We start from the raw sequence: 576,716 nt of genomic DNA on the forward strand, positions 1-576,716 counted from the left end.
TTAACGAACTATGTATGACGAACATAACCTAAAATTGCCTGAGCAAGCAAAATTTTACGCACCACTTCTTTTACTTTCCCTGATGTTGGGATCTGGCATTTGCTTTTCTTAAAAGTATAGTAAAACTTCGAAAAGTTATTTTTAAAACCCATGATCGCGATTAAGCACTGCACGTAAAGTGCCGTTAGACATTAAGAACTTAACTTAGTTTTGCAGTCATACATGTTTTGAAAGATAAAAAAGTTTTTTTTTGCGGTTATCGCAGAGATTTAAGGAGATGCAGCTTATTATGTGCATTTGAAAATACATTTTGTTGTATAGCCTACTTTTTTGGATCAGAATATAAACTTTGTTAAGAGACAATATTTTTATTTTTGATTTGCACGAAAATTGTTTGTTTAATGATCAACGTCTAATTTTCATTGAAGCATAACTACGCATTATTAACTACTTGCATGAAAGTTCAGTGAAGAAATTATGACCCCATTGAATGAACAAAGACAAGGTTGTGATATTTAATTTATTTTATTAAAAAGATGTGTAGAGAAAATGAGAAATCGCAACAAAATGTGAACTTACTGGAAAAACTAGTAGGCTATACTCCTTGAGTTGGTAAACCACACTATAACAAACAGACCAATTGTGTACTCATTTACAGATAGCATACACTCTATGTATTTTGCAACTGTGCTTAAAAAGAAAACTGCCGATGTTAGTTAGCATAAAGGCGTCCTCGGGTACCGATCAGTTCCAACGTAGAGACGACTCAAACATGTTTTAATGAAACATAACAGCAAAATTGTAGCACTTCTGTAACTTTGTTGAATACTAATCCCTAGACAAATTCAAACTTTCAAAATTATCCAAAAATATCAGAAATCCTTAAAAATTGTGTAATTTTTTCGGTTACTACTGTGTACTTTTGTAAGGTTATACCGTTGGAGATAGAACTATGTTTACTTATCTCCTTTAAGGACTTACAACATATTTTATCAGTATGGAGCAACATATAAAAGCAGGGTATAGGATGGAACATAGGCTACTTTATATTTGCCAAAACTTGGTTTGTTACCAAAACTTAACTTTTATAGGTTTTTGTTCCTTCTCGTAAAACATACCTAACTATTTTTAGCAAGTTCCTTGGAAAACAACTTTCTGTGAAGCATTTTCCGATTTCGTATTTAACATAAGACAAATAGTGATCATCTTTGAATAAAATATTTTCGCAAATATGTAATAGACAGGTTGTTGCTTTATACATAAGCTTAAACTGTATAACGTTCCTTCTATAAACGCGTTCTGTCAAAAAGTTTAAACTATAGCTTATGTAGGTGCGTTAGTTGAATATTTTATGTGCGGGAACGTCTAACTTAAGGGATTTAATTGACTGTGAATACCCACGCTTTTTTCGAGACAGAATATCAATCATCTATTTTACTTCTTTTGATTAAGTTATTGTTTATATTGTACGTTGTAACATACAACTTTTCGTAATTCGTTTGATATTCTTTAATTTAATAATTGACTTATTGATTAATAGATCAACTAATTAATGAAACAGACGTTAATCTAAGACGTTAATAAAGTGTTTGCTAAAATGAAATGTTGTTTAAAAAACAATTCTGTACGTGGACTGGCAAGGCTGATCCAATTACAACTACCTGTTATCTTGAACTCCATCTTTTTCATAACAGCGACACAAGGAACACATTTTCGTGGTGGCACGGTTTGGTGGAAACCATCCCAGTTGTTTTCGGAAGACGTGAAGCAGGTAACTTTCCTGTTTCTGGCTACTCTACAAATGTAAAATTATGTAAATACAGTTACGTTTTTACGTAAGAAGTAAAACTAAACACAAAGTAAAACCTTATAGCTTTCATCTCCTGGTTAACGTTCAAATTAAATTAAGGTTTTTAATTGCACTTTTCTTTCAGTTATTGTATTACATACAGTACTAAATATTTCGAAATTTTAGCCTAAGCCTAATTTCTACGAATATGATGGAATTATTCATAATTCAGAGTAATTTGCAGTAACTTATTTTATTAATTTAGTATGTTGCAATAGCACATCAATGTAACATGTAACGTTTATCATATGAAATTCTTGGTATGATCCAATGTTTTTAAGCCATGATGATTAGTGTTTTGGTGCAGTTACCAGAGCATAACTAGCGCCCGGCATTGGTCGAAATTCCTTTCTGATACTGTAAACACCACGGATTAATTTCATCGATTTCAAAAAAGAATCGCTGTAGGCAAGAAATTTCAAACCTCGGTTTTACGTTCTGTCATTTAATGCCTTTTTTCATTAAAGGTCTTTCGTGGACTCATTATATATCGTTTAAGACTCATTACATAATATATCCTTCGTCAATCACGGCTGTTAAGACCCTGTCTGGAGTAAAAAGATTTGAAGGATACACGCAACAGTAAAAAGAAGTGTAACGTAAACAATTACAAGCTACTGCCTACTTAGTCAGGTAAAAGCAGTTAGGCTAGTAAGTAGTGGGCTTGCTTATGGATGAGGCTGTAGATACTATAGGTCTGAACAACTACCGTACATTGCCGGTGTTGCGTTTTGGTTAATACCAATACAGTACTGTATTACACTGCAATTTTTAGTCAAAAATCTTTTTACCCAAACTTTTCTACAAGAAATATACGCATTGATTACCAAAAATGCATGCACAAACGATATCCCTTTTATCATGTTTTCATGGTTATTTCATATTTCTTGCCAACTTTACCAACCTCAGGTAACTCGAAGTAACCTAAGTTAATAGGTCGATTCAACTTCAACTTATAACGAATGTCCACTTCATATCTGTTGGGAGTGGATTAGTCCACCGGTGGTTTGGGAAGTTTCCTGGTGGCGCGCTCGACTGTGCCCTTGTCTCCATGCGCTCGGACAACGTGTTACATACACGAAAGACAAAGTGCTGAAGTGAAAAACGGGGAACGCAGCATATAAAACTAGGCTAAATATACCCTACCTTATATTGGTTTATGACGTTACTTTACATGACGTAGCTTATATCTAACTGCACGTATTATATTGAAAACTACGTGTTCATGTCGGCCGTAGCACTTAGCAGAAATGACAAACAAATATGCCTACATAAAACTTTATTAACCAGCATGAGTGAATGGACTGAACCTAGTCGTCCAGATAGTCACAATGTAATAAAATTTCTAAAAGTTTAAAACACAGTGTTTATAAAGGAAGGCATTAGACGAATATAAATTAATAAAAAAACGACATGTTGAAGCAAAATGACCAATGACGTGGACTGGTACCACAGAACTTAAAAATGTTATACAAGCATTGCGGAGCCCCTGGCAACATGCCGAGATGCATCGTGTGGGCAACACATTAGCTTAATTAACTTTTGTTGAATATTGACTCCAACTCGCTTTGCTAACGCGCTTTTCTCCCGTTTCGAAAATTAGGAAAAACCAACACGAGTTTACCGGTCTATCTGACCGTGACAACTCGAATCATACAATGATGCGGTTGACGTGCTCAAAAGAGGGTTGAGACCTTTTGCTTCAATATCAGAATAAATGACGACTTAATTGACTTGTAGAGAGATAGGATATATATTTAAACTAATTCATACATAAGCTTTGACATAACTTACATTACTGTAGTATCTTCAAAAATACGTACAGAAGCTTTCACAGCCTTTTTATCGCATTGCAGGTGCGGTGCATTCATTTGTGCGTATCTTGTTTTCTGAAAGTCTTGTTTGTGCGTATCTTGTATCCTGAAAGTTCTGACTGTCCTTCCCAGAAAGCAGACAGAATTTACCCAAACTAAAACTGACTTCAATGATCGGCAAATCAAAAACGATAAAACAACCTTCTCTGTAACACGTGCACAGAAGTCCCGTATACATGTACGGAGTTAATGCGTCGGCGTACGTAGTCGTGGGCTTAAAGTTAACAGGCTGTTCGTGGCGTCGCCTGAGAAGAGTTGCTCATGTCAGCAAGAAGACAAAGGTGCGACTTGAGGAACACTTTCCCTAATGTCCCTAATGTTGCTTAGTCTTGGTAAGCACTATACTAAGTCGCTTGAAGATCGCGCTGACACGATTCTTGCGAGTGCAAGTGATAAAAATCTTTCTCTAGTCGAGAAAGTGCAGATGACTTCTCCATCTGGGCTTTATCAGGGTCTCCAGTGTGGCGCATAACGTGAACTGAATATATAATAACTGCAAGTTTTGGCTCCTCGAGCAGGCTGACTGTCCTCCCCAGAAAGTACACAGAAATCACACCAATTAAAAGAGTAACTACAATGTTCGGCAAATCAGAAACTAAAAGTATAAAACGACCTTCCCAGAAAGTACACAGAATTCACACCAACTAAAAGAGTGACTTCAGTGTTCGGCAAAACAGAAACTATTAAATGAACTTTCTCTAACTCGAGCACATAGAACTGACTGATGAAAACGAACGCAATTAAGATCACAGAAGATCACATAGAAGAAAAATTAAAAGTACAAGTCCAATTTTATCTTTTAAAAACAAATAAATTTAGATGTGGGATATTATTGTGGCACTAACCGCCACACATGCATCACATGGCAGAAAATTAAATCGACAATGAACTTAATTATCATTTAAACTTGCAAATGGCGTTGAAAAAAATACATTTCTTTCTTGAAAACATTGAAAATTAGTTGTTTTTTCTCGTTAATAGTCTTTCTGTATAGGCCAAAGTTCTTCGTAGAATAATGCTTGTAGCCTAACTACCGATGCATATGAACTAAGTTTGGTGTTACATATGGGACTGATTTTTGTCACTAAATTTGGGCTTGATAAAAACAAATTATCTGACAACATTGAGCTGTGTCTCCTATCTTTTCAGGGCCAAAGTTAGTAGAAAAACACGTTTTCTATTAACGTTGTTCATGGTGACGTAAAGCAATGTGACATGACTCAACATAAATTTTCCGCTTAAAAACCTTGAAATTTTCCATCACACTTTGGAAATTCTTCATGTTAAAACCAATGAAGGTGACCAGTATGTTTCAACAGAAGTAGCTTACCGGTAGGTAACGCAGCTCGCTGTTAAAGATTCAAAGTCAGATTAGGAGAATAGAACGTAAATTAGCGAAAAAAATAGCGATTATTATAAACAAACCAGTGAACAACTTTTTCGGAGGATCATCATACGCATTACATTAGATTACATTACATTACATAAGATTGTTATTTATTGTCGGCAAACAACAAACATACTATAAACAGTGTAATAAAAAAAAACTAAATTAAAAATGCAAATCGGTGGCAGGCAAGCTATCCACTAAGTTATTTTAGTTTTACCTTTTTTTATTTTTTACAGTTGATGGCGAAAAACAAACGATACATTTTCTATAATGATCACCAATTTAAATCTTTTGGGTTGTTTTCCAATCTTCCAATGTTTCAATAAATGTTCAATTAGGTTAACGATAACAACAGCGCAATACATTTTGAATATCGCCATTAATAGCAAGAAATTTACAAGACTGAAAAGCAAAGTTTCATGCGGATGCCTAAACCAACACGGGTTGACATTACACAAGATGGCAGTCGCGCGTATTACGTTGACGCATGTCGCCCGTAGTTTCAGATTATTCAGAAGGTTATAGAAACCTATTTGTTGCTTGGAAAGCATTGCTGGTTGTTGGGACAGGATCATAGATAATACTGTAGCCTAAATTGCATTGCAATATAAAAGTAATGATAGAATGTCGAACGTGGATTTTGTCTGTGATGACTGATGAGTAATGACATTATAAAATCAAGTTTCTTTTCTAAATTTCAGTTGACTGCTAGTTTTGACCGTTAATCTGCAAACATTGGTATGCAGAGACTTGCTGAACGAAAAAGTTCTCATTTCGGCTGCATTTTATTAAAGAAAGAATTCAAGCAAAATTTTGTTTTAGTGGAATGGCTTGTATGACAATGTTTATCATCGGACCAAGAAAAGTCCTAAACCCATAAAGAAACAATAAAAAGATTGTGAATCTCTGCTCTAAACTATCCGAAAGTTAACACTCAGATAGCCACTTACAAGATCCATTTGTATTATACACAGAACTCAGTTACATTAGATCACATATCACAGATTAACTAAGTCAACAAGTGGAAACTTACTTGTCAAATTAGTCTGCACAATAACCCTATGAGTATGAAGCTGAGCTGAATTTGCAACGGTCCAAATTAATGGAAGTCGGTTGCATTACGTAATCAGGACGTGCCATGATGATAATTCTGTGACAAATTGATAGTAACGAACAGTTTCTATCAAAATCATATACAGTATTGTGCTAATTGTTATAATTTTCCCTCCTTATTCCAACGCAATTGTAGTGTAGATCTTGTGATATTTAAGTGTTATTAGTGTTCTATTTCAAGTGTGTACCAACAAACGCTGTGCTATATTTTTGACTTGTTTGGTATACGCGCATCATATCTATTACTTCTGAATTACGTCAACTGTTACCACAACACATAATGCGCTCTCTCAACGTTTAGTTTAGTTTTTTTCAGTGATATCAAAAGCACTTCTTCCAGTGAGTTCTATCAATCAGTATACGCGCAGTCGAGATGGCTTGTGATCTTAAGTTAAGCAATGTGTTAGGTCTTCATGTCAAACCAACCGGAGATTCTTTCAGCTCAGAGACTTTTGCACTCGTATGTAAGCTGCACTAGTATCAATCACTACTCAAGTATCAACACTGTTTGATTCAGTGACAACAATTGCTGCTGATCAGAGTAGTTCAGAGTCTAAAGGAGATGATGACAATTGACGACCCAAGATTTGTAATTGAAATGACTAATGGATCACTGAAATTGGTTTCAAAGTAATTAGAACCAGCTGAAACCGTATTTTAAGCTTAGCATAGTTTTACAAACCAACCTGAAGTATCATGTGGAAATGGAAAGCAGGAAGTGTCACATTTGCTACCAACGCCTCAACTTGAATTCCAGCAAGCTTTGTACTACTATTAAGATGAATTTCGCCACATTCTTAAAACACTCATTTTCCTATCCATTGAAAAATGTATTTGCCCCTAAGTTGAGCCATTAGGCAAGGGCTCTATTGTCCAGTTTTTAGATGACGCAGGACAGTTCTACCACCTTGTAGGACTTCTTTCATCCTGCATCGCACCTTGCACGTGGACGAATTGCTCAAGCATTTTGTGACGATATATGTATAAACTTGTGATGATATATGCATAAATTTTTGATGATATATGTATCGCTTTGTTACGTTTTACTTCTAATTTTAATAAATATACTTTCACACTTTTGAGAAAATTTTTATCCCCTTATTTACCAAAGCACACCATTTTATGTGATGTCTATAGTACTGTCACATGGGGTTCTACCATGAGTATGTTTTTTTTTTGATAAGCTTGAGGGGCGAGATAGTGTGCTAATTGTCATAAATAGCCCTCCTTATTCCTATGGAATTGATGATGATGCAGATTTGATGATATTTTAATGTTATTAGTGTTCAATTTTGAGTGTTTACCAACAAACGTTGTGATGTATTTTGGCCTTGTTTAGTATTTGCTTCCCTTTTCTATTACTTCCGAATTACGTCAGCTGTTATCACTGTTAATATCGCTAGTCTCGTGAAATTATGGATTGAAAATAATATACTATACTACTAATACGATACGTAATAATAATACGAAATAATATACTACTCGCAATATATGTGAGGCACACTAGAAGTTTAAAACTACATGCTTAATGAATGGCAAGAAATAAAGCACTGAAGGCAAGGTAACATAAACACAGTACTTAACAAGGTGACACAAACACAGTATTTACAGTACATAATCATTATATCTTAACGGTATTTTATATGTATGATTAGGTCATGTGTTAGCAACAGGGTAGTTGTTAGCTGTTAGTTGACTGTTTTGGTTAGGTGTTGAAAATGTAAAGTTAAAATCAGTATCTTCATACACAATGTTAGTTAGACTTGCTATTGTCAACACGAATATTTACCCGATTACGGCAATAACGAAAACCATCCAATGATTCTACAAAGTATGATTGAGGCCCAAGTATGCGTACAATTTACCCTTCTGCCACCTAACCTTTTCCGCACTTTGGAAAAAAAACTTGTTGGTTGATATACAATTTTGACATTGGTCGACTTTTGCTATCGTAGGTTTGTTTGACTGAGTTGCGGCGTTGATGACGACGATCAATGTGAATCGGTATCACTGATCAAGTTGGTCTGCCAAACAATATTTTTGTAGGACTGCAGTTGACGTCTTGTTGTGGCGTATTGCGCAATTCCAGAAGTGCTAGCCACTGATCTTTCCCATCTTGTGCCGTACGTGTCAGCATGTTCTTTAGTATTTTCACAGCAGCTTCCGCTTTTCCATTGCATTGTTGATGTCCTGATTATGATTTGTAGTGCTGTATGGCCCATTTTTGACAGAATCTTTGAAATTCTGTAGAGATTAACTGGGGTCCAGAGTCAGATACAATGCATTTAGGAGTTCCGTATCGGGCAAAATGACGCTTTAAAGAAATGATGACGTGCTTTGCGGTTGTTGAGGTCATGACATCAATTTCAGAAAAATTTGTAAAATAGTCAACCGTGACTAAATAAGACTTTTGGTTCCACTCAAATAAATCAACACCAACTTTTTCAAATGGTGATAAACCTTCGTGATGTAGCAGTAATGGTTCTCGTTGGTTGTGTGGTTTTGCTTGTTGGCATATTGCACAATCATGAGCCAGCTGTTTTAATTCGTTTGGCATTCCGCGCCAGAAAACGGTGTCGCGAGCTCTTCGTAACATGCTATCAGCACCAAGGTGAGCTGAATGGAGTTGAGATTTGATTTCTGATCGAAGAGGTTGAGGGATGAAGCCTTTCCTTTCACAATAATGCCATTTTCTTGACTCAGTGTGTCATGAATGGAGAAGTAGGGTTTGATGATGGGAGGCAAATGTTCTTTGTTGTCTGACCACCCATTCTCGTTGACTTCGAGCAAGAGTTGAGATTCCTCATTCTTTTTTATGGCATCCTTAATTTCTTTCGATCGTTCATCAGGAATTTCAGCTAGAATTGGTTCTGTAACCACTTGTGCGATTCGGTTTGGTTGATCGAGCAGTTCCGGGTAGGCACGACTTAATGTGTCAACAATTATATATATATTATTAATGCAGTGACTGGGACATATTCAAAAAAAATATCGTTACGATTTAACCGCATAATGAGAGCTTGGAGACGCTTTGGCGCTTGACTCAAAGGTTTTTTAAAATAGACTGTAAGGGTCGATGATCATTGTGAACTATAATTAATCTTTCGTCCGTATGTATACTGATCAAAACGTTCCAGACCAAACACAACAGAATGAAGCTTTTTTTCAATCTGAGCCCAATTTTACTCTGTCTTTGTCAGGGCTCTAGAAGCATATTCAATGGGTCGATCATTCTGAAGCAATACTGCTCCCAAACCACTTTTGCTACTGTCTACTTAAAGAATTAGATCTTTTGTTTGATCAAAATATGTAAAAATAGGAGTTTGCAAATCTATTCTTTTACTTTATTCATTGCTTTCTCACAATCTTCGCTCCACTTCCATTTCTCATTCTTCCTCGTCAGTTTCCATAAGGGTTCCATGTCATTGGCTAAGTTTGGCAGGAAACGAGCCAAATACTATGCCACAAAATCGTATCACACCGGAAACATCTTCAGGAGAAGGCATACGTTGAATTGCTTCAATTTTCGCAGGAACAGGTGCTATTCCATTGTTTGAGATCAAGTAACCCATAAATGTGATCTGCGAAGGTTTGGTTACAGTTTTTTCTTCATTTAGTAAAATGTTACATTCAAGACATCTCTCACGTAGTTTTGTTAGATTTTGGTCATGGTGTGTGTCAGCCTCAATTGTGTTCTTTCCACAACCAATAACAATCACATCATCTGCCACTGCAAATACACCTTCCAGTCCAGACAGGGCTGAGTGTAGTCTTTTTTGAAAGATTTCACTGCTCACTTTCTGACCAAACGGAAGTCTGTTCAATCGGAATCGACTGTGAGGGGTAATCATAGTAGTCAGTCGGCTAGAGGCATCATCCAACTTAACGTGCCAGAAGGCATGCTTATCATCAAGTTTACTGAATACTTTTGCACCCTTTAGAGCAGGCAATATATCACCGAAGGTAGGTAGTTTGTAATGTTCACGCTGTAAGGCGACATTGAGAAGCTGCGGATCAATGCAGATTCTTATCTTTCCATTAGGCTTTGATTCGATGGCCATTTAGCTGACCCATTCAGTCGGATCATCGATGACTGAAATGACATTACTAGCGACCAAATTGTCAAGCTTTTGCTTAACTTTTTCTTGCAAGGCTACAGGTATGCGGCGACAAGGTAAAATTTTCGGTTTCACACTACTATCAACAGTTATATATAGATACAGTAGCTAAATCACCCAAAATAACATCATCATGTACAACATTAGCAACAAACGAATCAGCATTAACGGTTATCACATTCATTTTTGTTACTGTGCTATAACTTAGAAAGCAATTCAAATTATTATCAACAACATTAAATAGTACCGGTGATACCTCGTTTGTTTTTGTGTTGGTGACATTTAACATTGCAAGACCAGCTATCTTAATTTTGGTTTTGTTCCACATTGTCGGCTGTTTGGTGCAAGGTTGGAGTTGAGTAAATCGCACATACTTCTTACAAATGGTATTGACGTCAGCACCGGTATCCAATTGAAAACGTACCGTGCAACCATTTACTTGAAGTAAAGCAGTCAGTCTTTCTTTTCCATCATGCACGGCATGCAAGAATTCTTCTTCGGGTTCATTTTCCACCTCTTGTAATATAGTTTTCTTATCTTCAATGCAATGAATTCGTGATCAACATTTTGATTTGAAATGATTCAAACCACGACATTTTGCACATTTCTTCCCATACACAGGACAAAATGATTTTCCACGCTTATGGCTTTTACCAAAAAAATTGCAATCTGACAGGAGTGATGTGTGACGACTGGTTCTTTGGGTGGAATATGCATATTTGTTGCTACTGACTTTTTGTACGGTACCATCTTCAACTTGCATTTGTTGCGATTGTGCACCAGACGAATCAAAAGAACGACAGATTTGAATGGTTCTGTCAAGTGTGAGGTCATTTTCTTTGTGTAGAATTTAGCGCAGCTTATCAGGAACAGTAAAGATGATTTTGTCATGCAGCATGCGGTCACCAAAATCGCAGGTTTCTGCACGACTTCGGAGCTCTATTAAAAAGTGATCAAAGTTGCCGGTTGACCATGTGGCTTTCCAGAATTTATATGCTTCAAGGGACTCATGCTGCCTTGGGTTGCAATATGCGGCCATTTTATTGAACAGTTCTGCCGGGTCGTCCTTGTCTTGACCTGTTGTGTAAATGAAGTGCTTGGCTACACTTATCATACCAGATCCAGCACAATTAAGAATGGTTGATCGCTGAACTTTGTTAGGTTTTGCATCAGCTCCACTGGCTATAAGATAGACTTCTACCTGTTCTTTCCAACGTCGGTAGTCTTCCGCTAAAGACGCTGAATGTATGTCTAGAGGTTCTGGTAAGCGTAAACCTTCCATTGCAGATGGATACTATCAGGAAATAGGCTAGTATGGCATAGTATGGTATGTAAAATAAGCCTATGTTAGTACCTCGTAGGATCGACTTTTTACAAAACAGGATTCGCTGCCACCATGTTAATATCGCTACTCTTGTGATGTTATGGATTGATCTAAAATTCTAAATCGATAAGACATTTGGCAGAATCTCTTGTATTTTAGACAGCCATGAACATGAACGTAATACTCCACAATCGCATCACAATGCACAACCCAGAAAGCACAAGGTGGTAGCATGGCCAACATAGAAATCTTAATACGTACTTTATACCTATCAACAATCACAGCACACAGTTCGCTCTCTCTTTGTTCAATCTTGTTTTACCATGATTTCAAATGCATCTCTGATATGTGCTCTGAAAGCAGTAATCGTTTCATTGTGAATCAATAGCATAGTCATATTCAAATACACTGACAGTTTGGTTATCGTACTGTGATGCTCAACTAGTCTGTCAGTTGTTAACGAACACACATGCCAACGGAGTGAGATAAACAAACAATTAAATAATTTATTACAACCAAGAATCCTAGTTTGCAAAATATCATGTAATAACTAATGATACTCTGACAGTATGCAAAACTTTGTAAATTCACGAATAAAAAATAACACATTTTCATACCATAAAATCGAGTTAACGATGTCCGTCTTTTGGCGAATCTGTAAGTAATGGCATTTCTTGCAACAATGATATCCCTGTGTTGATTAAGCAGGGCTAAATGACTTAGCCTCTATTCGTCCTTGTACAATGTACTTCAACCTTGCTTTGTTGCACACCAAATAGAAGAATATGAAATTATGTGGAGATATTCTTAGTCTGTCGAATAAATTGCATTTTGTTGGCATTAATATCCTATCAGAAATCAATATTCCTCATGAATATATCTGAATGACTGGCATCAGTAACGAAATAAGACTTGGCGGGAACCATGGCTAAAGTTCAGTCAGGCTCTGCCCCTTTTATAAAATCAGTCTGTTATATATATCAGTAGCACTAACATAAGTGATTTAATATTGCGTATTTGTGTTATGCTGTTAGTTAAATTTTTACCTCCGTTAACTCAACATGTAATTGATGATATACTAAAAGTTTCTGAATGCTTTTCGTAGCAAAATAGTTTAAAAAATCTTCCCAAAACATTGTTCCCATAATAGATATTATTCCAATGTTGTAATGACTTGAATAATTGACTTGATTCGAATCGACTCACATTTTTGATTACCCAATTTGACTCGACATACTTACTATATTTATTACAATACCTGTGTTTGTATTTCCACAAATCCAAATTTTTTTGAAATTAACACGTGTTTATAACACAAGCTTTTAGGTCATTGATACTAAAACGTGACGATTATTTACCATTTCTAGAAGAGCAAAACAAGATTCTTCATATGTGCTAATTGTCATAATTAGCCCTTTTTCCTACGAAATTCTTGTGAAAACCTGATGATATTATAATGTTACCATTGTTCTATTTTGTGTATTTAAAAACAAGCGCTGTACTATATTTTAGCCGTGTTTAATATATGAAACCAGTGGTAAAAATAAGCCGGAACGCCGTTTCGGTGAATGAATTACTGTATTACCATTCCGGTGTTCATGTAATAGTCTTAACGCCAAGGTGTCGCAAACATCAAAAAAATGCTTAGCACAATTTGTCTGCAGCTACCAGCTGCATGAAATAAGTTATAGTAACACAAAAACCTAGAATGGTAAAGCCTGTGACTGGTTTGACATGTTTTGGAGCTTGGGTTTTCAACCTAAGGGTTATTAGCATTTTTTCTGGGGACTGCGAAACTTTTGTGAAGTTGTGGAATTTTCTCAGAAAGTTTTTTAATTTTGTTTCATTTTAACTAAGGTGATTTTAATTCATAACTGCCTTCATTTGATTGTAAAAAACGCAACATTTAGATAATAGTTATTTTCTAAAAGAAAAATGTATTTGTTTTGCCCTAAACTGCTTCAGTGATAATTGAGAAATGGTTTTACAGTTTGGTGCACATGGTTTGGCTACAGTAACTGGTGTGCATCAACGAAAGTTTTTGACCCTGAAAGTGTTTTAACTTCATGAGTTTCGCGAATATTTTACGTGTCTAGTAGTCACTGATGGCGGGGGCTATATTAATATTTTTGGAAGACATAAAGACAAAGGCTTTAATTGTTCCTTTTGAACTCCTTTTGTCTATTAAACTTTTGACTCCGTTTCTAATTCTATCTCTAATTGTTTCTTTCAGCCAGCACAACATTCATAAAGCCCAAATTCTTATATTCCAAAATGTAATCGTTTTTAACTACATCAGAAAAAATTACCCATGTACCATTTCGAAAACATACTTTTTCAGAGAGACCTTTCATAAGCCGAGATTTTCAGAAGACATTTTTAAAGAGAATTAAGCCAAAACTATTTCCCTTTTTTCATAGCCTTATGCTATAGCAAATCAGAGTAGGCCACCTGATAAACGTCACATGTCGGTGTGTCACAAAACATCTCCTTTGTAACCACTAACAATCTGACAGCACTTTTACGTCACAGAGATATTGTCAACAAGAACATGTCTAAATTCATAACACTCGAAGTCTACTACAAGCACTTAAAAAGCACTTCCTAAAGCCATCCATTATTTGAAATTTGCCAAACTATTTACAGTTTACGATTTAAATGTTTGAATGACATAACTAACCAAAGACAGTGCAAATTTTTTAATAATATGCACAATTTTTAATTTAGTATATCACTACAAATGCCACAGATGGTTAGAACAAGATAGATATACTAGAATTTAATTAAAGTAAACAATGCTTCATGACGTTATGGCAAAAATTGAAGCTATTATAACAAACATTAAGACATAATTCTTTGTCCTAATCTTGTTTGTTACATTTGGAGTAACATTACGTTATGTAAATTGAAATTTTTGTAAGTGGTCATATGTCAAATTTGGTTGTTCAAAAAGGGTCGCAGTTCAGAAATGGTGAAAAACCGTTGTTTTAGTGGACCTCCAAGCAAAAAATCGGATCCAAAGTCATACGTTAAAATATGGATTCGAAAAAGGAAAAACAGTTCACTCAACATGGCTGGTATGGCTTGCCAAATGTTCAAAGAGCATAATTACTGTGAAGGTTTTTGCTGGAAATTTTTCCAATAATAGTTCTCATGTTTTCAAAATGTGCAATACAGAGTGGGACATAGTACACTTACTCTTAATTGCTTTGTTAATTTTTAGCATAACACTATGTAACAAAAAAAAAAAATTCTTTGTCCTTGGGAAATAATTGCTATATTCTGTTTGCTTATGCCGAAAAAACATGAAAAATCTTAGTTATACCACCATAACTTCGGTTGTTGAATCTTTACAGATTTTTTAATTCTATCCCCATTATTAAAAGTGTGGTATGGCTCGCCGTGGTTGCAAGTACTCAGCAGATTCCTTCTGCTATGTGTGTGGTGAGTTCTTTGCAAAAAAAGCACTGTCTGGAGAGTTGCAGGCGTGCGAAAGAAGCCTATCATGCATACTTTCGCATGCCAGTCGGTGACCAAGATAAACATTGGGCACCACACGTCATATGCGAATACTGCCGTCATACTCTAGAAGGTTGGTTTAGGGGAGAGAAGAGGGCAATGCGTTTTGCTATCCCCCGTGTCTGGCGTGATCCCACAAACCATCTCACAGATTGTTACTTCTGTATGGTGGATCCAAGCAAACGACGGAAGGGAAAGAATGCACCTTCCATCAATTACCCTGACATTCCATCATCTATTGCACCTGTACCCCATAACACGACTGACATGCCTGTGCCACAACCACCCTTGAGAGATGAACATTTCGTAGCAGATGCACTCTCTACAGATTCAGAAACGGATGCATCAGTTGCTTATCTTCAACACCGAGTTGGCGGAGAAAGGTGTCCCTACTACCCCAACCAAGAAGACATGAACGATCTTGTCAGGGAACTGTCATTGACAAAGTCGAATGCTGAGCTACTCATTTCCAGACTAAAGCAATGGGACTTACTGGATGAAGAAGATGAAGTGAAGCGACTGATAAATTCCATCAATTTTCCAGAGATGCTGTCTGAGGTTGAACGGAGAGCTTGGACTTCTTTCGTTTCTGTAGTTAACGGGTTCCTGGGCAATCACAAGGCAGAGAATTACAGGGAACTTGTCGTTGAACTTGTGGATGCGTATTGGAAGATGGGATGCAGGATGTCGCTGAAACTACACGTACTACATGCTCATCTTGATGAATTTAAGGATAACATGGGGGACTACTCAGAAGAACAAGGTGAAAGATTTCATCAAGATATCAGGTATTTTGAGGAACGCTATCAAGGACAGTACAACGAAAATATGATGGGGGACTATATATGGAACCTTTTATGTGAAAGTGAACTCACATATCGTCGCCAATCTCGAAAAAATGTTTCTTTGTGATTAAGTTATAAGTTTTGAGTGCTTTAAGTGACAGCGTAGGTTTGCTCTATAACAGTTTTGAATAAATACCTATAGCACCAGGCCTTAAGGCTTTTGTCTCGTGTTTGTGTAGCAAAATCGCCTTGCATACATATGTTTTTCTTCTTTATGTAATTTTTTAGAAATAGATTCTGGAAACAACATTTTCCGTTATTATTTCATTATGACAAAGCCAACAACAACAACTAAAATTAGATTTAACTCCATTCTATTGATTCAAAAAAATATAGTGGGAGCAAAGACATTAAAAAAGCAAAACTAGTCAAAAAATTCCAATAAATTAATCTCATAAAGTCAGAACCAAAGTTTGAACTTTTTGAATGCTCATTTTTATTGATTTAGACCATACTAAATCAGAAAATAATAGTTTTAACCCATGGACAAATTTTGTGTTACATGGTGATAATTCTACACGTTACCTGGGACAATGAAGAACGCTAGGGTAATTGAAACTGCTAGGGTAATTCTTAACCTAAAAAACAACACTATCTGTGCTGCCTTCTGATTGGTCTAAACATGTTTTTTAAAGCCCTACGTAGGAGTACAACAAATACATAGAGATCTTCGTTTTAAGTCTTTGACGGCTCCAATTCCGTGATTCTTAATATAAGAAAATGATTCTACTTTCATCATTGTATGCAACACATTCTTTATTACTTCCAAATTACGTCATTCGTTACCACAGCGCTCAACACGCTAGTTCTCAACTGTTCAGTCTAGCATTGGCAGTTATACTGAATGCATCTCTATTTTGTACTCTGAAAGCAATATCCGTTTCGTTGTGAGTCAATAATATAGTAATGATACTCAAGAACATTGACTGTTTGATTATTGTATCGTGACGCTCAACTAGTCTATGAAAGTTTAACGAACACGCATATCAATGGAGTCAGACTAACGATCAAGTGAAAATCGATCAAGTACTAACTAATTACAACAAAAAAAATCTAGTAAGAACACTGTAAGTGGGCACACATCATGTTGTTGGGAATTATGACCATTATCAACATATTTTTTGGAAATAAATTATATGTCATCCAAATAACATTTTAAGCTATTAACAGCTGTAGCTCCAAAGCTAACCGAAGTTAAACCACAAAACCTGAGACTAAAGTTGTCTGTAAAGAATCTTATGAAACATTTTCTTTTTTTGAGGCAAAATTACATGTTTTAGTTTGTGTTATCATTGAGTATGGCTTAAAAATCCCAAGTATTGAGTTTGTTTAGCACCAAATAAAGGTGATTATGAAGTTATGTCTTGAGTTTTGGTGTGAATGCACGCACCACCTAACTGATTGATAGAAATGGGAACTGTTACGTAATAATATCAACAGAACTGACAAATAATAGAAAATACCAGGCACTAACATTGTTAATCAACAGTTTGAAACAAACAGTACATAATAAAAACCAGAATTAAATTTCTGATATTGTTATGAGTACTTGCATTTCAATGCATTATGTGTGCATTGGCTGCAGCCCAGTCATTTCCCTTAATTTTCCACTGGCTAGTGTTAGATACATAACTTGAACACTTAGTAACTGCCCTATTTTCAAATGAACTTTTCTGGTGAGTTAGTTTAATTTTATCTTTTGGAATTACAAGTGTATTATATCAGTAGATTGGCGTTGTGGAAATTTCATAAAGCTTGTATTATCATCATCATTAGCTTGTATGTGTTTCTGCACTTGACTTACAGGACAACGTATTTCTAGACAAAGAGAGTAACTCATTGTTAAGTAACACTGATATAAAACCAAGGGCAGATACAGCTGGGTTGTTGAGATATTGCAATACCACCTTTGGCAATTAAACTATTTTTATGCGCATTGCTGAAAAGTTTATTTTGCTGGTTTCAACAACTATTACTTTGCTTGAACACTAGCATGCAACACAGCTTATTTTCTAAAACGCGTTTATGACAAGGCCAGGATTGGCCTCTCGCCTTTCTCTCTGCCAATTGCAGAAGGTTTTGCTTTAACGTTTCTTTGAAATTCTTGCTTCTGGTTTAAGCGCAGTTCAGCGGAAATTGAAACTGCACTGATAGTATCAACAATGTTTGGCTGGAATGTTGTTGAAATTTTCCCGCACAAAGCATATCAGCGACCCATGTTACCTTCTGCACATTGCATCCTGGTTTCGCTTTAGGAAATACTTTTCAAGAAAAACTATAAACACAATGCATAGCAGTACTGAAAGGCTTTGTAACATAGACATTTAGCTTCTACCAGACATGGGCAACAACACTGTGCTAAGTTATTAAGTCATTTCAAGCAAAGAAAAATAGACAAAATAGAACTGGATATGTCAGGTCGCATTTTGCCATATGGTTATCTGGTTAGTAGTTATCATAGTGACCTATTATACCTATTATAGATCTATTATAGAGACCTATCATAGTCATTATAGTGACCTACTTCGGTCAAATAGTCACTCGTAAAATTTATTGTTAAGCTTTTAATTGTTTGCTGGCATGTAGGTGAGCTGACTGGGTTTGAAAAGGAGCATTATAGTAATCAATATAATGCTATGCATAGTGTGATCTCAGGAAAGTTTTTTAGTTAAAAATATTGACTTGACTCGAGTTGCAACTTAAGCTGACTCAACTTAACTTGAATCAGAAAAAACAACTTCATTGCAACCTTGCCGAAGACTACCTCATACTAGACTATATCATAGTTCACATACCTCTAGCTCCCGTTAAACAGGTCTAAATTCAAAAGTAGATTTTATGACTTAAAAATACACATTTTACTTATTTTCATGCCAATTTTTTTCTAAATTTTGCATGCTACCTGGAACTTAGAAATGCACATACTGCTAAGGTAATTCCCAGGCTAAAAAACACATCAATTAAACTACCCTATGATTGGTCGAAATAGGTAAAGACATAAGAATCTAACATAATCAGAGAAATCTTAACTTTCCCCACATGATCTCCTAGATTTGGTATTATTTGGCAACTGTTGTTCATCAATGATTAATATTATATTAAATATTAATTTCATAATAGTGTTGCAAGGTGGAAAAATTTGAATCAACAAAACTAAAAAATAAATTCATTTTATAATAGATAATATGGCTCTGCCTTTCTGAAAAAAAGGACTCCGTTTTGTTGTACTTTTTTTATTTTTTTATTCAGAAGCATTTATATATCTGGTATAAAGTCTAAAAATTTCATCTCTTCTTACTACTTAACTTTTCTAGCTCTCAGTACATAGGAAAATTATTATTATTTTTGTACAACCTTCGTACTTGGCTTGACGTAAACGTCGAAGGCCTACATATAATAAATATATAATAATTAGTTTCAATGCACCTAGAACCTTAGACAGTGCCTCGCTTCACTCTTATGGTTGTCACACAAGCAGATTTAGTGGCGGTTTATAAAATACATTTACACAAGTTCTTACGCTATTGCATTACAACATCTTGCATGTCATAATCTAGTCATAATTACAATCATACTACCGTACAGTTGCATGCTACCATTAACACATCAAATAATTCAATATTCTGTACATTGAGTATTGACACAGGTTGCTAAACGCTGTAAACAGCTATGATGAACCAAGTCAATTTAACCACAACATAGGCTTTATTAAACTTACAATTCCAGTACCTACACATACAAATAACGAATCAACCAAGCAGTAAATATAATTAAAGTATAAATAAGTAAAAGTCCTTGCAACAACAAGCATGGCAACCAAATGCACTACATACTGCAGTGCTACAGGTTCCACTGCACTAAGGAACGCCCTACACTGAGCAGAGAAGCACCATCTGCCTCGGGAAATAGGCAATTAGTGATTGGTCAAGGAAGACCACAAATTATCACAACAGCATGTTGTCAATACTAACAATCTTCAGTGACCAAAATTTATCACAAGCAACATAACTTAAACCTACTGTCCACATTTCTTCACAACATCAAGCCTACTAAAGTCATGTTCTCATATACAAAGAAAGGCCTAGGTAAACAAAACAATAAAAAGTACGCAAAACCGGTTATAGCCAGTTTATCAACATTAGATGCAATAGACTTGTTTACGTCTCAGCTTTAACTGAGATCTAACATATATCATGAAAGTTAGTGTATGTAAAAAAGTCCGCTTAATTTTATTTACCTTTGCCTGGATGCAAAGGTTAACATTTTTCCCATCAGTCACAAAAGTAATACTTACAGTTCGATAAAAAATACATTGCTGATATTATTTTGTTTCTGTTTATATAACTATCAGACACTAATTAGAACATTCGTTTACTGAAAATCTTTTGCCATAAATTTTTTTAATTCCCAAATTGTAGGTAAACAAAAATTGCCTCTTTTACTGATGAGACCATTTATCCTCTGAACAAACATGGCTTAATTTTTCAAAATGGCAACTAAAAGAAATAAAAATAATCCCCAATACAAGAGATCTTTGTCTTCTTGGAATCAGTTATGCCATATAGAAATAAGGTTTTTAACACAGTTCTTTATGAAAAATGGGTTACTGAATTGCCTTTCTTGTTGACACAAAAGTGCAGTCAATAGCAAGAAAAGAAAATGAATTTGCTATCGGATTTTGGAGGATTTCAGCAATAACCAGAACATTTTTTCAGGCTAGTAGTGGATAAATGGTTGGAAATTACAACATTTAATGCCAAAGAAATCTGAAACCAAAACTTATATTGGTTTGTAGGAGCATGGGTTGGAACTCCACTACCTGACTATAGCAGTCAGTTTTGACTACCTAAAATTTAGCATCTTATTTATGAGGTATAAAATTTAGATTCAGCTTTCACAATTTATTGGAAATTGTTATAGTTACTGATCAAATGAAGCTTGAACCTCAGGATATATCTGTTCGCTGACTAAAGTGTGACTTAGATATCCTCCTTCGTACACCCATTATTACCCTACAATTATTCAACTATTGTTCAAGTCAAAATCGGTAAAAATAAGTGGTAGGGTAGTTAATTTGATTAGCATTATAAATAGGCTTACATTCTCAATATGACATAAAAATTAACGCTATGTGAGTGGCAGGTTTCTGGCTGTTTATTTTCCAGATGTTTGCCGTTATAGCTGTAGTTAAACATAACTTAAGCTGGACAAAAACATCAAAAAGTTGCTTGCTAACGCTCCAAGTTAACCAGGTTAATATAAAAAAGAACACTGAAACTATCATTCAGCCCACATTTACTTTATTACAGGATACAATAATGCGATCCATTAAATTTTGCTTGAAGGCCCATGGTTGGCCGACCATTAACTGTTTTTAGTGGATGCCCTTGAGCATCCTGGCTCTGTAAAAATGAATGCTCTTTGAAAAATTTGATGCAAAGCTCTGGAAAACTACAATTAATCTGCCAGCAGACACAATCAAACAATGTAGTGTTTTTTAGGTCTAAAGTTTCATAAAAAATCTCACCCTGAAATTGTGACATGCAATAATATATTCAACATAATTCATGATTATCTGAATAATAACACGGGCCAACAAAAAAATTTTGGCATGGAAGGTAAGAACGATTTTAGAGTATATCAGGGGCGCTGAACTCGAAAATGCCATTAGTTTTTGCAAATTGGCTCTAGTTTTTAAGATATTAGCGAATTTCGATATTTTTGGTTCCTTTTAAATTTGAAGGTAGGTTGCATTTTATATTAAGGAACTGCCTATATTAAATGTTGTTGTAAGTCTATGTGCACTAAAACCACAAGAATGAGCTAAAGCTAAAGACACAATGAAATTAGCTAAATGAAGAAGTGCTGCATAAATCTTTTTGTTTCCATATATTCAACACAAAAAACGCCCCATTTATTCGTATTTTCATCAGATTCTCCTAACATATTGCAATTTGTGAGACTAAGCTTCCAATACCACATTAAAATTTGCTTGAAGTGAACAATAAATAGCAGTAATTTGGTAATAACAAACCAAGTATGCCTAAGCCAACACAAGAAAGACAACAATTTGTAAAATAGACGAAATGAACAAGCAATCAATTTTTTTCATTTTCCACGGAGTATTCAAAGCAAAACACTATACGAAGAAATATACCCATTTCAGGATGTGCATTAGTGAAGTTCTTAGATGCACTCTAGTTAATTACTCAAATTAGCTTAAAGTCATCTGCAGGAAAGTCCTCTTGTACGACTTTCGCCTGTAGTCTTGTTGTGGACAGCTTCGCATTAGGCACCAGCAGTAATCTGCCATCATGTGAGTCATCTACCTTGATATCTCTCTTCCATTAATTTGATATCTTGGTGAAACCTTTCACCTTGTTCCTCACTCATATTTTCGAGGTTTTCAGGGAAGCGATCCAAGTGACTGAATAGATAGTGAACTTTTATGCTCATCCTTGATCCAAGAGCTTGAAAGTTCGTAAGCTTCACTTCTACGAGATCCACATAGTTGCTTGCTTTTACAACTGCAATGAAAGAGTACCAGGCTGCCTTCTCAACTTCAGTCATATCTGATGGAAAAACTTGATCTTAAAGTAATTTTCGTATTTGTGGCCCATCAAAAATTCCTGCTTTCAGCTTTTCAATACTAAGACTAGGGAATACTTTGCACAGGTAATCAAAACAAGCACCATCTTTTTCTAAGGCCTTGACAAATTGTTTCATGAAACCCAATTTGATGTGCAATGTGGGTAAAATAATGCGATCACGACTGACCAAAGGTTCATTTACAATGTTTTTATCTCTGTGCACAAGCTGTTCATGTATGGGCCACTCCTTTTTAATCCAGTGTTGATCAGTGGCCCAACTATCCCAGTAACAAATAAAGCAGGGGTACTTGCTGTAGCCGCCTTGTTGTCCTAAGAGAAAGTTGAACATTTTCAAATCAACGCATATCTCCCAGTTATGCTCAGCATAAGAAAGTTTCTTCAAGACCATTTTAACACGTTGGTAGTGTTCCTTTAAAACGACTGAGTGGCCAATTGGAACACAAGCAAACTTGTTTCCGTTGTGAAGTAGCACACATTTCAAACTTTTTTGGAGCTGTCGTTGAATAACCTCCATTCTTCTGGTTTATATTCAAGTAGACCCATAGATGAAAGAAGTCCTTCGATGTTTTTACAGTACACGAAATTATCTTCTTGAGAGAAAAATTGCATTAACATTTCTTCTCTGTCCCGTTAAAACGTTATTTTTGTTGCCAAATCAAGAATGTTATGCTGTGTGTAGATGTTAAGGCTTATGTTGTGCTTGATGGGAGATGATATAAACTAATGTAAGGTCTTATTTACCTCCCAAGCGAGTAATTTGTGCCAGACCACTAAACATTTGGGCAAAACTAAATAGCTGCTTCACATGGCTTCAGTTTTTGTTAACCTTTATAGCATACATTTCTAACTTTTCATGGTATATGTAGGAAGAAGCAATATCTCAAAAACTAGAGCCAATTCAGCAAAAGTAATAACATTTTCGGACTCAGCGCCCCTGATATACCCCTAAATCGATCTAACATATCATGCCTTTTGAAAAAAAATTTTTTTTGTTGGCCTGTGTAATCAATATAATTCATAATTTATTTCCTATTGCATCATAATTTTGAAACACCCTCTTTATACAGTATACTAACCCAGAAAAACCTAAACTAACAGCCTAACAGGTGAGGCCAACAAAAAAGGCGATTATTAATTATTAATGGAAAAGATGCATTAATTACGTGGGAATTATAACTTGGCAGCAAATTTTTTGTTTACACAATTGGAATTTAACTTGGTTGTATAGCTCCAGATAAATATAACAACACTACTCATGATACCATTACCATTCTAAATTATTGCTTACTGTCGTTGTGTATCCACTTGCATAGCTTTTTAAAAAGAGCTTGGACAGAAACAGAATTGTTGATAAAACATAATCAACAACTAAAACAAAGGTTTATTAGATTTTGCAAGAAAATAAATTTAATTTTAGTTATGTTAAGAATGGGAAACCAAGCGTGGCAAGTTGTTTTGGTCTTGAGAGAAGACCTGCACATTTTTTGACCAGAAACTCAAAATTAGCTGTTTATCCATCCGCTGGCTATTACTTCATACAACGCAGAAGATTTGGAAAACTTTTACATGTAACCAAACACTAAGTAGATGATATAATAATTAATAACTTATTGGCCTAAAATCTGAAGTAGCCTGACATAGCTTCTCCTGATATGAAGGTGAAACTTTTTGCTTAGAGCTTGTCTTTATTGTGTGGTTATGGAAACAACATATAAAAATGAAAGGACATGAGAAGTAAATGATTTTTTGGCTTGTGCTTTTATAATGATGTATGCCAACTTTTAACACACAAACCTGTGTGCAAACGAAATACCCCTTTTGACTATACTTGAGCGTAATAGTTCAAAAGTTGCAATATGTTTATTTGAAAGGAATTTTGAAGATTAAAACGGTTTGATATTATATTTTATGTAGTTTTTCATAGGTCCACAATGTTATTTTCATACAATAGACATATTTACTTTTATTGTTATTGCGTTTTTGTTTCTAGTTTTATTTTTAGTAGCGTTTTGCAGTATTCTACTGCATTTCAAACAAAAATCTGTCATTCAGATTAATGTATATGTTAGTAAATTAGTTATTCTTTACTTTTAGCTGTTAAATTGAAATAGTTGATTGTAATGAATACAATATATACCAGCCAATAAGCCAAAAATGTCAAAACATGTGAGGGGGCTTATCGCCTGACCTAATACAGGTCCGGCAAAAAATTATGTCTAATTGGCGGAAGTTCTGTTTGAAGGAATAAACAGTAAACTGTCATGAAATCATCATCTTATAACAATAAAATTAAGGAAATGTATATGCAAATTAATCGTTTCAGTCTGTTTCATGTGTTGTTGAAAATCACTGGTCGTCGTCATATCGGTAATCGAGATGCTTTTTGGCTGACAATAAAATTCGTTATTAATATCATTTCATGCTTTATCTAGTTTTACATTTGGTCTTTGCATTTGCATTTATCTAGTTTTACACTTGGTTGATTTGTCGATCTTGTTTAAAACCGGTCGCTTTAATACAACTTCAAACAATGTCTCGACGGGCATGAGGTTAGACTTTGACTTGTCTAAATGTCTTAGCTGCTCATGTTGGCAATAAAGCGCTGCATTGTCATTTCGCTAAGACTTTTTAGAAGAAAGAACAGAAACAATGCATAATGGTAATGGAAGGCCATTGTGACCTGAAGACCTATGATATGTTAGGTTACAAGTCAATCAGATTGTAGCCAGGTCACAACAGGAATATCTGAGGATAATGGGCATCTCTAGCTGTTGTTACTCCCAGCCCCCAGGTCATTTGTGGGCAGGGTGTTGTACCAGTTAGCCACCCCCTACTGGGGTAACAGGTAATGTAACAACAAGGCATCAGTATTTCGAAACAAATAGTTTACTGTATGGTCAATGGCGACAGAGTTTTCATAGGCAGGAATCTTTTAAAACAATGGCTTGCGAACATGACCTGATATATTAAACTGATGAGTGTGACTATTCTTGGGTCATCGCATACCTATCCAGTTCTCATATTTCACCATGAATTTCCGAAGTTCATATTTCGCAGATCTTGCAAAAGAACCACCGCAACCACTGATAGGCATGGTGGTTCGTATTAATCGAGTCAACCGAGGTTGGCAGGGTTGCACCATTACTCTGCGACTGTCTTCAGACATTACTCTGCCATGTAATGTTAGAGGGATGAACGAATCTGGAAAACTTACTTTCGTGATACAGGAGGCAGGCGGTTGACGTTAAGAGTCTGGTACTCAAGTTCTTTGAACTACTCGTGGGGGACCAGCTAATATTAAGTAGACAAACATAAGACTTTGATTTTGTAGGTGTTTATTGTGTAGATGTAATTCAGAAATTAATGACATCTTGTTAAAATATTCTTATGATTTTGTTATAGATTCAAGTGGAATATCAAATAGGATGGAGGGTTTCATTTAACTCTAACATAATGTGTAACGATGATCTCATACATCATAAGAATGTAACTGGTGGATTAGGGGAATGGCAAACTGAACAAGGGCAAGTAGCAGAAATCAGCGTAATGTGTGCTGAGTATGATCCTGATTTTGATTGGATGATGGGTTACAATCGTTTTTTTTACAATGTGACATCACAGAACGTAACTATGTGGTAAGTTGTTTTGTTATTATTTTAGAATTTACATCCATTTACAAGTTTGTACCATAGAATAGTCGTTCTCAATTTTTTGTCGGTGCTATGGATTTGGAAAAATTTTCTAAACTTGAGATGCTGCAGTGATAACAAACTAATAAATATATGGTCAAACGTCCTAATTAGGCGCACTTTTTTAGAAACTTTCCAATTACAAGTTTACTTGTGCATGAACCTGCACTAAGTCACACTTGGGTGAAAGATGGTACCTACCTACACGTATTAATAATAATAGTTGTAAATGACAACAACTACTTTTCCTAAAATTAGCAATGTATACCGCAATTTTATTGCGGGCCAAAAACATCTAATTAGCCGCACATGTCCGCAAACAGACTCAGTGAGTATAGATGTTAACAAAAACGATTCACTCGATTTTCTCGAGGTTTGCTTCACCATTAGTCACTCTGGTAAATCTGAAACTTTCTTTGATTTTACTTTGTAGGCCTTATGCTATTAAGTTGCAATGCCACTTATGGTGCGAATTAAGAATCACTACTTTTTGTTAATATCTATCATGTTTGGTGAAGGTGAAATGTGAATATTGCAAATAGTATTGTCTTCCAACAATAGAATGGCATGCTGTTAATGTCAAAGTTATATGTTTCTTTGAATTTCTTGGTGTGTGACCTTTTTCAACTTATTCTGTATCGAATGACCTTATTCATGAACTATAATTGAATTGCTTAACCTAATAAATGGATGAGTACAAAAAGCCTAAAACGATGTTTTTCACCTATTTCAGGAAATGTGTTGATGTATTAAAACATAATGAAAACATGTGAGGTGTAACACCTGATAAAAAAGCATCAATAATTCACTGTGCTGCGTATGAAAATTATTTCGCAAAGGTCAAAGATGTTTTAAGTGTTTCTGAATCAATTTTTTGCGCTGAACTCAAAAATGCAACCAGTTTTTTTCAATCAGGTCAAGTTTTTTTTTCATCACATATTTAATTATGCTAGCTTTGGTCATTATTGTGCACAAAGAAACTAATTTCTGTGGTAGCTTAATTGGTCATGCATGTTGTCAATTTTCGCAAGATGGTATTTTTATTTGAATGCAAGGTTTTTGCAATGACAGCCATTTTAAATACTACAAAAATATAATGACACAGTTGAAATAAAGGCACTTACAACTAACCAAGAAAGCTTCCTAACACATAATTTTGTTCAACGGCGCTCAACCTAACAGTAGAAGTTAATATGTTACACTATAGACACGTAAACACTTAACATCACTAATGTGTTTTAAATGCGAAATACTCGCCAACATCAATGTGTGAAATAAAAACGAAGTGTTCAAAATAGCTTAACACAGAAAGCGTTGTGCGGCACATGATGATATTCCGACGATAAATACAATAACAATATAAATACAAATGATTTATGCTGACAAAAAGTGTCGATTCAAAGATATTCTTCTATGTGTGGAATTGGGAAGATCTCTTTTTAAGCACCAACAGTTATCTGCAAGCATGTTTACGTCCCAGTATCCTTGGTACCTTTCTTCCATCTGACGAAGGTCTTGGTGGAATCCCTCTCTCTGTTCTTCGCTGTAGTCACCACAGTTGTCAGGAAAGTAATCCAAATACGAACTCAGAAAGTACATTTTCACAGACATCCGGGCTCCAAGGGATTGAAAGCTTTCAAGCAGCTCTTTAACCTCTGCTTCGTAATCAGGGCTTCTATACTTTCCAAGGAAGTTTGGAATTACTACTCGAAAAACTGTCCATGCTCTTTTTTCTACTGCACACATGAGTGCAGTAAAACCTTCGTCTTTGATCAGCTCACGGATCTGTGGCCCATCAAAGACTCCTGCTCGTAGCTTCGCTTCAGAGATACGGGGAAATTTCATTTGTAAGAACTTGAAGGTTGGGCCATCTTTATCAAGTGCCTTGGTATAGTTTTTCATGAGACCAAGTTTAATGTGGAGAGGTGGCAAAAGAATATTTTGTGGATCAACTAAGTAAGCAGATTTGACATTTTTAAATCCAGGTGTAAAACTTGTTCTGGGTGGCCAGTTAATTTGTGTGTAGTGGCGATCATCAGCCCTCGAGTCCCACAGACACAAAAAACTTGGATGTTTAGTGTAACCGGCCTGTAACCCAAGAAGTATCGAAATCATTTTTAAGTCACCACATATTTTCCATTTGTGTTGGCTATACTGAAGAGATTTCAAAAGGAATTTCATTTCTTCATAGCATTCAGTGAGCTTCACTGAATGTCCAACAGCAACAGAACCAATCTCATTGCCATTGTGTAGTAATACTGCCTTCAAACTCTTTACAGATGAGTCCAAAAACAATCGCCATTCTGCCGAAATGTAGACTATGCCCAAAGCTGATATTAATCCTGAAACATCTTGACAGTATACTAGGGAATGGTCTTTGTCATAATTGAAACATTTTCTAAACTCTTTATCTCTAGACCGATACCAGAAATATGTGGTGCGTGGAGCTAGCAAGTTGTTCTCACGTAGTCGTGATCCTAGGAGCTGAGCGGATTCTTTGGTGAGATTTAAATCCCGTGTTAGGTCATTCAGCTCAAGCTGTGTAAGAGGCTTCGGTTGGCTTGTACTTTGCTCTGCATCCCATGTGTCTTGTACACTTGCTTTGCTCTCTGCAGATGAAGAACACTCCATTTCACTTATTTCTCCAGTTGGTTCTGGAACAGAAATACCAGGGCCATGTGATACTGCACACTAAACTGAACACACTAAACTGCACACTAACCTAGCCTGTAAAAACCAGTTCAGATGTTTAACTTTTCAAGCATCAGGTGCATTCGATATGTTCTTCTCATTGTGATGTCACTGAAGTTTCATCAAAACTTAATTCAATTGCTAAATCTTTTTTATGACATCACAAATCTCAATCGCAAGACGCTGAACTTGTCGAAAATTTCAAATGCAATTTGCCAAAAAACTAGACCTGATGGAAGAAAACGGATAACAGTTTTGGATTCAGCATCAAAAAGTACACTAAGAACCGTCAATACTTTAGTAACCTCAAAATTAACGCAGCACAGTGTAATATATAGCTTTAAGATTGCTGCAAAACGTTGCAAACAAACAACAACACACGAGCAATTCACATCAAAAGCTTCATGCCAACTCTCGTCTATTTGTATACTTGACATCATTGTACAGTACACGGTTCAATGCAGCGAATTTCGGAATGCGCCACTTGTTACCGTTCAGAGGTTCTACCCTCAGGGACCACTAATAACCAATTCTGAAATTGCTAAGCTAGACTAAGTGTCTCCCTTAATCTCGATTAAGCTGTAACGATACTCCAATAACTTATTTATTTTAACAGTCCTTTTTATGATATCATCTTTTGCATTCCAATCGGGAGAGCTTTTATTAGTCACCACGCTGAAAGCGAAAATGATAAAGCTGAGTGATTTTGAAGTTACAAGGCAGTAAACGCATTAATGCTGACAGTAGAATTATAGTGCCCTTTAGCGACAAGTACAATGTAACTTTCCACAATTTTCCACAATTTGAAAGTAGTGATCCAGTTTTCATGTCTTAAATGGTTAACGGCTTAGCTATTCTATTTCCTTGTTTAGTGAGTCCATTTTATTAGGTTTTTGTACCGGACATGGGTGGAAATAAACTGCTTTATGAAACATATTTAACATATAAAGCAAAGGTTTACATCTTAAAAGACACCAAAGAAAAAAGAAAAAACTTTAGTCATGCGAAGAGTCATCTCAAGACCACTCAGGTGAATGCGTTTTTGTTTATGTGCAAACCGCACCAAATTCCAGCGTGCATTATTGTTTCTGACTCCGAGGAAGATTTAAAAATCGTTTACCTGTGATCTAAGACTAGATTCTCCATTAGTAAACGACATAAAAACTTTTTCGAATTACGAACGTAGAACGTGCAACCACAAAGTTCAGACAGCCAATGCAAAACATGTCATTGGCCTAAAACCAATAGCCTGACAAATTACGTTCAGACAAGAAGGTCAGACCACATGCAGTGAGCTTATTTTTAGCGTGTGGTTAGATGAAAGAAAAAAAAAGAAAAGGACATAAAAAGCGATAATTTTTTTTGTTAATGACCTGTGCACATCTTTTTTGGGACAAATCTGTGTACACTCGATTTAGGACGTTTGACTATACATATTGACTATGTTGTATCTATTGTATCCTCAACAAAAAGACAAATATATATACCATTTTAAGGTGATGTGTGGACCTGCTTATTTTTACAAAATTCGTTGCATCTTGGGAGAATTTGTGGAACTACTTTTTGAATTTTACTTTTGACGTTTATTTATGTTCGATGTTTTGTTCACTGCAGATAATTCTGTTTTGCATAAATAAGTCAAGTAGCGAAAGGGATAACAAATGTAGTGCCTGTTTTGCCAAAGCTGAATCTTCATCATTCAATGCAAACGAAAAATCTGTTGGATTTAAGGGATTAAACATTCTTTTCAGTGAATTATTATCGCACGTGATTCATTCAAAGCTTGTTAAGTTTATGAAAAAGTACTGGAAAAATGTTTCACTCTTTTTTGGATAAATATTGTAAATATATGCTTCATAATGTTGAAGGCAGTGTCATACTTTTCTTTTTAAGAAAATTGGATAGGAAAGTAAAGTACTGAGAACTTTCGGGCACTGTTACTATATCTTTCTTCCACAAAGACAGCTTTATAATGAATACTGCAATTTTATCTGAAACGTCAAGCAATTTATTTCCCTGCCTTTACATAGAAATATTCAGTTTAGAAAAGATATCACACAGGAAAGCTAGTTTTAGTAGAAATTCATTCTGAGTCATGCAATCAGGAAGTTGATTATATTCTTGTTGCAAAAAAAGCTTGCAACTCATCTGTCAGTTCGTAGACTCATACAAAGGAATTTCCAAACAAAAGCCATCTAGATGCACAATAAAACAGCAAACTTTAAAGCTCTGCGTATATCTCTGCACAAAGTTAATCAAAATCTGGGACAGACATAGGTCTAGCACAATCTGTGCATAGGCTGGTACATCTTTCTCAAATTAAACTGTTTGTCAAAATGAAATCAACAATTATATTAAAAAGACTAATTTCCTGGCTTCCAAGTTGAATAGTTTTGTAAACTAGCAGCTTTTTTACTAATTTCTTTTCAGAGAATTTCACAAATCAAGTGTGCATCTCCATTGCTTTCAATTGCTTCATTCAATTGTAGACCAAGTTATTGTTGCTTTATTTGATCAGTCAGTTAGTTATGAATGTCTCCTGCCAAGTCAGATTACTGTACTTTGAAGGTCGATTTGCAGCATGCAGTATTAATTACTCACCAATGGTATCAGGCTTTTTGCACTTAGCAATTTTGTGCACAACTTGGTAAAGATGCTAATAAAGCCCTTGATGCGAGTTGCGTGGATTTTTAAATTTGTGGACACTAGACTGTTTACATCGTTTCATTTTCGAACAAAAAGTCCTTGAGTTTATTTTCCAATTGCGTTTGTAAAGATGTTAAATGATGTTTAAGCTTGTTAGGAAGTATGCTCTCACTAGCTACTACAACTAACACACTAAGGTTTTTCCTCGGCATTATGCAGGGTAAGTTTGAACCCAAGATCTAAATAACTGTCATCATACTTGCGAAACTTTGATTTATTCCTATCACCTTCAATTTTAGATTTATGCTTGGTCTCACATGGTTTGAGAACCACTGCTTTAGATCATTGTGGTTGAGGATCGTATGTGAACATGTATAGTCACGCTGCATAGTCACGCTGCATAAGGAAACTTTAGCCTGATTTGACATGTTTTATACATCTTATGATAACTTTTGTTCATTCTAGCATATGCTTGATGTCTGCTTCTGGGCTTCGCTGCGCATAGGCACTAGGAGCCATTTCATCAACAATGCTTTCATTTGGCTGTGATACGAGTGTGACAAGCTATGAATGAATGACTTGACCAGTCTAGGAATTACTTACTACAGTTAATTGTGATATAAGTTTGACTGTTGTCAGTTGAGTTGTGAATTCCTGTAGAGCTGTTGTTAACTATAGATTATGTTAGTCATGTGTAATGCATTGGTAACATGATGCGTGATAATACTAAAAAAAAGTTTCAGATTTAAGCGATAATTTTACATTTGTGACTATTATGTGACCCTTTAAAATAATCTGTGTAGTAATTCACTACTATATAATAATTCACTACTAAATTTAAATAATAGTTACATTTAAGGTTTGTTGGAAGATGTTGGGTCGGAGAACTTTTTTATACGGGTTGTGAGTGGAGCCTCTCATTTATGGCCAACATAGGAATACGTTCTGATACTGGAAAGCCAAATTCCTCTCCTAAATCTGGTTCTATGCCCATTATAAGGTTAATAACTTACACTTTTCTTGTTTTATCTGTATTCATTGCTATTCTCATGTATATTGTATAGTTATAAATTAATGGTAACTTCTTTAGATTATCTGGTTTGCTTGTCATTCAGCTTTAGTTATTGTCTTTAAACTTTTTTTGCTATGTTATTGAAAATTCCTATGCTTACTTATGAAATGAATAATGCTGATCAAATATATACATACCTTGCTAATAAGCTATTGATGAAGTGAATCCATAGAATAGCTTGTTTCAGTATGTGAGTAAGTGTATGAGAAAATTGGTCATTGAGTTGTTTTAGCAACATAAGTGTTAAGGGTGTTGAATTAGGATCTAGTTTGCATGTTTAGCACCAATTTCAAATTCTTCACGTTGCTAAAAGACTATGTGCATCATACATTGAAATTCATATGATCACTTGATGTCATCAGCACTTGACAAATGCACACTTGTATACATGTGCCCATCTCCCAAACTTAGTAATTAAAAAATTCTTGACTATCTTTATCACAAACACTGGGTTGTTTAAGGATATGACTTTAAACTACATCTGTTGTGTGCTAGAGACGTAGTATCTTATCATAGACCAGACATGTATCAAACTGGTAGAAGGGTTGCTCATGGCCCTTAGCCTCGCCAACATGTGAGATAGGAGAAGGCAAACTCTGATTTCAAACTGGCGACCGTATTGTCAGGCTGGAGGAGGAAATCTTAAAAAGTAAAGTATACTGTTATAGTACTCGGTAAAGTTTTCAGAAAAGGTATAGGATGCTTTGCTCTATGGGCGTTAGGCCACACCTGCTAACACAAAGATTTGTAGTGGCCTGGGAGCCACTTTCAATACCAATATATCATTCGTGGGAAAGTATTCGCCAGTTGTTTATTGAAATGTTGTTTGTTGATGAAACTGCAATTGTCGCTTAATATTTGGAAACCTTCTCTAAATAACTTCATGCGAAAGCGCCGTTTAGTACGTTACCAGGTGATTTCATAACATCCGAGTTTTAACTGTAAATAATCCCCATTGCCCAACGCTTATTTTATTGTTTGCGATTTCTGACATATTTGTGTATATTGTGTTGAATACTTCCGTTCACATCGCTCCACTTTATAAACTCGAACTGATACACGAGTAGGAGCGCAGACAGAGATACAGAATCGTACGAACGTATTACGTTAGTCGTGTTAATTGTAATTCGTTAGACTTGTTTTAAATGGTGAATGCTAAGTTTGTGATTGTGTCATATTCGGAACCTGTACAGTTCCTACAATAAAGGACCGTTTCTGAGAAACTGTATCTGTAATATCGTAAGAGCTTTCGGCTAGTAAAACGTTAGGTTAGAGAATTCTAACCGCACGCAACCACGGAGTCAGATCATTAATTCGGCAGGTAAATTAAGTCCGAATATCATAAGTCAAGACTGATAAACAGTGCAACAACCTCTGCAGATTCAAATAGAAGTCAATGGAAAGTGGGATTTTGACTGATCAGAACATCGCCGATAACGTCAGCTTCAGTGGCATACCAAATATAGTAGCTGAGTTGACGATACACATCATCAAGCGCTTGCAGCTAACATGTTTTCCAACTTGTAATTATTCTGATGAATATGACATTACAAGAGATATCTGAGGACATTGATAATACTATTACTAGAAGTAAGTCACATAGCAAAATCGTGATAGGAGATCTCAATGCTAAAGTTGTTATGGCTGAAGCTTGCAAATTTTTTATCGAATTCTTCGGATTAATATTGTTATTAATAATATGTTATAATTTTGTTTGTGCCTTGTGTAATTTGTAGCTTTCACTTTTCCCATTTTGTATGGCCATTAACTTTGACGTTAATGGAAACACAAAGGTTAACATTTGTTTTTCTCATATCATCTGCTTTTTGCCCCCATAGTTCGGTGACAGTTGGCAAAACTGGACAGCGCTTGTTTTAAAATATTGGTCCTCACGGTCTTTGATGAAAAATCAAGTGCTGCTCATGCTCTTGAAAAAAAAGAAATGAGTTTACTCACAATCTCGAGAAAAGGGAAATGAGCTTTTTTCTCTCATGGTAGTTAAATTAAATCTCTTGTTGTTTTTTCTACTACGCAGTTTCGCAAATCAATTGCATTTGTATGTTATAACAAAAACTTGTTTCCAGTTGTAAGTTATCATTCTTACTTTCAGGTTTGGTATTTCCAAAGATAATGCAAGCAGATTATTAGCTGATGTGGTAGTGAGTCATCTTACTTCCAGGAAGTTTTATTCAAATTATTTTTCTGGCATTAGTGCACTTGATGCATTATAGTTAATCATCGCATTTATACTTTTGCAGGTTATATTTTTGTAAGGTAGAACACTTTTTGAAGCACTTTTAGTTGTAAGGAAATATGTCACTTGATCAGTTAACATCTATCCTATTTACAGCGTAATAGGCCAGCTCACTGTTTTTTTGCCCCAGCATCAGATAAAAATTGGTCTCAAAGCAGTCAAGACTTATATGATTTGTGTATTATAAAGTGTCATCACAATGTTTCTAGTGACAAGCAAACAAGCATGCTGCCTTTTTGAGAAAATATCATTGTTTCCTCAATCATTTGCAAAAAATGAGCACATTTGCTAGCATGCACTCAATTGAGCAATCTCGTGTCCAGCTCTGACTGTCGGAATTAATAACAAAACTTTGTCATGGTAGTTGCTGCTTGGGCATGTGCAATGCATATTGAAGCAGTGTGATGTTCTTGATTACTTTTTTATTTTTTGTTAGGTGAGCTTTGTAGTAACTGGTCCGGACTCCTGATGTCACATCAGCTTTTTTGGCACGAAGGGAAAGTTTCTGCTTTCTTTCACAGCTACACGTTGTGATTGATAGGTACCCGTAAAACATTTTAATTTAACATTTTTTGACTTGACTTGATGTTGCAGAACTTCCAAATGAAATAATCCCAACACTTATGACAACCCATCACTCCCCCAATTTCGGGACAAAAGGATAAAAAAATATAGGTTTAAGTGTATGCCTGATTACAGGTGGAAGGGTAAATATTACGACAACAATGACAATAACAACTGTAGGTTATGGATAATAGGATTTAAGTTTAATATTTTGTTCATTTGTTACATTTTTAACTATTTGCCATCAGTTCAAGTGACATAATCATTTAATATATATATTTTGAAGTACTGCGAGATCAGAAGTACATGCAGTTCTCCCAGGAGCAGTAGGGGCTCCAAATTCTAGAGGTGGGTTCTCCCCCATCCCCAAAAATAACACAGCCCAACAAAAAAAAAAATTTTTTTGAGGTGCCAGCGATGTTTCAACGGATTTAGGGTAATTTGAGGTCGCTGATTCCGAATTTGGCATTGGTTTTGCTGAATTGGTTCTAGTTTTCGAGATATGGTTATTTTCTTTATTTCAGCATTTTTCACTATTTCTGGCATTAGTGACAGTGTTTTAGCCACACGTCATCGTTTGTGTTTAGGTTGAAACCTCAGAATAGACTCAATTGTGATTCTCATTAAATAGACCTGCCTTATTTGTCGATGTACTGATAAAAATGCGTTAATTTCTCATGATTTCTTGAAATATTTAATGCACTGAAGGAAAGAATCGCTGACCTTGATCAAGTTTGCTTCTTTCAAGTTGCAGGTGTATAAAACGTTACTCTTCTTAAAAGTAGTTAGTAAGGCGACCGGTTGAGCACTGCAAAAGCATTCCCTTACCTGAGTTTACATCAGTACCAGATTTGCAAGAAACAGATATTGAGGAAAAGCATGAAATGAAACATTTACGAAGAAAGCTCTTTCACTCCCGAACAGTTCACACAAAAGGAGCTTAATGATCTTATCAGAGACTTTAACTTATCAAAAGAAGCATCTGAGGTTTTAGCTTCCAGACTGAAGGAGAAGAACTGTCTAAAGGCGGATGCAAAGATAACAGCTTACCGGACTGGAGAAGAGGAACTCTTTCCCTTCTTCAGTCAAGATGCAGACCTTGAATATTGAAATGATATAACTGGACTTCTCCTCAAAATGAAAGTCCTAGACTACAAACAAGAACACTGGCGATTGTTTATAGACAGCTCTACCAGAAGTTTAAAATGCATTCTGTTGCATAATGGCAACTGCTATTCATCTCTGCCAATTGCTCATTCAACAAAACTGAAAGAAGAGTATGAAAATGTGAAATTAGTTTTACGGAAGATCTGCTATGCCAAGCACCAGTGGTCAATTTGTGTTGACTTAAAGATGGTGAACTTTTTGCTTGGACAGCAAAGTGGATACACTAAGTATCTCTGCTTTATGTGCTTGTGGGACAGCAGGGCGAAGACCCAGCACAGGGTAAAAAAGGCATGGCTCACAAGAGAAAATCTAGAAGTAGGCAAAGCAAATGTGATTTAAGAACCTTTGTTTCAAAGAAAGAAGATTATTTTACCACCTCTCTATGTCAGGCTGGGGCTCATGAAACAATTTGTAAAGGCTTTATATAAAGATGGTGATTGTTTTAACTATTTTTGTAGATGTTTTCCAAAACTGACAACCGAAAATTTGAAAGCAGGCATTTTTGATGGGCCTCAAATTCGCAAATTAATCAATGACTCAAATTTGGAACAAGCATGAACAATGTGGAATTCCAAGCTTGGTCTTGTTTTGTGTCTGTGGTGAAGAACTTTTTTGGAAACCACAAGGCAGAAAACTATGCAGAGCTGGTAGAAAATATGCTCGAGACCTACCCACAGGTAGGGGCAAATATGAGCATTTAAGTGCACTATCTCCACAGCCATTTGGAAAAATTTCCTGACAAATTGGGTGATTTTTCTGAAGAACAAGGAGAGAGATTTCATCAGGACATAAAGGTGATGGAAGAATGATACCAGGGCAGATGGGAGAAAAACTTGATGGCAGACTAATGTTGGTGTTTTCAGCACGATTGTACTGACGTCCGCCATAAAAGAAAGTCATACAAAAAGCGATTCACCATCAATTATATATAAAAACAGACTTATTTTATTACGCACTGATTGATTTAGTATTGTGATATTTATGCATTTGACTATATTACTGACTGTTGTCCAAGTGTATTACAGTTGGCTGATACCTGAAACCTAGTATTGCGTTATGTGTGACATAAGTGGAATTTCCGAAAGTGAAAAATCTAAATATCTCAAAAACTAGAGCCAATTGAGAAAAATGATTGTCATTTTCGAAATCAGCGACCCCAAATTAGCCTAAAATCGTTGTCAAATCCTTGGCACAAAAAATCGTGTTGACCAGTGATAATCTATAGCCCATACATTCCGATTGTTTTACCCACCAATTAGTGTCTACAATAATTGGCTAAACCATCTATGTTTTTAACATTCCCCTTGTAAGCTCCCCCATTGATGTGTTTAAACCTACATTATTTTATAATTATTTATTTAAGACAATTATGAAAAAATTGGACATTTATATGTTTAAAGGTAGAACCTCATAGCCTGTTGGATGATGACCATAATCAAAAGATATTTACTTTCACATGAACTAGTCTATTGTCATGTACTTCCTTAAACTTTGTTTTACACAATGTCGCACGTACTAAAAACTTATCTCTTCAAGCACAGAAGCAAGCAATGCACTGGGCCGGGGCCCATTTCCAGTTCGTGAGAAATTTTTACTGAACCCCGCAGAAACAATACATTAGTAGCAAAAAAAGAATGTTTTATAAGCGTGGAACACGTCGCCAACAAAAATCAAGTGAACATAATTGGTTCTGTAATCATAACAATGGACATTGTTTTTCGGTAATGTGTAGTGTAGTATTTTAATAGCAGCTATTTGATGAAGTGAGGGTCATGTCATGGTCAATCAATCGATCAGTATCATGGTGGCTGATGAGTTAAGATAAACTTGTATGCCCCAAACATTTGTTATTTTATTGACATCCGGTCCGCAAAATAATGCCTGATATAAGACGGTCCATAGTGCAAAAAAGGTTATTGACCCAACGATAGTGCAACTAGAAATTGAACCCATATGGCATTTTTTAAGCCTAAACATTCTGTACTCTAAACATTCCACCACTGGGCCGACGAATTATACTAAATTTGGCAGCACAAAAGATTGCAAGCAAGAGCAGAGTTATATAACTTACATTGGAACCATAAGAAAATAAAATATTGTGGATGTGCTAATTAATACTAAGGCTGAAAGGAGAAAATTTCTTTTGATCAGACGAGCTTATAAATATTATATTTGTTAAATTACCACCGTAGTTAAAGCAAAAACGGTTTAGCAGTTCGAAAAACATCATGCCACGTATTTCAAACATCGCACTTACATTGTACTACTACGGCAACTAGTTGCACTAGTTGGTGATGTCTTAGCAATTCCCATGATCATGTTGCCAACACCTTGTTCTTTGTTTTTATTGAGTTCTTACAGGCTTGGGCCTAGTACAGTATGAGCTTTACTTTCTAAATTTTTCAGAAACGTTGTGTACAATATGTTTACTGGAACCGTTTATAACAACATAATTTGATGTTATGATTATCATTCCTGCTACAATGCAAAAGCTTAAGTTGGACGTTTCTCTGTCAAATGAGATTTTCTCCCTACGTTTGTGGTGCAAACAGGCTTCCAAAGCAATTCTGGGGAGTTTTTGCTCAGAAATCAGTCTAGTGGTTTATGATGAAATATCTAAGAAATTTTAAGCTTTTATGAGGCAATGACTGCAATAGTCAATTTCATTTTAAACAAAATTGAAAAATTCTGTTTATATAAAGGTGATCCTATTTTATGCCTCTGGCTGTACTATTTTTTCAGTGCCTGTTACATCTGCTGGCTGCTGCGCAAAATCTATTGGTTGATCTTATGCATTCTCGCATGAACTTAATCTAGTCATTTTGTTTTTAAACACCTTATCCATATTTCCAAGATTACTCTAGTTTAGTCATATGAGGACTTTGTTGGTGTAACTGTGGTCCACAGCCTCACATGCTTTGAAGGTTGCAAGTTTTTAACCGCTGGCCTAAAAAATGATTTTTTGTATGTTCTTTAAATTATGGGACACTTCTTGCAAATACAGTACTATGCTGGCTATGTGACATTGGCATTTGTTAGTGAGGAAAATCCTTTCTGCTTACATTTTACAAAAAATAACTTTGAACATTTTAGACGTGTTTTACCCCCTAAATTGAAGCTGAAATCTGGTAATCTTAAAATTGTTTAGCGATTATTGATGTAATTCCGTAGCTGGGCATGAGCGCGATTCGTTTTTTAGGAAAGATCTCGAGATTGACTTTCTTTTTTCAAAGCTGGAACGGAACCAGGAATGTGTTCCTTATCCTTTATAAGGTTTATTCACTAAAATTTCCTAACATTTACAACAGATAATGATAAGCAATTACATTTGCAGTTAGACATACGTTTAACAATGTAAATTTACATCATACAAATGCAATTGGAATTCGAAAATGCGCCCAGATGAAAATACTTTTTAATTGCCCAAAAGAGTAGGAGCATGATCGGCAAAACAAGCGCGCTCTTTTCTTTAAAGATGAGCAAAAGCGTTAAATGTTCCTAAATTGTAAAATATCATTTCTCTAAAATGCATAAACGACCCTTGCCGAACCCTTCAATAGAGAATATTTTATGGAACACTAGGTTTCTGAGAACCCTGTTGAAGAGCATCACTGGCCTAAAGTGATATTTTAGCGGTGTCTCTTTGAGTAAACTGGTTTAATTTTTGAAATTATAGGAAATCTGTGCAGGCTCCACAATCTCTTTCAGCATGCTGGCTGTGGCCTGTGCCTTAGTTTGCCCATCTCTGTTTTACAAACATGTCACTCTTTTTTATTTAAGTTTTTTAACAACAGCACTAACATCCAGATGTGACCAGTGTCTTTATGTGAACGTGCTCCTTGTGCTTTGCCAATCAAAGCAAAACCTTTTGACACATAAAAGCAAACATGTTTGTTTAAATACGATTACGTTCACTTGTAGCAATCAAAAGGTCGCATTTAATATACCGACAAAATCGAACATTGTTACATCATATGCCACCAAAATTGTCCCATTAAAGTTTTTTGTGTGGATCTTTTCAGTACAGTTTCAGTGTCTACAACCAAAGTATGTCTGGTTAAAATTTTACTGCCCCTTAAAAGGTTTCAATTGATATCACCCACTTTGAGAAACACTGCTCTAAGAGCTTTAGCCACATCTCTGCTGTTTGCATGCATGGTTCCGAATTGTTAAAAACAATTGCTTTGTAAAACAAAACCGTACTATAAGCAATCTTAAAAATGGCATTGTAATCGTTTTCCACATAATAGGTTTGATTGTCAATGCGGCAATTGCCAATATTTTCATGTTAGAGCTTTTTTTGTTTTTGCTTCTAGACAAAACAAAAGTTTGATGAAAAAATGTTACAAGCACCTCACAATAGGTTTAGTTTGTCTTTATGTTTGTCTGATCGTTCGAGCACTTACTGATAGTTAAAAGTTTTTACAGCACTTGATTTGACGTTTTTGATATGTTTATAATTGCTTGATTGTTTTTTTTAGATTATATTTACACCCACTTTTGTTGTTATGAACTGTTTTTTTTCTATGTTCAAGTGTAAATTTTGTTTTTATTTGAATGTAGCAATTTTTTTCTAAATGTGTAGGCAAAATCTTTGGCATTTCCGTTGGTGGGTTCTGGTGATAAAAAGTCAGTTATTCTTAGCACTTACATTATTATTTTGCTCTTATGTTCAAAGTATTGGAGACAATCATTTGCATGCCCAAGTATAGTGTTTATGTGGACCTCAGTGTTGTTGTTATTATGTTGTAGTGCTAATGCCATAGAGTGTATTATGTCTTTAATGTATTAAACTTGTTTGTATTTGTCTTGAGTTGTTACAAAGTTAACACTTATTTTGTTAGTTTGTGTAGTTTTTAAGCGTATCTCCAACACTCATGTGTGGTTCTGGCATGGCAGTTTTCTGTTGGTAGACCTTAAAAAAATTGCATTTCAGTTGAAAAAAGTTGATACTTCAGCCGCTAACTGTAAGTCTCTTGTCTTGCAGAATGGAGAAAAGTGAAAGTGAGCTTATACGCCTGGTATCTGGTATGATATCATAATATTTATATTTAAACTGAGGAAAATCTTTGCACACACTAAAGTTGATAATGATTTCTCATCGCTCAAACACCGCCAGCCGTGTTCACAAGAGCAAATAGTTTTGAAAGTGTCTTATGCTTTCGCAACAATACTGTATTTTGACTTAAAAAAGTTAAAAAGTTAATGAGTTTTTGGAGTATAATTTTCGGGGGTCTGCAGTCTCCAACAAAAAATTTCTAAATGGAGTCCATAACCAGAAAAAGGTTGAGAACCACTTCAACAGATACATACACAGTTATTTGTTTTTTCGACTAGGTATCCAACACGTCAACAAAGGCTACGTTGTTGCAATCCCAGCGCTCAATAACTCGGCTACCGTGTTGATTTAAACTGACATTTAAAAAAAAATAATTGGCAGTGATCTTATATACCAGCATATTTGGTACTTTGTTTACATTGCGTTAAATAATGTTGTTTACCAGGCAGATAATTAGTTATGGGTTTAGTTTCCATGCAACTTGTTATCATCAAGTTATTACCATTATTACATTCCTTCTTGTTTTAAATTTTTGGGTTTAATCACTTTTTTCCATGCATAAGCAATGTTAATAGCAACTTGCATTGTTTTTGTCCCAACCACTCAAGTAGTGAAAAAGAAAATGGTTGCATATTGATTGAATTTTTTCCAGGAAACTAAATTTTTCTTTTATATTTAAGCTTTACTAATTTCATTTCAGAGTGCAAGTGGGATGTCCGATCACAATAAAGATACCAACTACTGATCCAGATGGAGACTCTGTTACATGTCGTTTTGGGAAGAATTATCAAGAGTGTGGTGAAGTTTGTATTTCATTTCCATACTTTTCTATTAATCAGGTGCTTATGAATTTTTCTTCAATTGCTTGCTGCTTGTGTTTGCAATTTTAATGTTAAATTCATACTTTTGATGAATTTTAAGTAAATATTAAACCAAGGTACATAATGCACTCATGTTTTTTTGTGAGCATTTTGTGGAATCATGTTGTTTTTTAAATATAAATGAGCCTTCCAAGTCAAGTCAAAGTACCTATACTAAGAATGGTGAAATTACGTACAGCTCACTGGCTGCTTATATGTGCTGTTGAAAAAGAGACATTTTTATGATAGTTCTTGGGAGAGTTTATTATTATAAGTTATTTAAAGAAAAGATTGACCTCCCTACATATCAAAAGATCGATCATTTTCATTTGGCAATTTGGTCCCATATTATATCAAAAATGTGTACTTGTTTTTTGCTCATTGCATATCTGATTACTAAACATAGGTAAAGAGTAATGTTAAGGTAGTTCTGAGAATTGATTTGCAAAAAGTAAGAGAATAATTAGAGGTTAACACTTTGCTACCAACCGATTTTTGTGTGTTTTAGCATTGAGTCTCAAGATTTTTTGTTTTGTCCCTATTTTTGACTGCCAAAAAAAATAATTTTTGATCAAAGTATACAGCTGATATTTGTCAAGTTTTTTGTTCAGACATCATTTTTTTACGCTATGTTAAAAATATATTTACATAGATTTCATTTGAGCAATCAAACAAAGTTATTTATTTTATTGATAAGATATCAGTAATTTAATTATTGAGCTTAAGAAGTGTATTTTCATAAAGTTAATCACAACTGTGATGAAATAAGTGTTAACAATAATAACGTGAAAAGTGACCAGCTGAGCAAACTGATTCCTTTCCTCGAGGATATAAAAATGTCTTAAACATACAGTAGTAACGCTTAATATTTTGAGTCTTGCTTACACTTTCATGGAAAAGAAAGTTAAAGAAATTATAGTGAAAGAAAGTTTGAAATTTAAAGATAATAGCAGGTTAAGAATCAGCACAATATTTAACAAAAACGTTGATAGTGTTAAAATGGCATCGTTCATTATATATAATCATTTTTGACTTGTTCTTAAGTTTTACATTTTCTTATACTTGTTGTAAAACGTTGAAGTGTTAGTTTAATACAGGGATTCCTAGCCAGGGGTGCAAGAACCTTTTAAAGAATACGTAACCTAGGGAAAGGCAATTATTTAGTTCGCAAAGTGTATATAGTAACTTTTGTTAGTTGAAGTCTGCATTTTATGGAAGCAGTGGGTGCAACACAACAACAGCAGATCAAAAGTTTTCTAGGAATGTAAAAAATAAAAAAGTTTGGGAATTTTTGAAAAGTTTAATATGTGTCACTTACAAGTTTATTTCTAGCGCTCAATTCATTTGTTTAAAGGATTTGTGTGAACTCACCTACAATGGTGGTGGATCTGAAGCCATGGTGTCAGTTGCCATAATTATTGAAGATCACCCAGATAAAACAATCTATTTGAATGATGGTTCTACTTCAGGGGTTGAGTTTTCTTCTGCTGATTCACTGAGTTATGTACCACTGCAATTTTTGGTAGCATGTGAGTTTTTTTTAAATGATCATTCCTGTTTGCGAATAAGAATCTATTAAAGAAATTATATACTCTATGTGCTAATTAAAAATTTTATAAATAAAATATAAAATTCAAAAAGATAGAGTAGGTAGTGTTGAAATTCTTTTCAAGTATAACGAGGTTTTTGCACTATTTTAAAATTATTCATGTGGGAATCATGTGCAGCAAAATTGACTTCCTAATGCAAAACAAATTAAAAATGTAAAATTCAACAAGCTCTGTAATAAAACAGATAAACCTACCATTAATTAAGCAGGCGGTCGAAAATGGCACCTCTGTTCTTTTACAAACCTATTAGAACATGCATTAAACATGGACCCACTTATCCATTACCTAGAGAATCGTTTATCTTGTGCTTCATCTTGTATCGTCTGTATTATATCGTTGTATACACCTCCTATGGCTTATTTCGCACCTATGTCTGGTTACTCGATACGTAACCTCTAACTACTATTATTATCTGTGTACACCGTGGACTTCTCATTTGCGACTACTTCCGAATGAATCCTGTATATCGTTAGAATTTCTTTTCATCTATTAATTAAACAATTGCTCTGATGAATGAAATATGCATGTTTGAAACTAGTAAGCTTTAATAAAATTATCTATCTTAGTGCAGTTTATTTGCTTTAAGCAACCTTGTAGTATTTAAAAAGCATTTCTACACTACCCACTCGATACTACTCTAGTGAATACTCAATACTCTTGTATTTTTTATGACCTATTGAAACGATGTTTGATTTCAGTATTGTGAAGTTTACAATTAGCTGGTCCTACAGGTGAATATTGGTCAAAAGCAGCGACCAATTCAATAATGTATGAACACAAATAAATGGTTAAAAGGCTGCAAATTACTCACCCCTGGTCTAGACCTACCTGGTCAAATTAGCAACTGATGAATTGGTCAGTAAGGTTATCATAGAACAAATTATACTAGCCCACATCTAGAAAGTATGCACAAGCTCCATTTTCAGTTATTGGCTGTCTTAAACCATTAAGCCAATTGTTTGGGAGCTATTTTCAATTAACCAGTCTATTGGTAAATTATATATTTACAAAACTGTTTAAACCATAACATTTGCACTGCAACGATTACCACATCACATTTCTTGCACGGCTGTGATTGGATAAATTGTCCGTATTCCTACAAAAGATTTATTTGTACCTTTAATGGACATTCAAATGCAGACGTAAGTATTGTAACGGCCAAAATGTGTTGTATCCACTGAATTCACTTTAAAACTGTAGTTAACTTGCCTGCAACTCAAACTACATGTAGGTGCTCGCTACTTCATGGTAAAGTCCTAATTTTGAAGATATATTTTGGGAGTCAATCAAAGAGTTAACCCAGAGCAAAAAGAAAGTTCAAATATAAGCAAATTACTTTCTTAAAAGTAAACTTAACGGTACAGACTACTTCAAAAACAATCTTGCATTTGCAAAAATACTGTAGGGTGAAAATCTCATCGCAGGGTCCATTTACGAAGAAGCTGTTTACCCCAGCTTTTCACATGAAATAAGTATAAACCTACTGCATACCAAAATACAACTAAAATGACAAATCTAGAAGTTCTACTATAGAGGCTCACTTTCAAATGCACAGTTTTTGGTCTAAAATTATAATTTTCTTCTTTTTATGCCATTTTTAGCTACAAACTGCATGCAGTATGATACTTTCTAACATGCCGAATGCCATGGTCGTTCTCAGGCTAATAATAATCAACATCAACAATGCCGAACTGTGATTGGTCTAAATAGGTTATGAAAACTTCTAAAACTTCTAAATAGGTTATGTAAAGTTTCAACAAAATCATAAATTTTTTTATTTCTGATTCAAATGCCTCCATTATGAAACATTTGGTTTAAATACAAAGAAGCATCATTATAAAAGAAGACCACCACAAACGTATGCGCAAACTATTTTTTTGTAAACAGCACACAATTGACAAAATCACCCATCTGACATCAACAAGAAAGACAATTTGCTGCCCAACTTCCAAATTTTTCATGGCCAGACCTGTTTCATGTTTGTGTATATCTTGTAGAGTGTTTTACTAGACAGCAAAAAAATAGAGATAATCTTTAAAAATGTCTACCTCAGGAGATATGGTTTTCGAAAAAGTGTCAGCATTCATACTTTTAATATTAAATAGGCTCGATTTTTTAAAACTTTCAGTGGTCTTTTTAGCTTTCTTGCATCTACTACTACTGTTTAGGGCATGTACTTGACTTCAACATTTGGCTTAAACTGTGGTATGTATGGTAAATAAAAGTCAGGTTAGCATTTAACTGCTAAAACTTACTTTAAACATACAATCTAACACAATTGGGTCACAATATGCTCTGCAACTAGTAACTTGAAAGCACAGAGTATTCTTTGTGTTATAATTAGTTGTTCTATTTGTGTTTATTGGATATACAGTAACCTTTCAGTTAAAGAAAGCTCAATTAAGCTGATTTGTGGTTAAATGCACAACAACAGATTCTCAAACTCATTTATACTGTGTAATTACAATGTTTTAATACTGTATTTGTTAATTGCAGTGGTTTCATCTGACAATCCTTGCAATGCACGGCCTTCATTTACGGATGATACTCCTCCAGATGGACAAGTAGTTACCGCTATAACTGGTGTAGTTTATGAGATGGCAGTATTTGCAAAACCGTCCGCAACAAATGAAAGGTGTGAATGCTTAAAAATATATCAATGAAATGTTAACCGTTAAAATATTTTGGTGGCTTAACAGATTGCACAATCTTTGTCGCTGTTGTATGAGCGAGTTTTTTGCTGATTGAGCTAGACGTCAGGGCAGCAATCAAGTAGCCACTAGATTGTGCTGTCATCCAAAACACACAGGACATGTTTTCAGTGGTGAAAGGGTAGAACCGGTAATTAGATGTAATCTGTACAGCAGTTTGCTCCACTGCACCACACTCCCAAGTCGCAGGGTTAGCCACTTCCGATTTGTTGAGAGCTGAGTGGAATCTACCAACACTAGTTTGGAGGTGGTTAAACCAGACCTAGGTGGTCTAGGTAAACGATAATTTTAATGGGGTGAGAGTCAGCGTTGGTGATAAAGTTGCAAAGGCAGCCAGGACTTTCCTGCTATTCTGCATTCTATATGTGGTCCACCCACAGGCCACATTGATGCATTAATCCTAATCTTGTAACAATTGCAGTCAAAGTTGGGAAGTTGGTACTTAAAAAATACAGAACAAAAGCCTACATTTTTTTCAATCCAATCATTTGTATCCATTTTGTGCATTCGCAGCATTGCTTGAGCATACGAAAAAACGAGTGAATAAACCTTAAAAAGTACTGTGCCCGTGGTTCCATTCCTACATTGAAAAAAGAGTGTCGCTCAAAAAGGAGCCCGCTCGATTTTGAGCATACTTGTGCTCACCTCTACTAATGGTTGACTTTTAAGATATGTGGCTCAGACTAGTTTAATTTGACATTATGACACATAAGTGAATATGCTTGTACAAGAATTAATTCATTTATACCAATAATTAAATTATGGTCTTTTAGTCATGGTCTTCAAAAACTTTATTCGGTGAGATCTGATGGACCTAAAACGCCAATGAAAGCAGTTATTTAAATCATAAGCTTTCCGTGAAGTTGCCTTAAACGTTAAGAAATAATGTTATTTATAACTCAAAAAAGCTTGAAAATATTTTTTTATGCTCATGGGAATAATGATGTTAGTTGTCAGAGCCCTACTAAATCAGTTAATTGTAAGGTTTGTATCCGTAGTATGATTGACATTAGCTATCACTATATCTTCTGATCCATAAATATTCAGTAGTAGAACGTATTAAAATAATGGTTAAGTTTGATATGTATTTATGATGTTCTTGTAATTGCTTATATATCTTTATTTATTATTGTAGACATTATTGCTTTTTTGTGAATAAAGTAATAATAAAAATTCAAATTTCAAGTGAAAACAGTATGCTGTGAATAATTTAATTATATTACATCATAATGACTTCATTATTGCAAAAGATAATCACAAAGTTTCCAACAAAATACCATTGCCATGTAACTATCACTACCAACCAACATCAAACACACCTGAAAATGTTTAAAAATCTGAAAGGATAATCGGAATAATCATTTGTATTCGTTTTCAGTGTAATACTTGTTGAAGTATTTATCAGGATGTAGCCCAGGTTCCCTGACACATGTTTCGCAGTGAAACACAGTTTGTATTCGTTTTGCTTTACTGTCACTACACACTGTACACAATCTTGAATCAAATCTGCCACTTTTCAACTCCTGGTCTATAGTATTTTAACTGCTATACGATACTGCAACTTCGACAAACAGGTCGCTAAGCTCACATATACTTGATATATACCATGATTATTGGTCTGTTTGCATTGCAAACGAAACATCAGTACTGGTATTGCAGCCAGTAACAAACAAAATATTTGTTGCCAAACATGCTCTTACTTTTTGATACTTGCCAGCGACATTGTCCTATACCGCCGGGCGAAGCTCCGTTTTAATGCAAGATGAGCTATATTTGTCTCATGACCAAAACGACAAAATTTATGTAGGCAAACTATACTTGTGTTATGACCGTAAAGGGTTAAGCAGCCACTCATTTGTGCGGTTGTTAAAAAGTTGAAGGCCATGTTTTGCATGAGGGAAACAAAAGATGAGACATTTAGGAAGGACTTGGTCCATGTTTTCTGGTGCTATAACAGCTTGCTATGTTACATTTCTGGAGAGTTGAGCGAAATAAGCCAATTCAAAAGCAATTAAGACATACCCAAGATATTTTCAACAGCTATTACATTTAGTATTACAGCACAGGCATTTTCCTTAGTCTCGAATCTTTTCTCAAAGTCTGGGATCATCAGAAGAAATGGTTTACTTTCCGAGTTGAAATCCAGGCTGCCTGTGAAAGATGGAGTAGTTGATTTTCGATTTGATGCGGCATACATCAAGTGTTGGAAGATTTTAAAGGGTACACACAAAAGAAATACGAGTGTAAAGTTCATTGGGGTCACTAATGTCGTAGATATTGTTTGGGCTCAAAGCCTTACCTGGCTTTGTTTTCTGGAGAACTGCAGCAAGCTATTCTGAGGAGAAATCACCAAAATTGTTTTCAGTGACAGTTGTTTTTACTTTCCACAGGTCAGATACTTTAATTACCACAAGTCTTGATGACATGCATCTTATTTTTTACTAATTGTGTGTTGATAGCATTGAAATAAAGGCCGCTCCATGCCTTGCAGCTCAAATGTGAGAAATTGATTGTCGAGTGAAATGTTTTTCATGCTACAAGTGCTGCAGAAGTCTTGGCTAACTTGGCTTTGGTTTTTAGAGTCAGGTGACAATATGCTTGATGTGAGGTCATTGGTGAGAATACTAAATCACTTCCAATCGGTCATTCTGAAGTTCCATTGCTTCAGTGAGAACCTTGGGATATGATACTATAAGGGGAATCGTGAAAAACCTTCTTCCCCTCCCCAGTCTGGTGGTCAATGGTCATATCCTGTATTCGACACCAAACTGAGGGCTTTATTGCACACTGCAGTACATTTCAATTTTTATTTACTTTGATACACAAGTTATTGTCACTTTGGTTGTGGAATGTTTAGAGCGCTAGGCTTGCTATATTGCAGAATCCTTTTGACACACATTACTACCATTTAATATATTTAGGCAAGGCATTACCTGCGCTTACTGCTCTTTAGTGGTCCTGTTTAACAGGTCTATATTCAGGCAATATGGCATATAATTTCGGAACCTGTACAGAGACTAGTTCGGTAGCTGGGGCTCGAACGATGAATAATCACCACTGAGTTTAAGTCAGTCAAATACTTTCCTCAGACTGAACATAAAGATTATGATACATCAGCATACCACTGTTAAGGACATAAATCTTTCATAACCTAAGTTGGTGGGCGCCTGCATTCCTATTCGTAATTGTTGAAGTTTGTAATGTTTTATATTTCCAGTATAACTGACATCAGCTTTATTTTCCCATTTGGATCTTCAAAATCAGCACTAAAACAGTTGGATGACAACGCTTTCAGAATGAATGTTACATGGGAGCCATCAATTGAACAAGTTGGAAACAATTTACTTTGTTTTATAGCAAAAGATTCTGTTGGGTGAGTTATGAATTAGGCATATTTTTTTAGGCATATCATATTTTCTATTTGATTGAGTGTTGTTTATATATCATCTATTATTCTTTCACTCATCTTTATCTGTTTTGCTCTTTGTGGTTCCCATTATTAAACTACTGATCCTGAGATCTTATATGGAACTGCAAGCAGAGTAACTGTAGTTAGCCAAAATAGTAGTAATAGGAAAATACTATACAGAAATTGGTAGTGCGTCAGCTGCTTGGACTATACAACAATACACTTTCACTGCCAACTGATGAAACAAAACCGATTACTGCATTTACTTGACTGTAAACCGGAGATTACAAGGTTAAAAAAATTAGGTTGTGTAATCTTGTTTTAGGAGGCGTATGTGTTTCAATTTCTTTCTTTATGTAGTAAAATTGCCATAAACGCAATTACTCGAAAATCATACCATGGGGAACCCTGAAATTTTGCATGTGAATTAGGCTGGCCTGAACCTATCTCATACTGGAATATGGCAAAAATAACATGTCTCTACTTCCCGTTATATCCAACTTTTCCACATGACCTCAAACTTTGGAACTCGCCAACTGCTAGGGGAATTCCCAGGTTAAACAACATCATCAACCATGCTGCCCTCTGATTGGTCTACACACTTTCTTTAACGCTCTACGTAGGGGTTTAACAAAATTAGAGATATCTTATTTTTTGACCCATACGACTCCTTCAAGAGCCTAGGTCTTACATCTTCAACAAGGTCAATGGCAATCATCTCTGTACTTTTGTTATGAATTTTTTCAGTGTTTAAATCATCCATGGGCCAAGGGTTTTTTAGACATATGCCTCCTTTATAAGCTGTCGTCAATTGCAATGGTAGAGTAAACCGCACTTGGAGAAGACTCGTTTTTCTTCTGTATGGACTTAATTGTACTATAGAAAATTTTCAAGGGAAATTTCAACGAGATGCTAAGAAATAGTTTATAATTATTTTAATAATTTATAATTACAATTATTGCAGTGATACATGCCTTTAAAAATTTTTTGAAAGTCCGTATTACTGAGATCCATCAAAGAATTTTCACTTGAAATCTATCGCCATTGGTGTTGCTTACGAAGCAGCTATGCCACAAAAAAGAAATAAAAGGTTCAGGCTACCAAGCATGTGTGGCATCAGTCTACAGAAAGAAAAAGTTACAAAACCTCAACAATTTTGAAAAGATGATCACAAGAAATTACCGCTGACGTGTAGTTGATGTGGAAGACCTCAACATAAGAAAAAATACTATGTTTGTGGAAAAGTTTGCAATAAATTTGACGAATCATGTCACTTTGTGTCTTATAGCAAAAGTATTGTCCGAGATGGTTACCAGTGATATCTGTACGCTTTTTCAATAGTGGCTTTGATACAGTATTTTTTCTCCACTCCCTCCTTCCCTTTCTCTTTTTTGTTTCTTTAATCTTTATATCTCCTTACGCGCCGTGTATTTTTTTGTTGTCACTGAAGGCAGACATTTTGTTCCAATGCTATGCGGCACTTTTGGATTTAAATACTGTAAAATAATGGGCTTATATCAAGATTATGTTATTTATTCCAAGCAATTATACACAAGATTAAAATGCCAAAACTGAGACCATATCTTTTTGGCATATGGTTTTTTCTTTCTGTGTTTAGCTTTTTTAACCCTTTGTGGACCAGTGATGCTATTCAGAATCATTAAACTTTTGTGACGTTAACAAGTGCTGTGTAAACGTCCTAAACTTTTCTTTTTGTTGTAGGTTTATTCTGTGCTATTTGTCATAATTAGTCGTTATTCTTACGGAATTCTCATGCAGATCTGATGATATTATAATGTTATTTGTGTTCTGTTTCTTGTGTTTAACAACAAGCGCTGCACTATACTATGGCCGTGTTTAGTATACATGACCCGGTTTTAATTAATTCTAAATTACATAATTCGAAACTACAACGCTCTACGCGTTGAGTCTGAAATTGGAGTCTAATTTACAGTCTACCGAATGCAGCTTTATTCTGTGCTTTGGAAACAGTAACCGTTTCGTTGAGAATTAAAATATATCAATATTCAAGACATTGACAGTTTGGTTTTGGTACTGTGATGCTTAACTAGGCTATCAGGGGTTAATGAATGTGCTATCAATGGAGTCAGATCAGTGAACAATAGATCAAACAATAATTAATAACAGTTTGCAAACCAAACAACACGCTCAGTTAGCACAATACTATCATACAATTGTACAAATAATTGCAAAACTTGTTGTTTATGCTAACTAGCATTTTCTACAAAACTGATTGAATACACCAATGCATGCTTATTTTCAAACCTCGCTGTGATTCAAATTTGAATAACCTTGTATGATGTCACCAAAAATTTAATTGATTCCTATCGCTATATATCATCTTTCTGTAGTAATTATTTCATTTACCATTGTTTATGGACATTGTGCACTTGTTATATTTTTGTGATTCCATTTGGCATCATTGTTCTGAATGGATGCAAAAAATAAAAAATTTAACTATTTATTATTGACGTAATAAAGCAAATTATGATTTGTTATACCATACGCCAGGGATGGCGAACCTTTTTTAGTGCATGGGTCACAAAAGAGACCTTAATCCTTGAAAAAGCAAAAGTGGGTCATACAAAGTAGGCCTACAAAGAGACCAACTCAACAGAATATAAAAACTTAGGCCTACTTGCAGGCATTAAATGTTTGCAGCTTACCAGACCACACTAATCCTGAACAGCCAAGAGGCATGCAGTCACTAAAGGGTACAAAAATGTAACATGATTTAATAACAATCAAGAGCACAATAGCTTTATTACGTTATAAGCACCCAGTAACTTGCCGTGATACTGATAACGCACTACTACGGCTTCAGTTGTGTCAGACTGCTATATGGCAATTCGGTATGGTACTAGATTAAAATAGGTTGGGGCCTTATTACAAATATTTAGTGAAACATTTATTCTTTGCTTAAATATTTGTTTAAATTTCATTATTTTAAAAAAGACAAGTGGGTCACTGAAAATCTGTGATGGGTCACTTCGTGACCCGCGGGTCAGTGGTTCGCCATCCCTGCCATACGCGATGTTGGTACAAATTTGTTAACATGTTTGAACCCAATAATCTGGGTATTTCAAACAGTGTCTTCAATTTAGTTTATTTGATCGGTTACTCATAGGACCAATGATGCCAGTTTGACTCACTCAACTTTTATGACAAAGGCATTAAATTACTGAACTTTTTTGGTGAAAAATCCTTCAATCATACCTAAACTATATACATTTTCTTAAAAAAATATTTTATTTATCGAAATAATAATTTGGTCCTCGAAGCGTTGAATGTCCCCAATATTCTAGAAGTCTGGTCGAGATAAAATAACTTCAGCATATGTCCATTGTTTAACAGTACAGTATTTAATTTGTGTATAAAGGTACCATTTGGCATTAGAGTGAAACGTCTGCTGACAGAGAAAACAAAGAAATACATGGCGGCGCATGAGGAGAAAGAAAGGAACAGAAAGCGAGAGCTAGGGAAAGAGGGAGGGGAGAAAAAGAGAAAATTTATTGTACCGAAACCTCTATTGAAAAAGCATATCAATGTCACTGCTAACCTCTGAGATTCCGTCATTATGGACTATGACATAATTCACATATATCTCTAGCTCCCATTATATAAGAAAGAGTGGATTTTTTTACCTAAAACTACAGTAACTCCTCAACTTACAAACGAGTTACGTTCTGAACAGCCGTTCGTATCTTGAATTGTTCGTAAATTGGTACTGTACTATTAATTGGTATACAGTGCTATATCTGTCTACCAGTGGTATACAGTGATATATATGTTACTTAACACTAGAACGGCCGAGGTGTCGAAATCGACACTTTTTGAATTTTAATGTATATTTTTTTTTTAGTAAAAGCAGTTGCAACGATATAAAATTTTCAGTAGCTTCCTAACTTTCTTGAAAGAGTATGGATAAGTAACATTTACCGAAATTTGATTTTCGATTTATTTTCTACAACCTGTTATACTTTCAACGGCCGAGGTGTCGAAATCGACACCAAGATGATTTTAGAGGTTCAGTAGACTACAACATATTTTACTTCGCACGATTGCACTTGCAACTATCATATACTTCAGATTAGCCCAGTTTTTATCTTTTAACGTGATTGTTTATCTCCTTTAGATACAGCTTTTACGGAGAGTTTATGACATCCTAAACGTACTTTGTCCATGTACATTTGCACAATAAAAACTCGCTTTGCTTTGCAGCGAAGGCGAACTGTAAAATGCACACGACAGTTTTTGTTCAACGTATGGATTGTATGCAATACGCTATTAGCAGAGCCAGGCTATAAACTGTACAGTAGGCCAAAAGAAAACAAGGTAGGCGTGGACGTTTTCGACCAAACGGCGAGAAAATACACAACTCATGCAGCAAGTAGACGATGACCTTTGACTGTTTGGACAAAACTACTGGACATAGTAGAGCTAAATTCCTGGATTCTGAACAGAAAATGTTTCGATAGCAAAATCGGCCGACGAAGCTTCATACTCCAGCTTATGGAGGGATTGAGGGATGCTTACGCGGTGAAGCGGAAGCAGGTGGTCCAAAGAGAAGTGAACCCAGCGCAGAGAAGACCATCTGGAAAGCGAAGGAAATGTGCGGAAGAAAGTCGTAAAATTATATAGTTACAGTTTGAAGTCACTGCAGCAGGCCAACTTGCAGAGTGTGTGGTAACGGCGACTGAAAACTTACAGAATGCAAAAACTGCACGACGTAAATAGATCAACATGGGTCCTGCTCTAAACTCTAAAGACTTATCAGTTATCATATTGTGTGTAGGAAACATATGAGCTTTTTCTGAAATAGTTAGCGTTTTGTTAAGATACCTACCATCAGAATAATGATTGTTTATGTTTCAACTCATAAATATTGTTTTTTTTTCGTTTCTTACAAATGTGTGCAACGTCATCAAAGGTCGAATTGCTGTAGGTATGCTAGTTTTTGTTTCTACTGAACAAGCAAAATTTACCTAAATTCATTACGGAAGTATTTAGTTTTGAGTTTTTCGCTAAATTAATTCAAAAAGTTCATTTTTAAGGATGGTGTCGTTTTCGACACCACCGGCCGTTAGAGGTAAACTTGTTTTCCGGCTGTTCTAGTGTTAAGCTGTTTTCTTATTTTAAAAACACAAAAATAAAATAAAAACCTGAAACGCAATTGTTTCTAATCGTTGCATTGTCTTTACATGAATATCTAAGTACAGTATGTTATGGAGTTACAACGGCCCATCGACGTTTGAGTCGGGGTCAGAGTGGGAGGGACTGTTTGAAGAAGGCATGAAACAGCATGCCTGACTTGAATTACCCATAAATTATTACATATCTGTTCCCTTTAATCTTGTGTTGTACAGGCATCCTTCTGATTGCCTTACCGACTAAGGTCATTCGATTAAACCAGGCCTGCACAACATACGGCCCGCACAACCTTTTAATGCGGCCAACAAATAGTTTAATGCGGCCTGCATAATATTTTTCGGCTTATTACTTCAATTTTAAATAAGTGCGGACTTGCTTGTGTATTGCATGATCTCACATTATTGCTGTAATAATCAGCGAAAACAATCCAAGCTTTGTTGTATTGTCTCTGCACAATGCACTTAGTTTAGTCATTTCATTTTTCCTATCTCGATGATATCTCTTATTCAACTATGTCGCATTGTATACATGTTACAATGGTTACATCAACGTTAGTATGCGGCCCGCGAAAAATAGTTTTTCTTGTTGCAGCGCTTGTACCACTTTAAATTGTGTAATTGTAATCAGCAGTTGTGTTCGCACGCTCTGTGTGAGCTCTTACCAAATCATACAATCGAAGTTACATCAGAATATTACAGTGCAGACATCACCGTAAATGTACTTGGAAAGTCATTAAACTCAAGTAGCATTTCATGCATCATATATTCCGCTCTCGCATTATTGTTCTCATTGCCTAACCCGTATGGTCATGCCAGGACGAGACTGTCTTTCATGCACCAATAAACATTATGAATGAGCTTCATTTCGATGATTGAACATTTTATACTGTATGCAGTGCCCGCCATTAATATCGTAATGGGTAGACCTAAATACGAAGCTGAACGTTCGTATCTACGAATGTTTGTAAGTTGAGGAGTCACTGTACACATTTCCTTATTTTTCATAACAATCAGTATTCTGCACGCGACTGCTAGGGTAATTTCTAGGATAAAAAAGACCAACCATGCTGCCTTCTGATTGATCTAAACAGGTTGTTGAAACCCTATGTGAGAGTCTAACAAAATCAGAGAAACCTTTATTTCCGAGCCGTACATCTCCTAAATGTTGTTGATACAGCACCCAACATAACAGTGCTCTTGTAATGGTTAAAGGGTGAAAAACTTAAAGCTATCTTACTTGATGAGGGTGCTAACTTGACCGCTGCAGTCCAGAAAGCATTAAGGTGACCCATCAAAGACATTGTTAAATCATCCAACCACATTTACAGGTATGTGTATCAAAGTTAATGGGCAAATGACAGTGTCCAATAAGTGTATCGTATCGTTTATTTTGACAAAAAATAAATTGCTAACCATTATAACGTAGAAAAATCATAATTCAAACAACAGACAATGACGGGAAAAAACAGAAAAGCCCAAAGGCTTAAACGTGCAGGTATGATAATTGAAATCCGCTTCAGTAACATGGCAGAAACAGCCAACAATAAATTGATTGAAATCATTTAAATTGAAACAGCTGGATGGTGAAAAGAAACCTCATCCCAAGGATTGGAATCTCATTTCTGTGACCAAGGAGAGGGCAAGATACTAGAACCTTTGGTGCTCTAAACTTATTGAATTACACATGTCAGAAATAAGATATTGAATACTCACACACCTCAGATGTCCTATACAAGATAATAAAGCGAAATGTTTCACTAACATTAGAACTACAAAAATACACACACATTGAGTCGCTGAAAGAATATGCCCGAGAGCAAATCGGTTTGAAAATGATGATGAACATTGAGCTAAAATGATGAAACCAGATCAGTAATCTCAGAATGACCTTGTTGAGAATCCATACAGACTTTTACTGATGGATGATTGATTAGATTCTCTTACCATGATTGGTGTGGATGACGATGTGGATAGCCTGTGGATAGCTAACGTAATAAGAACATTATCAGTAATTTCTTTTAGCAGCTTAGATGGAATCTCATCCATCCCTGAACTGGTTTTAGGTTTTATTTTCATTATAATTTTTTAATTCCCATGGGCATGTTAGATTGTTGGATATAAATAAATTTTTTTGAAGGCCTAGAAGTTTAGAAAACTTAAAAAGTATTACTAGGTGAGGGGAGTTTTTTTGACCAGTGAATCTGCAATGGAGGAAAAGTAGTTATTGAAATGATTCCCTATGAGCAACTTGTTTGAAACAAGGTTGCTGTTAATTGAAATCTGTAACTTTTTAACTCTTTCTAGGTTTATTTCATGAATTTTTTATAGTTAGTAAAGTTTTTTGTTCTATCCAGACTGCTATTACTGTAGGGGAAAGTGGGACATATGAGAGTGAAGCGTATTTCACCGCTTGGTGACTCTACGTCACTTGCTTGCGATTTGAAAACGACATATGTTATAAGCATTCTGCTACATTACGATGGAGTGTGTTAACCGCTTAGCCTAAAAAGTTGTCACAATTTCTTGAAAATTTAGGCAAAAACTAAATTCGTTAGAAAGCACAAGAAATTTAATTTTGATCCCTGATTATGTTTTTAAAGTAATACAATTTTGCTTGTAATAAGCATAGCAACTAATGAATAGAATAGGACAAGTTATATTAAGCTTCTTATTAGATGACCAGCATCGAAGGTTTTTGAAGAAAAATTATGGTTAGTGGTACTTTTGAACTATGGTAGTTCATGGTTTCCCTATGTTGTACTTTAAGCTTAATATTTATTTCTAGACATCTTGCTCTTTATCTCTCCTTTAAATGAAGACATAACATGAGTCACAAAATATGAAATCTGTAAGATTTTTTCTACACCTACCTCTGTTACAGCTAGGCAAAAGTTTTCTCAAGTCATAAGGTTTACCTTGGACTTCCATACATAGAATAACAAATAAATAGCCCAAAGGTTGACTATTTTATATTTGTTTGTTTGTTTGCCCGTATTGTTTTTCGTTGATGAACAATTTTTTGTCATAAAACAGGTGTTGTTAGTGTTTAACTAGTTAAGACATGAAATGGATCATAGGCACCTCTGGCTCATTAGTCCCACTCTTCCCCCAATATCAGAGTTTAATTTTTTTGTTGGTAGACATCTTAAGCCAAAATAATTCCTACAGATTTTTGATAGTTATTTAAGTAAAAGTTCAGAAACTTTGTCCACATCAGTTTCGTGTAGTATTCCATCAGTTTCTATGTGTATGAGCATGTTGTTAAAACTACTGTAACAGAGTTTTTTTGATGTTGATGATAGTGATACAGATGTACTTGCAATTCATTTAGGAAACTTTAAACATTGCTCCCAGCCATTGGATATATGATAAGAGATGGACCATGTTAAGTCAAATAATACTCTTTGTTGCATTAATGTTTCTAAATTGCATGCAACGTTGTTTATGCATTCCCCGCCCAGGATTTTATGTTTTTACAGGTAGTGACTTTACTGCCTCTTTCTGCAGAAAAGAAAAAGTACAACTTTTTAAATTACCCCACAAAAATGTAAGTTTTACAGGATGCATTTATTTTACTTGGAAAAGACGAGACTGGGGGAAATTGCATGCAAGACTATACAAAAATTTGTCTGTGATATAGCAAGGAAACCTTTAGTCTGTTGACCAATCCTGTTTACGTATATTATTGTATGTGTAACTGTTTGATCATGTGAGGATAAACATTATGGAGTTGGAACGTGATTACTAGAAAACAACCTAGAATTAATCACTAGAATTTTGGTCAGCGGGTTCCCTAGAAGGTTACGTTATTTTACCAGAGCTTGTAACAATTTACAAACCCTAGTTAAGACCACAGACAATCCGTCCATTTAAAAAAGCTAACTGGAAAATTTATTAAAATTTTTGCAGTCAAATTTCGCCATGCGGCGTATCACTTAGGTGTGGAGCCATCGTATTTTTGGGGCTGACTAGGAATGAGCCCTTAATATTTAAGTCAGTTTTGGCTGCTTTGTTTAACAGAGAGCCAAACCGTTTTTAAGAAAATTTTTTATCCTATTACTCAATAGCATTGCGCAGGCATTTTTCCTGCCTGCACCTGCACCGCCCTGCAAAGATAACTTTAAGATATCAACATGAGCTTTCACAAATTTGAGCTTGCTTCTTTGTGTGCAAAAATAAGATTACAAAAATTGTTACCTTAACAGTTAGCCAGTCATTAGTTTGCTAGGAAACAACAAACACAATTGGTGCCGCTATATCTGCATTAATTCAGGTAACTATAAATTACTCTGTGACATAGCAGGGTGTGGTATGAACTTGCAATAGATGAACTGCAGAATAATAAAACTACTTTATGAGAGGAGAAAATTGAAAACAGTAATAAACAAAATTTCTTGATAGCTTACATTACTTTATCAAATTTGTTGAACTGTTAAACAATTACTTAAAACTTTTTGATTGTTTTACTCCTTGACCTTGAGCTATTATACTTTCTTTGTTTTTGCAGGTTGTCATCCGTACAAAGGTGCATAACTGTGGTTGTTGGAGGTAAGTTTTCTCCTTTTTTGAATGAATTTTTGTCTTCTGTGGTGTACTATCAAGCATGGCATACAAGTATTTCATATACATTTTATTTTAGCAATATTTTAATTCAGATTTAATTTTATTAGTGCTATTGCAACCACAGAAACTGTGACGTCAACTGTCATTTTGTTAATGCTCTTCCCTTGATGTCAGTCACAGCAAAATGTATTGTTCTACCTCTGTCTTTTTGCTATTTGAAACCATGTAGAAACTTTGTTGAGATTGTCTCAGGAGTAACATTGTTCAATTTTGCTTTGTAATGACATTATGTTTTAAATGCTAATTGTTCTGTGAGCTTCCAATCTTCGACAGTTCTTTTTTCAACAAATAACATTGATGAATGCCTCAAATTGGGTTGACGACTTTGTAAAATTGCTTTATCTCTTTGAATATGGCACATAAACTACTCCAGTTTGTAACTTAACTTTGAACACCCAACCAGGATTGCCAACATCATAATTTTAAGTTACGTATGATTACAAGATTTACATATATTTAAAAAATGTGCCCTGTACAAAAAATGACCAATGACAACAAATATGTAGGTATACATTTATAAAGAACTTCAATTGCTTTCTTCAAATGTTTGATTAAATAACGTGAAATCTGGTAATTTACAAGGTAATTGTAGAACTTATTCCATTTCCCTTCTACTCCCCTGTATTCTTTTCACTGCCTCTGTTGGGTGAAATGCTAAACGTCGCCGATTGAGGTTGGTTAGAAAATGGGTAATATGATAAGGCAGAACTTTAATTACAATTCATTGTAAGTTATTATCATTATCTCGTGAGTTTCATCACTTGGGAAAACATGTTTTAGCACATGGAATGTGGTACTAGAAATTTTATTTTCAATTTTGAATGAAGATAAACTATCCACTTTTTAACCCAAAAAGTAACAACTTAGTTCAAAGAAATGTGTGATTATCTTTTGCCGTGCTTAGCATTTCAAGCCCGCTGGCTTTGCCATTTCGCAACAGGGTTTGCTAGGCCAATATGACTATTATTGCTTGGCCAGCAGCCATTTTTTGTGACGTCACTTTTCTTGTGTAATTTCGCTTGGTAGCTTTATTATACAAGACTGCAAAAATAAAAAACAGAACAAGAGAAAAACCATCGCGGTACAGTAACAGAATACTAGTTATCTGTGATTTTGATTATTTGATTTTGATGTTTGCTGAGTGTAGGTCTTGGTCAGGGATGGCCAACTTACGGCCTGCCGACAAATTTCATCCGAAACCGAAACCGAACTTCATCCGAAACCTTATTGTTAAAATTTTTTTGGTAATATGGAGCAAAACAAATGTCTGTCTTAAGTAAGGCTATTGTCGGTTACACAACAGTGAGATTAGAATGCATGATTTAGTAATAATTCCAGACAGTGCTTGCACTATAGGCAACAACGCCTACGCAGCTTTGACGCGTTTTGGAATGGGTATCTTTTTGGGAACAAATTTTTCCTGAGTATAGCTCAAAAGTTCATCAAGGCATGCAAAGTATTCTTCTATTACATGCTGTAGTGCATGGAGAAAGATTAAAGGTTTTATTTATAAGATTTTAAATTGTTTCATCTGAAATAAAAACACATAACACTTATTATTAGGTGCTTCATCACCATGTTCTATTAATAATGGCGGTTGTAGTGATGAGTGCATTACTATCTCCAGTGCGTCTTATTATTGTGATTGCCCCAGGAAGTGTTGGTATTTAGCAACTGATGGAAGAACATGCAAACGTATGTAAAAATTTTCAGCTTACATTTAGTTTGAAGAAAGCTTTGCTTTTTTTTAAACAAATGACTTATTTGCAAATATTTTGAATTGAAAAGTTTTTGATAAATAAGTTAATTAATAGTTGTTAAAATATTTTCCAATGACGTTGTTATATATTAACTTGATACAGTGCTTTCTTGGTTATCTGGTCTATGTGAGACAATGTTTTTAGAAATTGTAACGGATAAGTAATAAAATGATTTTAAATTCTTTAAAAAACTTTGTCAGCTTGATTACATGGTAAACTTAATCTGCTGTGAGTACATTACAGCTGTATTTCTCAGCTGTGTGCGATCCTTGTTAACGCAACACAACCTTATCGTATGTCACATTGTACACTTATGAAGGATCCGCAAACCACTTCAATTTTAGACTGTTTTATCAGTTTTGATTTTCCTTCAGTTTGCAATGCAACAGTCACATGAAGTGGCCTAGCTAGAAAGTACAGAATGACGATGATAAGAAACTATCTACAATGTGTGGTGCATAACGTCAACTGAAAATATGCTAATACGAAAATATGTCAAGCTGAATTATTCTGACTCCTCAAGAAGGCTGACTGTTCTTCCCAGTAAGCACTCAAAATTAGAACACCAGAAAAGCTTTTATTTGAAATGTGGGGTGTAAACTGAACAAAAGCAAATACAAAGAGCATCTTCACTTCAACACATGCTAATCGAAGTGTACTTCACAAGGTCACCAGGATAAACGTAAAGTTTATACATTTAATTTACCAACAGTAATCAGTTTGCATGACATCATCCCACCTCCCTTGATAATTGCACTCTATTTCACTGATATCCTGATGAATTTGCTCCCCTTGCTCATCACTCAGATCACCGAGATTTTCAGGGAAGAAATCTAGGTGGCTGTCACCAATCTTGTTGTGAGTGCTTGAACAAATAGGTTCATAATATCCAGCTTGATATGAAGAGGAGGTAAAATATTTTAGATCTTTCCATCAGAGAATGAGCTTGAACATTTTTCACGCCAGGTGCCAAATCTTCTTTCACAGGCCAATCTTGTTTTATTCAGTGGTAGTTCCTAGCTCTGCTATCCCGCAAGCACAAAAATTATGGGAATTTCATATAACTACACTGCACCCCGAGTAGAAACCCAACTATTTTTAAATCAACACGTAACACCATTTTACAAAATTTTGTTTTCTTTGTCCTTGAGGAATAATTAGTACTAAGTTTAGTTTGGTGACATTAACACTAAACATACTAATTTATAAATGGAATATCATTATTTCATAGCTTGATCGTTTTTTCTCGAAAATTGTTCTAGTTGATGATTACAAGACTTAATATAAAACTTTTTATTAGCTACCAATCACATTGTAATGATCATAGCATATCGCACTGCAAATCTAGCAATAAGGACACTGCACTAAATTCCTGAAATGCATTGCACAATATATCATAGTTAACCAATTGGTAATGATAAAAAATGATTGTCATTGCATTCTACACTCGATGATCCAGCACCGCCAAACCCCCAGCTCATCTTCAAATCTGATGGTAGTCAGCTGGTTTTAATAAAGGTTCTACACTTGCCGCAGTAGTATAAGTTCATTGTGTTTTTATCTCTTCCGCCAGCGAACATTTTTTTTCCAGCCACCTACAAAGCTGGGGTAAACAGCCTCTTCTCAAAGGGCCCCTGCCATGAGATTTTTATCCCGTAATGTTTTTGCAAATAATGAAATGCAAGATTGTTTTGAAGTATTTTGTCCCGTTAAGTTTACTTATGAGAATTTTCTTGTATTTGAACTTTCTTTTTGCTCTGGGGTACCACTTACTTGGTTGACTCTCATAATCTGGACTTTAACATGAAGTAGCGAGCACCAACTTGTAGTTTGAGTTGCAGGCAAGTTAACTACAGTTTTGTAGTGAATTCAGTGGATACAACACATTTTGGCCGTTGCAATACTTACGTCTGCAGTTGAATTTTCATTACAGGTACAAATAAATCTTTTGCTGTAGTTAAACGGATAATAAGTTATCCAATCTCGGCTGTGCAAGAAATTCTTCATGGTAATCATTGCAGACAAATGTTATGGTTTAAAGCAGTTTTGTAAACATATAATTTACCAATAGACTGGTTAATTGAAAATAGCTCCCAAACAATTGGCTTAATGGTTTAAGACAGCCAAAAACTAAAAATGAAGCTTGTGCATACTTTCTAGATGTGAGCTAGTATAATTTGTTCTGTGATAACCTTATTGACCAATTCATCAATTGCTAATTTGACCAGGTAGGTCTACGACAGGGGTGAGTAATTTGCGGCCTTTTAACCATTTATTTGTGTTCTTGTTAAAAGCAAATAAACTGCAGGTAAATATATAATTTTACTACTAAGGCTTACTAGTTTCAGACATGCTTATGTACTTCTTCAGAGCGAATGCTTAATAAATGGATGACAACAAATCCTAACGATGTATAAAGGCTTCATTCGGAAGTAGTTGTAAATGAGAAGTCCACGGTGTTGTGGGGATGGCGATGTGGATTGTTTTTAGGTTGGCCTAAAGCCAAAGGCTATTAGTCTTTCTTTTAGAACTCCTAGACAATTGTGTCTTTGACTCCGTTGCGCCTGCTTTCTCTATAATGTTTCTTTAAATCAACACCAGCTTCATAAAGTCTAATTGTTATATTGTTTGAAATATTGTTTTATCATATCAGAAACATTTTCATCATCCTTTTTACATTCAAATAAAGCTATAACTTAAATTCAGTAATGAACGGTCCAGAAGGTAAAACTGATACAATGAGAAAAGACAAGAAGGGGAGATTTTAACCAAACCTAAGTTTTTATACCATACACATCATCCAATCAGCGAACGCCATGTTATTTTGCATTGCTACGTATAACCTATGTAATATCTAACATTCTATTGTCACCGAAGCTCTTGACCAAAGTACCATCAAAACGTTACACCGTAAAATACAATGCTACTTGAAACTGTGTCAGAGCGTCGGTTTTGGAACTCTTTGTTTGCTTATCGATTTAACTACGAAAAATACACTTCAAATATTGAATTGAATTGAATCTAGCTAGAGACACACCCAATGCATTCTTTACAATGCCAATGAATGAATTATTACAATTTACTATCACGACCGCCACAGTGTATACAGATAATAATAGTAGTTAGAGGTTACGTATCGAGTAGGGTATATCACAACAAAAAATGTGCCAGACACAGGTGCGAAATAAACCATACAAGACGTACATAACGAGATAATACAGATGATGCAAAACGACGTGCTGGATAAACGATTCTCTAGATAATAGAGTCTATGTTTAAGGCATGTTCTGAAAGAAACAGGGCACAATTTTCAATTTTATGCTTATTTAATTGGAGGTTTATCTGTTTGATTAACAGAGCTTGTTGAATTTTACATTCGTAAACTGTTTTGCATTTTTGTAATATTTTAAAGTTATTTATGTGGGGGTAAATTTTTACTGTGCGTGATGCATTGTTTTAGATGTTCAGTTACTGCTGGCTTTGCATACAAACGGTCCATCCTTGAGTGTTCAGTTTCTTATTAACAGTCCTCGTCATGTGGTCATCTGAATTGACACACCACTTTGGATAGAAGTGTCGTGAGCACTTGAGATTTGTTATTAAAGTAATTTCCGACTTTAAAAGAATTAAAGATGCACACGGTGATTAAATTTCTTGTTAAGAATTTCTTGTTTTCAATGGATTCCTTTGTCATGCTGAGCGTTTTGGTTGCTTTTTTTCTGAAATAAATGAATCTAATGTTCTTTCGAACATAACTATTACTAAAGAATATTTTGTGGAGTTTATTTCCGTGAGTTTCGAATGATGATGAAATGAGTTGTTTGAGCAAACACACCAAACGTAGTTGAATAAGCAAAAGATAGACCTATTTTACATTTTGTGGGTGCTACTGTGTGAAAGTTGCAACACATTTTATAAACACTGTATACAACATACCTACTCAAGGCATGTTGTGGAGATGTTCTGGCAACGTTACCTGGATTCAGGTCAAACTTGTTTTAACATATGAGCAATTTTTATGGTTTTGTCTTCCAGTGCATGCAATTGCTTAACATGATAAAACAAAGCAGTGCAAGATTTTCCGCAAGTATCTTCATATTCAGAAGTGGAGATACTCAAGCGTTCCTTGTTAGTGAAATTGTTAAATATATAAGTCATGCAACTCCAGCATTACTCGATTAAACCACAGTCGTTGGAAAGCAGTCTTTAGCTTGTTGACAGGAACTAATCAAACTGCATCTTTATATTTGCTACATGTGGACTGAACCATGAACGTAAGGACTGTTTTTACTGGAAGGCCCTCTTCAGTTAAACCAACAGATATACCATTACTGTATTCAACTCTTTCTGCAGTGTCAACGTCGTCCATCATAAATATTACAACCTTTTGCATTTCATTCAAACTTACTGAATGTTTTTTTTTTAATATTCCATATTTATATTTCCACTTTCAACTTGTTTGGAACTGGAAAACATCATTTATTTTTTTGTACAAAGATGTACTTTTTAATTGCCAAAAAAATGCAGTAGTTATTATGGCGTCTGCCATGGTAAATTTTATTTTAGGGTAAAGCTCGTTTAGTTGATTTTGGAAGGAAATGGCGTTGTTTGGACTTTCAAAGATGGCGAATGTGTCATCTATGTGTCGAATATATGTTTTAGGTTTAAGTTAGCTTCTTATTCTCATACTTGTACTTGCTAAAAACCTTCCACCATAAAAAAAGCAATCAAGCTACTGTTTTATCTGTTTGAATTATATCAATTGTGCGATATCATTAAGTGCAAATGAAAATTAAACAGGATTTCAATGGCCAATTGGATTAATAGAGTTTCCAAGCCAATCTCATGCAACTACCCAGTAAACTGGTAAATAGGTATTTAGGCTAACCATTTTTTCTTCAGCAATTAGTCTACTCAATAGTTTCAGAAAAAAAATTGCCTGTTTCATTTTACAATAATATAGAAATGAAAGAAAGACTTTTCACCATGGCAATGTTGGGGCTCATGACATCATTGCATCAGACGCTAGCAGACATTCTCATCATGTGTCAAATTAGGTTGCTGTGGCTTTTCCAAAGTTTGCATGTTAATATCTCGAAAATTCTCAACCGATTATTGTAATTTTTGTATTTCTATTGTCACTGCAATAAGTACTTTCAAAATAATAACTTTCTCTAAGGCATAAGATCGTTGTAGATAAGCCACTTAGCTTATTTAGTCAGTTTAGCAGGGTGTTTAAAGCATGTCAAAATTAACCGCTACAAATGTATCAGAAATTAAAAATTACAACAAACACACTGAGAACTTTGCAATCAGGCATTTTTATTTGAGGTAGTTTCAAGTAACTATAACTACTAGGATTTATTGGCAAATACACTTATAGAGGAATGATTTCATTTGGCAAAAAATATTGCCACAAAATTGAAACATTTGAGTTTGAAATCTCCCCCTGAAATATTTAATAAAATCATGTGATTCGTAATAGCCAATGTGTTTGGAACTATCTTGACACAGGATTAAGGCTCCATTAATTACCCCTTGTCTAATGTCAACTTTCAAAATTCAAGTTGCTGCACACGCAAGTTTACTATCAGCATGTTGACTTGGTGTGGTGATTTTTTTGTCACACAATTAGAGTATTCGCCCGAAGTCTGCAATTTTGCACATTAATAGAACTAAAACCTGTAGTTACATAATCCACTAAAACCAAAAGTTTGCTGAATCCAGGTTCTTGCTGTGCAAACCTTGATGACTGTTTTTACTTTCCCAGATTTTACCTGAGCTGGTTGCTTTGATGATCTCATTGTTACATACTTATTTACAATTGATATTTACAAGATAATGATAATTTAATATTTATGCTTGTTTGCTTGGAATTTAGCTAATTTTGAAATTGACTGTGGAAATCAGAGAATGGATATTGTAGTTCCAACTTGTGCTGTCGATAGTTCCATTTTATCGGTGGGATATCATGCATCATTAGTTAATCCCACACCAGAAGAATGTAAAGTGCAGATTGATGAAGATTTTTACAATTTTTCGATCAGTTATAGTCAATGTCAAATGCATGTTTGGGTAAGTGAACTGCCAAACTATACCATTGTTTATAACTAAAAATGTCTTGTTGTTTCAAAAGTTTTAAGTTTAGGTAATGTGGCATCACTTCTGCCATAACTAATTTCAGAAGATATGTATTTTTTTCATTGTGCACTATACACAGTATTTTTTCCATACCTGTTCTCTGTAGATAATTGACTGAAATTTAATTTTGACAGGAAACATTTTGGGAGATAACTTATTCAAATACCGTACGATTGTGGGCTGAAAGTCTTTCAGAAAATAGCAATAGCACCAATAATGTGATCACACGTGGTGCTTGGTAAGATATCTGATTTGAATTCATGTTATATTTTTATTGGCAAATATTAAATTATGGTACTGTAGTGACATAATAACAGTAGCTTATGTTAAAGCATTTAGCATAATTTGGGCATATATGGAAGTTTTATGGTGAAGTGAAGATAAAGCACATACGATACATTTGGCTCATTCAATAGTAAAATTAGTTTAACTAACGACTTGTCTTGAAGGTAAGAAAAAACTTTTAATTATGATATTACCTTTCTATGGATGAATACCGAAACATTACATTTTTCATCATTTTTCTAGCTGTTTTCAAAATTTTCTAACACAGCTTGGATTACACAATGTTAACACATCTTGGGATACTTTGTTTTTCTTAAATATCTTTTAAGTCCTTCCTTTTTCTTTGCTCTTACTTTCACAGCAAAACAAAGTTTTCAAAAATACTATGACATAGGATGTAAAACACTCTTAAAATCAAGGAATCACCATTGAAATTTACTGATCTTCTGAGAATGTGCAAGAAAGTTTATATTCATTGCATAAATGTTTAGTACACTTTTTGTTTGTTTTATCATGCTATGCTTGACTGAGTGTGCTGGAACAAAATCTCCTCGTTTTCATTCAGCAATAGTCTGGGTTAAATGTGACTAAGTCTGAAAAAATTTGTGGTGGGTGTTTTCTATGTTTAATATTGAACCGCACAAAGGGGTTATTTGAACTTCAACAGACGCTTTTTCTTATATGAGGGTATCTTTGCCTAATTTACCTGTTCTATCTGACTGTATTATTGCGTGCAGTTAGAATACTCTAACCTTTTGTCAGCCGAAAAGTTTTAATATTACAACAGAAATAGTTTATAAGGAAAGGTTTTTTATTATGGATTCTGTACACATACTCAATAATACTAATAATTAAGAATATAAGGAATATTATTGCTTATAAGATGTCTATTGAGTTGCAATCAGCACGACTAGCTTAAACAACTTATCTGTTGGTTTCGGTGAATCACTTGGCTAACTCTGGTCGCTGGTAGAAATGTGTGCTTATATAGCATGAAGCTGATAGGAGGTAAAAAGTCTAACATTAAAACGCTGCAAGTTAAAACAGAAGCAACCGGATGGAAATGGACGTAAAGGTTATTGAAACAGACCAAAACGGTGTATAAACTTACTGAAATAGACACCGCATGCGCTATACAGTCTGTACATGAACTTTAAACACAAATGTGTTTAAGACGGTGAAAAATTGTTATGCACAAGATGAAAATTTTCAACTACATTTTGTTCTTGAATTGGACGTAAAGGCATTACCACAAGGTACCTAAAACAAAATAAACGAAACACAAGTTATTCTAAAACATACTTGTGTTGTGCTAATTGTCATAATTAGCCCTTATTCCTACGGAATTCTCGTGCAGATCGGATGATATTAAAATGTTATTTATGTTCTATTTCATGTGTTTAATAACAAGTGTGTTTAACAACAACTCTATGCGCTATCAGAATATTGGCCAATACAGATAATTTAACTCCACTCGCTATTTTTGACCAAATGACATTAAATATGAAGGCATAAGATAGTTGTATTGAGCATAAATATTTAATATAATCGACCATTTTCAGATTAATCGCGTGAGTCCTTCAGCCGGAAATTGCCGAACTATGTTGAAAATCGGGACGTTTTAGTGTTTTATAACTCTTTTAATCTTTACGTCTGTAAATTTCAGTGGTATGTGTCAAAAGTCACTTTCAGTATTCAACTAAAACGACTACTTAATCATGCGTCAATTAACTAATCATAAACTGAAGTTTAAAGTTTTCGACATTTTCACCAAAACGCAATTTCATTCAACATTTTCCCCAAATCACATAAGTTTGAGAAGAGTTTTTATTTTTAAAGAAAGAGGGTTGCTTCATTGAACGGGCTGGTGAGAAATTACACATCATATCTTTTAGCTGCGTAAAATTACAAAAGAACGACAAATGCGCTTTTTCCACTATCAAACGAAAAAATTACAGCGTTGATTTCGAAATGTTAGATGTCACATGGGACACAAGTTAAATAAAAACGTAGATATCTTATTTTGGGGTGCTGTTTTACAAAGTAATAATTATTTGCTTACAGAATGCCATAATTGCAAAATAAAATAGCCTAATGACAATATTTGGTAAATCTAATAAAACTTTTTTAGAGTACGGTATCTGAAACAGCAACAAAAGCAGGCCTACTGTGTATGGCGCAAACTCAAAAATATACAAGACCAAACTCGTATGTATGTCTGAAGTCCAATTTCGATTCAAAATTGCCCAAAAGCGAATGCATTCAAGTTGTCGATTGTAGGTACCGAATACAGCTAAACAATTGATAGATTTTATTGAAGATTTGACAAATTGTTGGATGAGCTGAAATAAAAATAAATCCTTACGTTTACTATTCTAAATAATGTTAGGACGTGTTACGGAATTTTGCACAATTGCACTTCCCAGTTTTGCACTGTAACTTAAAGTATGATATTTTTTATTATATTGTCTATATGCCACATGTGCACAAAACATTTTTACCTGTTAACAATATGATCTGGCCATCCACTCTCATGTGAAGTGTCCTGAGTTACCTGTCTTTGTCGATTGCAAAGACGATTTGGATAACTATTTGCTTAGGTTCAATCGGTACGCTGTCATGGCGCAATGGCAGAAACAAAACCTAGGTGACCCACCTGAACACACTCTTTCTGGAACAGCGCTGGGCGTCTGCTCAAGGCTTCCGGAGGATGATGCTCTGGAGTACGATTGTCTGAAGGTGGCGCTGCTGAGATGATACAATTTCACAAAGCACAAGTATCAGCAGAGGTTTCGAGAAGCCAAGCCTAAAACCAGCGAAAGTCCAGGTCAGTTCACTGTGCACTTGCGAAATTTTCTTGATAAGTGGGTTAGTCTATCAAACACAGAACTCTTCTACAACAACCTGGCAGAGATTTTGGCGAAGGAAGTTTACTAATTTGTGCTGCAGAAATTTATTTGTTTACATGGTGGAAAGAAACTCAAAGGCCTTGAAGGAGCTAGGGTACGAAGCGTAACAGTACCTTGTAGCTCACAACTACAACCTGATGAGGGGCAACAAACTACTATGGTACAGAGGCACCAGATGATTTCCAAGATCTGTTCATGATGACAACAATGCTGGTGAGTTTCGATGGTTTAACTGCTGCGGCCTGAACCACCGAGCAGCAGAGTGATCATCTCGGCCAAGGAAGAGAAAACGATGAAGGAAGGAAATCTAGCCGTTCCCATAACATCAGACGTGATACGGTTTAACGCCAACCAGAAAATCACCAATACCAGGCCATCGGTCATGAGACGACTGTCTGGGCAGAAACAGGTTATTCCTAACCATATTGTGTGGTGTATGTGCTGCTAGGGGAAGGTCTCTTGGAAAGTCACAGTCATAGAATGGTTGGAGGAGGCGCACGCATTACCGCATTACCACACCAAATTTAAGAAAAGTGTCAATATCTTTGTTTATTTCCATATGTAGTAAAATTATTAAAAATGCAATTACTAGAAACTCACTCCATGGGATCCCTGAGATTTTGCATGTGAACTAAGCTTGCTTGATACCATCTCATTCTTGAATATGTTAAAAATCATGTATCTCTATATCCCGTTATACAGGCCCAAAGTCAAAAGTAGATTTTTGGGCCTAAAACCACACATTTCCCACTTTTCCATGCCAATTTCAATCCAAGTTTTATACGCAACTTGGAACTTTGAAACGCGTCAAATGCTTGGCTAGAAAACCACACCAACCATGCTGTCAATGGAACATTGAAGAGACCTCCTTTGGCAAGGTTATTTATGGACATGCCAAATTCTGTGGAACAGTGGAAGTAATTTATTTGTCGTACCCCTTGTTTGAGCTGGTAAGAGTGGCAAGGGCACCTGACAACCCCTACCCTGAGCGGAGTTTATCGTACGCTGTCATGGCGGGAGAGAAGCATGCCATATTGCAAACAAGCTGTGAGCTGAAGCTTCTGGGTTCCAAGTAATAATACTCAACTCTGGACTAAGAGTGCTTACCCCTGCTGTGCCGAAAGGTTGGCTGTGCAAAAGATATTTGGATGATCCATAGTGTGAGTGCTTGGTAGGTATATTATGCGGTGGTTAAGATCTAAGCTTTATATCATCGCATTTGGTATGTCTTTTAGGTTTTGTATAGAGTGACTGTTCCTTGTGCTAGGTTAGCATCGTTAACAACACTTCATTAAAAGGGCTTGTACATGTCAGCAATAACCTGTCTGATCTGTAAGCCCTTGTTTAGTTGCTGTAAGGAACTACATTTACCCGGTATTTATGTTATCTTCTTGTGTGGGGTCAAGTGGATACTGATTGTTTTGAAAGTTTTATTTTGACAATATTTCTTCAGAATGGGTGTATGTCACAATCAATATGTTGGTGTTTCAATATGAGCGTTTTGCAAGTATTTCTTGCTTAGGTCATGTAAATTTTTCACAGCTGAGCTCATTCTGTTTTGCCTGAAGTTTTGCAAGAAAGCAAAGCAGAGATGTGGGCCCGCTGTCGGTAGCTTCTAGTAGTACTTTTTCACCTCTCTTTCATTGGTCACGACCATTTTGATCTTTAACCATCTTTACATGATATACTCGAGGTTTTTACTTTGTTATTCTGTTCGTCTTCTATCTTTACTTCCTAGAGACCTAGATCGGGGTTTCCCAAACTAGGGTCCGCGACGATATGACAAAAAATAGAAAAATGTCAGATACAAATAATTGCCGTAGTGATTCGTAATTGAAACGAATTCGTAACCTTTTTCTAATCGTATAAGCAAACCCACCCGCCCCATTGATGCTGTTAGTTTTGTTAAGAAAAATAATTCAGTTTTATTTTTTTTTATCCTTCCACGTTGGTTGCGCAGAAAAATGTGACTCGACATAAGACTGCGATCCGAGAAATAAAAAATTCACAACTAGGGTTCCGTGGCCCAAAACGTTTGGGTAACCCTGACCCTGACCTTAGGTACACATATGCCACTTCCTTTGCTTTTGCCCCCTCTCACTTTCTGTCTTTGTTTGCTTTCTTGTATGGCTCCATAGTTTCTTTACATATATTCTGGTGTCTGCCTTTTTTCATAACTGCATACTGCACCTGGCTCGTAAAAATGTGATTTGGTTTGATTTTCATTTGCGCTGCTGTTGTTCCTGTACAATGGTCTGTTCCAAATTCTGTTCAAAATTCGGGCAATACTAATAAAAATGTGTGTCAATTGGAATTTGCGCAAAAACAAGCTTGGTAACCAAGACTTGAGCGATGAATCACGAGCATCAGACAGGAATCACGACCGAGTTCAAGTCATGCAAAGACTTTCAGCAGTTTGAGGATAAACGTTATAATACCATACCGTCTATTTGCTTCACCATCTTGTCTCTTCTTTTTTCCTCATTTCATTGACTTTTCGTTCCCTTTTAAAATACAATGAACTAATTTAGTGCACCTTCTCAGTCACCTCCCTGTTTCGGCTTGGGGACGGCCAACCAGATCATGCCTTGACACTTCCACACTCGACCGTTTTTGAAGCGTTTCTTTGATTTGAGTTTGGCTTATGGCTTCATCTCCACAAGCTTGTTGCATCTTTTGAATTGTTTCAATTTGATTATTTCCTAGCTTGTGGTGGAACTTTATACAACATTTTTGTTCATGGAGTCCTGTCATTTTGCTTGCGACCAAAAATCAAGGAGCACGCACTATATGGTGTGTACTAAATGTTTTCGAAAAAGAGAATGACATCTACTTGAAATTTTTTGCATTCACGTTAATGGTTGCTTCACTATGCACCAAAACAAATTTGCTGTCGAAGCATTGATTTTGGAGGAAAAGACAAACTCGGATACTTTTTGAACAGATCTCATGTATTTAGCACTATGTACAAGTGATTGCCTGGAGCACATAAAAAAGTACAATTCTTTTAAAATTATATTTAAGCACCTTATAACTAAACCACTCAAGAGTTTATTGTTTTCAAATTATAATAGCTAGGAGTAATAATGTGATGAACAATGACGTTGGTTCTGAACCAACCTCAATAGCTAATGAAGGAGAGAAGGCATTGTTTTTGCTTAAGATGTTTGTTTAAATAACGCCACATATACTAATTTTTTTTTTCTATGTAATGACAGTAAGTACAAAGACATGTTTAAGGTCCTAACAATATAATGGAAAATGCTGTGTGAAAACCCTGGGGACCAAAATCTATATGTCAAAGATAACCTGCAGCATCTGTGCATTCAATATCAACCTGAGCGTTTTTAGTATCTCCTAACCTAAAACTTTTTGTCTGTTGATTTTCTGACAAAAGTTGTTTTTACTGATTGTTTGATCTTTTTTTCTAGTTTACACACTCTACAATATACGAAGATGAAATATTTGCTGGCAACTAATTTTGGATAATGAACTTTTGAATTTTAAAATATTAAAAGAATTAATTCCACATGTATTTATATTAAAAAAGCAGCAATTGTATTTTTGTAGGTATCTCGTTCCTGTGTCATGCACATTTTTCAAGTTTGGAAATGTTACCACCTTTTTTAAACCAGAAGATCAACAAGTAGCATTGCTCTCAGTTCCAGGCATGGGTGCTTTCTCCTTCTCCTTAGATTTTTATAACAGCTCCACTTTCAATGTAAGTTAGTTTTTATAAAAAATTTGCTGAAAGAGGTTACTATGTGTTTTTATCATGTTTAATGGCAGTTTTTGAGTTTTTACTGAGTTAGTTATATTTCTTCAGCTAACATGTGCAAATCATTCATTGCCCACGTTTCACTTCCATACAACATTGCACTTCTTATGCAAGCTGTGTGCATTTTACCTATTTGTTTCAAGACACTTTGTTCAGAGTAAGAAGTTCAGACAACTCTCTAAACTTAGCCCAAGCACACCGCCTGCACACTCATAATACTGTGGAAGCTGATTCCACACTACCACCACTATTCAACATGCCATGTTCTGCAGCACCATAGAGTTTGTTGGTCATGCTAAGCTTTCATCGTTATAGCGCAATTAACACCTCGAGCGTTTTAAATCCTCAAGACTTGGCCGTTTTTTTCAAGTTTGTTGAATTTATACCAGTGGTTCTCAACCTGTGGTACGCGAAGTCATTTCAGGTGGTACGCAGTAAATAAATTTATTTTTAAGTCAAATTACAGTTTTAACAAAACGTTAAGCTAATTTTTTCTAATGTAATAAATGTTTTCATCGTAATGCATAGTTAAATATTTTATATGTCATCAATGCCCTTAAATTTTGCTCTCTGCCCCTCCCTCCCCTCCCAAGGTCCTTGGTTCCCAAGTCTAGATTAACTGGTGGCCCTATAAATTGGATTCAGCTGTATTAGTAGTAGCCCCACACTTAAGGATGAATTGATGAATTGGTAAGAGTGACACAATCAATACGATAATAGTTTGCTTCAGAATAAAATGCAAACTTCCTAATATTAACAGCATTTTTATGTGTCCTACTAGTTGACATGTTGCTGATACATTTTCTATTAATCTGTTAAAGGAAGCAGTTGGTCCTTATGATTATCCTCTTACGTTCACTGTGAACAGTGACATCTATTTTGGAGTTCGTGCTGTTGGTGGAGGAGCTAACATGCAAATTTTTACAATTAATTGTGTAGCACTGCCTAATACCAATGATGATTCCCTGCTTTACACAATGATTAGTGATGGGTAAACTAGTGTTCATTGTTTTCTTCATTAGTAACTGCATAAGTTAGTATGTGATTATTAACTAGATACTAATAGCTTAGCCCAAAATGTAGTTTGTTTACTAACTGTTGGGAGTTACGACTCATACAGAAAACAAATACCAGAGCCAAGACAGTAGAGTAAAAAAAGACTGTAAGAATCAGCAGAACCGTAAATAAGTTTAGTGTTAAAAGGAAGCGACTGGATCTCCAAGTTGTGCAATGGCAACGTTGAAGGTTATGAATTTGTACGTTTTTTTAATTTGCGTTCTCAGTCTTGACCAGCCATAGCTGAAAGGTTTCGTTTAGCAAACTCTATTGTGTGATCTAGAGAGCTCCATCCAACATCCTAAATACACTATAACCATTGTTTAACCGGACATGATCTCCAACTGTCGCTCAACGATTTACTGTCAGTTATCTGCTACTTTGGCTCTGGTATTTGGGAACATTAAGTTTAAATTCATTTTTACCAAGTTTTTTAATTTATATTTTAGTTGTCTTCTCGATGCAACAATGGTACAATATCCTTCTTCTTCATCTATGGAAAATCACTTCAGCATTAAAGCGTTTAAGTTTAGAGAATCTTTACCAAGCCCCGATGGGCCAACAATTGTGCATATATCGGTACATATGTTAACATTTACTTCCATAGGTCTAAAAATTGGTATGCTGTATTATGATTTGTTCATCAAAAGTATATCTATCAGATCACTGCTGTGCGGGGCAGAAATTACAATGCTTAACGACATAGTTATGGCATATTAAAGAATATGCTCATGAACAATTAATGAACAAGTAAAAATGGCAAAGCCCCAAGGGAATAAGAAATGCAAGATGGCAATAATACAATTGTATTATAAGATGATAGATTGGTATTTCTACCAAACCAACAAAATAGTTAGATTCCTAAGCTTAACAAAGTATTTACTAGAATAACCAAAACAACGAAAGAAAAAATGTAGAAGGTATGCTATTACTCACCAACATTCAAGAAATATCTTTAGGTGTATAACATACGAATGGCTAAATTAAACCGCACAAAAGGATTGTCTTGAGAAATCTTGCTTCTACATTCTCTTCTACTTGCTCAAACTATAATACATGGTATGGTACCATACCATACAGAAAAAGTAAACCAGTTTCACTTCATTTGGTGTAAGGGAGACCATGACATTTCAAGTGTTCGCGCCATGCGTATTGTTCCAATTCTTCCAAATTAGTTATTGTGGACTTTGTGTAGTTTTTCTTTGATTGCTTCTAGTTCAGTTTTGAGTTGGAGATTGCCTTTTTGTTAATTTTAACTCTGGGGACAATTTATTCCGCAGTTTCAGTTCATGGGATCCTGATGAGGCTTCAATAATTTTGGGAATCTGGGAAAAGAGGTTTTATTTTCCATCAAGTTCATTAAGTGTTTTAATAACATCCAAGGAAGCTATGGATGGCTATAGGCCAACATGTTTGATTTATGGTTATTTATTTGGAAGTAGCTTTCTTTTAGAGCAAGCTAACGTAACAGCAAATAGATATAAAAGTACTATTATATAAAAAACTATTCACATCGTTGCTGGTTCCTAGCCAAAAGAAACTCGATAAGATTTTGGATGTTGTTAACAAAAAAAATTAAAGCATTAATGTGTTGCTGACACACCTTCTTCTGCTGTTGTGCCAATCCAGGCTTTGATGAACTGTTACAACAAGTTCATGTTGCGAAGCTTTTCCTGATATTGTTGGTGGTGATAGGCTAAAATATTAAAAAACAAACCGCAATAAAGACTTAATGTTAGTTCTTGGAGACTATTACACCTTCCGGACAATAACCAGCAAATATTGCTATACACATCTACTAAAACGCCAAGGTAGGTATTGTATGACACATATTCCAGATAGAAGTTTCACGAAGGATAAAAAATCTGCGTCAAATATAAATATATTCTGAGGGCAATATTGTTGTTTGATAATTGCAAATTAACAAAACTTGTTACATATTTATCATGTTTTTTGTGAACAAGCCTATACCTGATTACCTGAAGTTTATTGTTGCTTTTGGAAAAGTGCCTACAAATTGTACGCCTTATATTGAGAAGTGGGAACATTCTTCTGCCAACACTCCAGTTGTTAACTGTGTCCTTGGAAACTATGGCGAAGATTTCAAAGCAACAGTACTAAATTTACACAAGTCAGTTACATTATGTAAGTGAGGCATGATCAACTTAAAGGAAATGATTCATGGGTAACTGAAGAGACATTCGTCATGAAAAAAAACACAAACTCGTATCTGAACATTTCAATTCACCGAGTTATAATATCAAAGACTTAGCATCGCTGTATTCCAACAACTGCATTGACCCCAAATTCGAGAAATAGTGTATACTATTCATCTCTTCAATCGCATTTCAGCTTGTGTCAAGTAAAAACTGTTGACCCCTAGAATGTCATCATATATTCTCCTTTTCTATTTTGTTGATATCGTGAGCATACAAACAAAACAAAGGTCGGAAAATGTTTGCTGATATTTTGCACGGTTAAAAAAGTATCTGTGAAAATAATATCAATCTAAAGCATTCCCTGTACTTGAAAGTTTATCCAAACTGGCTCGTAACTAGGTCTGAATAAAAATCTGACAAAAAAAGTGGGCAACTTGACAGCTTTTAAGGTCTGGGTTTGTTACCCTGCGTTTCTACTATTTCGGATAAACTACAACATAAGGCAAGGTGCAATCTATAACATTCCATGCCAACGCTATAGCGCAGCCTATACAGTAGAATTTGCCTTATTCGACACTTATAGGGGATAATGAAAAAGTTTCAATTTAATTTATCCCAGGACACTAAAAAAACAACGTTAGTTGGTTGAATTGTCCTGGATTGAATCGTCTGTGGGTAAAATCGCTCCAGCACCTTGAAAAAATACATATAGAAAAGTTAACTGGCAAATCAGTAGTTTTGTTGAAGAAAGAAGGAAAGTATAGCTAACTTAGAGTTAATGATTTTTTCAGCCAAAATGTGTTGCTTTGTATTGGTTGCATTGTGTGACAGCTCAAAAGTAGCATATATGCTTGTTGAGAAGAAAAGGGTTGGAGGAGGTGTTTCTTCTGGAGAGCTGTCTTCTACATCATAATCCTCTTCACGAGCTTGAAGCTTGGTTGTTATGCCATTTTCAGTTACATACTTCCTCACAATTAGCTCCGCATAACCTTTTATGTACTCGTTAAAGTTTGACATCTCTGGAATTAAACCGGTGATTTTTAATCTTTTGCAATCGTGTTTTCAGCAGCACTGACAATTTCTGAGTTTATTCTTATGTGAAAGGAAGAAAGCAAAATTTTTTGTAGCAGTTTCTAATTAAAACTTCAATCACCAAGTTTCAAGCGTGACAGAGAAGGTGATTACAAACGTACAAGTTTTTTTCTGTGATATGCTTTTAAACAACAAATTACCTAGGATCTATAGGTTAGGTTTTGGTTCTTGTATTGGGAGGCAAGAGCACCAGCTTAACATTGGTGAAACTGCTGACATTAGGATCGGCTGTAATTGTTGACAATAAGCATAATTTTTCTAATTGCTGTTTCGCATTTTAAACTTTTATTATCCAAGTTAGGAAAATGGAGATCATCCATGCATTGGGGCTGGATTCGTGGATTTATAGCACCTTGGAATAGGTGATTTTCCAATAAGAAGAAGAGTTTAAACAATTTTTCACTCACCATACTGGCTGTCAAAAGTACAATCAATCCTATTTTGATAACTTACCCGAGTGCAAGTTTTTTCTCAAAAACGTGTGCTCGATCAGGCTAACTTTTGTAAAAAAGACTTGTTTCATCAGCCTATGTTTAACCTACTCTTGTGAAAAAGTTTAGAAAGACTATTTTCATGGCAATCATCCACACCCACTTCATTAGCCACCACTACTTTGCCGTGCAATTCCTTGCATGCACATTCTTCTCGCGACTCTCATTGGTTTATAGTTCATATCTAACATTTCAACTATAGTGTGTCCCGAGATGCAAGTAAACTCTTGCGCCTTAAAAGCCGGCATTTCTCCACCAACAGTTATTTTTGTTTTCCATTGAACAGCCAAGCACTTAAGTAGCGGCTCATCTACTTGACGAAATCCATCTGTTGAGTCACCAGCCGAGTGGTAATAGCACAGAGCTTGCAATAATGCGGTGGTGCTCTGTATTTGATACCCAGTGGCGCTATCATTGTAATTCCCTTTGAGAATGACTTTAAAGACACTTGCTCCTGTTCAGTGGACCTGGTAAACAGTTCTAAATTCAGGGAACACCATAAAAAAATACTTGCGTTGAGAGTCATTGCCGGGTTTGCTGGAGATGCTAACACTAGTAAGATGACTACTACTATAAATGCTAAAATTCTTATATTTTGCACCATCTTAAGTGGATATCTTAACTTTTTAAGCTTAAAGTGAGGGGCAATTCCAAAAATATGTTGGCCTCAAATTAAAGAGTAGTTGTCAGTAAAAATAACTGTAAATGGACTTTTAATAATATGTAGTGGTTAAGCAGTTATTGTCAAAATTTTATCGAAATTTGGCCTTCTTCTATGACAAAGAGGGCAATCATTTTGACATCACAATGTAAAACAATATGCTGATGACTGGGGTTTGTGTTTGGTATGGTACGATAGTAGCATAAGTATAGTAGGATAAGTTATTGGTAGCAGGTAATATTTATTACTAAACTGCACTTTAGGGTAGCATCTACGATATATTAACGAGTACAAATACACCAACTGTAAGCTAGTTTAGGTTTATTTAACGCAAAATCTTCCTGTAACACATTTAAGTGCGCTATAATTATATCTATTACTCTTTCCCTGTCGGCCGCAGGAAACTAATAAGAACCACCCTCCTTGTTGTAGTCAATGACTGCTTAACCACTACACATTAGTACAAATCCTTTAACCAGTATATTTGCTGACAACTACTCCATGATTTAAGGCCAACTTGTTTCTGGACTTGCCCCTTACTTTAACCAAATATTTTACAAGATTCCTATTTGTACTAGACTGCGATCCTTGCGCTTTATTTTTTACAGTGTTCTGTGATGGTTTGCACTGATAATCTTCAAATTACACGATGCTCTCAGGGATGTGTAAATACGGACATCTCAGTACGGAAAAAAAGAAGTTCCAATAACAAATTTTATCGGTAAGACTCAGTGTCAATGATCAGACCAGTTGGCAAATTTGAACAAGGTCACTTCAAATTGTTTTACAATTTTTTTGAAAACTTTTTAGTAGGTTAGTGTTACACTGATGTGGATAATATAAGATTTGTTATTGGTTGAATTTTCAATTTCCTTGAGGCTTTTCAATGACAATTAACAATGCAAATTGGCAAGTAATGCGGCATTGCTTATTTAACATTGGGATAATCTTGCTTAAACTAACATTGCATTGACTATATATAGATTCATATGCACTGGAAATTTTATAGGTATTGCCCAAGTGGTTGAAATCAAGACATTGTAATATACTATCACTAGGTTTCACAGTGGTTGCACCTACACCGGATTGCTCACGTTCAGGGTTTGGGACTGCACCGAACAAGAATTACAATACATAAGGATATACGTAGCCTATGTACATACAGAAATTTTTTATAGTAGAACCGTCAGGTGTCAGGATAAGACCGTAATGCTATTTGCACTAACATAATAAAAGGGCATTATTTGGCCACGCACCTTCACAAACACCATTTTTGGGGTCATTGGCATTTTCACATCTTTATTCCTATTTGTGCATCGAATTTTGTTGTGTAATGAATGGTTGATGTGTACTGTGCTACTTGACGTACAACAGTAACATCAGTCAATGTTATATGCTTGCGGCTGTCATTCCTTTATAGAGTGATATAGATAGTGAAGTTGACGCTGTTGAAGCTATTCCTCGATACTGACAAATCTTATCTCAAGGCGTGAATAGTTGCTGGTTAGTAGTTGTCCTAGGAATGACTTGCATAGATTTAGATAAACACATATTTGTAGCGGCCTGGGTGGCATTTTTAATACCATTACATCATTCTTGGAAAAGAGTTTTCCAGTTAGTGATTGGAGTTTTTTATTACCATTACATCATTCTTGGAAAAGAGTTTTCCAGTTAGTGATTGGAGTTTTGTTTTTTGATAACATTGCAATTATCGTTGGATATTTGAAAACTTGCTCTGAATAACTTCGTGTGAAAACTCCTTTTAGTACGTTATCAGGTCGTTTCAAAACGCGCCAGTTTTAACTGAATGTAACCTCCATTGCCAACGCATTGTTTTTCTCGTTCACACGTTTTGAAATGTTAGTGCTTTTTTGTCGGATATTTCCGCTCACATCGCTCCACGTTTTATAAGCTCGAACTTCTATGCGAGAAATCGTCAGACGGAGAGATACAGAGAATTGTACGATCGTACTACGTTAGTCATGGTGATTGCAATTTAATAGACATCTTATTAGCAGTGGTATTACTATGTTTTTGGTTATGCGTAAAATTGAGAAAGTGTACAGCACCTACAATAAAAACCTTTTCTGGTAAACTGTATCGGTTGTAATATAAAAACTTTCGGCTGACAAGAGGTTAGAGAATTCTAACCGCACGCAACAATAGAGTCAGACAATTAATTCAGCAGGTAAATTAAATCAAAATAACATAAGTTAAGACCGATAAGCTCGGCATCTGCTGCGTTAACCACTGCATATTAATTTTCCAGTTGTTTTATTAGTTCAACTGTCTGGGCTAAAAAAACGTCACATACGTTGTCAATACAAATTACTACATCTTTGACTGTTGAAACTCTAGGAGTGTCAAGACAGAGATACAATTCTTTTAAAAATACAATTTTCCTGAGGATAAATAGCTATCAAGTATAAGATTTGCAACCAAATACGGGCATCATAATGCAAAGAAATCACCCTGACGTCAAAGCTGTATGCGATTACTTATAAGTTAAGTCTTCATGATCTATAGGAAAATATATTTAGCCTAATAGGTAGGTTATGTGCTTTGTACATTTTGGATGGGGTGGTCAAACGCGGAAATAAAAAAAATTCAAATAGAGTTTGCTCCTTCGGTGTTCGTGTTTCTCATCTGTTTTGACAAGGGGGGAAATACCACTTCTGTCCCCAGGCACTGAAATCCCTAAGTACGCTACTTATTCTGTGTGGGTGCAATCCTTTGTTGAAAGTAGAATAATTTTTTTACCTGAATGATCCCGTAATTTGTTAATCTTAACTGTAACAAAGCTATCTGGAGTAAGTCTACTTTTTCCCACTCTGTATTGTACATTTTGAAAACATGAAAAATATTACTCGAAAGATTTCCAGTACAAACGTTAATAGTAAATATCCTCCCCATGTCCCTTGTTGAGTCAGCTGCACTTCTTCCTTTTTCGTACTGCGACCATTTAAAAAAAATCAAATTTGACCTATAACCCCTTACAGAAATTTTGATTTATGTAACGTAATGTTACGGCAAATGTAGCAAACAAGGTTGTAATAACTTCGCTTTTTCGCCATAACGTCGTGAAGCATTGTTTAATTTGATGCTAATATAAATATCGAACTTGTTCTAGCCATCAACGACTATTAGACACCCAAAAATACTCGCCAAACTCTTCGCTGATGATCATATACCATACCACGTGCAGCAATATGTAAAGCCGTTTCGTCAATTATCATTAAAGCAGTTTAGAGCAGAACAACTACATTTTTCTTTCGCAAATAACTATCATCTAAACATCGCATTTTTACTATGAATTGAAGGCAGTTAAGAAAATTATCTAAGTTAAAATGAAACAAAATTAAAAAACTTCACAAAAGTCTCGCGACCTCCAGGTTGAAAACCCATGCTCCAAAACATGTCAAACAAGCCATAGGCTTGTACCAGTCTAGGTTTTTGTGTTGTTGTAACTTATTTCATGCAACTGATAATTGCAGACTAATTTTGCTAAGCATTTTTTTCAATGCTTGCGACACCTTGGCATTACACTATTACCGGTACAGCATAACGGAATGACATTGCAAATAGTTCCGGCTTACTTCCACCACTGGTGCAGTCTCGTATAGGCAAAATGCCGTAGCCACCCTATCACTGCCTGATCTAAGGGATGGTTCCAAGAAAGTAGTTTGTGAGATTTAAACTACCTTAATCACTAACACACTTGCAGTTGTTTGTGTGGTACAAAACGTGAGATACAATACCACTAACTAAGAAATAGAATGCGCAGTCAGCGACAGGCAATAAATCAAAAACTATTGCTGTGCCGTATATATGAGCATATAAGCCCACGTTTGAAGCAATACTTCCAACCCTAAAACAAATCAGTGAGCTTATACGCCTAACCTATTTTTACAGTGCTAAAATTGTTCATACTACTTAGGTCATAATCTCGCCGGTAAGAAAACTGACAGTTTTGCACTGAAAATAGAAGCAAACCAAATCTATATGGGAAAAGTTGCAAGTTTAGAATTTTGTCCAGAAAATTATTGGCAGTCAGCGTAACTGAAATGCGTTATTGTGGATATCAACTTTGTTAATCGCAATAAAGACTGTGAATGTCTTCATCCACAACATACGTCTTCTACAGTATATTTCCTATTTCAAGAATTATAAGGCGCAAAACAACTGTTTACTTGATGGCATACCTTGAAAAAAATTTTGTTGCATGGAAGACCTTAAATTTTTAAACCATCTTTCTTTGTTTTGAAGCAATTCATATAATCTTTTTCTGGCATAATGGGTCTGCTTGTCTACGCCTATTTTTATATTGAGAATTGCCTGGTGTTTGCGTCTGGACCTAACGTGGCATAGTTAGCTGTAACGAATTAAATAGAAACGTGAAGCTGCTTTGTCAAGAATTTTTCGGTTCTTGTCTATCTATGTCTATCCATTCGCAACAGTGATAAACACAATATTGAGGAATAAACAAGAAATGGGTAAATCATTTGTCAAAATTCTCATGACCTTGAAATTGTATATAAAATATACTGATATTTTTGTGAAAAGCAAATTAGTCCACTGTTATAAATATGCCAGATGAGCAATTGCTTTCGAGATGTTTCAATGAAGTTAATGATTCAACCAATAATTGTACAACTTTTCCCTTGCTCACCGCAGGAAAAAGAAAAATGTAAGAGGGCTGATTTGCCATAAACGTTAAAATTGCTGTTTTAGAGAAATTCGCTGTAGGTTTATATATCGGCGTATACGGTAGTTGGAGTAAATGTGACCGCTGTGTTAAATATGTTAACACATCAAGTTACTACTGTAATTCTCAACTGCGAATTCATGGGCTAAAATAAGTCCGCTAGGGGGGAGGAAGAGAACTGAGTGAGTCTGAAACTACATTTCTGCCAATTTTTTTATTTTCCATTCAATTTTTTACTCAGCGCTTGTTACGCACAACCCTATTTGCTGCGATAACTGCCACAAGATATTACCACCCTATTAATTCACCAATAACACCGTAATTAACCACACAGTAACTCTGCAGTCATCGCTTGGACATACACTTTGACTGTGTTTGCGCTGATTTTACGGTGGACTACTTCAACGCATAGCTGAATCGTCTGCAAAGCATCCTCAACAAGCAAGCAGCAAAATTAAGGTGCTTCAAGACGAAGTAAAGGATGTAACATAACACAATGCAAAATGCTGTAGACGACAACCAAAAACTGTTATCTGTGTTGTCATAAACCCTCACGACCAAAACGAGGACATCATTGTGAAAGCACTACTTCTCGAAGATTTCAACAGAGTTGGTGGCATACGTCGAAATATTTCATTTTGTCATTATCTCCGTTTCTCTGATGGAAGGCAACTAACTCTACATAACCAATTCTCCCGGAGCGTTTCCCACGCTCCAGTCATCTCAGCTCAGGGATTAGAGATCCAGGGGTGGATTAAGACTGGGAGGGGCCCACGGCTAAAATTGAATCATCGACTCCTTTCCTAAGGTCGGTCAGTATCAGTATAGGTACTACAGTACTAACTGAGTCGTCTGATATTGTGCAATGCACAAAGTTTAACGATCACTCATTGCAACGCTCGTTATTGTACCCTGGTCGATAGTAGTAGGCGCTACACAAGAAATAGATTTGTTTATGTTCCTAAGATCGAAAAGTTGTGCAGACACAACCTTGCCAGTTGACTCTCCAGAATCACTTAGCAGCTTGTGTCAGCGGCATAGTATTGTGGTGATACATCCTTTTCTATAAATTAAATAAATATCGCATTCGCTTACAAAACGGTTTTCAGACCAGGTATAGAATTATGACAATTGTCAATGTTCTTCGAAGTAAATATAGACACAAATTTCAAAATGAATACTTGTACAATAAATATTGACCATTTAAGAAGCTATAACAAATGCTTGAAAAAGGTAATATATAATTATAATCATCACAAATATCATATACAAAACTCAGTGAAATGCAATCCGATAACAGCATATAAATCCAATAAAAGCGTAATATAATCCTTACTTCAATGTTATCACATAATAAACTTTCTACATTGCTTCTATAAGATGAAACGAACATATAAATGATAAAATGCCATAACTACCCTATCGTTGTAGGTGAATTGATAAACTTAAATTTAAAGAAATATCTGCTTGTTCTGACTTCTAGCTTTAAAAGCGCTCAACAGTGAATTTTCAAAATACGGCAGCACAATTCGAAGACTTGTACAACACTTGATTGCGCATATTAACCATGAGCGAGACCACGCGATAAATCACAAGCTAAATCTGGAGAAATATTATGACAATTTACGATGGAAACAGGGCTTCGGAGCCAGTTTTTTGAAAGATAGCTCAAATTTTAACAGCAACCCTTCACGAACGTTTTGCCTCTTTGGCACCATGTGGTTAGGCAGATGCAGAGCAAGCTGGTGTTTACTGTTTATACAATAGCTGCATCTGTCGATTAATGGCAACCCTTCACAAACTTGACAAGGTGTTGCCTCTTTTGCGGTACCATTTCTAACTTACCATGTGGTTAGGCATATCGAGAGCAGAGCAGTATGTGGTTCTGACAGCAAGACAGTCTGAAAGTACGAAATACTAAGAAAATTATTTTCATTTTTAACTTTTTTAATAATTGTACCTTGCTTTTTGTTGATCATTAGTAGGCTACCCGTACCTTGTGATTAGATCTTCTACTCAATGCTAAACTAAATTTTAGTGCACTAATTGGTTTTAAAAACTTTACGAAGTATGAGTAAGAAAACTAATAAATCTGCCATTGCCGGTCATTTTAAGAAAGTGAATAGAAAAGGTTATATTTGTCAAATTGAAAAAATGGAAACATTTGTAGAGCCAAATTGATACAAAAACATTCAATTTGAAACGCCACATGGAAAAAAATGACCTTGACATTTTGAAAATTGTTGCTGAAAACGTAAAAGAGAAGCAAGAAACTGCTCAAAATAACCTTACGAGTAAACAAAAGAAGAATTCGAACAGTATCTTATTCAACTGGTTGTGGACAATGGAATACCTCTTACGCTCTTCTCTTCACCGGCATTTGTAGGTTTTCATGGATAAATGGCTGGAAAACTTGGTGTTTCGCTATCAGGCTTTAGAAATATTCTTTAAAAACTGCGTTTCAAAATTGTACAGCATAAATTGCCGCTCTTGTAGTAAAGAAACGTATTGCAAATATGAAGACCTTTTGAAACAATTTTTGTGCTCTGCGCTTTTTCGGCGAGCTTTATAACATGAGAATTGTAGATATAGCGTTTAAAAGCGTTTTTCTTTCACTCTCTACGAAACTTTAAGTACGCCATTAAGCAAGTGTTTGGTGACATAACGTGTCCTCCTTTTAAGTGATATATCTAATCCTAAACCAATCTAATGTATCGATCATACAGACAGTGGAATGGCTGAGACAATTTTTGGCAATTTACTATGAGTAAAAAAGTGATGAGTTGTGTGTTTGGTTCGTTTGCTGGTCATCAGTTATTTTGCCAAGTTGAAAGTCAGCAGTTACAGATTTGCGCAAATATCTAAACCTTTTCCAAATTGCCACATCTCTACAGGCTAACACAAGGTGCTATTGATGATAGATTATGGAGATTAATAACCAATTCTAGAACAGCATAAATGATTCACCAATTATTTATCATGTTGTTGGATATTTGAGTTAAAAGTTGAATGATACGAGCTATTTGTTTGAAAACAGGAACGAATGGATGTAGTCCAAATAACATACGCTGTAGCTCCAGAACTAACCCAAGTTAAACCGCAAAACGGAAGATTTGAGTTGTTCGTAAAGATCCTTTAAGTTTTTAGCCAAAACGAGTTTTTTTTGATGCGGAAAAGTTTTAAAATAACTTCAATCGCATTGATGCTTTAAACTTGGGTATTCATGTGACATTGCTTCATGTTTGAGGCAAAATTACACGTTTTAGTTTGGCTGGTTAGTGTTAACAAAGAATTATTCAAGAAAAATTTCATCCATTGTGAGTTTTCGAAGAAGCAAACAAAGATCATTATAAAGTTAGCAGTTTCGGTCCATGACAGCATATTCAGGCGAGTTGACATTTGAATTTGTGCAACATCTAATTTAGTAAGAGAAATGGAAGTTTACATTCTGACGTAATAATTTTAAAAAGTGGAAACGTAAAAGAAAGTGCCAGACGTGAATTTTTTTTACAATTTTTCAATGCAATATGGGGCATGCATTGTGTGTTTCTTTGTTGTGCAATAATGTTGCAGTGTGATCTCCTAAGTTAAGTAACTCCACTTGACTGCTTACCTTGCGGTTGATGGAAATAAAGAAACACTACGTGTTCAATACCCAGTGGCATTAACGATACTTGCTCCTGTTCAGTGGTCCTGGTGTATCGCCTAATACCCGCCTTATGTGTCCTTCAAGTTTCTTTGTCTCCAATAGCATTCAGCGTAATTTTTAATAGGGTTACATGCGATTTTTTGGTCATTGTACCAATCTAAAAATTTTTACGCAGTAGCCCTGGAGACTGGATCCAACTGAGTTTCATAAACTGGAAAAACTTATTGTATTACTTATCTTTCTCTTTTATACTCATTTCTAAAAGCTACATTTCAGTTTTAAGCGTCAAGTTGTCGATGATGATGATGATGATGATGATCAAAGTGTTGACCTTAATGTAACAGAATCTCCTATCCAGCAAGTGGCTAGCAGGGATATAAACATTGTACTGGATATAAATGTAAATACAGGTAAAATAAGATTTTGCATTTATTGTTGATTGTTTAAATGAATGGTACTTTTTAAAGTTATTGTTGAAACAGTAAAATCAAAAATGGTTATTGCAAAATTAGCGTAACACAATAACTTAAAAATGTATTAACAAAACTTTATCGACTTTCGAGAATTCTCAGCAATGACAAAATCATCAATTAACCGATTAGAGATTACTATAGTGATCCATTTACCAAGGCAGGTTCAACATTGTTTTGTTGAGGGGTCATTATTCAAACTTTTTAATATCTACGTGGATTGCATTAATTTTTTTACCAGAAAGGGAAAGGGAAAAAAGGGAACACCACAGGATGTAAGTTATAAAAGCAACAGAGCAGTTCATGAATGTTTGTTGTTGCACGTAAGCCTCTTCTAATGCGTTCAGTTTAATTTTGTCTTGAGTTGTTCTGTAGCAGTATTTTTCAAGTTTTACAAGAATGAATTTTTTACCTTTTTCCTTTTCATCCACTTGATGCCGTTGTAATTTTTATGCTCCGACTTTCGTTTTAAGTAACACCTTAGTTACCCCAAACGACGTACAAATAAAACCAAATTCTTTGATTCTTTATTATTGCAATTTTTAAGTTTTTCAAATTGCCAATTACATGCTTGTAAGCGATAATGCATTCAATGTTTTGAACTGGATAGGCTAAAGTGAGCTTATTTGTTCCACAGCGAGTGTGTTTAACTCAGCAAGTTCCATTTAAAAAAGCACAAAATAGATGGCGTCAAAATATAACCTGTGTCAGAAGTTGACTCAAAAAATATACGTTTTCACTATATTTCACCGGAGAATCTTATGTTTGAAGCTATATTTTGCAGCTTCTTGTTAGGCTAACTTTGCGTGCTCATTCTCTTAACTGGCACCTTTTTCAACGGTTTATGAGACCTATAGAAGCGGTGAAATAATCACTTTCGCAATAATGCAGCACGTGTTTTATACCCAATGATGCTATTGTTGCAATGTCCTTGGGCAAGGTATTAATGATGTTTTTTTTGTATTTAAAGTTATTTCCCTTTATAACTCCAGCATGATAGTGATAGAGTACTACGTCTCATCAGGATTTTTCATTCATCCAGTAAATTTTGCTTTAGGGCAGTTTCGGCCGTATATTTTCGAATTTGTGCCTTACACTTGGACCCGCTTCCAGTTTTGTTTGAAACACAACACTCTCCAAGTTTCATTTACTAATTATCACTTAAGACATCATAATACATCACCCAGAAAGAAAACTTTTTATAACGTTTGGCACTGTGAGCCCTTAAGCATTTGTCTACTGCAACCTAGTAAAACTAAACAACTCGCATTGTTAGTTTAAGGATTACGTTTTATCATTAAATTGAAAGTGTCATTTCTTTGGTCGGCCTTATTGGTTTCCTTGCTTAATTAAGCTTGTTTCAAGAAGGATTTTGATAAATTGTGAAAAGCTGTCTAAAAACAATGCACTCACCTCTAAAATACTATCTGGCTCCACTGGTTAGCAAACGCTGAGTTAAAATTGCAAAGTGAAAAAGTTTGCTTGTGATATATTGTTGAAGATTTTGAAGTAATTTTGAATTTCTAATATTTCCATTGCCAAGATAAATGTTAGTGTTACCATAGGTGCCAAATTTTTAAAATCGTTAATGATGTGATTAATGATTAATGACAAAACTTGTGATGTCACTACGACAGAGTTTTTTTGCAATAAAAGTTTTGTTTAAATACTTAGAGCAGTATAAAATAGTTTACTGATATGGGGCAAAAAGAGACTGAAAATGCCCGAGAGTGAACTTCTTGGTCTAGATTAGTCAAGTTGTTTGACAACATGCTGCTGCTGTTGCATTGACTGTCGGCCATAAACTTTTACTGTTTAATACAACTAAATACAGTGAAACCACAATTGATTAGCCCTTGTCCATCTGATCAGCTAAAAATTTGTTTTATCAAAAAGACAATTACTTCGGAATTCTGACCTCATTTCTCTTAATGCACAGTTTAGATACGTAAGCAAGAATGTAGGTCAAAAAGATGGCGCAGATAAAGATTGTTGCTCACTTACGCATCTTAAATATAACACATTAATATGATAACAATATTAGACAAAGAAATATATTACCTTGTAGGCTATTTTTCAGAACATTATACAGTATATACTGTACAATAACTCGAGACTTTCACTGAATTAAAACTTCAAAATAAACCATGAGAGAAATAGCCTAAGAAAGAGCGATTAGCTCTGAAGTCAATGATTATATCTAATAATTAATTTCGCAGTTGGTTGTATGGTATCATGTCCAGTAGTGGCTTTAGGGTGAGGCGAGCGAGGCGGTCACCTTGGGCCCTCCCTGTTTGTGTATACGCACTCTAAAAGAACGAGCATTGCATACGAATAGGCGTGTTAATTATTGTTAACTATCCGAGGTAATACAGGAAAGAAGTTATTCCTTGGTTAATGCTAATTATATCTGTATGAACTATATCTAAAATATGGGAAGACTTTATGTAAATTGGTACACTACTGCTTTGAGATTACTTTCATATAGCGTGATGCTAAACGGTTACACTATTTAAAACATCATGCCAAGGCAAACAAAAAAGTTGTGTTCTTTGATGGTAAGCCTCTGAGGTATTAGACGCTCCGCAGCAACAAAGAAATGCACAAAAAAATCTCGGGAAGTATGTTATTTGAGAGAAAAGCAAAATTTTATGCATTTTAGAACATGTTAATTCAAAAATTTCGGGAGCATGCCCAGGACACCATAGGATAGATTGCTACGTCTCCCTTAATCCTATGGTCCCAAACTTAAGTCACTCCATGCCTCGCCTTGGGCTCCCCAAGTCTTAGTACGATGTTGGTGATATCTTATCGCTCGAGCCCTAGTTACCGAGCTAGCCTTTGCACAAGTTTATACTGTCATAAAGTTGTTATTCGGTTTATGTAAATAGTATTGTCCGAAATTTTATAACTATTCAGCAGAACAACTGAACAGGAGCAAGCGTCGCTACGAGCATTACAACAGTAGCGCTAGTTGGAATTGAACACAGAACACGTGCTGCATTATTGCAAGTCCAGCACTCTAACCAATCGGCTATCGATCCGAATAGTGTTTTTCTCTAAATTCGTTCTGAAATATTTCATAATGATTTCAAGCTAACGATACGTTAAAGGTTAAACCTCATGATTAATTTTTACATTACATGTTCAGGGTATATTGCACTGCAAACAGAATTGTAATCAAGTCTTTGCATTTAAAATTTACTTCATATGTCAATATGTGTCATGTCATGACCGTCTCCAAATTATTCTGGTTGATAATTTTTTAGAAAAAAATTCCTTTTTTTTCCTAAAGCTTTACTTTAGTAAAATATGACATTTTACTTCAATCAAGGTAAGTCATGAAGAAATGTGACTTGAGCCTAGGGTTACCATATTTGAAAAGGCCAAATTCCTGAAGGTCTCAATGACCACCCTTCGCGACACCAAACACGTGCTATACGAAATTTTACAGTAGCCTATGTTCTTATATTCTACCAATTCAAACGCTCATGTTACAAGAGGGAAAAAAGCATAGAAATGTCACATTTGTTTAGTTCAACAACTTTCTGTTTTATTATTATTAGGCCTTTTTATCTACTTAACTAAAATAAGACCAATTTTGCTACATTCACTACCTAAAAGTTACGAAATACAAAGGTAGGTCTAGTCACTATAAATCAAACAGCAAAATTGATTTCACAAAATAAACTAGCCTAGACGAATGATTCGAAAAATACTATGGTGCAAAGCAAAGTTAACCAAAAAATCACACTAGCGTGAGGCCTTTCAGCCAATAGGCCTAAAAGTCTGTAAAAAGTTGAAATTTTCATTTTCACGACACAATGTTACATTATTTGAAGTTAAACATAAAAAATTTTCAACACCGAAATTCCAGACGTTTGGCAGCCCTATTCAAGTCATATTTGCGTCGTTGCAACGCTTGCTGCAAATCTAGTAATAATAGCGTGTCACTGAATTTTGGAATTTTAGATTGCAACAATATTGCCTTGCCCAGTATACTGTCAGTGGTGATATTAACATGCGCTATACAAAATTATACTGTCAAGCAGATTAACATAAATTTTTTGTTGTAGTTTTCATATGCATTGACTCTAAATGTTTAGTTGTCTGATATTAAATCACATAAGGTAGTCTAAACAGTGTGAAAAAATTTATTTGTTTATTTCATGCTTTGTCCACAACTTATAGGTTAACCTTTAGGCTATCATACCATCAGGCAATAAATACTAAATTTGTTTTCACATAGTTGCACCTGAAGAGAAAACTACCAATGGAAACCCCACACCAACTATTATTCTTGTTGCAGCTGGAGTGGTTGGTGTAGCTTGTTTCTTTCTGGTTGTTATGTGTTTTATTATATGTTATCATAATAAGTACATACGTCCTCGTAATGAAGTATTGCCATTAGAGCAACATAATGAAGCTACCTATGTTCACGATGTGTTCTTACCTAGCATTGACCTAGCTTTTAACCAAGTTAATTCCATGCATAGTCACATTCCTGTAGAAAGCACAGTAAATGAATTTATGTGGTCAAGGCGTATCATTAATGGGCACAACGCTGCTATTTTTGCCCAGTTTCCTACTTACAAAAGTCAATTGTAAATTATGCGGTGTTCATTTACAATTTTTTGAAAATGATGGTTTTCACATTTGGTAGTTTCAATCTTACTCAGATGTTTTTTTGTAATTGCTTTCTTAGTACTACTTTTTATTAGCAAACATAAAGCTTAAAGATATTTCATGTGTGTTATACAACGTTTAAACATTTGATATGGCCCAGGGCCATAAAAACTATGACCATGGTCAGATGCAGTTATCTTGAAACAATGAGATAAAGGCAACGGTGGATGTTAATAAATTTACGGTACTTGTATTTAAGCAAAATCATTTTTTCATATTTTCTTCGTGAATAAATATATATATGTGTAAGTGTGTGGTTTACAGTATATGGAAAAAGGTTTTCTGAAATGAAGCCTAAAAATCTCACGAGGATTTTTTCCCATTTGTCTTTAGAATTAGACCACTTTTATTGCAATAATGCGGCCCTACATAAGTTCAGTTTAGAGGTTTAAAAAAGCTCCGGTTATGATTAGTGTTGTTTAAGGCAATTCGGAAAGGGAGAATTCGAAATTTATGTGTGAAAAGTGTCGGTACAAAAAACTTTACTACTTTGCAAACATAGTATAGTATAGCCTACATATTATCGGCCTATGTATAGACTTTGCTTCAAAAAAACAAGGGTGCACAACCTGTGGCCGTGCATTGATAAAAACTCTTCTGAAACTGGTCTAGAAGGACTGAACACAGAACACAGAGTTGCTATATCACAAGCCAAGCAGACTTCTGCCGCTAACTGTTGGTTTTAAGCTAGGCTACCCCGCGACGACAAAGTGTTATAGAATGAATAGGTGAGTTCTAGTTTCAACATGTAGGCAGCTAACGGCTGAATATCAAAGCAGTTGTGGTGTAGTCAAAACCGGATTACGGCCTTGATGGGCCTGGGGCTAAAAGGTACCAAGGAGCCTACGCGGGATTTGGTCTCCATCATTTAATATAAGCTTAAAAGAAAATGCATACATTTTTAATAAACTAAGGTGGTTGTTTGATAAGTTTCTGGTATGTTGTTAAGCAGTCTTTACTTTGGAGTGAACGTTTGACAAAAATGTTTCGTGTCCCTTATTTTTACCAACGTACCTTTAACCGAAGTAATAACCTGCATAAAGTGGGCAACATCAATAGTATTGAACTATCAAGTCCAATACTGTCTTTGCTGCTAACTTTACAACAAATCAGCTTTGTTTCTAAAATGCTTCTTTCATTTCACTTTAAAATCTAAGAAATGTTGATAATCCTGGTTAATGAAAATGAGACAGCAAACAATAACCATCATTTCAACACCATATGATAGTTTTGTGTGCTGCTACTTTCTCACCAGAAAAATATGATTTTAATGAAATGTGGGTTACAGAAGTAACTTGTAGTTGGCAAGCCAACTTTACTATGGATCGATAATTAAATATAATTTAAAATCCTAAAATGTCAAGTGAAAATGGGGACACGTCACAAGGGTCTTTGTTTATCTTGATTATGGTAGTACATGTTTCAGTGCTTTTAATTGACAAGACAAAGCTCAAAGCTGTCCAAAAGGGATGTCTCCAAAATATACAGGTCCGCTTAGATTGCTAAACTTGCTTGAGAAGCTTCGTTCACTTCTAGACGGGTCAAAATGTGGATTGAATTTCAAACTCTTTTTGAAAAACTATGCAGAATGTGCACTAATTGCATTTAAGTATGATCCGGGCTTGCACATAAGCCGGGAAAACTGTTAACAGCCCTATATACTGACATACAAACCCCCCTCGCATATAAGCCCCTTCCCAGTTTTTCAAGCCAAAAATATGTTTTTAGCATATAGTATACCTGGCATATAAGCACCACTCAAGTTTTTCTCTTGCGACAAACATTATGCGTCACAGAGAACATGACTATTTACGACTACGTGAACATAATTCAAACTGTGTACATTGACATTCTCATTTGTTACCAATGCAAAATGGTTCCATGCAACTGGAAATGCTAATGTTCGACAATAATAAGAATAATATAATTAGAAAAAAAATAAAATAATAGAAGAATATAATTCCAAAAGAAAATGTTGAAAACATATCTTAGTTTACTCATCTTTTTTCTTTGCTAGTAGGTAATGAAAGCAAAGCTTTAAAGAGCAAATGCTTAATTGTGCTAACATCATAGCACAAAGTTTGCAATCAATAGAGCACGTGAACCCACTATCTCACACTCAAATGTAGACTGTGAGCCAAATTCGAAAGCTAATTATATTGTGCTGGCACATGCAGTATTGCAATTAAGATGATAAACATGAACTAGAGAACCGTGTGTCAAATAGTGAGTTATCGCAACCGGTCTTATTTGTTTACGAGCAGCTTAGATGCTTTGTCTGGTGAAAAATTTAACTGCCTTCCCTTTTAAAGTGATCATTTTGAAACATGGTCGATAAATCAACTATGTGAAACACATCGTACGCAACGAATGCATACATACGAATACAACGGCGGTAATAACGGAAGTTGAATGTCAGCTAAAAGCATCTCAATAACTACTAGTACATCCATGTTCACGGCACAAATAAAATTCGGCCGATTACAATCCCCCTCTTGTTTTTTTTCCAATATTTTCGTTAAAAAAAGGACTTATACACAGTGACTCATATGCAGTAAGCAGAAGGAATGGACATGAGCAAATAATCACTGTGCAAAAAGTCAATAATAATACACTAAAAACACTCGTTCAATTTATTTTAAACATCACCAAAACAAAAACAACCATTCCCTAACAAAAAGCAGAATAATGAATTAACTTGCATATGAGTGGTGTAAGAAAAATCTAACAAACAATATTAATATTTCAAAGGTAATAAATAGTTGCTCCAACTCAAATTTTCACTGGTCAATATGTTCAATTCATATTCTTGTTTGATATTTTGTGCTGCATAAACAATAACATCTCCTTTTAAAGAAATCAAGTTACCGTAAGTAGGTCACACAGACCATTGTTAGAAATAAGTGACATATAAAGACTTAGGAAAAGGGATGTGTTCGTTGATTGTAGTTATTTTATTATTAAAATTGAAATTAAATCTGAACTAGAAAAAATTTGTTTTAACTTTGAGAGAATTGATTACAGTAAAACCTACAACTTTTTCGGTGGAACAGTGACTTTCCAGATGGCATTGATAAGGAGTTAAACATAACTCGAAGTGTGCGCAAATACAACAATTGCTGCTTTATTGGCTATACCATTCATTCTCCAAAAACCTGCAGTTGCTATAACTTTGCTCTTAAGTGATGTTGTTTGTTTTGTTTAAAGGACATTGTCTGTTGGTCAACATTGTGTTATTGTCTCCGGATACCGTCTATTTAGGTTGAGTTGATGTAAGCTGTTTTTCTCGCATTTTAGGCAAACTAAATTTATTGATAGCAATAAGACAGGGATAATAGCATGATAATAAAACAGGTCAATTCCCTCCTGAGGGGCGTGTTGCAACACCCGATCAATCCTTGCCTAAATCCGCCACTACTTGCAAGCTAACTATAATTAAGCAAAAAACCCCAGAAGAAATTGGTGAATGCAAGGTATTAATAAAATTATCATGCTTGTTAATGTGAAAAGGTTCAATGAATTTATGTTCCCAATAATCTTTTTCAGAAACCCAGGGTATGTTTGCGCTTTTGCAATCGATATTGTGTTCAAGTTCCAAGGCGTATCAACTTAAAGATGATTTTTGCGTTTGAAAGTTGATGATATCTGCTTTATGTTCTGTCATCCAAGTTAGAAGTAAACATCTAGTTTCCCCAATGTAAATGGAGCTGCAATCATGGTGTGGGATCTCATAAATTGCCCCTTGTCTTCAATTAGTTAGTAACCGTTTTGTTTTTGGAGAAGGAGGCATGTTACCCATTTTTCAAGCAGGTTTGAAAGCCATCTTTGTCCTTTGACTACTTAAGATCCGTTTCAGTTTATCCGTAAAATTGAATATGTGCAGTAATACCACAAAACCTTTGTAGCCATCTAAGCTTTGCTTGGATTTAAACTAAAATCTCTTTTATAACCAATTCGATTTAAAGTAAGAGGCAAGTCCACTAACAAGTTGGTCTTAAATCAAAGAATATTTGGCAGTAAGTATCCCAGAGAATGGATTTTTAATAATATGTTGTGGTTAAATGAGTTATTACCAAAAATGTATCAAAAGTTTGCCTTCTTTCATGACAAAGAAGGCAGCCATTATGACGTCACAATGTTAAAACAACATGCTTTATGACGACTGAGGTTTAAATTAAGTATGGTAGTAATGGTACAGGCTAGCTAACAGGCTTTGGATGAAATGCATTTTTATACATAGGTGATGGTTATTTTCAGCATAGGAATGTCACAGAAGATACAGTAGTACTGGTGAGCTATATCTTAGCATGTTCATTCACCATAACCAACCTATCTAAGTATTATTTGTCAGCCACAAAAAATATTCTATTCATACTCAATGCAACTACCTAAGTCATACAGACTATTCATGTCAATTATCTAAAAATATTACTTACACTCAGTATAACTATCCTGTGGAATAAAATTTATAAAAATGTGCTTAGAATATTCATTTTTTGACAAAAAATCGATTTTCGGTTACAAATTTTGAAAGGAAGAAAAAGAATTATAATAACTATTAGTTGACCAGCCAACTTCAATATAGATAGAAATATTAACGTAGATGTTCTAGAGGCGATAAATCTTCACGGCCACGTTCCGCTTCTACAAGCAGATAGATCTAGCAGTCGCCAATAGTTGCCAAGCAAGCCATATGATATATGTACAAAGTTTCGTGTAAGACGCTTCGTAAGTTTCATCAAGATTTATTGTTTTGTGTTGTTGCTTTAATCTTGTGCTATTATTGTATATCTCGCATTAAGTTCTTAAAAGTGTGTTAAAAAACATTTTAAATAAATATTACTTTTATGAAATCCATGCGAAAGATTTTTATTTAGTTTTGTTTGGCCTTCGCATAGTCAGTATTTATAAAATTCATTGCAATATTAGTCGAGCAAGACAAAGAAAAAAAATGAAATATTAATTTAGAAGCTGCGTGCGCTTGTTTCAATGCAAGTTAATCGTATCTGCAACACTTTAAGTCTGTGACCAAACTTACAATAACAAACTTCAGTATTAATTTTCTAGGTAAGAATTTCAAAATTATCACCGGAAGTGAAAAACTTTTTACTGACAATTCTCACTGAGTATCAATTTTTGTTTAAGCTCGAACTTAAATCAAAACTTCTTGATATTTTCTTACTCAAATTCTCACTAAAATTATCCCCGAAAATGTTTGCAAAGATACGTAATCACTTCATCAAGCACACACTGTGTCATCACACGTAAGACACGTGTACCAGACTCAATGGCAGAACAACAGTTTCTTTAACTTACAAGTACAAATGAAATATGTTTAGATTGTTAAAACAGATAAGACAAGTCAATGCAGCTTAGAAGAGGACGAAATTTTGGCAAAGGAAGTCGGGAAACATCCTTGTCTGTATGACAAAGATAATATTACACACTACAAGGATGCGTGAAGAGAAAATGCAAGGAGTAAAATTGATGATACATGGAATAAGACATCAGGCACTTCCAGTCATGGTGGGAAAGTTCTGTTGAGCAGATTTAACCGAAAGAGAATGAAGTACAATTCCCTTTGTATTTCTGGAGCTGGAAAAGAAAAAAGAGAAAGTTGGAGGTATACAGTTCCTCCAATGGTACACTTCGTTTATTCGTTCTACAACTGGACTTGGGAGACATGGAGCAGGATATAATAGTGTTTGTATGTGGAACTGCTTTGAACTGCTCTAGACCACAATCGAAAAAAGCAAGCCCAAAAAACAACCCAATGCTAATTGGTGCAAGCGGCCAGTTTAAAACGACGTGTTAAAAAAAATTTCAGCTTTTCTGAAATTAAAAAGAAACAAATCTATGCCTGCTAATACCGCCGATGATTTATTCGGCAAATGATTGTTGCTGAGCTTAAGCAGATTACAGAAGTAATATACCAAAACCAAACTAATGCAATTTTGAAAACCTTTTAAGTAAACCTGGAAGATTAGCCAAAATGCTCACAATCATTTGAAATGGCTCCACAGTGTTTTCTCCAACCTCAAAGCATTCTTATACCAACTGACTTTCCTAATACGTTTTACAATATAAAGTTAACTACTTCAGACATGACTAACTTTTTATTGTGTTTACCTTTTGTTTATTGTTTGTTCAAATAAAACACTCAAAAAGTTGTCCATAGAGAAAAGAAAATAATGAAAGCTTCTTCAGCTATAAAACTGGTATCAGATGTACAAACATAAAGCAGTACAGCAATGCAAAATCATCAAAAATTTAATTAGGTACAACGTACATAGCTCAGTGTTCTTGAGACGACTCTTCACGTGACTAAAGTTTATTTCTTTGGTGTCTTTTAAAATGTAAACCTTTGTTTTATATGTTAAATATGTTTCATAAACCAGTGTCCATTACAAAAACCTAATAAAGTGGACTCACTAAACAACGAAATAGAACGGCAAAGCTTTTAAACCAGTTAAGACATGAAAAGTGGGTCTCTACTTACGAATTGTGGATGAAAAGCTACATTGTACTTGTCTCTAAAGAAATTCTACTACCGGTATTAATGCGTTTACTGCCTTATAACTTCAAAATCACTCAGCCTTATCCTTTTCACTTTCAGCGTGGTGAGTAATAAAATCTCTCCCAATTGAAATGCAAAAGATGATATCATAATCGTGATGACCGCAAAAAGAGATAAGTTATTGGAGTATCGTTACAGCTTAATCGAAATTAGGAGAGATACTTAGTCTAGCTGAGCAATTTCAGAATTTAGTGGTGAATGTTTAAATTGAAAAATGCCTAAGGGATCTGTTAAAAAAGCTTTGCAATCTCGGGTTTAGCCCGTCCGTTGAGCAGTTACAGTCTATGGTGCAACAGGCATGTGACCGCAATACAACCACCCAATTCAAGGACGATTTGCCAGGTGACACTGGGTGAACTTGTTTATGCAGCGAAACAAAATCTCGTTGAAGAAGGCAAATCTCAATAGCGCAGCACGAAAGTCAGCTACCGCGAATCCTTTTATTATTTTTGATTTTTACAAATGCATTGACAAAATAATAAAAGAAAAGAATCTTGAACCAAAGCAAATATGGAACTGTGATGAGAGTGGTTTTCGCAGTGATCCACAAAAGTGCAAAGTAGTGAGCATTCGTGGGCAAACAGCTTATAAAGTGACATGCGGTGCAGGTCGTGACAACACAAGTACGCTAGCAGTTTGCAATGCAGCAGGAAAAGTTCTGGATCCTTTGGTGATTTTTGCCGGAAAAAATCTTCAGAACACGTGGCGCGGAACAAATGCTTTGCCTGACACATTTTATGGCATCAGTGATAACTAGGGTAACCAAAAGTCAATATGGTCAATTTTTTTTAACCTGCCCAGAATGCTATCAAACAACCACAAAACAAATTTCAGCTGTGTACGACATGTGGTATAGAAGTTATTAGGTCAAATAAAGTCAAAATGTTACGTTAGGTCAAAATACGGTCAAATTGTTTCTTTAGGTCTTTTTTTAGGTCAAAATCTATTAAACTTGTAATTTTGTAAGCATTTTGCAATATTATTCTTCCGTTTTTCTCTTTTCTTGTACCGCAAACAATTCCAATGCCCCAAATTATACTTAGAACCAAAGCCACAAAGAGAGGGAAGGCCTTTCAGCGCGTTTGGTGACGTCACGATGTGAAGGCATTGCATTTGAAACTGCAAGTTGTCAATCTTAATACGCAGAAACGAAAAAAAAGCAACACTAGAAAAGCGTTTTGTCAATTTTAAATGCAGCTTTAGATTAGAAAGTTGCTGTAGACAGTGTAGAGACTATCAGTTTAGCGTTTTTCAAAATAAGGTCAAAATTTAAACTTTTTAGGTCAAAATAAGGTCAAAATTTAAACTTTTTAGGTCAAAATAACGTCAAAATTGAAACTTTTTAGGTCAAAATTTGCAAATTTTAAGGTCAAAATTTAAACTTTTTAGGTCAAAAAACTGGTTGCCCTAGTGATAACGGTTGGATGACCACAGAAATATTTTACGAATGGTTTGTAAAGTTTTCTTGCCAGGTGAAAGACAGACCACTTCTTCTCATTTTTGAGGGCCATTTAACTCACGTTTCAATCGAAGTGATACAAAAAGAATAAGAGGATATTTCTCTAGTGAATTTGCCTTTTTGTGGATAAGTTATGCAAGATTTGGAGAAAGGGTTTGTCCGAACAGAACGTCAAAGCTGGGTTTCGGGCTGCAGGAATATTTTCATTGGATCCTTCCAAATTTCCCAAACACAGATTTGACCCTCGTCTTATGAAAAGAAACCATGTATGGGTGAAAGTCGGCAAACCTCAAGAAAATTGGGAAGAAATCGCTCTTGCTCTGTCAACACCAGAGATCTGTCGGACACCTATCAGACCTATAGTCATTTCTTCTCCGTCAACTTCACCCTCTGATTCTCTACACCTACCTACATCGTCGTTAACCAAAGCCAGCAACTGTTTTTGGTAAAGAATGGATTATTACATGGGCACTTATTGACAAGGCGTCGTCATCAAAACCATCATCTGTTGACAAAACTTTTGAAAAAATAGTGCTTGATAAAATGAAAGCGGCTGAAAGCAAGAAGCCACCAATAAAAAGACGAAAAATTAAATTTAAAGCAAAGGTAATTACCGATTAAGAATACTTACAGAAAATTCAAGAAAAAAAGGAGAAAGAAGACCAAAGAGAAAAACGAGTTTTTCAACGGCTTTAAAAACGAAGAAACAAAGGGAAGAATCCACACAATCCACAAAACAAAGTTGCATTAGCAGCTCTTTTGACGAAAGTGTCGATGAAAACGAGACAGAGAATGCCGTTGACGTTTTGGGAAAGACTTGGCTTTCTGTCAGTCCTCCAATTGAAGAGCAAGATGTGCTTAACCAATGGTACAGGGTTATTGATGAAGGCAAGAAAAAAAAAACTTCTCTTTATATTGGAAAAGTTACTCGTCGCTTTCTAGAAGATGAAAACGGTCCTGTCCACGGACTGGAGATTGACTGTCTCAAACCACACGTTGGACAAGGAAACGTTTTGAAGTCTGTCCCTGACCATATGCCAAGTGATATTGATTTCTTTCCTGTCTGCAACATTATCAGTGGTCCTTTGAGGGTAGAACCGCTGGAAGGTAGCAAGTGGCACGTTTCGAAATTCGCTGCAGTGAAGCGTGTATTTAATGATGCCAAGTCTATAAATAAACGAGAGTTGGCAACGAAGCTTTTGATGTGAATTGCTCGTGTGTTGTTGTTTGTTTGTTTTGCAGCAATCTCAATTCTATTTATTATTGATGCTTTTTTTCTTTTTTATTCAGGTGTTACGCCTCACGTGTATTAATTTTTCTAAGGTGTTATGCCCCACATGTTTTGTTTTTGTTTAGCATGTTAAATCTCACTTGTTTTCAATATTTTCATTATGTTTTAAAACTTCAATAAATTTCATAAATTAATTGAAAAATTACATCTTAGTCTATTATTGTACTCATACATTTTATCAGGTTAAGCAACGCAATTCGATCAGAGTTCATGAATAAGGTCATTTGAAACACAATAAATTGCAAAAGGCCAAGAAATTCCAAGAGACATATAACTGATTTTAATATTATCAGAACGCCATTCTATTGTTGGCAGACAATACTATTTGCGATATTTACGTTTTACCTTCACCAAACATGATACATGTTAACAAAAAGTAGTGGGCTTTAATTCGAACCATTAGTGGCATTGCAACTTAATAGCATTAGCCATACGAAGTAATAAACAAAGAAAGTTTCCGATTTACCAGAGTGAGTAATTAATTTCTGAGCTAGTTAGTTACCGAGAATAATCACAAAGTACAGTTGCACATTATCGTATTTAATTGTGCATCGTCTGTCCCATTTATTTGGCACGTTCCTCGTGAAGCAAATCGAGTGAATCGTTTTTGTTTACTTCCATACTCACCGCCTCTGTTGGTAGACAAGTGCGGTTAATTTGATGTTTTTGGCCCGCAATAAAATCGCAGTGCAAATTGCTAATTACACAGAAAGTAGTTGCTGTTATTTACAACTTTTATTATTAATAAGTGTAGGTAGGTACCATCTTTCACCCAAGTGTGACTTATTGGAAGTTGATGCACAAGCAAACTTTTAATTGGAAAGTTTCCAAAAAAGTGTGCCTAATTAGGATGTTTGACCACACTTCCATAAAGTATGAATTATCTTGACGCAACAAAAGTTCTGCAGGAAAATGTGAATTTTTGTAAACTCAAACACCTCTCATAAATTCGCCTATATCTCCTTCTCATGTGGCTGGATGTAATCATCATTAAATGTTGCTTTATGTATCAAAATTTCTTATTTCGACCTGTAATAATGTGTTAAAAAACATGTATCAAAATTTGTAATCCGTGATAACGCATAAAACAATGCTTAACGAAATTTTCAATTTCAATCTATAATAAAGTAAAATTTTGAATCTGTTTCATTTGATCCAATGCAATTCTTATCCGAAATGGCCATTTTATCGAATCCAAGGATCCAATAAAAACAAATGTATTAAATATCAACCACAACAGAGGCTGATCAAACAATATATATATGTCAATTGATAAGCGTAAAAATAACCAAATATGCTGTTATTTTTCAAGCAATATGTTTTAACTATGGCAAAATACCTGCTACAGCATTGAACGAGTCTGGTGCTTAAAATGAAGTCAGAAGTGAAAACAAAGATATACCAACCTCGTTGTATTAGGTAAAATGTCACTTTGTGCTATGTCTGAAAATACGCACCAAGCCTTTAACTGCCTCTAACTTCTAATATTTATATATATATATATATATATATATATATAATTGACGATATACGTTAAAAATTATACAAGAGAAATAAACGTAAATTTGTCACAACAATAGCCTAATTGTGCAACGTTTTAACAAAAAACCTACTCGAAATAATCAAGACTTAACATTTGACAGTTTGCGCTACCTTGACAGCAAATTGTTTTTTGGAGGAAAATCCAAGCAACAAAATAAAAAAAATGTATTTCCAACGGAACTTTTACAAAAAATAAGCTCAGTAACCAAGGCTTGAGCAGTAAGGAATCACCATTTTCCTCAGTATTAGCACAGCTTAAGTGCATACAGTCCGTTGTTAAAGATAGGCGATTACCTTCTGAGGATAGTGTTGGATAATATGCAAAAACTTTACTTTCGTTATAAATAAAAGGTTTAATTGCAGTTAGGTTTAGAATAGAGCATGGGTTTTCAACTTTTTATGGTCGAGGCCTACTTTTCTAAGTTCTGCATAAATGGGCTAAATGGAATTGTTAATTAACTATGCAATGCCTCACTAGCAAATGCGAGTGCCTAACCCTTACTTTCTAGCCTAAGGTCTGTCTCAGATTAAATGCTGACATCTGAAATAAAGTAACAGACTGAGATTTCATGAAACTTCTGTGGCCTGTTCCTTAAAACGTTCGCTTGCCCTCCAGTTGGCTATGGTCCGCTGGATTAGAAATTACATTGAGGTTAGCTTAAGGGAGTCTAGTATACAAGTGCACAACCACAGGATGCCTTTGTATACTAGACCCAGGCTGCTCAAATTGTAACGTCATCTGGATGTGCACTTGAAAACCAGATCAAGTTAAGTTTGCTATGTTATACCTTTTTCGTTAGGTAAACAAAAAAGTACGAAAAACAGCTTCGAAACGCACATTTTTTTCCAGTGAAAGAGTGGCAGCTCAAAACAATTAGCCAAGTGGTTCCCGTCCTGAAAACTCCAGCTCCTCTAACCGTAGATAAGTTTTATAGGGTTCATAAATGTTATAAAGTTTAGCAAAATATATAACTAAAAATTCCCTTTTGCTTAACTTATTCTTTGATTTGATATTTTGTTTACTTGTTCAGCTACTGTGGCCTCTTTTAAAATAAACAAGGTTTTAAGTTGACTAGAGAACCAATTTTTTGATAATGCATCAGTCATTATGATGAATGGCCCCGATCTCGCCAGGCACTAATCTCAGTGTAATATTTGAAGGCCGACCTCACTTTGAACTGTTTTGTTCTGCGACCCCCACAGCCTATTAGATGAGAAATTTCTGTGCGACCCTTGATGGGTACCCTACACGTAAAAGATATCAAAACAATAAACGTCCCATCGCACATCTCAAGTGATACTTCTGTCTATGGCGAAATCGTATAAATGCAAAGCGAAAAAAAAATTACAAAAAACAATTCGATTTATAAAAGTTAAATATGTTTTTAATGAATTGTATTTTTTTTGTTAATTTTGTGTTCGCTTTGCTGTTTCCATTATGCGGTTCTTCTATTACTGTATACTACAGCTCCTGTAGTTTGGTGGATTGTGTGCGTTTATTTGATTTTGCCAGAGACAAAAACATCACTTGAGGTTTGTAATTATACGTTTATTGTTGTAATATTTTTAACGTGTAATCTACCCTACAAGTGGTCGCATAGAAATTTCTTTTCTAAAATGGGGTCGCAGAACTAAAAAGTTTGAGAACCCCTGCTCTAGAGTCTAGATTAGTCTAGCTAAACCTTTTGTTAAGCTTTTTGAGCCGCGCTAACTTTATTGTTATAATACAATAACTTAGATCAACCTTCTAATGTAAATCTAACTCCAATAGAACTTTAAATGGCTAAAATCAATTCTTTCTCCGAACTTAACCGCCTATCTTTAACAACAGGCTGCGTGACCTACATACGGTGAAGTAGTCACTTTGAATGAAATAAGACGAAAACTTTTAAAAAGCTTTGGTAATTTTTTTTATGAATTACCAATGTAATTTATGTTTGATATCACCAGTAACGTGTTATCAGTTTCTGTAGGCCGAAAAGTTGAATCAAAATATTCCGCAATTTCTCCCTTTCCGTAAAATAATGTTAACCATATTCCAAAATTTCTCTCCTTCTTTATTCCCTAAATTAATATTGTCCGGCTGGCGGCTATTCCTACAGGTATTGGTATGGTATCATAACGTCTTTATCCTCGCACTGAGGAAAGTCTTTGCACGATCTAAAGTCGGCGATGATTCCTCATGTCGTCAGTAGACCTATGCTTCGGAACTTGTGATACCATACTATTTATTGATGGGCACCAAATTAACTTGTCGTTACATCGCTGCATGCCGAGATTAGCTAAAGTACGGTTTGTATGCAAACAGCGAATGGTAAGTCCAGTAAACGCTGCGGTCGTGCGGCTAGTGTAATCGTGTAGGCTAAAGTAAAAATATAGCTTTAATCACAGAAACGAAAGTCGGAAAACGAACTTCAAAAGAACTTTAAAATTATCGAAATGTGACGAAGGAGCAAAGTATGTTTCATCCATTCAGGCATTACAAGCAAAACGAAAACACTCCCTAAGGAAGAACAGACAAATTTTCATCTATTTCTTTGAGAAAGATCATGCCCACATAGAATAAGAAACCAACAAAAAACAAAGAAACGTCGACAAGTACTAAAAAGTGGTAGCAATACTTCTTATCTAAACGTGTGGGATCGCTCATTTATTCTTATGAAACCAACTATTCTTATCATCAATCATTTTGTTGATTCAATAATTTAGAACATTGATTTTATAAATTTAACTATTAATATCTCGGAAAGCTTTATTTCTTATCACCGCAGAGATAAATGCAGAGCTGGACACACGAGGCCTCGTTTTAAAACGAGTGATTGATGGAGCAGTGCTATTTTGTCAATATGAAGAGCGCTCGCATTATTTTTGTCTTCTGCTCGCGCTAGTTTGTTTCATACAAAAACTCGCTGTGGAGTACGTTTTCCTGGACGGAAATATAGGATGATTCACTACCGCCTCAGCTGGTGAAATGGTTGCGCTTCCCCTTGAAAATCTCAAAAACTCTTTAGAAGTTATGACAAGAACTTAAAATTTGAAACAATTAAGTTTTGCATCACAACATGCAAACGCATTTGTTTTTCAAAAATTTGCAGAAAAGTCAACAATAGCTTTGATTTGACTGTCCAGAGCGTGAATAGTGTAAACTGAAGTTTTTCATTCAAGACTGTGAGTAAAATCTGTACTCGATTTTTCATCCACGAGCGAGAGCGTAAGGGCCGCTATTTTTTAACGTTCATTCTAAGCTCTAGAGTCTAGAATAGATTAAACTTTTATTCTACCACCGTGACAAGGTACATGGCAGACTATGGTTTGGTAGGCTAAAGTACCAAATCAGGGAAATGATGCACCATTCAGTGGTGTAATTGGGATTGTGTTGAGGGGGTCAAGATGTTTTGAAAACTGCGTTTGTGTTTTTGTGCTTTATTTTAAACAGGTGATTTTTAAACTTTTTCATCTGTTTTCCAAATTAAAGCCAACCACCAAACCCAAATTTCCCCCTGTGGTTTTAAAATTTTACTGGCTGGAGCTCAAGTAAGCCTTATTTCTGAACATAATTAAAAGTTAGGCTACTAACCAACAACTTACATTTAATGAACTTATTGTAACCACACACGCAAACACACAATAAAATGAAAATACGAATTCGAAAGTAGCCTAATTATGTGTTTTTTATGCCAGCGACGCAGAGATGGTCGTATCAATAATACAGGTGATACCGATGCCATGAACGAAAAATTGCAGATGTAGCCTATGAGGTCTTTTCAAGAAAGTTACTAAACTTACCAGTGATACACATATTTGCATAAATACCGCTGTAATAACCGTAAATGTATCAGCAAAAAGTTTGAACTTTTGCAACGAATTAGGCCAATGTTTAAACATTTGTAGCTGAGTAGGCCTATTTAAACTGTGACGCCTTCCATTTTTTTAACCCTGAAAACGCAGTAATTGTAAATACAATGTAGGCTATGTATAGTGATAGGCCTATAGTCTATTTGTCTGATCACGATTTGATGCTGTTACAGCGACTCGTTTTAGCCTTACATTTTGAAACGTACCACAAATGCCATCTCTACGCAGTTCAAAGTATATACGCCTACAGGTCTAATCCTCTAATACTCTTGACACCAATTGAGGTGTAAGTTAGTTTGACCACTTTCACTCTTTGTGCGTATTTGGTGATTGGACAACCACAACACTGCAAAATGCGTATAAAATCGTAAACTGTAGCCAAAAATATTTGTTCATACCCACAAAATGTTTTGGTGTGTATTATTTTTGTTACAAAGGAAATGCATAAGTGAATTATTTCCCATCGGTTAACAACCGCTCTTTTAAACGTTTTTTATTGAAATGTTATTGTACATTCATACCAATACGGAAAATTAAGAAAATAACATTTTCCTTTGCCAATTTGTAGTTAAAAGTGGAATAATATGGTATCTTGTTTATTTTCATGCTAGGTTCAAAACAGTAAAACAATACCCGCTTTACTATGACACGAAAGTGTATTGACCGGTTGGTGGCTAAAGATGATATCAACCAAATTGTCGAATGGGAACTTTAAACTGATATGAGCAGTAATATTGTAATGGTATGGTTTCGTACTCTTATGAACAAAGTCTTTGCACGACTTAAACTCGACGAAGATTCTATTTCTTCATAGATCGATTCCTGTTACCAAGTTAGTTTTTGTGCAAGTTCTGATAGACATAGGCCTACATATTTTTATACGTTTTGTATACTCTATATATCATATTGCTGCTTTTGAGACTTTTCACCAAGACCACTGAGCAGGAACGAGCGTCGTTAATACCTTTCCTTAGCTAGGGTGTCACAACGACATAGCACAACAGGGACACATTATTGCATGTCCAGTGCTTCAACCACATGGTTACTGAGCCGACATTTTCGGTTTCTTACAGCAAGAAGTCGAACCGGAAAAAAAGACCTATAACGCCAACATGTTTTAATGTCTCTGAACCCTAACCGAATTTAAACCCCTAAACTAGCATTTGTTAAACCGTGGGGCGCAAGGACTATTTAACTGATGGGTCCCGAGTATGTTTTGTCCATAAAGAGCTATAGCTGTTACAGTATAGCATATAGCGGCATATACAATGGCTGTTAATTTTTAGTCTCAGGTATGGTGTCAAACTCTTTTGCAAACGACTTTTGATTGCGAATAATTTAAGGTGGGAAACACTGTCTTACTGAGAAACTAGTGATTAGTGAACCAGCATCGAACGTTCTTTCGCGCAAACATAATGCGGCAATTTTAACAAAAAGTTGAAATGATATTAGCAAGTCCATTTCATTTATCTTGAATATTCAAAACAAATCAAACTCGTCTTCTCAAAAGAATTTTCTCTTTAGGGCAGAGTAAAAGCCAGGACAGATTTCATTTGCGCGTCTTTCGAGCTTTTAAAATGGATGTTTCGGCGAACTTTGTTAGATCTAAACCAGATATACGGTATATAAACCAAACATTTTGTTAAATACAGTTCGCTTTCACACACTGATTTCAGCGAGAAAACAAGAATTTTAAGTTTATGTTATTTAAATAGAAAATTATCTTCAATGCATGTCGATTTTGAACCTCTTCGTATAGTTCTTAATTCAACTGTCCCCAGGCGAAGCCATATGGGGTCGCCAAATGAGCTCACAAATTTTGATTACAATATTTTCCAAAACCTCAAATGCGTTGGTAGCAATAAAGTATGCATCTCTGAAATAGTTGAAGTTTTCAGGTGCCCAAAATACAACTTGATACGAGTATAGTTTAAAATTGCTGTTAATTATGACGTCGTTATGGTTTGTTTCTGTTATTTTGCATCTGTCGCAGTTGGTCAGCAAATGCAGTTAGGGAGTGCATAGTGCTGCTCGCACTAGCCGACTAGCGCATTAAGGAGAGATGGAGACATTAGGTATAACCTTCAAATCTTATACGCCAATTGCTGCTCGTATTACTATCTTTTGTACTTATGCAAGTGAACTTTGGTTGTATATTGCGATCGTCCTGATGAACTTAACAATACTTTTGTTCTGAAATTCACATTGATAAATGCAAGAACAGTTTGTCTTGGAAATTCAACTTTACATGTAAACCATTATCATGTTTTTTTTATCATATAGACTTTCCTTCGTCATATTGAAAGGATCTTTTTAAGTATTTGCAAATTTATGTTTGGGCATTGGCTAGCCTACAACTTCAGTATGCTATACTGTGTAAAATGATTTTTGACTAAGTATTGCATGCATTCTAGGTCCTGTCTTTCGTTGCCAAAAACTAACACAAAACAATAAATTACTGCATCGTGCAAGAGATTATTCGGTTTTATATTCAAAGAACCACTGTTGCCCTAAGTCGTCATCTTCGTAGTTCAAAAATAGGACACAAAATGCAAGTTTACATGTTCTAAACTTAAGTCTTTTCGTTTTTTTTTGGCCATCAACTGTGTGGAGCGAAAAATCAAAAACCTTGTAAGGGCCCATACAAGAAATAACCTACGTTCACTTCCAACAAAGACACAAGCATTCAATGAATGAGGGAAAATGGCAAAGTCTCGAAGGTTTGTAAACTACGGGTCGGCAACCATTAGCATTGAAAAAGTCTCGTTTCGGTCAAACTAAAACATCCTCTGAGCCACAACACCTAATTGACTACTTGAAACAAAAAACCTAACATTACATATATAATTCGAACTAATGCTTTACAGTTACACGTAAAAACTTCAGTAGTTACCCTCAAAAAATTCTCACTACAACGATGATAAACCGAATAGTCACCAAACAATGACCAATATCCAAGATATGCGATCTCGAACAAAAATGAACTTAATATCACGTGAGTGGCAAGCAGTCATGGGCATTATGCCGGCGAAAATCACTATATAAGATTTTCAACGTCCAAATAAAAGATTTTCAATAATAATTTAATTAATCAGAGAAAAGCATTAAGTTATTACTAGGGCAACCAAAAGTCAATATGGTCAATTTTTTTTTACCTGCTCAGAATGCTATGAAACAAGCACAAAACAAATTTCAGCTTTCTACGACGTGTGGTATAGAAGTTATTAGGTCAGATAAAGTCAAAATGTTACGTTAGGTCAAAATACGGTCAAATTGTTTCGTTAGGTCTTTTTTTTAGGTCAAAATCTATTAAATTTGTAATTTTGTAACCATTTTGTAATATTATTCTTCCGTTTTTCTCTTTTCTTGTACCGCAAACAATTCCAGTCCCGCAAATTTTACTTAGAACCAAAGACACAAAGAGAGGGAAGGCTTTTCAGCGCGTTTGGTGACGTCACGATGTGACAGCATTGCATTTGAAACTGCAAGTTGTCAATCTTAATACGCAGAAACGAAAAAAAAGTCAACACTAGAAAAGCATTTTGTCATTTTTAAATGCAGCTTTAGATTAGAAAGTTGCTGTAGACAGTGTAGAGACTATCAGTATAGCGTTTTTCAAAATAAGGTAAAAATTTAAACGTTTTAGGTCAAAATAAGGTCAAAATGTAAACTTTTTAGGTCAAAATAAGGTCAAAATGTAAACTTTTTAGGTCAAAATGAGGTCAAAATTTGCAAATTTTAAGGTCAAAATTTAAAATTTTTAGGTCAAAAAACTGGTTGCCCTAGTTATTACATTGTGACACTAATAAACACCATTATTTATTCACATTAAGTTTTCCTAAATGCGCTAGGTGGCTCTGAGTCGCGGAAGCCAGAAAACAGAATTGAAAAAGCCGCGGGTTACCAACCTATCGTTTAAACAATGTAAAAGTTAAATTACAGTTTCGTTATAATCCTGGAAGGTTAGAATTACCACCAAACCTAGAACTCGTGCCTCGAACCGCAAACTCCACTATGGCTCGCAACTTCAGTGTTTGCTCTTTTCATTTATCAAGATAAGTTTGAATCTGTCAAAAACTGAATCTATCCCCGGGCGATAAAACCCTATCGCTACACCTCTACAAGAAATAGATACAGTTTTACGTACTGAAGTGTATAACTGTAATATCTCACGTCAGTTAAGCTTAAGCTAGCGTACAGTTGGTACAAATTGATACAATACTGTCAAAGGCAATTGACAAGCTACAGCACACTGAGGCCAGTCTTGGCTGTTGGAGCTTTAAGTTTTCTTTTGATAAGCATACCCAGCTTGAATTGTTGTGAAAAGCGTAATATGCTAAGCTAAGCATAATAGCGAGCCATGTTTATTAACATGCGCACTATTAGGTATCTCCATTTATGCAAATACACAAATCTGTCTGCCAATTATTTTCGCATCCTTTTCTGTAGTGAATTTAATATAATTACATTGCGGCCATTACCGTTATACGTTCTTACTTTCATTCTTTATACAATTAATAATAATTTACGGATGTAAGGTTAACCATAGCTTGAGCCTCGACATTTCAGACTGCTAAGCATACTTCAACTTCGCCAAATTTTATATCTTATAAAAACATTTTGCCTTAATTAACACTAGATATTTCTGTTGGGCACTTACATACGCTTAAACCGTGAATGTGTTTATTTTCCCTTAATTAGGACGTAAGTTAAAGTTTGAGTTAGGTTACTATGATATACAGTAATGCCGTATTTAAGTTAGGTTAAAAAGAAACTGTGAAAAATAGCATACAGCCTACTATATTTTCGGATGAAATGGTGACGGACTTAAAACTATACCTACAGAACTTTTTGTCTCTTTCACCAAACGTTCTAATAACACTTGAATTAAAGCCAGAGCAATGCCCATCGTTTTTGCAGTGTGACGTGATGATCGCCAAATTTGTCATGCTTAGTGCCAAATTTGCATGTTTTTGAAACACTTTTGAGAAATTGATTGCTTAACTACTAAATAAAGTATTACTAAATAATTCTTTATATGGTATACTTGTTGACAACATTTCTTTGATACAAGGTCAATTTATTCTGACATCAGCCCTTCAATTAAACTAAACCAATTGTTGTTAAACTGGGTTCGATCGAATCCCAGCATATTGATAGGACGATTTCTGAGGTGTGACAGATGTCAAAACACCCACACACTCTGTAACTAAGATATATGTTTATGAATGTTAACGGAGGATTCTTTGTATGAACTTACGAAACTTAATATCTCCATATCTCCAAAACGTTTAGAACCACTGCTTTGAAAGCATTGATGCGGGCCAAGGAATATTCATACAGTAATTTGCAAATGTTGGATTAAGGTTAAGTTGCTTTCTACTATTCTAGGAAAGCAGTACATCTAGTTACAAAAAGAGTGCGCCTACTTGTATAATACTTATAACCTACTTTACGTTAAACGATTCATATTTGGCCATAGCAGTTATAATTATGTAGAATCGACGTATAAAAGTACTGTTATCTCTATTATAATGCAATCCAGCAAGTTTATTTTTTGTTATGTTACAAAAACTCTCAGTTTGACTTTAACGTGAATACTTTAAGATAAGTATCATGGCTATTTCCGAAGCTACTAAAATAGCTGATTTGTATAGCTTCACATGAAATTGTGGCTCAAAAACTTTCACTTCAATTTTTTTAGCTAACAAATTGTGAAATATAGAACTTATTTTGAAACAAATAACATTTAATATGAATTTGGGCTGTTGCCATATACTTATAGCAAAGCTACCTAAACTCTGTACAGTAACTAAGTCTACATTATCACTCACATATTTTAAAGTGAACATAAAAAGTTCACCTTCGCACTGTCATTGTGACGCTGTGTAATAATCATGTAACTCTATTCTTTTGCTGTGACAGCATGATCCCGCGGCTCTCCTGGCGCTTCCAACGTTTTGACAATAAACTAAAATTTTGTAAGAAAGCTGAAACTCAACAAGCTACATTCTATAACGTCGTCTAGACTTGCCCATCTAAAGGACGCTACTTAGACAATAACAGTTACTTTGTCAAACAGATCATATTGAAATTTGAACAGCAACAATACCTGGGTTTCTTTATGCGCTTTCATCAAGCAAATGCCGTCAAAGGTTTTCAAATTGCGCACATTTTTTTCGATTGTGTAAAATATGTCAGGTTCTTATCATGTATACAATTGTACATCAATATCATCTCCACCAATCACGTTTTGCAGCTTAGTAGACTGTATAGTCGTTGGCAATCTATGATTTTTGACACGATTGCACCGATTTTGATAAAGTATATTAATTAATATTTACTGTCGTAACTGAATTAAATTCGTCGTGCAAATAAATAGAGTGAGGGCCCGGAACAAAACGTCTGTATAATAAAGGACATTTATAACGACGAGTTCGATCAGCTCCTCGGTTTTCGTTTTTGCTGAAAAGATCATAAACTAGCCTACTCTGTATGCTATTGACTGAGATTTCCACAGATACTTATACGGCCTTATCGTTTTCAAACATTATTATTCGTACATAGGCCAAATGCATTTTAGCAATATGCATTTTAGCAATTAAACGAAACGAATCAAGAACCTCAAATTACCCTCTTTCGGAAAGCCAAACAATGAACGTCACGTCAAGTTCGACTTAAATCAAAGAGTAGTTGCCAGTAAATATACTAGTGAAAGGATTTGTACTAATATGCACTGGGGTATTGTAGGGGGATCGCCGTCCCGCCGTTTTTTTTGACGGGGGATGACGATCCGTTACTTTTTCTTGCTCTGCTTCATTTCATCCCCATTTTTATATATATTTGGAATAAACATTTGGATACAATACCATACCTGCTTGATAGCAAACCCCTACTTCTTTTTTAGGAATACACAACTGCTAATATGTAGTGGTTAAGCAGTTATTGCCATAAATAAGTGAAAAAAGGTAAATTCATCGCTTAATTATGACGAGATGGCGGTTCTTATGTCATCGGTTTTTACGTCACTATAAAAGAAACGATAGGCATGACTCCTGTAGTTGATCAAATATGAATTGAATGCTTTCTGTGGTAAACAAGCAAAGAGTAATAGGTATAATTATACCGTACTTAAGTGTATAACAGAAACATTTTCCGCTATATAAGCCTAAACTAGCTTGCCGTTGGTACATTTGTACTGGTCGATGTAAATGTTAGCCTACAGATGCTTCAGTTCAGTCCTGGCTGTTGACTGTAGCCTAGTCCGGGACCTGTAACTGTGGTAAAAACAAGAATGCGTTACCAGTTTATGTATTGTCATCCGTGACATTCCTATGCTGAAAATACAATAATATACAAACATGACATAAAGAAAAGAGCGTACTCGTTCTGTCGTTACCGCTTTTTTTGGAAGTTAAAAAATACTTTCACTTCGGCGCATTTTAGAACACCAATAGCATTCGTATATTGCAAAGAAAAATTTGAATTGTGAAACGTGTGTCTAACTGCATCTGTAATTGCTTATCATTATTTGTTATCAATGTTATAGGAAATTTGATGGGATCTCATGCTGAAGAGTTTTTTTTTGGTCACGTTTGCTACAAATGATTCATAGAAGATTACAGTATTAAGAACCTTCTAGAATTGTAGCTGCCGGTGTTCAACAATTCAATATTGTGAGATTTCAAACATTGTTGCAGGTAATTGACAATAATTAGGAAACTTACGTAATTACATAACGTAGTTGCTGTAATACGAACGTTTGGTACATATTACGTCAGTACGTGTATTTTATGTACAAAAACATCGATTACGATCTTTTTATCTGTATGTATTCGCTGTGTAAACGCAATTCAAATGTGCGCGTAATCTGCACTCGGCTCCTGGTCCATTTTGTCCGAAACCGGGCAATAGCATATTGAAATGTGCCGTAACAACCGTTCTTTGATAACCATTGCTATACGACCGTAAATCAAGTATGGAAAGTGTGTCAGTAACACTGCTAAACCTGCAAAGTGCTATATCACACTGCATGAAGCCCATAAGAGATATCGCTCTTGTGTCTCGTTGCAACCGTAGATGTAGATCACACAATACATCGATGAAGTTACGATAAGCAATCGACTTTGGGAAAACCTTTGTCAGAAAATAAGTCCGATTAATAACGACTATAACAAATAACCTTTATTTACATTTCAGCTTCCCTTTAACATGAAGAGAGTGACTATTTCACCGTAAGCAGGTCACTCAGCCTGTTGTTAAAGATAGACTTTGGGGTTAGGACGGTGGTTCTCAACCTTTTTAGCTTGTGGACTGGTAAAATTTCAAAACAAATTTTGCGGACCGGTGGACCTTCAAAAATCAACCCAAAATGTAATTACGACAAAAGTATGCAACTCAAAAGTTGCTTTCGCTAAATTATACTGTAAAATTTCATTAAATTTTGTTTAAAAGTATTTTTAGCTTTCACATACAACTTACATACAGCTTTCACACACAACTCGTCTTAAACGAGTTGTAGCCATAGATATCCTATAAAACAGTCTGATGGAAATCTGTTGTACATATACTTGTGTACTGGTACTATAAATATATGTTTTAAAAAAATATGTTATCGAATGTAGCTGAGACTGTTCGGGTGCACTTTCAGCTGAGGTAAGTTATTGGTTGAACACCATGCCAATGAACAACAGCTGCAATGTTAATGAGATGGTCAGAACTTATAGCTCATTAAATTGAACGACTGGTGCAAAGACACGATTAATTAATAATTCCTTTGCACAAAAACACCTGCCGGTACTACTACACTATTGCTTTTTGCAACTCAGTTTTAAGCAACTAACCTGTAGTCGAATAAGAGATATAGTTAGACTATAGACCATATACGCATAGACATAAATAGCATATTTAACACCTTAAGCAATGAGAAAAGGGCTTTCAGTTACAGTACTTTATGTCAGTGCCAGTAGGCTACGCAAAAGTTTACATACGGTACCGAACGCCGTGCCGGTATTAACGTTAAACCAAGAAAAACTTTAGTTGTAGGTAATTATTGTTATGCAAAAAAATGCTTACGCATGGAAGGTTCTTGGATGACAAATCTTCTTTCTTGTCTCATCATCCGAACTTCCTTCACTGGCACTTATTTCCATTAACTTATCGCTTACTGTAGCGCTATTAACTCTCTTTTTCCTTTTTCCACAACCGTAAGCACAGCATTGAGTTCCCCTTTTATCCATGTTTTATATAGATTACAAAATTGACGAAGAAATCTCACAATTTAACGTTGGACCTAACAGCTTAAAAGCCTTATAAAATCGTGTTCAGAGCCCAATTTGGGTCCTTTACCGTTTTGCCAAATCTCTTCAATTGCCTTCATTTTTGATTGGTTTAAATTTGATTTTAGCTGTTTAAGGTTTTATTCCAGTTAGATTTAGATTAGAAGGTAGATTTGGGTTAGGTTCAGGTTACTATGTTATAACATTTTAGTTAGCTTAACAAGAAACTGTGCAAAATAGTTTTGAATGCACGATTTTTTTCCTGTGAAATAGTGGCAGTCTAACATAAAACAAGATAAAATGACGATTTTTTTCAAGTGACTGCCATCGAAAAGAAACGCACATTTTGCGAAATTGGAACTCAATGTAAAGCAATTACTTGTGTGCTCACGTCATAGTATCGTACTTTATATACAGTCTTGCAGTGGTTATTATAACAAAATAGCCGATGAGTATAGTTGCAAAAGAGAACAAGCATTTAACAAAAAGACCTGGAAACGCTTATGGTTAAAAATGAGTTTGTTGTAGGGTTGCCCTGCCCCAATTATACCACCTTCGTAAATACGCTAGTGTTAACAAGTCTTTTTTGAAACCAACCTACTCGGTGACGTCACATCGTCGTCACGGTTTCACCAATAACTCGTTAATGAAAAAAGATAGAGAAATGTCATTTATATTTTCGGAATCAGCGTATTTTTATCCATTTTTAGAAAGTAAGTTGAAAATGACTTCAGTTCCCCTTTAAAACGTTAAACAAAACGTAACTGCGTTCAAAATAACTAATAATGCTACAATGCACTGTCATTCATGTGTTTAAAATTTAAACACAATTTTACTACTTTAAACATGTTAAAGTGTTTAATTATGTGCTTAGGTGTATAGAATTTGTTAATTTGACAAAATTTAAACACTTTATGGGTTAAACACCACAATCCATGACACGTTTAATAATGATTTATGCCTATTCTACACTTTTTCCTTGCTTTTAACGTTTAAATTGTTAAACACATAACACAAAGATTACAAAATGTGTCAAACCAAAAGGTGTTTAGGAGGAATGTGTTTATTTTAATGAGTTTTATTAAATCATCACTTATAATTTAAGTTACTTTAGAAAGAATCTATTAAAAACAGTTTAAAATTGTTTTTAACCATATATTTATTTTCCAATTTTGTGGCTCAAGTTGGAACCAGTTTTTTCGGTTTGGATGGGTTCTTTTGTTAAGCAAGTCGAACATATATTAATATCATCAGCGGAATAAGTTTAAATGGCTTGAATAATCCAGCCAAAGCAAGAAAGTTTCGTAGTTTATTCATACCTAATTAAACGCGGACTTAGTTTTAAATCACCGGTCGATCGTCGTATACCAATATTTTTGCTTTTTTTTAATAATGATCTTGTTCCTTTAAAAAAACTAATAGCGTAAGGGCACCTTTTTCGGTACTATATGCTTCAGACTTGTTTGCATTACCCAATTACACGATCTATTGTTCAGTATAGATTTGTATCTCGAACTCATTTCTTAGGTTTAAAGTTGGACAACGGAATTAAACGTTGGCAACTTGAAGTCGTTTTAAAATTTTTCCTGTATGGAGTGGCTGAACACTGTAAATTGTATTGTTCAGGCGTTACTGTAGGCTAAATTTCAAAGGGGTGAAAGGGGCTATTCCCCCACCCCCATTTTCTGTGTCTATAGGCTTCTACATCTGGTGGCGGTGTCTTAAAACCAACAATTTGTAGTTCTCTTGATCTCGTGAAATATTTGTCCCCCCCCCCAAATTTTTTCCGGCTACGTCATTGGCTGTGATTGGTTTTCCAGTAAAGCTATTTACTCAGGAATGGAGTGTGAAAAACCAATTACCATGCTATGCCCATCAAAGTTTAAAATCACTCGGGCATGGCCTAATTTGGGCGTTGTCTTCTCGTGTTATGATTGAAAGGTAAATGACAAGCGTTCATCATCAGTTAGTGGAACGTCAGAATAACGTTTTTTCATATAATGTAGAATGTGTATCTGAAAATAGTAGGATGTAACTATTTATTCCATGTTTAAATAACTTAAAACCTAAAATATTAAAGTAAAAAACTTTCATAACATTACATTAAACGTATTGTTTTACACTGGAACAAGCAATTGTTGTTTTTTATCAAGCAAGTTTGCCATTTCAAAATTATTTTAAGTTGTATGAAATAACATGTTACATTCTACCATTGTCAAAATTTTGGGCGCGCATTTACCACCTTCAACTGGTTACGAGCTATCTCTAAAATCCGGATCCTCTTTTTAGCTTACATAAAGAGCAGTAGGGGTAGCAGCAGTAGCAGCAGGGCAGTAGCTTATTGTCACAGTTTATTTTCTTTAGCCTGGTGTAGCGTATTTCACTGTATGGTTCAGGTTTGTTACTACAAGCTTAGGCCTGTAGGCTATTTCAGGCAGAAAGGTTAACAGAGTTACAGATGATAACAAATAGCCTACTTATAGCATGTTTTCGATACCCGGTGGTGCCATACCGTTGTAATGCTCTTGGGCAAGGCAAAGGGCTTGGGTAAGCATTTGATTTTGATAATTTAGTAGTAAGAAAATTTTTGTAATAACTGTAATGTAAATAACTGTAAATTTCCTACGTTATAAAATATTTTTGTACTTAGTAGGCTAGGCTATAACAGTTTATACGAAGCTGTTTCTTTACAGGCGTTTTCTGTAGAAAGTTATTGGAAAAGCTTAGAAAATTACGTTGAAAGAAAAGCCATCCACCTGTGCCATCACATGTATAGTAAACAACCCTAATCATTAGGTTTCCTTCAGCTGCAAAGACTGGCAGGTGATGCAGAATTATATATTTTTGGTCCACATGAAATTTATATTATTGACAATATTGAGTTAATTTTGATATATACTGTGCATGCCAAAAAGTGTTGCTTCAGTGGTGGATTGGCTTAGCACCAACAGGTTCAAACAATGCGGACTTATTGCAAATGTCCATGTGTTACTACTTTTGTAATGTTTTTGGGTAAGGCATTAATAACTTTTACTCTTCTGGTCCCGGTGAGCAGTGTCAGGGTTGGTCAATACGTTATAAAAATCAATAAACAAATAAGAATTGAGTTTTTGTGGAAAACTGCGGAGAGTGGAGGAATCATTGCCAAGTCCGAGTCTTCCACAAACGAAACGATTAACGACGCTCCTCAGGCCGAGAAGAAAGATTCTGATACCTTATCAAAAAGCTTAAATAATAATTACATGACACTACTGTTTTAAAAGCTATGTTGTTTAGTTTTATATTTGTAATCACTGTAGACTCAGAATGGACAAAAAAAGGCTACTGAAGTTATTAGACAACAATTAGAAAAGGAAGAATCAGAATGGGAATATGGTCTACTAAAACAGGTATTAGGACCAATACTGTCTTTCAACAAGAAGCAATTAGTTTAATGAAAGGTGTTTGCGTTAGTGGAATCATTGAAAAGTTATCATTATTAGGACAAATGCCTTTTGTTTGTGTTTGAAAGAAACTATGATAAGGTGTTTTAGATTTTGATGCTTTTGTAAGAGATTACAGTTGTAGATCATGTTTAGAGGCTGCAACATGGTTATTGATATGATGGTAAATTATGCAGATTGAGGAAGAATTCAGAAACGTTTATATACTTGATTACAATGCGATTGAAGAGGCTTGCGTAACCGTACTAACCACACTTGACCACAAATGTAACAGCAATGTTGAGCGGCAATGCCATGAGACTGAGGTGAGCAATCTGAGCATTCATCCAGCAATTAACAAAAAGCAAAGTTGGTTGTTTGTGTATAGTTTATTGCTTTGTTGAATAATAATGTGTTCAGATCTTGAGACATTTAATATATCTTGAGGGAAAAATAGATTCATTATAAATAGTGTAACAACCTAAAAAAATTTTCGACATAGGTTCCATCATCAGAGAAAGAACTTCATCTCTTTTTGAGGTCACAAAAACAACTTCGGCCGAGCCACGAAACAAATCTTTTTGATGGAATGCAGACTGTTAATGTGAGTTGTAGCTGCTTTATTTAACTGGTGGTTTCACAGAACAATTTGTATACATTGACATTTTTTGTTTTAATTTTTGAAGGCATGTTGGATTAGTTTAAACTCCAGAAAGAAAACACCGCCAAGTTTGCTTGTTTCTTAAAACGAAACCGGAACCATGAAAACATTCATTGTTGCTGATTCAATCCACATCAGATGTAACAATAATGATTTGAGGGTGGTGTTAGACTATTTAATGCAACTTATGGGTTGCTATTTTGCTTGGCAGTTGCAATACCCAAAGGCTTACCCTATTTTGTTTTTTTTTGCTATCTCATCTGGTCTGTCTGGTTATCACAAGTCATCCAAATACATCTTCTTTGAAAAGCAATAAGAACATGGAACATTATGAGCAATAATTGGACCCTAAATTTGTTGCAGCAAATTTACCTACGGGCGCCGGAAGAGGGAGGGCGAAGGGGCTATTGAGCCCTTGCCTTTTTGCTTCATCACCAAGGGGCACAGGGGACATTTTATGCAGATTTAAAAATAAAACAACAGCATCGAACCAGATTATTTAATTTGCATCTTGCGTTCTTTCCAAGCAATTTTCTGAGCGCATTAAGTCATTTTTAGGTTATTGTTTAAGCGTGTTGGAAATGTAAGATATTGGCTAGTAAGTTCAGTTTATTTGACACCTAAAATATTTGACTTGATGTTGAGTGACTCGTCGCTAAAGTGTCTCTACTTATCTTGTGTGCATGTATTTTCTTTTAAAGATATATGAATAAGTGTAAAGACATTTACGTTGGAAAGAGCAATGATATATATATCTTCTGTAATAAAACGCCAGGAGTCCGAGACGGCTCAAATTGCAACCAAAATGTCATGCAAAACGTGCCCTTTTTTAGAATTTTGCCCCTGCCAAAAATAATTCTGGCGCCCGTGATTGTACCTGCCTTGTTTCTGTTGCGCTGCTGTAATAAAAGCTATTTTGGAAATTTTGACTGCTAAGTGACTATACGCATCAGATAATAAACACCTTGTTAGTAAACACGTACAACATTTAAACAAAAAACAGAATAAACATGTAACCATTTTAGGTGTTTCTTTTCCGCCTCACTTTTCGTGTTTAATTAAAGTGCTTAACAAAATAACAGTGTGGATTTAACCGAAATTTCCACCAATTAGTATTATGTACATTTGACAATGATGTAAAACAAAAAAACATAAAATCACTAAAAAAGCGGGCAAACACTACAAAATTATGATTGTTGACGAATGAAAACTTATGGGATTCGTACATATGGTGAAGCACAACTTTATTGGGAGTTAATAAATGAAATTGCACAATTCTCTATTATTGTATCTGCCGTGACGAAGCTCACCCGAATGAATTTGCAAAACGTTGGTTCATTAAAGAATTCATTCACCAGCTGAGCACCTTTTGTTATTGTAATTATGCCTGGTGGCAAACATAGTGTATTGCATTGACCATGTTAGATCAACTATGGTGCATGTGTAACATTAGTTTCGTAAACGACTTAGGAAGCAGGCGTTACGATGTCAACATATTCAATGGTTAAAAGTAATATTTTAAAGGGTCTCTTGTACTTTTGCAATCCAACTTGAAAACCTGAAAGGCAAGCAGTTATAAAGTAATACAAAAGAAAAAATGACGCAATGATTTCTCAATATTCGATCCTGATGTGATAGTGCAAAAGTGAAAGATACATATTTTAAATATTTTCTAAAACTTTACTATAAGCGTAAGTATAAAAACACGCAGTATAAAACCGAACCCTTCCAAAAAACCGTTTTGTTGTCAAACATTTGGGAGAGGGCAAAGGCTCCTTACCCCTCCTGCTACGTCCCTGTTCTAATATATAGTCATTCGTTTAACTTACAGATTATACAGTAGATCAGCTTAACTTTTCTCGTAACAAACCGATTTGAACGTGCTGTCAATGATACTTAAGTTGTACTATTACTTTATCAGTTTTTAAAAGAAGTTTAGACATCATTCCCCACCGGAAGTTAAAATGTCAATTCATTTGAAATAACTTGGAAGTAGGCTGCCGTAGAAGTCACTAATGCCAGCAAACACGATTGTAATTAGCAACTATTGACGTTTTAATTTCACGCGTCAAACATTTCAGAAATGTTTTCATTTTGAATTGGTTTTTGTTTTTCGAAAAAAATGCAAGACTCTTAGCTATTGTGAAGTCGTTGATGCTTAAACTACCATTCCTAGAAAAAATATCTCTGTTCGCTTGATTTTGTCAAGCCAACAAAACATTGTCTGCCACAAGGTGGTTGCTGGCTAGACTCAGGTTACCAATAAAGAGCGCGATAATTTCATTGAGTTGAGATGGACAAACTTCTCTTTTGTGTTAGTCCACTACCTTTCGCCATAGTATTATGGTATCTGGCACAACCGAGACGCTTTGGCCACTCCTCTTCACAAGCTCACATGAGTGACCAACTTCGTAAATGTTCCATTTTATTCTACCGCATGGTGGTGGCAACACAAACCAACTCGGAAACGTTGGCTATCGTCCTGACAACCTCATTTCTGCACGGCGCAATCGAGACATTTTAGCCACGCGGATTTCAAGATAATTGTAAAACTGAAATGAAAAAAGTTCCCCAGTATTTTGAGGGTTGCAACCGAGACATTTTAGCTATACGACTTTTAAGAAGACAGTATTTCCACCGTAGAAACGTGACTAAAGGTTTTTTAAGTAATTTAATAAATCAAATTACAATAAAAAATAGAACATAGAACACAAAAGATTAGTGGAAAATTGTTGTTACGCGAAGCCTTATGAGTTTATAATGTTTACAAGATCATTTAAAAAAAACAATAACACGAGTATATATCAAAATAATCAAAAGGCAACATTGATGTGGCGTTCTCGTCACAAAAACATGTTTTCAAATGTCTGAAAAATCAGTTGTTCAATAGATAATAATCCTGAAATAAAATCAAAATATTGTGGCGTTTTCTAAGGAGCTTGCATTTTCCAAAACATGCCAAAAGAAACAAATGAGATTAACAAGAATACTGACCCACATTTTTAAAACTACAAATTTTTAGAAGATTATTTCAACCTTTCATATAACTTATACGGTGAATCAACTAACATTTTTATAGACGTTTGTTCAACAAAAGCTGTCACAATCAACTCGCACCTTGTTTTAAATTAACTAAATTTGTTTTAAAGAATTTTTTTCTGAATTTATTATTTAATTAAGTTATAAATTAACATTTAAAGTTTCGTACGTTTTATCTTACATCTTGCTTTACCGTGGTTGTCCAAGATGGGACAAACCGCAGTTATTCTGTAATATTGGTATTTCCTAATACTTAGCTAATCAGAATTGTGCGCAGATATTTTGTTTACTTTATGTTTAGTTTGTTTTGAAAAACATCGTAAGCTCTATGGTACTCTATAGTGGACATAAGGTTTCATAGACGGTTTCCTAAGTGTGATTCATAGGACGTCTCGGGCAAAGAGGTGAATAATATCATAGATCGCCAAAAGGTATAGTCTACTACAGTCTCTCTTCAATTAGATAAAAAGACATCAGTTTTAAGCTTGTCGTTAGTTTTTGCTGTTTTAATTTGTTTCTAACCTATAGTCTACAATCTTTTAAATTGCAGGATATTGTAGGCTGTATGTAAAGAAACGATTTGTTTTTGCCTTGGAATAGATCTTTGATAGCAGTATTGGAGATTTAGATGACCAGCACGTACTGTATATATTAACATCCGTGCAATCGTGTTTTCTGGTTTGAAGCTTATTACAATGTATATTTCAAATTTCGGAAAAGCAGCCATGACCTAATTTATGTATGTTAAATACAGTATAAACAACACAATTGAGTGCGCTAGTTTTTCAAGTCACTGGACACCCTATTAACATGGCTTTTACTCTCTTACTTCCAGTTACCGGTATTTATAAACTGATCTACGCTCACTTCTGTTAAATATTTATTTTACCGAAGTACAAATAAATAGTAGACCTGCAGACATGTGAGCAATTTTTTGAATGCTTAGCTATATCAGCAATATGTTTCATTTGGTCATGGCTTTCACTATAGTATCGAAAAACTGCTAAAAAAGATATTTCATACGAAATGGTTTATTTATTCGATCATGTTATTGGAACTGGTATGATTATAACTAAAACACGGTATCTTTTTTCTTTTAAATAAATTTGTTTACGGTTTACCTTTCACAATAACAGTTTATGCTTCTACAGGCAGAATGATTGAAGAAGAAATCGCGTAGGTCATTTATATAGTTAAACGTCGTGTATGCATCTCAAAACTATAGTGTTAGTTGCTGTTTATTTTAACCCACAACGATAAAAGTAACGGCAGCGTCCCGCCAACAAAAAACATGGCACAGTGCCCGAAGACAGGCGAAAAAGGTTCTGAAGAATACAATATGTCGTTATCTGTTGGTGGCCCAGATCGACGAACATCGCCTAGTTCGTCGCGTAATTTGCTCTTAAATACTTCAAGTGCAATAAAAAAAGGTAACGTTTTAAAAGAACAGACTAACTACCAGTTAATTGACGAACTTTGGCTACAACAAAAAAATTGTTCAGCAACACAAGATTTACAAAATCAGAAAGTAGCAGCGACTTCGCAGCAAAGTAAGTTCTGTGATCTTTATTTGGAAAACTACGTCCCGAACCATTCACTTGAAAAACATCGTAAAGGAGTCGTTGGATCTAACGTGATGGGTGTCAGTCATATTCCTCACCATTCGAACAAATTTGTGTCACCCGAGTTAACAGAGTCGCTTAACTGCAGGTCAACCAACTTGGCGCCCATGCGAATTTCCAAAACGTATGGTGCTCAACATTACGTTGCGGATATCAGTTATTCAGGCTTAAATATGTGTGGAGGTGACAGCCCGTTTGTGACTGCGATGAGTCACACGCAAGAGTCTCTCGAATGGAACGTTGCCGATATAGCTCCTCAGAGTCGACCAGTTTGCAGTGAAGGAAAGTATGAAGTTCAGCGGCAACAAATGATTAAAGATTCTTATTCAGAAGAGATTAATGACAAACACGCCGCTGACATGAGTGTGCGAGAAATCTTAAAATCAGCAACAGCACACGATATTAACCAACATGGTGTTAGCGGGAGTGCATTTAATCAAGCTGCTGACAAGTCGAAAGGACATTTACCGATTGAACAAAGAACTGTAATGAATCGCAATCCAAAACCTTTAATGAGCGGGGATAGTAGTAAAGATGTGTTTAACACGCCCGAAACTATTCGTGGAAAAGAACAAATATGCAATGCGAACAACTACAAGCATGACACATGGGGACATTTTGAGACGCCAGGTTTGATTGAGCACCATGTTCAACCTCAAGTAGTCCAGTCACAAAGCTATATATCGACGTATTCTTCAAACAGCCGTCAATCTACTCTTCCATCGAACTCTACTTCATCCTACGATTTAAATACGTCGTTACTAAAGGACCACAGTTTAAGAGTTAAACAGGAGCCACAGCCAATGCAACAAGCTCACCTACCAATAATGTGGGATAAACGTGCATTTGACCGGGAGCAGTATTATTTAAAGCCCCCTCCGGTGGATTTGGAAGATGTAAGTGTAAAGCAGCCTGTTTTTAATTATACAGTACTACGTAAATCATTTCCAATACTTAAAACTCCAACCGAAACCTTAGATTTTATTCTAACACCATTAAATATAATGATTAGTTCTAGTGATTACTGTTGTCCGCAGTGCTTCTGGAGGCAACACTGGCCTTATTGTACGTAGGGTTATAGGGAAGTACCTTCATAAGCTTTAAGCCGATATCAGGAATCGTATACGATAGGTACAGTAGTTGCTGACGCTTAATTATTGTCGGGAACGCGCCAAGTTTCCTGTTTAGGTCGGGAATTGTCTTCCTGCAGTTGCATGAACCTGTGTCTCTTAAAATTATGTGGTATGTATCAGTATTGTTGAAATGTTCAGTATGAAAAAAGTTATGTTTGCTACTGGGCACTATATCATATAGGGTTGACAATCTTTCAGGTCACTTGGGTGTATTTTCGAGCGTCGCTTTGTATGAGTAAACACTTTACACAACTTTTCTCCTTACTGTTAAAGTCTTTACACTTTTACAGTTTTCGTGGCGTGCCTTCGAGTGATGACTCACAGGACAACCAACTTTTACAAAACAACTATAGCACACAGCCAAATAGCCGTGATATCGATTACGTATTTATTTCCAACAATTTTCACCATAGATATAAATTTTATGTGCAATATCAAAACGTTGCAATCTTTGCACACAGACTAATACCGACCGATGCTCAATGCTTTTACTCCAATACTTTGGTTATTTCACATTGTTATGGTTTTAAACTGGTTTTCTGAAGTCAAATATGATCGTATTTGGGTTTGTTGGGCGTTCTAACCTGCAATCGTTATTGCACCATGGTATTGAACATTTTGGTATCTTGCGCGTTTTATGCTCTCAGGGCTTTGCCTCGTTTTCTCGTCCGTTAATCACAAGTTTCAATTGTGCGATAACAACGATTAACACCATATTTTTGCTCCTCATAACTACTGCCGAAAAATAAACTATGCAATATAACGTATACAATCATTCTAAAGCACAGTAACACTGTGTTAATTGCTCTGTATGTTTGTTGTTTCGCAGCTTTCTGATGACGAACGAGAACGAATGCGGGTAAAACGAGAACGAAATAGGGTAGCTGCAGCCAAATGTCGTAATCGACGACGAGAGTTATTAGAAAGACTCGAAAAAGTAAGTTTGTGCATTATTTCTACATTTTTGCCTAGTTTTTATCTAATACGCACACTGGCTGTTGGGCGAGTCAAACAAGGAAATGACGTCACTTTTGTGAGACAGAAAAGAGTACTACTTAAAATGTGGCCGCTATACGATTATAGGAAACCAGTAAATTAGATAGATAACAATACAAAACGATTCTTTTAAAAGTACTAACTAAGAAGTTATGATCATGATCACGATCATTTATGTATGTGATTCAAACTACCATATAAGAAATTCTTGGCCTACTATACTTAAACGGAAATGATGTCCTAAACCCACAAACTTTTATTTGTTTATGTTACAACTTTGCGTTTATAAAATTAAATCCTTAAAAGCGTATCAGCTTACTAGGCCACCTTACGCGTAATTATACGTTCAGACATAAACTCAAAAAATGGCCTGTGTGTGTCGATCAAACACTTAAAAATATCACAATTTAATTGAAATGTTTGTAAAAACGGCTTGGTGTAAGTTTTGATCAAACTGTGTTGTGTAAAATTTGGAGCCTGTAAGGATAAATTCGTCATGGACAAAACAGTTGTATGCATTTTTTTAAAGTGATGACAATTGGAAACATATTTCATGTAATTTCCTATCTCTCTTTGAAATATAAGTATAAATGAAGTGTATATGAATAACTTTGTTTGTTGTTCAATCAGTTCGGCCAAGTATTCGTACTACTTCATGCATTAAGACATTAGTAATTAGTAAAAAATCTTCGGAAACATTATTTCCCACAGGCTTTTGATATTTTCTGCATTTTAATTGTAAGTGCTATTTTACTTTAAACATATACAGGAGTGGGGAACAAAATTTACCAATAAAATAGATTGCAAAGACAATAGTAAAATATTTGTTTCGACCTTGAATATTAACAATGTATTGTTTTTTCAAAAAAAAAATTATAGTGTGTTTTGATTAATCAAATATAAAACAAGTTGATTTTAAATCAAAGAAGAGTTGTCAGTAAATACACTGAACAAAGAATTTTTCAATAATATGTTACGGTTAAACACTTGTTGCCGAAAATACATTGCAAATATGATGCTAATAACACTAAAATGAAGATGGTAACGATTATGATATCATATTGTGATATCAGCCAATCGCATGCTTGATAATGATACCGTGTTTACTCGGCTACAAGAAACGGATTCTATTTTTTTGCGGCCTATCTAAAAAAAATTAATTGATAGCTTTAGCATTGCGGTAAAGCAGTTTTCTGTCAATCAGTGTGAACTTTTTTCCTTATACAGTATTTGCACTTATTTACACAGTGGGTGATACCCAAAATTATACTGGTGCGCCAAATATCGTTAGTATAGTTGCTTTGTTATAAAATTTTGTATTTTATAACCACTGATTTGTTGACTTTTTGTTTGTGGCACCCTGAAAAATGGACGCCAGCCAAAACGCGATTGTTTGCCTCACAACGGTATAATGCTTACTGGCCTAAAGGTTTTCTCCAAACAAAGTGATTTTAGCGGTATTGCTTTAAATAGAATGGTTTGATTTTTCATAGTCTCCAAAATGACACAGCCTACATTGCTTAAAACTCAAGCTTTACAGAAACTCTGCGCGGGTCGCATACTATTGTTCAGCGGTCTGGATATGGTCCAGAGACCGCAGTTTATCCACCCCTGAAGAATAACCACAACTATATCTTGCGCTACCGTAGTGTCTACCTTTTCGTTTTTCGTTTCGTTTGTTTAGTGACTTTGACAAAATTTCACAAAGAGTTTTATATACAGTATAGTATAGTACTTTATACCATACTGTATATAAATTTATTTATTGGTACTTTAGAAGACATATTTGAACCTGGTACACTTGAGTGTATTGGTACTTTAGAAAACTATAAAATTACTATCTATTATACTCAAGTTATTCAGTGCAATTTTGCTTTTTTGATAATAATTCTCATACCTTGATAAAATAAACAAAAAACGATTCGTTTCCAACTAAATTTTTGCCAGGCAACGTGCCATCAAAAATTGAGAAAAGACGTCAAACACAAACTTATACGGTATAAAGTCGGTGTTACACAGCCTATATCATAATGTTTGCAAACTTCTTTTAGTTCAGTTGTAATCCTCTATATTGTCTATACTCTATAATATAGAGTCTATACTAAATCGAAATGCGGTTTTGAAAGTGTCATATTTTTTATGTCAGCATGCAGAGGCGTAGCTTGAGCGTCCGTGGACAGAGGCAGTTTTAGCGGCCCGATTTGTCAAGATAAATGAGAAAACGAACACCGAAAGTGCGAACAGTAAACGAGTGATTTTTGCTTAATTTCATCGTTCGGCCATCCAGACCAAAATGAGCGGAGCGCGAAAATGTAGGGTGTTACGCTTCAAATAAAATATATTTTAATATTTACATATACAATAGCTGACAATTTATAGTGTACATTTTTAAAACGCCGTTTAGAACTGCTTTGTTACGCCGTATACACCAATTTTGAAATTTCGTATAACCCACCTTTATGTTTTCCTTGGTCATAGCCGACAAATAATTGTAGTCAAGGAAATGCGATGAACGAAACAGACTAAAAATGTTTAAAATGTCAATGGCCCCAAAAGTGTTTAGCCTAGGTGAAGGGGCATGGCCAAATGCCCCTTCGATACGCTAGTGCGAGCAGCATTACGCAACCTGACGATTTTCACTGACCAACTTCGTCAAACGTGAACCGAAATAACAAAAGCAACTCATAAAAAGAGTTTGAGTCAATCTCCATATGGATTGTAATCGGAGAAAAATATCAAGCAAAAATGAACATTTAAATCTTGACTTAAAATAAATATCTAGCAAAAGAAGATGATCTGTAAGACAAGAACGGCACAAGTTCCAAAAGATTCTTTTGAAAACAATTTTATTCTATAAAACCCTTTCTCGTCACTAGAGGGCGCTCTTGTGATAGATAGTGCAATAAGATTCATTCATCCGGTCATTGTCAAGATCAAATTCAGTGCAACGAAACTACATTATTTAAAATTATTCTAAATTTTGCGTCTTCATCACTAGAGGGCGAACTGATAAACTCCTCCAGTAATCCATCCACTTGATGAAGGATCTAGTCCATACGCTGTAATGTACAAAATTACTAAGCCATCCACACAAAAATAAACGTTTTAAAAATATTTAACTGTTTTTCGTCTTCCGCCACTAGAGGGCGATATGATAAAAATGACCATCCGGGATCAACTTGATTTGATAGAGCACGTCAATGTGCTCACCACCTCCAAGTTTTGAGTCCGAAGTTGCACACAATATAAAGATATGGCTTGTCGTAAAATTTTAAGTTTTTTGCCAGTGGAGGGCGAGGTGCATCACTGAGCTGGAAATTCTTGCCTGAGGCGATAGATCGTGTTCATCCGCTTCTATGTGCATAGTTTAATGTCACACATGCTAAAACAAACGTTTTAAAATTTTTGAAATCTTCGATTCGACGATTTAGTTTTTCTACACCAGAGAGCGTAGTGTTAAGATTTTTCTTAAGTTAAGAAGTTACATCTCGTCAGGTAGGTCCTATGTCCAAATTTCAAAGTGATACATGAACTAAGTTCAAAGTTATTAAAAAATTCATGTTTTTGTCACTAGATGACGATAGAACATACGGGCACACCCGAGCGACGAATTTTGTCCAAGATTTCGAATTTCGACCAATTCCTACCAAGTTTCAATATCATAGAACAAACGTACAGGGCGTAATCGTCCGTTATAATTAATAATAATAACAAGAGATTGAGTCAATCTCCAAATGGATCGAAATCGGAGAAAAATATCAAGCATAAAAAACATTTCAATCTTCATCTGAAATAAAGTTGGTGCCCAAAGGAAGGGTATGCGACAAGAAAAGTACGCATCCCAAGAGATCGTGTCGAAAACCCTCTCTCGCCACTGGAAGACGTTCTTATCATAAACGGTGCAATAAGACTCATACATCTGGTCATTGACAAGAGGGCGATAGAATAAACGGGCACACCCGTACGACAAACTCGACCTTGACAGCTTTGTACCTATTTTCAATACCATAGAACAAACGTACAGCGTGTAATCGTCCGTCATAACCAATAACGATAACAATAATAATAATAGTCTGAAAAGCAAAAGCAACATGTATCAAAATCATAGATTCCGATCCATAATGTCATCATAATCAACAAGAATCTTCAAATTTACTTTTATGATGTTATCTGGAAGGCACCTAAAACTGCTATTATAGGTATATTAGAGAATTATACTTCGTTGCCTCCAACACATTTGCACCGCATAATTTGATGTAAGTTTAGACAGTTTCATTTTTAAAGATTTGTAAGTCTTGCAATATTTAAAATCAACAATTGTATCAAGCTACGGTAATTATTATATATGACAAAGTTATTGGGCTGCTTAATTTGTTCGTGTTAATTAACAGGAAGCCGAGCAATTGGAGCGTGAGCAAGAAGTTCTGAGAGATAATGTGAAACGGCTTCAGGCGCAAAAAAGGAAATTGGGTAGTATGCTCGATAAGCACGAACCAGCCTGTGCTAACAAACTTGAAGACAATGTTCAAACTACATTCGAAGCTGACTCAGATGCTACTGAACAAAATATTGGTGATCAGGCTGATTAATTTACCAAAAACAATGTAACAGCTGCACACCGACAACAGCCTGTACGCCTGCTAATCACTAAACTAAATACAAGCTAAGTTCTAAAATATATTTTGTCCTAAAATGGGCTATACCAACTGGCAATTAGCAGCTCAATTTTGGTGGCAGTAATGATTAAACTGTGTAAGTGTGTTTAGATGTATCACAGTATAGTATTGCCATATTGCATTACCAAATGGTAAAATATAAAAGCAGTATAGAACTACCATAATATAATCAATAGCATCATATATCAATGACAGAATTTGTTAATTTCCCCGAAGTTGTCCCCGAAGCATAAGAACCGCCTGATTTTGCCCTTGGGTTAATGACATGGTAAATTTCTGCTTTAATTTATATTTAATTTATGGCATAAGATATTAGCATTGATTGATACTGCATATTCCATAGTTTCAGGCAATGTTACGAAATTAGATTTATGCTTTTTTGCGGAATTGCTTTGGTTTGTAGTATTTGCTTCCTAAAACACATGAATGTTGTCGAAATAATTACGTGTTTCGTTTGTTTAGTTTACCTTTGATGTAACGCAGCTTTCCAATCACAATTACATTTTGTTTTACTTTTTTTATTGCAAAGAAAGCAAGAAATATTCGTATTTTATTGGCAGTCAACACTTTTGTGACAGCATTGCGTTTACTCGTAGCCTATTGGCCAGGATGCATTAATAAAAGTGAAGTTTTGTTTAAAAATTTTATTAAAAGACAGTGTGGAGGGGAAAATATAAAAGCCAAATCATAAATTTTCGGACTTGTAATCCAATACTAGTTTTCGAAGTTGTAAAAACATTCTTTCTTGTTTCACAAGTAACCCCGCTCTGACAAAGTGTTTTTGCCAGAAGGTGACTTGTCCCTTTCTGCGCGTGTATAAAATTTTTTCAAGCGGTTGCCTTCCTATTTTCAGACTTGTGACGTGTATGTGTGAGTGGTGGACTATGAATGCCACCTGAAATGCTAAAACAAAATATTTTAAAATTAATTGAAAAAAGTTCTAAAATCAAATTAGCAATTATTTTCAATTCCTAAATGAGTATAATTAATCTTGTCCAGGACTTAAGCGATGATGACAAACAAATTAAACATCACTAACTTTCGCCAGATTGTCATTATATGATAGTAGGTACAACATTTTCAGGAAAAACCAATCTGTTAACAAATATGATTTTGAAGTGGCTCAATTTTGATAAATGTTCTATTTATACTATTAATCCAGAACAAAATAGATATAATTTTTTACGCGGACAAATAGGTACACAAAGCGCCTTCGGTAAAAAGTTAAATTTACGGACAGAGTCCACCATTCAGGTATTAAACCCTAAAGAACTTATACCAGCAAAAGAACTTTATTACAAACAAAAGATAATAGTTTTTGATGAAATAAAATTGGATAGCAAAAACATGAATATATTAAAAGAATATTTCTTCCTATCCGGGAATAGAAATTGCGATTGTATTTATCTCACGCAATCATATTTTGATACTCCGAAATATACCAGAAGAAATATTAATTGTTTTATATTTTTGGGAAATTTAGATAATAAAGATATCAAACATATAACTGATGACCATGCTAAAGATATAACAAGAGAAAAATTAACATCAATTCATCACGAAGCAACTGAAAAACCATACCATTTTATGGTATTGGATAAAACAGCTACCGTATATACTCGGGTATAGGTCGACCCCTACTTTTTCGTTGAAAATCGGAGATATTTTTATTCTCTCGTGTATAAGTCGACTAGCTTATTCCCTAGCTTTTTCTTAGCCTAGCTTGCCAGTACTTGCGTAGCAATTGCATAATTGTAAACTTCAGCAGCGCTTCTTTAAAACAAGCCTACGAAGAACTCGCGTGACACAACCATATTTCGTCCCCTGCGTGAAAGCGTCGCGTGATATTCGTCTCGTGTAAGCTGCAGGCGTGCGAGTTGTTGTGAAGTTATTTATTCGAAATGGCCAGTAAGCGCAATAAATTCACGGCAAAGTTGAAGCTAACCGTTGTTGAATTTGCCGAAAACACTAACAATACTGCCCCTGCCTGTGAGTTTAACACGTCAGAAAAAACTGCGATAACAGCGATAGCGATGTGATGACAGCGATAATAGTGAAGAAGACTTTGATGGATTTTAAAACTGGCATATTATCGCAATGCATCTTCTGGTTTTATTTCGTATAGTTGATTGCGTTTACTATTTCGTGATTTTTTGATTAAACTTTTTTCTTTTATCTGAGAACTTTCCGTACTCTGTGTGCGTCAGTCATCGTGCTGTCAGCTGAACTTGGAGATTTAACTCTAGCTTGTCCCGTTTTTTGAGGTGAAAATCAGTTGCGAAAATCTCGACCTATACTTGAGTATAATTTTTACGCATAAAATGCTTATAGTATATGAAATGCTTATAGTATAAAATGCTTAGGTAATAAAATCTTAACCCCAGTAAACTTTCAGATGTTGCTAACAAACATTATGTTGACAACAAAACTAACAATTTATAATTATCAAATGATGATAATATTGATTTACAAGAAACCAACAAAATTATAAATTTACCGAATCCAACAAATAATGGAGATGCTTTAAATAAGCATTTTGTTGATGTTATAACCAAAAATTTAGTATCTGATGAATTTATGGAGGAACGGTTAAAGATTTAATACCAAAAAATTCAGATATTAATTTACAAGAAACTTATAAAAGTATAAAGTTACCAAATCCAACAAATAATGGAGATACTGCAAATAAACAATACATTGATACGCAAAGCGCTTTCCGTAATAGTGATTTAAATATGAATGATAAGCTAATTACTGGATTAGGATATCCTATTGAAAATAATGACGCTGTGTCAAAAATGTTCATTGATTCTACATTATATACACAAAACAAGCTTATGATCATCACAGAGCTTTTTTTTTTAATTTTGAAAGAGCTGGCTGGTTAGAACACCTTGGTGGTACACTTGAGAATAATGCAATTAGCTTTACAGATATTATAAATCAAGGTGGTCGTAAGAGAATACGATTAACCATTAGCAGATATGCTAACAATACAGCATCAAATTCAATGGTTATTAAATTTGTTCAAAATCACTGAAGAGAGGTTGAAAAAGAAATATTAAAACAATTTAATACAAACAGTCCTACTCGTTTTTCTGATTCATTAAAATTATTATTACCTTCAACAGAACATACATTTACAGTTGAATATACTACAATATCTAGAGCAGATGGAGAGAATTTTTTAAAGTTATTATTGATTTGTTTTTGGAATTAATTAATTTGTAACCGAAGGCAGACAATGTCTGTAATAATATAAAAGATGGACGTTGGATGAATTAAAAAAATTATACAACTCATATCATAAACAATTTTGGTGTTATAAGAAAATGTTAAAAAATTATAAAAAATTAGAAATATTTTTAAAAACAACTTCAGTTTTTCTTACTACAACTGGAGTAATTGTTGGTTTTATGACATTAAATTCAATTATGTTGGGTAGTATTAGTGGTGCTGGTGTTCTTATTCAAACAATAACAACAATTAAGGTTTTAAGCATATTTTGAGGTCTGGAGAGTTTGATAGCTTTTTAGAAAGAGAACTTGCTATGGCTGATGCCAAGTTGCTGATGTTTGTACAGCGATTTCTGATTGTTATGCGAAAATTTATTTGAACAAATTTAAATAAAACTTAAAAGTATTTGTTGAATTTCATCCCAAATAGAATTACATTTTGAATAAATTTTATCTTATAAAATTTGTTTATCAATTTCAGTAACTTCCAATGTTTTGTTAATAAAAACATTTTGTTTAGAGAACCGTTTAAGCTTTGCACCTTCGGTACTACTTATTGTTTTGAAATAATCTTCAACACGACTCCAAACCTCCATAAATATTTCCATTTAATCTGGAGTAAGTATCAAGAACAGTTTATTACTAACATGTTTAATTTTATCATAAACTGTTTTAGGCTTGTCATAAACATTGTTTCGATTATATTCAACCCAATTATGAGCAGTTTCAGGTTTATGATCCATACCATAATTTCTATATAAGATTCCTTCAACTGAGCGAATTTCTAAATTTCCACAGGACTTTTTAAATCTTTCACTCTGTTCATAATGAAGTTGAGGTTATTAAAATGTATTACAATTAATACAAATCCAAACTCCATTAAAATTGTTAAAGTTTGAATTTTGACAACATATCTTTATTATATTATAAAATATTTTATCTTAAAGTAGTTTTATGATCATAAGCTAAAGTAGTTAAGCCATCTTCAAGAATATGTCTTTTATCATGAAAACATGAAAGGGATTTTTCTTGATTTATATTGAATAAAGTTGATGATGGTCACTTCTAATTGTTCTCATTTTATGAAAATTATTTTTATTTGTTTAATAACACACAGTGCCCTTCGGGTATCTGCTTTATCGTTATTTGTTAAATAGTTATACATTTTAGACCTAAGTCCTATGTATTCTACAATTGGAATACCACCATCTTTCATTTTACCAATTAGTTTCTTATTTTTTGAATCATAAAATTCTGAGTTTGAATTGTAATTACTAAAATTTTAAACTTTTCTTTGTCGACCCAGAAATCTTTGTATACATGTTCTGTTTCGATATCATATGTTAATGAATGTGTATCTATGAATAAAAAGTTTGCTTTGTTACCATATTTTCTTTGATGCAGTTATAATGAAAATCATACATCCATGTTTTTGAAAGTCCTAGAATACTCATTCCTAGAATTAATTTGAGAACTTCTTTCAACTTATCAACATCTTCATTAAATATTTTACAGCTAACAAAAGTTGGTTTTGAAACATGTTTTAATAAATGTTCTGGAACATTAAAGAAATCAACATTAAAGCTTTTACGAAGATTTTCCATTGTTTTACCAAAAACTGAATTATTCATAAGTTTAAAGAAGTATTTTTCAAAATTTGATTTTGCATCTTTTCTCTTTTGTGTATTGAAATCAATATATTTCTTTAACCACGGTGATTGATTAAATTGTAATACGCAATGTATTTTTGTAAATTTCATACCTAATGAAAAGTATAGTTCCATTTTTTTTGCATTGAAGAACATAGTTTATCTTACGTTTCAAGTTAGGTAATAATTTTTTAACTCCACCAACTTTTACTTCAAATCTTGATTGTATTTCTTTGCAATAATCTGAAACCATATTATCGTCAACTTCCATCTTATCTGGAGTTAATGGATAATTAATCCTTATGATCTTCAGGTAATTCCTCAGGACATTCTAAATCAACTTCTAACATTAACCCTTTTTTGTTTAATCTTGCTAAATCTATTTTATTAATTTCTTTTTGTGTCAACCATTTAAAATCACCTGTAGCTAAATCTTGGCTCATTGCCCAACCATATAAATTATTTGCATCTAAGTATGTAATGTAATTTGATGGTTTATTTGAATCATAATTAATCATTTAAGTATTTGTTATTTGCTTTAGCATATCTATTAGCGATATAGGAAACACCACCTCTTATACCTTTTTCTAAGAAATGATATTGGTTAATATCAAATATTAATTCTGAATTGATTTCAGTCATTTTAAGCATTGCATCCCATGATAAACCAGGTGCTGTAAAATAATGACAATAATGAAGACAAGATTTTCCAAATTTTTCAAATACATCTACTAATAACAAAGCATCTGATTTAAGATACAAGTCATGATAATTACTCATTGATTTTTCAATTAAATGTTCTCCATACATTTTGAGCGTGTTCGTAATCTTCGTCTGATATATTTTCATCATTTAATTTACTATAGAATTCTTTTTTTGGAAGTAGATTTTTATCATTAAATCTATCAAAATATCCATGCAATAGGGACAAACACTTTTTATTGTCATAAGCTGAATATCACCAATTTCCTGTGATATATACTTCATATTATCTTTTGTTATATTTTTAACTGACTCTTCTAATGAACTACTCATAAACTGAAAGCTATCAATAAACTTCAAATGTTTTCCTTAAAAAAAGTATGTATATTTCCATATTGTTTGGAATTAAATCAATTTCCCTATTTCTTGCATGATAAAATGTGAATCATAACTTTTTAAATTATGAAAAATTACAGATATTTTATCATTCAATTTGAAATTCTAATTACATTTGTTTCACCTCTATATTTTCCTGTAATATAATAGTGGTCTCTAACTCTTTCACCCGAACGGCGCTTTGCGTCATCAGTTTCTTTGAATTTTTTTATTGCAAATACGAATATTAATTACTGCTTTAAAGTTTTCTTCTTCATCATCTATTAAATTCATAGATTGATTGAAATGCTCTTGTTTTATTTTTTGACAGTATTTAACCTCTTTCAGCATAGCTTCCAAAAATTTGTAAGCAGACGTATCACCTCTATATAGTTAAATTGGTTTACTGAATTTGTCATCATAACAACAAACTAGTTTATAAGCATATCCACAATCGATATGTTTTTGATATTTTTCTGTGTAAGAGTTTGTATCATCTGGGTGACAGTTGTCAATCTTTTGAGTTATTGCTTCAAAGTTATCATATATAACAAATGGAACATGTAATTGTTTGTGAAAGTTTTGAAATTTAACAAAACTACCTTTTTTAGGCATTTGTACAGATTTTTTACCAGTAATAGTAATAAAATTTGGTGTAGCCTATGTTCTTGAAGAATATCCTCATTGCTAAAATATTGCAAACAGTATCTACAGAAGATTTTTTTTGTGTTCACATTAACTTTGGTTAAACATGAATCTATTAAAGTCTTTATCCATACAATGTTGTTTTATTAATATTATAATTCAAGTGTTGTTTTGACTACTTTTTAGAGACATATAAAGGATAGGGTTCTTTATTTTCATAACCAAATCCATTAATACTGATGTTATTTTGTTCTTAAAATTTTGGTATTTGTTTGATTGTAACTGAAAATGTTATACCATCATAATTCAATGTGTTTACATGTTTTTTGTAATGGTTTATTCTTTCAGGATGACTTTTCACCTTATCAATATTTTTGCTAAATGACACCAGCTGAAACACTCATTATCTTTATTCTTAATATTTATCAAACCTTTCCTGAAATGTTTAAGTTAATTTGGTTAATCAGTGTAAGATGACCTCTTTAGAGGTTTATTTTTCGCACTGTTAAGAAAATGAGCATTTATTGAATAAATCGTCCAACCCGAACCTTCTGTAAGCCTGTTTGCAATTTTTTCTATTATTTGATTTGCTGCGTTTTCTAAAATGTCATTAATTTCTTTCTCGCTATATATTACAACTGCTTTACTGTTAAAAAATGCTGGTTTGAATATCCATCGACCTTTTTGTTTTATAACTTTTCGTTTCTTTACTGCCTCTTTCATCTGTTCTTCTTTTCCTGGTTTTGATTTTTTTAAAGTGATTTTGAGTGTGATTAATGGTTTCACACCTTTCCCTTTTCTTAGATTTAACCGTATTCTATCTCCTACAACTTTCTTCGTTTTATTTAGCTATTTTAATGGATACTTGTTATCAATGATATCCACTCCATACGATTTTACATAACTTTTCAAGGCTTTTTTGAGTACAGTAAAGTCACTTTAGGTAATAGATAAAAAATATTTTGAATACTTTCGGAAACTGTTGTTTTAACTTTTTGTGGTGTATATCTCAACAACCAGTCAGCAAATTCATTAATACCTCTTCCAACATCAGCAGTTGCATTATAAACTAATGTTTTTAAAGTGGGTGGAGACTTATTATAAGATGTTGGTTTCAATACAGGAGTTTTAATATCAGGAATTGGTGCATCTGAAAAGATTGATTGATTCATCTTTTTATATTATAAGATTTTTTACCTTAAAGTCATTTTTATACTTTAAGAAATTATTATAAAGTCATGTGACCTCAGACGTAATGAACTCATTTAACCTTTCGCTTGGTGTTGATGTAAATATGATTGACAAACAGACAGATACTTTCAGAAAATACAGAATGAAACTAAATAAATTGTCAGGGGATATGGAGATACCTTTTAAAAGTGGAAAGACCAAAATAATAACTTTGTTGATATGAACAATGAAAGAGTAACGTATTATGTTCATCTCCGCGAAGCGCTTTCGGGTCGTGAGGCAAAGCCCGGACTTCGTCCGTAGAATTACATATATTAACTATTAAATAAGATATCACAATGATAAATTCGATTTGAAAGAAAGAAAATAATTGATGGAAGTTTTCTTAAATATTTATATGATAAAGTTAAAAATGTTATTAGTGTTGGTTCAGAAATTCCCAACAAAGTACCTACTGTAAATTCTGAGCTGAAAAATGCAGTAATGAAAGCTGTAAAAATGCAATTACACAAAATACGGAAAAACCCGCTGTAAAAAATGAAACTCTCAAAGCAATTACACAAAGTGGCTTCGGGACATGGAATATGGAAAAGTCCTCCGTAAAAATGAAACCCTCAAAGCAATCACGCAGAGCGCCCTTCGGGGTACACAGAATATGAAAAATGCGCTAAATGATAGATCAAGAGCTATCTTGAGTAATTTGATATCTAGTTCTGGTTTTAGGGAACCTACATAAAAATTATATTTATTATAATTTATTCAATTCAACGTACAGAGAGTCTGTCATTTACTCTCCTAAATGCTATTTTATGTTAGCACTAGTGTATATTCAAGGTGGGGGCATTTGGCCATACCCCTGACGAACCTAACATTTTTAAACCTTAGGCCTTTTTACGTTTTCAGTCTTTCGTTTATGCGTTTCCTTGTTTGCGACTACATACTGTGTCAGCTACAACATACACAGAAAAACGTATAAGATTAATAGGCGAGTTTAAGGCTTTTCAATAGTGATGTATACGACGTCTGAAAAGTGAACACTATAATTTGGATGCTTTATTGTCTACATAGATATGAAAATACATTTCGTTCAGGGCGTTATAAAGCGGTATTTGATGCTCAAAAACACAACGCATTTTGAACAGGGTAGAAGAGATCGGGATTTTTTTGAAGCAATTTTTAAAGCTTTTGGGTTTTCTTTCAGTGATCAGTAACGAAGTAGTTTTACTTAAGTAGTTTACTTAAGTAAATTTTTACTTTGGCTATACTTACTTAAGTAGCTCTGCTAATGGGTACCTCTACTTTTACTTAAGTAATTTTTAGTCCAAAGTGACGTACTTGAGTTGGTTACCAAGTGCTGAAGTAGAAAGAAGTCAGTGTTTTAGTTCTAAGATAATTAATTTGCAGTAATTTTTGTTTGCAATCACATCTGCACAAAACGTTGATATATCGTCGAAAACTTGCTTTTTACGTATTTCACGTAACAATGCTCTGACGAAGAGCAAAAGTATACGACATACTATACGTATACAGTATACAACATTCATGCATACGTCTGAAACTATTTAGTTTTCTAAAATTATGCTTTTCCCTACTGTTGTATTGCTTTTAGCAAGCTCATGGAAATTTGTGCTTTCACAACCTCGTACTTTAGATCGATTACTACTTCTTACTTGAGTAAGTAGTTTAAAATGTGCCACATTCTCTTTGATACTTGAGTAGTTTTGTACAGCAATACTTCTACTTGTTGTAGAGTTGATTTTTCCGGAGTAACAATACTTTTATTTATTTGACGTATAGTATGTGGTTACTTTGACCACCACTGCCTAAATACGCCACTGCGTGCTTGCTATACACGGTTTTACTTGCTGACATAATATTGCAGCGATGGTTATTGGTACTTTAATATAATATTTTTTTCATGCTGACGCTGTTATTTTGAGTATAGTCTAGTTGCCCAATTCTTTATCGATTAGACAATAACAGTAGCTGGCTAGTCTAATTAAACCTACAACAAATTGTTGTGTTGGAGTTCATAAAGCTAAACATATGCGGTTAAAATATAATTTTGCTAATGGAAAGGCCCCACAGATGCTTATCCGCAATCCACCATGCAAATCCGGCGCTGCTGCAGGCATTGTATTGATGACAAAACATTTTGTTACGCTTGAGTTATTCTCAATCGTCTATACAACAACACCGCTACGTATTTGCGACTCAGTACCCATGCAGGACTGCATACTATTAACTTACTACAATTTGCGTGTCATGGCTTATTCCTGGATTAAGTTAAACCGACTTTTTGCGTACTATACCCTTATTGTTTTATTCTTCCTAGTTTTAATTCTTTTTTCCTCTGAGGGTTTTTATGTAAGATTATGTGTTATGCATTCGAATGACACAACCTCAGAATAAAGCAAAAGAAAAGTAATAATAATGAGAATCACTCAAATAGAAAGTCACATGACCGAAATGAGCCCGCTCACTCCAGCAAATAGCGGTCACACAAAATGTTGATACAACGCTTGCAAAACAAGAGTAAAATAAATGAGAATGAGAATAAGTCAGAATTTTTTCAACAAACGGCCACAAGACCAATGCAGCAGCTTTACCAACCACTGAATAATAAATAATAATAAAATATGTAGTTATCACAACCGAGTGAAACAGATATCCTATTTCATGAAAAATGAACAAGTAACGTATAACCAATTTCTTTTGTGAATAAGCATAAAGAAGAAGCAGGGAATCAATTTTACCCCTATACTGTGGAGATGTTGAGATTACAAAATACGATAAGACATAATTCCGTTGATGATTTAGTATGGACGCCCAAATGATTTTATTAACAGTTTTTCTTTTAGTAGACTCGGCTTAAAACATTTTGTGCTCTTTAAGGTCAAGTTAAAACCTAAATTAAAAATCGATTCACTCAGATAAAAGCAAAATTTAATGGAATCAGTTTTTATTTTAAATCAAGAAACACTATAATGAAAACTTTATAACAAAAACATTAATATCATTTGCTTAATTAAATATTACACATTAGTTTTCATCAAGCTACATTAGTGCTTCTGCTATGGCCTGCGAGTTTAAGGTTGTGACAGCGCTTGTGCCGTAGTTTTGCAGACCCACCGAGTTTTTGGAAGGTATTGTTTGTGAGCATAAAAACAATAACAAAATTACAAACACAATTTGAATATTTCGTGAATGATCGTTTACAATACAATTACATAAACAATTAAAATATGACCGGTTGATTATGGAAACTATAGTTGCTTACTAAGGTGGAAAATTAGAAAAGCTTTGGCTCGTGCGAACCCGAACTTCTAAACTTTGTGTGAGCCCGAACCGAGCCCAAACCTATAATGTCATAATAACGCAAACAAAAAACGAATTGTTAATGCAAAAAGTTTTTTTTATCGATGTGCTGGTAGCTATTAATTACATCCAAAACCTATGCCCTCGGTATACAGAATTATTTTGTGTAATAACAGAAATTATTTTACAAAAATTGTTTCAATACTATCATAAACTGTAGTTTTACGTATTTATAAAATAATTGCGTTTACGTTAAAAATCAGAAACATTGCATTTTTGAACCTAATAATGGGAACAGCGTGAGGAAAAATAATCCCGCTAGCAAACATTGGAATAATTAATGTTTTTTTCTTTTGGACGAAAACTAAACTTTTGGGTAAAACCAAGGGTAAAGCTTGGGTTCGTGAGAACACTTAAAAATGGTGTCGTTCGGGCTATAAAGGGTCTGGCACACCTCTATTGCTTACCGACGTAATGGTAGACTTCGGCAAAATTTCGGCTTCTTTCGCTTCTTATTTCAATATATTCGACAGTTACATTTGTAGAATCCGGAAACATTCCTGAACAATGTACTTGTATCCCAAGTCCACCTCTGAGTTTTATGAAATAAAACCCGTCATGCAATGAACCAAGCAGCTCTGAAGGAGAATTTTGCTTAATTTCCGAACACGATTCGTATACAGCTGCGCCGTTTACAGTGTAAAGAATATTGAAGAAGTAGCCCGCAAAGGCTGTCAAAGTTTTACTGGTAAGTTTTTTTCATTACAACTTACAATTAGCTTTTAAAAAGCAAAGAATAATAGTTGAAACGAAATAATTAATCTCTTTGCTTCTTGACGAGTTAACACTTTTTGACTGTTATAGCGTACTACTTTTGCCTGCATATACCTACAGATTACCAATTGATAAAGACACTTAAAATATAGCAAGTATGCACAAGGGTTCACAAACAGATGCATAAGTTCAGAGTTCAATTTGTTTAGGATATCGGTATATTGCAACACTCTGGAAACACAGAGAAGGGCAAATCGGCACGTTTCATTTGCAATTCTGTCCGTACCCGTAGGTTAGAGTTTAAAGAATCATTATATTTATTAATTTTATTCAACATATAAGTAGGCTAATCTGTAAATTATCAACTATCCCATCGGTGCAAGTGTCAGAAAGTTTTGTAGCTGGAAGCGGTTATAGCAGCAGTTAATTAAACGTGCCCTGATATATTTCTGAAATAATACAGGTTATAAATGCTGCTATTCATCTTTTATATTTAGACGACTACGTGCATTTAGCGATGCTTTATGTAAAATTTTGGTTACAAAGTTTAGATTACAAAATTATAAGCCTCAATGGTATAGTAGGCTAATCATAATCCTGTGTGAAGATTGCTCTTCTTTTTTTTAAATACGCTTATTCTAAACATAAAAACGTGCGCATTCGATGCTGGTAACTTTGGCAGTACATTTGTTTTTATAGTTTGTTACATCAACTTATTGTTTGTACAAATCATTAATTAAACTCACTTAAAGCTTAATATATGCTATGACATATAATTTGTGTTTGCTGTCTGTATTTATTGAACAAACGCCGTTTTTATCGTATAAAAAGTATTGGTCCGCATACTCTTGTTGTCTTACAAGCGTTCAAATAGTGTTTTTCAGAATAGTGTATAAGCTGATGTATGCCGGCACAAAGAAAAACAAAATAATCAAGCTGTTAGATGTTCATCAGTTTTTTTTCGCCATGAAATATATATCTATGGATACTTACCCAACAAAGCTCCTTCTTTTTGCAACAATAGGTGGGTACCAGCTTCTCTCTATATGAAATTATCTATATTTTGTTGTTGATTGATTTTTATTGTTTAGCTTTAGCACTCTTTTCTGGATTATCCGCAAAAATTGAGGACGCCAGTTTGGAAAAACACTTTTTTCCATACTATGATGCGAAGTTAAAGAATAAACCTAAATTGACTTCCTTGAGAAATTGCTCTAATCCCGATGTATGTACACGTATTACTGTATTTGTACTTTAATACACATTATATTCGCTTTTATATTATTCGGTATTCTCACAAATCCGAATCTTTTTCGATTTGGCACATATACTTTTAAAAGAAATAAAAAAACTTGGTAGAAACTTGTAGCCTACGATATAGATTGGCTAATGGTTTCTTTAGTGTGGGAAATTACTATTTCAGAAAAATTTAAAAAACAATAGAATCTTTTTTACAGGATTTATTTTCTTATCTTAAACAAATTTTCTTTAGTTATGACTAAACAAAAGTTCACTAAGAAGGATACACTTGTACATGATACACGCCCGACACGATACACTTGTAATACAGAAGCTCACAGTTTTTCGGCAGAGGTTTTTGTCAATGTAGGGTTTAATGAAAGGTTTGAATTCAAACGTACATGAACTTGTTTCACACTTTTTACCATTTGCAAATTATCTGGCACAATTTCATATTATTTGTATCACATAATCCAATATAGTAAAAACCTCAGCATTGTGTTTATTTGTAATCATGTTATCAAGTATCAAAACGCAACTTGTAGCTAAAGCTTATTGAAGTAATTGTCAAAAGAAACTACTCCACAATGCTAAAATACGACACTTGATTCTTTGCAGAATATCTACTTGCCTCCTACGGCTACTAATACAAGCAAACAATTATCAGATTTACGACATGAAATGGAAAAGAATATGTTGGCAGCGTACATGGTTCCATCCAGTGATGCTCATTTGGTAATATAATGCTATATAGCCACTTTTTAAAATTACTTTAATAACTGTTTAATGTTGTGCTGAAAATATGGTGACGACAAGCCACATGAAGATTTTTTTGCTTTAAGCCTGATGATGAAACTGAATTTACAAAATCCCAAGCCGGGTTTAGCGGTACTTTTTTCCGACCTACCGCGCTATGGTACAATGATGTACAGTTGTATAATATACAGTGTATATAATGTGTATATACAATTGTGGCAATGACTGGGGCTATATTAATGTTTTTGGATGACATAAAGCCAAAGGCTTTAATTGTTCGTTCAGAACTCCTGGACATCTATCCGTCTATGCATCACAAAACCATCTTATGATTGAAATCCGGCAACTATTTACGTTTTTAAGAATCAAATGTTTGCACGCAATGACTAACCAAAGACTGTACAACTTTCTTAATGCATAACTTGTATCACTACAAATGACACCGAATGATATCGCCACAATCTGACATTAGTTCAGTGGAGCCTTCTGAAATAACTCTAGTAAAAGCAACTTTTTCGTGTAAACATTTAAAAAACCTCACGTCATTGAGTCATTGAAAAAGTTAACTTCAATCGAACCCTGGTCATTATACAACTCGGTGTCTATACGCGCAACGAGGTATTGTCAAACTTGTAGATATGGTCCTTTGCATTTGTTTTCAGACATTCAAAACTGTTTCAATTCAAGCATCGCTAGACGAATGTGTCGTTGTTTTTCGTGGTTCTACAATAATTTTTTTTAGGTTACATTGTGTATGATTTAGGAAAGACTCATTGTTAGTTAAAAAGTACAATTACGTGTTTGACATTTAACAATTTAGCTGCGTATTTGACAACTATCTGAACACTTAAAGCATCTGTATTATTAGCGCTAATCATAATCCTATTTGTGCCTTTCCTTTCAGGAAACACAAGTTTAAAAAAATTCATACTGAAATCACCGGCGTTGGCGTTCCAATTTTAAGAAAAATGACAAAATCCCAATAATCGTACGCAACAACATAAAGCTTTGCATGTATTCATTGCTCTTTGACATAACAGCCGAAAATAACATCGAACAACATTAACAATGACAATAAATAAAGGTATGAAGTTTAATTTGGAAAATTCTTGCTAGTAAAGTTGTACCTTTGGCCCATTTTTTTCTGATCGCGTGACATAAAGTCATTACATTTTTTGGTGGCTAACCTATTCTTTTTAAACTAAGATTCGTTTGCATCTCATACTTGCATGACAAAGTGAACGATCTTTGCAGAGTTGTGGAAAAATGAAAAGAGTTTGGACACGTGCGAAGCCGAGCTTTTAAACTTAAAGCTCGCGCGACCCCGACCCTATTTGGCTTGTCATGATAAAACAAATTAAGAAACTGATTCATAAAGACATAAAGATCTTTACTCTATCGACATAATGTTGGCTACATTCAAAATCTCTATGATTTCGGTGTACGTACTTTTTAATTGATGTATTACAGAAACTTTGTGATGTAGAGGTATTTCAAGACCATAAACTTTTTTGTATTATATAATCTAAGCCTAAGGGAAAGCAGTGTAATGTGGACCAATTAAGCCAAAATTGCAACAACAGCAACAACAATTTAGCTCTAATTCATTCCCTCTTCATACATTGATAAAATTACATTAATGGAATACTGTGAAGCAGTTTCAATCCTCTATGTTCTGTCATATGAATGCAAAACGGATATTATTTATTTTATAAGTGGTCCAATTTACACAAGATATATTTGTAAAATGGCCCCTTTGATAAAAACTTAAAATGCAAAAACAGTCAAACTTAATTCAGTATAACCGACTGCAATGTCATATTAGCTTCAAAGTTTCTTTCCAGCAATATAACAGTACGTAGGCAGAATAACATTTCCAAGCCGTATAGTGCCCGAGCTATATAAAGCTAATAAACTTTACAACACAAATAACTGACTGAATTTACTAATAATAGTAGAAAAACAAAAAATGACATCCACAATCAAACCAACAAGCCTGCAGCGGCCTGAGTAGAATTTTTAATACCATTACATCATTCCTATTTTCTAGTTATTGATTGAAGTTAATGAATTTGTTTTTAATAATCACTTCAACTGTCTATTGTTATTTGGAAACTTGCTCTGAATAATTTTGGTACGTTTTACACCTTTTAGTACGTTTCCAGGTTGTTTTACAGCATCTATTGTGTTAAGAAGTGTCTTTATTGAAAATGCCCGATTCTTAACCTTAACATTGAATTATTTATTTATCCATGTCTCAATTGATAAATATGTACTCAATTGACAACTGAATTATTTATCCATGTGTCAGCTTTAGCTATATGTATCTCCCATTGTCTAAACTCTTTTTTTTTCTGGCTTCACCTGCTACGACGTGTTGTGTTTTTCATGTTGAACATTTTAGCTCCCATCGCTTTCACGCTAAATAAGCTCGTACTTCTGACAGCGGGCGTAGTTAGCCGAGTGAATCATCGAAAGTCTACAGATGAGTTGTCTAAGCTAGCCATGGTGATTACAACTCAATAGATATCTTATAAGTAGTAGTATTACTTCTGTTCTTGGTTAATCTAGTGAAGAGAGGTTTGTGCCACACAATCTCTTCCTTTCTGTTGAAAACATCAGACGTGTTTTAATGTGGCTGCTACTGCTACTGCTAACTCTATTCTTGTAAACAAGTTTATTTTTGACAGCAATGGCATCAACTCAGAGTAGGTCAGTTTCTGATGGATACGATTACGCCACAACTATTCTGCCCCTGTCAGTACTTCTCGGACTGGTCGCAAAATCATTCCACGTTTCGTTGATTAGACACACAACATGTGCTATTGTTTGCTGCTTACGTGTTTTTTTGTGTGTACATCAGCCGCTCAGGTGAACCTTCATTTGGACAACAGTTTCTATTATGTCAGCGTTCACATTCTCTTGGATTATATTCCTTTGATGTTGACCTTCATTGCCAGAAGCAAACACCCTTTTCCACATACAGCTTCACTGCTACCGTGTTTGCTCAAGATCTTCATCTCCAGAAGATTTCTCCAACAGATTAACTAATTAACTAATTAACGTAACTTAACAGATTACGTCCTGGAAAACTATTTACTTCTTTTCTGGCAGTTATCAAAAACACTGGTCAACACGAATTTTCTTGCATGGAGTTTTTCAATCGATTTTGTGTCCATTGAAAAACTGGCATGGATTCATACATGATCCCATTATGGAGTAAGACACATTTTGGGCTTATTTTCGAGCTATCAATAAAAAATCTGCAGTCCCTTGAATGATATGCAGGCAAACCCACAGCAAGAAGAAGCCCCTCAACATCTATGCAGTAAGCAAGTTGGCCATCAGAGTGGAAGTACTTTCTCAATTTCGCCTCTCTTTCACGATAAAATGAAGCACTTGTACCGGGTTTGAGAAGATGTTTCTCTTGTAGCCTGGAAGCCAGCAGTTCAGCAGATTGCTTTGGAAAATTTAAATATTGGTTCAGATCGTTCAACTCGAACTGGCAGGGGTGGGCAAACTTGTTCAATGAAAGAGTCTATTGCGGAAAAACTGTAAACACCAGCGAGCCGCAAAATCAGTAATGATTGTCAATTTGGTTATTATATTACTAGTAGTCATTTTGGGATGTTACTTTTCAGCTACAAGACCCATAAAAAACATGTCGGCGAGGCGCACTTTGACCACCTTTGCCATAGACTCTATGGCATAGCCATAGAGTATAGAATCTATACCTGAAAACGATGTCGGATTCTATATCTAGTGTTACATCATAATCGAAATGCTGGCCTAAATAAAGAAAAAAATAGACAGAAACGCTCATAAACGGTACTCTTGGTAGCTTTACATTTTTTGGAATTTTACGATTCGACTAGAAGAGCAACAAAAGACATGCCGGCGAGCCGCAGTTTGCCCACCCCTGGGCTATACTATGGCGAAGGTTAACGCTGTTATGTTGTTCAGTTGCTGACTCCTGACTCAAAAGGCTGCAGCTCCAGTTATTGGTTAGTTTCACTCATGTATTGAAAAACAACGATTTTCTTAGTTCAACGCTTTTATAAAACTCCTGTTTGATTATTGTGCGGAAGCATTGAAGACAAGGAATGGGAAAGCGGACGCGCAGTGAGAAAATTAGGGTAGGTCGTCACCTTCCCAAAATAGCCACTATGTGTAAAGCATAACAAAAGAACACTAAGAAATATTTCTCCACGGCAGGGGTTAACCGTCAGTGAGCATGGCAATTAAGGCCATCAATATAGCACAATCGGTACAATAACGCTATTAGACGTAACACCAGATTGTGAGAGATATTTACCAAAGGTCATAATAAACCCTTGACAGGCACTACAAAGTGACAGCGAGACAAATAGGCAATAGAGACTAGGTCAAAATAATTTGAATTAAATTCCAGCGATAGTAACATGAATGATGGAATGTAGGGCTATAGGCTAGACATAAAACTGAAGTTATACTTTATAGGCTTGACAAAAAACATACAGCAAAATAGCAAAGCAATGCGCTATGGCACATAGAGAATAAACAAACAAAAAGTCATTACGGATTGTCCAAATACCGCGCAGGTTTCTTGACTAGCCTGTCACGTCTCGTGAATGGTTCAGTGTGCGCTGTTTCTAGATCATTCTCGCATCCAAAGTTGGCTGTTTGTCCAGGTGATTCTTTGTCATTGTCGTTTAGGTTGATATGACCGAAGACCATGCTTTCGATATGTCCGTCAGCTGGATCCAATGAATCTCGTTGACGGTTGTATATCGAACAAAGAATCAACGCCGAAGTCAATTAAAGTGCCATCAACACTATCAGCCTAAGGTGGCTCACACACGCCAAAATCTAAATCGCAAGGAACATTGATGCAGGTACACTCTTTTGATAGGTAGCAAAAGCTGCAGTCTCGCAAGCCTCTTCGCCTTCGGTACCATTAAAGGTATTCGACTTCTTGTTTACATTTTGCGAACCTAGTTTAAAAAGCTATACTTTTGCAATTGCTTTTGTGCATGATTATGTGGTGTCAAACTCGTGAGTGAATGAGCAGTTTTTGTGTACGTAATCCATCGATATGAAACATGGAGATTGCAGAAAAACGTGATGTGGTAGAGGAAATCTGAGCTCAGATTCAGATTCAACACGCAAAAGTTACCCTAAACCAGTTCTCAAAGTCCATGCAAGAAAAAAATAATTTTGAAAATAAAAATGTTACGGACACAATGACGTCTTCTCTTGGATCTCTTGCATCGTGCTCAATCAAGCGTGGATACTTCTGATAAGTTATTCAGAGCAACTTTTTAAATATCAATCGACGGTTGAAGTGTTTATCAAAAAACAATTTCATAAACTCCAATCAATAAATAGAAAACCCTTTTGCAAGAAATGATGTAGTGGTATTAAAAATACCACCAAGGCCGCTACAAAGCAATGACACTGGGCTCAAAGAAGATTAGAAACTATTCATGGTTATTGGAATAATTATAATTATTTTGTTTTTTGGTCGAAAGAGCAAACGTTCTTGTAAAATCAAAAGTGAATCCAGGGTTCATAGTAAAACGGGTGACATTAATGTAGTACGTTCGGGCTGGGTTTCGGCACATACCTAGGTTTTAGCAATTGTCTGTATCATAAAAACACAGTAAAAAGCCTTCCAACAGAATAGTTGTGTTTAGTTACCAAGAATAATTAACCTGCTTAACCAAAAAGCATATAACTAACTGGCATGTGTATCGTAAAGTAAAGCCTTCTGACATAAAAAACTTGAAAATTTTGACTTTTACAATTTTTAAGAGTGAATACTTGGCACCAGGTGACAGAAAAAGGGATTGGTTGACTGGGTTTTCCGGCTCAGCGGGTACCGCTGTAGTCACACATGACAAAGCAGCCCTCTGGACAGACGGAAGATACTTTGAGCAAGCCGAAAAGCAACTCGATTGCAACTGGATTTTGATGAAACTTGGTTTGAATCTTACATGATCAGAAAACGCTAAACTTGATCTATATTCAACCACATAATAATAAAGCTATGGAATGGAAAGTTACTTCATTTTTATCATGCATGAGCGCTTATTTTTTGAACAAGCTCGATCCTTGGGTTGCAGATAATAACATACTTTCTACTATTCAGTTTGTCCTGTCAGTCTAGGTGAAGATGTTCCATATGTTCTCTTCGTCTAGTATAGAGCATCAATAATAACATTTTTTACACCTTAAATACAAAAATGTATACGAATCGTAGCCTATCGGCTATTTGGTAGTTGTTTTGCCAGAAAAAATAAATTGTGTAGTCTTCTTGCAACGACAAGAGTATGAAATACGTTTTTACGACTAAAATTATAAACATCTTTTAACTGTTTCAGAACATGTATTGCTTAACTTTGGCTGCGCATTGAATGCTCATCACCCTTGTTGAGTTTAAGACGTGCTTAGAGTTTGCTCAGTCCCAGTCTAAACCATGCGATATAACAAAAGAGTTTATTTTACTTTAGGGAAGTGTCCTACCATATATCTGATAAAAGTTTACCATCAGTTTAGAAAATACTAAGCAAGCAAGCAAACAAAGCTAAATTACCATAAAATGGGCGATACCGTGTAGTCTACAGAAAAAAATAAACATGTGTAACTTATTATTCATGAATAATAACTTATTTTTTAGTGTTACATTCTTGCTCCTCACCTTGATCATACAATATGCTTAGACTTTTATAAAGTCAGTCACGTATCTAATACCAGAAACTACTACCTCGACGATGATTGTGACTTGAAACAAAAATAAACGACGTGCTTTTTATTTTGGTTAACCATGCAGCTTTATGTCGGGACACCACCGAAGTGGTGCAGGTCCGCAGGACCTTTAATATCATGAGTCAAAACAAAGTAAAGTATATTAAATCCACTACCAACAATAACAACAACAACAGCAAAACCCAATTCAACTTGAAACATATTTTTATGAAGTGCTTCAAGTGATAAATATTGGTAAAAGTTTTGCTAATGTCAAGAAATAATTCCCTACTATAGGCGAATTTTTCAACTCTGATTTACTTTTAATGTCACACCGTTTTATTTGAAAAAAATAGACGTTCTAGTAATAGTCTGAGCTAACAATTGGTGAACACATATATCCATTTCATGTATTGTTTGCACGTTGGTTTAGTTATGATGGAATTCGCTTACCGGTATGTCGAACAAGAATTTAGACCACATATACACTTTGTTGCAAGGCTATAAAACGCACATAGCTTGTTGTAAAGTAATGCAAATGTTTGCCCACGAAACAAAATGCGGTGTTGAGCCATTCGGACAACGTCTGTATAGTTTATAAGTGAAAGGTTAGCATAAGGGTACTTTTTATAAACCATAGCTTTTTTGCTTATGAATGCAGACTGACCACCAAAGTTATTTTAAAAACTGACATTTACATGCAAACGTCACATCTCCAGTTCAGCTTTATTTTTGCTCTGTAGTTACTCCGCTAGTTTTAGACCAAAGTCAACGATACAACAGTTTTATATGATAAAAACATTTTGAATCATTAAAAAATTGTCTATGTTTTTATAAACATAAAAACATTGTTTACAGAGTTGCCGTGGCATAGTATCCTATATAGAGATCGCAAAATAACTTTCCTATGGATTACATGCTACACCAGGGGTGTCCAACCTTTTTGGCCGAAGGGCCACATTCGATTTACAAACGATTGCGCGGGCCACTTGAGTGTTTACTGCTAATTTCTAATCAAAACCCTCACACCAAAATTCTAATCTTAGAAATAAATTGTGATGCAATAAAATTAACTTGAGCAGTTGTGCACCCTTGCACTAGAGGCTATAGAATATTATCTATTTATTGCTCTATTATCTATAGTTTCTATACTATCTATTATCTCTACTATCTATTGCACTACAGACTATAGTAGAGCAATAGACAAAGAAAGCAAACAATAAATGCCAATTTTTCGGAATATAAGTTCGCCGTCAATTACGTAGGCGGTTCAGTTGATAATATAAGTCATTTGGAAAAATACCGCGTGGGCCACTCAGAACCTTCCCGCGGGCCAAGAGTTGGACACCCCTGTGCTACACCTTGCCTACATTTCTCTATTTAAAGTAAAAAAGGTTATTTATGCATGATACAAAGGGAATATGCCGAACAACTTCACTATCCATGAAACGTTTCATATTAACTTGCACTCATTGAAATGTGTGCACTGTACAACAGTGTTTGATTTACTTGGATTGCCAGGAAGAATGAAATAATAAAGCCCTATCTGCAGCCCGAGGTAGCCTACCTGTTCACCAATGGCGCATTTAAGCATGATACAAATTTAGTCACATTTAAGTTTTCTTTCTAGTACGTTTTGATATTCTAGGATTAAAACATGTTAAAAAGTTAATTTTTGTAAAAAAACTCTTCTTATGTAACTAATGTACGTTTTTTCACAGGTGTTGCTAAGCCATTTAGAATTTGATTAACGCTAACATCAGTACCTTGTTATTTTTCTACAGGTGAACCAAATGTGCCATCTATAGAAAATTGGTTAGAGACGGAATTGCAACCTGGTTTATCGGTTGGGGCAAACCCATTTTTATTTTCTATTAGTAAGTCTTAGTTATAGTGTTTTAAAATCTACGTTCCGACTAAATGTATGCCAAAAAATTGCTTACAAGTTTTAACTATACAAAGTATATCTGCCAGAAATGCATATGCTAAATAATTCGGTAACGTAAGAACGTTGCTAAACTCATAATTGTTGAGATTGTATAAAATATTTGCCGTATTCTGTAGTGTATATGTTGTTGTTAACTACTGTATATAATCAGCAAAACCTAATATTAGTTTTATTTACCTGAAAAGTGGGTAAGTATAGACTATCTATTAAACGGATGCACCTACCATAAAGGCAAATAAAGTAGATTACAATATTAATGAAAATCACAATGAACATGATAAGTTCGAAAATGTAGCTACAAGCCGTAAACTAAATACCGACAACAAAGGGCGCTAATCCCGAAGCGTGACGGGCAGTTGGCATGTTGATTAGCAACACAAACGCATTCGAAGCAACAACATTGTAAACAAGTAGAAACACAATATTTATAGTTACGGGTTACAACTTTCTATCCATTTTTACCTGGGAGATATAAGTACATTAACCATAAAATTTGCGACAAATTAGACACAATACCACCTATCTCGTGACGTTACAATTCTTAATTTCTCTAATGCACTGTGCCAGCCTAATCGCTGCAAAGTTAGACTTAACACCGAGAGAGAGCACATTGTACCCTATGGGGCCTATGGTAACGGTTAACGGAATTGAGAAGTAATAGAAATGAGTCACGTATGCTAAACATGGCCAAAATACGTTATAGAACAGTGGTTCCCAGGCGCCGGTCGACGTAATTTTTTTGCCGGTCCGCAAAGTATCTTACTTTCTGCCAAGGTAGTTTTGATATGGAATCATAAGCATTATAAAGCTCTTACTCCCTATAAAACTTATTTCACGCTTGGCCGATTCACATCAGTAAAACTGGCGTACCTCGCCTTCGTTGATACCGCAAAATTGTTTTAAAATAAAGGCTAACCTTGCCTAGAATGTCTTAGATTTTGTGCCGTTTATGACTGTTTCGTCATAAACTGCATCCTGCTTTCACAAAGTTTTGTAAAACAAATTTTCCACTAACATTGATTTTGTATGTAAATGGATTGACATTTTGTTGTTTGAGTTGATTTGATTGCTGTTTTGTTCTAATTTTTCGTCTTAAATACATAGCTTATGCCAAAATCTTGCATTCTGTTACGTAACGACAACTTCGGTTATCAAAAAGATTACAAATATTTATTCTATTCACTACGATTTTTTGTTGCCGGTCCGTGAACATTTTTTAAAAATCTTTACCGGTCTCCCGGTGTAGAACGGTTAGGAACCACTGATATAGAACATTAATAACATTATACTATGATCAGATCTGCACAAAAATTATGCTCCGGGTAGAACTTCATGTGACATCACAGCACTACATAAAATAGTATGTTTCGTTGTATAGATTACTAATATTTTCTCTAAAGTTTGAAATTGCAGGTAGCAGATACATATTAAAATTAGAAATAAAACATCACAAAATCATACACATTTTCAAGTAACAAAACATAAAAGGAATCGAATGAGGGCTAATTATGACATTTAGCACAGCACAGCACAGCACAGCACAGCACAATAGCTTAGCTAAGCGCACAGCAACATATTAAACTGAAATCAGTAAATATTTACAAATCTATTTATTTACTATAGCGGTTAACAAAAAACATTGGAATATGCATCTCTTTGTCTGATCCGTGTCTTCTTCGCTTACTTTTTTTCTATGTGATGTAATAATTGGCAACAAATTCACACGAAAATACGATAGAATCTGAGTAGACATTTACATTACAAAAAAGCGACTTGCCTGGTTGGTCGTTTAGTTTTCAAGGACATGACCAACCTTGTAGGAAGAGCTAATTTCCTTGTTTATTTGGGTGGCGATAGCTCTGGAAAAGAGGGAGCACAGATTGAAAAGTGAATTAAGGCCCGTCAGCACATGTTTCTGTCCACACTAAATTCGCCCCTCAAGGATATCACCCGCGGCCGCACCCCTCCTACGTTGTTTTATTTGGTACTTGCATTTTATATTTCTTTACCCGCTCCATATTCGCGCTGGTTCATTTCCAAATTTGATTTTAAGTGTGCATCGTATGACAGAATACAGGCTACAACTACAAACCATAGTTAAGGTACCCAATCGTAATTCCTCTTACACTAACCCAACTAAGTCAAAATGTGAATTTTTAACATAAGAGTTAACAAACCATTTTAGTTTACACGAAAAGTTTTTAAATGCTATATTAGTATGAAATTAAAATACTGCTTCAAGGAAACGAAACGGTTATAAACAAAGGTAACGACTTTTGTTCAACGACTTTTTTGTTGCTGGATGCTGGCCGTTAATCCTTTGTTATATACCTGCAAGTCTGTTACTAAGCATGCAGTAGACATTTACAAGTAGACAATATGATAGGAGCACATGAAGTATGCTCCTTAATGTTGTGTAATATTGCGCTTTTATTCCTCAAAAATTGTTTCAAAAGGCCTCAAAATGAAATACATTTTCATATTTACAATACGTTCAATATCAAATACGCAATTTATGTTGCACTATTTTAAAACGCCGTTTATCTGTTTCGTATATCCCAGACGTTGGCTGATAAAGAGTATGGGATAAACGAAAAGGAATGAAAACTTCAAAACACTTAGGCCTATAACCAAAAGTTGGTTAGTGAGGTAACGATTGCCCACCCTAAATACGCTAGTGCACTTGCAGCATTAATTGTCAGAAATACGTGAAAAGGATTTACTTTTTATGCAAGTGAAGTAAACGTGGTATGGTAATTAAAAAAGGAACTTAATTCTTGGTCTTTGTCGGCTGTAAGCATAAGTCAGATTTGTGATAGTGAGGGGATATTATAGTATACAGATCGAATAGAATATAGAATTCATATTTTCAGACGTCTACTTTACGAAACCTGACGTAAATAATAGATAAAAGTGCGTACCGATAACTTTCTGTTTACCGTTTTAAGTTGTGACATCCATATCGCGCCTGCCTATCTTGATTGAGTTATGCACAGCTGTTCAATGCATTCAGTCTACTAAGATCAACCCTATAACATGGACATCTTCATTCTGTTGCTGTGCTAATGTTTTGTCTAAATGAAATTGTTCAAAGAAACTTCAATATAATCAGTGTATAGAGTTGTCATTCCTATGCAACCATTGTTGAATTCTATTTGAATAAGTTCAATAAAGTTGTCAAGATAGACAACTTTATTGTCATCTTCACAAGGTGACAAAGAATTTCGTCCTATAGGGCATAGGCAGCAGTGGAAAACAAGTCATTATAACACTGTATAAGTCATTTATCACTGCTAACTTTAACTAGTTATCAGACAATAAGCCGTCAAGGTGAACAATTAAATCCGTGGGTGAGAAAAGCAGACAACGACCTCAAGAGACTCATTTATTAACACCTGAAATAAACAATTCAACAAGTACTTATTGTAGGGAAGTGGGTCAACTTCTCAAGTTCAGGTGCCATATAGCCTACCTACTATTACAGATTGTTAGATTAAGGTTTGATAAAATTGGGAATATCTCCGCAATAGAACAAGAAACACTCGATTAAATGTAGAAACTAATTAACTTCCAAAGGAACATGGTAGCCCAACTATTCTTTTATTTTTTACTACTAGAAGAAAGGGGACAGCACGTATGCAGAAAAATAACAGTTTTCTGATTTCTGAAAATGAGATTTCTTGAACTGCTTTGATTGTAGCATCCAACACAGCAAAATCTTCAATTTTTAATTTGTCTACTTGCGATTCTTATAACCATAGTGGTAATTGAAAAAATAAAACGTTCGTTCTGCCCTATCTTTTAAAAACTACTAACTGAACTAACGAAACTAATGCATCAAACAAACATGATTCGTACTCCTTGAACAATTGTAACAAACTGTTTATGACAACACATTGCAGTGATTTTGATCATGCCACACTCTGGGACACTAAACTGCCTTGGCACAGACAGAGGTTTACACTTTTTGAATGCTTTTTAAGTTCAACATTAAACGCCATGTATCTAAAAAGCCGAAAATGCATCTACGTTTTTTGGTCAGGTGATTTCGATTCAAATAAAAGGATCAGTATAAAATTTTTATCGCCAAAAAGGAGGACATTGGGATTTTAGCGCATCCTCGGAGGACAATTCAATTGTCATCAAAAAAGAAGACAAATCCTCCAAAAGGAGGACATATGGTAACCCTAAGATACTGAGTTCTCGTGTTTTGGAATGAGCCCACAAAACTTCATGCTGAATGTTGTTTTTGTATAATTTAATGTATATGCCTTTGTAAAATTGGCAAATAATTATCTAAATAGAATAATATTTTTGAATATCTTTTAGTTGGGACAGCAAAAGGCTCACACGTAATACTGCTGTTTCTTTTCTTGAATAAAAATCATCACCCTTTACAAACTACAGTACAGGATAAATATTGTTTGGAGATACAACATCCCAACAGCGCGTTAAGCAAACTTGCATCACCCTCAGATTGCTTCATATTAAGCATGGCTTCATAAAACACTTGATCGCAGTTTTAAAGAAAATATGTGGAATGCTTCATTTGCTTACTTTATGTAACTACAGGTAAAAGTAAAAAGGAATATTTGATGACTTACAATTTGGAAACTTCATTAGAAACTTCACTTCAGACATTTTTCACTTGGCATTATGAATGAACACAAGACTAATGCGTTCAGATTTAGCATCAGTGATGAAAAAATTCTTTGTATAATGGAAGCATACAATTATAAGGAAATTCTTATGCAAACAAAGCGGAGTGGTACAGTTTCAAAGTTAAATAACAATTTAGACTTTGCAGTTCTTTTTGCTTTTTGTGTGTGGGTAAAGAGCTGACTTTGAAACAAAAATCTCTTAAAAGGCCATTCTTGCATATATGCAACTGCACAAAGAATTTTGGTACTTAATTGACATATTTACAACTAATTTTCATAATATCATGGAGAACATTATTGTTGCATTCATTGTAATTTCATGGAGATTATGTAAATGGAATGAATTGCAACGTTTTGTGGTTAGGAAAGTCTGCCTAAATGTTAATCCATTAGAAGTATGTATGTATAGACGGGTATGTATAAAAAAAACTATAAAATGTGACAGGAGAGATTGGGAAATAAGTGCAGAACTAAATCAATAGCCCATAACATTTACCTTCAGTGCAACAAATCAACTCTTTTGGCAACTGCATATGATTTGTTTTTGTGATGCCATGATGTTTTTAACACACCAAACCAGTTCTCGGTGTTATATCACTCAATTAAATGCTGCATTAAGGCTTTTGCTCATGATACAAGTTACGAGGGATGGGCAGACGCAAATATGAACCCAAATGGTTTCGCCAAATACAAACCTAATGTCAGATTTGAGCAATCCCTAATATCACTATTTTTAGCAAAGATTTGTTATGGCGAACAGAAGCTATGAAAACTGGTGGTTGAGAAAATATTTTAATTTTTTTTCCTTGGAAACCTTACGGTACACAAAAAAACGACGCCACTATGTCGAGCTCTGGCTTGGTTATCAGTTTATCACACAATACTGCATAACGTTTAACGTAATGTGTGTACTGTACTGCTATTCTGTGGAAAATAGTAGCAACAACCTTGGAAAATCATTTATTACCTTGCTACTGTATATCAAACAATATCTACATTTCACAACCATCTTTTGTAACAGCAAAACACCAACTAGATGCGACACTCAAACCGCAGTGTTTATTGTGTCATATAGCTTTCACAAAATGGAATGCAAAGTGTTCTGCATTTTGTACAGCGTCATAATTCCTCTCAGTACATTATAGTTAATATACTTTTGGAAGCAGTCGGCCCAGTTGCGTATTTGAGCATACCAGTCCGCTTCGTTGCTCGGCAAAGAGGAGATCTGAAAAGATTTTTACTTGTACTTAACTGCAAGAAGATTAAAGAAACGCTTAGGGCAGATATTATATTACCAGAAATCAGGAATGAAAGTGGCGTTTATTTCTATGCTGTTACTTCAGATAACCCTTCTAATGTTGTTAAGGCTCCAAAGAAAAGAAAATCTTTCAAATGTACAATGTTTGGACCATTTGGTCAACCTGGTGGCACAGCAAGTAGTTTTACTTTTTCCAAACGCAATAACTTCAAATCAAATATACAATAGCAAGGTATCATAAACAAATTTACGTTCAATAACTTTCGAACGTTGAAGTAAATGTGTGGTGTAAACTCATAAAAAGACCTCAACCTTAGGTTCGGGGGTCTACATCTCAAAAAGTACTTGATGTGGAGCAGAAAAACCACAAAAAATGACCTAATCCATATATCTAACATTATGCTGAAATATTACAAAAATTTGAAAGGTGACTAAATTTGTCTGGTTGAAACGGTGTAAAATGACCCATAACTAAATGTGTTCTTTAAGTTTAAATATGTCATGCAGTATTTTTCGAACTACGTTTCCCCTTTGTCTCGGTGCTACAGACTTATCTTCCCAATGTTGACTAATTTTGCCTTTAAACTAGTTGATCGTACATTTTTTCTTGTTCAGGTTCTTGGTTATATTATGCAAGCAGTTTAGCAGGCAAAGCCATATTTGTAGTGGAGTCAGTTCCTGATCTGATAGATATTATATGGACTGACAGACCTGCCACTGGTGGAAACAACATAACTGTGCTGCCAAATACTTTTACAGGGATTAGTTGGACTGTAAGTGCCATTTTCAAAAACTTCTAGTTTTGTTGTGGTCTAGTGATTAATCCTTTATTGTCATAGCGTTTTTTCACTAATATGTTGAGGAGGGTTCAATGTAAAGGTAAAATAAAAGATCTGGTCCAAGTTTTACATAATGCAAGTTAAACATTACTAATAAGATTCATCATATCACTCATATATTTAATTAAGTATAGCAGATAATAGTTAATGTATAAACTGTAAATAACGTTAATGGAATTACCCAAAAGATTACCTATAATCACTCCAGTAGCCGTAAGGTACAAATCTTAGTAAGTATATTCCTTCTACTCCATAATTTTGTTTCCAGACAAAGTTAATCAACATTCGACAAGAAATGAGATCCATGGGTGCCAACTATTTTCTAGTAACACTTCTTGACGAAATTGCATGTAACTACTATAAATTTAGGGATTTTGATGTGTTTCTAGCAAACTGCATGGTATAGTTAATAGTATGAATCGGAATATATTAATAGCTTTTTATGTATTGCAGGGTTTTTCAACATGCGTGGTGAAGACATACCGTATACTCCAGTTTTCATTTCCTATGTGATTATTCCAACCTCTTCTTCTGTCATTTTGTATATAAATCAAACGGCATGGCAAACCAACGTTTTAAATCATCTTAACGAAACTGGTGATTATTTGCATTGTTACATCATTCTTTGTTTATTAATGTAACTGTATGATCACATTAAGGTACATTTATGGTGTCCACATCTTAATCTTAAAGCAAGAACACTCCGAACAAAATGTAGAAAATTTTTAAGGTAGCTGTTCAGTTCATTCCCTGTTTTCAAACTGTGGAATGAAACAGGAATTCTGTGAAGTTTATTAATTCCACTAGTTTACTTGTTTTCATATCCCAATCGGTATGGCATTGGTCGGTGAGTTAAAAAATATATGTGCTTTTCTTGAAAAAAATAGATTGATCGTAGCTAAGCTCAATGCAATGCCCATTCCTGTACTATTAACTGAAGTATAAGACTACATGCAATTATACCAGTGCTGTTGGTCACCAGAGGTAACATGTTTTATCAATACAAAGCTCGATAGCCGGTGATCCCATTGCATAAAAAAACAGAATGCATTCTTTAATGATGCCTGGATACTTCAGGCCTATCTGAAAAGCGATTGTTACGTCACAACTTACATGCTGTGTCAGTGCACATGGGCATTAAAGTGCAAGGCTATATTTGTATTGCACCATAGCCTTTGATATTATCAGTTTAACAAAATCACAAAATCAGATAACGTTAGGAAACTTAATGTAATGTAAGAAACTTATATTTGAAGAAAATAAAACGCTAGGAATAAAGAAATAGCAAGGACGACATGCGTAACAATAGTGAATTTGTATGTACTCTCACTGTTGTTGTTTCGTGCAATTAAAAATTCCCCTGCTATAATAAGCCAATACGTTCCAGACTTGTCTAATCTTTCATCTTTGCTAATGGTTAATGAAAAAAAGAGATGACCGCTTTGGATACCACAAGCGAAACTTGCAGTCCATAAACAAATGAACTTTTGCTCAAACATCCACCATCACCATCTGTTAATCTATCGTGGGTAGAGGGCCAGATATGCAGATTAATGATATTACCTGGGCACATGTAATATCATGATTAAGATGACAATACCAAAATGATTTAATAAGATCAAAAAGTACAGAAATAGACATATTTATTAGTTGAATAAAATGAGATAAACACGATAATAACCAATAACCAGATAATCGTATGACAAAATGTGGCTTATCGTATTCCCTTTTTGTATATTTTACTTCGCTTTTAATGATGTGGTGATCTAGCACAGATGCAAACCTTCATGCAGCACAGCATCGTCGAGTTCAAACAAGCATATTATAGACTTGTCCTTGACTGTTACCATTTCTTGAACTAAATCCAAATTAAGTACATTGACGTTTTTGCTTGTTACTGCTGCTTGAAGGTTCCGTGCAATAGAAAATGCTAGCGTTTGACAACCATCGCAAAAAAGACATTTGTAATTTTACTCATAATTTTTTGTTGCTAATAGGTTATGTTAAAATATTATGCTGCCATATCATTGCTGAATTGGTCTTATTTTGTTGATGAAAATATTATGGGCTGCTGTTTAAGTATGTGCCAGGTGCATATAATCGCATGTCAGAAATAACATAAAACAAACATGTCTGATCTGGTGCTATTGCGGAAAACATTGCCTATTTTGGCAAAACTAGTAAATTGTAGTCAGCACATACGACATTTTCGAAAAGAATTTTCAAAATACGTATGTATTTCATGCAGTGTACAAGCATTTATTGCTTTCACATTTAGGGGCATATAGATGTATTTTTGCACTTATTGTGACTACCTGGTGAATTTATCAAAGCAAAATTTTAATTATGTAATAGACAAGCTACCTTGAAAATTTGACTGAAATCAGACACGAGGATTTTAAGTAATGTTGGTAGCAAAACATGAACCTCCGTAGTGAAGATAAAAAGCAGAAACATGTATTAATTGAAGGAAATATTTAATCTAAAATGTTATTATAGTTATAACTTTTTTGGATGCATTATCCCCAGATTAAAGGCAACATATTTTTATCGGTTAGTTAGTTAGTTGGTTACTTGGTTAGTCTGACTTAGTAAGGTTATTTCTGAAAGAACATTGGTTTTAATTTTTTTTTGATTATGTGTGAGTTGTTGTCCACAATGCTAGAAAATGCATGGCTCCTCCTGTATCGCTTTTTGAAAATGCAAAATATTGACTTTATTTTGGATACCGGTACCTCTTCACCAGGTTGTGATGAGCAAATATCTTGTGTCCTAATCAAAAGCTATGATGATACATTTCGGGATCTTGCAATAATAGCATCAGACACAAACAACAAAATTTGGATGCCACAAGATGGAACATCGTATGGGATGTATCGTGGTGTTAACACGGTGAGTGATTAAGCTAATTGCTCATTAGGTGTTTTTACGCTTTGGTATCACCAATGAAGTTTTAAATACTAAAAATGTCAACTGTGATATGCAGGCTCAACAGATTTCTTCAGAATCGCCATTAAAGCTCTTCAAAGCCCAAAAAAATCCCACAGAAATAGCAGCAATGCGACAAGCACATGTAGGTTTTGTTTGGTTGACTAGAAAGTTGTATAGGGATTTCCATTATGCTACACTAACTGGCTTTGTGAAAAGGTGTTTGCAGCTTATAAATGGCAAAATTAGTGTTTTTTGTTAGAATAATGGAATATAAGCTACCCTATATCTTATATAGCTAATTTAGGGTACTTTTCTTTGAAGGATATGAAAATTTAGACATTTGTTTGACAGGTGACCTGTACATTAGAATTTTTTATCAAATTAACCTTTGCGTTAGAGCATTGCAAAAGCTTTATGTCATCGATTCAGTACACTAATCATTTAAATCAAAATAGAGCAATCACCAGTATATATACGTTAGTGTGAAAGTGGATTTTTATTTTACCCAAACTTGATATAATAATAATTAATTATTCAAATTTTCTCGGAAGTGCAGCACAGTATTGTTCATTTCTCTAGTGTGAGCAAGGGGCAGTTGCCAACCCTACAAGGATGGCTGACGACAGAACCTCGCAATAGACCGGTTGACCACCCCTGAAATATCGTCTTTTAAAATTTTAGAAGTTTACGAATTTCATTACTACGCATTTAAGCTAGTAGTGTTGAACCATGAACCCTTCTTAAAAATCTCGTTTCTGAAGCCTGCCCCCATGAGCACTCTTGCTCATTCATGACTATAGGTGAGAATTGGAAGGAAAACTGACTTGAAAATTGAGAGTTTTGCGTTCTTTAGGTGGATGCCCACCGAAATACGATGCGATATAGATGGAATATTTGCCGGAAAACTGCAGATTTTTAAGTTATCATCTGATCCAACAACAACAATTTCAGCATTCCCACTGCGATGTAGTCATAAGAAGTCAAACATAGTGTTAGTTTTTAAACATTACTTGGTTATGTAAAAGCCTACAATGGTAGTGACATTTCACAAACCGAGCTCTATTGCCCTCCAATAGACTGTCTCCAGGCACCAGGTATGACATCTCCATTGGAAACATTTCTATCACCATCAGCTGAGATTTCTAGTTCCCGAGATTGTAAGTAATTGTGTAAAGCTACAGTGGCTTGAACAACATGTTCAGCCAAGTTAGGATCACAGTTCAATAGATGATAAATTATTTGACACAAACAGGATACCAAAAGCATTTTTTAACAATCTTCGAGCTCTGCTTAACCGATAATTGAAAGTATTCTTTTCATAAGACAGAAATCTTCCTGGATATGGTTTAATCCAATACTTTTTTAGTGGAAAAGTATCATCTCGAAATAAAACAAAGGGGCAGTTATTTCTGAATTAAGCAAAGAAGATGCTTAGTCACTATCAAATGTTTTTCTCACTCGGATGTGTAAAAATACACCACCATCGCTGTTATGACCTTAATCCCAAATGTCCACAAGAGTGAATTTATAGCGAGCATCACAAACTGCCAGAATAAAAATGGAAAAATACCTTTTGTAGTTAAAGAATTCCGAACCACTGTTAGGTGGGGCTTTGAAACGAATTTGTTTGCAACCAATAGCTTGAATACAATTTGGAAAATTCCAAAACTTATTAAAATCTTCAACTATTTTCTGCTAGTTTTCTCTTTTTGGCTGTTTTAGAACTTTTGAACCTAGGCATTCCCAAATAACAAGACAAGTTTCCTTTAAAAGTTTGCCAACAGCTGAATAATCATTCCTAAACGAATACAACGCCTGGCACTGGCTAGAGGTTGTTGCTAAGAAACTGTAAACAAAACAAACTTCCATTTGCAGCAGATGAAACTATTCTACAATAACCTAACTCTACTTTCTTAAAGCAAGCTTAGTAAAGGTACATAACTATATGGTTTGAACTTTAATTTTTATAACCATGATTCTTGCTAAGGTTTAGGTATAAAATGACTGCAATCGATGAAATATACCTGATGAGAAATATACCTAAGTTACACATGAGAAGAGATTCAGTATCGTTACCTGTAGCCTATTCTATATTGCAGCAATTTTGGCCTTAATGTTAAAATTAGTGTTTGAGCTAGGCTGGTTGCTTTGCAATAGTTAGTGTCCTCTTTTTTAATTTGAGGCAAGAAAAGTCCTAGAATATACCCAAAATAATTTTGGCCCATTCTTAAATAATGTCCAAATTTTTCTGGATTTTTCTTTTTTAATTAGTTGACCAACTAAAACAAACTCAGACTGTGATTGACTTTCCACAAATATTGGATCTATCCAGCAGTCTCTAACACAGCAATTAAGTTTAAAAAATTCGATTCCATTCCACTAGCTCGGCAAATCATAGTCACAAAATACCATAACTCTGATCTGACACAGCATTCTGAGCAGATAAAGTTGCAACAAACAATTTATTTTAAGTAATTGATGCAAGTAACCATAATAAGACATGTTAAGCCTGTTTCTTGACATTAACAAATCACCATTACCGTTAACTATCTTAACTTGAGTTTTTCTCTGTTTTCCACCTTTCTGACGCTGAAACGATGTCCGAGAAAGTAAAATTCGATTCCACTTGATCGTAGCGTCATACAAATCATTTTTTTCATCATTTGCATAGGAAGAAAGCATCAGGTTTCCGACTTGTTGGACATACACCATATCACAGAGCCATCTTTGTTGGACTAGACCATCATTACGATGGAGTTAGGATGCCGGTGGGTATCAGCCTTTACTAAACTGTTACTTCATGACAACGAAACGTTGAAGCTTACACACAACTGCACTTGCGTTACGTATTTGGGGTGTCTAATTCAGTGTTCTGCTTTCCACCACTCGCGAATTGCATTTCTAGCTACTTGAATTTCTGCACCTATACGTAGAACAAAAATCAGAGCCAAAACCATGGAAAACATTTTATTATATAAACGTTTCGGTCGAACCTATAACCATTATCAAAGTACAGAAAAAACCAGTTAAGGTTTTATTTTTTAAGTATTTCTCCGCAGACTTGCAGTTAGCACTGATCAGTGTTTCTTGAGAGAAAGAACACCTCGGTTTTCTTTATGCTCATTTTCATCCCAGAGTCATTGCAGACAGTTGCAAAATGATTGACTGTACGTTGAAGGTCAGGTTTGGAAGAAGCTAGTAGAACTAGGTCATCTGTTAACAGCAAATTACTGAACATACTGCTTCCAATCATGAAACACTTCTCTCCAAGGTGGTGCCTGTCTATGAAGTTAATGTAAACTATAAACAGGAGAGAAGACAGCACACACCCCTGGCAGAGTCCAACATCCACAGTGAAAGTTTATGACTTAACACTTTTCAAATAACTACAAACTTTTTGGCAGTTGTACATTAATTTAATGGCTACTAATAAGCTACCATCAATACTGTACTGATGCAGAACTCAGAGCTTGTCTTGAGAAACCAATCATATGCTTCTTTTGAGATGAATGAAGCTAGCGTGCGTATTCCCAAGACATTTCGAAAATTTGTTTAAGAGTGAAAATTTGATCCAATGTGCTTGGACCAGGACTAAAATCAAACTGTGTGTCCTCAAATTATGACTCAACTATTTCACAGCAAAAAGGATTTTTACTAATATAGTGATTGTCATCATGGTAAAAATGCAGATTTATTGTTGATTATGATGGAAATGGCGGCTCTTATTACATCACAACATAAAAACAATGTGCATGACTTAGGTATTGGAACCAAGTATGAACAAAATGTTTTCTAAAAGCAGACTTAAGTGTATAGCAGAAATATTTAGCAATAAATACGCCTGAGCTAAGTGTATTTGTGATGGTGAATGTAGCTGCTAAGATACAGCTTACCGAGGTCAGCTTTGACTGTTGGCATTAGCCTAGTTTGGTACCGGTAACTGACTGTTGTACTGACAACAATGCTTGATCAGTACAAGTACTGTCTTCCGTGGCATTCCTAAGCTGAAATAACCACTATGTGCTACTAATCACCTATCTATTGAGACGTATTCCTTCCAAAACGCGTTAGATGGTCTTCCACGACTATATACCATACCTGATTCAAACCTCAGTCATCAAGCATGTTGTTTTTACATGATGATGTCATAATGGCTGCCATCTCCATCATACAAGAGGCCAAGTTTGCGATACAACTGCTTAACCACTACATATTATTTAAAATTCTTTCTCCAATACACTTACTGGCAACAATTCTTTGATTTAAGACCAACTTTTTTGGGGGACTTGTCCCTTACTTCGACTAGGTAAATGGGCTAGCGTCTGTGGTGAAGATAGATGCACATTTTTTGCTATGTGTGTTGCTTGCCTTCAAAGAATACATTTTCCAAATTTTTATTCGCTTGATGTCAATATTCCCAGTAGTTTCTGCTAAAGGGAAGATTGTCAGTTATTTGCATAAAATTATTTTTCCTGCCTTTATTACACTCTCTTTGGTACCAGTCTTAAATGTCTGGAATCGTCATCTACTCCAATAACGTAAAAACAATTTTGTTAAACAAAACTATCTGCTTACAGATGATACAAAAATAAAAGTGATTAGTGTAAACTCTTTGGTTGTTTAACTCACTTAAAATTGTAAAACTATTAATCCTAAAGAAAATTAGGAAGGCAAGCAATCCAGAGAGGTTCATTAGTAAACCTAGAAAAATATATAAGGTGCAATCGGGGAAAGCAAACCTAAGATACACATAGATACCCAAGTATGTAGAAAAATATATTTTGTTTAGGGTTTTTTATGTGAAGTGAACAGTGTGAGGTAATGTGATACTTTTCTAAATTTTTCTGTCACCAATTCTCTTGAGTTTATTTTGCAGATTTATGATTCATTGGCTGTTTGTGAATACTTGCAATGGTTGGAGGAAAATGTTCTACTAGGTGGGGTAAATGAAATTAATGGAGCAGAAAAATTGAAAAATCTACGTCAAGCGCAACCTACTAATCGTGGTTTAAGTTTCAGCTCAATATCTGCTTCAGGGCCAAATTCAGCTGTTATTCATTATGGGTAATAAATTTTCTAAGGTACCTTGAAAGACAGAATTGTTTCCTATTACAATTAGAGAATGATACGATTTAATTTACCATGAAAACTGAATTATTATTTGAAATTTATTATTATTTTATTGCTATTTTTTGTTTTCTATACAAATAAAGTTATTTTTTAGACTAGTAAGATGCAGACATCAGTCTTGACTCTAGTTTGACTTTATTTTTGAGACTTTATCACATATTTAGTTTGCAACGTTTTGTTACCAATTAGCATAATCACCGAGTTTATAACTTGACTCAACTTGCTTTCTTCAGAGACTTGACTTTTCAGTTTCTTTTACAAAAAGTACCTTAAAAAAACTTGATTAAAATCAATCTTTGAAATGACTTGAGTTAGTTCTACATGGCTTCATATATTACTTGAATCCAAGTTGTGTCTGTAAATACAATTTACTTAACTGTTGACTTGAGGTGGATGATTTTGTTACAGCTCTGCTCATAGATTCTTTCCAAACAACAGCTGCCATCTTTTTGAGTGGAAAAATTACATTATTAATTATAATTAACCACTTTGCTTTTTTTAAATTGTAAGTATTGTGGGTATTGGATAGTAAACATAACAGTTCAGGAAAGAAAAAAATTTCGAGAAGATGTTGCCTAATTTCATTTCTCAACGCTTGAGTCTTATGCACTAGATTTTTTACTATGACATGGTCAACACATTATGGAACCAGGTGTGATGGGTGGTTGAGAATTTTCAAGGTAACAAGCTGCACTTTTGGAATTACTTGTGCATGTATCGGTGATGTCAAAAAAGTTGTGCTGTCCTGGAATTAATCACGTTTAATTATAACTTTGATAAAATACTAAGAAAATATCTAATCTAACTGTTTTAGCGCAGTGGTTACTGGTGAGTCATCATAAAACTGCTACTTACTATCTCAAGTTTTGAATTGAAAGTGTTTTAATGTAACTATGTGTATCTTTACTGGGTTGTTAGTACTGTATAGCTATTTTTTAATGCTTTTAATAAGGACATTTTATGAGATATTTCGCAAATCTGCCAACTAAGTTGTTACCAAGGAATTTCTTCACCAAAGTGTTTGTAACTTAGGTGTGTATTAACATGTTGAAATTCAAGTCCAGTGAGAAACACTGAAAAAACCTGCTCAAAATAGATTACTGATAAAAAAAAGTGTCAAAATATCGATATTTTAAAATCGGGCCCTATGTAACTTATGCGGGATCAAATTATGGTGTTCTGATGATCCTGATTTGATTATTTGAAGTTTATATTTCATCATAGATTAAAAACAAAGCTACATTTATTTTTATTCTCAAAACAGATTGTATTTCACACATTTAATACGAAAAGTTATTTCCCATCTACATTGCCGGAGGTTTTAAGAGTTTTTTCTTCAGACGCAACTGTGGGGATTAAGGCTAAGGATGGATGTTTTGGGATGTCATAAAACCAAAGGCTTTAATGGGTCTTTTAAAATTTCTTTTGTCTATTTACTTTTTGACTCCGCTGCTTATAGCTATCTCTTCTTCTTTCTTTAAGTCAGCACAACGTTCATAAAATCCAAATTCATATATTTCAAAATGTAGTCGCAATTACATCAAAAGAAATTATCATGTCATTTCCACAAATACACTTTTTAGATACTTTTCATGAAACCAAATTTTATAAAACGATATTTTACCAGGAGAAAGCGCTTAAACCCAGATCAACTCTATTTATCCTTTTTTCTATGGCCAATCAGCTGAGTCCACACGTTCTAGATATCAATCGTATCACAGAATAACTCGTTTCTGACCAGTAACAACTTGACAACACTACTAGCGTCACAAAACTAGAACACTTCTAACTTCATAACACTCTACGTACTACACGCACTTGAAAAGCAGTTTACTGGAGTTTAACGGGACAACTATTTTAAATGTCATATTTTTCTCTTGGCAGAGAACACACAATTGCTTATTAAAATGCCAATGATTTATACATTATTACAATTCACTATTGCAGTCACCAAAAAACCATACCACGATTGCTGTTTTTGCAAATAATGCCTTTACAAACGCCACAATGCTTGTGACCCCATTCTTCTTGCAAATGCACCGTCAGTTGCTGTAATCTCTATGAAAGCTACAGCTAATGAAGTTGAATTTAGTTCTTCAATAGCTAGATTGTGTCAAGAGATGTATTTGCAAGAAGTGAATCCGGCAATTTTGACCAGACAAATGATCAAGATCTCTGTGGAGGGGAACATATTTATTGATGTCTTCCTATGTCCACTGGTTGACATTAAAGATATAACTGAGGGTAAACACCCAGCATTTGTGGTCAGAAAAAATTGTTTCTCATTTTCCTGATGTCTGACCACTTTCTGAATTCGCGGCCTTCATAAATGTCGGCCCAATGCAAATGTAACACCAAGTGCCATCCCACTCCATGGTTGGAGTAACATACAATGTGGTTTCCGTGGACAGTGGAATATTCTATGATCTCCTAGTAAGCACAAAAAGTCTCCAATTCCTTCATGATTTTACAGTACTAACGTGCACTCTTGGTGTACAGAGACAGATGACTGTTATGGTCTGCCAGTCGCTCTGTTCTGATAATGACTTTAACAACATCTATCATATAGTGGTACTGCACCCATAGGGTAGATATTATTCCTCCTGCGAATCGTTTAAAGGTTTCATCAAATCTTTGCTCAAAAATTGTGACTACTGGATCTGTGTATCTACCTCCCGTTTTCTCATCACTCACCGTTTCCACGAATATTCTCACGTCACCAAGCTCCCTCTCAGTGCAGGCAAGTTTCATGATGTTCTGATAGATGGTTGCATCGATCAAATGGTGTGCACGGATTGCCTTGTGAAAACATCCTCCATCCATGATGTGGTCGGTTGTTGCACTTCCAGGGTAAATCAGTTCGATCACTTCTTGTAGTCCAGAATCTTGCATGATATAGCCTATTGACCCAAGATAAGATTTCAGCAGGTGAAATCCACCCAACCTTGCAATAACAAGTAAAAATGCCTGCTTGATGATATCCACAGCATTCAGCCAGATCGGGAGGTCAAAGGTGATTATAGCAACTCTTCTAGAAAAAAGCCGCATGCACTCCATGAGAGTGATAAAGATGGTGTTAAGGTCATTAGGATCACCTTCAATGACAGGGAGGAAATCGATTTGTGTGCTTTGCTTTTCACCAATTTCATGTATTCTTTTCATACAGCCATTCCAGTTGGAGAATGCTAAGTCAGGATTGTGGGCTTTGATCACCCACCCTACTGCCCAGAGTGTGTCACCTACAGTAAGAAGTGGCTGGTAATGAATAAGGGAGGAGGAGAGAGAGCTCAGCGATGGGAGAAAACTTGATGTTTTTTATTCCTGTCTGATTCTGGTTGGTAAGTGAAAGAATATTTACTTCAGTTCTTCTCGGAATATTAACTTTTCCATATGGATTACCCAGGGAACTGCTGCCTCATTGACAACTTTGATCAGTTGTTTCTTCCATAATAATGTATAGAGTAACAGAACATCACCTTCACTTATGAAGGAACCAGTATATGTAGTTTTGTATTTCCGAGTAAAGCACAGGGTATCTCAACCAATGTAATCTGTTGAGCATTCGTTTTGACCCAAATCTATGGTTAAGTCATATAGCAATCCTCTTTTTGTATGGCAATTCACATGAACAAGGTTGACAGGCCTTAATGAAGTATTGACCCCAAACAGCAACTCTTTCGTCTGTCTTAACTATTGGTATCAAAAGCATCTGAAGGCTCACAGGAATGAGAGCTAGCTAACTGTCGATGTCAGTCATACTCTGTGTGTGGGGTATGACTTTGGATCTAATTCAATCATGGCAATGTCATTGAATTTGAAATTGAGTGCTGTCTTTATGATCTGAGTCTACTCATCTCCATATTTACAATTGGCATGATGCTCTCTCAGAATATTGTCAGTGCCATCTTTAAGACCGAGAACATCTATCCTTCTCACTTGTGTTGTGAAACACAAGGTGTCCTGGTACTTCTCTTATAGTTCTCCAATACTTTGAATAAGAGAAGCTCTTATCTGGTGCCTGATCAAAATCCTGCGGCTTTTCATGGACTTGGTCGAATTTCAAAACCCTATGATCTAATTCTAATTCAAACATTCACAGAATTCAACAAATACTGCCTCTCACTCCTCATAAATTTTTCTTTGTTCTCTCTTTGCTTTTCTTCCGCTTCAGTCTTGGAATAATGGTTATGTCTCTCAAGGAAAAGTTTGCACTGCAAATGGTACAGTGTTTCTTCTGCTACCAAGTCGTTGATTCCTTCCAGGCAACCAATGGCTTCAGTGCCCCAGTCATCTACATGACTCTGTGTTATCTGCAGTCAAATTCCCTGGCGCTGCGTATTTTTTTTCTAGATTGTGCTGGATTTTGTATAGTGTAGCGGGTTGCTCAGAATGCATACTTTCTTACATAGGAGTTGAACTGAATCCAAACTTGTAGCACTACAGCCAGTCGATACACGAAACTCAGAGCAAGTGTGTCTTTTCTTTCACTTTGCTAACTCTCTGCCTTAGATACTTGAGCTGATTTGTTGGTGATTGCAACAAAGTTGTTATACATCTCATTTTTGCACTGTTGGTGGTACCTCAGTTAACCTTAGATGCTCCCCAACTATAACATTTTAAATAGATTCTACCTGTTTCAAGAAGGTAGAGTAGGCCTTTGGAGTTGCTTGTATGAGCTTTGGAATAGGTGTATCCTGACCTGCACAGATGAAGCTACTGATCCATGGGCTATTGCTAGACTATAGTGACGATCGAAAGGGATGTGCGTCGCACAATGTATCTCGAGACATAGAATGGAATTTTTACTTATTCTGACAATGAGGACTGGTAAGTAAATTGCAAGGCAAGCAGTTTTTTCCTTGGAAACCTTTTTTGATAATTTTTCGTTTTTCTTCAATACTTCTTATGGTAAAGTACCGGACAACTATTTATCTTCAGCTTTTTTTCGGAATAATAATCACTGTTCTCCAAAGTAAAAAAAATAAATACTGGCCTGCCAATCCTGCCGTATTAAAGAAACCATTGTAAATTAATTATCACTTATGGGATACATTTTCAATTTGGCAACCTCGTTGAGACATATTCAGAAACTATTTTTTTCACAAGGAGTGTTTGGCGTCAAATAGAAACGTTTACAACCAACTCAGAATCATAAAAGCCTTGATTTCATATCTTACAAATTACTTAAGACCGAATTTTAAAAAATCGCTTTTTCGACGATCTTTTGTTAGCACCCGAATTTGAGCAGTTTGTTTTTCATAGATTGTGCAGGTACTCTGAAATTTGAAATATAAAAAATACCCCATTCCACAGTCAAATTTTATCCGTGTATCCGTGTTTGGCAACCATTGCTCTATCGACATGAAAACACACTCATTGTTTTTATTTAATATGTAACAGTCTGTTATCCTCGTTTCTGAAATATTATCTGATGGCTCTATAGCTTAAGATTTTATTCAATTTTACTATAGTTTGGTTGTCGAGCTCTTTTCCTACGAAAGCATTAATTGCATCGTCTAAGCTTTGTTCTACCTCACATTTAATATGAGTAATTGAGTAGAGTTATTTCTTGAACCGTCTGCAATTAAAATATTTGCATCTACTCAGGCTCTGGTAATTTGGTTTCGAGTTAGTCGATCTTCCCAACATTTTGCTGCTAAAGACAAACAGTTGTAGCAACTTTTGTAAGGAAATGTGCAAGCATAAACCAACCCTAGTTTAATTTAGGCTAGTCGACTGTTACGGCTCCAGTGAAACTTTCAATACACTACGTAACAAAATTTTAAAATAAGTTTGCTTGGCTACATTTTTTAAGTGCGTCTATACGATTTTCAAGCACTGATTCCAAAAATGCTATCATTTTTTTTTCTATCATCAATCGTTATCAAGATACAATGAATTTCTTTTTTTTTGTGATTTTTCAATATTTGTAGGTTTTTTTATGCGGTTATGATTGCTATGATCTGTGTCTATCTGCATTATCATGTTGTAAATAGGCATCCTATTTACTTGGGGAAGTGAATGGGCATGTGAAAGTGATGACTTTAAGAGTACTACCAACAGAAATAGGCACTTGGAGTTTCCTGTCTACTTTGATGTTATTGAAGACCTTTGCTATTGCAAAGATGTGGAAGGCCTGTTTAGTGTTGTTAGAATAGATCATGACCCTACTCAGTGGCGGCTCTTCATTGACAGTTTTACCTAAAGTCTTAAAGCAGTGTTGCTTCACAATGGCAACATATATCCATCAATTCCACTTGCTTATTCCTTACAGATGAAAGAAGAATATAAAAACGTCAAGCCACTGCTCATTAAAATCAGTTATGCTCAGTGTAAGCGGTGTGTTGGTGGTGACTTTAAAAACTTTAAAATGTTGGAATTTTTGCTTGGTGTGCAGGGTGGTTACACAAAATACCCTTGCTTTTTGTGCTTGTGGAATAGTAGAGCTGACGGTGAGCACCTTGAGAAAATTCATTGGCTGACAGGGGAAAAACTAACCCCAGGTATGTACAACATTATTAGGGAGCCTTTTGTAAGCTGGAAAAAGTTTTACTGCCACCACTTTTTACCGAATTAGGTCTTGTAAAATAGTTCATCAAAGTTTTGGATTTTCAAGAACAAGTTTTTCAAGAAATCCGTTCAATGTTTCCCAGACTATTAGTTACCAAATCAATAGGAGGAATGTTTGTTGGTCCCCAGATAAACACAATGTTAAAGTGCAAAACCTTTGAAGAAAAAATTAATAAAACAGAAAAAGAAGCCTGGCAAGCATTTTGGTGTGCTGTTGATGGATTTTTGGGAAATAAAAAAGAGTTGGTGGAAAAACTTTTCAAAAGTTAACAAAACATGGGTTGTCGCATGTCTGTCAAACCTCATTTTTTATGTTTCTATTTGGAGTTTTTTTCAAGAAAATCTTGGTGACTTCAGTGAGGAGCATCGTGAGAGATTTCACCACGATGTTGATGGAAAAACTATATAAAGGCTGCTGGGACAGTTCAATGATGGGAGACCACATTTGGTCTTTAAAAAAAATGTAGTAAGGTAAGGTAAGGCAAGACAGGAGTGGTCATAAAAGGAAGGCTCATTCAAAAGTACATTGTTGAATGACACTTTACTTTTTGAAAACATAATGCTACATTTTTCTTCAAGCCTTCCTTAGTAACATTGTGAAATTGGCTTTTGCGCTTAATAAACAGAGTCTTTTCCTCACCATAAATTGGCAGTGATTTTAAACCGCAGCAAACATATGAGGTTAAAAAAAAAGAAAATTGCCAATTTTTGATTTCCTACAGCAAGAACAAATTTTATTGCGAATCCATCCATCTGATCCATACTTACGGAAGCTGACGATGGGAACTCCAAGACTGCCTGCCACACACCTTCCGAACATTTGCGTTTAGAATTCACCAGTGAGTTTGATGATGTTGAACCCAAACTGCAGCAAATAGACTAACTTTAGCTGTACCAGTGTCGTTGTGCAACTCATGCAACAACAATCTTCAGTAGTGGAAGGAGCAGGCTGCCTTGTATCCGTGTAAATCCAAAAATATCACATAATGTTTTATGCTTTATGGGCACCAGTGCAGCAAAGTGAACAAAACTTAAGCCTGGCAGGCGATGTTATTAACAAAAGACGCTTTGCTTTTAAGGGAAGCAGCATAGCCCAAACAATATTCTATTTGTACATAGGCCTTTAGCTCTGTTGATATGCAGTTTTTAATCTAATAAATAAACAAGAAATATGAATAAAATAAAGAAATACAAAAGTGGGTGCGTGGCAGGCGCCGGTAAAAAATAAAAAAATTGCTAGTACCCGTGATTGAAGCAACACAGGTGAGATTTTTGTGGTGCAGGTGCAGACAAAAGACTTGAGTCTATACCATTATATATATCCAAATTTGTAACCTTCACCAAATGTTTGTTGCAAATACAAGAAATTTTTACTTAAAGGATCATTGTGGTTGGAAATCAATTTTTACTTAAAACGCCGCCATAATCTCTCCTCATGTAAACCAGCATTATGTTAAGACGTTACTGGATCAGTCACTGAGTCAAAATAAAGACACAGCACTCCAATCCATGATAATTGATAAAACAAGTGTAGTAGCTAGTAAAAATTAACTTATCTTCCAATGCCTTTTTGTTAGGTGTTGGTTTATTAAACACTTAAAGTCATTTGGTAATATGACGCAATAGTTACTTAATCTGAATCGATATTTTATAAGTAGTCAATTCCATAATTCTAATGTAACAATTTTTCATTACAAATAAAACGAGTGGTCTGAGCTACCACTTATTGCAAGTGTCAAATTTCTGTATGTCTAACAACACTTTAAAATAAGATAACGTTTACACTTTATTCTAACGTCCAGTTATACTGCAAATAACGCAAATGATATACTTGGCTAGCCAAAAGTTGCCCTCAGACGTGGGTCTGCAGTTTAACCGCGCCAAACCATACCGAACTCCAGAAGAACAATTTGCAATATCTCTAACGTCATAAAACAAACTTCAGGTTATAGGGTAACAGTCCTGAAAGTTTGGTACTTTCACAGGAAAATGCAAAAAACTTTTGAAAGCATCCCTACCGATACAGGATATGTCACTTTTTTCTTGAATGATCAAAAATGTTTTCGATTCAGGGATACTGTACTTTGACTGCTAAAGGTTATTTGACAGAAGTTGCTGTCACTGCAATAATAGTTTTGCAAAACTGCTACAACTAGTTTATTGTTTCAGGCCTACCTTCGAAACCAATAGAAATTTAACAACATTTGAAATGTACGTGATTGATTCAGGCGGCCAATATCTTGGAGGAACAACAGATGTTACTAGATCTATGCATTTTGGTCAACCTACTAACTTTCAAAAAGTACCCACCCAGTTCTTTATATTGTAGTCTACATAGTGTTATATTGTGGCGTTGTGTTACAGGAGTGTGCCAAATCATGTTTTTTTAGATTCGGCCTAAAACCTAATTTTTTGGCTGTATACGGAAATTTAATATTTCAAGTATTCCTATCATAGAAGTGTACTAAGCAGTGCTTATACACTGCGACTTATATAATGAAGGAAATACAGTTGCAACAACAATCATATATCTGCTGTTGTTATAGTTTTGCTCCAATGAGGGGTTTTTAAGTTTTTTTTAAGAAGTAGGAATAATCTACCCATGATGGGACAATTTTGGGAAACTGCTCTGACTTAAAAACGCGAAATGCTTTCATTAATCTTTTTATGAATCTTAGCCTAATTAAAATGTACCAGTCAGCTTTTAGGCGCACAGGGATAGTATAGTATGGGAGCAACAGGATTATATACAACTATAAGACTCGAAGAATTAAAGCACTCGTTTCTTTATGTACCAATTTTTCTTAAAATTTAATAAGTTCTGCGGCCCATTGAATTATTTCAAGTGAAAATGCGGCCCACTATAATAAAAAGTTGGACATCCCTGGATTAGACCTATATGTACCTAACAGTTAGGTACTGCATTTCTTGAAATTAAGTACTTGAGTTTTAATAAATTTTCTAGTTATTTATTGAGTGATTTACGAAATAAAAATGACTTTTTATCTCATTTTGGAAAACCTTAGTAAACCAAGATGGGACAGTATGCACAAATCATTTATAGTAAAACTTTGCTTTAATTAAGCCATAACCTTAGAATTTTTGCCTTTGAAATAAATTGCTTAACTTAAATTTTGCTTAAATTAAAATTGCTTAAATTTTTTGAATGAACAAAGAAAAAAATCTTCTAAAAATGTGTGTTGCAATTTTTTTTCCAGCGTTCATCGTTGTTAAACATAAAAAAGAATGTTGTTTTTCTTGGCAAATAATGGTATGTGGGGCACAATGTCAAAGTATTTTGTTTCCATTTTAAGTAAGCTATAAAAAGCCATTGTAGTTTACCAACTAATTTTGAAGATATGTTTATTTGATGATGCTACCAATTTTTTTGCGTTGCATCAGAGCTGTAAGTCGGGCTTAAGTTTGAAAAAGAATCCAGCCAGAGTTTATGCTCGCTCTCTGCCACGGCAGCTTTACGTCGTAATTTCCATTCCTTACCCAATTGTGAATACTGTTAGAGAAACTTATGTACAAAATGACTGGAGGCAGTTTTTTACTCATCTTCAGTAAATTTCACAGGTTAGTTATTGTAACATTTTCCTTTTTTTTAAATATAAAATTTACTGATTTTTTTTAGTATAACAAATTTTCCGTAAAAAATTTGCTGTCAAAAACTGTTTTATTTTTACTTCCAACCTTCCTGACAGCAGTTTTTACCATGCAAACAAAGGTAGAAGAACTGTACTTTATTTAGTAAAACTTGATGAAAGCGATTAATTAATGGAAGAAACATGAAAAAAAGAGAAAAGTACGCACACAGAAAATTCATAAATCAAACATACGTATACTGAAAAAAGCAGAAACTTCAGCAATGTATAGGATGTATACTGCTGCCATGGAGTTATAGTTACCAGTAATCTGATGACTTGTTCGGTTACCGACTTCATGCCAGGCTTCTAACAGTCAGAGTGCATCTCAACACATTATGCTCTACAGGTTCTGTTGCAGAAAGAATCTTGGGATTTACTCCTCCATGAACTCTTCCAGCACACCGGGTTGTTTTTGTGCCTGATACATTTATTTTTGCTAAGTATCGATCAAGATGAAAAAAGGCATTTAGAAAATGTTCAAATGACAATATTACCATAATTAATTATGCGAGTGGGTGTCCTGCAATTAAAATCATGAACTGAAAACTTTTTTTTTTTATCTGAAAATGAAACAAAACATTCATAGCTTGCAAAATTAAGAGGTTTTGAGTACTTCTTAATTATAAAATTTGCTACAAATAGAAAAATTAAAAATTTACCAATGACAAAGATATAAAATGTAGGTGGGATCTCCTGCAACTAAGCATCATACTTAGATTGAACCTAGCAAATCAAACAAATGATCAGCTCAAACAAAAATGGCAAAAGAAGTTGTACAAAATCTAACAGCAGCAAATCCAAGCAAGTTCTAACAAATTGAAATTCTAATGGTTTAAAAGTTTGAGTATTCATCCCCATCAATCAATCTATCCTACCTGCTACCACTACAAACAGCCTGGTCAACTTAACTGAAATCGGTCATGTCGAACTTAAACAATATCTCAGTACACTGGAGAAGGGATAATTCCTCATTGATATAAGCCATTAATAGGCTCAAAGTCCCAGTTGATTTCAGTGTGTTATATTGCATGTTCTGACATTGTGATTGAATTTTTCTACTTCCTTTGCAACACTTTTATTTGCTTGACATTTCAAAGCTCTAATAACAGATATATATTTTATTGTGAACATGTCCTTTTATCACATTTTGCTATTGGACAAGGCATCCTTCTTTCACACAAGATGTTTATAATAAAAAAATTCTAAGCAACATGTCATATATCCTAAAGAGGATATACCTAATGAAGACATTGGCCAAAAAGATGCAAGGACTCAGCAAAGTAAATAAAGTTATGATGTTGAACCACAAGCAGGTTTTGACATATACATTGGGACAATCACTGAAACTCTCAAAGCTATATGCCTAGGCTTATATAGAAGGAATGAGTTCAGCCGCGGAGTACCTGTCACAACAAAAAGGAACAGGAATACCACAACATGTGCATAATAATCTGGGCCAGACTCGTGGTTTAACTGTCATTGCCTAAATCTGATACATGAATAACTGGGCAAACTAGTGGCAGAATGACGTTCTTTCAGATCAGTGCGTCTGGTTAATCTGTTTGCTTGTAACCAATGCTGTAGAAACAGAAGTGAAACTAATAACAGACTAACCTAGCTACTAAGGCATATTAATGAATAATCCTCTACAAAAGGAGAATCTTGTCCAATCATGGGTAACTTTCCTTTATATGTTAAACATTTAATTTTCTTTCGAATATGGAAATGAATTCGGCCAAAAATTAAATTTGCGTAGTTTCATCCGATTCAGCCTGCCGAAATTTCGTTGCACCTCTAGTACAAATATCTTATTGGCACTATTCATGTTTTTTTTCTGAGTATATTGTCGATTTATATCGTAAACTGTGCACTTATAAATCTCTTGAATGGTATAGTTATTTGTTATTGTAGGAAGTGTTTACACGAGCATTGGCTGGTTTGGTAGACGTTGAAATGGCAAAATTTCCATACAATAAAGATGGCAATGATTTGGATATCTTAGCTCGCCGGCACTTATATGACGTTGGTCTTGAATATCGCCATGGTTCCGGGCATGGTATAGGACAATATTTGTGCGTACATGAATGTAAGTGCAACAATAAAAAAGAATGCATTTTTGAAAATTAAAGTTAAGAAAATATGCAATTTCACCGTTTTCTAATGTATACTATGCACACTGCAGATCCCCCTGGTATTGGAACCTCTCTGGCAGAAGGATATTATTTGCAACCAGGCATGTTTACGAGTATTGGTAAGCAAGCTTCATATATGCGCAGTAGCCTTAACTTTTGCGATTAACTGCAACTACGCCGTTGCGTTATTCTCAAAACAAAGCAATCACTATAAAATTTCGGGGCCGTAAATGCAAACAATAGAGATGATGAAACATTGGAAGAATCTGGCGTTTATTTCTCGTGTAGAGCGTCATTATTTATTTTTCGGTGCAACAAGGTTAGATTTGTTTACCGCAAGTATTTTGACCGAAATTACGAAGTAATATGAAACTTTCAGAATGGCAAAACTAGGTCTAGTGTTCAAAATTACTTTAGTTTTTGTGGCAAGTGTTTACGACTTCAATGGTGGCCGATATTTACGGTATTGCAACAGATTTGCCCAAGTCCTTCCTTTCATTCCAGTGGTTTTCAACACTTTTCTTATCATGAGCCTTTAAAAGATTTTTTTATTTAAATTAAGATATGTTGACCCCTAAATAAAAGGTTCAAAAACGCATTTAATCTATAATTTTTGCGACTTGTAATAAAGAATCATTGCTTTTACTAAAGCAAATCATTCGCCACACCATTATGTGCTTCTTGATCGTTTAGCATTTATGCGTTCAAGGATATAGCCAGAAACAATTGGCTGTGTATTGGCTCGGTACAGGAGTACACCTATTCTCAACTTTTCCAAAAGAAGATTCTAAAAATGAGTGTAGGTCATCATCAATCTCAGTGCAGCTTGATTACTACCATCGTAGCTTTATTTTAATTTTGTTTCCAAGTTGACATTAACATGAGTCTTCGTCATGGCGTTGCTTGGCGACATACATATGGTTTACATAATTTTGAAACTACAATTCATCGTTAACTTAAAGGCTATTTCAAATGAATTCGTTAAACGAGCATTGATTTGTCACGTAACCGTACGTAACACATGTCAAATGTCTTTTTTGAATGTTTCAGTAAAGCTAAGTTGTACTGTTGGGGTAATGCTACAAAATACCTTTCATACCGTTTGACACAGGTAGTGTAAAAATCTTAATTATTACGTAAGCAGTTATGGAATAGTTTGATAATTAATCGAACGTACGTAATTTCTGACTCCAATTAAATAACCTGCCGCATTAATAGCCGTGGTGCCTTACCAATCTCTGAGCCAACATACAATAACAACGCTTGGTGTTTATTCAGAGCTTAGTACCCTACTGGCTAGCTCGATAGTTTGCAACTCAGCACGGTAATAACTCGACGGATTACTATATGCTGGAAATATGAACATCGATTAATCGAGAGCATCGAGATTATTATGAATTTCGTGTTTTGCGTTCACGTACTTGATACTCCCAAAATAAATGGTGCTAATGTCAAAAAAACCATTACTGAGAATATAGCGTTCTGCGTTATCGTTCTTTAAGTTTGGTAAATATCCGAGTTTGATTGCCGAACTCATAATGTCTAATTAGCGGGAAGCGTACCGCTACAAATAGTAATGCGAATATAAATGTGTGACAAAAAAATATCCTACTTGCCCCCTCACGTTTTTTCTAAGACAAACTCTTTGCGTCGTTAAAAAGAGGACTGTGTATCACTACTTGGAAGTCATCCAAACTGTGCACGTTGATGCATTTGTTAACGAAGTATAGTATAGTGCTATAGTATACGCAAGCCTTCAACAGTCATCGCAAAACAAAACGATCAGGTGGTTTCAATAATTTTCACTAATCGTTTTTTCTCTTTGGTCATAACTACCGAAAACAAAAAACAACGTTTTTAAATGGCAGCTGTTTAGCATTAGCGCTTAGCGTCACGAAGTTTGCCGCCAACAAAGACAAATGAACTTTTACACCTGTATTCAGCACCTGTCACTAAATTTTTGGCAGTGGCCCAGATCAGTTATTTTGCGGTGACACACGTAGAACAATAATTTAGAATAGAATAATTAATATGGTACACACGAACCAGATAACCGTTTGGAAAAATAAGACTAATTGCATTCGGTTTATTTCATCTATCTTATTTTATTTTTCATGACGTGGTAAACTGGTACTTTTTCATAACGTGGTACTTAGAACAGTTGCAAAATGAGTTTTAACTTTCGGTCATCATAAAGGAAGAGCTTTCTAAAACGCTTGGTATAGGCACTTCGAGTTTTGTAAGTTTTGTAGGACAAAATAATTTCGTTTTGAATATTGAAACTATTTTAATTTTTTATGTTTTGATTTCGATTTTTTGTTTGAAAAATGAATGCCAGGTACCCCGTAGTTATCAAGTGCAGAAAAACTATTGTGCGAGACCAGTAATTCCAAGAAACATGTATTTTAATGAAGTTTATTATTAGCTCAATGAACTTCATTGAAAACACATATTTTTGATGCGTCAAATAACACTAGCGCGTAACAGAAGATGAATTTTTCTTGGCTATAGCTCAGTGTTGTCAAAAATCATAGGAATCGTGCAAAAGGTTGAAACTGTCAATCAGAAGGTGGTTACACTGGTTAATCATGGGCAAAGCTTTGCAGGTTTACAATGCAGTAGTTAGCTAGTTTTGTACCAAATTTTTTCGATAAACTCTTCCTCTGTCCAAACGTGTAGCAAGGTAGTCCACTTTCTTGTTAGCTTATTAGCCTACAAGCTACTGTGGATGTTGCCTGGTCTGACTGGTTGCAGGTTTTGGTTATCGTATGTCTTGCTTGTAGTAGTTGCGGTTTACTGGTTAACTGCTTATTTCATGCTATTTCCAGCTAGCCATATGGTTATACCAACTTGACCGTGCGATCGAAGTGCTCAATAGAATGTTCGTTAATGTTACTCCGAAGTTATACGCATTTTCGGGTTTGGTGGCCCTGCTAATCTTCCATCGTAAAAGCACTATTGTGCAATTTACGCCTTACACATTTTAAGTTTCCGGGCTGTGCCATTTTTTCCACTTCTTTCATTATTGGTGAGCATATTTTCGTGTTTTTTTTTGCTATATAAGGTTAGCACCTTTTTGGTCACCTCACCTCACAGTCAATAAATAATTCTTTGACCGCTTAAGATAGTTAGCATCACGCTACGATTACCAAGCGCAGTGTTGTTGTGTTTGTGTATCATTATAAAGGTGATGATTCGTCACCTCACCTCGTCTGCTGGTATGATTTGGAGAGACGCCTTTGTTGTAGTTTGGAAAAATTTCGCCTTTTACGGACCACTCTCGGCTTGTCGTTTTTGGATTCAGGTTACAATTTTCTGTCGACCGAATCTTTCTCCAGAGGGCGTCTTCTTTTGCCGGCTTTTGGGAAACTCTACTACAACAGAGAAAAAACTTTAACAGTAACGTTTGCAAGTATTGGATATTGTAATAACAAGTAAAATATTACAAAATGATACATATCATCACGAATTGCATTTAGTAGTAACAGGAGGAATGTTTGTTAACCTGACTGCAAAGTTGAACTTCGAATTACCTTCGGGTTCACCAGTGTACCATCTTGACTATGCGATCGTAGTGCTTCATAGAATTATCGGTAATCTAACTCCTAAGTTGTACGCATTCGTTAGATCGCTTAAGCTAGTTCAGCACCACAGAACGTTAACCAAGCGCAAAACGACTCAACAACAGTTCGTTAGGAAAAAAGGTGCGCTCCAAGCTCTTAGACTTAGTGCATACGGTAATGCAAAGCCCAACACAGGAGAACACCAAAACCGAACGCAAAACAAAAAAAGCATTAAGTTCCAGAGTCGTAACTAAATCATGAAACTCCAGTCGCAAGTCAAGTCATTTACCTTCTAAGAGACAAGTCGAGTCTTTTAGTACAAGTGACTCGATTCAAGTCGATTATTTCGGTTAATAGGGCGCGAATCAAGTGGAGACATTTAATATTCGAAACCAAGCCAAACAGTAAGTAAAACACCATTTCTATCAACCACAAACGTTTAGGATTATTACAAAATTTGCTTCATTTGACTGCAATGTACGCATTTGTAGACAAATAAAGTCATTTTAGGTTACATTTTAATGTAATCCAACCAAAGAATAGAGATTCGTTTTACTTAAATGCTGAAACGTAACCTGACTTGACCTGACTTTAGTCAAGTCGAGTCTTTTTTGTAATTTCTTGGAAAGGAACTCGAGTCAAGTCGAGTATTTGAAAATTGTGACCTGAGTCGAGTAATTGGTTCGACTCATTACGAGTCCGTTAAATTCCCGACATTCTCCCGTCATAAATTTTATGAAATGCAACGGCGCTACATATCGAAACGGTCTATCGTACGGCATGGTACTGGTAGAATTTCCTTGTTACAACGAGTGGAATATCAGCGAGTAAGGTTGTATGGATGTTTTCTTGTCTGATCAGTAGAGATTTGTTGTTAACATTACGTGAAGTTGAGCAAGTTATTACCACTGCATTTTGAGCAGTAAGCACGCACTCATCCTGGCCAAGCGGTTACCTACTTTACAGGTTAGCAAGTTTTTGGCTTTGCAAATGCCAAGAAAGCTTATGATGTCGCTGTAAATGGATTGGATAAATCAGAGGTTTTTTTCTTTCAATCCACTGGTGTTTAATAATGATGAATTTTGTTTAGCATAGGTTACTGATTGAACAGACCAGGTGCTGTTGTAGCCTATGCTATTGTCATGTGACAATTCTATTTTCAGTAGAATTTAGAGTGACAATTGATTTACGAGAACAAAGGTGTACGAGTACTGTGGCGGCCATAGTGCCTCCACGTGGATGGTGTCAGAACCTTTCGAACGCCACAATCTTTATGGCATGAAAAATATAGAAAGTAGGCCAACAGCAAGAAGCAGTTGAACATTGTGAAACAAACTTTCAAAAAGTTTACGTCGATGTAAGAAAAACGACTTAGTGATACCATACTACCCTTGCAATGTTTAGTTGAGGTTGGTAAATCGTTGAATCCGCTGAGTTGATTTCAACACTAAACAAGCAAGTTGTTATTGCGCTGTCTAAGCCAGGTACAAGTAACAACAAAAAAGCAAAACTCACAATAACGGCTATGTTACAAAAGCTATACGAAGGCCAAGGAAGACACTTATGGTCAACGTAAACAAACATAAATTACTTATGAAAAATACTACTTCAATTACAATTGTGCTTTGCGGTTATTAGTCTTGATCTTAATTCTCTAAAATGGCTTTATTTTGTTGTTTTTTTTATTTAGTTATTGCTTTTAAAACATTTTATTTGCCATGTTCTCTACACCCCACTTCAGCAAAATGGTATAAGTTCGTTTGTGGCGGTTGGCGTCAGGCCATTCTAAACTCAAGACGACGCTGCGACCGGCTATGACGTGCAAGAGCGTGACGTCCCACATTACACACAGAGCGCTACATTTCGTTAGAAGTAGCCGCCATACTGAAAGGACCATAATTCTAAGTATAGATCCACTTCTATTGTCTGTCTTTATGCGTTTTAAACGCTAATCAATCTGTGCTTGTAGGACAATAATTGGACAAAAAACTATTTTTTGTATGTTTTGGTGTCCAGCACCGACCCTACCCTGTGTTTACTATGAAGGACTCGCATTCGCAACATTAGAGTTAAAGTCAAGTTTTGTTATAGTCAGGCCGCGAATTACTGCTAACTTAACGTTAGTGTGCAGACAGCAGACTTTTCACCAGACACCCCACAGATTCAGTTTTGCTGGTGACGTTCAATACACATCAATTTTTTCAATAACGTTACAAATTTACATATAACTGATGTTTGATAAATACACAATTGTATTTCGTGTGCTTTAAAATATGCTTTACAACTAGGATAATTGCTTTTTCCTGGTAGCTCTCATAGGTCATATTGTGTGTTTCAAAGGTCCCAGAGGTGAGGGAACAAAGAGACAAAAATAAATTATAATTTGTTATATATTTTATTCATTAAGTTTGTAGAAGAAAAACTGAGTCCGCTAATAGTATCTAAACCAAGTACAAATTGTAATAAAACAAAAGTTTTTTAAAAATTTCTTTAACAGCTTTGTAAAAAATGAAAACATTTTTATGTCTCATCGTTCCACACTTCCTTCTACTATTCTACAGTACTTCCACTACTGGTTCAAATGCATTTTCCATGTATATCATTTTCTTTTAATCACCACTGGTAAAATAAATAGGCTAAGCACAATATTACGACTAAAAATGCTGGTAAGTAGATAATCAAAATACACCTGTCTCTGAATTTCTATAAAAAGATTGATTATTTTTGACAGAACCAGGATACTACGAAGAAGGCAAATTTGGTCTCCGTCATGAAAATGTTGTCGTTGTTGTAATAGCAAACACTTCGGTAAGGTTAATAATGGTATCATTATCTTTATCCTGGCACTGAAAAAAGTCCTTGCACAACCTAAGCTTGGCGATGATCCCCACCACTTAAGCGCCTGCTACCGAGCTTGTCTTTTGTGCAATTTCCGGTGGATATTCATAGCCTATTTTATTATTATGATATTTTCGACTTTTTTATTATTGTATTACCCGAAATCTAAACTGTTCACCAAAAACTGCTGAACAGAAGCAATCCTCCTTCATGCTTTGCTCAACGAAATTATACAACGGTAGCTCATGCACATGGGAATCAAACCCGCCTCGTTTATTCGTTGTGTACGAGCCATCAAACCCGCTTACCGCTCCGCCTCTTAATAATAAGTATTTAAATATTATTGAAGCTAAATCGGAAAACTGTGATTTCAAGACATCTGCAAAAAGTTAATTTGAGCAATAAGAATCATTAAACTGTCAACGCAAGTGGGCCACACATACCAGCATTAGCAAGAAGTGCGTTTTTGTCTTTTCGTGGCTGTTTTGTGTTATCAACCACGAAATGATGTAGCCTACCCGCAACTGATGGCGTGAAGTTGTTTCTCGCCACTTCTATACTTATTTGCGAAAACACCTGTCCTTGTACTTTATTCATTTCTTACTTCTTTACGTAAACCTGAATAACTGATGGGTCTTTAGGGTTGTTTCTGTATTTGCAAAACAGTTGTAATTTCTTGCAAAAAGGCTATGAAGACTGTGATTATGTGTGCGTTGGAGTGCATGCATTTGTAAATTAATATGCCCGTATACACACCCACACTTGGCATGGTATCGTTCTCTTCAGATTGAAGAAAATCTTTGCACCACGTCTATTTCATCGGCTAAAAAGATACTCAATTGTCACTAAGCTATAGATCAGGGATGGCGAACCTTTTTTAGTGCATGGGTCACAAAAGAGACCTTAATCCTTGAAAAAGCAAAAGTGGGTCATACATTTAATTACATGTTAATGCGAAACTTGCTGCTGCGTCTTCTCTGCAAGTCTTATTATCCTTAGTTGGTAATCGTAGTCTTCACACATGCAGCACTCATATCTGAGCTGAGACGATTCCGTGTGCTTGATTGTATAAAATTCATGTGCGAAAATAAAGATTCACACGAATATGAAGAACCAAACAACGTTAACAGAGCTACCGCAAATCTTTTCATAGTTTCAAACGAATTTGGCAGGGAGTTCCACTCTGTAAGAATTATATTTTCAGCATGGTTTTCAACAGCAGGAAAGTCACAACCATCCATATCCGTTTTCATTTCAATTTTTTGTAGGAGATGATTTAAACGTGCAATAATAACTTTTTTGCAAATACAACACAAGGCTTTATCTTCATACTTGATTACTCCAAATTTGCAAGTCCACTCATCATGGAATAGCCTACCACTAATACTGGCATCAGATTTAAATTTTCTTTTGTTTGTAATCGTTTTCACTACTAGGCCTAGCAAACGAACTGACAGTTAAAAATTAGGTAAAAGATACTCATTTTAGAGTTTCTGGAAAGACTATACTCAACTACCGCTAGTGCAAAACAAAGTAGGCCTACAAAGAGACCAACTCAACAGAATATAAAAACTTAGGCCTACTTGCAGGCATTAAATGTTTGCAGCTTACCAGACCACACTAATCCTGAACAGCCAAGAGGCATGCAGTCACTAAAGGGTACAAAAATGTAACATGATTTGCTAACAATCAAGAGCACAATAGCTTTATTACGTTATAAGCACCCAGTAACTTGCCGTGATACTGATAACGCACTACTACGGCTTTAGTTGTGTCAGACTGCTATATGGCAATTCGGTACGGTACTAGATTAAAATAGGTTGGGACCTTATTACAAATATTTAGTGAAACATTTATTCTTTGCTTAAATATTTGTTTAAATTTCATTATTTTAAAAAAGACAAGTGGGTCACTGAAAATCTGTGATGGGTCACTTCGTGACCCGCGGGTCAGTGGTTCGCCATCCCTGCTATAGATGATGTGAAAGAGGAAATTTACCCATTATAGGACGCTTATGGGACAACTGCTCTCAAGCAAAATACGCGATATACTTAGGCTAATCCTTTTATGGATTGTGCTAGATGTGACATTGTTAAAAACCTAAGCGCATGGGTTTTAACAAATTTTCTTGTTGTTTATTGAGCCACTTAAAAAACAAAAATGACTCCTTGCGCACTGAACGAATCAAACGCCGCAGTATCTTTTCGTAGACATGCTGGTTGATTATCTAGCCGTGTGGCAAGAACTCACAGTGGCCGATGCCTCTCATATCAAATAATGCGATCAACATGAGTTGTGGCAGCACAACTCGTGGGTGCTTCACCATGACAACGCACCTGCACGCACTGCCCTGGCCCAGGGCATCGGGGGTCACATGATTTGCTGAAGAAGCCCATATGCACACTACAAATAGCCACATCTTTTTGTCGATCATATTTTTTCCATTCGTGCTGTTCAAGCAATCGTAAAACATATTTCTCTGCAGTGCCTGAAGTTGTTAAAGTTTCCGCTGAAACACTAATATTAAAACTTTCGGAACAACCAGGAATAGAAGGATCTGAAGTCGAAACGTCTTCTTTCTCAAGCGGCAAACTAACTTCATTGTCGTTTTCCCCTGTTCTATTCCGAGCGAAAAACGACCTAATACATGTTTGCCTGCCTGACCTTTCTAAATCATTACGTTTAACAGAGCTCATCTTACTCGCCTTGATCATGTCTAAACAAATTTTCCACTAGTCATCTAATTGTACGACGTGTTTAATTTAGAGTTCATTTAAAAATAAATTGCATTGTTCTAATAATGGTTAATGTATCGCGAGAAAGTCACGTGCTACGCAATAAAGTTTATTATGTACGTGTAACAAGTAAATGGGTGAGTGCAGAAAGTCCATTAGTTTTGGATTGCACTCTTGAAACGAGTAGCAACAATAAATTTAACCAATTCATCTTGATTACAAGAACGTGAAATCGCTATTATTTGTTATAAAAATCCAGGGCGGAAAAATCCGCCCTGTCCGCCCAAGTTCGGCGCCCGTGTCAGGGTATCCGAGAGTTCTTGGCCCTGAAGAACATCACTGTACTGGAGCAACCTCTATACTCGCCCGACCTGGCTCCATGTGATTTTTTCTTCTTCCCCAAGCTCAAGGGAGTCATTAAGGAACCCGTTTTGAACATGTGCACGGCATCAAAAAGGCAGTGACAACAGAACTACGAAAAATCCTGGAAAAATACTACCAGAAGTGCATGCAAGCGTGACAGAGAAGGATGGGAAAGCGCATTAGACTCCCAGGCGGTTAACTTGTAGTTTTGGTTTGAAATAGATGTTTTGTGAGACCAGTCCTGGAACTTGCTGGCATACCTTGTATGCGGAGGATTAGGTTTGTTTAAAAGGTGCATACCTTACTTTCCGCGGACAACATCACCAACAAATTTTTCGCACAGCTGTGAAATCACTTGTCTCTATGGTATTCGCTAATTTGGTTATGGAAGATATGGACACAGAGCGATTTTATCTTTTCCTCTCAACCCAAAGTTTGGAAACGTTATGTATCCAGGCCTATAGATGACTCTTTTGTAATTTTAAAAACTGCCAACAAAGATAAATTTCAATTTCATTTAAAATCCCAGGAAGATTCAATCAAATTACTTTAGAAAAAGAAGAAAACAATTCAATTGCACTTTTGGATTCTTTAATCTCCAGAAGTAACAAGAGCACGCTCTTTCCTCTTTGCATCGAAAACCAACTCACAGAAACCGCAATTTGAGTTTTTATCCCCAACATCCTCCTGACCAGAAACGAGCAGTGGTAATAAGACCTACTTTATTCCATCGCGCCAATGCTCTTTCGTCTATTAAAACCTCTTTGAAACAAGAAGTAAAAACTGTTAAGGATTCTTTGGGGTTAAATGTTTATCCGAATGGGATTTTTAAGAGATATATGTTCAAATTGAAAAAAAAACACCTGTACCCGGCCGTTACCACAGCTTTGTGGTTCTAAGGTACCTGCAGCGAACAAGGCCCACTAGTTTTTAACTTAAACGTTCTTAACTCTATATATACTCAATGTGGTTGGCCGTTTGATAGGATGCTGGGTTCATGTTTGCAAGTTATTCTATTTTCAGGTGTACCAGTGTAATGAACATTCCCTTTTTTAACTCGGCTCGATCTATCTTAATTGTTTGTTGTGTTTTGTTTCTGCTTCGGGCAAGTGTATTTTTTATTTGTTGTAGATATATGTATATGTACGGTTTGAAGATATGATTTTACGTTTAATAAAAATAGGCTACCAACAACTATAACTGGTCAAAAACAGCATGATAATAAAGTTACTTTAGGCTACAGCTTGCCCATCATAGAATTGCGTGAGAACACTTGCAATCGTGCTTATTTTTAAGCATTCAAAAACGGTTTCGTGTTTAAATTTGTTTTTAAATTAAAGGTTCTCAATTCCTTTCACTGCTTGCACAGCTTTTACAACAAAAATTACTTTTGCACATTCAGTCGCAATTGGTATAATTTCTTGCTTGCAGTCAAAGGTTGGCAGTACCACGGTACTACAGTACCGAATTATTGTACCGCGGTACTTTTTCATTACCGATACCGGTACCGTAGGTACTTTAAAAAAAAGTACCGAATAACTTTTTTCAAGAAATTTCAATCGGTCCCGGTACATTTCTTGTGATTACTGTATTTTAAAATTTTAGCAAGTATGTTTTCAAAAATACATGATAATTAATCCTTAATACTAATTTTAGCATTGGTTGATCTTTTTTAATCAAGAAATGTGACGTCACATATGTTTTTACCTGGAGTAACCTTTACTGAGGGCATAATAGCGGCAAACATTGCATTTATAACAGGACCTTTTACACAAAAAGTATCGGTACCATATACCGTCAAAGTACCGAACTACTTTTTAAAAATAGTACCGAATATTGGAATCGTCGGTACATTTTTTGCCAAGTACCGGTACCGTTACAGACGGTACTTTCAAAGTACTGACTGCCCACCTCCTCTTACAGTACACAGCTAAATAAATAATTGTTAATAAGAAAACGACATTAAACGTTTGTGCTAAAACGTCATAATTTTAGAAGATACAAAAAAATGAAAAACCAAAAGCAACAATATTTCAAACTTGCTCTCACTGTATGTCCTTAATGTATTTCTTATGTTTCTCTGATGTTATGCCAACCGAGAGCTTGGTGTTAACTTTTTTCACGGATTTTTATATGGGTTAAGCAGCCTATGGTAGGCCCACTGCTACAGAACTTACATGTAAACAGTTTTTTCTTAGATTTCGTTGAAAAGTTTTTATAAATAGAATATATTTGGGCATTTCTGTCCTAGCCCTTGTATTCTGCGTCGTTGGGCCTTATTACCTTGAAGACAATAAGGCCTAAAAACTTGCAATGAAGCAACTGAAAATAGAATGGAGTGTAGGCATGAATCTTTCCTACTTAACAGCTAAATATTGGTCTGAATATTTTAAATCATTACAGAGTTAAGCGTATTTTAAAACCAGCAAACCTTATTTATTGCAGGTTCCTTATACACTAATAAAACTTTCTTGTCTTCTTCATTCAAAATTACTAAACCAAAACCGGCCAAACTGCACCTATAAGTTTAAATTAACTGTTGCATCTAAAATCAATTGCACTAAAAATCTACCCAGCTCTGAATAAAAATATAACCTTCTTGGCCTTATTTGCTGTAGGTATCCTATCTTACCGTATACTTTCAACCTTTCTGATAAAGTGCGACACATATAAAGTCAAAGGATTAAAACAACTTAACTAAAAAATTTGCACTATACATTAGTTATATAAGACCTAAAAAGTGCCTTGTGAACTATATGGTGCCAAATGTGCAATTCACATTGCAAAAAGTTCTAACGGGTCTCAAAATGTTTATTAGAGTCTAATAAGTAAATAATAAAAGTATAACAGTTAACCAATAAAAGGTTTGTATGTTATCGTTAAAAGAACTTAACTAAAATATTTGCACTATACATTAGTTATATAGGTCCTAAAAAATGCCTTGTGAACTATATGGTGCCAAATGTGCAATTCACATTGCAAAAAGTTCTAACGGGTCTCAAAATGTTTATTAGAGTCTAATAAGTAAATAATAAAAGTATAACAGTTAACCAATAAAAGGTTTGTCTGTTGTCGTTAAAAGAACTTAACTAAAAATTTGCACTATACATTAGTTATATAGGTCCTAAAAAGTGCCCTGTGAACTATATGGTGCCAAATGTGCAATTCACATTGCAAAAAGTTCAAACGGGTCTCAAAATGTTTATTAGAGTCTAATAAGTAAATAATAAAAGTATAACAGTTAACCAATAAAAGTTTTGTCTGTTGTCGTTAAAAGAACTTAACTAAAAAATTTGCACTATACATTAGTTATATAGGTCCTAAAAAGTGCCTTGTGAACTATATGGTGCCAAATGTGCAATTCACATTGCAAAAAGTTCTAACGGGTCTCAAAATGTTTATTAGAGTCTAATCAGTAAATAATAAAAGTATAACAGTTAACCAATAAAAGGTTTGTCTGTTATCGTTAAAAGAACTTAACTAAAAAATTTGCAATATACATTAGTTATATAGGTCCTAAAAAGTGCCTTGTGAACTATATGGTGCCAAATGTGCAATTCACATTGCAAAATGTTCTAACGGGCCTCAAAATGTTTATTAGAGTCTAATAAGTAAATAATAAAAGTATAACAGTTAACCAATAAAAGGTTTGTCTGTTATCGTTAAAAGAACTTAACTAAAAAATTTGCACTATACATTAGTTATATAGGTCCTAAAAAGTGCCTTGTGAACTATATGGTGCCAAATGTGCAATTCACATTGCAAAAAGTTCTAACGGGTCTCAAAATGTTTATTAGAGTCTAATAAGTAAATAATAAAAGTATAACAGTTAACCAATAAAAGGTTTGTCTGTTATCGTTAAAAGAACTTAACTAAAAAATTTGCACTATACATTAGTTATATAGGTCCTAAAAAGTGCCTTGTGAACTATATGGTGCCAAATGTGCAATTCACATTGCAAAAAGTTCTAACGGGTCTCAAAATGTTTATTAGAGTTTAATAAGTAAATAATAATAGTATAACAGTTAACCAATAAAAGTTTTGTCTGTTATCGTTAAAAGAACTTAACTAAAAAATTTGCACTATACATTAGTTATATAGGACCTAAAAAGTGCCTTGTGAACTATATGGTGCCAAATGTGCAATTCACATTGCAAAAAGTTTTAACGGGTCTCAAAATGTTTATTAGAGTTTAATAAGTAGATAATAAAAGTATAACAAATAACCAATAAAAGTTTTGTCTGTTATCGTTAAAAGAACTTAACTAAAAAATTTGCACTATACATTAGTTATATAGGACCTAAAAAGTGCCTTGTGAACTATATGGTGCCAAATGTGCAATTCACATTGCAAAAAGTTCTAACGGGTCTCAAAATGTTTATTAGAGTCTAATAAGTAAATAATAAAAGTATAACAGTTAACCAATAAAAGGTTTGTCTGTAATCGTTAAAAGAATTTAACTAAAAAATTTGCACTATACATTAGTTATATAGGTCCTAAAAAGTGCCTTGTGAACTATATGGTGCCAAATGTGCAATTCACATTGCAAAACGTTCTCACGGGTCTCAAAATGTTTATTAGAGTCTAATAAGTAAATAGTAAAAGTATAACAGTTAACCAATAAAAGGTTTGTCTGTTGTCGTTAAAAGAACTTAACTAAAACATTTGCAATATACATTAGTTATATGGGTCCTAAGAAGTGCCTTGTGAACTACATGGTGCCAAATGTTTAATTCACATTGCAAAAAGTTCTAACGGGTCTCAAAATGTGTATTATATTATAATAAGTAAATAATAAAAGTATAACAGTTAACCAATAAAAGGTTTGTCTGTTATCGTTAAAAGAACTTAACTAAAACATTTGCACTATACATTAGTCATAGACAACTCCAATAATAATCCTTTCAGAAAGGAACTTAAATTCCGATTGGCCTATTTTAGACTTAAAATGGTACATGGTACCGTAGATCCCAGACTACTAGTAGCAGCTTAAATAGGCCATGCGACTGTTTCTTTTAGTTCGAATGTTTGTGGAGAAATTATATGAATGGCATCTGTTCAAACTATAAAAACTTCAAAAGTTTATTATTTCTCACATAGAAAAGAACCCAAAAAAGTTTGCGTTGTAAAAGATAGGCGGAACAGATGATTGTCATCAAATCTGTCACGTGACCTGCGTCATTCAAGCGTTTTTACTTTGCAAAAGGTCTATTCTGTAAAAACTTTTCGCAAAACTTTAAATATAATTCCCATTGCCCTGATGAGGATATCCCGAATGGGTTAACCGGTTAGCGAAACGTTGACAGAAATAAATTTCTGTATTTCACCAGTTGTGCCTTGTGTTTGATGCTAAAATACCTGGTAGAAACCTTAGTATTTTTAAGTACCGTATAATCATTATCTTAAGAAGGTAACCAGCTTACTTTTTATTGTTTATTGATTTCAGTATCATTTCGAAAGCTTTGAGTTTCACGCTTTTGAACCTGTTACACTCGTACCTTTTCAACAAAAAATGATCACAACTTCATTGCTGACCGATGGCCAGGTAAGTGTAAGTAGGGCTACACGTTACGAAACTCTTTTTGATTTCTGCCCAGAACCCTTTTGACGATATGCTACATAATTTAGCTTTGAACATTTTTGTAGATAGAGTATTTGAACGAATATCATAGCACGATACGCCGAAAGCTGTTGATAGAAGCAGAAATTCAGGGAAAACATAAACTCACGAAATGGATCGATTCAGCAACAACTTTACTAGAAAGAAGCGCTACTTCATTTGTTGAAATTTGGGGAAACGCTTTCGTATTTACTCTTAGCATAATTTCTTTGCGCTTAATGGAAATGAGCTAGACTTACCATAGTAGAGGTAGATATTTAATGACAAACTAATAACTTAGTAATAATCAAGCATTATGTAAAAAACCATTGCACTCATTTCATTTCTAAGAAAGAACCGACATAATAAACTGTACTTTCCAAAATTGATAAAGTGTAGGCCTATGTTGAAAAAGGATCCTCAAGACTCAAGCTATATCATGTTTGAAAAAAATCTTTTCCTGTATTTTTAATTTGCAAAGTCATTTTTCTTGAAATGATTACATCGATCCTATTCGCTTAACATGAGACGCATAAAACAGATTGGCCAAGTTCAAAAACTGAACATTCCTGTTTGTTTATTTTTATTTTTTTCGTTCTGGTAAGAGAAAGGGGAAAATTTAGCACTTCTTAAACAAAGGGTACAGCCTAAGTTAGACAAAGTTTAAATTTTGACAGGGTAAGCAGAAAACTTCTCAATCAATAAACTACCCATATGAACAGGCATGCCATATTTTTGTGATTGAAAACCGGGACGCTTCAGAACAACGAGCCTTAGATAAATGTGGTTCATATTTTTCTACTTTCCTACTAGCCAACTATTATATTGAACTAGCGAATGCGCTAACAATCAACCCACTACTGCAGTTGTTCTCAAACTGTGCGTCGTTTTAGTTTTCCAAAGGCGTCACACAATAATTCTGTTTCGTAGCTACCCTTATATCAGCTCATAATAATGTATAATTTCGTCGCACAATAGTTTACTATCTCCTGGCACATGAATTCGAATTCTCTCTAGATTCGACAAACTTTGCGAAAGCAAGCAAACCCAAACAACACATTAAATGACATTCCTTTTTATTCATATTTCTTTTTTAGACGTTCATATTTTTTGTTGTTGTATCAATAGATAGGCTACCAGTTTCATAATTAATAAACGTCTTTATTAGATTCTTACCTCTGATGCGTCACAAGTCCAGCAAACTTTTCCAAAGGCGTCGCAACGAAAAAAGTTTGAGAATCACTGCAGTACTCGACCAATTATAACCCGCTACAGTGACGTTCTACTTTCACATTTAACACAACGAAACAAGAACACACATCAGGCATCTCTCTTCAGCAAATTAGCTTAACAAACCAATCACAGTAGGCCTATGTTAATATTCGTATAGTGTAGGGCAATGCAGGCTGACTAAATGCCAAAGCGGGGCTTTTTGGTTGACTGACCGGGACAAAACCGTAAAAACCGAAACTGTTCCGGCTAAAACGGGACGTACCTACCATATGAAGAAAAAAATCCTCGACCCACGGGTCAGAGATTGATAGGCCAGAGACAGTGCAAAATATGTGGTGGTAGTCTACTTGCTTGGTAGTGAATGGTTAAATGTAATTTTAACATGGTTCTGGAAAGATGCGCGATTTGTAGTAAACTAACAAGTAGGACTTATGACCACAGATTTGTGGCGGTCGTGATAATCAATTTAAATAAGTTCTATAATCGGCATTTTAAAAGCGATTGTGTGTTCTCCAGTTAGATGCAATTGAATATTTAAACAGGTGTATTTTCCTTGCTTAATCGGTTATTCAAATATTGTAGCGCCAAACCAACATAGGCCTACCACCCATAGTTGAAGTGTGTCAAGTAGCAATTGTGTACTTTACGGCGCAAAGTTTGGATGGTACTTTGGTGAAAAGTAGATGACGTATAATAATACATGTGACATGTTACACGTAGCTTGGCAAGCAACAGGTCTTTCGCTGATTGGTGGGATACAGCGGTATAAAAATTTAGGTTTGGTTAAAATAACTCTCTTCTCATCTTATCAGTTTACCATCTGGATTATTCATTATTGAATTCAAGTGATAGCTCTATTTGAATGTGAAATGGTGATGAAGTTGTTTCTGATGTGACTACGACTATATTTCGGACAATATAACAATTTAGACTTCATGAATGTTGTGCTGATTTAAAGAAACAATTAGAGAAAGCAGGCGCAACGGAGTCAAAGACACAATTGTCTTGGAGTTCTAAAAGAAAGACTAAAAGCCTTTGGCTTTAGGCCAACCTTAAAACAATCAACATCGCCATTACCACAGACTCATGACATACCTGTACCAACATGTTATAATTTTTCTCATGCACAACACCGAACTAGACTAACCTAATTCAACAAATGTCGTGACTGAAGTATTTTGTGGAAGGGATCCTCGTAAGTACTTTGTACCGTAACCCACAAACCAAAGAAAGTTACTATTTCACCGTAAAAGTAAGTCGCGCAGCACTTTGTTGAATACAGGTTATGAAATCAAGTTTACATAGCCTAATTAAAGTTATCATTCATTTAGATTAAAAGGTTTATATTTACGTTACTACTGTATGTTATAACATTGAAGTGACGTTATCAAATAACTAGAAAGTGTAAGAATTACAGTAGCTTCGAACTATGCCATGAGTGTATGGCGCTATTTATTAATTAATTATTTATATTATTGGTTAAACTAAAAACCCATGGCCTACAGTTTTATTTGACTCCGATCGTCAGCACCTATTAGTTTTCCTCGCCGCAATCACATTCTGTATGTAGGCAAAATGTCCGTTGTTATTAATTAAATATTATTTATTGTTTTGTGGAACCCTTTGGCTTATGAGTATCTTAACTTAATTTACCCATTGAATTATCTGACTCTACTGTTGCGTGCGATTAGAATACTCCAAGCTTTTGTCAGCCGAAAGGTTTTAATATTACAACAAAAATAGTTTACAAAAAAAGGGTTTTATTGTAGATGCTGTACACTTCCTCAATATTACAAATAAACAAGAACATAAGTAATACTACTGCTTATAAGATGTCTAATATATGAGTTTCAATCACCATGACTAACTCGGACAGCTTGTCTGTTGATTTCGATGATTCATTCAGTTAACGCTTTCTGTCTTGATGATTCACTCGACAAAATCTCGGTCTCTGCTCGCTGGTAGAAGTGCGAGCTTAGTAGCTTACAAACGTGAAATCGATGAGAGTTAAAACGTTCCACAAGAAAAGCGCATCATTTCGTAACTGGAGCAACGAGGAAAATAATGTAAAATTCATATAGTAAAGCTGACACATTGAGACATAGATAAATAACACAGGTCAACATTCTTTTTTCATTTTCTCTTGCAAGAGTTGTTTTCAGTGATTCCGTACAATTTTTGGATGCTGATTTCAAATCTGCTATCAGTTTTTTGCTTAATGCTTTAGGTTTCAAGCTATCGACAATTTCACATTTTTAAGTTTGTAGTACTTAGGCCTACTTTACACAAAAATCTTCTCCATCGGCACGCAACGTTTTTTAACTATTCCGTCCATTTTCCTATTGTATACGTGTTTCTGAACCATTGTTATAATTGATTTGGCCATGGCTACCTCTAGTAGACATAAATGCCAAAGTGAACCTGATTCTTTTGGTTATATCTGTTGTATCTACACATTTCTTCATCAAAAGCGAAGGATAACATCGTTTGTAAGGCGTGCCTACAGAGCTTAATTTTAAGTCCGTCTTGGGGATAAAGAGAAGAAATGGGCTCCACATATTGTGTACCATAACTGCGAAGAAATGCTTCGAGCCCTTTGGAGTTCCCATGGTGTGGCGTAAACCCAAGGACCATTCAACTGACTGCTATTTTTGGTCAACAAAAAAGGTGTTGGCCGGAATAGAAGACAAAACATTTCTTATCACAGTATTCCATGAGCTATCCGACCTGTTCCACCGTCTGGTAGATTCCCACCTCCAGCCTTTCATGGTTTTGTATCTTTTGAAGATGAAGAAACTGAATCTGAGAGGGAAGATGTCATGAAATGCGAGTATAAGGGAATAGATACAGAATCTGAAGACTCTTCCACTGAAACCAAATTAACTTCTGAGAAATTTAATCAGTCAGAGCTGAATGACTTGGTACCTGATTTAAATCTGCCCAAACAAGCAGCTGAGCTCTTAGCCTTTAGGCTCGATGAAAAATGTGTACTGGATACCTCCGGAAAGGTTTCCTTTTTCCGAAAACGTGATGAAATCTTCCAAACAAAAATATAGTGGCAAATGTTGTTGTCTTGAGGCTGGTTTTTAGACTGTCAGCAATAAATTCATTTAACAAGTTATGTCCCTTTGCGAAAAATTCGGATTTTTCCAAAAAATGAAAAATCTTGATTTGCAAAAAATCTACAGCTTGCAGAAGAAAACTAAGGTCAGATTCGGATTTAGCACCTCAAAATTACCTATGAATAAGTTTTAGTAGATTTGCAATAATTTTTTTGTTAACCATAATCAGTGTTAAATTGAAGAAGCGAGCATTTCCAAAAACGATTTCTTATCAGCACAGATGCTGGAAAACAACCAAGGAACCTATTAAAAGGAGTGTTCGCACGAAGTTATTTAGAGCAAGTTTCCAAATATCAAACGACAGTTGAGTGTTTGTCAAAAAAAATTCATAAACTTTCATCAATAACTAGAAAACACTTTTGCAAGAAATGACGTTGTGATAAATATATCAATTAATGTAATATAAAATTGTGTACGACATAGAATTCTCATCTATTGAATCAGTGAAGCATAACACCGCGTGACGTAATCGATTGCTTCCCTGTTACTGTGCGTGCATTACGAGTCTTCACTTATCAGTCGTATGTTCAATGCCGCAACATGTCTTTATGCTGTTGCTGTCACAATGTTCTATCTTGATGTACTCGTTCAGTGAAGCTTCAATATAACCAGAATATATAGTTGTCGAGGTGTATAATTAATTCTAAGATTAAGAAAAGCAGACAACGACCTTGAGACTCATTCACTTCGAGGACATTAAACTATTCAACAGACAAACTTTGTAATTGAAGTGGTCGCCCTTACAGGCTAAGGAACGACAAACAATCATTTCATTACAACGTAATGGTATTAAAAAATACCACCCAGACCGCTACATTCCTCCCCCACTATGGAAGGAAAAAGTTTAAAATTTAAATGTAACATACTGATATATAGTAATAAATGTGAGCATGAACAAACAACAATCATGTAATGAAGTAATGGACAAATGAATGAAAAATTACGGATGATAATACAATTACATGATGGAGGGAGACTACGAGAGCAACATGTTTTGCAAATACTGTTTGAACTGTTCGTATTGCAGACTTTCGTCGGTGGGCTACACTCTCCCTGATTAGCGTATACTACAATTATTTTATTTTATTACAATCTGACTCTTAAGGACAATAAGAAGGCTGCGAATTCTGTCTAGAAATTCCTAAACCTCAGTTGAATAGATTAATTATAGTATCCAATACTGAGAACCCGATTAATTTCACTTTTAATGCTTTCAATATTACCTTTTCTTTTCAATTGTTGTTTCGTTGGAAGATATAATAAATGCAATGATAACCACGCAAAATTGATTTATTGTTTTGAATTTGTGTATAATTGTAAATAATATTTTTATTTGAAGTATTCATATAATTTCAAATTTTGTTTGGTGGTACAAGTCCAAAGCTGTCAAAATATTCTACATTTGATAAGCTTGGGTCTTTATAAACACAAACCCAATGAGTTCCAGCACCACTGAAATAGTCTTGTAAGTTCACAAGAGTTGATTCACTTTTTATGTAACATTAACACTTGTAGGTAACATATCCTTACTAAAGGTTTCACGGTAATGTGTAATTCACTCATAATATTGTCAATGTCTAGCTTAGATAATGGTTTCATTTTATAATATATTTAGGTATTGCTTACTGTACTGCGTACTTGTTGTATCTTGAGTAGTCGCGGAAGCTGCTGCTAATCCTAAAGTAGCTAATAACACTTTTTAGCTAGAAAGGGCAACAAGATTTTTCCTAAATCAAGCAAAGCACTTCATAAACCTCCTTGTCTTTACTACTGTGTTTTACTGAATTAATTTCAACCCTATGTCTAGACTCTAGATGCTTGTGCTTTATTTGATCAGATTTGACGCTTTAATCACTTAACAACAGATTGATAAAATAAGAATGCACAAACATGAGCTAACCAAGGACAATCGCAGGTAATCAGCTGAAACCAAAACACCGTAAAATAATCATCACACATCAAGTAGAGAATTAATGGATTATAAAACGGTAAAACATAAGATACTATACATAACAAGTGAAATATTTTCGTTACACTTCCCCACCTCAGCAATTTTCACTCAACATCCCCAGATAAGTCTCTCAACGTCGTCCAACTCAGGTGAAGTGCAGATAACACCTAACAGCAAGTGCTAAATGGTTGATGAATATGAACGAAGCCGGGGACGGTAGGTGAATTCTACGTAGTGAGTGTGCAGAGGTTGAGGTCATTAAAATGCAGAGGTTGATGCGGCAGATGCAGAGTTTATCGGTCTTACCTTATGTTATTTTTACTTAATTAACCTGCTGCATTACTTATCTGACTCTATTGTTGCGTGCGGTTAGAATTCTCTTACCTCTTGTCAGCCGAAAGTTCTTATTATATTATAACAGATACAGTTTACCAGAAAAGGCTTTTATTGTAGGTGCTGTACACTTTCTCAATATTACGCATAACCAACAACATAGTATTACCACTGCTAATAAGATGTCTATTGAATTACAATCATCATGACTACCGTAGTACGGTCGTACAACTGTCTAAAACGTTCCGTCTGCGCACTTCTCGCGCAGAAGTTCGTATAGAACCAGAAACCAAGTTATTACCACTACTTGTAATATTGTGTCAAAAGTACCATAATTCAGAAGTTATTAATGTTATTTCATAGTTCTTTTCAATATCTAATTGTAATGGCGGATTGAAACTAGTTACAAAGTTTTCTGATTTTCTTTGTCCTTTTCTAATATCGAAGAATAATGGTGTTGATGTCATTTTGTTATATTGTTAGATAATTTTTGAAACTCACAGTGCGAAATACGATTGTGTGATTTAATTTTTTTAATATCCTCTTTATTTCTCTGTATAAAACCTTGTTATTATCGCCAGATTGTTTGAATGCTAGTCATAAGTTAAGTCTTTCACAAAGTTTATCTGGTTTTTCCCTACCAACTATCTTAAAAGTTATCTCCATACCTTCTAACAAATTATTTAATTTTTATCTGTAATTTTTTAAAGTATTTATTTGTTTGTCAATTATGTGTACATAAATCTCACGCCTTTTTCTCATACTGCCTAAACTTTGATTGGGTCCTGCAGCTTTATCTTTTAGTTCAGTTATGTCATTTCGGCCACCTTCTATAAGTTAAGATAAATCTAATTCGAAATCGTTTTCCCATTATGATTGTTTTTCATCATTACTGAAAAGTTTCTCAAAGTTTATAATATTAGTTGATTTTGGGTTATCGGGGGTAATAGCTGGTAAACTAACACCCGTAGAGCCTTCAGCAAACTGCGCGTGTCATTTTTCAATGACATTGTCTTGCTTTCCCTCTGTTTTCTTTTGAGCATCTTTTATCGATTTACAGTAGTAATAGGACTAAAGATTAGTGAAGCCGGTTCTTTAATTGTTGCTTGATTTGAATTTGATTCTGTAATCTTTCTTTTAAAATTTTTCTGCTGTTAAGATATTCTTTTATAACATTGTTTTTCATTTTTAATTCCTCTTCATTTACAAAAGACATATCTTATAGTATTGCGGATAAAAGCCATAAGCATTTCAATACCCGAGTATACCGAAGGCGCTATGTGTAAAAATTGTCAAAACATTTTCTATAACGAAGAGATTCCTGCTTAGCTGTTTTATCTAACACCATAAAATCATCTTTTTTTTCAGTTGATTTATGATAAATCTATTTTAATTCATTTCTTATTATATCTTTAGCATCATGATCAGTTATATGTCTGATATCTTTATTATCTAAATTTCCAAAGAGTATACAGCAATTAGTATTTCTTCTGATATATTTCGGGGTATCAAAATATGAATGTTTGAGATAAATAAAACTGCAATTTCTATTCCTGGAAAATGAGAAATATTCTTTTAAATTATTCATGTTTTTGCTATTAAGTTTTATTTCATCAAAAACTATTATCTTTTGTTTGTCATTAAGTTCTTCTACTGGTATAAGTTCTTCAGGGTTTAATAAATCTAACTTTATTGTTATATGTTCTCTCAAAAATTTATGTTTATTTGTTATGTATTAATAGTATAAATAGAACATTTATCAAAACTGAAACACATCAAAATCATATTTGCTAACAGACAAGTCTTTCCTGAACCTGCTGTACTAACTATCATCACTATAATGACACTCTGACAAAAGTTAGTGATGCTTAATTGGTTTTTCATCATTGCTTAAGTATTGGTCTAAATTAATTATATTCACTTATTATAAAGACAGATAAAAAATGCGTATTTCAAAATTTAGAATTATTTCTAAAAATATTTCTACTCAAAATAAAGTGAAAAAATCTGGATATATTATGCATCGAAACCTTGATTTGAATGGTTGTATTCTTAAAAATGTAGCTAACCCTAAGGACGGAACTGATGGTGCAAACAAAGACTTTTTGGGAAGTTTTTTATATCAATTTTTACATTTTGATAAGAATCCAAGAAATAGTTCAAGATTAGCTGTTATAGGTCGATGAAGTGATAACCGATTTATATCAATTAATCCTGAAGAGCCCTTTGACTTATGAGGGTATCTTAACTTAATTTTACCAGTTAAATTTATTTGACTCTATTGTTGCATTTGGTTAGAAATCTCTAACCTTTTGTCAGACGAAAGGTTTTAATATTACCACAGAAATACCTCACGAGAAAAGGTTTTTATTATAGGTGCTGTACACTTTCTCAATATTACGAATAAGAATAACCAAGAACATATGTAATACTATTGAATGAGTTGCAATCACCATGACTAACTTAGACAACTCATTTGTGGAATTCGGTGATTCACTCAGCTAATTCTCTGTCTCTCTTTATTTGCTTGCTCGCTGGTAGAAATGCGAGCTTGTAAAACATGAAAGCGATGGGAGTTTAAATATTCGTCATGAAAAACACAGCAAGTCGTAGAAAGTGCAGCGAGTGAAACAATGTTTTGCAAATGTGAGATATATATAGCTAAAGCTGACATATTGAAAGATAGATAAATGATCAGTGCTAACGTTAAGAAGCGGGCATTTCCAAAAACGATTTCTTATCAGCACAGATGCTGGGAAGCAACCTTGGTACGTACCAATAGGAGTGTTCGCACAAAGTTATTCAGAGCAAGTTTCCAAATATCAAACGATAAAGTGTTTGCGAAAAAAAAGTCATAAACTTTAATCAATAACTAGAAAACGATTTCGCAAGAAATGACGTAATGGTATTAAAAAGACCACCCAGGCCGTTGCAGAAGTATCAAAGTGAAAATACTTGATGAAAATGGAATTGTGATAAAAATAAAATCAATAGAAGATTTCAAAATAGAATTAATTATTCAGTAGAGTTCTTAAGGTAAAAATTACTTTAAGATGAGATTCTATCATTTTTTAAAAGTCATGTGGTCTAATTGAACTCAAATAAATTTATAAAGTCACGTGACCTCAAAATTATAAATTGTTTTGGAACTCATTTAACCATATAGATTCTTTTGACCTTAAAATCCTAAACTGCGCCGGTTCAAAAACTTAGAATCCTAAACTGTGCGGACACCTTTACATTGCAAAAAGTCAAGTGACCTAATATAAACCAACTATTGTAAAATAGAAACAAAGGAAATGCTCGGTGTGCATTTGAGTACTATACAGCAGAAAGAAAAATCCTAAACTGTGCTGACACTCCCATATTGCATGCTACTATTGCTCTTATTCAGGTAATTTTATATGTTGATAGTTTTCAAAAAACATTTTTTATTGTCTTATTGCAAGCTGTCCTGACGAAGCTCACCAGCATGGGTTTGCGAAGCATTGGTTCATAAAAGAATTAATTCACCAGCTGAGCACCTTTTTATTGAATTAATTAATGCCTAATTATGCCTGGTGGCAAACATAGTATGAACTCAAATAAGTTTGGACTTATGTAACACTGGTGACCCCGACGTGATTTGAACATGCAATCTTTTGACCACGTCAGGGTTACCAGTTTGGAGTGGATTATGTGGAGTAATTCTGAACGGTCAGGTCAACGAAAATGAATATCATTATATGGAATTTCGTTATAGTTACAGGCTACACGAATCTAATAATGCTATTCCAGGAAAAGGATAAAATGTTTTAGCAGGGGAAGAGGAGGTTTGCCACCCAGAGGATAGCTGACCCTATAGTTTATCTTCCATCTGTATTCATAGTTCATAATAATAATGGTAACCGTTTTGTACGAAATAGAATAATGTAGAATAGAGTAAGAATAAAAGATTTTCAAAAATTCGAATCGATATTTGGCAAGAGGAATTGTGAAAGAAGTAGCGTTCGAAAATCTATAAAAGGAAGAACATAATCTGAAGATAATGAGGTGTTCGTATTTTTTAAATTTCACGAAATCCTTTGTTTTTTGTACGTTTATTCACCAGAGACAGTAAAACCTTTTATCCTTTTGACAAATTTTTTTTGCAATGCAACGGACTTTTTTTCTCGTTTTCTTTTTTCTAGAACGTTTTATATCAGAAAAAATGCACTTTGCTTTCTTCCTTTTTCTTGCTTTCTTTCTTTTTCTTGCTTTCTTTCTTTTTCTTGCTTTCTTTCTTTTTCTTTTGTTGTAAATAGAAACAAGATTATGAGATGATAATGAACTTGAATCTGAAGAATCATTTTTGTGTAAATTGTTTACACAAAGATTGCATTTTTTTTTAAAGAAATCTGGTGTTCTTCTGCTTGCTTTGTTTCTTTTTCGTGTTGTAACTTTCAGCTAAAACAGATATGTAAGTTCTAACAGACAAACATACTGTTGTATTCCATCGCGTAAATTGCGATCTAGCATAGAAAAGTAACTTTGTGAAAGTTACCGTATAACCTATATTAAAATATGAAATTTTATTTCAATAGGTTTATAAGCAGCTTTTGGGGCGTAAAATCACAAACTCTCAGGAGTCCTTTCCCAACGTAATCCTAACTAAGGTTTAAGGCTTAGCGTATTACACTACAAAAAGAACGATTAATGCTGTAGCTTACTGTTTAATACACTTTCTGCAGCCTCTCAAGCAGCCGCCCAATCACCTCATACACGTAAAGAGTTGTAACCAACTTAATTGATGTTAAGAAAATTCGAGTATTGATTATTGATAAGCTGCATAGACTTTGCATTGACTGTAATTACTTCCATAAAATTTGAAAATATTATCTTAACGTATCAAACAATTTTGCATGAAAATGCGATATTTCCGAAGTATCCCAAATACTCTTCATAAATTGTATTATATCTTTATCATGTGACCGGACGTAAATGTCATTAAAATTGTATGTTCTATGTACCGTGTGTCTCCGAACATAAGACAGGGCTTATATTATTATTTTTCGCTTAAAAATATGAAACTAGGGCTTAATTTAGGCGATGTCTTTTATTTTCATTTATTAAAAACAAAGTAGAGAATTATGTTTCTTCAAAAATGATTATAGGCCTATCGTTGTCCTCTGTAATGTCTTGGATGTTACTATGTAACCAAACTTTTTCTTAACCAGGTAACATCCCGCTTGACAGCTAGTCAATTAGCTCTTTTTTCTCACTAACATTTAATTGCATTTTCTTCGATAAAAACATCCATCCTACTTCTATAAAACCCAAAAGTAACTGAATCAACACTCAACCAGCACTTCCCAGCCGAGTGCAGCACCATAACCAAAACAAATTCCACGCATTGAGTGAATACGCGGGTGGCTAAGTAGTAATGAGGTCCTAGTGGGAGCGATGTAAGAGGTCACAAGAGATCGACTAAAAAACCTGCGTACATATAAACAAGTAAAATACGGCCGCACGTGAGCAAACATAAAACCTGACGAACATGCATAAAAATGACACAATGTGAATAAAAACAGAAGTTGGCCCACACATTTTACTAAAATACTAAATCAACCTGTGAGAGTGGTGCGAAAAAGACAGTGTATAATGTGATGACTCTAAAACGGGTGCATAAAAATAATCTCGTGACAACTAGATTCCAAAGTTCCAACAAAGTTTTCATTTTACTGTATTTCCGGCCGAATGTTTGCACTTACTCTTTCGTAACTTGAAGTAACTTCAGGTCATTGCACTTTCGCGCTATTGACTAGGTCTTATTTTGAAGGCAGGGCTTATATTTACATCATTCTCGAAATTCAGGCTAGGTTTTATTTTTAGGATAGGGTCTTATTTTCGGAGAAACACGGTATGTTGCGAGATATAAAAAGAGCTTAATAGGTAATCGTGTTGGAAGTAAATTTCAATGAGGATTCCTCGAAATAAAGAAAGTTGTAGCCCTACGTCACAGCACTTTTGGAAAATCCACTTGGATGTGAGTTATAAAGGAAAAGGGTAGGAATTAAAAAGATTTTTTAACAAATGGAAGCATCCAAAGATGTGTTAACATTGTTTCATTAGATTTCCATAACAAAATTTTAAAAACAGCTAAAAAAAGGTTGGAAAATACAATGTTTCGTTATTCATCCTTAAAAAAATAATATCATAATTAAGAAATTTTTACTTTTTGTCTTGTCTTTTAAGGTAAGGCGTTAAAGTAAATTTACTATTATACTGTAGTGAGTATACAGTAACGTACCATTTGCGTTTTAGCGTCTATGCCGAAAGTCGTGAAAGTAACCCTAACGTTTCTGCTCACAACTCTGTAGTGTGGGTTTAAATGAAGTTGTCAGTTTCTCTAAATACTGAAGAGGATTTTTTCCATTTACCAATGAAATGTCAACTCAATATCTTAATGCAAAGAAAAGTTTTTGGCGACTTACTATCAAAATAGTCACGTTATTAATGTGAAAGAGATGATTATATTATTTTTCTCAGTATAACCATCTTATGGTTTAACATTTGAAAAAATGACCTAAAGTTTGAATAATTCGTTGAAAAATAGTGAGTAGAGTTATATTACGCCATTTTGAGCCGATATGCCGAAAATCGCTAAAGTACCATTCTCACTTAGAGTCCTAACTTTTTAGCGCATCTTTTAATGAAATTGTTCTTTTACACGAATACTGGTATTGACTGTTACCACCAATTGTTAAAATTTCATAACAAAAGCCAACGCATAAAGGAGTTATTACATGCTGAAAAGTCGCAAAATTGGCCTTAATTGTAACGTATCTCAAGACTCTTGCGATGTCATAGGTAATCACAGACAACATTCGCAAATTCCTAAATTGAGCAATACTTACCGTATATCACGTATGATTTGCATGTATCTACTACAGTTGTATAGATTGCTCTAACTGCCAACAGTTTGACAAGTGACAGCTTACCGCCCAACCACGGTAACCAGTACTTTGTACCGGTTTGTACCGGTTTGTTTGTCAGGTAGCCTATGCGGTCGAAAGGATACTATATCTTTACAGACGAAAATGATTGCGCTAGAGGAGACTTTTTGTTTACTACAATCGAAAGGTTTTGACGCTGATTTCTGATTGCTGAAAGGGTTTTCTTCAAAAACTAAAAGTAAAATTGCATATCCCTTTAGAAAGATGTAGTAATAAGTCATTACAAAAAGCGAATCTTGGACCTGGCCGCAGCATTCATAGTAGACGGACCTCTTTGCTACTGCCACAACATTAATGACTCGTTTCAAATATAGGATGAAGCACACATTGTTGATGAGTGGCGACTTTTGATTGACTCTTCGAAGTATAAAAAATATAAAACCATCTATTCTTATAGTACATTCTGATCATCTGAAAGAATATTATGAAAGTATCGAAGTCCTTCTGGAAGGTATTCAATACAATGGAATGTTATACCGTGAACACCCCAGTCATCTTTACAAAAGAAAATCATATCCTAAGCATTTTTAGGTGCCAAGTATCATAGCTTTGTATTGTTTTTAATGCTTTTTTCAGAAAACACCGATTCAACGATATCTTGAAAATGTCATGAGCTAAAGAAAAACTAAAGGCAGATTCGGAATCAGAGCAAAAATAATATACTTGCGTTCTCGTTTAAAAAAAGTGAAATTTAGTTGACCTGTTGTAATTAATTATTTCAAATCGTTATGGAATCTATATTTTATAATTTCTTGAGTGCATACATTTCTATGATTAAGTTAATTTTTCTTTGTTATTGGCATGACATTATTCGAAAATGTATATTGTGCTTACCTAATATGCTGAAAATAATATAGCATTGTCGCGACTTGCCGGTCGCTAACTATAACCAAGAAGATATTGCCAGGTCGCACTTCAATACAAATATGAAGCTTTGATTGTTTAGAGAACATTAAATGACAGGGAATAAGCATTTGTATTACCTTTCGGGGCTCTAGCGGTTATTATAATAAATCGAAGTAATCATTTGGCAAGTTAAAATTCAAGAAAGCCACGAAACATCTTTAGAGATCAAATATGGAGCAAACGTTTTTATACGTGAAAGGAGCCCTGAGAATAACTCTGACGTCTACCATTCTTGTGAAATCTAACAAAGGGTAATATTTTGTGTAATCGTCATGGCAGTTTACTATTTTTACAGCTTCATCATTAACAGTGCGGCATATGTCATTCGTCAGTTATCATTTGAGTTGTCATTTGACAGGTACAGAAGTTGTGCTTGCAGCCAACTTCACTTCACAGTCCTACTACACTACTAGTCTACTACACAGTAAAAACCAATGTATATCATATATTTGATATGTATTTTTTAAATGCATGATCGAATTCACTATAAATAGATGACTTCAGTAATCAGAGCTTTTGTGGTAAGAAATCTAGGCCTAACTTACGTACGCCTAATGTCCAAACTTCACTTGGGCTAAGGATAAGATGTCAAAACTATTGGCATAAAAATAACCAAATACAATTAAGTCTAACAAACGAGCGTCACCTTTTCATTAGGCATTAATTGATCACTTCTACAATGAACACTCTTTTTAATATTACTGGGTAGTCCTCTTTTTTTCTGTGTTTCGTCCATTTCACCAAGCATTGCACAAATAGAAGGCATCTTTTGATAAGCTAATTTTGCACATTTAGCTACCTTTGTGGACAGACCTCTGCAAGTTTTATTTGAAAATCTATAGGTAAATACATTAAAATTAATGCTGTGAACAGCTATTTCACTGTTTAAATCACAGGTTTTTCATAAATAGTATTCTTTACAATTGTTTTTTGAAATTTATAAAATTAAAAATATTTTATTATAGAAGTATTATATATAAGTATATATTATATATAAATATCTAGTCTTAAGACTTTGTGAACACCTTGTATTTAAAGTATGAAGAGACTTTATGGGTAACGTTACACTCCTTATTGTTACTGATATTAGTGATGTTATTATCTACTACTAATATGTAGAGGTTAAGCAGTAAACATGCCATAAATAAGTTGTAAAAACGTGGCATAATTATGACAAAGATAGCAGCCCTTATTACATCACAATAGGAAAAACAATTGGTAGTTGGCTGGCCAACTCTTTCACGGATCGAAATAGTAACGCAAATGTTCTAGAGGTGATAAATTATTCTGGCCAGGTCCCGCTTCAATACACAGTAAGATGTAGCAGTCGGAAATGGTCGCCAGGCAAGCCATTCGGCTGTTGTAGTCAGCGAATTTCACAGAAATGTTAAAACAACCATCATTTAAAGCTTAAAAAACTGTTTAAAAAATTTAATGAATTTTGAAATGGCGACAGGGCGATTGTGACGAAGTTCGCGTGCAAGACGTCACTATAAAAAAGTAGCAGTAGTTACGGTGCGTATGTTATGTTAATTTGTTATGGCGTTTGCTGAGTGTAGGTCTAAGGCTAGGCTAAAGTAGACATATTGTGTCTACTTTATTGATTCAAAGTTAGACTTTTTTGGATGCTTTTTTGGAAAAAATGTAAGGAAAAAAGTTTAAGCATTTGGTGTAAGAATTCCAGGTACGAGAATTTGCTCAAAATTCTGTATTAAGTACTTTTATACTACATCTTGGTGGATACTAAAACTCAACTAGGTGACCGGGCTTGTTTAGTAGCAAAGGTTAATGATATGTTGAAATATAAGTGAGTATAGCGCTATATTACACTCTTCGGGCTGAAATGCCGAAAAATGTCAAAGAACCCTTCACATTTCCAATAATAGCTTCTTAGCGCATCTTTCAATGAATATTTTTTTTACACGAATACTGGCTTTGATTGTTGCCACCACCTTGCTTAAATTTCTTACAAAAACATAAAACATAAGGAGTTACTAAATGCTGAAAAGTCGTTATTTTCAAAGGTTTTTGGCAATTTTTCCATTGAAATAGTTATGTGATTGATCTGAAAATAATTGAATATGTTAATTACACTTAGACAAATGAATTTAAGGGAAAAAAAAAGTTAAATATTACCTTAACAGAATGGCAGTAATTTTTGTCGAAAAAATTAACTTCTGATGAAAAATTTTGAATCGAAAAATTTTTTTTCTGATTTTCCCAAACATACCAGAAACCAATGAAGTTTCAAGATAATTGCATTAAAAAACACAAACATATTAAGGTTTAAAAAAATGTAACAACGGAGAATCCTCTTTGAACTTGATTTGAAAGGAAAAGTAAGCGCGTTAAATTTTATGCCTCTAAAAGATTACAAAATAAGAAAAATTTTACTTTGCATCGTTTAACATAGTCCTACAGTCCTTTAAGCGTAAAACTTATAAGTTGTGCAAAACTTCGTGTTTAAACCAAGTTGCTGATTCTAACAGTGTTCTAGCCTATTAGCTATTTGCCAATGCCTGAATAGCAAATTTTGCACAAATGGTATAGGCTGACGTTTGTGTTGTTTACTTTGTTATTCATTTATTTTATTTACAGAAATGTTAGGACAGTACTCGTGCTTTCAAATCTAAAGTGTTTTTTCTAAGAGCAAGAATATTCAATATTCTTTGTTTTTTGCACAAACAAAGCTGGAACTGCACGAAAGAAAAAAATCTTAAATATTTTTACTTCTTTTGAGTCTGATTTTATTCGCTATAAAGATCATTAGACATTTTACTAACTGTGGTAATTTGCGTCACGATACCGTTATTTTTATTACATAAAGTGAGGGGCAAGTCCAACAACGAGTTGATCTTATATGAAAGAACACTATTAACTGAATATTCTGGTAAAACATTTTTAAAAATAATTCATGAGTTAGTTACCGGCAAAAGAAAATCACAAAAAGTTTCGGTCGATTTTCGGTCTTCATTGTATGGCAAAATAATATTTCACACCGTTGTTTATTTGTTTTACATGTGTTTTTCCACGCTTTATCTATTTTGTTAGTGTTGTATCACTCTGATATCTTTTGACCATTTTCTTGTTTGATTTTGTTTTTTGGCGCCTCAGTGTTTCGATGGGATGGAAAGCATAATCATTGTGTGGCCTTTTCTGATTGGTGTCTCGCATTTGCTTCAGGCATGAGTAGTTGCCTACCTGACAAAAAAGTGGCCTTTGGATGGATTCTATATTCGATTAATTAATTATTCAGAGCGAGGACCTGTCTTTTTTGGTCTCTCGGGTCTCCTGTTGAAGTTTTTATTACATTTTATTAACTTATTTTACATGTCTGTTGGTAACTTTAAGCCCCAAACGGACAAGATTTTTTAATCTCTCATGCGAATACAATCAAGCTGCATTGTATAACGTTCGTTGGTTTTGAGTGGACCATGAAAGCGACATATTGTGTACAATTGAGCTGAGCACGTTTGTGCGTATAGTTATGTTTGCAAGGATTCGAGTCTACTAAACTTTTGCTTTTTCACATGTTTAACATGAGAAGTATAATTAATCAAGATTAACCATTGGACTTAATATCGTAAAATAAACCAATATGTATTGGAAAAAGTTTTGTGAGGGTTTTGGTTGAGCAATTCAGTTTGTGAAATAAAACAAAAAGAAACTATTTTTTTATTACAATGCTTCAGCCTCCATGAGCATTTTATCATTGGAGTATCAAATTAGGAACGTATTTTTCAGTTGTAAATGTAATTCAAAAGGCCAGAACAAACAGTCCGTAAGACCTACTAGATATTCCTACTTAGTAGAATAATTGAAAATCGTATTACTTTTGTGGTACATCTTGTAAAGCATATTTTGTCTTTAACTTGCTGTCTGTTCGTGATTGTGCAGAAGCGTTTACCTGAAAAACACTTTTTTTATCATAAGCAGGTTTTAAGCTTGCTCATGTAGGAAGAGTTAGCTTGGTGCGGAAGATTTAAGGCTCGAGCTCGATTCGAGTCTTTAAGTGCCTTGACACGACTCAGCCGTATGCTCTCAAAGAGCTATGGCGATTGTAATAGTGAATTGTAATAAGTTATATAATTGGCATTTTAAGAAGCGATTGTGTGTTCTCCAGTTAGATGAAATGTAATATTTAGACAGCTGCATGATCCTTGGTTAATCATGTTATTCAAACATTGAATTCCTAAACCGACATGTTTTACCCAGTTATGAGTGTTTTCAAGTAGCGTCGCATTTTAGAGTGTATGAAGTTGGATGGTGCTTGTGGTGAAAAGCTTCGGTGACGTAGAATATGTTACATTTTAGTTATTATTGTAAAAATGCGATCTATACGTAACACGATGCAAGTAACATGTCTTTCGCTGATTGGCTCCTAAGCGATATAAAAACTTAGGCTTGGTTCAAACCGCTCTCTTTTTCCGTTGTCGCTTATTCATCATCATATTTAATTGATAGCTCTATTCGGATGAGAAATGGATACGAAATTGTTTTTCTGATGTGACTACAACTATATTTTGGAAAATATAACAATTTAGACCAGGGCTACTCAACTGTCGGACCGCGGTCCGAATGCGGACCCTTTCAGTGTTGAATCCAGACCTTATCTATCTCAGTATTTACTTAGTTTCTTAACAAAACCAAATCCATTATCGTTAATTTGCAAAAACAAAAAAACAGCAGACAATAGCATACAATAGCACAATTTCAAAAAAGCCTCGTTGACGTCACAATGCGATTGCAATTGCACAATGAAACTTTGCAATGCGATTTAAAGACTTTTCTCTTGGCAAACAATTGCTGCTGTTCATTAAAAACCCCTTTCTAGTAACAGACATTAAAGAATTCTCAGTTGAAGCGAAGGACATATGTAAATGGGTAGATGCAGCAAAAATTCAACTGGAGCTTATTGAATACCAGAAGAACATAGCAGTGAAAAAATCATTCTGTGATAATACACCACAGAAGTTTTGGTCAAAGGAAGGATTCCCAAATAATTATCCTGCTCTTCGCAAATTAGCAGTGCAAATTCTCACTGTGTTTGGGTCTACTTACAGCTGTGAATCAGCATTTTCAAACATGAACTTTATAAAGAATAGATTTCGCATCTGTATGACCAATGAAAACCTTCACCACTGTCTTCGACTCGCTCTCACCACTTTAGAACCAAGAGAACTAGCAAGAAATAAAAAATGCCAATTCTCCCACTAACTGTGACCAACAAAACAATAAATACATTTCGCTTACTGCTTTTGGTAATTCCGCTTTACCGGATTTTGTATATAGTTATACCGTATTACATTTGTATGACTGTAAATTATTTCATGAGAGCTATAACGGACCTAAGCAAATTTTAAACTTTTGTAACTGGACCTTTGCTAAAAATAGTTGAGTAGCCCTGATTTAGACTTTATGAATGTTGTGCTGACTTAAAGAAACAATCAGAGATAGCATATGCAACGGAGTAAAAGATAAAACAGTCAAGGAGTTCTAAAAGAAAGCCTTGTTTACCTTTTCTGAGAAATGTGTTTTTCATTATCTTCCTTTATCACAGATGCCTTCGTGCCTTTCCTGGTACTGTCTAAAAAGTAAAAAGATAGATTTTACATCTTACATGATGTAACTAATTATAAGTTATTTTTTCTTGATAGCTTGTTTTAGCTGTAAGAAGGCCTTTTTATAGTTTGATAGTGTTTGTGTTTCGCACGTTTAGAAATAGTATTGGCAAGGTACAGGTGCCATGTTTTAAAAGAAATTCGCATGTTGTTGCGTTATTAAAAATCATCTCAAAATATTTTTTTGATTTTTAAATTGTCCCGAAATTAGAGTTTTTATTTTTAAAGTACTATTTGTACTGAAAACAATAATGCCAAAATTATAATAATCGGTTAAGGTTTTACGGCGAGTATAAACATTCAAAATTTGGACATGCTGCAGCAACCTAATTTCACGCATGGCGAGAATATCTGCTTCAGTCCAAGGCTATGACGCCGTGAGTACCAAATTTGCCGTAGCGAAAGGTTTTCTTTTATAATTAATTTCCAGGTTGGTGATTCTTGATAAGTTTAGAATTGTATTTGTTCGTATTTGGTGCTGAATCTCAGAAATGTTTGATAACCTTTTATTATTTGTAGACTGAGAAAGCTTGTTTTTGAGGCTGGTTAAGTACCGGGAGGTCATTCAAGTTATTTATATACCAGACCTAGGCTAGTCCAATGCGAAAGCAGTTGTTAGTGCCATTTGTGCGCATACACTTAGACCTAACTAGGCTATTGCTGTAATATTAAGAAATTAATTAGGAAATTGAATTTTTTTTATGAAATTATTAAGTAGATCCACTTCGGGAGAGAAACTAATAAGATAAGTAACCTAGTTTAACAGTTTACAGACATCTCTCTTGAAGTCTATTGCCTAGTCTAGTGCATAAGTTCACAATTTGAGTAGCAAAGATTTAGTATAGAAGTGCATCAAAGGTTGAGATTATGCACTTCTACACTAGACCTCCCTTTTGCTAGGCATTTTCTATTAAAGACTTATTCCAATCTATAAAGATTAATAAACTAATATTACTTTACACAGCGAAAAATTTCCTAGAAAGATTTGATTTTCTATTTGCAGATGTAGATCATTTCAATCTCAAAAAGTCTATTTTAATTCTATAAAATTTTTAATTGCTTAAACATTTTTGCTATTCTTTTATTGTACAGATATTAATTACTGCACCTAGGCGACCCACATTAAAAATATAAATAATGTCTATTGTACTTGCAGTTTACTGAAGCTGAGGCAAAGGGGAACAGAACGTATACCATTTTTCCATTTTCCTAAAGACAATTAAGTACTAGGGAAATGGATGAAAACTGTGAAGTTACGAAAGAAAAAACCTGTACCATACACACAGTGTTCAGTTTATTGCACACCAACAAGAGAAAAGCAAGGTAAGTGTAGAGATTTTGTGAAAGAATATCTGCCATTTGGAGACCTAGCTCAATTGGTTATTTCCTTAAATATTTTGGGATCTTGTGATTCATTTGTTAAATTCGAAAAGTTGAACCATCTTGGTTAATTTTCACCTCTCAATTCTGACGTATGTGTTTTCAAATTGTTGTACCAGTTCAATCATGTTTTTGATCACGAGGTCTTCACATGATCGTTTCCGATGCAGATGTTTTCCAAACATAGGCTTATGACGTAGCATAGAGTCACATGGTTATGGTTCGGTTGTCATAAAGTCCAAATTCTTATATTCCAAAAGGTAGTCGCAATTACATCAAAAGAAAGTATCATGTCATTTCTATAAATTCACTTTTTAGATACCTTTCATAAGACCAGAATTTTTATAAGGAGATCTTATCAGGAGAGAGCGATTAAACCCAGATCAATTCTATTTATCTTTTTTGCTATGGCCAATCAGCTGAGTCCACACGTTCTAGATATCGATCGTATCACAGAATAACTCCTTTCTGACCAGTAACAACTTGACAACACTACTAACGTAACAAAATAGAACACTACTAAATTCGTAACACTCTACGTACTACAAGCACTTGAAAAGCAGTTTACTCTACTACACGGATACGTGTCATAGTTTAACGGGATAGCAATGTATAGCCATCGAACCCAACACGCACGTTTTTAAATGTTATATTTTTCTATAGCCAGAGAACACACAATTGCTTATTAAAATGCCAATTATATAAAATATTACAGTTCACTATTGCAATCGCCATAATTAGTTGTACGACTAATCTAAATCGTAATTGAAAAGTTGTAATCTAATGGATTTTGTTTATGGTTTTACGGTGTAAAGAAGAAATTCGTAACTGCGGTAGTAGAAGGCAACTCTGAAGACATTCCTTGGATAAAAAGCATCATCATCTTTATTGGTCAGCTTCATCGTTGTATGAGCTGTAGCTTATCACAGGTCAACTAAACTTCACCTTTTTTTAAACAAGAACGCAAGTACATAATTTGAGATGTATTTTTTGCTCTGATTCCGAATCTACCTTTAGTTTTTCCTTAGCTCATCCCATTTTCAACATATCATCGAATCCGTGTTTTCAGAAAAAAGCATTAAAAACAATACACAGCTATGATACATGGCGCTTAAAAATGTTTAGCACATGACTTGTTGGTACACATGACTGGGGTCATCACAATATAAAATCCAGGAGTAGTCCCCCATCATTCCCTCATTTCAAAAACCTTGGTAACGAGCTTCTATAGTGTGAATGTCCAGGTTAAATCATTCAACTTACTCGTCACTAGCTGCACCAAGGTTTTCTGGAAAGAAGACTTTGAGGTCTCCGCAAACACTCCATTTGTAAGCATTGTACTGAATAGCTTCCAGAAGGACTATGATGCTTTCATAACATTCTTTCAGATGAACATAATGTGCTATAGGATTAGACGATTTCATATTTCCATTGAGCAACAACACAGTTGTCAAATATCTCTTCGAAGAGTCAATCAAAATTCGCCACTCATCAACAATGTGTGCTTCACCAAATTGTTTGAAACAAGTAATTAATGTCGTGGCAGTATTAAAGAGGTCCGTCTACTGTGAATGTTGCAGCCAGGTCCAGGTTTCTTCATCAGGAACAGATTCAAGGCCTCCATTAGGAAGTGGAACAGGAAGTGAAGCATCATGGGGTACAGGTCTCCTCGCTGAATCTAAGTTGGGATATGCAATTTTAGTTTTTGAACAAAACCCTTTTACACTTACAAGGCAAAAATAGCAGTCTTGAATGTGGTCTTTTGGTTCTCGCCATATCATGGGAATAGCAAAAGGCATCGATGACAATCGTTTGTGTAGCCAATTGTGTAAACCAGTTGAACAACCTGTACGTATTTAATGTAATGCCCACTTTTTGTCTTGGTGTCGTCATGGGCAGCCAAAGTACAACTTGTAAATCTTTTTGATATCTGAAGTGATACTTCGTTGCTTGCCTTTGATTGTAAAACTGCACCAAATATAACAAAATAGATCGGGATTGTTCTTGCACTTTCTTCACATAACAAAGGCAGAATAGCAGTCGATCAATACATGGCACAAATAAATCTATTGAACAGTATACACTACTAAAATATTGATTGAAGTCTGCCATTAACAAACATTGTGAAAACCAAACAGTTTATTTCACATTTTCTGCTGCAGTGCCATAAGCACTATCTACATGTGGAATAAATTGCTCAATATACCACTTATTTTGCAAAAGGTTGGCAAAAGATTCTCCCTATAATAGGCTATTATAGCATAACAACTAAAGATTTAAAATGCAAATATCTTGAAAACCAGATGTGCTAGAAACAAAAAAATGGCATTTTCGAAATCAGCGTCAAAAACCCTTCAAGAATCACCTAATCCCATCTCTGTTTAAAGTTGGCTGTTGGCCAGTGTTATAGGTGGAAGAATATAGTAGGTTCGCCCCCTGGTTTTGATATTCAGTTATTGTGCAGCCTAACAGCAAACTTTGTTTTGAATTGGCCTATACATTTAGCAAACATTGCCGTTAAAAATGAGTTTTCATTTAATTTTTCATTTACTACCGGTATTATTCGATTTATATTCCAACGTGCGCTGCAGCTAAAACGACATCTGCCTTTTTCGGCCCAATACCATCAGCTTGCACACAAGATTGCGACAAGAAGCACTGTAATAAAAGTTTTTTAAAAATCGTTGTCAAATATAAATACTTTTACTTTAATGCACTAAAGAATTTTCAAAGTAAATCTCTTCTGAATTTATCTTGAACAATATAACGGTGATAGAAAATGCAGAATTGCCTAAAAATAAGAGACACTCACACATGCGACAAATGGGCTTACAGTATTTCGAATGGAGATAGAATTGGCAACGAGAATTAACACGCCACACAGAAGCAAAGCAATCGTTAAATACTAGGAATGGTTCGAGTCGGGTACTGGGACTCAATCCAGTATTAGACCTCTTGCGTTACTCGTTCAAGTATTACTCCAATAATTAATTGGTGTTACCATTGTAACTTCGAATCGTGGTGATCGTTTTCTACTGGCGTAATTAATTAGCACAACTGCAAAACCTGTTCGAACACTTCTGCGGAGCCTAGTTTATGGCATGTTGCCGTCCTTCAACAGACCATGTAGTTTATCACCAAGGTTACCGAGTCGCACAAAGCCAAAGTTTGAAAGTGGTCATCTGGCGTAGGGGTAACAACTTATGGAGTAAAATACGTGCGTTAAGGAAAGCTATACTCTATACTCTTTTTGTTCGAATGCTATACGTAACATAACCAAAACTGAATCAATTTTTTGTTTTTTAACACGTGTATTAATTTTGGATAAGTATTAATAAACCACTACGCAAACGATTGTTCTCGATATTAGTAGTGTATTAATAGTGCATTAACATATTTTTACTAAATATTTTATCTACCACCCCCTCTGCTTAACGTTTTCAAAGCTTTACATTGCGGTCTTTGTAGTGACATACCAAATTACAAGTTGTGCATAGTATTAAGAAAGTTGTACTGTCTTTGGTTAGTCATCTCATTCAGACATTTAATTCTTAAAAACGTAAATAGTTGTCGGATTTCAATGAATATATGGTTTCGGGAAATGATTTACAAGTGCCTGTAGTACATTTCAAGTTTTACGAATTTTGAAGTGTTCTTGTTGACATAGTTCTGTGAGGTAAAAGGTGTTGCCAAATTGTTAGTGGAAAAAAGGAACTATTCTGTGATACATCGCTATGCAGAACTTGTGGCTTTAGCTGATTGGCGATAAAGAGATTTGATCTTGGTTTAATTGTGATTATTATAATATCTCTCTTCTGGAAAATCTCGAGCTGATAAAAAGTGTCTTTGTGGAAATGACATGATAGTTTCTTTCAATGTAATTACGACTATATTTTGGAATATAAGAATTTGGACTTGAGGGAATCACTTAAAGAAACAATAAGAGATAGCATAAGCAACGGAGTCAAAAATAAAATACACAAAAAGAGTTCTAAAAGAACAATTAAAGCTTTGGGCTTTATGTCATCCAAAAACATTAATATAGCCCCAGCCATTGCCACAACATAGGCCTACCAGTTGAGAATGAAGTGAAAATTGACCGAAACAAACCATTTTCACTAAGAATAACATAGCAGTTAGGTTCACGTTCATCAGCCCCTTGCTAATACAACAACACCGAAGGAGGTGTGGCAAACAAACAAATCTTGACAGGTCGCTACAACAATGTGGTCAAATATTGCAAAATACAAAATTGTCCTAATTAAAATGATGTTTTCTTCACCTACAGGCTTTTCGTTGAAGTGGAGGCAAGTCCAAAACCAAGTTAATCTTATATGAAAAAACACTACTCATTGAATATTCTGGTAAAATAGTTTTAAAAAATAACTCTTCGTTAAGGAATTATCAGCAAAAAGAATCCGCAAGTTGGCCTTAATTATGATGTAGAATTGTAGATGAAGGCTCGTGTGATGTCATAATTTATCACACACAACATTCGCAAAATCATATATTTAGCAGTACTTACTATATATCACGTATGTATCTGTTACAGCTGTGTAGATTGCTCTAACTGCCAATAGCGTGGTTGGTGACAGCCTACAACGGGCAACCATGTAAACCAGTACGGTACCGGTTTGAAGAGTAGCCCATGCGTTCCAAAGGATACAGTAAATTCACGGACGTAATTGATTGGGCTACCGGATAGTTTAAGTTTAAAACCATCGTAATGTATTCAGTTACAATGCTTCACGTTGGTAATTTCTTCACATAATGCCTAATTGGACATAAGCTAAACTCCAACAAGAAAACCAGCAACATGTTATCAAGCAACTTGACTAATCAATGACATGACAAGAGCCTTGATCTACGTCATGATGAAGACCACAAAGTGAAACTCTTTGCAATTTTCTTTTTCCGAGAACTACTTAACTACAATTTATTTTTCAAAATATTTTACCAGTATGTTCAGTTATTAGCGTTTTTTTCATATAAAATAAACTTATTTTTGGACTTGCTCCTCACTTTAAACCTAATCAAATGCAATATGTTACCGCATACAATGTGCGGCCCTGATTAAAAAAAATTATTCTATTTTTGGTCCAGTAAAGCGTCTGGGTTGTACATAGTTTGTGTAAGACGTTATCCATTTACTGGGTTCTCAATACTGTCATTTTCTGCTGCCATAAGTCTTATTAAGATAACTACAGATCTAAAAAAATATACTTACTTATGGATGTGGAATAAGACGAACTTTCTTTTATTGTAACTGTTGATATAGATATATCTTCGTTTGAAATGAGTTTACATGTGCACACATTGTCATAGAACTTCATATTGGGCAATCGAAAATTGAAAGAAGTTCTACATTCACTTAAATGCATAAAAAATTGCTGATTTCTTGCAGTATGCTTTAGTTAGTTTAGTACAACATTATGCAGTAATGGATAATTTAGTCTCTCAACTACACTTTTTACTGCACAATATTATGATGACCACCCTTTGAGGTTTGAAAGAGAATATTGTATAAAACTAATGATCCTGTATGGAAAGTTTGTATGATAAGCCGGAGATATCTGGCGATCGCTACACCACTGGCGTAAATATCAGCTTCAGCCTTTCTGATGTGGCATTACAAAATCGTGTCACACGAAACAAGCCTACAAATATTACATGTATATAAGCCAACGGGTTTCCAATCAGATCTATTCGTTAAACTAAGAATTATGCCTAGTTGCAGCGGAAAATGTTTAGAGTTTGGCATGGCGTAAACAAAGACCTTAAATTTTTTGGCGTAAATATTCCTGTGTTAAAATGCAAGCTTTCTATACAGGCCAATAATGAGGAGTAAATAACATGTTACATGACTAAAACACAACTGTAAAAAATTGCTAAATTGTGCTATTTACACTACCATGTGACATATTAAAATACAATCATATTTAAAGTATGAAGCTACTGGATTGGAGCTTTAAAAATTTTTTAGTTTATTTTTCACAGATTTTTTTTTATTCCGAACACATCGATATTTAAATAGATCAAGCATTCAAGGTTTTTGAATACATAGGATGAAGCCTTGAGCCTTTTGAAGTGTTCAGGTTGCAACAATACAAGAGCTCTTCTTCAAATTTTTGGAATTTAATGATGTCACAAGTAGGACAACAAGTAGCTGCGCAGCACAGACTTCGTGGCAAGCCCAGCATGGACTATGAGTTAAGAGCACATGTTGCATGTGTATGGCTGCGGCAAACTTTTATGGAGAAAAACGCAAGAAACGTTTTCGTCGTAAGGTGATTCTATTTGGACACCAGGAAACAAGAGAAAATCGATTAGCATAACAGTTCTATTTGCATGGATACACTCAAGAATATGCGAGTGATCAAGGCTTATATAAGTAAACCTTCTTGCATTTCATCAAGGCCAATATCAACAAAATTTTTCAACTATTCTTGCTTTGTTTGAAATATACAGTACATTATCTCACCATAGACTACTATAAAATGGACTGAACACTAACGTTGTTGGTTAGGATCGGTCGCGCTGAACTGCAGAATGCTAAACCTCTCCTTGTTTAACCGGTAAAATTGCTTTTCAGTAACACGCTTGTGGAGCTGTAATTATCAATACAGTTTTCTTTGGTTCTAGGTCGATTCAACCCACGGACCTTCCAACCCACGGACCTTTCAAACCACGGACGATTCAACCAACGGACCTTTAAGGAGGCGTCAAACACCTAAAATTAAGATCTTTATGAATTTGTTGGACATCCTACGTAGGGCTTTAAAAAACCTATTTAAACCAATCAGAATGCAGCATGGTTGATGTTGTTTTCTAGACTGGGAATTACCCTAGCAGTTGGCGTGATTCAATGTCCCAGGTCGCGTGCAGAATTAGGCTAAAAATTAGCATGAAAGTAGCTAAAATTGTTTTTTTAGACCAAAAATTTTAGTGTTTATTTTGCACCTCTGTAAAAAAAGTTTGAACCATGTTTTTTTGATGACATTTTACGGAATGGTAGATCAAAGCATACTAAATTGACATGCAAAATTTCAGAGTGCCCCACAGAGGATATTTCGAGTAATCAGTCTTTTAGTGAATTTACTGTATAATAAAACAAACAAGGATTTTATGGCATTTTTTGGTGTTTGACGCCACCTTAAACCCACGGACGATTCAACCTACGGACTTTTAAACACACAGACGATTTAACCCAAGGACGATTCAACCGCGGCGTTTCAACCCAGGACCATTCAACCCACAGACGATTCAACCCATACATACCTTTCTTGACATTTTCCCCCAATTTCGGTGCATATGTGTTTGTAAATAAGGTACCTGTACCGAATAAGGCCCACCTAACACTTTTTTGAAAATAACTCAAGAACCATAAATGAGAATAGACTGAAAAATCGTAATCTATTAGTGAGGGTATATGACTACAACATATTAAAACCACAATACCTGACAACCCCCCAAAAAATTTTTATAAAGAAATTAAAAATTCCAAAAAATGGGCCTTATTAGGAGCATAGGCTCCTAATAAGGCCCACCAATTTTGTGAGTATTTTGATTCAAAACATAGTAATAGACAACATATAACATTATTAGAAATTTCACATTTTAAGTTGTACAAACATTTAAAAAGATTCCACTAGGCGCATCAAAGTAACTGCAACAATTTGCCAACTGATGACTGGAACCACACTTGAAGTCTGGACATCAATTAGCCAAGCATCTTGTATGGGCCTTATTAGGCGCATGTGGCATCCACGAAAAAAATGTCACATTTTTATCATCAGAAAAATTTTAGCAAAAAAAAGTGCATTATCCTTTTCAATACTAAGTTGGTTGTTACATGAAAACTTCAGCCGGCTGACAACAGTTCATTTAACCGGCCAAATTCTCACTTACTTTTTTTCTAAATTAACAAAACCACCTTAACTGCAAATATCAAATTTTTGTTGTGCTCTAGCGAATCGGTTGATCACGTGACAAGGATGAAATCTGGTAAACCATCATGAATTTATATTAGTTTTTATGTAGGGACAAAATCTTTCATTTATTTGCACAGGTTTGCGAAATATGAGCAATGGGCCTTATTAGGGACCGGGCCTTATTCGGTACAGGTACCTTACAACTTTTCGTAAAAAAACAAAAATGTTTTAGAACATTTTGTTGCCTTAAGGCTGCTTTTAGACTGTCAGCAATAAATTCATTTGACAAGTTATGCCCCTTTGCGAAAAATTCGGATTTTTTAAAAAAAATCTTGATTTGCAAAAATCTACAGCTTGCAGAAGAAAACTAAGATCAGATTCGGATTTAACACCCCAAAATTACCTATGAATAAGTTTTGGTAAATTTGCAATAATTGTTTTGTTAACCATAATTAGTGTAAAAGTTAAGAAGCGGGCATTTCCATAAGCGACTTCTTATCAGCACAGATGCCGGAAATCAACCTGGGAACGTACTAAAAGGAGTGTTCACACGAAGTTATTCAGAAGAAGTTTCCAAATATCAAACGACAGTTAAAGTGTTTGTCAAAAAAAATTTATAAACTTTCATCAATTTTTTGTTGACCAGTGGTTGATGATTATCCATCACAAGAACTAGAGACCGAACTGCATTTTCCTATGGTTTCCATTCCATCATTAAAACAATTCAACTAACTCTTTGTCTTATATATAGCGCTGAGACGTTTCTGAAATCTTTTATAGGTGTAAGGGCAAACGAGTAGCTACAGTTGTGTGATTTTTTTAAAGGCTTAAGGTAATGTTTTTTAGCAACTATTTAGCATTTTTAGTTAGAAATTGAATTTTACCGCCTATGCTATTGTTGCATTTGTTTTTGCGCTGTGTTTTGTTGCGTTCTCCCTTGCGGCCGAGCGCGCTTTTCCGTGCTTGATTGAGCACACGTGTATTTCTTTCGACTCGTACGTGTCCAACAGGGAGTCGCCCGGTCAGTCCTGATTTAAGCTCCTGAAATGAGCTGCTGTATATGACAACTTAACTGAGCTGCTTTTAATAAAAGATGTGCCTACTGTGTATCTAAGACTGAGGACAGCAAAACGTAACACTGGCGAGCACGGCAGGACCTCTTAGATACACAGAAGATTTTATCAAGTTTTACTGAAGTATGAATTTTTTTTACTCTCCGCCCCGTTACCAGCGTGGCAATGGTTTTTCATCTTTTCTGAAAGAATTCGAATCCTTCTGCGACAGCGTTAAAGCATCGGATGCGGCAAATAAACATGCATTTGTACAAAGCTTGCCGGAAGACATGAGATTCTCCATGACCGATGGTCGTAAAGAACTCTATGAGCTTAGTTTCGAACTCATTCAACAAGCAAAAGATACGGCTTCAGGACTATCTTCACAAAAGCATGCCATGCAACAACTCTTTCAGCGCACTCAAGGTTTTGACGAATCCGTAAGACACTTTCTTGAAGCTATAGCCCAATTGGGAAAAATGGCTTATCCAAACGACGAACAGCATGAAATGCGCAGCAGTGTGCTGTACAACCTACTTGTTCGAGGACTGAGAGATCGTCAACAAGCCTCTCAAATCTTACGCGATAACTCTAAAAATGCACAACCGGATTTTTACGCCACAGCAAAGAACATTATTGAAAACGCAGAACGGACGCATCATGAACCACGTATAATGACGTCAGAAGTAGCAGCGGTTACAGGAGATCACCAGGACGTATCCCAATTAAAAAGAACTGTCGAAAAACTTCAGGACGAACTTTTCTAAGCTGCGAAAAGAAATGAAGACAGCAAGAGAACCTCGAGAAGAGAGAAGAAGACTTCAGTGTTTTAACTGTGGGGAATATGATCACATTGCTCGACGCTGTCACAGGCAACGTGCAAGAAACTTTCGACGTGCTTCTGACATACACGGAACTCACAGCAATCCACCACGGGAAATCTACCAGGTTCAAACTATGGATCCGGACTTGCATAGGTATGCCAATATAAACATTAATGAGAGTTCAGTGTTTGCTTTGATTGACACTGGGGCTACCGTTACAGTTATAAGTAAAAGTTTGTATGATACGCTACAAACAACATTAACAAAATGCCCAACCGGAATAGGTTTTGTGGGTGCTGGAGGTAAGCCTATAAATATGTTGGGCAGAAGTAAGGTTAAAATCTCAGTCGCCGGTTGTATAGAAACTTGCGACGTTTATGTCTGCGACTCTATCGCTGATCATTGCATCTTGGGAATTGATTATTTGCAACATAACCGGTGTATCGTGGATTATGAAAAAAATTTTTTAAAAGCGGGAGGTGGCACCATTCCCCTACTGAAATTCCCAGGCCTAGCAAACAGTCATGTCGTTAAGTTGTTAGATTTTGCACGTATTCCTCCCTTTACCGAACTGCTACTCCCTGGAACATTTGACGGCTAACCAAACATGCCAGATGTGGAAGTTTTGATCGAACGCCTTAAAAACGTTCAAGAGAAGTGGAATGTTGCAGTCGCGGAGTATGTTACCTCTACACAAGCCTATTTACTTCAGTTACGCTTGTCAAATCCATCAAACGTCGAAGTTGTAATTCCAAGCGGGTCTTCCGTTGCAAGAGTTGTTCCAATTGCAGGTGAAGGCAAAATTCAATATACAAACGCTTACTCAATTCTTCCTATTACAGAGAACAAGTTTTCCAACAGTGAGTTGTAGGCACTGCACGATGAGTTATGTTTGGACAAATTGGAACTGCCGAAGTTGAACGCCAAAAGCTGTTTTCCGTAATCTCTTCCTATCGTGATGTATTTTCGTTGCACCCGTACGATATTGGATAAACAGAACTGGTCGAACACTCAATCGAAACTGGAGACTCGCTCCCTGTACGACAGCACCCAAGACGCTTGTCTGAACCCCAAAAGCAAAAGGTAAATGAACTAGTTGAGGATATGTGTGACAAAGAAATTATTCAACCTTCTCAATCACCCTGGGCTAGTCCAATTGTATTAATTCGCAAAAAAGACGGTGATATGCGTTTTTGCATCGATTACCGTAAGCTGAATGACTGTACAAAAAAATCTAGTTATCCATTACCTCGAATTGATGAGAGCTTAGACCAATTGTCTGGTTGCCGTTACTTTTCAACTTTAGACCTTCGTTCGGGCTACTGGCAAATTAAAATGAAGCCCTCCGATAAACCAAAAACTGCCTTTACGTGTTATAAAGGACTCTATGAATTTAATGTTATGCCATTTGGACTCTGTAATGCACCGTCAACCTTCCAGCACTTAATGAGAGTGGTGCTTAATGACGTTGAGTGGAACGGTGCGATTGCTTATCTAGACGATATTATCGTGTACGGTCGCACATTTAACGAACATATGGAACGTTTGGAAAACGTTTTCTCCAGACTTCGGCAAGCTGGCCTAAAGCTCGGACCTTCCAAATGTAATTTACTTAAAGAAAAAGTAAAATTTCTTGGCCACGTTGTATCACACGAAGGGATATCGTGCGACCCACAAAAAATAGAAGACGTTTCCAATTGGCCAACGCCGAAAACATTCAAAGAAGTTTGCCAATTTTTGGGTTTATCATCCTATTATCGGAAGTTTATTCCACGTTATTCTCAGATTGCATCACCACTGAACAATTTAGCGCACTCGAATAAACAGGGATTTTTGTGGACAGAAGAATGTAAAAAGGCGTTCGGGCTGCTTAAAGAATTGCTGACAAAATCTCCAGTTCTCCGATACCCCGACCTATCCAAACCTTTTATTGTTGACACAGACGCATGTAACACAGCTGTTGGTTGCGTTCTTTCGCAACTAGTGGATGGCGAAGAACATCCCGTCTCGTACAGTAGTAGATCGCTCACCAAAACCGAGCGAAATTACTCAACAACCAGGAAAGAGCTGCTAGCGGTCATTCACGCGTTAAAGGTTTTTCGATGCTATTTAACCGAAGAGTTCCTGCTTAGAACAGATCACGCATCTCTTCGTTGGCTGTGGGAATCACGAGACACATATGGACAATGCGCTCGCTGGTTCGATTTCTTGTGCAATTTTAACTTTAAATTAATTCACCGCGCAGGAAGCAAACACACGAATGCCGGCTCGCTTAGCCGTCGACCTTGTTCAGATGATACTATAAGGGCAGAGCAATTAGACCCTTTGTTTCCGTTTCAAACTGACAGCAGCCATGAAAGTTCAACTTCCGCCAAAGAATACCAAGTGTGTTTGATGGATTTTTCAGAAGCATCTGGATGGTCAACCGAAAACACTATTATGGCGCAGCAAAAAGATCCAGTGTTGAAAAGACTGTTTCTGTGGATGAGCCAGGAAAGCCAACTATCATGCAAAAAAGTGAAAAATGACAGCAAAGCCGTGCGTCACTATTGGAATATATTTGGTGAGATTTTTCTACATAATGGTATGCTATATCGTAGAATCGAGAATTCTGTGGAAGAAGTTTATGCTCAGTTGCTGGTGCCCTCAACAATGAAGAATGATGTGTTGAAGTCTGTTCACGATTTGATTCACGGAGGTGGACACATGGGCGTCAAAAGGACGTTTGCCAGGTTAAAGGAGCGTTTTTTCTGGCCATTTTGCCACAAAGATGTCGAAACATACTGCAAAGAGTGTTGCTTGTGCGATTTAAGAAAAGTACCAAGGCGAATTGTTCGTGCCCCATTAGTTCCATCAGAGGAGAATACACCTATGCAGAAAGTTGAAATCGACGTATTAAGCGGTCTACCCGAAACACGAAACGGCAACCGTTATATTCTTGTCGTTTGTGACACCTACACAAAATACATGCAGTGTTGGCCAATGAAATTTCAAAATGCCAAAGATACTGCTTATTTGCTTTACCACCGTTGGGTGACGATACATGGCGTCCCAGAAACAATTCACTCCGACCAGGGCCGGAATTTCGAAAGTATTCTTTTTCAAGAGCTCTCACGCTTAATGGGCTGCAAAAAGACAAGAACCAGCCCGTATCACGCAATGGGAAACGGTGGTGTGGAAAGAAACAATCAGACCATAATTGCGATTTAAAAAAATTACGTTCAGGTTGACCCAACTTCTTGGGATGATGCGCTCTCATCGGTTAGCGCTACTTACAATGCAAGTGTTCACGAGGAAACTGGAGTTTTTCCTCATTACTTGCTCACCGGAAGGAATCTGAGGTTGCCTGCAGATCTTATTAGTAAAGCACCAATTTTTACCCCAAAATGTGAAGACATCCTTCATCTGCAAGACAGAATGAAATTGGTTCACCAAACAGTTCAATCAAGGTTGGGACAACGTAGGTTGCAAATGAAGAAGCGTTACGACAAAAAGGCGTCTGACGATCAATATAAAGAAGGTGATGCAGTCCTGTTGCGTGACGAAGCTCTTCAAAAAGATGAAACAAGAAAGTTTCACTTGCCTTATAAAAGCCCCTACATTATTAAAAAAGTTATTCCTCCTGTAAACTATATGATAGAAAATCACGAAGGTAAAACCTGTACGGTACATTTTAATCGACTGAAAAGAAGTTTTGGCAATTTTGACAGATTGATAAACAATCCTATTTCAGAAGGTGTGAGCGAGAATGAAGGGAAAAATTCTCGCTCAACATATCCGACAAACAACCGCCATCACTTTCGTGCATGCTGCAGTCCGGAACCGGAAATAACGTCTACGAATTATAATCAGCTGCGACCAGGGGTGTACATAGTGCCGGAAAATATTCAGAACGCAGTTCAGAATAACAGTTTAGTAAGCAATGATGTTTTACATTCTCCAAACCGTCCACAATGCATTAAACGTAGACCTTGTTTTTACCCAGATGTCGAAGGTAGAATACGATAATCGACGCATCTTTTTCACATCACTCACGCACGTTTATATAGAGTTATTAATAGTAAATTGTTGTGTTTTGTTTTCGTGCTTTTATACGTGTTTTATATTGAGATTGTATATTTTTATATTGTTATATTCTTTTGCTTATACTACGATTTTACATTTTAAGTGTGTCACTGGCGATTCATGTGCTTGTTGTTTGGGTGTCTATTTGGGTGATCGTTTTTTTGCACTTCATTTTTGTATTGTTCACTTACTGGTTTTCACTTCGTTTTGTTTTTTTAGGACATGCGTTGTATTTCTGGGCAAGCATTTGTTGAGTGTTTGCAATTTTGTGGGACGGAGGAGAGTGTTGCATTTGTTTTTGCGCTGTGTTTTGTTGCGTTCTCCCTTGAGGCCGAGTGCGCTTTTCCGTGCTTGATTGAGCACACGTGTATTTCTTTCGACTCGTACGTGTCCAACAGGGAGTCGCCCGGTCAGTCCTGATTTAAGCTCCTGAAATGAGCTGCTGTGTATGACAACTTAACTGAGCTGCTTTTAATAAAAGATGTGCCTACTGTGTATCTAAGACTGAGGACAGCAAAACGTAACACTATTGTTAATGGTCTTCATAATCTATATTATTTTGTAGTGTCTCGCTTGCCGCTGTCACTTTAAGAAGGCACCACACACGCAAAGTTTATGCATCTTTTAGTGAATTAATGTGTATAACTCGACCATTCACATTATATTGTATACAGTACAGAGATAACAATATCCGGGATCGATCGATTGTCAAGCAATATAATGTTACAAATGCTGAAACAATAAAGAGGTACAGTACTCGAAAACAAGGTTGCTACTTAAAAACTGTTTAACGACTTCACAAAGGTTTTGCAAGCCTGAGTTTAAGTTCGAGCAGTTTTGACGGAATTATGAATTATTATGAGTCTACCACACCATGGATCGATGGATGCATGCCATCCCAGAGTTGCAAGTCGGGCCAGGTGTGAACTTATTTGAAATGACTTATTCTCACACACTGGCACATTTGCGTTGTAATTTCACTTTCTTTACGCGAAAGTACATAACCACAGAGTGCTAAAAACCTCCCGTAAGTGCAACTTAGAAAAGTATTACGGTCAAAGAATGGCTTCAAAAGTTGACTTTGATTTGTTCCGCTATCGTTATAGCATAGCTCATAGGTCCGCAACCCGCGGCTCTTTCATCTTTGTGCTCTGGATCCCGTGACTCAGAGCTAGCGAGCACATTTAGGTAAACCCAATGTGAATAAATGATGGTGTTTATTAGTGTCACAATGTAATAACTTAATGCGTTTGTCAGATTATTATTCAGAATGGTTTATTCCAACGTGGAAAGTCTTATGTAATTACTACCCAGTGATTTTCGCAGGCATAATACTCATAACTACTCGCCACTCACGTGATCCTAATTTTGTTTTTGTTCTTGGTCGTATGTCTTGTACCTGACGAGGATACGCTGTACAGTGGACCGCTGTACGCCCAGGAGCAGAAATCACGAATCACGTGAAGTTAATCGTTAAAAGACTACTATTTTGAAAATGTAATGGGTTTATCGAGTGTGTATGTTTATATCCAACCATGTACCGATGAGTTTCGTTTTCCATTCAGGTTGACCGTTGACTGCTATTAAAATGGAAAAAAAAGTCAGTTCTACATTCTCTATAGATATATTGAAAGAAATGCACTTAAACTTTTACGTGTAACTGTAAAGCATTAGTTTAAATTATATATGTAGCGTTAGTTTTTTTTTAAAGTAGTCAATGAGGTGTTCGGGGTCAGAGTAGGTTTTAGTTAGATGGAAACGAGACCAAATGGCTCTTTCAAAGCTAAAGGTTGCCGACACGTGTTATAGCTCCATATCAGCTAATATCTTGCTTTGCCGCCTTTTCTGGCTCGCTTTTGTTAGTGAGCGTATCGTTCTTGTTTTAGCATGCTGTAACATGGTTAGCAGTATTAACACCATTCTTTTTGCTCCCCACAGCCAATAGCGAAATATAAATTAATGGTTGCCGCTATTTCACCAGAAAAAAATCGTGCGTTCAAAGCACAGTTTCTTGTTAACCTAATGTATATGTTATAAGTAGGGCGATTATTTTTTGACTTGTCATAAAAGTCAAAAATTGGTCAAATTTATAGCGTCAAAAATTGTTTACAAACTGCATTGTCGTGGTGTCGTAGAGGTTGCACTGTCAGTGAACTTTTCATTTTACATTTTACACCATATAGCCTACTTTATACTGTTGTAAATGGCCCATTGTCTACTTATGGTGAATCATAAACCATTAAGTGAAGTAATTAGGTTGATATGGTGTGACGCTCAACACACCTCAAAACGTGTAAAATTTTTGGTCCAAGTCATTTTGCGGCAGCTGTAGGTTAGGTGCCGCTCTTGCTTCGGTTTTGCTTCAGATACTTCTTGTATCTTTTATTTAGACAAATGTATTGAACAGTATTTGTTGTGTCTTAGCTGCAGTTTTTTGGCAGTGATTTGTAATTAACTCATTTCCCTTTTCAGAATAGGCTAGGTCTGTGTTCAGATTTTTACCCTTCTTTACTACAATAAATTTTAACTTTTTGTACAATAATGCGTAATTTAACTACTTGAGTTCTTCATACGTCAAAATTTGTCCAAAAAAGTTTTTTAATATCAAAAGTTGTCAAAGTTTCAATTTTTAGGTCAAAAAATAATCGCCCTAGTTATAAGTTATAACATTGCAACCTAAACCTACCTTCTAATCTGAATCAACTTCAACAAAACCTTAAACAGCCCAAATTAACTTTTCGCATACCCATTCTCCTAACTTAACCGCCTATTGTTAACAACGGGCTGTGTGACCAACTCACCGTGAAATAGTCTTCTCTTAACTAATACAACTAACACAACTAAAATTATCGAGTTTTTTAAAGTTCGCAAGTCTGCTTTTAACACAGCATAACAAACCTTGACCTATACCATCGACCTTTTAGGTTGGCCTATTCTTCTTCTAGAGTCTAGAGTAGACTAACCGCCCATTCTCAAGAAAGGATGGCTTGACTGATGGTGAAATGCTATTCTCTATTTTAAACCTAAGAAATGCCTAATTTCCAAAATCTATGCAAATGTTTAACGCAAATACCTGTTAATAAGTGTCTTGGTTGCTTTGAAAGCTCTCTTTTGCAATTGATGACTTTATCAAGGAACAATAAGTAGTGTAATCCACTGTATTGTATTCCACGTATTTGATATATCCAACATCCCAATTATTATTTAACATTATTTTTTTTTCGAACTTTTACTATCATTCATTGTTATTGATGGAGGTAACCGCAAACTTTTATCGTTTTGGGGCTTGTATTCTGCTTAGTGATGATTCCACTGATTTAACAAAATATACTGTATTGTGACGTCAATATGGCTTTTGTGCTTGTTACAAAATAGCAATTGCACAAAACCACACCTGAACCGTTTGAAGCAAAAGATGAGCGGTTTAGCGAATACAAACTGATTTAAGTGGTGTTTCAACTTTATTAAAACCATGCACGAGGTACTGTTTCAGGAAACATGCAAAATGCGTGTATGCTCATGGCATTGTTAGCTTATGGAGCATAGGTATGACAACACTATTGCCACTGTCACTAAATGGACGTTGAATTCATCATATGACTCATATTTTATTTCTTATTTACTAGTTGATAAATAGTTTAACGTTTTATAGTCGCATCTATTACATGCGCCGCATCCAATGGTATACTTAGACCTACGTTATAGCCACTTTTCGTTACATCTTTGAACAAGTTTGCCTGTGCAATTACAAGGGGAGATCTTATAAGTAGCGCGTTAAGGTTGGTTTACACTACCAAACTTTTCGGCACAGTTTAGCGCAAGGACCTTTTAAGATCAATTTCTTTTCGTAATTGCCGTCCACTTTGACATATTGTCTTCAAATTTCATTGGTAGATGGAAAAATTTCTCTTCAGTATTTAGCTAAACCGACAACTTTGTTTATAACCGCACTACGGAGCTGTGAGTGAAAACGTTGGGGCTACCTTGACGATTTTGGTATATATTGGCCTAAACACAGAGCGTATACGTAACTCTATTCGTAAGTCTACTCGCTATCCAAACATTGGCCAGTGGTCACAGTTATTGCTTACATAACTAATTAGTAATTACCCTCAAGCAGATTGTGTTATACAAGTCTCTTGCTAAACGTTTTCTTCTCTGAGATATTAAAGAAGTATCTTATCTCCGTCTCAGACACACCTAGTTTTGAATAAGTTAGCACAGGATGTAGTGTTCGTTTTGACCATTTTAACATGTCGAACTATTTAGCTCAAACGATCGAACTAATAAAACAACCGGAAATTAACTTGTGTTTATCTGAATGTATGCAAGTCATTCCTGGGATAACTAGTAACCAGCAAGTATTTACATCTTAAGATGAGATTTGTCAGTATCGAGAAATAGCATCAACTTCACCATCTATGTCACTCAGCTTCTGGAATGACAGAAGCCGGCATGTAACATTGATGGGTGGAACTGTTATTTGTCTAGTAGCGCAGTACACATTCACAAAACATTACAACTTCAGTCTAGGCTACTCTCCGTTCTTAATCAAATCACGTTTAATATTAACGCGTAGGATGTTTGCACTGAGCGTAAATAATTCAATAATTTAATCAATCTCTTTCAGATTAATCACATGACCACTTTGACCGGAAATTGGCCAAAACTTTGAAGAATAGGCACTCTTAGGCTTTTATAATAACATCTTAATGCTTTAAGACAGGGGTGTGCAACCCGCGGCCCGCGGGCCAAATGCGGCCCGCAAAGGAAAAATATGCGGCCCGCGGAGAAGTGACAATTTTGCACGGTGTGCGGCCCGCGAAACGAGTTTTAATTTAGTTTAGTCTGCTATGTGCAATCAATTCCAATCCCCTTGCAGTGCTGAATCAAACCTTGGCTGAATGTGTGTGACGCAACAATACCCTAACCGTTAGGGTATTGTTGCGTCACAGACAGACGATTAGGGCCTAACGGCTAGCTTGTGCAAAGCAAGAACGCAATTCACAAAGATGTCAATTGCTGAGCAGTTAGCATTTCAAGGAAAATGCAGACGCTGTTAAATAAATAAGTAAATTGCAGTTTTCTTTAGAAATTCCTGCGTCTTAACTTATATTTCTGCAAGGAGATAACCCCTAATAAAGTCACAAGACCAATAACGAAAGAAACTGTTATTGATTTTGTGCTTTTAACTACGTGTATGTTAATTAAAGGTGTGGCCCGCGGTTTCAACCAGTTGTTGGCATCTGGCGCTCTTGTACAAAAGGTTGCACACTCCTGCTTTAAGATATTGTCGTTAAACCTCAGTGGTTGGTGGAAAAAGTCTATTTAGTGTTCGAATAAAACAACAACTTTATTTATAAACACACATTCTCATGTTCCAAGTAAGCAGTGTTCTTACAAGGCTCTTTTGGTTGTAACTACTTATTGCTTGATCGATTGTTCGTTAATCCTACTCCATTATAATACGCCCGTTCGTGAGTGCAATCACTTCAGAACCATTAATTGTTTAAAATATTTTCCCAGCACAATGTCGTTAATGAACATTGAATAAACGTATGTAGTACAGTTTTAATATTATTTTTATCAGTTTTTGGTATTCAAGAAATAGTTCGGTATAATGCTATAGTCAATCATAGGCTTGTCAGAACTTAAATAATTATATAATTATAATTTATTAATCATCATTTGTGTCGATTAGCTGATAGTATTTTTTAATACCTTCACGAGGCCTCAAAGAGAGTAGTGGCAAAAAAGTTTTTGGCAACTTTGTTTCCATGTTAACTGTGGATAGTAGGAGATATGAAAGCTACGATTCTTTGAAAAAGGATTGCCTTCAACGTAACTAGTGCACTAAGTTTCGCGTTTGATGCACTCACCTTTGAAGCCCCAGATACACCGGTAAAGGCCGCCTGAAGCTTAATTGGAAGTACACTTGCTTTGTAAGTTAAAGTTTGAATTACCAGTGATTTAACAATAGTAATTTTACATATCAGTCTGAAGCCCCTACAAAAGAACGCTTTAGTACGCTAGACATTTGTTTAAACTGTCCTAAAAATTCCTAGTAAACAGTTTGTGATTGTTTGCTCTAACTATTGGAACAGTAATTTCCAAATAGGTATTAGAATCAGTGGGCCAATACTTTGTTGGGCGAATGGTTTACTTGCAGTATTTCTCGAAGACCCAAAGTAAAACCTTACAGCCATAGATTTCGGCAAATTTTTGCAACATCATGTTAACAGTTGAAAAATTAGTCGAAGACCCTTCGATGCAAAATATGAACAATAACGGGTTTTCTTGTCGCACGGCACCACAAATCGCAAGGTTTTCAGTTAAATTGCGGTCGGATGATTCAACCCACGGACGATTCAACCTGGAGGATTCAACCCATGGACATTTTAACCCACGGACGATTCAACCCGTGAACTGACTGACGAACAGAGTATTTTTGTGACTTGTAGCCAGTGGTATGTGTGTATTATATTGCTATATTACGGCTGAGGTCTTTAGGCAACTTTTCTGTTAAGGGCCGGCCCCCATACGGAAAATTTCCCTTTAAGAACAATGTCTTAATCGTAAACAATGTTTACGATTATTTAGTGGACTTCCTGATCTTTTCTGTTGTGCTCGTATCAATTTAGTTTTAAATGTTTATTTTTGTAGTGATTGTTGTTTTGAATATAGATGTTTCGTAAAAAAGCGATTGCAGATCATATTGACTTGATATTGTGACGCTTAATTATGTCGTAAAAACACAATCACAAACCTGATATGGTATATAGTAAAAATAGGATTAGGCAACCTTAGCAATCGTAATTGCAATAACAGTCGTATGCTTGCAATGTTTTTGTGATCATTAAGTTATAAACAGCTCTTGTTTCGCATTTACTGCTACAGATATCAATTGCTAGTTTTTATAGGTATTTTCTGGCAATTTATTCCAACTTCAAACCACTTTCTTTAAAAAGTTTTGTGGACATAGTTCATCATAGTAAAGCATAACTTAGCTTGTGCAGACTAGCCACAACGAAATAAGCAGAATTATTGCACCCAGAATCCTTCTCTCTGCTATGGGAAAGTTTATTCGTTTATTTTCAAAATAATAAATTGACTGAAGACAGGCGACTTATACTATTTTTCGTTACGCAGGCCTACTCATTACAACACGATTCATAAACTTGTTTTCATTTCAACACAAGACGTGGTATTGGTGAATTAGTAAAAGCGGCATCCGCGACTGATACAGAACTGCATAGACGTTTCCGTTAACCTAGGTTGAACCGCCCGGAGTTCAATCGTTCATGGGTCGAATCAACCTAGAAACATAAGAGTTATTAATTATTATACCTTCTCGATGTGAGTTAGACATTACCCCACTGGCATTAGGTTGATCTAGTGACGGTTGACGCCATAAAAAGCGAATTTATATCTAGCCAAAATGCTTTGTACAACTCTAAATGCCAATGCCATCGAGACCTGTGGATTTGTTGTTAGCTATACTTCTAATTACAGCTATACATTCAGGTTCTGATATGTTGGTATTTGCTTCGTATGCGCTATTTCCATCAACCTTGGGAATATGAAGTTTGGATAAGACCGAATTTATCTGATTATGTTTTGCAATGTTGGCAGGGCAACTGTATAACAACGCGTAAAATTTCCTTAAGCTATGTAATAAAAGACTTTGGTCGGTTAAAATGCTTCCAACAGTGTTATCCTATTTTTGTCTGCATGACGCTTTTTCAGATTTGAAAAGTATTTCTTATTTTTCCCGAATTTAGACCCTTTGAGTTTACTTCGAACTTTCTTAGCATCAATACAGTTTGGTTTGAGTAAGTCTTCATCGAGAATCTTTAATTCTGTTTGCAGGCGCGTTTAAGCTTGTGTCAGACGTTTCTTTTTGCAAACACTGTATTGAATTGTAACACCACGAATTAAGAATTTTAAAGTATCGGACAAAGTATGTAAATCGATTCCATCTGTGGCATTGACTTCTTCAAGGTTAACTAGCTCTTTTTTCCTTAATTTCACGGTCTTGTAAAAATGAAATGAAATGAAAATGAAAATGAAGTTTGACGCCAATGCCTTTGTTCGTGATCTTTACGATATTTATTGCGTTGTAGGCAAAACAGCGATTTTCTCACATTATGAGTGACCCGGACACTGGTTAACGTTTTAGCACATGGTCCTCAATGAAAAAAGCTTGGGCAACCCTGGTCTAATGTATCGTTTAAAACTAGATTAAAATCACCGCCTATTACGCAGTTGGTTAGACATATATCATTTAATTGTGTGAATGATACCTCATAAAACTAACTAACTTACCCTGGTCTAATGTATCGTTTCAAACTAGATTAAAATCACCGCCTATTACGCAGTTGGTTAGACATATATCATTTAATTGTGTGAACGATTCCTCATAAAACTCAGGTACATCGTTACTTGTACAGTACACATTAACAAACGTTATTAAGATATCGTTAATATCTACTTTTAAAATTTGTTATCTTCTGAGGTTATCTGATACAATTTCTACGCACGAACATGAAAGATCTTTGGAAAACTTTAATTATACACACTTTTCTAGAGTTATTGCAGCCATGCGATGCGCCAAAAAATCGCTGATCCATTCTAAATTTCCAGAGCTTTTTATCATCGACTGAGCTATGTGTTTTTTGCAATAATATAACTTTGTACTTTTTGCTTTTCAAAAATTGAAAAATAGATTTTCTTTTGATTGGACGTTGCAGTCCGCAAACATTAATGAGGCAATTTTCAAGAAAGCCAGCATATAGTGATTAAAACACTCCTATTAATTTTTAACTCCAACGTCAATATCAAATTCATATTCTATTTCAATTCCAAAAGGACAAAGACCCGCAAATTTATACATACAGTGACCACCTAAGGGGTGCCCTTCAGGCCAACAAGGCTTGAATTCCACCCTACCCTGGATATAAGAAATGCCCATGAAGTTCTTGAAACTCTTTATATTGAACGGCGAGAAAGAAGTTATAACTCAAACAGACAGAACAGCTACAGATATGTGAGCGTGGATGTGTGTGGTTTGTATTAGTACAGAACCCAGGGTACTATTACTTATAATAATCTGAAAGTACAAACAAAGCCAATGTAAGGAAATGATCACTACCCTGTGACTCTGTGAGCCCGCACACAATAGAAATAATAAACGGCAATACTAGTGTATTACTAAAACTACGTCTCAATTACGTGGTTAACAGACATAAACATCAAAAGAAGTTTACTGGCAACTAACTTATCATGCAACTAACTTATTCACAACTAGGAATTATGACCAATTACTCAATCTTTCTCGTCCAACAACGAAATGAATGACTCCCTTCAAACAATAAGTCCAGCTCTCAGCATGGCACTTGGGACAAGTAACATTAAATTTCTTTTTGCGGAAACTCGTGATTTTCTTTTTGGGTTGTTGGCTTACATTTTCTGGGCTAGACAGCGGAAACGACAGGAAATTTTTTTTCTTGGGAAAAGCAGCTTGCTTGTGACCAATCTCTCCACAGAATTTTCACGTTATTTGTTGACCCTGGAAGGTAACATAAATATTTACATGTAAGTTGGTATTGGTTTTTCTTCAAGGTCAGATTTATTCATTTTAACAATACGCATGCCGGTGCCAAATTTAAACTTATCAAGTTATCTAACAATTCACCTCAGTTTTTTTCCGACACCGCGACAATTTCTTCACTGAGAAACGGCACTAGAATCCATGCGATTACTATACCTATTGTATCAGATTCATATATAGTTTCACATAGCCACATTAGTTAGTGCGGTAACTTTTTCCGATTCTGTTGACAGTTCGACGACATCAGATCGTGTTTTGTAGGTGATGTCAAACTTGCTAGCTTTCATTTTTGCGATCCCGACCAGCTAGGCCACTAGGCTATAGGGAACTCTACATTCTGCAATATTTAATATAAATCTTCGTTTTTCAATAAATGTTTTGCTTCTTTGACACTGAGGATTGTCGGCCTTTCCAAAATCTTTTTTCAGTGCTCAACTTCCCGCTCGTGAATAATTAATTGTAGTTTCTACCATTACTAGTCTGCGGTAGAACGTCCGGCACGCTAGCTATACCAACACTTCGTTGGCAAAGAACGAAAAATTAATTTAGCAGTTGCGTGCGGTTATTTTATGGACATGTTAATCGTGTCTGTATGCAAATTGTCATAATTATCCCGTATTCCTATGGAATTCTCGAGCAGATCTGATTAAATTATTTATAACGTTATTTGTGTTCTATTTCCTGTATTTAACAACAAGCGCTGTACTATATTTTGGTCCTGTTTGGTATACAAGACCCGGTTTTGATTTCTTCCGAATTACGTCATTCGTACTACAGCGCTTAACGCGTTAGTTCTGATATGGACAGTCTGTTATTTTCAGTCTTTCGAATGGAGCTTTATTCCGTGCTATGAAATTAATAACCGTTTCGTTGAGAATCAATCACTGCGCAACAAAAAAAATTTTTTTTTAGGTGCCAGCGATGTTTCAACGGATTTAGGGTAATTTGAGGTCGCTGATTCCGAATTTGGCATTGGTTTTGCTGAATTGGTTCTAGTTTTCGAGATATAGTTATTTTCTTTATTTCAGCATTTTTCACTATTTCTGGCATTAGTGACAGTGTTTTAGCTATCACGTCATCGTTTGTGTTTAGGTTGAAACCTCAGAATAGACTCAATTGTTATTCTCATTAAATAGACCTGCCTTATTTGTCGATAAAAATGCGTTAATTTCTCATGATTTCTTGAAATATTTAATGCACTGAAGGAAAGAATCGCTGACCTTGATCAAGTTTGCTTCTTTCGAGTTGCAGGTGAATAAAACGTTACTCTTCTTAAAACTAGTTAGTAAGGCGACCGGTTGAGCACTGCAAAAGCATTCCCTTACCTGCGTTTACATCAGTACCAGATTTGCAAGAAACAGATATTGAGGAAAAGCATGAAATGAAACATTTACGAAGAAAGCTCTTTCACTCCCGAACAGTTCACACAAAAGGAGCTTAATGATCTTATCAGAGACTTTAACTTATCAAAAGAAGCATCTGAGGTTTTAGCTTCCAGACTGAAGGAGAAGAACTGTCTAAAGGCGGATGCAAAGATAACAGCTTACCGGACTGGAGAAGAGGAACTCTTTCCTTCTTCAGTCAAGATGCAGACCTTGAATATTGAAATGATATAACTGGATTTCTCCTCAAAATGAAAGTCCTAGACTACAAACAAGAACACTGGCGATTGTTTATAGACAGCTCTACCAGAAGTTTAAAATGCATTCTGTTGCATAATGGCAACTGCTATTCATCTCTGCCAATTGCTCATTCAACAAAACTGAAAGAAGAGTATGAAAATGTGAAATTAGTTTTACGGAAGATCTGCTATGCCGAGCACCAGTGGTCAATTTGTGTTGACTTAAAGATGGTGAACTTTTTGCTTGGACAGCAAAGTGGATACACTAAGTATCCCTGCTTTATGTGCTTGTGGGACAGCAGGGCAAAGACCCAGCACAGGGTAAAAAAGGTATGGTTCACAAGAGATAATGTGGAAGTAGGCAAAGCAAATGTGATTAAAGAACCTTTGTTTCAAAGAAAGAAGATCATTTTACCACCTCTCTATGTCAGGCTGGGGCTCATGAAACAATTTGTAAAGGCTTTATATAAAGATGGTGATTGTTTTAAATGTTTTTGTAGATGTTTTCCAAAACTGACAACCGAAAATTTGAAAGCAGGCCTTTTTGATGGGCCTCAAATTCGCAAATTAATCAATGACTCAAATTTGGAACAAGCATGAACAATGTGGAATTCCAAGCTTGGTCTTGTTTTGTGTCTGTGGTGAAGAACTTTTTTGGAAACCACAAGGCAGAAAACTATGCAGAGCTGGTAGAAAATATGCTCGAGACCTACCAACAGGTAGGGGCAAATATGAGCATTTAAGTGCACTATCTCCACAGCCATTTGGAAAAATTTCCTGACAAATTGGGTAATTTTACTGAAGAACAAGGGGAGAGATTTCATCAGGACATAAAGGTGATGGAAGAATGATACCAGGGCAGATGGGAGAAAAACTTGCTGGCAGACTAATGTTGGTGTTTTCAGCACGATTGTACTGACGTCCGCCATAAAATAAGGTCATACAAAAAGCGATTCACCATCAATTATATATAAAAACAGACTTATTACGCACTGATTGATTTAGTATTGTGATATTTAAGCATTTGACTATATTACTGACTATTGTCCAAGTGTATTACAGTTGGCTGAGACCTGAAACCTAGTATTGCGTTATGTGTGACATGAGTGGAATTTCCAAAAGTGAAAAATCTAAATATCTCAAAAACTAGAGCCAATTGAGAAAAATGATTGTCATTTTCGAAATCAGCGACCCCAAATTAGCCTAAAATCGTTGTCAAATCCTTGGCGCAAAAAATCGTGTTGACCAGTGATATAATAAATAATTATTCAAGAAATTTTTTTGGTTCTGGTACTGTGATGCTTAACTGGCTATAAGGGGGTTAATGAATGCGCTATCAATGTAGTCAGAATAGCGAACAATCGATCAAGCAATAATCAACAACAGTTCACAACCCCAACAAGTTAGCAAATCTGTACATCCCATTCGTTAAGGGCATTTAATACTATTTTAAGCAGTTTTGAAAAGGCAGCACGGCAATTGTGACGAAGTTGGCGTGCAAGACGTAACTATAAAAAAGTATAAATGGTTGCGGTCCAGTGCGCATGTGACTTTAATTTATGATGGTTTGTTGTTGTTATGGCGTTTACTGAGTGTAGGTCCAGGCAAACGTTAACATTTTCTCTGCAAAAGGTCTTCAAAATTAAGGATTTTTGGCTGCTTTTTAGGAAAAAAAGTAGCGAAAAAAGTTTTTAAAAGTTTAAGCATTTCGTGCGAGAATTCCAGATTTGCTCAAAATACTACATTAAGTCCTTTTATCCTACATCTTGGTTGATACAAAAACTCAGCTTGGTGACCGGGCATGTTTAATAGCAAATTCAAATTGAAAAATGTTACTTTGCATTGTTTAAGATAGGCCTTCGGATGGGCCTACAGTCCCTTAATGATGAGATAACGTTAATAGTTCCATAGTTTTAAAATAATAATCGTTGTAAGGCTAATCGTATGTCGAATGAATAATCCATTTTGTCATGTGATATATTGGTGTATAGAAAACAAACAGTACGGCATACGTAAATTTGCAGTGACTTCAGTACATCTACAGTGTAATAAATAGTGTTTTGCCGCATAAGCTAAAGCGCTTCTAAAAATGTAATAGAAGTATCTTTTGGTAATATTCGTGAAAGTGGTGGCTGCAGTATAAACCCTAACATAGCAGATTTCAGTCAAAGAATGCATGCGTTAAATTTTAACCGTGGACTTAAGCACAAGTTCGAAAGTAGTGTTGAAATTGATGATATTTAATCATTTATTTGTTGTTGTTATTAATATTTTCTTTCGAATTTGGTGACGTTTACTAACATGATTTTGTTGGACTTTTACATAATGCTTTGAAAAAGTCTGTTGGACCGATCAGAGGCCAGTTGGCCAGAGTTGTTTTTCATTTTTCGCTTACTTGTTGATGAAATTTGAATTTCTTGCTTATATTCTGTGTTCAGAAATTTTCTTTTGCATTTTTACATTCAAGCCTACAAAGTTCATTCATTGTATAAATTATTTTTAATGGCTTTTGTTTTCTGATTTTGAATCTCTGCAACGAAAGAAAACGCATGTTTTCACTTTAATTGTCCCTTTATTAACAAATACGTGATTTATTTCTTATTTTTACTTGCTTAAATACAAAAATGAGATATGTAGCACGAGTCCTTTTGAGGTTTGTAAAATTTGGCACAATATTCGCATAAGAAATTACTGGTTTTATTAAGTGCCTTAGGTAAATCTATTTCTAACATGAGTTGATCAATATCGTCGTATTGGTCATTTTCTATCCAGACATTTTCTGCAGCATTACGAAATATGATTATTAGTTATCCTTGCATTTGAGGGCCAAACCAAATTAAAATAAAGCTATTTTCTTTTGAAATCTAAGTCAAGTGTGACCAGGAAACAACTCGACATTCAGCAGACAATATACTCATTATACTGTGTTGCATGACAAAGGAGAGAGAAACAAAAGGAAAAAATCAGCAGTGTCCAATCTTGTGTGTATAATATCATTGGTGCATTGAATTTTATTACCATTGACGACTTGAAGGTCAACCAAAATCAATAAATATCTCTAGCATAGATTTTATGAAATAATATTTATTTATAATTGTATGCAAATGCACATTTATGGCGATTGTAATAGTGAATTGTAATAATTTAGATAAATAATTGGTGTTCTTTATATTCATATATTGTTCGTTTATGGCATCTTTTCCACCGATTTTCGGTACTAAATATAATTTTCATTATTCTAAAAACAAACCTGCGTTATCGCCTGTGTTTAATAGGCTATCATAGAGAACTCAATGCCTTATTTTTGGTCAGACGGCACTTTGCGGATATTTTGATTGGTCGGATGCTTACCTTGGTGACCGACCATCGTCCATTAACCCATGCCATCCAAAAGGCTGACATATCCATGTACCCAAGACACCACGTCAGTTCAGTTCCTTATTACAGTTTATAGACAAGCTATATACCAAAATGGACTCAGTAGTATTATTGCGGGCAGCTTGTCCCGTTTAGAAATAAATGCTTTTCAGTTGCAGGATTACACTCTTGACTATAAACAACTTGCACAAGATCAAATGGCTGATTCATCGGCAACTTTGCTGCTCACAGACCATACTGGCCTGCGATTGGAACGTCGTACATTTCCAGATTCGGCCCTAACCATTCTTGGTGGTGCATCACAAAAAAGGTTTAGACCGATTGTGCCGACCACTTATCCTGACGTCAACTTTCACAATATCCACTCGCTATCACACAGTGGATATAAGAACACTCTCAAGCAGATTGACGAACGCTTTGTATGGAGTGGTAGGTAGGGGAGACCGGGGCTAGTTGGAAAGCGGGGTTAGTTGAAACATCGCTGTTTTAGTACTCCCCGAACATCTTTGTAAATCTTTACTGCCCCTTAGTGATTGACAACTATGTTAACTATTCGCCATATTAATTTTATTGGTCTCAGAGCAGAAGCATAAGAGTGGTACACGTTTTTCTGTTTTTTACACTTTGAACTAAAATTCGAGTTTGTTGGTTAATATAGTGTAACATAGTGCTCTAGAGAGATAAGTGAAAGTTCATTAGTCTATATTGACCGTAGATGCCATGGTACCAGAAAAGGCAGAGGCAATTAAATTACCTGGTTTAGTGGCTACATAAAAAGTAAGTTTTCTCTCCCATGTGTATACGGGGTTAGTTGGAGAAATTTGAATGGGGTTAGTTGGAATATGTAAAATCATTTGAGTAAAAATTTCTTTTATTAATGCTTGATGGAATTCATATTTTTTACTTATACAGCCTCGTACAGTTAAGTTGGAACTTGTTATTTGATACAGATCGATAAATAGCTACACTTTATAATTGAAAGTATGCGCGAGTATAAACGCAAAACTCAACGTGGATCTACGCGGATCAACGAAACGCTGTCAGCAGAAATTTGTCTTCCCTGTTGACTAGTCGGGCTAAAATCCACAATAGATTGATTGACATTCAAAGAACAGACACTTTTAAATACTGTATATAACAAATCGATGTATGTTCAACTAACCCCGTGTGGTTTTCCAACAAGCCCCGGCTTCGGGGTTAGTTGAAACACGTGACTGAGGTCTGAAAAATTAAAGTTTGTGCGTAAACCTGTAACAATTTCTGGTCAGTCTTTTGTAATAAGTTGTAGATGATCGAAGTCATTATGCCAGACCTGATAAAGGTTTCGAAGATCATTCTGAATTTTGGTGGTTTAAATTTTCCTAAAATTTTTTCCAACTAACCCCGGTCTCCCTACACCTAAATCAAAAAGCTGTGTCGTACGTGCCTGCCATGTCAACATAGCAAGGTTAGCAGTCACAACAAAACACCCTTGCAGCCTCACAGTGAACCTACGGAACGATTTCGGTTTATTTTGGAAGATATTGTTGGGTTGCTGTTTTAAAGTGACAATTTTCGTTACATTTTAACATTTGCTGACAAGTTTACGAAATTGGTTGAAGCTATTCCTATACCAGATGCCACTGCAACTACCATTGCCAGACATTTTCTGCTGCACATTGTTGGACGCTATGGAGTGTCTGAAAAACTTCATACCTATCGAGGTCAAGTGTTTATGAGTAATCTTTTTTCAGACTTATGCAAGACACTCGGAATTAACCTGGTTCATTCCTTGCCTTTTCGGCCTTCATGTCTTGGATTTTTGGACCGCACCCTTGAAAGGTTGAAAGGTGCACTGAGAACTTGTGAATTTCCGAAAACCTGGACAGGTAACTTAGGAATTGTTCTTTTAGGTTTACGGAAATCGCTCGAAGAGCACGTTAACTGTTCCCAGATGAACGTGTATATGGATCTACCTTACAAGTCCCTGGTCAGTTTTTCGAAGCACTGGATGAAGATACGCCTTCATCTTCCCAATATGTAAACAGCTTAACGGCGTTTATGGCCACCTTGCGGTGTACGCCTCCTGTACACCATGCAACCCCGCCGGTGTACATAGATAAAAATCTTGCAGACTGTACGCATGTGATCGTTCGCTTTGATGCCTCTAGATCTAGCTTATCTCCTCCACATGCAGGATCTTATAAGGTCTTGGCCAAATATGACAAGTATTTTACATTAGCAACCTTAGGAAAACTTCCTAATGTCTCCGTAGACCGTTTAAAAGTAGCTCATTTGCTAATTTTTGAGTCTGTTCACGTAGCTAATCCGCCAATGAAAGAGGCAGATTTAGTTGATGAAGTGGTGCATGACGCTGATTGGAGTGGGCATCCCGTAACTCCCATTGAAATTGCTGAGGCAATTGAAGAAGAGAAAATAGTGGGGCGGTCGTGGTAGTAAATTGTAATAAATTATATAATTGGCATTTTAATAAACGATTGTGTGTTCTCCAGTTAGATGTAATTGAATATTTAAACAGGTGTATTATTCTTGGTTAATCATGTTATTCAAACATTGTATCGCTAAACCGACATACTGTTGACCTATAGTTGGAGTGTTTCAAGTAGCATTGCGTTTCACAGTGTATAAAGTTTGATGGTACTTGGGTGAAAAGCTCGGTGACGTAAAATGACATATCTATACGTAGTAATGAAATAGCGTGTATTTCGCTGATTGGCTGGTATGTTTCGATATAAAAACTTAGGCTTGGTAAAAATCGTATGGCTAGTTTTCTTCATTCTCTTCGTTGCAGTTTTTGGTCTGTTTTGCCCTTCTGGCTTACTCATTATTCAATTGAAGTGAACGCTCTATTTCAGGGGTGTCAAACTCAATCGCACCAGGTTCCAAAACTCAAAACTTATTTAACGCCGCGGGCCGTAAGGATAAAACTTGATTGAACGTTTCGTGACACGAGTATATGAATTGGAACAGTCAACAAAAGAGCACCAAAGTTTTGTTTTTTTTGACGGTTTTGGCTGGGAATAAATCGATTTATTCTATCGTATGATGAGGCAACTGTTGTGCTGCTGTATAGTGCGATTTGTTATAATCTTGTTTTTGCTTGAAAAAAGTAAGTTATACTGCACAATGATCTCGCGGGCCGGAAATAGTTCAATGTATAAAATAGCATTGCGGGCCAAGTTTTATTGTAAAGCGGGCCGGATGTGGCCCGCGGGCCGGGAGTTTGACACCTATGCTCTATTTGGATGTGAAATGGTGATGAAATGGTTTCTGCAATCCACATCGCCATCCCCACAATAGAATGGGGCGCTCTGAACGACATTCCACCTATAAGAACCTTCAAAAGCGGACGTCACGTTCATTTGCTCAAGCGTTTTCAAGACTAAGCATGTACGTGCCACTTGTCTTGTACTTGATTTGCATAGTTGTGGTCTCCCCACCAACAGTTGCTTACAAACCTTTAACCTGTGTCAACCACATTACAAAAAGGGAAAATATTTTAGACCTCCGCCGGAACCATGTTTGCATAAGAAGCATGCGGCATTTCACCACGGCAAAGCAACAGTTTATAATCCTAGTCATCGCCTTATCGATATTGTCGATCCGATCGATCGATACTAGCCTAGTCACCCTTCAAGCACCCAATGTCGGCGAGTTGAAGCAGCAGAACGAGTTCACTTGGGAAACTAGGAATGAAGTTAAAAGCATCTACAGCTGACCTTCTACCACCATTACTCAAACAATCAATTAATAGAATCCTAAACAAATCCATTTTGGAGTATGGTCCGGTAACGCAAAAATTTATGTCAAATATAGATACCTTATCGAAGTGACGGGTGTCTACGGGTTCCTGTATTGTAGGATTTGGAAAACTTATATGGAAATTTAAACAAATGTTCCAATGTCCTCAAATTATTCCGCAGGGAGTCCATAATTTGTTATTACATTATCACAACGAACATCTATGCAGAGTGCAAATCAAAGTTCTTGGGATCAGTATTCATCATCGCGCAAAGTGTGCAGAAACGACATTTCAATATTACAGTCCAAAGGCTATTTGCACGCCTACAGGATTGATCTTAGTTCCGCAAAATTATTCGGAGCTCGCAGATTTGAGGGTTTTACAAACCTTCGACGGCATAAAACAATCTAACAAGTAAAAAGTCGTTCTTCAAGTTCGGAAGCCGGTGCCCTTGCATGATTTATGATGGAAAGCAATGATAATACGGCTGAAGATGTAAGTTTATCTACTCTACTTGAAGATATACATTACTTAGAATATCAGGTTGAAACACTCGTATCATCTCTTTACTTACTTGTTGCGCGTCAATATCCCGGGGAAACTTTAACCGCAATTAGCGGACAGAAAAAAGCAGCGGTCACCATAGGCGATCTTATTGTTGAAATTCAATGTCACCCAGTATCGGCAACCGTATTACGAATTGTGGTGTATAAGGGAGATCAAACTAGAGATTATGACTTCTTTAGCGTTAGACACACAATAAAAAATACCTTCTCCAATATGTTTTTGAGTGTTTTATCTTCTATTACAAATCCTGTTTTAGGCGGTACATTGCTTTTTCTACTATTCATGGCAATGTTTTGGGCCTTTGTCTTAACCATTTGGGTAATTAAGTTTTACAGTGGCCATGTAAGTCGACTTAGACTTAGCCGACTTTGCAAGACCTATCACCTATCATCGCTCGTGTCCATCAAATCCGTCAGTCAGCAGTGGAAGAAAATGTACCTCTAGGCGATGCTCCAGTAAACAGAGATGACTTAGTGGTAACACAAGCGGACCGGCATACCGATGATAATCCCAATGAATCGTTATACCCTAATTTACGTCAACATTACGCATTTTTCAAGAAGTTGTCTTGTTAAGATTACAAAATATGAAAAGCGCGCTCGTATCACCTTTCATTTCTATACTTCTTTAACAAAATAATCTAACTCACATTCTGTGATTGTGTGTTTTTCTTTTTTCTTTTATGTGTTAGGTATAAAGTATGGGTATATTGTTTTGTTTTCTTCTTTTTCTATGAATAAAAAATGTATGGTATAAGCGATTTTTTGTTTTTATTTTACTTTGGTTATGGTAGGCCTACTAGTAAAAGCCATAAAAAATTTCAAAATATTTAAAAACCCTTCACTACACAACATAGTATTAGCAAAGAGTTTTTACCGTTATTTTTTTCTATTGCATATATCAGTTCGTGTGATTTATTGTGTGTTCTCCAGCTAGATAAAATGCATTATTAAGCAAGCTGTAGGCCTATTGTCCTTGGTTAACCATGTCATTCAAACATTTAATTCCTAAACCGACATACTTGACCCAGCATAAAAGTGTTTTTAGGTGGCGTCATATACTCAGAGTATACGAAGTTGGATGGTACTTGTGGTAAAGAATGTCGGTAACGTAGAATATGTTAGATTTTTAGTCGTTACTATGAAATACCTTTGGACATGTTTATGACGCAAATAACAGTGTCTCTCTCTGATTGGCTGAATATAGCGATATAAAAACTGAGGCTTTGTGAAAGCTCCTTCTACTGTATGTAATTTATCATGCGATTCAAGTCATTAACTCTATTCAGGTTTTAAAATGGGTATGAAATTGCTTTTGATGTAATTAGGACTATATTTTGGAATATAAGTATTTGGACTTTATGAAAGTTGTGCTGACTTAAACAAACAATCATAGATATCATAAACAACGGAGTCAAAAATAAAATAAACAAGAAATTTTAAAAGAACGACTAAAGCATCCCAAAACAATTAACCTCACCATCCCCATATTCTTTTGAATTTTACCATTAGCTAATACCTGTATTAAGTAATGCAGTTTGTTTATTTCAAATTTAATCGATACTTTTAGTGTACTATTTTCTCGTATAATTGGTTTCATTTTTTTCCTTTTCGGAAATTTCAATTTGTTAAAGTTTCCATCAAAGTTTTATTTGCTACCACAAAAAAAACCCAACGTTAGATTTCTATAAAAATGGTTTTGGATCGTTATAGCAACGAAATATTTAAATAGGACAACAGGCTGAAATCGCTAAAAGATAAGAATTTGATCCGGAAAGTTTAGGCTTAGCCTACTTAGCTGAAACAGTGGTTTTTAAGCTTTTTATCTCAGAGAACTCTTTTTGGTGCTACCAACTCATTCCAATACATCTGTGGTTTATTAAAAGTAAGCAAAAGTAGGATGTTGCGATCTTCTAGATTTAAAAGTTATTTGGGGATTTTCGTACCGTACCGGTACCTCTGGACTTAGACTGCCGGATTGCAGAGTATGACCGTTTTGAGCAAAATCTTGTGTGTGCCCATCAAAGAAAAATGATAAGTGCGGGTCCTCAAAACGCTGGGACGCATCATGAGTATTGCACAATTACACAGTAGCCCTATATGTACGCAGTTTGACTAATTCAATCTCTAAATCAATTATAAATTGCATAGGCAGAAGTTCTGTCCAGGTCATTAAGTGCAAAATTACGAATTTTGGTTTATTAGAATTAGAGTGTATTAGGGTCGGATAGCCAGTGTATGAAAAAACATATTAGGCCTATCTCACAATTGAGATTCAACTTTTTTGGAAGTTTATTGGTACTTACAGTAAATCAAGTATGTTATAAAAAACATCTTAAATTGTTATCAAAAAAAGTTAAACAAGTTGCTTTACTAAAGTTCACGACTCACTAAAAATATTATGAATCTTTAGGTTATGCATATTTGAGATTATTATTTACGAATTGCGTGTGTCGTACATAGTAAAAAGTTAATTTCAGTTAAGGCTAACTTCGGGCAAGGCATCAGTCTTCAATAGTCACTGAAAAGCGCCTGTGATTTTGCTGATACAGTATATACATTTCATTAAAATAAACCTATTGTATAGGTACAGTAATTTCAAAAGCATAATCTACCACATAATTTCACACAAACTGCTTAAATTCAAGTTGGAAACTCAATCAGGATCTTACTCTAAAGCTACATTGTGATTGCCATAATATTTTAAAGTAGGTCATAATTATGAATATTTAATATTAATATAGTTTTTTTGTAGGTAATATGAATAATGGATGCATACATTAGGCAGTTAATACATTTGGCAACTACAAATGATGAAGGTAATGTGTGTTTGTATACTTATATAGCAATAATTTATTTACTCAGTGACTAGAAGCACGCAAACTGCGCATCTCTTTTTATTTTCTTGCCATGTACTGTGCCTTCTTTACAATATTACACAACAAGAAAATGACAAATTGGTGTCTTCTTTTAACAGTGTTAATTTTTGATAATTCATATTGTAATGATTTTCATCAACAATTTTGGCAAGTATACAATAAAAATAGTTAGAGGACGACCGTGTGTCCGTTTTTTTAAACACTTTTTCATGTTTAACTAAAATATGTGTTAACTTTTAATCTCATTGCATGTATAAAATAATAATATTTTAGTACAAAAGACGTTTTAAGGAAGTCGAAAATTTTACTATAATGTGTTGCAAGTCATCCCCACCCTAACTTGCCTAGAACCAACAATATTCATTTCTTTGTTGGATATTTTATGCCAATTGTCACTTTTATAGATAAAGGACTTCGGTTGATTGTGCAAGCATACAATGCATTGAAAGCAGCATACAACAATTCCAAACATGAGCCGTACCATTCTTGTGGAGTGGACTTGTATGTTCAATGTGCTGAAGTTGCTTTTAACGTAAGAAAGTTAGCTTTCAATTCAACTGTGCTAAACTTTGGTTATTTTGTTTATTGTTTTAAACATTATTTCTCAACTAGGAGTATTGTACACCACAGGGTGTACAAGAATTGTTTAAAGTTATACTACCATAGAATAGGCGTTCCCAATACCAGTCGAAAAACCAATTCCAATATCTCCAGGCGCCAGCCTATTTTCCAACAGCAAAGTTTCACATAGTAGATCAATGCTAAGTAGTTGATGAACTACCAATGATACGGATTCCAGTTTATTACTATATAACGATTGTTTCACTTCTGGGTCATAATGGTTGACTTTCCACATCCAGTTTTATTTCATCTGTCTTGCTTTACTTTTATTGACACAAAAATTTGGTATGGTTGCAAGTTTCTATGCCGCACTTTGTCTTTGTCCTAAAGGTCATCCCCTGTTTCCTAAAGCGACTCATACACAGTTTGTGCCGGAAAGGTTTGAAATAAATGAGAAAGATATAAAGGACTCAATGCTTTATTGCAAGTTATATCACACTGTTCTACACAGATGTTAAATCAATGTAAAATTGTCTGGTTAACATTTTGCTGACAGGAACGAAGAAACCAGACGCTAAAGATAAGCTCACTACATGTGGTATGACCTTCTTACCTGATGTATTTTGTCAGGATTTTGGTTGTAGACCGAACACATGTTTCGCATTGGCTGTCTCAACTTTGGTGTGGAACTTTCCTTTTTTTGCTGGTAAATTCAAAAAAGTTTTTATGTTATTTACTAATGGAGAAGGTTTTAGGGTGGAGATCAAAAACCTAACTTAAGTGCTAACCGAAACTTAAACTGCAAGTCGTTACTCAAATCTACATGAAAAACTCAACTCAACAATTTTGATTATTATTTCCACTCAGAATTGACGCAAATTACTGAGGCAAATATTTTGGTGACTTGAGTACTGAGTTTCAATAGTTATGTCAAGTAAAAGTTTTCTTAAGCCTATATATAACTTGAAATGTGTTGAAAATGAAAGATTGGTGTTTTAAATAAGCGACTTAGCTTGTTTCAGACAAAATTTATGCTTCCTGGCTGATTCTATTTCTAGCCAGACTACTTAGATCCATCATGTGGACATGCACGATAGATAGGTTTTTATACAAAGCCTGAAGTGATATTAAGGATTGATATTACATGCTTACTGTATGTCAAATAAAAGCATAGCACAAAATACCAAATTCCAAACGTGGGATATTTTTCCTTTGGTCGCTAAACGTGTTTTACCGTAAGTGTAACCGACGAAAGTTTTGCTCTCTCCCTTCCAAACTACACACCAATGTGCTTTAAAACATCCATATTTATTACAAAATTCAGTGAATTTGTCTATTATTTAAAATCATTACTTTTTTTTCGACAACTCGGCCTATGTGCAATGCACGATACTACAATGTGTTTATCTCTGTTTCGAATGTATACTTTCTTGTTGTCTTCATGACTAATCAAGCAAGAGGAATTCTATTGTGTGAAGATGCGCTAAAAGCGTGAGCCAATCACAAACACAACTCAAGTAAGTGCACATTGAGTTTAGTTTTTGAGTAAATTCTGCAAGCGTCAACGTCCGTCAACAGAAGAGTGATCAATTTCTCCGTGACTGTGCTTAGTAGAGTCGGTGGAGAGGTTGTTGCACTTTGATTACAAGTTGCATCACACTGTAAAAGTTTGTCAACGCAGTCTGACAAAAAGCTTGAGCAATTTTTCCACATGTAAGGTGTGATGGAGGTTGAAAGAAGTTCTACTTGTCAGATTTTTCCTGCGTCATTTAAAAACTGAAGCATAGTATCCTTGCCTGGCGGTTCGTTGTAGAGGCAGATATGTTCTTCAATGAACGGGAAAACTTGGTAGGATTAATACACAGTTTTTTGGAAATCATGTTGACATGTTGGCAGCGTATGTGACACTTCCTGTCTTACTGTTCCTTCGTTAAACTCCTGGTTGGTTTGTGAAACTACGGCAAGCTTAAAGTTCCAGTAGGTCTACTGAGACCAATTTCAGTGATCCATTTGTCAATTCAATTACAAACCTTGGGATATCATCGTCACCTCCTTCAGAATCTAAACTACTCTGAGCTGTAGTCATTGCTATCACTTAATTAAACAGTGTGGACCGTTGAGTAGTAATTACTACTACTGCAGCTTACGTTACATACACAAAAACGCACATAATAGAACACTAATGACATTAGTCATTAGTCATTGTCTACAAAGTTGATGGTGGCTAAACCGTGCTAACTCAAGTTTATTTTAAAATAAAAAATAAAATGTAGATTGGCACTGTGAAGATTAACTTTGATTTTGATTTTTCTGCACGAGCTTTCACAAAAATTAGCAAGCTTATGTTTGCAAAATGTCGTGTAGAAGAATCAAAAATAAAGTTAACCTTCAGATTTCTAATCTAAATTTTGTTTTTTATTTTACTAATAGTATTTTAATACCATCAGATCTGCACAAATATTTCATGAGAATAAGGGCTAATTATGAAAATTAGCACATACGAAAGCTATACAACGTTTACTTTTATAAAAGTTTATCAAAGCTCAAATCGGGCACGTCACTAGAAAAAGAAGAAATTTATTAAAAAATCACATAAATTTACTTTTCATTTGTTATACTTTTTGAAAATTGAAGTTATGTGGCTTAAAATAATTAAATTAATCTAATGAATGAAAACAATTTCCAATCAAATATAACAAACACTTGGTCTTGAGTTGTATCAAAAATAGGTGTATAGATGTGAAAGATATTTGTTCTTTTAATTTATTCTTCATTCTTCTTATCAGATAATGAAACAAAGTATCAGCCAGGACTGTCTCCGTATGTATTTTAATGGAGTCCCTTTGAATAATCAGTTTTTATGTAGAGCATATCTTTGTCAAGCTCAATTACTTGCACCTTCATCAGTCGAAGAAGAGGTAGCAATTTTTTTCTTTTTAACTTTCAGTTAACACTTCATGCTTTTGTTATAACGTATATCTATTGATTTGTTTATCTTTTGTATGAGGATTGTTAACACATGTTTAATTTATAGGAGAAATTTTCGACAGCGGTTTTGTATTTGCTAAAGGCTGTCAATTTTGCTAAGGACAAAACAAGATACCATTTTTTGGTATACAATGCTTCTGTTTTATATTATCAAATGGCAAGGCCATTTTTGCGACCTGGACATAGACATATTTTGCACAGAAGTTTGCAAGAAATTGTAAAAGCACTTGATGATGTCGATGATACTGCTTATGAATGGAGGGCAACTTTGATGATGTAAGATCTGTTATCGTGATTATTGCAATATTTTTTTTTTTTTTTATTATTTGTGGTTTGCTTAAACTTTGTAGCTTGTAACATTTGCAAGTAAACACAAGTCTGTGAAGTTTGTTGAGAAGTTTTTTGTAGCTGATTTTTCTGGCTTCAAGTATTTTTCATTTCAGTCCTCAGTTAACTTGGACTGTTAAAGTAAATATTTGCTTGGTGGTGATCATTGCTCTTAATATGAGGTTTTACTGTAAAACCTTGTGCATACATTGTAACTTAAGGTTATGCTACTTCAAGTTGCATTTTTCAGGTATGCTGCTGCAATTCTTAAACAAAAATAAATTATCACTGGAAGCAAGAGCACTAATTACATTTTTATAGAGTGTACCAGTATATACTGAAACAAAGCAAATAACAATTGGGTCATTCCATACCAAATCAACCGAAAAAAATGAACACCTGATTTCAGATTTTCTTTTTTTAATGTATGATTAAGAGTTTCAGAATAGAAACAAAACAAAAAAACTTCAGCATTCTAGCTCAATTACCTTTTTAGATATAGACATGTCAAATTTTGAATTTTTTGCCTCCAGAGGGAGCTCATTTTTAATTTTTTTTTGCTTTAAGCATCCACAGCTTCTTCAGTAAAAAGCTAAAAATAGTAGTTTTTAGTTCTTGTTTATGCTCTCTATATTTAATTTAATATTATAACAACAGTGCTTCTCCTTGAAAATGATTGATTTAATGCTAAATGTTCCAAGGCTCGGATTTTAGCGAGAGCATCTTGATAAACTTTTTCTGATTTTGAATGTTTTACGTAGATATCATACATTCTATTTTAGCTTTAACTTCTTGTGATCAATCTGAAACTCAAACATTATGTTAATTTCTATGAGTATAATTTTTATTTTTTTGTAACCAATTAGGAAACACTGTGTTTCTTTCAACAGCTTGGTATATCAAGTAGAGTAAAATAAATGATTATTTTATGCTTTTATAGTTGTCAACATTTGTGAGCTTTTATACAGAGCCGAATTTTCTTGACACCAGTAATTAGCACTTTGGTTGCAAAAAAAACTTTCTACCACAGTGCCAGACTTAAAATACTATATATATATATATATAATATCATTTATAAAATTCACTGTTGTAGCATACTACATAAAACATATTTGGATATATCCATACTCTATTGCCAAGGTACAATTACTGCTTATAAATAAATATTCATTATTTGACTTTAATACAGCTTTATTCCCCTTTTCCTTTCATTTACCATTTTATTTTGTTACGTCATTAAGTATTTTGTGATTGCTTGAAAGCATGTAGATATTTCTTCAAAATTGCGATTGTTGTTTCCAAGCATACCTTTACCTAGCAATTTTGAAATATTTTTTTCCATTTCACAGTACACCTGAAGAAGCAAGCTTATGTTTGCGAAAGCTTGTGTCGGAAAATATAAAGTTAACTTTAGAGTGCCACACTATATCCTGTTTTTAATTTTACTTCGATTTCATTAGAAGGCTTTTAATAGTATGAACGCTGCTGCATTCAGCCTATCAATTGCTCTTGTGAGGGCTGCTGTTAGAATGACGAAACTCATACGATTTTGCAAACTCACAAAATTTAAACAACCTATACTGTGGACGTTGTCGGAGAACAGCTCTTCTAGTTTCCTGTGATGGGTGAAAATGGACATCAAATAATTGATCACGTTTTTGGTGATGGTGTTGTGTCCCAGGAAAGCTCATTTGATGTATCTGGAAAACTAATCAATTACTAGCAGACTGTATAAATGGTTATCAAATTGAAGTATATCAGTTGCAACTTTTTGCCTAGGATAGTTAGGAAGGTTTGAACTGATCATCGGTTTTGTATGGGTACGATGGTGTTTTGTGCAAACAGGGAAGATCGTCACGAAAGCCTTGCCTTCTTTATTTAGTCCAGGCAACCATACATTGGATCTTGCAAGTGCCTGACTTTTAAGAATATCTTGGCAACCTTCGTGAATTTTGGACATTATCTCGTTGTGTAAAACCGGAGGAATGTAAAGGTGCTTGCCTCGTAATATCAGCCCTTTTCCAATTGACAGCTCAGTCTAAATCCATTTTAACGAAACCACTTTATAACAAACCTTCAACAGCCTTTCAGTTTTTCAAAACTTCACTGCCTGCTGAGCATTGGCTGAAAGTGCCTTCTGAATTTCTCCCAGTCGTTTAATTGACGATGGTAAGAACTTGTTCGCGGCATTGACATGCAAGTCAATTTCTTGTGAAAATCGGTGGTCTTCTGCCATACTTACAAACAAAACCTTTGAATCCTTGGAAGCAGCTCTTCCAGGTTTCTGCTTCCCAGAAGACTAAGGCAGGGATGTCCAACCTGCGGCCCGCCTGAGATTTTTGTGCGGCCCGCTAGTCATTTTCACTCCGAATACTTTGATGACTGATATTGTTAAAGTAGTTAATTTCATCAATTTTTCTTGAAAATTAATAGTTTCTGCGGCCCATTGAATTATTTCAAGTGACAATGCGGCCCACTATAATAAAAGGTTGGACATCCCTGGACTAAGGAGTGGCTTGTGATCCGTTGTTACGGAGAAGAACATACCAATAAAGTAGTTGCGAAATCTTTCACAGACCGATGTGGACGCTAGGGCCTCATTCTTCGTCTGAGCATAACGTTTCTCAGTGTCTAACATTGCTTGAGAAGTATATACTGGTGGTAAAAGATCATCCCCCATCATCTGATAGAGAACAACCCCTAGTCATAATGAACTAAGACAGGAGGATAAGTAAAGTAATCCTTTTATTAACCCTAAAGCATGATCACTGGTCATTTTCACTAGTCTATTGCCATGACTGATCTTTGCATAGGATTTTCAGAATTGGAGAAGTCATTTCTCAGAGGTTTGGAATGAACTTTTGCAACTGGTTGGCCATGCCCAGAAGTCGACGAACAAGTCCATCCAGAACTGTTGATATTTTGCCGTTGGCTCCGGAGAAGAAGATATTCCGAAAGGATGTCTGTTAAAACAAAATAGTGCATAGGTCATGATAAATTTAGAGTCTTTCACAAGTGGTATCTGCCAAAACCTTAAATTCGCACCAAGCTTAGTGAAGACTTTCGCTCCAGTGAGTTTCCTCAAAATTTTGTTGACAGTAGGTAGGCAGTGTCGCTTGTGGCAGATGCTTTTGTTCAAGTGAGTAAAGTCAATACATATTCTGATATTATTCTGTTTTGTAGAACTACCATTGGTAAACAACTGAACACCATTTTGTTGAGTCACTTTCTTCATATCTCTCAGGCGTTCCATCTTTTGGAGTTCCTCCTTCATCGCTTGTTGTATGGGGATCGGTGCACGCCGATGTTGACACAGGCAGAATGGTTTTGCTTGAGGTTTAAACTGTATTCGGTAATCGTCCAAAATCTGAGAAAGGCAATGTAAAATGCTTGGTATAATTTTTTATGTGACTGATGGGCATAGTTAACGTGGTCGATTGCATACAAGGTTTTGACGGCAGGCTATCCCAAGAGTGGTTGTTTGAGAATTTTGATGACAAAGATGTCTTGCGCTTTGAAAGCATCTTTTAACCATAGCTTTGCATGGAACTTCCTTTTAATCATGAGCTTGATGTTGCTTGGACCTGCCAGCATCTGATCAACCGGATTCACGACCACATCAACAATGGAATCAAATTCGTTTTCCCGGATCACTGTGTTATCGGAACTTGTGTCAATATGGAACTGAAAAGAAACATTGTTAATAGAAACCTCTGACTTCAGGGCATCCTCTATGACAGCATCAACATGCATTCTCCCAAGAAACAAGGGTTTGTGGTGTCTATTCATGAGCTTTACCATATTGATACTACATTTCTTTGCCATGCATACTTGACAGAAGTGTCCTTCTTTTCCACAGGTAAAACATATTGTGCTTCTCACTGGGAATTCATTGATGTTTTACTTTATTACCACACCACAGGCAATTGGAGGCGTTGCCTCTCGACGATTGGTTTCTTTTTGTGGAATGCATGGCTTGTTGTGTTGATCGTCTGGGTGTTTCACAAATATTATCGACCTCCAAGTTTCTTTCCGGCTTACAGAGAGAAGTTGCGAACAATCTTAATTGCATTTTCCAATGTCAGATTTGAGTGTATTTGCAAGCGTTCTGATAGACTTGAGTCTAAAATGGCTACTACAATTCTATCCCGAAACATCTCGTCATGAAGGGCTCCATAATTACAACTTTCTGAAAGTGTGTGCAAAGAAGTAATGTATTCTTCCAATGGTTCGTGGGACCATTGCATTTGTCTGATAAAAATATTTATAAATACTGTTACTACGCAGATTGAAATATTGATCTAAGTGCTCTTTTAAGGCTATGTATGTACCCAGGTCCTCGTAAAATAGATGAAACAAAGACAAAATTTTGTCACCCTTTCTTCCAGAAAGATATAGCAAAAGGTTAACCTGTTTCTCTTCTGACTCATCACAATGTTTTGTTGCTTGCCCATACCTTTCCAATCAACGAATCTACTTGTTTCATTCGTTTGACGCATTGAAAATTCAAATTGAAGCATTCATGTGAAAAGACATTTATTTCTGAGTGGCCGAGTTCTACTTCTGACACCATGTAACATTTGTCACGTCGCACTCAAGTATTGCACACAACTAGCTTTATTAATGCTCAAAGGCTCTCTGCCCTTCAAACACGTGCGTCGTTTATATATAGAGGTGAATCTTGTACCCATAGAAATCACACACACATAAACACACATAAATGTTCTATTACTCATGTCATAGAATTGTTAAATTTTTCTTTTTCATGCTAATTACATAGCTAACCTTTTGCAGAGGTCAGTGTTTACTAACGTTATGACTTAATCATTCCTTCATATCTTGCCATTAGCCGTAGAATTGGTTTCAAAAACAGTTTGGTTGACATTTACATCAATCAACTTACACCAACTGATGTAATTGATGTGTGATGATTCCTGGTTTTGGCCACCATTAAATATGTTGACAGGCACTAGCAGTTAATTACAACATCGGCTTGTTTGGTCGTATGCTCTTGTCCTTCTGATGTAAAATTGCTTTAACAAATATTAATTTATTGCATTAATACTGTTAAGAAATATTTATTTATATATCATATCAAATATGCAGTTTAACTTTTAAAGCACAGTTAAGTTACATGTGTTATTGGTAGAGCCATTTTTATTTTGACCTAAAAAAATTTTTTTTTGACTTTATTTTTATCAAATTTTGACTTTATTTTGACCTAACGAAATTGCTTATTTGTAGAGGCCATAGTTCTTCCTCCAGTTACCCAAACATAATATTTTGTCGATTTCAGACCCAAACGTAATATTTTATCGAAAAGTTAAGATGTTTTATGGATTATAAAAAGTGCGTCGTGTTTTTTGGCGATAGATTTAGGTAGCTTGTGTTATTTTGTCCTTGTGAAAAGGGCACGTTGCCTCGATTTTCTCCGCATGGTAAATTCTAATAAACAGCAAATTAAACAGGGAAGAAGTAATGTAACCCCCTTCAGGCGGCTTTAAAGAAATCACTACAGAAAAATGTTTCAACTTATTTATTGTAATACACCATCATGTAATTTTTAACATTTTCAGGCTTAAAATTTCTGTCTTTTCTCAATAGCTTTTTCAGATAAAAGTTACTGCTGATCCAAATGGGCATTGTGACTTATTTCCTGCTTTTATGGGTTAATATGGTTTAATTGTGTCGCAGTTCCTGATTTACAATGCTTCCACGAGGATTTTTACAAAAAATACTCTCAAGAAACACAAAAACTTTGTCAAAAGCCATAATTTGACAAATTTTGACTTTATTCAAAAATTTTGACTTTATTGTAAATTTTGACTTTATTTTGACCTATAAACTTCTTAGAAACAATCCCCTAAGTGCTGAAAACAACTTTATTCTTTGATTCGTGGTCAGACGAGGTCCTTGAAACTTTTTGACTTTATTGACTTTTGCGGGCCCTAGTTATTGGTTTCACGGTTAAGTTACATGCACAGGCCTACACAAACTTGATATGCCACTATTTCTATCAAAGCTAAACATTTAATCCGTAAGCGCCTATATGTGTCTTCAGCGACCCAAGACTTTTTTTTGGATATTTTTTTGTTTGTAGGTCTATTTGCTATTCTTGAAACATTTATTATTCTCTTATTATATGATCTATTTCATTTTGAAAGCAGTACGATGTTGAATGAATGTTTATTTCTATAAAAAGTATATAGATTTTACAAAAAAAAGCCATAGGGTCTCCAGCAATCCAGCTAGGAATGTGAGTACAGTACTTCCTCGATTATCCGTCCCTCGTTTAACCCGCATTCGATTATCCGGCCGAGTGATCAATGACTTTGGGAGGTCGTTTTACTTCGCATGATTGCACTTGCAACTATCATATGCGTGAGATTACTCTGGTTTTTATTTTTCAATTGATTGTTTATATCATTTAGATACAACTTTTACGGAGATTTTAAGACGTCATAGATGTACTTTGTTCGTGTACGTTTGCACAATACAAATTTGTTTTGTATTGCAGTGAAGACTAACTGTGAAATGCACATGGCAGTTTTTGTGCAACGTATGGATTGTATGTTGCAGCAGTAAGACTAAGAGCTTACTGAAAGAAGGTCGTGAACATACTAAAAGAAGGTCGTGAAAAAGGAATTCCAGTGACTGGGCCAATTCTCTTAGAAAAGGCCACGGAATTTCACGACCTTCTTTATGAAGAAAACCCTAAGCCTTTTAATGCAAGTTATGGTTTCCAATGGCGCTTTTGCAATCGTTTTGGGATCAAAAGTCTTGCAATTGCGGGAGAGAAAGTAAGTGCTGATGTTATCTCCGCTGACAATTTTGTTCGTTCTTTCGATGAGCTTGCTGATGGATATTCTTTGGATCAAGTTTTTAATTGCGATGAGACTGGTCTCTATTATAAAATGCTTCCTGGACGAACTTTGACTACGATCCACAATGATCCATCTGGCACCAAAAAAGCTAAAGAGCGTATAACTATAAATGCATGTTCTAATGCAAGTGGCTCCATTAAACTGCCATTATTGTTCATCGGCAAAGCAAAAAATCCCCGATGCTTTCGTGGAATTGACAAATCGACATTGCCCGTTGTGTATCGACACCAGAAAAATGCTTGGGTTAATACAGTTATATTCAACGATTGGTTTCAAAACTGCTTCGTGCCTGATGTAAAAAAAATCTAATTGAATTAGGACAGGAACCAAAAGCATTCTTGATATTGGACAACTGTTCAGCTCACCCAAGCGAGGATGAACTAGTGTCCAATGATGGTAAGATTGTTGCCAAGTTTTTACCGCCCAATGTCACTTCTCTCATACAACCCATGGATCAAGGTGTTTTGGAGTGCCTGAAGAGAATTTATCGGCGGTCTGTTTTAAAAGAGCTGGTTTCTCAGACAGACGATGATATGTTAACTTTTCTGAAGAAAATTGATATGCTGAGAGTTGTAGAAAAGATAGCAAATGCTTTGGAACAGATAAGTCCAGAGACATTAATGAAATCTTAGCAAAAACTTATTCCACTCGACGAATCTTCTCTGGACGAAATCGCCGTTTGTTCCGATAGCATACTAAATGCTGATTTCGTGGAACAATTTGCCACACTAAACATTGAATTAGAACCCTCTGACGTTGACAGATGGTTTCAAACTGACGGTCCAGGTTACAAACATATGGATGAGCAGGGAATAGTTGATCTTGTTTCAGCAGAAGAAGAAGAGGATATATGTGATGAAGAAGATGCAGATGAAACTACAGAAAACGCAACAAAAAGAGCACAATGCCCTGTTTCTCATACAGAAGCAATGCGAATGTTTGATCAGTGTCTGACGTGGCTACGTTTTCAGCCAGAAGCAACAGTTTCAAACACTTCCACGTTAGTACAACTTCGTGAGTTAGCTGCCGAAAAACGTGAATCTTCCCGCAAACAATCCAAGATTGATTCATTTTTTAGTAGATTTGCTGTTGCAAATGAAAATTAAGCGTAAATTTTTTGTAAACTGCTACATTTCGATCAGTTTTTTACCATAAAAGTGCTGAGTTATGACATTTTTCTGTACATTACTGTATTTGTTCTCTCTGTTTCTATTTCTATGATGTAAAAATACAAATTCAATTATCCGTTTTTTTTTGCTTATCCGGTCAGATTTTTTAAAATATTGACCCAACTTGACCGGATAATCGAGGAAGTACTGTTCTCGTATAATAGTATTTCTCATTTGCCATGTGTTTTTTCACTTTTAACTTCATATCAGCATATTGTCGGTTGGGTATTGACATTAGTTATAATGCAGTTGAGGTATAAGGTGTTGCTGCATCACTACGTATACCACATGTTCTGGATCTAGTTTTTTGCATTGGTGGCATGGGCCAGTAATATATATGGTGCTGTCACAAATGGGCACTCGGAGTCGCTGTATGGTTACCAGTATACTGATATATTTATGGAGTATTGGTTTTAAGTCTACCTGGGGCTGAAGTGCCAAAGACTTAAAAAAATAGCAGATTTCCAGCGGAGATCAGAGGGTTGGATGCACAATGAGACTGGAAGTTGTTCAGCATAGGTGTTGGCATTAGGCATCCCGTCACAATAGGCTATACACATGTTGTCATTGATGAATTTGTTAACCTGGTGCTTGTGAGCATTGCAACACCAGACTTTCAAGCTTGTTTCCATCAGGCGGAGCATCAGACCGATGCAAAATGTCAGTTTTTTGTACAGTGACTCCAAATGGTGTCAAAAAGTGAGCTTTTTATTTGTAACAATTTGGAGAAATTTCGGTTTTGCATAGAAAGACAAGGTTATTCCACTATTCCTTATTTGGAGCTCAGGTTTAGCCTGTTTGTTGTTGAGATGGAAGGTTGTCATCACCGACGTGTTGTCATATCTGCTCATGAAATATTGATAAAAAACTACAGATTTTATGAATGTTGTGAGCCTTGTAGGCTACTAAGATTTTTATATATAAATGATGGAAACAATCTATGGCATCTCATGATTGTAAAACACTTCTTGTCATTTTTCCAGTTATGTTTTGTACTTACTTGATTGTTTTGTAGGCCAAGTTGGCTTGGTAGCCGATAAGTTCAAGTATTGACCTAGCAATAAATGCGGCTTGTGTTCTGAGCCCAATACCCAGTGACACTATACCATTGTATATGCACCTTGGGGAATACATTAACAACACTAATTTAAAAAAAAAAAAGAAAATGTATGATTATTTGAATTTGCGCAAATGCTAGCTTGGTAACTCGGGCTCCTGCGATGAGTAATCATTGTCGAGTTTAAGTTTTGCAAAAACTTTCATCAGTCTGAGGATAATGTTTATCATACCATACCATTGCGAGAGTACAGTTATGCCAAGTTCAAATAAAGTTAAAAACATAGTAGTAATGGTGAAGATGTGGTAGTAGCTTTATATTTTCTAAACAAAAACTTCTGTTTTCAAAGTATTTTTCAAAAAGTTGTAATATCAAAGTGACATAGCATTAAGTCAATGAGATGACTCTGTTAAACATAAAACACCACAACCATCAAGTAATAAGTATTTTATTGCAGAAACTAATAAATAATTTGAAATCAAAGCTATCATTACATCATGAAACTTCACCAACAGTAATTGTTCATCATCCCATCCATAATGATTAAATGCCATTGATATCACAAACGTGTGTCTATTTGTAAACGGTTTTCCCTTAAAATAACTACCTTCAACCAAAGCCCTTCAATAACTTAAAAATAAAGTAAATCTTTAAACATGAGCTCAAAGTTGAATAGGTTATTTGACTTCATTAAGTTTAACACGGAGTATACGTTATGCATCATAGAGAAAATGTTATCAAAATTGTGCAAATTGATGCTCTTATTTGTTACCGCTGCAAAAAGGTACCATGCGATAGTAAATGCTAGCGTTCGACAAAAATAAGGTGCAAAACATCTCTATATTCCTCATCTTTTTTCTTTGCTAATGGGTAATGAAGACGAAGTGAAAACGACAGGTGTTTATTCATGCTGATACTATAGCACAATTTTTGCAATCGATAGAGGCAATTGAGCTTTTGCATGTGAATACAATACCTGCCAATCATTTTTAGGCAGTGGGCTAAATTTGCAAATGAATAAAATTGTGCAACTGGTCTTATTTCGTCTGTTTCGTTCGTCTTACTTCGCTTTTAAAGACGTTGTAATTTAACACATTTGTAAGTTTTTATCTTACACAGTGTTATTGCTTTAATCTGATAGATATGTACATGTCACAGTCTTTTATAACCGCTATGCTTGGCACTGCATTCACTTTTTTTCTTAAAAGTCCTAAGCGAAATGACAATGCAGTTACCAACACAAACAGCTAAGATACTATGGCTGGTGAAAAATTTAACCTCATCCCTGCTGATGCATTGTTTATAATAAAGTGATCATTTTGAAACATGGTCGACAAATCAACCAATTGAGATATTTCAAACCATCAATGGTAAACCATAACATTCATGTTATACTTTTCATATAAAGAAATTGATGTTAAATGGTGTAGTTGCAATGACTTTCATCATTCTTAACAACATCATATAACCTAACTTGAAAGTAGTTTATGAATGCAACGAAATTGATTACAAAGTTTGAATATTTGAATAGCCAAAAAACATCTTAATTATGATGATTGATTACAATTATGAGTTGATGCTCATAATTTTGAACTACACGTCAAACCGACTTGAACAATTTCTTCGCGGCATCCAGGCCGGATAGCGACTGTCAAAACAGCGACTGTCATAATGACGACTTCATAATAGCGACGTAATCAAGTGAGCGACATTCCAAACAGCGATTGTATAAATGCCGACCGCATTAAAACAGCGACTGTTATGATAGCGACTTAACTAGGCTTACCATATTTTTTTGATTGAAAAGCGGGACGCTTCAGAACAACAAGCCCTATCAAATAACTGTGGTTTACATTTTACTAGAAGTATGAGACTATTTTGGATTCCTATCGTCAGGGACAACTGAAGTAGTAAGACACCAAGAAAAACTAAAATAATGGATTTTACTAGGAAACAAAACAATGTTCAAGCATTTGTAAATTTACATAATCGTCCAATCATACTTTTCTGTAGACAATACTTTCTTCCAGAAGTCTATATTCAACTTTATTTTCTCATAAAAACCACAGCAGGAAAAGTCAGTTTTAATTTTGCAGGTGATAAGGGCTTTCACATTCAAATGGTTTTTGCATAAGAAAATGCAAATAAGTACCGGAACCGTACGAAATAAGTTCTTTCAATAACCTAACTGCAAAAAGATCATCTCCTCCTCCTAGCCTACTATTACTGAACAGTGAACAAGCGAATGCGCTAACAATCAACTCACCACTGGACCAATTACCCGCTACAATGATGTAACAATTACTTTCACATTTAACACAACGAAACAAGAACACGCACCGGGTATTGCTTTTCAGCAAATTGGCTAAACAAACCAATCACATCATGCTAATATTCGTGTAGTGTGGGGCAATGCTGGCTCAGTAAATGCCAAAGCGGGACTTTTAGTTGACTGATCGGGACGCCGGGACAAAGCCTTTAAAAGCGGGACTGTCCCGGCTAAAACGGGACGTATGGTAAGCCTAGACTTAACTCGTGTTCACTGAGTTGAATTCACTGAGTCGAATGAGGCATTTATAAATGGAAGGCAACACTATGACGTGTCACATTAATTTTAAGGTCGTTTGAAAAATTTCATTAATTTTAAGGTCGTTTGAAAAATTTCATTAATTTTAAGGTCGTTTGAAAAATTTGCCCCAATGGATTTTATAATTTCAAGAAAAGGAAGTGACATGATAAGTTATGAAGGCTTTTTGTACAGGAAAGACAAAACAAAGTTAAATACAATCAATTGGAGATGTGCTAAAACAGGTTGTAAAGGTCGCCTAACGACAAGCCTTCAGTATCGTGAGCAACAACAACCCCCAGTGAGCAGTGGCGTCCACACGCATCCACCAAACCCTACGGAAGTGGCAGCCAGGAGAGTTGAAAACAGTGTAAAAACAGCTGCAGTAAGAACGCGGGATCCACCACGAAGAATCGTGCAGGATGCATTGACCGAAGTTAATGAAGAAGTTGCAACAGCTGTTGGCTCTTCCACAAAGCTGCGTCAAACCATCAGACGGAAAAAGAAAGCAACTGACAACAACCCCCCAGCTCCTGTTAATGTAGGAGAACTGTTCATACCTGATATGTTGAGACAAACAACAGACCAGCGTGGCTTCCTGCTCTATGACAGTGGGCCTGGAGATGTTCATCGGATGCTTATTTTCAGCACAGATCAGTTTCTTCAAACCTTACACGATTCCGAACACTGGATGTGTGATGGTACATTCAAAGTGTCACCATCCCTTTTTTATCAAGTATACACTGTGCATGCTATGATACGAAACAATGTGCTTCCCTGCATTTTTGTTCTACTCCCAAATAAGCAACAAGTAACATACTCTCAAATGTGGACTGAAATCAAATCACTGAAACCAGGACCCAAGAAGTGTACAGATCGACTTTGAACTAGCTTCCAAAGCTGCGCTCATTGAAGCATTTCCTCAAACGCACATCTACGGCTGTTACTTTCACTTGGGACAATCGCTCTGGAGAAAGATTCAGGAAAACGGACTGCAACGGTTATATGTGCAACGGATGGCACTAAAAATGCTCCTTGCTCTTGCCTTTCTACCAGTGGATGAAGTGAGCGATGCCTTTGATGAATTGGTGGCAGACTACCCAGCAGAAGTAATGCCTCTCGTAAATTACTTCGAAGACAACTACGTGGGCCGAAGAAACAGACGGGGAGACAGACGACAGCCATTGTTTCCCGTACATATGTGGAGTGTGAAAGCCAGACAAGATGCGGGACTGCCACGAACCAACAACCAGCTAGAGAGTTGGCACAATGCGTTTCAGGGATCAACGGAAACTCATCATCCTTCCATCTTTCGATTCATCGAAGCTTTAAGACGGGAGGAAGCCCTTCAACGGGCAAACCGAACCCAGCTACTACAAGGCAGAGACCTGACTCAGCGAATGAAAAGATACGTGACAATGAACACACGAATCACTGTTGTACAGCAAAATCGAGGCCAGTATGATCTGCGGCAGTTCCTTCGAGCCCTTGCTCACAATTTAGAAATAAACGTGGCTTGATTTTTATTGCAAGACTTTTGGTTGTTTTAAAGTCCCTTTTGGTTTCAATCTTTTTCTAGACCCTGAATTTTATTGCAAGGCTTGACGACTTTCTGTTGTTTGGCTTGACTAGCCTATTTCTTTTTAAATCATGGGACTTCTATGGATAGTCCAAATAAAATGTTGTTTTAAAGTCCCTTTTGGTTTCAATCTTTCACTACGCAGTGTTTGCCTGTTTGTGCGTGCATACGTGTGTAGAGAGGTGTGGGGGATGGAAGGTATGTGTGGAGGGGGTGATAGAGTGCGTGTGCGCGTAAGCCTTGGATTTAATAAAAGAAGTGAGGTCGCTGTTGTGGCAGTCGCTGTTTTTGATGAATCGCTGTCGTGTAGTCGCTCTATTGACAGTCGCTGTTTTAAATGAATCGCTGTCGTGTGGTCGCTCTATTGAAAGTCGCTGTTCTGACAGTCGCTATTTGGAACCCGAGCTTTTCTTCGCATGTAAATTTCTTTAAGTTTGTTGTCTAAAGATAATAGCATATGGTCTGTGTATTGCACAAACAGAATTTGGCCAAAGGGACATAATTTTTTGGTCAGGCGTTTAAACCCCCTTCCTTGCTTCTAACATAAAAATGGCTCTCACCTGTAAACATCATATTCCTCCAGTGATCAGTTGTCCAAGATTTGCGTTTTTTCGCTCATTCATATCGTTTCTTTTTCATTTTTCGACTCTTGTTTTTTGGTCTAATGTTTTTGTCAAAATAAGGGCTTATATTCCGGTATATACAGCAGTTAAAGTAGTGATTATAGATTAGATGTTTTTTGTTATTTTTACTATTTAAGAGCTTAACGCCAATCTTATTCATTTTCTTATTGAAACAGAACCTTGGTTGAAAGTTTTATTGATTGTGGTTATCTGAAGGAAGCTTCTGCTGTTTCGCAAGCTGCAGCTCAATTGACAAAAAATAGATCACCTTCTAAATTCAAGGATGTTCTTAGTCTCCAGGTTTTTAAAGTTATAAATCATTACCTTTTTGTTCTTTTATGCAAATAAACTTGCAATAAGCGTGTTCTTATAAATTTAAATCAATTCTCTTTACTTAAAGTTTTTTTTGTCATGCAGAAACTTATATTATTTGCAGCGGAAGTTTTATTTTTACTGCTTATATTTTATGCTCGAACTCTCTGAATGTCATTTGTTCATAATTTGCAATGTTTTATTTACTTTTATAGTTTTTAAAAATTGTGTCTTATGCTGTAACAGATGAAACATAATTTAGTGGATTTTACCAAACTGGCCAAAGAAGTTGGTATCATCAGAGAATACTCAGCCTTTTTTAAACTGCAAAAGATAAAATTGTAAGTGGTGTTTCTCATAATTGAAAGTATTTATGAGACTTACATAATTATCTAACAGCGCTGAACTTTCATGCATTTTGCATAAATTAACTTACTTTATTGTGTAACATATTTATTGGATATATTTTAACCCCTCAATTTGGACTAACTAACATTTTTAACCATCCATGCATTCCATGCAAACACATTTGAAATCAATACGGTATCTGTACTTAGATCTTGGCTCACATTACAGCTCTTGAAAACTTAAAAATCGCAGAAAACTGTTTACAGTATGGCAGCTTTGCAATATCAACTACAGCCTTATTGAAACAAAAACGTTTACCCTAAAGCCAGCAGTGCAGTTTATCTCAATAACAACATTGGAGATTGGTTCAAAAATATGGTCAAAGTAAGACAAAGAAGGTTTGTTTACACTCCCCCACATTGTAAAACATCTTCCTGGAAAGAATAATGGATGCCCTGGAACACCATGAGGAAACAATCAGCATTGGAGGCAAGACAATCACAAAATTTAGGTATGCTGATGATATTGACGGGTTCAGTGGTAGTGAAGAAGAACTGGCAAATCTAGCAGAGCGCCTTGTTAAGATGTCTTGACCGGACCGGGCATGCAAATTAATGCCGATAAAAAATTACAGATGACGAAAATCAGACTAATGTCACCCTTGTCATTTCTATACTCTTATATAGCTGTGAACCCTGGACACTCACTACAGACATCAAAAGAAGATTTTTGGCAATGAAAATAAGATGATTTTGTAGACTTTTGGGCATCTCATACAAAGACCACATTTTAGCAACTAAGAATTTAAAAACTGAGTCATCTATAGAACTAGTTCTTATGCAGTCATTGTGCCCACTATAAAAAGAAGACAACTATAATGTTATTGTCATGTAGCAAGATCAACAGACTCTCAAATACAATTTTGCAAGGTATAATAACAGAAAGGAAAAGGAGAAGCAGACAATGGAAATGAAAGGAGGATAACATAACTGAGCGAACATGAATGAGCCTGGCTGAAGCTCTCAGGAAAGCAGAGAATTGAGTCAAATGAATGAAGGTTGCACTAAGATTTTCTCTTTGTTGCCACTACAGTCTAAAAGACTACTGGATAGATCATGACAATGGTTGCATTTATCAAGATATAATAAAACTGTATTTGATTTCAATAACGTCAAGTTTATAATTAAATGGTCCATTTGGTAATTATTGGGTCAAAAGTAATATCCAACACAATAATATTTGAACACAAATAAATGAAACATTTTCCCCACCCCTGGCGTTGAGCTACCTGGTCAAATTATCAAATGCTGATTTGGTCAGTAAGGTTATCATAGGCCTAATAATTCTAGCCCACATCTAAAATGTGTGTTTAAGCTCAATTTTCTAATTTTGCTTGTTCTAAACCAGTAAGCCAATGGTTTAGGAGATATTTTAACATTGATCAGTTTACTGGTAAACTCTATCTTTACAAAACTGTTGTAAGCCATAACATTTGCACTGCAGTGATTACCATTTGCATTTCTATCACAGCCTAGTTTGGACAAGCTATTCGTATAACTACAGAAAAACACCTATTTTTTTCCTTTAATGGACAATTAATTGCAGATGTTAACTTTTTCCGCTACCAAAATGCGTTGTATCAGCTGAATTTGCTATAAAACTGTAGTTAACTTGCCTTCAACTTGAATTACCAAAAACATAAAGTTAATGCTCGTTATGTCATAGGAAAACCCGATTTTCAGAATATGTTTTATTATGAGTTAACCAAAAAAGTGGTGCCCTGCCCCAGAGCAGAAAGAAAGCTCGAATTCAAGCAAACTATGATTTAATAGTAAACTTATTCGTACAAAATACTTTAAAATAATGTCACATGTAATTATTTGCAAACACATTAAATTATTTGGTGAAAATTTTGTTAAAGGGACCCTTTAAAAAGTAAAATCTACTAAATATTTATATTTTTTATAGAATGTTAAGTACAAATCCCAATTCTGATATGTTGAAAGAACTTCAACAACTTGTTATGGTAATTTGTGGTGAATCAAGCTCTGCAATCTCAAAATTTTCAATAAAGGAAGGAAAGCAAAAATGCGGGAATGAAGATGTTATCAAGCCATCTGCAGAAGAAAGGTACATTGATTGCTCCAATTGTTTGGTGGTTGTGTGACATTCTTTCTTTAGATGATTTACTGTGCATAGGGTGTAAATATTTTGGATTTTTTTTCCTAATCATTTGTTTGAGTTCGATTTGTATTTATTCTGTAGATTTTGTGTTTATATATGGGTGATCTACAACAGTGGTTCTTAAACTGGGGGGGCGTGTAAGGTTCATAAGGGGGGCGCGAGAGATAACAAATGTGCTTTATCTTCTACATTCTTCATTAAGGATGTGCATTATCTTCTACAAAGCCGCGAGTTAAACGTTTGGTTTCCCAAAAACAACTACATCTGTCACATTAATGAAAGTTAATTGAAAATAAATTGTTGTTTTCTTTAATGCTTATTTATTTTGCAATGAGGTGAGGCGCGGATTTTTTAGGTACCGTCAAGGGGGGCGTGTGCCAAAAAGTTTAAGAACCCCTGATCTACAAAGTCTATGAATCATACACTAAAAATGTTTCCTAATGGGTTTGCTTAAAGACACTTGGCATTGTTGGAAGGTATCACTTCTTACTGGACAGATTATAACTCCCTATATAGATCCTTGATTAACCCTCAGAGAGAAGGCTACTGGCACATATCCAATGACACAGCCAAACTTAGGACTGTTAATGAATATAATAATAGATCATTTATTTTGAATAAATTGGCTAAGCTAATGTGTGATATCCAATATCAAGTGTGTGTTGTTTATGGTGTGTTACACTGTTGGTTAGTTGATTGGTATAATGCAGTATGGTATAAATTCAGTTTTATTGATGATATCTAGCATTTATATGTTATCCTGCTCTATAAGAAATGATCTCTAGATCATTGGTTCTCAAAGTGGGTTGCTTGATTTCTTAAGGGTCGATGAAACAGTATTTTGGAGCTTGTGTAAGAAACGTTTTTGGTTTCTTTAATCAACACTACATCACATTCATGGCTTTAATTAAGGTTTAATTTTCTTTATTTATGTTTGCATCTGTGGTGTCATGGTCACCAAAATGTTTGTTTGTGCATCTCAGTTTCACAATTTTTAATCACGTATGAGCTACATGCAGTAAAGCCCCAGATAAGTCGACCACCCGCAAGACCGTATTGAAGTGATCGTGTGAGCAGGGCAGTCGCATGTGTGGATTTTACACTAAAGTATGACATCACCATTGCATAAAAGACCGTATAGACTATAAACTGTGTTTTTTGATCTCGTTGTATTTGAGACACGCGGAATAAGCATTCAATGCATAATTATATGCATTGTTGAACAACATATGATACACATCCCATAAATGCGATGCCCAATTAATCCTTTTCTACTATAACAACTTTTTGATATGCCTGTTTTAATCCCACTGCTGAAATTTCATACATATCGTTTATATCTCGTGTTAGACGATGGGCAGTATGTTTTCTTTCAAAACAACGACTCTTTTACACATATTAAAACCATTTAAAAAGTGTTGAAAAATATGAAACTGCAGATACGTTTGCTTGCTCATCGCATATGCTATGCGCTAATCTGTGTGCTCGAACACAAAGAGTGAATGAGTGAAAAGTGACAGTGAAAGTTTGTGAATTTTTACATAATAATGCATTATGTGAAAATAACCATTACACAATAATGGTCGTGTCAGGCAGGGTTCAGTTACTTGATTTGCACCAACTTTATTGTGTTTATGGACTGTGTATTGGAGTGGTCTCAACGGCAAAACAGAATGTTATACAATGCAATTTCAAGATATTCTGTGTCGCATGAAAGTGGTCATGATATAGGGGGTGGCAATGGTGATCGAAGATTTATCTCTCATTTTCTCAGAAAAAGATGCAGATATACATATACAAGTACTTCCTCGATTATCCGTCCCTCGTTTAACCGGCATTCGATTATCCGGCCGAGTGATCAATGACTTTGGGAGGTCGTTTTACTTCGCATGATTGCACTTGCAACTATCATATGCGTGAGATTACTCTGGTTTTTATTTTTCAATTGACGTTGTATCGCCGCCGTAGCTACTATCGATTGAATGGTTTAGTGAGGTCCTCCGATTGGACCCGGAGCGGCTGGCAACGGCCGAACCGGTGTCCGAAAAGACGATCTAACTTGATCATTTAGAGGAAGTAAAAGTCGTAACAAGGTTTCCGTAGGTGAACCTGCGGAAGAATCATTATCGAAACGAACGGAGGCTCCCGCTCGAGCTGCGGCGGCGTCGCCGGGAAACCGGCCGCCTCTCGCGCTTGTCGAGGTCAAGACGCGCCCGTTGAGGCGCTCGACAAGGCACAAGTCTTTCACGGGCGTCGAGTACCCCCGCGGTTTCAAGTGACGGTCGCCAGATCGTCCGCTCGGCGCTCACATTCAAACCTGTGACTGCTTCGTAGAAGCTGAAACGATAAACGATGATGGCTCTTGGCGGTGGATCATTCGGCTCGCGAGTTGATGAAGAACGCAGCTAGCTGCGTGAATTAGTGTGAATTGCAGGACACATTGAGCATCGACGTTCTGAACGCGAATTGCGGCCTCGGGTTAATCCCGGGACCACGCCCGCCTCAGGGTCGTCTGAAAAGCAATCCCGGCGCGCCCGTCGCCCGGGCGAATGCGGAGTCGGACGGAGACCTGTGTCTCCGCCGTCCCGTCGAAGTCAGCAAGGGTCCGGCACGCGATCGGAGAGCGCGGCGGCGGCGGATCGACCTCGAAGAGGTGTCCTCGTTTCGCCAAGTCGCCGCGATCGATCGCGAACGTCGTCGATCCTCGGCACGTGTGACGTCTCTTACATTTCGGCCTGAGGTCGGACGAGACTACCCGCTGAATTTAAGCATATTACTAAGCGGAGGAAAAGAAACTAACGAGGATTCCCTCAGTAACGGCGAGTGAAGCGGGATGAGCCCATCGCCGAATCCGGTCGCTTTTGGAGCGCTCCGGAATTGTGGCGTATAGAATTCGTCTTGCGCGCGTCGCGGATCGCCCGCGTCCTTCTGATCGAGGCTTCGTCCCATAGCGGGTGTCAGGCCCATGGCGGCGATTTGCGTGCGTGCTCGGTAAAAATACAAATTCAATTATCCGTTTTTTTTGCTTATCCGGTCAGATTTTTGAAAATATTGACCCAACTTGACCGGATAATCGAGGAAGTACTGTACAAGTATGTAGTTTTGTGTTAACAAATTTAACCATGTTCACCACAGCTCATTCAAGTAAAATGTGTTCATTCAACAAAGCAATTTTTCCAGAAAAAAAGAAAACTGTATTATTTCTAAATGATGATGAGTGATGACTATAGAAAGATATGTTATGACTATTGATGTTTTTATACGTAACTGCAAACATGCTAATAAAAAGCGGTCAGTGAGTAAAGTGATTGTCTGTTACAACCGCCTGTATACCACATTATGTCAGACTTCTGTTGATTGTCCTAATACAAATAAGATAAGTGGTGACGGAATGATAAAAACACAAGCTTCCATATTTCTTGGCTAAACAATGGATGTGGGCTTTACACCAGTGCTGGCTCTTTCTGAACAGGATTTTCAACCCAGTGTTAAGTTTTTTTTTATGAAGGAAAAACTTAATGTAATAAAAATTAAACATAGTTAATAATTAAAAGCAGTTTTGCACAAACCCTCAAGACAAAAATCTATATATTTTTATATCGATTATTTTTCAGATAAATATTTGCGAGAAAGCGAAATGTGTGTTGTAAACAGAAAATCTACAATGCGTTTACCAAATGTGTAATCTTTATATTATCTTAGCTAGTAGCTTGTCCATTTTTTTGGTGACGAATTTGAATTGATTTTCGCGTGGTGTAGTGCTACTTTGTCTCATTGCTTATTTTCTTTGAACTTATTCCACTGACATTGTTGGAAACTCCAGTGGCACAAAAACCTGTTTTTGGTTTGTGTACTTAGCATCACACCTCAGGCATATTGCCGCATATATGCCAGAGCCACGGCATGTCAGCATCTGCGTTAGATGGTTGTCCCTACGAAAGAAGCTGTAGTATGTGTTTCATTAATCTTGTTTTGTTGTCTGCCATGGTTGCTGCACTGGCACACATACCACGTGATTTGAAAACATCTTTTTGATGATTGATTTGGTTGGTGTTTCGCACCAACTTACAGTAATTGGTGAGAATATTGGCAAAATAAAATAGTTAAAAATATTACAAAATAGTTTAGTTTCTAAGTTTAACGAAATATACACAACGATTATACTTGCAAAAACAGAAAAAATGTATAAGGAATGTAGAGGGCAAGCTCATTAACATTAAAGGCATTGTTACTACAACCAAAATAAGTTATAGGAAATAACACTCTCTAATTTGATTATAGTAGCAAGAAACGTATTTAGGTCGATAACAAGCGGTTGGTTAAGTAAAACCACACAAACGAAACTCCATCTCAGGGATTGGAATCCCATTTTTTTGACCTAGTGGCAGTACATGATATTGGGCCCCACGAGTGCCTTAAAAGATGACGGTAATAACCAGAAATTTAACAGAGTATTGCCATTATGAAATCATGCTTCTACATTGACGTACATGTTGATGTAAACCTGACAAAATAAAGCAAAGAAAACCCGTCAGTTTACTTTCAGAAAGATTAATCTAACTTTTATAACTTTATTTACTATATGAGATTTATTTGCTATATGAGATCTTATCGTTTATTTATCGTAACTACATCACAAATATAGTAACAGGTAAATGGGTAAAACGTTAAAGTAATAGTTAAAGTAAAACAAATGGGAAGACAAACAAAGGACTTGCTTATGAGAAGTTAATGATGTGCACATGGATGGTTAAAATAAACCCACTAAAAGCAATACCATTCTAGGGATTAAAATTTCGTTTCTATGGCCGGGTTTAGGGCACGGTGTTAGGGCCCTCAAGTGCACAAAAAGCATGGCAATGAACGTCATGTTTTATAATAGCAATTGGCATACCTTAAGATTCCTAAGAACATAATTCGTATGGATATAAATACGGTCAACTCTCGATTTAACGGACTTCGATTTAACGGACTTCGGATTTAACGGACTCAATATGCGCAGATCTATGAGTAAAAGAATGTACCAAAAGAACGGTTTTTATTGTTTTGGAATTCGCCAGGCTACTTGCGTGAATGCGTGAAACGATTAGAAAGCTGTCTCTCACAACGTCACAATACCAGCGTATTGTGATCTATCAGCGTACTCTGTTAGCGTACTCTGTACTCTGTTAGCAAGAGCCTTCATTCGGTGCACCTTAGAATCAGTTAGAACCTGCCTGTGTTTAGTACGGTGCATTATGTCTAAGCCAAATGAAAAACGTAAACGTGTGAACTTGTCGGTGATGCAGAAACTAGAACTGATCAAAAAGCTTGAAAAAGGGGCCAGCGTTGCGAGTGTTTGCGATCAGTATGGTATCAAAAAACAAACAGTCTCAGACATTAAGAAGAGCAAGGACAAGCTGTTGAAATACGCTACGTCTTATTGTGTTGATGCGGCGTCTTCCAAGGGTGGTAAAGTGAGCAACAGAAAACATATGAAGATGGGTAAGGAACAATCTTTGGACGCAGCAGTTATGAAGTGGTACGTTCAACAACGGTCCAGTGGAGTGAATGTGCGTGGGACAGAGTTAATCGCAGCTGCTGCTAAACTTGCTACCAGTCTTGGCTTAACCGATTTTAAGGGCAGTGATGGGTGGCTTTGGCGATTCCGGAATCGCCACGGATTATTTAACGAGGTTCTGCATGGCGAGGCTGGTGATGCAGATACGGCAAGTGTGGCCCCCTTTCGCGAAAAATTAACAAAGCTGATTAGTGACGCAGGCCTCACCCTATCTCAAGTATATAACGCAGACGAGACGGGAATTGTTTGGCGTTCTCTCCCGAAGAATTCTCAAGTCCGTCAGGGTGAGGAGAAGACCAAGGGGAAGAAGACAAGCAAGGAAAGGCTGTCGGTCCTGGTCGGGTCCAATGCCACCGGTACTCACCGACTGAAGCTAGCCGTGGTGGGCAAATCGAAGAAACCACGGGCATTTAAGGGATTAAACGTCGAGCGTGACCTGCCAGTAGTTTACTACAACTCTAAGAAAGCTTGGTTTAACTCTGCAATATTCACTGATTGGTTTTTCTCGCATTTTGTGCCTGCGACTCGGAAATATCAAGAAGAAGTGCTGAAGATTTCTCCTGATGATGTACGAGCGATTCTAATACTCGACAATGCCCCAGCGCACCCTAGTGAAGAGAAGCTTGTAAGCGCTGACGGCAAGATAAGGGTCCTTTATCTGCCCCCTAATACAACATCGGTTATACAGCCAATGGACCAGGGGGTTATTAGCGCCTTGAAGAGGCGCTACATCCGACGTTACTTGGATGAGGTCCTGGTCATTGTAGAGGACGAAACAGATGCTGAGGTCGACACCAGGGGCCAGCGGACCTTAAGCAACATAAAAAATTACAATATTCGTTCAGCCATTTATAACTTTGCAGCAGCGTGGCAAGACATTAAGGTGTCTGTCCTCGCAAATTCATGGAAGAAAATCTTAGAGGACAAAGATTCAGAGGCCAACTTTGAAGGAATAGAGGCAGGAGATTTTCTCCAAATGTTGCAGCGTGGTGGGGAGGTATCCACCTCCATCGATGATATAACAGACTGGCTGGACGAATTAGATCTGGACCCAGGGTATTAGTTCATGTCTGAGGCCGACATAGTGGCATCTGTGGAGGATGGTGGAGAAGAGGAAAGCAGTGACGAGGAAGAGGCGATTGAAGTCCCCAAGGTGAAGTTGTCAACTCTACGGAGTTATATCGATGCCCTCATTGATTACTCCGCCTACAGCCAACTACCTGAGATGGCGCACCAATATGGGAAGCTCAGGATGATCAGGGAGCATATCATCAAAGAACAGCATATGGGGGGTTGCCAGACAAAAATCAACAGCTTCTTTGCCCCTAGCCGCCCTGTTCAACATGGTGCTCCAGCCAACCCATCTGTGTCGTCTCCATCTCTCTTACGCATCCCACCTGCCCCTGAAAATCTGAACAATGATGATAACAATGATTTAAACTTTGAACAATGAACAATGAACAACAAACAACTTTGAAAAATGAACAACAATGATTTAAGTTGTGTACTGTAAATGTACCTGTGTACTGTAGTCACACAGGCTATACAAAATACAAACAAGGAACGCATTTCATGTGTCTTTAAACTGCTACTGTGTTGTACTGTACAGTATTTGGTTTATTAAGCGTGAGCATCTGCGCAGTATAAACATGTTTGGTACGCGTAATACATCTCTCCATCAAAGTACTGTAGTGTTTTATCGTAGGCGTGTTTTCCAAGCAAAAGCTAGAATTTGCGGTGACAGATGGTCTACGCTATAGCAGAGTACTTGACTGTACACTGTACAGTAGTGGGAGTACGGTATTTTCGATTAACGGACTTTTTCCAGCAACGGACTGCTGCTGGTCCGTATTTGTCCGTTAAATCGAGGGTTGACTGTACAATGACTATAGACATAGCTCAATAAAACTGATACAAAATACTTTCCAACAATTAACATAACTAAAGTTTGGCATGTCATTTCAAGTTCTTGTGTATGCCCAGAAACATGAGTCAAGACATAAATGCTAGTGGCCACGGCATTGCACCCACGGTAGTACACCCAACGTAATTGCATCCACACAGGATTACACCCAACATAATTGCATACCAACGGAATTGCAGCCACACAGGATTGCAGCCACACAGGATTGCACCCACATGCAATTGCACAAGTTTAGGCTTTGGGACTGCAAGAAATAATGACTGTAGTATCTAAGGAAATACGTTGTATATAAATAAGGAAATATGTAGGGCTACCATTGATAAAAGTTAACCAATTTAGTAAAACATATTTAGCCTAACAGGTGGGTTACACGCATAGATATAACCACTATATCGTTTATAAACGGAATTGCACCTACACACATTTGCAGACACTTGGAATTACACCCACAAGGGATTAAACCAATACGAAATTACACCTGTATTTCTGTTTTTCTTTGCAACATGGTGGTCGTGTGGTACTTCCTTGATGTTTAAGCGTACTCTTTATGTAAAACTTCATTGAACTACCGGTAATATGTTTTATTTCTTGTTCGTTTACTGACAAAAGTAATAAATTGGATTGTTTAGGTTTGGTTAAAGAGATCAGAGATTTTGTTTTTTAGTTAACTTGTTTGCATTAAACCAATTGTTTACTTTTGGCATTTGTAAATATGCAATTTAAGTTAATTCTTTATAACTTTTACCTTGTAAAAAGATACTGGGGCATCTGTAACATTAAGGCATCTAACAAAATCGTTGGTGTGAATTAGGAAACTAAGCAGGCCTAAAATGGTCCTTTAAGACACATCATCCTGCAAATTGCATACAGTAGATGACCACGTTATGTGGAATTGGGCAATCAGCTTTAGGTTTTCTGATCCTCTTATAGTGTAATGCTGAAAGATATAGAGGAAGATGCTAACATCAATCGTATCAAATACCTTCAATAAATCCAATTAAAAAAAGATTTCCAAGATGTAGTATTTTTTTCTAAAGCTGAATTGAAATTCATAAAAAATCTTTCTAATTTAAGATGCTAGTTAGTAACATACATTTTTTTCTCGAATTTTGGAAAAGCAAGAAAGTAAACTAATCGATCTTGTGCTAATTGTTATAATTAGATCTTATTCACGGCATGCTACTTGTTGTGCAGATCTGATGATATTATAATGTTATTAGTTTTTTGTTTTGTGTATTTAATAGTAATCGCTGTACTATATTTTGGCTGTCTTTAGTATACACGACACATTATTATTTCCAATTTACATGGTTCATTAGCTCAGCGCTCAATCCGCTGGCAGAAGAAAGTCTGTAACACAGCAAACATGTATAATAATATTATTTGGATTTCTATAGACCACATCTTCTGATTGATTTAGCTAGAGTTTGTGCTGAAATTGATGAGGTCCAACTATCCTATAGATGCTTGGCAGCCTTAAAAACTTTGGAAAACTTGGTACGTGTTTTAGCTTTATCGTCATTTAGTTTAGTGATATATGTTTGTTGATATTAACTAATAGAATATAAATCAACAAAGATTAGCCTGTGCCAACCTACAGTTTTAGTGGTTGATTTAAGAATTTGCTTCATTCATACTAATGTGTTTTTAAATAATAGGAATCAAGTTTACTTGTGGAAATGGAATTTGTAGAATCTGAGTTAATGGTCAAAGGGCTGGGTTCAAACCAAGAGTCCTATGCGAAATTTTCAGTTGATGTACAGTATTTATGTGTTAACATTCTGCAGAAAGAGTGCATTTTTGGTTAACAAACTTGATCGTAAAAATACCCATGAAAGGCTTGAATTCAAATTATTTTTTATAAAGGTAAGGCTGGCTGCGATTAAGCGTATGGAACTTGCCCTACATAATGCACTTCGATCTACCAATGCAAATATTGTTCAGGGAGCATGCACAGCCTTGTGGAATCTGTGCTTACCCTTGTTACAGGTAAATTAAATGATTTCGTGTTTTGTTTCTAGATAAACTGCACTTATAGCTTATCTTTTTTGTATTTTGCAATCACTTGAAGCTTTGTGTGATATTTAAGTAACGGTAACGCTATGTGTTTTTTGTTCCTGTAGGCATAGATGCTGGCTTTTATTTTGCACTAGGTGGCAGTGGCATAGCGACCTACTGTCATCAACGCAAAAAAAGTTTTAGTTTAAGCCGAGTTTAAGTCTGATTGTTTGCTTTATTTCTGCTAACCTTATTTTGTTAAGTTGAAGCATGTAATTGTCATCTTTTTTGAGCCCGATTGTATGCTCACTTTTTCGTTTGGGGCACTAAGTGACCTATTTTCGGTGAAATAGTCACACTGATTTACAACATAAACAAGCTTTTTTAAATTCAGAAAAATTTAAGGAAACACGTGCGGCAACCTCTGAATATTTTAGCTCAAGTCCTTGAAGACATATCTTCCCTGCAAGGTGTGGTTTTTCTTAAAAAGTGGTATATAAACATGAGTATTTGGCTTGGTAAAACTATGTTCTGCAACTCGTGGTGATTAACTTGTACCATCACTTAGCATATTGACTATTTAACATAAATATTTTCAGTATTTATAGCTTTATCATTTTTGTTAAATGTTTGTTTCAAATTGCTGCATATTATATTGCCATGAATGTAAAATAGCTTCGCTTTCCTTCACTAAAAGTAATTTAATGATAGTAAATTAAAATTCATCAGATTAGTGAAATTTTGAATACAATTCAACTTTAGTGGAAAATTTTCATAAAATTTATTGTATAATCATGTATTGTTTTAGCCACACTTAGATGTCAAGTTCACATGGAATTAGCTAAATGTGAAGAAGCTGGAGAACAAATTGAAGTTGCCCTAAAGCATGTTAATAAAGCACTACAGCTGGATGACACAGGTAGCTTAGTTACGGTACTTTCTATAATATTTTGTTAGAATCATTGAATCTAATAAATTACTAAGTGATATTTGTTAAAGATATCAGGTTTGCAAAGTTTTTTTCAATTGTGATTGATGTTAACTTTTTTTTATTTGACGCTGTTAACTTGAAAGGTGATTACCAATAAATCGATAACCATAGCTGGTTTTTAATGCTTTTAAACTGACATGAATTGCTTGTTAACAACATCACTAATCAAACTTACTTTCATTTGTTTGATTTTATATAATCACAAACCGAATGCGAATACTTTTGAACCGACTCAACATAGCAGTTAAACTGGTCAAATTTGGTTTTGGCCTGGGGAAATAATTTTCTTTGTGTACAAATTAGCATTTGTATCTTATGTGTGTAATGAACTAATCACATGCTCTGAATGTATAGGTACTGAGTTATAGAATTTTAGAGGGGTGGCTAGATGAGATCAGAATTGTAAATGCAGTCACATCCTATTAATTTTCACACTCGAATTAACACAATTTTTTAAACACAATGTTTAAAATTTGCTGCATGCCTATTATTATATTTGAAAATTTCATGTTGCTGACATAGGTTTAATTAAGGAGGGGTTTTGCAAAGATTGCTTCTTAATACAATCCAAAACAGAGTGCTAGTCAACAGTAACTTCGTGTGTTTGACATAGTAGCTATTTGTTTTGCACCAACCAGACATGGACCACTTAGCTAGAAGGCAGCAGATACCAATTTATCAATCTAAAGTTTTGATATAACACTGCCTGTAGTCAAACCTCAAACTCACCACATGTAAAGTGAACGCTCTATCCAATATGTCACTGCTTTGTTATAATGATGGCGGTGAGTCTTTAGATGCAGTCTTTCCGAAAATCTGCAGGTTTTTGACCGATGTTGCTGTTGGTGGATAGGTCAGGTGTGCTGCAACTTTACTGAAGTAGAGGGCTTTGAATTGGATGTTGTACTGTATTCTTTGCGAAGCCACATCTGCTTGTTGTTGGGCCATTTTGCAGATTCCATTTTCCCAGTCATCAAGCCACTTTCACAAATTGACTGCCAACATGATCAATTGAAGCGATAAAGGTGTTCACAACCCTTTTTTCATGGTAACCTGCAGTAATATGTGCTTGTCTTCTGAAGCCATAATTGCAGCTCTGGCCTGGGCAGTAAACATGGTAAACGAGTGTGTACATACTGGTACTCATAAAATCGGTGTCCAATTCTTTTGCAACAAAGCAACTACTTATTGTGCCGTTTTATGTGGTTAACCATAGTTTCCAATGCCAAATACAAACTAAATACACAAATGTAAAAAACACAGAGTTTGACCTTTTTCTAATGCTATGAAATCACACAATACTTACATTTATTACCATAATTAGTAGGTTTCAGGCATCTTGTGATAATAGGTAACTGCTGTTCAAAGCAGAGTCAAAACTTCTTGCATGTACTGATTCTTCCCACAAAGGACATGCATACTCAGCTGCAGAGTAGCTTAATGCCAATGCTGATGTTCTTATAATGTGTGAAATTCCAGTGATTGATATTGATTTATACATTGTTGTTGTTGAACTTTAACTTAAATGTAAAATCTACTTTCTGCTCTTCACAGAAAGAAAAAATTGTGTTTTTATGTAATGCCATTCGGGCCAAACAAAATTATTTCCTTAATGTTAATGTGTTATGATCTCTTGTGTTCTACTGCTCAACAACATGTTTTATGTTACAGTAACAATGTGACATTTTTTGGTAGCACTTAACAGGTTGCAAATTTTTGTCAGCAACCTGCTTATAAGCCATAAAAACTCACTGTTCTATTTCAGTGTAACTGACTGCAATGTGATAAACAAAATGTCATTTTCAAACCTTTTTAATCGTTTTCCATTATTTTGATGTTGATCTAAAAACAACCAAATGCAGCATTGCTGTAAACAACTTAACTATCAGATAACCTTTACTTGATTAGTAATCTTAAGGATTTTTTATTGAACAATAAGTAACTTTAGCTTCAACATCAAGCTAAACCTCATCACTTTGTACAAACTACTATACAAATTTGCTGTATTTATATTTTGAAAACCTAAAGTATCATAGATCATATATCAAGGTAAGTGTAAGCATTTTGTGATATCACTTACTATAGTTTAAAAGTTTCTTTTTGTTTAAGATATTAAAGATAACTTTCAATCCTTTTAATTATTTTTTTTAATGTATATTTTTCGCACTTAATTCTTGTTTATTTTGCACTTGATGACTTTATAATGATAAAAACAAACAAAAATCACATTTTATGCAGAATTAATGCTAAATAAAACACTAATACATTGCTATCTCAGTTAATACAAATTGGCTGTTTAATCTTTAATGTTTATTATAGGGATTTATCATGAACGTTTGCATTCATTACTTCATCTTTTACAACTTCGTACTCAGTTGTATCGGACCCCAGATAGACCAGAAGATATAGCCACCATAATTATTCAACAGGTATTTTTTTTAGTTATGTATTTGTTAATGACAAGCTTTTTTACAGTTTATTTGATGCGCAGCGGTGTGTTTTATTGCTTGCATTACAATAGTTTATTAATTAATGTGCCACACCTAGTTAACTTCATTTCCTTCTTTATGGGTTTTACTGTGCAATTACTTATTAGTATTTGGTTTACTTAAATTTACCTGTTACCCTTTCTAACCTGACATAGCATAACAGTCCAGATAAATAATACCCAATATATATTTTTGTGGAGAATTAATTGTTTGAAACACTGTCAGTATTTTAAGATCTATTAACATGCAAAAGCTGACTTAGACTCAAAACGTAAACAGCAGAAAGAAAGATGCTACATTAGGCGGAAAATAACAACGAATGAGTCACTAACATCCACTGTTTATTATCAGTTTAACCAATTTCGGATTTATTGCATCATATATGTTCTACCGTGTTCTTGTAAGATTGACTGTTGCACGATTCGATTTAGACAACACATATTACAATACAATTAACCTATTTTATAAATGGAATGCATCAGAATCTATGTTGCTGTACTTGGGCAAACGAAATCGAATAATATCAGTTTTAAAATGCAATACAGTGAGACCTCGTTAATCCGGACCACTTCGTTTCGTCAAAAAATGTCGGTTTAGCGGGGTATCCGGATTAATTATCGGAAAGTAAAAAATCAATCAATCTTGCAAAGCAGTACCGTGTTCAAAACGCAGTATGCACCTTACTCCAATTCTAAGTACCGAGTTTCTGGCTGGACAGCAACTAAAATAAAATTATATTTTTTGTATGATCCGACCCAGTGTCGAACCCCAGAACCACCGTATTAAAGACGAATGCTCTAAGCCAGAAGTGACGAACATGCGGCCGCAAATCGGTTTGACAACCGCTCTTGCATGGCGAAGCATTCCGGCGGGACCAGCATTCTTCAACTTTCTTTGACCTGTTTCTAATCTTTGCGCAATGCGATATCAAAAGCTGATAGTACGATTGAGTTGCAGCAGTATGTCTTCAATAGATTGCCGCACTCAACCGATGTACTTTACATATTTTTTTGCGACCGCGGAAGCGTTGTTTGTTACTGTTGATGAACAATTTATTTTTTCGTTTCTAAAATACTGTACAGTATTTCATAGTTACTCAGCTGTAACTGACAAAGTGGCTTGCCACAATGAATAGGTCCGTCACCCCTGCTCTAATCACTAAGTTATCTCCGCGATCTTAATCCATTTTTATTTATCAAAATGCATCAATATCGCAAGATGGCAAGAACAGAAACTTAATGTGAAATCAAAACAAACAATTTATTACATAAAAAAGTCTGTTATCTCACGTTGCACGAGTGATTTTTTACTGAAAGATTGTATGTTCCTTTTCATAGCCCACGCACTGTCAAGATAATTTGTGACTTTCGACAATGAAGAGTATTGCTCAAAGTAATAAATCAAAGTAGAAATTGCAGATATGGCCTCGTTTGTTGTCACTGCAGGAGGTGGACTTTCTGTCTCATGATGGTCACTTTCAGATTCACCGTTGAGTGGGTGGGTTAACAATTTCAACAATGGCCTCATCGGATAAAACTTTGCCAGTACAAATCCCAGTATCAACGTCTAGCCAGTCGCAAACAGACATGAGATGTTCACTAGAGATTGTATGGAATCCTTGCTTGTCACTTTGAATTTCTTCATCCACTTCTGCCTCTGTCCCACATGCCGCCGATGTAATCTCAGCAGAAGAGGCCCTGGGAATGATGCCTGTATGCTCCCAACAGTTTTGAATTGTTTGCATCTTAACATAATTACACGCCTCTCTGATCAAGTGCAGTGCTTCTCGAAGATTAATGGCCATTGGCTGATCATTTTCTATGGACTGCAAGAAATGTTTGGTCAATCCTTTTCGATAGTAAAGCTTGAAATTTCAAATTATTGCAGCATCATTTGGTTGAAGATGAGCCGTTGTATTTGGTGGTAAGAAATGCACCTGAACATTTTCTAAATCTTCTGGAACTTTGTGACTGGCAGCATTGTCAAGAAGAAGCAGAACTTTACGTTTTTGCTGTATCATACTTCGGTCAAAATCTTTAAGCCAATCTGTAAATACCACACTTGTCATCCAAGCTTTACTGTTGTGTCTATATGTGACATACACGTTTGGATCAAAATCCTTTTCCGAAACAGCGGGGCCTTTTTGCTCTTGCAATTAACAAAGGCTTTAGCTTATCTGCTCCAGTTGCATTTGAACAAAGACCTACCGTTATCCGCTCTTTATTTTTCTTCTTCCCTTTCACTGGACCTATAGCCAGTGTTGCATCCGGTTCCAAGCGATAAAAAAACCCTGTCTCGTCCATATTATAGACGTTGTGTAAAGCATAGTTAGCAATGATTTGTTGAAATAATCCCTACCGTTTGAAACTTCAACAACATCAGCTGTAGCAGATTCTCCGTGCACTTTTTGCAGTGCTATTCCGTGTCGTTTCTTAAAACGATTCAACCAGCCATTTGAATAAGCAAAATCTTTAACACCGAGTTGCTCTCCAAAAGTTTGGGTTTTTTCTTTTAGCATGTCGCATGTAACCGGCAGATTTCGTGAACGGACATCTGTAAACCACAGAAAAATAGCGGATTCTAACTCTGGTTCCTTGCAGGGCCTAGTTCTTGTAAGGCTTTTACACTTGATGTCATCTGATGATAGCCATTTTCCCTTTTGTTTAAGAATGTCGCAAATTGTTGACCTTCCTACATTTATTCCCCATTTTAAGTTGAAATGCTGTCTAATCTCATTTTGCGTTGCCTTTTTATGATCCCGCTGGTATTGGCAGATCTGTTACTTCTTTTCAGTTGATAATTCAATTCTTGTACGTTAAGATCAGGGGTTCTTAAACTTTTTGGCACACGCCCCCCTTGACGGTACCTAAAAATTTCGCACCCCACCTCATTGCAAAATAAAAGAGCATTAAACAAAACAACAATTCATTTTCAATTAATTTTCATTAATATGAAGGATGTAGTTGTTTTTGGTAAACCTAACGTTTAATTCGATGCTTTGTAGAAGATAATGCACATCTAAGGTCGGCTTCACAGTCAAGTTTGTTCCTAGGTTTTGTCTTTATATTCATGAAGATGACGCTGCAAACGACTTGGTCTCAAAACGTCGTTGCTTAGCTTTTCTAAGCATATCACGCATTGCGGTACGACTTTTCGGTTCACTGTGGTATCTATAAAGCCATACTTCAGATAATTTTGGTCATACTTTCTCTTTTTTCCACTCATTTTGTGTCAATACAATTAGTTTAATTACTAAAATTACCTGGTTATTAAATCAATACTAAAATTAAGTTTTACTTGATAATATTGACATTACTATTTTTATTATGTGTGGCCTGACACTGCACACAAATTTTCAATCGTTAATGACTCGAAAATTATACGTCGTAAACTGATCGGATATTTACAGGTTAGTAGCAAAAACATCAGGCTTCCTGTATACATCAAAATTGTAAAACTAAAGAAAATGCATTTAGTGTAAATTTAGTATTTCTACAAGTGATACATTTGTAAAAGTTTTTCTTGTTACGCCGCCCCCCGCTGTGAGAAAAAACAGGTCACTGCAAAAAGAGAACACAAGAGAACTAGTCGAGCTAGGAGTGCGTGAATGAGTAAACGAAAACAATACGCTTCAATGCGGAGAAACACCAAAAATTATGACGTAACAATTGACGTATTTCAGAATCCAAATTTCAAAAATACAATTGCCATCGTGACACACTTTAAAATTTTTGTAAAAATGAACCTATAGCGAAAGTCAAGAAAGCATGTTTAGACATAGCTCATATAATAGACAGTTTGTCATCTCTCGCGCCCCCCTTGTGAATGTTAAACGCCCCCCAGTTTAAGAACCACTGGTTTAGATGGTGGCTCTGATGAAGGCATACTGAATAGCACAGCTAAATTTTTTTACAAAGCGCAATGCTGTACAGTACTGTACTTTTGAATCAATAAAGACCGCAACGTTATTATGCGTAGATAATTAGTCGGCTATTGTTTCGTCAACTAACTACATACTGTATTAGGACAATCGTGAATCATTTCCGCTTAACTGTTAATAATCCGGTTTATCGGATTTTATTGCTATTGATTTAGCACATTTGTTCCAAAACTTTTGTGTCGGAGTCGGACAGCGGGGTTTCCGGATTAAACGGGTAAAATGCATAGGAAGAAATCCGTTCCCGGCAGTTTTGTGTCGGATAGCGGGGATTCCGGTTCATTGGGGTCCGGATTAACGAGGTCTCACTGTATTGATACAAAAATATATAACACATGTTCACGTGATACCCATATGTCAGATATTTGACTCCAGTTATTTAACCTGCATTAACATTTAAAAGCCTCTACGCCTTCCCAGTCTCTGACCCAATATATGGCATTGATACCATGGGGTCTTTTTTACAGCCTGCTAGTTAACAGTTGAGCTATGGATGTATGACTAAACTTAAGCTATGAACAATTTTCTCCCATACTGCATAATAAGCTATATGACACATATAATATAATATAAACACATCAGAAAAACATGTAGGCTAAGTTTAATTTAATGCAGAGATGTGTTTAAGTTGAACTGGGTAAGCTGGTATGATTTGTATGTTGGTGTTTATAATCGATTACCATGTGTGTGTGTAAAATCAATAGTCCATGTACAGTTTGTTTGGTGATTGATTAGGCCACCACCCCAGTGTCCATTAGGGTTGCTATATAATTAGAATTTCAAAAACTGTTTTTTACTTGTCCCAATTTAAAGAAAATGGTTAAACTGGTTTTACACATAATACATAAAATAGGCCTGTTGTAGTTTGTGATAAACAATATTACTGTGCCCATTTTAAAATTATTGGTAGATACTATGCTATACACAAGTGCAGACCATTAAAAAAGAGATATGCTTTTTGAAAAACAATGATAATAAAGAAACTATTGCTTTATTGGAAGTGACAATGAAATTTGAACTCAAAGAAAAAGTGACCGTATAACTTCTAAAACCTTCGGCAGCAAAGCTGTGGATGAAGTAGTTTTCAACGTCAAGACGTTGCCGAAGGTATTTTGTTAACCTGGTTTTCGAAAACCGGTTTTGCAACCCTTTTTACTGTCTATAACCTTGTTGTCCTCTGCATGGAAGGAAGGGGTGCCAACACAACTTTTTAGTATTTGCCGTGTCAAACTGAAAGATAGTTAACCTTAAAAGTTGAATAATCAGCAGATTACTATGTCTTTGGAATCTAAACAATTTAATATTCAACAGACTACCAATGACGAATCTTGATCAGATTTTTCGTATAAAATTTGATCACTAAACATTTCTAGCGATTGACAATCGTTTACAAATACGATTATCTCAACTCTGTTTGTGAGAGGAGGTTTACTGTATGTATGTGCTTGAGAGAAGATGGGTTTGTTATGTGAATATTATATCTACCTTCACTAAGGGATCAAAAATTATAATTTTGGTCAAGAATACTATGCAAGGACGGAAAGAAAGTCAGTTGTATTGCTTTTGCCAGAAAAAAAGTTATTTACCCAATAAAGCTATTAAGTAGTGATTACATTTTTAAACAAGCGGGATGTGTCTCTTTTCCGAAAAGATTTTTTTAGGATTTTAAGCACATTTTCATAAGTTTCTATTCTGCCTCTGAGTTAGATTTGCCTGATATGTCATTATGGCATCACACAATGCATTTTATGGTAGGGGTTATTACAAGTTTGTGTTGGGAGGAGTTTGACCATCTTTGATCAGCAATTAAGAAAATTGAAAAAAGGTAGGGCGCTGCTGGTTACAATATATAATCACCGTTTCAATTCACTTTTTATGTTGTTGGATTTAATCCCATATGGTAGGTCAATCACATTATATTCCTGGGTTAGTTGTAATATCATCTTTTAAAAACTTTTATTTTATTGCAAATCAATTACATTTAATCTGAATAAGTGTCAGATTAACAGATCTGACAAACAACACATCTAGAACTCCATTAGCACGTTGTTTAGATGTGCCAGTCCTTGTATGTCATGCATTGAATCCATCATTCAGCTTGCGCACTGCTTTGAAAATGCTTATAACAGACAAAGCATTTGATTCGTAGTCAGATTCATCAAATTCAATATGTAATTAACGGAGTTGATTGTTAAGTGACGTGAAAGGTTATTAAGTCACATTTGGATTAAGTCACTAGACTTGACTCGATTCAAAACTCCCAAATGACTCGACTTGACTCGAGTCAAAGTCCAGAATGACTTGAGTTACGTTATAGCGATTGTGAGGGCTAAAAAGAACACTTTTTGTACCAAAAATGGAGCATTTTCAAAAATTTCAACTCTTCGTAAAAAGTATCAATCAGACTAATTTTTAGACAATTATGACCTTATAGTAGAAATTTCCATCCTGTTGTATGCGAAGGTTTACCAGGTTGTGTGCAACTAACTTCCATTTTTACACAAAAAACTGGATTCACAGCTTTCTAGTTTACTTATTGGGCTTTGTTTCAAAATCAATAAATTTTCCTGAAACCCTATTGTTCTATGAATTCTTATTGTTTTGTAACAATACAATCTTAAAATATAAGTCATGTAAACAGAGAGCAATACTTCTTATATGCGTTATAGATATTAGGTCAAATGATTGCTCGTAAGCGTTACTTGTCTCACAGCTGCATTGTAATTCTATGAAAATGCTGGTGATAATGCAGGTAGGTGCGCAGCGTAAATGCAGGCATGCACGTAAAGTGGTGTAAAGTAATGCAGATAATGCGAATTTTGTGAGAAGCAAAATTTAGAAAATGTTTTAACTACCATTTCTTTTACCAACTTTAGTCTCTTGTATCAATTGATAAGTCAGGCTATTTTGTATTAACTTTTGTTAAATTTTTTACTTGACCTTGCATCATGCCCAAGCGAAAGTATGAGCCTGGATACGTAAAATATGGTTTCTTCTCAATTGAGCATGATGGAGAAGTTCTTCCATAGTGTGTGGTTTGCATAAAAACACTGTTCAATATGGCCATGAAACCCAGCCCACTCAAACGCCATCTGGAAACGAACCACGTAGATAAAATAAACCAAGATCAGAGATACTTTCAGCAACTGGGCGAGAATAAGAAGTGGCAGCGCATGGACAAAACTGGCCAGATCAAGCAGAAGGGTGAAGAGATTGTTAAGGCATCTTATGAAGTCGCTTTCCTGGTGGCTGAGGACATGAAAGTCCATACGCTTACATAGTCTCTTGTTATACCAGCATCAAAAGTCTTGGTCACGTGAACAATTGGAGAGCAGGCAGTGGCGAAGTCAGAGAGTGTTTCCATCTCCAATAATACTGTCAAGCGTCACATCGAGGAAATGTCAGTGGATATCACCGACCAAGTGATTACAGGAGTAAGAGCTTCCAAGTTTGGATTTGCCATACAACTTGATGAATTTACAGATTTCACCAACGACTGTCAACTACTTGTTAACATCCGCTTTACACACAATGATGTGACAAAAACTGAATTATTGCTGAGACATGAGGTGTCCACTACAGCATAAGGAAAAGATATTTTTCACATTTTGAATAATTTCTTTGAAAAAAATACATTGGATTGAGGTAAGCTTGTTGGGTGCACAACAGAACGGGCTCCCTCTATGCTTGGTCGAAAGTCTGGGTACCCATGTTAAAGTTGTATCACCAAGTGTCACAAGTGTTCATTGCTTCATACACAGGTTTGCCCTTTTCGCAAAGGAAAGGTGTTAATGTGCTTGGACAGAGTTGTCGAAATCATAAATTTTGTTAAAACATCAGCTTTAAATACTCGAATGTTTCAGCTGTTCTGTGAAGACCTTAGCTCAGACCACGATTGTGTCCTCTATCACACAAAAGTGCTCCGGTTCTCCTGAGGAAATACTACAAAGTTTCGTTTTGAAATGAGTTATAAAGTACTTTTATTTTTCAAAAACAAAGATCACAAATTTCAGAAAGATCTAAAGGATGAGGAATTCATCGCAAGATTGTCTTACCTGTCAGATATTTTTAAAGCTTTCATTCCACTTAAATCAGTTATTTCAAGGAGAGAACTGCACAGTCGTTGACTTTGTTTCAAAACTGGGAGCCTTCTCCGGATGTTGGATCTACGGAAGAAAAATGTGGAAAGTACGCGCAATGGAATTTTTAAGTTTCTGTCAGCTCTTGAAGTTGATATCAGTGATGATTTTTTCCCAGGAAATCATTCATCATCTGTCATAACTTAATGCAGAGTTATTACATTACTTTCCAGATGCGACAAGTTGTGCCTACATCACCAATCCTTTCTCAGTTGATCCAGCTAACTTAACTGTTGGGACTGGGGAGCAAGAAGAGCTGATAGATATTTAGAAAGTCCAGACAGCAAAAACAAAACACAAAGAATGTTTTCTAATAAATTTCTGGGTTAGCATAGCTTCATTCTTCACGCTAATGCCCTACATTGTTCCACATCTACTGATTCTCCTTTCTACGTGGGAATGCGAGCAGTGATTTTCAGGCAGGATGAACATCAACTCAAAAAATTGAAACAGACTAGGTGCGCCCGGTCATGACTTTCAATGTGCTGTTAGTAAATTTATGCTACGCATCAAGCAATTGGTGGAAGTTAAACAAAAACTCATTAAATTTAGTTGTGGTCTTTTGCTGTTATTTTAATGTATATTATTTTTCTGAATAAACTAAGATTCGATCAAATTTGTTGTTCTGCAAGAATTGATACATGTTGACAATAAAAGGTACCCAAGTGGTACGAGATCATAAAAAGGTTGGGAACCCCTGCCTTATAGCAATCAATTTAACGTAACGCATAATGTGATGTCTAAATACATTTTACCTTGAAAGGTATTGACTCGACTTGACTCGTCGTCGGTATGTAGATGACTAATATTTAGGGTGAAAGTGAAGGTAGTAAGTTATACATTTAAGCTAGAAGTAATACATCATAAAATGATATGTATATCATCACGAACGCATTTAAGAGTAACAAAAAGAATCGAATGTTTTTCAATGGTGTAAGGTGTTGCTCGTTACCGAATGGTTGTTGCTGATAGCGAATGTGACCTAGTTAGGTTGTGGTGATGATTACTTGGCGAGCGACATCTTTAAAAGAGTTGTAAGCGGCTTCATTGTTGGCCGACGCTTGTCTGCAAAGGCTGTATTTTCTACTTGCTCACATGGTGTACTTTATATAAAGAAGTATAGTGTTTTGTAAGTGTGGTTTGGAGATTCTGCAACCGAAGGTCGTCAACAGAAGAATGGCTTATTCCTTCGTAATTGTGCTTAGCAGAGTGGGTGGAGAGGTTTCTGTTGAGTTGCACATTTATTACGAGTCGCATCACCCATTGACCGTTAGACAACGCAGTCCGACAAAAAATTTGAGCAATTCCTCCATGTGTAAGATGTGATGGAGGTTGAAATAAGTTCTACCAGGCGGTAGATCTGTCTTGCGTCATTTAAAAACTGGAGCATAATGTCCTTGTCTGATGGCACGACGAAGTGGCAGTTATGTTCTTCAATGAATGGAAAAACGAAAGTTTTTACGATAATTCTGCAAAGCCCATCTTGGTAGGAGTAGTACACAGCTTGTTGGAAATCAGGTTGAAGCGTTGGCAGCGCATGTGACACTTCCTGTTTTTCCATTATCACATTAAACCCTTGGTTAGTTTGTGAAACTGTGGTAAACTGAAAATATGGTTCCAGTCTGTTTATAAAGACAAATTTCAGTGATCCATTAGCCAATTCAATTACAAATCTTGGGCCGTCATCATTATCGTCTTTGCCATCTCCTTCAGAATCTAAACTACTCCAAGATATAGCCATTGCTGTCACTGAATTAAACAGTATTGACAACTGTGCATTAAACTGCAGCAACTATGCAGTGATCTTCCAAAGGTTGTTTGTTATTGTTGTTGATTTGACTTGAGTACTACTTCATGTACTGTTATCTGTGACATTCTTATGCTGAAAACAAACATTTCCTCCTGCTGATACCCTACCTACGAAGACGTGTAAAACGCGTTAGCTAGCGTACAATATCTAATACAAGCCTCAGTCATCAGGCATATTGTTTTTACATTGTGACGTCATAATCACTGCCCTCTTTGTCATAATAGGAAGCCAAATTTGTGATACAATTTTGGCATTAACTGCTTAACCACTACATATTACCATTATAATTAAAAATTCTTTTACCAGAATATTTACTGATAACTACCCTTTGATTTAAGGCCAACTTGTTTACGGACTTGCCCCTCACTTTAAGTTGGTGGCCGTGATCACAGCATATTTGTTACTGTTTTCATAGAAGGTGGTAAATACACGAATTACGCAAAACACTGCTTTCAAAATACAACAATTTGAAAAAAATGATCTAACTGAAAATATTTTTAGCCATTGACTCTACTTTTAATCCAGCTCTCTATTAAGTGATGTTCAAGACAAAGTTAATCGGTCCTGTGTAATGACTTAACTGATTTTGTGTACGGGTTTTTTTTTTAAAGTCTCTGTAGTTTTGCCAGTTACAATAACTAATAGTGCCATTTTATGTCAAGGTTTTGTTTTGCCTAGATGCAAAGACCAAGGAAAAGAAAAACGTTGTGATGTATGAGAACAAATAACCTAGTTGTTGTACATGCAACACTAACCTATAGTGCGGTTAACGATTAACTTCATTCCAGCCGATGCATTGTTTAAAAAGAAAGCAATTCTTGTAAAACGTTGAGGTCATGCATACAAACGAAAGAGATGTTATAGGTTTGGCATCAAATAACTGCTTTGTGACATGGGCTTTAATTTCCTTAAAAGGAGAAATATAGTTATGTTAATTTTATCATTAAGCATTACTTCAGTTTTGGCAAAGAGTGCCGCATCTTTCACTCTTACGGTTATGAGAGGGGCTTTTCTCTGCACCCCACGTTCGGTACCACTGTATGTAAGGTAGTCTGAAAGATTCACAATACCGCTATGTAAGATGTTTTCTTATATATCCAAGAAACAAATGCGTTGTCTGCAATGCAAAAACTGGACGTATTGTACTAGACATATTGTTTTTAACAAATGGTTTACTCAAACTTTTTAATGGACTAATTTGCTTTCTATCTGTGCTAGAAAACGTTTAATGTCAATTTGTTCACTCAGATTTCAATTTGTTCTCTTTGCACAATTGCTTCAATCTACAGCTTTGGCACAAGTGTGTCTGCACAAAATTTTAGATATATTCATATTGTGTGAAATAGATGCAGTACTTTATTCAATATCATTTTGTGCTGGAATTTAATTTTCAACATTTCTTCAGGCCAATAAGACTTCAAATTCTGGAAGTGCTCAAATGAAAAGGTCCCTTCTTGTAAAAGCAGGACTAGCTTTAGCTCCAGATTCATTTCAAAGTGTCCTGGACAGTGAAAACAAAATGAAAGGTTCAGTGGTGTAATTGCTAAGATATTTCTTTTGTTGACATATCATCAATATAATTTCTTGCAATTTTTGCTTAGCTAATGTAATCTCTTTGTATTTAGCTGAGATTGGAGCCATACCTATATGTTTTTAATTAGAATTTTTGTTAAATTATTTCAAGCAACTGAAGTGAAAACCCTTAACTTATATTCTGACGTATAAGCCCCTCCTTCTTTTTCATGCCAAAAATGTGTTTTTGATATATACCTGGCACATATATCTCCCATTAAATTTTTATCCCCTGACAAGCGTCATTTAATCTGTTTTATTTCACTTGTGATGGTGTGATAATGTAACACAGTTGTAAATTTTTATGCCGCACAGTGTTATCATAGTGTCACATTGTGTAAGTCTTCCATTACCGCTTTACCGTGCATTGTATTCACCTTTTATCTTTAAAAGTCTTTCGTTTAATGACAATGCAGCGCCTTGTATGTGGCAATTGTTTTTCTCTTTTGTATAGTATAATAATTGAACTTTGCGAGTGTCATAGCTTATTAACTTGGTTAGTTTACTAAATTAAGACATTTTGCAGTGACAATTTAAAATTTACTTTATATAACTTTTATAATGTTATGCTTTATTCAGCATTAAGTGGATTGAAGGGCACAGTAACTTCAGTACAAGTATTGGCTGCTCGTGCCAGGCAGTGGACAGCATGCATTAGTAAAGCTCCTGGCCATTTGAAGAGACTTGGAGATGAAAACGACAGAGAAAGGTACTTTTTGGTCAGTTTGTAGGAAGCACCAGGCGTTTAAAAAATTTCAATTTCTTTATTTGCTTAATTACGTGGTGAAATAGATAAAACAGTAATGACTTGAAAATTCATGCAGGAATCTTCTTCACCATGTGCACAGAAATTAAGCATACTTGAAACTGTTAACCTATTGGTCGCGACCATAAGTTGAGTTGGTATGCATGTTTTGCTGGGTCATTGTTGTGATCCATATTTGGTTCACCAAGCCTTTTTTTGGGCTGCTACTATTTAACCGAAAAATAATCGTGCATAAGAAATTATTTATTACAGTTTTTTGTTAACCTAACCTAAATTTTTTATCATAATAACCTAAATCTACCTTCTAATCTAATTTTAACTCCAATAAAATCTTAAATAGATACAATGAACTTTTTGCATACCCATTCTTCTAACCTAATCATCTATCTTTAACAACAGACTGCGTCACTATGTCACTACAATAGTCACTATGTTTTTTTTGACGTAGCGTGATTGAAACTGCATTAACAGATAAACATTTTTGCATTTGGTAAGTTTAAAGAAACAAACAAAGTAATAGCCATTGTTAAACAATCTGTGGCGTCTTTATTAGATCTTTATTATTTTATGATAAGAATGGTGCAATCAAACAAGCTTTGCCTTAGCAAATTGGTACCGTATTTTACGGACTATAAGGCGCAATTTAAATCCTTTTTTTTCCTCAAAAATTGATTGTGCGCCTAATGTATGGATCATAATGCGCGCAACGTGTTTTAATGAGCTTTATACGGTAACCCATACTCCTTATAATCTGGTGCGCCTTATGTATGAACAAAAAACTAATGAAAGCAATTTATTGACAGTGCGCCTTATAATCGGGTACGCCTTATGGTCCGTAAAATACGGTAGGTTATGCTGTTGTTGGTTAGTTTGCGATGTTTCAATTGCAACACATTTTAGTATCATGTAACATGGTTTGTAATGTTGTGTTTAGAAAGTTAGTTTGGAGTGTTGGTGGTTCTCAAGTGTCGGTTCGTGTTAATTTTTTGGTCTTTCACCACAACATCTACTTTTTGTCCTACAGTTACAAAGGTTATATATCTCATAAAAATTTAAGTTTCCACGTATTTTAATACATGCATTGACCAAAGCAGTAAAATAAAGAGAGAGACCTCAAATAAAACGTCAAGGACCTGCTTGAGTTTTGCAGTTACCTTACATTCATTATATCATTCGTCCTTAACAACTTTGTAAAACAAAGGACAGACGTCTTTTTTCAAATATTTTTGTTGATTGGTGGTTAGGCAGCTTAACCGCCAACGTTTTAAATGTGTTTAAAATTATTATGATCCAACGCAGTGGTGACATTTAACCTTTTGCTTTTCGTTCAAAAATGATGCTTTTCTGTTGCATTACATACAGAAATTGTCAAGTTCTTTATGATTGATTTTGTTTGGCTGTTTAACTTTCTATGTTTAAGTTTCTAATTTTTGGGCTAAAAGTTTAGTGCTAAAAGTTTAGTGCTAACACGAAACTTAAACGTTCTATATCCATAATGTCCATTTTATGTTCATGGTCACAAAATGTACAGAAGAAAAATCCAAGTCCATGTATTTTGTCACCAAGTTTCTGGTGTAAACACATTGCTGGAGCATCGTCAAAAATTGCCATGGTTGTGTCTTTAAGTGCGTATGGCAGCTTCCGCTAAGATGTTGTTAACAGAATTTTGCTTTCGATTTTAGCAATGTTTCTGTAAAAAGTAAGCTGAGATGAGTGTGACAAAAGTTAACAAAACCTAGATAATTCATAAAATGTTGTGGGCAAGAAAAAGTCTTCATTAGCCCTGATTTTTCAAATAGTGAGCAGTGTAATAATATACCGTTTTCAGAAAGTAGATGTTCCAAATAAAACACTTTAGGTTTCCCAAAACATATGTGTGGTTGGAGTTTGATTTCACAATAACGCAACTAATGCTTGATACTTGGTAGCTCCTTTACTATAATGCCCTTGGGCAAAGCATTAACTACACTTCCTACAGTTCAGTGGTCCAGATGAACAGTTCCAAATTCAGGCAATACAATATGAACAAATTTTAAAAAATTCTCGTGTCGATCAGAACTTACATAAAAGCTACCTCAGTAAATGGGGATTAAGCGATACAGAATTATCGCGAAGTTTAATTCATGCAAAGATTGTCTTCAGTTTGCGAATAAAGATTGTGGTTAGGCCGCTTCACTTGTCTGTAGCATGGCTAAGTAAAGGAAACCTGGAACTGATAAAAATTATCGAAAATGGCAATGTTTCCGGGTCCTTCATAAATGTACATTGTGGCGTACAATAAACTAATAAACTTAGTACTACAGAAAACAATAGGTTTTCCGTTGGGACCAAGCGATATGCAGCAACTTAGCCGAAGGTGACATAGGCGAGTTCTACTGTATTACCATTTTGACCATAGCTTACAACCTTTTCATAAATACTTTGTATTTTGGTGTTTGAGTTGTCCTTTACAGCTTCTATAGTTGGAAAACTGTACTATATTGCTGAAAACTTTATTCAACATTTTGAAATGGGAAACTACAAATAAAATTACCTAACCCATTCCTAAAATTGATGCATAAAACATTGACAGTTATGGGTTCTACAGTATGCATATTCTCGTTTTTTGAATAAACTTTTTAATTTTCACTTATTTTTAGCAAATTTTTATTGTTTGTTAGATATTTTTATTTGTTGTTTCATTGGAAAATATTGAATGTTTGTTGTTTGTGAACTTGTTTTAATGTTAGGAGGCTTGGAGGTATATACTTGAACAATAGTTTATTTATAATTAAGAGCCTAATTGTTATACACTACAGGTGAAAATAATTCATCATTATCGTTTATACCACGTATAAGCTCCCTTTTTTTACGAAAATATTGGTCGAAAAAATGAGAGAAAGGCTTATAACCCCGATGAAAAATCTAGAAAAATATGTCCATTTGTGTGATGAACAGATCACACGTGGTTAACTTTTGTTGAAATTCATGAGCTTCCACGTAACAGAAATTTAGATTCTTTTTGGCTGACATTCAACTTCCATTATTAACATCATTGCATTCGCAGCCTACTTTTGTTTTAGGTTTTATTAAATTGTGATTAATGATGAATAGTCATTGCAGCTACACCATTTGCCATCAATATGTTTATACAAAAGAATAACAGGGATTTTTGGTTTACCATTGACACTTTAAAGTGTTTCACATGTTTGACTTGCCAACCATGTTTCAAAGCAATCGCTGTAATATAAACAAAACCTACACGGGAATGCGGTTAAATTTTTACTACACAAAGTGCCTCAGCTGCCCGTGTTGGCGATAAGGCGATGCAGTGTGATTTTGCTAAAGACTTCTAAGGAAAAAAGATGAATGCAATGCATTGTATTTAGATAATAGAAGGCTGTGATATGTACACTGTACAGAACTATCAAAGTAATGTGATAACACTGCAGCATAAAGATTTACAACTGTGTTAAAATGACAGTCGAAATAAGACCGGTTGTGATAATTCATTATTTGACACTAAGTTATCTAGTTCGCATTTATCATTTTAATTATAACACTGCATGTGCCAGCACAATTTAATTATATTTGGCCCTCGATGTACACTTGATTGACAGGTAGTAAGTATATGTGCAAAAGCTCAATTGCTTTTGTTTATCGCAAACTTTGTGCTATAGTCAGGGTTGCCATACCGTCCTTATTTCTAAGATTTGTCCTTATTTTACTGTTGCATGGAACCCTTTTGCAATGTAACAAATGATAACATCAATGCACACAACCTGGATGATGTTTAAGTAATGCTAAACAGTCGTCTTCTCTATGACGCATAATGTTTGTTGCATGAGAACAACGGTAGGGGCTACTCGTTGGTAGGGTATACTACAGTATATTGGATAGTTGAGTTAAGTTTCAACTCAAAAAGTTTTATACACATGATACGTTTTGTCAACATATTTTTTTCATTGCTTAATTTTTTGTAAGCTAGCCGGCAGAAAGGTTGGCGTATAAAATTGAATGAACTTATTTAATGTTATCCCTGCTAGTACTGTTTGGATTGTTAACATTTAACAGACTGTTAACATTTTTAGGTTTCGATTATGGGTTGATTTGGCAAAAACTGCTCGGCACCAGGAAGTGTGGGATGTATGCAGGGTTGCTGCTTCATTTTGTTTGTTGTATGATGATGAAAGATGGATGTTTAGCTTGAAAGGTACTGAAACAGTAGGAATGCATTAAAAGATCATTAATTTAAAATTATTCCTGCATGAATAAATTGTTATTTAAAAATTAACTTAACTGCACGCTGTTCACATAATCCATGTTGACGCAGCACAACATAGTACTAGCTTATAACGTGCCGTACATGTTTTAGTACAGCTTGGTTTTCAGCTTGATGGTCTAGCCGCTAGACTAGACTCTAGACTCTAGCGATTAGAGTATCCCAGGCTAATATTTAATTTATTTAGGTTCATATCTTTTAACAACATATTTCTTAAATGCCTTTATCTGTTTGCACTTTCTGGGTGATGTTGCACCAGCAGACTGTGCTATCCAATGTTATAAGTTAGTTTTATTAGCTGTATTTTATGGAGGTGTCTGCCATTGGGGTCTAGTTTGGAGCTTTTGATTTCACATGTAGAATTTGATGTATAATCATGAAATATATGTGCACTCTTCTTGTAAAATATTGCCCAGTGTTATTGTTTGTCACAATAAAACTATGACTTTTGTGTTTCTGAGTGATATGTGGTATGTGTGAATATTTCCACAATGAAGTAACTTAGCACTTTTACGTCAAAAATTATGACAGCAAAGTTTACCCTATGGAATAAATTTTTTAGCTGCTGTACATATTTTGTTTAGACAAGAATAATTCAAGTGACAATTGCTTTTACACCACATTGCTTTCAATTGTCAAATCATTTTAGTGGTATTATGTGATATTAGTGATTAGTAACAATATGGAAAAAACTGTCCATGAGATAACCACATTGTGTTGCAAAATTTCTATAATTTAAAAACTTTTTTTCTAACATAATGTCATCAATCATGTACCTCACGGCCGGGTCATATCATTATAATACAAACATTGGTTGGATCCATATGTGCCAGACTTTAATAATTCCAGGATGTTCAACCAGTACTACACACGAGTGTACTCTTTTGTGAATATACTTCTGGAAATAGGTTAGGTGTATTTGTATTTGTCAGTGCTTTTCAACCTATCTGATGAAGGTTCTTTTTAATATCACGAAAATCTTTTCCTCACATGATACAGTCCAAATTTTGTCATCCCTTCACTTTTTCTTGATACGACATATTGAAACATATTTTATAAAACATTCCATACCAGAATCCATATACGTGTCAGAAATTGTTACCACAATTCGACCCGTACGGTAAAAAATTACTACACACTTAACATGGTCTTGAAACATTTTGTGAGAGTTTAACTATGCTTTAAGCACATGCTGCGTCAGGGTTAAATTACCAAATGCCAAATGGATTGAATTCGACAACGACAACCGGATTCGATTTCCAGCTGCACTACCTTTTGTAATATCCTTAAGCAAAGCGTAAAGGCTGCTTACTTTTCTTCACTGGTCTTGATGAACAGTTCCAAATTCGGGTAATACACAAAAATTGTAAAAAATAATGCAAAATGTGTGTATCTATCGAGACTTGCACGAAGACCAGATTAGTATAGCCGAGTCTCGCGGAGCGGATATTGATATACTACAGTTTGTTTGATACTACTTGACTTGAAGCCACCTAGTGGTAAAAAGTTTTTACCCATAACTCGAAAACCGCCAATCCAATTTTCACCATTCATCTTAGAAAATCGAATAGAATCATTTAAGCAAATAAAAGATAGGTTGGTTCCATAAATTAAATTTTTGTTCCTGTTATAATGAACTGACCCGGCCAAGGTTTCTATTGCCTATGGTTCTGCAATAAGTTATGAACTGGAGAATAAATAAATACAAGAGCCATGACAGTAGCAAACTTTTATTTAGCAAATGTTTAAAAAATTTTGTGATCTTTACTTTTGTTTTTCGTACTGCAGACAAAAAATATGCAAATTAAGTTTTAAAAACATCAGAGAAATGAATTTTTTTTGTAATTGAAAAATAAGTACAATCCACCCTCGTATAAAATTTTAATTTTTTGATATGTGAAAGCCACAGGTGTACAATAAATATTTGTTTTTGCACCTCCATAATTCACCGAATAGATTTTGATTTATCGCTGCTTATGTTTTTGCCACTGTTGATGTTGTTTTTTGATAAATTCCATAAAACCTTCTTTTTGTATACAAGTTAAAAAAAGGTTTGTATTCGTATATTTTTTAGGCATGAATTGCAATTTAGGTAAGTATACAAAAGTGAAGAAAACCACTCAAAATTTTAAACAAAATTTTTGGGGATCTGAATTTTCAACTACTTATATCTTAGAAGGACAAAAAATTCTTTCTTGAGATTAATATTAAACTGTGAAAAAAGTTGTAGTCTGAGAATATATTTCACCTGTGATTTTTTGACCAATGTGTTTTGCATCAAACTGCTATGGTTAAAATTCAAATAACAACATAAATTGCACAACACCACCTATATCTAAAATGTTTGTGTTTTTTTGAAGATAAATCTTTTTCTCCATCAGTAGTGGGAAGTAAAAAAGTCATGGTGGAAGGTAGTATATCAAATGAAATCCAAACACCAGTTACTGAAGATGAGAAAATGCTTGACAATTCACTTAATGATGGTGATTTACTGAGAATGCTTGCTGAAATGCATTTTCTTCATGGTGAGGTAAGAGAGTTCATAACACAAACATTTCTTAGGAGTGCCTATGGGCGCACATCATTAATAAGAATAACGAATCTTTTAGAACTGTATTACAACAGACCTAAATCCAATATTAACTTTTTTCTAAATCTTAGTTGCACAGGTTTTCTTGTAAGAAAATTCTTTCACATTGCCATAAGACCGTATTGTTGCCACATTGCCGTATAGTTATTTAATAAAAACATTAAGATGTAAACTGCGTTCGCATACACCATTGTGAGATTTTTTATATAACAACTGTAAATTTATAAGTGAAACACATTATTGACCTTTAAACTTTTAGATAGTTAAGTTAAGGCTCGAAACTTTGAACTTTTCTCAATCTTCGGCATTCAAAAATAACTCTTCAAGAACAATCAACTACGCTATGGGTATGTGTGTGTAAATAATCTCCCTTTGGTGTCTCTGGAAATCAAGGACTTGTTGAGAGAATATTGGCAATCAATGTAAAGCAATCATCTACTGTTCAATACCGAAGCCCAAATGTAAAGTCAGCTGCTGCAATCTGATGTAGCACTAACATTAAGTAAGTGGTTTTATCAGTGCCAGCAGGAACCCTCACACAAAACGATTTCACCTTGTTTTAGCTTAATGTAGAAAGGCTGATGAAGCTAAACAACAGCGTTATTGAACAACTGACACAAAAGCACAAGCTAAGAACCACACTACTTCAGGAGACTCTTGCGAGTTGCAGCTATAGCCTCTAGATACCAACTAGCAGCCCACACTGTTATTAACATACAGTACAAGGGACTGCTATATTTGTGAGCAGCACTGGCAGATGGAGCGAAGTTAAAGTCTGTCCTAGACTCGCCAGCAGTGTGGACAACAGTTGAGTTTAAAGACTTTAAACCGCCTGCATAATGCGTAATTGCGTATACAACCCACGCGAGAGCAATCTCTGCAAGACTTCCATCCCCACTTAAAGCTCCTTCAATTTATTTAGGAGACTTATGCTGTGTTATTACTGCATAAGGGTATCAAAATTTTAGTCTTAATGCTCTCACATTAGAATACTAAGCCTCTTCCACAAGAATCTGCCACTCTTTGATCGTAAAGAAAAGAAAACTGCCAATCTGGAAGATGAAACACTATTTCCAACCTTGTAATGGATTTTACCAACTTGGAACGCCTCTTACTTTCACACTTTGTCCTGGCACCCTTTACCAAGTCACAAAACTGACCCTTACTAATTGTTCTAACTAACCCAGTTCAACTAGTACCAACAATAGCCGTCGGGAGGTGGAATTTCCGTAAAGAAAATATGGAACAATTTACAAAACTGATCGATCTAGTAGCTTGCAAATTCCTCCACTCTCTGTTTAGAACTAGTTTACGCAGCCTTCTGTCAAAATTCATCAATTAAGCAAAACCATCCTCCATCCCTCAGGGCTACCACCTCCAGGACATCCCAACATAGTACAATAAATGCAATCACCACTACAAGGATTTTCTCCAATCAGCAGTAAAGGAAACTGATGTTACCAAAACTTCAAAAACGATAGACTCTTCACAAAAATGTTGCAAGCAATGAGAAGAAATATATGAGGAATTAACTTCACGCTTCAAGCAGGAAGACATGAAGAAGTTTCAACGGTCTTACTGGACGCAGATCCGTTCCAAAGCAATTCCCAGTCTCAACCAAGTCAAAACAAGAGCAGGTCATTTTTAAACAGATATGTGCCAAATTTGATCTAAAGTCTTTATGTTTATGTATGTACAAAGCAGAGGCGCAAACTGCGGATTATATATTGCTTGAATGCAAGAGTTTCGCCTTCCTACCATCGTGCAAGGCCTCACAACCATAATCAATAACATGATGAAGTGGCTAAAACATCTTGCCAACACCCTATTGTAAGGGTGCCCATTGCCCAACCAGTTAGTTCTGGTCTACCAGTTGGTCATGTACTAGTCCCAAATCGGCCACGCCGGCATTAGATAAAATAAGTTTTTAATATGTTACTATTTGTTTTATGAGTAGGTTAAGATTGATTATGTCTGACAAGTAATGGAGTAAACGTTTAAATTTATTAGTTTTGTCCAATTTTTAACCGACTTTTGTGGATTATTGTTATCAATAAATCATTTAACTATACACAAATATTTATACATTATTTGATTTATCGATCTACTTTTCTATGTTTTTTGGACAATGAAATTTTTGTAATCGATTACTTTTCATGTACTTTTCGGCATTTCCAATTTCAAAACAATTCATAAAACTGTTACATTAGCTTTCAAATGCATGAAAAATATTAAGTAAGCTTTAGTTACTGTTGGTGTTATGTTATATACGCTGAAACCTCAAACAAACACTGAACAACCTTTTAGAGAATAGAAATACTGTAAATAAATTTAAGTAAATTGTACCTCTATTAAATACATCGTTTTATTAATAAATGTTACTTCCCAAATCAAGAACTATAGCACTAATAATAAACTTAAATAGACTAAATGTCTTCTTTTTGTTAGGAAATTAAAATATTTCGTAAAGGTGTTAAGCACATTTTTATTCGCTCAAGTTTCGTTCCCAAGTTAAGTTTGCTATATAAATTTTGTTATGATATCACAATGCGTATATGTTATGACTCCTTATGTGTTAGTGAAAGTTAATTTTGGAGAGGATTTGAAAACGTTTGTAATTAGTAAGGGAAGAAAATAAAAACACCGGAAAGGATGTGTGTGAATTTGAGATGTTATCACTAGACCGCCAGAAGTCGGTTATTTCTAATGTGGTTTTTGGGACAAAAAATGATAAGCTCAAATCACATGCAAAGAGAAAAAATTAATCTACAATATAGATCATATAACATAAGATTTACAGGAATAGCAAATGACAAATATTTGCAAAAGGTTAGTCAAAAAATAAAGACTTTTTGTCAATACCTTAATTATCACAGGTCTACAAAATTTCACTTTTTTTCAAGAAAACACAGGTACATTGTTTTTTTGTTATGATTCCGAATATGCTTTTAGTTTTTCTTTAGCTCATCCCATTTTCAAGATATCGTCGAATCCGTGTTTTCAGAAAAAAGTATTAAAAACAATATACAGCTATGATACATGGCACTTAAAATTGTTTAGCGTACGACTTTCTTTTGTACACATGACTGGGGTCATCACGATATAACATCCAGCAGTAGTCCCCCATCATACCCTCATTCCATCATTCCAAAAACCTGGGTAACGAGCTTCTATAGCTTAAATGTCCTGGTGAAATCAGTCGCCTTGTTTGTCACTATTTGCACCAATGTTTTCTGCACTATCTACATGTGGAATTAACTGCTTAATATACCACCTAGTTTGCAAAAGGTTGACAAAAGATTCTCCCTATAGTAGACTATTATACCATAACAACTAAAAATTTAAAATGCAAATTTCTTGAAAACCTGATGCGCTACAAACAAAACAAGGGCATTTTCGAGATCAGGAGTCAAAAACCCTTCTAGAATCACCTAATCGCATCTCCCATTTATATTTGGCTTTTGACCAGTGCTCTCATTCAAAAAGACTAAAGTGTCAGGAAAATTGAAACAAAAATCTGATCGCTTGTTATGAAAGTGACGTTCGTTAAAACTCAACACTTAGTTGGGTGAAAACATGCAAGTATATTCAAAATTACACCGTTTAAAGTTGGACTTCAGTTAGCATATCAACAAACTTGTGTCTGTGTCATTATTATTCTTTTAAACCATCTTTGACACAACAATTACTACGCACAAAATCGTTCTGTGAAAAAAGGTTGGAGATTGCTACTGTACAATGATAAAATGTTCAGCCCAAAATGAATTGTCGGTCGCTGTTTTGCATTATTGCATCAGCTCTTCGGTTTATATGACACTCATTCCTAGTTTGATGTGAATGTATGATACATACAAATTTATTGGTATATACATGCATTTTTTCTGCAAACATCAGCTTTGTTTGAAGTGTAAACGTAATAGGAGCTGTTTGCTTTTTTATTTCTTAAACTTGCTTTTAACTCGCAGGCAATAATACATTTACTGCGCTGTGAGAATATCAAACTAAATGATGAAGCAGTACCTTCTCATCAACTTAAAGAAACACACAATGTTTCTGCTATGCCAACCGGAGAAGAAGCAGAATGGGCAGTTTATGTTGATTGGATTCACAAACTCAATATCAGTGCAACCAAAGCATTTCTTCGTTCTATAGGTTATCTGCATTAATTTTTTCTCCTTTTTATTATGAATTTGCTAACATTCTTCTTTGCCATCTCTACAGAAATTGGCATTGAATTGAAAGAGACTTGGATTGTTTGCAATGGTGCTGCATATTTGTGGAATTACAACAATCATTTGTTGAATGATATGAGATTTACAGTACTAGTGCCTACTTTTGAGAAGGTATTGTCTGGCATGGTAGAAGTAGGTCATTCAAGGTAAGATATAGGAAATTTAAGCCTTTTTATACTTATGTTTCTCAAAACCAGTCAATTGAAAAGTTTTAGTTAGCTATTAAACAGTTTTTGTGTTATCTCATGTGTGGTATGTCCTGTACTCTTCTTTTATTTTCCCCTAAATGTTTTTTTTGGTTCATGTTCATATTCATAATAAATTCATATGATGGGTCATGTTCTTGGTTTATTGTACATTGATATCGATCCTGTGATTTACTTACTGTAACTCAATATTTAAATAAATGCCAGAAATGATTCCCTTTTCAAATTGTAAGATTATCATATTTTTATGAATTATTAGAATTATGTATGCTAATTGATTTAGTGAGAATGCCCTCCTGGTTCGCATATGTGATGTCATTGCCAAGGGTTTGATTTCTCCATGGCTACCAGCGCCAAAAGTTTCTCTACAATCCAATACAGCAAACAATCCTGCAGCAAAAGAAGTTCTTCAAAAGAAGAACACCCCTAAATCAGGGGCCGCTTCTCTTATTACAGGTTCAGGTATTACAATGGATCAAGATGCACTGGATTTTTTGAAACGTGCTTTGGAGGTAAATTTTCATGGTATTAGTTTGCTTGTCAAACTTGGTTTTTGTTAAGATACATTGAAATTTTTGCAAGCTATATTCTTTGGCCAAATTTAGTTTTCAGTCAAATCCAACTCCATTTAAATCCAATTACAATTCAAATTTAACAAATTAACTTTTCTTTTTTCTTTATTATTAAATTACTTATTTTGTTATGTTTTGGCATGTTACTTCAGCGTGGAACACGCTAGTTTCTAGGTAACGGATCTTAGTACTGTCTGTCTTTGATTGTTAAACTGCTGTAGGAGCTCAACGTATCGTATTACTTTGATCAAGCGTGATACAAACTGAAGGCTTTAATTTAACCTTCGAAAGTAAAATAGTAGTTTAAAGACCTGGCTGAATGCAGACAATCAGAATGGTAATTACTGATGTTGCATAAGTTTAAATAGATTTTGTAACACACGCGGTATGTAATTAGGAAAACATGGCAAAGAATTTTGAAAGCAAACACTATGCCATTAAATAAAGGTAAAGTTCAATTGATTACAAGAACGAAAATTCTACATACACTGTGGAAAAGAATTGCAAAAATGGCATTCATCACTAAGGTAGTTACCAGCTAGAAATTGTTGCAAACCTGCCCTTTTTAGGCATGAATAGTGGAAATTATTTTCATAAATGCAAATTTACACTGCATGATGACCAAGTGATTTCTTGGCAGTGGCCTGTCATCATGCATTATATCACTACGTAACACAATTTTTGTTTGGTTACTTTTTTTAATGCCCCTTTATGTATTTTTGGGTGCTGAGCAGTTAGTTTTTTCACACCATCGTTACTTTTTGAGATATTCAAACTTTGATATAGCTGTAAGTATAGCAAATTGTGTTCTACTCTTGCAGTAGACTTTAACACCACATCAAGGTTCTGTTTGGTTTATTAAACACAAAAAACTGTTTATAAACGTTAATAAGGAAGGCTTGAAGATAAATGTAACATTGTTTTGTCAAACAGTAAGAATTGTTCAAAAATGTACTTTTGAACGAGGTTTTCTTTTATGACCACTCCTGCCTTACTAAAGACCAAATATAGCCTCCCATCATTGCACTGTCCCGGCGGCCTTTATATCGTTTTTCCATTGGCTCAATATCCTGATGAAATCTCTCACCATGTTCCTCACTGAAGTCACCAAGATTTTCTTGAAAAAAATCTAGATGGGAACATAAAAAATTAGGTTTGACACACATACCCATGTTTTTGGTAACTTTTGATAAGTTTTTCCACCAACTCTTTGTAACTTCTGTCCCTTTTATTTCCCAGAAATCCATCAACATCACCTCGAAATGCTTGCCACGCTTCTTTTTCTGTTTCATTCATTTTTTCTTCCAATCTTTTACACTTTAGCATTGTGTTTATCTGTGGACCAACAAATAATCTTCCTTTTATTTTGGCAAGTGATAGTCTGGGAAACATTGAACGGATTTCTTGAAAAACTTGTCCTTGAAAATCCAAAGCTTTGACAAACTGTTTTACCAGACCTAATTTGATATGAAGTGGAGGCAGCAAAACTATTTCCCCACTTACAAGAGGTTCCCTAATAACGTTGTACATTCCTGGGGTTAGTTTTTCCCGTGCTGACCAATGAATTTTGTCATAGTGCTCACCGTCAGCCCTACTATTCCACAAGCACAAAAAGCAAGAGTATTTCTAGTAACCACCCTGCAGACCAAGCAAAATTCCCAACATTTTAAAATCACCACAAACATACCACTTAAACTGAGTGTAACTGATTTTAATGAGCAGTTGCTTGAGTGGGTATATGTTGCCATTGTGAAGTAACACTGCTTTAAGACTTTTGGTAGAACTGTCAATGAAAAGCAGCCACTGAGTAGGATCATGATCTATTCCAACAGCACCAAACAGGCCTTCCACATCTTTGCAATAGCTAAGGTCTTCAATAACGTCAAAGTAGACAAAAAAACTCCAAGTGCCTTTTCCTGTAGGCTGTACTCTTACAGTCATCACCAAGCAGATTCCACTCATTTATTCTGGATGTTAATAACTCTGCTTCAGATTTTATAAGAAATAAATTACAGTACTGTTAGTGATTCACAGAAAAAACTTACATTTGATGGTGGGTTTGGAACCGGTAAGGCTTCACTGTGAGGAACAGGTACAATGTATGAGAGTGTACTTGGATATGTCACAGCTCTTCTTCCGCTGACCTTACGATACTTTGATATGTTTATTATGTAAAAATAGCAATCATCATGATGATTTTGAGGCTCTCTCCAAACTCTGGGAACTGCAAATGACATAACTTTTCCAGAACCCCTCAATCATCCTTCAAAATTAGATTGACAGCTACCGCAGATTACATGTGGTGCCAATGACTTATCCTGATCACCAATATCCATTCCAAAATATAGTCTATAAGCTGTCCAATGAACTGAATCTAAGATTTACACAAGACTTGACTCTACAAAATGTAATCATATGGCATACTTTTCTCTGCAAACACTAAACACTACTTTCTGAAGACACTATACTGAACTTAACAGGCTGAGATAAAATGAAAACTGAGATAAGAAATAAAAGCACAATCGTCTGAGAGATGTGCGCTATGACATTCACTTCCTCAAGTAAATAGGACGCCGATTTACAACATGATAATGCTGACCGACACAAATCATAACCGCATAAAAAACCTACAGTTAATGGAAAATCACAAAAAACGGAAATCATTGTATCTCGAAAACGATGGATGATAGAAAAAAACTGATACCAATTTTGGAATCAGCGCTTGAAAATCATACAAACACACTTAATAAATGTAGCCAAATAAACTTTTTTTTAAATTTTGTTACATAGTGAATTATGAATTGAATTACTAACATAACAATTTCTTCCAAACATGCCATAATTAAAGGCAAATCTGCCGTAATTTTGTTATTGTTAAACATTTTTGAAAATTATTTTCACCTATATAAAGATTTAAATGTTCTGTTTCATTTAAAGTTGGCCATTTGTAGCACGTGGTCCCCCACTTTATCAAAATTTATTCCTATCAAATAGATTATTGGGTAGTGCTTTATATCAGGGTACAGCTCGTAAAATGACATTCCAAGATGTCAAAGATTACAAAGAAACATAACCTTTAAGTTTGCTACTATTTTAACTGTAATTTTTACGGTAACAGTTAGATGACGTAACATGGTAACAACAGTACAAGATTTCTGGAATACCTTTATAGCATAATGAATACGTTACTTTTGTTTGTCATACTTATAGATTGTTGATTGATGTTGATAGTGCTAATTGCAATTAGTTTGATATAAGATTCCTGATATGTAAAATTACATATGATCCGGCCTTCCTCTTTTAAAAACTTGATGTTTTTTATGAGAGACTACAGGCTTGTGAACTGTATTAGTATGACACTACCGTTCCAGATCACTTCTGTATCTCTAACTATGCATTTAAATTTTATGCATTTTGACAATCTCGTAACTCAATATTGAGTTTTTTGTAGGTATGTGAACATGGTTTACAATTGTCAAATGCTGCTGTTCTAATACCAACAAACATTCGTCATGGGCTTATATCAACATGGGTTCAAGTTAAACAAATTCTTCAGCAACAAATTTCGCCCGGATTTGGAGTAAGCACGGAGGTGGGTTTTTTACAAGTATTCTTTACCAGGATGTATCATACTAGAACTGTGTTAGGTTTATGGTCCTCAACAAACAGTAAAACGATGTTTGGATTAGTGTACAAATTCAACGTTGAGTTTATTTTATTCCAGTGACATACTGTTTGTTGTTGTTTTATCAATGTTTGCAACAGTGTTTCATTGATATGCTGTACTAATGCAGAATTCCTAGTAAATACCCACTGAAGCATTGGTTTTGTAATAGTTTTGACTTCCTGAAATTGATACGGAGCAAAGTTTTACTCTAATAAACTCTTATAAAATGTTTAAATTTTTGAAATTTGCTAACCCTGAAGTAGTTGATGAATGAACCACTGGTGCCTGATCATGGAAAAATAAAAAATGCAGCTATTATACAAATTATTATTAATGCCACTTTATATTATAGAATGCATCTAAACATTAATCGGAGACCACAACCATTAAACTACTGATCAACACTCGTTTGTAGGTTATTGTTACTAAATCTTTTAAAATCTGAAGTTAAATATTAGGAAAAGTATTGAAAACCAAAACAGGAATGAAAAATATGGATTACTAAATAAAACAACATGCACACCACTGCAAAAACAGTTCATAACAACCAATTTGGAAAATATAGTATTGTTTTGTTATAATCATGTGGCGTGCAGCAGTTAGTGAACACAGTTAGTTAGCCATTAACAATTTGTAGAAGTTATCTTTGTAGCAGTAAATTGTTCGAATTATTATCTAACAATGCTTCCTGACTGCAGTAAATTTACTGCCTAAATGAGGTTTGTTTATCAAATTTTGGAAATGATAAAACTCAAACGTTATACTGCATGCAAAAAATTCCAAATAGGGAATTAAAGATTTTTCTCATCACTTTCTTTGCTTTTGTTTCGTCTTCTCGTCATGCCAGTTCAGTTTTATTTTGCTTTATGCATGCCTTTTCTCTAATTCTAGGGTGTGCGTGTACCAGTCAGCGCCAGTGTTGATAATTGTTGTTTTTCATTTGTGGTATCAAAGTGTACATGGCACATCATCAAGTATCAAAACAAAAACTAGGCATCAGTGTGAAACAAACTATGAATTAAATGTGGAATGGTGGAAATGTCCTTCCAGAATTACTGCATTTTTAGTTGAATTTAGGTTGGCTTTAAAATATTCCATTGATCCAACACTTTATGCCAATGCAACTAGGTTACTTGTGGATTTAAACTAGGCTTGTTGTTTATATCTATATAGTGCATTTAAAACAAAATAAATCACCCAACAAATTTATGTGTTCCCTATAATTGCGACCTGTTGTTTGTTATTTATGTGTAACTTCTCATTTCATGCAAGACTCTTGGCAGTTCCTCTATTGCACAGACATGTTTACTAAACTTACCACAAGGATTGTTTGGGCCGTTTTTTTGTCAACAACTGTCTGACCAGTGAACACCTTTGAATCTCTCATAAAAAAATTTCTGCGGTTTATTCTGTTAATTATGCTCTTTGATAAGTGATAAACTTGTTTTTGCACTGCTTTATGTTCACAGAAAGATCAGCTTTGAGCAGAAAAAAGTCGTGCGCTTGTAATTGTGTTACTTTTTTAGAGTCACAGTCCAAATTGCTGTAACCTTTAACAAAAATCGTACTTATCTTTCAGTAAACCTGAGGACGCAAGGTGATGCTTGTCAAGCAAACAAAAATTAACCCAATAGTTTTATAAATTTGCTGCTTTTTTATTTTATTATGAGTGGTTTGTTCCGGAAGTATTTGACCTTATTTTCTCCCCCAAAGATACGCCCAGGAATTTGTTTTGGCATATTGTGATATTACTATCAATTTACACACATAAAAAATTTCAAATTGATAAGTGGTGTTGTTACCTTTTTATGAAGCATTTAGTATAGTCTTATCGTGCATGCTCGTTATTTTTTACTCAGAAAGACAGAATGTCTCGAAAAAAGGTATTACATCACCTTTTGCCTAAAACTTGGTAATAATTAAACTGAAACAATTCCAAGATTCATCAATCTTTTGAAGAGGAGGCCTTTAGCCAAACTCAAACTAAAGAATGATATAATCGTTTCAAAAACGGCCGATTTTCAATGGAAAATCATGTGCATTCTGGCAATCCATCTGGCAGGGCCTAGTCGAAATGAGAAAAGGATTAAGAAGATGTGCTAAATTGAGGTGAAAGATTGCCATGTAACTCTCAGGCAAGTTGTTAAAGAAGCAACAGTAAGCAGAGGATCAGTTCATTCTATTTTTACTGACGATATGTGCTTGAGGAGTGTCGGCAAAATTTATTCCCAAGCTGCTGACGGAGAATCAGAAGGAACTTTGTGTGGAAATCGCACAAGACATGACTGTGAAAACAATGACCCAGAATATGTGAAGATTTACATAACTGGTGATGAGATCTAGATTTATGGCTACAAACCAAGTTTTAAACTTTACAACGAAATCATCTTGGATCACCAAAATCCAAAACAAATGATAAAAAGCAAATGATTAAAATAAAATGATTGATTGATGATACTTGGCAGTTTTATGTCGCCTTTCTGATGCTGTATGAAGAAGGCAGTCAGACATGAGGACGAGGAAGAACTGGCAGCTTTACCATGACAATGCTCCTGCTCTTTCCACCCATGTTATTCAACGACTTGGCAAAAACAATATTGCACTTATGCAACAGCCTCCTTATTTTCCTGATTTTACAACATTTGACTTCTGGTTGTCTCTCAAGTTTAAAAGGGAAAGGGAAGAAATTATGGAAACATTGACAGCAGAGCTCAAGAGCATTCCAGAGGAAGAGTTTTAACAGTGTTTTCAAAAGTGAATGAAGTGTTGGGAAAAGGATGTACACTTGCAAGTAGAGTATTGTAAAGGATATTAATAAAACCTGTGATATTTATTGTTTTGTTTTTTATTTTCAATGGTCAGATACTTTTTGGGCCTTCCCCGTATACTGATTATATATACTGGGTTAACACGGTTAAACTACCATCAACTTCAAAAGTGTATTTTGCTACTGCTCAGCTCTTCCAATTATCTCTGTTGTTTTGAGCCTTAAAAACTCGCAGCAACAATGACACGAGTGTTTAAACAGCTCCAAGCAATTTATTGAATGTTTTATCTTTATTTATTTTTACGTTATAGAGTAATTCAACCCGATTTCAACTAGAAAATTTCAGCTTAATAAATGCGATGATCAACATAGAAAAAGAGTGAATTATTTAATAATATATTAATTATAATAATATATAGATCATTAATATAACTTTCTTTGTTTTTGGCATTAAATTAAATGTTTTTGCAAATGTACATTAATCACAATTTCAACCGGTCGTATGATAGATATCCTTATGATAAAAAGATTCCACTTTAGAAATGCCCTAAATAATTATAATTTTTGGTTAATAATAATCTGTTCAATTTTATTTCTTTTTTTATTTCACCCGGTAGTTTCAACCAGTGCATTTAATTTTCTTTTTTTTTAGAAAAGTTGTGACCAACCCGATATGACAAGAGCATTAATTATGTTAGAAATGTTAACTTGTAATGGCAGCAATTCATTGATGGAATTTATTGTTCCAAATCTTCATGAGGTGAGTTGGTATTATGATAAGTTGAAGTTACTGTGCAGTTAATGTTGTAATAAAAAAATTAAACAGCTCAATTGGACTACACTTCTACAGGATTTTATTGAATCAGTACCAGTATTCAATTTGTGAACTAGAGGGCTTATCACCCCTTAGGCGATGTATCATCTTTTTGACATGCTTGAATAAACTCACCCTCTGTCCCAATGTTATAATTTAGTAGATCAAAGGCAGATCAAATTTGTTCAACTTGTAAAAACTTAGATCAGCTGATCCGAGATTGACGGTAAATTTCGTGGTAATTGTTTACTGTAACGAGTTGATCATGAACTGGTGACGTTTGATCAAAATTTTCTTTTTGTCGGGCAAAGAATTTGCTTGTCACTTATATACCATTCTGTGAACAACTTGTGCGGTAAGGCATAGCGTAGCAGAAATGGTAGGACCGAATTTTTGTTTTGCCTCTCAAAGTATAAATTTCATTTGTTGATATTAACGCTTACTTTTTTGTTAAAGTCAGGTAAGTAACATGAAAACTACTGGTAAATGGTGATTTAGCGTTAGCCACCTTCTGCTGAATCGGTACTGTACAGCCTCAGCAGCAGGCTGGTTGGCGATACAGTTAGTCGGTGCCTACAGTGTACTGGCATGCTTATGTGGTTGTTCTAACTTAGTGTGATATAGCAATTCAGTTGTGGAAGGCCTATTAGAAGATCATTTCTGAGTCATGGAAATTTACTTGAGTACTGAGTAGCCCAGTAGATTCCTCGCTGGTATGGTTAGAAACTGAACCATCATATTTATTGTAAAGTAGTCCGAGTAGCTAACATTAAGTTAACTAATAGTGAAGAAAGTTCCGACTGTATTTTGAAAAATGTTTAGAGCGCAGTAATTTTACAAGCTAACAAAGGTTTTTAACAAGTTAACGATTAGTGGTGTTTTTCACCTATTTTAACAATAGTTAGTTATTTGGTAATCAACTTAAAAATGAATTGAATTTCAGCAAATTTTGTCTCGACCAGAGACCTTTACCTGGGTAGCAATAGCACTAGTAGACGTACATAATTGATTAGGGAGAGCTTTTCTAATTTTATAATATTCAATCAACCTTGGAGCAAATGTTCTGGTAGGTATTGGCCAAGTTAATATACAGCTGTTATCAGGTGTTAGTACAATATTGCATTGATTTGATTGTATGCAATTATACAGGTTACAGATTAATTTGGATCTGGTTGGAATAGGAGTGTAATACCAGATATTTTTATGTCAACTCAAAGAAGTGTAACGTCGGTGTAATTGCCGAACCGCTTTTAAACTTTCTCTGGGAATGTTTCAGTTGAACTATGAAATTCTACCACTTGTCGGTCATAGATTTAAATGCATGTGATATGGGCTGTTTGTTGTAACATTGCTCATCACCTGTTCCTTTTGCCTAATTATATTAAAACAGGAATTTGTTTTGTTCATAGGAATTTCACAAGGTTCACTCCAGTCCTGTGAGAAAATGGTGTGTTTGTATAATTATGGTGGAGCATATTTTTACTTAACAGTGTTAGGTAACAGTGACAAGTAACTTAACAGTGTCAGTAATGAGCAGTGATTCGTGGCAAAGTTAGCATGAAACTAATAAAATAAATCAATAAAACCTTAAGGTTCAAAAACTTTGAGGTTATTTTTTTTGCTGTTGCATGTGCTTAAAAATCCCATTTATGAAACCCGCACTTGTGAATGCACTCTTTTGGTCATTATCTAAGCTTTATGACCATAAGTGAGATATGGAATGAAAAGAAGAATTGAAAGCTTTGTAGTCTTATAAAGCGCTCACTTCAGGATAAACAAATATTGAAGCTCACACACGACTGCACTTCTTTTGACTGCACTGAGCAAAACGTTGCTACAAAATTTGTAGGTAATGTTTTATGTGGTGGACTAACTTAGTTTAATTTCAAATTTAAGTTTGTTAAGTTAATTAAGCTCATTAAGTTTGCCATAAATGTCAATATCATCAGCCATTAGTTTCGCTCCATTTTTTTCGTTTGTTTTACTTCACTTTTAATGACGGGATAATTTAGCATTGTTGCAAATCGTTATGCTGCAGAGCGTGATCTACCAAGCTTGATAGATTTCTAAACATACATGCTACAAGGGTGTAGGTATTTCAGCCCCATTATAGATTGCAATGTGTTTGCTTTTTTTTCTGAAGTTTATAACGAAATGACAATGCAACATAGCAACACAAGCAGCACATACACTATATACCAAGAAAAATTGAACTGCATTTCACCAAAGCATTGTTTATTTCAAAGCAATCGTTGTAATGCAAGGTCAAAAAACCAACCAAGTGATACAAAATTTAGGTCAACTGTGCAGTGATTTTATGGTTACTAGTAAGCTATCATCAATACTGTACTCTTTCAATGGTCTCCAGAGCTTATCTTAAGAAAATCGATTGTACATCTTTTGCGTATCTCCAAGGCCGTTCAAAAAATGCTTAAAAGTCAAAATTTGTTCCGTTGTGCTTTAACCAGGACAAAAGAAAATCATGTGTCCTCATGTTGTGAATCGACTATTTCACGGCATCGCTTTTGAAGACATTTGGCATACACCTTACCAGATACAATAAGCGGAAAGATCCATCCATAATGAGAACACCCTTCTTGTTTATAGGGATGATAACATTCATTTGCCAATGTCTTAGTGTTTTACTTGAACTCCTTGCCGTTTGATTACAGGCCACAGCTAGGGTTTTTCCTTGGTTCATGGCCTTCAGCATTTCATGTCAGATTTCATCACAATGAACCACCTTACCGGATCTTACAGCTTAGATAATTTCAGCCTCAGTGATATTTCCTTTTTGTTCAAAACATATTGTCTGTATGCCAATTGGAATACTAAACAGGAATTTTTTAAAACTTTTCTAAAATAACTGTATTCATTAGAATCAACCAAGTTCATTTGACATTATTTTAATTTTAAGTGTCATCTTTGCTGCTAATCCATCATATATTTATTCATACTGGCTGTTCAGACATCACATTTTCACTATTTCATTTGAACGATCATGTGGCTTAACAATGTTTGTTGGTTGAGTTTGGTTTGATGGTAAAAGTTAGGATATGTTGCATTTTATCATTTATCACGCATAAGCTCTCTCAGGTTTTTTCCTGAGACAAAGTTTTCCCAATTACCTAGAAAATTGTGTTAGGAGAAAGATCCTGATAACAGAATTTACGCTTCTGGCGCAGTCTCCACGAAGTTAATCGAAAAGCGTTATAATGTGTCCTTTGTTAGGTTCTTACTTCTGTCAAAATTTGGAGTTTCAACAACCCACTATTTTATAGCCTTCTTTGTTAGTGTCTGATATGCTGACTGACTGAATAAATCGCAAATAATATATTGTAAAATATTGTGAACGTTTAAATTTTAAACAATGAGCTTTTTTTTACGCATGATTGAGGCATTATTTTGGGTCAGTGCAAACAAATGTTTCTTTCCATTTAACATATTACAGCTTGTATTAAAACAATCAATGATTGAACGCACTATGAAAGAAAAAAAATTTATCCAAGAAGATAATAACCTACTGCGAAATGGCAGCCAAATAGTGAAATACTACCTTTCATATATGTGATTGATGTACATCTGCAGAAATTGTTCCAAAGTTTCAGCATTTTTCTGTAAGATGGCATGCAAAACAAATTCAGTATTTGTAGTTCGTAACATTTTGTCTTGTAATCTTTAACTTTGTGAACCAAAAATTATGATGCCAGAGTGAAAAATGAAAAGCTCAAACTAGACTGCTTAGTTTTCGTCACAATAAGAAAAAAATTCATTGCAAAACTTTTCAGTTGTATTTTGTTGATTCTTTCTGGATATTCGTTTTTTTCTTGTTTTAACTGAAAAGTTTATTTACTACTATGAGGATATGCATGTAAAGTATAACTCCCGAGATTGCAATGTATTTGAAAGAGTTTATTTATTTGCAATATGTAAATTTGCTTTCTAAGGTTTGTGACATTGTTGAAAGATGTAATTGGGATGATTTGTATCTTGAATTGGAAGTATGGACAAGATTATCAGAGTTTTCAAGGTTGAAGAAGGATCATTTACTTGTGTCAAGATGCACAAATAAGTCTTTGGCGTTATCATCATCTATACTCAAGAAGAAGACTGGTCAAAACGTGTTAGAAAGGTATTATGGGAGGATGCATTGTAAGATTGTTAGATACAGTATTATCAGTGGTTATTGATCTTTATGAGATTTCATTTGTAGTCTGTAGAAAATAATTTTAAAGCTTATTTTAAATAGACACCGTAAAAGCGCTGCACTTGAATTGTTGTGTTTATCTTCATGCATTCTTGGTGAAAGCTTAATGGATACCAGTGCGGCCAATCCTTCTTTAAGAAGACAGGCTATGCATAGTTTTGTGGAAAGGTATAGTTATTTTTACTTATTACTATGCTTTCATAAAACCATTTGGAAAATGGAATTTAAATTTTTACAGTGCTAAATATGGTAAGCAAGCTGGCAGTTTCAAATTGGTCATGTTAGCATGTAGGAAATGGTGGAATTCGGCTTTGCCATTCGTTTCATCAGTGCTACAAAGAGAGACTTTAGGAAAACCTTTGGAAGTTTTACTGACTTGTATTCTACATACAGCAAGTCAAACCCAATGTAATGAAGAAGAGGTATTTGTTGCTCATGAATATATTAATTAAAATAACCAATGAAACCTATTTCTATTTTGTAACTGTCAGATAAACCATATGTGTAAGTAATGCATATACACTGAAAACTTATTATCTAAAGTTTTCTTAGCTTGAAATTGTTGAAATTTGCAAATGCAAAATATGTATTGATACACAGTTAAACAACAAAATTTGAAGCTACACTAACTACTTACTCCAATTGGCAAATACAGCCCATACTTACGATATGCTATTCACAAATGCGTGGAACATTACAATTTTTTTGCTGAAATTTTTGACCACAGTATGGTGTTTTATCTAGAAGGGTAATCAGTAACTAGTAGCAAAACCAGCAACTTTCAGGTATGTGGGAAAGTATTGCCAGGGAGCAAATACAAGTACAGAATGTTTTTTGATTTAGTAGAATAATAAAATATATTAACATGTTATACGAAACATAAAACAGGTTTGAACTGTAAAATTTTCCTGCTTATGCCCTTTAACTGAAAGTGTTTTGTCTGCTTCATGAAGTCATTGTTACCCAAAAATTACTCCAAAAAACAAAAAAAATTTGCCAAAGTTTCCACTAGCCACTGCCACATATATACCGGCATTTATTGCTTCTTTAACTTTTTAATACCAAATTTATGTTTTTGATGTGTACCTGGCATTTAAGACCATTGTGTTTTTTTGCTTAAAACGTCTGCCATGTAGACAAGATGACTGTTTATATCTTCCTGAACACCATCCCAATTGTATGTATTGAAGTTTATATGTACAGCTTTAAGATTTCATTTGGTAAATGCACACATTCTAAAGTTATTGCAAAAGAACATGCTTAGGACATGTAAAAATTTTTCCTATGTTTTTTATTGCTATTAAACAACTAGCATTTCCACTAAACCCATAATTAGTTAAATCCACAAAGCATAAGTTAAAAAGCGAAGTCAAACAGATGAGCAGGTAATGTGTTCGAGCAACAGATGATTAGAACCTACTTCAATGTGGATAGGAAAAAATCCCATCCCAGACAGGAGCCTGATTTCTAATGGCCATAACACTAATGTAGGGCCTTGTTGATGAGCCCAAGTTTGTTCAGTAAAAATGCACACCAATGATAATAATTAATCTTATGGAGATGTGATGACATTGCTGCTCCTTACTAGATGGAATTGTCTCTGGAACTAATCATAAAAATGCAATAAACCGAGTGCTACTTGAAAATATCACTGGTGATAAATTTTTGTAGTAAACTGTGAAGAACATAAATATTATACTGTTTTGTAGTAAATTTTCTCCGACTTTTAGATTTTCCAAAAATTATTTCTCAATTATCTAGCATGAGGTGTCTTTGCCCACAACTACAAACAGTATACAAGAATCTAAACAAAACACTGGCATATCCCTATTTGATGACACGACCGATGACAGAACTCTAAGAGCTGCAATGTATGGTGTTTTGTTTCAAACTTTTGCTGACAAGGTTTGTTTAAATATATTGAATAGAAATATTAAAGAAAAAAACATATTATTTAAAGTGAGGCGCAAGTCTAAAAATTAGTTTGCCTTGAATCTTAGAGTAGTTGTCACTAAATATACTAGATAAAAGATTTGTACTCGGATGCAACGCTTAGCAGTTATTGCCACAAATAAATAGCAGAAAAACGCAAATTCATCGCTTCATTATGACGCAGATGGCGGCTCATACTACGTCACAGTAGAAGAAGCAATATACTTAACTTAGGTATTTGGATTAAGTGTGAATAGAACGTTTCGTGTTGCCGAAAAGTAATAGGTTTAATAAAAGTATACATAAAATACTTTAAATTAAACAAGCCTAAGCAAGTTTATCGTTGGTGTATTAGTACCAGTGAATGTTGATGCTAAGCTACAGTTCAGTTTTCGATGTTGGCCCTAGTCTAGACCGGTAACGGCCATAAAACTGCTGTCATCTGTGGCTTATCTATGCTAAAAATAAACATTACCTGCTACTAATCATCTACGGATTCCATCCAAAACGCTTTAGCTAGCCTACCACAACTACCATATCTAATACAAACCCCAGTCATCAAACATATTGTTTTTACATTGTGATGTCATAGTTGCCATCCCTCAATCATAACACAGCCCAACAAAAAAAATTTTTTTTGAGGTGCCAGCGATGTTTCAACGGATTTAGGGTAATTTGAGGTCGCTGATTCCGAATTTGGCATTGGTTTTGCTGAATTGGTTCTAGTTTTCGAGATATGGTTATTTTCTTTATTTCAGCATTTTTCACTATTTCTGGCATTAGTGACAGTGTTTTAGCTATCACGTCATCGTTTGTGTTTAGGTTGAAACCTCAGAATAGACTCAATTGTTATTCTCATTAAATAGACCTGCCTTATTTGTCGATAAAAATGCGTTAATTTCTCATGATTTCTTGAAATATTTAATGCACTGAAGGAAAGAATCGCTGACCTTGATCAAGTTTGCTTCTTTCGAGTTGCAGGTGAATAAAACGTTACTCTTCTTAAAACTAGTTAGTAAGGCGACCGGTTGAGCACTGCAAAAGCATTCCCTTACCTGCGTTTACATCAGTACCAGATTTGCAAGAAACAGATATTGAGGAAAAGCATGAAATGAAACATTTACGAAGAAAGCTCTTTCACTCCCGAACAGTTCACACAAAAGGAGCTTAATGATCTTATCAGAGACTTTAACTTATCAAAAGAAGCATCTGAGGTTTTAGCTTCCAGACTGAAGGAGAAGAACTGTCTAAAGGCGGATGCAAAGATAACAGCTTACCGGACTGGAGAAGAGGAACTCTTTCCCTTCTTCAGTCAAGATGCAGACCTTGAATATTGAAATGATATAACTGGACTTCTCCTCAAAATGAAAGTCCTAGACTACAAACAAGAAGACTGGCGATTGTTTATAGACAGCTCTACCAGAAGTTTAAAATGCATTCTGTTGCATAATGTCAACTGCTATTCATCTCTGCCAATTGCTCATTCAACAAAACTGAAAGAAGAGTATGAAAATGTGAAATTAGTTTTACGGAAGATCTGCTATGCCGAGCACCAGTGGTCAATTTGTGTTGACTTAAAGATGGTGAACTTTTTGCTTGGGCAGCAAAGTGGATACACTAAGTATCCCTGCTTTATGTGCTTGTGGGACAGCAAAGACCCAGCACAGGGTAAAAAAGGCATGGCTCACAAGAGAAAATCTAGAAGTAGGCAAAGCAAATGTTATTAAAGAACCTTTGTTTCAAAGAAAGAAGATCATTTTACCACCTCTCTATGTCAGGCTGGGGCTCATGAAACAATTTGTAAAGGCTTTATATAAAGATGGTGATTGTTTTAAATATTTTTGTAGATGTTTTCCAAAAGTGACAACCGAAAATTTGAAAGCAGGCATTTTTGATGGGCCTCAAATTCGCAAATTAATCAATGACTCAAATTTGGAACAAGCATGAACAATGTGGAATTCCAAGCTTGGTCTTGTTTTGTGTCTGTGGTGAAGAACTTTTTTGGAAACCACAAGGCAGAAAATTATGCAGAGCTGGTAGAAAATATGCTCGAGACCTACCAACAGGTAGGGGCAAATATGAGCATTTAAGTGCACTATCTCCACAGCCATTTGGAAAAATTTCCTGACAAATTGGGTAATTTTTCTGAAGAACAAGGGGAGAGATTTCATCAGGACATAAAGGTGATGGAAGAATGATACCAGGGCAGATGGGAGAAAAACTTGATGGCAGACTAATGTTGGTGTTTTCAGCACGATTGTACTGACGTCCGCCATAAAAGAAAGTCATACAAAAAGCGATTCACCATCAATTATATATAAAAACAGACTTATTATGCACTGATTGATTTAGTATTGTGATATTTATGCATTTGACTATTGTCCAAGTGTATTACAGTTGGCTGAGACCTGAAACCTAATATTGCGTTATGTGTGATATGAGTGGAATTTCCAAAAGTGAAAAATCTAAATATCTCAAAAACTAGAGCCAATTGAGAAAAATGATTGTCATTTTCGAAATCAGCGACCCCAAATTAGCCTAAAATCGTTGTCAAATCCTTGGCACAAAAAATCGTGTTGACCAGTGGATAATAGGAGGTCAAATTTGTAATACAATTTTGGCAATAACTGCTTAACCGCTACAAATAATAATGTATATTAATGTCTTTTCTCTAGTATGCTTTGTCGTACCTACTCTCAAACTTGAAGCCAAATTGTTTTTGGACTTACCCCTGAATTTTAGCAGTAAGACAAAACAACACCATGTGTGGAAGTTTTCTTTGAGCGTGCTTTTAAACAATTTAGAGCAAATGTTTACACTGACATGTTCAGGGTGAATGGGAAGATGGATTGATGGTGCTGGATAAAGCAATGCATCACATGCCTCGAACTAAGCATCGTCTGATCTTGTTTAAGCACAGGGTCATTGTAAAGGCAAAATTGGGAAAAAATATTCAAATGGACTTTGCTAAATTCAAGGTGTGTTGGTTAATGAGATGTGATGTCACATTCTTTCTGTTTGTTTTCATTTGTTCTTGTCCTGCAGGGTGAATCAGAGGAATATGTATCACACATGTGGCACAGAGTTGCACTATGTTCAAGAAATTGTTTAGAGCAGCTGCAAGCATTTCAACATAGCATTGAGGTTTTGTTTTCACATAACACACTGTGGCAGAAAATTGAATATTTACTAGAACTTGCAACTTGGATGTATTGCAATGAATGTGACATTCAAAGTTAGTAGATTAATTGTTACGCTAGCTATTAAAAATTTACTTGTTTGCATTTTTGGCAGGTATTTGTTTTCGTTTTGACATTGTTTTTATTATTCATTTTAAACTGTTATTTTATTTTACGTAATGTTGTAACATTTTGTTGGTTACTGGACTTGAATGCAGATTAACCATCTTCTGGGGTTTTTGTTTTTGGGCTTGCCTCCACAATAATACCAAGGCAATTTGTAACCTTAAGCAAAAAATCGAATTTATTTTAGGAGCATCATGTTTTTTTGCACATATTTTAAATTTTTTACATTAATCGTTTTTAAAATGTTGTCATAATCCTTATTGCTTCTTAAAACAGCATAGGTTATTGCTCGAAAATACTGTTATATCCTACCTTACCTTATTTAAAAGCAACACAAAAAAACTTCTACAACGATTTTCGTCTACAAATAATACAATTGTAAAAATAAGCATTTAAAACAGCCTGAAGAATGTTGATGTTATAAACAAAATTTGTTTATAAAATTAACTTCTTGTGTACATGTAAATGTAGTAAATGTGTTAATGAATTCTATAAACGCATTTAAGTAGTGCAACATTATGAACTGTTATTCTCACCTTTGTAGACTCAATTCTCATCATACAGTGGGCTTGTGATTTACTTTTAAGCCTGAAGTTTGAGACAAAGGTGAATGAAGAAATAACTAAAGAAAAATTTAAGGGTAAAAAATCAAAAAGTTCTAAGACTGCACCTAGAAATGCTGCTGTCAAGAAAAATGACAGCAAAGCTTCTTCTGATAATTTTTTTCAAACAAAAAAGGAAGATTCAGAGGTAAGTCAAAAAAAAATGTGCCGACAAATTCTAGCACTTTGTTCCACAACTTGTTAAATGTGTATTTACACTGCGTTATGCTGTTATAATAAATGAAATCCATAAAGGAAGATGTACATACAGAGTACAGATTCAAAGAATAAAGAGCCTGGTGCACAACTTGAGACTGCTGGAGTGGGCGTCAAAATTGGTGTTAATACACTTAACAAGAATGTCAAGATTGAAGAGCTGCAAAGCACAAGGCAGTTAGAAGGTATTAATCTTAGTGCACATTTACAAAATACCCACTGTTGTGTAATGAAACTGATTTTAAAAATGTTATTACTATAGGTTTAATTCGCAGTCATGTGATGTTGGCAACGATATGCGGAAAGGGCACTAATAATTTCACTTCATTTTGTGAGCTTGCATATGGTTTTGTAATGAGGTATTTTACAACACTATTTAACTATTTGTAACATGCAAAACTGAATCATTTTAAAGCTCGGATTTTTTGTTTTCATTTTATACAAAAGGTTGTGGAAAAATGCCTTAACCTCAGCAAGTAATGTTGTTAAACAAATTCCCAAACAACAAACAGCTGGTACTGATGATGGGAAAAAAAGTTCTGGTGGAAAGAGAGCAACCAAGCCCATACCCGGTTTAAGTGAAAAATCAAAACGTAAAGGTAGAACATGACTAAAATTTCAAAATTAATCTAGAAAGGCTTTCCACGGTCTTGTTAAAATATTACCAAAATGAAAATCATGAATAATGTTTAGTTTCTGCTCAAAAGAAATTCAAGTAATCTAATAATTGTAATTGTTGTTTTTCAAACGTATGCCATACCCCTGAGTTGCTTCTTAAAATTCGTGTAATTGTTTAATCGTGTAATTGTAGCCTAGGGTTGGAATCTTGGGAAATTGTCATGTAAAGGCATTGCTTTGTTTCTTGGGCTGTAAGTGGTTTAACTTGCTAGCCAGAACTATAAACCAAAGGAAAAAACAACAATGATTTCAAGCACAAATACAGTCGTTTGATCATCCTTTTTGATCTCTAAATATTTCATGAATTTCTTGAATTTGAAGTTGCCAAATGAATTCGGTACTTCAATTCAGTGTAATAAATGCTACTGCTTCAAAAAGTACCACAAATGCAACATCTACCCCATTTACCGGTAAATAACTAAGCAAAAATTTATACATGTATTGAGGTGCAAAATGGCCACATCTCTCTGATTGTTTGTAGTTAGCAACCGCCAAGCGCATCCAATCACTACGATTATGAAAAAATCTAAATGGACGTGATATAGTTCCTAACCAAATACTATGTTGCAATATACTCTTTTCAGTACTTTCTACTGGTCGGCCGTTCAAACACTAAAGTCTATTCTGGAACAATTATCCGGTTCACTTTCCCCACTAAATGTTTCCACTAAAAAAATAAAATGCATACAGTTATATGATAAAAATGTTAACATTCCATTTATTTAAATTTATGTTTTATGTATTATGGAGTTTTAGATGTTAGTTCTTTCACAATTTGTGTTGCTAAATAATATCGTATGATTTTTAACATTGTCAATGCTGTTACCCCTTTCAAGGACTTGATCGTATTGATTGAAACCCCTTTTCAAAAAATAACAACTTGTTGCTTGTAATCAATTAATAATAGCCTAAGACAACACAGAAATGATGCCATAATTTTAATTGTTATACTAGGTTTATTTCGCAGTTGGGTCTACAATAATTGAAATCACATGCTTGTACTGCTGTAGGTACACATGAATGCACTCACATTTATCGGGATTGCAGCAGCTGTACCTGTGTATTTCATGCATGTGATTTCATTTCATTTACAAAATAGCTGGTTTCACAGAATCACATAACATGCCGTTTTATGTTTGCTATTGGGCTTGTAAATTGTTGCAACTGTAACCAAAACAGGAAAATCAAAATTAATTCCAGAAAACTTTCAAATTATCCTTTTGGGGTGAATTACCTACAGGTTACCACTGGATTAGATGATTTTACAATTTGTGCATGATTTAATCTTTACATATCTCACCTATCTAGGTTCAAATGGTTCCTTTCCCTCAACAACTGCCGAATGGGCAATTTATGACCCTCCAGAAAATATCAAACAAGCCTTTGTGTTTGATACAAGTGAATGTGCCCTAAACAAACAGAATATTACATGTGCTGGAATGTCGGTGTACTACTTAATGGTATGGATTGGATTACATATATTTTTAGGTTTTTTAAATATCTTCTATGTTTTAACTGCTTTTCAAATGCAGATGCTGTCAGATTATCTTTGTGAGAGTGGTATGAACCATTTCTCATTGCCTGTTTTAAGTTTGGCCGCTGTGATTACTGAAATTATCTTACAAAGCTCGTCATGGGTTCAGCTTATTCAGATAAAAAAGGTAGGGCTTGTACCATTTGTTTTTTTGACAATTACCATTTGTGATATCATAATCACATTACTTGAAAACTTTGTTTATGAAAAGGTCAGAGTATGTTATGAAGTTCATTTGGAAGTTGCAGCTCAGCACTTGGAAAGTTTGATTGGCACTAAATTTTTAACAGAATCTGAACAAATTCAATGTATGCAGGTATGGAAAGGTTTATAGGTTTTTGTGATTTTCTGGACTTACAATCTACAGTATAGATATTTCACAAATAAACATAAGAGTTGGATTCACCAAAAATGATTAAATAAAAATTACTAGTGATATGTGATTAAGTAAAGATAAATCTTGCTGATGGTATGTTTTAGTGATGATCAGAGATATTGTATTGCTCTGTATGTTTATCAGCAAAAGTCTAGATAGCCAAGAGATAACACACCACACACACTTTGTTGTGAGGCTGGTAGATTTTTTAGAGAGCATAAATAAAATAGTGAGCCCAAGCCCATGATTAATGTAAGCTTGGTTTATTTTTTGCTTCCTATCACGGTTAGATAACATAACAATTGAAAGTATAGCAAAAGGCCTAATATATTAACCAAATACAATATTGATACTATTGAATTTATTGATCATCTCATTAAGACGCTGAGTAGAAGAAACATTAGAGACCAACTTAATCTGTAGTGGCTTGGGAGCCATAACCAATACCAATATATCATTCGTGGGAAAGTATTCGCCAGTTGGTTATTGAAATGTTGTTTGTTGATGAAACTGCAATTGTCGCTTAATATTTGGAAACTTGCACTAAATAACTTTATGTGAAAGCGCCGTTTAGTACGTTACCAGGTGATTTCATAGCATCCGAGTTTAAACTGTGTATAATTCCCATTGCCAACGTTTAGTTTATCGTTTGCGATTCTGACCTATTTGTGTATATTTTGTTGAATACTTCCGCTCACATCGCCCCGCTTTATAAACTCGTGCTAAAATGCGAGTAACCGCGCAGACAGAGATATCGAATCGTACGAACGTATTACGTCAGTCGTGTTAAAATGTAATTCGTTAGACTTGTTTTAATTGGTGAATGCTAAGTTTGTGCTTGTGTCATATTAATCGGAACCTGTACAGTTCCTACAATAAAGGATTGTTTTCTGATAAACTGTATCTGTTAATCGTAATAGCTTTCGGCTAGTAACAGTAGTAACACGTTAAGGTTAGAGATTTCTAACCGCACGCAACCACGGAGTCAGATCATTAATTCGGCAGGTAAATTAAGTCCAAATAGTATAAGATAAGCAGTGCCTCTGCAAATCAATTTGAAAATTTCACAGTAGGGCAATTTCAAGAATTCACTTTCAAAAAAATCTAGTTCTTAATTTTTTGGTGATGATCTGCACAAAATTAGTGCAACACAACTCGCTATCGCTACAAATCACTAATTCTGCAACTTGTGACTACTACAACTAGGGTTTTATCTCGCAAGACATTTTTAGCGGACTGATAATGACTTAATCGGCATCGACCAAATTATTGCTTGCCATATTATCCACAGAGTCACACAAGCAATTACCAACAAGCATCGTCAGCTCATGGGATTTCCAAACAATGGAGATTTGAATAATTTTAAATACCGGTTTGAAAATATTTCTCAGTTTCCGGCTGTATTAAGGGCAATTGGCTGCACCCATATTCCTATTAAAAAATCAAGCTGGTTCAAGGAAGAATTCTATTGCAACCACGAATTTTCTTTCTTTATTAATGTTCATGTAGTCACAGATGCTAATATGTGGTTTGCTGATATAGCTTGTTGATGTCATGGATCTACACATGACTGCAGAATTTTTGACAACATGTCACTTTCTTGCGACTTCGAAAATGATTTTATTGATGTTTTTTTTTGTTAGAAGAAGGGGCTATGCTTGCAGAAGGTACACTATGACACAAATTTTGAACCCTGCTTCACAAAACACACAGAATTTTAATAAATCACATATTGCCACAAGAATAGTTGTTGAAAAAATGTTTGGTATTTGAGAGCAAAGATTTCAGTGCCTATAAATTCCACTAAGAACATTTTTAGCTAACACCTTGCCAATTATTTTAAGCGTAACCTGCCTCCTTAACTCTGCACAATGCCAGGGCGAACCAGATTACTTTATGGATGGTTCTGGTATGATTTGGGACCATTTTACCAATGAATACGCTTCTTCATTTACCACAGTGGCAGGAAATGTACATTAGTGCAGCAAAAAATTATTGATAACTATTTTTAAAAAACCCATATGTAGTATTTTTGTTGTTTTGATTTGCAGCATTACAAGTAGGGCTGAGATATTAGACTATTTTCTTTAATTGTAAGCTATCAAATACTCATTAGCTTTGAAAGTGATAATTTATGACAAAACTATATTTTTCAAGAACTGAGATGAAAACTATTTTATTTTTGAAATATCATTGAATTAATTTTATCACTAAAATTAAAATGAAAAGTGATTATTTGACTATAGGTAGATACTGAAACTTGTTGTTAAAGATTGATGGTTAAATTAAGTCCAGAAGACAGTTAAGTTAGAAGCGTTTACTGCATTAAAAATGTGGATTTACCAAATGCCGGATCTCTGGGCTATCCTTTAGAGGCTGTAGGCCCATCCGAAGACCTACAAATGCAGAGTAACTTCTTTCAATTTTCATTTGATACTAAACAAACCTGGTCTGCTAGCTCAGTTTTTGTATCCACCTAGATATAGGATAAAAGGAATCAATGCAGTATTTTAAAAATTCTCGTATCTGTAATTCTCACACCAAATGCTTAAACTTTTATACAACTTTTTTCCTTACATTTTTTCCTAAAAAGCAGTCAAAAACCCTTAATTTTTTCCAACACAAAATGTCAAGTTTTTTCCTGGATCTACACTCAGCAAACGGTATAACAACAACAAACCATCACAAATTAACGTCACATGCGCACTGAACCGGAACCATTTATACTTTTACTATAGTGACATCTTGCATGCGGCCTTCGTCACAATCCCCGTGCTCTCATTTTAAAACTGCTTAAAATAGTATTACAGAGTTTATCATTGATCATCTTGATCTGTCATGATGCATTTCACGATAACGATATGTATGATAAGTTTTGTTAATTTTCTGCTTTCTCTCCATGAACTTTGCAAAACTTTCATAAAAATGTTTTGTGTTTTTAGGATCTGGAACTTCAGAACATACTAAAAGATCTTGCAATGCAAGAAGAGGAAAAAATTCAAAAGGCCAATGAAAATTTTTATGAAAAGGTTGTATAGTTTGACTTTTATTTGATGGTTATTACTGTAGTTATTCGACTTAGCTACCAATAAATCTCTTCTTAAATTAAAACTGTTTTAAACATTGCAAATATCATATAAAATAAGTGTAACTTCAGCATTTAAGGGGCAGGAAAATGTTTTAATTCCTAATTACTGTGTGCATGAAAAGTAATTGGTTACAGGAAACAAGGATTACATTGATTTAAGCAGGGAAAACACACATACTACTGTACAGCAATTAAAGAACAAATGATATAAAGAAAAGTAATGATAAATCGCTCAAACCACTTGGCTTTCGAGTACTTAACTTACTGAGATTTTACTCATCTCAGAATAGATGATGAATCCTGTGAAACGCTTGTTTATGTTTTTGTTGTATTACAACTTGACTACTTTAATGTTATACTACATAGTGTACGGCAACATGTTTTGACTTAATCGGAACAAGTTTATAATACCACCCTGTAGCTGATTTGTCACTTGAAGAAACATGAATACTCACTCTCATTTAGCTTAATTGGTTTTCTCAAAAATTCAGGCTGCATTTCAAGGTTCTAACCATTGCTTATAAAAAAGTCTGAGTGAAGTTGGGCCCGAAAACCACCAAAAAGATCTCTGAAAATTTTACCAAAATCGATTAACAGATTGCTCAGTAATGTTGTTAACAGATAAGCAAGCAAACACACATGTAATGAAATGTTAGCTGTTGTTGAACTCATTATAAAAACTAGTGATTTATGTCGGTGTATTTTTTTCTAATGTTAGGATCACGGTAAAGGTGATGTTGACAATGAAATCATTCAGCCCGGTCCAATAACTTTAAAAGGAAAAAGAGTTGGTGGTGTGAACTTGGGTGAGATATGGACAGAAAAGGCAAAAGAATTAATTTTGTAAGTCTAACGTCAAATTTCTAGACGGTTTTACCAGGTATTAATCAAGTAGAGAAGGAAAAGTTGACAGCTTGTTTACTTATGTGCTGCTTAAAACCTTATTTGAACAAAAGTAATCATTCATAAGACAATTAATTTTATTATTAAAACCTTTTAGAGTGGGATGTTAACCATTTTTGTTGTTTTAACGAATCCAAATTTTGTAAGCAGATTTGGGCCAAATCTTTTACTTTGCATGAAGTGAAAATGAACAGTAAAACGCTCAAGTTTTCATTTGTACCACCAACTATAAAGATGCTGTTCTTATGAATCTGAATATTTTTCATTCGGCTTGTCCTTATGTTTGACACACTTCATTCATTCTCTGCGTATTTTTAATTCCTAAAACTTTTTTTCTGATTTTCTTAAAAGATTTAGCAACCAGGTTTATTGACGAGGATATTTATATTGTGAAATGTTTCTATCTAATGAACTAAATTTATTAACATTTTTAGGTTAGGTTTCTATCAGCCAAGCCGCATATTGCTTAATGAAGCCTTAACTGTTACCAACCATATTAATGACCATGTATTGAAAGCAGACATATACCATGGCTTAGCAAAGCTAGCAGTTCAAGAAGGGCATACTGGACAAGCCCTTCACTATTTAAAAGAAGCTCAATTGATTGGTGGTGATGAATGGTTTTGGGAGGTAAAACCTTTTAGTTCAACTTAACAGTAGAATAGCCATGATTTAAAAAAATTTAGGAATAACTAATTGATTCCTAATGCAGATAAGCTGCGTTCCATTCATTAATTTGGGCCGATAAACATTTTTGAAGTAAAAGTGTCATTAAATGTTTTTTGTTGCACATTGATAATAGTAATAATTACCTAACACTAAGTTGTTTGGACAAAGAAGGCACACCATTTAAACTGCTGTCTTACAGCTATAAAGCAAAATTTTGTACATTAAAAGCATATTAACTTTTGAGGGTGAAAATGTCAGAACAAACTGTTGTTTGTAAAATAATAGTTCTTACTAGATTGTTTGGTTATAATTAGTTAGTATTTGATTGATTTTTTATTAATCTGATTCCATTGATATGCGTGTTCATTTAACACTAATAGACTAGTTAGGCATCAAAGTGCAATAACCAAACAGATAATGTTCTTGAATATAATTATATAATTGATTCACAACGAAATAGTTATAGTTTTCAGAAAACAAAATAGAGATGCATTCAGTATGACTATCAATGCTAGACTGCCCATTGAGAGCAAGCGAGTGCAGGGTTTTTATGCGTTATTGCTTGCTCAGCCATATTGTACTAACTATCAAGCAACTGCTGAGCCTTTCACAGCTCGCATGAAGTTGGATTCTAGTGGTGGCACTTTACCCATTCTTGCAGTTTTTGTGTGACTGATGGTCACTACAATCTATGTCATTGTCTTCTATCTTGAGGTTGTGTGATACAAATAATTAGCTAGCCATAGAGAATAAAATTAATCATTTAGTGAACCGATAGACAGTTACATAAAATATACAACAATAATGATTTCGAATGACACTTACAAAACGTTTTCGCGAGGTCTTCTTTAACTAATTAAACATAAATTCTTTAACAGTATAAATACTCCTGTATGCAAGCAAACAGACACTTATTCAATAAGCTTCATTAAACTAATACTGAAGTAAGTGCCTGGCCATAATTAATATGGTTTAAAATGCTAAAATGCATTCCAACTACTGTATAACCAACCAAACAGCTAAATGCCTTGTGGCTGAACAGTAGCACTAACCAGAAAACAATATTTTGACATCATACATGCCTTAACGTAACAGAGGCACCATACGTCTACCACATGATCATGAACAACTATGGTACTATACACTACTTTGTTTATAAACAATAATGATGTCATAACGATGTCATTCTCTGGTACAAGCACCAACTCAAAGAACTCCTCTGTGATAACTTAATCAAATGCAATAAATGACTTAAAATTGTTAATCATTACGTATTCCGCTGTATTGCTCAAGATTAACCAGAAGTTTATTTAATTTTTTGCAAAATTTGTTCCAAATATTACACATCACATCTCTAGTGGAACATACACATAGTGTGCAATTTATCTTTGCTAATTCAGTGACATTGATTCTTTTTGTCTTTAATGATTCAAAAGTACCGATTGGATATGACCCTATGAATTGAAATTATTACTTTTGCCTGAGGTTTATGTCATACTTAAAAATGTTTTCCAAGAAATTGTTTGTCAGAGTTGGACATCAGAGGTTTTCAGCTTACATTCAAATACATAGCTAATTGTTCCAATGATTTTTTACATCAGATGGTTGATGGTTCAAATTAATGAATTCCGGAAAAAGGGATCCCATTTTACAAACAAATTTAATAATAATTTTTTCTTTTTTAGGATAACATCAATACATTGATCGATGCAATCACCCTCAACCAAGATCCATCTTTCGATGATAATGTGAAGATTAACAAAATTGTAAAACATACTGTGGATTGTTTAAATATACTAGAAAGTAAAAGACCAACCAAGCAGTCCACTATAGGTATGCTAAAACTCCAGTAACTGTTTGTATGATAATAATTAATTAATTATATTATATAAATTAGTTAAACGGAAACCACATAAAGATAATTGCATAACAAAATGTAAAATTTTGTTAAATACAGTGCTGCTGTTTTTCTATAAACGGTAAATCTGTTTGTACAGCAAATGAATTCCAAAACTGTTTTCATTATGTCATACATGCATAAGATTTGTCATCATACAAAATGCACAAAGTTTCTAAATTTGGAAAAATGTGTTCGCCAACAGAAAAATTCAAAGTCTTTATTGCGCACCTAATGCATTTCTCTCATTGTTCATTCGATGTTTTTGGCAGCTATGCGAAAGTGTCATGACCTCGAAACTCAAACACTAAATTCGAGCAACTTTGGCTTTATTAAAAACAAAACTGAACAATCCTAAAACAAATGGAATCAGTTAGGCAAAACGTGAAAGATATATAATACTTATATATATGAACTCGTACTATTGAGCAGCCGACCCACCGACACTGCGCTTACTACAGAATGATGTTCTACTGATGAGACCAACACATTTAAGGCGGCGAAGCAATTAAGGAGGCGTGATTGTGCGCGAGGCAAAATGGCGTAAACAAAGGAATGTCACCACAGAAAGCATCTCCTTTATAAATTCCATGCGTCAGTATACGCACAGTTGAGTTGGCACACTGGTGATCTCAAGTTAAGCAATTCATTAACTCATCATGTCGACCTGACTAGAAAGATTTTCAGCTAATAAACTCTTGTGTTTAGTTTTTAACTGCTTAATAATAGTAATAAATATTACTCAAGAATGCACACAGTTCAAGATAACAGCGGCGATGATGACGATGACGACGACGACGCAAGATTTGTAAATGAATTGAATCATGGACCACTGAAACTAGTCTCAATACACCGGTTGGAACCATACTTTAAGCTAATTTGATGTAAATTATGACATACATAGTGCAGTTATTAGCTTCATTAGTAAAAACAGTTTGAGTGAAGCTGGTATTTAGATCAAGTATAAATAGAACATTTCATGTGAGTGACAAGCAACAATTATAGTTAAAACATTAAGTACTTCAGTGCATAACAGGAACTTCTTGTGTTTGTTTAATCTAATATAACATACAATTTGTGTATTTTGACTGAATGAAGAAGATGCTGGGTAAGGAAGATGCTAAACTACAGCCAACTGATCTCTATCTTGGCTGTTGGCGCCAGCCTATTCCACTACAAATAATTGCTGGTTAACACACAAATCATTCACTCATTTATCCATACTTATGCTGTCACCTGTGACCACCATTTCTTTGTTTCATCATTATTTCACCTGTTTTGGCACCCATCATCATCTTCCATTCGCCTGTTGTTCAGGCCTGGTCTTCATCCCGAAACAAATTCAGGGTCGACCAGTTGTCTGCAGCGACGCCTCCACTTTCCCCTGTCGATGGCATCCTCGATTTTCAAACCTTTTCTTTTCATATCATCCTTCACCGTCTCTTCCCATGTTTTCTTTGGTCTTCCCCTTTTCACCTTTCCTTCAATCATCATATGTTGTACTCTTCTTATTAAGCTCTCCTCATTCATTCGCTCAACGTGCCCCAACCATCTCAGACGATGTCCTCTCAGATGTTCTTCAATATCTTCCACACATGTCCACCTTCTTATTACATCATTGGTAATCCCATCTCGTAGTGTCTTACCACACATCATTCGAATCATCCTCATTTCTGTCGTCTGCATTCGCCTGATATCAGCCTTCTTCATCGCCCAGCATTCAGCTCCATAGCACATCACACTTCTTACACATGCTTTATACAGCCTTCCTTTCAGGTTGGTAGAGAGTAGTCTGCCACAGAGTGTACCAGACAATTCCTTAAACTTTTTCCAACTAGCGTGTATTCTTGCCATCATTGCCCTGCCAGTACTGTCATTTTCCCCTATCATACCCCCCAAATAACGAAACTCCTTAACAAGCTCGATCTCATCACTTCCCAATTTCACATATTTCTCCTCTTCTTCATCACTTATACAACCTTTACATCTGCCACATTCGTAATTCATTCCACTCGTCAGCCTTCCATTGATACCTGAACATCTCTTATGCACCCAATACTTTCACTTTCTGCATTGAATCGAATTTCTCCCTACTCTCTTCCCACAAATTGCGCATGGATCAACAGTACTGACTACTCCCTTCGACGATTTTCTACCAATTCTCATCGCTTTGGTTTTATTGATGTTCACCTTCAAACCTTTGCTTTCCAGTGCGTTTTTCCATCTAACAAACTTCTCCTCCATCTCTTTCCAGCTATCTCCTACGAGAACTAAATCGTCAGCATACAAGAACTCTTCCACTGTTGTTTCCAAATCATGTGTCAGAGCATCCATAACAATTACGAAAAGCAATAATAATAACAATAGATATAACAATAGCAATAACAATAACAAACAATAGCAATAACAATTATGTTTTGGCACCCATGCTATAAATAAAGATCAGTTGAAACTAATCACCTACCTGTGGAGTTGTTTTTTAGTTGAAAAAGCTTAGCCATATTACCGCTACTAACTGACTTGTTTCAAATACCAGCTGACAGCCACTAGCCATGTTAATTTCACACTTTGATGTCTTAATTTCCACCACCCTTGTCATAATTACATAGTACCAAATTTTCCATACATTTTAGGCAAAAACTGTTTAACCACACCTTATTATTAAAAAGTTATTTCTCCAGTATTCTTATAGATAACTATTTTTTACTTTGGTGTGAAGGTGAGCTTGTTTTTGGAATTTCCCCTTAATCTAAGTCCCAGTCCAGTTATAGTTACAGATAAGGGAAAGAATTGTATAATAAATGCCAATGCAGTGTGAATGATGGTCTGTGAGGTGCCTTACTCTATTGCTACTTATTTTTTAATCTGGGGTAACTTTTTTTCATTCGTGAACCCTTGGTCTCGTTGATAGTTCCTTTCTCAGCCTTCAGACAATCGTCAAGAATGGGAGCGTTTTGACATTGCAAAAGGGCGTTAGATGCATTCAAAATTGGAAGCAATTTGATTTTCCTAAGCAGTTTGCTTCTATTTATCAAAATTAGTTTCTCTGATGCTGTATATTTTTGTGTGGTTAAGAAATGCACCTAGCCTTATATCTGCAGTACAGCATAATATTAGAGTTCAATACTCTCTAATCCTTTTAGAAACTTAGTTTTCCTCATCCAAAAACGAGTTGTTGCCTCAGAACACTCTTTAATTTTATTTGTTCATTGTACTCGTATATAATCATACTTTGTCTAAGTGGGAAACAAATGTAGAAAAGTAAAGTTTACCAAACTGATTATTCTGTCATAGCCACTGGCACCAAATCTTGGTTTGCAAGGTATGCCAAGCACATCATGGTACAGAGAATGACGTCATAGCACACCCTGAAATATGGAAAAATTGACCAGTGCAATTGTCACATTTGCATATATTTGCAATGTTTCGTGTTAACATATCTTAACCCTCCGTCAGGCGCAACTGATCTGTCAGGCACAAGGCCGACGTAATTTCTATCTTACGGTCTGATTGGCCAAGTGGAAACTGCTTCTGTACCATCCACACCGACCACCTGCTTGTAAACGTGGTCAAGCTCAGTTGGAGATTGGAGTTAGTGGAAGGCAGATATAGCGTCAGAGATCTCTCATTCACATTGCGCCCGAATACGTCATTAGTGGCAGAGAATGATGCTCTCCATGTACAACAGACAACGGTCAAAGAAGGCTTTCAAGATAAGAATGCAAGAAATGCCACATTGCACTTTGTTTGGAGCATGCGTTTTTAGTTTGTCAGTCCTGCTTTGAAAACGAGCCAAAGGAGTGAAACAATCTGCCAGATGCATAACATTTTGAAAATTATTCTCAGACACTTTTTCTTTCGTTAAAAACATAATAAAAGGATAAAACCACCTCAAACGATTTGTATTTTTAAAGCATAACAACTAACTATCGGCATATATGAGCGCGCTCATTTCGAATCCTTATTTTAAACAATGATTTTTAACGTGTGTCTGACAGGCACATTGCGTCCGTACGTGTGACTAATTATATTGCGCCTGAAGGAGGGTTAATTTAATTGAACTTTTAAAGTTTCACCATCTTTTTAATTTTGTTCACCCTTCTTTCTGTTGCGAGGCCAATTTTGACATCTTTCACGCATTTTATCGCAATCTTTTGACAATGTTTTCATTTAAACAACGTAAAGGACGCAGTGCAACTTAGTTTAGCTCATTAAAATTAACTGAATAATGTATTGAAAATTGTAATTTTCCTTAAGGATTGTAAATAAATACCATATCTACAAATGTCCACTATTTAACAGCATGTTAGACCAGTACCACCAGATAAAGTGCGCATTTGTTCACGCCATATTGTATTGTAGTAACAGTATTGTTTGTGATGGTTCCGGAAATAGCATTCATTTCTGGATTTTTAGTTCATTAAAATAAAAAATGCATCATGCATTTTACATTCCGAACATTACTTCGCTATTTGCTCGTACACTAATTCTGCAACGTGATGATAGAATTATTACTAGCACAAACATAGTTTATTTAGTAGTTAAATTGAATACTGATACTGTAAAATGGTTCAAAAATTTTTTTATTTTCACAGAAATCAAACAGTACCGGTATTAAATGAAAGGAAGAAAGTGTAAACTAAATAAAAATTTAAACTTCTTTCTTTGGAAATTGCTTACTACATTCATCAGTCAATAAATATAAACTTTACTATTAGCCATATCAAACAAACAACAATTTTTTCAAACAATTTAAATGCTTCTCGGTTTTAGCCATCTGACAACCCACCGACGTGCGCTATGCCACTTGATTACAAAACCTGCATATTTTGACCCAATGCATTTGTCGCATGACGCAAAATTGCAGTTTCAAATAGTGTGAACAGTGGTCAAATTGGTTTGGTTGGTTTCGTATTGCATGGAGATAAAAAACGGCTTGGTGCCAAGATTTTGCCAACGGAAAATAACGCACAATTAGGTGTTGGGCCATTTCAATTTGTTGCTTGGAATTATAGGCTAACTATATAAAGATACGCCTTTTGACTTGCACCTGGAACTTTGATGTGTCAAAACAGAAATAAACTAATTTTTGCTTGAAAGGCATAAAACTCGTTTGATAAAACTGATATAAATTATTGTGTTCGCTGCCGAACTTTGCATCGCATAGTGCATTGGCACAGCGTCCTTTATTTCCTCAATCTAATGAATTTGATGCCAGGGAAATATTTATGAATAAAGATGTTTTGAAGAAATTACTGTTTGAAATCATTGTAATGTTGGAAACGATCATTCATTGGTCAATTCATTTGGTTTTGTTCGTATGAAGAGCATGGCATTATTGGTATTCTACATGTACTGGCTCAGAATGAAGACCCTTCGTGATGTTCAACTTCGTGGATTCGATACATTGATTCATTTGTTTGATGTTACCAAGATATTTTACTGTACAAACCCATTAGCAACTTTTTGTAATCAACAAACATGTTTTTGTTAATTTTATCTACTAAAGTGTAATTTAAGTGAGCTGGTTTTATACAATAACGTTTGGCTTTGAGTGAACCGTGAAAGCAGTGAAGAAGAACCTGGTAGGCAAGTTCTGTAATAATATAACCCAGATCAGATTGTTTTGTTGCTATAATAGTTGTATACTTGTAAACTGGGTTTGAAGTGTGTTTACTTTGCTGTAAACAACTTTTGCGTGAGTTCAACACGTTGGAAATCATGATGTATATAATAGCATAAATAATATCACATAGTAATTTGAATAATTATAAGATATTGTCTGATTGAGGGCAATACAAGGGTCATTGGGCATAAAATGGCTGATTACTAAAGAAAGGTTGATAAACACTAGACATTTTATCATTTTGATTTTTCGTTTTATCATAACAAATTGTCTGGACTGTTTATACCAGTAAATATCTATTTCTGTTTTCTTACTGGGATAAATGACGACATATTTTTTTCCAGGTTATATAAAGGCAATTTTGATAGCACGAAGTTGTTTAATAAAACTTAAAAATACATCTGAGCCAATGTCGAACACACTGGAAAAATTGCACCAGGCAGAAAATATGCTTCAAAGTCTTGGATTTTATCGCCAACTTGCGTTTATACATAAGGTTCGTTAAGGTCTACTTTTTGTGCTACAATATAATATGACGTCTATATATAATACTATGTGATAAAGTCAACCTATTAAGTTGCAGTCGGTGTCTACTGCAGTAGTGTTAAAATGGCGTTGTATGAACACAAATTCATATTAATTTTTACGGTCTCTGAATAAAAAGCTATTTCAGTCATTTTGGTGAATTATTATATATTAGCCATAAATTTGCATTTTAATGATCTTTGAAAAAAAGTGGCAAAAGCAAGATCATATTAAATTGGCCAATAGTAGTTAACTGGAATGGCAGTATTTTCTTTATATAAAAATCTTCATGACACTATTCCTCTTGATTATTGCTTATACCACTGAGATATTCAGGTGAGTGTTCTAGATCAGGGCTTCTCAAACTATGGGTCGCGACCCCAAATGGGGTCGCGTAATGAATTTTTGGGGTCGTAATGAAATAGTTTAATTTAGTCTAGTGCCGGTCCGGTAGGTTGTAGTCTTGCCATGTTGTCAATCTGAAGTGTCCAAGTTTTTGAAAAAATCACATGGAAATGACTGCATTTTAGGGCCGTAATGTAATCGGTCCTTGATGACTTTACAACCAGCCTGGCCTGTGCACATGGAAAAAGGCTATTAAATATTTTTATTGTCATGTTAATAGGCTATCCATTTCCAAGAAATGTGTTTTTTAAGGATTGACCGCAACCGTTGGTGTGAAATGTCGAACGATAAAATATAACCAATCGTAACAATTGATGCATTGTTACGCTATGATTGCTGTAACGTGCTGACCAAAAGTAACCTTACCGCTCGCATTATGATTTCAGAGTAGCCTAGTAACTAACTTCTGAAGGAACCTAGGCTAAAGTTTAAAGCAGTTTTTAATGTCATGTTTTTAATGTCATTAACGTGAATGTCCCCATAATGGGGTCGCATAGAAATATCTTTTTCAAAATGGGGTCGCAGAACAAAAAAGTTTGAGAAGCCCTGTTCTAGATGGTTGTATAGAAAACAAAGCTTGGTATCACATACACGGGTATCTTGTTTACTGCTCAGGAAGTTGACCAAATTCTCCCTGTAGTTGGAAACTTTGCTATTTCCCAAAAATTTTTGACAACTTCCACAAAATCGCTGATTTCATGTTTCTACTGATGCTATATCCAAGAAAAACACTCGAACACTTGGCCAAAGAGACACTTGGAGAGATTAATGTCAATTCCATGTTATGAGAGTCCTTCAAAGAGTTGTCGAGTGTGTGTTTTGTCTACGGTATATCAGAAGATTTGCTTGCGACAAGCGCGTCCTCAATGTAAGCGAAATAGAAGTCTACACCACAAAGTATTTTACCAGTGCAGTGTTTTACTGTTTGCCTAGCATTGTGTTAGCGAAACGGTATTCTCAAAAACTTAATCATACCAAAAGTATACAAGGATGGCAGCTTTTGGAATGTCGTCTGTCTTCACAAGAATCTGAAAGTATGCCTTTTGCAAGTTCAATCTTTTATCAATATTTGTTCCGGATAGACTGAGAGGAAAGTCCTGGATGTATTGTATTGAATATCAAGAACAGTGATGCTGTTAAGAGCCTGAAAATTTTTGCATGGCCACCAGTCATCGCAACATTGCTTCGGAACCATACGTAGTGACGAGGAGCTGGACGATGTTGCTGTGGAAACCTTCTTGGTTTAGATGCTACATGAGGTGTCTTGTGGACAATATGATGTGTCACAAATTGTTTCACTGATGAGTTGAAGTGAGGTGCCTCCACAAACTTAGGGTAGTTCCTTGAATAAAGCTGAATAAAGCTCATCAGCATGAAAATTTATATTTAAACAAAAGTTTATTGTCTGTCAATAATATGTTGAAAAAGTGTGTGTTTGTGTCGGTCTGCCTCAGTGGGCAGAATGATTTATGCATAGGTGGGTAGTACCGCAGTACTGTAGTACCGAATGACTGTCCCGCGGTACATTTTCATTATTGATACCAGCACCATCAGTACTTATGAAAAAAAGTAGTATCAAATATCTGTACCGAATTGCTTTTTTTCAAAATTTCAATCAGTCCGCGTACTCGGTACTTTTCACATGATAATTTCAAAATTTAACAGACAAATTGCAAGCGATTAACGTCACACATGTTTTGACCTGGAGCAACCTTTACCAGTGATATGATTGTGGCAAACAATGCATTTGCAGCAGCATCTTCTGCACAAAAAGTACCGGTACCGAATACCGACAATGTACCGAACTACTTTTTTAAAACAGTACCGGATGATGCAGATGTTGGACGTACCCATCATCTCGAAGATATTGTAGGTGATTTGTGCTTTTCTGTCAATAAAAAGGTCCTGGCCTGATTCTAATACCATATGTACCAATTCTTCAAGGAGTCTTTGTAGAAACAGTGAAGTTAAAAGCTTATCATCCAGAACTTCAGCTTCTGTACCAAGAAGTTTTTTTTACTTCATTTTCATTCACAAAATAATGTCATCCATTCAAGTGTCGACAGCAGGAAGAAATGCCTATATTAGGTGGATGCTAAATGGCAGTCTTAAAAAGCGATATGGACCAAGCTGTGTGTTAATCATACATAGCTTCGAACTACTTTCATCTAATTTCATTTGCCAAAAGCCTGACAGACCATCTAACTTGGAGAAGTATTTAGCAATGGCATTGGCCTCCAAAAGGAGGCGTAGGTTTTAATCCCACTTCTGAGACCATGTACTGTTCTGATGTACCTTTCAATTGTATGATTTAGAATCAGCTCACACAGAACGTGCATACACGACTGTTAGTTTATTCGAATGATCTTAATAAGACAATCAGAAATATAACAGTACAACACCAGATTGAAGGGGACAATAATCATTTCATCAAGGAACAGCTTGTAGTAATTTATGGGCAATTAAATTTAAGCATGCTGTTTCCCCATTAGGTGGTGAGTCTGACAGATAGGGAGTTGATGGCGAGGCCAGATCAAGTAGTTACCAGGGTAACTAGTATAGCGACCAACACTTCAGTAATAAAATTCCTTACAAACATTGTCACACATACCAATGTTATGTAACTTACATTTTTTTGTATTATTTTGGGAAATCTTAAAAGCTATAGCAAAATGAATTGTTGAACTAGAAAATGTCTCAATCATTGTACAAAATTGCAACATGTCTCTTTTGAGCTAATTTGTAATTTTGAAATGTTACTACATTCTATTCATGTAGTATGTCTTTACTAATAACTTTATAGTTTTAGTTTGCAGGTTTGCAATTTACTTTATGTTCTCTGTGCTTTACGTACTTTGCTTCAAAACTAAATTGATATTCAGATAAATAAAACTTAACAGTTAGTAGTGACAATTGGCAATAACTAGATATTTAAAGACCTGTAGTGGCTTGGGAGCCACATCCAATACCATTATATCAATTGTGGAAACGTATGCGCCATTTAGTTACTGAAACATTGTTCATTGATAAAACTGCAACTAGCATTTCTGCAAGCTGCAATTTGGCTGCAGTTGCAACTTTATAAAACTGCAATCGTAATGCAACATTTGGAAACTTGCTCTAAATAACTTTATGTGAAAACGCCGTTTAGTACGTTACCAGGTGATTTCATAACATCCTAGTTTTAACTGAAGGTAATTCCCATTGCCAACGCTTTGTGCTTATCGTTTGCGCGTTTTGAAATGTCCGTGTATTTTGTGTCGAATATTTCCGTTCACAGCGCTCTACGCTGTTATAAGCTTAAACTTCTGTGCGAGTAGGAGCCCAGTCGGAGATATACCGAATCGTACGAACGTACTACGTTATTCGCGTAATTGTAATTCGTTAAACTTGTTTTAAATGATGAATGTTAAGTTTGTGAACGTATTATAATCGGAAGCTGTACAGTTCCTACAATAAAGGATTGCTTCTGATAAACGGCATCTGTTAATCGTAAGAACTTGCGGTTAGTAGACAAGGTTAGAGATTTCTAACCGCACGCAACCTCGGAGTCAGATCAGTAATTCGGCAGGTAAATTAAGACCGAATAGCTAGTTAAGACAACCAGTGCCTCCGCAGACCTTTGTTGATAATTAATTAATCATGACAAGCAAACAGGTAAATTTAATATATACATTGATAGCATTGGTTTCTTATGAAACGTATGTAATTTAGAAGCGATCTTAAAGTTAGGGGCAAATCCAAAAAAATTTGATCTTATATCAAGGAGTAGTTGACGGTCAGTATACTGAAGAAAGGGTTTTTACTTATATGTTACAGTTAAGCAGTTTTGCTATAAAACATGACAAAAAATGCAAATTCACATGGTTTAATTATGGCAGAGATGGTAGAATACTTTACATCGCACTTCAAAAAAAAACAATATGCGTAACTCAGGTTTTTAGATGAAATATGAAGATGATGTTAACGTTAAGAATGAAAGTGAACTTAATTTTATAACAGAAGAACTTTGCGTCAATAAGCTTGAGTTAACTTAATTTTATTATATTTGTACTGATGATTGAAAATGCTAAACTACAGCTCACCAAGCTCAGATTTTGCTGGTGCAGCTAGCCCAGTCCGGTGCCAATAACTGCCGTAAAACAAGAATGCTTCACTAGAATATATACTGTCTTGAGTGTTTTTTGTATTGTTTCTATGATGAAAATAATCATTACTTGCTGCTAATCACCTACCTTCGGAAACATGTTTCATTCAAAGTGCTTTAGCTAGCCTATACGTATACAGACGAAATCGGTTAATCGCATAGTCAATTTGCCAAGCTTTTTTATGCGATTAACCGATGTATGCGTTTCCTACATTTTCTCCGCTATTCTCTTTTTTAAACACCGGCGCACGCATTCTTGCATTATGACGCAACAAGTGAGCTTCCTTCTTTTCATTTCGACACGTGAAAAAACGAAAAAAACAAACGAAAAAAACACGAAACAAAAACGGAAATCAATTTTCAATTTTTCAATAACAAGGATTCTATCGGACAGACATAACTCTTTTCGCTTTGCTGGCTGACTACTTCCTGGCATTTTATATCGTACCGTATACGTAGGCTACAGTACAGTACCGTATACGTAGGCTACAGTACAGTACTGTACAGGTATGCTATGTTTCTGCAGTGGTTTGCGCTTTGCGACGTAACAATCCTTTTGACAACAATTAGTCTTGTTGTCCTATTGCGATGTAACAATCCTTAAATCAAACAGAGATTTGTGGTTCATAATCACTGTAGAGAAGGCCTTTTTTCGTGAAGTTTCACTTTATTGTTCAAATCATTTACGTGCCACTTAACACTTCATCAAAGGAAATATGCGGTTAAGTGATACAAGTCCACAAATCAATCCAGAATTTCTATTCGATTAACCGATTTATGCGATTAACTGTTATGCGATTAACCGTTGAATTTTCTTCACAAGTGAATGGGAATGGTTTGGGATTATGCAATGCTATGCGATTAACCGATATATGCGATTAACCGATATGCGATTAACCGATTTCGACTGTATTACCATATTTAATTCAAACTATACTCATTAAACTTGTTGTTTTAAAATTGTGCTGTCATAAAGGGTGCCATTTTGTCATAACATGGGCAAAACTTGTGATTCATTTTTAGCAATAACTGTTTTACTACAACATTTTAAAAAAAATCCTTTCTCCAGTGTACTTAGTGGCAATTATCCTTTAATTTAAGACCAGTTTGCTTTTGAACTTTCTCCTCACTTTAGCTATCATCAAAATTCGCAGAATGAAAATCAGTTTTAATACATGATATTTTTGTGTTGCAGGAGCATGCTGATCTGCTTCTTCGGTATTCACAACTAAACAAACGTCTGCAACATTCCTACATCTTGCATGCTCTAAAACTTTTGGAACAAAGCATTGCAAGCTTGTCTTCTATCTGCATGTAATTATTGCTAACAATAAATTAATTATAAGTGAAAATAAGATAAATCTCAGTTTAAATTTTTTATGACAAGTCTTACTCACCAGCACAGTGGTGTGACTTGCAGGTAAAACGATTTCACTTAGATAGCTACTAACCTTATCACAACAACTTTGGAAAGGCATTAACAGGCAAAAGAGATAAATATAAGCTTTTTTATGATGAAATTTCCTTAAAATCATGAGATTTTGTGGTACCCAAATAATGAGCCAACAACACAGGTCTCCATGGTTTGGTTTAGCACAAGTAAAATTGAATTAATTTTTTTGCACAACTTTCCAAATTCAGGTAAAGGTAGTAGAAAAACTGGTTTTTGTGGCAAAAATGTGATCAAGGTATTTATTTTATATGTAACCAGGTACATACAAAGGCGAACATAATAAATTTGATTTGAAAAAATTTAGTTCAAGCTGTGTAAGTTTGTAGTTGAAATTGTATCTTCTCTTTTACAAAGTTATGATTAACTTTTTAGATAGGGTTCATAATTGATACTGGCAATTTAACCAGACGTATTTCGCAAAAGGAATTGTACCTACAGTGGCCAACATTATTCAGTTGATGAACCAATTTGACTGGCTTTTTGTTCTTAATTACTCTGCTAGCAACGCTAATCAGAATATATTCGCTTTTTGTGAAAGCTTACTACTTATTATGATTCCAAATTCTTTTTCAAATTTAACACATAGCTTACTAGCTTGTTTGCAGATTTTTCTCATAAGCATTATTTTATTTATCAATATTTTTTTTACTGAAAGAAAACATAAATTCAACTTGCCAAAAAAGTGCCAAAGATGCTTTTACACCTCCACTATTTATCTCAATAAGCTTGTTGTTTTGCCCGCAAGCTTGATTTTTTTCCATATTTGAAAACACCAGTTTTATTAACTTTAAAAAACTTACTGATAATGGCCAGTTGTTCTTTTTCATATTGTTCATGAATATTTAAAATCATTGTGCGTAGTTCTTGTACATTGAAAAGTCAGAGTTTTAATTGCTTTGCACTAGCAGAAGCAATTTCAAGCAAAAGTAACTTCAATATAACATCATATATTTTTGTTAGATAAGATGAGACCATATTGCTGGTTGGTAGTACATTATATATTTGCCTACGTTTATGAATGTTACTTTCTAATTTAAAAAGTCTTAGAGAAAAAATTTTGGTGTTGTGTAGCGAGCACCAATGTGACATCATACGTTAGATAATATGACATCACTTTGTGGCTTGGCACACATCAGTTAATGATTTATAGGTTGTCACAAAAATTCCTAAGTGTTTATGCAAATCAGAAGAATTGGTCAAAGATGTGTGGAAAAATTAATTGTTTGACACCACTTTTTACATCACAAAGATGAGGGCAAAGTTTGGTTCAAATCAAATTTTGAATGTAATGCTGACGGAATTAACTTTGTCAAATTACAAGGTAGTATTACCATGTCAAGAAATATGTAACTTGTTCCCTTACTGAGATTGCTTGTTGTAGCAACAAATTATTGATTGCTGGTTTGAGATTGTTTCTTTACACATCTAGTTACCAGATTTTCACTTTTTCTCAAACCTGTGATAAGTCCAATTTTTTGTCAATGAGAATGAGTTAATTGAAGCAATGGAATGGTCAGTCCCCTCGGTCCCAATTTGTATAAAGGAATATTTTCAATGAATTTGTACACTGGCACACTGTACATTTTAGACTGTACATTTTCTTTAGCACAGCAAGTGTGTGTCTCTAAAATGGGATTTTATTGTAGACTAAAAACATAAAAATTTCTGTGCATTTTTTGGGATTCATTGAAGTCCATTACTTTTCATACACCCTCGACCTTCATACATACCATATACCAGTCTATAGATGTAATATTTTATACCATTTCCATACACTACACATACCATGTTTATAAATCCCTTATGGTATGTCAAAATCTTTTTCTTTAAATTTACTACGATTTTCAAGGAACATTCTTTTGCAATATCATGAAAAGAATATGTGTCTTCCTATTCGTCGTGAACTGAATGACCTTCAGCTTCATCATGTTAAAGTGTTACTCCATGCAGCAACCATTTCAGCTGAAGAAGAAAGAATAGAAATTGCTAAAGAAGCAGCTAAAGGTATGTTTTTTTGAGATGCAAAGTTATATTTTCCCTAAAAAGAGCTGGCATTGAGAGAACTCCTTTGAGTGTTCAAATGAGTGACTTTCTTTTTTGAAATATTGAGATCGGAACCATAAGTGCGCTTCTTCTTGATGTACCTCGCATTGTTTTTTGTCTTCGCACAAAGAAGTAGACTAAGAAAAAATTTGACTCCTTTGACATTAATTTCTTGCAGACCAAATAATAATTCAAACAACATAGGTGCAATTTACAAAATTATGTTTACCCACCATCAGTAACTGTTCTGTAATTATATAAGCTAAAAAATACTTTTAAAACACATCAATACTTATAAAATAGTATTATTTATAAATGTACAAGTTGTACAAGTTATATTAACATTTACAAACATTGCTGTTGCAGTGGTGCTTATAAGGGCAGTTAATTTACCACAGTTAAAGTTATTACCTACCATAAAGTAGGTCATGCCATTTACAAGATGTAAAATTGGTAAAAAGAGAGAAGATACTAGAATGTAATTCTGAAAGGTTAAATACAGTAGAAGTATATTGAAATGGAGTAACCTTGATTTTTGGTTAGCTTTTCAATATAAACTATATGTGATAAACAAAAACTAATTTTATTTTTAAAAGTAATTACTGCGAATGCACAGAGCCACGTATGCTTCCAATGTTTTACTACCTTTTGTGATAGTGTTCAAATGAAATTGTTTTTATATTCATGAAATTGTTGACCAATGAAACTGTTAGTTCATTCGTTTTATTTTATGTGATTTCCTTCTTTCCTAACTGGTACACCACCTAATGGAGATACAGTATACTTAACTTTAATTTTCATTAATTGCTATTGTTTCCATTTAATTACTGTTCCCTTTAAGTTTGTGTTGCACCAATGTCATTCGCATTACCAGACGAGGTCATTCGATTGTACTAGCCGTTGTGTGTGCACGCTCTGTGTGAGTGGATATAGAATCGCATCAATGTATTATATGGTGTCAGAATAAATCGTCTTCTTCATGGAGAAAAGTATACCTACGCCAGCGCCAATGATGATGGAGTGGTAAAGTCCATGAGAACTGGATTCGATTCATCCAAAGCTTCAAGCTTTACATGACAGCTATAGGACACGACTCAAAAGTGGAAAAAACCAAGTCTTCTCTACTGCTTTGTGTCATGGGGGAAGAAGCTCTCGAAGTCTATAACTCTTTTAAGTTTGAAACCGGACAAGAGCATAAGTTTGACAACGTTGTAGCGAAATTCGAAGCTTACAGCTGTCCGAAAAAGAACATAACATCTGAACGCTACAAATTTCACATGTGCACTCAGAAAGAAGACCAAAGCATTGACAAGTATGTAACTCAGTTAAAAGTCATTGCAAAAAGTTGTGAATTTGCAGACCTCGTCGAATCTCTCATTCGTGACAGAGTAATATGCGGTATTCGCGACCACAATCTTCAAGAAGCTCTATTACGAGAAGATACATTGACCCCCGACAAGGCCATGTCAATATGCCGAGCAAAGGAACTCAGCAAGTCACAGGCTTCTGCTACTAGCGAGAACTCAACAACGTCGATGTCCATTGACATAATGGAGTCAAAGGGCGAAAATTGTCAGTGTCGACGCAACTCCAACTGTACAAAGTGTGGAAGAGATCGTCAACTTGGACGATGTCTGGCTTTCGGGAAATCGTGCTACAACTGCGGAGAGCTAAACCACTTTGCAAGGTTCTGCAAATCTTCTTGAATGAGTCAAATTATAACTAACCGCAAACCAAAAACTGTCTGCGAGGTCCGAGTAGACGATATACAAGAAGACATTCCACTGCATATCAACTCAGTGAGTGAAAATAGTTGGTGTATTAATGTAAAATCTAACGAGACCCCTCTTTGTCTAAAGATAGATTTGGGTGCAGAGGTGAACTTAATGACCGTTTCCGACTACAAAATATTACGTTATACACCTAAAATTAAGAAAACCTCCATTGCACTTACGGGCTATGGAAACCACAAAATTCCTGTTCTGGGTACGTGCACGGTACAAATGAATGTTGGTCCCAAATCAAAACACGTTTTGTTATTGGTAAATGCAAAGACTCACAATCATTTATAGGACTGAAATATTCTAAGCTGCTTGAACTGATACAACGGGTGTCCTCCGTCCACAAGACAAATCCCTATTCCACTATCCTGCACGAATTCAAGGATCTTTTTAATGGTCTTGGTTGTCTTCCAGGTGTGTATGTCATAAGATTCGACGCAGAAGCTGTTCCGGTAGTCCACCCCTCAAGAAAAATTCCATTTGCCATGAGAGAAAAACTGAGAAACGAGTTAATACGTCTCGAAGAGCTCAATGTAATTGCAAAAGTAAATGGACCTACTTTTTGGGTTAACTCGTTAGTAGTGGTAAATAAAAAGAATGGCAACTTACGCCTGTTTCTTGATCCGCGTAATTTAAACAGGGCAATCTTGAGAGAACATTTCAACCTGCCAACAAGAGAGGAATTGACGTCCCAGTTTGCCAATGCGAAATATTTTTCTAAGTTAGATGTTTTGTCAAGATTTTGGCAAATGAAGCTAGATGAAAGTAGTTCGAAGCTGTGTACGTTTAACACGCCGTTTGGGCAATATCGCTTTTTAAGACTGCCATTTGACATTTCTTCAGCTCCTGAGGTGTTTCACAAAGCCGTCCACCTAATATATGCGGATCTGTCTGGTGTCGACACTTCAATGGATGACATTATTGTATGGGGTGCTACCAAAGTAGAACGTGACAAGCAGCTTCGAAACGTACTGCAAGCAACACGTGATGCCAATCTTAGACTAAACAAAGATAAATGCATACTAGGAGTTCAGAAATTGACATTCATGGATGTGATAAGTGAGGAAGGTCTGAAACCTGATCCACCAAAGGTTGATGCTGTCAACAACATGCAAAGGCCTTCTAACAAAAAGGATGTACAACGATTCTTGGGTATGATAAATTATCTCGGAAGATTCTTACTCTCACTCTCAATCAAAACTGCATCTTTGCGCGTATTGACCCACTCCAAAAGTGATTGGAACTGGGACTCCACACATTAAAGTGCGTGGAATGAGCTCAAATGATTAGTCTCGGAAGTACCTATCTTAAAGTTCTTTGATCCCAAGGTACCAATCAAAATATCTGCAGATGTGTCCAAGGAGGGCATTGGAGCAGTACTCCTGCAGTGGCATGATTCGGATTGGCATCCAATCGCATATGCTGCAAGAGCAATGGTACCTGCACAAACAAGATACACACAAATTGAAAAAGAACTCTTAGCAACTGTATATGCCTGTGAGCGCTTTCATCAGTATATCTATGGACAGTCCATTAAAGTTGAAAGTGACCATAAGCCATTAACGCACTTGTTCAAAAAGCAACTCAACAACTGCCCCTTAAGAGTGCAACGACTAATGATTAGATTACAAATTTATGACATAACACTAGTCTTTAAACCTGGAAAGTTCATGCACACAGCCGACACGCTATCAAGAAGTGCCACCAAGCTAAAGACATCTTCCACAGTCTCGTTGGTTGAAGCTCATGAAGATATGGTAATAAGTACTCTACCAGTAACCGACAAATTCCGAATTCAACTGAGAGAAGAAACAACCAGGGATGAACAGCTTACAACCTTGATCTAATACGTACAGCAAGGTTGGCCCATCTTGCAAGGCAAGCTGTAAAGCATTAATCTCAAAGTATTGGAATTACCGAGATGAGCTTGCAGTAAAGGATGGCATCCTTCTGAAGGGTGTCCGTCTCGTAATACCAGAAATACTAAGGAAATCCATTCTTGATATAATACATGAAGGACACCTGGGTGAGGAGAAATGCAAGAGGCAAGCAAGAGAAGCGTTTTTTTGGCCAAGGATCAACAAGGACATAGTCAACAAGTCCTCCGGCTCCGCAACCTGCATAGTATACAGAAACCAGCACCAGAAGGAGCCTCTTTTACCACATGAACCAACAATGGTTAATCGCATAGTCAATTTGCCAAGCTTTTTTATGCGATTAACCGATGTATGCATTTCCTACATTTCCTACATTTTCTCCGCTATTCTCTTTTTTAAACACCGGCGCACGCATTCTAGCTCCTCCGCCGAATTTTGGAATGACACCATGCATTATGACGCAACAAGTGAGCTTCCTTCTTTTCGATTTCGACACGTGGTTTGCGCCTTGCGACGTAACAATCCTTAAATAAAAATTAGTCTTGTTGTTCTATTGTGATGTAACGATCAGTAACAATCCTTAAATTAAACGTAGTTTTGTGGTTCAATTAATCACTCTAGAGAAGGCCTTTTTTCGATTTTTGTTTATTGGTGAGGATAATCTTCAGCAACTTAACACTTCATCAAAGGAAATATGCGGTTAAGTGATACAAGTCTACAAATCAATCAAGAATTCCTATTCGATTAACCCTTATGCGATTAACCGTTGAATTTTCTTCACAAGTGAATGGGAATGGTTTGGGATTATGCTATGCTATGCGATTAACCGATGTATGCGATTAACCGATATGTGATTAACCGATTTCGACTGTACTACTATTCAAATTACCCTGAAGTATGTGCATTACCGTCAACTTGTTCAAAACAAGTTATAGTGAGTTTAAAACAAATCTTCTCCCGCCCGGAATACCACAAGTCGTCTTCAGCGATAATGGTCTCGCTTTTAACTCCAACGAATTCAAAGTGTTTGCATATCTGGCATTTCCATCACAAAATATCAAACCTTCACTATCCTAAGTCAAATGGGCTGGCTGAGAAAACTGTACACACAGTAAAAGACCTACTGAGGAAAAGCCATGCCTCAGGACAAGACTTCAATCTGTCGCTGCTGGTGTATAGGAGTGCACCATTGAAATGCGGATACTCTCCAGCAAAACTCTTGATGGGCCGTCATATTAGAAAAAATGTATCGCTTTGTAACACGTTGTACAATCCTTAATCAGGTGTAGTTCGCACAGAAAAGCTGGAGCAAAAACACTATTATGACAAAGGAGTAAAAAGTCTTTGTGAGCTACATGTAAATGATGTCGTATACACATATGACCACAAGTACAAGCGCTGGGGAGAAAAAGGAAAGATATTGTGAAAGGTCGGGTTAAGGTCTTACCTCGTTAAGTTTGTAAACGGGGCAATACTTCATCGAAACACTTGCATAAAAGTAAGAATGACATGGTTGCCTGCAAGGAAGCTTCTTCAACGGAGAAAACATCACCACCAGTGGTCAGCAGTGAACTGAATACCATAGTTCCCTTCACCTCAAACAATTTTGTAGATGGATCGCCGCCTACTAACGTGGTGTTGCCTCGGCGAACTCCAAAACATTCTCGTTGACTAATTGAAGAAATATAGTTTTAGTTGTGTTGTATGAATTACTCCCAGTAGTGTGACGGCAGCTTGCATATTGCTTTTCTGTTCCTTGTGTGGGGGGAGATGTGATAATGTTCAAATGAAATTGTTTTTATATTCATGAAATTGTTGACCAATGAAACTGTTAGTTTATTCATTTTATTTTATGTGATTTCCTTCTTTCCTAACTGGTACACCACCTAATGGAGAAACAGTATACTTAACTTTAAATTTCGTTAATTGCTATTGTTTCCATTTAATTACTATTCCCTTTAAGTTTGTGTCGTATCGGTGTCATTCGCATTCCCAGACGAGGTCATTTGATTGTACTAGCCGTTGTGTGTGCACGCTCTGTGTGAGTGGATATAGAATCGCATCAATCTATTACACCTTTAACAATAGTACGTTTAAACAAAACACAAAACCAAATGTGAAATGGAATTTTTCAGCCGCCAAAAGGTTATTGTGTGTGGGGAACCGTTTGGAATCGGTAGCTTAATATTGCTACTGCACTAGGCCTACTACTTTTATCCCAAAACTGACACCGCAAAAACTATATTAAGAGTGTGGAAGAGTCACAGACAAAGCGTTTTTGATAGCTCCAGGTAACATGCGTCAGTGTTATATAATTATTAATTACATGTTTACGTAATATTTTTGCATTGCAGTTACTTTACTGAAGCTGTTGATTAGGTAGAAGTCTGGACACAAGTTATGCAGTTCAAGTAAACAACATAGACATTAGGGTGGTTTTGAATAATGTGCCAAAAGGAAAATGACTTTAATTGCAAAAAAGGGCAGAAGAACTAGCAATGCTTTTCTGATAGAGGGCTCCCTAGATTTTCTTAAAAATATTTATGATACCATTTCTCACTGGTTAATAGTGACATATATTAGACCAAGAAAATAGACCAAAACCTGTCCGCTCCAAGTTTTATTGTATATGAAATTTGCTTACCATACCTTGATACTTTATACAAGTTTGTGTTTATGATTGCTTGTATTCATATTGCAAACTGTTTGTTTTTGGAACATTGGCTGTTCAAATTTATCTTGAATAAACTTCTGTAAAAAAGGGCAATGTTTTGATTAGTTCTTGTTATCATAGATTGGAATTATAAAGGTTTGATATATGACCAAAAAACTGTGATTACCCAAATTTCACTTTTTAATCATTTCCCCTTACATAAAGGAAATGTTATCCAATTTAACCTTTTCTTACACATAAAACAATCAGCCTTCTTTGCCTTAGTGCAAAATGATTTATTTCAAATTTATAACTACGTCAGGGTATCAAAAGGATAGGGTATCATAATTTTTATTCTTGAACTGAAAAAAAGTCTTTGCATGAATTATCCTACATCCAGTAATTATTCCTCATCGTTTGAACCCCAATGACAGAGCTATCCCATGTGAAAATTCTGATTGACACACATATCTATATTTGTTCTTTTATTTTTTGATATAGTATTACCTAATTTTGGGTTGTTCATTAGGACCACTAAACAGGAGTAAGCGTCGTTAATGCCTTGCCCAAAAGTATTACCATGGTGGTGTTATCAGGCATGGAACATGGGCCTTATTATTACAAGTGTAGCTCTCTAATCATCAGCTAACAAGCCAGTTGACATTATGTTCGAAACTAGATTTATAATGTAAAATCTTTGTGAGAGTATTTGCACTCCAACTCCAATTGCGTTGTGAATGTTCACTATTTCATTGACATTTTTGTTGCAAAAATATTTGTAACTCTTAAGAAGGTACGTCATCTGTATCTTATCTTTTACTTTTATTTCTTGTGAGCAAGCAAAAAATAATTGGTTAAGTTAGGGAGTAAAGTAATAACTCCCCGAACAAACTGTAAAGCCACAATGACAAACAATGATTATATTTAATACTACTCTCATATTAATTATCTGACATTAGAGATTTGGGTTGTTTCATGCCAGTACTAAAGTATGGTATCCTCTCTTTTTTTTGCTTTGTCATTCTTTATATTTTAATATTTATAAAAAATTTGTGAGCCTCATGATTTTCTGTTGCTTGAAAGTGTAAAGTGGATTTAGTTGGGTCATTAAACAACTTACGAATGTTGTTCTTAGCTTTTTAGCTGTTTTGGGTTAGGTCATTTGATGAACTGTTGAATAATAGAATAAAATTTCTAGTTAATTATAAAGCTGCTAGACTACATAAAATCAGTACTAAACTGTTACAAGCAAGTTTAGCCACATGAAGTTAATAGATTTCAAAGATGTTCAATGCTCATCAGGGAAAATAATATACTGAAATTTTTGGGTAAAACAAAAATAATAGCCATTTTGAAAACTGGCATGTAGAAAGGTAAGGAAAATCAGCATTTCAACAACGGCTTTGTACTACTTGATCCCTACACTGATTTCGCTCCTGGGTATAATATCCGAAGTTTTTGCAAACTTTCCAATTACTTGTTTATTTTTACATCTTCTCGCAATCAGCCATACTTGCGTAAATAGTTATACTTAACTACACCGATTAACAAAAAAGGTTTTAAATAACAGCGACTACTGTACTTAGTGTGCAATCAGAAAATACTCATACAAAATTTCTGCTCGCTATAATGATTGGAAAGCTGTATTGTTCACTTTTTGTATTGTTTTTGTTTTGACATTGACTGTGTGTAGCAAAAGTGTGGTGGGATAAGATAGACAGAATAGACAAATAAATATGTTACCGTTACTTTATCACTATTTTCAGAATATTATTATTTCAAGCAATTAACCTGTCATTTTGGTAATTCTGAAACTGTACTTGTTTATTTCTACATAATTTTAACACTTTATGGGTCTTTGACTCATTTTGGCCTAACTAAAATTATTACCTTAAAAAGAAACAAAGATTTTGCTGAATAAAACAATTGTAATTTCCACTCATTCAATGGTGTACTAAAAGTGTGATTAGATTGCAACATCTTGCTGTTATCCAATGAGAATAAAATAAACAACTTTATTCTTCGTTTTAAAACTTGCTCTTTACTTTTTAAATCCAAGGTATTGTTAGTATATACAGAATACCTTACGCAATTGCCAATCTGTGTTCAAAATTGCGAAAGGAGCTCTTAAAGTATTTTAAATTTTACATCGTTTTAGGGTAGGGAAAGAGCCATGCATTAACACCGGCTTACACAACCAGGTCTAACGCCCGCGCAACAAAATCATGTGGTTAAGTTTGAAATCACTTTATGGTAGGAGTGAAATAGTGTCTATCAGATTTACCTGATAAAACATGTTCAAAAGGCGAGACTAAGATGTAGTGAGTTTATCTTTGTGGTGTGGTTAACTGAAGGATAAGGCAATACAAAATATGAAAAGCAATGGATTTTTTATAATAGTAGTTGTGGATCTTTTACACCCAAACTGTGGAAATTGTATGCAACTTGACTAGATGTATGTAAGTTATTATTTTCACTGCCTTACTTCTAAAATTTTTTTGCTTTATATTTCTGTTTAAGTATCTATTTTTGACTGTTGGTCCCAGTATAAATTAGAAGATTTGCTATATTATATGCAGGATTTCTTCAAAAAAAAGTTCATTTATATATCGGACAAGATGGAATAAAACAAAGTGAAGATGAATGTGAATGGAATGCAAAAAGATACATTTTTGTCCATCAGGCTCTATCTACGTTGAATTCACTTCATAGTAGTTTACCTAAAGTGAATTGTCTGAGGTATATTTAAATGACATATACTGTATTCAGATGCAGCAAAATTTCTTTGTTTTAAATAAAATTATTTCTTTAGGGCAAAATGGCTCTATCTTGTTGGCAAATCCCTAAAAATCCTTGGTGAAAAGTGCCATTTACTTGAACCTATTTACGAATGGCAAATCCCACAGCACATCATTGCAGAAGTCAAAATAAAAAAGAGTTTGCTAAACGATGAAGAATTACGAAATAATACATCTAAATGTAAGTTAGACCTATAAAATTTTATGGTAAATGAACCTATGTAATTTTGTTTTTTTTTAAAGCTTTAACGCTTTGCTGTTTGGCTTTTTGCGGAAAATGATTTCCGCATAGCGTTATTTTCTTGCTGCGTACCGGCAAAAAATGTTATTTTCGGCGGTCTCGCCAGGCCGTCCGTGAAATGGGAAAGTACCAAATTTGACAGCTCTACAGGAGCTGACAGCGAAATCCTGTCATGTAGGTTTCAAACCTAAAGAACATAAAAATGTATGCATGATCGATTGTATAGTGAAGAAATAAAAGGAACAAGCAGACACCCTGCAAATCTTAAACTGTTAGGTTATGTTATACAACGGATCCTTTCGAGTATCTCATACCCTAATGCTTTAAAAAACTTGTGCATAAATGCAACTTTTTACTGCAACTTTTGTTAAAATTAAGGGCAACTTTCTCACGTTTTTAGTGCAACAAAAACTTGCCCTAGTTATAACACTTATTCCACATTTAAAAAAATAACTGCAGTTAACACTGTAATAACGCTATACCAGAAATTTACCGCTATACCAAAACAGTAGCAAATATATTTTGCAGTCTAATAGCCGAAGACATAATGAATGAGTAGTATTTGTAAACTTCTAAACCAATAGAAGTATATAACGTTACATCAATCTACCATAATACAATTGAAGAATAAGAAAATAATTTACGCTGCTAGTTGTGGGTCTACTAGATCCGTGGTTCCCAACGCATGGGTCGCGACCCAAAGTTGGGTCGCCAGGTTATTGTTTTGGGTCGCTTGCTTTTTAGGCATATTGTATCTTGAGCGAAAAATTATAATAAAAAAATTGAAAACTTGAAGAGATCACAAAACTTGAAAATATAAACTCCAAGACATGAAGCATATTATGTGGTGAAATGAGAAAGCTTTTCTGCGTGACGCTTGAGTAATTTCGCATCAGTTGCATTTTGTCGTACAAAGAGCTCCCGTAGTGAAAAAGTTTTGAGCGCGTCGTGTGAACTTATTTCATGCAATCCGCAAATGATCCAAACTGTGTGAATAAGCCTGTTGAATTTTTTAAGAGCAAGTTGAAATCCATTCAAGATCAAAAAAGTACTGTTAAAAATACCGTTGCTGTTTACTCTTCGTATGTTGCGGCCTATCAAATTGCTAAGCAGAAAAACTACAGATGGTGAGAATTTGATAATGCCAGTTATGAAAGAAGCAGTAAATATAATGATTGGTGAGAAAGAAAGTGAAAAGTTAAATGCAATTTCTTCATCCAACAACACAGTGAAAAGATGCAAAGTAGACATGGCTGATGATGTTCTTGAGCTGATTCTTATCCAAGTGAAGGAGTCTCCCTTTTATTCCATTCAATTGGATGAATCTGCCGACATTGAATATTTGCCCCAACTTTCCGTCTTTATCAGCTTTATCAACAATGAAGCTGTACGAATGAAGCAAACCGCTAAAACTGCACACCAAAGGTGAAGATATTTTTCAATTGTTGGATTATTTCTTTACGGAGTATTCCATTCCTTGGGATAAATGTGCTGTCATTTGCACCGATGGCACAGCAGCTTGTACTGGCATCAAGTCTGGTGTGGTAAAACGAATCAAAGACGAAGTCCCAAATGCTTTGTGGACTCATTGCTTTCTCCACAGAAAGGCCGTTGCTGCAAAAAATATGTCTCGAGAGCCGCACGAAGTGTTGAATAATGTTGTGCAGTGTGTAAACTTCATCAAAGCAAGGCCACTGAATCAGCGTTTGTTTTCGTTTTTGTGCATTGACACGGATTCGGATTATCAAGCTCTGCTGCTGCACACGGAAGTACGATGGTTGTCACGAGGTCGTGTCTTAAAGCGAGTTTGTGGTTTGCAGGAGGAGATTGCTATCTTCCTGAAGCAACAGAACTATGTAGGATTAGCCGAGAAGTTTTTGGAAAGAAAATTTCAACGCAAAAGTTGCTTACCTTGCCGATATATTTGACTGTATGAATTCTCTAAATCAGGGATGTCCAACCTGCGGCCCGCCTGAGATTTTTGTGCGGCCCGTTAGTCATTTTCACTCCAAAAGTATGTACTTTATGTACACATTTTTCTTGAAATTTAATAGGTTCTGCGGCCCATTGAATTATTTCAAGTGACAATGCGGCCCACTTTAATAAAAGGTTGGACATCCCTGCTCTAAATTCTCGCAATTGTTTTACGGCGATTGATCACGCCGCCAAAGTTTCTGCTTTCCACAAAAAACTCATACTCTGGAAAATTTATCTCACTAGAGATGAGTACGATATGATTCCTTAGCTAACGCAATATATTTGTGGCAAGGAAGTTGATATCAAGCAAACTATAATTTGACACTTGGAACAACTTGCCCAAACGTTTGTGCACTACTATGGTGAATCTCCAACGCCTAATAGCCAAAATGATTGGATAATTGATCCATTTGCTGGAAAGGACCTGTCTCAACTTCCCATCCATGTAGCAGAACAGTTTATGGACATGACGACAGAAGCAGCAAATCGTATTCCTTTTGCGTCCTTCAAAGACAAATACCCCAAATATTCTGAAAATATCCACTTTTGGGCTTCCATGCACAAAGTGTATCCCATAGTTTCAAAATATGTGATTTAAAAACTGATAAATTTTCAACAACTTGGCTTTGTGAGACTGGGTTAAGCGCCATGTGTGCATTGAAAACAAAACAGCGAAACCGTCTGAAAGTTGAAGCCGATTTGCGGCTATGCTTAAGTAAAATAAGCCCCCATTTCAAAAACTCACTGACAGCAAGCGAGCACAGTTATCTCATTAGTGTGATATATGAATTGATAAACATATTATTTTCAGAAAAAGTTGCTGCTTTTGAAGTGCTGTGTATTTGCAACGCAATCTTGTGTAACTTTTAAAATCTTACGACAATTTACTTGGGTCGCAAGATTTTATAAATCTGAATTTTTTAAAAAAATGGGTCGCCTTAAAAACGAGTTGGGAACCACTGTACTAGATTACTACATCAATAATAATTATTTGACTCTGCTATAGTATTCTACTTGCTATGTTAAATTTACAATATAATCCATACGAACATCAAATAGCTGCACTAATTAGTAAGAGCTTATTATATATTGACTTTAGTTTTCATATTGTATGATGTCATTTCCAAAATTAATAACAGTAACAACTTTTAAAATCATATTATTATCTGGATTTCCGCACATTCTAGGTTTATAAACCACGATGAGTAACAAAGCAATTTGCTAACAGTCATATTTCTGACTACTGTTGTTTGATATGAATAATCAAAAGATTTGCGTTATTGAGCTTGCTTATAGCCTCACTGTAACATTTTTCTTTAATGTCTAGTTTGCTTATCACATGCTTGCAGAAGGTATGATTTATTTTATCGTTTGTCTTTGGCTACCTGAACACAAGATTAAACTTAAATTAGCATGTTTGATTAGCTGTGATTTATAAAGTCATACCTTCAATTGATCACCCTTAAAGTGTGGGCTAAGTTTAACACAAGATAAAGTTAGTTTACAGATGACGAGATGAGTTGTCGGCAAGTATAGTAAATAAAGGATTCTTCAATAACATTAAGTGGTTAGAAAATATTGCTACAGTGTACAAATTTACTACTTGTTATAAAAAGGGTGGTAATTTGATACCACAATATGCGATTCGTATGTGTAACAATTGCTTTTGAGATTATGCTGGGTGATTTTGGACTAATTTGAAGACAACAACCACTATTCATAGTTTGGAACTGACAAAAACACTTTCAGTTAACCCGATTTCAAACTAAAGAAATTTTGAGATTCTGTTTGAAGATAATTGTTCGAAGATTGTATATTGAAAATTAAATTACTTTGGTTTATGGAGTTCCATGAAGTAAAGTTTACAACCTTCTACAGTATCTCATTACCACAGCATTATCGAGACATACTAAAGTTTCAATATTGTCAAGTGTCTTTTCTTTTATATTCCTGGTTATGCTACTTTATTTTACTTTAAATAATATCTATCCTGATAGCAAAATCTTAATGAGATTTTAGAGAGTTTTTAGGCTTCTATAATATAAGCTTTACCTTTAAATATACAGACTGATGGCATGAAACCCATACCAATCTGAAATGGTGATATGGTGTTTTTCTGCTTCACACTACTTTGAAACACAACCAAAACATTAACAAAAAGTTAGATTGTGACTTAATGGCAAATGGAATCAAGTTTAAATAACAACTGTTATTTTTGTATTTTCTTTGGTTTAATACACATCACCTTTTACTGAAATAAAAATATCTTTTTCTAATGGAAAAACAAATGAAATATTCAAACATAGGCTTAAGCTTAAAAAGCCAACAGCAGTGATATTTTAAGTTTTTCATAACATAAACATGGATTTTAGCATCAGTGAGCAACACTCAGTAATTCACCAATGGTACAATAAAAAAAAATAAAAAAAATACAAAGGATCAGAAAAATATATCTAAACAAGCGAGAAATTAACAGTACTTTTTATCAGGCTGTTATCATTAACATAAAGCATTATCATTAACACTGTTATCATTAGCACTTATACACACAAACAAACACATAACTCTTAAAACATGTAAGTTATTTGCGCAAACTTTTCTGCCAATATAAACTTTGTTGTTACTTATCTTCGACAAGAGCTTGAAGTTGTGGAATGGTCTTTCAAAAAGTAATCTGCATGTCATTCTTATCATCCAATCGTTAGAGCAATAACTAGCAATTTAGATTGTTAGAGCAATAACTCTGGAAAGATTGTTGCAGTTCTGGTTAGGAAAAATTGGCATGACATCATTTTGCTGTACCATGATGTGTATTGCAAACCCAGATATAGCACTTGGCCCTTTTACAACATTTTTGCGATGTTTTGCATTTGGTAAAGTTTTACAGTGAGACCAAGTTTTAAGTTAATTCTTTTACTTCTTATTCATGTGGTTGATAGCAGTATCTAACTTAGGATTCCTTACAATTGTGATAATCAGTATCAAGCCTTTAGTTGCAAAATGTTTAATGTTTTTTATTACTGTACTATGATAACCATATATTACACTGTTTACAGCTGTAATTGATGAAACAATAGAAAAAAATTCCATGCTCTCTTCAATAGTAAATACTCACCTGGAAAAAAATGCTGATTTAACAGATGATTCCGAATTATCATACAGGTATATCTTCCAGTATTTTCTAAACATGTTTTTAGCAGATAGTAACTTTTGTCTTCACATGAAATTTCCTTTTAATTTTGTATTACTTTGTATATTTAAATTTTAAGGTTACATAGCCATGCCTCCGAAATTTTGGCACAAAGTGTGAACATGGCTTTACAACTCCAGGAGATTGAAGTAGTCAGAAATTCTTCCATAGAAATTGTAGAATGTTGTGCTCAGTGCGACCCAGATTTAGCTGCCTCATATCTTGCTATGCATCAGGTTAGGTTTTTTAAGAAAATAATTAAACTAGTAATTGTTTATAATAGAAATATTTCTACACCCCACAAAATTTCTGTAACACTTACTTTAGAGTGCAGAAGCATCATTAATCATGAAATCTCTCCTGCTAAAGGCTATATCAGAACCTGGTTCATCACAGCTTGCTTCTTTATTACATCAGGTTTGAAATAGCTGTTTTTCACAAATTTTAGTCTAATTACACAATTTCGTTTAATGCATCTACAAATTATTATAGGCATGCTTTTTCACAATATTAGAGCTTGGCCTAATTTTTGCTGAATCCACGGTTAATCACAAAAATGAGGTTTCTTTACTACCATGTGGTAGTGGAATAGTTATTTTTTAAACTTACTGCCGATTAATTTTCATTTTTTTATTATAAGTAACAGAAATGGTACAATCATGTCTTTATTTTGAGAATAATGCTAATTTGTAAACAAACACTCCATGGTTCATGGGCTGGACATCCATGACCATTCTTAACCATTTTATTTGGCATTTTACCTGCAAATTGAAAATCCCCTGTGTTTGGAACCTGAAGTTTTTTAGTAAAACAAGATTGCCAAATATTGGATAATTTATTACATGAAGACAGTTTCGGAGATTGTTTAAATTGGTCATTGGTCTACTTGCAGTCAATATGGTAACAGTAGAACTCCAAGGGAAAAAAGTATGCCTAGAACTCCGGCAATGTCGATTTAGACATTTTTTGATTTTCCGGCTGCACACATCTATAGAACTCTTTTTTTACCACAAATCTTTATTGATCATTTTGAAATAAAATTTATAGCATGTCAAACACGACATTTAATACAATTCTTGCCTGAACTAGTGTTAAAATGGGAGTATTGCCTGTGGTTTAGACCTGATTATCCAACACCAAATCTAACCGTTTTTTTTTAATAGAAGTATACAGTAAAATCGCGTCTACTTATGCTTTGACCGGAGGACTTTGTGAAGAGAATCCAAGAGTTCAAAACTGCTATGTCCAAAATATTTGTCCAAGTGGCCACCTACAACTGGCAGTGTGAGTTAAATACTGTCTTATCATCTGATCTACTACATCAACTTCAAATTTTTTCTTGTTATAGAAGTAAATAACAAGAGGCTTTTGTTGTTGGTTTGATCAGTGCTGGGAGAGTTGCGCATTTTTGAAATCAACCTTACACTTCTGTTTTTCTTGCATTGATAATTAATTAATTATTGTTGACCAACATCATGTCATTTTCCTCATTAAAGTACCTAAAGAACTAGCTGCTGTTTACTTCGCGTTTGCTTTTTGTCATCTGTTTTGTTAGCCCTTTGCTGTTACTGCCGACAGTGCCAACCATTGCAATCTGTTTTGGAGCAGACTAGTCGGACGTATGTTTGTAAAGAAGTTGTCTGTCATTACATTGTAGCCTCTCTTACTATGGATGCTATTTGGAAGCGGTTTGCCGTTTCTTTGTACGTTCTCCTGGGCTCTGTTGTATGGCAAAGTTTTGTAGAAATACTTTGAACCTACTTCTGTCAAAATCCAAAACTTCATTCCGAATTTATCTGGTTTATTAAGCGTATAGACAATAAAAGGGCACTTGTTTTTCATAGGAAATAATCACTCATCAACTGTTAGATTCCATTTTGGGATGTAGTTGAATAAGCAATTGTTTCAATTGCTTTCAAAAACTTCACAAATGTGTACAAAAGTGTCTTTTGTAAGCCTCTGCCTTCGTCTATCCTTATTATCAAACGCAAATATATCGAACTTGTTGATTTCAAACAAACTGTCTCTCGGAATGGTTTCGTGGAATATGCTTGGACCATATGTTTTATTCCACAGGAAATGAACAGAGTGGTGCTTTCCATAAATTCGTCTGGCGTACTGAAGTGCACTGAAAACCTCTAGCATATCCATTGTAAGGTTAAAACTGGGATTGGTTTTATTTGCGTCTTGGTTGGTGTGCATAATAATGGATCTCAATATGTTATTATCTGTGAAAAGCTTGCAACATTTCTATGAACTAACACCTGTTCTTCGGCATATCAAAGCGAACACCAGCTCTAATGTGAAAAATATTAACTGCTGTAGGATTCTGTACCCTTGCAACTAAGTGGGGAGTCCATGTCACACCATTTTTGCTTTGTTTGTTGATCTTGCTTTTCATCTTTGAGCCTAGGCAGACTACAACAACTATAGGCTCAAAGGTAGAGATTAGACCATGGGCGTTTGTTCACAACAATTGAGACGCATTTTTTAAAATTCTTTGGAGGGGCTATCCCACACGACTGACGTCGTCGTCGACAGCTCCCACACGACAGCTGTCGTATATCTGAAAGACTAATGTTGAAATTGACACTTTCGGAGTTCTAGGTATAACTCAAAATAAAAAATTTTCTGTAAGTTTTATATTTTAATTATTAACCTCAAAGTAAACAGAACAGAATTTTTTTCGACAGCGTAAACTTTGAGAATTGTGAGTAAACAGTAGATGTTAAAAATTACGTATTGAATGTATAAAATATCAAAATAAACATTGCTAGAGTTCTAGTGTTTACATAGGGATACTTATGAATGAGTATTGAAAGACTAAAGTAAAATTTTGTGTTTTTCCATTTTTAATACTTATGTACTCAAAAGTTAGATTTATCTGATATTGAATAAATTGGTTGAAAGATTGAAGCTTGACTTAAGGTAATAGGTCGTACAATTCTTTGTTAGCTCGGATGCATACATGCAGGACAATGAAAATTTTTAATTTCTACATCGTAAAAAATGGGATTTCAGATAATGGTTCTTAAACTTTCTCTACTTTTTTGATACATTTTCCCCTTTCCTGAATCAATATAACAGCCAAAGCATGCTGATCCATTAAATGCTTTTTGAGTGATCTAACAACAAAGTGAACAAAAAGTCGAAAAATTGAATAAAATAAACAAAAAGTGGTAGAGCGTAGTGCCCAAGCATAAAGTTTAGGAAAAGGTGTTCAGTGGTAATTTTTGGGACCGGTTGAAGACCACACAATTTATACGTGCAACACAAATGTGTTTTAACCCTTATTAGCACATGCGTTGACATTTTGTCAAAATCGATTTTTTGTGTGACATTGCTCTCGTAGCTTATGCACTATCTCAGCAAGATCCTGTGACGATGGAGAACTTCTGAATAGCTTACTGCTGTAGCGATTTCAAAACGTTAAATTGTTTCCACAATGAGTTATTTGCGTTTTAACTTAATCGGCACATCTGTTGACAAAATGTCAACAATCAGAAACAATAGGAGTTTGGAATGTAAAGTCACTACATAGTAGTTAGCTATTATCACAATGTGATAACCGGGGACTTACAGGAGAGTTGCACGTGTATTTAGTCAATCACTGTCTGACTAGAAGGAGTTAGATTGCCAGTTGATAACTTGATATAACTCAGAAGAAAAATATTGTCTAAGCAGTTGTGTCGGAAACGTTTGCCTTAGCTCTAACTAGCTCTTACAAGCTCTGCGCAACGTCTACATTCCTACGGAATCCTTGAATGTGAATGAACAACTCATCGGATATCGAGGCAAAATTGCTGGAAGAACATTCATGCCATCGAAACCAAGGAAATATGGTGTAAAGTTCTTTTGGCTGTGTGAAGCCACATCAGGTTTTGCTCTAAATGGCATTATTTATTCCGGAAAAGAAACCGACTCGGCTCCTGACAGAAATCTTGCAAATGATATAGTGATGAACTTGTGTTTTGTTTACTTTGGTACTGGTCGTGACATATACATTGACAGATATTTTACATCTCTTGGTCTTGTTTACAGTCTCTTGCTTCAAAAGCTTACATTGATAGGAACAGTAATGGCTAATCGCCGTGAAGTTCCATCGCAGCTCAAGTCAACAAGGAGAAGAGAGGTGGAAAGTACTGAAGCATTGTATGACCATTTGAACAACATTCTGCTATTGTCATATGTACCAAAACGAAACAGGAATGTCCTCATGCTGTCTTCTTCACACTCTTCTGTTTCCATCACTGAAAATCACAGGAAACCTACAGTTATCATGGATTACAACAAATATAAAGGTGGAGTTGACACTCTTGATGAAAACTGTGAAGAATTCAATTGCTTGAGGAAAACAAATTGTTGGCCAATGGTTAATAATTACAATTTGATAAATGTTGCCAGTAACAACGCATTTCTCATAATAAGAGGCAATGGGAAAAGTAACAAAAAAACAGATTTTCTAAAAAACCTTAGCTTTCAGCTTGCTCAACCATATGTCATCCAAAGACAATTGGCGGTAGAAACTAAACTACTTTCCGAAAAGTTGAGGTTCGTTGATGCTGCTACTTCAAGCACTTTCAATGGCGCAGTTCAAGGTATCAAACGGGGAAGATGCTACAGATGTGCAGAGCATATTCGATCTGCATGTGTCACTTGTAGCCGACGGGTTTACCCACGAAACAGAAAACTTCAGAAGAACAAATAATGCTGGGAATGCTGAACAATTTGTTGTAGTGCTCCACGTTTCTTCGTTTTTGTGTTTGAAAAACATGTGGCAAAATTTTTCTCGTTAAGATTTTCTTGCATTTTATCTGAGAACTAGTAAGCTAAAACTATTCCTGGGAAGACAGCGGACCTCCCAATTAGGATTAATAATTGTTTTGTTAAAGTTTTATCAACATCAAATCATCTATAACAACAACTTCACTTTAAGACCAGCGCATTTGTATCGAAAAACACAAGGAAATACCATGTTGACAATTTTTCAACATATGTGCCGATTAAGTTACCTAAAATCCCTGTGCTAATAAGGATTAAGGAACAAAAAATAGTTGTAAGAAACATATAAAAACAGCCTATTTGCTGAAGTTTAGTTTATAGTTTTGTGAAGGTGAAATTTGTTGGTCTTTTCTTTTTAAAAATTTTACCTAATATTTTTCAATATTTACCACCAACTGTAAAAAAACAAATAACTTTCTATTTTCTTCCCAAGCAAGTTACCTTGCAAACAATTCAATAAATGCGAAATAATACAACATATCTAAGAGCTTCTGTGCGGGTTCTGTGATTAAACTAGTTATTTGGAAAATGAAGTGTTGAACTCTGTATTTGAAGTATACATTTCTATTGTACTTGCAAATTTAACCCAGTTTCGATTACTTTCAAAATACTTCATTCGTTCTACAACACTCACTGTGTTAGTCTGGTATCAACAGTCTAATGAACGCAACTCAATTCTGTACTCGGATAACTGTAACCGTTTCATTGAGATTCAATAATAATATATCAATATTCAAGACATTGACAGTTTGGTTTTGGTACTGTGGTGCTTAACTAGGCTATCAGCCATTAATGAACGCACTATCAATGGATTTAGATTATTAGCAAACAATCGCTCAAGCAATAATTAACAACAGTTCACAGCCTCAACAACACGCCTAGCTTGCACAATTCACAGCAATGTGTGCTGTGTAGACCACCACAAGCAACACAAAACAAACCCAAGTAGGCTACAATAATATCATGAAAATTGGCAGCATCGTTTGCCTAACTGCACAGAAAAAATATGTAGTCACAAATTATCATTTAATACCTATTGAATTGAATATGCCCCAACAATAGAACAAGGCAATAAATTTCATTCATACTCCAATTTTCTTACGGCCCACAAATGTCAAATAACACAAAGTTTTTAAATTACATGACACTATTTGATTGGTTGACACCATGGCTCCAAGCATCTTTAACAGAAGTTTGCAGTAGACACATTTTTATTATATTATTCTTATTGTTATGGTTCACCGTGACTTTTTCATAATGCAAGCCTATCACCTTTTTATGTATGTTTTCTATAAATTATTTTTATATTTGGAATGTTTTAATTTTTTTGTTTGTTACCGTTGATCCTCTTATTGGTTTTTGGGCGATTCATGCACGTGTACGTTAATATTGATAAATAATTTTATACAATATACTGCCATAAATTTTTTTCCATGGTACATAGATTGCTATGTTGCTCAGTACGTTACCATTGATGATTATTTTATTGCATTTTTTTTAATAAATGAATTTAATTTAAAATATAAATTTCAGAGCGCAAAAGTTGTATTTTTTGTGTGAGTCTCAGTAAGGTGTTATTTGTGTATTCCAATGTTTCTTTGTTGTCTTGATTTAAGCTTACTTCTTATTTTGCAACAATTAACGATTTTGTAATAGGAATCCTGGCTTCTTAAATCCAAGCTAACATCTGGGCTTCATCTGTCACCACTTCATAAGAATATTATCAAACATCTCCATGAAAGCTTCATGGTGTACAGAAGAATGGCCTTGGTAAGAAGATAGTGTGGTTTGAAGGCATTTCTAATGTATTATTACTTCTGAAGCGATACATATATAAATTTGCAAGTTGAAAACATCATTCAGTTTTGATCAGTGTTTCAGTGCCTATCACGTTGTACTGTAATAGATTTAGGTGTAAACTTACTTATTTTTGTTTTGGTAATTTAATTTGCATTGCTGCAACCAAACTATGTTTCAACTTTTTGCTTGCCTAGAATTTTTTGTCATAATAAATAGAAATATTACTTCTGCTTAAGTGACAGTAGAAGCTTGTTAACTCGGAGTTAATGGCACTGATAAATTTACTTTGAGTCTTCTAAAATTTGTGGCAAATGTCCATGTAAACCAGACAAGGTTATAACGAACGACTTTCTAGCAATTAGTAAAGTTGCCATTATTTGCTTTGTAAAATTGATTCTTAAACAGGTATGACTTTAAAATTTGTCCACAATGCTATGTTATATCAACCAACTATAGAACAAAATTGAGTCTATTATATGAAATAACACAATTAATTGAATAAAATGACGAAAGGGGAAAAAATTTCTGGTTTGCTAATCATTATTAAAAATAGGTTAAATAAGAAACAGGATATAGCTTAGCACTCTTAAGGTTAACTTTAAATTTTTCGACTTGAGCTTCCGCAAGCATAAGCTTGCTTCTTTAGGTGAACTATGAAATGGCAAAAAATATTTCAAAATTGCTAAGTAAAGGTCTTATGCTTGCGAAAGTTCATGTCAAAAAACACAAAATTTAACCAAACTATATCCTGTGTCTTATTTTACTTTAAAATTGGATTAACAAAGTTCAGATAACATAAAAATAGGTTGTTGTTGTTGGTCGACGCTTGTTGGACGGCTTGTTATGTTTGGAATAAGAAGCTGTATGTGGATAATAACCTAAAGTTGTCCACTAGATGGAGCACAGAATTTTGCTGTAAATTGTATCAGCGTACCTGCTGTTTATTAGTGCTGTACAGTCCCTTATTCCATACATTATTATGAAAACACTTCATACTTAGTCTTATACCTCAAGCAAACCGCACTGTCATGCATCATGTTTTTCCTCTATGATGTAAAAATCTCTACTAAGCAAACCAAGATGACCATGAAAACTGGAGATGTAGTTTTGGGCGATCATTTCATTGCCATTTTTCACTAGTTGATTTGGTAAATAGTGTTCTTTGGTATAAGATAAACTTGTTTCTGTACTAGCTCTGTAATCAAAATTACAAGTTAATCAAAGTTAAATTAATGAGCTGTCACTGTCTGGGTACTATTTTTATATGTGTGTGAGTAAATACTTAACTAATTAGTTATTGGTTATTCACTGTGTAGGCCGAAAATCACTTGAGTTTGATGAAAGACTTGCCTCCATCATTTAATGTAGTAATCTTGCAACAGTCCTTGGACAAGAAGAAGTTATATTGTGCAATTTTTGACAAAAAGCAATTATCTCTAAATTTGATTGAAGGAAAATCTAAAAGCAAAGAAAAACCCATTCCACAACCGAAACCATCAAATACTTCTGTTTTCTGCATTAATGCCAGCCAGACTTGGTATATACAGTGGTATTATTTACGTAATTTGTGAATGGTTCATGAGTCTAAATTGCAACAAGTGTTTTTTTGTATAACTTTTTGTAACACTTTAATTAAAGCTATGATGAATTAATGGATCACTTAGAAGATTTTCAACAACGTTTGATGAGTTTTCTTCTACAAACTGAGTATCAACGATCACAGTTAGCAACGAGGCAGAAAATGTTGAAAAATCTGTCAAAGGATGTAGCTGAACTGATCACTTGTGAAAACACCAAGGAAGAACAAGCAGAAGGGAAAAAAATGAAGGTATATTTGAAATAAAATGCTTAAACCAGTGTTTCCCAACCAGGGTGCTGCATGATTTTATATTTAACAGCGGATTTGTAGCATATAATCTTCTAATCACAATCATTATTATTTTGATTTTAAAACTCTGAAGTAGATATATTCACAAAAATGATAACCGGCTTGTTCTTAAAATTGCAAAAACAAAAGTTGGTAAGAAACTTAGCGTGCTGTGGAATTTCTTTACTGAAAAAGGATGCCACAGCATTTTTTTACTGAAGAAGGGTGCTGCGAACCTAAAAGGGTTGGGAACCAATGTTATAAATTGTAACATCCATAACATACTTGTTCTATTGTTCTATCCTCAAAGTTACATGTCTTCAATAATTAATTCCTTCCTTTCTCAGTCTGAAGATAAAGATTATCATAACATGTCATCCTTCAAGCGCATCTTTTTAGAAATATACCAGTGATCCTAGGTACCCATCTCTTTTATTTCTCTGGCCACCCACACACCCTTTTCACCAGATATGGTTTGGTGATGAAGTCAGTTTAGTTGCCGACTACTTTATCATGAAAAGTGTTATTACTGATTTAAACATTACCATTAGCAGACCCAATCATTATGACCTTAGAAGAGTTTATAACATCACTGAGCCTGAACATAAACATAGTGTAAGGTTGCAACGTGAAACTACAGTGACATCGTTTGCAGCGTTATGTTTTAGTGTGTAATTAATGTCATTTGCTACAATGCAAAAATCGGAATGCATATTACATGTTATGATCAGAGAAATGTAATGTTGCAATAATTATTATGTTTTAATTCTTTGATAAACTTTCTTCGGAACACGACATACTACACAATAATTAAATAATTAACGAATTGAATAATACCACATTTTGCAGCATCAGAGTAAAATAAACTTGTATTTAATTTTTATTAGTCCCTTCGACCAGAGCATGACATGAAGGCAACAATATGAAGTTGATAAAAGCAAACAAACTGCAGGCAGTTACATAATTCTATTGGATAACTAGTTTGAATATTATTATGTTCTTCATCTGAGAAGATTTTTAAATAAATGCATTATATGAAATTGTTACAGTATGTTGTTGGAAAATTGTCACAAATGAAAAATCCACGGTGCAAACAGACAACAACATTCGCTCGAGGTTACATAATTAATAGATATGGTGTTACAATATAACAATTTGCTAGACGCAGGTGCAAAGTAAACCATACAAAACAAATTCAACAATGAGATAATACAGACGATAGAAGCATAAAAATAAAAAACTGTGATTTGCCAGGTAATAGATAAATAGATCTATTGTTAAGGTATGTTCTAACAGATCTAAAAGAAAAGAGACGCCATTTTTGAAAGCTTGTCTATTTAATGGGGGGTTTAATTCTTTAGTTAACAGAGCTTCCTGGATTTTACTCTGGTAATCTGTTTTACATTTTGTTAATATTTAATGGTATTTATGTACAAGTCGATTTTACTGCACGTACTGCATTGTTCTACATGTTCTGTTACTGCTGATTTTGCATATGAACAGTCTAACCTCGAGTTTTCCGTTATTGTTGTACCAATGTACACGTCATGTGGATATCAGAATTGATACAACATTTCAGATACAAGTGCCGTGGACACTCTGGATATGTTATTAAAGTATTTTCCGAGTTTAAATGGGGTAATAGTGCAAACAGTGTCAAGATTAAGTTCCTTGTTGAGAAGGTTGACAACTTTAAATTTGAAAATAGTGGAGAGTTTGCCAATATACAATATTTTTGGGGTTAGTTTTTCAATGGTTCCTTAGTTGTGGTGTCATGTTGAGTGTATTTGTTCTTTTCTGGTGCAATAAATGAATCCAGAGATCTTTCGAGCATGTCTTGGGATAACTATTAATTTTTCAAGAATATTTTGTGGAGTATATTAACTTTAGTTTTGAATAATGAGTTGTATAAGCAAACATACCAGGCTCGGTTAAGTAAGTAAAAAATTAAAATTTTTTCCATTTTTTGGGTACTACTGCCTCAAAGTTAAGGAGAACCCCAGTATTTGTCTTTTTTCGAAATACCCATGAGTCAAAGGAAATATTGGTAATACAAATTTCTGTTTTTGAGAAAACTAACGTGGGATTTCTTTTTTCCATAGTCAATATTATGTTAGAATGAAGCTGGTGTAGTTGATTTTGAAAGTGGCATGATTTGGGTTTTCAAAGATGGCGTCATCCACGTATTGAATATAAGTTTTGGGTTTTCAGTATATTTTTTCAAGATGTGCTAAACAAAATTGGCGAGAGTTGGACGTAACGAATTTTCCATGGCAACTCCATCGATTTGTTTATATAGTGTGTCTTTGTACAAAAACATTCCTCCGGTTGCCATTTTTAAAAGTTTGGTAAATGCTTTTTCACCAAAGGGTGGTGTGACAATGGCGTTTTTGCTATAAAAATGATTGGTTATTAAACCAATTCAGTTTTGAAGTGGTACATTCTTTTAAAGAGCGATACTATATCAAAGCTAACCAAGGCGTCAGTTTGTTTCAGTCGCATTCCACCATTTTGTTTATAAACTCAGTGGTAGAATTAACCTTGTGTTGATTGGGCATGTTGAGTTTAATGTAGGTTTCTAGATATTTAGCTAATTTATGTTCAGGAATTCCAACATTCTAACTGTTGGGTGTAATGTATCTGTTTTCACGATACCGTAGATATGAACAAGTGGTTATTAGCGAAAAAAGTTTTTTTGTCTATGTTTTCTCTATTTTCCCTTCGCGTAAAATAACGGGATAGATTTTCGTGTGGCAGTTAACCTTTTCAAATTTTTCTACATCATTACTAAGATGTGTTCAGGTGCGATGAGTATCTGATTCACAAGTATCTGTAACGTACAAGTACGTTTACAGTTATTTAAAAAAGAGTTAAGGGTAAATTTCACTTTGTCACGAAACATATACGTGATAGGTATCTTGATGCAATTGGCAGCCAAGTTTATTGTTTGTTCCAACCAAGTATATTATAAGATAAACTATTGACAATTCAAACATCGAATTTCTTTAACTGGATTCATTTAAAGTTTAAAATGCTTTGTTGGGGATTAAAATTTAACCCTCGAAACTAAATCTTTTTTCAACTGCAAAGGAAAACCTCAAACTTTTTCATGTACTCGTCACACCAGCAAACATCAAAGAAATGTACGGAGTATGAAGTCATGAATGATTGTGTGTGCAACGTTGGGGTTGTTTTGACTTAAGATGTGCAGTATAGCGACATAATCAAAATCAGAAAAATCAAAAATTATTCATTCAAAATAGTGCACCAACAAACTGTGTCAAGTTGTTGCAGTTTAAAGTTATAGTAGAGAATCAGTAAAAGTTCAAGAAAAAAATGTACTGTATTGCTGCTTTTTAAGTTTGCCAACCCTGGGTATGTGTTGCATATCCTTAGGGCAGCTACGCCACAGTAAATCTGTCTAGTATTTGATGCATGATAGATTGATTTATGATATAAATAATTTTGTTTATTGTGATAAATATGTTGTTTTTAGGAAGAATTTCATTGCATACTACGAGGCATGGAGAATTATCTTAAACCGTTTGCTGAACACATCTCCAGAACCATTGTGCCGTCACTTAACAAGCAGGCAAATCAAATTGTAATTACAAAAACTTTGTTGAAATGCTGAGCAAGTATTGTATGTAGATCTTTGGGTGTATTTTTAAGTCAGGTAACAAGAACTCTCTCACAAAAATGCAAGGCACATTGCTGCTCTAAAGAAGGTTTATAATTGCAATATATCTTATGCTTTTTCAAAAACAATTGAATGTAAGATATGAAAATTTTGTCAAAAAATTATAAAACTGTAATATTTTTTGTCATAGACATTTTTCCTATTTTTCTTTTGTAGGAAGATTATTTCCAATTATTAATTAAATATGATTATTGTTTATTGAAAAAAATTTTTCTTGTTTCAAAATATAGCTTATGAACATTTGTTCCATCGGTAGCAACAATACAACAAATATTTTAAAGAAACACACATTTATGGTAGGATAACATTCATTCATCTACTGTACATTAAAAGTGAAAAACATTTTGCAGGCAAAAGCATTTGCTTTGAATGACTTTTTTTATAAAATTTTACTAATTCCATGCTTATGAATTATGACAGATTGCACAACTCATACAACTCATAAATGTGCCGTCAATGCATTATTTTTGGTTATGATGAATTCTAGTGTTTAGGTAAATCCTTTTTGTTACAAAAAATGGTACATTGTAACTTGCTATAATTTAATCAACCACAAAAATATTGTGGTCAAAATCATTTTGAAAAGATGCTTCGGCTTGAGTTGTTAGACGGGCGATGTTGTTGTGGCGCTAATTTTTCCCAAGACTTATTTCTGTGTCAAGTGTTTAGAACAAGGTATCACAAAAATGTTTTCATTCACCCCATTCTGAATTATTAATCTTCACAACTTGTTGGTAATAAACTGTTCAGTATTTAGCATGTACACTACTTAAAGTGAAGGTTAAGAGAAAAATTATCTTAAATCAAAGACGATTTGTCAGTTTAATCAAGTATGCATGGATGACAAAAAATAAGTATCCTTTGGATACTTAGTGATAGGTTGTGACTGCCTTGTGTAAATTAAGATTAATTTAATTTAACTATAGTTGGCGTATTTTGTTTAGCGAAAGCTTAGTAATTACCATAAAACATGATTTATTTACCAGACCATGTCTGTCACTGGTGGCAATACTATGCTAAAAATAAAACCAACTTCAAGTGATAGCCTATCTGCAGAGTCGTTTTCCAACATCCAAAAGACTTAACCCCTGCTGCCATACTTGACTCAAATACTAGCCATTAAGCATATTGATTTCAGGTTTTCATATCATGATCATTGCCACTTTCCTAGTAACTAACGGCAAGTTTGCCAAAAACTGCTTAACCACTGTATTATTGAAAAACTCCTTTTCCAATTTACTTATCGACAACTCTTGTTTGATTAATGGTTAGCTTGTTTTTGACTTTGCCACTTTTCATACAACTATGCTTCCAGTAATCCATTCACACTGGACTTCATTCTAGTTCAGTGGTTCTTAAACTGGGGGGCGTATAACATTCATGAGGGGCATGCGAGAGATGACAAACTGTCTATTATATGAGCTATGTCTAAACATGCATTCTTGACTTTCGCTATAGGTTCATTTTTACTAAAATCTTAAAGTGTATTACGATAGCAATGGTATCTTTGAAATTTGGATTCTGAAATACGTCAATCGTTACGTCATAGTATTTGGTGTCTCTCCGAATTGAAGCGTATTGTTTCATTTACTCATTCACGCACTCCTAGCTCGACTAACAGTTGTCTTGTGTTCTCTTTTTGTGGTGACCTGTTTTTTTTTTCTCACAGAGGGGGGCGGCATAACAAGAAAAACTTTTACAAATGCATCACTAGTAGAAATACTTAATTTACACTAAATGCATTTTCTTTAGTTTTACAAAGATGATGTATACAGGAAGCCAGATGTTTTTGCTACTAACCTGTAAATCTCCGTTCAGTTTACGCCGTATAATTTTCGAGTCATTAACGATTGAAAATTTGTGTGCAGTTTTGGCCACAGATAATAAAAATAGTAATGTCGTGCACCCGGTTTAAATAGGGTAAAACCAAAGTCAGCCAATATATTAAAACCTTAAAATGAAGTAAAACTTAAATTTAGTATTGATTTAATAACCAGATATTTTAGTAATTTAACTAATTGTACTGACACAAAATGAGTGGAAAAAAGAGAAAGTATGACTAAAATTATCTGAAATATGGCTTTATATATACCACAGTGAACGGAAAAGTCGTACCGCAATGTGTGATATGCTTAGAAAAGCTAATCAACGACGTTTTGAGACCAAGTCGTTTGCAGCGTCATTTTCATTAATATAAAGACAAAACCTAGGAACAAACTTGACTGTGAAGCTGACCTAAGATGTGCATTATCTTCTACAAAGCTTCGAATTAAACGTTTGGTTTCCCAAAAACGACTACATCCTTCACATTAATAAAAGTTAATTGAAAATAAATTATTGTTTTGTTAATGCTTTTTTATTTTGCAATGAGGTGGGGCGCAAAATGTTTAGGTACCATCAAGGGGGGCGTATGCCAAAAAGTTTAAGAACCCCTATTCTAGTTATTGTAGAACAACTTTTTCCAACCTTATTTTGGTATAACCTTTTACCCACGTGCCCCTTTTTTCCAATCTATATCCCCTGGTTGTTTGTAGTCATGTGTTAAAAATTTACTTTAAGGTGACCAAGTTTAGTCTCAAATAAATATATAATATTGACAAATCAATTCAAATTCAGAGTAGATGCAATAAATTTGTGCAAAAAAGTGTCATGTCAATGATTGCTGTGTGAAAATTATTGCAATGAGTTGAAAGTGCTCAAGACGTTGCAATGTATCATACAATGGTTCACACTGATGTTGAATACATAAAAATTTGTTTCCCTTAAAAGCAAATTGCCTAGGAATTATTTTGGTAAAATTTTCAACCACTTGGCTTTATTTCAAGCACAAATTTACTAGCCTCTTTTAGTGTCTTGAAATATATGAAATTTCATGCCAATATATGTCATATATTATGGTTGGTCACCCTAACCTAATTGTATTCAGTTTTACTTTTGCATGGTATTTTAGAAACATTTGTCTTTAACTTAACCATGTTTTTCACATTATTACATGTGATACATTTAAAACACTAACTATCTTGTTCTCATTAACCTATTTCTGCTGCATTAGCCCACTCATTAAAACCGACCAAAGCTAAATTTTGGCTATACTTCAACTTAACAAATAAACTTACCCTGAAATTTTGAATAGATCAAATAGTATAACCTTATTTTCACGAGCAGTGCCAAAATTGACCATATAGTCATTGTCTAACAGTGACCATGTCCAAGTGGCATTGTTATTTACTTTACCATACCAAAAATGACGCAGTTCTCACTCAACAAAACGGTTATTTCTCAAAATTTCTGCTCTGAGTGAGCACCAGCCAAGTTCATTTGACATCACATTTATCTAAAATGCTTTTGATTCTAACCTAGCCTGTATTAATTAACAATTTCCTTTTCTCATCACAAACAAGAGTTTCATTTGAATGCAAAGATGTGTAATACATGCTTTGTGGTACTTTACCCTAGCATTCATGACTCTCTCACTTCTATTATCCAGTGAAACTGCTAAAGTGATGAGAAAATACATACCAATAAACTTTTACTGGTAACATATGATATCCCATGTAAAAGTAAAACTTTATAAATGTACTATAACAAGGTGATTCTAGAACCTTTCTGTCTTTGCCCAAAAAGTTGCCTTGTGTTTGAAATAGGGCTAGGGTTTTAGCCAAGTTTTTGTAGGACTTAGCTGGTAGTTAGCTTTCATAGTCAAGCCAAATTGGCAGTTGTTGGCAAAACCTCCAATTATTCTCAACTATCAAGAGGAAAACTGTTCAATTGGCAATCAATGTCTTGCTAGATTCTAAATTTTGTTTTGGAAGTAAAATATTCCAACACGGAAATGATTGACAAATCATCACATTCTCATGGGTCCATGGATTATCAAAAACATTGGTTCAAATTTTTCTTTTTCTTGTACATTTTCGGCAATTAGCTCACAAATTATGCTGTTGGCTTGGGTGATAGTAACAAAGTGATTATTAGCTGGACAACTTTCCTTAGTTTGAAACCTACTTGCAAAAAAAACATGCATTTAATTGTTCAAGTTCTAACCAAATAAATATCTTTGTAAGCCTGATCATGCATCATTTTAGTGTCAAGTTAGTCATGATAACAGCTATTGATCAGATACTGGAAAAGCCATTCTATTTTAATACTGCGGATAATTTTGCCAAATGAAATTGTCTATTTGAAAAACTACATTTTTTTCCTGCTGGTCTGTTGATGAAAACCACGAACTTGTAGTGTAGAGTTGTGTATCAAAAGAATGTCTCCTATTGCACTTGCCTTTATTTGCTTTCATTTCTGTTATATGTTTTCATGTTGTAACTTTTCGTATTGTTTTCTAGTAGACCTCGCTCTGTAGACCCGTGTAAAAATTACTCAACTGATGTTAGATCTTGCTGGTTAAGATGAGCATCATGCTTTGAACCATTTTGCTCTTAATGAAATTCTGAATCTCATTTTGATTTCGATACACATTTATATGTCTTTAAAAAGGTCCAAAGCAGTTTGAATGAAGAAGGTCCAAAGCGGTTATTTTTCTATACTGTGATGGTGGATTTGAACTTTTCCGAGATGTTTTTAATGCAAAAGAATATAAATCAGTTAAAAAAACGATTGTTTCTAAGTAACTTAGTCATAGGGATTGTTCAGAGAGGTGCTTGTGCTACATATTCTATGGGCTTGATTAATTAAAGTTTTGAACAGGTTGACCTTGTGTTTCTTGGATACGAAGCTGGTCCATTGATATGATAATCTTAATCCTCGGTCTTAGGAAACACTTTCCATGACTTAAACCAGGCGATGATTCCTTGTTGCTCAAGCCTCGCTTACAGAGCTAGCCTTTGTGCAAGTCTCCAATGTCACACATTTTTTTAAATATTTTATTACCTGAATTTAGAACTGTTCACTAGGTCTATTGAGCAGGAGCAAGTTTCATTATTGCCTTGCCCAATGGTAGCGCCACAGGGTATCAAACATGGGCTTCATTATTGCTAGCCCAGTGCACTAACTAGTTGGCTATCGTTCAGCCTAAATTAATATAAATTTATAACTTTAATCTTATAACGGTAAGTTGGACAATAGGACAATATGTCAGTTAGTAGACAGGATATTGGTCACCAAGCTAGTAAAACAACCTTTCTTTTTTTAGATACAAACAGGACAACCAGTTGATGCCTTACCAGCAGAATTTTTAGTAATTTTAGCTGGATATCCTCTCATGTCTTTTCCATTTGAAGCATTAAATTCATTACAAACTCCATATATAGATTCTGTGAGCCGTGATTTTTCTCTTCAGGTAATTTCTGTTATAATAAACAACTTAAGAAGTAATGAAGGAGCAATGTATAGGATTGAGACTTGATATTCAAGTAAAATTCCCATATACAGTGTCACCTGTAAATGAGTTATGATTTTCTTCAAATAGTGCCACTATACGAGTAACTTCTATTTTAATAGTAGTTTTGTCCAATATTTATCTGCTATTTTTGGTTATGTAATTTCTAAAGTTCCATATACATTCAACTTAGGTCGGTTAAACCCAGGACAACTCAACCAACTTCTGTAGGTTGAATTTTCCTTGGTTTAATTGTACCTTTGTTAAATTAACCAGTCGGTTATTACCGCTCCAATTTAATTAAAGTTTATCTAAAAAGATAAAATTGCAGACTGGTCATAAACCTTGTACTTGGCATTGAAGGATAGACCTTCTCGTAATCTGTTTATCTATTCATGCATTTGGTTTGTCAGACAATATTGTAGATAAGTAAAAAACTAATGTCACACTAAAATCTTCAGTCCAGGAAACGGTTGCACTTGCGCCTAGTCACTATAGCTAGATCTATAATTTAAAAACTGCATCCATTTGTCGACCGAATAGGACTTTCATTCTATTCACATAAAATCTTTATTCAAAAGCACTTGTCATCATCAATAGAATGAATATTTAGAATCAATCAAAATCAGCACATGGCCCACCAAGCTAACTAAGATTTGCAATAAGCATTCCTTGTATTGAGGATGTGAAGATGTGAATGGGATTCGAGACAACTGCAATCATTAGTATGATTACACAAACAATAGTTCTTAACTGTGTGCGTTCTTAATATTATATCGGTACAAAGAGGCACAAAAGCAAAAAGACCGACAACAAACTTAATCGATGTGAAGTGGATAACACATAATATGTCCTTCTGTCCTGCCCTGAAATATCTTGGGTAGGTCACTCATGTATCACTGACACCTGGAGTGATTGTGCAAGTAACTTAACTTACATCTTGAGTCACTTTGATCAGAGACAGGTGGACTCAGGTTGGGATTGCTATTCTTCGTTCAACGGCTCTAGCCCTGGTCAACTCCATCGCTGAGTACTGTGCACCTGTATGTTGCGGCAGCAGGCACACCCATCAAATTGACACCTTCATATATGGCATATTGCATACTGTGACTAGATGTCTGTGACCAACACTATTGAACAATTTTCCCATCTTTGTACTAGTCCAACCTGCTGCATCACAGCCACTTTACATTTTCTTTCGCTTGTGGAACAATTGATCCTCACCATTTTCTGAACCTGAAATTTTTGCGTTAGCGTGTGCTACGAACGGGCGAAAAAGCTTAAAATGTGCATGGCCACTAAAACCATAAAGCAGAAATTAAAAAAGCCAAGTTAAGCTAATGAACAGGCGGTGTGTTATATATATATAAATCATAACCATAAAGCTATAAAATTAACACATTCTTCTATAAGTATTAAAGCAGTGTTAAAGTATTGAGTCTGTCTTACCGCAACTTTTCTTTAGCTTTTCTAGTTGCTAATTAGCAGACACTAAATGTGCCTCCACTCCCTCACCTTTGTGTGAATCGAAAAATCACAATTTCAAATCCACATAACCTTTAGGCGAATACCTATCGAATCTTCATGTTAACCTGCTTAGTGATACACTAATGAAATGCTACTTAAGAAATGTTACTTTGTATTGGTTGATTAATCTGGTTTAACCTTTATTGCAAACATTTACACTTAGAAATGCAATGTAAAATGACTCTGTTTACAAAATGTGTAGTTGCTTCATCAAAGGTGGCATGTGGATCCTGAGTATGCATCTGCTCTGGATGAAAAGAAGAAAACTGAAGCAAAACTAACCCCAAAAGGTAGCGGAGATGGTGGAAAAAAGACATCAGGAACACCAGCTGCAAAAATTATTCCAAAAAATAGAGATATTCTCCCTAACTGCGCTTGTTGTGATACTGACAAGTAATGAATTGTTTTATTACGGACGGCATAAAACTTTGTGTGCCGTTTGCAAATAATTGTTATCATATGTAGTAACTAATTTTAACAACTTATAACATGCATAGAGTTAGATTGGAGCTAACTTTTGATGTGCTGTTTTTCTATTATTTCTAGAGTGCGTTATATAGTAGATCCACATGATGATTGCTATGAAACAGAACAGTATAGGCCGGATGAAGTTTTCAAACAACTTGTTCAACATTATTCACAAAGTTTTTCTTCACGATGGTTTGGTTATTATGGAACTGATGATATGCCCAGCAATGGCCAATGGGAGGATACGATCCAAAACTGCTCTATTTTTATTTTCTTTGGAATGGAAAGATTTGTTTCCCAAGTATGTAAAATATAAATCGAAATACTTTTAACTATATTTCTGCACTTACTGGATGGAATTTGCAGAAACGTAGGTCACAATTTTTTTATTTTCTTTTTTCAGTTTTTACCATCAAAAATAGCTGCATTAAATCTCGATGAAAATCAAGTTACAATTTTGCTTGACAAATCTCAAACAAACAAAAGCTTTAGACATCAGAGCAAAGTTGATGTGGATAAAACAAATAGACTTCTTTCACTTGAAAAGCCTCTTGAGGTATGATACATTTTTTAGAATAATTTTATTACAATGATGGTCTAAGTACTTTAGATAATTTAAATACTATATGTTTTTTTTTAAATGTATTAAATTTTTAGATGGATACTACTTAAAGTTTAACTTCTAACATACTTGAAACTTTCTGTTGTAAAATGGTTGTTGTTGAAAACTAAGATTGTTACATAATATGAAAATTGACTAGCTGTTTATACCAACTTACTGAGAATTCTTTCCATGTGTTGGTCACCCACAGCGGACATCATCAGTCTGTGGCATAAATAAAAGGAAAAAATGAACATAACCATAACCATAATCAAAGATCAATACGATCTTACAGATAAAATAGATAAAAAACTGTAGAATCTAAAAGTGTTAAAGTACTAATAATAATAATACACAATTTAATATTGTATTGCATTTATTTTTAGCATGTTGTTTAGTTTTACATTACATTTTATAAGCAAATTTTTTAGTCATTAAATTTGTAATTTTGTTTTGATGAACAAAAATATCTACCCAGGCATGCTTTAAGACAGGGATGTCCAACCTGCGGCCCGCGGGCCACAGTGCGGCCCACCTGAGATTTTTGTGTGGCCCGCTAGTCATTTTCACTCCAAGTAGTATTTTGAACTTTGAATCTTAGCCTAATTAAAATGTACCAGTCAGCTCTTTATGTACACATTTTTCTTGAAATTTAATAGGTTCTGCGGCCCAATGACTTATTTCAAGTGACAATGCGGCCCACTATAATAAAAGTTTGGACATCCCTGCTTTAACATATATGGTCAACATGCATTTTGTGATGAGCTACAAATAATACAGCTTTACTTCATTTAGATTTCTTCTGTAATGATAAGTTGTAATAAACAACTTTAAGATTTTAATTAACTTGAAGGTAAAACATATATCTAAACAAATAAATCAAGAGATAACGATAATTTTACATAGTACGTGATAATTGGATACATATCTAAAATCGCGTATACGTGCAAGGGTAAGCACAATGGGCTAATGGCGATGAATCAACTGAATAACATTCACAATGACTGGGTTCTACAAAATACATTTTACTTGAAAATAACATAATATAAACTGATCTAATACTCGTATAACAACATTAAAATTGCAACCTGCAAACAACAACATATAAGAAACAGTTTGAAAAATTCAACCTAACATCCAATTCCAGTATAACCTCTATTTTTATATCTCATATTTCTTTTCGTGGGTAGTCACAATCCCTGTAAACAGCGTCTCACCAAACTTACTTACGTAAATTGAAGAGGTTTATGGAACTCAGTTAGAAATTACAGTAAAACCATAAAAAAATTTAAAACTTACGCAACCACAAAATTTTTCATGGGCTAGGTGTATTTAGTGCAACATTTGGTACCATTTTGCTTCAGTGAGAAGCCTTAGGCATAAGGTCAGGCCTCCTGTTGGAACATATTATGAAATTTTGTAAAATGCACTGGCCATTCCACAATAATTACAAATAACATTATAACATATGTCGGGATTTCCAGACATATTAATCCAACATGCAAAATTTCTTAAAGGTACATGTCGAACGTTAAAAAGAATCCCATATTACTTTAGTAACTAAATAAAAGAAACAAAGAATTTTTTCTGTGTAAGGGGTTCTGCCTTCTTTAAAGTGAGAAGTTCCTTGCCGTTATGTTAATCAGTGATTTGTCTGTGATTTTTAAAATTTCTACTGATTCGATTCCAAAGTTATAGCCAAGCTAGCACTGTTGCTGTTGTTGTTTTGTATCAAACTGAATACTGCTTTCAAAACATATTCCAAACTGATGATTTCAATACCACTGCAGAACTACACTGATCGATAGAGAAACACAATGTGCATTATAGGAACATGCTTTCGTAATCCCGAAATAATTGAAATGAGATGTGTACCAAACAAGTGCCAAAATATTGTACAGCATTTGACAATAAAAGATACAAAAATATGTAAATAATTATAAAATCTTCTCAGATCTGCACAAGAATTCTGTTTAAAATACGGGCTAATTATAATAACTAGCAAACATTTTTTTGGGTGTATCCTTTGCCAGACATTATAATCATTGCAATAATTTTATATGTTACAGTAACCTGACTCGAGTTAAGGTTTCTTTGTCGAGACAAAGTTTCTGGCTCCACTGAAGTGGGCTTGATGGTAAGGAAACCAACCAATTGTTTTACGAAAAATGCCAAAAAAAGTGTCAGGGTTAACTGACAGGAAAAAGTTTAGACTAAATTAGCACAAGGTCAAACAGAGCAAAGATATTTCCCTGTATCGTCTAAGCTAGCTATCGTCTAATAGCTAAGCCTAGGTTTTAGGTTTCACAAAAACGGGGTTTGGGATAACTCCGATTGGAAATTGAATCCAACCACTTAAACCCCCTAATTTGAATCAAGTTGCGCCAAATGGCTGTTTAACTCAAGTCAACGTGAGTGAAGGAAGGTCAATGCTGTTAACTGTATAGCTAACATCACACTACAAGTTGTCTTAAGTAGGTTACTATTTGTTAAAGTCATGTCAAAGTTATTGCGTTGAACCTTTTCTAGAGAAGTGTAATTTATCAAGAAAATTTTCATTTTTGTTACCTCTAGCTCTAATTTTCTGTTTCCATACTTACCATACCATAACTTCATTCAATTCAGGTCCTTTTTGGCAACCAACGCAATTCAATTAGAGTCGTTAAAAAATATATGAACAACTAATTCGTTACAACACTAGAACTTATACTGACTAATAAATTTGCATGTAGGTTGTTGTAGCGTTTCACATGCCAGATGGCCATTGGCCAGTTCCTGGACCATTGAAACGAGCTGCTTAAGTGAATTTTGCTAATGCCGGACACTACCCTCAATCATTTGGTAACCTATTTTTGCATACCCAATGAATGCATGGTTTAAACATGCAACTAAGCCTGCGTAACATGCACCACTTCTATATGTAGAATGTTAAGTGTGATATTATACCTTATAAAAGTGTGGTATTATGCCATTATGACGTAGAAACCTAGCAAATGACTATCAAATGTGCATATTATATTTTGGTGATGTTGATAAGTAAAACTAAGCATTATAAATTGTGCAAAAAGCATATCTTAAGCTTGCTCAATCAATACTTTTTCAGATGTTATCTTAATTTTATCTTATTATGTTTAGACTGCAATGCTTCTAAGCATGTGTGGATCAAATGCTGTATGTTTAAATCAATGGCATTCAACAACTGAAAAAAATTCTACAAAATTGCAATCGTTATTAAATGGTATTTTAGAAAAAGAGTATACATTGGGTCAAGCTATTAGAAAAATTACAAATCCTACCCTTGTAAAACCACAGCCTGTTGTAGAAGAAACTCCAGTAACTTCAGGTGAGTTTTATTTTTATTGAATAAAGACAAGAATATCACCACTTTATTATTGGAATCCAATATCTGCCTATCAGTTAATGCTTTGTTATAAGTGCTAGTATGCAGGCATGGATTTAGCCTGGTTGTTGGAATGTTGCATCACCACCCGCGCATTGTTTAAAGTTTATTTTTCTGGTTAAAAACAACCATTACTTTGTTTCACCGCTAGCATGCTACGCATCACATTTTTTAAAACGCTTTAATGATGAAAGGTAAGCATTTGTCTCCTCTCTTCCTTTCTCACAATTTTCTATGCTAAATATTTTTCCCTTACATTTCTAGGAATTACTTGCATCTGGTTTTATCACATTCCAGCAGCAATTTAGACCGTATGTGTTGGGTTCTTGGTGTTGCATCGTAATTTCTTTTTAGGGAATAGTTTTCAGCAAAAACGATAAACCCAGTATGCAATAAACCAAACAATAGACATGCAATAAACCCTGTATTACTTTAAATTAAGGGGCAAGTCCTAGAACAAGTTGATATTATATCAAAGAATACTATCCGCAGAATCGGCCTTAATTGTGACGTAGATCAAGGCTGTTGTGATGTCATAGGTAATTACAGACAATATTCACTAATTAATAAATTTAGCAATACGTCCTGTATATCATGTAACATGGATCTGTTACAACTGTATAGCTTGCTCCAGCTATCTACCGTAACTTAATAGCAATAACTTATATATAGCTACCGTAACTTAATAGCAATTGCGTAACTTCACAGACACAAATGATTTGGACTACCGATTTTTTTTTGTTTAAAACAATCAGAATATATTCAATTACAATCATCAAGTTGCTAATTTCTTCACATGACGCTTAATTGGACATAGGCTAAACTCCTTTAATTTACACATGTTTTCAAGCAAGTTGACTAATCTATGACATAACAAGAGCTTTGATCTACATCGCAATGAAGACCAAAAACTGAGACTTTGCAATGTCTTTTTGCCTATTACTACCTAGCCACGAATAATAATTAATGTTTCAAAAATAATTCACCGGAATGTTTCAAGTAATAGTTATCTTTTATAAAAAATCAACTTATTTTTGGACTTGCCCCTCACTTTATGGTTTGCAGCCATACTAAATTAACTTGTTGTTAATAGCAAAATGAATTGGACAAAATAAAACAGGACACAAAAGAACGCATTTTGCCATACAATTATATGGTTAGTATTTATTGTATTAGAATGTTGCACGCTTATATACAAGTCTCGTTATCGTAATGGACGTAAAGAAGGGGGCTTGGAATATCTTAAAGCATATGTGCCCAAATAATACCCCAATACTTGCCTCCTAGCAAAGAGGTCAAGGATAGCGTTATAAGTTAAAAACTTAGTACGCAAAAGTTGGAGAAGTCATTGATTTTGAGTCATTGAAAAACAGAGTGAGTCTGTCCTAACTGGGCGAAAGAGTGATTTCATGTCAGGCAAAGTAGTTCCAGGGTGCGGACGAAGTTGGGCTGGTGAACATCTTCTCGTCGTTGTCGTCTCAAGCAATCTTGAAGCATGTAAAGAAGCTTGTTCAGTGTAACAGGGTTGCTGTTTGATGTCATGGATGCTGGCTCGTAGGCGGCTGATGGTAGTAAGGCAATTAAGCTGATTTAGATTCCATAACAATACTGGATGATTGATTTGTCGCTAGAAGAATACAGATCACATTAAATCTGCCCTTAAGTAACTTCATTGGCTACCGGTTGAATTCAAGCCTCATTTCAAGACCTTGCCAATTGCTGTTAAGGCTAAGGTTATGCTTGTAAAACGGCTTATTTCTTTGTTTAGTTTATTATAAAGCTAAATTACTAAAAAGGAAATTAATTGAAAAATCCCACATGGGCCACCCTGAAAATTTCCAAGCCGTTTTAGTATATCTGCTATTATTTCATAAAATCACATATATCTTTTACCCTTGCAATAGAAGGCTGAAATCCAGACTGCAATTTTGGGCCGGCAAAAAGTCAAATTTCATCAATTTTCACCTACCGTATGGGTTACCATATAAAGCACATTAAAATACGTTGCGCGCATGCGCATACGCATTATGATCCATACATTAGGCGCACCAGCTTATAAGGCGCACAATCAATTTCTGAGGAAAAAAAGGATTTAAATTGCGCATTATGGTCCGTAAAATACGGTACAATTTAGGCTAACCGAAACATGCAGCCTCGACGTTTTTAATGTCCTATTTGCTAAGGTAATTATAAGGTAAAGGCTAAGAAAAGCAACACATATATGTACCAACTTTGTTGCCTAACTTTACCAGTTATTTTAAGCTTAATTTATGCAATTCATAATTGATTATGTTAATCGGATCATGCACAATGTTTTCTGTTTTACTCTAATAAGTTATTTTAGTGTTGCTAGAAAAGGAAATCCGCTCTGTTTACTGCCAAGCTGTCAATAGTATTACCCAGTAACTTATATCATTACTATTCGCAGTTCTCTCCAGGGACTTAATTTCAATGGCTATTTAGGTACCTGTTATTTGTAGGTTGCAATGTCATGATTTTTTGCATAGCAACAAGTGCTGCCGCCACGGGGGACTAGTAGTTTCTCGAGAGCTATTTTTACTTAGCTTGTCATTTTCGTTACGCCCTTGTAGAGACAAAAGGGTTAAAACATCTGGTTTATAAAATGTGAACCGGGTTCAAATCCCAATCCTTATTTTCAAGTAAGTCCTTCATTTTCCCCAATGTACCTAAGGCCTAGCCTTAGCACATGAACAGTTCCAATTGTGGAAAATACAAGATATTAAAAGAAATGTGTATTCATTTGAACTTGTATCAAGACAAGCTCGGTAACAGCGACTCAAGTGATGAGGAATCATTGCCCTTTGCCATGCAAAGACTCAGTAGGAGAATAAAGATTGTGACGCCAAACGCTGCCATACTGATAAAACAAGCTATATTTGTTAGTTTACTACAACATTGCATTTTTTGTTAGTCTAGGTTAGGTAGGCTTATGTTTGTTTTTGCCTAGATTGTGCACTATTTGTAAAATAAACTCGAACATTTCCAACCGATCCACATACAAATTGGTTTTTGGTCGGTGTTGTTTTGGAACTTTTAAAAAACATGCTTGACATAAACAACAAAAGTTATGAGTATAAAGATATTATCACTTTCATTTCATTGAGTGCTTGAATTGCATTGATCAACATCAGATCGAAGTTGGAATTTGTTGAAGTAAAGAAGTTTTGCATCCGTATTTTCGAATACACATGACAGACTGACATTTGAGTTGCAGGCTAATCCTTAATTTTTCTTCAGCTAGCACCAATATATGTCAAAATTGGAATGCACGAAACTATAACAAATTTGGTTCATGTTCCACAGTCAAGTTAGTACCACTGCCAATGCAAGACAATTTCATTGCCAAATATGATTTTACTCTATATAGCTCTGGAACATTAGTAGCCAAGAAAAACTCGTCTACGTGTAAGAATAATAGACTTTTATAGGACTAGACTTCAGTTGGTTTAATCACATGTTGAAGTAAAATTTTATGCAGCTATTCAGTTTTTCCGACTTCTCGCAGTATCGGGAAGATTGCAGATTAATTTCTATATCTTTCTCTTGTACCGATGCAATGTCAATTATAAATAGGAAAAAATTCTTTTCATGTAACATTTATTTCAGGCATAGACACCTTGAATAGACTTAAGGTGTTTATGTTTTCTGGTGTGACACCTTGAAATCACTTATTTATCTTTTCTGAGTTAGTTTACGAAAGCAATACTGTTTTGGGGCTGAATGGAACTCAACGACTACTTACTTAATCATCTATTTTAGGGTTTTTTCTGAATAGAGGAAACTTGTTTTGTTGATGTACGACTGTGCCTTATTCGCCATTTTGAATCACATCGAAAATTTCTCAAAGCTAATGCAACCATTTCACAAGAGAGTCATCACAATTTTATCTTCTTCCTTTCCATGAGGGCTTGCCAAACAACTCAAAAAATACCATGTAACTCGCAGAAACTTTAAAAAAACTTAAGATTACGCTTAAAATTTGTGGCCTTCTGTACAAACAACTGAATAGTAGTGAGATTTTGCATTTCGCTATGTAACTGGACAACAGATTTGCGTCAAGAGTTAATACAATACCAAGAATATTATAATTAACTTGATTTTGGAAAAAAAGAATTGTCCCCCTTCCTGCAAATTAAATTTTATGATAGTGTTATCCATTAAATTGTATTTCGAAAAAGCTAGGTGCTCTATAGCAGTGGTTGTCAACCTTCTGATCTTGGCGGACCCCTTTTGGTGCTGTCAAAGCAGTTGGCGGACCCCTGAAGTTTAAGCAAACTAAGGGTTCTGAGACTGCACTTAAATGTTGCTTTGCTTAGTTTTACTTAATAGTCTTGGTGCACAACTGCGCTATTCATTCACAATAACATCAAAGTATGCGGAATAATTTTATTTATTTCAAAGCGTTATCTATACCTTGCTCACAACAAGCTGCTAGTTACAAGCAAAAACTGAGAAAGCGATTATGTGCAATCTCCAGCAACTTAAAATCACTGTATCCAGCTGTCTTCTCGTATAATCCGCAATCTAGTGCATCACAATAGGCCTTCCCTGCGGGTGATAAATCTCAATAAGCTTTCGTATTGTCCCATCACAATAGGCAATTAAGAAAATGTTCCAGCCTATTTCAAAAAGCAATGATAAACAGCAAAAAATTTTTAAAAACTCGTACTTTATGTTGCAAATTTCGAAGTTCTCAAGGACCCCCTGAAAACGTTTTGCGGACCCCTGGGGGTCCGCGGACCACCGGTTGAGAACCACTGCTATATAGGCTAACCGTATTGCAGGAATAGATCAATATTATCCTATCAAGATGCCCAGAGCACAGTTTTAAGTTTTGTCACATACACCCTTTTTTACATATTTGCCACTTGGCATGTCGTTCTTACACTGTTCGTTACTTTACTTTTTAGACAAAGAAGAGCTAACAGATGGCCATGCGACAACAAAAGTACAAGCGGAATCATTTGAACTAGATGGTACTTCTGCCTTGATTAAAAACCAACTCCAAGAAGAACAAACTGATCCAATGACATTATCCCTGCATATAGCGCAATGTAATATGGTCATTTTTGGCCTCCCCAATCTAGTTGTAGTATAAACATGACTTTTATTTTGAAAGAGACATATAATACATCATTTTATCTTATAGTCTGGAAATAGAAATTGATGCAAAAATTCGAAAAATGTCATTGTGGAATTTATCACTTCTGTAAAGAATACTGAATAGAGGTTAATTAACATATAGCACACTTATATTCACACTGAAGAACGGTTCAGCTTGTGAACTATATGGTTTTATAGAGATGGGTGTTTTATATTATTGTATTGGAATTATCCAAAGCCAAAAGATTTATTTGTCCGCGAAAACTCCTTTTGCCTAATCAACCCTTTACTCTGTTGTTCATGGTGTTACTTATTTGTTTGTTCCAACCAGCGAAACAGTTACAAACTTCCAAGTACTTCTATCCTGAATGTAGTCATACTTTAATTACCTTAGAACAGTTTCACTTCAAATTATTTATAAATGTTTTCCAAACAAACAGCAAATCACGAATCTCTACCAAAACCAAAAGTGAATTTTTAATGTTCAGTCGATAAAACGTATGTTCATACTTTATGTGAGTCAAAGCCAATTACCACCTTACGTGAATGCAATGCGTCATAGTAAAATATTGACTTTCAACAACGAAATTCTGACGCCAAGATTACGTCAGCAGGGAGAAGTAAGGAAGCAAGCATGGTCAGCGCTATTATTGTTGGTTAAATACTACTTAAACTACAACCATATAGCAATGGGGATGCTATATTGGTGTTTAGCGGCCTGGGTGGTATGTTTTAATATGATTACAGGAGTTCTTGCAAAATTTTCTTCTAGTACAACAGTTAACTAATATAAGGTTTGTCTGTTATCGTAAAAAGAACTTAACTACAACATATGCACTATACTGTGGTGATACAACTTTGATAAAGTCTATATGCTTAGATTGTCCGAAATTTTGGTGTCAGATGAGAAACCTTTTATCTCGTTTTTACATTCAAATAAAGCTATAACTTCAATTTCGAATAACTCAGTAATAACTTCAATTCAGCAGAAAAGCAGAAGAGGACAGCGATTTTTACCAAACATTAGTTTTTATACTCGCCGTCTCTAGCCAATGGGCGAGCGCCATGCTAGATTTTACCATGACACGTATAACACGTGTCCATATGTACAAGCTTTTTCACAAAGAACTATCGATTTGCACCGGGAAACACAAAAACCACTTAAAACACTTCACTACGTACACGTCAATTTGGAACTCCGTTTGAATACGGATTAAACTACGAAAAATACACTTCAAATATCGAATTGAATCTAGCTAGAAACACAACCCATGCATGTTTTAGAATGCCAATTAATATAAACTATTACAATTTAATATAGGAAGACACTGTTTCCAATGTCTTCCAAGTTTTGTTGATATAATTATATTTCTGATGTTATCGCGCTATTACATAACGTCATAATTGCCATAAGTCAATCACAGTTCACGGTATAATTACAGACTTGCCGAAATGTAGTTGATTGACAGTTGGTTCTGTGGGCTTACCTCTGCTTTGCACTTTTGAACTTATTGCATTTTGATGACTTCTGTGTGATTGACACTTTATTAGTAAACATGTTTATTTGCAAAATTGATATCGTACATATTTACTAATAAGCTGTCAATCACACAGAAGTCATCAAAATACAATAAGTTCAAAAGTGCAAGCAGAGGAAAGCTCGCGGAATCAACTGTCAATCAACTACATTTCGGTAAATCTGTAATTTTACCGTGAACTGTGATTGACTTCTGGCAAATACGACGTTATGTAATAGCGTGGTAAACGTCACAAATATGATTATAACAACACAACTTGGAAGACATTGGAAACAGTGTCTTCCACACCCCAGCAAAACAGATACCGCCACTATCACGACCGCCACAATACAATAGTTATAGGTCCTAAAACGAGCTTTGTGAACAATATGGTGTAAAACGTAAAATTCACATTCCCAAAAGTTCTAACGCGTCTCAAAATGTTTATTAGAGTCTAATAAGTAAAAAATAACAGTTAACCAATATAAGGTTTGTCTGTTAATTATCGTTAAAATAACTTAACTACAACATATGCACTATGACTATACAATAGTTACAGGTCCTAAAAAGAGCCTTGTGAACTATATGTTGTAAAATGTTTAATTCACACTCCCAAAAGTTCTAACGCATCTCAAAATGTTTATTAGAGACTAATAAGTAAATAATAAAAGTATAACAGTTAATCAATAAAAGATATGTCTGTTATCGTTAAAAGAACTTAACTACAACATTAGCACTATACATTAGTTATATATGTCCTAAAAAGAGCCTTGTGAACTTTGTGGTGAAAAATGATTAAAACACATTCGCAAAAGTTCTAACACGTCTCAAAATGTTTGATGGAGTCTAATAAGTAAATAATAAAAGTATAACAGCGAACCAATAAAAGGTTTGTTTATTATCGTTAAAAGAACTTAACTACAACATTTGCACTATACATTAGTTATATAGGTCATGAAAAATGGCCTTGTGAACTTTGTGGTACGAAATGCTTAAATCACATTCGCAAAAGTTTTAACGCATCTCAAAATGTTCATTAGAGTCTAATAAGTAAACAATAAAAGTTAACCAATAAAAGGTTTGTCTGTTATTGTTAAAAGAACTTAACTACAACATATGCACTTTACATTAGTTATATAGGCCTAGGTCCTAAAAAGAGCCTTGTGAATTCCATGGTGCAAAGAGTTTAATTCACATTCCCAAAAGTTCTAACGCGTATCAAAATTTTTATTAGAGACTAATAAGTAAATAATAAAAGTATAACAGTTAATCAATAAAAGATATGTCTGTTATCGTTAAAAGAACTTAACTACAACATTAGCACTATACATTAGTTATATATGTCCTAAAAAGAGCCTTGTGAACTTTGTGGTGAAAAATGATTAAAACACATTCGCAAAAGTTCTAACACGTCTCAAAATGTTTGATGGAGTCTAATAAGTAAATAATAAAAGTATAACAGCGAACCAATAAAAGGTTTGTTTATTATCGTTAAAAGAACTTAACTACAACATTTGCACTATACATTAGTTATATAGGTCATGAAAATGGCCTTGTGAACTTTGTGGTACGAAATGCTTAAATAACATTCGCAAAAGTTCTAACGCATCTCAAAATGTTCATTAGAGTCTAATAAGTAAACAATAAAAGTTAACCAATAAAAGGTTTGTCTGTTATTGTTAAAAGAACTTAACTACAACATATGCACTTTACATTAGTTATATAGGCCTAGGTCCTAAAAAGAGCCTTGTGAATTCCATGGTGCAAAGAGTTTAATTCACATTCCCAAAAGTTCTAACGCGTATCAAAATTTTTATTAGAGACTAATAAGTAAATAATAAAATTATAAAAGTTAACCAATAAAAGGTTTGTCTATTACCGTTAAAAAAACTTAACTACAACATATGCTCTATGAATTAGTTATATAGGTCCTAAAAAGAGCCTTGGGAACTATAAAGTGTAAAGGGTTTAATTAACATTGCAAAACGTTCTAACGCGTCTCAAAATGTTTATTAGAGTCTAATAAGTAAATAATAAAAGTATAACAGTTAACCAATAAAAGGTTTGTCTGCTATCGTTAAAGGAACTTAACTACAACATATGCTCTATACCAGGGGTGAGCAAACTTTTTGTACTGAGGGCCGCATTAGAAAAAATGTTGCAACCGGCGGGCCGCCACACACTCTCATTACAAAGTATGAAAATTTACCCGGTGTGTAAATAAACGCATATTCATATTAAACACAATTTTTGCATTTCACAGTCAGTTACGTTTAAAGCTACGCAATCTTCATAACAAAGGCCCACGGTAGCCGCTACCGTATTTGTATTTTATGATCAAACAATTGAATCAAACAATGCGTGAGAAGTGTACGGCAAGTTGCTGAAAGCATGTTGCAATACATGCGCGACTGACGTGTGTGTGTTTACGCTATGGGGATGATGGTGGTGGATTGCTTTTAGGTTGGCCCAAAGCCAAGACAAATAGTCTTAGACTGTTTGACTCCTAGATAATTGTCTTTGACTCCGTTGCGTTACTATCTCTATAATGTTTCTTCAAATCAACACCAACTTCATAAAGTCTAATTGTTATATTGTCCGAATAGGTTGTATCGAATTAGAACATTTACACCATCTTTCTATATTTAAACATCGCTATAACTCGAATTCAGTAATGATTCCAATTCCGAATAACTCAGCAATATTTCAATTCAGCAGAACAGAAGAATAGCCAAAATCAAAGAGTTTTAGAAGAAAGCTACCAGCCAGTCATGAAACGACAAGCCCTTGCAGAGACTCGCCAGCCCGAGCAGCCAGCACGATTTGAAATTTGAATCAAGCTTAACCTTTTATATCATACACGTCAACCAATCAGCTAACGCCATGTTATATTTATCATTGCTACGTATATATGTGTAATATCTATTATTCTTCGTCATCCAAACATTTTATCAAGTACACTTCAAACTTTACGCCGTAAATACAAGGTACTTCAAATACTTATATCTGCGTCAAATATGTCGGTTTAGAATTCCTTGTTTGAATAAGAGCTTAGCACGAAATACGCAACTTTGCACACATTACATTATCTAAACTGGAGAAATAACAAAAACTCGTGCAGATGCCAATTTGTATAAATTATTGCAATTATTATCACGAACGCCACAACGCACTGAAAGTGAAGAGAATAACACACTCGTAAAGGGAATAATATTTTGTCATGTAACCTGTTTAATTAAAACAATAAGTGATGAGTAGGAGTTTCTGCAAGTGCCGGCGGGCCGCATGCGGCCCGCGGGCCGTAGTTTGCCTACCCCTTCTCTATACATTAGTTATATAGGTCCTAAAAAGTGCCTTGTGAACTATATGGTGCAAAAGTGTTTAATTCACATTCCCAAAAGTTATAAGGCGTCTCAAAATTTTTATTAGAGTCTAATAAGTAAATGATGAAAGTATAACAGTTAATGTTTGTCTGTTACCGTTAAAAGAACTTAACTACAACATATGCACTATACATTAGTTTTATAGGTCTTTAAAAGAGCCTTGTGAACTTTGTGCTACAAAATGCTTAAATCAAGATCGTGAAAGTTCTAACGGGTCTCAAAAAGTTTATTAGATTCTAATAAGTAAATATTACAAGTATAACAGTTAACCAGTAAAAGGTTTGTCTGTTATCCTTAAAAGAACTTAACTACAACAGATGCACTATGCATTAGTTATGTAGGTCATGAAAAAGAGCTTTGTGAACTATATGTTGAAAAAACATTTGATTCACATTCCCAAAAGTTCTAACACGTATCAAAAATTTTCGTTGTCGTTAAAAGAACTTAACGACAACATATGCACTATACATTAGTTATATAGCTCCTAAAAAGAGCCTTGTGAACTATATGGTGCAAAATGATTAATTCACATTCTCAACAGCTCTAACTTGTCTCAACATCTTTATTAGAGTCTAATGAGTAAATAATAAAAGTATAACAGTTAACCAAATAAAATGTTTGTCTGTTATCATTAAAAAAACTTAACTACAACATATGCACTATACATTAGTTCAATAGGTCCTTAAAAGAACATTGTGAACTATATCGTACAAAATGTTTAATTCACATTGACAAAAGTTCTAACGCATCTCAAAATGTTTATTAGAGTCTAACAAGTAAATATTGAAAGTCTAAAAGTTAACCAATAAAAGGTTTGTCTGTTATCGTTAAAAAAACTTAACTACAACATTTGCACTATACATTAATTATATAGGTCCTAAAAAGAGCCTTGTGAAATATATGTTGTAAAACGTTTGATTCACATTATCAAAAGTTGTAACGCGTCTTAAAATGTTTATTAGAGTCTAACAAGTAAATATTGAAAGTCTAAAAGTTAACCAATAAAAGGTTTGTCTGTTATCGTTAAAAAAACTTAACTACAACATTTGCACTATACATTAGTTATATAGGTCCTAAAAAGAGCCTTGAGAGCTATATGTTGTAAAACGTTTGATTCACATTCTCAAAAGTTCTAACGCATCTTACAATGTTTATTAGAGTGTAATAAGTTAATGATAAAAATATAACAGTTAACCAATAAAAGGTTTGTCTGTTATCGTTAAAAGAACTTAACTAAAACATTTGCACTATACAAAAGTTATATAAGTCCTAAAAAGAGCCCTGTGAACTATATGGTGAAAAATGTTTAATTCATATTCCAAAAAGCACAAACGCGTCTCAAAATGTTTAAGTAAATAATAAAAGTATAACAGTTAACCAATAAAAGGTTTGTCTGTTATCGTTAAAAGAAGTTAACTACAACATATGCACTATACATTAGCTATATAGGTCGTCAAAAGAGCTCTGTGAACTTTGTGATGCAAAATGCTTAAATCAAATTCGCGAAAGTTGTAACACGTCTCAATTGTTTTATATTACAGTCTAATAAGTAAATATTGAAAGTCTAAAAGTTAACCAACAAAAGGTTTGTCTGTTATCGTTAAAAGAACTTAACTACAACATATGTACTATACCAGGGGTTGGCAAATTTGTTCAATGAAAGAGTCACTTGCGGAAAAATATAAACACCAGCGAGCCGCAAAATCAGTAATGATTGTCAATTTGGTTATTATACTATAAGTAGTGATTTTGGGATATTACTTTTTAACTAAAAGACCCATAAAAACATGTTGGTGAGGTGCATTTTGACAACCTTTGCATTAGAGAATAGAGTATAAAATCTATACCTGAAAACAATATCGGAATCGATGTCCAGTGTTATGTCATAAACGAAATGCTGGCCTACATAAAAAAAAACTACACAGAAACTTTCATAAACGGTACTCTTGGTAGCCTTTACATTTTTTGGAATTTTACGATTCGACTAGAGGAGCCACAAAAAACATGCAGGAGAGCCGCATGCGGCCCACGTCTGCACTATACATTAGTCATATAGGTCCTAAAAAGAGCCTTGTAAATTATTTCTTTAAAAACGTTTCATTAACATTCCCAAACGTTCTAACGGGTTTCAAAATGTTTATTAGAGACTAATAAGTAAATATTGAAAGTATAGAAGTTAACCAATAAAAGGTTTGTCTATTATCGTTAAAGGAACTTAACTACAACACATGCACTATACAAAAGTTATATAGGTCCTAAAAAGAGCCCTGTGAACTAAATGGTGCAAAATGTTTAATTCACATTCCCAAAACAACAAACGCGTCTCAAAATTTTTAAGTAAATAATAAAAGTATAACAGTTAACCAATAAAAGGTTTGTCTGTTATCGTTAAAAGAACTTATAGTTTACAAGGCACTTTTTAGGACCTATATAACTAATGTATAGTGCAAATGTTTTAGTTAAGTTCTTTTAACGATAACAGACAAACCTTTTATTGGTTAACTGTTATACTTTTATTATTTACTTATTACTAGGGCAAGTTTTTGTTGCACTAAAAACGTGAGAAAGTTGCACTTAATTTTAACAAAAGTTGCAGTAAAAAGTTGCATTTATGCACAAGTTTTTAAAATCATTAAGGTATGAGATACTCGAAAGGATCCGTTGTATAACCCTACAATTTAAGATTTGCAAGGTGTCTGCTTGTTCCGTTTCTTTCTTCGCTATACAATCGATCGTGCATACATTTTTATGTTCTTTACGTTTGAAACCTACATGACAGGATTTCGCTGTCGGCTCCTGTAGAGCTGTCAAATTTGCTACTTTCCCATTTCACAGATGGCCTGGCGAGACCGCCGAAAATAACATTTTTTGCCGGTACGCAACAAGAAAATAACGCAATGCGGAAATAATTTTCGGCAAAAAGCTAAACAGCAAAGCGTTAACCCACCCCTCCCCTCCCCCCAAAACAAGTCAAATACCCCACCCCAAACCCCCTAGGTCTGCAACTAACTAAGCTATCTCAACAAAAATTGACCTCGAAAGACTAGACACAACCTGTTCCCGTTTGTGTGGACATGGCCAAAAGCCAAGTCATACTTCCACTTCTAATTTAGTTCGGGCACTGTCGTGCTTGGCTGGGGTTGTTAAACTTCTAGCTTGCAAGCTAAATGTTGCGTCATAGATAACATTGAGATGCAGCTAATCCAACACATAGCTTTTTGTTATGCAAAGCAAAGGGAATAGAAATATACTAAAAGAAGTTTTATAGCATAATTTTTAAATCACTCCGTTACATTTTGCGCAATATTTAATAAAAGTTGCAGAAAAAATTTGCAAGTAAAAATAGAAAAAAGTTGCAAATAGTTGCAATATAATATTCCTACAAACAGCTTAAAACATCATACTACATAAATTCTGAGTATTTAGGAAGCTACTGGAAGCTGTAAAAAAAAAGTTGCAAAAGTTGAAAAACACTTCCCCTACTTATTACACTCTAATAAACATTTTAAGACCTGTTAGAACTTTTTGCAATGTGAATTAAACATTTGGCACCATATAGTTCACAAGGCACTTTTTAGGACCTATATAACTAATGTATAGTGCAAATGTTTTAGTTAAGTTCTTTTAACGATAACAGACAAACCCTTTATTGGTTAACTGTTATACTTTTATTACTTACTTATTACACTCTAATAAACATTTTGAGACCCGTTAGAACTTTTTGCAATGTGAATTAAACATTTGGCACCATATAGTTCACAAGGCACTTTTCAGGACCTATATAACTAATGCATAGTGCAAATGTTTTCGTTAAATTCTTTTAACGATAACATACAAACCTTTTATTGGTTAGCTGTTATACTGTTATTATTTACTTATTACACTCTAATAAACATTTTGAAACCCGTTAGAACTTTTTGCAATGTGAATTAAACATTTGGCACCATATAGTTCACAAGGCACTTTTTAGGACCTATATGACTAATGTATAGTGCAAATGTTTTAGTTAAGTTCTTTTAACGATAACAGACAAACCTTTTATTGGTTAACTGTTATACTTTTATAATTTACTTATTAAAATCTAATAAACATTTTGAGACCCGTTAGAACTTTTTGCAATGTGAATTAAACATTTGGCACCATATAGATCACAAGGCACTTTTTAGGACCTATATGACTAATGTATAGTGCAAATGTTTTAGTTAAGTTCTTTTAACGATAACAGACAAACCTTTTATTGGTTAACTGTTATACTTTTATTATTTACTTATTACACTCTAATAAACATTTTGAAACCCGTTAGAACTTTTTGCAATGTGAATTAAACATTTGGCACCATATACAGTAGTTCAAAAGGCAATTTTTAGGACCTATATAACTAATGTATAGTGCAAATGTCTTAGTTAAGTTCTTTTAACGATAACATACAAACCTTTTATTGGTTAACTGTTATACTTTTATAATTTACTTATTAAAATCTAATAAACATTTTAAGACCCGTTAGAACGATTTGCAAAGAGAAGTAAACATTTGGCACCATATAGTTCACAAGACACTTTTTAGGACCTATATAACTAATGTATAGTGCAAATGTTTTAGTTAAGTTTTTTTAACAATAACAGACAAACCTTTTATTATTTACTTATTAGACTCTAATAAACATTTTAAGACCCGTTAGAACTTTTTGCAATTTTAATAAACCATTTGGCACCATATAGTTCACAAGGCACTTTTTAGGACCTATATAACTAATGTATAGTGCAAATGTTTTAGTTAAGTTTTTTTAACGATAACAGAAAAACTTTTATTTCTTAACTGTTATACTTTTATTATTTACTTATTAAAATCTAATAAACATTTTAAGACCCGTTAGAACGTTTTGCAAAAAGAAGTAAACATTTGGCACCATATATTTCACAAGACACTTTTTAGGACCTATATAACTAATGTATAGTGCAAATGTTTTAGTTAAGTTTTTTTAACAATAAAAGACAAACCTTTTATTTCTTAACTGTTATACTTTTATTATTTACTTATTAGACTCTAATAAAAATTTTAAGACACGTTAAAACTTTTTGCAATGTGAATAAACCATTTGGCACCATATAGTTCACAAGGCACTTTTAAGGACCTATATAACTAATGTATAATGCAAATGTTTTAGTTAAGTTCTTTTAACGATAACAGACAAACCTTTTATTGGTTAACTGTTATACTTTTATTATTTACTTATTAAAATGTAATAAACATTTTGAGACCCGTTAGAACTTTTTGCAAAATTGAATTAAACATTTGGCACTATATAGTTCACAAGGCACTTTTTAGGACCTATATAACTAATGCATAGTGCAAATGTTTTAGTTAAGTTCTTTTAACGATAACATACAAACCTTTTATTGGTTAGCTGTTATACTTTTATTATTTACTTCTTACACTCTAATAAACATTTCGAGACCCGTTAGAACTTTTTGCAATGTGAATTAAACATTTGGCACCATGTAGTTCACAAGGCACTTTTTAGGACCTATATAACTAATGTATAGTGCAAATGTTTTAGTTAAGTTCTTTTAACGATAACAGACAAACCTTTTATTGGTTAACTGTTATACTTTTATAATTTACTTATTAAAATGTAATAAACATTTTAAGACCCGTTAGAACTTTTTGCAAAGAGAAGTAAATATTTGGCACCATATAGTTCACAAGGCACTTTTTAGGACCTATATAACTAATGTATAGTGCAAATGTTTTAGTTAAGTTTTTTTAACAATAACAGACAAACCTTTTATTTCTTAACTGTTATAATTTTATTATTTACTTATTACACTCTAATAAACATTTTGAGACCCGTTAGAACTTTTTGCAATGTGAATTAAACATTTGGCACCATGTAGTTCACAAGGCACTTTTTAGGACCTATATAACTAATGTATAGTGCAAATGTTTTAGTTAAGTTCTTTTAACGATAACAGACAAACCTTTTATTGGTTAGCTGTTATACTTTTATAATTTACTTATTAAATCTAATAAACATTTTAAGACCCGTTAGAACTTTTTGCAAAGAGAAGTAAACATTTGGCACCATATATTTCACAAGACACTTTTTAGGACCTATATAACTAATGTATAGTGCAAATGTTTTAGTTAAGTTTTTTTAACAATAACAGACAAACCTTTTATTATTTACTTATTAGACTCTAATAAACATTTTAAGACCCGTTAGAACTTTTTGCAATTTTAATAAACCATTTGGCACCATATAGTTCACAAGGCACTTTTTAGGACCTATATAACTAATGTATAGTGCAAATGTTTTAGTTAAGTTTTTTTAACGATAACAGACAAACCTTTTGTTGGTTAACTGTTATACTTTTATTATTTACTTATTAGACTCTAATAAACAGTTTGAGACCCGTTAAAACTTTTTGCAATGTGAATTAAACATTTGGCACCATATAGTTCACAAGGCACTTTTTAGGACCTATATAACTAATGCATAGTGCAAATGTTTTAGTTAAGTTCTTTTAACGATAACATACAAACGTTTTATTGGTTAGCTGTTATACTTTTATTATTTACTTCTTACACTCTAATAAACATTTCGAGACCCGTTAGAACTTTTTGCAATGTGAATTAAACATTTGGCACCATGTAGTTCACAAGGCACTTTTTAGGACCTATATAACTAATGTATAGTGCAAATGTTTTAGTTAAGTTCTTTTAACGATAACAGAGAAACCTTTTATTGGTTAACTGTTATACTTTTATAATTTACTTATTAAAATGTAATAAACATTTTAAGACCCGTTAGAAATTTTTGCAAAGAGAAGTAAACATTTGGCACCATATATTTCACAAGACACTTTTTAGGACCTATATAACTAATGTATAGTGCAAATGTTTTAGTTAAGTTTTTTTAACAATAACAGACAAACCTTTTATTATTTACTTATTAGACTCTAATAAACCTTTTAAGACCCGTTAGAACTTTTTGCAATTTTAATAAACCATTTGGCACCATATAGTTCACAAGGCACTTTTTAGGACCTATATAACTAATGCATAGTGCAAATGTTTTAGTTAAGTTCTTTTAACAATAACAGAAAAAACTTTTATTTCTTAACTGTTATACTTTTATTATTTACTTATTAGACTCTAATAAACATTTTGAGACCCGTTAGAACGTTTTGCAATGAGAAGTAAACATTTGGCACCATATAGTCAACAAGACATTTTTTAGGACCTATATAACTAATGTATAGTGCAAATGTTTTAGTTACGTTCTTTTAACGATAACAGACAAAGCTTTTATTGGTTAACTGTTATACTTTTATTATTTACTTATTAGACTCTAATAAACATTTTGAGACCCGTTAGAACTTTTTGCAATGTGAATTAAGCATTTGGCACCATGTAGTTCACAAGGCACTTTTTAGGACCTATATAACTAATGTATAGTGCAAATGTTTTAGTTAAGTTCTTTTAACGATAACAGACAAACCTTTTATTGGTTAACTGTTATACATCTATTATTTACTTATTAGACTCTAATAAACATTTTGAGACCCGTGAGAACGTTTTGCAATGAGAAGTAAACATTTGGCACCATATTGTTCACAAGGCACTTTTTAGGACCTATATAACTAATGTATAGTGCAAATGTTTTAGTTAAGTTTTTTTAACGATAACAGAAAAACTTTTATTTCTTAACTGTTATACTTTTATTATTTACTTATTAAAATCTAATAAACATTTTAAGACCCGTTAGAACTTTTTGCAAAAAGAAGTAAACATTTGGCACCATATATTTCACAAGACACTTTTTAGGACCTATATAACTAATGTATAGTGCAAATGTTTTAGTTAAGTTTTTTTAACAATAAAAGACAAACCTTTTATTTCTTAACTGTTATACTTTTATTATTTACTTATTAGACTCTAATAAAAATTTTAAGACCCGTTAAAACTTTTTGCAATGTGAATAAACCATTTGGCACCATATAGTTCACAAGGCACTTTTAAGGACCTATATAACTAATGTATAATGCAAATGTTTTAGTTAAGTTCTTTTAACGATAACAGACAAACCTTTTATTGGTTAACTGTTATACTTTTATTATTTACTTATTAAAATGTAATAAACATTTTGAGACCCGTTAGAACTTTTTGCAAAATTGAATTAAACATTTGGCACTATATAGTTCACAAGGCACTTTTTAGGACCTATATAACTAATGCATAGTGCAAATGTTTTAGTTAAGTTCTTTTAACGATAACATACAAACCTTTTATTGGTTAGCTGTTATACTTTTATTATTTACTTCTTACACTCTAATAAACATTTCGAGACCCGTTAGAACTTTTTGCAATGTGAATTAAACATTTGGCACCATGTAGTTCAAAAGGCACTTTTTAGGACCTATATAACTAATGTATAGTGCAAATGTTTTAGTTAAGTTCTTTTAACGATAACAGACAAACCTTTTATTGGTTAACTGTTATACTTTTATAATTTACTTATTAAAATGTAATAAACATTTTAAGACCCGTTAGAACTTTTTGCAAAGAGAAGTAAATATTTGGCACCATATAGTTCACAAGGCACTTTTTAGGACCTATATAACTAATGTATAGTGCAAATGTTTTAGTTAAGTTTTTTTAACAATAACAGACAAACCTTTTATTTCTTAACTGTTATAATTTTATTATTTACTTATTACACTCTAATAAACATTTTGAGACCCGTTAGAACTTTTTGCAATGTGAATTAAACATTTGGCACCATGTAGTTCACAAGGCACTTTTTAGGACCTATATAACTAATGTATAGTGCAAATGTTTTAGTTAAGTTCTTTTAACGATAACAGACAAACCTTTTATTGGTTAACTGTTATACTTTTATAATTTACTTATTAAATCTAATAAACATTTTAAGACCCGTTAGAACTTTTTGCAAAGAGAAGTAAACATTTGGCACCATATATTTCACAAGACACTTTTTAGGACCTATATAACTAATGTATAGTGCAAATGTTTTAGTTAAGTTTTTTTAACAATAACAGACAAACCTTTTATTATTTACTTATTAGACTCTAATAAACATTTTAAGACCCGTTAGAACTTTTTGCAATTTTAATAAACCATTTGGCACCATATAGTTCACAAGGCACTTTTTAGGACCTATATAACTAATGTATAGTGCAAATGTTTTAGTTAAGTTTTTTTAACGATAACAGACAAACCTTTTGTTGGTTAACTGTTATACTTTTATTATTTACTTATTAGACTCTAATAAACATTTTGAGACCCGTTAGAACGTTTTGCAATGAGAAGTAAACATTTGGCACCATAAAGTTCACAAGACACTTTTTAGGACCTATATAACTAATGCATAGTGCAAATGTTTTAGTTAAGTTCTTTTAACAATAACAGAAAAAACTTTTATTTCTTAACTGTTATACTTTTATTATTTACTTATTAGACTCTAATAAACATTTTGAGACCCGTTAGAACGTTTTGCAATGAGAAGTAAACATTTGGCACCATATAGTCAAGAAGACATTTTTTAGGACCTATATAACTAATGTATAGTGCAAATGTTTTAGTTACGTTCTTTTAACGATAACAGACAAAGCTTTTATTGGTTAACTGTTATACTTTTATTATTTACTTATTAGACTCTAATAAACATTTTGAGACCCGTTAGAACGTTTTGCAATGAGAAGTAAACATTTGGCACCATATAGTCAACAAGACATTTTTTAGGACCTATATAACTAATGTATAGTGCAAATGTTTTAGTTACGTTCTTTTAACGATAACAGACAAAGCTTTTATTGGTTAACTGTTATACTTTTATTATTTACTTATTAGACTCTAATAAACATTTTGAGACCCGTTAGAACTTTTTGCAATGTGAATTAAGCATTTGGCACCATGTAGTTCACAAGGCACTTTTTAGGACCTATATAACTAATGTATAGTGCAAATGTTTTAGTTAAGTTCTTTTAACGATAACAGACAAACCTTTTATTGGTTAACTGTTATACATCTATTATTTACTTATTAGACTCTAATAAACATTTTGAGACCCGTGAGAACGTTTTGCAATGAGAAGTAAACATTTGGCACCATATTGTTCACAAGGCACTTTTTAGGACCTATATAACTAATGTATAGTGCAAATGTTTTAGTTAAGTTTTTTTAACGATAACAGAAAAACTTTTATTTCTTAACTGTTATACTTTTATTATTTACTTATTAAAATGTAATAAACATTTTGAGACCCGTTAGAACTTTTTGCAAAATTGAATTAAACATTTGGCACTATATAGTTCACAAGGCACTTTTTAGGACCTATATAACTAATGCATAGTGCAAATGTTTTAGTTAAGTTCTTTTAACGATAACATACAAACCTTTTATTGGTTAGCTGTTATACTTTTATTATTTACTTCTTACACTCTAATAAACATTTCGAGACCCGTTAGAACTTTTTGCAATGTGAATTAAACATTTGGCACCATGTAGTTCAAAAGGCAATTTTTAGGACCTATATAACTAATGTATAGTGCAAATGTTTTAGTTAAGTTCTTTTAACGATAACAGACAAACCTTTTATTGGTTAACTGTTATACTTTTATAATTTACTTATTAAAATGTAATAAACATTTTAAGACCCGTTAGAACTTTTTGCAAAGAGAAGTAAATATTTGGCACCATATAGTTCACAAGGCACTTTTTAGGACCTATATAACTAATGTATAGTGCAAATGTTTTAGTTAAGTTTTTTTAACAATAACAGACAAACCTTTTATTTCTTAACTGTTATAATTTTATTATTTACTTATTACACTCTAATAAACATTTTGAGACCCGTTAGAACTTTTTGCAATGTGAATTAAACATTTGGCACCATGTAGTTCACAAGGCACTTTTTAGGACCTATATAACTAATGTATAGTGCAAATGTTTTAGTTAAGTTCTTTTAACGATAACAGACAAACCTTTTATTGGTTAACTGTTATACTTTTATAATTTACTTATTAAATCTAATAAACATTTTAAGACCCGTTAGAACTTTTTGCAAAGAGAAGTAAACATTTGGCACCATATATTTCACAAGACACTTTTTAGGACCTATATAACTAATGTATAGTGCAAATGTTTTAGTTAAGTTTTTTTAACAATAACAGACAAACCTTTTATTATTTACTTATTAGACTCTAATAAACATTTTAAGACCCGTTAGAACTTTTTGCAATTTTAATAAACCATTTGGCACCATATAGTTCACAAGGCACTTTTTAGGACCTATATAACTAATGTATAGTGCAAATGTTTTAGTTAAGTTTTTTTAACGATAACAGACAAACCTTTTGTTGGTTAACTGTTATACTTTTATTATTTACTTATTAGACTCTAATAAACATTTTGAGACCCGTTAGAACGTTTTGCAATGAGAAGTAAACATTTGGCACCATAAAGTTCACAAGACACTTTTTAGGACCTATATAACTAATGCATAGTGCAAATGTTTTAGTTAAGTTCTTTTAACAATAACAGAAAAAACTTTTATTTCTTAACTGTTATCCTTTTATTATTTACTTATTAGACTCTAATAAACATTTTGAGACCCGTTAGAACGTTTTGCAATGAGAAGTAAACATTTGGCACCATATAGTCAAGAAGACATTTTTTAGGACCTATATAACTAATGTATAGTGCAAATGTTTTAGTTACGTTCTTTTAACGATAACAGACAAAGCTTTTATTGGTTAACTGTTATACTTTTATTATTTACTTATTAGACTCTAATAAACATTTTGAGACCCGTTAGAACTTTTTGCAATGTGAATTAAGCATTTGGCACCATGTAGTTCACAAGGCACTTTTTAGGACCTATATAACTAATGTATAGTGCAAATGTTTTAGTTAAGTTCTTTTAACGATAACAGACAAACCTTTTATTGGTTAACTGTTATACATCTATTATTTACTTATTAGACTCTAATAAACGTTTTGAGACCCGTTAGAACTTTTTACAATGTGAATTAAACATTTGGCACCATATAGTTCACAAGGCACTTTTTAGGACCTATATGACTAATGTATAGTGCAAATGTTTTAGTTAAGTTCTTTTAACGATAACAGACAAACCTTTTATTGGTTAACTGTTATACTTTTATTATTTACTTATGAGACTCTAATAAACATTTTAAGACCCGTTAGAACGTTTTGTATAAACAAGTAAGCATTTGGCACCATATATTTCACAAGACACTTTTTAGGACCTATATAACTAATGTATAGTGCAAATGTTTTAGTTAAGTTTTTTTAACAATAACAGACAAACCTTTTATTTCTTAACTGTTATACTTTTATTATTTACTTATTAGACTCTAATAAACATTTTAAGACCCGTTAAAACTTTTTGCAATGTGAATAAACCATTTGGCACCATATAGTTCACAAGGCACTTTTAAGGACCTATATAACTAATGTATAATGCAAATGTTTTAGTTAAGTTCTTTTAACGATAACAGACAAACCTTTTATTGGTTAACTGTTATACTTTTATTATTTACTTATTAGACTCTAATAAACATTTTGAGACCCGTTAGAACTTTTTGCAAAATTGAATTAAACATTTGGCACTATATAGTTCACAAAGCACTTTTTAGGACCTATATAACTAATGCATAGTGCAAATGTTTTAGTTAAGTTCTTTTAACGATAACATACAAACCTTTTATTGGTTAGCTGTTATACTTTTATTATTTACTTCTTACACTCTAATAAACATTTCGAGACCCGTTAGAACTTTTTGCAATGTGAATTAAACATTTGGCACCATGTAGTTCACAAAGCACTTTTTAGGACCTATATAACTAATGTATAGTGCAAATGTTTTAGTTAAGTTCTTTTAACGATAACAGACAAACCTTTTATTGGTTAACTGTTATACTTTTATAATTTACTTATTAAATCTAATAAACATTTTAAGACCCGTTAAAACTTTTTGCAAAGAGAAGTAAATATTTGGCACCATATAGTTCACAAGGCACTTTTTAGGACCTATATAACTAATGTATAGTGCAAATGTTTTAGTTAAGTTTTTTTAACAATAACAGACAAACCTTTTATTTCTTAACTGTTATAATTTTATTATTTACTTATTACACTCTAATAAACATTTTGAGACCCGTTAGAACTTTTTGCAATGTGAATTAAACATTTGGCACCATGTAGTTCACAAGGCACTTTTTAGGACCTATATAACTAATGTATAGTGCAAATGTTTTAGTTAAGTTCTTTTAACGATAACAGACAAACCTTTTATTGGTTAACTGTTATACTTTTATAATTTACTTATTAAATCTAATAAACATTTTAAGACCCGTTAGAACTTTTTGCAAAGAGAAGTAAACATTTGGCACCATATATTTCACAAGACACTTTTTAGGACCTATATAACTAATGTATAGTGCAAATGTTTTAGTTAAGTTTTTTTAACAATAAAAGACAAACCTTTTATTTCTTAACTGTTATACTTTTATTATTTACTTATTAGACTCTAATAAAAATTTTAAGACCCGTTAAAACTTTTTGCAATGTGAATAAACCATTTGGCACCATATAGTTCACAAGGCACTTTTAAGGACCTATATAACTAATGTATAATGCAAATGTTTTAGTTAAGTTCTTTTAACGATAACAGACAAACCTTTTATTGGTTAACTGTTATACTTTTATTATTTACTTATTAAAATGTAATAAACATTTTGAGACCCGTTAGAACTTTTTGCAAAATTGAATTAAACATTTGGCACTATATAGTTCACAAGGCACTTTTTAGGACCTATATAACTAATGCATAGTGCAAATGTTTTAGTTAAGTTCTTTTAACGATAACATACAAACCTTTTATTGGTTAGCTGTTATACTTTTATTATTTACTTCTTACACTCTAATAAACATTTCGAGACCCGTTAGAACTTTTTGCAATGTGAATTAAACATTTGGCACCATGTAGTTCAAAAGGCACTTTTTAGGACCTATATAACTAATGTATAGTGCAAATGTTTTAGTTAAGTTCTTTTAACGATAACAGACAAACCTTTTATTGGTTAACTGTTATACTTTTATAATTTACTTATTAAAATGTAATAAACATTTTAAGACCCGTTAGAACTTTTTGCAAAGAGAAGTAAATATTTGGCACCATATAGTTCACAAGGCACTTTTTAGGACCTATATAACTAATGTATAGTGCAAATGTTTTAGTTAAGTTTTTTTAACAATAACAGACAAACCTTTTATTTCTTAACTGTTATAATTTTATTATTTACTTATTACACTCTAATAAACATTTTGAGACCCGTTAGAACTTTTTGCAATGTGAATTAAACATTTGGCACCATGTAGTTCACAAGGCACTTTTTAGGACCTATATAACTAATGTATAGTGCAAATGTTTTAGTTAAGTTCTTTTAACGATAACAGACAAACCTTTTATTGGTTAACTGTTATACTTTTATAATTTACTTATTAAATCTAATAAACATTTTAAGACCCGTTAGAACTTTTTGCAAAGAGAAGTAAACATTTGGCACCATATATTTCACAAGACACTTTTTAGGACCTATATAACTAATGTATAGTGCAAATGTTTTAGTTAAGTTTTTTTAACAATAACAGACAAACCTTTTATTATTTACTTATTAGACTCTAATAAACATTTTAAGACCCGTTAGAACTTTTTGCAATTTTAATAAACCATTTGGCACCATATAGTTCACAAGGCACTTTTTAGGACCTATATAACTAATGTATAGTGCAAATGTTTTAGTTAAGTTTTTTTAACGATAACAGACAAACCTTTTGTTGGTTAACTGTTATACTTTTATTATTTACTTATTAGACTCTAATAAACATTTTGAGACCCGTTAGAACGTTTTGCAATGAGAAGTAAACATTTGGCACCATAAAGTTCACAAGACACTTTTTAGGACCTATATAACTAATGCATAGTGCAAATGTTTTAGTTAAGTTCTTTTAACAATAACAGAAAAAACTTTTATTTCTTAACTGTTATACTTTTATTATTTACTTATTAGACTCTAATAAACATTTTGAGACCCGTTAGAACGTTTTGCAATGAGAAGTAAACATTTGGCACCATATAGTCAACAAGACATTTTTTAGGACCTATATAACTAATGTATAGTGCAAATGTTTTAGTTACGTTCTTTTAACGATAACAGACAAAGCTTTTATTGGTTAACTGTTATACTTTTATTATTTACTTATTAGACTCTAATAAACATTTTGAGACCCGTTAGAACTTTTTGCAATGTGAATTAAGCATTTGGCACCATGTAGTTCACAAGGCACTTTTTAGGACCTATATAACTAATGTATAGTGCAAATGTTTTAGTTAAGTTCTTTTAACGATAACAGACAAACCTTTTATTGGTTAACTGTTATACATCTATTATTTACTTATTAGACTCTAATAAACGTTTTGAGACCCGTTAGAACTTTTTACAATGTGAATTAAACATTTGGCACCATATAGTTCACAAGGCACTTTTTAGGACCTATATGACTAATGTATAGTGCAAATGTTTTAGTTAAGTTCTTTTAACGATAACAGACAAACCTTTTATTGGTTAACTGTTATACATCTATTATTTACTTATTAGACTCTAATAAACGTTTTGAGACCCGTTAGAACTTTTTACAATGTGAATTAAACATTTGGCACCATATAGTTCACAAGGCACTTTTTAGGACCTATATGACTAATGTATAGTGCAAATGTTTTAGTTAAGTTCTTTTAACGATAACAGACAAACCTTTTATTGGTTAACTGTTATACTTTTATTATTTACTTATGAGACTCTAATAAACATTTTAAGACCCGTTAGAACGTTTTGTATAAAGAAGTAAGCATTTGGCACCATATATTTCACAAGACACTTTTTAGGACCTATATAACTAATGTATAGTGCAAATGTTTTAGTTAAGTTTTTTTAACAATAACAGACAAACCTTTTATTTCTTAACTGTTATACTTTTATTATTTACTTATTAGACTCTAATAAACATTTTAAGACCCGTTAAAACTTTTTGCAATGTGAATAAACCATTTGGCACCATATAGTTCACAAGGCACTTTTAAGGACCTATATAACTAATGTATAATGCAAATGTTTTAGTTAAGTTCTTTTAACGATAACAGACAAACCTTTTATTGGTTAACTGTTATACTTTTATTATTTACTTATTAGACTCTAATAAACATTTTGAGACCCGTTAGAACTTTTTGCAAAATTGAATTAAACATTTGGCACTATATAGTTCACAAAGCACTTTTTAGGACCTATATAACTAATGCATAGTGCAAATGTTTTAGTTAAGTTCTTTTAACGATAACATACAAACCTTTTATTGGTTAGCTGTTATACTTTTATTATTTACTTCTTACACTCTAATAAACATTTCGAGACCCGTTAGAACTTTTTGCAATGTGAATTAAACATTTGGCACCATGTAGTTCACAAAGCACTTTTTAGGACCTATATAACTAATGTATAGTGCAAATGTTTTAGTTAAGTTCTTTTAACGATAACAGACAAACCTTTTATTGGTTAACTGTTATACTTTTATAATTTACTTATTAAAAGCTAATAAACATTTTAAGACCCGTTAAAACTTTTTGCAAAGAGAAGTAAATATTTGGCACCATATAGTTCACAAGGCACTTTTTAGGACCTATATAACTAATGTATAGTGCAAATGTTTTAGTTAAGTTTTTTTAACAATAACAGACAAACCTTTTATTTCTTAACTGTTATAATTTTATTATTTACTTATTACACTCTAATAAACATTTTGAGACCCGTTAGAACTTTTTGCAATGTGAATTAAACATTTGGCACCATGTAGTTCACAAGGCACTTTTTAGGACCTATATAACTAATGTATAGTGCAAATGTTTTAGTTAAGTTCTTTTAACGATAACAGACAAACCTTTTATTGGTTAACTGTTATACTTTTATAATTTACTTATTAAATCTAATAAACATTTTAAGACCCGTTAGAACTTTTTGCAAAGAGAAGTAAACATTTGGCACCATATATTTCACAAGACACTTTTTAGGACCTATATAACTAATGTATAGTGCAAATGTTTTAGTTAAGTTTTTTTAACAATAACAGACAAACCTTTTATTATTTACTTATTAGACTCTAATAAACATTTTAAGACCCGTTAGAACTTTTTGCAATTTTAATAAACCATTTGGCACCATATAGTTCACAAGGCACTTTTTAGGACCTATATAACTAATGTATAGTGCAAATGTTTTAGTTAAGTTTTTTTAACGATAACAGACAAACCTTTTGTTGGTTAACTGTTATACTTTTATTATTTACTTATTAGACTCTAATAAACAGTTTGAGACCCGTTAGAACTTTTTGCAATGTGAATTAAACATTTGGCACCATGTAGTTCACAAAGCACTTTTTAGGACCTATATAACTAATGTATAGTGCAAATGTTTTAGTTAAGTTCTTTTAACGATAACAGACAAACCTTTTATTGGTTAACTGTTATACTTTTATTATTTACTTATTACTAGGGCAAGTTTTTGTTGCACTAAAAACGTGAGAAAGTTGCACTTAATTTTAACAAAAGTTGCAGTAAAAAGTTGCATTGATGCACAAGTTTTTAAAATCATTAAGGTATGAGATACTCGAAAGGATCCGTTGTATAACCCTACAATTTAAGATTTGCAAGGTGTCTGCTTGTTCCGTTTCTTTCTTCGCTATACAATCGATCGTGCATACATTTTTATGTTCTTTACGTTTGAAACCTACATGACAGGATTTCGCTGTCGGCTCCTGTAGAGCTGTCAAATTTGCTACTTTCCCATTTCACAGATGGCCTGGCGAGACCGCCGAAAATAACATTTTTTGCCGGTACGCAACAAGAAAATAACGCAATGCGGAAATAATTTTCGGCAAAAAGCTAAACAGCAAAGCGTTAACCCACCCCTCCCCTCCCCCCAAAACAAGTCAAATACCCCACCCCAAACCCCCTAGGTCTGCAACTAACTAAGCTATCTCAACAAAAATTGACCTCGAAAGACTAGACACAACCTGTTCCCGTTTGTGTGGACATGGCCAAAAGCCAAGTCATACTTCCACTTCTAATTTAGTTCGGGCACTGTCGTGCTTGGCTGGGGTTGTTAAACTTCTAGCTTGCAAGCTAAATGTTGCGTCATAGATAACATTGAGATGCAGCTAATCCAACACATAGCTTTTTGTTATGCAAAGCAAAGGGAATAGAAATATACTAAAAGAAGTATTATAGCATAATTTTTAAATCACTCCGTTACATTTTGCGCAATATTTAATAAAAGTTGCAGAAAAAATTTGCAAGTAAAAATAGAAAAAAGTTGCAAATAGTTGCAATATAATATTCCTACAAACAGCTTAAAACATCATACTACATAAATTCTGAGTATTTAGGAAGCTACTGGAAGCTGTAAAAAAAAAGTTGCAAAAGTTGAAAAACACTTCCCCTACTTATTACACTCTAATAAACATTTTAAGACCTGTTAGAACTTTTTGCAATGTGAATTAAACATTTGGCACCATATAGTTCACAAGGCACTTTTTAGGACCTATATAACTAATGTATAGTGCAAATGTTTTAGTTAAGTTCTTTTAACGATAACAAAAAAACCCTTTATTGGTTAACTGTTATACTTTTATTACTTACTTATTACACTCTAATAAACATTTTGAAACCCGTTAGAACTTTTTGCAATGTGAATTAAACATTTGGCACCATATAGTTCACAAGGCACTTTTCAGGACCTATATAACTAATGCATAGTGCAAATGTTTTCGTTAAATTCTTTTAACGATAACATACAAAGCTTTTATTGGTTAGCTGTTATACTGTTATTATTTACTTATTACACTCTAATAAACATTTTGAAACCCGTTAGAACTTTTTGCAATGTGAATTAAACATTTGGCACCATATAGTTCACAAGGCACTTTTTAGGACCTATATGACTAATGTATAGTGCAAATGTTTTAGTTAAGTTCTTTTAACGATAACAGACAAACCTTTTATTGGTTAACTGTTATACTTTTATAATTTACTTATTAAAATCTAATAAACATTTTGAGACCCGTTAGAACTTTTTGCAATGTGAATTAAACATTTGGCACCATATAGATCAGAAGGCACTTTTTAGGACCTATATGACTAATGTATAGTGCAAATGTTTTAGTTAAGTTCTTTTAACGATAACAGACAAACCTTTTATTGGTTAACTGTTATACTTTTATTATTTACTTATTACACTCTAATAAACATTTTGAAACCCGTTAGAACTTTTTGCAATGTGAATTAAACATTTGGCACCATATACAGTAGTTCAAAAGGCAATTTTTAGGACCTATATAACTAATGTATAGTGCAAATGTCTTAGTTAAGTTCTTTTAACGATAACATACAAACCTTTTATTGGTTAACTGTTATACTTTTATAATTTACTTATTAAAATCTAATAAACATTTTAAGACCCGTTAGAACGATTTGCAAAGAGAAGTAAACATTTGGCACCATATAGTTCACAAGACACTTTTTAGGACCTATATAACTAATGTATAGTGCAAATGTTTTAGTTAAGTTTTTTTAACAATAACAGACAAACCTTTTATTATTTACTTATTAGACTCTAATAAACATTTTAAGACCCGTTAGAACTTTTTGCAATTTTAATAAACCATTTGGCACCATATAGTTCACAAGGCACTTTTTAGGACCTATATAACTAATGTATAATGCAAATGTTTTAGTTAAGTTTTTTTAACGATAACAGAAAAACTTTTATTTCTTAACTGTTATACTTTTATTATTTACTTATTAAAATCTAATAAACATTTTAAGACCCGTTAGAACGTTTTGCAAAAAGAAGTAAACATTTGGCACCATATATTTCACAAGACACTTTTTAGGACCTATATAACTAATGTATAGTGCAAATGTTTTAGTTAAGTTTTTTTAACAATAAAAGACAAACCTTTTATTTCTTAACTGTTATACTTTTATTATTTACTTATTAGACTCTAATAAAAATTTTAAGACACGTTAAAACTTTTTGCAATGTGAATAAACCATTTGGCACCATATAGTTCACAAGGCACTTTTAAGGACCTATATAACTAATGTATAATGCAAATGTTTTAGTTAAGTTCTTTTAACGATAACAGACAAACCTTTTATTGGTTAACTGTTATACTTTTATTATTTACTTATTAAAATGTAATAAACATTTTGAGACCCGTTAGAACTTTTTGCAAAATTGAATTAAACATTTGGCACTATATAGTTCACAAGGCACTTTTTAGGACCTATATAACTAATGCATAGTGCAAATGTTTTAGTTAAGTTCTTTTAACAATAACATACAAACCTTTTATTGGTTAGCTGTTATACTTTTATTATTTACTTCTTACACTCTAATAAACATTTCGAGACCCGTTAGAACTTTTTGCAATGTGAATTAAACATTTGGCACCATGTAGTTCACAAGGCACTTTTTAGGACCTATATAACTAATGTATAGTGCAAATGTTTTAGTTAAGTTCTTTTAACGATAACAGACAAACCTTTTATTGGTTAACTGTTATACTTTTATAATTTACTTATTAAAATGTAATAAACATTTTAAGACCCGTTAGAACTTTTTGCAAAGAGAAGTAAATATTTGGCACCATATAGTTCACAAGGCACTTTTTAGGACCTATATAACTAATGTATAGTGCAAATGTTTTAGTTAAGTTTTTTTAACAATAACAGACAAACCTTTTATTTCTTAACTGTTATAATTTTATTATTTACTTATTACACTCTAATAAACATTTTGAGACCCGTTAGAACTTTTTGCAATGTGAATTAAACATTTGGCACCATGTAGTTCACAAGGCACTTTTTAGGACCTATATAACTAATGTATAGTGCAAATGTTTTAGTTAAGTTCTTTTAACGATAACAGACAAACCTTTTATTGGTTAGCTGTTATACTTTTATAATTTACTTATTAAATCTAATAAACATTTTAAGACCCGTTAGAACTTTTTGCAAAGAGAAGTAAACATTTGGCACCATATATTTCACAAGACACTTTTTAGGACCTATATAACTAATGTATAGTGCAAATGTTTTAGTTAAGTTTTTTTAACAATAAAAGACAAACCTTTTATTTCTTAACTGTTATACTTTTATTATTTACTTATTAGACTCTAATAAAAATTTTAAGACCCGTTAAAACTTTTTGCAATGTGAATAAACCATTTGGCACCATATAGTTCACAAGGCACTTTTAAGGACCTATATAACTAATGTATAATGCAAATGTTTTAGTTAAGTTCTTTTAACGATAACAGACAAACCTTTTATTGGTTAACTGTTATACTTTTATTATTTACTTATTAAAATGTAATAAACATTTTGAGACCCGTTAGAACTTTTTGCAAAATTGAATTAAACATTTGGCACTATATAGTTCACAAGGCACTTTTTAGGACCTATATAACTAATGCATAGTGCAAATGTTTTAGTTAAGTTCTTTTAACGATAACATACAAACCTTTTATTGGTTAGCTGTTATACTTTTATTATTTACTTCTTACACTCTAATAAACATTTCGAGACCCGTTAGAACTTTTTGCAATGTGAATTAAACATTTGGCACCATGTAGTTCAAAAGGCACTTTTTAGGACCTATATAACTAATGTATAGTGCAAATGTTTTAGTTAAGTTCTTTTAACGATAACAGACAAACCTTTTATTGGTTAACTGTTATACTTTTATAATTTACTTATTAAAATGTAATAAACATTTTAAGACCCGTTAGAACTTTTTGCAAAGAGAAGTAAATATTTGGCACCATATAGTTCACAAGGCACTTTTTAGGACCTATATAACTAATGTATAGTGCAAATGTTTTAGTTAAGTTTTTTTAACAATAACAGACAAACCTTTTATTTCTTAACTGTTATAATTTTATTATTTACTTATTACACTCTAATAAACATTTTGAGACCCGTTAGAACTTTTTGCAATGTGAATTAAACATTTGGCACCATGTAGTTCACAAGGCACTTTTTAGGACCTATATAACTAATGTATAGTGCAAATGTTTTAGTTAAGTTCTTTTAACGATAACAGACAAACCTTTTATTGGTTAACTGTTATACTTTTATAATTTACTTATTAAATCTAATAAACATTTTAAGACCCGTTAGAACTTTTTGCAAAGAGAAGTAAACATTTGGCACCATATATTTCACAAGACACTTTTTAGGACCTATATAACTAATGTATAGTGCAAATGTTTTAGTTAAGTTTTTTTAACAATAACAGACAAACCTTTTATTATTTACTTATTAGACTCTAATAAACATTTTAAGACCCGTTAGAACTTTTTGCAATTTTAATAAACCATTTGGCACCATATAGTTCACAAGGCACTTTTTAGGACCTATATAACTAATGTATAGTGCAAATGTTTTAGTTAAGTTTTTTTAACGATAACAGACAAACCTTTTGTTGGTTAACTGTTATACTTTTATTATTTACTTATTAGACTCTAATAAACATTTTGAGACCCGTTAGAACGTTTTGCAATGAGAAGTAAACATTTGGCACCATAAAGTTCACAAGACACTTTTTAGGACCTATATAACTAATGCATAGTGCAAATGTTTTAGTTAAGTTCTTTTAACAATAACAGAAAAAACTTTTATTTCTTAACTGTTATACTTTTATTATTTACTTATTAGACTCTAGTAAACATTTTGAGACCCGTTAGAACGTTTTGCAATGAGAAGTAAACATTTGGCACCATATAGTCAACAAGACATTTTTTAGGACCTATATAACTAATGTATAGTGCAAATGTTTTAGTTACGTTCTTTTAACGATAACAGACAAAGCTTTTATTGGTTAACTGTTATACTTTTATTATTTACTTATTAGACTCTAATAAACATTTTGAGACCCGTTAGAACTTTTTGCAATGTGAATTAAGCATTTGGCACCATGTAGTTCACAAGGCACTTTTTAGGACCTATATAACTAATGTATAGTGCAAATGTTTTAGTTAAGTTCTTTTAACGATAACAGACAAACCTTTTATTGGTTAACTGTTATACATCTATTATTTACTTATTAGACTCTAATAAACGTTTTGAGACCCGTTAGAACTTTTTACAATGTGAATTAAACATTTGGCACCATATAGTTCACAAGGCACTTTTTAGGACCTATATGACTAATGTATAGTGCAAATGTTTTAGTTAAGTTCTTTTAACGATAACAGACAAACCTTTTATTGGTTAACTGTTATACTTTTATTATTTACTTATGAGACTCTAATAAACATTTTAAGACCCGTTAGAACGTTTTGTATAAAGAAGTAAGCATTTGGCACCATATATTTCACAAGACACTTTTTAGGACCTATATAACTAATGTATAGTGCAAATGTTTTAGTTAAGTTTTTTTAACAATAACAGACAAACCTTTTATTTCTTAACTGTTATACTTTTATTATTTACTTATTAGACTCTAATAAACATTTTAAGACCCGTTAAAACTTTTTGCAATGTGAATAAACCATTTGGCACCATATAGTTCACAAGGCACTTTTAAGGACCTATATAACTAATGTATAATGCAAATGTTTTAGTTAAGTTCTTTTAACGATAACAGACAAACCTTTTATTGGTTAACTGTTATACTTTTATTATTTACTTATTAGACTCTAATAAACATTTTGAGACCCGTTAGAACTTTTTGCAAAATTGAATTAAACATTTGGCACTATATAGTTCACAAAGCACTTTTTAGGACCTATATAACTAATGCATAGTGCAAATGTTTTAGTTAAGTTCTTTTAACGATAACATACAAACCTTTTATTGGTTAGCTGTAATACTTTTATTATTTACTTCTTACACTCTAATAAACATTTCGAGACCCGTTAGAACTTTTTGCAATGTGAATTAAACATTTGGCACCATGTAGTTCACAAAGCACTTTTTAGGACCTATATAACTAATGTATAGTGCAAATGTTTTAGTTAAGTTCTTTTAACGATAACAGACAAACCTTTTATTGGTTAACTGTTATACTTTTATAATTTACTTATTAAAAGCTAATAAACATTTTAAGACCCGTTAAAACTTTTTGCAAAGAGAAGTAAATATTTGGCACCATATAGTTCACAAGGCACTTTTTAGGACCTATATAACTAATGTATAGTGCAAATGTTTTAGTTAAGTTTTTTTAACAATAACAGACAAACCTTTTATTTCTTAACTGTTATAATTTTATTATTTACTTATTACACTCTAATAAACATTTTGAGACCCGTTAGAACTTTTTGCAATGTGAATTAAACATTTGGCACCATGTAGTTCACAAGGCACTTTTTAGGACCTATATAACTAATGTATAGTGCAAATGTTTTAGTTAAGTTCTTTTAACGATAACAGACAAACCTTTTATTGGTTAACTGTTATACTTTTATAATTTACTTATTAAATCTAATAAACATTTTAAGACCCGTTAGAACTTTTTGCAAAGAGAAGTAAACATTTGGCACCATATATTTCACAAGACACTTTTTAGGACCTATATAACTAATGTATAGTGCAAATGTTTTAGTTAAGTTTTTTTAACAATAACAGACAAACCTTTTATTATTTACTTATTAGACTCTAATAAACATTTTAAGACCCGTTAGAACTTTTTGCAATTTTAATAAACCATTTGGCACCATATAGTTCACAAGGCACTTTTTAGGACCTATATAACTAATGTATAGTGCAAATGTTTTAGTTAAGTTTTTTTAACGATAACAGACAAACCTTTTGTTGGTTAACTGTTATACTTTTATTATTTACTTATTAGACTCTAATAAACAGTTTGAGACCCGTTAGAACTTTTTGCAATGTGAATTAAACATTTGGCACCATGTAGTTCACAAAGCACTTTTTAGGACCTATATAACTAATGTATAGTGCAAATGTTTTAGTTAAGTTCTTTTAACGATAACAGACAAACCTTTTATTGGTTAACTGTTATACTTTTATTATTTACTTATTACTAGGGCAAGTTTTTGTTGCACTAAAAACGTGAGAAAGTTGCACTTAATTTTAACAAAAGTTGCAGTAAAAAGTTGCATTTATGCACAAGTTTTTAAAATCATTAAGGTATGAGATACTCGAAAGGATCCGTTGTATAACCCTACAATTTAAGATTTGCAAGGTGTCTGCTTGTTCCGTTTCTTTCTTCGCTATACAATCGATCGTGCATACATTTTTATGTTCTTTACGTTTGAAACCTACATGACAGGATTTCGCTGTCGGCTCCTGTAGAGCTGTCAAATTTGCTACTTTCCCATTTCACAGATGGCCTGGCGAGACCGCCGAAAATAACATTTTTTGCCGGTACGCAACAAGAAAATAACGCAATGCGGAAATAATTTTCGGCAAAAAGCTAAACAGCAAAGCGTTAACCCACCCCTCCCCTCCCCCCAAAACAAGTCAAATACCCCACCCCAAACCCCCTAGGTCTGCAACTAACTAAGCTATCTCAACAAAAATTGACCTCGAAAGACTAGACACAACCTGTTCCCGTTTGTGTGGACATGGCCAAAAGCCAAGTCATACTTCCACTTCTAATTTAGTTCGGGCACTGTCGTGCTTGGCTGGGGTTGTTAAACTTCTAGCTTGCAAGCTAAATGTTGCGTCATAGATAACATTGAGATGCAGCTAATCCAACACATAGCTTTTTGTTATGCAAAGCAAAGGGAATAGAAATATACTAAAAGAAGTATTATAGCATAATTTTTAAATCACTCCGTTACATTTTGCGCAATATTTAATAAAAGTTGCAGAAAAAATTTGCAAGTAAAAATAGAAAAAAGTTGCAAATAGTTGCAATATAATATTCCTACAAACAGCTTAAAACATCATACTACATAAATTCTGAGTATTTAGGAAGCTACTGGAAGCTGTAAAAAAAAAGTTGCAAAAGTTGAAAAACACTTCCCCTACTTATTACACTCTAATAAACATTTTAAGACCTGTTAGAACTTTTTGCAATGTGAATTAAACATTTGGCACCATATAGTTCACAAGGCACTTTTTAGGACCTATATAACTAATGTATAGTGCAAATGTTTTAGTTAAGTTCTTTTAACGATAACAGACAAACCCTTTATTGGTTAACTGTTATACTTTTATTACTTACTTATTACACTCTAATAAACATTTTGAAACCCGTTAGAACTTTTTGCAATGTGAATTAAACATTTGGCACCATATAGTTCACAAGGCACTTTTCAGGACCTATATAACTAATGCATAGTGCAAATGTTTTCGTTAAATTCTTTTAACGATAACATACAAACCTTTTATTGGTTAGCTGTTATACTGTTATTATTTACTTATTACACTCTAATAAACATTTTGAAACCCGTTAGAACTTTTTGCAATGTGAATTAAACATTTGGCACCATATAGTTCACAAGGCACTTTTTAGGACCTATATGACTAATGTATAGTGCAAATGTTTTAGTTAAGTTCTTTTAACGATAACAGACAAACCTTTTATTGGTTAACTGTTATACTTTTATAATTTACTTATTAAAATCTAATAAACATTTTGAGACCCGTTAGAACTTTTTGCAATGTGAATTAAACATTTGGCACCATATAGATCAGAAGGCACTTTTTAGGACCTATATGACTAATGTATAGTGCAAATGTTTTAGTTAAGTTCTTTTAACGATAACAGACAAACCTTTTATTGGTTAACTGTTATACTTTTATTATTTACTTATTACACTCTAATAAACATTTTGAAACCCGTTAGAACTTTTTGCAATGTGAATTAAACATTTGGCACCATATACAGTAGTTCAAAAGGCAATTTTTAGGACCTATATAACTAATGTATAGTGCAAATGTTTTAGTTAAGTTTTTTTAACAATAACAGACAAACCTTTTATTATTTACTTATTAGACTCTAATAAACATTTTAAGACCCGTTAGAACTTTTTGCAATTTTAATAAACCATTTGGCACCATATAGTTCACAAGGCACTTTTTAGGACCTATATAACTAATGTATAATGCAAATGTTTTAGTTAAGTTTTTTTAACGATAACAGAAAAACTTTTATTTCTTAACTGTTATACTTTTATTATTTACTTATTAAAATCTAATAAACATTTTAAGACCCGTTAGAACGTTTTGCAAAAAGAAGTAAACATTTGGCACCATATATTTCACAAGACACTTTTTAGGACCTATATAACTAATGTATAGTGCAAATGTTTTAGTTAAGTTTTTTTAACAATAAAAGACAAACCTTTTATTTCTTAACTGTTATACTTTTATTATTTACTTATTAGACTCTAATAAAAATTTTAAGACACGTTAAAACTTTTTGCAATGTGAATAAACCATTTGGCACCATATAGTTCACAAGGCACTTTTAAGGACCTATATAACTAATGTATAATGCAAATGTTTTAGTTAAGTTCTTTTAACGATAACAGACAAACCTTTTATTGGTTAACTGTTATACTTTTATTATTTACTTATTAAAATGTAATAAACATTTTGAGACCCGTTAGAACTTTTTGCAAAATTGAATTAAACATTTGGCACTATATAGTTCACAAGGCACTTTTTAGGACCTATATAACTAATGCATAGTGCAAATGTTTTAGTTAAGTTCTTTTAACGATAACATACAAACCTTTTATTGGTTAGCTGTTATACTTTTATTATTTACTTCTTACACTCTAATAAACATTTCGAGACCCGTTAGAACTTTTTGCAATGTGAATTAAACATTTGGCACCATGTAGTTCACAAGGCACTTTTTAGGACCTATATAACTAATGTATAGTGCAAATGTTTTAGTTAAGTTCTTTTAACGATAACAGACAAACCTTTTATTGGTTAACTGTTATACTTTTATAATTTACTTATTAAAATGTAATAAACATTTTAAGACCCGTTAGAACTTTTTGCAAAGAGAAGTAAATATTTGGCACCATATAGTTCACAAGGCACTTTTTAGGACCTATATAACTAATGTATAGTGCAAATGTTTTAGTTAAGTTTTTTTAACAATAACAGACAAACCTTTTATTTCTTAACTGTTATAATTTTATTATTTACTTATTACACTCTAATAAACATTTTGAGACCCGTTAGAACTTTTTGCAATGTGAATTAAACATTTGGCACCATGTAGTTCACAAGGCACTTTTTAGGACCTATATAACTAATGTATAGTGCAAATGTTTTAGTTAAGTTCTTTTAACGATAACAGACAAACCTTTTATTGGTTAGCTGTTATACTTTTATAATTTACTTATTAAATCTAATAAACATTTTAAGACCCGTTAGAACTTTTTGCAAAGAGAAGTAAACATTTGGCACCATATATTTCACAAGACACTTTTTAGGACCTATATAACTAATGTATAGTGCAAATGTTTTAGTTAAGTTTTTTTAACAATAACAGACAAACCTTTTATTATTTACTTATTAGACTCTAATAAACATTTTAAGACCCGTTAGAACTTTTTGCAATTTTAATAAACCATTTGGCACCATATAGTTCACAAGGCACTTTTTAGGACCTATATAACTAATGTATAGTGCAAATGTTTTAGTTAAGTTTTTTTAACGATAACAGACAAACCTTTTGTTGGTTAACTGTTATACTTTTATTATTTACTTATTAGACTCTAATAAACAGTTTGAGACCCGTTAAAACTTTTTGCAATGTGAATTAAACATTTGGCACCATATAGTTCACAAGGCACTTTTTAGGACCTATATAACTAATGCATAGTGCAAATGTTTTAGTTAAGTTCTTTTAACGATAACATACAAACGTTTTATTGGTTAGCTGTTATACTTTTATTATTTACTTCTTACACTCTAATAAACATTTCGAGACCCGTTAGAACTTTTTGCAATGTGAATTAAACATTTGGCACCATGTAGTTCACAAGGCACTTTTTAGGACCTATATAACTAATGTATAGTGCAAATGTTTTAGTTAAGTTCTTTTAACGATAACAGAGAAACCTTTTATTGGTTAACTGTTATACTTTTATAATTTACTTATTAAAATGTAATAAACATTTTAAGACCCGTTAGAAATTTTTGCAAAGAGAAGTAAACATTTGGCACCATATATTTCACAAGACACTTTTTAGGACCTATATAACTAATGTATAGTGCAAATGTTTTAGTTAAGTTTTTTTAACAATAACAGACAAACCTTTTATTATTTACTTATTAGACTCTAATAAACCTTTTAAGACCCGTTAGAACTTTTTGCAATTTTAATAAACCATTTGGCACCATATAGTTCACAAGGCACTTTTTAGGACCTATATAACTAATGTATAGTGCAAATGTTTTAGTTACGTTCTTTTAACGATAACAGACAAACCTTTTATTGGTTAACTGTTATACTTTTATTATTTACTTATTAGACTCTAATAAACATTTTGAGACCCGTTAGAACGTTTTGCAATGAGAAGTAAACATTTGGCACCATAAAGTTCACAAGACACTTTTTAGGACCTATATAACTAATGCATAGTGCAAATGTTTTAGTTAAGTTCTTTTAACAATAACAGAAAAAACTTTTATTTCTTAACTGTTATACTTTTATTATTTACTTATTAGACTCTAATAAACATTTTGAGACCCGTTAGAACGTTTTGCAATGAGAAGTAAACATTTGGCACCATATAGTCAACAAGACATTTTTTAGGACCTATATAACTAATGTATAGTGCAAATGTTTTAGTTACGTTCTTTTAACGATAACAGACAAAGCTTTTATTGGTTAACTGTTATACTTTTATTATTTACTTATTAGACTCTAATAAACATTTTGAGACCCGTTAGAACTTTTTGCAATGTGAATTAAGCATTTGGCACCATGTAGTTCACAAGGCACTTTTTAGGACCTATATAACTAATGTATAGTGCAAATGTTTTAGTTAAGTTCTTTTAACGATAACAGACAAACCTTTTATTGGTTAACTGTTATACATCTATTATTTACTTATTAGACTCTAATAAACATTTTGAGACCCGTGAGAACGTTTTGCAATGAGAAGTAAACATTTGGCACCATATTGTTCACAAGGCACTTTTTAGGACCTATATAACTAATGTATAGTGCAAATGTTTTAGTTAAGTTTTTTTAACGATAACAGAAAAACTTTTATTTCTTAACTGTTATACTTTTATAATTTACTTATTAAAATGTAATAAACATTTTAAGACCCGTTAGAACTTTTTGCAAAGAGAAGTAAATATTTGGCACCATATAGTTCACAAGGCACTTTTTAGGACCTATATAACTAATGTATAGTGCAAATGTTTTAGTTAAGTTTTTTTAACAATAACAGACAAACCTTTTATTTCTTAACTGTTATAATTTTATTATTTACTTATTACACTCTAATAAACATTTTGAGACCCGTTAGAACTTTTTGCAATGTGAATTAAACATTTGGCACCATGTAGTTCACAAGGCACTTTTTAGGACCTATATAACTAATGTATAGTGCAAATGTTTTAGTTAAGTTCTTTTAACGATAACAGACAAACCTTTTATTGGTTAGCTGTTATACTTTTATAATTTACTTATTAAATCTAATAAACATTTTAAGACCCGTTAGAACTTTTTGCAAAGAGAAGTAAACATTTGGCACCATATATTTCACAAGACACTTTTTAGGACCTATATAACTAATGTATAGTGCAAATGTTTTAGTTAAGTTTTTTTAACAATAACAGACAAACCTTTTATTATTTACTTATTAGACTCTAATAAACATTTTAAGACCCGTTAGAACTTTTTGCAATTTTAATAAACCATTTGGCACCATATAGTTCACAAGGCACTTTTTAGGACCTATATAACTAATGTATAGTGCAAATGTTTTAGTTAAGTTTTTTTAACGATAACAGACAAACCTTTTGTTGGTTAACTGTTATACTTTTATTATTTACTTATTAGACTCTAATAAACAGTTTGAGACCCGTTAAAACTTTTTGCAATGTGAATTAAACATTTGGCACCATATAGTTCACAAGGCACTTTTTAGGACCTATATAACTAATGCATAGTGCAAATGTTTTAGTTAAGTTCTTTTAACGATAACATACAAACGTTTTATTGGTTAGCTGTTATACTTTTATTATTTACTTCTTACACTCTAATAAACATTTCGAGACCCGTTAGAACTTTTTGCAATGTGAATTAAACATTTGGCACCATGTAGTTCACAAGGCACTTTTTAGGACCTATATAACTAATGTATAGTGCAAATGTTTTAGTTAAGTTCTTTTAACGATAACAGAGAAACCTTTTATTGGTTAACTGTTATACTTTTATAATTTACTTATTAAAATGTAATAAACATTTTAAGACCCGTTAGAAATTTTTGCAAAGAGAAGTAAACATTTGGCACCATATATTTCACAAGACACTTTTTAGGACCTATATAACTAATGTATAGTGCAAATGTTTTAGTTAAGTTTTTTTAACAATAACAGACAAACCTTTTATTATTTACTTATTAGACTCTAATAAACCTTTTAAGACCCGTTAGAACTTTTTGCAATTTTAATAAACCATTTGGCACCATATAGTTCACAAGGCACTTTTTAGGACCTATATAACTAATGTATAGTGCAAATGTTTTAGTTACGTTCTTTTAACGATAACAGACAAACCTTTTATTGGTTAACTGTTATACTTTTATTATTTACTTATTAGACTCTAATAAACATTTTGAGACCCGTTAGAACGTTTTGCAATGAGAAGTAAACATTTGGCACCATAAAGTTCACAAGACACTTTTTAGGACCTATATAACTAATGCATAGTGCAAATGTTTTAGTTAAGTTCTTTTAACAATAACAGAAAAAACTTTTATTTCTTAACTGTTATACTTTTATTATTTACTTATTAGACTCTAATAAACATTTTGAGACCCGTTAGAACGTTTTGCAATGAGAAGTAAACATTTGGCACCATATAGTCAACAAGACATTTTTTAGGACCTATATAACTAATGTATAGTGCAAATGTTTTAGTTACGTTCTTTTAACGATAACAGACAAAGCTTTTATTGGTTAACTGTTATACTTTTATTATTTACTTATTAGACTCTAATAAACATTTTGAGACCCGTTAGAACTTTTTGCAATGTGAATTAAGCATTTGGCACCATGTAGTTCACAAGGCACTTTTTAGGACCTATATAACTAATGTATAGTGCAAATGTTTTAGTTAAGTTCTTTTAACGATAACAGACAAACCTTTTATTGGTTAACTGTTATACATCTATTATTTACTTATTAGACTCTAATAAACATTTTGAGACCCGTGAGAACGTTTTGCAATGAGAAGTAAACATTTGGCACCATATTGTTCACAAGGCACTTTTTAGGACCTATATAACTAATGTATAGTGCAAATGTTTTAGTTAAGTTTTTTTAACGATAACAGAAAAACTTTTATTTCTTAACTGTTATACTTTTATTATTTACTTATTAAAATCTAATAAACATTTTAAGACCCGTTAGAACGTTTTGCAAAAAGAAGTAAACATTTGGCACCATATATTTCACAAGACACTTTTTAGGACCTATATAACTAATGTATAGTGCAAATGTTTTAGTTAAGTTTTTTTAACAATAAAAGACAAACCTTTTATTTCTTAACTGTTATACTTTTATTATTTACTTATTAGACTCTAATAAAAATTTTAAGACCCGTTAAAACTTTTTGCAATGTGAATAAACCATTTGGCACCATATAGTTCACAAGGCACTTTTAAGGACCTATATAACTAATGTATAATGCAAATGTTTTAGTTAAGTTCTTTTAACGATAACAGACAAACCTTTTATTGGTTAACTGTTATACTTTTATTATTTACTTATTAAAATGTAATAAACATTTTGAGACCCGTTAGAACTTTTTGCAAAATTGAATTAAACATTTGGCACTATATAGTTCACAAGGCACTTTTTAGGACCTATATAACTAATGCATAGTGCAAATGTTTTAGTTAAGTTCTTTTAACGATAACATACAAACCTTTTATTGGTTAGCTGTTATACTTTTATTATTTACTTCTTACACTCTAATAAACATTTCGAGACCCGTTAGAACTTTTTGCAATGTGAATTAAACATTTGGCACCATGTAGTTCAAAAGGCACTTTTTAGGACCTATATAACTAATGTATAGTGCAAATGTTTTAGTTAAGTTCTTTTAACGATAACAGACAAACCTTTTATTGGTTAACTGTTATACTTTTATAATTTACTTATTAAAATGTAATAAACATTTTAAGACCCGTTAGAACTTTTTGCAAAGAGAAGTAAATATTTGGCACCATATAGTTCACAAGGCACTTTTTAGGACCTATATAACTAATGTATAGTGCAAATGTTTTAGTTAAGTTTTTTTAACAATAACAGACAAACCTTTTATTTCTTAACTGTTATAATTTTATTATTTACTTATTACACTCTAATAAACATTTTGAGACCCGTTAGAACTTTTTGCAATGTGAATTAAACATTTGGCACCATGTAGTTCACAAGGCACTTTTTAGGACCTATATAACTAATGTATAGTGCAAATGTTTTAGTTAAGTTCTTTTAACGATAACAGACAAACCTTTTATTGGTTAACTGTTATACTTTTATAATTTACTTATTAAATCTAATAAACATTTTAAGACCCGTTAGAACTTTTTGCAAAGAGAAGTAAACATTTGGCACCATATATTTCACAAGACACTTTTTAGGACCTATATAACTAATGTATAGTGCAAATGTTTTAGTTAAGTTTTTTTAACAATAACAGACAAACCTTTTATTATTTACTTATTAGACTCTAATAAACATTTTAAGACCCGTTAGAACTTTTTGCAATTTTAATAAACCATTTGGCACCATATAGTTCACAAGGCACTTTTTAGGACCTATATAACTAATGTATAGTGCAAATGTTTTAGTTAAGTTTTTTTAACGATAACAGACAAACCTTTTGTTGGTTAACTGTTATACTTTTATTATTTACTTATTAGACTCTAATAAACATTTTGAGACCCGTTAGAACGTTTTGCAATGAGAAGTAAACATTTGGCACCATAAAGTTCACAAGACACTTTTTAGGACCTATATAACTAATGCATAGTGCAAATGTTTTAGTTAAGTTCTTTTAACAATAACAGAAAAAACTTTTATTTCTTAACTGTTATACTTTTATTATTTACTTATTAGACTCTAATAAACATTTTGAGACCCGTTAGAACGTTTTGCAATGAGAAGTAAACATTTGGCACCATATAGTCAAGAAGACATTTTTTAGGACCTATATAACTAATGTATAGTGCAAATGTTTTAGTTACGTTCTTTTAACGATAACAGACAAAGCTTTTATTGGTTAACTGTTATACTTTTATTATTTACTTATTAGACTCTAATAAACATTTTGAGACCCGTTAGAACTTTTTGCAATGTGAATTAAGCATTTGGCACCATGTAGTTCACAAGGCACTTTTTAGGACCTATATAACTAATGTATAGTGCAAATGTTTTAGTTAAGTTCTTTTAACGATAACAGAGAAACCTTTTATTGGTTAACTGTTATACTTTTATAATTTACTTATTAAATCTAATAAACATTTTAAGACCCGTTAGAACTTTTTGCAAAGAGAAGTAAACATTTGGCACCATATAGTTCACAAGGCACTTTTTAGGACCTATATGACTAATGTATAGTGCAAATGTTTTAGTTAAGTTCTTTTAACGATAACAGACAAACCTTTTATTGGTTAACTGTTATACTTTTATTATTTACTTATGAGACTCTAATAAACATTTTAAGACCCGTTAGAACGTTTTGTATAAAGAAGTAAACATTTGGCACCATATATTTCACAAGACACTTTTTAGGACCTATATAACTAATGTATAGTGCAAATGTTTTAGTTAAGTTTTTTTAACAATAACAGACAAACCTTTTATTTCTTAACTGTTATACTTTTATTATTTACTTATTAGACTCTAATAAACATTTTAAGACCCGTTAAAACTTTTTGCAATGTGAATAAACCATTTGGCACCATATAGTTCACAAGGCACTTTTAAGGACCTATATAACTAATGTATAATGCAAATGTTTTAGTTAAGTTCTTTTAACGATAACAGACAAACCTTTTATTGGTTAACTGTTATACTTTTATTATTTACTTATTAGACTCTAATAAACATTTTGAGACCCGTTAGAACTTTTTGCAAAATTGAATTAAACATTTGGCACTATATAGTTCACAAAGCACTTTTTAGGACCTATATAACTAATGCATAGTGCAAATGTTTTAGTTAAGTTCTTTTAACGATAACATACAAACCTTTTATTGGTTAGCTGTTATACTTTTATTATTTACTTCTTACACTCTAATAAACATTTCGAGACCCGTTAGAACTTTTTGCAATGTGAATTAAACATTTGGCACCATGTAGTTCACAAAGCACTTTTTAGGACCTATATAACTAATGTATAGTGCAAATGTTTTAGTTAAGTTCTTTTAACGATAACAGACAAACCTTTTATTGGTTAACTGTTATACTTTTATAATTTACTTATTAAAAGCTAATAAACATTTTAAGACCCGTTAAAACTTTTTGCAAAGAGAAGTAAATATTTGGCACCATATAGTTCACAAGGCACTTTTTAGGACCTATATAACTAATGTATAGTGCAAATGTTTTAGTTAAGTTTTTTTAACAATAACAGACAAACCTTTTATTGGTTAACTGTTATAATTTTATTATTTACTTATTACACTCTAATAAACATTTTGAGACCCGTTAGAACTTTTTGCAATGTGAATTAAACATTTGGCACCATGTAGTTCACAAGGCACTTTTTAGGACCTATATAACTAATGTATAGTGCAAATGTTTTAGTTAAGTTCTTTTAACGATAACAGACAAACCTTTTATTGGTTAACTGTTATACTTTTATAATTTACTTATTAAATCTAATAAACATTTTAAGACCCGTTAGAACTTTTTGCAAAGAGAAGTAAACATTTGGCACCATATATTTCACAAGACACTTTTTAGGACCTATATAACTAATGTATAGTGCAAATGTTTTAGTTAAGTTTTTTTAACAATAACAGACAAACCTTTTATTATTTACTTATTAGACTCTAATAAACATTTTAAGACCCGTTAGAACTTTTTGCAATTTTAATAAACCATTTGGCACCATATAGTTCACAAGGCACTTTTTAGGACCTATATAACTAATGTATAGTGCAAATGTTTTAGTTAAGTTTTTTTAACGATAACAGACAAACCTTTTGTTGGTTAACTGTTATACTTTTATTATTTACTTATTAGACTCTAATAAACAGTTTGAGACCCGTTAGAACTTTTTGCAATGTGAATTAAACATTTGGCACCATGTAGTTCACAAAGCACTTTTTAGGACCTATATAACTAATGTATAGTGCAAATGTTTTAGTTAAGTTCTTTTAACGATAACAGACAAACCTTTTATTGGTTAACTGTTATACTTTTATAATTTACTTACTAAAAGCTAATAAACATTTTAAGACCCGTTAAAACTTTTTGCAAAGAGAAGTAAATATTTGGCACCATATAGTTCACAAGGCACTTTTTAGGACCTATATAACTAATGTATAGTGCAAATGTTTTAGTTAAGTTTTTTTAACAATAACAGACAAACCTTTTATTTCTTAACTGTTATAATTTTATTATTTACTTATTACACTCTAATAAACATTTTGAGACCCGTTAGAACTTTTTGCAATGTGAATTAAACATTTGGCACCATGTAGTTCACAAGGCACTTTTTAGGACCTATATAACTAATGTATAGTGCAAATGTTTTAGTTAAGTTCTTTTAACGATAACAGACAAACCTTTTATTGGTTAACTGTTATACTTTTATAATTTACTTATTAAATCTAATAAACATTTTAAGACCCGTTAGAAATTTTTGCAAAAAGAAGTAAACATTTGGCACCATATATTTCACAAGACACTTTTTAGGACCTATATAACTAATGTATAGTGCAAATGTTTTAGTTAAGTTTTTTTAACAATAACAGACAAACCTTTTATTATTTACTTATTAGACTCTAATAAACATTTTAAGACCCGTTAGAACTTTTTGCAATTTTAATAAACCATTTGGCACCATATAGTTCACAAGGCACTTTTTAGGACCTATATAACTAATGTATAGTGCAAATGTTTTAGTTAAGTTTTTTTAACGATAACAGACAAACCTTTTGTTGGTTAAGTGTTATACTTTTATTATTTACTTATTAGACTCTAATAAACAGTTTGAGACCCGTTAAAACTTTTTGCAATGTGAATTAAACATTTGGCACCATATAGTTCACAAGGCACTTTTTAGGACCTATATAACTAATGCATAGTGCAAATGTTTTAGTTAAGTTCTTTTAACGATAACATACAAACGTTTTATTGGTTAGCTGTTATACTTTTATTATTTACTTCTTACACTCTAATAAACATTTCGAGACCCGTTAGAACTTTTTGCAATGTGAATTAAACATTTGGCACCATGTAGTTCACAAGGCACTTTTTAGGACCTATATAACTAATGTATAGTGCAAATGTTTTAGTTAAGTTCTTTTAACGATAACAGAGAAACCTTTTATTGGTTAACTGTTATACTTTTATAATTTACTTATTAAAATGTAATAAACATTTTAAGACCCGTTAGAAATTTTTGCAAAGAGAAGTAAACATTTGGCACCATATATTTCACAAGACACTTTTTAGGACCTATATAACTAATGTATAGTGCAAATGTTTTAGTTAAGTTTTTTTAACAATAACAGACAAACCTTTTATTATTTACTTATTAGACTCTAATAAACCTTTTAAGACCCGTTAGAACTTTTTGCAATTTTAATAAACCATTTGGCACCATATAGTTCACAAGGCACTTTTTAGGACCTATATAACTAATGCATAGTGCAAATGTTTTAGTTAAGTTCTTTTAACAATAACAGAAAAAACTTTTATTTCTTAACTGTTATACTTTTATTATTTACTTATTAGACTCTAATAAACATTTTGAGACCCGTTAGAACGTTTTGCAATGAGAAGTAAACATTTGGCACCATATAGTCAACAAGACATTTTTTAGGACCTATATAACTAATGTATAGTGCAAATGTTTTAGTTACGTTCTTTTAACGATAACAGACAAAGCTTTTATTGGTTTACTGTTATACTTTTATTATTTACTTATTAGACTCTAATAAACATTTTGAGACCCGTTAGAACTTTTTGCAATGTGAATTAAGCATTTGGCACCATGTAGTTCACAAGGCACTTTTTAGGACCTATATAACTAATGTATAGTGCAAATGTTTTAGTTACGTTCTTTTAACGATAACAGACAAACCTTTTATTGGTTAACTGTTATACTTTTATTATTTACTTATTAGACTCTAATAAACATTTTGAGACCCGTTAGAACGTTTTGCAATGAGAAGTAAACATTTGGCACCATAAAGTTCACAAGACACTTTTTAGGACCTATATAACTAATGCATAGTGCAAATGTTTTAGTTAAGTTCTTTTAACAATAACAGAAAAAACTTTTATTTCTTAACTGTTATACTTTTATTATTTACTTATTAGACTCTAATAAACATTTTGAGACCCGTTAGAACGTTTTGCAATGAGAAGTAAACATTTGGCACCATATAGTCAACAAGACATTTTTTAGGACCTATATAACTAATGTATAGTGCAAATGTTTTAGTTACGTTCTTTTAACGATAACAGACAAAGCTTTTATTGGTTAACTGTTATACTTTTATTATTTACTTATTAGACTCTAATAAACATTTTGAGACCCGTTAGAACTTTTTGCAATGTGAATTAAGCATTTGGCACCATGTAGTTCACAAGGCACTTTTTAGGACCTATATAACTAATGTATAGTGCAAATGTTTTAGTTAAGTTCTTTTAACGATAACAGACAAACCTTTTATTGGTTAACTGTTATACATCTATTATTTACTTATTAGACTCTAATAAACATTTTGAGACCCGTGAGAACGTTTTGCAATGAGAAGTAAACATTTGGCACCATATTGTTCACAAGGCACTTTTTAGGACCTATATAACTAATGTATAGTGCAAATGTTTTAGTTAAGTTTTTTTAACGATAACAGAAAAACTTTTATTTCTTAACTGTTATACTTTTATTATTTACTTATTAAAATCTAATAAACATTTTAAGACCCGTTAGAACGTTTTGCAAAAAGAAGTAAACATTTGGCACCATATATTTCACAAGACACTTTTTAGGACCTATATAACTAATGTATAGTGCAAATGTTTTAGTTAAGTTTTTTTAACAATAAAAGACAAACCTTTTATTTCTTAACTGTTATACTTTTATTATTTACTTATTAGACTCTAATAAAAATTTTAAGACCCGTTAAAACTTTTTGCAATGTGAATAAACCATTTGGCACCATATAGTTCACAAGGCACTTTTAAGGACCTATATAACTAATGTATAATGCAAATGTTTTAGTTAAGTTCTTTTAACGATAACAGACAAACCTTTTATTGGTTAACTGTTATACTTTTATTATTTACTTATTAAAATGTAATAAACATTTTGAGACCCGTTAGAACTTTTTGCAAAATTGAATTAAACATTTGGCACTATATAGTTCACAAGGCACTTTTTAGGACCTATATAACTAATGCATAGTGCAAATGTTTTAGTTAAGTTCTTTTAACGATAACATACAAACCTTTTATTGGTTAGCTGTTATACTTTTATTATTTACTTCTTACACTCTAATAAACATTTCGAGACCCGTTAGAACTTTTTGCAATGTGAATTAAACATTTGGCACCATGTAGTTCAAAAGGCACTTTTTAGGACCTATATAACTAATGTATAGTGCAAATGTTTTAGTTAAGTTCTTTTAACGATAACAGACAAACCTTTTATTTCTTAACTGTTATACTTTTATAATTTACTTATTAAAATGTAATAAACATTTTAAGACCCGTTAGAACTTTTTGCAAAGAGAAGTAAATATTTGGCACCATATAGTTCACAAGGCACTTTTTAGGACCTATATAACTAATGTATAGTGCAAATGTTTTAGTTAAGTTTTTTTAACAATAACAGACAAACCTTTTATTTCTTAACTGTTATAATTTTATTATTTACTTATTACACTCTAATAAACATTTTGAGACCCGTTAGAACTTTTTGCAATGTGAATTAAACATTTGGCACCATGTAGTTCACAAGGCACTTTTTAGGACCTATATAACTAATGTATAGTGCAAATGTTTTAGTTAAGTTCTTTTAACGATAACAGACAAACCTTTTATTGGTTAACTGTTATACTTTTATAATTTACTTATTAAATCTAATAAACATTTTAAGACCCGTTAGAACTTTTTGCAAAGAGAAGTAAACATTTGGCACCATATATTTCACAAGACACTTTTTAGGACCTATATAACTAATGTATAGTGCAAATGTTTTAGTTAAGTTTTTTTAACAATAACAGACAAACCTTTTATTATTTACTTATTAGACTCTAATAAACATTTTAAGACCCGTTAGAACTTTTTGCAATTTTAATAAACCATTTGGCACCATATAGTTCACAAGGCACTTTTTAGGACCTATATAACTAATGTATAGTGCAAATGTTTTAGTTAAGTTTTTTTAACGATAACAGACAAACCTTTTGTTGGTTAACTGTTATACTTTTATTATTTACTTATTAGACTCTAATAAACATTTTGAGACCCGTTAGAACGTTTTGCAATGAGAAGTAAACATTTGGCACCATAAAGTTCACAAGACACTTTTTAGGACCTATATAACTAATGCATAGTGCAAATGTTTTAGTTAAGTTCTTTTAACAATAACAGAAAAAACTTTTATTTCTTAACTGTTATACTTTTATTATTTACTTATTAGACTCTAATAAACATTTTGAGACCCGTTAGAACGTTTTGCAATGAGAAGTAAACATTTGGCACCATATAGTCAAGAAGACATTTTTTAGGACCTATATAACTAATGTATAGTGCAAATGTTTTAGTTACGTTCTTTTAACGATAACAGACAAAGCTTTTATTGGTTAACTGTTATACTTTTATTATTTACTTATTAGACTCTAATAAACATTTTGAGACCCGTTAGAACTTTTTGCAATGTGAATTAAGCATTTGGCACCATGTAGTTCACAAGGCACTTTTTAGGACCTATATAACTAATGTATAGTGCAAATGTTTTAGTTAAGTTCTTTTAACGATAACAGACAAACCTTTTATTGGTTAACTGTTATACATCTATTATTTACTTATTAGACTCTAATAAACGTTTTGAGACCCGTTAGAACTTTTTACAATGTGAATTAAACATTTGGCACCATATAGTTCACAAGGCACTTTTTAGGACCTATATGACTAATGTATAGTGCAAATGTTTTAGTTAAGTTCTTTTAACGATAACAGACAAACCTTTTATTGGTTAACTGTTATACTTTTATTATTTACTTATGAGACTCTAATAAACATTTTAAGACCCGTTAGAACGTTTTGTATAAAGAAGTAAACATTTGGCACCATATATTTCACAAGACACTTTTTAGGACCTATATAACTAATGTATAGTGCAAATGTTTTAGTTAAGTTTTTTTAACAATAACAGACAAACCTTTTATTTCTTAACTGTTATACTTTTATTATTTACTTATTAGACTCTAATAAACATTTTAAGACCCGTTAAAACTTTTTGCAATGTGAATAAACCATTTGGCACCATATAGTTCACAAGGCACTTTTAAGGACCTATATAACTAATGTATAATGCAAATGTTTTAGTTAAGTTCTTTTAACGATAACAGACAAACCTTTTATTGGTTAACTGTTATACTTTTATTATTTACTTATTAGACTCTAATAAACATTTTGAGACCCGTTAGAACTTTTTGCAAAATTGAATTAAACATTTGGCACTATATAGTTCACAAAGCACTTTTTAGGACCTATATAACTAATGCATAGTGCAAATGTTTTAGTTAAGTTCTTTTAACGATAACATACAAACCTTTTATTGGTTAGCTGTTATACTTTTATTATTTACTTCTTACACTCTAATAAACATTTCGAGACCCGTTAGAACTTTTTGCAATGTGAATTAAACATTTGGCACCATGTAGTTCACAAAGCACTTTTTAGGACCTATATAACTAATGTATAGTGCAAATGTTTTAGTTAAGTTCTTTTAACGATAACAGACAAACCTTTTATTGGTTAACTGTTATACTTTTATAATTTACTTATTAAAAGCTAATAAACAATTTAAGACCCGTTAAAACTTTTTGCAAAGAGAAGTAAATATTTGGCACCATATAGTTCACAAGGCACTTTTTAGGACCTATATAACTAATGTATAGTGCAAATGTTTTAGTTAAGTTTTTTTAACAATAACAGACAAACCTTTTATTATTTACTTATTAGACTCTAATAAACATTTTAAGACCCGTTAGAACTTTTTGCAATTTTAATAAACCATTTGGCACCATATAGTTCACAAGGCACTTTTTAGGACCTATATAACTAATGTATAGTGCAAATGTTTTAGTTAAGTTTTTTTAACGATAACAGACAAACCTTTTGTTGGTTAAGTGTTATACTTTTATTATTTACTTATTAGACTCTAATAAACAGTTTGAGACCCGTTAAAACTTTTTGCAATGTGAATTAAACATTTGGCACCATATAGTTCACAAGGCACTTTTTAGGACCTATATAACTAATGCATAGTGCAAATGTTTTAGTTAAGTTCTTTTAACGATAACATACAAACGTTTTATTGGTTAGCTGTTATACTTTTATTATTTACTTCTTACACTCTAATAAACATTTCGAGACCCGTTAGAACTTTTTGCAATGTGAATTAAACATTTGGCACCATGTAGTTCACAAGGCACTTTTTAGGACCTATATAACTAATGTATAGTGCAAATGTTTTAGTTAAGTTCTTTTAACGATAACAGAGAAACCTTTTATTGGTTAACTGTTATACTTTTATAATTTACTTATTAAAATGTAATAAACATTTTAAGACCCGTTAGAAATTTTTGCAAAGAGAAGTAAACATTTGGCACCATATATTTCACAAGACACTTTTTAGGACCTATATAACTAATGTATAGTGCAAATGTTTTAGTTAAGTTTTTTTAACAATAACAGACAAACCTTTTATTATTTACTTATTAGACTCTAATAAACCTTTTAAGACCCGTTAGAACTTTTTGCAATTTTAATAAACCATTTGGCACCATATAGTTCACAAGGCACTTTTTAGGACCTATATAACTAATGCATAGTGCAAATGTTTTAGTTAAGTTCTTTTAACAATAACAGAAAAAACTTTTATTTCTTAACTGTTATACTTTTATTATTTACTTATTAGACTCTAATAAACATTTTGAGACCCGTTAGAACGTTTTGCAATGAGAAGTAAACATTTGGCACCATATAGTCAACAAGACATTTTTTAGGACCTATATAACTAATGTATAGTGCAAATGTTTTAGTTACGTTCTTTTAACGATAACAGACAAAGCTTTTATTGGTTAACTGTTATACTTTTATTATTTACTTATTAGACTCTAATAAACATTTTGAGACCCGTTAGAACTTTTTGCAATGTGAATTAAGCATTTGGCACCATGTAGTTCACAAGGCACTTTTTAGGACCTATATAACTAATGTATAGTGCAAATGTTTTAGTTAAGTTCTTTTAACGATAACAGACAAACCTTTTATTGGTTAACTGTTATACATCTATTATTTACTTATTAGACTCTAATAAACATTTTGAGACCCGTGAGAACGTTTTGCAATGAGAAGTAAACATTTGGCACCATATAGTTCACAAGGCACTTTTTAGGACCTATATAACTAATGTATAGTGCAAATGTTTTAGTTAAGTTTTTTTAACGATAACAGAAAAACTTTTATTTCTTAACTGTTATACTTTTATTATTTACTTATTAAAATCTAATAAACATTTTAAGACCCGTTAGAACGTTTTGCAAAAAGAAGTAAACATTTGGCACCATATATTTCACAAGACACTTTTTAGGACCTATATAACTAATGTATAGTGCAAATGTTTTAGTTAAGTTTTTTTAACGATAACAGAAAAACTTTTATTTCTTAACTGTTATACTTTTATTATTTACTTATTAGACTCTAATAAAAATTTTAAGACCCGTTAAAACTTTTTGCAATGTGAATAAACCATTTGGCACCATATAGTTCACAAGGCACTTTTAAGGACCTATATAACTAATGTATAATGCAAATGTTTTAGTTAAGTTCTTTTAACGATAACAGACAAACCTTTTATTGGTTAACTGTTATACTTTTATTATTTACTTATTAAAATGTAATAAACATTTTGAGACCCGTTAGAACTTTTTGCAAAATTGAATTAAACATTTGGCACTATATAGTTCACAAGGCACTTTTTAGGACCTATATAACTAATGCATAGTGCAAATGTTTTAGTTAAGTTCTTTTAACGATAACATACAAACCTTTTATTGGTTAGCTGTTATACTTTTATTATTTACTTCTTACACTCTAATAAACATTTCGAGACCCGTTAGAACTTTTTGCAATGTGAATTAAACATTTGGCACCATGTAGTTCACAAGGCACTTTTTAGGACCTATATAACTAATGTATAGTGCAAATGTTTTAGTTAAGTTCTTTTAACGATAACAGACAAACCTTTTATTGGTTAACTGTTATACTTTTATAATTTACTTATTAAAATGTAATAAACATTTTAAGACCCGTTAGAACTTTTTGCAAAGAGAAGTAAATATTTGGCACCATATAGTTCACAAGGCACTTTTTAGGACCTATATAACTAATGTATAGTGCAAATGTTTTAGTTAAGTTTTTTTAACAATAACAGACAAACCTTTTATTTCTTAACTGTTATAATTTTATTATTTACTTATTACACTCTAATAAACATTTTGAGACCCGTTAGAACTTTTTGCAATGTGAATTAAACATTTGGCACCATGTAGTTCACAAGGCACTTTTTAGGACCTATATAACTAATGTATAGTGCAAATGTTTTAGTTAAGTTCTTTTAACGATAACAGACAAACCTTTTATTGGTTAAGTGTTATACTTTTATAATTTACTTATTAAATCTAATATACATTTTAAGACCCGTTAGAACTTTTTGCAAAGAGAAGTAAACATTTGGCACCATATATTTCACAAGACACTTTTTAGGACCTATATAACTAATGTATAGTGCAAATGTTTTAGTTAAGTTTTTTTAACAATAACAGACAAACCTTTTATTATTTACTTATTAGACTCTAATAAACATTTTAAGACCCGTTAGAACTTTTTGCAATTTTAATAAACCATTTGGCACCATATAGTTCACAAGGCACTTTTTAGGACCTATATAACTAATGTATAGTGCAAATGTTTTAGTTAAGTTTTTTTAACGATAACAGACAAACCTTTTGTTGGTTAACTGTTATACTTTTATTATTTACTTATTAGACTCTAATAAACATTTTGAGACCCGTTAGAACGTTTTGCAATGAGAAGTAAACATTTGGCACCATAAAGTTCACAAGACACTTTTTAGGACCTATATAACTAATGCATAGTGCAAATGTTTTAGTTAAGTTCTTTTAACAATAACAGAAAAAACTTTTATTTCTTAACTGTTATACTTTTATTATTTACTTATTAGACTCTAATAAACATTTTGAGACCCGTTAGAACGTTTTGCAATGAGAAGTAAACATTTGGCACCATATAGTCAACAAGACATTTTTTAGGACCTATATAACTAATGTATAGTGCAAATGTTTTAGTTACGTTCTTTTAACGATAACAGACAAAGCTTTTATTGGTTAACTGTTATACTTTTATTATTTACTTATTAGACTCTAATAAACATTTTGAGACCCGTTAGAACTTTTTGCAATGTGAATTAAGCATTTGGCACCATGTAGTTCACAAGGCACTTTTTAGGACCTATATAACTAATGTATAGTGCAAATGTTTTAGTTAAGTTCTTTTAACGATAACAGACAAACCTTTTATTGGTTAACTGTTATACATCTATTATTTACTTATTAGACTCTAATAAACGTTTTGAGACCCGTTAGAACTTTTTACAATGTGAATTAAACATTTGGCACCATATAGTTCACAAGGCACTTTTTAGGACCTATATGACTAATGTATAGTGCAAATGTTTTAGTTAAGTTCTTTTAACGATAACAGACAAACCTTTTATTGGTTAACTGTTATACTTTTATTATTTACTTATGAGACTCTAATAAACATTTTAAGACCCGTTAGAACGTTTTGTATAAAGAAGTAAACATTTGGCACCATATATTTCACAAGACACTTTTTAGGACCTATATAACTAATGTATAGTGCAAATGTTTTAGTTAAGTTTTTTTAACAATAACAGACAAACCTTTTATTATTTACTTATTAGACTCTAATAAACATTTTAAGACCCGTTAGAACTTTTTGCAATTTTAATAAACCATTTGGCACCATATAGTTCACAAGGCACTTTTTAGGACCTATATAACTAATGTATAGTGCAAATGTTTTAGTTAAGTTTTTTTAACGATAACAGAAAAACTTTTATTTCTTAACTGTTATACTTTTATTATTTACTTATTAAAATCTAATAAACATTTTAAGACCCGTTAGAACGTTTTGCAAAAAGAAGTAAACATTTGGCACCATATATTTCACAAGACACTTTTTAGGACCTATATAACTAATGTATAGTGCAAATGTTTTAGTTAAGTTTTTTTAACAATAAAAGACAAACCTTTTATTTCTTAACTGTTATACTTTTATTATTTACTTATTAGACTCTAATAAAAATTTTAAGACCCGTTAAAACTTTTTGCAATGTGAATAAACCATTTGGCACCATATAGTTCACAAGGCACTTTTAAGGACCTATATAACTAATGTATAATGCAAATGTTTTAGTTAAGTTCTTTTAACGATAACAGACAAACCTTTTATTGGTTAACTGTTATACTTTTATTATTTACTTATTAAAATGTAATAAACATTTTGAGACCCGTTAGAACTTTTTGCAAAATTGAATTAAACATTTGGCACTATATAGTTCACAAGGCACTTTTTAGGACCTATATAACTAATGCATAGTGCAAATGTTTTAGTTAAGTTCTTTTAACGATAACATACAAACCTTTTATTGGTTAGCTGTTATACTTTTATTATTTACTTCTTACACTCTAATAAACATTTCGAGACCCGTTAGAACTTTTTGCAATGTGAATTAAACATTTGGCACCATGTAGTTCACAAGGCACTTTTTAGGACCTATATAACTAATGTATAGTGCAAATGTTTTAGTTAAGTTCTTTTAACGATAACAGACAAACCTTTTATTGGTTAACTGTTATACTTTTATAATTTACTTATTAAAATGTAATAAACATTTTAAGACCCGTTAGAACTTTTTGCAAAGAGAAGTAAATATTTGGCACCATATAGTTCACAAGGCACTTTTTAGGACCTATATAACTAATGTATAGTGCAAATGTTTTAGTTAAGTTTTTTTAACAATAACAGACAAACCTTTTATTTCTTAACTGTTATAATTTTATTATTTACTTATTACACTCTAATAAACATTTTGAGACCCGTTAGAACTTTTTGCAATGTGAATTAAACATTTGGCACCATGTAGTTCACAAGGCACTTTTTAGGACCTATATAACTAATGTATAGTGCAAATGTTTTAGTTAAGTTCTTTTAACGATAACAGACAAACCTTTTATTGGTTAAGTGTTATACTTTTATAATTTACTTATTAAATCTAATATACATTTTAAGACCCGTTAGAACTTTTTGCAAAGAGAAGTAAACATTTGGCACCATATATTTCACAAGACACTTTTTAGGACCTATATAACTAATGTATAGTGCAAATGTTTTAGTTAAGTTTTTTTAACAATAACAGACAAACCTTTTATTATTTACTTATTAGACTCTAATAAACATTTTAAGACCCGTTAGAACTTTTTGCAATTTTAATAAACCATTTGGCACCATATAGTTCACAAGGCACTTTTTAGGACCTATATAACTAATGTATAGTGCAAATGGTTTAGTTAAGTTTTTTTAACGATAACAGACAAACCTTTTGTTGGTTAACTGTTATACTTTTATTATTTACTTATTAGACTCTAATAAACATTTTGAGACCCGTTAGAACGTTTTGCAATGAGAAGTAAACATTTGGCACCATAAAGTTCACAAGACACTTTTTAGGACCTATATAACTAATGCATAGTGCAAATGTTTTAGTTAAGTTCTTTTAACAATAACAGAAAAAACTTTTATTTCTTAACTGTTATACTTTTATTATTTACTTATTAGACTCTAATAAACATTTTGAGACCCGTTAGAACGTTTTGCAATGAGAAGTAAACATTTGGCACCATATAGTCAACAAGACATTTTTTAGGACCTATATAACTAATGTATAGTGCAAATGTTTTAGTTACGTTCTTTTAACGATAACAGACAAAGCTTTTATTGGTTAACTGTTATACTTTTATTATTTACTTATTAGACTCTAATAAACATTTTGAGACCCGTTAGAACTTTTTGCAATGTGAATTAAGCATTTGGCACCATGTAGTTCACAAGGCACTTTTTAGGACCTATATAACTAATGTATAGTGCAAATGTTTTAGTTAAGTTCTTTTAACGATAACAGACAAACCTTTTATTGGTTAACTGTTATACATCTATTATTTACTTATTAGACTCTAATAAACGTTTTGAGACCCGTTAGAACTTTTTACAATGTGAATTAAACATTTGGCACCATATAGTTCACAAGGCACTTTTTAGGACCTATATGACTAATGTATAGTGCAAATGTTTTAGTTAAGTTCTTTTAACGATAACAGACAAACCTTTTATTGGTTAACTGTTATACTTTTATTATTTACTTATGAGACTCTAATAAACATTTTAAGACCCGTTAGAACGTTTTGTATAAAGAAGTAAACATTTGGCACCATATATTTCACAAGACACTTTTTAGGACCTATATAACTAATGTATAGTGCAAATGTTTTAGTTAAGTTTTTTTAACAATAACAGACAAACCTTTTATTATTTACTTATTAGACTCTAATAAACATTTTAAGACCCGTTAGAACTTTTTGCAATTTTAATAAACCATTTGGCACCATATAGTTCACAAGGCACTTTTTAGGACCTATATAACTAATGTATAGTGCAAATGTTTTAGTTAAGTTTTTTTAACGATAACAGAAAAACTTTTATTTCTTAACTGTTATACTTTTATTATTTACTTATTAAAATCTAATAAACATTTTAAGACCCGTTAGAACGTTTTGCAAAAAGAAGTAAACATTTGGCACCATATATTTCACAAGACACTTTTTAGGACCTATATAACTAATGCATAGTGCAAATGTTTTAGTTAAGTTCTTTTAACAATAACAGAAAAACTTTTATTTCTTAACTGTTATACTTTTATTATTTACTTATTAGACTCTAATAAAAATTTTAAGACCCGTTAAAACTTTTTGCAATGTGAATAAACCATTTGGCACCATATAGTTCACAAGGCACTTTTAAGGACCTATATAACTAATGTATAATGCAAATGTTTTAGTTAAGTTCTTTTAACGATAACAGACAAACCTTTTATTGGTTAACTGTTATACTTTTATTATTTACTTATTAAAATGTAATAAACATTTTGAGACCCGTTAGAACTTTTTGCAAAATTGAATTAAACATTTGTCACTATATAGTTCACAAGGCACTTTTTAGGACCTATATAACTAATGCATAGTGCAAATGTTTTAGTTAAGTTCTTTTAACGATAACATACAAACCTTTTATTGGTTAGCTGTTATACTTTTATTATTTACTTCTTACACTCTAATAAACATTTCGAGACCCGTTAGAACTTTTTGCAATGTGAATTAAACATTTGGCACCATGTAGTTCACAAGGCACTTTTTAGGACCTATATAACTAATGTATAGTGCAAATGTTTTAGTTAAGTTCTTTTAACGATAACAGACAAACCTTTTATTGGTTAACTGTTATACTTTTATAATTTACTTATTAAAATGTAATAAACATTTTAAGACCCGTTAGAACTTTTTGCAAAGAGAAGTAAATATTTAGCACCATATAGTTCACAAGGCACTTTTTAGGACCTATATAACTAATGTATAGTGCAAATGTTTTAGTTAAGTTTTTTTAACAATAACAGACAAACCTTTTATTTCTTAACTGTTATAATTTTATTATTTACTTATTACACTCTAATAAACATTTTGAGACCCGTTAGAACTTTTTGCAATGTGAATTAAACATTTGGCACCATGTAGTTCACAAGGCACTTTTTAGGACCTATATAACTAATGTATAGTGCAAATGTTTTAGTTAAGTTCTTTTAACGATAACAGACAAACCTTTTATTGGTTAGCTGTTATACTTTTATAATTTACTTATTAAATCTAATAAACATTTTAAGACCCGTTAGAACTTTTTGCAAAGAGAAGTAAACATTTGGCACCATATATTTCACAAGACACTTTTTAGGACCTATATAACTAATGTATAGTGCAAATGTTTTAGTTAAGTTTTTTTAACAATAACAGACAAACCTTTTATTATTTACTTATTAGACTCTAATAAACATTTTAAGACCCGTTAGAACTTTTTGCAATTTTAATAAACCATTTGGCACCATATAGTTCACAAGGCACTTTTTAGGACCTATATAACTAATGTATAGTGCAAATGTTTTAGTTAAGTTCTTTTAACGATAACAGACAAACCTTTTATTGGTTAGCTGTTATACTTTTATAATTTACTTATTAAATCTAATAAACATTTTAAGACCCGTTAGAACTTTTTGCAAAGAGAAGTAAACATTTGGCACCATATATTTCACAAGACACTTTTTAGGACCTATATAACTAATGTATAGTGCAAATGTTTTAGTTAAGTTTTTTTAACAATAACAGACAAACCTTTTATTATTTACTTATTAGACTCTAATAAACATTTTAAGACCCGTTAGAACTTTTTGCAATTTTAATAAACCATTTGGCACCATATAGTTCACAAGGCACTTTTTAGGACCTATATAACTAATGTATAGTGCAAATGTTTTAGTTAAGTTTTTTTAACGATAACAGACAAACCTTTTGTTGGTTAACTGTTATACTTTTATTATTTACTTATTAGACTCTAATAAACATTTTGAGACCCGTTAGAACGTTTTGCAATGAGAAGTAAACATTTGGCACCATAAAGTTCACAAGACACTTTTTAGGACCTATATAACTAATGCATAGTGCAAATGTTTTAGTTAAGTTCTTTTAACAATAACAGAAAAAACTTTTATTTCTTAACTGTTATACTTTTATTATTTACTTATTAGACTCTAATAAACATTTTGAGACCCGTTAGAACGTTTTGCAATGAGAAGTAAACATTTGGCACCATATAGTCAACAAGACATTTTTTAGGACCTATATAACTAATGTATAGTGCAAATGTTTTAGTTACGTTCTTTTAACGATAACAGACAAAGCTTTTATTGGTTAACTGTTATACTTTTATTATTTACTTATTAGACTCTAATAAACATTTTGAGACCCGTTAGAACTTTTTGCAATGTGAATTAAGCATTTGGCACCATGTAGTTCACAAGGCACTTTTTAGGACCTATATAACTAATGTATAGTGCAAATGTTTTAGTTAAGTTCTTTTAACGATAACAGACAAACCTTTTATTGGTTAACTGTTATACATCTATTATTTACTTATTAGACTCTAATAAACGTTTTGAGACCCGTTAGAACTTTTTACAATGTGAATTAAACATTTGGCACCATATAGTTCACAAGGCACTTTTTAGGACCTATATGACTAATGTATAGTGCAAATGTTTTAGTTAAGTTCTTTTAACGATAACAGACAAACCTTTTATTGGTTAACTGTTATACTTTTATTATTTACTTATGAGACTCTAATAAACATTTTAAGACCCGTTAGAACGTTTTGTATAAAGAAGTAAACATTTGGCACCATATATTTCACAAGACACTTTTTAGGACCTATATAACTAATGTATAGTGCAAATGTTTTAGTTAAGTTTTTTTAACAATAACAGACAAACCTTTTATTATTTACTTATTAGACTCTAATAAACATTTTAAGACCCGTTAGAACTTTTTGCAATTTTAATAAACCATTTGGCACCATATAGTTCACAAGGCACTTTTTAGGACCTATATAACTAATGTATAGTGCAAATGTTTTAGTTAAGTTTTTTTAACGATAACAGAAAAACTTTTATTTCTTAACTGTTATACTTTTATTATTTACTTATTAAAATCTAATAAACATTTTAAGACCCGTTAGAACGTTTTGCAAAAAGAAGTAAACATTTGGCACCATATATTTCACAAGACACTTTTTAGGACCTATATAACTAATGTATAGTGCAAATGTTTTAGTTAAGTTTTTTTAACAATAAAAGACAAACCTTTTATTTCTTAACTGTTATACTTTTATTATTTACTTATTAGACTCTAATAAAAATTTTAAGACCCGTTAAAACTTTTTGCAATGTGAATAAACCATTTGGCACCATATAGTTCACAAGGCACTTTTAAGGACCTATATAACTAATGTATAATGCAAATGTTTTAGTTAAGTTCTTTTAACGATAACAGACAAACCTTTTATTGGTTAACTGTTATACTTTTATTATTTACTTATTAAAATGTAATAAACATTTTGAGACCCGTTAGAACTTTTTGCAAAATTGAATTAAACATTTGGCACTATATAGTTCACAAGGCACTTTTTAGGACCTATATAACTAATGCATAGTGCAAATGTTTTAGTTAAGTTCTTTTAACGATAACATACAAACCTTTTATTGGTTAGCTGTTATACTTTTATTATTTACTTCTTACACTCTAATAAACATTTCGAGACCCGTTAGAACTTTTTGCAATGTGAATTAAACATTTGGCACCATGTAGTTCACAAGGCACTTTTTAGGACCTATATAACTAATGTATAGTGCAAATGTTTTAGTTAAGTTCTTTTAACGATAACAGACAAACCTTTTATTGGTTAACTGTTATACTTTTATAATTTACTTATTAAAATGTAATAAACATTTTAAGACCCGTTAGAACTTTTTGCAAAGAGAAGTAAATATTTAGCACCATATAGTTCACAAGGCACTTTTTAGGACCTATATAACTAATGTATAGTGCAAATGTTTTAGTTAAGTTTTTTTAACAATAACAGACAAACCTTTTATTTCTTAACTGTTATAATTTTATTATTTACTTATTACACTCTAATAAACATTTTGAGACCCGTTAGAACTTTTTGCAATGTGAATTAAACATTTGGCACCATGTAGTTCACAAGGCACTTTTTAGGACCTATATAACTAATGTATAGTGCAAATGTTTTAGTTAAGTTCTTTTAACGATAACAGACAAACCTTTTATTGGTTAGCTGTTATACTTTTATAATTTACTTATTAAATCTAATAAACATTTTAAGACCCGTTAGAACTTTTTGCAAAGAGAAGTAAACATTTGGCACCATATATTTCACAAGACACTTTTTAGGACCTATATAACTAATGTATAGTGCAAATGTTTTAGTTAAGTTTTTTTAACAATAACAGACAAACCTTTTATTATTTACTTATTAGACTCTAATAAACATTTTAAGACCCGTTAGAACTTTTTGCAATTTTAATAAACCATTTGGCACCATATAGTTCACAAGGCACTTTTTAGGACCTATATAACTAATGTATAGTGCAAATGTTTTAGTTAAGTTCTTTTAACGATAACAGACAAACCTTTTATTGGTTAGCTGTTATACTTTTATAATTTACTTATTAAATCTAATAAACATTTTAAGACCCGTTAGAACTTTTTGCAAAGAGAAGTAAACATTTGGCACCATATATTTCACAAGACACTTTTTAGGACCTATATAACTAATGTATAGTGCAAATGTTTTAGTTAAGTTTTTTTAACAATAACAGACAAACCTTTTATTATTTACTTATTAGACTCTAATAAACATTTTAAGACCCGTTAGAACTTTTTGCAATTTTAATAAACCATTTGGCACCATATAGTTCACAAGGCACTTTTTAGGACCTATATAACTAATGTATAGTGCAAATGTTTTAGTTAAGTTTTTTTAACGATAACAGACAAACCTTTTGTTGGTTAACTGTTATACTTTTATTATTTACTTATTAGACTCTAATAAACATTTTGAGACCCGTTAGAACGTTTTGCAATGAGAAGTAAACATTTGGCACCATAAAGTTCACAAGACACTTTTTAGGACCTATATAACTAATGCATAGTGCAAATGTTTTAGTTAAGTTCTTTTAACAATAACAGAAAAAACTTTTATTTCTTAACTGTTATACTTTTATTATTTACTTATTAGACTCTAATAAACATTTTGAGACCCGTTAGAACGTTTTGCAATGAGAAGTAAACATTTGGCACCATATAGTCAACAAGACATTTTTTAGGACCTATATAACTAATGTATAGTGCAAATGTTTTAGTTACGTTCTTTTAACGATAACAGACAAAGCTTTTATTGGTTAACTGTTATACTTTTATTATTTACTTATTAGACTCTAATAAACATTTTGAGACCCGTTAGAACTTTTTGCAATGTGAATTAAGCATTTGGCACCATGTAGTTCACAAGGCACTTTTTAGGACCTATATAACTAATGTATAGTGCAAATGTTTTAGTTAAGTTCTTTTAACGATAACAGACAAACCTTTTATTGGTTAACTGTTATACATCTATTATTTACTTATTAGACTCTAATAAACGTTTTGAGACCCGTTAGAACTTTTTACAATGTGAATTAAACATTTGGCACCATATAGTTCACAAGGCACTTTTTAGGACCTATATGACTAATGTATAGTGCAAATGTTTTAGTTAAGTTCTTTTAACGATAACAGACAAACCTTTTATTGGTTAACTGTTATACTTTTATTATTTACTTATGAGACTCTAATAAACATTTTAAGACCCGTTAGAACGTTTTGTATAAAGAAGTAAACATTTGGCACCATATATTTCACAAGACACTTTTTAGGACCTATATAACTAATGTATAGTGCAAATGTTTTAGTTAAGTTTTTTTAACAATAACAGACAAACCTTTTATTATTTACTTATTAGACTCTAATAAACATTTTAAGACCCGTTAGAACTTTTTGCAATTTTAATAAACCATTTGGCACCATATAGTTCACAAGGCACTTTTTAGGACCTATATAACTAATGTATAGTGCAAATGTTTTAGTTAAGTTTTTTTAACGATAACAGAAAAACTTTTATTTCTTAACTGTTATACTTTTATTATTTACTTATTAAAATCTAATAAACATTTTAAGACCCGTTAGAACGTTTTGCAAAAAGAAGTAAACATTTGGCACCATATATTTCACAAGACACTTTTTAGGACCTATATAACTAATGTATAGTGCAAATGTTTTAGTTAAGTTTTTTTAACAATAAAAGACAAACCTTTTATTTCTTAACTGTTATACTTTTATTATTTACTTATTAGACTCTAATAAAAATTTTAAGACCCGTTAAAACTTTTTGCAATGTGAATAAACCATTTGGCACCATATAGTTCACAAGGCACTTTTAAGGACCTATATAACTAATGTATAATGCAAATGTTTTAGTTAAGTTCTTTTAACGATAACAGACAAACCTTTTATTGGTTAACTGTTATACTTTTATTATTTACTTATTAAAATGTAATAAACATTTTGAGACCCGTTAGAACTTTTTGCAAAATTGAATTAAACATTTGGCACTATATAGTTCACAAGGCACTTTTTAGGACCTATATAACTAATGCATAGTGCAAATGTTTTAGTTAAGTTCTTTTAACGATAACATACAAACCTTTTATTGGTTAGCTGTTATACTTTTATTATTTACTTCTTACACTCTAATAAACATTTCGAGACCCGTTAGAACTTTTTGCAATGTGAATTAAACATTTGGCACCATGTAGTTCACAAGGCACTTTTTAGGACCTATATAACTAATGTATAGTGCAAATGTTTTAGTTAAGTTCTTTTAACGATAACAGACAAACCTTTTATTGGTTAACTGTTATACTTTTATAATTTACTTATTAAAATGTAATAAACATTTTAAGACCCGTTAGAACTTTTTGCAAAGAGAAGTAAATATTTAGCACCATATAGTTCACAAGGCACTTTTTAGGACCTATATAACTAATGTATAGTGCAAATGTTTTAGTTAAGTTTTTTTAACAATAACAGACAAACCTTTTATTTCTTAACTGTTATAATTTTATTATTTACTTATTACACTCTAATAAACATTTTGAGACCCGTTAGAACTTTTTGCAATGTGAATTAAACATTTGGCACCATGTAGTTCACAAGGCACTTTTTAGGACCTATATAACTAATGTATAGTGCAAATGTTTTAGTTAAGTTCTTTTAACGATAACAGACAAACCTTTTATTGGTTAGCTGTTATACTTTTATAATTTACTTATTAAATCTAATAAACATTTTAAGACCCGTTAGAACTTTTTGCAAAGAGAAGTAAACATTTGGCACCATATATTTCACAAGACACTTTTTAGGACCTATATAACTAATGTATAGTGCAAATGTTTTAGTTAAGTTTTTTTAACAATAACAGACAAACCTTTTATTATTTACTTATTAGACTCTAATAAACATTTTAAGACCCGTTAGAACTTTTTGCAATTTTAATAAACCATTTGGCACCATATAGTTCACAAGGCACTTTTTAGGACCTATATAACTAATGTATAGTGCAAATGTTTTAGTTAAGTTTTTTTAACGATAACAGACAAACCTTTTGTTGGTTAAGTGTTATACTTTTATTATTTACTTATTAGACTCTAATAAACAGTTTGAGACCCGTTAAAACTTTTTGCAATGTGAATTAAACATTTGGCACCATATAGTTCACAAGGCACTTTTTAGGACCTATATAACTAATGCATAGTGCAAATGTTTTAGTTAAGTTCTTTTAACGATAACAGAGAAACCTTTTATTGGTTAACTGTTATACTTTTATAATTTACTTATTAAAATGTAATAAACATTTTAAGACCCGTTAGAAATTTTTGCAAAGAGAAGTAAACATTTGGCACCATATATTTCACAAGACACTTTTTAGGACCTATATAACTAATGTATAGTGCAAATGTTTTAGTTAAGTTTTTTTAACAATAACAGACAAACCTTTTATTATTTACTTATTAGACTCTAATAAACCTTTTAAGACCCGTTAGAACTTTTTGCAATTTTAATAAACCATTTGGCACCATATAGTTCACAAGGCACTTTTTAGGACCTATATAACTAATGTATAGTGCAAATGTTTTAGTTACGTTCTTTTAACGATAACAGACAAACCTTTTATTGGTTAACTGTTATACTTTTATTATTTACTTATTAGACTCTAATAAACATTTTGAGACCCGTTAGAACGTTTTGCAATGAGAAGTAAACATTTGGCACCATAAAGTTCACAAGACACTTTTTAGGACCTATATAACTAATGCATAGTGCAAATGTTTTAGTTAAGTTCTTTTAACAATAACAGAAAAAACTTTTATTTCTTAACTGTTATACTTTTATTATTTACTTATTAGACTCTAATAAACATTTTGAGACCCGTTAGAACATTTTGCAATGAGAAGTAAACATTTGGCACCATATAGTCAACAAGACATTTTTTAGGACCTATATAACTAATGTATAGTGCAAATGTTTTAGTTACGTTCTTTTAACGATAACAGACAAAGCTTTTATTGGTTAACTGTTATACTTTTATTATTTACTTATTAGACTCTAATAAACATTTTGAGACCCGTTAGAACTTTTTGCAATGTGAATTAAGCATTTGGCACCATGTAGTTCACAAGGCACTTTTTAGGACCTATATAACTAATGTATAGTGCAAATGTTTTAGTTAAGTTCTTTTAACGATAACAGACAAACCTTTTATTGGTTAACTGTTATACATCTATTATTTACTTATTAGACTCTAATAAACATTTTGAGACCCGTGAGAACGTTTTGCAATGAGAAGTAAACATTTGGCACCATATAGTTCACAAGGCACTTTTTAGGACCTATATAACTAATGTATAGTGCAAATGTTTTAGTTAAGTTTTTTTAACGATAACAGAAAAACTTTTATTTCTTAACTGTTATACTTTTATTATTTACTTATTAAAATCTAATAAACATTTTAAGACCCGTTAGAACGTTTTGCAAAAAGAAGTAAACATTTGGCACCATATATTTCACAAGACACTTTTTAGGACCTATATAACTAATGTATAGTGCAAATGTTTTAGTTAAGTTTTTTTAACAATAAAAGACAAACCTTTTATTTCTTAACTGTTATACTTTTATTATTTACTTATTAGACTCTAATAAAAATTTTAAGACCCGTTAAAACTTTTTGCAATGTGAATAAACCATTTGGCACCATATAGTTCACAAGGCACTTTTAAGGACCTATATAACTAATGTATAATGCAAATGTTTTAGTTAAGTTCTTTTAACGATAACAGACAAACCTTTTATTGGTTAACTGTTATACTTTTATTATTTACTTATTAAAATGTAATAAACATTTTGAGACCCGTTAGAACTTTTTGCAAAATTGAATTAAACATTTGGCACTATATAGTTCACAAGGCACTTTTTAGGACCTATATAACTAATGCATAGTGCAAATGTTTTAGTTAAGTTCTTTTAACGATAACATACAAACCTTTTATTGGTTAGCTGTTATACTTTTATTATTTACTTCTTACACTCTAATAAACATTTCGAGACCCGTTAGAACTTTTTGCAATGTGAATTAAACATTTGGCACCATGTAGTTCACAAGGCACTTTTTAGGACCTATATAACTAATGTATAGTGCAAATGTTTTAGTTAAGTTCTTTTAACGATAACAGACAAACCTTTTATTGGTTAGCTGTTATACTTTTATAATTTACTTATTAAATCTAATAAACATTTTAAGACCCGTTAGAACTTTTTGCAAAGAGAAGTAAACATTTGGCACCATATATTTCACAAGACACTTTTTAGGACCTATATAACTAATGTATAGTGCAAATGTTTTAGTTAAGTTTTTTTTAACAATAACAGACAAACCTTTTATTATTTACTTATTAGACTCTAATAAACATTTTAAGACCCGTTAGAACTTTTTGCAATTTTAATAAACCATTTGGCACCATATAGTTCACAAGGCACTTTTTAGGACCTATATAACTAATGTATAGTGCAAATGTTTTAGTTAAGTTTTTTTAACGATAACAGACAAACCTTTTGTTGGTTAACTGTTATACTTTTATTATTTACTTATTAGACTCTAATAAACAGTTTGAGACCCGTTAAAACTTTTTGCAATGTGAATTAAACATTTGGCACCATATAGTTCACAAGGCACTTTTTAGGACCTATATAACTAATGCATAGTGCAAATGTTTTAGTTAAGTTCTTTTAACGATAACATACAAACGTTTTATTGGTTAGCTGTTATACTTTTATTATTTACTTCTTACACTCTAATAAACATTTCGAGACCCGTTAGAACTTTTTGCAATGTGAATTAAACATTTGGCACCATGTAGTTCACAAGGCACTTTTTAGGACCTATATAACTAATGTATAGTGCAAATGTTTTAGTTAAGTTCTTTTAACGATAACAGAGAAACCTTTTATTGGTTAACTGTTATACTTTTATAATTTACTTATTAAAATGTAATAAACATTTTAAGACCCGTTAGAAATTTTTGCAAAGAGAAGTAAACATTTGGCACCATATATTTCACAAGACACTTTTTAGGACCTATATAACTAATGTATAGTGCAAATGTTTTAGTTAAGTTTTTTTAACAATAACAGACAAACCTTTTATTATTTACTTATTAGACTCTAATAAACCTTTTAAGACCCGTTAGAACTTTTTGCAATTTTAATAAACCATTTGGCACCATATAGTTCACAAGGCACTTTTTAGGACCTATATAACTAATGTATAGTGCAAATGTTTTAGTTACGTTCTTTTAACGATAACAGACAAACCTTTTATTGGTTAACTGTTATACTTTTATTATTTACTTATTAGACTCTAATAAACATTTTGAGACCCGTTAGAACGTTTTGCAATGAGAAGTAAACATTTGGCACCATAAAGTTCACAAGACACTTTTTAGGACCTATATAACTAATGCATAGTGCAAATGTTTTAGTTAAGTTCTTTTAACAATAACAGAAAAAACTTTTATTTCTTAACTGTTATACTTTTATTATTTACTTATTAGACTCTAATAAACATTTTGAGACCCGTTAGAACGTTTTGCAATGAGAAGTAAACATTTGGCACCATATAGTCAACAAGACATTTTTTAGGACCTATATAACTAATGTATAGTGCAAATGTTTTAGTTACGTTCTTTTAACGATAACAGACAAAGCTTTTATTGGTTAACTGTTATACTTTTATTATTTACTTATTAGACTCTAATAAACATTTTGAGACCCGTTAGAACTTTTTGCAATGTGAATTAAGCATTTGGCACCATGTAGTTCACAAGGCACTTTTTAGGACCTATATAACTAATGTATAGTGCAAATGTTTTAGTTAAGTTCTTTTAACGATAACAGACAAACCTTTTATTGGTTAACTGTTATACATCTATTATTTACTTATTAGACTCTAATAAACATTTTGAGACCCGTGAGAACGTTTTGCAATGAGAAGTAAACATTTGGCACCATATAGTTCACAAGGCACTTTTTAGGACCTATATAACTAATGTATAGTGCAAATGTTTTAGTTAAGTTTTTTTAACGATAACAGAAAAACTTTTATTTCTTAACTGTTATACTTTTATTATTTACTTATTAAAATCTAATAAACATTTTAAGACCCGTTAGAACGTTTTGCAAAAAGAAGTAAACATTTGGCACCATATATTTCACAAGACACTTTTTAGGACCTATATAACTAATGTATAGTGCAAATGTTTTAGTTAAGTTTTTTTAACAATAAAAGACAAACCTTTTATTTCTTAACTGTTATACTTTTATTATTTACTTATTAGACTCTAATAAAAATTTTAAGACCCGTTAAAACTTTTTGCAATGTGAATAAACCATTTGGCACCATATAGTTCACAAGGCACTTTTAAGGACCTATATAACTAATGTATAATGCAAATGTTTTAGTTAAGTTCTTTTAACGATAACAGACAAACCTTTTATTGGTTAACTGTTATACTTTTATTATTTACTTATTAAAATGTAATAAACATTTTGAGACCCGTTAGAACTTTTTGCAAAATTGAATTAAACATTTGGCACTATATAGTTCACAAGGCACTTTTAAGGACCTATATAACTAATGCATAGTGCAAATGTTTTAGTTAAGTTCTTTTAACGATAACATACAAACCTTTTATTGGTTAGCTGTTATACTTTTATTATTTACTTCTTACACTCTAATAAACATTTCGAGACCCGTTAGAACTTTTTGCAATGTGAATTAAACATTTGGCACCATGTAGTTCACAAGGCACTTTTTAGGACCTATATAACTAATGTATAGTGCAAATGTTTTAGTTAAGTTCTTTTAACGATAACAGACAAACCTTTTATTGGTTAACTGTTATACTTTTATAATTTACTTATTAAAATGTAATAAACATTTTAAGACCCGTTAGAACTTTTTGCAAAGAGAAGTAAATATTTGGCACCATATAGTTCACAAGGCACTTTTTAGGACCTATATAACTAATGTATAGTGCAAATGTTTTAGTTAAGTTTTTTTAACAATAACAGACAAACCTTTTATTTCTTAACTGTTATAATTTTATTATTTACTTATTACACTCTAATAAACATTTTGAGACCCGTTAGAACTTTTTGCAATGTGAATTAAACATTTGGCACCATGTAGTTCACAAGGCACTTTTTAGGACCTATATAACTAATGTATAGTGCAAATGTTTTAGTTAAGTTCTTTTAACGATAACAGACAAACCTTTTATTGGTTAACTGTTATACTTTTATAATTTACTTATTAAATCTAATAAACATTTTAAGACCCGTTAGAACTTTTTGCAAAGAGAAGTAAACATTTGGCACCATATATTTCACAAGACACTTTTTAGGACCTATATAACTAATGTATAGTGCAAATGTTTTAGTTAAGTTTTTTTAACAATAACAGACAAACCTTTTATTATTTACTTATTAGACTCTAATAAACATTTTAAGACCCGTTAGAACTTTTTGCAATTTTAATAAACCATTTGGCACCATATAGTTCACAAGGCACTTTTTAGGACCTATATAACTAATGTATAGTGCAAATGTTTTAGTTAAGTTTTTTTAACGATAACAGACAAACCTTTTGTTGGTTAACTGTTATACTTTTATTATTTACTTATTAGACTCTAATAAACAGTTTGAGAATCGTTAAAACTTTTTGCAATGTGAATTAAACATTTGGCACCATATAGTTCACAAGGCACTTTTTAGGACCTATATAACTAATGCATAGTGCAAATGTTTTAGTTAAGTTCTTTTAACGATAACATACAAAAGTTTTATTGGTTAGCTGTTATACTTTTATTATTTACTTCTTACACTCTAATAAACATTTCGAGACCCGTTAGAACTTTTTGCAATGTGAATTAAACATTTGGCACCATGTAGTTCACAAGGCACTTTTTAGGACCTATATAACTAATGTATAGTGCAAATGTTTTAGTTAAGTTTTTTTAACAATAACAGACAAACCTTTTATTATTTACTTATTAGACTCTAATAAACATTTTAAGACCCGTTAGAACTTTTTGCAATTTTAATAAACCATTTGGCACCATATAGTTCACAAGGCACTTTTTAGGACCTATATAACTAATGCATAGTGCAAATGTTTTAGTTAAGTTTTTTTAACAATAACAGACAAACCTTTTATTTCTTAACTGTTATACTTTTATTATTTACTTATTAGACTCTAATAAACATTTTGAGATCCGTTAGAACTTTTTGCAAAATTGAATTAAACATTTGGCACCATATAGTTCACAAGGCACTTTTTAGGACCTATATAACTAATGCATAGTGCAAATGTTTTAGTTAAGTTCTTTTAACGATAACATACAAACGTTTTATTGGTTAGCTGTTATACTTTTATTATTTACTTCTTACACTCTAATAAACATTTCGAGACCCGTTAGAACTTTTTGCAATGTGAATTAAACATTTTGGCACCATGTAGTTCACAAGGCACTTTTTAGGACCTATATAACTAATGTATAGTGCAAATGTTTTAGTTAAGTTCTTTTAACGATAACAGACAAACCTTTTATTGGTTAACTGTTATACTTTTATAATTTACTTATTAAAAGCTAATAAACATTTTAAGACCGGTTAGAACTTTTTGCAAAGAGAAGTAAACATTTGGCACCATATATTTCACAAGACACTTTTTAGGACCTATATAACTAATGTATAGTGCAAATGTTTTAGTTAAGTTTTTTTAACAATAACAGACAAACCTTTTATTATTTACTTATTAGACTCTAATAAACATTTTAAGACCCGTTAGAACTTTTTGCAATTTTAATAAACCATTTGGAACCATATAGTTCACAAGGCACTTTTTAGGACCTATATAACTAATGTATAGTGCAAATGTTTTAGTTAAGTTTTTTTAACGATAACAGACAAACCTTTTGTTGGTTAACTGTTATACTTTTATTATTTACTTATAAAAATCTAATAAACATTTTAAGACCCGTTAGAACGTTTTGCAAAAAGAAGTAAACATTTGGCACCATATATTTCACAAGACACTTTTTAGGACCTATATAACTAATGTATAGTGCAAATGTTTTAGTTAAGTTTTTTTAACAATAACAGACAAACCTTTTATTTCTTAACTGTTATACTTTTATTATTTACTTATTAGACTCTAATAAACATTTTGAGATCCGTTAGAACTTTTTGCAAAATTGAATTAAACATTTGGCACCATATAGTTCACAAGGCACTTTTTAGGACCTATATAACTAATGCATTGTGCAAATGTTTTAGTTAAGTTCTTTTAACGATAACATACAAAAGTTTTATTGGTTAGCTGTTATACTTTTATTATTTACTTCTTACACTCTAATAAACATTTCGAGACCCGTTAGAACTTTTTGCAATGTGAATTAAACATTTGGCACCATGTAGTTCACAAGGCACTTTTTAGGACCTATATAACTAATGTATAGTGCAAATGTTTTAGTTAAGTTCTTTTAACGATAACAGACAAACCTTTTATTGGTTAACTGTTATACTTTTATAATTTACTTATTAAAATGTAATAAACATTTTAAGACCCGTTAGAGCTTTTTGCAAAGAGAAGTAAACATTTGGCACCATATATTTCACAAGACACTTTTTAGGACCTATATAACTAATGTATAGTGCAAATGTTTTAGTTAAGTTTTTTTAACAATAACAGACAAACCTTTTATTATTTACTTATTAGACTCTAATAAACATTTTAAGACCCGTTAGAACTTTTTGCAATTTTAATAAACCATTTGGCACCATATAGTTCACAAGGCACTTTTTAGGACCTATATAACTAATGCATAGTGCAAATGTTTTAGTTAAGTTTTTTTAACAATAACAGACAAACCTTTTATTGGTTAACTGTTATACTTTTATTATTTACTTATTAGACTCTAATAAACATTTTGAGATCCGTTAGAACTTTTTGCAAAATTGAATTAAACATTTGGCACCATATAGTTCACAAGGCACTTTTTAGGACCTATATAACTAATGCATAGTGCAAATGTTTTAGTTAAGTTCTTTTAACGATAACATACAAACGTTTTATTGGTTAGCTGTTATACTTTTATTATTTACTTCTTACACTCTAATAAACATTTCGAGACCCGTTAGAACTTTTTGCAATGTGAATTAAACATTTTGGCACCATGTAGTTCACAAGGCACTTTTTAGGACCTATATAACTAATGTATAGTGCAAATGTTTTAGTTAAGTTCTTTTAACGATAACAGACAAACCTTTTATTGGTTAACTGTTATACTTTTATAATTTACTTATTAAAAGCTAATAAACATTTTAAGACCGGTTAGAACTTTTTGCAAAGAGAAGTAAACATTTGGCACCATATATTTCACAAGACACTTTTTAGGACCTATATAACTAATGTATAGTGCAAATGTTTTAGTTAAGTTTTTTTAACAATAACAGACAAACCTTTTATTATTTACTTATTAGACTCTAATAAACATTTTAAGACCCGTTAGAACTTTTTGCAATTTTAATAAACCATTTGGAACCATATAGTTCACAAGGCACTTTTTAGGACCTATATAACTAATGTATAGTGCAAATGTTTTAGTTAAGTTTTTTTAACGATAACAGACAAACCTTTTGTTGGTTAACTGTTATACTTTTATTATTTACTTATAAAAATCTAATAAACATTTTAAGACCCGTTAGAACGTTTTGCAAAAAGAAGTAAACATTTGGCACCATATATTTCACAAGACACTTTTTAGGACCTATATAACTAATGTATAGTGCAAATGTTTTAGTTAAATTTTTTTAACAATAACAGACAAACCTTTTATTTCTTAACTGTTATACTTTTATTATTTACTTATTAGACTCTAATAAACATTTTAAGACCCGTTAAAACTTTTTGCAATGTGAATAAACCATTTGGCACCATATAGTTCACAAGGCACTTTTTAGGACCTATATAACTAATGTATAGTGCAAATGTTTTAGTTAAGTTCTTTTAACGATAACAGACAAACCTTTTATTGGTTAACTGTTATACTTTTATTATTTACTTATTAGACTCTAATAAACATTTTGAGATCCGTTAGAACTTTTTGCAAAATTGAATTAAACATTTGGCACCATATAGTTCACAAGGCACTTTTTAGGACCTATATAACTAATGCATTGTGCAAATGTTTTAGTTAAGTTCTTTTAACGATAACATACAAACCTTTTATTGGTTAGCTGTTATACTTTTATTATTTACTTCTTACACTCTAATAAACATTTCGAGACCCGTTAGAACTTTTTGCAATGTGAATTAAACATTTGGCACCATGTAGTTCACAAGGCACTTTTTAGGACCTATATAACTAATGTATAGTGCAAATGTTTTAGTTAAGTTCTTTTAACGATAACAGACAAACCTTTTATTGGTTAACTGTTATACTTTTATAATTTACTTATTAAAAGCTAATAAACATTTTAAGACCCGTTAAAACTTTTTGCAAAGAGAAGTAAACATTTGGCACCATATATTTCACAAGACACTTTTTAGGACCTATATAACTAATGTATAGTGCAAATGTTTTAGTTAAGTTTTTTTAACAATAACAGACAAACCTTTTATTATTTACTTATTAGACTTTAATAAACATTTTAAGACCCGTTAGAACTTTTTGCAATTTTAATAAACCATTTGGCACCATATAGTTCACAAGGCACTTTTTAGGACCTATATAACTAATGTATAGTGCAAATGTTTTAGTTAAGTTTTTTTAACGATAACAGACAAACCTTTTGTTGGTTAACTGTTATACTTTTATTATTTACTTATTAGACTCTAATAAACAATTTGAGAACCGTTAAAACTTTTTGCAATGTGAATTAAACATTTGGCACCATATAGTTCACAAGGCACTTTTTAGGACCTATATAACTAATGCATAGTGCAAATGTTTTAGTTAAGTTCTTTTAACGATAACATACAAACGTTTTATTGGTTAGCTGTTATACTTTTATTTTGTACTTCTTACACTCTAATAAACATTTCGAGACCCGTTAGAACTTTTTGCAATGTGAATTAAACATTTGGCACCATGTAGTTCACAAGGCACTTTTTAGGACCTATATAACTAATGTATAGTGCAAATGTTTTAGTTAAGTTCTTTTAACGATAACAGACAAACTTTTTATTGGTTAACTGTTATACTTTTGTAATTTACTTATTAAAATCTAATAAACATTTTAAGACCCGTTAGAACTTTTTGCAAAATTGAATTAAACATTTGGCACCATATATTTCACAAGACACTTTTTAGGACCTATATAACTAATGTATAGTGCAAATGTTTTAGTTAAGTTTTTTTAACAATAACAGACAAACCTTTTATTTCTTAACTGTTATACTTTTATTATTTACTTATTACACTCAAATAAACATTTTGAGACCCGTTAGAACTTTTTGCAAAGAGAAGTAAACATTTGGCACCATATATTTCACAAGACACTTATTAGGACCTATATAACTAATGTATAGTGCAAATGTTTTAGTTAAGTTCTTTTAACGATAACAGACAAACCTTTTATTTCTTAACTGTTATACTTTTATTATTTACTTATTAGACTCTAATAAACATTTTGAGACCCGTCAAAACGTTTTGCAATGCGAATTAAACATTTGGCACCATATAGTTCACAAGGCACTTTTTAGGACCTATATAACTAATGCATAGTGCAAATGTTTTAGTTAAGTTCTTTTAACGATAACATATAAACCTTTTATTGGTTAACTGTTATACTTTTATTATTTACTTATTACACTCTAATAAACATTTTGAAACCCGTTAGAACTTTTTGCAATGTGAATTAAACATTTGGCACCATATACTTCACAAGGCACTTTTTAGGACCTATATGACTAATGTATAGTGCAAATGTTTTAGTTAAGTTCTTTTAACGATAACAGACAAACGTTTTATTGGTTATCTGTTATACTTTTATTATTTACTTCTTACACTTTAATAAACATTTCGAGACCCGTTAGAACTTTTTGCAATGTGAATTAAACATTTTGGCACCATGTAGTTCACAAGGCACTTTTTAGGACCTATATAACTAATGTATAGTGCAAATGTTTTAGTTAAGTTCTTTTAACGATAACAGACAAACCTTTTATTGGTTAACTGTTATACTTTTATAATTTACTTATTAAAAGCTAATAAACATTTTAAGACCCGTTAGAACTTTTTGCAAAGAGAAGTAAACATTTGGCACCATATATTTCACAAGACACTTTTTAGGACCTATATAACTAATGTATAGTGCAAATGTTTTAGTTAAGTTTTTTTAACAATAACAGACAAACCTTTTATTATTTACTTATTAGACTCTAATAAACATTTTAAGACCCGTTAGAACTTTTTGCAATTTTAATAAACCATTTGGCACCATATAGTTCACAAGGCACTTTTTAGGACCTATATAACTAATGTATAGTGCAAATGTTTTAGTTAAGTTTTTTTAACAATAACAGACAAACCTTTTATTTCTTAACTGTTATACTTTTATTATTTACTTATTAGACTCTAATAAACATTTTAAGACCCGTTAAAACTTTTTGCAATGTGAATAAACCATTTGGCACCATATAGTTCACAAGGCACTTTTTAGGACCTATATAACTAATGTATAGTGCAAATGTTTTAGTTAAGTTCTTTTAACGATAACAGACAAACCTTTTATTGGTTAACTGTTATACTTTTATTATTTACTTATTAGACTCTAATAAACATTTTGAGATCCGTTAGAACTTTTTGCAAAATTGAATTAAACATTTGGCACCATATAGTTCACAAGGCACTTTTTAGGACCTATATAACTAATGCATTGTGCAAATGTTTTAGTTAAGTTCTTTTAACGATAACATACAAACCTTTTATTGGTTAGCTGTTATACTTTTATTATTTACTTCTTACACTCTAATAAACATTTCGAGACCCGTTAGAACTTTTTGCAATGTGAATTAAACATTTGGCACCATGTAGTTCACAAGGCACTTTTTAGGACCTATATAACTAATGTATAGTGCAAATGTTTTAGTTAAGTTCTTTTAACGATAACAGACAAACCTTTTATTGGTTAACTGTTATACTTTTATAATTTACTTATTAAAAGCTAATAAACATTTTAAGACCCGTTAAAACTTTTTGCAAAGAGAAGTAAACATTTGGCACCATATATTTCACAAGACACTTTTTAGGACCTATATAACTAATGTATAGTGCAAATGTTTTAGTTAAGTTTTTTTAACAATAACAGACAAACCTTTTATTATTTACTTATTAGACTTTAATAAACATTTTAAGACCCGTTAGAACTTTTTGCAATTTTAATAAACCATTTGGCACCATATAGTTCACAAGGCACTTTTTAGGACCTATATAACTAATGTATAGTGCAAATGTTTTAGTTAAGTTTTTTTAACGATAACAGACAAACCTTTTGTTGGTTAACTGTTATACTTTTATTATTTACTTATAAAAATCTAATAAACATTTTAAGACCCGTTAGAACGTTTTGCAAAAAAAAGTAAACATTTGGCACCATATAGTTCACAAGGCACTTTTTAGGACCTATATAACTAATGTATAGTGCAAATGTTTTAGTTAAGTTTTTTTAACAATAACAGACAAACCTTTTATTTCTTAACTGTTATACTTTTATTATTTACTTATTAGACTCTAATAAACATTTTAAGACCCGTTAAAACTTTTTGCAATGTGAATAAACCATTTGGCACCATATAGTTCACAAGCCACTTTTTAGGACCTATATAACTAATGTATAGTGCAAATGTTTTAGTTAAGTTCTTTTAACGATAACAGACAAACCTTTTATTGGTTAACTGTTATACTTTTATTATTTACTTATTAGACTCTAATAAACATTTTGAGATCCGTTAGAACTTTTTGCAAATTTGAATTAAACATTTGGCACCATATAGTTCACAAGGCACTTTTTAGGACCTATATAACTAATGCATTGTGCAAATGTTTTAGTTAAGTTCTTTTAACGATAACATACAAACCTTTTATTGGTTAACTGTTATACTTTTATAATTTACTTATTAAAAGCTAATAAACATTTTAAGACCCGTTAGAACTTTTTGCAAAGAGAAGTAAACATTTGGCACCATATATTTCACAAGACACTTTTTAGGACCTATATAACTAATGTATAGTGCAAATGTTTTAGTTAAGTTTTTTTAACAATAACAGACAAACCTTTTATTATTTACTTATTAGACTCTAATAAACATTTTAAGACCCGTTAGAACTTTTTGCAATTTTAATAAACCATTTGGCACCATATAGTTCACAAGGCACTTTTTAGGACCTATATAACTAATGTATAGTGCAAATGTTTTAGTTAAGTTTTTTTAACAATAACAGACAAACCTTTTGTTGGTTAACTGTTATACTTTTATTATTTACTTATTAGACTCTAATAAACATTTTAAGACCCGTTAAAACTTTTTGCAATGTGAATAAACCATTTGGCACCATATAGTTCACAAGGCACTTTTTAGGACCTATATAACTAATGTATAGTGCAAATGTTTTAGTTAAGTTCTTTTAACGATAACAGACAAACCTTTTATTGGTTAACTGTTATACTTTTATTATTTACTTATTAGACTCTAATAAACATTTTGAGATCCGTTAGAACTTTTTGCAAAATTGAATTAAACATTTGGCACCATATAGTTCACAAGGCACTTTTTAGGACCTATATAACTAATGCATTGTGCAAATGTTTTAGTTAAGTTCTTTTAACGATAACATACAAACCTTTTATTGGTTAGCTGTTATACTTTTATTATTTACTTCTTACACTCTAATAAACATTTCGAGACCCGTTAGAACTTTTTGCAATGTGAATTAAACATTTGGCACCATGTAGTTCACAAGGCACTTTTTAGGACCTATATAACTAATGTATAGTGCAAATGTTTTAGTTAAGTACTTTTAACGATAACAGACAAACCTTTTATTGGTTAACTGTTATACTTTTATAATTTACTTATTAAAAGCTAATAAACATTTTAAGACCCGTTAGAACTTTTTGCAAAGAGAAGTAAACATTTGGCACCATATATTTCACAAAACACTTTTTAGGACCTATATAACTAATGTATAGTGCAAATGTTTTAGTTAAGTTTTTTTAACAATAACAGACAAACCTTTTATTATTTACTTATTAGACTCTAATAAACATTTTAAGACCCGTTAGAACTTTTTGCAATTTTAATAAACCATTTGGCACCATATAGTTCACAAGGCACTTTTTAGGACCTATATAACTAATGTATAGTGCAAATGTTTTAGTTAAGTTTTTTTAACGATAACAGACAAACCTTTTGTTGGTTAACTGTTATACTTTTATTATTTACTTATAAAAATCTAATAAACATTTTAAGACCCGTTAGAACGTTTTGCAAAAAGAAGTAAACATTTGGCACCATATATTTCACAAGACACTTTTTAGGACCTATATAACTAATGTATAGTGCAAATGTTTTAGTTAAGTTTTTTTAACAATAACAGACAAACCTTTTATTATTTACTTATTAGACTCTAATAAACATTTTAAGACCCGTTAGAACTTTTTGCAATTTTAATAAACCATTTGGCACCATATAGTTCACAAGGCACTTTTTAGGACCTATATAACTAATGTATAGTGCAAATGTTTTAGTTAAGTTTTTTTAACGATAACAGACAAACCTTTTGTTGGTTAACTGTTATACTTTTATTATTTACTTATTAGACTCTAATAAACAGTTTGAGAATCGTTAAAACTTTTTGCAATGTGAATTAAACATTTGGCACCATATAGTTCACAAGGCACTTTTTAGGACCTATATAACTAATGCATAGTGCAAATGTTTTAGTTAAGTTCTTTTAACGATAACATACAAACGTTTTATTGGTTAGCTGTTATACTTTTATTATTTACTTCTTACACTCTAATAAACATTTCGAGACCCGTTAGAACTTTTTGCAATGTGAATTAAACATTTGGCACCATGTAGTTCACAAGGCACTTTTTAGGACCTATATAACTAATGTATAGTGCAAATGTTTTAGTTAAGTTCTTTTAACGATAACAGACAAACCTTTTGTTGGTTAACTGTTATACTTTTATTATTTACTTATAAAAATCTAATAAACATTTTAAGACCCGTTAGAACGTTTTGCAAAAAAAAGTAAACATTTGGCACCATATATTTCACAAGACACTTTTTAGGACCCATATAACTAATGTATAGTGCAAATGTTTTAGTTAAGTTTTTTTAACAATAACAGACAAACCTTTTATTATTTACTTATTAGACTTTAATAAACATTTTAAGACCCGTTAGAACTTTTTGCAATTTTAATAAACCATTTGGCACCATATAGTTCACAAGGCACTTTTTAGGACCTATATAACTAATGTATAGTGCAAATGTTTTAGTTAAGTTTTTTTAACGATAACAGACAAACCTTTTGTTGGTTAACTGTTATACTTTTATTATTTACTTATAAAAATCTAATAAACATTTTAAGACCCGTTAGAACGTTTTGCAAAAAAAAGTAAACATTTGGCACCATATATTTCACAAGACACTTTTTAGGACCCATATAACTAATGTATAGTGCAAATGTTTTAGTTAAGTTTTTTTAACAATAACAGACAAACCTTTTATTTCTTAACTGTTATACTTTTATTATTTACTTATTAGACTCTAATAAACATTTTAAGACCCGTTAAAACTTTTTGCAATGTGAATAAACCATTTGGCCCCATATAGTTCACAAGCCACTTTTTAGGACCTATATAACTAATGTATAGTGCAAATGTTTTAGTTAAGTTCTTTTAACGATAACAGACAAACCTTTTATTGGTTAACTGTTATACTTTTATTATTTACTTATTAGACTCTAATAAACATTTTGAGATCCGTTAGAACTTTTTGCAAAATTGAATTAAACATTTGGCACCATATAGTTCACAAGGCACTTTTTAGGACCTATATAACTAATGCATTGTGCAAATGTTTTAGTTAAGTTCTTTTAACGATAACATAAAAACCTTTTATTGGTTAACTGTTATACTTTTATAATTTACTTATTAAAAGCTAATAAACATTTTAAGACCCGTTAGAACTTTTTGCAAAGAGAAGTAAACATTTGGCACCATATATTTCACAAGACACTTTTTAGGACCTATATAACTAATGTATAGTGCAAATGTTTTAGTTAAGTTTTTTTAACAATAACAGACAAACCTTTTATTATTTACTTATTAGACTCTAATAAACATTTTAAGACCCGTTAGAACTTTTTGCAATTTTAATAAACCATTTGGCACCATATAGTTCACAAGGCACTTTTTAGGACCTATATAACTAATGTATAGTGCAAATGTTTTAGTTAAGTTTTTTTAACAATAACAGACAAACCTTTTGTTGGTTAACTGTTATACTTTTATTATTTACTTATTAGACTCTAATAAACATTTTAAGACCCGTTAAAACTTTTTGCAATGTGAATAAACCATTTGGCACCATATAGTTCACAAGGCACTTTTTAGGACCTATATAACTAATGTATAGTGCAAATGTTTTAGTTAAGTTCTTTTAACGATAACAGACAAACCTTTTATTGGTTAACTGTTATACTTTTATTATTTACTTATTAGACTCTAATAAACATTTTGAGATCCGTTAGAACTTTTTGCAAAATTGAATTAAACATTTGGCACCATATAGTTCACAAGGCACTTTTTAGGACCTATATAACTAATGCATTGTGCAAATGTTTTAGTTAAGTTCTTTTAACGATAACATACAAACCTTTTATTGGTTAGCTGTTATACTTTTATTATTTACTTCTTACACTCTAATAAACATTTCGAGACCCGTTAGAACTTTTTGCAATGTGAATTAAACATTTGGCACCATGTAGTTCACAAGGCACTTTTTAGGACCTATATAACTAATGTATAGTGCAAATGTTTTAGTTAAGTTCTTTTAACGATAACAGACAAACCTTTTATTGGTTAACTGTTATACTTTTATAATTTACTTATTAAAAGCTAATAAACATTTTAAGACCCGTTAGAACTTTTTGCAAAGAGAAGTAAACCATTTGGCACCATATATTTCACAAAACACTTTTTAGGACCTATATAACTAATGTATAGTGCAAATGTTTTAGTTAAGTTTTTTTAACAATAACAGACAAACCTTTTATTATTTACTTATTAGACTCTAATAAACATTTTAAGACCCGTTAGAACTTTTTGCAATTTTAATAAACCATTTGGCACCATATAGTTCACAAGGCACTTTTTAGGACCTATATAACTAATGTATAGTGCAAATGTTTTAGTTAAGTTTTTTTAACGATAACAGACAAACCTTTTGTTGGTTAACTGTTATACTTTTATTATTTACTTATAAAAATCTAATAAACATTTTAAGACCCGTTAGAACGTTTTGCAAAAAGAAGTAAACATTTGGCACCATATATTTCACAAGACACTTTTTAGGACCTATATAACTAATGTATAGTGCAAATGTTTTAGTTAAGTTCTTTTAACGATAACAGACAAACCTTTTATTGGTTAACTGTTATACTTTTATAATTTACTTATTAAAATGTAATAAACATTTTAAGACCCGTTAGAGCTTTTTGCAAAGAGAAGTAAACATTTGGCACCATATATTTCACAAGACACTTTTTAGGACCTATATAACTAATGTATAGTGCAAATGTTTTAGTTAAGTTTTTTTAACAATAACAGACAAACCTTTTATTATTTACTTATTAGACTCTAATAAACATTTTAAGACCCGTTAGAACTTTTTGCAATTTTAATAAACCATTTGGCACCATATAGTTCACAAGGCACTTTTTAGGACCTATATTACTAATGTATAGTGCAAATATTTTAGTTAAGTTTTTTTAACGATAACAGACAAACCTTTTATTTCTTAACTGTTATACTTTTATTATTTACTTATTAGACTCTAATAAACATTTTGAGACCCGTTAAAACTTTTTGCAATGCGAATTAAACATTTGGCAACATATAGTTCACAAGGCACTTTTTAGGACCTATATAACTAATGCATAGTGCAAATGTTTTAGTTAAGTTCTTTTAACGATAACATATAAACCTTTTATTGGTTAACTGTTATACTTTTATTATTTACTTATTACACTCTAATAAACATTTTGAAACCCGTTAGAACTTTTTGCAATGTGAATTAAACATTTGGCACCATATAGTTCACAAGGCACTTTTTAGGACCTATATGACTAATGTATAGTGCAAATGTTTTAGTTAAGTTCTTTTAACGATAACAGACAAACCTTTTATTGGTTAACTGTTATACTTTTATAATTTACTTATTAAAATATAATAAACATTTTAAGACCCGTTAGAACGTTTTGCAAAAAGAAGTAAACATTTGGCACTATATATTTCACAAGACACTTTTTAGGACCTATATAACTAATGTACAGTGCAAATGTTTTAGTTAAGTTTTTTTAACAATAACAGACAAACCTTTTATTTCTTAACTGTTATACTTTTGTTATTTACTTATTAGACTCTAATAAACATTTTGAGATCCGTTAGAACTTTTTGCAAAATTGAATTAAACATTTGGCACCATATAGTTCACAAGGCACTTTTTAGGACCTATATAACTAATGCATAGTGCAAATGTTTTAGTTAAGTTCTTTTAACGATAACATACAAACGTTTTATTGGTTAGCTGTTATACTTTTATTATTTACTTCTTACACTCTAATAAACATTTCGAGACCCGTTAGAACTTTTTGCAATGTGAATTAAACATTTTGGCACCATGTAGTTCACAAGGCACTTTTTAGGACCTATATAACTAATGTATAGTGCAAATGTTTTAGTTAAGTTCTTTTAACGATAACAGACAAACCTTTTATTGGTTAACTGTTATACTTTTATAATTTACTTATTAAAAGCTAATAAACATTTTAAGACCGGTTAGAACTTTTTGCAAAGAGAAGTAAACATTTGGCACCATATATTTCACAAGACACTTTTTAGGACCTATATAACTAATGTATAGTGCAAATGTTTTAGTTAAGTTTTTTTAACAATAACAGACAAACCTTTTATTATTTACTTATTAGACTCTAATAAACATTTTAAGACCCGTTAGAACTTTTTGCAATTTTAATAAACCATTTGGAACCATATAGTTCACAAGGCACTTTTTAGGACCTATATAACTAATGTATAGTGCAAATGTTTTAGTTAAGTTTTTTTAACGATAACAGACAAACCTTTTATTGGTTAACTGTTATACTTTTATTATTTACTTATAAAAATCTAATAAACATTTTAAGACCCGTTAGAACGTTTTGCAAAAAGAAGTAAACATTTGGCACCATATATTTCACAAGACACTTTTTAGGACCTATATAACTAATGTATAGTGCAAATGTTTTAGTTAAGTTTTTTTAACAATAACAGACAAACCTTTTATTTCTTAACTGTTATACTTTTATTATTTACTTATTAGACTCTAATAAACATTTTAAGACCCGTTAAAACTTTTTGCAATGTGAATAAACCATTTGGCACCATATAGTTCACAAGGCACTTTTTAGGACCTATATAACTAATGTATAGTGCAAATGTTTTAGTTAAGTTCTTTTAACGATAACAGACAAACCTTTTATTGGTTAACTGTTATACTTTTATTATTTACTTATTAGACTCTAATAAACATTTTGAGATCCGTTAGAACTTTTTGCAAAATTGAATTAAACATTTGGCACCATATAGTTCACAAGGCACTTTTTAGGACCTATATAACTAATGCATTGTGCAAATGTTTTAGTTAAGTTCTTTTAACGATAACATACAAACCTTTTATTGGTTAGCTGTTATACTTTTATTATTTACTTCTTACACTCTAATAAACATTTCGAGACCCGTTAGAACTTTTTGCAATGTGAATTAAACATTTGGCACCATGTAGTTCACAAGGCACTTTTTAGGACCTATATAACTAATGTATAGTGCAAATGTTTTAGTTAAGTTCTTTTAACGATAACAGACAAACCTTTTATTGGTTAACTGTTATACTTTTATAATTTACTTATTAAAAGCTAATAAACATTTTAAGACCCGTTAAAACTTTTTGCAAAGAGAAGTAAACATTTGGCACCATATATTTCACAAGACACTTTTTAGGACCTATATAACTAATGTATAGTGCAAATGTTTTAGTTAAGTTTTTTTAACAATAACAGACAAACCTTTTATTATTTACTTATTAGACTTTAATAAACATTTTAAGACCCGTTAGAACTTTTTGCAATTTTAATAAACCATTTGGCACCATATAGTTCACAAGGCACTTTTTAGGACCTATATAACTAATGTATAGTGCAAATGTTTTAGTTAAGTTTTTTTAACGATAACAGACAAACCTTTTGTTGGTTAACTGTTATACTTTTATTGTTTACTTATTAGACTCTAATAAACATTTTGAGAACCGTTAAAACTTTTTGCAATGTGAATTAAACATTTGGCACCATATAGTTCACAAGGCACTTTTTAGGACCTATATAACTAATGCATAGTGCAAATGTTTTAGTTAAGTTCTTTTAACGATAACATACAAACGTTTTATTGGTTAGCTGTTATACTTTTATTTTGTACTTCTTACACTCTAATAAACATTTCGAGACCCGTTAGAACTTTTTGCAATGTGAATTAAACATTTGGCACCATGTAGTTCACAAGGCACTTTTTAGGACCTATATAACTAATGTATAGTGCAAATGTTTTAGTTAAGTTCTTTTAACGATAACAGACAAACCTTTTATTGGTTAACTGTTATACTTTTGTAATTTACTTATTAAAATCTAATAAACATTTTAAGACCCGTTAGAACTTTTTGCAAAATTGAATTAAACATTTGGCACCATATATTTCACAAGACACTTTTTAGGACCTATATAACTAATGTATAGTGCAAATGTTTTAGTTAAGTTTTTTTAACAATAACAGACAAACCTTTTATTTCTTAACTGTTATACTTTTATTATTTACTTATTACACTCAATTAAACATTTTGAGACCCGTTAGAACTTTTTGCAAAGAGAAGTAAACATTTGGCACCATATATTTCACAAGACACTTATTAGGACCTATATAACTAATGTATAGTGCAAATGTTTTAGTTAAGTTTTTCTAACAATAACAGACAAACCTTTTATTTCTTAACTGTTATACTTTTATTATTTACTTATTAGACTCTAATAAACATTTTGAGACCCGTCAAAACGTTTTGCAATGCGAATTAAACATTTGGCACCATATAGTTCACAAGGCACTTTTTAGGACCTATATAACTAATGCATAGTGCAAATGTTTTAGTTAAGTTCTTTTAACGATAACATATAAACCTTTTATTGGTTAACTGTTATACTTTTATTATTTACTTATTACACTCTAATAAACATTTTGAAACCCGTTAGAACTTTTTGCAATGTGAATTAAACATTTGGCACCATATACTTCACAAGGCACTTTTTAGGACCTATATGACTAATGTATAGTGCAAATGTTTTAGTTAAGTTCTTTTAACGATAACAGACAAACGTTTTATTGGTTAGCTGTTATACTTTTATTATTTACTTCTTACACTCTAATAAACATTTTGAAACCCGTTAGAACTTTTTGCAATGTGAATTAAACATTTGGCACCATATAGTTCACAAGGCACTTTTTAGGACCTATATGACTAATGTATAGTGCAAATGTTTTAGTTAAGTTCTTTTAACGATAACAGACAAACCTTTTATTGGTTAACTGTTATACTTTTATAATTTACTTATTAAAATATAATAAACATTTTAAGACCCGTTAGAACGTTTTGCAAAAAGAAGTAAACATTTGGCACTATATATTTCACAAGACACTTTTTAGGACCTATATAACTAATGTACAGTGCAAATGTTTTAGTTAAGTTTTTTTAACAATAACAGACAAACCTTTTATTTCTTAACTGTTATACTTTTGTTATTTACTTATTAGACTCTAATAAACATTTTGAGATCCGTTAGAACTTTTTGCAAAATTGAATTAAACATTTGGCACCATATAGTTCACAAGGCACTTTTTAGGACCTATATAACTAATGCATAGTGCAAATGTTTTAGTTAAGTTCTTTTAACGATAACATACAAACGTTTTATTGGTTAGCTGTTATACTTTTATTATTTACTTCTTACACTCTAATAAACATTTCGAGACCCGTTAGAACTTTTTGCAATGTGAATTAAACATTTTGGCACCATGTAGTTCACAAGGCACTTTTTAGGACCTATATAACTAATGTATAGTGCAAATGTTTTAGTTAAGTTCTTTTAACGATAACAGACAAACCTTTTATTGGTTAACTGTTATACTTTTATAATTTACTTATTAAAAGCTAATAAACATTTTAAGACCGGTTAGAACTTTTTGCAAAGAGAAGTAAACATTTGGCACCATATATTTCACAAGACACTTTTTAGGACCTATATAACTAATGTATAGTGCAAATGTTTTAGTTAAGTTTTTTTAACAATAACAGACAAACCTTTTATTATTTACTTATTAGACTCTAATAAACATTTTAAGACCCGTTAGAACTTTTTGCAATTTTAATAAACCATTTGGAACCATATAGTTCACAAGGCACTTTTTAGGACCTATATAACTAATGTATAGTGCAAATGTTTTAGTTAAGTTTTTTTAACGATAACAGACAAACCTTTTATTGGTTAACTGTTATACTTTTATTATTTACTTATAAAAATCTAATAAACATTTTAAGACCCGTTAGAACGTTTTGCAAAAAGAAGTAAACATTTGGCACCATATATTTCACAAGACACTTTTTAGGACCTATATAACTAATGTATAGTGCAAATGTTTTAGTTAAGTTTTTTTAACAATAACAGACAAACCTTTTATTTCTTAACTGTTATACTTTTATTATTTACTTATTAGACTCTAATAAACATTTTAAGACCCGTTAAAACTTTTTGCAATGTGAATAAACCATTTGGCACCATATAGTTCACAAGGCACTTTTTAGGACCTATATAACTAATGTATAGTGCAAATGTTTTAGTTAAGTTCTTTTAACGATAACAGACAAACCTTTTATTGGTTAACTGTTATACTTTTATTATTTACTTATTAGACTCTAATAAACATTTTGAGATCCGTTAGAACTTTTTGCAAAATTGAATTAAACATTTGGCACCATATAGTTCACAAGGCACTTTTTAGGACCTATATAACTAATGCATTGTGCAAATGTTTTAGTTAAGTTCTTTTAACGATAACATACAAACCTTTTATTGGTTAGCTGTTATACTTTTATTATTTACTTCTTACACTCTAATAAACATTTCGAGACCCGTTAGAACTTTTTGCAATGTGAATTAAACATTTGGCACCATGTAGTTCACAAGGCACTTTTTAGGACCTATATAACTAATGTATAGTGCAAATGTTTTAGTTAAGTTCTTTTAACGATAACAGACAAACCTTTTATTGGTTAACTGTTATACTTTTATAATTTACTTATTAAAAGCTAATAAACATTTTAAGACCCGTTAAAACTTTTTGCAAAGAGAAGTAAACATTTGGCACCATATATTTCACAAGACACTTTTTAGGACCTATATAACTAATGTATAGTGCAAATGTTTTAGTTAAGTTTTTTTAACAATAACAGACAAACCTTTTATTATTTACTTATTAGACTTTAATAAACATTTTAAGACCCGTTAGAACTTTTTGCAATTTTAATAAACCATTTGGCACCATATAGTTCACAAGGCACTTTTTAGGACCTATATAACTAATGTATAGTGCAAATGTTTTAGTTAAGTTTTTTTAACGATAACAGACAAACCTTTTGTTGGTTAACTGTTATACTTTTATTGTTTACTTATTAGACTCTAATAAACATTTTGAGAACCGTTAAAACTTTTTGCAATGTGAATTAAACATTTGGCACCATATAGTTCACAAGGCACTTTTTAGGACCTATATAACTAATGCATAGTGCAAATGTTTTAGTTAAGTTCTTTTAACGATAACATACAAACGTTTTATTGGTTAGCTGTTATACTTTTATTTTGTACTTCTTACACTCTAATAAACATTTCGAGACCCGTTAGAACTTTTTGCAATGTGAATTAAACATTTGGCACCATGTAGTTCACAAGGCACTTTTTAGGACCTATATAACTAATGTATAGTGCAAATGTTTTAGTTAAGTTCTTTTAACGATAACAGACAAACCTTTTATTGGTTAACTGTTATACTTTTGTAATTTACTTATTAAAATCTAATAAACATTTTAAGACCCGTTAGAACTTTTTGCAAAATTGAATTAAACATTTGGCACCATATATTTCACAAGACACTTTTTAGGACCTATATAACTAATGTATAGTGCAAATGTTTTAGTTAAGTTTTTTTAACAATAACAGACAAACCTTTTATTTCTTAACTGTTATACTTTTATTATTTACTTATTACACTCAATTAAACATTTTGAGACCCGTTAGAACTTTTTGCAAAGAGAAGTAAACATTTGGCACCATATATTTCACAAGACACTTATTAGGACCTATATAACTAATGTATAGTGCAAATGTTTTAGTTAAGTTTTTCTAACAATAACAGACAAACCTTTTATTTCTTAACTGTTATACTTTTATTATTTACTTATTAGACTCTAATAAACATTTTGAGACCCGTCAAAACGTTTTGCAATGCGAATTAAACATTTGGCACCATATAGTTCACAAGGCACTTTTTAGGACCTATATAACTAATGCATAGTGCAAATGTTTTAGTTAAGTTCTTTTAACGATAACATATAAACCTTTTATTGGTTAACTGTTATACTTTTATTATTTACTTATTACACTCTAATAAACATTTTGAAACCCGTTAGAACTTTTTGCAATGTGAATTAAACATTTGGCACCATATACTTCACAAGGCACTTTTTAGGACCTATATGACTAATGTATAGTGCAAATGTTTTAGTTAAGTTCTTTTAACGATAACAGACAAACGTTTTATTGGTTAGCTGTTATACTTTTATTATTTACTTCTTACACTCTAATAAACATTTCGAGACCCGTTAGAACTTTTTGCAATGTGAATTAAACATTTTGGCACCATGTAGTTCACAAGGCACTTTTTAGGACCTATATAACTAATGTATAGTGCAAATGTTTTAGTTAAGTTCTTTTAACGATAACAGACAAACCTTTTATTGGTTAACTGTTATACTTTTATAATTTACTTATTAAAAGCTAATAAACATTTTAAGACCCGTTAGAACTTTTTGCAAAGAGAAGTAAACATTTGGCACCATATATTTCACAAGACACTTTTTAGGACCTATATAACTAATGTATAGTGCAAATGTTTTAGTTAAGTTTTTTTAACAATAACAGACAAACCTTTTATTATTTACTTATTAGACTCTAATAAACATTTTAAGACCCGTTAGAACTTTTTGCAATTTTAATAAACCATTTGGCACCATATAGTTCACAAGGCACTTTTTAGGACCTATATAACTAATGTATAGTGCAAATGTTTTAGTTAAGTTTTTTTAACAATAACAGACAAACCTTTTATTTCTTAACTGTTATACTTTTATTATTTACTTATTAGACTCTAATAAACATTTTAAGACCCGTTAAAACTTTTTGCAATGTGAATAAACCATTTGGCACCATATAGTTCACAAGGCACTTTTTAGGACCTATATAACTAATGTATAGTGCAAATGTTTTAGTTAAGTTCTTTTAACGATAACAGACAAACCTTTTATTGGTTAGCTGTTATACTTTTATTATTTACTTATTAGACTCTAATAAACATTTTGAGATCCGTTAGAACTTTTTGCAAAATTGAATTAAACATTTGGCACCATATAGTTCACAAGGCACTTTTTAGGACCTATATAACTAATGCATTGTGCAAATGTTTTAGTTAAGTTCTTTTAACGATAACATACAAACCTTTTATTGGTTAGCTGTTATACTTTTATTATTTACTTCTTACACTCTAATAAACATTTCGAGACCCGTTAGAACTTTTTGCAATGTGAATTAAACATTTGGCACCATGTAGTTCACAAGGCACTTTTTAGGACCTATATAACTAATGTATAGTGCAAATGTTTTAGTTAAGTTCTTTTAACGATAACAGACAAACCTTTTATTGGTTAACTGTTATACTTTTATAATTTACTTATTAGACTCTAATAAACATTTTAAGACCCGTTAAAACTTTTTGCAATGTGAATAAACCATTTGGCACCATATAGTTCACAAGCCACTTTTTAGGACCTATATAACTAATGTATAGTGCAAATGTTTTAGTTAAGTTCTTTTAACGATAACAGACAAACCTTTTATTGGTTAACTGTTATACTTTTATTATTTACTTATTAGACTCTAATAAACATTTTGAGATCCGTTAGAACTTTTTGCAAAATTGAATTAAACATTTGGCACCATATAGTTCACAAGGCACTTTTTAGGACCTATATAACTAATGCATTGTGCAAATGTTTTAGTTAAGTTCTTTTAACGATAACATACAAACCTTTTATTGGTTAACTGTTATACTTTTATAATTTACTTATTAAAAGCTAATAAACATTTTAAGACCCGTTAGAACTTTTTGCAAAGAGAAGTAAACATTTGGCACCATATATTTCACAAGACACTTTTTAGGACCTATATAACTAATGTATAGTGCAAATGTTTTAGTTAAGTTTTTTTAACAATAACAGACAAACCTTTTATTATTTACTTATTAGACTCTAATAAACATTTTAAGACCCGTTAGAACTTTTTGCAATTTTAATAAACCATTTGGCACCATATAGTTCACAAGGCACTTTTTAGGACCTATATAACTAATGTATAGTGCAAATGTTTTAGTTAAGTTTTTTTAACAATAACAGACAAACCTTTTGTTGGTTAACTGTTATACTTTTATTATTTACTTATTAGACTCTAATAAACATTTTAAGACCCGTTAAAACTTTTTGCAATGTGAATAAACCATTTGGCACCATATAGTTCACAAGGCACTTTTTAGGACCTATATAACTAATGTATAGTGCAAATGTTTTAGTTAAGTTCTTTTAACGATAACAGACAAACCTTTTATTGGTTAACTGTTATACTTTTATTATTTACTTATTAGACTCTAATAAACATTTTGAGATCCGTTAGAACTTTTTGCAAAATTGAATTAAACATTTGGCACCATATAGTTCACAAGGCACTTTTTAGGACCTATATAACTAATGCATTGTGCAAATGTTTTAGTTAAGTTCTTTTAACGATAACATACAAACCTTTTATTGGTTAGCTGTTATACTTTTATTATTTACTTCTTACACTCTAATAAACATTTCGAGACCCGTTAGAACTTTTTGCAATGTGAATTAAACATTTGGCACCATGTAGTTCACAAGGCACTTTTTAGGACCTATATAACTAATGTATAGTGCAAATGTTTTAGTTAAGTTCTTTTAACGATAACAGACAAACCTTTTATTGGTTAACTGTTATACTTTTATAATTTACTTATTAAAAGCTAATAAACATTTTAAGACCCGTTAAAACTTTTTGCAAAGAGAAGTAAACATTTGGCACCATATATTTCACAAGACACTTTTTAGGACCTATATAACTAATGTATAGTGCAAATGTTTTAGTTAAGTTTTTTTAACAATAACAGACAAACCTTTTATTATTTACTTATTAGACTTTAATAAACATTTTAAGACCCGTTAGAACTTTTTGCAATTTTAATAAACCATTTGGCACCATATAGTTCACAAGGCACTTTTTAGGACCTATATAACTAATGTATAGTGCAAATGTTTTAGTTAAGTTTTTTTAACGATAACAGACAAAACTTTTGTTGGTTAACTGTTATACTTTTATTATTTACTTATTAGACTCTAATAAACATTTTGAGAACCGTTAAAACTTTTTGCAATGTGAATTAAACATTTGGCACCATATAGTTCACAAGGCACTTTTTAGGACCTATATAACTAATGCATAGTGCAAATGTTTTAGTTAAGTTCTTTTAACGATAACATACAAACGTTTTATTGGTTAGCTGTTATACTTTTATTTTGTACTTCTTACACTCTAATAAACATTTCGAGACCCGTTAGAACTTTTTGCAATGTGAATTAAACATTTGGCACCATGTAGTTCACAAGGCACTTTTTAGGACCTATATAACTAATGTATAGTGCAAATGTTTTAGTTAAGTTCTTTTAACGATAACATATAAACCTTTTATTGGTTAACTGTTATACTTTTATTATTTACTTATTACACTCTAATAAACATTTTGAAACCCGTTAGAACTTTTTGCAATGTGAATTAAACATTTGGCACCATATACTTCACAAGGCACTTTTTAGGACCTATATGACTAATGTATAGTGCAAATGTTTTATTTAAGTTCTTTTAACGATAACAGACAAACCTTTTATTTCTTAACTGTTATACTTTTATTATTTACTTATTAGACTCTAATAAACATTTTGAGATCCGTTAGAACTTTTTGCAAAATTGAATTAAACATTTGGCACCATATAGTTCACAAGGCACTTTTTAGGACATATATAACTAATGTATAGTGCAAATGTTTTAGATTAGTTCTTCTAACGATAACATACAAACGTTTTATTGGTTAGCTGTTATACTTTTATAATTTACTTATTAAAATCTAATAAACATTTTGAGACCCGTTAGAACTTTTTGCAATGTGAATTAAACATTTGGCACCATATAGATCACAAGGCACTTTTTAGGACCTATATGACTAATGTATAGTGCAAATGTTTTAGTTAAGTTCTTTTAACGATAACAGACAAACCTTTTATTGGTTAACTGTTATACTTTTATTATTTACTTATTACACTCTAATAAACATTTTGAAACCCGTTAGAACTTTTTGCAATGTGAATTAAACATTTGGCACCATATACAGTAGTTCAAAAGGCAATTTTTAGGACCTATATAACTAATGTATAGTGCAAATGTCTTAGTTAAGTTCTTTTAACGATAACAGACAAACCTTTTATTGGTTAACTGTTATACTTTTATAATTTACTTATTAAAATCTAATAAACATTTTAAGACCCGTTAGAACGATTTGCAAAGAGAAGTAAACATTTGGCACCATATAGTTCACAAGACACTTTTTAGGACCTATATAACTAATGTATAGTGCAAATGTTTTAGTTAAGTTTTTTTAACAATAACAGACAAACCTTTTATTATTTACTTATTAGACTCTAATAAACATTTTAAGACCCGTTAGAACTTTTTGCAATTTTAATAAACCATTTGGCACCATATAGTTCACAAGGCACTTTTTAGGACCTATATAACTAATGTATAGTGCAAATGTTTTAGTTAAGTTTTTTTAACGATAACAGAAAAACTTTTATTTCTTAACTGTTATACTTTTATTATTTACTTATTAAAATCTAATAAACATTTTAAGACCCGTTAGAACGTTTTGCAAAAAGAAGTAAACATTTGGCACCATATATTTCACAAGACACTTTTTAGGACCTATATAACTAATGTATAGTGCAAATGTTTTAGTTAAGTTTTTTTAACAATAAAAGACAAACCTTTTATTTCTTAACTGTTATACTTTTATTATTTACTTATTAGACTCTAATAAAAATTTTAAGACCCGTTAAAACTTTTTGCAATGTGAATAAACCATTTGGCACCATATAGTTCACAAGGCACTTTTAAGGACCTATATAACTAATGTATAATGCAAATGTTTTAGTTAAGTTCTTTTAACGATAACAGACAAACCTTTTATTGGTTAACTGTTATACTTTTATTATTTACTTATTAAAATGTAATAAACATTTTGAGACCCGTTAGAACTTTTTGCAAAATTGAATTAAACATTTGGTACTATATAGTTCACAAGGCACTTTTTAGGACCTATATAACTAATGCATAGTGCAAATGTTTTAGTTAAGTTCTTTTAACGATAACAGACAAACCTTTTATTGGTTAGCTGTTATACTTTTATTATTTACTTCTTACACTCTAATAAACATTTCGAGACCCATTAGAACTTTTTGCAATGTGAATTAAACATTTGGCACCATGTAGTTCACAAGGCACTTTTTAGGACCTATATAACTAATGTATAGTGCAAATGTTTTAGTTAAGTTCTTTTAACGATAACAGACAAACCTTTTATTGGTTAACTGTTATACTTTTATAATTTACTTATTAAAATGTAATAAACATTTTAAGACCCGTTAGAACTTTTTGCAAAGAGAAGTAAATATTTGGCACCATATAGTTCACAAGGCACTTTTTAGGACCTATATAACTAATGTATAGTGCAAATGTTTTAGTTAAGTTTTTTAACAATAACAGACAAACCTTTTATTTCTTAACTGTTATAATTTTATTATTTACTTATTACACTCTAATAAACATTTTGAGACCCGTTAGAACTTTTTGCAATGTGAATTAAACATTTGGCACCATGTAGTTCACAAGGCACTTTTTAGGACCTATATAACTAATGTATAGTGCAAATGTTTTAGTTAAGTTCTTTTAACGATAACAGACAAACCTTTTATTGGTTAACTGTTATACTTTTATAATTTACTTATTAAATCTAATAAACATTTTAAGACCCGTTAGAACTTTTTGCAAAGAGAAGTAAACATTTGGCACCATATATTTCACAAGACACTTTTTAGGACCTATATAACTAATGTATAGTGCAAATGTTTTAGTTAAGTTTTTTTAACAATAACAGACAAACCTTTTATTATTTACTTATTAGACTCTAATAAACATTTTAAGACCCGTTAGAACTTTTTGCAATTTTAATAAACCATTTGGCACCATATAGTTCACAAGGCACTTTTTAGGACCTATATAACTAATGTATAGTGCAAATGTTTTAGTTAAGTTTTTTTAACGATAACAGACAAACCTTTTGTTGGTTAACTGTTATACTTTTATTATTTACTTATTAGACTCTAATAAACAGTTTGAGACCCGTTAAAACTTTTTGCAATGTGAATTAAACATTTGGCACCATATAGTTCACAAGGCACTTTTTAGGACCTATATAACTAATGCATAGTGCAAATGTTTTAGTTAAGTTCTTTTAACGATAACATACAAACGTTTTATTGGTTAGCTGTTATACTTTTATTATTTACTTCTTACACTCTAATAAACATTTCGAGACCCGTTAGAACTTTTTGCAATGTGAATTAAACATTTGGCACCATGTAGTTCACAAGGCACTTTTTAGGACCTATATAACTAATGTATAGTGCAAATGTTTTAGTTAAGTTCTTTTAACGATAACAGAGAAACCTTTTATTGGTTAACTGTTATACTTTTATAATTTACTTATTAAAATGTAATAAACATTTTAAGACCCGTTAGAAATTTTTGCAAAGAGAAGTAAACATTTGGCACCATATATTTCACAAGACACTTTTTAGGACCTATATAACTAATGTATAGTGCAAATGTTTTAGTTAAGTTTTTTTAACAATAACAGACAAACCTTTTATTATTTACTTATTAGACTCTAATAAACCTTTTAAGACCCGTTAGAACTTTTTGCAATTTTAATAAACCATTTGGCACCATATAGTTCACAAGGCACTTTTTAGGACCTATATAACTAATGTATAGTGCAAATGTTTTAGTTACGTTCTTTTAACGATAACAGACAAACCTTTTATTGGTTAACTGTTATACTTTTATTATTTACTTATTAGACTCTAATAAACATTTTGAGACCCGTTAGAACGTTTTGCAATGAGAAGTAAACATTTGGCACCATAAAGTTCACAAGACACTTTTTAGGACCTATATAACTAATGCATAGTGCAAATGTTTTAGTTAAGTTCTTTTAACAATAACAGAAAAAACTTTTATTTCTTAACTGTTATACTTTTATTATTTACTTATTAGACTCTAATAAACATTTTGAGACCCGTTAGAACGTTTTGCAATGAGAAGTAAACATTTGGCACCATATATTCAACAAGACATTTTTTAGGACCTATATAACTAATGTATAGTGCAAATGTTTTAGTTACGTTCTTTTAACGATAACAGACAAAGCTTTTATTGGTTAACTGTTATACTTTTATTATTTACTTATTAGACTCTAATAAACATTTTGAGACCCGTTAGAACTTTTTGCAATGTGAATTAAGCATTTGGCACCATGTAGTTCACAAGGCACTTTTTAGGACCTATATAACTAATGTATAGTGCAAATGTTTTAGTTAAGTTTTTTTAACGATAACAGAAAAACTTTTATTTCTTAACTGTTATACTTTTATTATTTACTTATTAAAATCTAATAAACATTTTAAGACCCGTTAGAACGTTTTGCAAAAAGAAGTAAACATTTGGCACCATATATTTCACAAGACACTTTTTAGGACCTATATAACTAATGTATAGTGCAAATGTTTTAGTTAAGTTTTTTTAACAATAAAAGACAAACCTTTTATTTCTTAACTGTTATACTTTTATTATTTACTTATTAGACTCTAATAAAAATTTTAAGACCCGTTAAAACTTTTTGCAATGTGAATAAACCATTTGGCACCATATAGTTCACAAGGCACTTTTAAGGACCTATATAACTAATGTATAATGCAAATGTTTTAGTTAAGTTCTTTTAACGATAACAGACAAACCTTTTATTGGTTAACAGTTATACTTTTATTATTTACTTATTAAAATGTAATAAACATTTTGAGACCCGTTAGAACTTTTTGCAAAATTGAATTAAACATTTGGCACTATATAGTTCACAAGGCACTTTTTAGGACCTATATAACTAATGCATAGTGCAAATGTTTTAGTTAAGTTCTTTTAACGATAACATACAAACCTTTTATTGGTTAGCTGTTATACTTTTATTATTTACTTCTTACACTCTAATAAACATTTCGAGACCCGTTAGAACTTTTTGCAATGTGAATTAAACATTTGGCACCATGTAGTTCACAAGGCACTTTTTAGGACCTATATAACTAATGTATAGTGCAAATGTTTTAGTTAAGTTCTTTTAACGATAACAGACAAACCTTTTATTGGTTAACTGTTATACTTTTATAATTTACTTATTAAAATGTAATAAACATTTTAAGACCCGTTAGAACTTTTTGCAAAGAGAAGTAAATATTTGGCACCATATAGTTCACAAGGCACTTTTTAGGACCTATATAACTAATGTATAGTGCAAATGTTTTAGTTAAGTTTTTTTAACAATAACAGACAAACCTTTTATTTCTTAACTGTTATAATTTTATTATTTACTTATTACACTCTAATAAACATTTTGAAACCCGTTAGAACTTTTTGCAATGTGAATTAAACATTTGGCACCATGTAGTTCACAAGGCACTTTTTAGGACCTATATAACTAATGTATAGTGCAAATGTTTTAGTTAAGTTCTTTTAACGATAACAGACAAACCTTTTATTGGTTAAGTGTTATACTTTTATAATTTACTTATTAAATCTAATAAACATTTTAAGACCCGTTAGAACTTTTTGCAAAGAGAAGTAAACATTTGGCACCATATATTTCACAAGACACTTTTTAGGACCTATATAACTAATGTATAATGCAAATGTTTTAGTTAAGTTTTTTTAACAATAACAGACAAACCTTTTATTATTTACTTATTAGACTCTAATAAACATTTTAAGACCCGTTAGAACTTTTTTGCAATTTTAATAAACCATTTGGCACCATATAGTTCACAAGGCACTTTTTAGGACCTATATAACTAATGTATAGTGCAAATGTTTTAGTTAAGTTTTTTTAACGATAACAGACAAACCTTTTGTTGGTTAACTGTTATATTTTATTATTTACTTATTAGACTCTAATAAACATTTTGAGACCCGTTAGAACGTTTTGCAATGAGAAGTAAACATTTGGCACCATAAAGTTCACAAGACACTTTTTAGGACCTATATAACTAATGCATAGTGCAAATGTTTTAATTAAGTTCTTTTAACAATAACAGAAAAAACTTTTATTTCTTAACTGTTATACTTTTATTATTTACTTATTAGACTCTAATAAACATTTTGAGACCCGTTAGAACGTTTTGCAATGAGAAGTAAACATTTGGCACCATATAGTCAACAAGACACTTTTTAGGACCTATATAACTAATGTATAGTGCAAATGTTTTAGTTACGTTCTTTTAACGATAACAGACAAAGCTTTTATTGGTTAACTGTTATACTTTTATTATTTACTTATTAGACTCTAATAAACATTTTGAGACCCGTTAGAACTTTTTGCAATGTGAGTTAAGCATTTGGCACCATGTAGTTCACAAGGCACTTTTTAGGACCTATATAACTAATGTATAGTGCAAATGTTTTAGTTAAGTTCTTTTAACGATAACAGACAAACCTTTTATTGGTTAACTGTTATACATCTATTATTTACTTATTAGACTCTAATAAACGTTTTGAGACCCGTTAGAACTTTTTACAATGTGAATTAAACATTTGGCACCATATAGTTCACAAGGCACTTTTTAGGACCTATATGACTAATGTATAGTGCAAATGTTTTAGTTAAGTTCTTTTAACGATAACAGACAAACCTTTTATTGGTTAACTGTTATACTTTTATTATTTACTTATGAGACTCTAATAAACATTTTAAGACCCGTTAGAACGTTTTGTATAAAGAAGTAAACATTTGGCACCATATATTTCACAAGACACTTTTTAGGACCTATATAACTAATGTATAGTGCAAATGTTTTAGTTAAGTTTTTTTAACAATAACAGACAAACCTTTTATTTCTTAACTGTTATACTTTTATTATTTACTTATTAGACTCTAATAAACATTTTAAGACCCGTTAAAACTTTTTGCAATGTGAATTAAACATTTGGCACCATGTAGTTCACAAAGCACTTTTTAGGACCTATATAACTAATGTATAGTGCAAATGTTTTAGTTAAGTTCTTTTAACGATAACAGACAAACCTTTTATTGGTTAACTGTTATACTTTTATAATTTACTTATTAAAAGCTAATAAACATTTTAAGACCCGTTAAAACTTTTTGCAAAGAGAAGTAAATATTTGGCACCATATAGTTCACAAGGCACTTTTTAGGACCTATATAACTAATGTATAGTGCAAATGTTTTAGTTAAGTTTTTTTAACAATAACAGACAAACCTTTTATTTCTTAACTGTTATAATTTTATTATTTACTTATTACACTCTAATAAACATTTTGAGACCCGTTAGAACTTTTTGCAATGTGAATTAAACATTTGGCACCATGTAGTTCACAAGGCACTTTTTAGGACCTATATAACTAATGTATAGTGCAAATGTTTTAGTTAAGTTCTTTTAACGATAACAGACAAACCTTTTATTGGTTAACTGTTATACTTTTATAATTTACTTATTAAATCTAATAAACATTTTAAGACCCGTTAGAACTTTTTGCAAAGAGAAGTAAACATTTGGCACCATATAGTTCACAAGACACTTTTTAGGACCTATATAACTAATGTATAGTGCAAATGTTTTAGTTAAGTTTCTTTAACAATAACAGACAAACCTTTTATTATTTACTTATTAGACTCTAATAAACATTTTAAGACCCGTTAGAACTTTTTGCAATTTTAATGAACCATTTGGCACCATATAGTTCACAAGGCACTTTTTAGGACCTATATAACTAATGTATAGTGCAAATGTTTTAGTTAAGTTTTTTTAACGATAACAGACAAACCTTTTGTTGGTTAACTGTTATACTTTTATTATTTACTTATTAGACTCTAATAAACAGTTTGAGACCCGTTAAAACTTTTTGCAATGTGAATTAAACATATGGCACCATATAGTTCACAAGGCACTTTTTAGGACATATATAACTAATGCATAGTGCAAATGTTTTAGTTAAGTTCTTTTAACGATAACATACAAACGTTTTATTGGTTAGCTGTTATACTTTTATTATTTACTTCTTACACTCTAATAAACATTTCGAGACCCGTTAGAACTTTTTGCAATGTGAATTAAACATTTGGCACCATGTAGTTCACAAGGCACTTTTTAGGACCTATATAACTAATGTATAGTGCAAATGTTTTAGTTAAGTTTTTTTAACGATAACAGACAAACCTTTTATTGGTTAACTGTTATACTTTTATAATTTACTTATTAAAATGTAATAAACATTTTAAGACCCGTTAGAACGTTTTGCAAAGAGAAGTAAACATTTGGCACCATATATTTCACAAGACACTTTTTAAGACCTATATAACTAATGTATAGTGCAAATGTTTTAGTTAAGTTTTTTTAACAATAACAGACAAACCTTTTATTATTTACTTATTAGACTCTAATAAACCTTTTAAGACCCGTTAGAACTTTTTGCAATTTTAATAAACCATTTGGCACCATATAGTTCACAAGGCACTTTTTAGGACCTATATTACTAATGTATAGTGCAAATATTTTAGTTAAGTTTTTTTAACGATAACAGACAAACCTTTTATTTCTTAACTGTTATACTTTTATTATTTACTTATTAGACTCTAATAAACATTTTGAGACCCGTTAAAACTTTTTGCAATGCGAATTAAACATTTGGCACCATATAGTTCACAAGGCACTTTTTAGGACCTATATAACTAATGCATAGTGCAAATGTTTTAGTTAAGTTCTTTTAACGATAACATATAAACCTTTTATTGGTTAACTGTTATACTTTTATTATTTACTTATTACACTCTAATAAACATTTTGAAACCCGTTAGAACTTTTTGCAATGTGAATTAAACATTTGGCACCATATAGTTCACAAGGCACTTTTTAGGACCTATATGACTAATGTATAGTGCAAATGTTTTAGTTAAGTTCTTTTAACGATAACAGACAAACCTTTTATTGGTTAACTGTTATACTTTTATAATTTACTTATTAAAATATAATAAACATTTTAAGACCCGTTAGAACGTTTTGCAAAAAGAAGTAAACATTTGGCACTATATATTTCACAAGGCACTTTTTAGGACCTATATAACTAATGCATAGTGCAAATGTTTTAGTTAAGTTCTTTTAACGATAACATACAAACGTTTTATTGGTTAGCTGTTATACTTTTATTATTTACTTCTTACACTCTAATAAACATTTCGAGACCCGTTAGAACTTTTTGCAATGTGAATTAAACATTTTGGCACCATGTAGTTCACAAGGCACTTTTTAGGGTTTGGTGACACTTAATCACGCGACACTTGATCACGCGACGTTTAATCACCGACACATAATCACTAGGACATTTAATCACGCGACACTTAATCACGCGACACATAATCACTAGGACATTTATTCACGCGACACATAATCACTAGGACATTTAATCACGCGACATTTAATCACACATTTACAATGTTTATTTACATTTACAATTCACAGCAATGTTATGCATGGGAAATGTAAGCAACTGCACTAAAATCTCGCTTGACAGATAACGGTCAACTGTGTTTTGCACGCGCAGTTTCAGTGCCTTGTACCGCATTGGAATAGAAGGTTGAGTACCAGCAATTCCTTGCAGAAACGTTGCACGTTGCATTTGTGCACGTTGCACGTTGTGACAATAGAATAATGTTAGATATTAATATTACATAGGTTATACGTAGCAATGCAAAATGACATGTTATTTCCTGATTGGCTAATGTGTTTGTATAAAAACTAAGGTTTGGTTAAAATCTCCCCTTCTTGTCTCTACACATGGTTATGGTTTTGTTTAAATGTGAAAAGATGATGAAAATGTTTCTATTGTGATACAACTTACTTCGGACAATATAACAATTAGACTTTATGAAGCTGGTGTTGATTTAAAGAAACATTATAGAGAAAGCCGGCGCAACGGAGTCAAAGACAATTGTCGGGGAGTTCTAAAAGAAAGACTAATAGCCTTTGGCTTTAGGCCAACCTTAAAAGCAATCCACATCGCCATTCCCACAGAGAGATGCACACGAGCTTGAATTACTGAATTTTCCTCACGCTTTTCCGACATCCAAGTGATTATATGTCGCGTGATTAAGTATCCAAGTCGCGTGATTAAATGTCCTAGTGATTATGTGTCGCGTGATTAAATGTCCTAGTGATTATGTGTCGCGTGATTAAATGTCCTAGTGATTATGTGTCGGTGATTAAGCGTCGCGTGATCAAGTGTCGCGTGATTAAGTGTCGGTACACCCTTTTTAGGACCTATATAACTAATGTATAGTGCAAATGTTTTAGTTAAGTTCTTTTAACGATAACAGACAAACCTTTTATTGGTTAACTGTTATACTTTTATAATTTACTTATTAAAAGCTAATAAACATTTTAAGACCCGTTAGAACTTTTTGCAAAGAGAAGTAAACATTTGGCACCATATATTTCACAAGACACTTTTTAGGACCTATATAACTAATGTATAGTGCAAATGTTTTAGTTAAGTTTTTTTAACAATAACAGACAAACCTTTTATTATTTACTTATTAGACTCTAATAAACATTTTAAGACCCGTTAGAACTTTTTGCAATTTTAATAAACCATTTGGCACCATATAGTTCACAAGGCACTTTTTAGGACCTATATAACTAATGTATAGTGCAAATGTTTTAGTTAAGTTTTTTTAACGATAACAGACAAACCTTTTGTTGGTTAACTGTTATACTTTTATTATTTACTTATAAAAATCTAATAAACATTTTGAGACCCGTTAGAACTTTTTGCAATGTGAGTTAAGCATTTGGCACCATGTAGTTCACAAGGCACTTTTTAGGACCTATATAACTAATGTATAGTGCAAATGTTTTAGTTAAGTTCTTTTAACGATAACATACAAACCTTTTATTGGTTAACTGTTATACTTTTATAATTTACTTATTAAAAGCTAATAAACATTTTAAGACCCGTTAGAACTTTTTGCAAAGAGAAGTAAACATTTGGCACCATATATTTCACAAGACACTTTTTAGGACCTATATAACTAATGTATAGTGCAAATGTTTTAGTTAAGTTTTTTTAACAATAACAGACAAACCTTTTATTATTTACTTATTAGACTCTAATAAACATTTTAAGACCCGTTAGAACTTTTTGCAATTTTAATAAACCATTTGGCACCATATAGTTCACAAGGCACTTTTTAGGACCTATATAACTAATGTATAGTGCAAATGTTTTAGTTAAGTTTTTTTAACAATAACAGACAAACCTTTTGTTGGTTAACTGTTATACTTTTATTATTTACTTATTAGACTCTAATAAACATTTTAAGACCCGTTAAAACTTTTTGCAATGTGAATAAACCATTTGGCACCATATAGTTCACAAGGCACTTTTTAGGACCTATATAACTAATGTATAGTGCAAATGTTTTAGTTAAGTTCTTTTAACGATAACAGACAAACCTTTTATTGGTTAACTGTTATACTTTTATTATTTACTTATTAGACTCTAATAAACATTTTGAGATCCGTTAGAACTTTTTGCAAAATTGAATTAAACATTTGGCACCATATAGTTCACAAGGCACTTTTTAGGACCTATATAACTAATGCATTGTGCAAATGTTTTAGTTAAGTTCTTTTAACGATAACATACAAACCTTTTATTGGTTAGCTGTTATACTTTTATTATTTACTTCTTACACTCTAATAAACATTTCGAGACCCGTTAGAACTTTTTGCAATGTGAATTAAACATTTGGCACCATGTAGTTCACAAGGCACTTTTTAGGACCTATATAACTAATGTATAGTGCAAATGTTTTAGTTAAGTTCTTTTAACGATAACAGACAAACCTTTTATTGGTTAACTGTTATACTTTTATAATTTACTTATTAAAAGCTAATAAACATTTTAAGACCCGTTAAAACTTTTTGCAAAGAGAAGTAAACATTTGGCACCATATATTTCACAAGACACTTTTTAGGACCTATATAACTAATGTATAGTGCAAATGTTTTAGTTAAGTTTTTTTAACAATAACAGACAAACCTTTTATTATTTACTTATTAGACTTTAATAAACATTTTAAGACCCGTTAGAACTTTTTGCAATTTTAATAAACCATTTGGCACCATATAGTTCACAAGGCACTTTTTAGGACCTATATAACTAATGTATAGTGCAAATGTTTTAGTTAAGTTTTTTTAACGATAACAGACAAACCTTTTGTTGGTTAACTGTTATACTTTTATTATTTACTTATTAGACTCTAATAAACATTTTGAGAACCGTTAAAACTTTTTGCAATGTGAATTAAACATTTGGCACCATATAGTTCACAAGGCACTTTTTAGGACCTATATAACTAATGCATAGTGCAAATGTTTTAGTTAAGTTCTTTTAACGATAACATACAAACGTTTTATTGGTTAGCTGTTATACTTTTATTTTGTACTTCTTACACTCTAATAAACATTTCGAGACCCGTTAGAACTTTTTGCAATGTGAATTAAACATTTGGCACCATGTAGTTCACAAGGCACTTTTTAGGACCTATATAACTAATGTATAGTGCAAATGTTTTAGTTAAGTTCTTTTAACGATAACATATAAACCTTTTATTGGTTAACTGTTATACTTTTATTATTTACTTATTACACTCTAATAAACATTTTGAAACCCGTTAGAACTTTTTGCAATGTGAATTAAACATTTGGCACCATATATTTCACAAGGCACTTTTTAGGACCTATATGACTAATGTATAGTGCAAATGTTTTATTTAAGTTCTTTTAACGATAACAGACAAACCTTTTATTTCTTAACTGTTATACTTTTATTATTTACTTATTAGACTCTAATAAACATTTTGAGATCCGTTAGAACTTTTTGCAAAATTGAATTAAACATTTGGCACCATATAGTTCACAAGGCACTTTTTAGGACATATATAACTAATGCATAGTGCAAATGTTTTAGATTAGTTCTTCTAACGATAACATACAAACGTTTTATTGGTTAGCTGTTATACTTTTATAATTTACTTATTAAAATCTAATAAACATTTTGAGACCCGTTAGAACTTTTTGCAATGTGAATTAAACATTTGGCACCATATAGATCACAAGGCACTTTTTAGGACCTATATGACTAATGTATAGTGCAAATGTTTTAGTTAAGTTCTTTTAACGATAACAGACAAACCTTTTATTGGTTAACTGTTATACTTTTATTATTTACTTATTACACTCTAATAAACATTTTGAAACCCGTTAGAACTTTTTGCAATGTGAATTAAACATTTGGCACCATATACAGTAGTTCAAAAGGCAATTTTTAGGACCTATATAACTAATGTATAGTGCAAATGTCTTAGTTAAGTTCTTTTAACGATAACAGACAAACCTTTTATTGGTTAACTGTTATACTTTTATAATTTACTTATTAAAATCTAATAAACATTTTAAGACCCGTTAGAACGATTTGCAAAGAGAAGTAAACATTTGGCACCATATAGTTCACAAGACACTTTTTAGGACCTATATAACTAATGTATAGTGCAAATGTTTTAGTTAAGTTTTTTTAACAATAACAGACAAACCTTTTATTATTTACTTATTAGACTCTAATAAACATTTTAAGACCCGTTAGAACTTTTTGCAATTTTAATAAACCATTTGGCACCATATAGTTCACAAGGCACTTTTTAGGACCTATATAACTAATGTATAGTGCAAATGTTTTAGTTAAGTTTTTTTAACGATAACAGAAAAACTTTTATTTCTTAACTGTTATACTTTTATTATTTACTTATTAAAATCTAATAAACATTTTAAGACCCGTTAGAACGTTTTGCAAAAAGAAGTAAACATTTGGCACCATATATTTCACAAGACACTTTTTAGGACCTATATAACTAATGTATAGTGCAAATGTTTTAGTTAAGTTTTTTTAACAATAAAAGACAAACCTTTTATTTCTTAACTGTTATACTTTTATTATTTACTTATTAGACTCTAATAAAAATTTTAAGACCCGTTAAAACTTTTTGCAATGTGAATAAACCATTTGGCACCATATAGTTCACAAGGCACTTTTAAGGACCTATATAACTAATGTATAATGCAAATGTTTTAGTTAAGTTCTTTTAACGATAACAGACAAACCTTTTATTGGTTAACTGTTATACTTTTATTATTTACTTATTAAAATGTAATAAACATTTTGAGACCCGTTAGAACTTTTTGCAAAATTGAATTAAACATTTGGCACTATATAGTTCACAAGGCACTTTTTAGGACCTATATAACTAATGCATAGTGCAAATGTTTTAGTTAAGTTCTTTTAACGATAACATACAAACCTTTTTTTGGTTAGCTGTTATACTTTTATTATTTACTTCTTACACTCTAATAAACATTTCGAGACCCATTAGAACTTTTTGCAATGTGAATTAAACATTTGGCACCATGTAGTTCACAAGGCACTTTTTAGGACCTATATAACTAATGTATAGTGCAAATGTTTTAGTTAAGTTCTTTTAACGATAACAGACAAACCTTTTATTGGTTAACTGTTATACTTTTATAATTTACTTATTAAAATGTAATAAACATTTTAAGACCCGTTAGAACTTTTTGCAAAGAGAAGTAAATATTTGGCACCATATAGTTCACAAGGCACTTTTTAGGACCTATATAACTAATGTATAGTGCAAATGTTTTAGTTAAGTTTTTTTAACAATAACAGACAAACCTTTTATTTCTTAACTGTTATAATTTTATTATTTACTTATTACACTCTAATAAACATTTTGAGACCCGTTAGAACTTTTTGCAATGTGAATTAAACATTTGGCACCATGTAGTTCACAAGGCACTTTTTAGGACCTATATAACTAATGTATAGTGCAAATGTTTTAGTTAAGTTCTTTTAACGATAACAGACAAACCTTTTATTGGTTAACTGTTATACTTTTATAATTTACTTATTAAATCTAATAAACATTTTAAGACCCGGTAGAACTTTTTGCAAAGAGAATTAAACATTTGGCACCATATATTTCACAAGACACTTTTTAGGACCTATATAACTAATGTATAGTGCAAATGTTTTAGTTAAGTTTTTTTAACAATAACAGACAAACCTTTTATTATTTACTTATTAGACTCTAATAAACATTTTAAGACCCGTTAGAACTTTTTGCAATTTTAATAAACCATTTGGCACCATATAGTTCACAAGGCACTTTTTAGGACCTATATAACTAATGTATAGTGCAAATGTTTTAGTTAAGTTTTTTTAACGATAACAGACAAACCTTTTGTTGGTTAACTGTTATACTTTTATTATTTACTTATTAGACTCTAATAAACAGTTTGAGACCCGTTAAAACTTTTTGCAATGTGAATTAAACATTTGGCACCATATAGTTCACAAGGCACTTTTTAGGACCTATATAACTAATGCATAGTGCAAATGTTTTAGTTAAGTTCTTTTAACGATAACATACAAACGTTTTATTGGTTAGCTGTTATACTTTTATTATTTACTTCTTACACTCTAATAAACATTTCGAGACCCGTTAGAACTTTTTGCAATGTGAATTAAACATTTGGCACCATGTAGTTCACAAGGCACTTTTTAGGACCTATATAACTAATGTATAGTGCAAATGTTTTAGTTAAGTTCTTTTAACGATAACAGAGAAACCTTTTATTGGTTAACTGTTATACTTTTATAATTTACTTATTAAAATGTAATAAACATTTTAAGACCCGTTAGAAATTTTTGCAAAGAGAAGTAAACATTTGGCACCATATATTTCACAAGACACTTTTTAGGACCTATATAACTAATGTATAGTGCAAATGTTTTAGTTAAGTTTTTTTAACAATAACAGACAAACCTTTTATTATTTACTTATTAGACTCTAATAAACCTTTTAAGACCCGTTAGAACTTTTTGCAATTTTAATAAACCATTTGGCACCATATAGTTCACAAGGCACTTTTTAGGACCTATATAACTAATGTATAGTGCAAATGTTTTAGTTACGTTCTTTTAACGATAACAGACAAACCTTTTATTGGTTAACTGTTATACTTTTATTATTTACTTATTAGACTCTAATAAACATTTTGAGACCCGTTAGAACGTTTTGCAATGAGAAGTAAACATTTGGCACCATGAAGTTCACAAGACACTTTTTAGGACCTATATAACTAATGCATAGTGCAAATGTTTTAGTTAAGTTCTTTTAACAATAACAGAAAAAACTTTTATTTCTTAACTGTTATACTTTTATTATTTACTTATTAGACTCTAATAAACATTTTGAGACCCGTTAGAACGTTTTGCAATGAGAAGTAAACATTTGGCACCATATATTCAACAAGACATTTTTTAGGACCTATATAACTAATGTATAGTGCAAATGTTTTAGTTACGTTCTTTTAACGATAACAGACAAAGCTTTTATTGGTTAACTGTTATACTTTTATTATTTACTTATTAGACTCTAATAAACATTTTGAGACCCGTTAGAACTTTTTGCAATGTGAATTAAGCATTTGGCACCATGTAGTTCACAAGGCACTTTTTAGGACCTATATAACTAATGTATAGTGCAAATGTTTTAGTTAAGTTCTTTTAACGATAACAGACAAACCTTTTATTGGTTAACTGTTATACATCTATTATTTACTTATTAGACTCTAATAAACATTTTGAGACCCGTGAGAACGTTTTGCAATGAGAAGTAAACATTTGGCACCATATAGTTCACAAGGCACTTTTTAGGACCTATATAACTAATGTATAGTGCAAATGTTTTAGTTAAGTTTTTTTAACGATAACAGAAAAACTTTTATTTCTTAACTGTTATACTTTTATTATTTACTTATTAAAATCTAATAAACATTTTAAGACCCGTTAGAACGTTTTGCAAAAAGAAGTAAACATTTGGCACCATATATTTCACAAGACACTTTTTAGGACCTATATAACTAATGTATAGTGCAAATGTTTTAGTTAAGTTTTTTTAACAATAAAAGACAAACCTTTTATTTCTTAACTGTTATACTTTTATTATTTACTTATTAGACTCTAATAAAAATTTTAAGACCCGTTAAAACTTTTTGCAATGTGAATAAACCATTTGGCACCATATAGTTCACAAGGCACTTTTAAGGACCTATATAACTAATGTATAATGCAAATGTTTTAGTTAAGTTCTTTTAACGATAACAGACAAACATTTTATTGGTTAACTGTTATACTTTTATTATTTACTTATTAAAATGTAATAAACATTTTGAGACCCGTTAGAACTTTTTGCAAAATTGAATTAAACATTTGGCACTATATAGTTCACAAGGCACTTTTTAGGACCTATATAACTAATGCATAGTGCAAATGTTTTAGTTAAGTTCTTTTAACGATAACATACAAACCTTTTATTGGTTAGCTGTTATACTTTTATTATTTACTTCTTACACTCTAATAAACATTTCGAGACCCGTTAGAACTTTTTGCAATGTGAATTAAACATTTGGCACCATGTAGTTCACAAGGCACTTTTTAGGACCTATATAACTAATGTATAGTGCAAATGTTTTAGTTAAGTTCTTTTAACGATAACAGACAAACCTTTTATTGGTTAACTGTTATACTTTTATAATTTACTTATTAAAATGTAATAAACATTTTAAGACCCGTTAGAACTTTTTGCAAAGAGAAGTAAATATTTGGCACCATATAGTTCACAAGGCACTTTTTAGGACCTATATAACTAATGTATAGTGCAAATGTTTTAGTTAAGTTTTTTTAACAATAACAGACAAACCTTTTGTTGGTTAACTGTTATACTTTTATTATTTACTTATTAGACTCTAATAAACAGTTTGAGACCCGTTAAAACTTTTTGCAATGTGAATTAAACATTTGGCACCATATAGTTCACAAGGCACTTTTTAGGACCTATATAACTAATGCATAGTGCAAATGTTTTAGTTAAGTTCTTTTAACGATAACATACAAACGTTTTATTGGTTAGCTGTTATACTTTTATTATTTACTTCTTACACTCTAATAAACATTTCGAGACCCGTTAGAACTTTTTGCAATGTGAATTAAACATTTGGCACCATGTAGTTCACAAGGCACTTTTTAGGACCTATATAACTAATGTATAGTGCAAATGTTTTAGTTAAGTTCTTTTAACGATAACAGAGAAACCTTTTATTGGTTAACTGTTATACTTTTATAATTTACTTATTAAAATGTAATAAACATTTTAAGACCCGTTAGAAATTTTTGCAAAGAGAAGTAAACATTTGGCACCATATATTTCACAAGACACTTTTTAGGACCTATATAACTAATGTATAGTGCAAATGTTTTAGTTAAGTTTTTTTAACAATAACAGACAAACCTTTTATTATTTACTTATTAGACTCTAATAAACCTTTTAAGACCCGTTAGAACTTTTTGCAATTTTAATAAACCATTTGGCACCATATAGTTCACAAGGCACTTTTTAGGACCTATATAACTAATGTATAGTGCAAATGTTTTAGTTACGTTCTTTTAACGATAACAGACAAACCTTTTATTGGTTAACTGTTATACTTTTATTATTTACTTATTAGACTCTAATAAACATTTTGAGACCCGTTAGAACGTTTTGCAATGAGAAGTAAACATTTGGCACCATAAAGTTCACAAGACACTTTTTAGGACCTATATAACTAATGCATAGTGCAAATGTTTTAGTTAAGTTCTTTTAACAATAACAGAAAAAACTTTTATTTCTTAACTGTTATACTTTTATTATTTACTTATTAGACTCTAATAAACATTTTGAGACCCGTTAGAACGTTTTGCAATGAGAAGTAAACATTTGGCACCATATATTCAACAAGACATTTTTTAGGACCTATATAACTAATGTATAGTGCAAATGTTTTAGTTACGTTCTTTTAACGATAACAGACAAAGCTTTTATTGGTTAACTGTTATACTTTTATTATTTACTTATTAGACTCTAATAAACATTTTGAGACCCGTTAGAACTTTTTGCAATGTGAATTAAGCATTTGGCACCATGTAGTTCACAAGGCACTTTTTAGGACCTATATAACTAATGTATAGTGCAAATGTTTTAGTTAAGTTCTTTTAACGATAACAGACAAACCTTTTATTGGTTAACTGTTATACATCTATTATTTACTTATTAGACTCTAATAAACATTTTGAGACCCGTGAGAACGTTTTGCAATGAGAAGTAAACATTTGGCACCATATAGTTCACAAGGCACTTTTTAGGACCTATATAACTAATGTATAGTGCAAATGTTTTAGTTAAGTTTTTTTAACGATAACAGAAAAACTTTTATTTCTTAACTGTTATACTTTTATTATTTACTTATTAAAATCTAATAAACATTTTAAGACCCGTTAGAACGTTTTGCAAAAAGAAGTAAACATTTGGCACCATATATTTCACAAGACACTTTTTAGGACCTATATAACTAATGTATAGTGCAAATGTTTTAGTTAAGTTTTTTTAACAATAAAAGACAAACCTTTTATTTCTTAACTGTTATACTTTTATTATTTACTTATTAGACTCTAATAAAAATTTTAAGACCCGTTAAAACTTTTTGCAATGTGAATAAACCATTTGGCACCATATAGTTCACAAGGCACTTTTAAGGACCTATATAACTAATGTATAATGCAAATGTTTTAGTTAAGTTCTTTTAACGATAACAGACAAACATTTTATTGGTTAACTGTTATACTTTTATTATTTACTTATTAAAATGTAATAAACATTTTGAGACCCGTTAGAACTTTTTGCAAAATTGAATTAAACATTTGGCACTATATAGTTCACAAGGCACTTTTTAGGACCTATATAACTAATGCATAGTGCAAATGTTTTAGTTAAGTTCTTTTAACGATAACATACAAACCTTTTATTGGTTAGCTGTTATACTTTTATTATTTACTTCTTACACTCTAATAAACATTTCGAGACCCGTTAGAACTTTTTGCAATGTGAATTAAACATTTGGCACCATGTAGTTCACAAGGCACTTTTTAGGACCTATATAACTAATGTATAGTGCAAATGTTTTAGTTAAGTTCTTTTAACGATAACAGACAAACCTTTTATTGGTTAACTGTTATACTTTTATAATTTACTTATTAAAATGTAATAAACATTTTAAGACCCGTTAGAACTTTTTGCAAAGAGAAGTAAATATTTGGCACCATATAGTTCACAAGGCACTTTTTAGGACCTATATAACTAATGTATAGTGCAAATGTTTTAGTTAAGTTTTTTTAACAATAACAGACAAACCTTTTATTTCTTAACTGTTATAATTTTATTATTTACTTATTACACTCTAATAAACATTTTGAGACCCGTTAGAACTTTTTGCAATGTGAATTAAACATTTGGCACCATGTAGTTCACAAGGCACTTTTTAGGACCTATATAACTAATGTATAGTGCAAATGTTTTAGTTAAGTTCTTTTAACGATAACAGACAAACCTTTTATTGGTTAAGTGTTATACTTTTATAATTTACTTATTAAATCTAATAAACATTTTAAGACCCGTTAGAACTTTTTGCAAAGAGAAGTAAACATTTGGCACCATATATTTCACAAGACACTTTTTAGGACCTATATAACTAATGTATAGTGCAAATGTTTTAGTTAAGTTTTTTTAACAATAACAGACAAACCTTTTATTATTTACTTATTAGACTCTAATAAACATTTTAAGACCCGTTAGAACTTTTTTGCAATTTTAATAAACCATTTGGCACCATATAGTTCACAAGGCACTTTTTAGGACCTATATAACTAATGTATAGTGCAAATGTTTTAGTTAAGTTTTTTTAACGATAACAGACAAACCTTTTGTTGGTTAACTGTTATATTTTATTATTTACTTATTAGACTCTAATAAACATTTTGAGACCCGTTAGAACGTTTTGCAATGAGAAGTAAACATTTGGCACCATAAAGTTCACAAGACACTTTTTAGGACCTATATAACTAATGCATAGTGCAAATGTTTTAATTAAGTTCTTTTAACAATAACAGAAAAAACTTTTATTTCTTAACTGTTATACTTTTATTATTTACTTATTAGACTCTAATAAACATTTTGAGACCCGTTAGAACGTTTTGCAATGAGAAGTAAACATTTGGCACCATATAGTCAACAAGACATTTTTTAGGACCTATATAACTAATGTATAGTGCAAATGTTTTAGTTAAGTTCTTTTAACGATAACAGACAAACCTTTTATTGGTTAACTGTTATACATCTATTATTTACTTATTAGACTCTAATAAACGTTTTGAGACCCGTTAGAACTTTTTACAATGTGAATTAAACATTTGGCACCATATAGTTCACAAGGCACTTTTTAGGACCTATATGACTAATGTATAGTGCAAATGTTTTAGTTAAGTTCTTTTAACGATAACAGACAAACCTTTTATTGGTTAACTGTTATACTTTTATTATTTACTTATGAGACTCTAATAAACATTTTAAGACCCGTTAGAACGTTTTGTATAAAGAAGTAAACATTTGGCACCATATATTTCACAAGACACTTTTTAGGACCTATATAACTAATGTATAGTGCAAATGTTTTAGTTAAGTTTTTTTAACAATAACAGACAAACCTTTTATTTCTTAACTGTTATACTTTTATTATTTACTTATTAGACTCTAATAAACATTTTAAGACCCGTTAAAACTTTTTGCAATGTGAATTAAACATTTGGCACCATGTAGTTCACAAAGCACTTTTTAGGACCTATATAACTAATGTATAGTGCAAATGTTTTAGTTAAGTTCTTTTAACGATAACAGACAAACCTTTTATTGGTTAACTGTTATACTTTTATAATTTACTTATTAAAAGCTAATAAACATTTTAAGACCCGTTAAAACTTTTTGCAAAGAGAAGTAAATATTTGGCACCATATAGTTCACAAGGCACTTTTTAGGACCTATATAACTAATGTATAGTGCAAATGTTTTAGTTAAGTTTTTTTAACAATAACAGACAAACCTTTTATTTCTTAACTGTTATAATTTTATTATTTACTTATTACACTCTAATAAACATTTTGAGACCCGTTAGAACTTTTTGCAATGTGAATTAAACATTTGGCACCATGTAGTTCACAAGGCACTTTTTAGGACCTATATAACTAATGTATAGTGCAAATGTTTTAGTTAAGTTCTTTTAACGATAACAGACAAACCTTTTATTGGTTAACTGTTATACTTTTATAATTTACTTATTAAATCTAATAAACATTTTAAGACCCGTTAGAACTTTTTGCAAAGAGAAGTAAACATTTGGCACCATATAGTTCACAAGACACTTTTTAGGACCTATATAACTAATGTATAGTGCAAATGTTTTAGTTAAGTTTCTTTAACAATAACAGACAAACCTTTTATTATTTACTTATTAGACTCTAATAAACATTTTAAGACCCGTTAGAACTTTTTGCAATTTTAATGAACCATTTGGCACCATATAGTTCACAAGGCACTTTTTAGGACCTATATAACTAATGTATAGTGCAAATGTTTTAGTTAAGTTTTTTTAACGATAACAGACAAACCTTTTGTTGGTTAACTGTTATACTTTTATTATTTACTTATTAGACTCTAATAAACAGTTTGAGACCTGTTAAAACTTTTTGCAATGTGAATTAAACATATGGCACCATATAGTTCACAAGGCACTTTTTAGGACCTATATAACTAATGCATAGTGCAAATGTTTTAGTTAAGTTCTTTTAACGATAACATACAAACGTTTTATTGGTTAGCTGTTATACTTTTATTATTTACTTCTTACACTCTAATAAACATTTCGAGACCCGTTAGAACTTTTTGCAATGTGAATTAAACATTTGGCACCATGTAGTTCACAAGGCACTTTTTAGGACCTATATAACTAATGTATAGTGCAAATGTTTTAGTTAAGTTTTTTTAACGATAACAGACAAACCTTTTATTGGTTAACTGTTATACTTTTATAATTTACTTATTAAAATGTAATAAACATTTTAAGACCCGTTAGAACGTTTTGCAAAGAGAAGTAAACATTTGGCACCATATATTTCACAAGACACTTTTTAGGACCTATATAACTAATGTATAGTGCAAATGTTTTAGTTAAGTTTTTTTAACAATAACAGACAAACCTTTTATTATTTACTTATTAGACTCTAATAAACCTTTTAAGACCCGTTAGAACTTTTTGCAATTTTAATAAACCATTTGGCACCATATAGTTCACAAGGCACTTTTTAGGACCTATATTACTAATGTATAGTGCAAATATTTTAGTTAAGTTTTTTTAACGATAACAGACAAACCTTTTATTTCTTAACTGTTATACTTTTATTATTTACTTATTAGACTCTAATAAACATTTTGAGACCCGTTAAAACTTTTTGCAATGCGAATTAAACATTTGGCACCATATAGTTCACAAGGCACTTTTTAGGACCTATATAACTAATGCATAGTGCAAATGTTTTAGTTAAGTTCTTTTAACGATAACATATAAACCTTTTATTGGTTAACTGTTATACTTTTATTATTTACTTATTACACTCTAATAAACATTTTGAAACCCGTTAGAACTTTTTGCAATGTGAATTAAACATTTGGCACCATATAGTTCACAAGGCACTTTTTAGGACCTATATGACTAATGTATAGTGCAAATGTTTTAGTTAAGTTCTTTTAACGATAACAGACAAACCTTTTATTGGTTAACTGTTATACTTTTATAATTTACTTATTAAAATATAATAAACATTTTAAGACCCGTTAGAACGTTTTGCAAAAAGAAGTAAACATTTGGCACTATATATTTCACAAGGCACTTTTTAGGACCTATATAACTAATGCATAGTGCAAATGTTTTAGTTAAGTTCTTTTAACGATAACATACAAACGTTTTATTGGTTAGCTGTTATACTTTTATTATTTACTTCTTACACTCTAATAAACATTTCGAGACCCGTTAGAACTTTTTGCAATGTGAATTAAACATTTTGGCACCATGTAGTTCACAAGGCACTTTTTAGGGTTTGGTGACACTTAATCACGCGACACTTGATCACGCGACGTTTAATCACCGACACATAATCACTAGGACATTTAATCACGCGACACTTAATCACGCGACACATAATCACTAGGACATTTATTCACGCGACACATAATCACTAGGACATTTAATCACGCGACATTTAATCACACATTTACAATGTTTATTTACATTTACAATTCACAGCAATGTTATGCATGGGAAATGTAAGCAACTGCACTAAAATCTCGCTTGACAGATAACGGTCAACTGTGTTTTGCACGCGCAGTTTCAGTGCCTTGTACCGCATTGGAATAGAAGGTTGAGTACCAGCAATTCCTTGCAGAAACGTTGCACGTTGCATTTGTGCACGTTGCACGTTGTGACAATAGAATAATGTTAGATATTAATATTACATAGGTTATACGTAGCAATGCAAAATGACATGTTATTTCCTGATTGGCTAATGTGTTTGTATAAAAACTAAGGTTTGGTTAAAATCTCCCCTTCTTGTCTCTACACATGGTTATGGTTTTGTTTAAATGTGAAAAGATGATGAAAATGTTTCTATTGTGATACAACTTACTTCGGACAATATAACAATTAGACTTTATGAAGCTGGTGTTGATTTAAAGAAACATTATAGAGAAAGCCGGCGCAACGGAGTCAAAGACAATTGTCGGGGAGTTCTAAAAGAAAGACTAATAGCCTTTGGCTTTAGGCCAACCTTAAAAGCAATCCACATCGCCATTCCCACAGAGAGATGCACACGAGCTTGAATTACTGAATTTTCCTCACGCTTTTCCGACATCCAAGTGATTATATGTCGCGTGATTAAATGTCGCGTGATTAAGTATCCAAGTCGCGTGATTAAATGTCCTAGTGATTATGTGTCGCGTGATTAAATGTCCTAGTGATTATGTGTCGCGTGATTAAATGTCCTAGTGATTATGTGTCGGTGATTAAGCGTCGCGTGATCAAGTGTCGCGTGATTAAGTGTCGGTACACCCTTTTTAGGACCTATATAACTAATGTATAGTGCAAATGTTTTAGTTAAGTTCTTTTAACGATAACAGACAAACCTTTTATTGGTTAACTGTTATACTTTTATAATTTACTTATTAAAAGCTAATAAACATTTTAAGACCCGTTAGAACTTTTTGCAAAGAGAAGTAAACATTTGGCACCATATATTTCACAAGACACTTTTTAGGACCTATATAACTAATGTATAGTGCAAATGTTTTAGTTAAGTTTTTTTAACAATAACAGACAAACCTTTTATTATTTACTTATTAGACTCTAATAAACATTTTAAGACCCGTTAGAACTTTTTGCAATGTGAGTTAAGCATTTGGCACCATGTAGTTCACAAGGCACTTTTTAGGACCTATATAACTAATGTATAGTGCAAATGTTTTAGTTAAGTTCTTTTAACGATAACAGACAAACCTTTTATTGGTTAACTGTTATACTTTTATTATTTACTTATGAGACTCTAATAAACATTTTAAGACCCGTTAGAACGTTTTGTATAAAGAAGTAAACATTTGGCACCATATATTTCACAAGACACTTTTTAGGACCTATATAACTAATGTATAGTGCAAATGTTTTAGTTAAGTTTTTTTAACAATAACAGACAAACCTTTTATTTCTTAACTGTTATACTTTTATTATTTACTTATTAGACTCTAATAAACATTTTAAGACCCGTTAAAACTTTTTGCAATGTGAATTAAACATTTGGCACCATGTAGTTCACAAAGCACTTTTTAGGACCTATATAACTAATGTATAGTGCAAATGTTTTAGTTAAGTTCTTTTAACGATAACAGACAAACCTTTTATTGGTTAACTGTTATACTTTTATAATTTACTTATTAAAAGCTAATAAACATTTTAAGACCCGTTAAAACTTTTTGCAAAGAGAAGTAAATATTTGGCACCATATAGTTCACAAGGCACTTTTTAGGACCTATATAACTAATGTATAGTGCAAATGTTTTAGTTAAGTTTTTTTAACAATAACAGACAAACCTTTTATTTCTTAACTGTTATAATTTTATTATTTACTTATTACACTCTAATAAACATTTTGAGACCCGTTAGAACTTTTTGCAATGTGAATTAAACATTTGGCACCATGTAGTTCACAAGGCACTTTTTAGGACCTATATAACTAATGTATAGTGCAAATGTTTTAGTTAAGTTCTTTTAACGATAACAGACAAACCTTTTATTGGTTAACTGTTATACTTTTATAATTTACTTATTAAATCTAATAAACATTTTAAGACCCGTTAGAACTTTTTGCAAAGAGAAGTAAACATTTGGCACCATATAGTTCACAAGACACTTTTTAGGACCTATATAACTAATGTATAGTGCAAATGTTTTAGTTAAGTTTCTTTAACAATAACAGACAAACCTTTTATTATTTACTTATTAGACTCTAATAAACATTTTAAGACCCGTTAGAACTTTTTGCAATTTTAATGAACCATTTGGCACCATATAGTTCACAAGGCACTTTTTAGGACCTATATAACTAATGTATAGTGCAAATGTTTTAGTTAAGTTTTTTTAACGATAACAGACAAACCTTTTGTTGGTTAACTGTTATACTTTTATTATTTACTTATTAGACTCTAATAAACAGTTTGAGACCCGTTAAAACTTTTTGCAATGTGAATTAAACATATGGCACCATATAGTTCACAAGGCACTTTTTAGGACCTATATAACTAATGCATAGTGCAAATGTTTTAGTTAAGTTCTTTTAACGATAACATACAAACGTTTTATTGGTTAGCTGTTATACTTTTATTATTTACTTCTTACACTCTAATAAACATTTCGAGACCCGTTAGAACTTTTTGCAATGTGAATTAAACATTTGGCACCATGTAGTTCACAAGGCACTTTTTAGGACCTATATAACTAATGTATAGTGCAAATGTTTTAGTTAAGTTTTTTTAACGATAACAGACAAACCTTTTATTGGTTAACTGTTATACTTTTATAATTTACTTATTAAAATGTAATAAACATTTTAAGACCCGTTAGAACGTTTTGCAAAGAGAAGTAAACATTTGGCACCATATATTTCACAAGACACTTTTTAGGACCTATATAACTAATGTATAGTGCAAATGTTTTAGTTAAGTTTTTTTAACAATAACAGACAAACCTTTTATTATTTACTTATTAGACTCTAATAAACCTTTTAAGACCCGTTAGAACTTTTTGCAATTTTAATAAACCATTTGGCACCATATAGTTCACAAGGCACTTTTTAGGACCTATATTACTAATGTATAGTGCAAATATTTTAGTTAAGTTTTTTTAACGATAACAGACAAACCTTTTATTTCTTAACTGTTATACTTTTATTATTTACTTATTAGACTCTAATAAACATTTTGAGACCCGTTAAAACTTTTTGCAATGCGAATTAAACATTTGGCACCATATAGTTCACAAGGCACTTTTTAGGACCTATATAACTAATGCATAGTGCAAATGTTTTAGTTAAGTTCTTTTAACGATAACATATAAACCTTTTATTGGTTAACTGTTATACTTTTATTATTTACTTATTACACTCTAATAAACATTTTGAAACCCGTTAGAACTTTTTGCAATGTGAATTAAACATTTGGCACCATATAGTTCACAAGGCACTTTTTAGGACCTATATGACTAATGTATAGTGCAAATGTTTTAGTTAAGTTCTTTTAACGATAACAGACAAACCTTTTATTGGTTAACTGTTATACTTTTATAATTTACTTATTAAAATATAATAAACATTTTAAGACCCGTTAGAACGTTTTGCAAAAAGAAGTAAACATTTGGCACTATATATTTCACAAGGCACTTTTTAGGACCTATATAACTAATGTATAGTGCAAATGTTTTAGTTAAGTTCTTTTAACGATAACAGACAAACCTTTTATTGGTTAACTGTTATACTTTTATAATTTACTTATTAAAAGCTAATAAACATTTTAAGACCCGTTAAAACTTTTTGCAAAGAGAAGTAAATATTTGGCACCATATAGTTCACAAGGCACTTTTTAGGACCTATATAACTAATGTATAGTGCAAATGTTTTAGTTAAGTTTCTTTAACAATAACAGACAAACCTTTTATTATTTACTTATTAGACTCTAATAAACATTTTAAGACCCGTTAGAACTTTTTGCAATTTTAATGAACCATTTGGCACCATATAGTTCACAAGGCACTTTTTAGGACCTATATAACTAATGTATAGTGCAAATGTTTTAGTTAAGTTTTTTTAACGATAACAGACAAACCTTTTGTTGGTTAACTGTTATACTTTTATTATTTACTTATTAGACTCTAATAAACAGTTTGAGACCCGTTAAAACTTTTTGCAATGTGAATTAAACATATGGCACCATATAGTTCACAAGGCACTTTTTAGGACCTATATAACTAATGCATAGTGCAAATGTTTTAGTTAAGTTCTTTTAACGATAACATACAAACGTTTTATTGGTTAGCTGTTATACTTTTATTATTTACTTCTTACACTCTAATAAACATTTCGAGACCCGTTAGAACTTTTTGCAATGTGAATTAAACATTTGGCACCATGTAGTTCACAAGGCACTTTTTAGGACCTATATAACTAATGTATAGTGCAAATGTTTTAGTTAAGTTTTTTTAACGATAACAGACAAACCTTTTATTGGTTAACTGTTATACTTTTATAATTTACTTATTAAAATGTAATAAACATTTTAAGACCCGTTAGAACGTTTTGCAAAGAGAAGTAAACATTTGGCACCATATATTTCACAAGACACTTTTTAGGACCTATATAACTAATGTATAGTGCAAATGTTTTAGTTAAGTTTTTTTAACAATAACAGACAAACCTTTTATTATTTACTTATTAGACTCTAATAAACCTTTTAAGACCCGTTAGAACTTTTTGCAATTTTAATAAACCATTTGGCACCATATAGTTCACAAGGCACTTTTTAGGACCTATATTACTAATGTATAGTGCAAATATTTTAGTTAAGTTTTTTTAACGATAACAGACAAACCTTTTATTTCTTAACTGTTATACTTTTATTATTTACTTATTAGACTCTAATAAACATTTTGAGACCCGTTAAAACTTTTTGCAATGCGAATTAAACATTTGGCACCATATAGTTCACAAGGCACTTTTTAGGACCTATATAACTAATGCATAGTGCAAATGTTTTAGTTAAGTTCTTTTAACGATAACATATAAACCTTTTATTGGTTAACTGTTATACTTTTATTATTTACTTATTACACTCTAATAAACATTTTGAAACCCGTTAGAACTTTTTGCAATGTGAATTAAACATTTGGCACCATATAGTTCACAAGGCACTTTTTAGGACCTATATGACTAATGTATAGTGCAAATGTTTTAGTTAAGTTCTTTTAACGATAACAGACAAACCTTTTATTGGTTAACTGTTATACTTTTATAATTTACTTATTAAAATATAATAAACATTTTAAGACCCGTTAGAACGTTTTGCAAAAAGAAGTAAACATTTGGCACTATATATTTCACAAGGCACTTTTTAGGACCTATATAACTAATGCATAGTGCAAATGTTTTAGTTAAGTTCTTTTAACGATAACATACAAACGTTTTATTGGTTAGCTGTTATACTTTTATTATTTACTTCTTACACTCTAATAAACATTTCGAGACCCGTTAGAACTTTTTGCAATGTGAATTAAACATTTTGGCACCATGTAGTTCACAAGGCACTTTTTAGGGTTTGGTGACACTTAATCACGCGACACTTGATCACGCGACGTTTAATCACCGACACATAATCACTAGGACATTTAATCACGCGACACTTAATCACGCGACACATAATCACTAGGACATTTATTCACGCGACACATAATCACTAGGACATTTAATCACGCGACATTTAATCACACATTTACAATGTTTATTTACATTTACAATTCACAGCAATGTTATGCATGGGAAATGTAAGCAACTGCACTAAAATCTCGCTTGACAGATAACGGTCAACTGTGTTTTGCACGCGCAGTTTCAGTGCCTTGTACCGCATTGGAATAGAAGGTTGAGTACCAGCAATTCCTTGCAGAAACGTTGCACGTTGCATTTGTGCACGTTGCACGTTGTGACAATAGAATAATGTTAGATATTAATATTACATAGGTTATACGTAGCAATGCAAAATGACATGTTATTTCCTGATTGGCTAATGTGTTTGTATAAAAACTAAGGTTTGGTTAAAATCTCCCCTTCTTGTCTCTACACATGGTTATGGTTTTGTTTAAATGTGAAAAGATGATGAAAATGTTTCTATTGTGATACAACTTACTTCGGACAATATAACAATTAGACTTTATGAAGCTGGTGTTGATTTAAAGAAACATTATAGAGAAAGCCGGCGCAACGGAGTCAAAGACAATTGTCGGGGAGTTCTAAACGAAAGACTAATAGCCTTTGGTTTTAGGCCAACCTTAAAAGCAATCCACATCGCCATTCCCACAGAGAGATGCACACGAGCTTGAATTACTGAATTTTCCTCACGCTTTTCCGACATCCAAGTGATTATATGTCGCGTGATTAAATGTCGCGTGATTAAGTATCCAAGTCGCGTGATTAAATGTCCTAGTGATTATGTGTCGCGTGATTAAATGTCCTAGTGATTATGTGTCGCGTGATTAAATGTCCTAGTGATTATGTGTCGGTGATTAAGCGTCGCGTGATCAAGTGTCGCGTGATTAAGTGTCGGTACACCCTTTTTAGGACCTATATAACTAATGTATAGTGCAAATGTTTTAGTTAAGTTCTTTTAACGATAACAGACAAACCTTTTATTGGTTAACTGTTATACTTTTATAATTTACTTATTAAAAGCTAATAAACATTTTAAGACCCGTTAGAACTTTTTGCAAAGAGAAGTAAACATTTGGCACCATATATTTCACAAGACACTTTTTAGGACCTATATAACTAATGTATAGTGCAAATGTTTTAGTTAAGTTTTTTTAACAATAACAGACAAACCTTTTATTATTTACTTATTAGACTCTAATAAACATTTTAAGACCCGTTAGAACTTTTTGCAATTTTAATAAACCATTTGGCACCATATAGCTCACAAGGCACTTTTTAGGACCTATATTACTAATGTATAGTGCAAATATTTTAGTTAAGTTTTTTTAACGATAACAGACAAACCTTTTATTTCTTAACTGTTATACTTTTATTATTTACTTATTAGACTCTAATAAACATTTTGAGACCCGTTAAAACTTTTTGCAATGCGAATTAAACATTTAGCACCATATAGTTCACAAGGCACCTTTTAGGACCTATATAACTAATGCATAGTGCAAATGTTTTAGTTAAGTTCTTTTAACGATAACATATAAACCTTTTATTGGTTAACTGTTATACTTTTATTATTTACTTATTACACTCTAATAAACATTTTGAAACCCGTTAGAACTTTTTGCAATGTGAATTAAACATTTGGCACCATATAGTTCACAAGGCACTTTTTAGGACCTATATGACTAATGTATAGTGCAAATGTTTTAGTTAAGTTCTTTTAACGATAACAGACAAACCTTTTATTGGTTAACTGTTATACTTTTATAATTTACTTATTAAATCTAATAAACATTTTAAGACCCGTTAGAACTTTTTGCAAAGAGAAGTAAACATTTGGCACCATATATTTCACAAGACACTTTTTAGGACCTATATAACTAATGTATAGTGCAAATGTTTTAGTTAAGTTTTTTTAACAATAACAGACAAACCTTTTATTATTTACTTATTAGACTCTAATAAACATTTTAAGACCCGTTAGAACTTTTTGCAATTTTAATAAACCATTTGGCACCATATAGTTCACAAGGCACTTTTTAGGACCTATATAACTAATGTATAGTGCAAATGTTTTAGTTAAGTTTTTTTAACGATAACAGACAAACCTTTTGTTGGTTAAGTGTTATACTTTTATTATTTACTTATTAGACTCTAATAAACAGTTTGAGACCCGTTAAAACTTTTTGCAATGTGAATTAAACATTTGGCACCATATAGTTCACAAGGCACTTTTTAGGACCTATATAACTAATGCATAGTGCAAATGTTTTAGTTAAGTTCTTTTAACGATAACATACAAACGTTTTATTGGTTAGCTGTTATACTTTTATTATTTACTTCTTACACTCTAATAAACATTTCGAGACCCGTTAGAACTTTTTGCAATGTGAATTAAACATTTGGCACCATGTAGTTCACAAGGCACTTTTTAGGACCTATATAACTAATGTATAGTGCAAATGTTTTAGTTAAGTTCTTTTAACGATAACAGAGAAACCTTTTATTGGTTAACTGTTATACTTTTATAATTTACTTATTAAAATGTAATAAACATTTTAAGACCCGTTAGAAATTTTTGCAAAGAGAAGTAAACATTTGGCACCATATATTTCACAAGACACTTTTTAGGACCTATATAACTAATGTATAGTGCAAATGTTTTAGTTAAGTTTTTTTAACAATAACAGACAAACCTTTTATTATTTACTTATTAGACTCTAATAAACCTTTTAAGACCCGTTAGAACTTTGTGCAATTTTAATAAACCATTTGGCACCATATAGTTCACAAGGCACTTTTTAGGACCTATATAACTAATGCATAGTGCAAATGTTTTAGTTAAGTTCTTTTAACAATAACAGAAAAAACTTTTATTTCTTAACTGTTATACTTTTATTATTTACTTATTAGACTCTAATAAACATTTTGAGACCCGTTAGAACGTTTTGCAATGAGAAGTAAACATTTGGCACCATATAGTCAACAAGACATTTTTTAGGACCTATATAACTAATGTATAGTGCAAATGTTTTAGTTACGTTCTTTTAACGATAACAGACAAAGCTTTTATTGGTTAACTGTTATACTTTTATTATTTACTTATTAGACTCTAATAAACATTTTGAGACCCGTTAGAACTTTTTGCAATGTGAATTAAGCATTTGGCACCATGTAGTTCACAAGGCACTTTTTAGGACCTATATAACTAATGTATAGTGCAAATGTTTTAGTTAAGTTCTTTTAACGATAACAGACAAACCTTTTATTGGTTAACTGTTATACATCTATTATTTACTTATTAGACTCTAATAAACATTTTGAGACCCGTGAGAACGTTTTGCAATGAGAAGTAAACATTTGGCACCATATAGTTCACAAGGCACTTTTTAGGACCTATATAACTAATGTATAGTGCAAATGTTTTAGTTAAGTTTTTTTAACGATAACAGAAAAACTTTTATTTCTTAACTGTTATACTTTTATTATTTACTTATTAAAATCTAATAAACATTTTAAGACCCGTTAGAACGTTTTGCAAAAAGAAGTAAACATTTGGCACCATATATTTCACAAGACACTTTTTAGGACCTATATAACTAATGTATAGTGCAAATGTTTTAGTTAAGTTTTTTTAACAATAAAAGACAAACCTTTTATTTCTTAACTGTTATACTTTTATTATTTACTTATTAGACTCTAATAAAAATTTTAAGACCCGTTAAAACTTTTTGCAATGTGAATAAACCATTTGGCACCATATAGTTCACAAGGCACTTTTAAGGACCTATATAACTAATGTATAATGCAAATGTTTTAGTTAAGTTCTTTTAACGATAACAGACAAACCTTTTATTGGTTAACTGTTATACTTTTATTATTTACTTATTAAAATGTAATAAACATTTTGAGACCCGTTAGAACTTTTTGCAAAATTGAATTAAACATTTGGCACTATATAGTTCACAAGGCACTTTTTAGGACCTATATAACTAATGCATAGTGCAAATGTTTTAGTTAAGTTCTTTTAACGATAACATACAAACCTTTTATTGGTTAGCTGTTATACTTTTATTATTTACTTCTTACACTCTAATAAACATTTCGAGACCCGTTAGAACTTTTTGCAATGTGAATTAAACATTTGGCACCATGTAGTTCACAAGGCACTTTTTAGGACCTATATAACTAATGTATAGTGCAAATGTTTTAGTTAAGTTCTTTTAACGATAACAGACAAACCTTTTATTGGTTAACTGTTATACTTTTATAATTTACTTATTAAAATGTAATAAACATTTTAAGACCCGTTAGAACTTTTTGCAAAGAGAAGTAAATATTTGGCACCATATAGTTCACAAGGCACTTTTTAGGACCTATATAACTAATGTATAGTGCAAATGTTTTAGTTAAGTTTTTTTAACAATAACAGACAAACCTTTTATTTCTTAACTGTTATAATTTTATTATTTACTTATTACACTCTAATAAACATTTTGAGACCCGTTAGAACTTTTTGCAATGTGAATTAAACATTTGGCACCATGTAGTTCACAAGGCACTTTTTAGGACCTATATAACTAATGTATAGTGCAAATGTTTTAGTTAAGTTCTTTTAACGATAACAGACAAACCTTTTATTGGTTAAGTGTTATACTTTTATAATTTACTTATTAAATCTAATATACATTTTAAGACCCGTTAGAACTTTTTGCAAAGAGAAGTAAACATTTGGCACCATATATTTCACAAGACACTTTTTAGGACCTATATAACTAATGTATAGTGCAAATGTTTTAGTTAAGTTTTTTTAACAATAACAGACAAACCTTTTATTATTTACTTATTAGACTCTAATAAACATTTTAAGACCCGTTAGAACTTTTTGCAATTTTAATAAACCATTTGGCACCATATAGTTCACAAGGCACTTTTTAGGACCTATATAACTAATGTATAGTGCAAATGTTTTAGTTAAGTTTTTTTAACGATAACAGACAAACCTTTTGTTGGTTAACTGTTATACTTTTATTATTTACTTATTAGACTCTAATAAACATTTTGAGACCCGTTAGAACGTTTTGCAATGAGAAGTAAACATTTGGCACCATAAAGTTCACAAGACACTTTTTAGGACCTATATAACTAATGCATAGTGCAAATGTTTTAGTTAAGTTCTTTTAACAATAACAGAAAAAACTTTTATTTCTTAACTGTTATACTTTTATTATTTACTTATTAGACTCTAATAAACATTTTGAGACCCGTTAGAACGTTTTGCAATGAGAAGTAAACATTTGGCACCATATAGTCAACAAGACATTTTTTAGGACCTATATAACTAATGTATAGTGCAAATGTTTTAGTTACGTTCTTTTAACGATAACAGACAAAGCTTTTATTGGTTAACTGTTATACTTTTATTATTTACTTATTAGACTCTAATAAACATTTTGAGACCCGTTAGAACTTTTTGCAATGTGAATTAAGCATTTGGCACCATGTAGTTCACAAGGCACTTTTTAGGACCTATATAACTAATGTATAGTGCAAATGTTTTAGTTAAGTTCTTTTAACGATAACAGACAAACCTTTTATTGGTTAACTGTTATACATCTATTATTTACTTATTAGACTCTAATAAACGTTTTGAGACCCGTTAGAACTTTTTACAATGTGAATTAAACATTTGGCACCATATAGTTCACAAGGCACTTTTTAGGACCTATATGACTAATGTATAGTGCAAATGTTTTAGTTAAGTTCTTTTAACGATAACAGACAAACCTTTTATTGGTTAACTGTTATACTTTTATTATTTACTTATGAGACTCTAATAAACATTTTAAGACCCGTTAGAACGTTTTGTATAAAGAAGTAAACATTTGGCACCATATATTTCACAAGACACTTTTTAGGACCTATATAACTAATGTATAGTGCAAATGTTTTAGTTAAGTTTTTTTAACAATAACAGACAAACCTTTTATTATTTACTTATTAGACTCTAATAAACATTTTAAGACCCGTTAGAACTTTTTGCAATTTTAATAAACCATTTGACACCATATAGTTCACAAGGCACTTTTTAGGACCTATATAACTAATGTATAGTGCAAATGTTTTAGTTAAGTTTTTTTAACGATAACAGAAAAACTTTTATTTCTTAACTGTTATACTTTTATTATTTACTTATTAAAATCTAATAAACATTTTAAGACCCGTTAGAACGTTTTGCAAAAAGAAGTAAACATTTGGCACCATATATTTCACAAGACACTTTTTAGGACCTATATAACTAATGTATAGTGCAAATGTTTTAGTTAAGTTTTTTTAACAATAAAAGACAAACCTTTTATTTCTTAACTGTTATACTTTTATTATTTACTTATTAGACTCTAATAAAAATTTTAAGACCCGTTAAAACTTTTTGCAATGTGAATAAACCATTTGGCACCATATAGTTCACAAGGCACTTTTAAGGACCTATATAACTAATGTATAATGCAAATGTTTTAGTTAAGTTCTTTTAACGATAACAGACAAACCTTTTATTGGTTAACTGTTATACTTTTATTATTTACTTATTAAAATGTAATAAACATTTTGAGACCCGTTAGAACTTTTTGCAAAATTGAATTAAACATTTGGCACTATATAGTTCACAAGGCACTTTTTAGGACCTATATAACTAATGCATAGTGCAAATGTTTTAGTTAAGTTCTTTTAACGATAACATACAAACCTTTTATTGGTTAGCTGTTATACTTTTATTATTTACTTCTTACACTCTAATAAACATTTCGAGACCCGTTAGAACTTTTTGCAATGTGAATTAAACATTTGGCACCATGTAGTTCACAAGGCACTTTTTAGGACCTATATAACTAATGTATAGTGCAAATGTTTTAGTTAAGTTCTTTTAACGATAACAGACAAACCTTTTATTGGTTAACTGTTATACTTTTATAATTTACTTATTAAAATGTAATAAACATTTTAAGACCCGTTAGAACTTTTTGCAAAGAGAAGTAAATATTTAGCACCATATAGTTCACAAGGCACTTTTTAGGACCTATATAACTAATGTATAGTGCAAATGTTTTAGTTAAGTTTTTTTAACAATAACAGACAAACCTTTTATTATTTACTTATTAGACTCTAATAAACATTTTAAGACCCGTTAGAACTTTTTGCAATTTTAATAAACCATTTGGCACCATATAGTTCACAAGGCACTTTTTAGGACCTATATAACTAATGTATAGTGCAAATGTTTTAGTTAAGTTTTTTTAACGATAACAGACAAACCTTTTGTTGGTTAAGTGTTATACTTTTATTATTTACTTATTAGACTCTAATAAACAGTTTGAGACCCGTTAAAACTTTTTGCAATGTGAATTAAACATTTGGCACCATATAGTTCACAAGGCACTTTTTAGGACCTATATAACTAATGCATAGTGCAAATGTTTTAGTTAAGTTCTTTTAACGATAACATACAAACGTTTTATTGGTTAGCTGTTATACTTTTATTATTTACTTCTTACACTCTAATAAACATTTCGAGACCCGTTAGAACTTTTTGCAATGTGAATTAAACATTTGGCACCATGTAGTTCACAAGGCACTTTTTAGGACCTATATAACTAATGTATAGTGCAAATGTTTTAGTTAAGTTCTTTTAACGATAACAGAGAAACCTTTTATTGGTTAACTGTTATACTTTTATAATTTACTTATTAAAATGTAATAAACATTTTAAGACCCGTTAGAAATTTTTGCAAAGAGAAGTAAACATTTGGCACCATATATTTCACAAGACACTTTTTAGGACCTATATAACTAATGTATAGTGCAAATGTTTTAGTTAAGTTTTTTTAACAATAACAGACAAACCTTTTATTATTTACTTATTAGACTCTAATAAACCTTTTAAAACCCGTTAGAACTTTTTGCAATTTTAATAAACCATTTGGCACCATATAGTTCACAAGGCACTTTTTAGGACCTATATAACTAATGTATAGTGCAAATGTTTTAGTTACGTTCTTTTAACGATAACAGACAAACCTTTTATTGGTTAACTGTTATACTTTTATTATTTACTTATTAGACTATAATAAACATTTTGAGACCCGTTAGAACGTTTTGCAATGAGAAGTAAACATTTGGCACCATAAAGTTCACAAGACACTTTTTAGGACCTATATAACTAATGCATAGTGCAAATGTTTTAGTTAAGTTCTTTTAACAATAACAGAAAAAACTTTTATTTCTTAACTGTTATACTTTTATTATTTACTTATTAGACTCTAATAAACATTTTGAGACCCGTTAGAACGTTTTGCAATGAGAAGTAAACATTTGGCACCATATAGTCAACAAGACATTTTTTAGGACCTATATAACTAATGTATAGTGCAAATGTTTTAGTTACGTTCTTTTAACGATAACAGACAAAGCTTTTATTGGTTAACTGTTATACTTTTATTATTTACTTATTAGACTCTAATAAACATTTTGAGACCCGTTAGAACTTTTTGCAATGTGAATTAAGCATTTGGCACCATGTAGTTCACAAGGCACTTTTTAGGACCTATATAACTAATGTATAGTGCAAATGTTTTAGTTAAGTTCTTTTAACGATAACAGACAAACCTTTTATTTCTTAACTGTTATACTTTTATTATTTACTTATTAAAATCTAATAAACATTTTAAGACCCGTTAGAACGTTTTGCAAAAAGAAGTAAACATTTGGCACCATATATTTCACAAGACACTTTTTAGGACCTATATAACTAATGTATAGTGCAAATGTTTTAGTTAAGTTTTTTTAACAATAAAAGACAAACCTTTTATTTCTTAACTGTTATACTTTTATTATTTACTTATTAGACTCTAATAAAAATTTTAAGACCCGTTAAAACTTTTTGCAATGTGAATAAACCATTTGGCACCATATAGTTCACAAGGCACTTTTAAGGACCTATATAACTAATGTATAATGCAAATGTTTTAGTTAAGTTCTTTTAACGATAACAGACAAACCTTTTATTGGTTAACTGTTATACTTTTATTATTTACTTATTAAAATGTAATAAACATTTTGAGACCCGTTAGAACTTTTTGCAAAATTGAATTAAACATTTGGCACTATATAGTTCACAAGGCACTTTTTAGGACCTATATAACTAATGCATAGTGCAAATGTTTTAGTTAAGTTCTTTTAACGATAACATACAAACCTTTTATTGGTTAGCTGTTATACTTTTATTATTTACTTCTTACACTCTAATAAACATTTCGAGACCCGTTAGAACTTTTTGCAATGTGAATTAAACATTTGGCACCATGTAGTTCACAAGGCACTTTTTAGGACCTATATAACTAATGTATAGTGCAAATGTTTTAGTTAAGTTCTTTTAACGATAACAGACAAACCTTTTATTGGTTAGCTGTTATACTTTTATAATTTACTTATTAAATCTAATAAACATTTTAAGACCCGTTAGAACTTTTTGCAAAGAGAAGTAAACATTTGGCACCATATATTTCACAAGACACTTTTTAGGACCTATATAACTAATGTATAGTGCAAATGTTTTAGTTAAGTTTTTTTTAACAATAACAGACAAACCTTTTATTATTTACTTATTAGACTCTAATAAACATTTTAAGACCCGTTAGAACTTTTTGCAATTTTAATAAACCATTTGGCACCATATAGTTCACAAGGCACTTTTTAGGACCTATATAACTAATGTATAGTGCAAATGTTTTAGTTAAGTTTTTTTAACGATAACAGACAAACCTTTTGTTGGTTAACTGTTATACTTTTATTATTTACTTATTAGACTCTAATAAACAGTTTAAGACCCGTTAAAACTTTTTGCAATGTGAATTAAACATTTGGCACCATATAGTTCACAAGGCACTTTTTAGGACCTATATAACTAATGCATAGTGCAAATGTTTTAGTTAAGTTCTTTTAACGATAACATACAAACGTTTTATTGGTTAGCTGTTATACTTTTATTATTTACTTCTTACACTCTAATAAACATTTCGAGACCCGTTAGAACTTTTTGCAATGTGAATTAAACATTTGGCACCATGTAGTTCACAAGGCACTTTTTAGGACCTATATAACTAATGTATAGTGCAAATGTTTTAGTTAAGTTCTTTTAACGATAACAGAGAAACCTTTTATTGGTTAACTGTTATACTTTTATAATTTACTTATTAAAATGTAATAAACATTTTAAGACCCGTTAGAAATTTTTGCAAAGAGAAGTAAACATTTGGCACCATATATTTCACAAGACACTTTTTAGGACCTATATAACTAATGTATAGTGCAAATGTTTTAGTTAAGTTTTTTTAACAATAACAGACAAACCTTTTATTATTTACTTATTAGACTCTAATAAACCTTTTAAGACCCGTTAGAACTTTTTGCAATTTTAATAAACCATTTGGCACCATATAGTTCACAAGGCACTTTTTAGGACCTATATAACTAATGTATAGTGCAAATGTTTTAGTTACGTTCTTTTAACGATAACAGACAAACCTTTTATTGGTTAACTGTTATACTTTTATTATTTACTTATTAGACTCTAATAAACATTTTGAGACCCGTTAGAACGTTTTGCAATGAGAAGTAAACATTTGGCACCATAAAGTTCACAAGACACTTTTTAGGACCTATATAACTAATGCATAGTGCAAATGTTTTAGTTAAGTTCTTTTAACAATAACAGAAAAAACTTTTATTTCTTAACTGTTATACTTTTATTATTTACTTATTAGACTCTAATAAACATTTTGAGACCCGTTAGAACGTTTTGCAATGAGAAGTAAACATTTGGCACCATATAGTCAACAAGACATTTTTTAGGACCTATATAACTAATGTATAGTGCAAATGTTTTAGTTACGTTCTTTTAACGATAACAGACAAAGCTTTTATTGGTTAACTGTTATACTTTTATTATTTACTTATTAGACTCAAATAAACATTTTGAGACCCGTTAGAACTTTTTGCAATGTGAATTAAGCATTTGGCACCATGTAGTTCACAAGGCACTTTTTAGGACCTATATAACTAATGTATAGTGCAAATGTTTTAGTTAAGTTCTTTTAACGATAACAGACAAACCTTTTATTGGTTAACTGTTATACATCTATTATTTACTTATTAGACTCTAATAAACATTTTGAGACCCGTGAGAACGTTTTGCAATGAGAAGTAAACATTTGGCACCATATAGTTCACAAGGCACTTTTTAGGACCTATATAACTAATGTATAGTGCAAATGTTTTAGTTAAGTTTTTTTAACGATAACAGAAAAACTTTTATTTCTTAACTGTTATACTTTTATTATTTACTTATTAAAATCTAATAAACATTTTAAGACCCGTTAGAACGTTTTGCAAAAAGAAGTAAACATTTGGCACCATATATTTCACAAGACACTTTTTAGGACCTATATAACTAATGTATAGTGCAAATGTTTTAGTTAAGTTTTTTTAACAATAAAAGACAAACCTTTTATTTCTTAACTGTTATACTTTTATTATTTACTTATTAGACTCTAATAAACAGTTTGAGACCCGTTAAAACTTTTTGCAATGTGAATTAAACATTTGGCACCATATAGTTCACAAGGCACTTTTTAGGACCTATATAACTAATGCATAGTGCAAATGTTTTAGTTAAGTTCTTTTAACGATAACATACAAACGTTTTATTGGTTAGCTGTTATACTTTTATTATTTACTTCTTACACTCTAATAAACATTTCGAGACCCGTTAGAACTTTTTGCAATGTGAATTAAACATTTGGCACCATGTAGTTCACAAGGCACTTTTTAGGACCTATATAACTAATGTATAGTGCAAATGTTTTAGTTAAGTTCTTTTAACGATAACAGAGAAACCTTTTATTGGTTAACTGTTATACTTTTATAATTTACTTATTAAAATGTAATAAACATTTTAAGACCCGTTAGAAATTTTTGCAAAGAGAAGTAAACATTTGGCACCATATATTTCACAAGACACTTTTTAGGACCTATATAACTAATGTATAGTGCAAATGTTTTAGTTAAGTTTTTTTAACAATAACAGACAAACCTTTTATTATTTACTTATTAGACTCTAATAAACCTTTTAAGACCCGTTAGAACTTTTTGCAATTTTAATAAACCATTTGGCACCATATAGTTCACAAGGCACTTTTTAGGACCTATATAACTAATGTATAGTGCAAATGTTTTAGTTACGTTCTTTTAACGATAACAGACAAACCTTTTATTGGTTAACTGTTATACTTTTATTATTTACTTATTAGACTCTAATAAACATTTTGAGACCCGTTAGAACGTTTTGCAATGAGAAGTAAACATTTGGCACCATAAAGTTCACAAGACACTTTTTAGGACCTATATAACTAATGCATAGTGCAAATGTTTTAGTTAAGTTCTTTTAACAATAACAGAAAAAACTTTTATTTCTTAACTGTTATACTTTTATTATTTACTTATTAGACTCTAATAAACATTTTGAGACCCGTTAGAACGTTTTGCAATGAGAAGTAAACATTTGGCACCATATAGTCAACAAGACATTTTTTAGGACCTATATAACTAATGTATAGTGCAAATGTTTTAGTTACGTTCTTTTAACGATAACAGACAAAGCTTTTATTGGTTAACTGTTATACTTTTATTATTTACTTATTAGACTCTAATAAACATTTTGAGACCCGTTAGAACTTTTTGCAATGTGAATTAAGCATTTGGCACCATGTAGTTCACAAGGCACTTTTTAGGACCTATATAACTAATGTATAGTGCAAATGTTTTAGTTAAGTTCTTTTAACGATAACAGACAAACCTTTTATTGGTTAACTGTTATACATCTATTATTTACTTATTAGACTCTAATAAACATTTTGAGACCCGTGAGAACGTTTTGCAATGAGAAGTAAACATTTGGCACCATATAGTTCACAAGGCACTTTTTAGGACCTATATAACTAATGTATAGTGCAAATGTTTTAGTTAAGTTTTTTTAACGATAACAGAAAAACTTTTATTTCTTAACTGTTATACTTTTATTATTTACTTATTAAAATCTAATAAACATTTTAAGACCCGTTAGAACGTTTTGCAAAAAGAAGTAAACATTTGGCACCATATATTTCACAAGACACTTTTTAGGACCTATATAACTAATGTATAGTGCAAATGTTTTAGTTAAGTTTTTTTAACAATAAAAGACAAACCTTTTATTTCTTAACTGTTATACTTTTATTATTTACTTATTAGACTCTAATAAACAGTTTGAGACCCGTTAAAACTTTTTGCAATGTGAATTAAACATTTGGCACCATATAGTTCACAAGGCACTTTTTAGGACCTATATAACTAATGCATAGTGCAAATGTTTTAGTTAAGTTCTTTTAACGATAACATACAAACGTTTTATTGGTTAGCTGTTATACTTTTATTATTTACTTCTTACACTCTAATAAACATTTCGAGACCCGTTAGAACTTTTTGCAATGTGAATTAAACATTTGGCACCATGTAGTTCACAAGGCACTTTTTAGGACCTATATAACTAATGTATAGTGCAAATGTTTTAGTTAAGTTCTTTTAACGATAACAGAGAAACCTTTTATTGGTTAACTGTTATACTTTTATAATTTACTTATTAAAATGTAATAAACATTTTAAGACCCGTTAGAAATTTTTGCAAAGAGAAGTAAACATTTGGCACCATATATTTCACAAGACACTTTTTAGGACCTATATAACTAATGTATAGTGCAAATGTTTTAGTTAAGTTTTTTTAACAATAACAGACAAACCTTTTATTATTTACTTATTAGACTCTAATAAACCTTTTAAGACCCGTTAGAACTTTTTGCAATTTTAATAAACCATTTGGCACCATATAGTTCACAAGGCACTTTTTAGGACCTATATAACTAATGTATAGTGCAAATGTTTTAGTTACGTTCTTTTAACGATAACAGACAAACCTTTTATTGGTTAACTGTTATACTTTTATTATTTACTTATTAGACTCTAATAAACATTTTGAGACCCGTTAGAACGTTTTGCAATGAGAAGTAAACATTTGGCACCATAAAGTTCACAAGACACTTTTTAGGACCTATATAACTAATGCATAGTGCAAATGTTTTAGTTAAGTTCTTTTAACAATAACAGAAAAAACTTTTATTTCTTAACTGTTATACTTTTATTATTTACTTATTAGACTCTAATAAACATTTTGAGACCCGTTAGAACGTTTTGCAATGAGAAGTAAACATTTGGCACCATATAGTCAACAAGACATTTTTTAGGACCTATATAACTAATGTATAGTGCAAATGTTTTAGTTACGTTCTTTTAACGATAACAGACAAAGCTTTTATTGGTTAACTGTTATACTTTTATTATTTACTTATTAGACTCTAATAAACATTTTGAGACCCGTTAGAACTTTTTGCAATGTGAATTAAGCATTTGGCACCATGTAGTTCACAAGGCACTTTTTAGGACCTATATAACTAATGTATAGTGCAAATGTTTTAGTTAAGTTCTTTTAACGATAACAGACAAACCTTTTATTGGTTAACTGTTATACATCTATTATTTACTTATTAGACTCTAATAAACATTTTGAGACCCGTGAGAACGTTTTGCAATGAGAAGTAAACATTTGGCACCATATAGTTCACAAGGCACTTTTTAGGACCTATATAACTAATGTATAGTGCAAATGTTTTAGTTAAGTTTTTTTAACGATAACAGAAAAACTTTTATTTCTTAACTGTTATACTTTTATTATTTACTTATTAAAATCTAATAAACATTTTAAGACCCGTTAGAACGTTTTGCAAAAAGAAGTAAACATTTGGCACCATATATTTCACAAGACACTTTTTAGGACCTATATAACTAATGTATAGTGCAAATGTTTTAGTTAAGTTTTTTTAACAATAAAAGACAAACCTTTTATTTCTTAACTGTTATACTTTTATTATTTACTTATTAGACTCTAATAAAAATTTTAAGACCCGTTAAAACTTTTTGCAATGTGAATAAACCATTTGGCACCATATAGTTCACAAGGCACTTTTAAGGACCTATATAACTAATGTATAATGCAAATGTTTTAGTTAAGTTCTTTTAACGATAACAGACAAACCTTTTATTGGTTAACTGTTATACTTTTATTATTTACTTATTAAAATGTAATAAACATTTTGAGACCCGTTAGAACTTTTTGCAAAATTGAATTAAACATTTGGCACTATATAGTTCACAAGGCACTTTTTAGGACCTATATAACTAATGCATAGTGCAAATGTTTTAGTTAAGTTCTTTTAACGATAACATACAAACCTTTTATTGGTTAGCTGTTATACTTTTATTATTTACTTCTTACACTCTAATAAACATTTCGAGACCCGTTAGAACTTTTTGCAATGTGAATTAAACATTTGGCACCATGTAGTTCACAAGGCACTTTTTAGGACCTATATAACTAATGTATAGTGCAAATGTTTTAGTTAAGTTCTTTTAACGATAACAGACAAACCTTTTATTGGTTAGCTGTTATACTTTTATAATTTACTTATTAAATCTAATAAACATTTTAAGACCCGTTAGAACTTTTTGCAAAGAGAAGTAAACATTTGGCACCATATATTTCACAAGACACTTTTTAGGACCTATATAACTAATGTATAGTGCAAATGTTTTAGTTAAGTTTTTTTTAACAATAACAGACAAACCTTTTATTATTTACTTATTAGACTCTAATAAACATTTTAAGACCCGTTAGAACTTTTTGCAATTTTAATAAACCATTTGGCACCATATAGTTCACAAGGCACTTTTTAGGACCTATATAACTAATGTATAGTGCAAATGTTTTAGTTAAGTTTTTTTAACGATAACAGACAAACCTTTTGTTGGTTAACTGTTATACTTTTATTATTTACTTATTAGACTCTAATAAACAGTTTGAGACCCGTTAAAACTTTTTGCAATGTGAATTAAACATTTGGCACCATATAGTTCACAAGGCACTTTTTAGGACCTATATAACTAATGCATAGTGCAAATGTTTTAGTTAAGTTCTTTTAACGATAACATACAAACGTTTTATTGGTTAGCTGTTATACTTTTATTATTTACTTCTTACACTCTAATAAACATTTCGAGACCCGTTAGAACTTTTTGCAATGTGAATTAAACATTTGGCACCATGTAGTTCACAAGGCACTTTTTAGGACCTATATAACTAATGTATAGTGCAAATGTTTTAGTTAAGTTCTTTTAACGATAACAGAGAAACCTTTTATTGGTTAACTGTTATACTTTTATAATTTACTTATTAAAATGTAATAAACATTTTAAGACCCGTTAGAAATTTTTGCAAAGAGAAGTAAACATTTGGCACCATATATTTCACAAGACACTTTTTAGGACCTATATAACTAATGTATAGTGCAAATGTTTTAGTTAAGTTTTTTTAACAATAACAGACAAACCTTTTATTATTTACTTATTAGACTCTAATAAACCTTTTAAGACCCGTTAGAACTTTTTGCAATTTTAATAAACCATTTGGCACCATATAGTTCACAAGGCACTTTTTAGGACCTATATAACTAATGTATAGTGCAAATGTTTTAGTTACGTTCTTTTAACGATAACAGACAAACCTTTTATTGGTTAACTGTTATACTTTTATTATTTACTTATTAGACTCTAATAAACATTTTGAGACCCGTTAGAACGTTTTGCAATGAGAAGTAAACATTTGGCACCATAAAGTTCACAAGACACTTTTTAGGACCTATATAACTAATGCATAGTGCAAATGTTTTAGTTAAGTTCTTTTAACAATAACAGAAAAAACTTTTATTTCTTAACTGTTATACTTTTATTATTTACTTATTAGACTCTAATAAACATTTTGAGACCCGTTAGAACGTTTTGCAATGAGAAGTAAACATTTGGCACCATATAGTCAACAAGACATTTTTTAGGACCTATATAACTAATGTATAGTGCAAATGTTTTAGTTACGTTCTTTTAACGATAACAGACAAAGCTTTTATTGGTTAACTGTTATACTTTTATTATTTACTTATTAGACTCTAATAAACATTTTGAGACCCGTTAGAACTTTTTGCAATGTGAATTAAGCATTTGGCACCATGTAGTTCACAAGGCACTTTTTAGGACCTATATAACTAATGTATAGTGCAAATGTTTTAGTTAAGTTCTTTTAACGATAACAGACAAACCTTTTATTGGTTAACTGTTATACATCTATTATTTACTTATTAGACTCTAATAAACATTTTGAGACCCGTGAGAACGTTTTGCAATGAGAAGTAAACATTTGGCACCATATAGTTCACAAGGCACTTTTTAGGACCTATATAACTAATGTATAGTGCAAATGTTTTAGTTAAGTTTTTTTAACGATAACAGAAAAACTTTTATTTCTTAACTGTTATACTTTTATTATTTACTTATTAAAATCTAATAAACATTTTAAGACCCGTTAGAACGTTTTGCAAAAAGAAGTAAACATTTGGCACCATATATTTCACAAGACACTTTTTAGGACCTATATAACTAATGTATAGTGCAAATGTTTAAGTTAAGTTTTTTTAACAATAAAAGACAAACCTTTTATTTCTTAACTGTTATACTTTTATTATTTACTTATTAGACTCTAATAAACAGTTTGAGACCCGTTAAAACTTTTTGCAATGTGAATTAAACATTTGGCACCATATAGTTCACAAGGCACTTTTTAGGACCTATATAACTAATGCATAGTGCAAATGTTTTAGTTAAGTTCTTTTAACGATAACATACAAACGTTTTATTGGTTAGCTGTTATACTTTTATTATTTACTTCTTACACTCTAATAAACATTTCGAGACCCGTTAGAACTTTTTGCAATGTGAATTAAACATTTGGCACCATGTAGTTCACAAGGCACTTTTTAGGACCTATATAACTAATGTATAGTGCAAATGTTTTAGTTAAGTTCTTTTAACGATAACAGAGAAACCTTTTATTGGTTAACTGTTATACTTTTATAATTTACTTATTAAAATGTAATAAACATTTTAAGACCCGTTAGAAATTTTTGCAAAGAGAAGTAAACATTTGGCACCATATATTTCACAAGACACTTTTTAGGACCTATATAACTAATGTATAGTGCAAATGTTTTAGTTAAGTTTTTTTAACAATAACAGACAAACCTTTTATTATTTACTTATTAGACTCTAATAAACCTTTTAAGACCCGTTAGAACTTTTTGCAATTTTAATAAACCATTTGGCACCATATAGTTCACAAGGCACTTTTTAGGACCTATATAACTAATGTATAGTGCAAATGTTTTAGTTACGTTCTTTTAACGATAACAGACAAACCTTTTATTGGTTAACTGTTATACTTTTATTATTTACTTATTAGACTCTAATAAACATTTTGAGACCCGTTAGAACGTTTTGCAATGAGAAGTAAACATTTGGCACCATAAAGTTCACAAGACACTTTTTAGGACCTATATAACTAATGCATAGTGCAAATGTTTTAGTTAAGTTCTTTTAACAATAACAGAAAAAACTTTTATTTCTTAACTGTTATACTTTTATTATTTACTTATTAGACTCTAATAAACATTTTGAGACCCGTTAGAACGTTTTGCAATGAGAAGTAAACATTTGGCACCATATAGTCAACAAGACATTTTTTAGGACCTATATAACTAATGTATAGTGCAAATGTTTTAGTTACGTTCTTTTAACGATAACAGACAAAGCTTTTATTGGTTAACTGTTATACTTTTATTATTTACTTATTAGACTCTAATAAACATTTTGAGACCCGTTAGAACTTTTTGCAATGTGAATTAAGCATTTGGCACCATGTAGTTCACAAGGCACTTTTTAGGACCTATATAACTAATGTATAGTGCAAATGTTTTAGTTAAGTTCTTTTAACGATAACAGACAAACCTTTTATTGGTTAACTGTTATACATCTATTATTTACTTATTAGACTCTAATAAACATTTTGAGACCCGTGAGAACGTTTTGCAATGAGAAGTAAACATTTGGCACCATATAGTTCACAAGGCACTTTTTAGGACCTATATAACTAATGTATAGTGCAAATGTTTTAGTTAAGTTTTTTTAACGATAACAGAAAAACTTTTATTTCTTAACTGTTATACTTTTATTATTTACTTATTAAAATCTAATAAACATTTTAAGACCCGTTAGAACGTTTTGCAAAAAGAAGTAAACATTTGGCACCATATATTTCACAAGACACTTTTTAGGACCTATATAACTAATGTATAGTGCAAATGTTTTAGTTAAGTTTTTTTAACAATAAAAGACAAACCTTTTATTTCTTAACTGTTATACTTTTATTATTTACTTATTAGACTCTAATAAAAATTTTAAGACCCGTTAAAACTTTTTGCAATGTGAATAAACCATTTGGCACCATATAGTTCACAAGGCACTTTTAAGGACCTATATAACTAATGTATAATGCAAATGTTTTAGTTAAGTTCTTTTAACGATAACAGACAAACCTTTTATTGGTTAACTGTTATACTTTTATTATTTACTTATTAAAATGTAATAAACATTTTGAGACCCGTTAGAACTTTTTGCAAAATTGAATTAAACATTTGGCACTATATAGTTCACAAGGCACTTTTTAGGACCTATATAACTAATGCATAGTGCAAATGTTTTAGTTAAGTTCTTTTAACGATAACATACAAACCTTTTATTGGTTAGCTGTTATACTTTTATTATTTACTTCTTACACTCTAATAAACATTTCGAGACCCGTTAGAACTTTTTGCAATGTGAATTAAACATTTGGCACCATGTAGTTCACAAGGCACTTTTTAGGACCTATATAACTAATGTATAGTGCAAATGTTTTAGTTAAGTTCTTTTAACGATAACAGACAAACCTTTTATTGGTTAACTGTTATACTTTTATAATTTACTTATTAAAATGTAATAAACATTTTAAGACCCGTTAGAACTTTTTGCAAAGAGAAGTAAATATTTGGCACCATATAGTTCACAAGGCACTTTTTAGGACCTATATAACTAATGTATAGTGCAAATGTTTTAGTTAAGTTTTTTTAACAATAACAGACAAACCTTTTATTTCTTAACTGTTATAATTTTATTATTTACTTATTACACTCTAATAAACATTTTGAGACCCGTTAGAACTTTTTGCAATGTGAATTAAACATTTGGCACCATGTAGTTCACAAGGCACTTTTTAGGACCTATATAACTAATGTATAGTGCAAATGTTTTAGTTAAGTTCTTTTAACGATAACAGACAAACCTTTTATTGGTTAACTGTTATACTTTTATAATTTACTTATTAAATCTAATAAACATTTTAAGACCCGTTAGAACTTTTTGCAAAGAGAAGTAAACATTTGGCACCATATATTTCACAAGACACTTTTTAGGACCTATATAACTAATGTATAGTGCAAATGTTTTAGTTAAGTTTTTTTAACAATAACAGACAAACCTTTTATTATTTACTTATTAGACTCTAATAAACATTTTAAGACCCGTTAGAACTTTTTGCAATTTTAATAAACCATTTGGCACCATATAGTTCACAAGGCACTTTTTAGGACCTATATAACTAATGTATAGTGCAAATGTTTTAGTTAAGTTTTTTTAACGATAACAGACAAACCTTTTGTTGGTTAACTGTTATACTTTTATTATTTACTTATTAGACTCTAATAAACAGTTTGAGAATCGTTAAAACTTTTTGCAATGTGAATTAAACATTTGGCACCATATAGTTCACAAGGCACTTTTTAGGACCTATATAACTAATGCATAGTGCAAATGTTTTAGTTAAGTTCTTTTAACGATAACATACAAAAGTTTTATTGGTTAGCTGTTATACTTTTATTATTTACTTCTTACACTCTAATAAACATTTCGAGACCCGTTAGAACTTTTTGCAATGTGAATTAAACATTTGGCACCATGTAGTTCACAAGGCACTTTTTAGGACCTATATAACTAATGTATAGTGCAAATGTTTTAGTTAAGTTCTTTTAACGATAACAGACAAACCTTTTATTGGTTAACTGTTATACTTTTATAATTTACTTATTAAAATGTAATAAACATTTTAAGACCCGTTAGAGCTTTTTGCAAAGAGAAGTAAACATTTGGCACCATATATTTCACAAGACACTTTTTAGGACCTATATAACTAATGTATAGTGCAAATGTTTTAGTTAAGTTTTTTTAACAATAACAGACAAACCTTTTATTATTTACTTATTAGACTCTAATAAACATTTTAAGACCCGTTAGAACTTTTTGCAATTTTAATAAACCATTTGGCACCATATAGTTCACAAGGCACTTTTTAGGACCTATATAACTAATGCATAGTGCAAATGTTTTAGTTAAGTTTTTTTAACAATAACAGACAAACCTTTTATTTCTTAACTGTTATACTTTTATTATTTACTTATTAGACTCTAATAAACATTTTGAGATCCGTTAGAACTTTTTGCAAAATTGAATTAAACATTTGGCACCATATAGTTCACAAGGCACTTTTTAGGACCTATATAACTAATGTATAGTGCAAATGTTTTAGTTAAGTTTTTTTAACAATAACAGACAAACCTTTTATTATTTACTTATTAGACTCTAATAAACATTTTAAGACCCGTTAGAACTTTTTGCAATTTTAATAAACCATTTGGCACCATATAGTTCACAAGGCACTTTTTAGGACCTATATAACTAATGTATAGTGCAAATGTTTTAGTTAAGTTTTTTTAACGATAACAGACAAACCTTTTGTTGGTTAACTGTTATACTTTTATTATTTACTTATTAGACTCTAATAAACAATTTGAGAACCGTTAAAACTTTTTGCAATGTGAATTAAACATTTGGCACCATATAGTTCACAAGGCACTTTTTAGGACCTATATAACTAATGCATAGTGCAAATGTTTTAGTTAAGTTCTTTTAACGATAACATACAAACGTTTTATTGGTTAGCTGTTATACTTTTATTTTGTACTTCTTACACTCTAATAAACATTTCGAGACCCGTTAGAACTTTTTGCAATGTGAATTAAACATTTGGCACCATGTAGTTCACAAGGCACTTTTTAGGACCTATATAACTAATGTATAGTGCAAATGTTTTAGTTAAGTTCTTTTAACGATAACAGACAAACTTTTTATTGGTTAACTGTTATACTTTTGTAATTTACTTATTAAAATCTAATAAACATTTTAAGACCCGTTAGAACTTTTTGCAAAATTGAATTAAACATTTGGCACCATATATTTCACAAGACACTTTTTAGGACCTATATAACTAATGTATAGTGCAAATGTTTTAGTTAAGTTTTTTTAACAATAACAGACAAACCTTTTATTTCTTAACTGTTATACTTTTATTATTTACTTATTACACTCAAATAAACATTTTGAGACCCGTTAGAACTTTTTGCAAAGAGAAGTAAACATTTGGCACCATATATTTCACAAGACACTTATTAGGACCTATATAACTAATGTATAGTGCAAATGTTTTAGTTAAGTTCTTTTAACGATAACAGACAAACCTTTTATTTCTTAACTGTTATACTTTTATTATTTACTTATTAGACTCTAATAAACATTTTGAGACCCGTCAAAACGTTTTGCAATGCGAATTAAACATTTGGCACCATATAGTTCACAAGGCACTTTTTAGGACCTATATAACTAATGCATAGTGCAAATGTTTTAGTTAAGTTCTTTTAACGATAACATATAAACCTTTTATTGGTTAACTGTTATACTTTTATTATTTACTTATTAGACTCTAATAAACATTTTAAGACCCGTTAAAACTTTTTGCAATGTGAATAAACCATTTGGCCCCATATAGTTCACAAGCCACTTTTTAGGACCTATATAACTAATGTATAGTGCAAATGTTTTAGTTAAGTTCTTTTAACGATAACAGACAAACCTTTTATTGGTTAACTGTTATACTTTTATTATTTACTTATTAGACTCTAATAAACATTTTGAGATCCGTTAGAACTTTTTGCAAATTTGAATTAAACATTTGGCACCATATAGTTCACAAGGCACTTTTTAGGACCTATATAACTAATGCATTGTGCAAATGTTTTAGTTAAGTTCTTTTAACGATAACATACAAACCTTTTATTGGTTAACTGTTATACTTTTATAATTTACTTATTAAAAGCTAATAAACATTTTAAGACCCGTTAGAACTTTTTGCAAAGAGAAGTAAACATTTGGCACCATATATTTCACAAGACACTTTTTAGGACCTATATAACTAATGTATAGTGCAAATGTTTTAGTTAAGTTTTTTTAACAATAACAGACAAACCTTTTATTATTTACTTATTAGACTCTAATAAACATTTTAAGACCCGTTAGAACTTTTTGCAATTTTAATAAACCATTTGGCACCATATAGTTCACAAGGCACTTTTTAGGACCTATATAACTAATGTATAGTGCAAATGTTTTAGTTAAGTTTTTTTAACAATAACAGACAAACCTTTTGTTGGTTAACTGTTATACTTTTATTATTTACTTATTAGACTCTAATAAACATTTTAAGACCCGTTAAAACTTTTTGCAATGTGAATAAACCATTTGGCACCATATAGTTCACAAGGCACTTTTTAGGACCTATATAACTAATGTATAGTGCAAATGTTTTAGTTAAGTTCTTTTAACGATAACAGACAAACCTTTTATTGGTTAACTGTTATACTTTTATTATTTACTTATTAGACTCTAATAAACATTTTGAGATCCGTTAGAACTTTTTGCAAAATTGAATTAAACATTTGGCACCATATAGTTCACAAGGCACTTTTTAGGACCTATATAACTAATGCATTGTGCAAATGTTTTAGTTAAGTTCTTTTAACGATAACATACAAACCTTTTATTGGTTAGCTGTTATACTTTTATTATTTACTTCTTACACTCTAATAAACATTTCGAGACCCGTTAGAACTTTTTGCAATGTGAATTAAACATTTGGCACCATGTAGTTCACAAGGCACTTTTTAGGACCTATATAACTAATGTATAGTGCAAATGTTTTAGTTAAGTTCTTTTAACGATAACAGACAAACCTTTTATTGGTTAACTGTTATACTTTTATAATTTACTTATTAAAAGCTAATAAACATTTTAAGACCCGTTAGAACTTTTTGCAAAAAGAAGTAAACATTTGGCACCATATATTTCACAAGACACTTTTTAGGACCTATATAACTAATGTATAGTGCAAATGTTTTAGTTAAGTTTTTTTAACAATAACAGACAAACCTTTTATTATTTACTTATTAGACTCTAATAAACATTTTAAGACCCGTTAGAACTTTTTGCAATTTTAATAAACCATTTGGCACCATATAGTTCACAAGGCACTTTTTAGGACCTATATAACTAATGTATAGTGCAAATGTTTTAGTTAAGTTTTTTTAACGATAACAGACAAACCTTTTGTTGGTTAACTGTTATACTTTTATTATTTACTTATTAGACTCTAATAAACAGTTTGAGAATCGTTAAAACTTTTTGCAATGTGAATTAAACATTTGGCACCATATAGTTCACAAGGCACTTTTTAGGACCTATATAACTAATGCATAGTGCAAATGTTTTAGTTAAGTTCTTTTAACGATAACATACAAACGTTTTATTGGTTAGCTGTTATACTTTTATTATTTACTTCTTACACTCTAATAAACATTTCGAGACCCGTTAGAACTTTTTGCAATGTGAATTAAACATTTGGCACCATGTAGTTCACAAGGCACTTTTTAGGACCTATATAACTAATGTATAGTGCAAATGTTTTAGTTAAGTTTTTTTAACGATAACAGACAAACCTTTTGTTGGTTAACTGTTATACTTTTATTATTTACTTATTAGACTCTAATAAACAGTTTGAGAATCGTTAAAACTTTTTGCAATGTGAATTAAACATTTGGCACCATATAGTTCACAAGGCACTTTTTAGGACCTATATAACTAATGCATAGTGCAAATGTTTTAGTTAAGTTCTTTTAACGATAACATACAAACGTTTTATTGGTTAGCTGTTATACTTTTATTATTTACTTCTTACACTCTAATAAACATTTCGAGACCCGTTAGAACTTTTTGCAATGTGAATTAAACATTTGGCACCATGTAGTTCACAAGGCACTTTTTAGGACCTATATAACTAATGTATAGTGCAAATGTTTTAGTTAAGTTTTTTTAACGATAACAGACAAACCTTTTGTTGGTTAACTGTTATACTTTTATTATTTACTTATTAGACTCTAATAAACAGTTTGAGAATCGTTAAAACTTTTTGCAATGTGAATTAAACATTTGGCACCATATAGTTCACAAGGCACTTTTTAGGACCTATATAACTAATGCATAGTGCAAATGTTTTAGTTAAGTTCTTTTAACGATAACATACAAACGTTTTATTGGTTAGCTGTTATACTTTTATTATTTACTTCTTACACTCTAATAAACATTTCGAGACCCGTTAGAACTTTTTGCAATGTGAATTAAACATTTGGCACCATGTAGTTCACAAGGCACTTTTTAGGACCTATATAACTAATGTATAGTGCAAATGTTTTAGTTAAGTTTTTTTAACGATAACAGACAAACCTTTTGTTGGTTAACTGTTATACTTTTATTATTTACTTATTAGACTCTAATAAACAGTTTGAGAATCGTTAAAACTTTTTGCAATGTGAATTAAACATTTGGCACCATATAGTTCACAAGGCACTTTTTAGGACCTATATAACTAATGCATAGTGCAAATGTTTTAGTTAAGTTCTTTTAACGATAACATACAAACGTTTTATTGGTTAGCTGTTATACTTTTATTATTTACTTCTTACACTCTAATAAACATTTCGAGACCCGTTAGAACTTTTTGCAATGTGAATTAAACATTTGGCACCATGTAGTTCACAAGGCACTTTTTAGGACCTATATAACTAATGTATAGTGCAAATGTTTTAGTTAAGTTCTTTTAACGATAACAGACAAACCTTTTATTGGTTAACTGTTATACTTTTATAATTTACTTATTAAAATGTAATAAACATTTTAAGACCCGTTAGAGCTTTTTGCAAAGAGAAGTAAACATTTGGCACCATATATTTCACAAGACACTTTTTAGGACCTATATAACTAATGTATAGTGCAAATGTTTTAGTTAAGTTTTTTTAACAATAACAGACAAACCTTTTATTATTTACTTATTAGACTCTAATAAACATTTTAAGACCCGTTAGAACTTTTTGCAATTTTAATAAACCATTTGGCACCATATAGTTCACAAGGCACTTTTTAGGACCTATATTACTAATGTATAGTGCAAATATTTTAGTTAAGTTTTTTTAACGATAACAGACAAACCTTTTATTTCTTAACTGTTATACTTTTATTATTTACTTATTAGACTCTAATAAACATTTTGAGACCCGTTAAAACTTTTTGCAATGCGAATTAAACATTTGGCAACATATAGTTCACAAGGCACTTTTTAGGACCTATATAACTAATGCATAGTGCAAATGTTTTAGTTAAGTTCTTTTAACGATAACATATAAACCTTTTATTGGTTAACTGTTATACTTTTATTATTTACTTATTACACTCTAATAAACATTTTGAAACCCGTTAGAACTTTTTGCAATGTGAATTAAACATTTGGCACCATATAGTTCACAAGGCACTTTTTAGGACCTATATGACTAATGTATAGTGCAAATGTTTTAGTTAAGTTCTTTTAACGATAACAGACAAACCTTTTATTGGTTAACTGTTATACTTTTATAATTTACTTATTAAAATATAATAAACATTTTAAGACCCGTTAGAACGTTTTGCAAAAAGAAGTAAACATTTGGCACTATATATTTCACAAGACACTTTTTAGGACCTATATAACTAATGTATAGTGCAAATGTTTTAGTTAAGTTTTTTTAACAATAACAGACAAACCTTTTATTTCTTAACTGTTATACTTTTGTTATTTACTTATTAGACTCTAATAAACATTTTGAGATCCGTTAGAACTTTTTGCAAAATTGAATTAAACATTTGGCACCATATAGTTCACAAGGCACTTTTTAGGACCTATATAACTAATGCATAGTGCAAATGTTTTAGTTAAGTTCTTTTAACGATAACATACAAACGTTTTATTGGTTAGCTGTTATACTTTTATTATTTACTTCTTACACTCTAATAAACATTTCGAGACCCGTTAGAACTTTTTGCAATGTGAATTAAACATTTTGGCACCATGTAGTTCACAAGGCACTTTTTAGGACCTATATAACTAATGTATAGTGCAAATGTTTTAGTTAAGTTCTTTTAACGATAACAGACAAACCTTTTATTGGTTAACTGTTATACTTTTATAATTTACTTATTAAAAGCTAATAAACATTTTAAGACCGGTTAGAACTTTTTGCAAAGAGAAGTAAACATTTGGCACCATATATTTCACAAGACACTTTTTAGGACCTATATAACTAATGTATAGTGCAAATGTTTTAGTTAAGTTTTTTTAACAATAACAGACAAACCTTTTATTATTTACTTATTAGACTCTAATAAACATTTTAAGACCCGTTAGAACTTTTTGCAATTTTAATAAACCATTTGGAACCATATAGTTCACAAGGCACTTTTTAGGACCTATATAACTAATGTATAGTGCAAATGTTTTAGTTAAGTTTTTTTAACGATAACAGACAAACCTTTTATTGGTTAACTGTTATACTTTTATTATTTACTTATAAAAATCTAATAAACATTTTAAGACCCGTTAGAACGTTTTGCAAAAAGAAGTAAACATTTGGCACCATATATTTCACAAGACACTTTTTAGGACCTATATAACTAATGTATAGTGCAAATGTTTTAGTTAAGTTTTTTTAACAATAACAGACAAACCTTTTATTTCTTAACTGTTATACTTTTATTATTTACTTATTAGACTCTAATAAACATTTTAAGACCCGTTAAAACTTTTTGCAATGTGAATAAACCATTTGGCACCATATAGTTCACAAGGCACTTTTTAGGACCTATATAACTAATGTATAGTGCAAATGTTTTAGTTAAGTTCTTTTAACGATAACAGACAAACCTTTTATTGGTTAACTGTTATACTTTTATTATTTACTTATTAGACTCTAATAAACATTTTGAGATCCGTTAGAACTTTTTGCAAAATTGAATTAAACATTTGGCACCATATAGTTCACAAGGCACTTTTTAGGACCTATATAACTAATGCATTGTGCAAATGTTTTAGTTAAGTTCTTTTAACGATAACATACAAACCTTTTATTGGTTAGCTGTTATACTTTTATTATTTACTTCTTACACTCTAATAAACATTTCGAGACCCGTTAGAACTTTTTGCAATGTGAATTAAACATTTGGCACCATGTAGTTCACAAGGCACTTTTTAGGACCTATATAACTAATGTATAGTGCAAATGTTTTAGTTAAGTTCTTTTAACGATAACAGACAAACCTTTTATTGGTTAACTGTTATACTTTTATAATTTACTTATTAAAAGCTAATAAACATTTTAAGACCCGTTAAAACTTTTTGCAAAGAGAAGTAAACATTTGGCACCATATATTTCACAAGACACTTTTTAGGACCTATATAACTAATGTATAGTGCAAATGTTTTAGTTAAGTTTTTTTAACAATAACAGACAAACCTTTTATTATTTACTTATTAGACTTTAATAAACATTTTAAGACCCGTTAGAACTTTTTGCAATTTTAATAAACCATTTGGCACCATATAGTTCACAAGGCACTTTTTAGGACCTATATAACTAATGTATAGTGCAAATGTTTTAGTTAAGTTTTTTTAACGATAACAGACAAACCTTTTGTTGGTTAACTGTTATACTTTTATTGTTTACTTATTAGACTCTAATAAACATTTTGAGAACCGTTAAAACTTTTTGCAATGTGAATTAAACATTTGGCACCATATAGTTCACAAGGCACTTTTTAGGACCTATATAACTAATGCATAGTGCAAATGTTTTAGTTAAGTTCTTTTAACGATAACATACAAACGTTTTATTGGTTAGCTGTTATACTTTTATTTTGTACTTCTTACACTCTAATAAACATTTCGAGACCCGTTAGAACTTTTTGCAATGTGAATTAAACATTTGGCACCATGTAGTTCACAAGGCACTTTTTAGGACCTATATAACTAATGTATAGTGCAAATGTTTTAGTTAAGTTCTTTTAACGATAACAGACAAACCTTTTATTGGTTAACTGTTATACTTTTGTAATTTACTTATTAAAATCTAATAAACATTTTAAGACCCGTTAGAACTTTTTGCAAAATTGAATTAAACATTTGGCACCATATATTTCACAAGACACTTTTTAGGACCTATATAACTAATGTATAGTGCAAATGTTTTAGTTAAGTTTTTTTAACAATAACAGACAAACCTTTTATTTCTTAACTGTTATACTTTTATTATTTACTTATTACACTCAATTAAACATTTTGAGACCCGTTAGAACTTTTTGCAAAGAGAAGTAAACATTTGGCACCATATATTTCACAAGACACTTATTAGGACCTATATAACTAATGTATAGTGCAAATGTTTTAGTTAAGTTTTTCTAACAATAACAGACAAACCTTTTATTTCTTAACTGTTATACTTTTATTATTTACTTATTAGACTCTAATAAACATTTTGAGACCCGTCAAAACGTTTTGCAATGCGAATTAAACATTTGGCACCATATAGTTCACAAGGCACTTTTTAGGACCTATATAACTAATGCATAGTGCAAATGTTTTAGTTAAGTTCTTTTAACGATAACATATAAACCTTTTATTGGTTAACTGTTATACTTTTATTATTTACTTATTACACTCTAATAAACATTTTGAAACCCGTTAGAACTTTTTGCAATGTGAATTAAACATTTGGCACCATATACTTCACAAGGCACTTTTTAGGACCTATATGACTAATGTATAGTGCAAATGTTTTAGTTAAGTTCTTTTAACGATAACAGACAAACGTTTTATTGGTTAGCTGTTATACTTTTATTATTTACTTCTTACACTCTAATAAACATTTCGAGACCCGTTAGAACTTTTTGCAATGTGAATTAAACATTTTGGCAACATGTAGTTCACAAGGCACTTTTTAGGACCTATATAACTAATGTATAGTGCAAATGTTTTAGTTAAGTTCTTTTAACGATAACAGACAAACCTTTTATTGGTTAACTGTTATACTTTTATAATTTACTTATTAAAAGCTAATAAACATTTTAAGACCCGTTAGAACTTTTTGCAAAGAGAAGTAAACATTTGGCACCATATATTTCACAAGACACTTTTTAGGACCTATATAACTAATGTATAGTGCAAATGTTTTAGTTAAGTTTTTTTAACAATAACAGACAAACCTTTTATTATTTACTTATTAGACTCTAATAAACATTTTAAGACCCGTTAGAACTTTTTGCAATTTTAATAAACCATTTGGCACCATATAGTTCACAAGGCACTTTTTAGGACCTATATAACTAATGTATAGTGCAAATGTTTTAGTTAAGTTTTTTTAACAATAACAGACAAACCTTTTATTTCTTAACTGTTATACTTTTATTATTTACTTATTAGACTCTAATAAACATTTTAAGACCCGTTAAAACTTTTTGCAATGTGAATAAACCATTTGGCACCATATAGTTCACAAGGCACTTTTTAGGACCTATATAACTAATGTATAGTGCAAATGTTTTAGTTAAGTTCTTTTAACGATAACAGACAAACCTTTTATTGGTTAACTGTTATACTTTTATTATTTACTTATTAGACTCTAATAAACATTTTGAGATCCGTTAGAACTTTTTGCAAAATTGAATTAAACATTTGGCACCATATAGTTCACAAGGCACTTTTTAGGACCTATATAACTAATGCATTGTGCAAATGTTTTAGTTAAGTTCTTTTAACGATAACATACAAACCTTTTATTGGTTAGCTGTTATACTTTTATTATTTACTTCTTACACTCTAATAAACATTTCGAGACCCGTTAGAACTTTTTGCAATGTGAATTAAACATTTGGCACCATGTAGTTCACAAGGCACTTTTTAGGACCTATATAACTAATGTATAGTGCAAATGTTTTAGTTAAGTTCTTTTAACGATAACAGACAAACCTTTTATTGGTTAACTGTTATACTTTTATAATTTACTTATTAGACTCTAATAAACATTTTAAGACCCGTTAAAACTTTTTGCAATGTGAATAAACCATTTGGCACCATATAGTTCACAAGCCACTTTTTAGGACCTATATAACTAATGTATAGTGCAAATGTTTTAGTTAAGTTCTTTTAACGATAACAGACAAACCTTTTATTGGTTAACTGTTATACTTTTATTATTTACTTATTAGACTCTAATAAACATTTTGAGATCCGTTAGAACTTTTTGCAAAATTGAATTAAACATTTGGCACCATATAGTTCACAAGGCACTTTTTAGGACCTATATAACTAATGCATTGTGCAAATGTTTTAGTTAAGTTCTTTTAACGATAACATACAAACCTTTTATTGGTTAACTGTTATACTTTTATAATTTACTTATTAAAAGCTAATAAACATTTTAAGACCCGTTAGAACTTTTTGCAAAGAGAAGTAAACATTTGGCACCATATATTTCACAAGACACTTTTTAGGACCTATATAACTAATGTATAGTGCAAATGTTTTAGTTAAGTTTTTTTAACAATAACAGACAAACCTTTTATTATTTACTTATTAGACTCTAATAAACATTTTAAGACCCGTTAGAACTTTTTGCAATTTTAATAAACCATTTGGCACCATATAGTTCACAAGGCACTTTTTAGGACCTATATAACTAATGTATAGTGCAAATGTTTTAGTTAAGTTTTTTTAACAATAACAGACAAACCTTTTGTTGGTTAACTGTTATACTTTTATTATTTACTTATTAGACTCTAATAAACATTTTAAGACCCGTTAAAACTTTTTGCAATGTGAATAAACCATTTGGCACCATATAGTTCACAAGGAACTTTTTAGGACCTATATAACTAATGTATAGTGCAAATGTTTTAGTTAAGTTCTTTTAACGATAACAGACAAACCTTTTATTGGTTAACTGTTATACTTTTATTATTTACTTATTAGATTCTAATAAACATTTTGAGATCCGTTAGAACTTTTTGCAAAATTGAATTAAACATTTGGCACCATATAGTTCACAAGGCACTTTTTAGGACCTATATAACTAATGCATTGTGCAAATGTTTTAGTTAAGTTCTTTTAACGATAACATACAAACCTTTTATTGGTTAGCTGTTATACTTTTATTATTTACTTCTTACACTCTAATAAACATTTCGAGACCCGTTAGAACTTTTTGCAATGTGAATTAAACATTTGGCACCATGTAGTTCACAAGGCACTTTTTAGGACCTATATAACTAATGTATAGTGCAAATGTTTTAGTTAAGTTCTTTTAACGATAACAGACAAACCTTTTATTGGTTAACTGTTATACTTTTATAATTTACTTATTAAAAGCTAATAAACATTTTAAGACCCGTTAAAACTTTTTGCAAAGAGAAGTAAACATTTGGCACCATATATTTCACAAGACACTTTTTAGGACCTATATAACTAATGTATAGTGCAAATGTTTTAGTTAAGTTTTTTTAACAATAACAGACAAACCTTTTATTATTTACTTATTAGACTTTAATAAACATTTTAAGACCCGTTAGAACTTTTTGCAATTTTAATAAACCATTTGGCACCATATAGTTCACAAGGCACTTTTTAGGACCTATATAACTAATGTATAGTGCAAATGTTTTAGTTAAGTTTTTTTAACGATAACAGACAAACCTTTTGTTGGTTAACTGTTATACTTTTATTATTTACTTATTAGACTCTAATAAACATTTTGAGAACCGTTAAAACTTTTTGCAATGTGAATTAAACATTTGGCACCATATAGTTCACAAGGCACTTTTTAGGACCTATATAACTAATGCATAGTGCAAATGTTTTAGTTAAGTTCTTTTAACGATAACATACAAACGTTTTATTGGTTAGCTGTTATACTTTTATTTTGTACTTCTTACACTCTAATAAACATTTCGAGACCCGTTAGAACTTTTTGCAATGTGAATTAAACATTTGGCACCATGTAGTTCACAAGGCACTTTTTAGGACCTATATAACTAATGTATAGTGCAAATGTTTTAGTTAAGTTCTTTTAACGATAACATATAAACCTTTTATTGGTTAACTGTTATACTTTTATTATTTACTTATTACACTCTAATAAACATTTTGAAACCCGTTAGAACTTTTTGCAATGTGAATTAAACATTTGGCACCATATACTTCACAAGGCACTTTTTAGGACCTATATGACTAATGTATAGTGCAAATGTTTTATTTAAGTTCTTTTAACGATAACAGACAAACCTTTTATTTCTTAACTGTTATACTTTTATTATTTACTTATTAGACTCTAATAAACATTTTGAGATCCGTTAGAACTTTTTGCAAAATTGAATTAAACATTTGGCACCATATAGTTCACAAGGCACTTTTTAGGACATATATAACTAATGCATAGTGCAAATGTTTTAGATTAGTTCTTCTAACGATAACATACAAACGTTTTATTGGTTAGCTGTTATACTTTTATAATTTACTTATTAAAATCTAATAAACATTTTGAGACCCGTTAGAACTTTTTGCAATGTGAATTAAACATTTGGCACCATATAGATCACAAGGCACTTTTTAGGACCTATATGACTAATGTATAGTGCAAATGTTTTAGTTAAGTTCTTTTAACGATAACAGACAAACCTTTTATTGGTTAACTGTTATACTTTTATTATTTACTTATTACACTCTAATAAACATTTCGAAACCCGTTAGAACTTTTTGCAATGTGAATTAAACATTTGGCACCATATACAGTAGTTCAAAAGGCAATTTTTAGGACCTATATAACTAATGTATAGTGCAAATGTCTTAGTTAAGTTCTTTTAACGATAACAGACAAACCTTTTATTGGTTAACTGTTATACTTTTATAATTTACTTATTAAAATCTAATAAACATTTTAAGACCCGTTAGAACGATTTGCAAAGAGAAGTAAACATTTGGCACCATATAGTTCACAAGACACTTTTTAGGACCTATATAACTAATGTATAGTGCAAATGTTTTAGTTAAGTTTTTTTAACAATAACAGACAAACCTTTTATTATTTACTTATTAGACTCTAATAAACATTTTAAGACCCGTTAGAACTTTTTGCAATTTTAATAAACCATTTGGCACCATATAGTTCACAAGGCACTTTTTAGGACCTATATAACTAATGTATAGTGCAAATGTTTTAGTTAAGTTTTTTTAACGATAACAGAAAAACTTTTATTTCTTAACTGTTATACTTTTATTATTTACTTATTAAAATCTAATAAACATTTTAAGACCCGTTAGAACGTTTTGCAAAAAGAAGTAAACATTTGGCACCATATATTTCACAAGACACTTTTTAGGACCTATATAACTAATGTATAGTGCAAATGTTTTAGTTAAGTTTTTTTAACAATAAAAGACAAACCTTTTATTTCTTAACTGTTATACTTTTATTATTTACTTATTAGACTCTAATAAAAATTTTAAGACCCGTTAAAACTTTTTGCAATGTGAATAAACCATTTGGCACCATATAGTTCACAAGGCACTTTTAAGGACCTATATAACTAATGTATAATGCAAATGTTTTAGTTAAGTTCTTTTAACGATAACAGACAAACCTTTTATTGGTTAACTGTTATACTTTTATTATTTACTTATTAAAATGTAATAAACATTTTGAGACCCGTTAGAACTTTTTGCAAAATTGAATTAAACATTTGGCACTATATAGTTCACAAGGCACTTTTTAGGACCTATATAACTAATGCATAGTGCAAATGTTTTAGTTAAGTTCTTTTAACGATAACATACAAACCTTTTATTGGTTAGCTGTTATACTTTTATTATTTACTTCTTACACTCTAATAAACATTTCGAGACCCATTAGAACTTTTTGCAATGTGAATTAAACATTTGGCACCATGTAGTTCACAAGGCACTTTTTAGGACCTATATAACTAATGTATAGTGCAAATGTTTTAGTTAAGTTCTTTTAACGATAACAGACAAACCTTTTATTGGTTAACTGTTATACTTTTATAATTTACTTATTAAAATGTAATAAACATTTTAAGACCCGTTAGAACTTTTTGCAAAGAGAAGTAAATATTTGGCACCATATAGTTCACAAGGCACTTTTTAGGACCTATATAACTAATGTATAGTGCAAATGTTTTAGTTAAGTTTTTTTAACAATAACAGACAAACCTTTTATTTCTTAACTGTTATAATTTTATTATTTACTTATTACACTCTAATAAACATTTTGAGACCCGTTAGAACTTTTTGCAATGTGAATTAAACATTTGGCACCATGTAGTTCACAAGGCACTTTTTAGGACCTATATAACTAATGTATAGTGCAAATGTTTTAGTTAAGTTCTTTTAACGATAACAGACAAACCTTTTATTGGTTAACTGTTATACTTTTATAATTTACTTATTAAATCTAATAAACATTTTAAGACCCGTTAGAACTTTTTGCAAAGAGAAGTAAACATTTGGCACCATATATTTCACAAGACACTTTTTAGGACCTATATAACTAATGTATAGTGCAAATGTTTTAGTTAAGTTTTTTTAACAATAACAGACAAACCTTTTATTATTTACTTATTAGACTCTAATAAACATTTTAAGACCCGTTAGAACTTTTTGCAATTTTAATAAACCATTTGGCACCATATAGTTCACAAGGCACTTTTTAGGACCTATATAACTAATGTATAGTGCAAATGTTTTAGTTAAGTTTTTTTAACGATAACAGACAAACCTTTTGTTGGTTAACTGTTATACTTTTATTATTTACTTATTAGACTCTAATAAACAGTTTGAGACCCGTTAAAACTTTTTGCAATGTGAATTAAACATTTGGCACCATATAGTTCACAAGGCACTTTTTAGGACCTATATAACTAATGCATAGTGCAAATGTTTTAGTTAAGTTCTTTTAACGATAACATACAAACGTTTTATTGGTTAGCTGTTATACTTTTATTATTTACTTCTTACACTCTAATAAACATTTCGAGACCCGTTAGAACTTTTTGCAATGTGAATTAAACATTTGGCACCATGTAGTTCACAAGGCACTTTTTAGGACCTATATAACTAATGTATAGTGCAAATGTTTTAGTTAAGTTCTTTTAACGATAACAGAGAAACCTTTTATTGGTTAACTGTTATACTTTTATAATTTACTTATTAAAATGTAATAAACATTTTAAGACCCGTTAGAAATTTTTGCAAAGAGAAGTAAACATTTGGCACCATATATTTCACAAGACACTTTTTAGGACCTATATAACTAATGTATAGTGCAAATGTTTTAGTTAAGTTTTTTTAACAATAACAGACAAACCTTTTATTATTTACTTATTAGACTCTAATAAACCTTTTAAGACCCGTTAGAACTTTTTGCAATTTTAATAAACCATTTGGCACCATATAGTTCACAAGGCACTTTTTAGGACCTATATAACTAATGTATAGTGCAAATGTTTTAGTTACGTTCTTTTAACGATAACAGACAAACCTTTTATTGGTTAACTGTTATACTTTTATTATTTACTTATTAGACTCTAATAAACATTTTGAGACCCGTTAGAACGTTTTGCAATGAGAAGTAAACATTTGGCACCATAAAGTTCACAAGACACTTTTTAGGACCTATATAACTAATGCATAGTGCAAATGTTTTAGTTAAGTTCTTTTAACAATAACAGAAAAAACTTTTATTTCTTAACTGTTATACTTTTATTATTTACTTATTAGACTCTAATAAACATTTTGAGACCCGTTAGAACGTTTTGCAATGAGAAGTAAACATTTGGCACCATATATTCAACAAGACATTTTTTAGGACCTATATAACTAATGTATAGTGCAAATGTTTTAGTTAAGTTCTTTTAACGATAACAGACAAAGCTTTTATTGGTTAACTGTTATACTTTTATTATTTACTTATTAGACTCTAATAAACATTTTGAGACCCGTTAGAACTTTTTGCAATGTGAATTAAGCATTTGGCACCATGTAGTTCACAAGGCACTTTTTAGGACCTATATAACTAATGTATAGTGCAAATGTTTTAGTTAAGTTCTTTTAACGATAACAGACAAACCTTTTATTGGTTAACTGTTATACATCTATTATTTACTTATTAGACTCTAATAAACATTTTGAGACCCGTGAGAACGTTTTGCAATGAGAAGTAAACATTTGGCACCATATAGTTCACAAGGCACTTTTTAGGACCTATATAACTAATGTATAGTGCAAATGTTTTAGTTAAGTTTTTTTAACGATAACAGAAAAACTTTTATTTCTTAACTGTTATACTTTTATTATTTACTTATTAAAATCTAATAAACATTTTAAGACCCGTTAGAACGTTTTGCAAAAAGAAGTAAACATTTGGCACCATATATTTCACAAGACACTTTTTAGGACCTATATAACTAATGTATAGTGCAAATGTTTTAGTTAAGTTTTTTTAACAATAAAAGACAAACCTTTTATTTCTTAACTGTTATACTTTTATTATTTACTTATTAGACTCTAATAAAAATTTTAAGACCCGTTAAAACTTTTTGCAATGTGAATAAACCATTTGGCACCATATAGTTCACAAGGCACTTTTAAGGACCTATATAACTAATGTATAATGCAAATGTTTTAGTTAAGTTCTTTTAACGATAACAGACAAACCTTTTATTGGTTAACAGTTATACTTTTATTATTTACTTATTAAAATGTAATAAACATTTTGAGACCCGTTAGAACTTTTTGCAAAATTGAATTAAACATTTGGCACTATATAGTTCACAAGGCACTTTTTAGGACCTATATAACTAATGCATAGTGCAAATGTTTTAGTTAAGTTCTTTTAACGATAACATACAAACCTTTTATTGGTTAGCTGTTATACTTTTATTATTTACTTCTTACACTCTAATAAACATTTCGAGACCCGTTAGAACTTTTTGCAATGTGAATTAAACATTTGGCACCATGTAGTTCACAAGGCACTTTTTAGGACCTATATAACTAATGTATAGTGCAAATGTTTTAGTTAAGTTCTTTTAACGATAACAGACAAACCTTTTATTGGTTAACTGTTATACTTTTATAATTTACTTATTAAAATGTAATAAACATTTTAAGACCCGTTAGAACTTTTTGCAAAGAGAAGTAAATATTTGGCACCATATAGTTCACAAGGCACTTTTTAGGACCTATATAACTAATGTATAGTGCAAATGTTTTAGTTAAGTTTTTTTAACAATAACAGACAAACCTTTTATTTCTTAACTGTTATAATTTTATTATTTACTTATTACACTCTAATAAACATTTTGAGACCCGTTAGAACTTTTTGCAATGTGAATTAAACATTTGGCACCATGTAGTTCACAAGGCACTTTTTAGGACCTATATAACTAATGTATAGTGCAAATGTTTTAGTTAAGTTCTTTTAACGATAACAGACAAACCTTTTATTGGTTAAGTGTTATACTTTTATAATTTACTTATTAAATCTAATAAACATTTTAAGACCCGTTAGAACTTTTTGCAAAGAGAAGTAAACATTTGGCACCATATATTTCACAAGACACTTTTTAGGACCTATATAACTAATGTATAGTGCAAATGTTTTAGTTAAGTTTTTTTAACAATAACAGACAAACCTTTTATTATTTACTTATTAGACTCTAATAAACATTTTAAGACCCGTTAGAACTTTTTTGCAATTTTAATAAACCATTTGGCACCATATAGTTCACAAGGCACTTTTTAGGACCTATATAACTAATGTATAGTGCAAATGTTTTAGTTAAGTTTTTTTAACGATAACAGACAAACCTTTTGTTGGTTAACTGTTATATTTTATTATTTACTTATTAGACTCTAATAAACATTTTGAGACCCGTTAGAACGTTTTGCAATGAGAAGTAAACATTTGGCACCATAAAGTTCACAAGACACTTTTTAGGACCTATATAACTAATGCATAGTGCAAATGTTTTAATTAAGTTCTTTTAACAATAACAGAAAAAACTTTTATTTCTTAACTGTTATACTTTTATTATTTACTTATTAGACTCTAATAAACATTTTGAGACCCGTTAGAACGTTTTGCAATGAGAAGTAAACATTTGGCACCATATAGTCAACAAGACATTTTTTAGGACCTATATAACTAATGTATAGTGCAAATGTTTTAGTTACGTTCTTTTAACGATAACAGACAAAGCTTTTATTGGTTAACTGTTATACTTTTATTATTTACTTATTAGACTCTAATAAACATTTTGAGACCCGTTAGAACTTTTTGCAATGTGAGTTAAGCATTTGGCACCATGTAGTTCACAAGGCACTTTTTAGGACCTATATAACTAATGTATAGTGCAAATGTTTTAGTTAAGTTCTTTTAACGATAACAGACAAACCTTTTATTGGTTAACTGTTATACATCTATTATTTACTTATTAGACTCTAATAAACGTTTTGAGACCCGTTAGAACTTTTTACAATGTGAATTAAACATTTGGCACCATATAGTTCACAAGGCACTTTTTAGGACCTATATGACTAATGTATAGTGCAAATGTTTTAGTTAAGTTCTTTTAACGATAACAGACAAACCTTTTATTGGTTAACTGTTATACTTTTATTATTTACTTATGAGACTCTAATAAACATTTTAAGACCCGTTAGAACGTTTTGTATAAAGAAGTAAACATTTGGCACCATATATTTCACAAGACACTTTTTAGGACCTATATAACTAATGTATAGTGCAAATGTTTTAGTTAAGTTTTTTTAACAATAACAGACAAACCTTTTATTTCTTAACTGTTATACTTTTATTATTTACTTATTAGACTCTAATAAACATTTTAAGACCCGTTAAAACTTTTTGCAATGTGAATTAAACATTTGGCACCATGTAGTTCACAAAGCACTTTTTAGGACCTATATAACTAATGTATAGTGCAAATGTTTTAGTTAAGTTCTTTTAACGATAACAGACAAACCTTTTATTGGTTAACTGTTATACTTTTATAATTTACTTATTAAAAGCTAATAAACATTTTAAGACCCGTTAAAACTTTTTGCAAAGAGAAGTAAATATTTGGCACCATATAGTTCACAAGGCACTTTTTAGGACCTATATAACTAATGTATAGTGCAAATGTTTTAGTTAAGTTTTTTTAACAATAACAGACAAACCTTTTATTTCTTAACTGTTATAATTTTATTATTTACTTATTACACTCTAATAAACATTTTGAGACCCGTTAGAACTTTTTGCAATGTGAATTAAACATTTGGCACCATGTAGTTCACAAGGCACTTTTTAGGACCTATATAACTAATGTATAGTGCAAATGTTTTAGTTAAGTTCTTTTAACGATAACAGACAAACCTTTTATTGGTTAACTGTTATACTTTTATAATTTACTTATTAAATCTAATAAACATTTTAAGACCCGTTAGAACTTTTTGCAAAGAGAAGTAAACATTTGGCACCATATAGTTCACAAGACACTTTTTAGGACCTATATAACTAATGTATAGTGCAAATGTTTTAGTTAAGTTTCTTTAACAATAACAGACAAACCTTTTATTATTTACTTATTAGACTCTAATAAACATTTTAAGACCCGTTAGAACTTTTTGCAATTTTAATGAACCATTTGGCACCAAATAGTTCACAAGGCACTTTTTAGGACCTATATAACTAATGTATAGTGCAAATGTTTTAGTTAAGTTTTTTTAACGATAACAGACAAACCTTTTGTTGGTTAACTGTTATACTTTTATTATTTACTTATTAGACTCTAATAAACAGTTTGAGACCCGTTAAAACTTTTTGCAATGTGAATTAAACATATGGCACCATATAGTTCACAAGGCACTTTTTAGGACCTATATAACTAATGCATAGTGCAAATGTTTTAGTTAAGTTCTTTTAACGATAACATACAAACGTTTTATTGGTTAGCTGTTATACTTTTATTATTTACTTCTTACACTCTAATAAACATTTCGAGACCCGTTAGAACTTTTTGCAATGTGAATTAAACATTTGGCACCATGTAGTTCACAAGGCACTTTTTAGGACCTATATAACTAATGTATAGTGCAAATGTTTTAGTTAAGTTTTTTTAACGATAACAGACAAACCTTTTATTGGTTAACTGTTATACTTTTATAATTTACTTATTAAAATGTAATAAACATTTTAAGACCCGTTAGAACGTTTTGCAAAGAGAAGTAAACATTTGGCACCATATATTTCACAAGACACTTTTTAGGACCTATATAACTAATGTATAGTGCAAATGTTTTAGTTAAGTTTTTTTAACAATAACAGACAAACCTTTTATTATTTACTTATTAGACTCTAATAAACCTTTTAAGACCCGTTAGAACTTTTTGCAATTTTAATAAACCATTTGGCACCATATAGTTCACAAGGCACTTTTTAGGACCTATATTACTAATGTATAGTGCAAATATTTTAGTTAAGTTTTTTTAACGATAACAGACAAACCTTTTATTTCTTAACTGTTATACTTTTATTATTTACTTATTAGACTCTAATAAACATTTTGAGACCCGTTAAAACTTTTTGCAATGCGAATTAAACATTTGGCACCATATAGTTCACAAGGCACTTTTTAGGACCTATATAACTAATGCATAGTGCAAATGTTTTAGTTAAGTTCTTTTAACGATAACATATAAACCTTTTATTGGTTAACTGTTATACTTTTATTATTTACTTATTACACTCTAATAAACATTTTGAAACCCGTTAGAACTTTTTGCAATGTGAATTAAACATTTGGCACCATATAGTTCACAAGGCACTTTTTAGGACCTATATGACTAATGTATAGTGCAAATGTTTTAGTTAAGTTCTTTTAACGATAACAGACAAACCTTTTATTGGTTAACTGTTATACTTTTATAATTTACTTATTAAAATATAATAAACATTTTAAGACCCGTTAGAACGTTTTGCAAAAAGAAGTAAACATTTGGCACTATATATTTCACAAGGCACTTTTTAGGACCTATATAACTAATGCATAGTGCAAATGTTTTAGTTAAGTTCTTTTAACGATAACATACAAACGTTTTATTGGTTAGCTGTTATACTTTTATTATTTACTTCTTACACTCTAATAAACATTTCGAGACCCGTTAGAACTTTTTGCAATGTGAATTAAACATTTTGGCACCATGTAGTTCACAAGGCACTTTTTAGGGTTTGGTGACACTTAATCACGCGACACTTGATCACGCGACGTTTAATCACCGACACATAATCACTAGGACATTTAATCACGCGACACTTAATCACGCGACACATAATCACTAGGACATTTATTCACGCGACACATAATCACTAGGACATTTAATCACCCGACATTTAATCACACATTTACAATGTTTATTTACATTTACAATTCACAGCAATGTTATGCATGGGAAATGTAAGCAACTGCACTAAAATCTCGCTTGACAGATAACGGTCAACTGTGTTTTGCACGCGCAGTTTCAGTGCCTTGTACCGCATTGGAATAGAAGGTTGAGTACCAGCAATTCCTTGCAGAAACGTTGCACGTTGCATTTGTGCACGTTGCACGTTGTGACAATAGAATAATGTTAGATATTAATATTACATAGGTTATACGTAGCAATGCAAAATGACATGTTGTTTCCTGATTGGCTAATGTGTTTGTATAAAAACTAAGGTTTGGTTAAAATCTCCCCTTCTTGTCTCTACACATGGTTATGGTTTTGTTTAAATGTGAAAAGATGATGAAAATGTTTCTATTGTGATACAACTTACTTCGGACAATATAACAATTAGACTTTATGAAGCTGGTGTTGATTTAAAGAAACATTATAGAGAAAGCCGGCGCAACGGAGTCAAAGACAATTGTCGGGGAGTTCTAAAAGAAAGACTAATAGCCTTTGGTTTTAGGCCAACCTTAAAAGCAATCCACATCGCCATTCCCACAGAGAGATGCACACGAGCTTGAATTACTGAATTTTCCTCACGCTTTTCCGACATCCAAGTGATTATATGTCGCGTGATTAAATGTCGCGTGATTAAGTATCCAAGTCGCGTGATTAAATGTCCTAGTGATTATGTGTCGCGTGATTAAATGTCCTAGTGATTATGTGTCGGTGATTAAGCGTCGCGTGATCAAGTGTCGCGTGATTAAGTGTCGGTACACCCTTTTTAGGACCTATATAACTAATGTATAGTGCAAATGTTTTAGTTAAGTTCTTTTAACGATAACAGACAAACCTTTTATTGGTTAACTGTTATACTTTTATAATTTACTTATTAAAAGCTAATAAACATTTTAAGACCCGTTAGAACTTTTTGCAAAGAGAAGTAAACATTTGGCACCATATATTTCACAAGACACTTTTTAGGACCTATATAACTAATGTATAGTGCAAATGTTTTAGTTAAGTTTTTTTAACAATAACAGACAAACCTTTTATTATTTACTTATTAGACTCTAATAAACATTTTAAGACCCGTTAGAACTTTTTGCAATTTTAATAAACCATTTGGCACCATATAGTTCACAAGGCACTTTTTAGGACCTATATTACTAATGTATAGTGCAAATATTTTAGTTAAGTTTTTTTAACGATAACAGACAAACCTTTTATTTCTTAACTGTTATACTTTTATTATTTACTTATTAGACTCTAATAAACATTTTGAGACCCGTTAAAACTTTTTGCAATGCGAATTAAACATTTGGCACCATATAGTTCACAAGGCACTTTTTAGGACCTATATAACTAATGCATAGTGCAAATGTTTTAGTTAAGTTCTTTTAACGATAACATATAAACCTTTTATTGGTTAACTGTTATACTTTTATTATTTACTTATTACACTCTAATAAACATTTTGAAACCCGTTAGAACTTTTTGCAATGTGAATTAAACATTTGGCACCATATAGTTCACAAGGCACTTTTTAGGACCTATATGACTAATGTATAGTGCAAATGTTTTAGTTAAGTTCTTTTAACGATAACAGACAAACGTTTTATTGGTTAGCTGTTATACTTTTATTATTTACTTCTTACACTCTAATAAACATTTCGAGACCCGTTAGAACTTTTTGCAATGTGAATTAAACATTTTGGCACCATGTAGTTCACAAGGCACTTTTTAGGGTTTGGTGACACTTAATCACGCGACACTTGATCACGCGACGTTTAATCACCGACACATAATCACTAGGACATTTAATCACGCGACACTTAATCACGCGACACATAATCACTAGGACATTTATTCACGCGACACATAATCACTAGGACATTTAATCACGCGACATTTAATCACACATTTACAATGTTTATTTACATTTACAATTCACAGCAATGTTATGCATGGAAAATGTAAGCAACTGCACTAAAATCTCGCTTGACAGATAACGGTCAACTGTGTTTTGCACGCGCAGTTTCAGTGCCTTGTACCGCATTGGAATAGAAGGTTGAGTACCAGCAATTCCTTGCAGAAACGTTGCACGTTGCATTTGTGCACGTTGCACGTTGTGACAATAGAATAATGTTAGATATTAATATTACATAGGTTATACGTAGCAATGCAAAATGACATGTTATTTCCTGATTGGCTAATGTGTTTGTATAAAAACTAAGGTTTGGTTAAAATCTCCCCTTCTTGTCTCTACACATGGTTATGGTTTTGTTTAAATGTGAAAAGATGATGAAAATGTTTCTATTGTGATACAACTTACTTCGGACAATATAACAATTAGACTTTATGAAGCTGGTGTTGATTTAAAGAAACATTATAGAGAAAGCCGGCGCAACGGAGTCAAAGACAATTGTCGGGGAGTTCTAAAAGAAAGACTAATAGCCTTTGGTTTTAGGCCAACCTTAAAAGCAATCCACATCGCCATTCCCACAGAGAGATGCACACGAGCTTGATCTACTGAATTTTCCTCACGCTTTTCCGACATCCAAGTGATTATATGTCGCGTGATTAAATGTCGCGTGATTAAGTATCCAAGTCGCGTGATTAAATGTCCTAGTGATTATGTGTCGCGTGATTAAATGTCCTAGTGATTATGTGTCGGTGATTAAGCGTCGCGTGATCAAGTGTCGCGTGATTAAGTGTCGGTACACCCTTTTTAGGACCTATATAACTAATGTATAGTGCAAATGTTTTAGTTAAGTTCTTTTAACGATAACAGACAAACCTTTTATTGGTTAACTGTTATACTTTTATAATTTACTTATTAAAAGCTAATAAACATTTTAAGACCCGTTAGAACTTTTTGCAAAGAGAAGTAAACATTTGGCACCATATATTTCACAAGACACTTTTTAGGACCTATATAACTAATGTATAGTGCAAATGTTTTAGTTAAGTTTTTTTAACAATAACAGACAAACCTTTTATTATTTACTTATTAGACTCTAATAAACATTTTAAGACCCGTTAGAACTTTTTGCAATTTTAATAAACCATTTGGCACCATATAGTTCACAAGGCACTTTTTAGGACCTATATTACTAATGTATAGTGCAAATATTTTAGTTAAGTTTTTTTAACGATAACAGACAAACCTTTTATTTCTTAACTGTTATACTTTTATTATTTACTTATTAGACTCTAATAAACATTTTGAGACCCGTTAAAACTTTTTGCAATGCGAATTAAACATTTGGCACCATATAGTTCACAAGGCACTTTTTAGGACCTATATAACTAATGCATAGTGCAAATGTTTTAGTTAAGTTCTTTTAACGATAACATATAAACCTTTTATTGGTTAACTGTTATACTTTTATTATTTACTTATTACACTCTAATAAACATTTTGAAACCCGTTAGAACTTTTTGCAATGTGAATTAAACATTTGGCACCATATAGTTCACAAGGCACTTTTTAGGACCTATATGACTAATGTATAGTGCAAATGTTTTAGTTAAGTTCTTTTAACGATAACAGACAAACCTTTTATTGGTTAACTGTTATACTTTTATAATTTACTTATTAAAATATAATAAACATTTTAAGACCCGTTAGAACGTTTTGCAAAAAGAAGTAAACATTTGGCACTATATATTTCACAAGACACTTTTTAGGACCTATATAACTAATGTATAGTGCAAATGTTTTAGTTAAGTTTTTTTAACGATAACAGACAAACCTTTTATTTCTTAACTGTTATACTTTTATTATTTACTTATTAGACTCTAATAAACATTTTGAGATCCGTTAGAACTTTTTGCAAAATTGAATTAAACATTTGGCACCATATAGTTCACAAGGCACTTTTTAGGACCTATATAACTAATGCATAGTGCAAATGTTTTAGTTAAGTTCTTTTAACGATAACATACAAACGTTTTATTGGTTAGCTGTTATACTTTTATTATTTACTTCTTACACTCTAATAAACATTTCGAGACCCGTTAGAACTTTTTGCAATGTGAATTAAACATTTTGGCACCATGTAGTTCACAAGGCACTTTTTAGGGTTTGGTGACACTTAATCACGCGACACTTGATCACGCGACGTTTAATCACCGACACATAATCACTAGGACATTTAATCACGCGACACTTAATCACGCGACACATAATCACTAGGACATTTATTCACGCGACACATAATCACTAGGACATTTAATCACGCGACATTTAATCACACATTTACAATGTTTATTTACATTTACAATTCACAGCAATGTTATGCATGGGAAATGTAAGCAACTGCACTAAAATCTCGCTTGACAGATAACGGTCAACTGTGTTTTGCACGCGCAGTTTCAGTGCCTTGTACCGCATTGGAATAGAAGGTTGAGTACCAGCAATTCCTTGCAGAAACGTTGCACGTTGCATTTGTGCACGTTGCACGTTGTGACAATAGAATAATGTTAGATATTAATATTACATAGGTTATACGTAGCAATGCAAAATGACATGTTATTTCCTGATTGGCTAATGTGTTTGTATAAAAACTAAGGTTTGGTTAAAATCTCCCCTTCTTGTCTCTACACATGGTTATGGTTTTGTTTAAATGTGAAAAGATGATGAAAATGTTTCTATTGTGATACAACTTACTTCGGACAATATAACAATTAGACTTTATGAAGCTGGTGTTGATTTAAAGAAACATTATAGAGAAAGCCGGCGCAACGGAGTCAAAGACAATTGTCGGGGAGTTCTAAAAGAAAGACTAATAGCCTTTGGCTTTAGGCCAACCTTAAAAGCAATCCACATCGCCATTCCCACAGAGAGATGCACACGAGCTTGAATTACTGAATTTTCCTCACGCTTTTCCGACATCCAAGTGATTATATGTCGCGTGATTAAATGTCGCGTGATTAAGTATCCAAGTCGCGTGATTAAATGTCCTAGTGATTATGTGTCGCGTGATTAAATGTCCTAGTGATTATGTGTCGCGTGATTAAATGTCCTAGTGATTATGTGTCGGTGATTAAGCGTCGCGTGATCAAGTGTCGCGTGATTAAGTGTCGGTACACCCTTTTTAGGACCTATATAACTAATGTATAGTGCAAATGTTTTAGTTAAGTTCTTTTAACGATAACAGACAAACTTTTTATTGGTTAACTGTTATACTTTTATAATTTACTTATTAAAAGCTAATAAACATTTTAAGACCCGTTAGAACTTTTTGCAAAGAGAAGTAAACATTTGGCACCATATATTTCACAAGACACTTTTTAGGACCTATATAACTAATGTATAGTGCAAATGTTTTAGTTAAGTTTTTTTAACAATAACAGACAAACCTTTTATTATTTACTTATTAGACTCTAATAAACATTTTAAGACCCATTAGAACTTTTTGCAATTTTAATAAACCATTTGGCACCATATAGTTCACAAGGCACTTTTTAGGACCTATATAACTAATGTATAGTGCAAATGTTTTAGTTAAGTTTTTTTAACGATAACAGACAAACCTTTTATTGGTTAACTGTTATACTTTTATAATTTACTTATTAAAATGTAATAAACATTTTAAGACCCGTTAGAACGTTTTGCAAAGAGAAGTAAACATTTGGCACCATATATTTCACAAGACACTTTTTAGGACCTATATAACTAATGTATAGTGCAAATGTTTTAGTTAAGTTTTTTTAACAATAACAGACAAACCTTTTATTATTTACTTATTAGACTCTAATAAACCTTTTAAGACCCGTTAGAACTTTTTGCAATTTTAATAAACCATTTGGCACCATATAGTTCACAAGGCACTTTTTAGGACCTATATTACTAATGTATAGTGCAAATATTTTAGTTAAGTTTTTTTAACGATAACAGACAAACCTTTTATTTCTTAACTGTTATACTTTTATTATTTACTTATTAGACTCTAATAAACATTTTGAGACCCGTTAAAACTTTTTGCAATGCGAATTAAACATTTGGCACCATATAGTTCACAAGGCACTTTTTAGGACCTATATAACTAATGTATAGTGCAAATGTTTTAGTTAAGTTCTTTTAACGATAACATATAAACCTTTTATTGGTTAACTGTTATACTTTTATTATTTACTTATTACACTCTAATAAACATTTTGAAACTCGTTAGAACTTTTTGCAATGTGAATTAAACATTTGGCACCATATAGTTCACAAGGCACTTTTTAGGACCTATATGACTAATGTATAGTGCAAATGTTTTAGTTAAGTTCTTTTAACGATAACAGACAAACCTTTTATTGGTTAACTGTTATACTTTTATAATTTACTTATTAAAATATAATAAACATTTTAAGACCCGTTAGAACGTTTTGCAAAAAGAAGTAAACATTTGGCACTATATATTTCACAAGACACTTTTTAGGATCTATATAACTAATGTATAGTGCAAATGTTTTAGTTAAGTTTTTTTAACGATAACAGACAAACCTTTTATTTCTTAACTGTTATACTTTTATTATTTACTTATTAGACTCTAATAAACATTTTGAGATCCGTTAGAACTTTTTGCAAAATTGAATTAAACATTTGGCACCATATAGTTCACAAGGCACTTTTTAGGACCTATATAACTAATGCATAGTGCAAATGTTTTAGTTAAGTTCTTTTAACGATAACATACAAACGTTTTATTGGTTAGCTGTTATACTTTTATTATTTACTTCTTACACTCTAATAAACATTTCGAGACCCGTTAGAACTTTTTGCAATGTGAATTAAACATTTTGGCACCATGTAGTTCACAAGGCACTTTTTAGGGTTTGGTGACACTTAATCACGCGACACTTGATCACGCGACGTTTAATCACCGACACATAATCACTAGGACATTTAATCACGCGACACTTAATCACGCGACACATAATCACTAGGACATTTATTCACGCGACACATAATCACTAGGACATTTAATCACGCGACATTTAATCACACATTTACAATGTTTATTTACATTTACAATTCACAGCAATGTTATGCATGGGAAATGTAAGCAACTGCACTAAAATCTCGCTTGACAGATAACGGTCAACTGTGTTTTGCACGCGCAGTTTCAGTGCCTTGTACCGCATTGGAATAGAAGGTTGAGTACCAGCAATTCCTTGCAGAAACGTTGCACGTTGCATTTGTGCACGTTGCACGTTGTGACAATAGAATAATGTTAGATATTAATATTACATAGGTTATACGTAGCAATGCAAAATGACATGTTATTTCCTGATTGGCTAATGTGTTTGTATAAAAACTAAGGTTTGGTTAAAATCTCCCCTTCTTGTCTCTACACATGGTTATGGTTTTGTTTAAATGTGAAAAGATGATGAAAATGTTTCTATTGTGATACAACTTACTTCGGACAATATAACAATTAGACTTTATGAAGCTGGTGTTGATTTAAAGAAACATTATAGAGAAAGCCGGCGCAACGGAGTCAAAGACAATTGTCGGGGAGTTCTAAAAGAAAGACTAATAGCCTTTGGTTTTAGGCCAACCTTAAAAGCAATCCACATCGCCATTCCCACAGAGAGATGCACACGAGCTTGAATTACTGAATTTTCCTCACGCTTTTCCGACATCCAAGTGATTATATGTCGCGTGATTAAATGTCGCGTGATTAAGTATCCAAGTCGCGTGATTAAATGTCCTAGTGATTATGTGTCGCGTGATTAAATGTCCTAGTGATTATGTGTCGCGTGATTAAATGTCCTAGTGATTATGTGTCGGTGATTAAGCGTCGCGTGATCAAGTGTCGCGTGATTAAGTGTCGGTACACCCTTTTTAGGACCTATATAACTAATGTATAGTGCAAATGTTTTAGTTAAGTTCTTTTAACGATAACAGACAAACCTTTTATTGGTTAACTGTTATACTTTCATAATTTACTTATTAAAAGCTAATAAACATTTTAAGACCCGTTAGAACTTTTTGCAAAGAGAAGTAAACATTTGGCACCATATATTTCACAAGACACTTTTTAGGACCTATATAACTAATGTATAGTGCAAATGTTTTAGTTAAGTTTTTTTAACAATAACAGACAAACCTTTTATTATTTACTTATTAGACTCTAATAAACATTTTAAGACCCGTTAGAACTTTTTGCAATTTTAATAAACCATTTGGCACCATATAGTTCACAAGGCACTTTTTAGGACCTATATTACTAATGTATAGTGCAAATATTTTAGTTAAGTTTTTTTAACGATAACAGACAAACCTTTTATTTCTTAACTGTTATACTTTTATTATTTACTTAGTAGACTCTAATAAACATTTTGAGACCCGTTAAAACTTTTTGCAATGCGAATTAAACATTTGGCACCATATAGTTCACAAGGCACTTTTTAGGACCTATATAACTAATGCATAGTGCAAATGTTTTAGTTAAGTTCTTTTAACGATAACATATAAACCTTTTATTGGTTAACTGTTATACTTTTATTATTTACTTATTACACTCTAATAAACATTTTGAAACCCGTTAGAACTTTTTGCAATGTGAATTAAACATTTGGCACCATATAGTTCACAAGGCACTTTTTAGGACCTATATGACTAATGTATAGTGCAAATGTTTTAGTTAAGTTCTTTTAACGATAACAGACAAACCTTTTATTGGTTAACTGTTATACTTTTATAATTTACTTATTAAAATATAATAAACATTTTAAGACCCGTTAGAACGTTTTGCAAAAAGAAGTAAACATTTGGCACTATATATTTCACAAGACACTTTTTAGGACCTATATAACTAATGTATAGTGCAAATGTTTTAGTTAAGTTTTTTTAACGATAACAGACAAACCTTTTATTTCTTAACTGTTATACTTTTATTATTTACTTATTAGACTCTAATAAACATTTTGAGATCCGTTAGAACTTTTTGCAAAATTGAATTAAACATTTGGCACCATATAGTTCACAAGGCACTTTTTAGGACCTATATAACTAATGCATAGTGCAAATGTTTTAGTTAAGTTCTTTTAACGATAACATACAAACGTTTTATTGGTTAGCTGTTATACTTTTATTATTTACTTCTTACACTCTAATAAACATTTCGAGACCCGTTAGAACTTTTTGCAATGTGAATTAAACATTTTGGCACCATGTAGTTCACAAGGCACTTTTTAGGGTTTGGTGACACTTAATCACGCGACACTTGATCACGCGACGTTTAATCACCGACACATAATCACTAGGACATTTAATCACGCGACACTTAATCACGCGACACATAATCACTAGGACATTTATTCACGCGACACATAATCACTAGGACATTTAATCACGCGACATTTAATCACACATTTACAATGTTTATTTACATTTACAATTCACAGCAATGTTATGCATGGGAAATGTAAGCAACTGCACTAAAATCTCGCTTGACAGATAACGGTCAACTGTGTTTTGCACGCGCAGTTTCAGTGCCTTGTACCGCATTGGAATAGAAGGTTGAGTACCAGCAATTCCTTGCAGAAACGTTGCACGTTGCATTTGTGCACGTTGCACGTTGTGACAATAGAATAATGTTAGATATTAATATTACATAGGTTATACGTAGCAATGCAAAATGACATGTTATTTCCTGATTGGCTAATGTGTTTGTATAAAAACTAAGGTTTGGTTAAAATCTCCCCTTCTTGTCTCTACACATGGTTATGGTTTTGTTTAAATGTGAAAAGATGATGAAAATGTTTCTATTGTGATACAACTTACTTCGGACAATATAACAATTAGACTTTATGAAGCTGGTGTTGATTTAAAGAAACATTATAGAGAAAGCCGGCGCAACGGAGTCAAAGACAATTGTCGGGGAGTTCTAAAAGAAAGACTAATAGCCTTTGGCTTTAGGCCAACCTTAAAAGCAATCCACATCGCCATTCCCACAGAGAGATGCACACGAGCTTGAATTACTGAATTTTCCTCACGCTTTTCCGACATCCAAGTGATTATATGTCGCGTGATTAAATGTCGCGTGATTAAGTATCCAAGTCGCGTGATTAAATGTCCTAGTGATTATGTGTCGCGTGATTAAATGTCCTAGTGATTATGTGTCGCGTGATTAAATGTCCTAGTGATTATGTGTCGGTGATTAAGCGTCGCGTGATCAAGTGTCGCGTGATTAAGTGTCGGTACACCCTTTTTAGGACCTATATAACTAATGTATAGTGCAAATGTTTTAGTTAAGTTCTTTTAACGATAACAGACAAACTTTTTATTGGTTAACTGTTATACTTTTATAATTTACTTATTAAAAGCTAATAAACATTTTAAGACCCGTTAGAACTTTTTGCAAAGAGAAGTAAACATTTGGCACCATATATTTCACAAGACACTTTTTAGGACCTATATAACTAATGTATAGTGCAAATGTTTTAGTTAAGTTTTTTTAACAATAACAGACAAACCTTTTATTATTTACTTATTAGACTCTAATAAACATTTTAAGACCCGTTAGAACTTTTTGCAATTTTAATAAACCATTTGGCACCATATAGTTCACAAGGCACTTTTTAGGACCTATATAACTAATGTATAGTGCAAATGTTTTAGTTAAGTTTTTTTAACGATAACAGACAAAGCTTTTATTGGTTAACTGTTATACTTTTATAATTTACTTATTAAAATGTAATAAACATTTTAAGACCCGTTAGAACGTTTTGCAAAGAGAAGTAAACATTTGGCACCATATATTTCACAAGACACTTTTTAGGACCTATATAACTAATGTATAGTGCAAATGTTTTAGTTAAGTTTTTTTTAACAATAACAGACAAACCTTTTATTATTTACTTATTAGACTCTAATAAACCTTTTAAGACCCGTTAGAACTTTTTGCAATTTTAATAAACCATTTGGCACCATATAGTTCACAAGGCACTTTTTAGGACCTATATTACTAATGTATAGTGCAAATATTTTAGTTAAGTTTTTTTAACGATAACAGACAAACCTTTTATTTCTTAACTGTTATACTTTTATTATTTACTTATTAGACTCTAATAAACATTTTGAGACCCGTTAAAACTTTTTGCAATGCGAATTAAACATTTGGCACCATATAGTTCACAAGGCACTTTTTAGGACCTATATAACTAATGTATAGTGCAAATGTTTTAGTTAAGTTCTTTTAACGATAACATATAAACCTTTTATTGGTTAACTGTTATACTTTTATTATTTACTTATTACACTCTAATAAACATTTTGAAACCCGTTAGAACTTTTTGCAATGTGAATTAAACATTTGGCACCATATAGTTCACAAGGCACTTTTTAGGACCTATATGACTAATGTATAGTGCAAATGTTTTAGTTAAGTTCTTTTAACGATAACAGACAAACCTTTTATTGGTTAACTGTTATACTTTTATAATTTACTTATTAAAATATAATAAACATTTTAAGACCCGTTAGAACGTTTTGCAAAAAGAAGTAAACATTTGGCACTATATATTTCACAAGACACTTTTTAGGACCTATATAACTAATGTATAGTGCAAATGTTTTAGTTAAGTTTTTTTAACGATAACAGACAAACCTTTTATTTCTTAACTGTTATACTTTTATTATTTACTTATTAGACTCTAATAAACATTTTGAGATCCGTTAGAACTTTTTGCAAAATTGAATTAAACATTTGGCACCATATAGTTCACAAGGCACTTTTTAGGACCTATATAACTAATGCATAGTGCAAATGTTTTAGTTAAGTTCTTTTAACGATAACATACAAACGTTTTATTGGTTAGCTGTTATACTTTTATTATTTACTTCTTACACTCTAATAAACATTTCGAGACCCGTTAGAACTTTTTGCAATGTGAATTAAACATTTTGGCACCATGTAGTTCACAAGGCACTTTTTAGGGTTTGGTGACACTTAATCACGCGACACTTGATCACGCGACGTTTAATCACCGACACATAATCACTAGGACATTTAATCACGCGACACTTAATCACGCGACACATAATCACTAGGACATTTATTCACGCGACACATAATCACTAGGACATTTAATCACGCGACATTTAATCACACATTTACAATGTTTATTTACATTTACAATTCACAGCAATGTTATGCATGGGAAATGTAAGCAACTGCACTAAAATCTCGCTTGACAGATAACGGTCAACTGTGTTTTGCACGCGCAGTTTCAGTGCCTTGTACCGCATTGGAATAGAAGGTTGAGTACCAGCAATTCCTTGCAGAAACGTTGCACGTTGCATTTGTGCACGTTGCACGTTGTGACAATAGAATAATGTTAGATATTAATATTACATAGGTTATACGTAGCAATGCAAAATGACATGTTATTTCCTGATTGGCTAATGTGTTTGTATAAAAACTAAGGTTTGGTTAAAATCTCCCCTTCTTGTCTCTACACATGGTTATGGTTTTGTTTAAATGTGAAAAGATGATGAAAATGTTTCTATTGTGATACAACTTACTTCGGACAATATAACAATTAGACTTTATGAAGCTGGTGTTGATTTAAAGAAACATTATAGAGAAAGCCGGCGCAACGGAGTCAAAGACAATTGTCGGGGAGTTCTAAAAGAAAGACTAATAGCCTTTGGCTTTAGGCCAACCTTAAAAGCAATCCACATCGCCATTCCCACAGAGAGATGCACACGAGCTTGAATTACTGAATTTTCCTCACGCTTTTCCGACATCCAAGTGATTATATGTCGCGTGATTAAATGTCGCGTGATTAAGTATCCAAGTCGCGTGATTAAATGTCCTAGTGATTATGTGTCGCGTGATTAAATGTCCTAGTGATTATGTGTCGCGTGATTAAATGTCCTAGTGATTATGTGTCGGTGATTAAGCGTCGCGTGATCAAGTGTCGCGTGATTAAGTGTCGGTACACCCTTTTTAGGACCTATATAACTAATGTATAGTGCAAATGTTTTAGTTAAGTTCTTTTAACGATAACAGACAAACCTTTTATTGGTTAACTGTTATACTTTTATTATTTACTTATTACACTCTAATAAACATTTTGAAACCCGTTAGAACTTTTTGCAATGTGAATTAAACATTTGGCACCATATACAGTAGTTCAAAAGGCACTTTTTAGGACCTATATAACTAATGTATAGTGCAAATGTCTTAGTTAAGTTCTTTTAACGATAACAGACAAACCTTTTATTGGTTAACTGTTATACTTTTATAATTTACTTATTAAAATCTAATAAACATTTTAAGACCCGTTAGAACGATTTGCAAAGAGAAGTAAACATTTGGCACCATATAGTTCACAAGACACTTTTTAGGACCTATATAACTAATGTATAGTGCAAATGTTTTAGTTAAGTTTTTTTAACAATAACAGACAAACCTTTTATTATTTACTTATTAGACTCTAATAAACATTTTAAGACCCGTTAGAACTTTTTGCAATTTTAATAAACCATTTGGCACCATATAGTTCACAAGGCACTTTTTAGGACCTATATAACTAATGTATAGTGCAAATGTTTTAGTTAAGTTTTTTTAACGATAACAGAAAAACTTTTATTTCTTAACTGTTATACTTTTATTATTTACTTATTAAAATCTAATAAACATTTTAAGACCCGTTAGAACGTTTTGCAAAAAGAAGTAAACATTTGGCACCATATATTTCACAAGACACTTTTTAGGACCTATATAACTAATGTATAGTGCAAATGTTTTAGTTAAGTTTTTTTAACAATAAAAGACAAACCTTTTATTTCTTAACTGTTATACTTTTATTATTTACTTATTAGACTCTAATAAAAATTTTAAGACCCGTTAAAACTTTTTGCAATGTGAATAAACCATTTGGCACCATATAGTTCACAAGGCACTTTTAAGGACCTATATAACTAATGTATAATGCAAATGTTTTAGTTAAGTTCTTTTAACGATAACAGACAAACCTTTTATTGGTTAACTGTTATACTTTTATTATTTACTTATTAAAATGTAATAAACATTTTGAGACCCGTTAGAACTTTTTGCAAAATTGAATTAAACATTTGGCACTATATAGTTCACAAGGCACTTTTTAGGACCTATATAACTAATGCATAGTGCAAATGTTTTAGTTAAGTTCTTTTAACGATAACATACAAACCTTTTATTGGTTAGCTGTTATACTTTTATTATTTACTTCTTACACTCTAATAAACATTTCGAGACCCATTAAAACTTTTTGCAATGTGAATTAAACATTTGGCACCATGTAGTTCACAAGGCACTTTTTAGGACCTATATAACTAATGCATAGTGCAAATGTTTTAGTTAAGTTCTTTTAACGATAACATACAAACCTTTTATTGGTTAGCTGTTATACTTTTATAATTTACTTATTAAAATGTAATAAACATTTTAAGACCCGTTAGAACTTTTTGCAAAGAGAAGTAAATATTTGGCACCATATAGTTCACAAGGCACTTTTTAGGACCTATATAACTAATGTATAGTGCAAATGTTTTAGTTAAGTTTTTTTAACAATAACAGACAAACCTTTTATTTCTTATCTGTTATAATTTTATTATTTACTTATTACACTCTAATAAACATTTTGAGACCCGTTAGAACTTTTTGCAATGTGAATTAAACATTTGGCACCATGTAGTTCACAAGGCACTGTTTAGGACCTATATAACTAATGTATAGTGCAAATGTTTTAGTTAAGTTCTTTTAACGATAACAGACAAACCTTTTATTGGTTAACTGTTATACTTTTATAATTTACTTATTAAATCTAATAAACATTTTAAGACCCGTTAGAACTTTTTGCAAAGAGAAGTAAACATTTGGCACCATATATTTCACAAGACACTTTTTAGGACCTATATAACTAATGTATAGTGCAAATGTTTTAGTTAAGTTTTTTTAACAATAACAGACAAACCTTTTATTATTTACTTATTAGACTCTAATAAACATTTTAAGACCCGTTAGAACTTTTTGCAATTTTAATAAACCATTTGGCACCATATAGTTCACAAGGCACTTTTTAGGACCTATATAACTAATGTATAGTGCAAATGTTTTAGTTAAGTTTTTTTAACGATAACAGACAAACCTTTTGTTGGTTAACTGTTATACTTTTATTATTTACTTATTAGACTCTAATAAACAGTTTGAGACCCGTTAAAACTTTTTGCAATGTGAATTAAACATTTGGCACCATATAGTTCACAAGGCACTTTTTAGGACCTATATAACTAATGCATAGTGCAAATGTTTTAGTTAAGTTCTTTTAACGATAACATACAAACGTTTTATTGGTTAGCTGTTATACTTTTATTATTTACTTCTTACACTCTAATAAACATTTCGAGACCCGTTAGAACTTTTTGCAATGTGAATTAAACATTTGGCACCATGTAGTTCACAAGGCACTTTTTAGGACCTATATAACTAATGTATAGTGCAAATGTTTTAGTTAAGTTCTTTTAACGATAACAGAGAAACCTTTTATTGGTTAACTGTTATACTTTTATAATTTACTTATTAAAATGTAATAAACATTTTAAGACCCGTTAGAAATTTTTGCAAAGAGAAGTAAACATTTGGCACCATATATTTCACAAGACACTTTTTAGGACCTATATAACTAATGTATAGTGCAAATGTTTTAGTTAAGTTTTTTTAACAATAACAGACAAACCTTTTATTATTTACTTATTAGACTCTAATAAACCTTTTAAGACCCGTTAGAACTTTTTGCAATTTTAATAAACCATTTGGCACCATATAGTTCACAAGGCACTTTTTAGGACCTATATAACTAATGTATAGTGCAAATGTTTTAGTTACGTTCTTTTAACGATAACAGACAAACCTTTTATTGGTTAACTGTTATACTTTTATTATTTACTTATTAGACTCTAATAAACATTTTGAGACCCGT

General features: G+C 32.9%; 10 protein-coding genes, 2 long non-coding RNA genes, 1 other non-coding gene and 1 pseudogene across 21 annotated transcripts; 10 read left to right on the top strand and 4 right to left on the bottom strand.

The window, feature by feature from the left end:
* The first annotated feature begins 1,519 nt into the window (after positions 1 to 1,519).
* LOC143448710 (uncharacterized) lies at positions 1,520 to 94,260 on the top strand. 2 transcript variants are annotated; one of them, XM_076948557.1, is made up of 17 exons: positions 1,520 to 1,771; positions 26,046 to 26,278; positions 32,529 to 32,669; positions 42,486 to 42,624; positions 44,000 to 44,174; positions 46,752 to 46,890; positions 50,184 to 50,339; positions 60,054 to 60,094; positions 61,733 to 61,864; positions 67,811 to 68,004; positions 68,205 to 68,308; positions 74,835 to 74,985; positions 75,864 to 76,033; positions 76,548 to 76,677; positions 81,110 to 81,222; positions 89,132 to 89,265; positions 93,575 to 94,260. In XM_076948557.1, exons 1-17 carry the CDS (start codon positions 1,598 to 1,600, stop codon positions 93,931 to 93,933), a joined length of 2,685 nt encoding a protein of 894 aa, XP_076804672.1. In that variant the 5' UTR covers positions 1,520 to 1,597; the 3' UTR covers positions 93,934 to 94,260. The 2 variants fall into 2 exon arrangements, with proteins under 2 accessions (XP_076804672.1, XP_076804673.1); XM_076948558.1 differs by having other exon boundaries at positions 89,132 to 89,255; positions 93,575 to 93,790.
* LOC143448483 (uncharacterized) lies at positions 11,195 to 12,608 on the bottom strand. The gene is made up of 2 exons (XM_076948252.1): positions 12,286 to 12,608; positions 11,195 to 12,021 (listed from the first exon to the last, which is right to left on the bottom strand). The coding sequence occupies exon 2, from the start codon at positions 11,624 to 11,626 to the stop codon at positions 11,195 to 11,197; it is 432 nt and encodes a 143-aa protein (XP_076804367.1). The 5' UTR covers positions 11,627 to 12,021; positions 12,286 to 12,608.
* LOC143448711 (uncharacterized) lies at positions 76,942 to 78,446 on the bottom strand. Its single transcript, XR_013114477.1, has 3 exons — positions 78,078 to 78,446; positions 77,702 to 77,794; positions 76,942 to 77,423 (listed from the first exon to the last, which is right to left on the bottom strand). It is a non-coding gene; the product is annotated as an uncharacterized LOC143448711 (long non-coding RNA).
* A 25,978-nt stretch (positions 94,261 to 120,238) lies between the features above and the next one.
* On the top strand, positions 120,239 to 123,019 carry LOC143450556 (uncharacterized). The gene is made up of 6 exons (XR_013114724.1): positions 120,239 to 120,560; positions 120,707 to 120,836; positions 121,313 to 121,402; positions 121,592 to 121,761; positions 121,938 to 122,039; positions 122,122 to 123,019. It is a non-coding gene; the product is annotated as an uncharacterized LOC143450556 (long non-coding RNA).
* A 2,656-nt stretch (positions 123,020 to 125,675) lies between these two features.
* Positions 125,676 to 134,204, top strand: LOC143449367 (uncharacterized). Its single transcript, XM_076949536.1, has 3 exons — positions 125,676 to 127,653; positions 128,720 to 128,827; positions 133,278 to 134,204. Exons 1-3 carry the CDS (start codon positions 126,427 to 126,429, stop codon positions 133,473 to 133,475), a joined length of 1,533 nt encoding a protein of 510 aa, XP_076805651.1. The 5' UTR covers positions 125,676 to 126,426; the 3' UTR covers positions 133,476 to 134,204.
* Positions 134,205 to 146,202: 11,998 nt separating this feature from the next.
* On the top strand, positions 146,203 to 200,553 carry LOC143449365 (xaa-Pro aminopeptidase 1-like). Of its 2 annotated transcripts, none has more exons than XM_076949533.1 (17): positions 146,203 to 146,476; positions 146,544 to 146,677; positions 147,310 to 147,426; positions 153,241 to 153,409; positions 155,958 to 156,050; positions 162,656 to 162,813; positions 163,148 to 163,229; positions 163,333 to 163,476; positions 165,626 to 165,771; positions 165,866 to 165,952; positions 170,687 to 170,874; positions 179,680 to 179,812; positions 183,072 to 183,246; positions 183,343 to 183,411; positions 189,587 to 189,663; positions 198,238 to 198,336; positions 199,559 to 200,553. In XM_076949533.1, the coding sequence occupies exons 1-17, from the start codon at positions 146,218 to 146,220 to the stop codon at positions 199,739 to 199,741; spliced, it is 2,313 nt and encodes a 770-aa protein (XP_076805648.1). In that variant the 5' UTR covers positions 146,203 to 146,217; the 3' UTR covers positions 199,742 to 200,553. The 2 variants fall into 2 exon arrangements, with proteins under 2 accessions (XP_076805648.1, XP_076805647.1); XM_076949532.1 differs by lacking the exon at positions 199,559 to 200,553 and adding an exon at positions 198,438 to 198,954.
* Positions 200,554 to 209,075: 8,522 nt separating this feature from the next.
* On the bottom strand, positions 209,076 to 237,059 carry LOC143449779 (uncharacterized). 3 transcript variants are annotated; one of them, XM_076950104.1, is made up of 6 exons: positions 236,856 to 237,059; positions 225,138 to 225,280; positions 218,427 to 218,496; positions 216,743 to 216,826; positions 213,556 to 213,745; positions 209,076 to 209,454 (listed from the first exon to the last, which is right to left on the bottom strand). In XM_076950104.1, the coding sequence occupies exons 2-6, from the start codon at positions 225,241 to 225,243 to the stop codon at positions 209,113 to 209,115; spliced, it is 792 nt and encodes a 263-aa protein (XP_076806219.1). In that variant the 5' UTR covers positions 225,244 to 225,280; positions 236,856 to 237,059; the 3' UTR covers positions 209,076 to 209,112. The 3 variants fall into 3 exon arrangements, with proteins under 3 accessions (XP_076806219.1, XP_076806220.1, XP_076806221.1); XM_076950105.1 differs by lacking the exon at positions 216,743 to 216,826 and having other exon boundaries at positions 209,077 to 209,454; XM_076950106.1 differs by lacking the exon at positions 216,743 to 216,826 and having other exon boundaries at positions 209,078 to 209,454; positions 213,556 to 213,724.
* Positions 237,060 to 250,061: 13,002 nt separating this feature from the next.
* LOC143449815 (uncharacterized) lies at positions 250,062 to 250,827 on the top strand. The gene is made up of 3 exons (XM_076950143.1): positions 250,062 to 250,068; positions 250,125 to 250,259; positions 250,325 to 250,827. Exons 1-3 carry the CDS (start codon positions 250,062 to 250,064, stop codon positions 250,825 to 250,827), a joined length of 645 nt encoding a protein of 214 aa, XP_076806258.1.
* A 3,616-nt stretch (positions 250,828 to 254,443) lies between these two features.
* On the top strand, positions 254,444 to 398,149 carry LOC143450844 (cilia- and flagella-associated protein 46-like). Of its 4 annotated transcripts, none has more exons than XM_076951574.1 (58): positions 254,444 to 254,584; positions 255,455 to 255,518; positions 255,983 to 256,110; positions 258,926 to 259,057; positions 259,174 to 259,403; positions 273,509 to 273,632; positions 273,891 to 273,985; positions 275,961 to 276,122; positions 285,058 to 285,157; positions 285,319 to 285,417; positions 285,527 to 285,649; positions 286,053 to 286,128; positions 286,467 to 286,577; positions 288,969 to 289,078; positions 300,430 to 300,550; positions 301,176 to 301,305; positions 305,433 to 305,554; positions 307,984 to 308,153; positions 312,179 to 312,365; positions 312,435 to 312,591; positions 312,935 to 313,163; positions 316,675 to 316,815; positions 320,310 to 320,417; positions 324,419 to 324,603; positions 324,721 to 324,846; positions 324,917 to 325,100; positions 326,440 to 326,583; positions 329,442 to 329,588; positions 329,656 to 329,845; positions 330,460 to 330,665; positions 330,789 to 330,918; positions 330,996 to 331,092; positions 331,181 to 331,332; positions 332,720 to 332,871; positions 332,944 to 333,072; positions 333,157 to 333,261; positions 336,264 to 336,350; positions 337,128 to 337,252; positions 337,747 to 337,942; positions 339,667 to 339,814; positions 345,849 to 346,000; positions 351,777 to 351,895; positions 353,884 to 354,038; positions 362,968 to 363,127; positions 363,201 to 363,367; positions 368,461 to 368,566; positions 368,674 to 368,830; positions 368,922 to 369,011; positions 375,033 to 375,146; positions 376,493 to 376,713; positions 376,815 to 377,004; positions 380,540 to 380,647; positions 385,890 to 386,036; positions 387,805 to 387,995; positions 388,149 to 388,371; positions 388,474 to 388,626; positions 391,807 to 392,014; positions 397,003 to 398,149. In XM_076951574.1, the coding sequence occupies exons 2-58, from the start codon at positions 255,467 to 255,469 to the stop codon at positions 397,188 to 397,190; spliced, it is 8,259 nt and encodes a 2,752-aa protein (XP_076807689.1). In that variant the 5' UTR covers positions 254,444 to 254,584; positions 255,455 to 255,466; the 3' UTR covers positions 397,191 to 398,149. The 4 variants fall into 4 exon arrangements, with proteins under 4 accessions (XP_076807689.1, XP_076807690.1, XP_076807692.1 ...); XM_076951575.1 differs by having other exon boundaries at positions 380,540 to 380,635; XM_076951577.1 differs by lacking the exon at positions 397,003 to 398,149 and adding an exon at positions 391,404 to 391,512 and having other exon boundaries at positions 391,807 to 391,944.
* LOC143448484 (uncharacterized) lies at positions 270,732 to 272,650 on the top strand. Its single transcript, XM_076948253.1, has 3 exons — positions 270,732 to 271,183; positions 271,242 to 271,980; positions 272,012 to 272,650. The coding sequence occupies exons 2-3, from the start codon at positions 271,264 to 271,266 to the stop codon at positions 272,648 to 272,650; spliced, it is 1,356 nt and encodes a 451-aa protein (XP_076804368.1). The 5' UTR covers positions 270,732 to 271,183; positions 271,242 to 271,263.
* On the top strand, positions 278,534 to 278,687 carry LOC143450937 (5.8S ribosomal RNA). The gene has a single exon (XR_013114830.1). It is a non-coding gene; the product is annotated as a 5.8S ribosomal RNA (ribosomal RNA).
* LOC143448485 (zinc finger BED domain-containing protein 5-like) lies at positions 296,024 to 297,791 on the top strand (annotated as a pseudogene).
* Positions 354,173 to 355,783, top strand: LOC143448486 (uncharacterized). Its single transcript, XM_076948254.1, has 4 exons — positions 354,173 to 354,281; positions 354,402 to 354,498; positions 354,919 to 354,996; positions 355,099 to 355,783. Exons 1-4 carry the CDS (start codon positions 354,173 to 354,175, stop codon positions 355,781 to 355,783), a joined length of 969 nt encoding a protein of 322 aa, XP_076804369.1.
* LOC143450846 (uncharacterized) lies at positions 392,008 to 394,696 on the bottom strand. Of its 2 annotated transcripts, none has more exons than XR_013114784.1 (2): positions 393,965 to 394,696; positions 392,008 to 393,698 (listed from the first exon to the last, which is right to left on the bottom strand). XR_013114784.1 is itself a non-coding variant. In XM_076951578.1 (2 exons), the coding sequence occupies exons 1-2, from the start codon at positions 394,095 to 394,097 to the stop codon at positions 393,417 to 393,419; spliced, it is 339 nt and encodes a 112-aa protein (XP_076807693.1). In that variant the 5' UTR covers positions 394,098 to 394,636; the 3' UTR covers positions 392,008 to 393,416. The 2 variants fall into 2 exon arrangements, 1 of the variants encoding a protein (XP_076807693.1); XM_076951578.1 differs by having other exon boundaries at positions 394,041 to 394,636.
* Positions 398,150 to 576,716: the final 178,567 nt, after the last annotated feature.

The sequence above is a fragment of the Clavelina lepadiformis genome, chromosome 3 (genome assembly GCF_947623445.1).
Source record: "Clavelina lepadiformis chromosome 3, kaClaLepa1.1, whole genome shotgun sequence".
NCBI classification, from domain to species: Eukaryota; Metazoa; Chordata; class Ascidiacea; order Aplousobranchia; family Clavelinidae; genus Clavelina; species Clavelina lepadiformis.

Bases quoted from the DNA above. Each gene is read 5' to 3' on its own strand.
- LOC143448710 (XM_076948557.1), top strand. From the start codon at position 1,598: ATGAAATGTTGTTTAAAAAACAATTCTGTACGTGGACTGGCAAGGCTG. The intron at 26,279-32,528 runs GTAAGTTGTTTT...GTTACATTTAAG, and splicing joins TCACAGAACGTAACTATGTG to GTTTGTTGGAAGATGTTGGG. The intron at 50,340-60,053 runs GTGAGTTATGAA...TTGTTTTTGCAG, and splicing joins ATAGCAAAAGATTCTGTTGG to GTTGTCATCCGTACAAAGGT.
- LOC143448484 (XM_076948253.1), top strand. From the start codon at position 271,264: ATGGATTTTATAATTTCAAGAAAAGGAAGTGACATGATAAGTTATGAA. The intron at 271,981-272,011 runs AAACCAGGACCC...GTACAGATCGAC, and splicing joins GGACTGAAATCAAATCACTG to TTTGAACTAGCTTCCAAAGC.
- LOC143449815 (XM_076950143.1), top strand. The intron at 250,260-250,324 runs GTAACTTAGGAA...AACTGTTCCCAG, and splicing joins ATTTCCGAAAACCTGGACAG to ATGAACGTGTATATGGATCT.
- LOC143450844 (XM_076951574.1), top strand. From the start codon at position 255,467: ATGGATGCATACATTAGGCAGTTAATACATTTGGCAACTACAAATGAT. The intron at 259,404-273,508 runs GTAAGATCTGTT...TTATTGAAACAG, and splicing joins TGGAGGGCAACTTTGATGAT to AACCTTGGTTGAAAGTTTTA. The intron at 301,306-305,432 runs GTACTTTTTGGT...TAACATTTTTAG, and splicing joins GATGAAAACGACAGAGAAAG to GTTTCGATTATGGGTTGATT.
- LOC143449367 (XM_076949536.1), top strand. From the start codon at position 126,427: ATGGCACAGTGCCCGAAGACAGGCGAAAAAGGTTCTGAAGAATACAAT. The intron at 127,654-128,719 runs GTAAGTGTAAAG...GTTGTTTCGCAG, and splicing joins CTCCGGTGGATTTGGAAGAT to CTTTCTGATGACGAACGAGA. The intron at 128,828-133,277 runs GTAAGTTTGTGC...GTTAATTAACAG, and splicing joins TATTAGAAAGACTCGAAAAA to GAAGCCGAGCAATTGGAGCG.
- LOC143448486 (XM_076948254.1), top strand. From the start codon at position 354,173: ATGTACCTCGCATTGTTTTTTGTCTTCGCACAAAGAAGTAGACTAAGA. The intron at 354,499-354,918 runs GTAGGTCATGCC...GTTCCCTTTAAG, and splicing joins AAGTTATTACCTACCATAAA to TTTGTGTTGCACCAATGTCA. The intron at 354,997-355,098 runs GTGAGTGGATAT...ATGATGATGGAG, and splicing joins GTTGTGTGTGCACGCTCTGT to TGGTAAAGTCCATGAGAACT.
- LOC143449779 (XM_076950104.1), bottom strand. From the start codon at position 225,243: ATGAAGTTCTATGACAATGTGTGCACATGTAAACTCATTTCAAACGAA. The intron at 218,497-225,137 runs GTAAGTATATTT...TTTACTTTTTAG, and splicing joins GTCTTATTCCACATCCATAA to ACAGTACCAGGAAAGGCACG. The intron at 209,455-213,555 runs GTGACGCTCGTT...TATCTGTTTTAG, and splicing joins AATTAATGCCTAATGAAAAG to CTGAAAGTTACAACACGAAA.
- LOC143449365 (XM_076949532.1), top strand. From the start codon at position 146,218: ATGACATATAATTTGTGTTTGCTGTCTGTATTTATTGAACAAACGCCG. The intron at 146,678-147,309 runs GTATGTACACGT...GATTCTTTGCAG, and splicing joins GAAATTGCTCTAATCCCGAT to AATATCTACTTGCCTCCTAC. The intron at 183,247-183,342 runs GTAAGTGCAACA...TGCACACTGCAG, and splicing joins ATATTTGTGCGTACATGAAT to ATCCCCCTGGTATTGGAACC.
- LOC143450846 (XM_076951578.1), bottom strand. From the start codon at position 394,097: ATGCGTATGCGCATGCGCGCAACGTATTTTAATGTGCTTTATATGGTA. The intron at 393,699-394,040 runs GTAGGTGAAAAT...GTATTCTTCTAG, and splicing joins TTTATATGGTAACCCATACG to CGACAAATCAATCATCCAGT.
- LOC143448483 (XM_076948252.1), bottom strand. From the start codon at position 11,626: ATGGAAGGTTTACGCTTACCAGAACCTCTAGACATACATTCAGCGTCT.